The sequence below is a fragment of the Emys orbicularis genome, chromosome 11 (genome assembly GCF_028017835.1).
Source record: "Emys orbicularis isolate rEmyOrb1 chromosome 11, rEmyOrb1.hap1, whole genome shotgun sequence".
Lineage (NCBI taxonomy): Eukaryota > Metazoa > Chordata > Testudines > Emydidae > Emys > Emys orbicularis.
Genome location: NC_088693.1, coordinates 32,210,568 through 32,787,283, shown reverse-complemented (window position 1 = coordinate 32,787,283; position 576,716 = coordinate 32,210,568). Strand labels below are relative to the sequence as shown.

Sequence of the window (576,716 nt, the reverse complement as noted above, 5' to 3'; positions counted from 1 at the left end):
AGCTAAATATCTGGCCCATCAGATACTTTATCACAGTTTCCAGAGATGCTAACAATGAAGACCACACCAATTATTTAATAATTGCACTATCCAGAGAAACCAGCAACCAAGACCCAACAGTTTATTTCAATGCAGCATCCAAACTAATCAGCAACTAAGGCAACTCCAGCTATTAAACTACAGCAGGGGGTAGTCAGATATTTTTTGTCAAGGTCCAGATTTCTTGGTCAAGGTCCAGATTCCACAGAAAATAATAAAAAAATTGATGATAAGCAAATAAAAATATTTCAGGGTCCCTTTAAAAGCATCTGGTGGTCCGGATTTGGCCCACAGTCCACCTATTGACTACCCCGTTCTAGCATGTTCTCCTGTGCCTCTCTGCAGAGCAACTAACAATAATAGGTTTGTGGTTTGGTTTTGTTTAAATTATTTCAAATGCCAGAGGAATCAAATAAATTTCTTTGAGTACAGAACCAGATGGACTATGGCCCAATTGACCTTTATATGGGAATATACTGTGTAGGGGATCAGGAACTCCACAAGCTAGAACTTGATCACTCCCTAGGAAGATGGGGTTTTTATCTTGTAGAAATGGCAGAAGAAATTCATGCATGGAGATCTTCCAAGGTTTGCCAGAGGCCCTGTGACCTCTGTACTGCTTCCCAGCCAGGGGCAGCTCCAGGCACCAGCGCTCCAAGCGCGTGCCTGGGGCGGCAAGCCGTGGGGGGCGGCCTGCCGGTCGCTGTGGGGGTGGCAGTTAGGGGGCCTTCGGCGGCATGCCTGCGGGAGGTCCGCCGGTTCCACAGCTTCGGCGGCAATTTGGCGGTGGGTACGCCGAAGGAGCGGGACCGGCGAACCTCCCTCAGGCATGCCGCCGAATCCGCGGAACCAGTGGACATCCCGCAGGCGCGCCGCCGAAAGCCGCCTGACTGCCGTGCTTGGGGCAGCAAAATACATAGAGCCGCCCCTGTTCCTAGCCTCATCCCACCCCTGCTCTCTTCTAAGGCAATACAGCTCCTTTAGGAGCCATGTTCACGTGGTTTCTCTGGCTGGTACTGCCCTGCTCAGAAGGGTTACCGTTGTGGGGACTGGGAGGAATAAAATAAATTACTGCTGATAGATCAGCAGTGATGTATGCTAGGATGATGGTGTTGAGAATGCTGTCCCCTCATTCCATCCCTTCTTTACGCACCCAGCCTGATCCCGTGGCGTACCCAGGAGGGATTTCCCAGGATCAATGAGAGCACACTGCAGAGCCAGCACTTTCCCTATCGCACATGCTTTCCTCACCTGGATCTGCTGCTGTCTGCTCCCCTCTGCTCAAAATAGCAGAAGGAAATATTTTCCATTTATTGTAGGAAGAGGATGTGAAATAAAGTGTATTTAGCTTTGTTTTCTCTCTCGTTCCTTCCTCTGGGCTTCCCAGTGTATCCTGTCTATTTTGTGTCTGTCTTGTTTAGATCGTCACCTATTTGGGGGAGGGAATGTAAGTTGTATGTGTCTTGTACAGCACAAAACATTGTCAGCACATAACAATAATAATGGCTTAGCTCAGAGATCAATTAGCATCTCACTCATATCATTCCCTGCTTAATGTGTACATTATAATGTGTGTCATTTTATTTGTGCACTAAGGTCATAAATGTGTTCAGTGTTCTCTGCTGGTTCCAGAATATTTGCTGGTAAGTATTTCTCTGCTGGCCTCCTGCCTAGTACGCATCACTATGGAAATCAGTGAGAGAGACTGTTACGCTGCTAAACGAGGATGGGGTTTTGGATCCTTGTTTGGAAAAAACAAGAACCAGCATGAACCTAAAGCTTTTTTGAGGTTCAAAGACAAAAACTTTTTATTTTCTGTATTCATTTCTAAATGTGACTCTGTGTGATTTCCTGATTTCTGCCTGGCACTGGAGTGGAAAGCCCCAACCATGAGAAGGCTTGTTTATGCAACATTTCTGACCTTGCCAAAAGCAGGAAATACTAAACATGTCATAAGGACTTCACAAGATTCTCAGCTCAAAGCTATTCAACAGATATTATGTTGCTGCTATTATTATTATTTATTTTTATGGAGGGCTTTTACTTGGTTGAACACATTTCAGTCCCACTGAAGGCGGGCATTACAGCTTTATATTATAAACCACATATATTACGGATGACACCGTTTATTACAATCATTGTAAAGGCCCTATATTTCTGCAAGATCCTGCAGTGGTATAGGGGAGATCTCCATGTATATGATAGTGATCTTGGATTAGGTACTCCCCTCCACGTATATTAGGCTTTGTCTTCACTACCCGCCGATCCGGCGGGTAGCAATCGGTTTTTCGGGGATCGACTTACCGCGTCTAGTGAAGACTCGGTAAAATCGATCCCTGATCGCTCTGCCGTCGACTCCGGAAATCCACCTCGGCAGGAGGCGGCAGCGGAGTCGGCGGCAGCGGTCGACTTTCCCGCGTCCTCACCGCTAGGTAAGCCGACCTAAAATACGCAACTTCAGCTACGGTATTCACGTAGCTGAAGTTGCGTATCTTAGGTCGGACCCCCGCTGCAGTGTAGACCTAGCCTTAGCAGTAGCTGGCAGAAACTGGATTGGGGTCATAAAAGGGAAAGCAGTAGTTTCATCATAATCTTCCCCCTCCCTTAAGTAAGTCACTCCACAACCATGGGGCATGTTGGGGTGAGGAGAGGTTAAACAACAGGAGGAGCCCCTATGCATAAAGAACAAACCTTCAGAGCAAAAAAAAAAAAAAAAAAGTAGTTTAATGATGCTCTAATCAGCATTAACTCCCCAACCACAACATTGATTCCCCATGGAGGAGGTAGCAATGTGCAGCCACAGTGGGGAAGCCAATGACAAAACAACATGGAAGCTGGTTGTGCTGCAAGGGGGAAGAGGGATCGTTTTTTTCATTGTGTTTGGGGATGTACAGGGCTGGGGGCAGAACAACCCACACTTCTCTGATCTATGCCAGGTTTGTTGGAATGCCATTCCCCATCTACATGGCCAGCAACCCCAGCCCCTGGATAGATCTACACTTTATGGATGTTTGACAGGTAAGGTGTCCCTCCAGTGGGTGTTTGTTTGTTTTTTGGTGGTGTTTTTTTGTGACGATGGTCCTTGGAATTAATGAAAAACAAGCCATAAAATGAGATATCTTATGAAAAATAAATAGATCGCTCGTGTGTGTGGTTAATAGATTTTTATATCCTACGTACAAGAGACCATGGATCTCTAATAGCGTAAGGAATTAAACACGTACCTAGAGAGGTTACCAAAAGAAGAAGAAAATGAAATTATCTTAGGTCCATCTGGGAGCTAAGGGAAAAACTGCAAAATACAGAAATTTGTAAGGCTGACCTAACTAATCACTTCTGAGAGAAAAGTAACTCAGCAACGATCTATGGAAGAGGTCCCGGGGGAACCCTAACACTAGCATGGCCTCTGAATGTGACTATTTAAAATAAATGAATCATTACCATTAAAAGCTAAGCCAAAATCCTCTACTGATATCAGAGACAGTTTCTTAAAGTAGTTGCTGATGGTGAAATAAGCATTTATCATGAGGAGATATGCTCTTTACAAAGTAATTCACAAATAAGTTTGAACCACTGGTGATGTTCATACTGGGGTTTTGATTTGGCCCACTGTGATAGGGAATATTTGTTAAATTGGGATCTGGATCAAGATTTAGATTTTAACTCCACTCTCCTTCCAAAATTTGGGGGTGTTTAAATCTGGATTTGGATCACATGCTAGCTTTGGAGCAAAGTTCTGTGTGTGCGTATATATGCTTCCAATAGAACTGGTGCATTGTGTATATACACCTCTACCCCGATATAACGCTGTATTTGGGAGCCAAAAAATCTTACCGCATTATAGGTGAAACCGCGTTATATTGAACTTGCTTTGATCCACCGGAGTGCGCAGCCCCGCCCCCCTCCCCCCCGGGGCACTGCTTTACCGTGTTATATCAGAATTTGTGTTATATCGGGTTGCGTTATATCGGGGTAGAGGTGTACTCCTAATATGACTCAAGGTAATTTCATCATCTTTCTCTTTTTAGTAGCCTGTCCAGGTACCTCTTTCAATCTTTATCTCCTTATACTATGATGATAATGTACTGTATGTGAAGGGAAATCATACAAGGCACTTGGGAATCAAAGTAGCAAAAAACTAAAGACCCTTGCAGCTTATCTGCTGATTTTTTTTTTTACACAAGATTTAGCTTTAAACTTACTCTGTCTTTTTTGCAGAAAACTTGACTGACAACAGCAATATGTGAACGCTGTCGGAGACTTATGTCTCTATTTCAAATTCTCAGATAAATATATTGTGAAAAACATGGGAAGAAAATATAGAGGCTGGTGCATTTAATTTTGTTTAATATTTCTTCCCTCTTTCAGTTGTCTCAGCTTAATTTAACTTTCCTTTGCAATATTCTGGATGGCTTATTACTCTATACCTATTTTTAAAAGAGAAAATGTTCACAGCATGTCAGCAAATACATAATAAACAGTAAAATGATCTCAAAAAAGTATAATAATCAGTAAAACTGAAGCATACAAAAGAATATGAAGAAAAAATTACAAAAGGAAGAATTGAAAAGAAGAGATGGGAAGTGCAGAAGGAGGGGAGAATTGGGAGGGAAGCTGGCCCTGTATTGGGGAACAGGGCCTTTGAAATATGAGGGGAAAGATGAGATGAAGAGAGGGGTCAAAGAGGATGGCTACGATGCCACTGTTGTGTTGGGTCAGAACGGGAAAGGGGAGGGGATAAAATATAAAATTTTTTGAAAACCAAATATTGTTTTGCATCCCTTGACACTTTGTCTGCCTGTGGTCTAGGCAGATTGATGAGCACCTCCTCGGAGGAGGCAAGTGCCCACAGTGAGATATAAATACCTTCAAAGTGGCTCCACTGAGAACTCAAGGCATTCAGCATTTCATAGGATCAACCCCTTAAACTGTAAACTCTTGGGTCAAGACCACTTACATACTAGCACGTTTTCCTAGTATAATAACAATGACTTCATCTGGGGGAGAGGTATCTTTATTTCGTTTCTTAAAACAAAATTATATGCTTGCTGAAATAGGTGCATGTGTCCAGGGATAATCAGATGCACATTTTTCAAACTATAGTGGTTAATTGTTGCAGACAAAATAAAAAATATACTATTATGGCAAGCAGCACCAGATTGCACTGTTACACATGGTTGCCCAAGATTTTTTCTTTACATATGAGCAAATATTCATTCTTAGGAAGACATGCTGTGGTGTTAGTTTTGGGCTGTGTATGGTTCTGTGTAGTGGCAGCTTTGGGAGGGAGGGAACTGTAAGCACATCACAGTTCACTCTCTGACTGGGTCTCTGATTAGAGTCACTTCTTGAAGCAGAGTTGCCCCTGAGTACCAAGCACTGGCGTTGGGTTGAGAGTCCTAAAGAAAGAGGGTGCCTGCATGGTGTTTGACCACCTCTGCTCCAAGACTTAGACTGGTATGTGTGTAAATAAAATGAGTATATTCAGACACCACCAGATTTCTCCTGTACTGGGAAGCTCACCCATAAGGCCCAGGACATTTACTACTTCTCTTCAGCAGTGTGACACTGGTGTCAGAACTTGGGAGAGTGGAACAGCAATATAATAAAAACAAAACTGTTAGATCTGAGCTCCTACTCTAGGCTCCTTTCAGTCATTGGAAGGGTTTCTCTATCCTATGCTTAAGTTTCTGCATCTCTCTGGCTTTTGCCACAGGGCTCCTGTCACGGTAACAGTTGTCTCTTAAGTGCCCTGCAAATCTGATTAGCTGACTTTGACAGCACTACAGACTCCCAGAAGCACCTAATTTCCCACTGCCTTGTACATGTGTAGTCTACTCCAAATCAGAATGGTAGCACTTTCCACAGATGTAAACGCAAGGGTTGAGGTCCTGGTGCAATTGAAATCAATCATATTTTTTTGCTATTGACTTCAGTAGGGCCAGTATTTCATCCCATCTATGAGTCCATGAAGCTTTTGCAGTATTTTACTTCAGGCTTCTATAGCTATTCCTTTGGTAAAGATATTCCAGAGCCTCTTTCTCTGGTTTTCCTTTCCTTTTAGTTTCTCTTCTTGCCTTCTAACTACTGTTCTGTTTTAAGAGCCAGCTAGTAGCTTCTACTCCTTTACATAATGGAACAAGGACTTATCCATGGAGATCTCACTTCTGCAGTATGCATGCTACAGAGTGTGTAGCTCTCAGCAACTCAGGGAACAGAACTAAACATAGAGGAAAGAGAAAGGGTTTAGTCAAATAAGAAAAATAAATATTCTTTAACTTTGACTAGTTGCTACAGGTTGGACTGGGACTCATCATCTCTACTTGTAACAATACAGCTGACTCCTGCATTCCTTGGTAAAGTATACACCTCATCACATGTGCATGGGTATGTCTATGCTGCGCTGTTACCACAAGTGATTGAGCACCCAGGTTAGCCAAACCCAGGTGTGAGCATCTCCATAGCAAATCGCTATCTATTACTGTATCTTTACCGTTTCTGCACTCACCTGTGTGTGTGTGGGCGGTGGCGGCGGGAGAGGGGTTGTGGGCATGGAGGCATATTCCATGGTTCTTTGTGCTGAGACACTCTAGAATTCTTTCCCAGTCAGTCATGTCAACTACAGAAGAACTTGTTTGTCCTTTGGGGAGAATTGTGGAAAGGGCATTTTGAGGATTATCAACACTCAAGTGATTAAGCCTTTATTCTCACTGTAAAGTGGATGAGTTCCAGCCCAAGTTGAAGTGGAGCCCAGGCTCTAATGCACACCCCCAGCTGGGTAAACTAGCCTGGGCTTACAGCACCTCCAAGCCTGGGCCAGTGGTTTTTCAGGGTGTCTAGTAGGAGGCAGGAGTTAAGGCTAAAACCAGATAAAAGCCTGGGTTAACTGTGCCCTGCAGCATGGGCAAATCCCAAATGATATAATGGGGTTGTAGGTATGTAGGTCGTTAAAAAGACATGGGAATTAACAATTAGCATTTCATGCATAGCCCAGACCCATCTTTTTACTGATTCCTCGATGCTTCTAGGTTGTTTGTTTTTAATCTAAAACCAAGCATATTGGCAATAGATGACCATTAATGCAGTAGAGCCAGAATAGCAACCATAATGATCTAAAATAAAATATTTTACTTTTAGTTATCAACAGAATAGTCTCTTGCATATTGTCTCATGGGATGTTTAATATTTTGGGAACAAAAACAACACACACCCAGTGGAAGTAGAGGAGGGAATAAACTATATGTAATATGGGATGGATATTCTTATTAAAAAAAACACCAAATGAACAAACCCCCTCACTGCACCTCTAATGTTTTCACGGCCAATACACTGGTCTCTTTTATAGCCACATGAAATGATTATTTCATGTATCAAATATAAGTCACATACTTTTTATAATCTCTAAAGACAACTTTTGCAGTTTTTAAAGATAAAGCATTTTTAAAGAACTCCATGAGATTAACAAACCTTTGGAGCAGGCCTCACCTGAACCAATTAGTCACAGAGGTTCCACTCCAGCATCTATTGTAGGAAATGGAAGTTATTTCACTGAGTTCAGCAGATGTTGGGTCAAGCCCAGAGACAGCAACTTTCCACATGTATTTCCAGTACTGACCAATATGTGTATTGACCAACACACACACAACTGCTAACATGCAGTTGAGGTCATTTTTAAGACACTATAATGTGTTTTGACCTCACATCCTTCGTGGAACATAGATTTGTCTTGCGATATGAGTGAACCTTGAACAGTTTAAGTATCTTGTACATTCTTAGAACTCATCCCAGAGTTTTAAATGCACCAGTATATACATGCAACCATCCAGAACTATAAAATTCAAAATTATTTCTATATTAACATTTGAAAATGATGTTATAACATGTTTGCTGTGCTCTGTGTTTCCTAGGAAAAGATTATTAGCATTCTCCTTGTCATCCTGCAGATGTTTTAATTTTTTGCTAGAGAGGTGTTGCTTATAGCTCAGATTTTAGCTGATTGGATTAACATTTTAGTATGTCCCTTGAGAAAAAACTCTTAGTGTTTTGCCTTTGTGCCATCCCTAGTGAAAAGTGAATCTCTGTCACATCCATTTCGGAAGTGTAAAGACCCATGTTTATTTAAATAAACACCAAATTATACAAAATGGACAAAAACTTATAAAATGATACCACAGATCCTGCCAGCATGTAGTCTTTTTGGAGTAACATCCCACTGCAACTCAGAGAACCAAACATCCTATGTTCTCACAATCTATAATCCCTCAACTATCTGGCTAGGAAGATAAATAGAGATTGGAAGGGTGGGCTGCTAACTGGAGTGGACCAATGGGACATGCTAAAAGCTAGGTATATTTTTTTTAAACATCTTGCTGGATTGGGACTTAAGACAATTGTTGTGTCCCCAGGAATCAAAATTGTAATTGCAATCTTGTATCCGAGTAAGTTTTCAGCAAAAAAATTAAATAAAATGGAAATTAGTGGAGATTTGTTGTGCAATACAAGATTTGCAAGGAATTTTAAACGCTAAAAATCTTTCCACTCTGGATCTGAAGCAGGAAATTATTCCAGCTAGGTTTCTCAATGCTTCTGACAAGCAGAGGAAGATCCCAAAGCTTTTATTGGATTTATTCCATCACAGAGCCACATGTTTATATCGGGATTAAAACCTTTTTGCTAACATTAGGTTGGTTCAACCTTAGGGTGTTAGTCTTGGGGTCAGGACACCCAGGTTCAATTCCCTCCTCTGCCAAAGGTGACCTTGGGCAAGTCACTTAGTCTCTTTGTGCCTCAGTTCCCCATCTGTAAATGAGAGATATTTCCCTTACTCACAGGGATTCTGTAAGGATAAGCACAACAAAATATTGTGAGGCACTCAGATACTTCAATAATGGGTGCAGAGGATGGGCCAATAGGTACCATAAACAGCTCCTAGAAAATGTTCAGGTTAAAAACCAAAAAGTCAGGTTTTGTTCTCCCAATCCAGCCAAGATGCAGGTTGAGATAGTGCGGTGTTGTATCAACAGAACCTGACGCTGGAGGATGCCATCTTATTAAACTGGTATTTCACTAGTTACCAATTTCAAAGAAAGAAAAAAGGGCTTTTCAGGCCATCAATGAAATGCATCAGGAAGGGATAACTGAGCCTTCAACTAATTGCCTGGGCCTCACCCTTAGTTCTACAAGATAGCTGCTTAACAACACATGTTGTGCTGATTATAGAAAACTAAACTAAACTAAACAAAGTCACTCTACAGGTTACTGTACTCTTCTTTTGCCACAATAGATCATTCATGGGATATTACAGCTGGATGAATTTGGTTTTCCACCCTAGGAGTCTCAGCTGGTGTAAATCAGTGTAACTCATTGATGAGGACCTGGCCCTTGATCTCAAAAAGGGGATATTTGGAAGCATGGGCAGTGGGTATCACACGCCAGGGGAGGCTGAGCCTCCCCAAACAGCCAGGCATGGCCCACCTCATGCTCCGCCCAGAGGCCCCCTCCTGCTTCCTGCTCTTCCCCTGTGGCCCAGGCTGGGGCTAGGGCAGCTGACTTGTAGGCCAGGACTCAGGGTGGCTGGGGCAAGTGCTCAGACTGTCCGATGCTCCAGGGCTAAAGGCACTGAGGCTGCACTGCCCGGCACTCTGGAGCTGAGGGTGCTCGGGTGGGTATGGAGCTGGTGGCTGTGGTGGTGGGCTCTGGAGGGGGAAGGGATGAGGTCTTGAGCAGAAGGGGTGGGGCCTACCTCCCCGAACGGGTGGCTCATGCGCCACCCATGTGAACGGGATTCAAAGGAGAGGGGGAAGCCTCCCCTTCTACAGCAGATCCAGGAGTATGGCAATGCATTTTGAATTACTCAGTGGTCCTGCAACCTCAGATTCTCAGTTTTGGAGAAGTTCTGTGTGGCAAGCCTCTCTTTTATTTGCATGTACCTAGATGATATCCTAGTACATTCTAAATCACTGCAACATGCATTTGCAAATAGTTTGTGATAGCTAGAGAATGGCAAATTAGAAAGGAACCCCCCGGTGTTTTGATCAGTAAGAAAGCAATTTCCACTGACAAAACTAAAATTGAGTCACTACAGATACCCATTGTTCTTATTGTAGAAGGTGGGTTTTTTTTTCAGTTTGTTAAAATTGTAAAACTACAGAATGACTTAAATTGCAGTTTGACCTTTAAGAGGTCATCAAAGGTGGATTACAGGGTTAAAAGAGGATCTTGTGATTGCTCCACTGTTGGCTTACTCTTTTTAACATGCCTCCCATGCCAAACACAGCTGGAAGTACCTACATATTGGGAATAGTTTTGGCCCAACAATAGGAAGGAAAGGAAAAAATTGTGGCATTTTATAGCAGAAGTGTTAGGGACACATGTGGCATCAAATTTAATCACAATTTGTCTTGAAATCTGCTTAAAATCAGTGATACAATATGGCCCTAAATTCTGCAGAAATAAGTTAAATATATTTACTCATTTGCACCTTTATTTATATGGGAGAAAATTTGTGCACAGAATAGTCCATCTTTGAAATGACTCCTCGGATTCAAGAATATCAAAGGATGGTTGGTCAGATGGCTGTGAAAACAAGAATGTGATTTCCAGTCACACACAGATCTGGGCAGGAGACAGAAAACCTAATGTTTTCTTCACTAGTCCCCGTTGAGTGGTAGGGGGGTGGGAAAGAATTGCAAGTATTGTGCCAAACAGGTCACAGAATTGACAGGTTATGTGCCAATGAAGGACTCACACCCACACAGGTGCCCAAAACTTGCAGAAGTGCAAGTATTCTGTTCCTTGTTTCTTTGCTGGAACAATAGAGCCAATATTGCTAGTAACCCCAGAGCAGTTAGGAACTGCACAGATGGAAGTGCCTAATAAATAATGTATAGCTAGAAACTAAATTCTCAGCTATGGCCACATTCCCTTAGAATACCACTAGTTTGTGCTGTCAGTGAGGGGAGTATATAATGTAAATACAAAATAAAGTATATCAAATGGATAAGTGGAGAGAAACCAAACAGTGATGGGTGTAAGTGTCAACTGGTTATATGAGAAATATTTGAAAAAAAGAGGTATTAAGATCATGACATCACCTTAGAATCACTGGATATCTTAGGGCAAGATAGACCAGAATATGATGGTTATGTGGCAAAAAAGGATTTTATTCCTCAGGCTTGTATTACCCTAGAAATATTGCTGTTACTGGCCACTAGTGCAGCTGAACTGGTGCTGAAAACAGTTTAATTGCAATTATAGACGGGACCAAATTTGTTTCAGAACCGGTCCAACTGCATCCCTTGCTGATACCCATTGTCAATAATGGATATGTTGCATAGTGTAGATGCATCTTAGGAGAGGGAGAGCCCCATTGCAGAAGTGTCGTGTAGATACACCAGTGGAATACGTTGGTATGGTTAAGCTTGGCGGGCTGTATGACCTTGTGTACCTTCCAAAACTGAATTGTTACTGAACACAGCTGTCAGTAGCAAGTGCAGCTGAACCAGTGGAGAAGGTGGTTAAGTGGTAAGTGTAGACAAGAACAAACCATATTCAGGTGGGTGTCAGCTAAGTGTTATTAAACCTTGGTAGGTGTTAAGGTAAAGATAGTTTCATCTCTTCACTTAATTGAAATAGATATCTGAGTCTGGAACCCGCTGAAGAGGTTAATAGCTGCTGCAGCTATTGTGCTGATTTAAATGACAAAGACAATTAAATGCTTTTCATCTTGGTGGCCTATTAACAGGACCATTTATTTAGCCTTTGTGCTTAAGAGGGTAGCCAATTGCCACCTAAACTGAAGGGTCTTTCATCTGCATTGCAATGCAGTCAAGGCCATAGGCTAGGGCTAAGGGTGGCATTACAACTGGAAGGTTTTGCAACTAGAAAGTAATTGGAACAGTGTGTGAAAGCAGAGCAAAAAACAGACTGGCTGAGGATTTGAAGCTGCAGTATGCTAGTCCTGTGAGTTATGAACTGCAGTTTGATTTTTTTTGTTATCCCACTTGAGAGAAGATTAGGACACAGTGAGTATCCTGTATCACCTCAGCACTCTCCCAGTAAAAACAATACCCTGCTTCTGCTGCTGTTACTATGTATATCAGGGGTTGGCAACCTTTCAGAAGTGGTGAGCCGAGTCTTCATTTATTCTAATTTAAGGTTTCGCGTGCCAGTAATACATTTTAACGTTTTTAGACGGTCTCTTTCTATAAGTCTATAATATATAACTAAACTATTGTTGTATGTAAAGTAAATAAGGTTTTTAAAATGTTTAAGAAGCTTCATTTAAAATTAAATTAAAATGCAGAGCCCCCCTGGACCGGTGGCCAGGATCCGGGTAGTGTGAGTGCCAATGAAAATCAGCTCGTGTGCCAACTTTGGCATGCGTGCCATAGGTTGCTACCCCGATGTATATTATGGTCACATCTAGAGGCCACATTATGCTATGCAGTGTATAAACACATAGCAAGATACAGTCCATGCCCTGAAGAGCCTACAAGCTAATATACAAGACAGACAAGGAGTGGGAGAAAAGGACTATTATCCTCATTCTACCTATGGGGAAACAGGCACAGGGAGGTGGAGTGACTTGCAAAAGATCATACGAAGTCTGGGACAGAGCTGGGAACTGAACCCAGATTGCTTAACTTTTAGGCTGAGAACTTAACCACAAGTCCATTCTTGTTCACTTCTTCCTGACCATTCAGAAGCTATGACATTTTTGGTATCAACACTTTGGTCATTTTCAGGTCAGTACAGTCAGCTGATGAACAGTGTCATGCACGCAATTAATGGAATGAGTTCCGCTGAATATATTTTAACTGCACACTCTGCATTGCATTTGATTCCCATCTACTTCTTGGTAAATTTCAAGGTATTGGGTTTAATCGATAAAGCCCTATGTGATTTTTGGACCTTGATAAGACAAAATGCTTCTCCCTAAACATCATTGCTATTGATGGGAGCATGTGATGTGCTTTTACTCACAGGCCTTGTTTACACTACAATTACTGTGTTAATAACAATAATAATAGCAACACCTAGATCTTATGTAGCTTTTTATTAGTAGATCTTTACCAAGGGACTCAGTATTCCCATTTTACAGGCATAGAGGAATGAAGTGACTTGCCTCACATCACTCAGTAGGGCAACAGCAGAGCTGGGAACAGAGCCCAGGTTTCCAGAGTCCCCAGGCCAGTGTGCTAACCATATGGCCACACAATTAAAATATTGCTCTCTCTTAATCCTATTTTAGCACAGTTTAGTCTTTTCTGTCTAGACCAGACCAAGTCACATTGTTATCACGTTGAAGGAACAACGTTAGAACAACAGAGTTTAGCATTATTCCCTCAACATGATTATAACACAATTTGATCTGGCTGGATAGGCACAACCCAGCCACATTATAACATGGATAGGACACAACCATGTTGTAGCTGCACTCCCTAACATGGTTAACATTGGTGCGCAGACACTCACTCACGAGCTCTGGAGGCAGGGAATTCTTAAAGGAAGGTTCCCAGCTATAGAATTTATTCAATCTCTGGAGGCCTGCAGAGCCCAAACCTGTTAGCCATCAGAGCAGGGTTTTCTTTTTAGCCAATCCGTCACCTGATAAGGCCTAAACTAGGGAAAGGAAGCATTTTCTTTAATTGTTATTATGTTTTTTTTCCTAGTGAGTGGTTAGTACATTGTAAGCAGTCTTAATTTGATTGTTTTGTTTGATGCACCCAAATGCCATGGTTATGGGCACAGTATAAGCTATTAAATGCAAACATTACCATCAGGGCAACATTAAATTTGACAATTCAGTCATTATTACTCAATATTATCTGAGCTACATTGTGCAACCTGTAACGTTTGTTTTAGTGTGATGCACTCATGCCCCATAATTATGGACACATGATAGGCTATTAAATCGAAAAGCATCAATACAGTGTCAAAGTTTAAAACTCTGTCATTTGCATTTAATTTTCTGCTTCTCTATAAAATAACAACAAACATTAGTCACTTTGAAAATGTATAAATGTTTTTGGGTACCTCAGTTTTCAGGTGCCTGACTTTAGACATCTAAAAAGGGCCTGATTTTCAGAAAGTGCTGAGCGCCCACCCTCTGGAAATCCACCCCCCTGTGAGGGACGTTTAGGTTGGATATTAGGAAAAACTTTTTCACTAGGAGGATGGTGAAGCACTGGAATGTGTTACCTACGGAGGTGGTGGAATCTCCTTCCTTAGAGGTTTTTAAGGTCAGGCTTGACAAAGCCCTGGCTGGGATGATTTAGTTGGGGATTGGTCCTGCTTTGAGCAGGAGGTTGGACTAGATGACCTCCTGAGGTCCCTTCCAACCCTGATATTCTATGATAATGTGTGTTAGGTTGGACACCCAAAAATTGGGGTCATTTTTGAAAATTTACATCTTGCGTAAACTATGTTTGCATTTAGCAAGGAAAATAGGTATAGGAAATATATCTTTATGTGCACTATGGAGGAGCTATGTGTTAGAACCTTAACTCTGGGGAAATTCCTGACTTCTGAATACTGGATTCCTCTGACTTAACTTTGCATTAAAGCAAAATGAGTTTCTTCTCCATTTAATCACAGAATATCAGTAATTAACTCATTCTATATTAAAGGGACACCACTGAGTCACCCTAAGGTAAAGATGTCTTACCTGAGGCTTCCTCTACTGATCCATGCTTAACAAATATGTATTTAGGAGCAGTCTGCCTTAAAATGCATCTTTGAGACCAAACAGATAAATTCTAATGGGCATGCATGTAATTTATGCTGATTTTAAAATGTAATTTCTTTAAATCTTCTCAACTCATTCTGAATTCTAGCTCTGAATCTGTGGAAGAGACAGGAGCAGATCTTCAATACACTGGAAATGAAAATATTAAGATGGATGCTTGGAATTACATGTTTGGAATGAATGAATTAGCGGAAGTGTGAAGGTGGTACCAATTACAAAAGCTGAGGGATTCCATGTTGAGATTGTTTCGGTGAGTAAAAAGAAATGGGAAGAATACACCAGAAACAAGGTGTTAAAGTTAGAAGTGGAGGGTAAGAGAAGGGCTGGAAAACCCAAAATTAGTTGCATGGATATTGTACTAAAGGATTCAATTAGCTATGGAGTTTCTGATGAACTGCTTCAAGACTGGAATGGAGAAGAATGATTGGAAGAGCTGACTCCGTATAGTTGGGACCAAGCCAAGAAGAAGTTGTCTTCTGAACTCATGTTATTCAAACTGCGGCATGATCTGCAAATCCTCGCTCATCTTCTATAGGACTGAAGGACTGCTTAGAAGAGTGGAATTTTGCATCATCAGGTCCTTTCCTTAATTTTTAAATTCTCAGTGATAATTACAGTACCCGATAACATATATTACAAATTTCAAAGTTTATTTTAAAAATAAATAAAAGCAAATATTTCAATTGGAAGTAAGTGCGTGTGTGTGGGGAGCAGGGTTGGTAGAATATCTAGCTTCTGTAGCTCAAAAAAGTTGGACCCAATTTTGCTCCAACTTTAAATAAAAGAAATCATCTTTTGGGCAGAAACCAAGCAGGGAACATTTCAGATCAGAAAAACTTGGGGGTGGGTAGCTATAAGCAACTGAAAGGGGGGATTAGAAAGGAATTAGGAGCCCATCTTTAGTTATAGCAGTTGATATTAATGATCACAGTAATAAAATACTCTCTTAGCCAGATTTGTTCTTTCATGCTTTCAGCAGTCATAGTAACAGTGTGCATTACTACTCATCTCATTGGCAGCTACCGTGTATTCCCAGTAACTTGACACAACTAAGTTAGAGATTGCTGCAGTCATAACTGCTGGAACTATGTATACCAGAAGTTCTCAAACTTTTTAATTGTGTGGATCACAGTTAAGAGATTTTGTCTTCTGGATACTTCCCATTCATGAGCCTCCACATTATAGACTGCTAACATTCTTGTGGCAACTACAATAGTTGCTTAGGTAGAAAGGAATACACAACTGTTCCCCTGGTATTTCTAATTGTCTTTAATGCAGTAAGAGTGTTATCCCTTCCTTAAAAAAAAAAGTTATTCACACCGGCTACTGTTGCTTTTCTTTTCCCTCTCTTCCCCCCATCCTAATCTGCCTCTCTCAATAGGAAACCAGGAGAATCAACACTCTTTGAGCTCTCTCTGCTGACTACCAGAGATCCTTGAACCACAGTTTGGAAGCCTCTGGTGTATAATTGCCAAGTTGGTGAGTAGCATCAAGTATTTTGGCCATGGCCACACACTTGTCATCAGTTTCTGAAACCCCACTCGCACCAACAGGTGACCACACATTACAGCCTCCTCACCTCAACCACTGCACAGTCCAGATTCCACAGCATAAATTTGGAGTCCTTGAACTGCATCTTTTCCAGAAGGCAACTGCTTCTGTCCTGTGCTGACTTGGCTTTTTCAACTGTCTGTCCTACTACTTGTGCAATCCCGGAGCATGGGATTATTATGGCATTGGCCCTTCTCAGCCACCTGATAGTTCCCTTTTGCCAGACTTCTCTCTGTCCATGACCTTTGTTTTTCCCACCAGGAACATCACCAGTTCAGGTACAAATTTAATATTAATTACCCTTCCTGAGTTCAGCCCCATTCCCTTTGGGGTTCCAGTCATGTGCTAGCCTAAAAACCAAGGAACTCCTGTTCCATCCCCCTGGATGCAGAACCTCCTTACTATAGACTCTACTAGTCTTTGAATCAGTGTGGTCCATAAAGTATAGTAAGAATTTCCTCCCATGACCAAACTTGCAAATAGACCTGTCTTTTAGTGACAGATCAGCTAATTTGCAGCATCATTTTGCTGCAAACCTCAGAGCAGAAACCTAAATCTCTACTCTAGGATTTGGTGACTATCTGCAGTCACCTATCCACACCTGGGCTAGTAACAAGATTTGATGGTTGCAGGATGCAGGACTGCTCAAAAGCTGCCTTTACACTTTATGCAGGGATACTTGTGAATACTCAGCTTTTATACCACATCTTTCCCTTCCCCCCCCCCCCATTTTTAGCTAGGTTAACCCTAATAAGCACTGCAGCTTTCATGGAGCTTGCATATATATTTAATTAATAAACCAGCGCTCCTGGGACACAAACCATAATTTTCACAGCCTGACAAGAAGTGACATCTGTTTAGACTCTCTGAGAATTCATTAAGTGCATGTTGGAAAATGCAGCATTGGGTAGGAGGAGGATATATGCTGATCAGAAGCAAAAACAATCTGAAGAAAATGTTTTTTATTACATTGTAACCTGTTTTCCTTTCCTTTCTTTCTCTAAACTAAACTTGTGAAATTCTTTTAAAGAAACAAACAAACAAACAACCATGCTTATATTCCAAAGGAAAATATACAGAACTGTAGCCACCATCTGTTAGAATGGATGTCATTCCCCCCCCCCCATTTGATTACACTTGAGGATGAGGCACACCAGTTAATCTACACTTTAGGCAAATCTGGTAAGTGATGTACTGGGGTCCTGAGAAATTTTAGCCAGGAACATGTCCCCCCTGCAAGTAAATGTTAAAGCTATGCTAGTTTTTTTTCTGAACTAGATCCACTTCTGCACTGAGGCTTGTGCCCTGCACCACTGCATTCGTGCCAGCTATCTCAAGGCTCAAAGGAGATGATAAAGCAGAATCCAGCCAGCAAGGTCATGCACAGTGTGTGTGTTGCAGTCCCCCTTCGGCAGAGCAGGAATATGGAGTCCTTCCTACCCAGGAGCGTTAACGCCGAATGACTTTTCCAGGGTTAGAACCGCTCTTGCCCTGATCCTAGATCACTTGTCGGCTGCAACGATGATGCAGCCTGCGCCTGGGAGCCAGCATCCTTGCCCAGCTCCTGCGGCTCCCTAATGCCAATAAGTCCTGAGTGGTTAAACTCCAGCCCACACCTCGAGCCCAGCTGGGCCTAAGCACCGCCCCTGGCTCCCCTTCCCTCCCCTGGCCCCCTCCCTCAGCTGCCTGGCACCGAGCGCTGCCGCGGCTGCAGTTCACACTTGTATTGATCGCTTCCCAGTGCGCCGGGCCGTCGGAACCGGGCTGGCGCTGCTGCCGGGCTGTGGCTGGGCAGGGACTTGAGGAAACTTGTGGGGGGAGGAGAGAGCGAGCCTGTGTTGGGGGCGCGCTGCGGTCTCTCCCTGCTGTTGCTGCTGCTGGGAGGAGGAGGAGGAAGGTTTGGGCTCCGCTGAGGAGAAGCAGCAGCCGCCAGAAAGGAAGAGGCAGGAGCGAGGCATTTGGAGCCCCCTAAAGTGCCCCCCGCCCCTGCACTGCAGGCGACATTTCCAGCTTCATGGGCAAAGTGTGGAAACAGCAGATGTACCCCCAGTACACCACCTACTACTACCCCCAGTATCTGCAGGCTAAGGTACGGTACCGGCGGCCGGGCTGGGCTGGGCTGCAGCTGTACTTGCTGAATGTTGCTAACTATAGCCCGAGGCCGGGAGGGGGCTGCGGCGGGGGACGGGATCGGGTTACACACGCAGACTCAGACAGGAAAGAGCCTGCAGCCCCTTCCTGCCTCTGCCACCGCTGCTCCTGTCCCTCCAGCCGGGGTGAGGGTGAGGGGGAGCGGGGCGGGGGCTGGGCTCGCTGCAGGCTGCACAGCTGCCTTCTCCTCCTCTCCCCACCCACACCGTGCTGTCCCTCCTCGCCCAACTCTGCCTTTCCCTCTCCGCCGCTCCCTTCCCTCCCGGTGTTCCCCCCACCCCATCCTCCTTCTCCTCCTCCCCCTCCCAGGGATCAGTGGCGTGTCTCCTCCTTCTGAGCTGTGTCCTCAATACCCCTCCCCCCCCGTTAAATAGAGATCAGGGCTGCGAAGGACATTTCTGTGCCCTTGTGGGGCTTTATTGGGCAGCTCCTAGGATTTGGTGTCGCCTCCGTCCGCTGTTACACCTTCATTTTAAGCAAAAAACGGAGCCGAAGTTTAACGCCCAGCGCCCAGGCTGCTGCTCTCCATTGTAGCTGCTTTGTAACTTTCAGCTAGGAGGGAGGGTGCTTTCAGCTCAGCTGCTGGATCTCATTTAAAAAAAAAAAAGTGTGTTTAAATGTAATATACTCGCTAGGCTGGTTTCACCCACACATTGGTTTTCCTTGTCTGTTTGGTTACACCTTCAAAAATCATTTTTCACAATTGCTGAACTGAATTTAAAGAAAATGTCAAAATCAAACTTCTGCCTTTAATGTTGTGGCCAGTGAGCTGCTGATTGCAGATAAACGGTTGTTTAGTTGGTTTTTGTTAATTTGGGTGGATTTGAAGTCTCTTTCCACCCTTTTTTGGAGCCTGTAAGGGCCGACAGTCCCACTGCTCTAGAAGCATCAAGCTGCAAATTGGCAAATGCAGAGGTGGTTGCATCAGCTGTCTGGAACATTTAGCATAAGCCTCTTCAACCACCAATGTCACTCCTCACAAATCACAACAGGTCATGTGTGGATACAGTGTGTGAACTTTCTTGTGCAGGTTATAATCAAGCTTTGCTTGCTAGTGAAAATATATCTGGCTTTGTGGCACTTGCAGAACAATCTTCTGGTAAATTGTGAACTTGATCAAATGTCTTGTTTATTGTACCCCCTGTTTTAAAGTAAAATATGAATTACAGTATTTGGCTGAAAAATAAAGTTTGACAATCATGAGAGAGTTTAAAAGTCAACAATGATAAGGCATTGAAATGCATTTAATTGTAGACCGAAACGGATAGGAATATTATGGTGAAAGACATTTAAATGATATTGAATTACTAATTTTCTCTCAAATGTGTAATCCACATTTTCAAAGATATGAAAGTGAAGACTACTTTGTGTAAATAGTATTGTAGTTTAAAGAAATACTGTGGAATAATCAATCAACTACTTTTTAGATGCCATGTATGCTTTAATGTATCTTTTAAAAATAATGCAGCATAGCATGCCTAAAGAGCAGCCTGCTGTATCATTCAACACTGAGCTGGATGAATAATAAATAAATACACTCAGGTGAAAAAAACACTTTTATACTGGAACATTCACCTTAGTGATTTTTATGTGCCATTAGTAAGTTAGAAACAAAGTACATAACATTTAATATAGATAATGCAATGCCACTTTGTTTGTTTTTTGTTTTTGGCCTGTAAATAATTGAAGAGGGAAACTGAAGAAGATACCCTAATTACAAGTGCAAGCTATTGTAATTTATGATTCTAGAAATCTGTGAGCCTATGAAATAGCTTTAAGGACCATCTTCTAAAAGTGTGCTTCCTGTATAAGTTTTTAATATTGATTTGTGTTGCAGTCAATGACATCTTCAAAACATATCTTGCAGTCTTTGCTATAAAATTACTCCGACTGAAATCACATTACTCCTCATCTTTTTTTCAGCTGAGTGGAACCCACATCCATTTGACCTACATACATGAAATCACAGATTTGGTGATTAAATCCAAATTTCCTGTGTTTGAGATGTCCTGGGTTTAAAAAAAAGAAAATTGTAGTTCCTTACAATAAATAAAAAGGCGGATAACTGTATGCCTCAGTATGCATAATTCAGCTGATGTAAGCTAGTTTCTCTTCATAAATCTGATCTGAAAGTGTAGAAAAATTACTTTAATTCACAAAATTCAATTGCACTATTGTTTAGATCAGAAACAGACTGTCACCTAATATGTTTACATTCTCTAGTAATTGAAGTAAAATGTCTGTGGTCTTCATTAAACAACAATTGCAACTGTGCTGAATAGCATTTGCTAAAGCTGTAGCATGAGGGTGAGATATTACTCTTGTTAAAGGAATATACTCTCCTAAACCAGAGCTTTTTTGCTTCACATTTTGTCCAGATCTGAATAATAATGGAATAGACACTGATTAACAGATGAGCTGCAAATTTATAGTAGGAGATGGCTGGGACTGTTTTGAAGATGAATCTTTCCACAGAAGTATTAATTAGAAATTGCAAAAAATTTTAGTGGACCTGTAAGGTCGAATTTTCATATTGTAAAGGACTTTGCCTCAAAAATACATTATGCAATTAAAATGATCCAGTCTTTATATTTTTATTAACATCTCCATGGCCCTAGTAATGAAATATTCAGTTTATTTCAGCAGTATACTCTGCTGAAATAGGGAGAAGGGAAATAGTTTGCTGTGATTCAATGACCCCTCCAGATCCAGATGCTGAACACAGTAAAATAGATTATTGAGCCCATGGACTCCAAAAAATGTATAGAATAAACAGTGAAAGAGAGAGTCCTGGCTTTAGCATGTAAAATAAATATTTGTGGCTATTTAAAAAAAGTTTGAAATTGTTCAAAATAGAAATTGAACAACATTCGGTGTCCTCTGAGGAGTAGCAGTATACATACAATCCAATGAGTTATATGATTTGACATGTCTACTTAGTCTTTTGTACTGTGTAATAAATATGTGTTTATTTTGACAATTCCTGTATCACATTATGTGTGGTAGCTCAGAGATGCAATTTTTGAAGCATCATTGTACAGAGTATCAACTCTTTGAAGTTTCTATATATCCCTGCATGTGTTGCGATAAATGAGACTATTTGTTTTTCACATTTCAATTACTTTTTTTTAATAAACTTTATTATTGAACTCTTAGGTTTCTAAGAGAGATTCTCAACTTTCAAATAAAAAAAAAATTCAGCAAGTGTCTGTATTGTGGTAGTGCCCAGAGGCTTCAGTCAAGATCAAAGCCCTATTGTGATAGGTGCTGTACAGAGACAATCCATTTTATTATGTCAGTTCATATCACAGCAATGGGCCAAATCCTGCTTACCTTACTCAAGTGAGAATTTTCATGAATACTGGTTTTACAATAAATATATATACAGTACATAGTTTTTAAAAATATATTCATGCTTTGTTTTCCCTTTGTTGAATATGAAGTGGGATTCAGGAAAATCTCAAAGGATGGTCTACCAACTAAATATCATAAGCAGATAGACAGCTTTCCTTACACTTTGCCATATTACATTCTAATTCTATTGACTGGTTTCCATTTTACAGTGGTGATTTGTTTATACAAAATTTATTGTCTGTGCATGAAGATATTCATTTCTTTGTGCTGTTTGACAATATTTCTTTAAAGATTTTATTAATCTTTATTTTTAATTTAGACAATGATTTTGTGGTGGTCTGTTTAGTTACCAAACACTTTACAGTAATTAATTAATACTATTTATATGATTATAGAATCATATTTCCTAAACGGTACAGTAATAAGATACAACCTTTCATTTCTGAAAGGTTGTATCTCAGAATGAAGTTTTGTTGTAATATTTTGTAGCATGCTTCAACTGGGTAATTTAATATCAGCAAAATTAACGTTGTAGCAACTATGAAAGGAACTAATATTTATAGAACTTAATGGTGCAGGTTTTATCCCTATGAAGTATTACTCTAACTTTAGAGGTAGTAGCAAAGATTGTAAATTGATGCAGAAAGCAGATACATTTCATTAGGTAAAATAATTTATTTTACAGGCTGATAGCCAAACTTAAAAGGGGAAATTAAAGTTTTACACAAGCCTCAATGGTGATGAAAAAGCAAACAGAGAATTTATTGAAATGAATGTTTACATTGCTGTTAAAGCAGATATGAAATTGTCTTATGAAGTGACAAAGGACAGTCCTCACTTTGTGTGTCAAACTAAGCAACATATTGCTGTGGAAGTGTCTAATGCAGCATGATATCTTGCTAGTACAAACATCTTCGCTACTTTATTCAGAGAGCTCTATACTCCACATAAATCTGTCATCCTTTTAAATGTACCATAAGACAGGGGTGAAAGTAAGATAAAAGACTTACCAGTATGGGGGCCTGGCGGGGTTGGGGGTCAGCTTCCCCCAGCCAGCCCTTCCACACTACCCAGGGCTCCGGCAGCGATTTAAAGGGCCCGAGGCTCCAGCTGCGGTAGCAGTGTCTGGGAGCCCCAGACCCTTTTAAATCTCTGGGCTGTGGGGCAGCTGCCCCTTTTGTTCCTCTTCCCCTCCTCCCCCCCACCCCTCCGTTGGTGGCCACTTCTTACCAGTATGCTGTACTGGCCCACTTTCAGCTCTGCCATAAAACTGCTAAAAAGTTTGTAATGGCTTGTGATCTTATTCCTGAGCTATGCAATAGAGACATTTAAAGATAAATTAAGAGGTTTTTCAAAATTGTGATATGTGACCATAGTCTGGTTTTTAATCAAAACTGAATCCCATTATTCTCTAAAAAATTTAAGTTCAGATAACTTTAACTTTTGTTTTGTGCCCATTAATGTATTTGCCACATTTCACTACAATAAATTATTCCTAATTCTAAGTACACCTCTACCCCGATATAATGCGACCCGATAGAACACGAATCCGGATATAACGTGGTAAAGCAGTGCTCCGGGGGGCGGGGCTGCGCACTCCGGCGGATCGAAGTAAGTTCGATATAACGCAGTTTCACCTATAATGCGGTAAGATTTTTTGGCTCCCGAGGACAGCGTTATATCGGGGTAGAGGTGTAATTAGTCAGACTTATTCTACAGGTATTATGATTCTGTGTAGTATCTCTACATACTAAATTTGTTCTAGCAAGTTAAATATTACGTTAATATATAGAACTGTCTGTAGCCAGAGTAGTTTGCAAGATTTAATAGTCCTCTATCACACTGTGTGTATCAGCATTTTAAAACTTATTTTCATTTTTAATACTCTACACAGGAATAATCAACACAGAGGAGTAGAAATACCATGAGTTTTAACTTGTGAAATTTCATGCCATTCTTCCACAGAAGATAAAACTTCCCCCCACCGTTTCTCAATGGGAGAAGCTTGGACGTTCCTTTCTTTAACCTCTGGATTTCTCTTGAACTGAGAATCCACTGGAAGCCGGGGCATCTCAGGCAGGCACATTGCTCCTGCACTCTGCCTGGTCCTGTTGGCTGCATTGGCTTTTGGACAGCATGCTCTGGCAAGGGTTGTGCTTTTGTCATCTCGCACAAATGTAGCTGCCCAAAGAATCCCTTCAAGGAGGTTCCAAATTATGGAAGAGGAAGAAGTCTAAGTTACTACAGACTCCGTCTGTGTTTGGAGGGGGAAGAATCCAGCAGAGCCATGACAGCTACCTACCTCCTCCAACTCTGTGGAGTCCTCACAGAGACCTCTGCAGGGGGCAGAAGAAACATTCTGCAGAGGTGGCACTCTCTTTTTCCTGACTTCCCAGGCCTATGTCTGCAGGTTCAGGCTTCCCTCCACTCGAAAAATGACCCAGTTATTGCACACACACAGATAACCCCCCCCCCTTCCCTCCGCATATATCAGTTTGTTAAAGAAAGTGTAAGGATATATTTGTGTTTGGTTTTTCAAACCAAAACATTTAGAGAGGGCAACCTCTACTCTTGTCCCAGTTAAATCTCCTTTTAGCTTTATGGCTTGTTTTGGTAGCTGACTATTAACAAGGAGTTGGAATAAAGCTGTGAGGCTAGTGCAGAAGTGTAACGATAAAGTGAGCGACTTCTTTCCAGTATGTATGAAAATGAAGGCCTGAGTCATCCCAGGCATAAGCTGGATTTGGCACTGTGATAGGACTAATTTAACAACTACAAACCAAATCCTGGTCCCTCTCTGTGAATCAGCTTTGCAATAGACTTAAATGGGACCATGATTTGGTGGTACCAATCTTATGGGAAGGATGTGCCATTAAGCAGCAATGAGAAGCAGAGATACTCTTTTGCAAAGCTTTGAAAAATTTATCCAATGCCTGCTCCCCAAGGCTCAGCCTATTCACCAAGCTCAAAGACACTTCTGCCCCTAACCGCAACCCCTCCTGGGCCAGGCTTCTGTCTCCAGTCATGCCCCATCTGAGTATGGGTGTGGCAATTCACCCAGGGTAATCCTGCTCCTAATGATAGTGGTGGGTGACCCTGTCCGCCACCCTACTCACATGGCCTAGAAGCTCTTTTTTTTTTTTTTTTTTTTTTTAATTATTATTATTATTATTATTTTTTAATGAAAGCTTAAATTCAGCGGAAGTTGATGGCTCTCTCTCAGGAAAGATCCCTACTTACCCAAAGTGGAATTTCATGCCCTGCTCTTTGCCTTTTACAATAGGAAAGGTCAATAACAACCTTTCAAATGTAATTTATATTTATATTTTTGGTGCTGGTCCAGCAGGTGGTCAGCACATCTCAGGATCAGGCCCTTAAATTGTTTCTCAAAACTACTGGGAACTTAAGTATACTTAAATAGAGAAAAGGAAATAATTTTTTTCTGAAGGGTTCACATTGCCATAATAAACAGGTTTTTCATAGTTTTCAAGCTTGCCATGGCAGAGAGCATAAAAATTACTACAATATTGACTTGACTTTATAATAGTATTATGTTAAATCATTTTTCTACAAGAACTGTAAAAATGGATTAGTGGCAGTCTTAGACTCCATATCTAACTAATCAAATAGTGTCAAATCCATATCTGCTCCTCTCTCTTCTGGTTTTTAGCTGAAACAACATTCTTTGCTGCTTTCACAGTCATGAAGATATAAGATTGTCTACCTCCACAAATGTGGATGGGATAGAAAGCTATGATTTAATGCACATTTTCCCAAATATCCTCTTAGTAGAAACAAAGTGTGTCTTTCCTTTTAATAACCAGAGTGTATATGGTGAGAATTTTGGAATAATTTACTAATTGTTGTAGCAGGTTTGCAAATCATATTACAGAATAACATATGATCAACAGGAATCCTCATTCTATCAGCACAACATATGGTATGGTTATAATTTAGGGCTCTGTCTGCCCTCACCTACCTTTGAGAGTCTCCTGGGTGAAATCAGTGGAGCAGAGGTCTCCAATTCAGGCAGTTGTAACAACAGAATTAACCATTTCCCCCCCAAAATAGGAAGATTGGAGAATAAATTCCCCTTGGAACACTGCTAATTTTTCAAAACCTAATCTAGGATCTCTGTTTCATTTCAACAATGTATAGGAAGCAATCTCTTATTAGACCAATAATATGTGGAGTGAAACTATAGATTTTAGAATGGTAGTTCTCTGTTCCATTCCAGGAAAACGTTCAGAAAATCCCTCAACTGTAATCTTGACAGTTCCATTGATTCTTTTAAATTACCAAGTCATTTGTGAATAGTGTCTGGTCTTTTAGATATCCACAAATCCAGATTCTGTGGTGAAGCCACTGACTTTGCTTATGGTAGGAGACCACCATCTTTGCTGCCCCTCTTCTGCAATTAAAAACTCCTTTTCCTGGGCCAGTGGGTTTTTATTCTTTCATAAGTCTGACATGATAGCAACTACAGTACATGTCACTAAGTTCAGTAAGAGGAGCAATACCCCCTCTGCTAAAATTGCTTTGAAAATGTTTTAAAGCACAAGAATTGGAAGAAAAAAAACCATTTGATTTTTGGAGCAATATTTATATACAGAGCCTGACTGTAGAATCCTTATTCACACTGGTAGGCACTTACCTTTGACTTCAGTGTGACTGTGTGTGTGAGCAGAGAATGCACAATTTGGCCCTGTGTGTTGCATGCTATCATGTATTATTTTAACCAGGTAAGTACTGTGGGAATTATATCAAATCATGTTATACAATCCATGGCTACACAATCTAACTTTATGAGATTAGGATGCATTCTACCTGGAATTGGAGTAGAAGGGCTTATTCTCTGAAAGTCATTGGGGGATAGAGGATTTTATACCTGGTAAGGCACTGTCAGTGTAAGACACAGGGTATTCTTATAAGTTCAGTCATGGGAACATGAGAGAATGAGCTCCATGGTTCAATAGGGTATGGTTTAAGATTGATGTCTGTACGGTACCATTTTCTACTGAAAGATGTGTGTCCCCAATTCAGTGTTTTCGGAATAATCTCACAAACATCTTTTGATGATGAATTTATTGAGTATAAATAAAGTGCCCTGTATGTGGTAAAAAATGAAAGAACAAACAGACTAACATGACCCTTTGTTTAAGGGGATGGCCTCTATTTCCCTGGTTATTGAGGAGTTGGAGCCAGCCTCTTTCTCCCCATCCAGTGAAGGATGCTTCCATATGAGAAATACATTAAATAGATGTGCCAGTCTAGTCAGGTTTCGTGGTACCCTTTTTTCTATGGGAGGTTTGAAATGCAAATAGAGAAAATTAATTATCTATATGGTCAAATAGACCGTATGGAAGCATGTTTCCTGAACATGGAGCACAGACACGACCATGAAGTAAGATAGCCTTCTTAATCCTGAAGATGAAAATCATTATAAACAACTGTTAGAGGCCCAGGAAACCTGGTGAGCAGCACAGGAATGGGCTGAGGTAACATGGGTCCCCTGGAGAGAATCAATATAGAGGCCTTTGTACTTTTTGCAAGATTGTGAAAATGACACCAAGTTTAAGTCCTGTTTTCTCTGATGGGGAAGTGGGGTTAGGGGCTAGTGTCTAGGGCCAGGAAAGGAATAGTCATCAGTTGGAGGTGCCCCCTGATCTGAGAAGCTTTGTGGTAGACAATCCCAGCTCAATTAAGTTTCGATACAACAGAAATCCACCTGACTGAGATGCAGTGACAGAGGCCTGTGTTCAGAGGAGATTAAAATCAATATGGTATCGAGAACACTGTGGCTTCTGTTTTAATAGAGGCTAAACAAAGTCACAAGCAGGTAACAGACAGAAATATAATTTTAGGTTAGTTGGATATAAACTGGTGAAATACTCTCTTCTATATTTCTTCCTATGGACTTGTCTGGCCATGATACCCGTATTAATGGTGACATGATTAGTTACCAAAGGTTACTGTTCAGTTTTAAGAGGGCCCTTTAATCTATTTTTAGTGAAATTATTATGTTATATTGCATGTATAGTAGTCTTTTTTGAAAATAATTTTTGGCCAGGCCTGAGCATATGACAAAAATAAAAATCTATTCAAATTCATCCACCACCCTCCATTCTGCTATGGCATAGTCTGTCTATCTGTTGGACTACATGCAAAAGTCTACATGTTTATCTACATGCAAAGTTGCAGCAGTTTAACTAAAAGTGTGGTTGATTTATAATGGAGTTAAACTGGTGCAACAAGCTGTGTGGACACTCTTAAACTGATATAAACTTGGCTAATATAACTTTATCTTATGCTGATTAGGAACAGGTTTAAGCTAAATTGAAATAAGCCGCTCTTAAAGTGAAATAAGAGTGTCCATACAGGGTTTTGCATTGGTATAAAGAAATTTGGTTTAAAAACTGGTTTAAGTTAAATCAGTGCAACTTCAAGGCCTACGACAGAAAGGGAGAAATACAGAATCCGTTACAAACATATCAAAAGCATTATACCTAGGGTAGGAACTTACAGCCATATTTTGCCCTTTTTCCTCATACACAAATCCTATTGATGTTAATGGGACTTGAGTGAACTGAAGGCAAAATCCTGATCCTCTGAAAAAGATTTTGAGGTTGCGGTGGATAATCAACTGAATGTGAGTTCCCAGTGCGACACTGTGACTAAAAGGGCTTAATGCGAATCTTGGATGCCTAAATAGGGAAATCTTGAGTAGGGGTAGAGTGGTTATTTTACTTCTGTATTTGGCTCTGGTGTGACTGCTGCTAGAATATTGTGTGTCCACAATTCAGGAAGGATGTTGATAAATTGGAGAGGGTTCAGAGAAGAGCCAAGACAAGAATGATTAAAATATCAGAAAAGCTGTCTTAAAGTGAAAGATTTAAGGAGCTCAATTTGTTTAGCTTAACAAAGAGAAAGGGGTGGTGGTGATTACAGTCTGTAAGTATTTGATAATGGACTCTTCAGTCTAGCAGACAAAGGTATAACATGATCCAATGACTGGAAATTTAAGCTAGACACATTTGGACTGGAAATAAGGTGTATATTTTAAAAAGTGAGCATAATTAACCATTAGAACAATTTACCAGTGTCGTGGTGGAGTCTCCATCACTGTCAATTTTTAAGTCAAGATTGGATGTTTTTCTAAAAGCTATGCTCTAGGAATTATGTTGGGGGAGCTCTATGGCCTGTGTTATAAGGCAGGTCTGACTAGATGATCACAATGGTGTGGAATCTGTGCCAAGCCAGAGTAAATGGCCTTTGCTGTTGGAATTTCCATGGGGGTTGAGAACAGAATTCCCCTGTATCTCAGGCTGTGCAGCACCAGCACAATCTCTATAACAACCCATGGGCTGTAATAGCATCCTTAGCTCCTTCTTTCCCTCAGTGTGGAATATTTTGTTGAGTTGCATGTGAGGTGTTTTGGAGTCTCACAGTTATGGCCCCACTGGCCACTTTCCCTCTGTACTACTGGCCCGTTCCACACTGCTGCCTCTCTGGTGAGAGTCTCCTGTCTGACAGAACCATGGGGTTTACTTGGCTGGGTTTATGGCTTCCCACATCCATGGGAGTGAGGCGGCATGAGCCGACCCTGAAAGAGGGCAGAATATAGCTCTTAGGTTGCCGGTATCTATTGAGTGAAGTTGTTTGTATGTAACTGAGAGCAGTATTTAGCCCACTGCATGCTATTAAACATTTTAAGTTCTTTGTTTTAAGATCTGAGCATCAAATGGTACAAACTATTCCAGCCACAATAGAGTTATTGTTTCAATATTTGTGACTGAAGGGTGTTGAGGGAAATGGAACAAGCTGTCTTAATACATGCTGTGAGATTTTAAAAAATAGATACAATATTTCAGCTCTAAAGCCATCAAAAATGACCTACAAAGAAATCAAATGAATGAGAATGGGACTTTTGGAGGCCTTGCAGCAAAATGTCACATCTAATTTTCCATTTTCAGCGTACTGTAATATTGATATTTTATTTCAATCAGGGTGGTAGTGGAGGAGGTTAGTACTTCAAATTATCAGTAGCTGCAGAATTAAAACAAGGGTATTAGTGACTCATTTGGAAAAGCAGTGGCTAAAACATTCTGTCTCTAAGAAAAAGCATTTAAGAGGGGGCATATGACATAAACTTTGAATTTCATGAATAATGTCTGTGACCTTCTGATTTCCACTTGGTAGCAGTACTGATTAATGACAAAAAGGCTTTTGATAAATGCAGAAGATTAGAGAAAAAAATTGATTGCATGGGAGCATTTGTTGGGGGACATCTCTGTTAACAGGATCAGAGACTCTGATGTGCCTCATACAAGGTAGGTCTAATATCAGTATCATTGTTTTAAAAAGAGAGGATCTGAAGGTTTGTTGCCTTTCCTCCTTCTGTTTCATCACTGTGAACTCTTGGCATGGCATGTGCAGAATAAAGACATAAAAGGGATTCCCTTTTCTAGTGTATACAGTCTACAAATATGCAGATGGCATTTTACTAATGGTTTCAGACTCCATTCCTCATCCTCTTTGGGCCAATATCTGGGGTAAACTGTTTAAAATGTGAGTTTCTTCTGCTGGCACAACACTGCTGTGTTACAGTAAATAAATTATGGTTGAGACAGCAATTTCATTACGAGTTTGTTTTCAGGCACTTATAAACTAGAAAAACCACCCCTTTAGGCAGACATTTCCCATTCTTGTTCTTGCACCAGAGGTGAATTTGTTAGGAAAGTTTGGTAAAATTATACAAAATTCTATACATATAAAAGCAAAACAGCTGACGGGGGCTGGAGCCATAACTTTGGATTTCCTAATTTTGACTTTAAATGATCAACAATAATGTTACATTTACACAGTTTTTACACTCAATACCATGTTTGCTCAAAAGAACTAATGACCACAGTGTGAGTTCTTTGTGTGCTATAACCCTGAATTATGGCCAGCTCATTTAAATGAATGATCTGATATGGTATGCTTGTGAAATTATTATTTATAAAAGATGCTGGATTGTTATCTGTGAATTCCGTCATGGGTAACACGGATGGACACACATGGTAATTTTTTCTACACTGCCTCACCCATGTGTTTGATCTCTGATCTACCTCTTGGATTGAAAAAATAGGTCATTTTCCAAGTTCATTCAAATCTTGGCCTTTCTGCTGAGACTAGTATCCAGTATCCCATTTATTTTGTAATTCCTTAGCCACAGAATCCACCCCTCTGCTGTAGAATACTGTGCCAGAATCTAAGCTTTCAGTTTTTTGAAATAAATTGAATTTAGTATCAAAATAAATTTCAGATGCATTTTATTAAAACTTCCATTTTTAATTTACATGAGGTTGCTGCAGAATGTCCAGGCTGCACCAGATTACTGTTTATGCTAATCCAAGGATTTTAAATCAGAATTTAGATGCAACTTGCTATGGAGCACATGGGGCCTTGCTGATATCAAGGGTGCTAAATAGTGCCTCTTGTCCTGATTATTTCTGTCATATGCACATAGCTGCCAGTGTCTGTGCAGCTCCATATGTAACATTTCTTGTGACATGGCAGAGGTAGGACATGAAGCTGTGCAAAACTGGGCAGCTGTGGCTGGAGTATGTGCTGGAGGGTGTCTGGGAATGAGAAGCTGCGGATGATGGTGTTGTCAACCCCTGTGGTTTTAATGTGAGGCTTGTGATCAGTATTTATAAGAGTAGCATGGGCAAGAAAGAAGAGGAAAGGAATGGGGGAAGGCTCCAAAAAGGTGCATGACAGGATTAGCCCAGCCTCCATTACATGTGTTCTCCTTTGGTGGCAGGTAAAACCATAGGCAGCTTCTTGAAAGCCACATTCCATCCCTCCGTTGCTCTGGCAGTGGCTTCTTGCATCTAGCCACAGAAGTAGCTTGCATTTACAGGGCTGCAGGCTCAGGGATCAGCCTGCTAGCTCACATTTCTCTGCTCCCTTGGTATTCAGTTCATCGGGGGAGGTGCATTAAGTGGCCCATAAAGCTAAGAGTGGACCAGTCCTCAGTCTTATGTTGCCTTTTTAGATGGGAAAGAGGTGAGGGGAGAAAGGGAGAGAGCACAAAGCAGGAGAAAGGAAATGAATAAAAAGAAAATAAATATAAAAGAGGAAAATTGCTAGGGAAAAAAAGACAAAGGGAAAGAATCGGGCAGGAAAGGGAAGGAGAAAGAAAATGCATAGAATAAAGGAGAGAGAACGGCATCTGTCTGGAGATACCTCTAGCTGCCAGCTAGCCAAGGGGAGTTCCTGTTTCAATACAGAGAGGTTGGAAACAGTGTTCTGTAGGAGCTTATGTTCTAGTCTCTAATAAAGTTCAGTCAGAGTGAAAGGCGTGATTTTTCCGAAAGAGCTGAGTTTTGCCTGGGCTGTTTAGCTGGTGGGCAGGACTGCTGTTGTGTGGGTTGTTCTGATAGGATTGTCAGAGTGGATAAGGTGCTTTGGAGGAAGGATGTGGGGGTTTATATTGGCAGTTCTGAGCTGCTCCAGCCATGCTGTGAGAAATTATCCATGCCACGGAGTTGTGTGACTTGGGTAATTCCTTGCTTGGAATTGAAGGTTACTATTTCTATTCATTTCCTGTAGTTTATTGCCAGGACTTTTCCATTTGTGTCTAGTGCCTGAGAATGGGGTGAATGTCAGGGATTTCCTGACGGAAGGAAGAGGAGAGGCTATAAAAGAAGATTCTGAACAAATGAAGCTTCCAAAAACTCTTAAAGTCACCCCCTTCCTCCCTTTTAAATACATATTTAGTTTTAGCTTTTCAAAAATTCACCCATCACAATGTCCCTGGGCATATGTACAAATCCAAATAAAAGAAAAAATTAAAATAGCAAAAACTAAACAAATTACACACCCACCTACCAGTCAGACTGTTAACATACCTCCTCAGGCACAAATGAGTAGACAGGTGAGCAGTGAAACAAGCATCTATCACAGCACGTATATTTCTAGAACAATATGTATATTAAATGTTGTATTGCAATTCAAAATGTGCAGCACATCAGCCAAAATATCAGTGACCTAAGCTTTATATTTTCATGTCCTCAAATTGTGTGCACATAGATATGTGCTTTCTTACATCAAAGTTTATATTACACCTCTACCCCGATATAACGCGGCCCAATATAACATGAATTCGGATATAACGCAGTAAAGTGGGGGGGAGGGAGGGGCCTGCGCACTCCCGGCGTATCAAAGCAAGTTCAATATAACGCGGTTTCACCTATAACGTGGTAAGATTTTTTGGCTCCTGAGGACAACGTTATATCGGGGTAGAGGTGTATTTATAGTTATACACCTCTCCTATTTGTACCATGCCAAAATACTTACCTGTCTTTCTTAAATCAATGTGAATTCAGCAGGCATGTGCCAGAGCATATTATGCTGGTTATGTGTCGATAGCCAAGGAAATTCACAAGAAGTTTGCTTGAAGGGAAAAAAAGCCATCAATTGGATGGGTGGATCTGTTACTTGGAGTAGAAGCAATATCCCAGCTTCCTCCAGTGAGTGGATAGAAGAGCTGAATGCTTAGCTTAAAGGCTCAGTTATCCCTCCTATGGAGTGAATAGCAGGTCCAGCTGAAGATTTGGACTGCTGAGTGCACCACAGGATAGCATCTTAGCATCTCATGACAAATACTGGATATAAAGGAACATTATTTTATTATTGTAATGCCTGATTTTTTTTTTGAATTGTTGAGTGCTCTCCGCTCCCATTGTAGCCCATCGTGGGGGAGGCTGTCACCAAGAGGTCACATACAACTCACCTTTTTCTGGTGGTGGTCTGCCACAGGGGACCATCATGACCCAAAAAGTGGATGCTGCTGTTTGGGAAAGAGGGTAGATGTGGGATGCAGTGATTCAGTGCATCTCTTCAGTAGCCTCTGACAGCAAGTGTCTTATGAATCCTGGCACATAAAGTATCCTTCCCTCTTACTTGTCAGAAAACCCTGAGGGTAAGTGTTGATGATAACATCACCTGTTCTCCTGCTAATTTCCCCCAGGTCTAGTATCTATTTCTAGTACAGGTTTCAGAGTTCTGATAGTTTTTATTTTTTGTTTTTGTTTTTAAATCTCTCACAGTACTGTTGATGCTGCTGATTGAAAATATGACAATGAATTAAAAAAAATCGTGACAGGCAGCCCTCTCTTCCACCTTCCTCAATAGCAATAATCCTTTGAGGTTAGAATTTGGGATCTAGTTCCTTTACTTTGACACCACTGACCCTTAGGTGATAGCCATACTACTGGTCTTTTGATGCCCAACTTCAGTAGCAGAAAGCATTGGTGAAAGGCCAGAGGTAGGAACTTTGTGCCTGCTACTTCTCCCATTCACTTCAGTGGGAGCAGCACTGGGCCCTAAAATGAATTATTGACATTGAAGCAAACTAAGTCACAACACAACTGAGGACTGCAAGGTGCAGTGTATTGCTGCTAATAACACTTGGGGCTTGTCTACTCTTGGAAATTTACTGAAATAGCTATTCTGGAATAATTCTGGTAAAGCTATTTCAGTAAATTCCCAAGAGTAGACAAGCCCTTTAGTTAATCAGATAGAGTGGGCCAAATTCATCCTTCCTGTAACCTCCATTGACTACATTATTTGGTAGTTAATATTTTTTTTCAATTTGTTTTTTGTTGTGTTGCTAAATCTGCTAATACAATGGAAAGGTAAATAAATAACTATACAATCTGTAAATATTCATTCACTCAAGTCACTGGGATCTTTGCCTGAGTACGGAACACATCATTGGACCCCAAATTTTTCTTGGGAATACAAATGAGATTCTTCATGCCCTTATATTGTGCTTTTTTTTAAGTTCTATTCAAAAGCTATATAACTACTTTTATTTGTAATTTCAATTTAAAAAGTTATAGTTTTATCATAAGAAACTCAGGCCTTATAATGAGAGAGCAAACCAGGAATAGGTTCCTTCATGTTACATACAAGTACAAATTTAAAGTTGTTAAATATATAATATACCACATACACAATGATCTTTTATGAGCTGTAATTAAAGTACTGTAATTATTGGAGAAGGAGACACATTCTGCCGTGTTACATCCATGCAAATCCACAGAGTATAATGAGGATGCATGAGAGTTCCAGAGAGTAGAATTTGACCCCAATATGAAGAAAGGACTCCATTTTGCTATGTGTCAAATTCTGTTTCAGATATACAAGTGCAGCTCCCATTGACTTCAAATGGAATTGTTTTGCATCCAAAGGCAGAATTTGGCCTTCTGTTTGAAAGCATAAGTTTTCTCCAATTACTACTTCATAAGGATGGAATGTATCCCATGACTGATATGTAGCTAAGAATTCATAATCAAATTATGCATTAGAAATAGTTGAAACAGATAATTCTTTTTGCAAAGAAACAGATCATTATGTAACTAATTAATGTTTTTCAGTTCTTTCAAGAAGGGCCAAAAGTTTAAACCAGTTAACTGTAAACACAGGTTAGCAGCCGGGAAGGGGATATATATTTGTGGTTTTAAAATGTAAATATATTCATTTTCTGCTTATTCTACTTCTAATTAATTTTTTTGATAAGAAATTAGAAATTTTATTTTGTGTAGTTGGTTTAGCCTTTTTTGTTTTTTAGGTGGACTCTCCTGAGCAGCCAAGTTTTTATTTTGCTGTTGATCAGGGAAGGTCTAAATTTGTGATGTTAAGTAATGCATTTCCAAACATACAGATAACTGTTCCTACAAGGAAGGAGAATTTGCCCCTAAATCCCCATTGGCATCTGCACAGAAGCATCTGCAGCCTTATCAAGTGAAATTTTTCATATAAAAATAATCTACAACAGAAAAAAGTATGGCGTTATTGAACTTGGTTATCCACGTTCAGTGCCACTAAGATCAACAAGAATTGTATGAATTCATCTTCTCAATGGGTTAGGGAGTGTATCAGAGCAGCACTTGGTGCACATGGGGAAAGTGGAGCCATAGGTAGCTCTGTGCCCCTTTTACTTGCCTTCTGATCATGCAGGCTGCTACTGAATCAAGTCCTAGTATAAACTGGAGCTCTGGGTTGCAAGAACACGTTGTTCGCCAGCCGCTCTTTCTCTTGCCTTGACTCCTTCCAACCCCAGCCTATTCCAGAACTCTTCCTATCCCATGAGGGGAGGCAGAAGGGGAATTCTCAGCTGCTGCCACTGGATCAGCACAAAGAATTGCTGAGGATCTGGCCCAGTAACTTTATTTGAAGAGAGACAAAATGTTTTGGGATTTTTTCTCAAATGGTAAAGAGTATATTTGGAACTGGAATCAACAGCAAGGAAAATAGTGTTGTTATTCCTATATCTCCTCCTCCATATATTTCAAATTAATAATTTTGTAACTGTCAAAGACTAAGCATGTGAAGAACTTTTTCTGCAAAGTAAACTCCAAACTAAAATAAAGAGATTTTTCTGTAATTTCTTTAGTATCTAAATACATTTATAAAATAATGCTTACTTTAAGCTATGGCAAATTGACAAGTTAAGTCTCTGTCCTGTCATATGTTCAGTGTGAACAGACCCCCTGTGACCATGCAGAACCTCCTGGGCTTCATTGGGTCATTGTGGGTATAAGGGTTGTTCATGCTGAGTGCTGCTAAAATCAGGGGGATTCTGTTCAGGGATGCACCTTTGTGGAATAGCTTGCAGGACTGGGGCCTAAGTGATTAGCTTGGCTCTTATATCAATTTTCACAATATTGAGCTCTTCTGTGCATGATCCCCCAAACACTTAATCATGTGAACAGTGCTTGGAACTATTTCTGTGAGTAAAAACTACTCACGTGATTAAAGTTTTGCAGGTTTAGACCTAAGTGCAACCTCTGTTTTACCTGTAATTCTATGGTGGCAGACTATACCAGGAAAGTTTATCTGTTATGTGAGACTGAATATTGTGTTGGTTGTTAGATATACATGTAAGAGGTTGAGGGCAAGCTGGAGAAATGGAGAAATTCATTATTTTATTTTGTTGTAAGACAGCTAGTTATGAAGAGCACATCTTGCAGTGTTTAGCACAGAAAAAGACTTCTGCAGCTAAGAAGACTGGCATTTTATACCAGTTCTAAACAGTTTTTTCTTTGGAGAAATTTCACTGCCCTGCTGGGATTTTCTTTCCTTTATGCACTAAATACAGAAGCAATTATATAATGGAAACTTGGAATGTGTAAGTGAGATCCTTTGGACAATAAGTGAACTTTCTTCTTATATAGAATTAAAGTTCAGGAATGTACTGTTCTTTGTCCTACAATTTTCTGTCTACACACCCAATCTGCAGTTTCTAATAACTCACCACTCAGGGACTGCACATATTCTTGTATTTCTTGCCGCAGATGTATATTTTTGTAGTCAGAAGATTCCTTTACATTGAGAAAAATAACTTCATAGTGATTATAAATTATGATTAATGGTGCCAATTTCATATGGCTTATGTGGGAGAATACCTGTTAGAACTTGGCAGAGATATTTTCAGACTAACTATAAATTGTGAAAGCACTGAAGTATTTCTGATTGCACTCAAAATGTACATGCTGCATTTGCAGAATATGTGCATTCATTTTTATTTATTGAAGCCATCATTTGTTAGCTTGTAATGAATATCTTCTCCAATGCAAAAGAGACAAGCAAGCCAAAGATAACAGAGCTTGTCTCTGTTCAGAAAAATGGCACCACATGAACAGAATATTAGGCTACGGCTATAAATGGCAGCTTGTCATGCTAAACAAGGAAACAGCCAACCCACTATGACGTCCCTAGCTGTGATCTAGCACAAGATAAACATAAAATCCTAAAGAAAAGGTAACTGTCACTTAAAGTTAAGTGTAAAAAGCACAAGCTTCATTATTGTGCTGATCCTGACAAACCTTATACAATGTTTACAATAAGCATTGGAGAGTTGCCTAGCACTGGAGTGTACACAATTAAACAGCAGTTGAACTGAGCTTTCATGTCTGCATACAGCTAAAAGACCTTCATTGTACTCATATGATAGTCATTCTTGGAACTTTTAACATAAACAAGAACAGAACACATTAATTTGTAATTTTATCCCATGATATCTGAGTGCATGGGGAACATAATTTTACATTTTGAACCTATGGAAACTAGAGACGAATTAGGTATACAATAATAAGGGCATAGAAAAACACAAACTCTCTTCTGACTTGTGGGTATTTGCATTTGTTTGCAACCATTGCTCGGTATTCAGCTAATCAGTTTATTGCGAAGTTAATTTTGATTCTTATCGTGCACCTTCACATCTGCAATAAATTAGGATCAACACATGGGTCCCTCCCTTGATACAGTTACTCAGAGATATCAAATGCAAATAGACTATAGATGGAAAAAACTAAAGGTATTTTTAAAGTGACGGGCAGATCAGTGTTTTTTAAAATTGGATTAAATTGAATTGAAATTTCAATTTGGTATGCCAATAATACAATAAATGTTTCAGAGTAGTTCATAATAACAGCAGAAATATAGTGACATAGGTAATTCTGTTTTTTCTATTAATTTTTTTTTTAAAGGATGATGAAACTTTGTGAAGGAGAATAAGTTTATAAATCTGTGAATCATTAAAGTTCTAAATGTGTTTCTAATTCTAAACTAATCTAATTTTTTTAAAACTAAGTGTCTGTTAAGAAATATAAGGACCATATTCTGCTACTTTTTTATGAAAAATTCCTGTTGATATTAGTGGAAGTTCATGCATGGAATTATGACAGTATATGGGTTTAAATTTGCAATATTTGAACTATCTAAATCTAGGGAAATTAATTAGATTGGGTGACATTTATGGTGGACTGTAAAAAGATTAACACCAATCATACTATCCTTCAAAGCATTCTGCTCCAAGTTTTCATTAGTATCTACAACTGATGGAGCACAGTTTGAAAGCATGAGAGTAACAGAAGGAATCCATGTGCCCAAAATACTCTACATACAGTTTGGGGTCAAATTCTGTCCTTAACTGAGCAGAATAGCCATTTGGCCTGTGGTATTTTCTAGGAGTAGAAAAGGTAATTTCAGATAATCATTCAGCTATATTAGAATTAATTATTGTAGAAATAAAATATCAATTGAAATTGACATGTTTGAACTACCTTTTCTCTTTAGGTTCAGAGAGCCGTATAAGTAGAATGATAAATTGTAAATGCAAATCAATATAGTTATGTCATAATATCTGTAAAATGTTTTCTACACTGTAGTAGAGATGGTAGTAAGGGGAATAATAATCCAGTTTAGGCTGATAAGGATGCAGAGTTGAGTTAAGTGTTCTTTGAAGGTTCGTTCATTCATTCATTCTTTCTTTCTTTCCAGTTTTGAGAAAGTGCCATCTTGTATTTCAAAAATAAAATACTATTAATATGGAGAGCACAGGCTTGATAGTATTGTTGCTTAACACAGAAAACTGAGCTATAGTGCAGTTGGTGGAGGTGCTTTTCTGAAAATAGGAAAGTAAACAGAAATTCATTAGCAGTCTTGCAGCATATTTGCTAACGATGTTAGATGGAGCTCTCCCAAGCAGAACCATCAGGTGATCTTTATTATATGCATACACAATGACTTTAAGGCTGTTTAAAATATATTTTCTCAACCTATATTCACTGTTCTTTGAATTGGTTCTTTTTTCCCTGGATGGAGAGCAAGGTATCATCATTGTGCACCAACTGCTGCCATGTTGTATCCCACATAGTCTTTTTTAATAAGAGAATGCTCATTCAGTAACTAACAAATTCTTCCTTTCCAAAACAAGTAGGTCTTTCTACAGAGTGGGAGGTTCCAATAGAGCTAGCATTTAAAGTAAGACTGACATGCATTCGTACCCTAACTGTGTAAATTAAGCACCAGTAACAGTGTAAAATTTGAGTGGAATTCATATGTGTTGAGTGTAAAATAAGCTAAGTTCATACTGGGTGGGTGGGGACTGTTTTGCATAATATGCCTACACAGCTGAGGCCATCCATGGTTTGAGGCAGGGATCGTTATTCAGCTGTACAGAAACAGTCGCCTACTGGGCTGATGAGGAGGTCAAAGAAGAATGTCTAAAGCTAACGGATCGGCTGTGATATGCTGCTGGTCATTACAGTGGAGGGTTGGCACCATGATGGAGTAGTAATAGCTGTGTCCACTGTGGATCATCAAGCTTTGCTAGCTCATTTAGAGAATTCTTTTTTTATTCTCTATTGTGTATCAGTAATGGCTGCTGGGAGGCCAGTGTTCTACACAATTATAAAACTCTGCATCCTGGGTAAATCCTGTTTCTTCCTCCATGGCCACAGAGGGCCCCCTGGCAGCTGCACCAATGATTTCCCTTGGCAATTCCATGGTGACTTCATATACAGCAAAGTGTGGGGAGGAATGGTATAGCTGTATGAGGGGTGGAAGCTTGCTGTAGCCACTCCTGCAGCCTCTGGGCAAGGAGGATTTCTATCCCCACTTCTGTGCACATCTCCCCGATGCTGAATGCTTAGGCTGGGCGCTGGTGTGAGGATTTGGCCTGTCATGTAAGCTCCCTCAATGGAGCTTCTTGCCCCACTAGTTAAAGAGGAACTGAAGCAGCAACTCAAGCCTGAATTGGGACCTTGTAAACTACCAAACAGCAGCCAGTACCTATCAATTTCACCACTGCAGAGAGGGTCTGTTTCTATTGCCCTGGTTCAGATTAGTGCATTTTAAAAGCCCTAGCAAACCTGAGGGGTTGTCTACATGCTGAGTTGTAGTGTGTAATTAAAAGTGTGATTTTAAATTGACTTAGTTAAACTGGTGCAACAAGCTGTGTGGTCACTCTTAAATCAATATAAATATGACTTATAAAGATTTAGTTTTAAGTAATTTAGGACAGGTTTAAGCTAAACGGAAATAAGCCACTCTTGAACTGAATTAAGTGTCCACACAGGGCTTTGAACCAATTTAAGTAAATTGGATTAAAAACTGATTTAATTTATCCCAGTCCTCTTCTCTTCCCAGTGTCCTGGGAAAGGAGAGCGATCACAGCATCTCACATCTTAAATATTCAGAACTTCCTTTCTCTTAAATGAAGAAGGCACTCAGCACTGCGAAGGAGGATATCTGTATTTTCTGGTACTGGCCCCAAAATGCGGTTGGTATAGGAGTCTTAGGCTACAGTCTGCTCTTTTGCACTAACATAAATCCAAAGTAACACCACTGATTTTAACAGAATTTTGACTTATCTGTGAAATTCCTCACTTTGAAACATTTGGTTTCGATAACTTTAATATTCTAAAAATGACGTACTAAATTAACATATAATTGCTTGCAAATTTAACTCTGTCTTGAGTTTTCTTGACCAGGTATATACTTTTACTTTCTGCTCATTGCCAGCACATTTTTCTTTAAAAATACTTGATGGTATTCAGTGGTAGTTATACACTATCTTCTCTTTGTACTGGTGCCATTCATTCTACTGTAGATAACGGGCTATCAGTGTTTCCATAATAAATCCCTATTAGCAAGGATTAGAGCTAGACTGCAAAGTTTCTTTCTGGCTTAAAACTGAAAAAAACCCAAACAAACAAACAGGGACTCCACTCCAATAATACTTTTTAAAAACTGGAAACAATGTTCTGTGATCTTTTTAATTGCAGGAGGACAAAAGAGACTTTTTATTTTTCCATGCTTTACTATCACATCTGTAATATAAAAACAGTTTTTAAAGAAATGAAAATGGAGTGATGTGCTACTCCAAAATTTTGGGGTAGTGCCTTTAGACAATAATAATAAAATTAAAAGTCAAAAATTCACATTAACGCAAATCATTAGTAAACATGACATGCACGTGCAGAATAAACCACAAATAACGTAACCTACATCTTAATGTAGACTTTCTCTTTGTGGATCTGATTGATTCCTGTACAGAGGGTTAACACAAAACATATGTACCACTTGAATGCTATTATGCCCTCAAAAAAGTGGTGCACAGGCATTGATCTGGTCCTCTACACCAGAGGTGAATTTCATCCTACTTGCAGATCCATACATTAGTTTCACTGATATTGTTTAAGAAGATGATCTCAGTAGATCTGAACTGCCCCCATACTGAGTCAAATCCTGCTCGCCTCAGTCCCACGAATAGTCTCATGCTCTCAGTGGGACTAAGAGTCCAGTCATGGTACTGACTTCAGTCACTCCTCCCATTCACTTCACGGGGGAAATACTATTGAGTAGGGTTTGGTTCTTTGTTTTGTCTGAAGAACTTTGGACCCAGTAATTTAAGTCATGCAGAGTGGTCCCATCAGCATCAGTGGAATTGCTCAGATGAGTAAGGGTTGTAGACATGGACCATAAAATGAAGTTCCCTTGAGATTATAACATTATATCAATGCAACTTTATGGAAACAGTCTTAAAAGAATTAAAATTATGCTAAATTCCATGCAAGCAAATGCTTATAGTATGAGTTCCCAGAAAGTTGCTATCACATAGCCTCATTAAGTATTTCTCAAATTTAAATATCTTTACTGATTCAAAGAAATAAAGGCTTAGTTTGCCTTAAATACTAACTCCCTTTGAGATTTGATAGATTTAATAAATAAATAAGTTTAGGAGATAAAAAAGCAGCAAGAACCAGGCCAGCTTCTAGAACTAGAAAAATATAAAACCCCATAACTTATTAAACTAATTGTGGTATTAAAATAAAGCATCTTCAGATGCTCGTCTTCCTTTCATTTTTGCAGAAATTAGACAAATTGACACAGAGTCTGTGACACTACATGAATTTGCAATTAGAAAAAAAGAGAGCTATCAATACACTTTAGTTTTCAATAAAACCTCTAAGGATGTGATCCTAAAACACTTACTACCAAGCATGTCATTCTATTGAAGGCAATAGGATTACTCACAGCTGAAGCACTATGTTTATTAGTAAGCATTTGCCCTAGGATTGTTGCAGGGTTTCCAAACAACCATTTTACTGCTCCCAGGGTACGCATATCTTCTAGAAAGTTAGTAGTTTTAACATACAGAAAACAAAGAACAAATATAACTTTTCTTATACACAATCACGCTACTGAGAGTGTCTTTCCCCCTCTCCTCCCCCCCCTTCAGTGAAAAGTGTGTTCTTAACTCGGGTTAGCTAGCCTGGGTTAGCTAACTTGGGTTAAAATAGTAAATAGGCTTTTAACTCTATCTGTTAACCTAAATTAAAAGCTGAGTTGCTGTGTCTTCATTGCTATTTTAACCGGAGTTAGCTAACTCAAGCTAAGAAGAGTTTTTTTTATTTTGCAGTGAATACCTACCTGGAGGCACCAAGAACTCTGAGCCATCAGTTTTTAAGCAAAACTCCCCACTGCTTTCAGTGGCATGTTCTGCATAAAAATTGATGAAAAAAATATGACCTTCTATGTTCTGTGCTGCTAGCTGAATGGTGGTGGGAGGCCAGCTGTGGAATGCAGGAAAGTGGTTGAATTACTGTAGTCATGCAGGGAATGTTGAATGTGTCTCCAGGTGGCAATGAGCTATACTAAACACTAGGGGCCTGATTCTGTACAGCTTTTTATGTGCTTATATGGAGCCCACATACTGATTTTTGTTTTCCTTCCAGCCTTCTCTTGGAGATACCCAGCACACAGTTTAGATTTGGGACTGTGTTCTGGATGGAAGGATTTGAATGTTTACTGAGTTAATGCAATTAATTATGATGATAGTAACTAAAATGTTAACTGCAAACTTTGCCATTGGGGAGACAAATTACATGTTGTATTTTAGTCAATAAAACCTGAAAATTGGACTTTGTGGTGGAAATTCCATTGTAGTGGCTCTGATAGAATGATTAGCGTGTTTGCTACCTACTCTGTGTCTTCTTTGGAGTACTGTAGCTCTAAAGAAAGAATAACTTATTTAACTTTTTTTCCCTCCATTGTTTGTTTTATGATTTCTCATATTGGATGATTTTCAGATGACTATTTTAAAACCCCTGGCAGAAACACAGTTTGAGATTAATATTGACAGAAATATCCTTTGGTTAAAGATGTTTTTTGTTGTTTTGGTGATATTTTCATTAGCTATAAAGAGACTTGTAACTATTTTCAAAACTGAATCACATAGAAGCATATGGTAAATATGATGTAATGAACACCAACAAATTTATTATTAAATGGTCACATCTGACTGTCAAGCTACAGAGCACTTTCTGCAACAACCTTTAACTGGAAACACCCTAATGAGAGCTATTGACAATAGGACTAAAACTTCGATTTATCGAGTGACAGTGTTGATCAACTGGTTTCTAGTTTTTATTTAGCTTGGTCATAAACTATTCTGTTTGACTCATAATTCATATTGTTTTAAAAATGCCAATAGCATAGAAATGGCAATGGACTCTCACTCCTACTTTCTAATCCCCACCACAAGTAGGAGCTAAACTTTTAGGATAGGGCAGGGGTAGGCAACCTTTCAGAAGTGGTATGCCAAGTTCACTGTAATTTAAGGTTTCACGTGCCGATAATACATTTAAACATTTTTAGAAGGTCTCTCTCTATAAAGCTACATTATATAAACTATTGTTGTATTTAAAGTAAAGAAGGTTTTTAAAATATTTAAGAAGCTTCATTTAAAATAAAATTAAAATGCAGATCTTATCAGTTTAGTGCAGGGGTCGGCAACCTACGGCACGCGTGCCAAAGGTGGCACGCGAGCTGATTTTTAATGGCACACCGAGGTCCCGGCCGCCGGCCCCGCTCAGCCCGCTGCCAGCCTGGGTGAAGGGAATCCCAGGCCGGTAGTGGGCTGAGCGGAGCCGGCGGCTGAGACTACGCCTGGCAGGAGCCGGTGGCCGGAACCCCAGACCAGCAGCGGGCTGAGCGGGGCCCCTGCCCTGCTCAGCCCGCTGCCAGCCCAGGGTCCTGGCCGCCGGTCCCGCTCAGCCCGCTGCTGGCCTGGATGGACGGAACCCCGGGCCGGCAGCGGGCTGAGCAGGGCCAGCGGCTGGAACCACGGCTGCGAACCGATTTTTAATGGCACGCCGAGGTCCCGGAGTCCCTGCTGTAGCCCACATTGGAAAACTCAGCAAGGAGCTGGGGCTGTGTGGGGGCACTGCATCTGCAGGCAAATGGGGGGTGGCGGCAGAAGACCCCCTGGCCTGCCGCTCCCTTCCCCCCCATGCCGCAGGGACGGCACGTGCCTGTAGTGCCCTGTGGTGCAGCAGGACAGGCTGGGACATGGACACCTCCACCGTGCCTCCCGCCGGCCCCTTTCACTTGCCTGACTGCCAGCTGCTTAGTCCGGTGCACGGGGCCGCCTGCGCCAGCCTGCAGGAGAGTTTTGGCAGCCAGCAGGACCCCAGCTGGGAGCGCGCTATGCGCCATGCCTCCAGCCACACCGGAGCGCCCCAGCATCAGCCGGCTCCGAGCGTGCACGCTCCGCCTTACTTTCACATCTAGGGGCCGGCAGCCGGAACCCCAGAGCAACGGCGGGCTGAGCGGGTCCAGCAGCCGGGACCCCAGAGCAGCAGCGAGCTGAGCGGCTGAGCCTGCTGCTGGTCTGGGGTTCTGACCGCTGGCTCTGCTCAGCCTGCTAACGGCTTGGGGTTCCCTTCACCCAGGCCGGCAGCGGGGCCGGCGGCCGGGACCTCGGCATGCCATTAAAAATCGGCTCGCGTGCCACCTTTTGGCACGTGTGCTGGAGGTTGCCGACCCCTGGGATAGGGAGTGGAGAAGTGAAAAGACGACAAGTTTTTAAGACTCTCTACATGAGAAAATTCTACTGTTTTAACATAAGGCATGATTTTAAACCAATTTAGTTCAACTGTTCACACAGCCTTATGTACCAATCTTATTTCAGTAGAAGAATGGCTTGTTTGGGCTTACCTTCAATTGAGTCCTAATTGACTCAAGCTAAACTAAAGTAAGGCTCTGTCTACACTGGCCAGTTTCTGCACTGTAACTTCCAAGGTGTGCACACTGCCAAGCCACTTAGTGCGCAGAAACTGCGCAGTTGTGGCGCTGTAAAAAAAAAACCACCCCGACGAGAGGCATAGAGCTTTCTGTGCTGGGGCCACAGTGCTGCGGTGCCAGTGTAGACACCGTGGCGATTACAGTGCTGCGATTCGCCTCCGGGAGGTGTCCCACAATGCCTGTTCTCACCTCTCTGGTCATCGGTTTGAACTCTACTGCCCTGCCCTCAGGTGACCAACTGTCATCCCCACCCCATAAATTCCTTTGGAAATTTGAAAGTCCCCTTCCTGTTTGCTTGGTGATGCGTGCAGTGGTCTCAGCGCATCTTTCCAGGTGGCTATGCCTGCTCCAGGCACCAGGTGATCCCCCGCTTGGAGCAATGCCGAGCTGCTGGACCTCATCAGCATTTGGGGAGAGGAGGCTGTCCAGTCCCAGCTGCGCTCCAGCCATAGGAATTATGATACCTACGGACAGATTTCACGATGCATGACAGAAAGGGACCATGACTGAGACACATTGCAGTGCAGGGTCAGAGTGAAGGACCTGCGTAATGCTTACCACAAGGCGTGGGAGGCAAACCGCCACTCTGGTGCTACGCCCTCGAGCTGCCGGTTCTACAAAGAGCTGGACGCAATACTCAGCGGCGACCCCACCTCCACTTTGAAGACCACTGTGGATACTTCAGTGGCTCGCGTGCCAGTCGAGAGTGGACCGAGCCATGAGGAGGAAATCTTGGACGAGGATGTGGAGGGGGACCCAGAGGCAGAGGATGACTTGGAGGCCAGAGATGCTTGCAGCCAGGAGCTCTTTTCTATCCCAGAGAGGTAGCTGTTGGCAAAGCACAAACAGGAGAGGAGGCCCCTGGTAAGTGGATCTGATTTTGGGAATCACTGAAGCGAGTTGTTGGGGGCAGGAGGGTTGCAGAAAGCAGGCTTGTCTCCCACCGCATGCCTAGTCTGAGTGGCGGAACAGGCTGTTGATTGACTCCCTCACTTCACAGCGATCTCCCTCAGAGATCTCCAGGAAACTCCCGTGGAGATACTGGGCAATCCGCTGCCGCAGTTTCTTCAGCAGAGCTGCTTTGTTTCTTGTCCAATTAACAGTAACTTTCCCGCGCCACTGTGCCATCATGGGGGTGGTGGTGGTGGAGGACACCATTGCTGCACACAGATGAGCCGCATAGGGGCCAGGGCGGAAGCCGCAGGCTTAGAGAAGACGCTCCCTTAATTCCCTGCTCACCTTCAGCAGCAAAATATCTTCTATAATGATCACATCCTGTGAAAAGTGTGGGGACAGGAATGATTATCAGGTCCCCCCCTTCCAATGCTGGCTCTCCCCAAGAGCCACTTGCCCAGTGTACAGCAGGTCCGGGAAGAGTGATTTACCCTGCCCCTGCGGCCACTCACCATTTTGGGGGTCTTGTGGCTCATGTGTGCTTGCCTGGGGTCAGCTAGTTAGTGACAGGTGTGTGAGTACTGGCTGTGCTTTAAAGCACTGAATCAGTGTTTGTGTTGCGAACAATACTGCTACGTTAAATATGGTTGTGTTTAAACTTTACAGAGATGACCTTGGGAGCCAGCCTCCCTCTTTGTTATCGGCAGCTGAACGGCTGTGCAGAATTAGAAAGTGGCCAAGAAGAACGAAGGAGGACTTTTGGCGTGATGTTATAATGCACTCCGCAGCTGAGAAACAGGAATTGAAGGAGTGGCAAGACAGCGAGAAGGACCGAAAGGAGAACGTGGCACGCCAGAATGAAGCCACAGAGCGGCTCTTAAAGGTTATGGAGCGCCAAGTAGACACGCTCCAGGCGATACTAGCTCTTCAAACTGAGCAGTTCCATGCCTGTCCTCCCCTGCAGCCACTGTCGTAAAACTTTCCCATGCGCCCCCCAGACACCGCCAACACACTCTTATCAACCTGCTGGTTCCAGTCCTCCTCCCTCACAGTCCAGCCCTGCGGACTCCCAGTACCCACTGCAATCAACACCCATCCCTCTGCAGTTTGGCTCTGCTGAAGTACAGTACCCGCTACATTGTACTCCAAAGGAGAAGGTGGGATATGATCCCTGGACATACACAAATCTTTAGCCATCCCGGGACCCCTTCACCTCCTGGGATCTTCCCTTCCCTCATCCCCCTCTCTGCTGATTTTTGTTTGTTTGACCCCTCCAGTTGTTGTCTTTTAATAAAAGAATTATGTTGGTTTGAAAGCAGTCTTTATTCTATTAATTGAAAGCAAAAAGAGCACGGCAAAGCAACATACAATTATGTTAAACTCCCTTATTGCATCATGTGCACCAATCACCTCCTAGCATTACAAGCACTGCAATCCCGAGCATAGCAACAAATATTAGCTTCAAATTGCTGCCTCAAGGCATCCCTGATCCTTATAGCCCCTGTAAGAAGGCCAGACTCACCCCTGCAGCGCCTCCTGCTGGTTGTCCAGGGAATTAGCGCTCCAGCCTCTGGAGCACCCTCTGCAGGCCAGTGATCCACCTGTCCTCTCCTTCTCAGCTCCCATGTCCCTCCCAGGATCCCGGTGCCCCTTGCTCTGGGTGCTGCCCCCTGGCAGTACCCACACGCTAGGTCTCCCCTCCCAGGGGAACCCCCACCCACTATCCCCACCTTGCCTCAGCACTAAGCCACTGCCAGTCACCAACTAGCCCCCGCTCCCTGGGGCAGACTGCAGTATAGGCCACTCATCACTGGCAAGGAGGGTTTGGACCTGCTGCCTTGGCCTAGCCCTGGGCTGCCCTCTGCAACCCCCAGTACCCCTTGGCCTTCCGCTAGGCCGCAGCCTGGGGCTATCCAGGCTGGAGCTCCCCAGCTCCTCAGCCTGTCCCCAGCCCTGCTCCACTCAGGTACGCTATCCCTAGCTTGCTGCAGCCAGGCCCTTCTCTCTCTGCACTCAGAGAGAGACTGCTGAGCTTCTGGCTGCCCTGGCCTTTATAGGGCCAGCTGAGTCTGTTTGGGGCATGGCCCCAGCTGCAGCCACTTCCCCCAATCAGCTCAGCCTAAAAGCTGCTTTCTCCAGCCACAGCCCCCTCTGGACCGGAGCGGGGTTACCACCCTGCTACACCCCCCACTGTGCCCCTCTAATAGCCCTGGTCTCTGGCTGTTCACACTCAGCCTCCAGGCGCTGAGCCTATGCAGTCCAGCCCTGAGTGAAGCTTTCACCCTTCCCTTCACAAATATTATGGAGCGTACAGCATGCAGCTATAAGCATAGGAATATTGTCATCCTCCATGTCCAGTTTCCTATAGAGACAGCGCCAGCTGGCTTTTAAACAGCCAAAAGCACATTCAACAGTCATTCTGCACTTGCTCAGCCTGTTGTTGAACCACTCCTTGCTGCTGTCAAGTTGCCCCGTGTATGGCTTCATAAGCCACAGCATTAAGGGGTAGGCGGGTCTCCCAGGATCACAATGGGCATTTCAACTTCCCCTACGGTGATCTTCTGGTCCAGGAAGAAAGTCCCTGCTTGCAGCTTCCTGAACAGGCCAGTGTTCTGAAAGATGTGTGCGTCATGCACCTTTCCAGACTAGCCTGCTTTAATGTATGTGAAATGCCCACGATGATCCACAAGCACCTGGAGAACCACTGAGAAAAACCCCTTGCGATTAATGTACTTGGTGACTAGGTGGTCTAGGGCCAGAATTGGAATATGTGTGTCATCTATCGCCCCTCCGCAGTTAGGGAAGCCCATTCGTGCAAAGCCATCCACAATATCACGCACGTAGCCCAGAGTCACGGTCTTTCGGAGCAGGATGCAATTAATGGCCCTGCACACTTCCATCAACACAAGTCCAATGGTCGACTTTCCCACTCTGAACTGGTTAGCGACCGATTAGTAGCCAGCTTCCACAGTGCAATTGCCACGCGCTTCTCCAGCAACAGGTCAGCTCTCATTCTCATGTCCTTGCATCGCAGGGCTGGGGCGAGCTCATCACACGATCCCGTGAATGTGGCTTTCCTCATCCGAAAGTTCTGCAGCCACTGGTTATCAACCCCGACGTGCATGACGATGTGATCCCACCACTCAGTGCTTCTTTCCTGAGCCCAAAAGCTGTGTTCCACTGTGGTCAGCACCTGCGTGAATGCCAAAAGCAATCTTGTGTCATAGCTACTACGCGTGGCGAGATCAGTGTCACACTCCTCTTGCCTTTGTTTTTTAAGGAATAACTCCACTGCCACTCGTGACGTGTTAGTCAGAGCGAGCAGCATACTGGTCAACAGTTCGGGATCCATTCCTGCAGCCTGAAGAGGCAGAGCACACAGAACACAAAACATTGAAAGATGGTGCCAAATGCGGACAGAAGCACAGGGATTTCTGGGATGTGAAGCAATGCATCATGGGTCATTGGGACAGGACCCAGGATGCCTCACGACCCCCTCCACCTTCCCACAAGACTTAGCGGCAGAAGAGAAAGAGGTGCTCTGTGGGATAGCTGCCCAGAGTGCACCACTCTGAATACAGCTGCAAGTTCCACAAGTGTGAACACGCTATTGTGCAGGCAGCTGACAGTGTGAACACACAACAGCGGTTTCCCTTCAGCACTCTCTGAGCAGCACTGTAACTGCCGGCGCTGTAACTTTGCCAGTGTAGACGTGCCCTAAGAGTGTCCAGCCGTTTGCACCAGTTTAATTAAATTGGTTAAAAATAACACCTTAAACTGGTGTATCTTTCTTATGTAGACACTCCCTGAAAGTTAGGGTTATTCTTGATACAACTGCTAAAGAGGAGTTCCAATTTCAGGAGTGACCTCAGGATTATAAATCTCTTGGTTGGTAAAAATTGGAAGTACAACAGCAAATTAAAGATGCACTTGAGTTCACTGTGTCTTGTAACCAGTAAAAGCCAATGGCTGGGGAATCATTGCCTCTCTCCTTTAGCTTTCTATAACAGGTTATGATATCAAACCGTTAGTGGAAATGGAAGATTTGAAGGAGAAGATGAACATAAGTGGCATTCTGTGATGGATAAGCATTTGTGCTCTGCTGTCTAGGACCAAATGCCACCAAAAACAAATCAAACAAAAAAGAACAAAACCGCCACCAAACCCAACAGTTAGAAAATTGGTGTGTTTAATTTAGTGGTGTGAATTTTAATTGCATTTTAGCATCATGTAGTGAGGAAGATGCATTGTAACCTACCATTGAAAATAACAGGTGATTCATACAACAAAATCTCAAATCTATGCACTGATAAGTGATAATCATGATTGTTCTTATTAGTTTATCTAGAACTTTATTTTTTTTTAAAAGGTTGTACAAACATGAACTATAACTAATCCTCACAACACCTTTCTGAATAGTATACCTGTAGAGGGGCCCCTCTCTTGAATTGGGGCCTGTAGTCATTAATGTATTACAAATAATAAATAGTACAAATTACTCCATTTTACAGTGGGGAACAGGGACACGGGGTAGTGGTGGAGCCAGGATTAAAATCTGGGAGTTCCTGGCTCCCAGGCTTGTGCTCTAAGCATTAGATCGGATTGCTTCTCAAAAACTTTGTGTAGTATTCCCTAACCAGCAGCGCACAGTCTTGGTAAAAGATTAATTAAAATATACAAATGAGTTGCTCTGTATTTTCATGATGACAAATGAACCAAGAACTCAACATTGAGAAATGAATAGCTTAGCTAGTATCCATTGCAATGTATGGAAATGGGGTGTGACTTGTCTTCAGTAAAGATTAACAGATATAGTACCATAAGTGTTTTTGTTTTTGTAAAAAGGACCAACCATTCTGCTCTCATTGATTAAATTGTTTTGTCACCACTGGACATGAAACAAACTCATCAAGTGAAAATGAATGAAGGTAGTCTGCTACAGCTGGAAAAAATAATCATATCTATAAAGGCTAAGATATCACAGCTGAAGTATTTGTAAAGAGCAATCTTGGTTAATGTAAATAAGGCATGGCATACTATGTTTCATTTCTGTGGTTAGTTAAAAAAGAAACGTGACAGGGTGTGTGGATGTTGAGATGTTGGCACACTTTGGGTACATAGTGAGGCACCATGCCAAAGGCAGAGTTCCTCCCACACCCAAGGAACTGTTTGCCAACCTCTCATAACATCACAGTGCCCTAGAGTAGTGTTCTGCTTATAAAGGAGAGCATTTTAAAAATAGTTTTAAGAAATAGTAAGATGGGAAACTATTTATTAGTTTGGAGTGTAATTATGCAGTTTAAAACATAGTCAGTATTTTAACCTGTGTATTTTAATGATTCATAAATAGCACAAAGGAACTCGATAGCTCAGTGGATTGGTAATGCTTCAAATATTTCCCTGACACTTACTAGACTGAAAACTAAAGCTTCCGCCCCTGACCTACATATGAAGAAGATGGTGCTAGGGATTGGAGGGGCGGGAACTACCAATGAGGATCAAAGCAGTGTCTAGGAAGGGGGAATTTCCTGAATTTTCTATCAACATGCTGTCCCTGGACCCTGTTTCAGGGTTCCATCTTTCTTATCTGGTGTCTAGCTAGTGGGTGTCCTCTAAATGTGAAGCTCCACTCCACTCCTTCCACGCTAGAAGGCAGAGGAGCTTTCTGTCTCCTCTACCTGGCTGATGCAAAGAGTGGGGCTGAGCATAATGATGGAAGAGAAATCACTGCTAATCTACCGCTGCTCCTCCAGAGTGAACTACTCCACCACGCAGAACAACATGAAAACGGCATGATTTCCATAAGGTTCTGAATAGGTCTTGTTAATTTCAATCTGACCTGCCTGGCATAGCTATGAGAAGTAGCAGAGACATGGGAGCTAAATGGCAGTTTATTGGTGTCTGTGACATGAGATGCCGGTCTCGTTTTGCAGTAATTCGTGTTAGGAAGGCCACTCATTATCACTCTTTATGGTAGTCTCAGCAGAAAGGTTAAAGATTTAATGAATCACTCATTTAGCTCTAAAGGCAGTTCTCCTAGAACAAGTTTGAGGCACATTGGCAGGGCTGTATGGGGAATGGCCATACTGGACCTCCTTTGTGGCTAAATGGAGTATTGTTCTCTCCACAGCTGTCAGATCAGCCCTAAATTTACTTTAAAAATATAGAGGGGGGGAAAGGATTTGCAAGTTAAAACTCAAGATCTTGGTCCAAAGTTCAAGCAAATGGTTGTCTGAGAAGATGAACCTTGTGAAAGCTAGCAAACTCGAGCTCCTGGGCAGTGTCAGAGGACATGAGTTCCACACAGGGCTGGCTCCAGGCACCAGCTTACCAAGCAGGTGCTTGGGGCGGCCACTTTGGAGAGGGGTGGCACGTCCAGCTGTTCGGCGGCAATTCGGCGGACGGTCCCTCACTCCTGCTCGGAGCGAAGGACCTCCCGCCGAATTGCCGCCGCAGATCGCGATCGCGGCTTTTTTGTTTTGTTTTGTTTTTGTTTTGTTTTTGTTTGTTTGGCTGCTTGGGGCGGCCAAAACCCTGGAGCCAGCCCTGGTTCCACAGCTAGAAAACCCCTTTACTGAGAATGGCCTGCCTCCTCCACTCCTTGAATTCAAGGGAGGTTGGTCAACAGGAACACCTTGTAGGTTAGTCTAGAACAGTTGAGTCATCAGTTAGATTTTAAGATGTGAGAGGGCATCAGTGAGGTGGAGAAAGAGCAGCATATTGTTCCATGCACCTGGTATAGAAATAAACAGTTTTAGCTAACATTGGCAGTTGTTAATGTCTATCTGTTTTAGTTGGGGTGGTTAAAATTGGGATGGTAATTATTGCTAGCCATAATCAATGTATGTACTGTGTAGGTCAGGGAAAAAATTCATTCTGGAGATTTAAAAATTCTCAAAGCTTGTTATGCTTAGTATTGCAACTGAACAATTTTGTGCTCCATTATTGAACAATTTTAATAAGCAATTAACAAGTGGGGGGGGGGAAACTTAGATTTACCCCCTGCAGTTTATTCTTGGGTAGTCAGCTAAAGACATTTCTTTGGTGACATTTCATTTCACCATCTATGAAATGGAGGCAATAATACCTAACAACATGAGTGTTGGGGGAATTCATTATTTGTGCAATGCTTCAGAAATGGAAAGTGTTGTATAAATCTTAAGTGTGTGTGTGGGCTTGGATTGGAAAGTTGTTAGCCAATATGATCATTCCCTATTTTGGTCTATTTTTGTTAATTTTTTTTTAAAAGGCATGTTATTTTACATGTAGAATATAATGTTCATCAACACATATAACTCCGGAAGTGCTAAATTACTATATGGGACTGCAAACAAATGTCTGCTTTTCTAGACAGCCAACATGGCTTTAGAATGTGGCACTTGAAAATAAGAACACATTTAGGAAACACCACCTGTTGGGCTCTAGTGACAATCTCTATCCTCCCAAGAGTGAGCCCTATCCAGCCCTCCTTCGCTAGCATAAGATCAATGTGATCAGGCCTTTGTGAGGATTAAAAAAGGGAGTGGGGATTAAAAAAGGGGAATCCTGGATCTGCTGAGGATGCTACTTTCCCCTCATTGACACACAATACACTTCTTAGTTACATTGGACCAAATCCTACCCTCCATGGAGAAAAGCTAATGGGGATGCAAGGAATCTAAGATGAAATTCGTGGACTTTACTGCAAGTCATCCTAGTGAGGCATCGTTTGCTTCCCAAAGAGCAGAGTGAGAGAGAGCCTTCCAAACCTGTGAAAGTTTTATTATATGGGGCAAATCCCACAGATTGTGGGGTATCAACATTTAAACCAAGTCCTTATGTGATGTTTGTGCAGCACCTTTGAACCTCCATACATAATTGCCTCCATGAATTCCCTTCCCACGTAGGGCCCAACTCTGTTCTCCATGACCCCAAGGGAGTCTGAGAATGTGGAAGGGTCCTTCATGTAATGTAATAAGAGTCAGTATTATCTTACTCTGGGGAATTCCCCTGAGCTTGGAAGGGAATGGTGATGCTCAGTGGTTCTCTCTACCTCCAAATTTGGCCATATCTTTTCACACAACAGAGACCAAATTCCTGAAGATCATGCAGAAGGGCTTCATGCAGTGTGGGTGGGAGAAGGAGGAGAGGAGTACTGCTGCCTTATTTGAACAAAGGACTGGTTCATTTTAACTGCCATTGGAAGGAGAAAAGCAAGTCTGAAATACAATGGTAGGCAACTCTCAACACTAGTAATATAGAGAACCATATGTACAACAATACACATGCTTTTTTACACAAGAATTGTTTGAATGATTTTTAAACCCTCAGTAGTAGTAATAATAATAATTCTTATTAAGTGCATTGTTGTCGATATACGAGAGCAGATCTGACCTATGCCTGATTCTGTTCACTTGCATTTAAATGCTTTCTAAGAGCTGCAATTATCATTTACTCCCTTCCTCTTATTTTTAATTAAATGAGAACATTAAGTTTATATTAGTCAATAACAGTTTGCCCCTTTCTGCCTCTTTCTGCAGGATCCAAAATTGGCATGTGCACTTATGTATCTTTATCAGAGCCTTTGTTTTTGTAAATCTTCCGCCCTTTGTCAGTATGTCTTAATAGAAACTATATGGCCACTAGCTATGTGACCCAGAAATAAAGCAGATAGCTCTCCTTTGTTCATTCAAAATATATCAGTTACTAACAACCTGCTTAAGACTATTCCTCAATATAGAGAACTGAGTAATGTTCGTATGCAGCCTCCCTTTGAAAATATTGTGTAAATGAAATATTTCCTGTGCAGAAGATCTCCTTGTCACAGGGCAGGCTCTCCCTCTCCAGAGGCAGGAGCAGCCTAACCCCAAAGAAAACGAAGGGCAATGCCGAAGTCTGCACTTGTATAGGGTGCAACCAAGAGTCCAACAAACAAATAATGCACTAGTCCATTGAATCATAGTCCAAATGAAATGCCCTTCATGCCACAGGGTTTATCTAAAGTCTTTGTAAAACAAAAATTCTCCCCCTCTATATTTCAAGTGGGAATGTGCCCTTCTTTAACTGAGGAGCCTGATCCTGCGTTGCCCTGCACCTTGTACAGTCATTTATATCAATGCCAAGAGGGTACCATGATGTTCTGGCAGGGTTTTGTAGGCATCACATCAGAACTGATGGAATTAGTCACTAGACTAGGAAACTTTGCATTTTCAGGCTTTGAAAGGCCTTCTCTATAATAGGGATTAGACCTGATTTCAGCAGTTGGTGATTAGAAACTGATGTAGTTGCTCCAGTGCAGACCTCTAATGTAGACAAAGTTGGAATTTGTATTGGTGGAGCAAATCCTGGGTTCAAACAGGGTTAAGCTCTCAGTGCAAGTTGCGGATGTCATTGACTACAGTAGGGATTTGCACTGGTGCAGCTTTGCTGACCACCAATTGCTGAAATCAGGACTAATTTTCGGTATATACAAGTCCTTTAACTAAAGGTGATCTGGTGCATACAAAACCCTGCTAGATCATCATGGCTAGGCAGGAGGCAAGGGATGATTTCACTCTTCCCCTTCCTTTCCTCATTTATACTAAGTCCCTTATTCCTGTCACTGCCCCATAACCTACCTTTACTCCAAGTGAAAAACATCAGTAACACAAAACTGTGTGAGTCATCACCATGTTCAATTACTTGTATGTACTACCATCAACCCCAGCCATTCATCTGTTCTTGTGTCTTTTAGACTGTAAGGTTTCTGGGTCAGGGACTGTCTTTTGATCTGTATTTGCACCACTCCAAGCACAATGAGGCCACTCCCCCCAGAGTAAGGCCTTTTGGCATTATCATTATATTAATAATCAATAATGTAGTAGGAGTAAGATAGGACCAGTGAATAGTATGTTCCTAGTCCCAAATATTGCCTCTTTTTTGCCTGTTCTGGAAGGGCATAAAATATAAGGGTAAAGACCCTTAGGTCAATGGAAGAATTAAAAAAATCAGTCCATCTAGTGGTTTTCCAGTTCCTATTTGCCCTGGTGCTAACACAACCTGTCGAATAGGCCTTAATTAAATACTTCAGTAACTCTCATTTTCTGTCACAATATCCAGAGAATTTTAAAGCATATGTCATCTACTGCTTTCTCTATCTCTGCTTTATTGTCAAGGGGCCCAGGTCTGGCCCTGATTCAGCCAGAACTCAAGTACTTCCTTAACTTAAAGCATGTGAATAGTTCCACTAAAATGTTTTACTGAATTAGCATCTTTAAATGCTGTACAACAATCCACTATCAAAAAGGAGTTTAGAATAAACATCAAGATGTCTGAACAACTCACACGATACCCTGCACATTGCATTGTGTAACATGCATCACACTCTTGTATTGTGCAAGAATAATGCAGCTTATAATCAATTTAAGCTTATAGCCTTTTTACTTAAAGTCAATATTTTAAGGACTATTATTGGTGTGTATTAAAATTAAAACAAATCTTTGATAAGTAGATTTTGTGTTTAAACATACAGAATATAATTAAAAGTTGTCTGTAGAGTGATGCATGATAACTTTTCCCAACATTTCAAAAAGAGTTATGTAGTGTGAACAGAAAAATAACAGTAAAATCAGCTGTGAAGAATAACCATAGCTTCCCATCCCATAATAACATGTAGCTCTTACATAGTGCTTTTTGTTAGTAGATCCCAAAGCATCTTACAAAGGAGGGTCAACATCCTTCTCTCTATTTTAGATGGGGAAACTGAGGCATGGAGCACTCAGGTGACTTGCCCCAGTCACTCAGCAGGCTAGTGGCAGAGCAAAGAATAGCACCCTGGTCTCGCATGTTCCAATGTTGTACTCTGTGCAGTAGGGCACACCTACTACTGAATGCACGATTCGCTAAGGGCCAACACAAGGCTATGGATCTTGTAAGTTCCACTTGTGCTGGTCCTCTGAACATGGGTGAATTTTACCCTAAATGTTTAGGTGAAATAAATTAATTCAAAGTTGGTATAAAGGCTGTAGGCCTTTAGAAACTGACGGTACGTCTTCACTACCCGCCGTATCGGCGGGTAGCAATCGATTTATCCGGGATCGATATATCGCGTCTCGTTAAGACGCGATATATCGATCCCCGAACGCGCTCACTGGCGACTCCGGAACTCCACCAGAGCGAGCGGCGCAGTCGACGGGGGAGCCGCGGCCGTCGATCCCGCGCCGTGTGGACCCCAGGTAATTCGATCCAAGATACTTCGACTTCAGCTACGCTATTCGTGTAGCTGAAGTTGCGTATCTTGGATCGATCCCCCCTCCCCCCCCCCCAGTGTAGACCAGCCCTAAGAACTAGCAAACTCCAAACATCAGTTCATAAATGTAGGTCAAAACGGTAAAAAGATTTTCCAAATAAATCACTCATTCTTACTAAAAGCCTTTGTATTCACATATAGTTTTGCTAGTCATGTAGTACATTAACACTCCCATGTAGCACAGTGGTCAGTGGGTTTGCACCCATGTGCATTACAAGAGAGCAGAATTTGGCCTTCTGTAGGTCAAGCACTGATGCAAACTCAAGGAATTAACTGACACAAAAGAATTATTTTTTGATCTTATGTGGCATGAACAAACTGATAAATCTGTAGCTTTATTCAAAACTTTAATAAAATACAATTTGTAAAAAATAGATTGACCTTTAGATAGGCAAAAAATATAGTTTTAATACACTTTGGTTATTTGTATGACTTACACGTTTTAAGTATTCATAAATTCCCAAGATGGATCTGTCGTCATATGATTTTAGTTGATTTCTACTGGGCTAATATGTTTTAGAGGAAATAATTCTCCATGATTTATTCAGGTTTCATTCCTGTGCATGTGGGTTGAGGGAAGTGGAAGCATAACTGCCATACAATCTGTACCCAGTCCTGCAAAGTTTTAGGCATGTGCTTAGCTTTAAGCAAATGGATAGTTCCATTGACTACAGTGGGACTTCTCCTGGGCTTAAATGTAAGCATGTGTGTAAGTGCTTTGCAGGATCAGGGCCAGAGCGCTTAACACCTTCAGGGTCTTTTTTTAACGGCTGAATGCAAATCTCAAGTTTTTGTACAAACTTGTTCACCCTCCTCTCACATGGAGGAAATAATTATAATAGGTATATTACCAGAGGAGGAATTTTTAATGGGAAAAGCAGCCAATTCTGGCTTTGCTCTTAGTTCACTTGATAAAGGCGAAATTCACCTCTCCTACACAAAGCCGGCTTTGTGTGAGGCACTGAGTGAGTGCTTGGGCAGGTGGGGACTGGAATTTATTCTCCCTACCTGCAGGCAGGTCACAGGTCTGTGTGCATCCATGACTGCTACTGCAATCCATGGGCTGGAATAATGGCCCTTCCAATCTGCACCCAAAATATTGGGTATTAGGGACACTGGATCTGTTTAGTTGGTAGAGAGGCCCCATCTGTTCTTGTAGAGACAAATCCTGATCCCATTTAACTCAATGGCAAAATGCCTATTGACTTCAGTGAGGCCAGGATTTCATCCCTATTCCACCCACATACCCCAACGCAGCCCCACTGTGGGACTTAAGCAATTATTGAGTGTTTATAATATGTAGGGCTTTTATTTATAATCCGTTTTCTAGTGATGTCCATTTCACATCCTGGTTCTCCTATACTAACAGTGTTTGAACTGCAAACACTGAAGGGGAATTTGTACATACGTATATATATGTGTGTGTGAAAGAGAGTGTGTTATGTCTCTGTGTTTTTATATACATACATACATACATACATACATAAAAACGTCTTTGATGCAGGGACCTTTCCTTCCATTATATTTGTAAAGTTGTTACATGCCTAGTACACTGTTGTTAACACTAAATATAACCCTCGTCCTGCAAAGACTTAGGCTAAGTCTACACCTCAAACTTACACTGAAAAATCCACTCCCCTGAGTGATGCAGTTCTACCGACCTAACCACCAGTGTAGACAGAGCGATGTCTGAGAAGCTCTCCCGTTGACATAGCTACCGCCTCTTGTGGAGGTGGATTAACTATGCCAATGGGAGAAGCTCTCCTGTCGGCATGGTAGCATCTTTGCTAAAGTGCTACAGTGGCACAGCTGCACTGCTGTAGCGTTTCAAGTGTGGACAAGCGCTTAGTCACGTGCTTAACATTACGCCTTGTGAAGAGTCCCATTGAAGTCTTCACAAGGTGTAAAGTTAAGCGTGGTCATAAGTCTTTGCAGGATCGGGGTTAATGCATGTATGTTGAAGAGGGTATGGAGTGCACATAAACACAAATGTACAAAGGCTTTGACCAATTAAAAATTTCATTTCCTTAGTCAAGTTAAGTATAATTTTATTCCTACTAGCCTAAGAATTTCTGAGCTCCCTCTAGTGGCTAATTGAACAACTGAAAAGTGTTGTGTGTGTGTGTGTGTGGTTTTTTTCCCCTTCTTCTTCAGACTATGTAGCTGATAAATAAGATGGCTGACATAAGCTACAAAAGACTCAAGATTCAAAAAATCCTGTTCAAAGTCTGTTGCTGATATTATCTTTGTTTTCAATAAAAAAAAAGTTAAGGAAAAAAGTTACACAGCAAGTACAATGTGCTCATTCTAATTGAACTTGTCTGAAAGCAGAGGCTATGATGTAGAATGAATTTAATAGAACCTCATAAAATAAAATTTCCTTAATGTGTATTGTAAAATGGCATCAGGTTAAAAATCATGATCCTCATTGTACCCTGCAAAGGCTACTCCTGCAGAGGGAACAGGAAATGCAGTGAGTTTCAACTCTTTGGAATTTACTATAAATTCTTCTGGGAGGAAGGTTGGATTTGTCCCTTTCCCTGCAGAAACCCCCCCAAACAGCAGATCCCCCAGACACAGGGCTGAAAGCAGAGGCTATGATGTAGAATGAATTTAATAGAACCTCATAAAATAAAATTTCCTTAATGTGTATTGTAAAATGGCATCAGGTTAAAAATCATGATCCTCATTGTACCCTGCAAAGGCTACTCCTGCAGAGGGAACAGGAAATGCAGTGAGTTTCAACTCTTTGGAATTTACTATAAATTCTTCTGGGAGGAAGGTTGGATTTGTCCCTTTCCCTGCAGAAACCCCCCCAAACAGCAGATCCCCAAGACACAGGGCTATCTGCATGAACACTCTGTGCCCTGCACTGACTCCTGGCACTTTTCTGCTCCCATTGTCCTGTGTCCGCACAATTGTGCTGCTAAAGAGTCTCCCACCAGCCACTGACCCAAACACAGCCCCTCCTAGGGAATGCTTTCACATTGCAGTAAGGAAAATGGGTAAGTTACTGCCGACAGTGTCAGTATTGACTTATCCTCGAAAGCCCCCTGGGTTGGGTTGGTACAGTGCCACAGAGTGCATCTGGGTTCCTGACCCCATTCTCTGCCCCATCCCTGCAGGGGATGGGATAGCCCTATATATATATTTATAAAAAACAAAACAAATGTACTAACCTATGTTGTGATAAACACTGTAGATGATTAACACTGAAAGAACTTTAGAAATCTCATTCACTCTTGACCATTTATTATAGAGAAGACTGTGATAGAAAAGAGGCTAATCAGTTAAAACTTTTATTTATAGTCAGTTTTCTAGTGATGTCCATTTCATATTCTGGTTCTCCTATACTAACACAGTGTTTGAACTGCAAACACTGAAGGGGAATTTGTTTGTGTTTATGTCACACACAAAAATTCCATTTGTTTTAATTTTTTTAAAGGCTTAATTTTTTAAAAACCTACATTTTGGGCGAATTTGACCTGTCAGTGTCCCTTTAAAGACTATAATACATAAAGAATGTAGTTTGTTGTTGTTGGAGATATGTGATATGAAAAAAACAGCAAATTGTAAATTATCCCAAAGAAAAATAACTACATAGATTTGGAAAGGTGGACACAGAAGTTATATAGCTTTAAATGTAATCATTTATATATTATGCTTCTTATTTTGGAGGTATTAGGGGGTGGAAGAATTTCACTGAAACGATTAAAACAGCCAGTGAAAAATTAGTCGTCGTTTCTTTCCCATACCTCCAGCATAGTTCAACATTTATAACTGAGTATGTCTCTCTTGTGGTCTCGATTACATCCTGTGTTTTTAGCTGGCAGCATTTCCTCTGTAGAGGCCTCACTCTATATGCCATGGTGCATTTCTGTGTATATTAAACCAGATCAGAACCAAAATGAAATAGTGAGTGGAACAAAAGAGCTACCAATGAGATTTTAATATTTGTGTCTGAAACAAAGCAAAGGGTGGTACATCGTAGTCTTTCCTGCACTAGAAAATAATATAAATAACAAGACTGTTAGCATTCTGTTGTTTAAAAAATTGAATAGTTGTTTAAATAACCACAACTGTTGCATAGACAACTTTTTCTTATAGTTAGAATCTTTTCATATTTAAATAATATTTTTTCAATAATACTTTCTAAAAATACAGCCTGGCTTCCATGAAGTTTGCCACTCGATCAGAATCATACTTGTGGGACCAGTGAAAAGTGAATCCACACCTCTAGAACCAATTTTTTCAGTTTGCATAAAAGCATTTTTTGGAACAGTGGACTGTGCTAACAGCTGTATTCAATCTTGAGTAAAGTCATTTCCTGAAAAAAGTTAAATTCAGCTTAATATGCACGCTTGCTTGGAATTTAATACCGTGGAGTCAGGGCGCTTTGTGATTATGAAACTGAACACACGCACCCTGCTGAGGTAATTTCTTGTAAGTGGTTCACTATGCAAATCTTTAATCAATGTCAGTGTTTTTAAAACTAACATTCATATGTTTTAAATATACTTTTTATTTCTCATCAGTTTAGAGCTAAGTGTTGTTTGCTGGATTTTTCATTAGTTAATTAGACATTTTCTGATACAGTTATTTGGGGGTCCTGGAGGCATTGAAGAATTACAATATCATCTACCCCCTGAGTATTATCTACAAGCATGAGTCAAGTTGCTAAAAATCATGAGATTGACCTAAAAATAATGAGATTTCAAAAATAAAACATCTTTTGTTTGTGTATGTGTGTGTGATTAATTTTTTTTTATTTTCATAAAGGAACAGACAATAAAAAGTACAAAAAGGTAAATGACTTACAACTTGTGTATGTTTCCAAATACTGCATACTTCACAGAATCTCCAATAGCATTATGCACTTACGCAATTCTATATCTTGTTAAAGCTGCAAGACCAGACAGTACAAAACTATATAGACATAACTTGGATGAAGGTAACTGTAATAAAATAGGCGAAGCGAAGACATACATGAATAGGGAGAGGAGGGGTGGGAAAAAGAGAACTGGGTAGGTGGCATGGAGGTCTGGCATTATTTGAGCCATCTGAACATTTTTATCCAAATGTACCTAGAAACAGGGTCCACATTTCTTCAAATTCATAATAATTGCTCTCTCTGGAGATAAGTTATTATTTGTTTAGCTGCTAACTCAGATCCAAATACCACAACTCTGTTTTGGGCATAAGCCTTTTCTTCCATTTTTGTAAAATCATGCTCTTGGTGATCATTGAAGTGCTCAAGAACCAAAGGCTTTGTGGTGAAGATTAACCCAGTTTATCAGGGAAATAACCTAGGATATTATGTTTTGGCTTCTGAAGTCGAGCCCTATTTTAACTCATGTTCACCTCTTTCCACAGCTGCCTGACTGTTGGACAGTCTCATAGGTTTCTTTTCCTTTGTTACAGCGCCAACAAACATCAAAGGACAAGGCCTTTATCTTGTGCAACTTCTGTGGCGCCCAGTACATTTTGAATAAAATCTTTTGTTGTAGCAAGTGTAGTCTGAGACCCTCAGAAGCATTTCTAACATTACATAATATGCACTGCCATTGGGGTTCTGTTAAAGGCTGTGATACGTTCACAAAGAACTCTGGACTAATGGAGTTCCTCTTCATTAACAAAGTATACCTAGATGACATGGCCCTGAGGAGTTTATGAAGCATTTCTAAGGTTCTCAGTAGTTCTGGAGTGTCTGGCAGTTCTAGGGCAAAATTGATATGTAAGCAAATGTCTTAGTTGTAAATGCTGCCACTCTGTGGAGGGTGCCAGGTCATAATATTGCTTTAGTATTAGAAAAGTGACAGAGTCCTCATCACAGACAAATTGGGAAATTGAATCCATACAATGTCCCTGTTCAACCAGTTCTTCCAAATTATGGGTTTGTTCCTAATTTGCATGGCTGGGTTGCCCAAATAGGTGCGTTTGGATGACATGAGGATGAACTTGGTACCTCTCAGCTAAGATAGCCTAGACCCTTTACTCAACCACAACTGTAGGCACCTTATTTTCTCCGTTTGACAAAAAGAGGAACTGAGGAGACCTGCAGGGTGAATTGGGTGTATTAATATACATTCAGTTTCCACTCACATGGGTATAAGAGTATTGGCATCATTTTGGATTCTTTTTATTTGCTTTCTGGTGTTTGAGCCTTTAGAGTTCCTGATTTTAAGCTATTTCCCATAACCCTGAGGGCTAGCAACTTAACTTTTCTTTTTTAAATGAATGGTGAGATTCTGATGTAATCACCTGACTCCAGAAGTTGGGGCTTGAAGAAAAATACCATATATTGTGAGGCTGATGATAAAATCACAAGGGTTGGCACCACTGGTATAACTATATTTAAATTTCAAGTAGAGTAACAGAATACTTCATATCATGCCACCAACTTTAAACCCATACTCTACATTGCTTTGAATGAGGAGTTCTGCTGAAAGAACAGTGGCATGATATGGCATGTAAAGTTTAGTAACTCAAACAAACAGGAAAAGACAGAGAGGAATGTATTTGAAATATTGTAAGAGCACCAGAGAATGCTCTGAATGCATTGATTTTAAGCAGAAGAATTTACATTCCCAACCCTTGAAAATAATAGAGTGCTGAACCCTGGGCTACATTTAGCTATCAAGATGTATGCAGAATTTCTCTCTTGTGTCATCTTGTGAATTCAGACCCATTTTTCCTTCAAAAAATGTAAAACAGGCCTTGTAACAGTTAAATATTTAACTCATACACCAGCCCCCCACCCCATTTAATAGGGACAGCCCCTAATTTTAGTGATATTTGCCATTTTTCTGATTTGTCCCCTCTAAAAGCCTCTTCGGGCCAAATTATGTGCTGGTGTAAATTGGTGTAGTTCTTATAACCTTATTTTATATCCTGTCATATCTTTATTTTCTCCTCAGATATCCCTATTCATACATTTCTAGTGTTGGCAAATATGGAAAATGCAGATGTAAATTATTCAGCCATAATATATCAATTACTTAGGCCTTGCAGCAGAAATACTTTTCCATATAAAGTATTGAGCATTAGAAGTTTTAGTGAAAATAAAAATAATTATTTTCACCCACGCAACTCAATTATACTTAAATAAATAAATAAATAAATGAAACACCCACAGAGTGTACCTCAGGCTTTCAGCAGCTTTATGGGTAAAACAGATATTTTAGTTGGCCTTCTTGTAAAATACAAATTATATACTCATCTGATGGGAGATAAATCCTTCTGGGAACAGAATGTGTTCCTATTTCAACATGACTTCCCTCTATTTTGTCCAAATGGATATAGCTAATATTAAAATTATATCCAACCCCAACCATCTTCTATTTTTTTTAACTTTACCTACAACAAAGTACTGAGCATTTTTTCCATTGCTTGCCCAAATCATTAAGTTGCCCCTGAGGACCTTTGTTTACTGTGTCTTCTCATTCTTTTTTCCTTGACATGCTCCCCTCCCTCCAGCAGTGAGATACTAATTAAAGAGAGGACACTGTGACCCTGGGTTGTTTAGAAGTCACAGGGAGGGGTGGCGGCACAATGACAAAAACATGCCTGCAGGAAGTAATCATGCCTGAGTCCTAGCACAATGCTTACTTCCATTACCTTCAAAACCCTTTCAATTTGGAGATCCAGCCAAGAAGGGACTTTACCCCCACCCTTATTAAAGTATCATAATTATGCACAAAAATGAAATATCTGTCTGCATTAGTCCATTTGTGTAACAAGCTTGTTATCCAGTATTTTATAACAATAAGTGGAATTCATTTACTGTTGTAGAGCTTTTCAAATGAAAATACTTTTAATACCCAGATGTTGTTGAATTTCATTTATATTTCCCTTTAATTTCAGAAAAGAAGCCAGTGGTCACAGTGCACATTACATGGCAGGACCAGGCCTTATACATAGTACAAATGAGTTACATAAAGTAGATGCAAATCTGATATTTCATGCTGTCCCCCACATTATCATCCCTCAGTATTACATCAAGGGGATGTTTTGTTTTGTTTTGTTTTTGTATTTTTAAACAAATAGCCTTCACAACAGATAAGGTCTTTAAGCATAAAAAGGGGAAAGCTACGGTCTAAAATTTATCCCCATGAGTCACCATCAATCCTGACCACAAACTGACGCCGTAGGTTTGCGTAGTCAGGAGTTTCATTAAAACCCTCTGCAGAATTCCTGCATTAGGTGCTCAAATGCACTTGTTCGCCTTTGATTTTCCTTAACATTTTCACAGTGCCAAAGAGCACTGTCTTCTGGACGTAACTGATTGTGATGTCTTGTACTCCTAAAGTGTCCTTGAGCTGCTCATTCATATCCTTAGGGATTGCTGCAAGTGCTCGACTAATCGCTGGGATTGTCTTTGTACTAGTTTTTAATAATCATTCCACTCTGTGGCAGAGTTCTTCATACTTCGCTATTTTCTCTTCTTGTTTCTTTTTTATGTTTCTGTCTGCTGCTATGGCAATATCAATTAACAATATTATTATTATTATGCCATTGATGTACATGGCTCTTTAAAATTGTGTGTGAAGAAAGAAGTGCAAATTCTGCTCCCAATTACACCCATGAACATTTGGACTAAGGAATCACTTTGGATGTACACCAGGAATAGATGAGACCTCAGTTTGTCCCTAAATCCCTTCTTTGATAAGTTTACAATCTAAGGACTAGGTCCTACAAATTGATCTGTTTGGGCACAAGCCTGACCTTGTGCAGGGGCCCATGGGGAGAGCCCCGTGACACCAGGGGTGCACACACATAGATCCATTTGCAGGATCTATCCTTCATACCCAATCTTGTGCAGCATGCAGAGACCAATTGACTTTAACGGATCTCCACATAAGTTTGCCTGCACATATCAGATGGTAGGATCAAGGACTTGACACCGCTCCCATTGAAATCAGTGGAAAAAATCCCATTAACTGGCAGAAAGAACCTCAAAATTAGACACAAAAAACTACATACGTATTAAAAACTAACATGAGAGGTTTTTTCCGTTTTATCTTTTTTTAAATTTTAATTCAATGCAGTTAAAAAAAACCCAAATGAGCTGGGAGAAGTAATTGAAAGAAATACTATCTTTGGGGCAAAATGAAGAAAAAAAAAATCATGTCTCACCTTAAAGTTTGCATAAATCATTATCTTCCTGGATATAAATCTGAAAATCTCAGTTTTCACTTTGTTTCACCAATGCTTAAGGGTATATTGGTAGCTGAAAAAATAATCAGTAAGACATAAAAAGCGACAAAGAGTCCTGTGGCACCTTATAGACTAAAGGTGCCATGGGACTCTGTCGCTTTTTACAGATCCAGACTAACACGGCTACCCCTCTGATACAGTAAGACATAGTATACCCATTTCTCTGAATATTTGACTGTGATATCACATGGGTTTTTTGTTTGTTTTTTTGCAACAAGATTTCAAGCTTAACAATCAAGCATTGTATAGTTAGCTAATAATTAAAGTTAAAGTGTAACCCAAACCAGTGTAGGCATGGAGGTTACTTTAGGATCTGTTAGATTAATCAGTTCTAGGTACCTACCATCCCTGTAAGCCTTTTAGTGAGAAATTGTCTTTCACTGTAAGTGCTAAAGAATGTAATATGTGTTATACTAAACTTGTCAAATGTAATATTTGTGCGGCTATTTTTCAAACCTTTTGACTATTCCAATCAGAAATGGCATCTTTCTGGCCAAATATGATAATCCTTTGTAGGAACTGCAGGAAGCCAGAGTTCTAATATTATTCAGGCTATGAACTGGCCTCCTCACTTTTTTTTATGATGATGTATAGTAACTCCTCCCTAAACTAAGGCCTATGCTGTCAGTCATGATCTCTTAGGGCTACTCTACACTGGAAGCACTACAGTGGCTCAGCTGCACTGCTGTAGTGTGTCTTGTGCAGATGGTCTATGTCGATGAGAGAGCTCTCCTGTTGGCATAATAAAGCCACCTCCATGAGAGGTGGTAGCTATGTCGGCGTGAGAGCGTCTTCCGCTGACATAGCACTGTCCACACCGGTGCTTCTGTCAGTAAAATTTATGTCGCTCGGGGGGTCGTTTATTCACACCCTGACTGACTAAAGTTTGACTGACAAACGTGCTAAGTAGACATAGACTATGTCATCTTAGTGTCTGTTGAGCATTTAGTTGTGAGTTCCTCTCCAACCCACTCTAAAGAAGCTGAAGAGCCAATCATCTTGGAGAAGGCTGGCTTTCTGTGCAACAAATCTTGCATGTGTGACTTGCCTATACAACCAAAGAGCTGTAAAGAGGCTATTATCTATGCAGGAGATAGGTTTTGACTCTTGCTATCTTCTGATTCAATCAGACCAGACAGTAACAACAATTGTTATTTACATCACTTATGATTATTATATTGTCCACGTGCCTAAGTCTGTTACTGTTCAGATTCCTTTCTGGTTTTGTAATGATTGTATTTCACATTAAAGTTCAATGGTTTTAATTAAGAAAATGACTGAATAGGAAATAAGTGTAACCGTGAGCTTAGCCTTTAAAGGAAATTTGTATAGAGTGAAATTTTGAAGTTAAGTTTTCTCATTATACACATGTGCTAAACACACGCACACTCCTTTTATATGTATAATACACTAATATTCAGATATTAGATTCAGATTGCTAAATCACATCATTTTTACACTCTTATGTTAACAGTTACACAACTTTATTAATCAGATTTCAAACATACGGTAGTACATGGTACTCTGTTTAGTACTGCAGTATTGTTTTTAAACAAAGATGGCTTCATTTGCAAATCCAACTGAGGGTATGTCTTCCACAGGACAGCTACAGTGCTCAGCTGCAGTGCTGAAACTGTGCCACTGTAGTGCTGTAGTGTAGGTGCTTCCTGGATTGACGGAAGGGATTTTTCCATAGATGTTGGTAATCCACCTCTCCAAGAGGCAGTAGTTAATTGACGGAAGAATTCTTCCATTGCCCTAGCTGTGTTTACAGTGCGGGGAGGTTAGGTTGACCTAACTAAGTCATGCAGGGTGCACAGTTTTTCACAGCCCTGAGTGATGTAGGTTGATCTCATTTTTAGGTGTAGACCAGGTCTCAGATCTGAGGACAAAAGGCATGGGCATTTTGCTAATGTATTTTTGAGATTTTCAAAAGGACACTGGATAGCCATCTGTCTCGGATGGTGTAGACACAACAAATCCTGCATCTTGGCAAGGGGTTAGACTAGATGATCATTGTGATCCCTTCTAGTACTATGATTCTATGATTTATAGATCTTATATTCCAGTACTTAAAACTGTAAGTAGGTATTTACTTTCTGTTTTGACTGTGGTCAGAGCTGAGAGTTCAGTGAAAAGAGAGTATACATTCACCACATGTTTCTACCAACTCTTCCAAATTACATTTTGATTAGTTTGATCAGCTACCAAATAAGCTTAATAGTACAGTAAATAGCATTAAATCCTGTACTTGAAACCTGGAGTTTCTCTGCATGAAGATATTATTTTTTTGCTTATTCGGTGCTTTTATTTTATGGTTCACAACTCTTGAAAGAAATTTTAAAAAGTAACAATTTAGTAGTACACCACAAAATAACATCTGGAGCAATGTATCATAAAATAATTCCCATCATTAAGTGAGCTGCTAATTTCATGTAATCAGCACTGAGAATCAGGTAGTAGCTGGTAGTTAATGAGTTGTTGATTATTTAACAGTTTTATATTTTAACAAACCAATTGTAGTGCAATTGATTCTGTGCTTGAATTCTGACAGATTGATGTAATGGAAAATCATTAATTAACTAATTTTCATCAATTAAGCCAACAGAATAATTGTACTGTGGAAGATAGAATACAGTATATTGATAGTAAGGTGATATAATTGTCTTAAATTGAAATGTTTGAGTAATACATGTTTCCATTAACCTTTTGGTAAATTGACAAATGGTGCAATTTGTTTTATTAAAGTCTTCAAAAGTAGTCTAAATTATTGACATATATATTCTGAGGAATAGAGGCATCGTTTCTGGAGAAATGAGTACTCTCTTCGCTGTCTGCTACATTGGTATAATGTCAAAATATTTCATCTGAAAATTGTTACAAAAATGAGTTTTTTCTTTTGAGTGAATCTGCTCAAAGGGGTTTCTGATAGGGCCTTAGCTTTCAGACAAAACTTTACCTTTTTTTGTTTAAAAAATATTTTTCCATAGACATCTAGCTGTGTTTGCATTTTAAGTAGTTATCCCTATTTCAGGTAATAGCCTCACAAGCTTCCTGTTTTCTTTACATGAATTAAGAGCATTTGACCAAATTCATCTGTGGTGTAATATGTGTTGAAGATAATCAGTATGTGTGAATTACACCAGAAATTAATTTTTCCTCCTTTTTTTATTCAAGCTGGTCCAAATCCTGCAAAACCATGCACATAGAAATTGTGCTCACATGAGAAATCTTAGGGTGCACCTTCACTTGGAAAAAGGGTGGGTTCTTACCTGGAGTTAGCTAGCACAAGGTAACACGAAGTAACACAAGTCAGTTTGTAGTTTTTACACATACTAGCAGGTTGAGTTAAAGACTATGGGGGAACCTAGGGTTTACCTTGACCAAATAACACATGTGAAAACTACAAATTGATTTGTCACTTGGATTTAGCTAACTTGAGTTAAGAATGGTTTCAGAGTAGCAGCCGTGTTAGTCTGTATCCGCAAAAATAACAGGAGTACTTGTGGCACCTTAGAGAGAAGTGGGTTGTAGCCCACGAAAGCTTATGCTCTAATAAATTTGTTAGTCTCTAAGGTGCCACAAGTACTCCTGTTATTTTTGAGTTAAGAACACACCTTTTTTCCTAGTGTAAAGGCTGTAGTATCTTCAAGAAGACCACTTATATGAACATATGCTTAAATTGTGTGCATGCTTAATTGCTTTGTGTGGTATATTGAGGACTGTGTTGGAATTGCAAGTTATCACTTCAAGGGTGAGGGTGGTAAGGGTTTTTCCTGGTCTTGCTTGCAGACTAAAGGGCTTTGTAGTGAAGTGTCTGGGAGCAGCAGTCAGTCTGTAAACAGCTAGCTTATAGTAAGATGGGGAGAATTGTGTCTCGTTGTTTTAGGGAGCAGCTTGCTTTGTCTCTCTCTGTTTTATGGTTCTTGTGTGTTAGCAATTTGATTTCTAAGAAATAAAGTAGTGTTACTTTGCAGCCTTCCAGCAAGAGTAGTTAGGTTTTTATCTAATTTCTCTGTGTGTATGCAGTGAACATAATGCCTTGCAGGATTAGGACCTCTCAGGAACTGGTCTTTCTATGGACTGGAATAACAGCCTTGGTGAAAGTATAGTGGGTAGGAGGAATAATATACAAAGATCCAGCCTTTTTTAGGTTTTTAACTTCCTTTTCATATTGTCTGGTTTATTGGGGCCCACAGTCATGTTAAGATTCATCACAAAGTTCTAAAACAGTGGGCTCTATTCATAAACCAATCTGAAATTTCTTGGATGTGAAATGTATTTTTCACTTTGTAGAAAAATGTGATTTATATAACCTCTTAGTTGACATGATCTGACATGATTTTTATGAATTCCTTTGCAAGTCAAAAATGCCTCCAGTGCAATTTATAGTAATGAGACTGCCTGCTTTAAAGTAGCTGATTACAATGAAAATATAAGAAGCGGGTATGTTTGCTTTTCAAAGTTGGTAACCTCTCATAGTTTATAAAGTACATATCAGTATTACAGCACACAACCTACCTGTGGGTGTACAAAACTCACCTGTTTTTCACAGCTTACTTCATCAAACATAATTGGATGTTGTTTTGGACTAGACTGTGGCACACTAGATTACATTAATGACCTGAAAGACATAACATAGTCCAAAGCAGTGTGTGACTTTGTAAACAGATTTTACTAACTCCCAAGCCATATCTTTTCAGTGATATTTATGATTTGGAGGGGTAAAATACTTATCTTTTAATAGGATGGAAGGTGGTATTTATTGACTTTCACCTCTTGTTGGCACATCACCAGAAAAGGTATCACATAAACATAATGGACCAAGTTTTAACCCTGGTGTCACTCCACTGGCTTTATTGGAGTTGTGTCCAGTTACACCAGAGATGAACTTGATAAACATAGAAACCAATGTGTGCAAATGCAGATGTCTGGGTATTTGCACAATTAAATACCATGGAGAAAATAGTCCAATTCCACCTGCCAGATCCATTCCCTAGTTCTTCCCAGTAACAAACCCTGGAGTGACCCTATTGCCAGCTGCTGAAATCCTTAATGTTCCAGAGCAGCGTTTCTGAAATGTCATTGCACCACAACCCCTTTCTGACAACAAAAATTACTACACAACCCCGGGGGGATGGGAGGGGAGAATGAAGCCTCGGCCCACCCGAACCCCACCATTCTAGGTGGGAGGCCAAAGCCCAAGAGTTTCAGCCTGGGGCAGGGGACCTATAACCTGAATCCCGCCACCCAGCACTGAAGCCGAAGCCCATACCCTGCCACCCAGGGGTGAAGCCTCAGGCTTTGGCTTCAGCCCCAGGCGGTGGGGCTTGGGCTTGGGCTTTGGACCTTCAGTCCCAGGCACCAGCAAGTCTAACACCAGTCCTGGTGACCCCATTAAAATGGGGTCATGACCCACTCTGTTGTCCTGATCCACAGTTTGGAACTGCTGTTCTAGAATTCCATAAACTCTGAAGTGTCTGCATTGAACTCTATGGACCTACATTTGGTAGTAAGCACTATGCTCAAAAATAACTGTAAGTCACTTGGACTGCTGGCAGTGGGACAGTGTGAAGATCCTGTCACTGGCTCTGATGGAAGTCTCCCTTTGAGATCTTGGAATTGGGAGACCCCTTGCTGTGTGGAGCCCCAGAGAGGAGTTGTAACTGGCTAAGATAAAGAAGAGTTACTAAAGCAGTGGAGAATGTCAAAGAACGTTCAGGTAATGGGCAAAAGTTCAGGCTTGTTCTTTCTTTGCCCAGACTAGTTAACCCAAACCTATTGTAGTACAACTTCACAATGGGGATGAGGTCAGATCATTGTAGCAACCTTAACTAGAAACTTCCTGACTTTTCTGGGGCCCAATTATCTGTGCATTTGTAAATCTTAACTGTCTCCCATATCCTAGGATGAAAAAAAGAGCCCTGTATGAAATCCTGGCTCCTCTGGAGACAAGGGCAAGATTCCCATTGGCTGCTGCAGCGCCAGGATTTCACCCCATGTTCTACATTAAATTTTTGACCAAACATTCTACTGATTTCAGTAGGGATTTCATGCACAGACCATTAAGTGATTTCAGTGGAAATTGATCAATAGAACTTTCAGAATCTGTTTAATAAAATAAATATAAAGCTTTATTGTGAATGCAAGTCAATTACTTCACCAAACTTTTTTCTGAAATACTTTCCCACAGTGATTTGCACTGTTGCCAGCTTGAGACACTTAATACAGAACAGCTAGTAAATAGCTTAGTGAAAACTAAGGCTCCTTAAATTGGTCCCTGAAATAAAGTGCTCTTAGTCATCTGTGATGAATTTAATGATTATTGAAGATAAATATTCACCTCGAAGTTTAGAGTGATAGGAATTGAAATGATGGCTCTAATGAGGAGCACCGTAAATAATTTTGCACATAAATGGAAATTTGTTTTCTTATGTCTACTGCACAACATGCACCTCAGAATAATAAGTGGAAAAATGCAATGTTTGAAAGTGGAAATTGGTTCTGGACCTATTGGTTGGACTGATATGTAGTTCTTGTCATGGGAGTTGAGGTAGTGAATGGGTATGGGGGGATGGTAAAGAAATTCATTGCTAGTTATAGCTCTGAATGGTGGTAGCCAAAAATTGTTTTTAGTTGATAGCTGTTCAGTGGATTATGAAATGAGTTTGATGACCTCCTCCTTTTCACACAGCAGCTGACAATCACAGATACCTTCTTGGTAGCTTGGAGGCCAAGAGCTGAATCAGCATGTCAAACAAATACAACAGTACTTGGTTCCAGGGAACATTTTCTGAAATCACGGTTTTAAAAATTAGCAAGAGTCAGTGTTGGGACAAAGGCATAGTTGGGAAGGAGTCTTGATTTTGTTTTGATCTAAGCTATCGATGTGAATACTATCATCTGTGGAGTGGGAAATTCTTCTCTCCAGTCTGCCATGTGGATCTTTTGCAAGTTCAGAACAGGGGATAGTTATCCAGAGTACAGAGGAAACTTTTGCCCTTTATTTTCTTCAAGGTTTCTGCAAGCATGCAGTTTGGGGCTGGTGGCCTAGTGTTGCCATTAATGGCAATAATGTCCCATGTTCCAGTTTGTCACATGCTTGCTATTCTTTTGTATGCTATGCCATATTTTAAGTTACTCCTTTTTCTGCCTCTATTTCCTTTTTTTATAATGACCTATTTTGGCAACCAATGATGATAGGATGTATGTAGCTATGCCAGTCTTCTTCATTGTTTTATTAGAGAATTTCTTTCAGTTAATAGTATTTAACTTTCATTCAAGGGTTCAAAGTTCTTTACAAACATCTTCACAACATCTCTGTGAATCAGTTAAGCACTCTCCCAATTTTATAGATATGAAAACTGAGCCACAGAGAGATTTGGGGTCGGATTTTCAGAAGTTCTGAGCACTGAAATACCCCACTGATGTCAGTCCACAGTCCCAGATATGAAAACAGTGACGCAGAAGGGAATAAAATGCATAAGTTTTACTGACTCTCGGTTCCATACTCTAACCACTAAACTACATTCCCTTTCTTTAGTATTTCTGACTATTTATTTTATCTTCAAACACATTTTGATTGTAGGTTTCTTTGCATTTCTTTCTGTCTCTTCCTTATTTCTGAAGTTTCTAAGAAATAAATAAAACCTAGCCAGTTTGTAGTAGGAGAAAAATATTGGTTCACATGGTCCATCCTTGCTGGAGCATCAGCATATGTAACCAAGCTTTGCTTTATGGAACACCTTTATTTTGATGCTTTACAAAGTATGTTTGGGTATTTCCAGATTTTCTCTCTCTTTTATTACCATCCTTAGTTTCAACATACTCATAATTATGCATACAGTCAAATATTTCCAAGAGACCATTTATCATTTCATAAAAAATGTTAAGTAGTAGGTAACTTTTCCCTGTCTCCACCTACTCCTCCCCCCTCCCTAAATATACAAAACAGTGATCAAATAATTATATCAGAGAAGCTGGATATTTTAAGTCTTTCTTAAAGTGTATGCAACTCTTGATGAAGTAATGAATTTGCACTGTTTTCACTGCTTTACTGGTTAATATTACCTATATACTTTGTCATCTCACTCCATCTTTATTACTTTGTTTTACAGTAATTCTGGCAATTGTTTATAGAATCTGGATTGTTTTATAGGTTCCAACAAGTGTCTGGCATTATCATACCAATGACAGAGTTCAGCTCTTTTGAGTCACTTTGGTTATTTTCACAAACCACAGTTGGTTTTTGTCCTGTGTTGTCATTACCTAATTTGTCAAATATAAGCAACTTCCTTAGATTCCTGTTGTATTATAATGCATTACAGTAATATCTTTCAGACTTAAACTTCCCAGAATGTACAGCATATGATAAGCAAAGGGGCATTTGTTTTGACAGTGGAAATGCTCTTATGAAGTAATGTCTTGACCATGGCTTTCAAGAAATAAATAATACATTCCATAATATTACAAAGTGCTGGTATGGTATTAACAATAGATTGTATCATTCACTATATTCACATTCTTTGCACTAATAATCAATGAAGAAAATCAAAAAAATTACCTATTATGGTGTGATTTGCTTTTATAATATGTCCTTCATACAACATTTCACAAAATAAGAAGTCAGTCATAAATTAAAATGGAAAGGTAGATTTTAAGGGGAAATTTCAAAAGAAGAACCAACTCAGTGGCCAGAGCATTTCACATACACTAAATTTGGCAGCATTAATAAAAGAGTGAATTTTACTCAAAGAGAGTTACAGGGAAAAGACAGCATAGAGCTGTGGAACAGATGGGGAAAAAGGGGAGAGGGAATCAGAGATTTACGCTAGAGGAAGAACTTGTTTTGAAAAAGGAGATGAAATGGTAGGGTGGGATTAGAACTGGATTTCTGGATAGGTGAAGATGACAAAGAATGGGTGTGATATCAGTTGTGATACAGCATTTTTAAAAATCAAATTCCAAAATTTAAATCTGGATATCTTGCTGCAGCTGTTTTGAGTCAGCCCTGGTGAAAATGGTTTCCCTGAAGAGTCTGATCTGTCTTTACTTTTTGCTCTTGAACGTAGGCAGGAGGTTGCATTCTTACTTTTGACTATTTGACTTCTGTATATATTCCTGTGACTATTTTTGTAATGTTAGGAATATGTTCTTAAACATCTGTTTCTCATTCTCTTAGTTTTCTCTGTTTGTGTATCTTTCTTCTGCCTCTTAGTAAGTTGTAAGTTTTTTTGCAGAAATCATTGTTTCTTCAGTATGTCCTTCCTTTTCCCAAGAAAAATGTCATATTGTAGTTTATGAATAGAAGCGCTTTGCATGTTCATGACTTTAATTTCTTCCATGTTCTGCTGACTTCTCCCTCACTTTCTCATTTAGCAAAATATGATTTATTTATTTTTTACTTTTGGTCATCCGGACACTTAACTTATGATACATAAAGCTTAAACAAAAACAATTAATTGGGAGATTATTTAACAGTCACTAAGGCAGCTTTCCTTGTAATTTAGTTTGCTTTATTCCATGGGCCATTATCTTAAATGCTTTTCTTGCTTCATCTCTTAACAGTTTAGTGCTAAAGTTAAAGTCTGATTTTGTGTGATGCTGTCAGCTCCCTTGACAGCATTTCCCCCCCCAGGAAATGCTCAGCACTCCTAACATGCAGTTTGTTTTCATATCCCATCTAGCATATTTTAAAATGTTTCTTCTGCATTGTTCTGCTTCTCAGCATCCACCTGGCATGACCTGTTTTGTGTCATACACTGGAAGATCTTTACCCAGTGCGGTAAATTGACTCTGAGCATTCCTTTGTGTCAGTATGGCACACCCACTTTTAGATTTAGATGTCACTGTTCATGATATGTGGAATAAAGTCAATTAAATTACAAGGAGAAACATCTTTGGAACAGCGCTGACTGCAGAAGTGATTACAGATTTTATCCTTTTGCTCAGTGGGCTGGGCTTCATAAATTGACACATACTGTGACAAAGGACCATGATGGTAGAAAGACCCAACTGGAAGGGGAGAGTACAAAGTGCTCATAACCTTCCCTGCACCAGGGGTGTGTGTAGGCAGCCCCCCCATATGGGTGGCACTGGCTCACAAGGGGACATGGCCAGGGCAGCTGGCGGAATGCATGAATTCAGCACATCCAGACTAGGCTCCTAGAAGCCCCTAGTGGAAACTAAAGTTACCCTACTAAAACAGAACCCTCTAGGGAGGGAAGTGGTAGAAACACTACCTGTCCCACCACAGCAGTGAATGACCTTTGATGGAGGGTTTCCACAGAGTTTATTTAGCTTTGTGTACAGTAAGAAACCATGGATTTGATTTGAATCATGAAGCTGTGATTTATGTATGTGGAACTGTTTACAGAATAAGAGTTTAGTTTCACCAATCTGCTGTTTGCTGAGATTGATGGTAATTACTTGGAAGCTTCCAAGTTTTCCAGATATTCTCTAGCTCCTTTGAAGGCTTCCTGTTGCTGTCTAGGTGTTCAGATACCCCTTGGTGGTATGCTCAACTCAGATCTGGCCTTAATTTATTTACAAACACACATCTTTTAACTATCTCTGAACAATAAACATGCATTGCACGAAGATTTTAACCACAAAATGTAACTAGCTCTGCTCTGCAAGCTGCCTTCTTTTTTGACTAAGCAACTCCTGCTAGTTAAAGAAACTGTCAAAATATTAATCAAGGTAGCTTTAGAACCTCCATGCTTACCAATTCCCCTCAGGAACAAACTGAATTGCATATTTATAACTTTAACCAGGAAGGTGCCTGCATACTAGCACATACGTTCACATCTGTTATAACACAATTAATATTAATTTCCTTGACAAATGTGATTTAAATGTCCTCTTCTGTATACATTTCAAAGAGCCTGTTTCAATATTTTTACTCTTAGCAGGGTAAGACTGAGGGTCTTATTTGCAAACAAGTGATGATCCTTTTATCCTAGAAAAGATGTGGGGAAAGTGCTTAGTAAAATCTTAAACATATAGAACACCTTTCCTCCCAGAAGGTATTGTCGAGCCTTATTAGTCTTCTCTCTCTCTCTCACGCACACAGTCTCAGACACAGAAATCACTTCACCCACCATTACATCACTAAAATGCCACTGCCAGCTCTGGGGTAGAACATAGCTATTGTTTAACAGCACACAAGGCAAGACTATTTCATAATTTAGGGCAAGAATTGAGGAAGATTACTGTATCCATTTGGATATGCAGGGAGAATTTTGGTAGGCTGAATGCTACTTTGGCCAGGACATCAAGGCTAATACACTTTCTCCTCTGAAAATGCCATTGCAAATCTCCTTTAAACAAAAGTATAAATAAAAGAAATATCTCTTGAGGGTGATGTTTTCTATTCAAATTTTCACAGAATGGTTTAATGTTACGTTTTATACCACAAACATTAAAAAAACCAAAGTATATAGTGTCCCTGAAAAAACACGTGCCACATACTGAATCCACGAGAGGGAAATCCACATCCTCTCTAAAGAATAGCAACCTGGGGATGAAAGTGCAGAGTTCCTGCTTTTAGAGTTCCCTTTTGAAATGTTCTTAAATCTTTTAATTCCTGTAATGGTATCTAAGTACCACAATGATTGGTGCTTTAAAAATACCTGTGATGGAATATGGAATGTCTACATCACACCAGTTTTTAAGTGTATTGGGAAAGGGTGGGAAACAAGGGAAAACTGAAGTTCCTCAGAAGCCGTTGTTATCTGGGGGCAGGAGGAAGATATCAATTCAGGTGTCTCCTACTCCCAAAGTCATTTTGTAAGAGTAGAGGATTCGTGAAGATCTTTCTCACTTTTGTTGACTACAGGTCTGTCGCATCTTACGCGCATTTAACATGCGCAATTTCAGCTTTACGCGGTCGGCAAAAAAAAAAAAAAAGAGAAAAATAACAATTTTAATACTGTACTTGTAGTGCGGGCGATTCTGCCTGCCATTCAACTCAATGTAATGTTGACTATACGCGGTTTTCGCTTTACGCGCTAACCGCAGAACGGAACCCCTGCGTAAGATGAGACTCGCCTGTACTAGAAGACTGTGCTGCCAGCCTTGTGCAGTTTTTCTTTTCCCTTGGAAATACTAATTCAAAGCATGCAGAAGTAAGATAGCATGTGCACATACCACACATCGGGAGTGGTTTTTGACTAGTTCTGAACAATTATTCAAAGGTCAGGTTTAACATGGAATGTAACTGTGGATGAGTTCAGTTTTTAGGTGCTGTGTGGGGTTTTTTGTGTGTTTTGGTGGTTACTGTTACACAGATAACAGTTCTGCCAAGTGGCACTGCTTTTTCAGTGTTGGCTATACTAGAATATGCTGTTGTCTAGGGCAGCAAAATGCTATGGCACCAAAATATTTAGTGACTGCTTATTGCAAAAAGAAACTGAAGGTTCAGGGGGTGGACATTTTCCAAGTTGCTACCAGCACCAAACACTATAGAGCTGGCATAGCTGTTTTGGTATGCCGCTCAACATTTCAGTGCTGAACCAAGTGGCAAATGTTTCTTCTCAGCAATCCATGTTCCCAATCCATTTTTGGAGTGAGTGCTTACTATTGAAGAGAATAAAAAATACCAAAGAAAACCTTGGAACTAGGTGTCCTCATTGGAAGACTCTTACAGAGTCACCTCTATGAAACTACAGAGTTGAACAAAGTAATTTTATTTTATAGATGAAACCAGTCGTAACCAATGATAGGGCACAACAAAAAGGGTTGAGAGTTCTGAATAACACATCTAAAATTTGGAAGGCATTTGCCTCCCTTTTCCTCAACAAACGTTAGGAATCTAATTTTCCAGTAACTGCAAAACTCCCCAAGGCCCTAAATTTTATGGGGGGGATGGGATTTCCCTCAAACTTCAAAAAAATTTATTTGGAGGGATTGGTGGGATTTAGGATGGATGAATTCCCCAAAACTGTGGTAGCTATCTCAGACCATAAGGCTAGATTTTGGACTTAATGACTTTTGTCCCTCATGGCCTGAAAGAAGAACTATCCAGTAGATTTCACACAGGCAAAATCAATCACTGGCAAAACTCTTATTGACTACAAAGGGAACAGGGTTTTGGTCCTTTTGAAAAGTAAACCTGCAGTCTCTCTCTGATCCTGTGTATGTGTAAGAAAGGGAATCACATATTTGAAGAGATGTACACAAGCTGCAAAGTTTTGAACTAGATTTCTGACTATGTAAGTTTTTAAACAGGCTCACCAGCATGGTGGCTTCTAGCCCCAAAGTTTGGGGTTGTTTGGATCCAAGGTTTTGGTTTGAGCCACTGCAAAATTCCAGATCCAGGTGTTAGTTTTCAGACCCCTGGCCACATGAGAAGTTGCCCCCTTCTCAGCCATTTAGCGAGTTTCGATCCATTCTGGATTTGCGCCTGGTTTCCACCTTGGTCTAGAGGTCCAGCATGCAGAACCTTAGGCTGGCCGGTTCTGGCCCTGTCTCCCCCTGCGTTTGTGAGACTGAACTGTGTGTCCGGGCCAGGCTGCACAGCTTTATCGAAGGCGCAGCTCTGCCCAGGCCGGGGAAGGAGGGGTGTGTGTGTGGGGGGGGGGGGTGCTTTGCTGCTGGCCCTGCAGATTAAAGGGCTAGACTAGACCCCTGCTGGCTGCATATTCGGGCCCTTCCCCAGGTGTTGCGGAGGCGACGCCCCCCCGGTGCGCTCGCCTGGCCGCGGAGCGCCTAGCCCAGGGGCGCAGTGCTGCCGCCGCTGGTGCGCAGGGAGCTGCTGGCTGCACCGTGGAATGTGCGGTATGCGGGGGCCAGAAGCAACCATTCGGCGGGACAGGGGCGGCCGCCGCCTGCTCCTCCGGGGTCCCGCGCAGCGGGCGGCAGCCGAGCGCCCCTGCGCAGAGCAGAGCGGCCAGGGCAGGAGGCGGCGGCGTGCTGGGCAGGCCGGGCGCAGGGGCCGGGCGCAGAGCCTGCTGTGGGCTGTCTCCTGCGGCGCTGCTCTCTCTCTGGGCGGTGGTTGAGGCCGCTGGTAGGTGGGATCGGCTCTGCCGCTGCTGGGGAAGCGCCCGCTGCTGCTGCTGCTGCCGCCGCCGCCAGATCAATGAACTCTCTTCGGTCGCGGCTGCTGCTGCTCGTACGGTAGGCGCTGCGCGGCTGATCCCCGGAGCGGAAGGGGGAGAGAGGCGTCGTCGTGCGCGGAACTCCGGCTGGGAGGCAGCAGCAACAGCAGCCGCCGCCGGGGAGGGAGGGAGGCACCTCGCCCCGCACCGCAGCCGCCCCTGCGCGCAAGTTGGCACAAAACTTGCTGCCCATCCCGAGGAGAAGCTGGGGCTTAGGCGGGGCGATGATTTTCCCCAATAGCAGCAGTAACCCGGCGGGCGGCAGCAGGACTCCCTATAGGAAACAGGTAAGAGAGCAGCGCTCCCCCTCCCCGGGAGGGGGAGGAGTGGGTACGTCGGGGGGGGGGGGGGTGAGTGGCAGGGGCTGTAACTTCCAGTCTCTTAGCGATCAGCTGCGCCCGTCCCGCTGCCTTGGACGAGAGTCCCCTCTCCGAGGCTGCGTGGTGGTGACCTTGCTGAGTACCCGAAAGAGAAGCGATCTGGTGTCGGTCAGGCGACTTCAGCCGGGTGGCCTTAGCAGCGAAGAGGCGTGTTGTGTGCCGCCCAGGGAGCCCTGGCTTTGCTGAGACTTTTTTTTTTTTTTTTTTTTGGTAAGGAGTGAAGTTGCAACATGCATTGAAAATCGAAACTTCAGGCTGAATGTTTTCCTTTCTGATAAAATGACAAAAAGGACGAACGTGCTTTCAAAACAAAAACCCCCATACCCTCCAAAAAACCTCGGCTGTCGCGGCTGAGCTTCACCTCCCCCCACCCCCCTCCCGCTCTCCCCGCCCCATAGCAGTACAAGGGAAATCCTGTGACATTTTATGAGCAGACAGATAGTTTTGATAAACTTGAACCATTCACATCTATGGAACTGTTTTGAAACGGACATTTTAGCATCTTAAGTTTTGAAAACAGCTGGAATGGTTAGACCAACATCCTCTGCTGCGGTGGGGGTGGGAGAGACTAGGAAAACTGTTTCCTGTTTCTGATTTTTAGTATTGGCTTTGTCACATAGTATTTATTACAAAACAGACCAGTTTTAATTAAACCTTTGACCAAACAAACAAAAAGCATGTGCTTCAGGTTTGTCAGAAAAAGTGAGGACCCTGTGCTTGTATAGAAAAGGTTACATGGATTAGAAGTCAGTGGCAAGATGCTTGGTTGACCAAAAAAACCCCCAACCAACTCACCACCACCGCACACTGTCATTTATTTTCTTGTGGGCTGGGGAGGGGGAAACAAATCACCTTTGGAGTCTGCCCCCCCCTTAGCAGTGGAAACAAATTAATTTATCATCATAATGGTGCAGGAGGCATTGTCATTCTGTCTGGAGTTGGGATGCATTAAAGATAGAAATATCAGATCACATCACATTGTAACGGAGCGTCACTTTACTACAGGGTTTCATGGAATTACTGATTTTAATTTAAAAAAAAATTAAAATTAAAATTCATGTATGTTTCTCTGATAGGTAAGCATGTGAATGATTAGGATTATGATAATTAACCAGTGCAACGGTGTACATTAGGTTTATCTTTACTTAGAGTTTAAGTGAGCTTTCATAATTTGCTGCTCTCTTCCCCCATTTTAAAGAAACATCCTTACAATACAAATCACTTATGATGATATCTCAACAACATTCTGCAGATGACACCCAACAATGTGTCGTCATTGCTTCTTGCATTTGAAGTGTGTGTCTGTATGTAATAAAATATGATTATTGGGTGGTGATTTTTAAAAAATAAATAAATCCCCCAGATACAACCATAGTTCAGCTCTTGTATCGTGTGTCTGCATACTTTGTAAGGGAAGCCAATGTATTAGACACTATATAGTCTGGTGTGTTCATTTGTTTGTTAGCGTGCAACAGGGTGTTAGCAAGGAGATAGGGAGGACAACTCTAAGGGTGAGGCCTCTTTACTGAAGGGTTGTATGTTTTGTGTAAGGATCTGAGTTAGCCTGCTGGTCTGGAGCATGCTGATAAGATGCTCTTCTTTTCACAGTGCACTCCTTAGATTCAAAGAACTAAAAGGCCTGACTGAATTAGAAAAACAAACAGACTTTTTTTTTTCTTTTTCAGTAGTAGAGGAAGAAATGAATGCATGGGTATTATGTAGTCCTAAGACCCTGGGTACCAGAGCTTTCTTTTGTTAGTGTTTAGCCATTCTCTATTCAAACATTTCCTACATAGGGAGCTGGGGTTTGAGCCTTTTCCCATTGAAGTCTGTGCAAAACTCCTATTGACTTCATTGGGAATAAGAGTGACTTGGTGATTTCATTTTCACTTAGACTTCACCTGCATGGATGAATTAGTGTCACAGGATATGAGTCTAACCCTCCATTTGATATAAAGTAGATTTATTGATGTACAATTCAATCTAATCCATTTTCAAAAAAATTGTATTTGTATTCTAAGAGGCTGGTTTTCTTTTATGTTAAAAGGGAGTATCCAGTATATGAGCCAGAGAAGAAGTTAAAAGAATTTTAAAAATGAAAAGTAAATACTCTGGGATAGCCCATGCTGGCTTTTCAATTATAATGTGTTTATAAGTGGTAGCAGAATGGTGTAAGATGTTGTTAGAATCCTGAATCTTTGATAAAATAATCTGGTTTTTTCTGTCAAAATTTCTGGTTGGTGCCAGATTGTTGCTGAAAGTTGACTGCAATCTATCAGCAAAAGGAAAGAAGTATGCTGTCAGCTTTAGTGGGAAGGAATTATAATATAATTTTGCCTCATTGTAATCCATAGCAAAAATCCCAATGGTTTCAATGGGGCCAGGATTTCACTGATACAATCTATTTGTTGCCTAAAAGTAATGTTCATTTTACAAAGGAATCTGTGATTATAGTACTATGCTTGCTATCTGTTTCTATCTCTCTGTGTACGCAGGCTCCTAGGAGCCAGTCAGCTACTTCATTTTCAGGTCAGACAGAGGTGGGTGGTGCCTAATCTTTTCCTCTTCTATAGTGGTAGGGTGAGTAGCAAGCTCTGTTCTCTGAAGTCATCTGTATTAAATAGGATTTGCCTGCATTGCGGACAGACGAGCACGTTAAAAATGCTCTTACTGAGCTCATGTCAAAGTTTGAAGCTGCAGAAGTGAGTAGTAACTTGGCAGGTAATGCCCTGACAAAAACAGAATGCAAGTTCAAGTCTGGCTGAAGAATGTGGACAATGCATTGCCTATCCCAGTTGGTTTTATCCTTCAGTAGTTTGTCTGTCAAAACAGTTGTGATCATACGTGCTATGTGAAAGTGGCTAAATACAGTCTAATATTTTCACTCTTCTTCTAAAGGAGGATATTCTATTTACTGTGAAGAGTCTATAATAAGTGGTAATACCTCTTCACCCTCTGCTGTAGACTCTTTTAGATCTCTCTTCATTACAACCTACGTATATAGGGAGCCTGAATTTTCCCCTTTCAGTTTTTCCTATGTAAATCCATGGTAGCAACAACGAAGTCAACATATTTACGCCCGTGTAATGCCAATGTGATGGAAAATTGGGCCTCCTCCCTTCCATCTGCTCTTTGTATCTGTAGAGCTGCTGTAGTCATTTGATTTGGGGTTTTAAATCACTGTGTTCAGCCCACTTTTCCTCATCTCTGATTTTTGGGGGCCAGAGCAAGTAGCTATTTAGGTTTAGGATGAAGTAACCATTGAGTCTCACCAGTAGATGCTGGATCAGTATCTGAGCTGCTGTAAGAAAGCCCAGTGATTTTTTTTTTTTAATTTATTTTTAACAGTTTTGCCTGGTAACAATGGTTCTTGTTACATTTTGATGAGTGTAATGTTTATCTCACCAGTATAAGTAGATTTACATAGTTTGCTGCTTTCAAGCAGATTAACTGGGTGTAACTGCACGTGAGGAATCTAACTCTGATTCAGTGTTTGGCCTTGTTTAGAGACTGACATACAATGCTGTTGATTAATCCTTTCATGTAGCTCTGTTCACAGCAATTTCTATGTCATAGACGGGGTTTTCTTGGAGTTTGAAGATAAAACTGACATTTAGAAAACATTTAAATTAAGCAAACCATTGCTAGTCTCAGGTAAAAAAAATGTTTCACTTTCAGGATGATGGGTTTAAAGTATCAAGATGCTATACCTGTAATCCTATATACCATTTGACAGCTCCGTGGGGTTTTTTTCTCCTCTTGCTTCAGTTTTCTTTTTTGTAAACGTGTATGTCAAGCGACCTCATTAAATTTATGAGAGATCAAGGAGTATAACTGGCATGGTCAGAATTTAAAGCATGAAACTCTGTAGAAAAATCTAAGAAATAGTTCTTACACAGTACTGTTCTATGAGTGTGCATGTATGGGGGAGGGGAAGGGATTGGAGAAAGAGACCAAATACACTTTTAGTTTATAACTGTTAGTTTGCTGTATTATGATTAAATAGTTTTTTCAAATTGGTAAGACTTGTATTATTTTATTCCTTGCATTGACCTGATCAGTTGCATATGAAGTATGTTTGACATTAATGACCTTACAGACTCTCAGCTTTTCTATTAAACATCAGTGCAGAGAAATCTTACATATATTATTTTTTTGTAATGTCTTATAAAGATGTTTGTATAGCACTGAGCAAATCTGATCTCTCACGCATAAACAATCAGTGAGTTTCTATAGGTATAATACAAACTTGAATGAAAGAAACTAAAAGGAAGCGCCCTAACCAGTCAGATATGACATTATAGATTAGAAAAAGTGATTATGTTTTTCTGTATTTTGAAAAATTTGAAATTGCTGTTTAAGATTTCTTACAGGTTGCTGGATTATCCTTTTGTCTATTTGTTTGAATGCTTAATTGTTTGTTTTAAAGTATGTGTATATGTATATTATATGATTGTGTGTGTGTGTGTACACAAACATATATATTTGCTTATTGGGAGAAAACAGAAGTGTATGTTTTGTCTTGAATGTCTGTTGTTTCTTTTTTTCAAACTTTCAACTCTGAAGAATGCTTGACTTAACACATTTCAGAAAGTGGTAGTAAACTTTAAACCAGGATTACTCAGTGGGTGGGGGGAACCTTTTCCAGAGGCTTGACAGGGTTTATAATACATCACCACAGAACTAAAGTCAAGTAAATAAAATCCTCAGAAGGTGGTTTAAAATATGTTCTCACAGGAGTTGGTGAAAATGGTAGCTGTTGCTAATATATCTCTTTTGTACTGGTGAGTGCATTTTTCACAGCTCTAAAGATTCTATTATTGGTCTAGATTTGTTTTGAGAAACAGGATAAAACAAAAGTTATAAAAGGTCATGGAGACTAGGAACTCTGTGCTAGCATTCCTTCAGAGCTCACTGTCTTCAACTTCTTATGAAAGTTTTTAGTGGTCTGTAAAGCAGATGCTTTTATTTTATAACGAGAGCTGCTTAGGGGAAAATGTTATGTCTTAAAAATTTTATGCCAAATTAAATATTTTCCAAAAAATGTATCATTTTCATTCTTGGTGAACTGTTAGAAAGGATTTCTAGAAAGCCAAAATAACCACATTAAATTCTGCCTGTTCTAGTTTGTTGAAGTAGTTGTTACATACTTTGCATAAGTTTCACAGTTGCAGTACACTGTGGTAATTATAACAGCGCCCTGCAGAAGCCACTGTATTTAGAGTTTCCTGATGCAACAGGAAAGGGAACGGATGAGTTACAAATAGAGAGGGGAGAAGAGTGGGGGGAGAGCCATGTGTTAGCTAGGCAGAGAACTTAAACTAGCACTGTTTTTAACTCAAATGTTAGAGGGCGTATCCGCACACAACTTGCACACGTTTCACCAAATTGTTTCTAGTAGACTTTAGTTTAAACCAGTGTAAACTCCTGTGTGGTCACTCTTAAACCAATTTAAAAATCGGCTTCTATTGATTTAGCTTGCGCCACTAACTTAAGCTAATATCAATGTAAACCAGGTTTAAATCAGTTCGTGTGTCTATACAGGAGTTTTCACTGGTTTAACTACATGGATTTAACACTACTTTACACAGAGTTGCACTGGTTTAATTAAAGTATAGGCCTGGCCTTAGCCTTGGCGTAAAGTTAATTGGTCTCAGAATGTGTTCCAAATTTAGGGAAAACTTTTGAAGGAATCAGAACTACAGTTTAACTTGTTTGGGTGTTACTGCCTCAGCCTGAGATGAATCTCTAGCGTGCCCAACTTAAGTGTGCCTCCGCTATTTCATGTTCTTTTTATAGTTGTTTGTTTTGTTAGTATCATTAGTTGTTTTTAGTACAGATCGACGCATGTTCATTTTCATTATGTGGTGGTTCGAGTTTTGTAGTTTCTATTTAAGACTTCTCTTTTAAGAATTCTGAAAGCATGCTTCACACCTCGTCCTGATCAGATTTTGGATGGCACTTCAGATTCTTAAATCTTGGGTCGAGTGCTGTAGCTATCTTCAGAAATCTCACATTGGTACCTTCTTTGCGTTTTCTCAGATCGGCAGTGAAAGGGTTCTTAAAATGAACATGTGCTGGGTCATCATCCAAGACTGCTATAACATGAAATATATGGCAGAATGCGAGTAAAACAGAGATGGGGACAGACCATTCTCCCCCAAGGTGTTCAGTCAAAAATTTAATTAACACATAATTTTTTTAACGAGCGTTATCAGCATGGAAGCGTGTCCCCTGGAATGGTGGCCGAAGTATGAAGGGGCATACAAATGTTTAGCAGATCTGGCATGTAAATACCTTGCAATGCCAGATACAAAAGTGCCATGCCAATGCCTGTTCTCACTTTCAGATGACACTGTAAACAAGGAGCGGGCAGCATTATCTCCCAGAAATGTACATGTACTTGTTTGTCTGAGCGATTGGCTGAACAAGAAGTAGGACTGAGTGGACTTGAGGCTCTAAAATTTTACATTGTTTTATTTTTGAATGCTGGTTTTTTTGTACATAATTCTACATTTGTAAGTTGAACTTTCATGGTAAAGCGATTGCACTACAGTACTTAGGTGTATTGAAAAAATACTATTTCTGTTTTTTAACAGTACAAATACTTGTAATCAAAATAAAGTGAGCATTGTACACTTTGTAGTCTGTGTTGTAATTGAAATCAATATATTTGAAAATGTAGAAAACATCCAAAATATTTATTCTATTATTGGTTAACAGTGCAATTAATCACGCGATTAATTTTTTAATCGCTTGACAGCCTCAGTAGTTATATTTATTACGTAAGTGTTAACAGTGAGAGGATAGTTTGTTTGTTTTTGTTTTTTCTCCTCCTCTCTTTCTTTGGGAAGCCTTGTCTTCCTGGAGGGGCATGCCTGGCTGACCAGGTTTCACATGCAGCCTATGCTGCCAAGAGGCTGTCCCAGTAAATGATGGCTACTCTAAGTGTGTTCATTGTTTGGAAGAGTCCCATGTCTCCCAGAAGTGGAATTTCTGCCTACCCCTCAGGTTGAAGGCAAGGAAGAACAAGGAGATTAAGCTGAGACTGTTAATGACGGAGCACTCAACCAGCGTCTGAGTCAGGTTAGGAGACTGCCCTCGTACATCTGTCTCCGGCCAAATCCAGCTCCCCATCTGTTTTGGTGCAGGCTTCCCCTGAGAAGGGGGAGATCATTGGAGGCTTCTGAGCGGGCTCCCAAAAAGAGAAGTATGCACTCTCATCTGAAGGAGCTTGCTTTGTAAAAGCCCAGGTCCCCTACGAGATCTACAGCCTCTACCTCTTGGCTCAGTACCGTTGAGTCAAAGGACTCCTCCACTGATACCAATGGAGCTGGAAAGCCCCAGAGGTTGAGGGAGAGACATAGCTCTGACAGGGCTTCAGTACCCTCTATCAGGGGCAAGAAGGGTAAGCGACCCTTTCTAGTACCAGCAGACTCAATCCCTCAGTCTGCACCTACCAATTTGATACCCTCAGTACAGAGCAAGCAGTAGTGCCAGACTCCATCGCGGGGAGGGCGGCTTACATCGGCACACCTGCCATTGATGGTATCATCAGCTTAAGCTACTGCATTTCTGCTACTGTGTCGGTACCAATTCCCTACTCAGTACCGTAAGAGTGTCGATACACAAGGAACCCGTCCGTATCAGATGAGCCTGAATCCCTGCTCCTCGCGGGTATGAAGTCTCTCTTGGTACCAAGTCCTCAGTCTCCAGCCTGATACTGTCCCCTGTTCTGCAAGACTCTTCATCCTTTTCTCTGGGGACTCTTCCACTGGATGAAGATGATGAAGGGGACTTCCAATCAGTCTTTTCTATTTCAGTCCAGGGTTCCCCAACATGTCCTGTCAGGAACCCATTTGTTGACAGTTACAGAAAAGATAATGACCATCATCAAGGATGGTAGAACCAACCCTGCATGCCACCTCCTCTCCTGTATGCCTCTTCCTTCCCCCCCTCACAGCCATACTGGGATCCTTCAGCTGCTTACCAACAGCAATTCTCCAGACCACTGGTACCATCTCAAAGGGAGACTAGGGTTGTTCAGTCCTCTCCTCCACAACCAGCTGCCTCAGAAAAAGCAGTTATGCCTCCACCACCTTCCATGGTCAATAGTTTTCAGCAATTGCAAGACCTCATAAAGAGGATAGCTGTCACTCTTCAAATTCTACTGGAAGAGGTCAGGGATTCACAACATGAGATGTTGGCTGTCCTACAGTCAACAACACACTTCAGGGTGGCATATCCATCAGCAAGGCAATCCTGGATCCAGGTAAAACTGTGTGGCAAACACCTGCTACTATTCTATCAGTGTGGAAAGGGGTGGATTAAAAAGTATTACATTCCCCCTAAGGACTCTGATTTCTTGTTTTCCCACCTTCTACCTAATTCTGCACTGCAGGATTGAAAATTATCAGGCGGTCATGGCCAAATTCAGTTTCACAAAGTAGAATAGATTGACGGCCTTTATTGAACATGTGGCACAGGAACAGAGGGGGCAATTCCAATCCATCATTTCAGAGGGCTAATTATTGGCCAGGACGGCTCTTCAGGCATCCGTGGATGCTGCAGACACTGCCGCCAGGTCCATTTCCCTGGCAGTAGTTATGCCCAGGACACCATAGCTCCATCTCCTGGGGTTTCCATTCGACAATTGTAGCCTTTTCTCAGAGACCACTTCTCTCTCTGGAGAAACTGCTTAGAAATCACCTGAAGTGGACAACCCACAGGGACACTACTCAGAGAAGGAGAGGAGTTACTCACCTTGTGCAGTAACTGCAGTTCTTCAAGGTGTGTCTCCCTATGGGTGCTCCACAACCCACCCTCCTTCCCCTCTGCTTTGGACTGCTCTCTGTGGAGACATTCAGCTGGAGAAGGAACTGAGGGCAGTTCTCTCGCACATCCTTATATAGGTGCCTGGACAAGGAGGTGCATGTATGGGTCGAACGGGCACTGCTAGTGGAAAAATCTCTGATACAGGGCTCAAGCGTTGCATGTGCACCTGAAATGGCGCACCCATAGGGGGACACATCTTGAAGAACTGCAGTTACTGCACAATCTGAGTAACCTCTTCTTGCTGTGGAGTCCACTCTTTCAAAGTTCCTGACCTTGTGTGATCTCAGTTCTAATGTTGCCCTTTATTAACATCATTGTTGCTTTTATAAAGATATACATTATATATAGTATATTTCAGTACTAATTTATGTTGTTTTTGAAATGCACTCATTTATCTGAGTATTTGAGCCTGTAAGATGGGTTGGAGTGGTTTGAAGATATTCCATTCAGTCAACTACGCCCCTGCCCTTCCCCCCCAAAAAAATTGGGGTGAGGGGATGACACCTCCCATCTAGAATAACCTGGAATTATTAGCTCTACAAAGACTCTCCCCACCCCCAAAAGTTTTAAATCACTGAAATTAATGGTTCAGCGTCCAAGTGTAATCGCAGCCATAAATATATATGTATGCATTGGTGCAAGAATAAATTAGTCATAAAGCTTCGTGTGCACAGTTCAGAATCCAAGTGACTAAATTCAGTGTTCAAATACTGCCTGCCATACATACAGGAGTAGTCTCATTGATGTCCAGGGGAATACTCGTGTTAGTAAAGTAATTGGGATTTGCCCCCAAATTAGGATTATGGTTGTTTATAATAAATCTGTTCCAGTAAGAAATTGGACTGGTGACACCAGTGCCGAAGTCTGTAGTTTGCTTATTCAGTTAAGGGAGAAAGTATGTTTCTTTCAGCAGGAGTCCTATTTCTGTCTAGTAAGCAAAAGTTTTGTGTATGAAATATACTTAATTCAGTCACAAATTATTGGTCTCAATGCAGGAGTTACAGGCTCTAGGATTTCACCTATGCAGGAGGTCTAACTATGTGATCACAAAGGCGTTAAAACTTATGAACCTATATGTTTCATTAACTTCTTTTCCCCCTTGATGTCTCTTTTCCAAATATTGAACGGGCACAACACCACATAGCTTATGAAACCAATGAAATCAGAGATACTCAGACTCACAGTTTATCCTCTTATGGATCCAGCCCCTAATCTTTCAATTTCAAGGTAATATGGCTCCATAATCGTTTACTTATTTGGGATGCACTTGTAAATCATTATTAGAGTTGGTTATAAACATTAAGCATTCAACAGTTACACGGGTTGACATGTTGCAAAGATAGGATTATTGCTATAGGAAAATGAAGTTGAGCAGTTCTTATCTGGTATTCCAGGACCAAGTTCTTTAGAGTTTACATACATGGGAAGCGACTATAATAATGTGACTACAGCTGAGTGAATAATTGTCATTTAGCATCTATCCACTCATGGAATATCTGCAAGCAGATCCCCTTTACTATATTTGACAAATACATTCTTGAATTTTCCTCTACAGTCCAGGGCCCCATCAATTATTTCCTGTCCTGTTTAGGGATTTCTAAGCAGTGCTGATGTACCAAGGAATAGAGCACCACTGGTAAAAATACCGCGAAGGCAGGCTCAGTGGCCACTTCGAGCAGTTTTGGGTTTTTTGCCTGTGTTTGACAGGAGACTGGTGCCAAGGCAGGGAGGGAGAAGTAGAGATGGAGTGAAATGTCCTCCCACAACCGAACACTGTTTTAGGCAGGTGCTGAGCTCATGTGCACCAGCTGTGATGCCAGCAATAGTGCTAGTATCCTGGCCAACTGCCTGCACATGTGTTAGTACAGTGGTTGCTGTTGTGGCACTCTGTGATTATAGTGGAGCTGTATAATAACTGTATTATAGTATTAGTATTTAGCACTAATAGGACTATACCCACATCTAGCGTAAATCAGTATAGCTCCATTAACTTAAGTAGAGCTACATCAGTTTACACCAGCTGAGGCTCTTGACCCTCTACTGCTTTACGTACATTAAATAATACTTAGAAAGGTTTTCAGATCTAACTTTGTTCTTCTTCTCCTTTTGAAGTAGACCATGCTCAGCAATGGCTATGAAAATGATTGATTGTACTATCACACATCCATTCCTGCAGCATTTTGGGTGCTACTTATTGACTTAAGCATGCACTGAAGAGCTCTTGTTGTACGTTCATAATTTTATTTCAAATCCAGATTTCTTCATGTGAAGGATATGTTAATAATTCTGGACTAAGTGTATGCCAACACTTCAGTTTTAAGACAAGGCAGTTTCAGTTATTTTGAGCTCCAAACATCTGAACAAAGTTCCTAATAACTTAAAACCATTTTTATACTCCGATAACTAAAAAATGTCTACAAAAACAACAAGGAGTCTGGTGGCACCTTAAAGACTAACAGATTTATTTGGGCATAAGCTTTCGTTGGTAAAAACCTCACTTCTTCAGATGAATAGAGTGAAAGTTACAGATGCAGGCTTTATATACTGACACATGGAGAGCAGGGAGTTACTTCGCAAGTGGAGAACCAGTGTTGACAGGGCCAATTCAATCAGCAGGGCTGGCTCTAACTTTTTTGCCGCCCCGAGCAGCAAAAAAAAGCGCCGAACCCCCCCCCCCCCCCCACCGAGCGCCGCGCCGCCGAACCCCCCCCCCCCACCGAGCGCCGCGCCGCCGAACCCCCCCCCCGCCGAGCGCCGCGCCGCCGAAACACCCCCCGCCGAGCGCCGCGCCGCCGAAACACCCCCCGCCGAGCGCCGCGCCGCCGAAACACCCCCCGCCGAGCGCCGCGCCGCCGAAACACCCCCCGCCGCACTGCCGAACACCCCCCGCCGAGCTGCCGAACACTCCCCCCCCCCCCCCCGTGAAGCGCTGCGCCGCCGAACCCCCCGCGCGAGCGCCACGCCGCCGGAACCCCCCACCGCCGAGCGCTGCGCTGCCCCCCGCCACCCCAAGATTGGCCGCCCCTTACCAGGTGCCGTCCCAAGCACGTGCTTGGTTGCCTGGTGCCTGGAGCCGGCCCTGTCAATCAGGGTGGATTCAATCACCAGACTCCTTGTTGTTTTTGTAGATACAGACTAACACGGCTACCCCCGATACTAAAAAATGTCTGTGTTTCTTCATCGCTTTAAAAAAAATTATCTCTGGGCTCAGGCAAAAAATGAAGTTTCAGCCCCAAAGGCAAATTGTTGGGAATAAGTTAAGGCTGTGGTTCTCAACCTTTGTGGACGACTGTGCCCCTTTCAGGAGTCTGACTTGTGTTGAGTACCCCCAGTTTCACCTCACTTAAAAACTACTTGCTTACAGAATCAGACCTAAAAATACAAAAGTGTCACAGCACACACTATTACTGAAAAATTGCTTACTTTCTAATTTTAGCATATAATTATAAAATCTATCCATTGGAATATAGGTATTGTACTTGCATTTCAATGTGAGACTGAGCCTGTTTTGCCCTTGTGACCCTTGTCTGAAGCCTGAGCTCTGCCTCCTGGGGCTGAAACGTGTAACTTAGCTTCAGCTATGGCATGGGGCAGTTACCCTGCTTACCACCTCCTAATGCCAGCCCTCCATTTGCAAACCCCATAAACCCGTCCCATGACCACCCTTGAGGCTGCAAGCACTGGGTCAAGAAACACTGATCTAGATGAATTGGGTACCCCCTGGAAGACCTCTGAGTATATGTACCACCGGTTGGGACATACTGTGTTAGGGGTTTAGAATGGATGTGCCACCTCTACTATCACTATATAATTGCCATAACTTCTGATTTCAAGGATAATAGGAAGTGTAGAATAAAACACAATTGTAATATGACAGTGAGAACTTCAGAATGGAAGATGTCACTTATAAAGGAAATTATTCTGATGTTAGTTGATTCTGATAAGGGACAAGCTCATGCTAAAAATACCTCCACATATAATCATTTCTTGATGCGGATTTACAAGTACTATTTTCAAACAAATGTTTTTTAAATTCAAATTTAATCTTTTCCCTGTGTTGCAGCTTTATTTTTATACTTTTTTTTTTTTCAAATAAGTCAGTGTTGCCACATGTGGTATGTTGTTATGTTCATGCCCTGTGTGCATTTTTCCCTTCCACTCATGATGATCGGCCACAGGAAAAACATTTTGGTACAATTCAGTTGTGGGTCTGTTTGGGAGACATGAATATCAAATGTATTTGCTACCTTTAAATTAGTGTATACATGTCAGTTTAAAGTCTGTTTGCTATAATGAGCTTGATTTTTAAGGTCACTAAGAATCTTTTGCACCGTTATGTCCCTATAATGGGTCTGATTCTAAGATTGCCAAGAATCCTTTGTGCCACTCTAGCTGCATAAAGGGGACATAAAGCTGGCTTAACAGGCCAGGTTGGGGTTCCCTCAGCATGCCTATGCTGGCTCTGTGCCACCCCACTTTGAAGCTGCTGGGGTAAGGTGCTCAGCTGGGGAAAGGGTGCTAAGTGATTTTCTGCTACTAGAATGGCCATTAACAGTAAGGTGAAAATTGCACTGGAGGAGTAATCAGATCTCTGCTGGCCCTAGAATCGAGGGGCCTAAAGGTGATGTAAAATCATCTTTGTTTCCCCCCTTGGGGCATGCACTAAGCACAGTTTGGCCAGACCTCAGAATGTGGCCAACTGTATTAACACTTTCTGACATTACAACAGCTCTCGTTCCCGACCCAGGAATTGTTAACTCCTGATGTTTGAAGCCTAAAGCTCCTGTCTGATCCCTCTTCCCTACAAGTCCACTTTCCATCCCACAACCTTGTCAAGATCTGATTTTTTTTTTTCTCAATACCCTTTGTCCAGGACATTGCAACAACTCAAGCTCCTTCTTCAAAACCTGCTTGGACCTAGACATAAGTCCATTCCTATTGCACTAGTTTAAACCTATTGGGGAGCCCCACCAGCAGTTACAGGAGGGGTATCCTCTTTGGGGCATTAGTGGAGTCCTCTGGACAACCAGTGCTTTTTCACTTGTTCTAGGTGTAGAACTTGGCAAGTGTAAAACTAGACTGGGAATGTTCTTTTGCTTTGGTTCTGTTGGTAAAATATTGTTGATTTTTATGTCTGTTTTAGGTGAGTGTATCCCCCTGTGTTTTGCATTGAGTAAAAGCTGGTATGTTACATTTTATATTGGTGACTTTAGAAAGTTTGTCATTGTGCTTAATATGTTCTGCAGTCTACACTGGTGACTTGAAGATGTGAAAATTACCAAAAGGTTTTAAAAGGTTGTGCACATGCAGATTGATTGCATTTCACAGTATCCTTACCACTTCTATAACGATTTCAGTAAATCATTGATGAATGGAAATGCTGCTTCAAAACTGTGGACCCAGACCATCAATTTTATTCTTACTGATGCAGTGCAAGGGAGAGTAAGCCCCCTGACTATGCTTTGCCATAACACATCTCATCTTTTCAGCTGGTAGTCACTAATGACTTGATTTTTCAAAAGTGCTGAGCACCCACAAATTCTGTTGAAGTCAGTTGGAGCTGTAGATGCTTAGCAGCTTTGAATATCCGACCATAAGGCTTTTTGCTGATATCAGGAGCCTGACTGCTCTGGTGGGCCACTTTAGGTAGTCATATATCCGTGTCATTGAGCTAACGAACATCAAACAAAAATAAAGCCACCTTCTGATCCACCAGCTATTGGATTTAACAGGAATTTGGGTAGGTTACCATTCTACCAGGACATGAATCAGGCTGTGAATTCAAGACTGTCATGTAGATGTGGAAATAAAGAACGCTGGTCATCTGACCTGCACATAAAATGGTGGTACCAGCCACAAATATGGGATCTGTTTATTGGAAGTAGCACATAAGAACCATGTAGGACTTGCTGATACTTAAAGGGAAACTCTCAACATAAAGTATACACTTTAAAAAAAAAAAAAGTGTTTAAAGTAGTTTCAGGTATTATACCTGTCCCTATATCCCCCTGCCAGTTTTGTTTTACAGTCACATTTTCCTATTTTTAAAAATGTTTTGTCTCTCCCCTGTCATTCTCACAAAGAGAAATTGGCTGGCTACACAGAGAGTTTCAGTGATTAGGTACACAAAGTGCTGCCAAATGCACAAAGCAAACAAAGTGGAAAAATGAAAAGAATACATTCCCTTATAACCTCTTTCAGTTCCAGAAATCCTGGGAGTTACGAATACCAGTGGGTATTAGACCTTTTCAGACAAAAATGTGTGGGATTTTTAATTCCTATTTTTTAAATTGACTATCCCTTTAATAGAAATTTTTCTAAGACCATTTAATTTATCATTTTCTTCACCTTTTGTAGAATATCTGTTTTCAGGAAAATGGGTTATTATGCAGTGTAACCTAAAGTATCCCCTTCCCCCGTCCCCAATCCAGGAGTTTGAATGCAGAAGGGGTTATTATAACATCATACAAGTGAACACCATAACTTCAGTAGAGGATTGAGCAGCTATGATAGATAGATCTCAAAAAAGCAAAGATGTTGCCCTCATGCACATATTCCTTATTAAAAAGGGAAAGCAACCCAGAGAAGCACACTCTTCCTGTTCCTCATTGCTATCTAGCCAGATTTCCCTAGACATTAGGGAATTGCACTTCTAAATCATATTCTCTCCTTTGAAACTATGGAGATAAGTTCTCTTGTCTCTCCCACCTCTAGGCTTAAACAGAATTCACTTTGGCTGTCCTTCTGAGGTATACTAAACAATGTGTTTTTGTTCAGTGAAAGCACTTTTGTAAGACCTTGTCTGCACTAGAGCAAATTCCTTGTAAAGAACTGCTAGCTTGATTTGCACCTGTGCAACTTACATCTGCATAAGCTGCAGGCCATTGTTTACACTGATGCCATACATCTATACCAAGGGTTTGCATTGGCGCAGCTACCCCAGTGCCAAAAGCCCCCCTATAGACCAGCACGCGGCCCGTCAGGGTAATCCATTGGCAGGCCGCGAGACAGTTGGTTTACACTGACCATCCACAGGCATGGCCACCCACAGCTCCCAGTGGCCGCAGTTTGCCGTTCCCAGCCAATAGGAGCTGCGGGAATCAGTGTGGGCTGCAGGGACATGCTGGCCACCGCTTCCTGCAGCTCCCATTGGCCAGGAACAGCAAACCGGGGCCACTGGGAGCTGCGGACAGCCGTGCCTGCGGACGGTCAATGTAAACAAACTGTCTCTCGGCCCGCCAGCGGATTACCCTGATGGGCCGCAGTTTGCACACCACTGTTGTAGACAATGAGTACTTTTTTTTTTTTTTTTTTTTTAAGAGCATCAAAGGCCGATTTTCAAAAGTAACTTAGATGCTTACACTCCTAAGTCCCATTGTCTTGCAATAAGACTTAGGTTCCAAGTGCCTGAGTCAATTTTGAAAAATGGGACTTAGGTTTCTAAGTCACTTAGGAACTTTTGAAAATTTTACCCATGGCCTTATTTACACTGCATACAGTCACAATGAAATCGAGAAATCAGTAGGTAAGTCAAAGCGGAACTTATTCCTCAGTCTTTTGTATTAGAAGCTAACTCACATGTTGTTGCTGTCTTGCACATTTTTATTCAATTTTAATACACTTCTGAAGCTTAACTAGCCTTTTCCAAGCCATAGGTATTGTACATTACTGATATTTGCAAAAAGCACCAGGGCCATGTTTTCAGCTGGTATAAATCAGCACCAGTGTAGTAAATGGCACTAAGCTGATTTGCACCAAATGAGAATCTGGTCCTTAAGTAGGAAGCTTCAGGGCATTCTGCGAGGTCAGTTCCACATCCCTAATTCTCCACCCGCCCTCCCCCCACTCCAAAATGGAAACCAGCAAATGTTGCATGGTGTTATAATAATATTCAGCGGCTTATATTCCATTTCTCTCTCTTCAATTTGTGTCTCTTCCTATGGAGGAAATTTACTTTCCTGGATGCTATGTTCTCCTTCACATGGAGAACTGCAAACTCAATATCATTAAAGTTCAGCCTGACCTACAGCAAAAATGACCCTTTTTTGATGGGAGCAAGCTGTATACCTTATCTTCCTTGCATTTTAAAATATTTACCAGGACAGTACATTTAGTACAGTTGTACTCTTACTGCCATACCTGGGGTTTATTTTCTATTGCCTGTCATTTACACGTGTGAAAAACAGACGTAAAACTGATTTGACAGTATTGTATACCTATTTTGTGCTCACTTTGTACAGATGTAAATGACTACACAAGATGCAAGATAATGGAGAATCATATCTATGAAGTGTATTTAAACTACACTGCTAGTATTTTTTTTTTTTTAATCTGAACAACCTTAAACAAATGTGGTTTGGTTTTTAAATTGTTAGAGAAAAGTCTAGCAATTTAAGTTCTTTAATCCATCCTTAAAGAGCTGCTGATTGTTTATGGAAAACATTCTTGAAACAGCCCCATGTAGTTCTGTATACTTATAACAATCTGGAAAGGAGATGCATAGAAGGATCAGGAATATGCAGTATCAGCATATAGCTTTCAAATATGGCTGGCTGGTCTCTTCTGATGATATCAGACATACACCTGCTCCCAATGATGCACAGCTGGGGCCTGGTCCCTCAAATGTCTGCACCCCATTATATGAGATGGATGAATGGGGCAACATTGATTGCAGGAGTATATGGTATGGAAAAGGGTGGTAAGCGTGAAGGGGCTGAAGGAGAAATTAGTGACACATTTGAAGTTCCATCCCTTTCCGTTGAAGGCCCAAACTACCATTTCAACAGCAGTTTGTTGCCCTTTCACCCACTTTTATCTCTTCTTCAAGTGTAAAGGCTAAGTTGGAAGCTATTTGCTGTTACAAAATAGTTTTCATAGAAGAAAATGAATTGAATTTACTCCTGGGACACAAACTACAGTTGCTTAGCCAGCTGAGCTTCTGGGAAAAGGGAGTTAGGAGAAGGGGTCTGACTACATAAATAGTCTAGGTCCTTACAAAGGGAAGATTATTGGTAAAATTAATATATATGTGTATAATCTCAAAACTGTAGAGAAATTCCATTTATAGTCTTTTCCCTATTACTTTCTCTTAGTGAGGAGCTACTTTTCATGGTGGAAGCATAGGTATACGTAAACATTAATCAAAACAGTTCTTAAAAAAAAAAAAAAGAACAAGCCAAACTTTGCTAGCAATTATGCACTCCTGGCTATGCATTAGTAGGCTACTGGTGCAGTTCTCTGGTAGATGAATTTGAGCCATGCACCAGTAGCCTCCTAATAAAATAACGCACATCCTGTTTTGACTTATTCCTATAATAAATGGTAGCAGTTGTATTTTTATCATGTTGCATAATACAGAGGCAAATGAGTGCTTGTTGAAATTAAAAAGCAAGCAATTCAAAAATGATTATAGAACCTTTTGCTCAACATAATCTGCGCAATTTACGGCCACGGCAAAAGTATAACAAGGAAATATTTGTACTTGCGTAGCTTCACAGCGAGAACCCCAGCACATGATTCTCTATTGTCCGCACCTTGTGTGGTCATTCACTCTAGTGCAAGGTCGTGTAAGATACTACCAGTCTGATTTGGTAGCATTGTGCACCCAGTAAGCTCTTCTTGCCTGGGTGTAAATGACAGCATAAAGTGCAGAGCAACAGAGATTCAGGCTCCAGGGGAGAGGGCCCCACACCAACCAGAGTAAGCCATACTGCTGCAAGCCTTGTGTTATGTTGGTTCACCACATCTACAGAAGAGGAGTGGGCCTACAGCGATATGAATATCCCCAGGATAGACAGGCTCTGAGATTTCAAAATAGACTAGATGCCTGAACGAGGGAGCTATTATGCTAGACAGGATAAATTACAAAGCTGATCTGTACTTCAGTGTATAATATATATTCAGGTGGGGACAAAAAGAACATCCCCCTTCCTAACTTCCAACCTCCATGATACAAACTCGCATAGCTAGGTTCTTTGTGTGATTTTCATGCTTTCCTCTGAAACAGCCAACAGTTGGTTCCTCCTCCTCTTCCACAGAGGAATTGGTGCAGCTCTGTTAGGTGAAGATCAAGATTTGGGAGCCCAGTCACAGCCCAGTTGCACATAGGCTCCCACTGTGTTTCCATACAGGGGGAAGGGGCAGGCCAGGCAAAAGCAGGAGTAGGGCTGGTATATCCGCTGCTATACAATATATGGAGAGTTGATGCACCCATTGAACACACTGAGGATGGAGGTTGTAGCATCTGCAGAGGTGGCAGCAGTGGCTTTAGAACAGCTCCATTGCCACTCAGTGGCTTGGGGTGAGGAAATGTTTCCCCTGCATGTCCCCCCCGCGGATGAGACCAGACTACTCACTCTTGGTATGGGGTGATTCTGGCACTAGAACAGGGTGGTATATTAGGTGTCCCATTGGCCTCTTACAAATGGTAATTACTATGTTTGTGAGCAGAGTATTTAAAGTTATCAGCCAATATTTGACATTGCTTATTAACAGCTGTGCAGTAATTAGTTTCCAAGTCTTATTCAGTCTCTGAGGCTTGATCTACACTAAAACCTAGCTATGTTGGTCAAGGATCTGAAAAAAAAACCATACTCCTGACAGACACAGCTATGCCAACAAAATCCCCTGTGTAGACACAGCTAAGCTGCTGGAAGAGTGCTTCTGTCAGTGTAGCTAGGGAGGTGGTATTCCTACACAGATAAGAAAAGCTCCTACAGTTGGTATACACTGCATTTATGTGAAGAGGCCATGCCAACATAGCTATTCTTGTAAATGCTGGAAATAGCTAGAACCACGTGCTCTTGGGAAATATATCCAAAATTACACATAATGTAAAATAAGTGAATGGCGTAAGTACTGATTTTAGAGTGACTGTGACTTACTATGTGTAAGGTTGTATTTATGAAGCTTAAATAAAAAACTGCATGTTCAAGCAACAGAAAGTGTATGGAATTAATGCTTAATTCGTAGACAGTATCCAAATGAGTTGCTATGGATGTCTCAGTCTACACAATGAGCTGAGGGGTGAAAACATTATTTGTAGTGCCTAAAGGCTTTGCTCAGGAATGAGGAAGGGGCGGGGGAGCTATGTGTTAGGTACAGGACACGTACATAACAAAAAGTTGGTTCTTACCCAAAGAGATTACATTCTAATTTTAAGATTGGGGTGGTGGTATGCACATAGTAACAGTGAGACAGTTATGCTAAGTGTAATAAGCAGCAGACACAGCAGACTTACAGTAATGTACAATGTGTTTTTAATAGGACTTGATTGCCGTATACACAGACATGCACAAGTTCTTCAGTGTTTAAAAAATATATATATATATATATATATATATATATATATATATATATAGAATAAATAGAAAATGACATGCCGGCTCTCATATCAGCCAGAAAACGCATCTGTGGTCTAACCCTGTGACAAACAATCTAGCAACAGTTCCAGTGCTACCAACGCTATGGAGTTTGCCAAAAAAGCAGATGCTTCTTCCGACAGATATCTTTTATGGCTTAACATTTGTGTCCTGTAATTACTGTCTAAAGGGAAGAGGGGAATGGCAGGATATTGCAAAATGAACAGGAACACAACATTTTAATTTAAATAAAAATACTTAATCTTGCATTTCATCTAATGATTAACATTTTTATAATTTGATTTTTAAATATTTTTAGTTTGTATTTTAACAGGATATAGACTTTGTAACAGAAATATAGTATTAATTGGTAAAATGTGTTTATTAGCAGCATCTAATCCCCATTACATGCGATATTCAGTGCAAGTATCAAACAAGCTGAAATCAACATTTCTAGTGTTCATCAGTGTTCCCTATGGAACCCCTAATTCTGTGGAGTTGGGGTAGGAAAGAGAGACTATTTACTAGAGCTGTACGGGAAGTGTTTTTGATCTCTTGAAAACTTTAGATGAAAATGGAGAAAGGTTTTATTTTTTGTCAGAAAAGTCTTTAAAAGTTTTCAGGTTTTCAACAGCTGAAAACCAAAGGTTTTGTTTGGGGGAGTTGGGGGGGGGGGGGGAGAAGGGGGAAGGAAGAGGTTTATTAAAAGGACTCTTGCTGCAGAAATTTTTGTGTTGACAAAAAAGCCATTTTTCTTCTAAAAATAGTTTTTTTGGGGGGAAATTTACTAGTCTACTATTTTACACTAGTACCATTATTCAAACAAAAAGGCATTGGGCAGGTCTCTGAATAAATTTAAGTGAGTTTATGGTGTCCGAATCTCAGTACAGTGCTCTTATATCAAAAAGGTTCCCATAATCCTAAACGCTGTTGGTTGCGATATGGGTCTTTTTGGCCTTTTGAGACATACACAGATGTGTAGCTGGGGCAAACAGCAGACTTCAAAGCAAAATGATGCCTAGCACCCTGAGAAGGTAAGATCAGAGTGTGGATTCATGCTGTACCTACTCAAGTGTTACCTTAAGTTAACTCCTAGAACCCTAATGCTGGAGCTTGCCGGTCAGTTGAATACCAGGGGTGCCTGTGTTTTTGCAGCCTCCAAAGGGATAGTTAATGCCCCCAATGAAAGCTGAGCTGCACTGTTTCCTTGAGATAACTTGTGATTGCTATGCTTGGCATCTGTGTTGGTAGGGAGATCTGAAGTTTTGAAAACAGTATTTAATAGCTATCTTAATGTCTGTCAGGAGAGCATGAGTTTCAGAGAGGGTATTTCACAACAATAAGATATTTGCTGACTTGCAGAGAAGTGAAACTATAAGAAAATTCTGAACATGCCAGCTCTGATCTAGCTGGATGTTTTTGTGCATTGGAGTTTTGGATAATTTCCCATGAGGTAGAATAAATGCCTGAAACTGTATTTTATATAGGCTGATTTTTGTCATCCACATTCTGGGCTGATGCGTCAGAAGCACATACAAGGGAGTTGTGGAGGACAATCTCTGAGGATAAGCCAGAAGGGACCATTGTATCATTTAGTCTGACCTCTTGCATATTGCAGGCCAGGGGACTTCCCTGAAGTTCCTGTTAGAAGTAGAGCGTATCTTTCAGAAAAACACCCAATCTTTTATTTTAAAATGTCCAGTGATGGAGAACATTGTAATATTGCATTCCCTGATTCTGATTTACACCAACATATGGAATACATTCCCTAGCTGTTGTATAAAGTAAAGCTCATGCTTTATTATTTGCATTCAATATTGTGCTCCTACTTTATAGCTCCTGTATAAACTTATTAATATTTAATTAAATAAAATTGCTCCAAAGAGCTTTTGTTTGGTTTTTGTTGTAATCACAGCTTGATTCCTTTTTGCCCGGGCTAAAACTTGGCAACAAGTGCTCCATATCTTCCTACTCAATGAAGGGTTGACCACAAAAGCATGCAGATATCATCTGTCCCAGCAGCTCACAGTTCCCAGCAGAAAGCTCTCATCTTCCTTCAGGCACTTGAGCTTCTTGATCTTCCCTGGTTTCCTCCTGACAAACTCCCCTAGATTACCCGTGGTAATGCTGCATTCATGGATCTCACCACTGAGGCCCTAGAGAGTAAAATGTGAATTAACTTTCTGAGTGTCAGTTTAGTTTAGTTTTAGATAATTTAAATTGCCATGTCATGCCTCAGTTGCCTGGCTGGTGCAAGGTGCTGTTCTGATATAGACATCAGAAACTTCAGAGCTTCCTCCAGGGAGTTGAGAGGCAGGGCTGAGAGGAAGAAAGGATGGGTATGGAAAAGGCTGTCAGCAGCCATGAGCAGGAGAGTTGTTGTGGGAAGTCACTGATAGATTCTAGATTCTAGGACTGGAAGGGACCTCGAGAGGTCATCGAGTCCAGTCCCCTGCCCACATGGCAGGACCAAATACTGTCTAGACCATCCCTGATAGACATTTATCTAACCTACTCTTAAATATCTCCAGAGATGGAGATTCCACAACCTCCCTAGGCAATTTATTCCAGTGTTTAACCACCCTGATAGTTAGGAACTTTTTCCTAATGTCCAACCTAGACCTCCCTTGCTGCAGTTTAAACCCATTGCTTCTTGTTCTATCCTTAGAGGCTAAGGTGAACAAGTTTTCTCCCTCCTCCTTATGACACCCTTTTAAATACCTGAAAACTGCTATCATGTCCCCTCTCAGTCTTCTCTTTTCCAAACTAAACAAACCCAATTCTTTCAGCCTTCCTTCATAGGTCATGTTCTCAAGACCTTTAATCATTCTTGTTGCTCTTCTCTGGACCCTTTCCAATTTCTCCACATCTTTTTTGAAACGCGGTGCCCAGAACTGGACACAATACTCCAGCTGAGGCCTAACCAGAGCAGAGTAGAGCGGAAGAATGACTTCTCGTGTCTTGCTCACAACACACCTGTTAATACATCCCAGAATCATGTTTGCTTTTTTTGCAACAGCATCACACTGTTGACTCGTATTTAGCTTGTGGTCCACTATAACCCCTAGATCCCTTTCTGCCGTACTCCTTCCTAGACAGTCTCTTCCCATTCTGTATGTGTGAAACTGATTTTTTTCTTCCTAAGTGGAGCACTTTGCATTTGTCTTTGTTAAACTTCATCCTGTTTACCTCAGACCATTTCTCCAATTTGTCCAGATCATTTTGAATTATGACCCTGTCCTCCAAAGCAGTTGCAATCCCTCCCAGTTTGGTATCATCCGCAAACTTAATAAGCTTACTTTCTATGCCAATATCTAAGTCGTTGATGAAGATATTGAACAGAGCCGGTCCCAAAACAGACCCCTGCGGTACCCCACTCGTTATGCCTTTCCAGCAGGATTGGGAACCATTAATAACAACTCTCTGAGTACGGTTATCCAGCCAGTTATGCACCTACCTTATAGTAGCCCCATCTAAATTGTATTTGCCTAGTTTATCGATAAGAATATCATGCGAGACCGTATCAAATACCTTACTAAAGTCTAGGTATACCACATCCACAGCTTCACCCTTATCCACAAGGCTCGTTATCCTATCAAAGAAAGCTATCAGATTGGTTTGACATGATTTGTTCTTTACAAATCCATGCTGGCTGTTCCCTATCACCTTACCACCTTCCAAGTGTTTGCAGATGATTTCCTTAATTACTTGCTCCATTATCTTCCCTGGTACAGAAGTTAAACTAACTGGTCTGTAGTTTCCTGGGTTGTTTTTATTTCCCTTTTTATAGATGGGCACTATATTTGCCCTTTTCCAGTCTTCTGGAATCTCTCCCGTCTCCCATGATTTTCCAAAGATAATAGCTAGAGGCTCAGATTCCTCCTCTATTAGCTCCTTGAGTATTCTAGGATGCATTTCATCAGGCCCTGGTGACTTGCAGGCATCTAACTTTTCTAAGTGATTTTTAACTTGTTCTTTTTTTATTTTATCTGCTAAACCTATCCCCTTCCCATTAGCATTCACTATGTTAGGCTTGTGCAAAGGAGCAGGGGAATTAGCTCAGCTCTTTTTCCCTCTGCCTGCTCTCTTCTGGCGATAGCTTATATGCTTTAGTGTTGGTAGTCCTGGGTCCCAGAGACGAGGCAGGAGTGTGCACCTCCACTGGCACTGATGGACGAGCCAGTCAGTGAAGTTTTCAGAAACACTGCTTGGGGAGAACAAGCAGATCCAGGAGCAAGGTCCTCAAGGAAAGAAAGGCTCATTCTTCTGCTTCCATTGAAACTTTAGAGATGCTTTCAAAGCAGCCCAACTGTGAATGGCTCCCTTTATCTCTTGCTGCTTGCACTGGTCCCCACACCTGGTTTAATAGTATTTAATAATAATGCAGAGCTTTTGTGTGATGATGTCACCTGCATGGAAGGGACTTGCCTGCTCTCAGAATGCACTTGTTTCTGTTTCCAGCCTCTGGAGCATCAGTACCCTTGCCAGATGAGGAGAAAGGTCTGAACAAAGGAAATAATGGAGTAGGCTTTGAATATCAATGGGGATTTCCAGACATACACTGGTTTGCAGCTATCTCTTTGGCACTGTGAGTCGCCCAGATGTCAGGCGCATAGTCCTATGTGAAAGGGGAGAATGGAGTAAGTCTGAGAGACCTAGGAAGATGTGTAGGCCTCACATATAAAGCAGGTACCACTCTCCCTTCCACTCCCCACAAAAGTTTAGGAGGTTGATAGGTTGTGGGTATGGAAGGGGCCAAGTAAGCCTGAGGACTTTCTCAACTGTGAGAGGATCCAGAGGACCCAGCTTCCTGAAACTCCCTCTATTGAGTTGGGTACTGGAAGTGCTTTCTGACTCTGTGTTGGAGAGCTGACAGACTGCAGAGAGGGCCAGAGAGCCTGCCTCAGGACAGAAGATGCAAACTGCAACAGCAGGTCCTTCTGTGTCATCCATTGGGTATTCTTTTTGCTCAGTGGAAGTTGGACTCCAAAGACTTCCAGAAATCACCACCTTTGCTCAATCTGTCATACTGCATCAGAGAGGGTGGTTGAAAGATGGAAATTAATTAAAGGGAAGCCTGTGGGACTGTCCCAGTGAAATCCTCACTACAGACATCAGTTTGTTGGGATAAGGAGCACCTTGGAATGCAATGGCCCAGGTTCAGTGTTTGCTGATTAAAAAGGAAGTGGGATAGTCAACTGTCTTCATCAGAGAGCAGTCAGACTAATTTCTCTTTGGCATTTATTTTTAGCCCAGAACATGCATCCTATTTCCAACCTCCTCCTGTTAGCTCATTGATTGCTTTTGAGTAAAGGATAGTAACTTAGTACTTCACTGGATATGACATGTTCCATTTCCCTTAGTCCAAGGCATCTTTGTTCATGTGAAGCTTTACCTAAACTGTGGACAAAGGATTTCATCCTCCAGTTTAATACCTATCCAGAACCTTTCAGAAGTAATGTTATAATTTAATTAGATTCACCCCACCCATCTGCGTGCGCGCACACGATTCAGTAATTTTGCATCAATACCAATTTGTATATTATCTCAACCAACCTACCTACCTTTCATCATCCCGATATTTTAAGTGGTAGGTACTTCATACGTAATTACTTGACTATAACTAGCTGAATGCCAATGACAAGATTCTCTAGAACCATCCAAGTGGCATTTTAGACTAAAAGAGGCACCTTGTGTGTGCTGTAAGTAACTAACAATCTGTACTTCTATTAAACAACATAAAAAAGACTTTTATTAAAAATGTGATCTTCTCCCCCCTCCACCCCACATGGAGCATGTCAATTAAACAGTAAAATATAATTAAATACACAATATTCAACTCCATAAACATGCTTTTATAGTCTGAATTAAATTAGAGCTATAGATGGCTGGGACAGGAGTAGCATTCTGTGTCAGCATGCGGGATATTCAGGTTCAAGTCTCCTTGTTTGAGTTTCCCAGGGCAATTAGAGACTGGGAGCACTAAAGGGCAGTCTGCTGGACTCCTGGGTCAAAGGAATATCGTGAAGCACCAAACAGCAACCTTTCCCTTTGATTGTGAAAGGAGCCCACTTCTCCTTGTCTGGAATGATGATGGCTGTGACCCAAGTCCTCAAATACAGATGAGTTTATCTATAAATTTCTAATGAACCCATCACTGTAGTATCTAGTATGTGAAATTAAAGAAAGAATGGTTCAGTCCTAAAGACCATACACTTCCATCACTTTGTGCTGCTTTCTTATTCGGGATTACATATGGTTATAAGGTTGTTTAAAAAGAGGAGGGAGAAAAATTGTTCTTAACCTCTGAGAATAGGACAAGAAGCAATGGGCTTAAATTGCAGCAAGGGCGGTTTAGGTTGGACATTAGGAAAAACTTCCTAACTGTCCGGGTGGTTAAGCACTGCAATACATTGCCTACGGTGGTTGTGGAATCTCCATCATTGGAGGTTTTTAAGAGCAGGTTAGACAAACACCTGTCACGGATGGTCTAGAAGATAATACTTAGTCCTGTCTTGAGTGCAGGGGACTGGACTAGAAGATCTCGAGGTCCCTTACGGTCCTACACTTATATGATTCTCTGATTATTCCTGTTGTTTGTTTTTATATCCAGAGGAAAGGCTGACAGGCTATTCTGCTGTTACAGAAATGCCAAAAAGGATGACATTTCACAATCACATAAGAGGAGCAAAGGCTTTGCCTTCCTCAGATGAGGGCCTTCCCTGGGAATGCTCAGCCCTTGAAAATTTCACCTTAGTGACCATTACCTGTAACTTTTCCATTGATCACTGCTCTCAGGATGAGGTTGTGAAGGATTAGCAGTAGGGTCTCTGAGTGAGCCTCTGAGGGCTTTGAAGATTCTCACCAATGGAACAAGGAGCCACAGTATAGCAATAGAGTGAGCTATTTTACGTAGAAGGTGAGTCAGTGCGTGTTGAAGGGGATATAGAGGAAACTCCTGGGGGAAAGTCTAATCGCTGATTAGTTCTGGGAATGAGTAGTAGGAAGGAAATGGTAAACCAATGTGGACTGGGGATGACATTTATAATGAAAAGAGGTATCTATTCTTCAGCTTTATTAATCATTTACACTGATTTAGCGTTAATTTTAAGATCCTGTAATTCATTTTAATAGGAAAAATGTTCCTATAGGAACATTAGGAATTAATGTGTTGCCTTGTAGATTCCAGTTTAAAAATCACATTGCAAAATGTTTAAGTTCATATCACTAGATCAACTGCTGCTCTTAAAGAGACTTCATTTTAATTTGGAGCAGAATTTGTTTTGTAAAATAAGCTTTTAAAACCTAAAACCAATTGAAACATTTGCAGTTATTGTTAATAAAATCTGCTGTTAAGCAAACACATTTCTCAACAGTGTTTCAAACCCAAGCTACGCAACAATAAGAATTTGAAAGTAAAACTAGCAACAAACAAAAGTGAAACTAGCATAATTGATTTCGCATTGTACATGCTAAGAGTCGTATAGGAAGTAAGTAAAGAGTGTAAATAGTAGTAAATGAATTTTACTTTTTCAGTTATTTCATTCTTAATATAACAGTGTTACTAATAAAATAGGTAAAGAAATTTGCTTACAGTATATGGTTTTAAGATGTCACTGTCCCTTTAATCCAGTGAGTGTGTTTCTAAGGGTATGTCTACACTACGAGAGTAGTTCGATTTTAGTTAAATCGAATATGTGGAATCGATATTACAAAGTCGAACGTGTGTGTCCACACTAAGGACAGTAATTCGACTTTGTGAGTCCACACTAACGGGGCAAGCGTCGACATTGGAAGCGGTGCACTGTGGGCAGCTATCCCACAGTTCCCACAGTCCCCGCTGCCCATTGGAATTCTGGGTCGAGCCCCAAATGCCTTCTGGGTAAAAAAATGTGTCGAGGGTGCTTTTGGGTGCCTGTCGTCATCCGTCCGTCACTCCCGCCCTCCCTCCCTCCCTCCCTGAAAGCGCCGGCGGGAAATCAGTTCGCGCACTTTTCTGATCAGTGACAGCGCGGACGCCACAGCAGTGCGAGCATGGATCCCGCTGCGACCATCGCTGCAGTTGTGGCAGTTCTCAACGCCTCGCAGCTTCTCATCCACCTTTACCAGAGGCAGCTGCAGAGAAATCAGGAGAGGAGGCTACGGCACCACCGTGAGGGCATGAATTCGGAGAGTAGCTCAGAGCTCTCAGAAACCACGAGACCCTGCGCCCAGGACATCTCGGTGTCACTGGGTCTTGTGGATACTGTGGAACGGCGGTTCTGGGCCCTGGAAACAAGCACGGACTGGTGGGACCACATAGTGCTGCAGGTCTGGGATGAATCCCAGTGGCTGCGAAACTTTCGCATGCGGAAGGGGACTTTCCTCGAACTGTGTGAGTTGCTGTCCCCTGCCCTGAAGCGAAAGGACACCCGGATGCGAGCAGCCCTGACTGTCCAGAAGCGAGTGGCCATAGCCCTCTGGAAGCTTGCAACGCCAGACAGCTACCGGTCAGTCGCGAACCACTTTGGTGTGGGCAAGTCTACCGTGGGGGTTGCTGTCATGCAAGTAGCCAAGGCAGTCGTCAAGGTACTGCTTTCAAAGGTAGTGACCCTGGGAAACGTGGAGCTCATCATAGATGGCTTTGCCGAGATGGGATTCCCAAACTGCGGTGGGGCTATAGATGGGACTCACATCCCTATCCTGGGACCGGACCACCAGGCCAGCCAGTACATTAACAGAAAGGGCTACTTTTCTATGGTGCTGCAAGCACTGGTGGACCACAGGGGACGTTTTACGAACATCAACGTCGGATGGCCGGGCAAGGTTCATGACGCTCGTGTTTTCAGGAACTCTGGTCTGTTTAGACGGCTGCAGGAAGGTCTTTACTTCCCGGAGCAGAAAATAAGTCTTGGGGATGTGGAGATGCCTACAGTGATCCTCGGGGACCCTGCATACCCGCTAATGCCCTGGCTCATGAAGCCCTATACTGGCGCCCTGGACTCAGAAAAAGAACTTTTCAACTACCGTTTGAGCAAGTGCAGAATGGTGGTGGAGTGTGCCTTTGGCCGTCTCAAGGGGAGATGGAGAAGCTTACTCACTCGCTGTGATCTCAGCGAAACCAATATCCCCATTGTGATAGCTGCTTGCTGTGTGCTCCACAATCTGTGTGAGAGCAAGGGGGAGACCTTTATGGCGGGGTGGGAGGTTGAGGCAAGTAGCCTGGCTGCTGATTACGTCCAGCCAGACAGCCGGGCGATTAGAAGATCCCAGCAGGACGCGCTGTGCATCAGGGAGGCTTTGAAAGCTAGGTTCCTGACTGAGCAGGGTCTCCAGTGACTGTTTAGTTTGTGGACACAGATGCTGAACCTGCCCCCGTTTCTTTACCCAGTTACTATTGACTATCCTTCCAAGTTACATACCCCCTTCACCACCTTCCCAACAAATAAAATCTGTTCCGTTTTGTTAATGAACAACGTTCTCTTTCTTACTGTTTTCGCGGGAATGTTTTAAACCGGGGACGCAGACTGTGGCGGGGGGCGGGTTTAGTGTTCTGATGCAAATGATGCTTCAAAACTCCGGGAATGACAGGCTCTGCAGTGGTGGATTGGTTGTTTCAACGGAGCCTGCCAGCAGTCCTGGCCTGGACTGCGTGTATGTGTCGGCCAAGTGACTTTCTGGCAGGGGGCGGAGGGTTACAGACCCCCTGCTGCGTGGCTCTGTGATCCAGGATAAGGACCGCGGCATAAGTTCTCTAACTGCCCTCCCCCGCCACAAAGTCACAGATCAACCCCCCCGCCCCCCAGAACATGAAAACCACCTCCCAGACTCACCAGGGTAACTGGTGACTGCACTGTGTATGTGTCCTGATGCTGGACCTGCCCCCGCCTCTGTAGCCTCCTTAAGGTGACTGTCCTGTCCAATTACCAAACCCCTTCCCCCCCTTCAGACAGAATCTCCTCTAAAAGAAAATCTTGGAAACAGTACTTAACAGAAAAAAATATTTTATTATGAACCGCACATGAAAAGGGGGGGGAGAAAACTTGGACGGGGGCTTGTGTGAGATGGGTAGGAAAGGACTTTTCAAACTTTGTGGAACGAGAGCCTTCTAGTGCAACAGCAGTCTGCAGGGGTTGACTGAAAGTTTTAACGGCCCTTGCCGCCCCTCCTTCTTTGGACTTTTGGTGAGGGGGGTGTGGGACTTTGTGGCGGGGGAGGGCGGTTAGAGACAGACTGCAGCGGGGCTCTGTCCTCCTGCCTCCGGTCTTGCAGAACATCCACAAGGCGCCGGAGCGTCTCCGTTTGCTCCCTCATTAGTCCAAGCAGGGTTTGAGTAGCCTGCTGGTCTTCCTGGCGCCACCTCTCCTCCCGTTCCATGACTGCTCGGTGCATTTGTGACAAGTTCTCCCTCCACTGTGTCGTCTGGGCTGCCTGCGCTCGTGAGCAGTCCATAAGTTCATAGAACATGTCCTCACGCGTCTTCTTCTTCCTCCTCCTAATCTGCGCTAGCCTCTGGGAGTGTGATGCCAGGCTGGGTTGGGAGACAGTCGCAGATGTGTCTGTGGGAATGGGAAAAAGGGAGTGAATTCCTGAGACAGATAAATGAAGTTGCTAACAAAGAACATAGTCTTTCTCTGTGAACAACACCATGCACTGCACCTTTCACATGCGCACTCAGGACAAGGTCGAATTTTCGGCCCTCGCCTTCAGTGCCTGGGGTCTTGCAGTTGCGATCTGAGAAGCGTGGCAGGACACCTCTACTTTTGTAGCAGGAAAACATGGTAAGCCGTAGACTTGTGGCAGCTTAAAACTTTAATAGTAGCACTGGGCTCCTTTCGCACTGAAAGCAATGCCACTCTCTGCTGGCAGCAATCAGGGAAGCATGAGCTCTGCCCCTGTCCAACCACCTCGCGGCTGTCCCAGGGAAAGGTCCCTGTATGCTGCCCCTCTGCCGCCTCCACCGCGTGGCTGTAAAGCAGTCCCAATACTAACATTCCCCTCCCTAATTCAAAGCAGGGCGTCATGTGCGACATCACGCTGATGAGGATCTCGGAGAGCGACAGGGGACGGATGCTTCGGGAGAGCATGCAGAAGCCCGGGCCGTATGCCGCCATGCTCTGCCGTGCTATGATCCCGGACTACTTGATAGAGTCATGGCGTGGGAACGTGTCCTACCACGGTGGACCTAACAAGATCGCCCTGCCAAGGAACCTGATGCGCAGGCTTGAGCAGTACCTCCAGGAGAGCTATGCTGAGCTCTCCCAGGAGGACTTTGTGTCAATTCCCGGACATATAGACCGTATTTTGGTGTAACTGCACTGGAAGGGACTACAGAGTGGAGCGTCCTGTGGTTGCCTAATCATGAAAATCTGGACATTATTTGATTTTTTTTACATAGTTGGGACTAAATAGTTGCCTAAGGCAAAAAAATCATGAACACCCAATTGCTGATATTATTAATATTCCTGTTGTCTTCTAAATAAAAGTTTCTATGTTTAAATGAGTGAATGAAAACCCCATTGTTAACAATATAAATATTCCAGTTATGTTAAAAATAAATGTTTAGATGTTTAAAGCACTCACTGCTTGATCCTTCCCCTGATTCGGTGTCCGGGGTAACGGATGGGGACGGTTGGTAGGGGATCTCGGTAAGGGTGATGAAGAGCTCCTGGCTGTCGGGGAAATCAGCGGTGCAAGCGCTGTCGACTGCCTCGTCCTCCTCATCTCCTTCCTCATCTTCCCCGTCCGCTAACATTTCCGACGAGGAACCGGCCGTGGACAATATCCCATCCTCAGAGTCCACGGTCAGTGGTGGGGTAGTGGTGGCGGCCGCACCTAGGATGGAATGCAGTGCCTCGTAGAAACGGGATGTGTGGGGCTGGGATCCGGAGCGTCCGTTTGCCTCTTTGGTCTTCTGATAGCCTTGTCTCAGCTCCTTGATTTTCACGCGGCACTGCGTTGCATCCCGGCTGTATCCTCTCTCTGCCATGGCTTTAGAGATCTTCTCGTAGATCTTTGCATTCCTTCTTTTGGAGCGCAGCTCGGAAAGCACGGACTCATCGCCCCACACAGCGATGAGATCCAAGACTTCCCGATCAGTCCATGCTGGGGCCCTCTTTCTATTAGATTGCACGGCCATCTCTGCTGGAGAGCTCTGCATCGTTGCCAGTGCTGCTGAGCTCGCCACGCTGTCCAAACAGAAAATGAGATTCCAACTGCCCAGACAGGAAAAGGAATTCAAATTTTCCCGGGGCTTTTCCTGTGTGGCTGGTCAGAGCATCCGAGCTCGAAGTGCTGTCCAGAGCGTCAACAGAGTGGTGCACTGTGGGATAGCTCCCGGAGCTATTACCGTCGATTTCCATCCACACCTAGCCTAATTCGATATTGCCATTTCGAATTTAGCGCTACTCCTCTCGTTTTCGAGGAGTACAGAAGTCGAATTTAAGAGAGCTCTATGTCGAACTAAATAGCTTCGTGGTGTGGACGGGTGCAGGGTTAATTCGATGTAACGGCGCTAAATTCGACATAAACTCCTAGTGTAGACCAGGCCTAAGTCACTCTTTTGAACATCTGTAATTGTAAAGCATTTTGAGGTTGGTAAAGTTAGAAGAAGCTGGCAGCCACTGAAAGCTGTCTGTAGCTTTAGGAACACAACACTGAATAGACTTACATTCACTTCCTATTTGAATATAACCACTAGGACTAGAAGCAATTTCATATTTAAGAAAAAGCTTAAATTCTTCATTAAATATGTGTCTTGGGACTTTCCCCCTGCACTCACGAGGAAAAACTCACTCTCCACTTGCCACAGACTAGTAAGTGAGGTGTTGTTTGTTTTTGTTTTTTTTGTCCCCCCCCCCCCTTGCCCCCCAACCAGTTTATAGTGCTGGGGTGGCCAAACTTACTGACTGACCCTCTGCGCCGCATGCGACAATCTTCTGAATTTTGAGAGCTGGGACACACCTGATGAGGCTTCAGCCCCACGGGAAGTACCTGCCAGGACTTTGGGCTTCAGCCCTGCTCCTGCTGAAGCCCCAAGCCCTGAGAGGCATGCCCTGCGGGGCTGAAGCCCTGAGACCTCCCTCCCTGCTGGGCAGAAGCCCCTACTCCATCACCCTGATGCAAGGCAGCGGTCCCGAGCTTCTCCCACTCCCCCGGTCTGGTAGGTGGATGAGAGGATGTAGGGGGCTCCACAAGCTGCACTTTAACTGTAAAAGAACCCAGTTTGGCCACCCCTGTTATAATGTTTACACTCTTCATAATATAACAAGATTTTATGATCCAAATTGTATACAAAGCACACACACAAAAAGCATTGAAAATAGTTTCTGTTTGCTATGTGTATATTATAATTGCCACCTGAGAGCCAAATTTTGGCCACAGACATATATGCATGGGTGTGACTGATTTCAGTGGAAGGGGTGTGTGTGTGTGTGTATATATGTATATATAATATAATATGAGGAAAGCAGTTGACTGTGAAACTTTAAACAGAACAGTTGTATCTTTCGTCAACTTATACATTAGTGTACCTTTCAAAAGAGACCAATTTGGGAAGGGAATAGCATTATGCAAGCCTAGCTTTTAGTGCAGTATGAAAATATTTTGAAGTTAACTGCTTTGCGCATAGTTTACAACCCTAAAAAAATTGCTTTGCGTTAGTGGAAGCAGTATGCTCTAACTGCATGTGTAGTGGTGCTACAGTTAAGAATCCCTCAGTGTTTCCATTACAAATTTGAAGGGAGAGTTTAATTTCTTTCCGATTTTTGAATCATGCCTGGACAAAACTTTGGGTCAAGACTTGAGCTCAAAATGTAAATCTTTCAAAAGAAATTTGATATTTTATGAAAAGTTTTCTACAGTGACTGCTTTTGAATTATAAAATTGCAAAAAAAAATGCTCTAGGGGACAGATTTTTTTTCATATTTAAAATAATCCTTTGAGATTTAAATTTGACGTTTTTTAGCAGTTGAGCATGCATGAGAGCTCCTTTACATAACATTTCAGTTGGGTATCGATGTTGTCCAAAATTCATATTTCTGCATTTCAAACCTAATTTTATGGTGGTAAACTGGATGTTGCAACTACATTTTATTGTTATTGTATAATAAACCTTTTTAATATACTGAATTAAAAGAGATTACAGTACCCTCCCAAGAAAACACAAAAGAGAGAAATACAATTATGATTAGCTACAAAGGTATGCTTATATCTGATATTTTTCTCTGCTTACAAAAGCATGCCTCGATTTCCCCCCCCCCCCATGACTCCTGAATAGTTTCACTCTTCTCGTGTCCTAAGTGTCCACCTCCAAATCTATATTAGAATTCACTTTTTTTCACCTTGTCTTCCATCCTAATCTCTTGTGACTCTTTACTCCTACCTTCCCAAGCTGTGTAGCTCTGAAGTTTTTCAGGAAAGGGGCTCTGCCCTGTGGACACACTCTACCAGGGTAAACCTTGCAATTTATGGAATTTACATACGTAACCTTAGCTCTGCCCCATGTCTATGCATATGCATTAAAATGCTCTTTAATTACAATATCACATACTTTTTTGTAAGGGAATTCCTTTCTGGTTATAGAGTGTCATATTGTGCTGTGGTTAAGGCACAGGATTAGGATTCGGGAGTTCTGAAATCAGTTCCCAGCTCAGCCACATACTTTCTATAGGACTGTAGGCAGGTCACTTAGGGCCAGATTTTTAAAAAGTATTTAGGTGCCTAAAGATGCTGAGAGGTGCCTAGTGGTATTTCACCGTGCCTTGGTTCCTAACTCCCACTGAAACTTTAATAATTTGGATTTATATGAGCCCTTTATCTGAGATTCTCGAAGTATTTCAAAAACACTGAAATCAGTAGGAATTAGTCACATAGGCACTCCTGAAAATTCCACTGGGTACCTAGGTGCTTAGATACGTTTAAAAATCTGGCCTGTAACCTTTGTTCTCTGTCTGTAAAATAGTGACATAATAAAAATACTTCCCTACTATGCAGGGGAGTTGAGGATAGATCAATCTGTGTAAGGTAGGCAGAGGCAAGAGTGATAAAGGAGGATTTTTTGCTATGAAATTTAATATTTACCTTCTGTAGTTCTGCTGTCATTAGAAGTTCAAATTTACTCTAGTTGTGAGCTCACTGTAAATAAGTATGTGAAAGTTTGTAAGATGTCACAATACCCTATAATAAATGTTGATGGGAAAAGGAGAAAGAAACACTGGATTAACCCAACAAAAAGGGCCCACTGATATGATCAAGCACAATGCTAAAATCATGCTTCGGAATAATGGAAAATGTGAAACCAGGAATTAATGGACCAAAATTAATGTATCAGATATTAGGCTTAACTGGTGGACAAAATAATGAGGGGGAAGGGATATTTCACTCGCCACTCTCTTTTTGACATCTTTAAAGAAAGAGACTTTTGGGGAAAATAAGAGATCATATGGAGTCTACTGGCATGAGATTCACCATCATGGCTGCCACCCCTCCCACCCATCTCCTGGGAGCCCAGACCATTTTCATCCTAATCCTGGGAGGTGTCCTGATCAGAACAGCCCAGAACGAGGGATCCAGAAGACATGCAGAGGGTATATGTAATTTGAATCAGTGTCCTGCATTTAGAGTGTTTTGAGATTATTATTCTGTGTATTAGAGTATGCCTAATGATCCCATGCCAAATATGGTGAAAACAGGTGTATTTAGAATACGAGTAACTGTACAGAGTTAACATGTTCAGAGTGGCAAATGTGCTGTTCATTCTGCAATTAGTCTGTATTTCATTCTGACAATTCGCTCTGACTTTATTTTGCAGCCGTCCATTGTACCATCCCACCCAATGGCTCCTCCTAGCCCCAGCACCACCAGCAGTAATAACAACAGCAGTAGCAGCAGCAACTCAGGTTGGGATCAATTAAGTAAAACAAACCTTTACATAAGAGGACTGCCTCCAAACACCACTGACCAGGACCTGGTAAAACTATGCCAACCGTAAGTACTACTCTGGGTTGTAGCCCACGAAAGCTTATGCTCTAATAAATTTGTTAGTCTCTAAGGTGCCACAAGTACTCCTGTTATTTTTTCTTAAAATTCAGTCTTTTAAAACTTACAGGACGTTTTTGATGTGAGTGCTAATGTTATGAGGCGAGAAGAAATCTAGCCCCATGTTTAGTATTCTTGATTCTGCGATGTGATGCAAAATGTCAGCTTTTGAAATCAGTAGGAGCTGAGTGTGTGTGGCACCTTCAGAAGCAGAGAACAGACTAAATATATAGTAAAGAAGTGTATCCCAGGTTCCTGATTTAAAAACCATGGACACCCATACTCCTGACTGCTTGTTTATCTGCTGTAATCACAAAAGATTAAAAACATTTGAAAATTATCAAACAATTGTGTAGCTTATTTTTAAAAGCATATGATTAAGATCTTCTCTGTTAGCAACTGATGTAGCTGCACCATGACAAACCTCTAGTGTAATAAAGCTTCACCAGTGTAAACTTGCACTGGGGCAGCTTTCACCAATTTCAAACTAGGATTTACACTAGTGCTGTACGATTGCACTAGGGGTTTGCTATAGTGCAGCTACATCAGGGCTAAAAAACGCTGTGTAGACATAACCTAAAGAATCTTTTTTCAGACAACACTGTTTAGCAAAGTTCATATCAACGGGCTGTTGTATAAATCCATGCATTTGGGGCATTTCTGAATATGGGGTGGGTATGTAATTATATTATTTACACTATTTTTTTTAAATCACTTTCTTCTCTGGAACATATAATTCTTGACTGCTACATTGACTTTCTAAAAAATGAAAAAATTTCAAGATTCACAACAGACTTGCCAGACTATTATTGAAACAAAATATTATACCTGTAAAATTCACTGATGGAAAGTGGAAACTGAAACTTACAGTCTATCTGGTAAACAAGGAAAGCCCCTAATTTTTCATTCCTGCAAAAGTACACTTCAATAGTTTAGTTTTATAAGGAACCTCTTTGAGATTCTCAAACACTGATTAAACCTCAAATAACCTTATTAATTACACAAGCTTTTGTCCCCCATTTAACAGATTAGTAAATGAGGATATGTCAAAAGACTTGTCCCTGGTCACACCACTAGTCAGCAACACAGCCAAGAAAAGAACCCTAAGTCCTGGCCCCCAGTTTATTTGAACCATTAGATGACACTCTGGAAAAATAGATGCTGGACTGTTGATTTGTACTTTAGCAAAACTTTTTTGCCATTCTGTCCGTGATTTCATAAATTCATGTAAATTAAATCTGGAGGGGTCATATTTAGGTTTGATAGAATTTGATTTATAATTTCAATGGATAATATCTATGTTTTTAAGCATTTTTTTCTATTTTTATCTATTTTAAAATTTCCCAGTTGCTGTGAAATTATGGGCGGAGATATCAGCCAATAATTAATGACAGTAGGCATTCAGATTCAAAAGGTTGAAGCTTTATAAACATTAAAACACAAATTGTCAACATCACGTTACAATATGCAAAGTAAATATCCTTAAATCAGACTCTAAGTTCTCAAGCAACATTTTTCTGACTTTGTCTATAAATTTCAGTTGTTATCGATTTGAAAAAATTGTGTGCGTATGTGGTGGAATCAACGTTTACTGACACTTACAGATAAAAATAAATCTTTCCAGCCTAATCACTCATATTAGTTGATCTTGTCAATTCGTCTGGCAAAGCAGGATTGTTCTGTATTATATCTTTGAATGTTGTCCTCTGTATTTCATTATCCCAGTGATGGAGCTTTCACCACTTTCTCTAAACTGTATTCCAAAGTCTAAATGATCTCACAGTTTCCAGATTTTCAAATTATGTTCAGAAGGTGCAATTAAATACATACATGACATTTGTTCACTTTTTTTATTTTTAGAGTACTTGCTCTCCTACATGCTCTCCTCTCTTTTAAGGAGGGCTGGGTTTCCCCCCTTCTTGCTCCCTCTTATAAAAACAGGATTCTTTGATCAATTTTGGTGCCCATATAACTGTCAATAATCTTACTGAAGTTTTTTACCTTTTTTCCTTAAAAGTAGTGTGAGTAGTGCAGGTCAGTTGATGAAGCTTTGTTTTATACTAATTAGATTGACGTATGTTATGCCAGTATTCTTGTCATTTTCACTGATGAAAATGAGTCCAGAATTAGTTATTCCAGAGACTGTACCAATCCATATCTGCCTTTATGGCTCGCTCTCAGAAGTTCTTCACACCTCCCTGACTACATGCCTGTTTCAAGGACACCACTTGTCCTCTTCCCAAATAGTGACTGCACAATGCTGGTATATTTCCATGATCTCCTCCCTCTTCAAATAGCTCATCAGCTTCCTGTTACGGGAAGGTATAGTCATCTGGATAGATCTAAATACTTACAACTCCTATCAAAGTGCTCAGCACTTCTAAAAAATCAGGCCCAAAGATATTGAGTACCCAAAAATTGCAGCATCTAAAATAAGTGGCTGTTTTTGAAAATTTTGGCATCACTGTAAACATCAGGCTCAAAGATCCTCTCTTCTTAGTGTTCTTTCTCTTTCTTTTCTGCCACATCCATATCCCTCCTAACTTTGTTTACCTGCTCAGCAATAGTTCCTGTCAGCCACTACCAAATATTACTACCAGTTGTCTAGCTACTTCCAGCAGTGTTTTTGTTGCATTTTTGTCCCATTTCTCATAATTTTGTTCTCCTTATTTTCTTAAACAGGCAGCGTCCATTATTCCTGTAGTCTTTATATCCAGTTCAGATCAAATTATATGCAAGGATAGCATAATTAAAAATCATGGGCTACCAATGCAAAAAGTGATAGGGATGGGGGAGAGGGGTAAGGGGCAAAAAACAAGAATATAAAAATCTAAAACTGTATAATAGCTCTTTCTTGCATGACATAATATGGTCAGAAGAACTTTAGACTTTTAGATTTTCAAAATAATTTTTTATTAAGGACTGGTTTGTTTGAAAGACATTATTATAACAGTTCCAAATCTTCATGGCTGAATATTGTATCTGTAGAGAGAGAAAAAATATTACGCCTAATTTAGAAAAAATGAAATTTTTATTGAGAGAAAATTACCAACTTCTGGTTTGAGAAATTTTACGTTTATTGCAAAAATAAAACTTCTCGCTTTCAGGATAATACTCACTGTTTCAATAGTCTTGTGATTATAATGAAAGAGCTGGACCACCTAACAGAAAAAAATTAGACTTATTATAGTGTATGTCCTGAAAGAATAAACTGGCTCCATTTGGACATATTCCAAACAGAAAAAGATTCTCATAAATCTTACTAAAAATGGAGCAGATAATTAATTTTGTGAAAGGAGCCATTCATAAATTATGAAATACTACAACTTTGCACATGAAGATGACTTCTCTGAGATTTAACTCATTCTAGATACATGTGTGGTAGAAGAGTTCCCCCCCCCCCTTTTTTTTTTTAATTTTGTTTTTTAAAAACAATACAGAAGCACCTTCAGGATCCTCCAAGTTGAGATTGAAGGGGTTGTTGCTTCTCTTCAGTAGCTGACTGGTATCAGGAAGCACTCATAACTTTGAACATTTTGTCATCTTGAGCAGACTTCTCTTATCTCTCTCGGAGCTTCCCCAGTTTGTGTGCGTGTGTGTGTGTTTCTGGCAATCATAGAAAAAAATAGTGATCTTTTTCTGGTTTTGTTCTTTGCCTCTTGAATTGGGCAAAGGTTCTGAATTATTTGCTCAATCTGTAGTTCATTATAGAATGATCTTTGGCTATGTCTTCGCTACAGAGCCTATTTTGGGATAACTATTCTGTACCTAGCTGCAGTTCATGAGCTGCTGGCTCTTGCCTTTTTTGTTTGCAAGACAAATGGTTCCTGAATGTGAGCTTGAGACCTCTGAGGATAGATGAAGCTTCTGAGAGTTTGGTTTCTATGAGTAATTTCTCTGGTAAGAGATTCCTATGTTAGAAGAGAGGAATGTCCTATCTCAAAAGTCTCCATTTCTGCTGAGGAACCAAGTGAGATTTCCAGAGGATTTTAAAATCCAAGACTTGGAACATTTGATCAAAAATCTGGGTAGTTTATTAAAAACCGTAGGCTTCTCTGCCAACATAGCCCTTTAGCAACTGGAGTTGATGTCAGTTCTATCATCTGGAAACAAGACTCTCCTGATTCAGAGACTTAGTATTAGAGGCTCACTTTTATGAATTATGGAAAGTTCCAGATGCCAAATTCTCACTTTCTGCAATTCTGTCTAAACTGTTCAGCCTTCCAGGAAGTAGTTGGGAGACATGGTATTTAGTTTCCAAACTGGGTTTTGCAATATCCAGCTGTTCCACTGGGGCTTCCTTGCCATTTACTGATCTTATAACTGCTAAAAACTTCTTAAACAACCTTTAACATGCACTTGGTAAATGAGAAATCAAGAGAAATTCTGTTTTTGTCTTGTCTAACTCAGTTTATATTAATCCAACATTAATTACTCACACTTTATTTAATTTTTTTTACTAAACGGATATTGCCAGGCTGCTTTCAGGAAAAATGGTGTTTTCATTTATTTATTTATTTATTTATTATAGAACATAAAATTAGTAAAAATGTGGTATGTTTGATTTGATTAACTGAAAACAGGTTTTTATGTGTATTCAGACCTTTCCTTGAAGTGTTTACAACAAAACACTGCATCATTGTGCTGTCACATAAAAGCCACAATGTGAAACTGATTGTCTGTTTTCTTTGTTCTGACTGAGTCAAATACAAAATTAAACCAGGGGTGAAATCCTTGACCCATTAAAGTCAGTTGCAAAGCTGCCATTGATGCTAAAGGAATCAGGATCTTACCTTAGATCCTTAAATGTTGGTTGTTCTTATAATTCAAGATGTTATTAGAAACACCTGTAATAATTTTAACTGGACAATGTCCCTTTATAGGATGGAATTCACTCTCTTACAAGAAGGCCTACACAAAGTCCCCTGAGCTGTCAAACTCCAGGGATAGACTTGAGCAAGGTGTGTGAGTGCAGAGTCCACAGTATACCTGCATGTTGCAGAAGTGGTTTCCTCTCTGGCTCACAATAAGCAGCTGTTAATAGGTGTGTGGTGAGTAGATTAGGAAGTGGCCTAATAGATATACTCTTTGGCAGATCCAGGATCTAGAAACCTATACAACAAGAGTGTGGAAGGATTAAGCTGTAGTCTCATAGCCTGCCTTGATGCTACGAGCTGAATTCCATTCACCAACTCCTACTTAATTCTTTGTGCTATGCCCGTTTCTTCAGGCCTCATGGAGAGAGGAGTTAATTTTGTCCATAAAATAAACAGTTATACATTTATTGTGCTATATATAGATGTTTTAAGCATCCAAATAAACTACAGTTAGAGCACGAGCTACTTGTCATGCATATCGATTTTTATTTCCCTTTCCAAAACAGCTTTGCACATTATACTATAATATTGAAAGGTCATATTCAATTGGGATTATTTTATAGCAAAATAACCGATCTTTAAATATAATTAATCAGAGTATTTGAGTCACTATACAGATTCTTCTATAAAAAGTTGCATATGTGGTTCTGGTGGTACAAAGACTTTGTTTTTCTTCTCATTGCTTCATTCAGTAAGTTCAGTTCTGGCATTGAGGAGCTGGCAGTGATGAACATGAACGGTGGTTTTTATTTTGATTACATTCTTTTGGGAAGTTGCTATAGAAAGCTCTTATCTAACTATAGAACAGTAGAGCTTGTTGTTCTATTTGCAGTGAGGCCCTATAGTTTATATGTAAATTGTATTCATTTATGTACCACTTTAAATAATGCTTTTATGATTTTTTGAGAAGTATGGTACTTTTCTGGAGAAATAGAACATTTTTTGGCCAATATTTTTCCCACTATAGAAATCTACTACTCCCCACCTCCTTTCCTCTGGCCCTTTTAACAACATACCAGTAGGAGCAGCTTGTCCTTTTTCTGCCAGATTGAAACAGCGTATTGTACTTTTTGTGAAGGTGGATCGCCTGGGAGTGCAGATATTTTCAGATGGTATTAGTGGCATTTCCATTGAAAATGAAAAACCTACATTTCTGAATAGGTCATTTAAACACAAGCCTACTATTCCAATCCTGCACTGTAAAAGCAAAAACATATCTGGTCTGCCAGGGGCAGAAATATTGAAAAAGTAAAATATTTATCATGTTTATTAGGGTAGTGCCTAGGGGTCGTCTGGGAACAGGGCCCCATTGTGCTAGGCACCTGTGCAAATCTGCAATAGACCGCCCCTGCCCCCAAGAGCTTACAATCTAAATAGACAATACAGATGGAGGGCAGAGGAAATGAATGTAACATACAAACAGTGTGATCAGTGTGATGGCTGGCAAATGTCGTCATGTTTTCAATATGTGGAGTGGTGGGGGTGATGTTATGTTAGGAGGATATTAGTTAAGTGGAAAGACAAAGGAAGGGGGGAAACAGGAGGGGTTGTAGCAAACAGCCAATCAGCCCAGGCGAGAATGCTCACAGTGAAAACTGCAGAAAGCAGTGATGATATCATCAGTCTCTGTCTGTCCCTGCATGAACTGTTTTTGCAGCTGTTCTGCTGTCTTCAGTTTCTGGCTGGCTCCTTCCTGCAGTTTCTTTCCCCAAGCCCATATGGCTGGGAGTGCCACATAGGTTCTCATGCCCTGGAGTGGATCTCCCCTGCACAGTTCTGGGATATAGGGGTGGTACCATCTGGGTCTCATTTTACTCCCTCTCCTTCAGTGCAGAAGTAGCTGGTGAAAGTGCGCTGTGCTGGTTTTTGCACTCCAGAATACATTATATGGGGCTTGTTTTAACTATAGCTTTTATTTGGGCGCTGTTATGCAAAAGCTCATTACTTACAGTTTACAGTTAATGTATGAGGATCTGAAATTGCAAACTCTTACTCATACCAGCAGTCACACTGACTTGAGTGAGACTACTGATGGGATTAAGGTCCACTAATGTGAGCCAGAGCTTGCAGGATTCAGCCCCTAATTGGTAACTTGCTCTGACATGTACTCTAGGTGCTTTCCAGCATCTCAGTGTGAACCGTGCCTTACCACTCATGACCTTTATGCCCAATCCACATGGTTGCTCAGCCCTTCATCCTCCTCTTTCTTTTTGCCTACAGTTTACCTGCCACTCTCCTCTGCAGTGTTGCATCATCTTCAGCAGGAAGATCTGAAAGGTCCCAGGTCCTCTTCTACTGCCATTGTATCAGAGGTCCCCAAACTGTGGGGGGTGCAGAGAAGTGTTCAAGGAGGTGTGGCAGGCCCAGGCTGCAGCTCTGCCCCCAGCCACTTGCTTGGGGGCTGACCCTGAAAAGTCTGGGGACCACTGCATTACATCACTAATTCAGGATGGGAGTACAGAGAGTAATGCAGCAGACCTTCCTCCTTCTCATTGTTGCTCCATAATCCCAGGAAGAGCGTTTAACTATTGCTGCTGAATTTAAATTTCTTGTATTCCAGTGCAGCCTAAATCACCAGGCCAGACCAGCTTAGGTATGTTCAGTTCCAAGCCTGGTTGGTAGCACTGCATCGCTTATATCAAACTGTTCACAAACTAGTTTAATATATTTTTTAACCATTTTTGCTCTGGATAGCTTCACTTAGGACTTCCTCCTTATTATGTTATTGTTGTAGTGGATATTATGTAGATGTTTAATTGGATTACAACTAGGAAAGCAGCTGGTTTCAGATAATAAAATTAGTGATATAATTACCACTGCAGACCATTGTTCTGTTCCAGGATGGTCAGAACATTGAAACACAATCTTGTAATGGTTGGCCTTGTTTTATATGTACACGGGAAATCATAAATCTTGTAGAGTTTTTTTTATTTTAAGCACTTTTTTCTGCAAAAAAGTAGCTGCACAACTTTAAAAATTCAGCATTGTGGCAGAGAGGTAACTAAAACTGTTTTCCAGGAAGGAGCCTGTTCATATTGAAATGATAGAATCAGATGTGGTAGACAGCTTTGTTTTCACAATCTAAGATTTTTGTTGACTAGTTTAATTTTTATTTGTTTTGGTCAAGAGCATCCAAAAATGTGCAAAAAGAAATATTAATATCATTTTATAACTGAAACTTGTCATGTGACCAGCCATTTGACATGCTTCTGCTTCACTGTTCTTCGCTGCTATGTGATTATGACCTCTGATTGGGTTGTCATTTGTCTGCTCTGTTCATTTACGTTCAGTATTGATATGATATGAATTAGGGTTTTAAGATTTACTGTAGGAGGGAGCTGCTGCCACTCCAGTCAATTAAGATCGGCACGGACACCTTTTTTTACACTGTGAAGTTCATTAGGAGATAGATGTGGTTGGGATATAGTGAACAGCTTTACCAATTCTGTTTTGTTTTTAACTCATTCAGAAAGGTGTTCTCTCTGATCACAATCTTTAAAGAACCTTGTACATCTCATTCAGATTTTTAATGGATATACAGTTCAAGGAAATGGGGGAATTAAAAGCTACATTCACAGAAGTATTTTCTCTGAGTATCTTCCCATCCTGTAAGTTCTCCTGTATTCCTTTTTCTCTACTTATTCACTCCTTTCCTTTTGGTCTAGAGACTATAATGATAGAGCTCCTTGAGTCAAGCTTCTTTTTGTTAAGTTAAATAGATAAAGAGGTGACTTGATTAATCTGAGTATCTACATGGGAAACAAATATTTAATAAAGGGATTTTCAGTCTAGCCGAGAAAGTTGTAACACCATTCAGTGGATGGAAGTTAAAGCTTGATGAATCCAGACTGGAAATAAGGTGTACATTTTTAACATCAATTTACCAAGGGTTGTGGTGGATTCTCCGTTACTGACAACTTTTAAGTCCAGATTGGATTTTTTTCTAAAAGATACTCTTTAGGAATTATTTTGGGGAAGTTCTGTGGCCTGTGTCATACAGGAAGTCAGACTAGATGATCACAGTGGTTCCTTCTGGTCTTGGAGTATATGAATCTAGGTGTGTCTGTATCTCATAGTTGCAGTGAAACTTTACATTCATTTTGCATTATAATTAAACAGAATAATGAAATATGTTGGGGGGAGAGGTTTTTAAATAATTCTTAAGAGATTTATATTTATTTATTACTTTTTGCAAACATCTCTGGACAAGAAATGAGTAACATCATGTTTATAGAAGAGTTTTATTCTACTTTTTATTTGGGGGGGGAAAATAGAACTCCACAGTAAATGACTATGTTCAGTTATATACTGTCTGGTACCAGCAGCTACTCTGTGTTCCTTCTTCAAGGACTGCTGCTGTTGGCCTTATTTAACACAGAGTCTGCAACACATAACTCTCTTAATTGTGCCTTCTCCACTTCCCTGGCGCTTCACCCGTCTATTTTCTAAAACTAGTATTTCATTTAAAACCTTTTCTGCCTGTTGGTGGTTGCCACTGATTCTCAGCTGAGTTGAGCTGCAAAAAGAAGGGACCTCATTTCTATAGGAGCCCTTGTTGTCATTTTTAATAGAGAGGCCCAAGACTGATGGGAGACTGACGGGTTATTTTTTCAGGTCAGCATAGAGGCATTTGTGAATAATGGCGTTTGGGTGGCATATCATGGGAATTGTGCTTGGCATAAGGTGTTAATGTTGTCTTAAGTGGTAATTTCCGTTACTTGTGGTGATTTGCTAGTGCACTTGAGCAAATTTAACTGTAAGCAAACAAAGCTTCTTGTGTGGGTTATAATGAGTGGCTGTACTGACATTGCACAGACGAAGGAAGACACTGTCCCCTCTCCTAAGTGATTACATATTAACTGGACAGAAAGTAAAGTTGAAAGATGTTTATAGTGCATGATCAAATAAAGGCCCACTCTCAAAGTAATCTTGATGGGTGCATGGATCTTTTTGTTCTAGATTCATATCTTCTAGTGGATTATTATTGAAAGGCTTTGTGTGTTTTTAGGGGGAGCTTGAAGGAAGACCCGGAAGGGAAGAGAGAGTTGTCATTTCACGCCTGATCCTTTGAGGTGCTGTGCACCTCCTGAGAGGCTTTTGTGTTTAAAGCAAAAGCAGGTAAAATCTTAACTTAATAGTAGCGACCATTTTAAACTCCATCTTCACTGTGATGATTAAATTTATTCTAGATGTAAGAATAAGTCAAATCATAATTTTGACAGCCGGAGTCAGAATTTCCTTTGATGGCAACAGCACATTGGCTACCCTGGGTCCAGTTGTTCCCACCCTTCAGCGAGATCCACACATGGATGAGTCAGTCAGCATGCACAGCTTGTTCTTTGCTCACAGAAGTGGGAGTCAGCCACCTCCTCAGCACTCCACCCCAGGCCGCATCCCATGGAAAGTCGTCTGTGGGGTCAGGGTTCTGATGCAGGGTGAGGCATGGACTATGGGAGAGGAATTCACTCTTTATGTTTCAAAGGCAGCTGCTGGTGAAGGAAGCACTGGCTGCAATGGTCTGCAGCCACTCAGCTGAGGATCTCAAGTAGGAGAGAGTTGATATGGCAGCATGTTGCCTGCACATGCTATGGGATCCACAGGCTTTCGTTCTGTGGCAGGGCAATCCTTCTCCCCTGCAGAAGAGCTTAGGGAAAAATCTGCTAGGGGCAGCTTATGGTGTATTCTTCCCCAAGGACCCTTCTTGGAGGTTTTTCCGTGGCAGGGTGTGGTCTGGCCTCATGTGGGATATGGGAACATGATCCTTAATAAGTAGCATCAATGTAGGCTACTATAAATGTTAACAAGTATTAAAACAATCAGTTTAGCTGGCAGTTTAGATTCCAAAAACTGTCACTTCTCCATAAGCTATCCAGCATGATCCGAAGATTCAGACATGTTCATTTTCAGCTACAGACTCTTCAAAAGTGCTTCACAGCTTGGACTCTGAGTTGGATTCTCCCCACATGAACTTTCACACCGCTATCTTGACAACAATAGGGGCAGTTTTCTGTAAAGAAAAGGAGGTCACATATGAGAACAAGATTTTAAAATCAAATTCAGCTTAGGCTCCAATGCAGTTTCACTTAACTCTTTGAAACAATAGTTGTCTTGTTACCCATATTGTAAAAGGCTCATTCTACTAAAGTCTGAACGATGTAATGTTAAAATTATCCAGCCCTGTGAAGGAGAAAAGTGAACAGTTTTCTCTTGTCACATTCTAAGACCAATTATTTGTATTGGTAGCATTTTATTAGGGGGATTTTAGTGCAGCATTGCTAATGTTCAGCACTCTCGGTAGGTTTGATAAAATAACCCTATGCCCAAATCATAAGCAAAATGAAAAATAAACCATTACAATGTTTCTTTGCATTTAAAAGAACAGCAAATGTAAATAAACAAGCAAATTCAGACCCTGCCAGCTCTGACTGTCCTTTGTTACTGAGGAAGTGGAGAGAAAACTGTAAATTATCTTCAAAGTATGGTATAAAATGTTAACCCAGGGCTTGAAATCTTTCCCACAATCCCTACCGTTCTATCTTGTAATGACATTCAAAACAGTGCCTCTTGCATTGGTGTAATTTAAACAACTCTTGACGCAAATCAAACCTATAGAATTTTCCCCCCCTCTGGAATGTAGCTAACACCCTGCCATTTAAAATATTCATGCTTGCAAACAGATATATAGTATAGAGAAAAAAATTAATTGGAATGCCAAATGTTACAGTACAGGAAATATAAAAGAATCATTTGTGATGATGATAAAATGAAACAGCTGATTTTGGAGACTGTTCTTGTAACCTTTACTCACACAAACAGTTTCATTGAAGTAAGTGGGGCAACTCATGTGAGTAAGGGCTACTTGTGCAATGGGTTGCAGGATCATGACTTTAGTAACAGAAATAAATTGCAATGTTGCTTCTGCACTTCTATCCTGTTGTTTCCATGTCCTCTCTTTCATCTAGTTTAGAATCCAACTCCATTTTCCCCAGAGAAAAAGCTTTGAAGTACACTGATTTGCTGAGATCAGATCCTCTGCAAAATATTTATCTTGTTCTTTCACTTGTTTTTAATTTAAGCTGGTACCAAAAGTTCCCTCTTAACCTCTCATATTAGAATGACACTGCCATATATTTTGGGCAAAAAAATGTGACCTTTTTATTCTAAAGAATGTTAATTTTTTGTATCTTATGTGTATATAGAGACATGCTACTTTAAAATACATTGTAGTTAATTAAGTTTTATTTTTAAAAAGACATTATTTAGGATTTGGATATAAACAATATTTCATATCATTGTGCTTTCTTTTTTCCTCCCTCCCCCCCCCTTTTCCATCCTTTGAACTGGCATCTTAGCGTGTTTCACTCCATGTTAACAAATGGGGTGTGTGTGTAAAAATAATATGCCCACAAGAGAACAGCAGCCTTAATTTTTGCTTGTTATATATTTGCAGTATGATCCCAAGGGCCTAATCCTGGAAAGCACTGATCACCACCTGCAAGAGCCTACCATTCCCATTGGCTGTAATGGGAGCAAGAAGACTCCCCAGTTTGCTATCAAACTAATGTTAGGTCTGTGTTGCAAAAGGCTTAGCATTTAAGCAGTATAAAAGCGCACTGCCAGTTGAACTGCATGCTCACTGTCTCCCCCCGCCCCCCTTGTTGCATGGTACACTAAGGCAAAAATCTTCTCCATAGTATTCAGCCTGAATAATTTGGCTGGGTGCTTGGAAACTGTCCGAGGTAAAGTGAGAGAGCACTCCTCCTCTCAAGGTCAGAGTGGTAGCAGAGTTTCTGTATGTCACTTCTGTACTATAAGCATTCTTTCCCCTCCAGCATAGTGGGGGGGGGGGGGGGGAGCCATGTAGTATCTGATCCTCCTGCCCCACATCACATCTCTCTGTATAATACTGTACAGAGCTCCTTTATGGATCAATGGCTTGTGCATGGGGTGTGTGTAACCCATGTGTGATGATTTCAGTTACTCACCACCCTATACCTCTCACCCCCGCCTGCACAGTAGAACCATGCTAGTTCTGCTGCAAAATAGACTTCTGCACCTGTAAAGTAGATAGCAGGTTTTGTCTCTCTGAGGTTTATGAACCTTTGTATTATTGCAGATAGCATATCAGAATTAAAGTATTTTAAACGTATATTGATGTCAGGCTGCTGGGCCTGATTCTGCTGTTTCTTACATTGATATTAATCATGAGTAACTTGTTGAAAGTCATGCCACTTGACTATACAGTGCTATGCCAATATAAAAATGATGCGAAGAGACTCAAGATCAGTTTTCTGCTTCTTCCCAGATGAGCTGTGTGTTGTTTTGTTCCATAGGGAATTTTAGGATTATTTCCACCAATTTCTTTAATTGCTTATGCAGTCAAACTTCACTAATTCCACTTAAAATCAGGGACAGTCACTGCACATTACAGAATTTTGCAGAAGAGCAAGTATGTGAGCAAATAGGATGATACAATCAAGGATGTGGCATCACAAAATGTTCTCTGTCAAATTATTTTGAAAGGTGTAACTGTTAGAACGTAAGAACGGCCGTACCGGGTCAGACCAAAGGTCCATTTAGCCCAGTATCCTGACTACCGACAGTGGCCAATGTCAGGTGCCCCAGAGGGAGTGGACCTAACAGGCAATGATCAAGTGATCTCTCTCCTGCCATCCGTCTCCATCCTCTGACAAACAGAGGCTAGGGACGCCATTCCTTACCCATCCTGGCTAATAGCCATTAATGGACTTAACCACCATGAATTTATCCAGTTCTCTTTTAAACGCTGTTATAGTCCTAGCCTTCACAACCTCCTCAGGTAAGGAGTTCCACAAGTTGACTGTGCGCTGCGTGAAGAAGAACTTCCTTGTATTTGTTTTAAACCTGCTGCCTATTAATTTCATTTGGTGACCCCTAGTTCTTGTATTATGGGAATAAGTAAATAACTTTTCCTTATCCACTTTCTCCCCATCACTCATGATTTTATATACCTCTGTCATATCCCCCCTTAGTCTCCTCTTTTCCAAGCTGAAGAGTCCTAGCCTCTTTAATCTCTCCTCATATGGGACCCGTTCCAAACCCCTAATCATTTTAGTTGCCCTTTTCTGAACCTTTTCTAGTGCCAGTATATCTTTTTTGAGATGAGGAGACCACATCTGTACTCAGTATTCGAGATGTGGGCGTACCATCAATTTACATAAGGGCAATAATATATTCTCAGTCTTATTCTCTATCCCCTTTTTAATGATCCCTAACATCCTGTTTGCTTTTTTGACCGAACAGGGTGTTGCAGGGTGACTAGCCCTTTTAAGGGGAGACGGGCCCAGCCCCACCTGTGGCTTATCAGCTGAAGCTGTGGAGTTAGGGGTCAGGTGATGGCTTGAAGAGCACCTAGTCCTTATAAAGAGGTCAGTTGAACTGGAGAATGGCAGGAGTCCCTGGGTTACGAGAAAGAACCCAGCCATAGGTCCCAGGATGCTTGAGGAGTGAGAACTTGAGGGTGTAGAAAGACTCCTATGGGAGTTGCTGGGTCTGGGCTCTGGTTGTGAGGCGAGGGGGGGAAAGCCTCAGGCAATTATAGCCTGTGTTTGGCAAAGAAAACGCTTTATTTTGGTACTTTGCCTAAGTTCTTCTTTTAACTAATAAATTGTGTCCTGAGGCAAGGCCCTGAACTATACTGGTGTGGTATGGATTCATGCTGGGCTGGAGAACTAGCCCATTGGTGTACAGTAATTTAGTGCAGAGCATACGTTCTGGTTCACTTAAACAGTGTAGCTCCACAGAAATCATTGTAGAGAATCCAGACACTTGTTTAAATCTCTGCTGCAAAGGGAGGAGAGGCCCACCAGGTTTTAAGGCAAAAGCTATGGGTTAGTGATTCTGTGAATGGAGAATTAATGCGCTTCTACGGTAGCAGACATTGTAGTGTCTTGAGGGCATTTAGTTTTCCCATTTCATTTCTCTGGTAGTTAGACTAACCCTCTTCTTTCCATAAGCAACAGGCAGAAACTGAAATACTTTTTGGGGAGGAATATAATAAACTGTCCTAACTTTAGCTCGTGGTCCAGAGAAGAGTACCTCTCATCGCAGTGTTTGCCTTTGTTCCCAGTTTTCATCAGTGGGAGAGACTTAGGTCAGTAGAATTGTAAATGGTTCTTGGGAAGCTTACCATGAGAGTGTCATGATAAGTGCTTGAGTCAGTGATTCCTATCTCTGCAGAATCCAAGAGAGTTCTCTTCTGCTCATCCTTGTTTGTCTCATTTTGACAACCCTAAGTTTCATCTCCTTTAGTATGGAAGACACATACTGAGGATTTTTCCTTCAAGTTGCTTTGCTATAGTGGTAGAGGTCAGAACTTGGCAGTAACTGCTCTCCTTTATTTTTCTGGCAGGCAGTTCCCTGGCATGCTCCTTGCTGAGGTCATCCCAACTAGGGGTTTCAGAAGAACATCTGACTGAGTGTCAATTTCTTCACCCTCTGACGGTCTGGCAATATAGAGTGGTATAGAAGACAGTCCCAGTCCTTTCTCACTAAGCATTAATTTGCTTGCAGATCTCTTATTGACCCAGTAACCTGTGAATTTGTGGTTTCTTCCCTTCACTGTAATTGGGTTTCATATTATACCTTTGAAAGGTGTGGGTTCTTTTAATCCCTGGAACAGCTTTTGAAAAAAATCACTGAATTTATAGAATCATAGGATCAGAAGGGACCTCGAGAGGTCATCTAGTCCAGTCCCCTGCACTCAAGGCAGGACAAAGTATTATCTAGACCATTCCTGATAGGTGTTTGTCTAACCTGCTCTTAAAAATCTCCAATGATGGAAATTCCACAACCTTTTTAAGCAATTTATTTCAGTGCTTAACCACCCTGCCAGGAAGTTTTTCCAAATGTCTAACCTAAACTGCCCTTGCTGCAGTTTAAGGCCATTGCTTCTTGTCCTATCCTCAAAGGTTAAAGAGAACAATTTTTCACCCTCCTTCTTGTAACAACCTTTTATATACACCTCTACCCCGATATAACGCCACCCGATATAACACGAATTCAGATATAACGCAGTAAAGCAGTGCTCCGGGGGGCTGCACACTCCGGTGGATCAAAGCAAGTTCGATATAACGTGGTTTCACCTATAACGCGGTAAGATTTTTTTTGGCTCCCGAGGACAGCGTTATAAAGAGGTAGAGGTGTACTTGAAAACTGTTATGATGTCCTGCCTCAATCTTCTCTTCTCCAGACTAAACAAACCCAATATTTTCAATCTTCCCTCATAGGTCATGTTTTCTAGACCTTTAATCATTTTTTTTGTTCTTCTCTGGACTTTCTCCAATTTATCCACATCTTTCCTGAAATGTGGCGCCCAAACACAGTACTTCGGTTGAGGCCTAATTAGTATGGAGTAGAGCAGAAGAATTACTTCTCATGTCTTCCTTACGACACTCCTGGAATGATGTTTGGCTTTTTTGCAACAGTTTTACACTGTTGACTCATATTTAGCTTTTGATCCACTATGACCCCGAGATCACTTTCTGCAGTACTCCTTCCTAGGCAATCATTTCCCATTTTGTATGTGTGCAACTGATTGTTCCTTCCTAAGTGGAGTATTGCATTTGTCCGTATTGAATTTCATCCTATTTACTTCAGACCATTTCTCCAGTTTGTCCAGATCATTTTGAATTTTAAACCTATCCTCCAAAGCACTCGCAACCCCTCCCAGCTTGGTATCGTCCACCAACTTTATAAGTGTACTCTCTATGCCATTATCTAAATCGTTGATCGAGGTATTGAACAGAACCAGACCCAGAACTGATCCCTGCGGGACCCCACTCAATATGCCCTTCCAGCTTGACTGTGAACCACTGATAACTACTTTCTGATAATGGTTTTCCAACCAGTTATGCACCCACCCTATGTAGCTCCATCTAGGTTGTATTTCCCTAGTTTGTTTTATGAGAAGGTCATGCGAGCCAGTATCAAAAGCGTTAACTAAAGTCAATATATACCACATCTGGCTCTTTCCCCCTCCAACCCCCCCATCCACAAGGCTTGTTACTCTGTCAAAGAAAACTATTAGGTTGCTTAAATATGATTTGTTCTTGACAAACCCATGCTGACTGTTACTTAGCACCTTATTATCTTTTAGGTGTTTGCAAATTGATTGCCTGATTAGTTGCTCCATTATCTTTCCAGCTACTGAAGTTAAGCTGACTGGTTTGTAATTCCCCAGGTTGTCCTTATTCCCTTTTTTATAGATTGGCACTATATTTGTCCTTTTCCAGTCCTCTGGAATCTCACCCGCCTTCCATGACTTTGCAAAGATAATCGCCAATGGCTCAGTTATCTCCAGAGTCAGCTCCTTGAGTATTCTAGGATGTATTTAATAGGCCCTGGTGACTTGAAAACATCTAACTTGTCTAAGTAATTTTTAACTTGTTCTTTCTCTCTTTTAGCTTCTGATCCTACTTCATTTTCACTGGCATTCATTGTTAGATGTCTAATTGCTACTAAACTTTTTGAGATATTGTGGTCTGAGTCATTTGATCTGCAAGGTTCATTCCCTGGCCTTCCCACACAGCATTTCCCCTCTGTAGTGATCCTATGGGTATGCAGGAAGAACTGCAGACTGACCTAGATACAGCGTAAGGAGTAGTTTTCTGACACTGGATGCAGACATTACAGGGTTATTGAAGAATTAGTTCCTCCTCACATGTCCACATAGTTTCTCTGTATTCTCTCTTCTTTTTCTTTTTCTTTCTTTAAAAAAATAAAATAAAATAAAAAAAAGATTACGTTGACCGTTATGTTTTCCCCCTTCTGAGTAGCTTTCATCCAAGCATGTTCGAAGTTTTCCAGTTAGACTTAGAAGAGGGCATTGTCAGATAACCACTTCAGTAGCAAAGATTCAGACACTGTAATTCATCCTCATGTTCAGCTTTTGGTTTCTTTCAGATAGTCATTTAGCATCCTAAAGGGGGAAGGTTCACACTGCTGATCCTTTCACAAGCAATGGAGTGGTCATCTGAGAATAAAATTAGGTTGAGAATGTAGTAGCTCCAAAAGACTTCAGTCAGGATTGGCTAAGGTTACTTGACTAATGGGACCAGAGCTGCATAATGGTGATTTGAACTGAAACAGTATATATCTAGGTTACAGAAAACAAATTTCCAGATAAGTAACTACCATTTCTTCTGGCTGCAAAACTGTAGAAAGCAAGCTCTGCCTCCTGCTTGTTTTAATCAGTATTCACAGGTTTGTCTTTCTTCAGCAGTGAAAAACTAAGGAAGTGGTACTGAATATGACCCTAATGCATCAACAACCAAGGTTGCATTTTAGATTTTGTGCTAGAACTAGTGATTGCTCTTGTGTATCTAAAATTGGGCAGCAGATGGATTGCATTTTTTCTAAAAGCATAACATTCCTCTGCCCCAGTCTCTCAGCACTTAAGACTACTGCAGACATCTTCGCAACAGAGCTACCCAATTATGATCAATAATATGTGAGTTGATGTTTCCGCTCAATAACATAAAGGCACTTAAATGCCCTGCTGCAGTATTTTGACCCCTGGGGTGAACTACTTGAGAGCCAACCTTTTCCCTATTGAAACTGAGATATTTGCTATTCAGCACAGCTGTGATTTGAGACCAGGGAAGCAGTACCAAGTCAGAATCAAATCTACGTGCCAGCTTATTAAGGTGACAAGAAATGGTACCTGTGGAGGTTCAAGCAGTGATTTAGAATAACTTGTCCTTTTAATGCAGTTTCAATAAGATTGACATTAAGTTATTAGACGTTAAAGAAAATAATCAGAGTGCTAATGGATTGAAGTTAATTCACAGACCCTTTAATCAGGAGTTAAGTACCATCATACTACGGCTAGTTTAAAGCAGAGCATATATTGTTCTGCATGTTTTACTAATAGATTTATGGCATTAATCTAGTTATATACTACAGTTCACATAAAGTTGAAAGGGATCAAAGATTATTTGAACAAGTAAGGCTTCCCTCCTGCCCGCCCAACAGAGCTGAAGTCACTTAGCTCCTCATGAGAGCTTGATTTAAGAACAAATGAGTACCTTTGCCTAAAAATGGTTTGAACACCAGTGCGCCAGATCTAAGGCCCATTAAGTCTGCTTTGTGTCATCTTAATCACACAAACTGGCAGTAGGTCTTTCTCTGACTTGTGTGGCATGCTTTCAGAGGCCTCCCACTGACAACGTACCATAACCAGCCTCTAGATATACAAATCTAGGAATCATCAACTCACGCTTTCCAGCTGATCTTGACTGGTTAGAGCATGACGGGAAAGGAGAGGGTTACATACTGTGGTGCATGTTCTTTAACTGCATTCTGTGTCTGTTCACAGTTATTCCTGGTGAGCTTTTAGTCTGGGCTTTATGAAATGGACCTTTTCCCTTTAACTCCATTTCCCAACTAGCTTTCAGACTTTGTTGCTAGGATTTATGACTGAATATACAAATGTTTCCTTGCCTTCAGATTAGGGCAGCGTGCATTTGTAAATCCACGTGTGTAGGTCTACATAGTTATCATATGCTTGTCTGTAAACATATATTAGCATTCCGCCTTGTTTAATTTCTCAGCTTCCAGATTCCTTACGTAGATCTGGGATCACGTGTGGACAGGAAACCAAGAGCTAAAAGAAGTTGTCAGACTGTAGTAAAAACGCTCCAGGGTTGAGTTGCTTAAACCTGAGGAGGACTTCTTCATTTTGCCTCCAAATGAGTTCGTTTTTCTATTGTTTATGAGGAACTCCCATTTTCTTTCTCCCTTTTTATACTTCTGGTATGAGCCACACAAACAATGTTATTGTTGGTTTGTTGTATTTGTTAATAGATGGCTTTCATTTTTGGTGGGGGGTGTTTTGAAATGCAGCTTTTATTCAGCGTTTTAGTCCTAATTCACAAATACTTCCTGTGAATTCTGTAGTCTTAAAGCAAGAGAACAGGGTGAGACTGTTTGCTTTTTTTAAAAATAAATACCACTTTGCTCTTCCATTTCTTTCCACAATGCACTGACACCTCTCTCTCCCCCACACACACATTCCCCCCAAAACTGGGATTATCTTCAGATGATCTTTTTACATTGAAGTGTATTTTGTGCTTAGAACACTTATTCCGCATAGCTGTATGAAACAGCAAGCCCCTTCCATGTACTGAAATGCCTTTAAGCTAGTTAAGACACAGGCATATGTTGTGAATATTCTGTAGCAAAATATAGATTCTCATTTATGATTTTATTGATAATGAAATAAGGAATTCTTACCTGCTTACCTTTTTTGTAAAGGTAAGCAGGTAAGAATTCCAGGTCTTTTTGTAATCATTTTTCTATATCTATGTTGCTAAGAGTTTTCCAAAGAGTTTCCTTTATTAAACTAGATATCGATTAGTCTGGAAGAAAGAAAATAGGGACTGGTTGATGTTAACCTGATTTTTCTAATAATAATTACTGCTGATATTTTGTGTGACTGTTTTAACAATATATATTCTTACATTTTGATTAAATAGCATTTGTAGATTTGGTTTGACCATCTGTAAGTGCTGCTGAGTAGCTGTAAAAATATTTTCATAAGATAACAGAAATGACCCTCACCAAGTGACTTTGTTTTGGAAGTTTATAATCTTTTGATTGTAGAACTACCTTACGTTAGTTGCCAGCTTCATTGTGCCACGCTGAAAATATAATGGTAGTATGTCAGTTTCTAAATAGATCTGTCTAATAAACATCCACATACAACTGCACATTTAATCTGCTTTAAAAATAGTGATCCTAAATAGAACACAATGCTGCCTAATCAACATAAAATGCATATTTGCAATATTTAATAGAAGTAGCTTTTGATGTTCGTACTGACCTGAATTATTTAACTTTGGATATGCTTTCATGCAATAAAATAACAAGAGTACTAGTCTTCAATATCGGCCAGCATTTGTGATTAGAGTATTTATTGGACAGTAAATGTAAATTCATGCCCCTCAAAAATATTTAATAGATTCATAGAATAAATAGAAAAGCTCCTATCTTATATAAACAAAAATATACTTTGAACTTTTTAGTAAACTCTGCTAAGCTGTCAATTTCACATAATGTAAAAAGGAAAATGTTACTACCAAATATTTTATGGTAGAATGTAAGTTTGGCAGGATTCGATTTTTTATCTGTAAATGTTGATTTCACCATATACACACAAACTGACCATTGATGATGATTGAATTTATAGCAAAGTAGGGAAAATGCTGCTTGATAACTTACTAGAGTGTGTTTGGGGGGGGGGGGGGTTAGGACATTTATTGTGTGTATATATATTTTTTGACATGTGATGATGATGTGTTTTCATGGTTATAAAGCTTTAACAACTTCTTCGAGTGATTGCTCATGTGTATTCCACAGTAGGTGTGCGTGCTCGCCACGTGCACCGGTGCCGGAAGTTTTTCCCTTAGCAGTACCCGTAGCGGGGAGCACCGCTGCGACCCCCGGAGTGGCGCCTCTTTGTCGCGCCATAAAGGGGGCTGCGCGCTCCCCCCACCCTCAGTTCCTTCTGGCCAAATATCGGTTCTCCATGTGGGCGAGGGAGAGGGGCTCCTCCCCCTCCTCCGCATCTCTCCAGCTCATTCTCGACTACCTCTCGTCTCTTAGGTCCCAGGGGCTGGCGCCCTCCTCGGTCAGGGTGCACCTGGCAGCCATTTCTACCTTCCACCCACCGGTGCAGGCCACTCGGTGTTTTCACACCACATGACATCCGGTTTCTAAAAGGGCTGGATCGGGCTTTCCCTTACGCTAGACCCCTGGTCCCGCCCTGGGACCTGAACCTAGTGCTCTCCCACCTCACAGGGCCTCCCTTTGAGCCCTTGGCCATGTGTTCCTGGTCCCACTTGTCGTGGAAAGTGGCGTTCCTGGTGGCTATCACCTCAGCCCGCCGGGTCTCGGAGCTTAAGGCCCTGACCTCCGAGCCCCCGTATATGGTCTTCCATAGGGATAGGGTCCAGCTCCGCCTGCACCTGGCCTTCCTGCCGAAAGTAGTCTTGGCTTTTCACATGGATCAGGACGTTTTCCTCCTGGTCCTCTGTCCTAAGCCCCATTCCTCCAATGAGGAACGACGCCTGCACATGCTAGATGTGCGTAGAGCGCTGGCCTTTTACCTAGACAGAACCAGCCCGTTCCGGAAATCCCCTCAGCTTTTCATTGCTTCGGCTGAGCGCATGAGGGGGCGACCGGTTTCCACCCAGCAGATCTCCCGCTGGATCACCTTGTGCATTCGCACGTGTTATGACCTCGCAGGGGTTCCCCCGCCTAATATAGTGAAGACTCATTCGACGAGAGCTCAGGCCTCGTCAGCGGCCTACGTGGCTTATGTCCCCATTCGGGACATCTGCAGGGCTGCTAGATGGTCCTCTATCCACACCTTTTCATCGCACTATGTGATTGTCTCCCAAACAAGGGATGACGCCGGGTTTGGTAGGGCGGTGCTCCGCCCGGGTAACCCTTAAACTCCTACCCACCTCCATCAGGTAGAGCTTGGAGTCACCTACTGTGGAATACACATGAGCAATCACTCGAAGAAGAAAGGACAGTTACCTGTTCCGTAACTGGCGTTCTTCGAGATGTGTTGCTCAGGTGTATTCCACATCCCGTCCTCCTTCCCTTCTGTCGGAGTTGTCTGGCAAGAAGGAACTGAGGGTGAGGGGAGCGCGCAGCCCCCTTTATGGCGCGACATAGAGGCGCCACTCCAGGGGTCGCAGCGGTGCTCCCCGCTACGGGTTCTGCTAAGGGAAAAACTTCTGGCACCAGTGCATGTGACGAGCATGCACACCTACTGTGGAATACACCTGAGCAAAACATCTCGAAGAACGCCAGTTACGGAACAGGTAACTGTCCTTTCTTGTATCTCAAAGTCTACTATCATTAAATTAATTGTCTGACCCCTCAACCCCATAATTTCCTGCAACTGTGAACATCTAAATAGGTAAAAATAGAAAAAAAAATTAAAAATAAACATCTGTATTATAAAAAATATAATATCAAATTCTGCCTAGTCAAATAACATATTTACCTCTGTTCTATTAAGATAAAAATGTTTTGATTGACACATACATTAGTATTTGAAAAAATTTAAGTATGGCACAATTACTTAGACTACATATGTACTTCTGAAGTGTGAGTCAAAGATCAAATCACTTTGTGTTTCTGCTAGATGGTTTATCCTTCTTAACCCATAAACTGTAAGGAAACCAGACTACTAAACTGATAGACACCCTGGCAGATGGTTCAGAGCTTATGCTAAATCACCTTAGGTTGTCAGAAAATAGGTTGGGTTCCTGGAGTGGAAGGGTCTGTAAAGAATACAGAAAAGTATTCTTTTCTCAGTTTACAGTTTGCTGCTTAAACTCCAACTCTCCTTATGTTCCCTCAGCACATGGACACTTTTTTTTTTTTGGTAGGAAGTGGGAACTGGTATAAATAACATGTGACCTCAGGACCACCCTGTCAGTAGTTTCATGTTTATGAGAAATTAAAGAATGGTGTCCCTAGCCTCTGTTTGTCAGAGGGTGGAGATGGATGGCAGGAGAGAGATCACGTGATCATTACCTGTTATGTTCACTCCCTCTGGGGCACCTGGCATTGGCCACTGTCGGAAGACCGGATACTGGGCTGGATGGACCTTTGGTCTGACCCAGTATGGCCATTCTTATGTTCTTATGACCGAGATCTTTGCATGTTTACTGAGTTACATACATATAAAATGACCTCTTTGGGAGAGGTAAAGTTAAAGGGGGAGAGTTGCTAGTTGATAATTTTTTTTTTTTTCACTTTTCCAGTTTCTTTGGTCTTAATTTCTATCTGTTCATACTGGTAATATGGCAAGTCAAGCAAGCATTATGTAACTTGATTATGAGGAAACTACTGCCTGTATTCTCCTGGTCGGTGCCTTTGAAGACTGCTTGGGTGCCTTCTGTAGCCCTCCTCCCCAGATTGCCCAGAAGCCTTCGACGGCATGCTGCTGTCATCCCAAGTAGTGTGCTTATAGGCGGTCTCCATTCTCTTTGTACCTCCTGGGCAGTGCAAAAAGAGCAGAGCAGGGATGAGAATCTCCCTTAAGATTTCTCGTTTCACACTTAGTTTTATTTGAACGTAGCTGGTCTGTCTGGCATTTCATCTCCGTGTGTGATAAGGTTTGTGACTTAGAACTTGCTTACTATATTTAATGTGAAATATTTTAAGCCACGTTGCTCCAAAATAGGATGATTTGTTTTATTTATATATATATATAATATATAATATTATGTATGTGTGTGTAGATACATAAATAAAGTATTTTGTCTCCTGGAAACAGCAAAGTACTGATTTGCGCCGCACCGCCTCCCCACCCCCCCAAAAAAAAAGTTACATGCACTGTTGTGCTATCCATGTTCACTTGGGGAGGTACTTAAATGTAGTCTTTCCTCCCCTTTTTTAAACAGAAAGAGATCTAGCAACATGCAGAATGTGTATAAGTTGCATAGAGACCACATAAGGTACACAGTAAGGCCTTGTCTACATGGCAAAGCTTTTTGTTTTATTCTTTGGGCTACCTTATTTTTTTCCAGATAAACTGTTTTGCATCCACACACAAGTTATTTTTTTGAATTATCTGACATCTTATTTTGCATAATTGCACTTCCAAAGTGGATTAATTAACTCTAGACTGGAATGAGGGTGGGTTTTGTTTGTTTTTTGAATAGGGTACATGTGGATGTGTGCAACAGCGGTAGCATTTTGGATTAACTATTCTGCTTCTGGCGGTCCTCCCACTGTTCTCCCACACTGCATGGTTTCTTGCCTGGATTGGCTTGTCTGTTTATTTCTGTGCCCTGTACTGCGTCAGGGTCATTTTTACTGCATGTCATCTCCACAATTAAATGCTAGCACTCAGCCAAGAGCAGGGGCGGCTCTATGTATTTTGCCGCCCCAAGCATGGCAGTCAGGCAGCTTTCGGTGGCATGCCTGCGGGAGGTCCGCTGGTAACGCAGATTCGGCGGCATGCCTGCGGGAGGTCTGCCGGTCCTGCGCCTTCAGCGTAATTGCCGCCGAAGCCGCAGGACCAGTGGACCTCCCGCAGGCATGCCGTCGAAGGCGGCCTGACTGCCGCCCTCACGGCGACCGTCAGGCCGCCCCCTGCAGCTTGCCGCCCCAGGCACATGCACTGGTGACTGGAGCCGCCCCTGGCCAAGAGCTCCCCTTTGCAATTCCAAATCGTGGCGAGTTCACACACGTGGAGCCACATCATTTATATCAGCCATGCCCTGTGTGTCTGCGTGATCCTGTATGGAGATCCTGCACTTCCTTGCCCTCTAGACAGAAGTGCATATCCAGGCCCATCTGAACAGTTGTCACTGGAATGCCACAATCTACAAATGTCTGTCAGAGCAAATGAAGGAAAAGGGGTATTCCCAGGATATGGAACAGTGCTGTCACAGAGCGAAGGGGCTCTGCAGGGCTACGGTAACACAAGGGACAGCAACAGGACCTCCAGTAAGCCTCCAGCTACCTGCCTGTTCTGTGAGGAACCGACCCAGATTTTGGCAAGGAAAGCCACCATCAAACCCTGGGATAGGCTTCTGGGCAATCTGGGGAGGAGGGCTACAGAAGGCACCCAAGCAGTCTTCAAAGGCACCGACCAGGAGGAGACTCTCCTGAATAGCCAAGATCTCTTCAGGATGCCAAATTCCGAGCCAGACACTCAGGTGCCAGAGATGCCCTCCAAAACCCAGGCTGAGAGCCAGCCTGAAATTACTGCATAGGGGAGACTACTAGTAAGTATTATGTGCTGAATTACAATACAACAGTAAAGGGGGATTTAAACAATTTTGTTTCATGTATTATCTGGCAGCTACCATTTTGAACAGAGCCTCTCACCACATGCTCAGCTACCCTTGTCTCCCTCTCATACTCTCCCCCCCTCAAAACACCAGCCCTGCTCAAAGTGGCATCTTTAGCAGAGACTTTAAGCTCTAAAGCGTTTAGTTCTGTGAAGTATCATGTCCCAAAACCATTGGCCAAACATGCCACCCCCTTGAGCCATGTAATTCTTCCTTCTGGTCGACTGCCATGCCCCTGCTCAAGATGATGGCCCTGCAGGGGTTAAAAATAAAACACATTGCAATGCTGGCATGTTTATTGTAACAGCAAATACAGAAACAGAAAAAGCAATAGAAAAAGTACTTGGGTTCACAACTTAATCACTGCCCTCAGCTTTTAGCTGCCTTTACATTCTATGAAGTAAACTGCTAAAACTAGGCTACTGACACATTTCAAAATGCATAGAAATTGTACAGCATTCATGACTATTTTTAATGAGACTCTCAGAATTAACCCTGTAGGTTCAAACCAATTACTGCAGAAGTCTATTTTGTAGTGCACTTTGTACTGCTATGTAGAAGTTATGAAAGAGAATTTAAAGCAAAGGCGATGCTCTATTTTTACATGGATGTTGCAAGGCACTTGCAGCTTTCTCAGGGCAGCCAAGAGAGATGGTGTATCCCTTCCACTTCTGCACAAACTGGAAGCAAATAGTGGCATTGCATATCTTCCCAGTTTGCTTATTACCTCGGTGAACAAGACTCTTCTCTGCCTCTTGGAGACATGCCTCAAGAAAACATCCTCCAGCGTAAGGACAGCCCGCAGAGATGCACATGCAGTTACTAACCTACCCCTTCTTCACCCACCCACAGCTCACCACCAATACTCAAGCCCGCATTGGTACCAGAGCCCTATAGAAAAGGGAAATGAGGCAGGAAAACCACATACCATCTCCCCAGCCTGGGAAGAGAAGATGACAGTAGGATTCCAAATGTGAGGGGGACAAATAACTTTTTATCACTGTTGGTGTGGAGACCACTATTGGGCCAACAGCATCTTGTATTATTTGTCTGTTCCTGTAGCACCTGATGTGCCCCAGCCCTTGTGGACAAGAGGCTTATTAGCTGCTAAGCACCTGAAAAACCTTTCAAGTGAAGCAAAAGAAGACAAGGCAGGAGATGTTTGCTGACTTTGTCAGTGCATCTTGGCAGAGGGCCCAAAGGCTTTCAAGGGAGTACCAAGACACAGAAAGGGACGTGCAGGAAAGGCTGCTGGCAATGATTCACAAGCAAGCAGCTCTTCTAGAGCATATTGTGGTTCTGGTTGTGAACAATGTCCCCCCACCTAGCTATGTCCTGCACCATGTGGGGAATACAGAATACCGGCAGCTGACTTTCAGCCCTCCAGATTACAGGGGGATCCCATTCTTAGTCCCCAAATCTGATCCCATCCCACACCATTCCATCCCCAGAAAAAGGAGAACAGTTTGGAGCCCTCCTTCCCCACCAACACACCTATGTGAGCTCATCAGTCGAGCTATGGAAGCACTTCAATACTTTAGGCCACGGTTCCACTGGTTTTAAGTTTGTAATATTACGTTGAATCAATAAAAGTTTTTATTATGAAAAATTAGGCTGAGAAGTTTCATTGGAATTCCCCCAATACATCAATTCCTAATAAAATGTTAAATGATAAAAGATGAAAACACCACATCACCTGTGTGTAAACGCGTTTTACAAAGTGATCACTCTGTATCTAACCTCTCAGTGACTCAGCAAGAGCACCCACACTCGGCTTCCAGCTCCCCAGCCATTGCCTTTCTTCATGGGGACCCACATCTCTCTCCCTTCTGACCAGGGTATTCCCTGGCTGCACAGCGCCTGGTCTTCACTTTGGGCTGGTCTACACTAACCCCCCCACTTCGGACTAAGGTACGCAAATTCAGCTACGTTAATAACGTAGCTGAATTCGAAGTACCTTAGTCCGACGTTACCGCGGTCCAGACGCGGCAGGAAGGCTCCCCCGTCGATGCTGCGTACTCCGCTCGCCGAGCTGGAGTACCAGCGTCGAAGGCGAGCACTTCCGGGATCGATCCGGGGCACTTCCGGGATCGATCCGGGATCGATTTATCGCGTCTTAACCAGACGCGATAAATCGAACTCAGAAAATCGATTGCTTACATCCGGACCCGGATGTAAGTGAAGACGTACCCTAAGTATTTCCCAGCAGACAGTTTGCCAAGGATACCTGCCTGTTTTCTCTTCAGAGACTGATAAGAGTGATTGTCAACAGCTGTAAGTTACCAAACAGCACTTCCTATGCAAACCTACTTTATTCTTGAGGTAAAAAGCATTGCAGAAAAAACGTATTAAAAATAATAGAAGAACCTACACGTATGCCAATAAGCTTATCAGAATTAATCTCAACCCTAACAGTGAGCAGTGTTTTCTCCAGGCTACCTGTCAGTAGCTCAAAAATGGCGTGGCCTGCAAAAAAGAGATGATTTATAGGGATGACAGGAGGGGAATGATGGGAGTTTCATTTGACATCAAATCCCAGAATTCCAGTAGATTCCAGTAGGCATCCCACAATGGAGCAAAAAACAGCAACAACAGTGCCTTGTGACTATTTCAAAAAAATGCAGAGCTGCGTGGATGCAATGATTCTCAAGAGAAGTAGCTTAAGCTAGAATAAACAAAGGGTGTGGATGTACTTTTTTGCTACTATTTCAAAAAAGCATATTTTAAAACAAGGTCATGTGTAAAGAAGGCTTAATAACATTAAGCAAGTGAGGCTGAATCAGTTAGAAGGAGAAGATAACACACAAGATCAGAAGATCAGTCCTGGTAGGGAGGGAGAACAATTCATCTGGGGGGAAAATATTATGCACCAATTTATGATCATCATCTTAGCAGTCATTCAGTATTTTGAGATTTCCCAGTATTTTTAAAGCACTGTTTTTCATAAAGTGTGATTCTACTCTGAAGATGGTTCTACTCTGGCAGAGTGGGTTTACTGTCTGTCATCTATCCAATGAGTTTCACGTTCAGTTCACAAATAAAAGGATGGTGGGGATTTCCAACTGTGAGCCATGAAAACTAAGTTTGGGATCTGAGAATCAAACTGGGTTATTTCCTCCTTGTACCTCTTTTAAAACACAAGTGATTTCCCCAATATTAATTCCCTAGAGAAACAAGGATGGGGCATGCTCAGGGATCATAAAAGTTTTCATGAGTCCCTCTGTGTGACACACAAAACCCTAAATAACTGTGAGATGTACAGTCTGACAAAAAGTTTCTATATGTGCTACTCTAATGTAGAAGGGCAGTGTCTCATTTCTAGTGTACCTACCAAAACCTCTCAGCTTCCTTCAGTCACTTGCATATTTAGAAAACAACTCCTGTGATTTACATTACTATATGTACATACCCAGCTAAATAAAGGACCAGAATGTTTCTGTGAGTACAGGAAAGCCTACAACCTCATATTCTAGCTTGGAGATGGGGAATTAAAAAGGGAAAGTGCCACCTCTGCTGTATGACTATCACAGAAATACTGTGATGGCTCTAGAGTTCTAGCCCCGTGGCTTGACAGGTCTCCAGCAACTAGCACAGCTTCATGCTATTGAAACCCCTTTATGGGTTTCCAGGGCAGCTGGTTATTTGTAGGAGCTATGCTGTCTAGGAGGCAAGGAGGCAGGGTACACATAGTACTGGTGAAGGTACAGGGCCTCTGTGCAACTAGCACTGGCCTCTGTTAGATCCCAGGGCTTTGACCACCTGGCTTCTTGACTCATAAGTACATTCCTGCCTCTTTCAGAAACATTTCAGTGAAACTTCATGAATACAAGTGCAGTTGCCCTGAATTGTGACAACTTGCTATTGATACATTACAACTTTTTACATAATATGCTAAATATGCAAAGATCTGCACATATTCCTGTATTATACCAGGAAATGAAATAACTTTTAGACTATGTGGCTGCTGTGGTCTAACATGTTGCCTTATCACCATCCCTAGTGGTGTCTGACTGCTTACTGAGCTCCATAAGGACCCGGCAACTCAAAGTTGCCTCCCCCTCTTTATTGTGGTTATATATCAGCTGATGAGCTGCCTATGCTGCACTCTCTCCTGCATTCCATAATATGTTGGTTTATGCATATTTGTGATGAGTTTTAGCATTTTCCAACTTGCGTAATTCAGTTAGCATTTTCAGTTCTTGAACATTGAAAGCACAGTATCCTGTTAGGTATTAATGTAATACAGTATATTATTGTTCTGTGTAAAGAACTAGCTGTGTTCCATATTCCTCCTTCTCGTGTACTGCTTGTGTTTGGATTAAATGTAGTTTGAAAGCAAATAGAGGAAGTTGTGGTCTAGTGGGAGTCAAGAGACCCACATTCTGTTCCTAATTCTGCCACTAACTCTCTCAATGACTTCTGGTCCTGAGCGTGTGAAGTGCTGAATGCCAGCAGCAAAGTGGAGTTGAGTACTTAGTACTAGAGGTGAACTGGGAAACAAAATCTCCATACTATGAAAAATTTAAATTTTTTTGGAAATATTTACATCCCAAATCTGGGCAAACTGCCCACCCCTCCACTACCACTAGAAATTCTTCATGGAATTGAAATCCCACAGTATTTTGTTTCAGAAGTGCAGAACATCCCCACAACGGGACAATATGATGTTTCCGAAACAAAATAAACGCCCTCGGATTCCTGGCTGCCCGCCTGGCAGGCTGCAGTGGAAACAAAATGCCTGGGAAGCCTAGACTGGCTGCCAAGGAGTGGGAAAGCCATGGAACTGTAAATGATTTTCAGATGGAAAATCAAAAAATTTTGGTGGAAAATTTTGATTCTGTGGAAAGTGAGTTTTTCAGTGGAAAATTCCTGACCAGTTCTATTCAGCACTTTGCAGGTTTGAGACTTTCATTTCTTTTTGGGCTTGTCAGTGCTAGGAAAAAGAGAGTGTGGTTATTTTTAGTTTTAAAGTGTCAGCAAATATGTTTTAGAATCCTAGTGAAGTCAGGGCAGCTTCTAGTTTTAACACATTGTTACTGGTCCATGTATTATCTGGTGGAGTTCATCTAAATCAGCTAACACTTGTTAAAACCACTTCTTATCCTGTCTAGGGTTTTAACATGTGTTAGCTAGCACATGTTTTTGTTTGTTTAAAATCACACACATACTTTTCCCGAGTTTGGGTAAGCAGTATGTGTTACACATAAGGTAACGTAGGAATAATGATGTATGCCCACCTTTTTAAAGTGGTTTCAGACTTGTAGATGAAAATAAGATCTAAGCGTTATTTAAATTAAACATTTTCAAAAGTAAGAATAAGCTCCATCTTTAACATAGTACATTTGTCATCTTTATATAGTTATGGAAAATTAGAGTGGAAACCTTACTATATAAATCTAAAAAATCAAGGATTAAAGTTTGAAGTTTTTTCTTTATATGATTTTTTTTCTGTTTCTATCAATATATTCTTATATTTTGTTACATTATAAATTAAAAGTGAACAGAAGATTTAATAATAAATTATAATAAAGATTCAATAATAAATTTTAATAATTAAATTACACGATCTTGGTCTCTGTTGTAACAGGATGTCACAAGTATAATATTTTATTTCCTTTTTAAAAAAATTTTAGATATGGGAAAATTGTATCCACAAAGGCTATTTTGGATAAGACAACAAACAAATGCAAAGGTATGTTTGTCTTTAAATTATATTTGCCTACTTGTTTTCAAATGATTTTAAAATATTCTTAACGTGTGTGTGTGAGAGAGAGAGAGAGAGAGAGAGAGAATGTATGAAATACATTCTTATTCCAAACCAAAGTTTAGTCTTGCCCAATGTCTGTATATTTGTCCCCAGTACAATTGGCAAATAGTCCATGCCCAAGCAGTGTGGCAAAACTTCAGATGACTCCAGTTAAGTTAACAGGCACAGCACTGCTGGTATTTAGCCCCTGCTTTAAAAAAGGAGAATGGAGTTAGAAAACAGCTTTTTCCCCCTCCTTGCTCGGGGAGATTAGAGTGCCTTACAAAAGACCATTAGACTGTACTAAGTATCTGGAAACATTACACATTGTGCAAATTGGCTCTATTAATTAGAACAGAGTAGTTTTAAGCAGTACTTAATTACATGTTCCAATACCCTAATTGTGTTTTTGTTCTATGCCTGTTGAATATATTGGTGGGAGAGAAAGGGTTTGTTTTCATGAACATAATTATAGCTGGGAAAAATAATAAACTTCTTTCAGATACACTGGATATGTTAATTTAGTGCACTGTCCTTCAAAATTTCATATAATTATTATGAGAGCATACTCCAGCAACACAAGTGGTGTGTGGAGGTGTAGCAACAGACACTGACATATCAGGTTTCAGACATTCTTTCTGACAATAATGAGGATAATTTCTAAGCAAAGGGAAGAATGGAGTCGGCTGACTTAGCAATGTTAACTACTGACCCCATGAATGAGTACAAAGCTGACAAGCAGGGGCAGGAAAGGAAAGCTCATCATTAATAGAGTTCCATCTTTTTGTGGGGAACTTAGAGGCAATGGTGCAGAATGGGTTCTAAACACAGGATCAATCAATCAAAGGAACACTGAATTCAAAATCTGTACTTATCTGAAAACTTTTTACCTCCAAGTTTTACATGTACACCTGCTATACTGTAACTGGGGAAAAAATAGAGAAAACTATTTTTCTACACTTTCAATTTATTAATGCGTTTGACAGTACTTAGTTTGTCTCACACCCACACCAATCCAGAAAAGACTTATGGAAGTCAACTGATGAGTACTGTTTATGGCTCGAATCCTGCAAAGACTTTTGCATGAAATTACTTATAATAATTTTTAAGTGACCAGATTTAAAGCTGATGGGTGTCCTTTTAATGGCAATATTCCTTCCGAGAAGTTATGTTTTGGCACATAGTTTTCTCTATACAGAATCCATAAGGTACATTTAATTGTATTGTAAGCCTTATATGTTTAGTATTTGAAGCTAAATTTTCATTCTGATAACACCCTTACTCTTTCCAAAAGTGATGTGGGATTTTTAATGATTACGAGTAGCCAGTGGCTTAGTTTTACATCTCATCTAAAATGTGGCATTTCCAGCAGCACAGTGTGCTGTAATGACCTACTTCGTGATTTGCTTCAATACTTAAGAGCGAATAGTGCCACTTTCTGAGACACGGGGCCATTTTCTGCTACACTGGGATTTTATTTATTGTTATCAAAGTAGACTTGAGTCAAAGATTGCTCTTGTTTTTACAGGGCTGTTTATTTTGAGTGGGATTTTGAAAAGCACTCAAAGGGGATTAAGTCACCTAACTCCTAGTGATTTTCAGTGGGACCTGAAGACAGACAGTGGCTAGTTTCATTAGGTAATGGCACTTAACACCTAGATAGCTTTGAAAACCCTAGCCTGTAAGGTTACTGCCTGATAAAAGGCGTCATTTGTTTGCCATCCAATTCCACTGGAGTCTATTGGTAGATTCCCTCTTAATAACCAACTTGTAACATGTAAAAAATTCTTGTACTTCCCAGAATTATCAGGGACAATTTTTAGAATTAAAAATGACTGTTATTTATTTAGTTTATTGTACTTAAAAATAAAAATAAAAAATCTGGTGTTGTCTATAGCATCTCTGTGTGTTGCTGCAATATAAAGCATTGTAGAAACACTTGGTGAAATCTTGGCCCCAATGAGGTCAATGCAAAGCTCCCATTGACTTCACTGGCGGACAGGATTTCACGTATCATATAATTAAACTAACCACTGTCTCTTGTGTACACATGATGGAATAACTATAGCTTACCAATTTTATCAGCACACCATGGTTTAGGCGATTGGTAATAGGGTACAGAGGCTTTAATTTCTAGGTTGCTTGTTAAAATCTGGGCAAGAATTTTAGTGACCAAAAGTTAACATGAGATTGCTATTTAGTGGCCTATATGATCTCAGGTTAGTTCCTAATGGACTAATAACCAGATCACACAAAGTATTATAATAATTGTTGGAAGCTTTGGCATAAGCCACAAATGAATGGGCATGAAAACTGACTTGTCTTCTTACTGCGAGAAGTAGTTCCTCCAACTCGTGGTTGAAGGATATTGGTGGGACAGTGCTGGGCAACTTACCCGCCTGCTGTTCTGTTCTGTGACTAAATGAAGATCTTCAGCTTCCAAGGCTGTCAAATTGTCCCCTTCCACCAGCACAAATTTTGCGTTTTTAAAAAAAAATGCTGTTGCACTGTTTCATTATAAAATGGTTGTTTGCTTCTCAGTAAAAGATGTTTTAAATTTCAGGTTACGGTTTTGTAGATTTTGACAGCCCAGCAGCTGCTCAGAAGGCTGTTTCCGCTCTGAAGGCTAGCGGAGTCCAAGCACAGATGGCAAAGGTAAGTTTAAAAGTACTCTGCAAATTCTTGCAGTGTAACCTGAAAGTGAACAAACTTGTGCTTTTTTAGTTCATTGGCAACACACATTCAAAAGCTGAAGGCCCCCTATTGAGGATGCAGTGTCTCCAATCCCCACCATACTTCAGAGTTTAAAAATGGGGATAGTTAGCTGGAACTCAGCCTCAGAAAGGTGGGCTTCGCCCCTCCCCGCCCCCCCACTGAACTGAATGGGATTTTTTTTTTTTTTGCCACTGATTGCAGTAGGAGAAAGAGTAGGCCCTAAAATAACCACTATAAGACTTCACAGATTAAAGTCAACATCTCAAATTGTAGCTGGAAACAAATTAGTAGTTTCTGTAGTTTGTAGAACACAGCTATTATGTGCTCTGTATGTGGAGCACCACGGAGTAATCGGTTTGCCATATTCTTTACTAGCTGAATCTTTCAAGTGGTCATTATGGGGATCTTCAAATAGAGCACATTGGAGAAATCCACTCTATATAACTGTAGCTAAATCCACAGCTAACATGATAGATTACAAGTTTCTGGTTGGTACAGAAGGAGAAAAATAGCAGTTCTAGTTACCAAAGAATCCAGGAGTAGAGACGGTTCCTAATGTATCTACAGATGGTGAGCCTCAGTAATGATAGGGAAGCACACTCTACATTTTTTTGGGGGGGGGTGGGACGGGCGGGGGTGTGAATTTTCAACAGCATATACTGGAATTGTTTCTGTAGGGCTTGTAGTATATTTTATGTTAACTGAATTAAAACTTAAATGTGGGATTTTCAGAAGCCTGTAGGAGTTAGGTGCACATAGATAATTGAAAGTCCCAAAATATTTGTCAAGGTGTTCTTGTATTAGGGTGTCTGCTCAAGGTAATTGGAAAAATTCCAGCAGAACAGTGTTTCTTCAGATTTATCAAAATCAAAACATTCCTTGAAGACAGACTGGTTTCACCAAAATTCTGATAGGAGTGGGGCTCAGGCAGGTTTCAAAACCTGCCTGGTTTCCTGCTAGACCACTTGGCTCTTCAATAGCTTGCCTGGTGGGCTTTTTGGGAACCCAGAGGCTTACATGGTTTGTGGCTCAGGAGCATCCCACCAAGTGGATGCACCGGGGCTAGGGACCCCAGAACTTCCAGGGTCTGTTGCCCTGGGGCAGCCCACCAGCTGAGAGCCAGGGACCCCAGGCTTCCAGAGTGTGCTGTCCCAGAGCCGCATGACAATCAGACTGCCTCAGGGCCAGGGATCCATTCAATTTTTTGGAGAATTTCAAAATTTTTGGTTCTCATTCCAAAATATCAAAATCTTCCATGAAGCTGAATTATCTTTCTCTGAACAGCTCTAATGTCTGCCTTTCATGGTACCTGCCTGTGCATCATATTTGCAGTTAACAATTACTCTTGTTTTTTTAAGAGAGGGTGAGTTTTGTAAATCCAGAAAGTCATAAATTTGGGGAGGTAACACATGAATAATCATTTTGTTAAATGCCCTGTTTCCAGTAGAATGCCATAAAAACCGATGCAAATTTATAAATAAAGACAATATTTGTGCATATTTTGTGTATATAAATAGTTTTTAGTAGTTCTTAAAACCAATAATTCTGAGGTGGAATTCTAGCTAGACAAAATATTCAAGTGATTAAATCTGTTTTTTTTAAAAATATTACAGTATACAACAGATCAAGAAAGCCTTCGGAGCTATTCATGGGGTTCTATGTACAGACTTTTTTTTTTTTTCGGTTGAGATATTTTTTCCACAGCTTCTCAGCTGAGGAGGACAGTTAAGCTAACAACACGAGATGTGTTTGGACAGGTTCCAGGTCAACAAAATAGAAACCATATGTTTAGTACTTAATGTATATTTCACCACAGACGGGCACACATGAACATACGTACATACAGGGAGGTGTGAAATTTCTTTGTGTGTGCATGTGTGTGTTTTCATTGGTGGTCATTTAATGTTATAAATTATTTTTTTTAAGCTATGGTATGTTAAAATGATGATGAATGTTTTGTCTAAATAAATAATATAATTTTTGATGACCAATAATGCCTTCAGAGCAAGACCAACATTCTAGTTTGAGACAATCATTTTGAAATATGTATATAATGGGTCTACCCTACCTGGTAGCAAACAGGAGCAGGTTTTGAATAGCAATGAAATATGTTGATATTGCTTTATGTAAGCACTAATGTTAAAACTGAGTCCTGAATATGTAAAAATTTTGTTGAATTTCTGAACCACTCAAGAACACACAGGTCAAATTTTTCAAACTTGAGTGCCTAAAATAAGTCATCTGCATCCGTACAAGTTTATTTTGGACTGGAAATTGGTGTGCCAGCTTTTGATATGAGAGTAATTTTTGTTTCTTTTCAAAATGTGAACCAAGCCCAAGATTTTCCAAGGTGCCCAGTGATTTTAAGTGCCTCAATATTGATCATCTAATCTGTAATACCTTAAGAGGGCCTGCTTCTCTCTGCAAATCAGGCCTATTTAAGATGTCTCATCTTGGATGCCTAAAAATTGAGGCATTCAGAATCACTAGTCATTTTAAAATAATTTTGGCCAAGATTTGGAAAATCAATCTTTTTATATACAGGGAACTATATAAAATAGTATGTATATTTTTACCTATTTTGCACACTGCCTTCTGCTTTAAATTTTGTTATAATTAAATTGTGTGGTCCAATTTGCTCACAGTGTAGTTTACAGCCTTGTCATTTGAAAAGGTTGGGGTGTACCTTTTCCATAACAACCACTTGCTGATAGGGTGACCAGAGAGCAAGTGTGGAAAATCGGGACAGGGGGTGGGAGGTAATAGGAATCTATATAAGAAAAAGACCCCAAAATCGGGACTGTCCCTATAAAATCGGGACATCTGGTCACCCTACTTGCTCATGGTCTGCCTCAGAGACTGATGCAACCAGTTTCAAGTGAGCTTGGGGAGGAATACTGGTCAACTGATTGACTTGACCTGTCATTGATATGATAAGACCGTATTCGCCAAATGATCAATAATGTGGCTCCTAAACACCCTCATCTTGCTCACAGTCAGTATGGTATTCTGAGGACCTTCAGCAGATAAAGCAGTAGGAAAGAAATCTAGCTGGCGGAAGTCTTGTTCTGAGTCTGACTGTGGCAGCACTTTTGCAATCTCATGCTGTAGCTGTGCAGGATGTGAATTAAAAATGATTTGCTTCCACTACAGCATCTGCAAGTCCCAGTTGGTAGAACTGCTTCAAGTTGTGAACAGTATAATTAAGCCAAGTTGTTTATTCCCAGTGATTATGTTAAATATTTGACTTGGTGCGCTATCAAGCTATTTTGTGGATAAGATCATTCAGAATCTGACTGAGCTTTGTGCTTTGGAAGTGGATCTCGTGGCAAGGGAACATAATCTTCTCTACTTGTGTTTCAGCTATTGTTGGTCACTGAGGTGATTTGGGGGCCTGAGTCATAGGATTCAAGCCACATCCTGCGAATTAGATCCGCGTCCCCCCTGGTTTCTGAAGACTACTATGGATATGGGTCATTGTAGATAATTGGCATTTATCTTCCTTAGGGATGTTGAAATGCCAGTGACTGTTTAAGACGCAATCGTTAGCTCTTGCACAAGAAACTATCTCTTGGTTCTGATGTTTTCAATTCTACCCCTCTTTCTAAACTTAGGGAACATTATTGGGAAGTTTGTGGTGAGGCAACTTCAACGGTGTCTGGTTGTGTTGGTTGATGATGGCTCTCGGTGATGGCGATCAGGTGTCCATCTTGATTCTTCTAAAGCTGTCAGAGGTCTTTCATACTGTTTACCATGAGATGTTGTTGACTCACCTGTGGATTCAAGTGGCTTCATTCCTTTTTATTCTGGAAGATTCCCCGAGGGTGGTATTGAGCAATTGTCCCAAGTGGTGTTTCATGTAGGATCCCATCGTGTTACCCCTCTTTTTCAGTGTGTATATGGGGCTGTTGTGATGTAAGCTCTGAGGTGAATTAGGAGGTGGTGGCCTCCAGTTGGTTTCTGGGTGCAGCTTGAGACGTTGGCTTTGTGTAATGTTCTAAATAGTTTGGCCCTGAATAGCTGAGAGATGCCCTCATTGATCAGCTGTGGCACTCAAACTCGCACCCTCCAGGAGGATAATTTTTCTGTGAGGGGCATTCTCACCTTCCTCACTTGGTCTGACAGAACCAGAGTCTGATGACCTTCAGGGCATAATGCAAGGGCTGGATCTCATCACAGGCTCTTGAGGCAGGAAGACAAGGTGTGTACCAGGCATGAATACTAATAGTGCAGATGGTGTTGTTAGTCTTGATGAATTAATTGACTATCCAAAAGGGAGAGTCCAATTTCTAATTATTTTATATTCTTTTTGAAACGCAGGTAATTGCCTAATTGTACATGCACTTGGAGTATCTAGACAAACACTTCAACATATAAAATAAAAATAAAAATCTCTCATTTACTATTTCAAATTTAGTGATTGTGCTCTGCTGTGGCTCCCTAAATCAGATTAATAGAAGAGACCTAATAGATCTGAAGAACCTACTACTTTGTATTCTTTGAAAGCTCTGCACAGCATCTTCATAGTAAGGATTGTCCTTTTGTCAAAGATGCACTTAGGAATGTCTCCGTCCTCATGAATTGACAATGAATTGCGTCTAAGACTTGTTCAGCAATGTTCCATTACTACGGATTGACAAGAAATAAAGATCCCTTTTAAGCATGCCTCTTCTCTTGTTTGAATGCTGTAATGTTCAGGGATCTATGGAGGTAAGCCAGGTTTTGGCATACATAGACTCTCCTCAGAGCATTAAAATGTTGTTGAAAAAGGTCTTTTGTAGAAGTGATGTTTAAAATGCCATCGTGAAATTAACAAATCATACTTTAAATGCCAGTGGGAAAAGGTTTAGAGGCTTTAAGGACTAGGATTAAACTACTTATTCCCTGAAATCATACGATTGAATCCCGGTAGAGTGGATTTAGCCCTCCATAATTCTGAGATAGATAACCTGAAAGATACATAAACTGGGATATAACTGAAGGATTGCTTCTGCAGTCTCCAGTTAACTTAAATCTTGTAATACTGTATATGATGTTAACTGCAATAAAATATAACTGCAAAAATGTGTGTTAGGGCATTCTTAGATGATAAATAATGGAGTTTACTGTGTGATGGCATGGTATTTTGTATACTGCTTGTTGAAGTGGATAGAAAACAATTAGTGCCAATCCTGCTCCTGTTGAATTGAATAAGAGAGAATGGGACCCTTAAGGAACAGAGAGATAACCTTCCATTTTTCAGGATCAGTAATTAGATGACCATTTTTCGAATCCAGAGTTTTCTACTTATTTCATATGGCATTTTGGTTTCTCCTTTGTTGAGCTCACCTAGGTTGCTAGTATAACAATATGACATATTTTATTTGGTTCAGGTTTCCTAGGTAATATGGTGAAAGGTGTATGGTTTGTTTTTAATAACTATTCTGTATGTTGAGTCTTTATTGGATAACATTTGAAATTTTTCTTCCTCATAAAGAGCTTTTAATATATTCAGCAAGAATTTCACAGGATGGATTGAGAAGGTTTATGTAGCTTAAACCAATAGCAGAGATGGGTGTTCCATGTGTTAATGTTTACATTTGATTTTTGTGGAGGAAGGAGCTACTGCTAATCCATTTAGAGATTTGCCCAATCCCACTCAACTGCTGTTGGCTTTATACTGTCCCCATAGCAGCACCTTCCTAGGAACCAGGACTTTGAGTTTCATATTGTCATATTTTCCTCCCTTTTAAACCTTCCCTTACTTTCCGACTCCATAACAACTGGGGAATGCCTCTGCCTTACAGGACATAGCATCAGATCTCCAGCTAAAACAATTCCAGCCATCCCAACATCCTCCAGGGATGAGCAGGTAACAGGGCCCCTATAGAACACTGTTTCCCACCCAGATTGTCTAGTGGGGATGCCTGTGATAGCAATGCAAAGCACATTTTCCACCCCACCCTTTCCCTGATTCTCCCTCTATCCTTGAGAGCATCATCTCTCTGTTCTGCCAAGTTCTGCTGGCTCAGAAAGCAGAAGACCAAATATCTCCCACATGACAATGTAATGAGCTAATATTAGGCCACTGTCTCGTCCCAGAATGATCTGTGTGCAAATGTCGGCCAGTAATCTTTATATTCTTTTCCTAACAATTAAGAAGACAGAGCCGTGAAGCACTCACCACATGCTGACAGCCCAGCCAGAAGTTAAACAATCATTTTTTAATGCACTAACTCACTTTTAGTTGACATTTTATTTTTTAAACTTATTTGGGAGATATGCATTGTCACCATTACATAAAATCTGACTTGCACATTGTTGTCCCTGCTTGTATCTAAAAAAGACCTTGTGTGCCACCTGTAACCATCTCTGTAAGAGAAGTTAAAGGTTAACCATTTTTTATCTCTGTTTAATGTTGTAGGGCAGACATCCCCTTAGGTCACTGCCAAAAGAACATGGTTTTGAGTGAACAGCTATGGCAAATGGCTAACTCATATGACTTTTAAGAATGTACTGGGTTTTTGTACTGGTCTTCACCATGTCAGCCTGCTGGAGAATTAAGTCAGTTTACATTCCTGCAGAGAAAGGGAAGTAAATAATTGTGGGTTACCATGGTAACTAGTGCACTAAATCTGATTAGTTAGGGTAGTAAAAATATGGTGAGGAATATTACAATGTTTTATTTTGCAAGTGGACTCTGCTATATAATGACTCCTGAATGTCTAAAACAGGTTACATGCAAACAGGCGAGTTCTAGCAAACTTTTCTCACAGCCATTTATGGACACTGAATACTTTGCATAAAAATATTTTATCTGCCCATTTTGCAGGCATTTCTATAGACAGTACAATAAAAACCCATATTAGAATGATGATGGATTAGTTTAAGAAAATTAAGCAGTTTTCCTTAACTTTCCCACTAGCAAACTCTAATTAGCTGTATAGAAAACACAGGGAACTTGTAGGGAATATTACTTTACAAGAAAGTTGATTAAAATTGTTTATACAGTAGATTAAAGGAGGGCCAAACCTTTCCCACCTGAGGACTGAATGACCATCATTTCAGGAGCCCAAGGGCTAAAACCTAATTTGCATAAAATGGAACAGTTAGCAATTACTTGTCTTCAATTCAGAGCTGCAGCCCTCAGAAATTACCCATCTCAGCCTGTGGTGCTGCATCTTGTTCCCATGCTGGGACCTCTTGGTGGGCTGTAGGTCTGTGTTGAAGATGAGGATGATAATGGGCCATGTTACAGAATTGCTGCGTGTTCCCCTGCAGTAGATTTAAGGAGAAAGCAAGAGTGCCAAGGAAGACAAGAAGCATATGATTAAATAGATGGTTGCAAACTTGACTGCAGTGTTGTACTGTAGCTAAAAACTACCTTTTAAACCAGTCTTGCTCTAATCATTTATACTATAGCTGTGCTTTGTGAAAACAAATTAAGATATTTAGGTAGCTAATTAAAAATATACCGTTTGTTTGGAATGCTACATAGCAAGTGAAAATTAAGCTAATGCCGTTTCAACTCTCTTACTTACAGTCATTGGACAAACTGCCTTAAAGCTGGAGCTACAACTGATATTTAAATTAGATATGGGCCAGTTGTAAACTTGAAGAGTTTCTGTAAAAAGGCAGACAAGCATTTAATCCCTGCTGTATCAGCCAGAGGATCTTCCATGCTGCGAGCACTGCCGAGTCACATGTTTCTGAATAGCTATCTGTTAGCTGTGACCCTGTCCAGAGCAAGAGAAAACAGATGTCTTATCATTTTGCCAAGTTTCTTTCTTGTGTTTTAGGATCTGTTCCACATGCACAGGGAGGCTTTTATTAATTTCTTTCAGATGATGGCTGAGCATTTTACACCATGTAGGACCCCTCATCACCACTTTTCTACTTAAATTAACATTAGTGGCTGTTTGTTCCTGTCCCTTTTACAACAAATGTTGAACCTAGCTTTCAGCTTATTAAGGTAGGCATTTAACCCTTCAGTGCCTTGAGGAATATGGCATGCATTAATCTAAAGGAGCACTCTTTCTATGTTTGTCTCATCATGTCCAATCAGACATGTCTCTGAGACAAACTTGGAAGTGTGTGGTGAGAAAAGAGTAAGGGAAACGTTCTGATTCCTGTTGCTAAAAGTAAACCTTCCTATTTTTTTTTTCAGTAGAGCAATCATTTATTATGCTCCCCAAGCCCCCAACATTAGGCCATTTCCTGAAGGGGACTGAGTGCCCTCAAAGGGCGCCCACTGAAGTCGATGGGAGTTGAGGGTGCTGGGCATATGATCGCATTGTGCCAATTAACAGGTAAAATGCTCTACATAGATTACTAGGGTTGTCAAGCAATTAAAAAAATTAATCGCAATTAATTGCACTGTTTAAATAAATGGTATTCTATTATTGTTTAATATTTTTGGATGTTTTCTACATTTTCAAATATAGTGATTTCAATACAACACAGAATACAAAGTGTACAATGCTCACTTTATTTTTTATTACAAGTATTTGCACTGTAAAAAAAAAAAAAGCAATAGTGTTTTTCAATTCACCTAATACAAGTACTGTAGTGCAATCTCTTCATCACGAAAGTTGAACTTACAAATGTAGAATTATGTACAAAAATAACTGCATTCAAAAATAAAACAATGTAAAATTTTAGAGCCTGCAAGTCCACTCAGTCCTACTTCTTGGTCAGCCAGTCACTCAGACAAACAAGTTTGTTTACATTTGCAGGCGATAATACTGCCCGCTTCTTGTTTACAGTGTCACCTGACAGTGAGAACAGGCATTCTCATGGCACTGTTGTAGCTGGCGTCACAAGTTATTTACGTGCCAGATGCACTAAAGATTCACATGTCCCTTCATGCTCCAACCACCACTCCAGGGGCCATGCGTCCATGCTGATGGCGGGTGCTGCTGAAAAAGAATCCAAACCAGTGCGGACAGATGCATGTTAATTTTCATTATCTGAGTCGGATGCCACCAGCAGAAGGTTGATTTTTTTTTTTTTTTTTTTTTTTTGGTAGTTCGGGTTCTGTAGTTTCCACATTGGAGTGTTGCTCTTTTAAGACATCTGAAAGCATGTTCCACACCTCGTCCCTCTCAGATTTTGGAAGGCACTTCAGATTCTTAAACCTTGGGTCGAGTGCTGTAGGTGTCTTTAGAAATCTCACATTGGTACCTTCTTTGTGTTTTGTGAAATCTGCAGTGAAAGTGTTCTTAAAATGAACAACATGTGCTGGATCATCATCCAAGACTGCTATAACATGAAATATATAGCAGAATGCAAGTAAACCAGAGCAGGGGACATACAGTTCTCCCCCAAGGAGTTCAGTCACAAATTTAATTAATACATTATTTTTTTAACTAGTGTCCTCAGCATGGAAACATGTCCTCTGGAATGATGGCCAAAGCATGAAGGGGCATACGAATGGTTAGCAGATCTGGCATGTAAATACCTTGCAATGCTGGCTACAAAAGTGCCATGCAAATGCCTGTTCTCATTTTTTGGTGACATTGTAAATAAGAAGAGGGCAGCATTATCTCCTGTAAATGTAAACAAACTTGTTTGTCTTAGCAATTGCAGAACAAGAAGTAGGACTGAGTGGACTTGTAGGCTCTGAAGTTTTATATTGTTTTGCTTTTAAGTGCAGTTATGTAACAAAAAAAATATACATTTGAAAGTTCCACTTTCATGACAGAGATTGCACTACAGTACTTGTGTGAAGTGAATTGAAAAATACTATTTCTTTTATCATTTTTACAGTGCAAATATTTGTAATCAAAAATAATATACACTTTGATTTCAATTACAACACAGAATACAATATGAAAATGTAGAAAAACATCCAAAATATTTAAAAAATTTCAATTGGTATTCTGTTGTTTAACAGTGCAATTAAAACTGATTAAATCGCGATTAATTTTTTTGAGTTAATCAAATGCGTTAACTGCGATTAATCAACAGCCCTATAAATTACTGAATCAAAATTTATGAAATCTGGATGGCTCAGTGGCTTAGAATTTAGTGCTGTGTGTACTGTCAGATGAGAAACATGTGTGAATGTCATGATTGATTTCCTTGGTGCCTGATCCAAAGCCCAATGAAGTCAGTGAGAGTCTTTCCATTGATTTTAGTGAACTTTTGGATCAGGTCCTTAGAGCTATGCAAACCCTGCTTGGTTCATCAGTTGTTCATGAAAGATTTACATTTGAATAAACTCAGGTTTTTCACAGTCAAATCTCATTGCTAATACAGAGGCAAGTTGTGGGTTTGTGCTTGCTTGCATGTGTTTGCCACAGTTTACTGATTTGCCAGACATGGAAGTTAGGGTAGACCTCTACTGTGGTGAAACAACATAACTATGAACTCAAAGAAACCAATTTTCCCTTGTAAAATTGGTGTATAATTTTGATGTGAAACAAAGTACAATGAGACAGTTCTCAGTAAGGTGGGGAATTATAGAAGTTAATAATGTACTAGGCCACTGCCTGCCAGAGTCAGACAGAGGGACAAGTTAACAAGTTTGTTTGTTTGTTCTCCTGACTTCCTGAATTTTAAACTGTTTAACCAAGTTTGGTGCCAAAATATTACATAAAAGCAAACATCTGGTTTTATGGTACTCTTTTGTGTAGGACAAAGAAGCATTGGGAGCCCTGGTTATGGTTGTAGTTTGGAAGTGGGTGTGGAAATCTAGTGTCCTAGGGAGAAGAATATAATTTGCTTTACGTAAACATTCAAAACTTATCCTGATGGATTTTTTTAAAAGGTTTTCTAGGTTTATGAGTGTGACAGAAGCTGGATGATCACATCTGGGTTTCTGATGCACATTTTGTAATATAATTTTTCCACTGTCAAGTTATTCTGAAATCCCAGATAGGATTCCTTTTATTGTTTTATGTTTAGTTTATTTGCTTTTTGCATAAAACATTTTAGTCTAAGATGCAGGAAATTTTACGTATTATTCCTGACTTTTCACAGGGAGATCCCCAGCCCTCCCTTTCTGTCCTGTGTCTGCGCACTTTCTCTCACACTCTTTATTTTATTTTATTTCATTTTTGCCCTCCCTACCATCAGTGTTTCCAACTTAGCGACTTTGTCACTAGATTTAGTGACTTTTTGGTTTCCCTAGCAAGAAAATAAGTGTCAAAGTGACGAGTGACAAATCTAGTGACTTTCACTGCCAAATACAGAGACATTCAGAGAAAGGAGTCACCAATATGTAGTTACAAAATCATTCACAAGCAGCTCAGTAATGTTAATAAAATCCATTCCATACTCTTCGTACTACATTCTGTTGTACGCCAATGTCGTCATGTCTCAATTGAGCATGTCCTCGAAAGGAATCACATTCCAGGGCTTCTTGGGCTGAGATCACTATAATCTGCAGGCGAGGAAAAGAAGTTTGTGGAGGCTAATTAAACACTAAAGGCGCACTTTGGAGAGAGCAGCACATTAGCCAGGGCTTGTTTTTACCCAAATGTGTTCTTTCTCGCTGCTCCATATTAGGCAGCACCCCCTGTAATGCAGGGAAAGATGGCTAATGAAGCGGGCTGGGTGGGGGAGGCAGGTTAGCCAGCGAGGAGAGCCACACAGATGGAAGGTGGAGTGGAATGAGACAGGACTATGTGCGCCAATGGGGTAGGGGGCACCATGCCTCCCAGAATGAAACTCTTACTACAGGATCAAAGGTGGAGCGAGCTTGATTTCAGTTCCCCTTTACTCCTTGGGGTTGGCCTGGGGTTAGCTGCCCAGCTGTTTTCAGAAATGAAACCCTGGAAATGGGGGGAAGGGGTCCGGTTAGCAGACTTTTGTTTTTAAATCTACTTTCTTAGCTCCCTGCAGCGTCGAGCTCAAGTCAGGCGACTGTCCTCTTCCCCCTGGTTCTGGGCTCTCCCTTTCACTAACCTGTTGGCTTAAACCCAGGCTGGCAAGAAAGGCGAGGCTCAGCTGAAATTAACCAACCCCAGCCAACCTGGACTGCAGTGTACAGAGCGCTCTTCCCAATGAGCAGAGGGTGCCTCAGAGCCTCCTGATGTTGACAGCGTACTGTTTTAGTTGCTTCTGGTGTGCAACAGCATGTAGTAAGAAGAGCATGGAATGGATCTTATCAGCACTGTTGAGCTGCTTGTGAATGATTTTGTGACTATACTCGCCTGTGTGTGTGTGTGTGTGTGTGTGTGTGTGTGTGTGTATATAGATATATATAAAATCTTCTTTTCTGTTGAATTCTCTGGAAATTTTGTTTGGTGACACTTTTGACTCCTTTGGAGTGCTTAAACAACTACATCTAGCAACTTTTAAGGGCTTGTCTGGTGACTTCCTGCTATGTGGAGTTGGCAACACTGCTACCACTTCCATACTTTTATTTGCCTAGTTGTGGGGAGAGGAGAGAGCACCTCAGAGTCCCGTCTTCTCGCTGTGCCATCCACTCTGAGGCTAGGTCTACACTGCAGCGGGGGTCCGACCTAAGATACGCAACTTCAGCTACGTGAATACCGTAGCTGAAGTTGCGTATTTTAGGTCGGCTTACCTGGCGGTGAGGACGCGGGAAAGTCGACCGCTGCCGCCGACTCCGCTGCCGCCTCTTGCCGAGGTGGATTTCCGGAGTCGACGGCAGAGCGATCAGGGATCGATTTTACCGCGTCTTCACTAGACGCGGTAAGTCGATCCCCGATAGACCGATTGCTACCCGCCGGATCGGCGGGTAGTGAAGACAAAGCCTGACACTGTGGTTGGGATGTCCTGTTGGAGTATCAGGAATGGAGTTAACTGAGCTTTGAAGGAAGCCCTTCTAGGTGATGCGGGTGGCTGTAATTCTCTCTCTTACACACATGCACGCACACACACACACACACACGCATGCGTGCACGTGCACACACACACTTCAAGAAGGTAGAATTTTTATTGACGTCATCTCCAATTGCCCACTTAGGCCTTCAGACCTCAGAGAACCCCAATCTAATGTGCTCATTTGGAATACAGGTTATAACACAGGAAGGAGACGGAGCAAATTTGGGGGGGTGGGGGGGGCTGGGAAACCTAGTATTAACAGTATGTGTTTGTTTGTATGTGCAAAAAATAGAAGAAAAATAAACAAAGACTCGTTATATATTTGGAGTTTTCCGTAGATATCTGAGTTCTTGTCTTGGAGCACAGAACTTTTCCGTAATGCAGACCTCCCAATGAGCTAAATTTACCACTGAAGTAAGGGAGTACAGTTCCATTGCAATTAAAGATGCAGTGCACTCAGTAAGGTCAGCAATGAATTTGTCCTTATAGATATGTTCTATATAATTAAATAGAAAATGATAACCTTTTCATTGTTTTTTGTACCATCTTATAGAATTTAAGTATATTTTACTGCTCTACAGGGTGATTCAGAAAAGTCTCAATTAAATCCCATAGGTTTTAAGACCATAAAGATGGTCCAGTGCATTTCAGTGTCAGGCATCAAACCTTTACGCTGTTTACTATAAGTGTCATGTTGCTGTAATGTTCTAATACAGGGGTCGGCAACGTTTGGCACGCGGCTCGCCAGGGTAAGCACCCTGGCGGGCCGGGCCAGTTTATTTACCTGCTGACGCGGCAGGTTCGGCCGATCGTGGCCCCCACTGGCCGCGGTTCGCCGTCCCGGGCCAATGGGGGTGGCGGGAAGCCGCGGCCAGCACATCGCTCGCCCGCGCCGCTTCCCGCCGCCCCCATTGGCCCGGGACGGCGAACCGCAGCCAGTGGGGGCCGCGATCGGCCGAACCTGCCGCGTCAGCAGGTAAATAAACTGGCCCGGCCCGCCAGGGTGCTTACCCTGGCGAGCCGCGTGCCAAACGTTGCCGACCCCTGTTCTAATACATATTCTAAATAAAAAGACTTTGCTTTGTTTTACATGGTACACCCCCTCATTTGTAAAGCGAGATGATTTGATGCTGATAATATGTAGCTTGGCTTACAAACTTGGCCATAATTTACCCCCAGGTATCTTTAGAAAATTTTGCTTATTTTTAAAACAACCAATTTTTGGATGCAAAATAAGCAATTTGAGTACAGAAATTTTTAAAGCAAAAGAGCTCTTACATTTCCTTCAAGAAATGTCACCTGTTTTAGAGGGAATAATTTAATATCTTTGCATTTCCAACTTGAAAGGGATTTACATGTAGAGCTGGTGATATTCTTGCTAACCCTGAAAATGTATTAAATAATCTAGACTCTTCCTCTGACAAACTATTGATATGCTTTTGTAGAACACTTATGCTCTTCTAGAGTGAAATTCACTTTGGAGAGGAGGATGGGCAGAAGGGTTAAGGCTATGTGTTGAAGCTGTGTAGGGAGAGCCATCTATGGCATAGTGAATGTGGAGAGGGCTTAGTTCCCCCTACTTGCCAAGGATGATTGTGATCTACCAGCCTTAACGCACCTTACATGCAGCATGAAGGAGCAGTAGCAGCAACTCCAACCCCTGGATTGGAGTAGCAGCTCCAGACAGGGGGACCCTCCCATTCACCTACATAAAGCCTAATTATTCTGATTTTTATGTAAGTAAAGTGAATATCCCCCTTTATTCCTTGTTTCTGAATACAACATGTTTTCTTTTGCATACAAATATATAACTTGTAATATTTATTTTTCAATCTTCCCAAATGTTGGCAAGCTTTTGTAATGAGAGAGTCTCAGATTTTAATGCAAGCCTGTTTATTATACAGTAGTAATGTTAGTAAAACACTCTAAGGAGCTAATTTCAGACTTGTACGGTATACATTTTAAAGTGATAAGTTTTAGGACACTTGAGTGCAAACATATTTTACATCCAGTACTAAAATGTGAAAAATCCAAATGAAGTATTCTTGCAAAGAACAGCCTGAGTTTCAGAAAATTAAAATATGACTGGGAATAAAACGTTGTGTTGCCCAAGGCAGAAACTTCAATTAAATCCTTTACTAATAGCGTTCATTAAAGAAGAAACTGAAAACCCACAGCTCACCCAGCTCAATGTATAAAAATATAATTGTCTAATAGAATCTAAATAACAAGCTAATTCTAAAATCATTAAAGCTATCCTCATCTCAAATTTGTAGCAGAGAAATCTGAACTTTATGTCAAAAATATTGCTATCGTAATGTAGGCTTTTTCCCTCGTGGTTTGAACAGTGCACAGTAATGAATATTAATGTGAGCTGTAGACTCTCAGTGGATCCATTTTCTTGTCTTCTTTTTCTGCTGACTCGTCTAATGCAAAGGAGAAATGAGATGATCTAAGATAACTGAAGCCACAGGCCCTCACTGTATACTATATGGATTCAGTATTATTTTCAGTAAGTGCCTGAAGCCATCAGATTGCTGCATGACCTGCCTCATACTAGGTAAATCATTTTTTCAATACAAAATAATAATAATAATAAACCCATCATGTTTGTCACTCACTGACCATTTGAAATGCAGTGAAGGAGACAGCATTAAGACAACACAAATTTTGCCTTGAACCCAGAAAATTATCAGTTGTGATGTGGCGATATGATTTGATTGAGAATTAAAATCCTATTGACGAGAGTGAACAGACAAGGGAAGAGTCTCTGGGATGGGAATACATTTCTCTTTGGAGGATTCTTTGAACTTGAGAGTTATTCAACCCCATTAGAGGAGATTTGAAAACAAAGCACTCACTTTTTTGGAAAGTAAGAGTCAAGGTGAATAAATGAACAATGAAGATATTTTTTATATATGTGTGTATATATCTATGTACGTACGTGTGTCTGTGTGTGTATATATACACACACACATTTTATATATATAAAAATATATATAAAATATTCCTTGTTTCTGAATATAGCATGTTTTCTTTGGCATACAAATATATAACTTGTAATATTCATTTTTCAATCTTATATATATATATATATATATATATATGTATATATATTATACATGTGTATAATATATTTAGATGCACACACTTTACAAATTTGAGAGGTTTTTGGAGCACCACAGATCCTGACCAAATTTTTTCCTTGGAAGCACCCCACTCCCTCCCCCACCCCAGCTGAGAGCTGCTATCTGTGACCTTGATCCATGACAGATGTTTGTCATCGAAGACAAGGTTGGTGAGGTCATATCTTTAATATCTGTTGGTGTTAATGAGCTCCTGGAAGGCACTCAGATATTACAATCATACAGATGATATAAGAACCTGTATCGGTCTTATCTACACAGGAAAATTTCTTACAAGTTACACTCGTATAGTTATACTGGTATAGTTGTACTTTGTTTGCACACTTTTATTCTGGTATGAGTGTTTGTGGTCTTCCCCCCCCCCCCCCCCCCCCCCCCCCGCGCTTTGGCTTAAACTCCTTTCCCAGTGAGATCAGCTAAACCAAAAAATGCTCTCTTACCAAAAAACACTTGCCCATGTGGACAAGGGAATAGAATAGTTCCAGCACAGGGGTTCACTAAAATGGACCCTTGCATCCACTTAGAGTCCCATTGACTTAATTATAACTTAATTAGAACTTCACATGAGCATAAGAGTCTGCCCTTGTAAAGGATTAATGTTATCTTGATACGTGGCCAGCATTAGTAGCATCAGAGGGCAGCAGGGGCACAATATAGCTTGAGACCCCCCAGAAAACATTCTTACTAGCCTTTTCTGAACACCAAATACTCTCAGCTGAGATTGGTAGAACCTCTTCTGCTCCATCTCAAATATTCCCCACCCAACTTTCACCTAGGGCTAGACTGGAAGGTGAAAGCCTCCTGCTCAAAAGAATATCATCTGGCTCATAAAATTCTGCCTCAGTTGTTGTTTTCCCAGAATGGTTTGTGTACAGAGTATGTGTATAAAAACAAATGGTACTGTATGTTGATGCAAACTTTCATTGGGTCTGTCTTGTACACTACATAATTTTGTGTAAACACAAATTTTTAATATAATGCAACAATTTAATCTTAAAGATATCTTTAAAGCAAAGCTCATGATCCCAATATTTGTGGCTTTCTTTGAAGCCCCCTCTCAAGCCATGTTCCCTAGACCCTCTGTTAGAAGTGACTTTTCTGAATTCTGCAGCTGTGGAGAGGATGGATACTTGTATAGGGGAACATCAAAGTGTGCAGAAAGATGCAGGGGGCATGGCTGATATGTACTGTGTGGAGGGAAGATCAGGGGTTCAGATATGTTCTGTTTACAGGCAGAGCTGGGAGCACCCCTATTATAATGGAAGTGTTGGGCAACGTTAATAAGACTTTTTTCAATTGCTTATAACTTTGCCAAACTTCAACCATCTGGAGTGAAATTTTCAATTCCAAATATCTGCCTCAGGCTAAATATTGTTGGAAAATTTCTTCCAAATGGCTCTATTATTTCTGAGAAGAAGGCTAGGAAAAAAATACACTATGTTACCTATTTTAAAAATTCTGTCAACCTTTTACTTGAAAAGCTTTAGCACCCCTATGCTTTGGAGCAGGAATTTGGCAGCCATTTTGTCAAGAATGTGCCATTTATTGTCCCCATGAATCTCTGCACCAGTTTGGCCAAGTTATAAGTCATTGGAAAATCACAGTTCAGTTCACATATGCTCAGAAAAAGGTTCTTAAATTCTAGTAGCTAAATTCCTCGAAGATTCAGTCTGCACTGAGCATGCACCCATTCAAGGCTACAGTGATCTATAATGCTAAGTACTCTGAAAAATGAGGTTCTAGGAATCTCAAATTGGGAACCCAAAATTACCACATATTTTGACCTTAATCTCTGTGCCTTAATTTCTTATTTGAAAAATGAGGATAATAATACCCCTTCATCTCATAGGAGTGTTTTGAAAATAAATTCATTAATATTTGAATAAATTATACAAAGGGGATGAGCACCATAGACAGACTCGTGAGGAAATTAACAATTCCAACATCAGAGTGGGGTTTGAATAGTGGGCAGTAAGTAAGATGTAGGGCCCCACATGGAACAAGGTGGATAAAACAAAATATTGAATAACTGTTTAAGTAAGCACCATCCATTCTGCTCACTCAGTGAGGCAGGGAAAATAGTACGGTTTCGTGTAAAGAAAGACTGTATTTTAATTTAAAGGCACAAAGAGGTTGAAATAAGGTTGCCCAGTCAGCCTTAATTCTGGCATTTCCTAACTTTTCGGTGCTTGACTTTGCGACTTTATTAATGTTCTTTTAACACAGAGGAGGGGTTGTGTGTAATTCTGTATAAGTTCTTATATCATCCTCATCATTATTATCTGAGCACCTTCCAGTAGTACATTAAGTGAAGTAACTAACATCTTCTCACATGGGATTCATTCTGTCTCTCATCCTGGCCATGTCTACACTAGCACTGCTTCAATGGTATAGGAATACTGGTGTACTATACTGGCAAAGAGTTCTTAGTGTGGACACAGCTACATTGGCAAAGTTGTGCTTTCTCCTTGCATAATAAAACCATCCCCACACAAGCATAACAAGCAATACTAGTAAAAGCTCAGTTTTGCCAATATAGCTGTGTCTACACTAGGGACTTCTGGTGCGATCCCTGACCAATACAACTGTGCTGCCTCTTCACACCCTGGACTGACATAGCTTTGCTGGCATCAGTCTGTAGTGTAGACCTAGACCAGACCTTGTATCCAGGGGGAGAACTGTGTGTATTGTGCAGGGGGTTCTTTTGGTAGGGTTTTGGGTTTCTTTTCTGTTTTTGTTTTTTATTTTTTAAATGTACACGCTGCTGTGAGTTCATATTGGGGAAGGAAGGGTAAAGAAATGTGCTTTGCACATGGAGCAGAAGATGGTGGGGTTTGTAATGGTCCTTAGTTCCTTTGTGAATTGTTCCTGACTCCTAGACCAGCCCCGAGAAGGTTGTTTCCTGCACAGATGAGCTTTACCCTATGGTAGAAAGCTCCCTAAGGGTTGTTAGATTCATGCTCACGTATGTTTTGTTGCTGTATTTCAGATGGGAGATGACAAAGGCATGCTTTGTTGAGGCATTATCCTGTAGTTAGATTGTGAGGGATCATGGGCCAGGATTTAAGTGGGTTTATCTTCAAGAAAAAAAAATCAAAGTAATCACAAGTTTATAGAGAAGGATTTGGTCAGTAATAAAGCTTAGAGCAATGGCTGAGGGTGTGGCAAGGATTTTTTTTCCCTCTTGTGTCCTTTCTCAGAGAGAAATGGAACAATTAAAATTCTGTATAAAATTAAGTATAATGGAGGGAAAACCTGTTAGACTACCAAATGTGCACAATCAACCTGAGTAACTGTGTGACCTTGTCACTCTGTCCTTCGTCCTCCCTTTCTCCCCACTCGTTATTTGTTCTGACTTGTTCTTTTATATTATATTTAGACTGTAAGCTCTTTGGGGCAGAGACTGTGTTCCTCTTCTTTGTGAAGCACATTTTGGGGTATTGTACGATAATAATTAGTAATATTAAAAAGCCGCTTCCATCACAAGCTCTCTCACACAATACCAATCACACTCCACTCATCCCTCCCTAGGTCTTCTGTAAAAGCCAAGGAATATAGGTGTACCTTGCAATGTGTCCTAAAGCTCATCCAGCCCAGGTTCTGGTGAATCCAGGGAGGAAGCAGTATTTAATTAACTATATTTAGTATTCCAGGTAATATAAAACTGGACACACATTATTTGAATAAATTCATGGATGTGTATAGCTCACTCAAATAATTTTGTTTGTATAAATCTGGAGCTGGTCAGGAATTTTTCTGGAATGTATTCATTTTGACAAAAAGGTTTATCAGGTCCAGGATGGAATTTCGCATCAAAACCAGTGAGAGAGAGGGAGAGCCCAGAGCAGCTAATAGCCTGGTGGTCAAGGCTCTCATCTGGGATGTGGGAGACCTAAGCTCAAATCTCGGGTGTGAATCCGGTCTCCCAGATCCCAGGTGCATGTCTTAACAGCTGGGTTATTGACTGTTCTGCTCATGCTCCATCTCATTGCGTGCTTGTGTGTCTGTTTGTCATCCCAATGTGGAATGAGAGAATTTTCACAGGTTAGGAAAACCATTTCCTGCCCAGCTTTATCTGCATCGGACAACTGCCTATTTTTATTGTTACATTTTGCCAGTATACTTAAAAAAAAATGCACTATATCATTTGTCTTTTCCATCCCTTTTATCTCTTCACTCCAGTTTTTTCTTCCTTTCCTATTATTTGTCTTCTCTTTTCCTCCTCCATTTTCAAGTTGCCATTCCTTCAGTCTAATTTTTCTTTTCTCCCAGCTTCAATCCTGTTTTTCCCTGAGTTGCTTCTCTCTAATATTTTCCTTCTTTCCAAAAACCTTAAAACAAAGATATGATATATATGTTAAGACTGGTCATTTGTTCGTACTAATCTCCACTTTTTTTCTGAATGGTTAAGATTAATAAAAAGTCACTCTAGACCTGCTTTACGCAGGGTTTTTTTTCTTGCTTGAATAATTATACTGAGACAGTTGTTTAAAGTGGGTGATGCAGGGAAAGAAAGGCTTGTATATGGGACCTGAGAATCATAAACATAGAAAAACAGATGTAATGATAGACATAGTTTATGCTTAAGATTTCTTTCAACGCTATTGGTTTTGAAAATTAAATGGCAGTTTTTAATTCTGTTTCAGCAACAAGAACAAGATCCAACTAACTTATATATTTCCAATTTGCCGCTGTCAATGGACGAGCAGGAGCTTGAGAATATGCTTAAGCCATTTGGGCAAGTTATCTCTACAAGGATACTTCGTGATTCCAGTGGCACAAGTCGTGGTGTTGGCTTTGCAAGGTACTGTAGTTTGCTTATTCGCTTTTTTCATTCTGTACTATGTAAACCATGTGTCCATCAATAGTGTTCATCATAAAAATGTCTTTTTCTAGCTATTGTCACTCAGGGTTCACCCAGAATAGGAGGAAGAAGAAGTGATTACAGAACGCATACCATACTTTTAATTTGAATCCCTTTTTAATTAAGAGATGCAGCGGGACTTTGGTAATTTGTGCCTTGCTTAGCCAAATATGTCAGACTCTCAACTAAGATTTGGGGCTAATTTTGGCTTGCTCTGGGCACTAGTGCAGGGGTTCAAGCGGGAACAAGACTCCACTTTTCACTTCTGCAGGGGTCTCCTTGCACCGCTATTGCTCCTACCTCCCCCACACCTGAGTAAGTGGGCTGGAAGTATGTGGAGCCTTCTCAACCACCCCTAATGATAGCCAACATCCATGGAAGGATTTGGGCTGAAATCCTCTCATCACAGACCCTCCTTTCCACATCCCCCAAGCCCTTCCATTAGGAAAACTTATAACAGTGCCTCAGGCTGATAATCAGACCTCTACTTCTGCTAAATAGGGCCTCTTCAAGTGCAAAGGGAAATTCTCCCTGTTAAGTACTGTATGAGCAGAACCCCACCCTGGCCTCTATAATCCAGTTTTTGAGGCTAGGTTTCCTGATGGAGGAGATGTGGGAGGTCTCCTGCACTACTGAAATACCTTTCTTTGCATCAATTTTTCTGAAGAAAGAGACCCATCACTCTGTATTGTGAGTGCTTGGCATATTCTGGCTCATGAGCCTGTTGCCATTTTGGAGGAAAATATATTTTTGATCCTCCATAATAAATCTTACACCAAAAGCATTTGACATCTAGATGGGAATGGTTCTCCCTTTGAGTCAATAAGAACAAACACTGTTTCCATGGTCAACTCAGCTCTCAAATATCCTGCCCCTGGGGGTCTGCATTTCCTTTAGTTACTGGCTATTTGACTATAGCAGATTTCCATGCCAAGAGTTCTCCTGTGGCCCTTTAGCATTTATTTTCTCTGTCTCTATGTCCTGCATTAAGCCTAGATCAACTCATGGTCACTCTTTAAAACAGTCAAGATCTCTTTTGTGTGCAAGCTGAATGACCACATTTGAGAACTGGATTGGAGATTTCTGTTAACAGTGTCTGCAATGGAGAGCACTCCTTGAATTAAGGAAGTAGAGCCTAAAAGATATATGATTAAGCATATAGATGTGCCACAAAAACATTGATGATAGGTAGAATTAGTCCTCTTGGATTTCGAAGACCAGATGACTGGATAACCATTTCTGATATTTTGTCTATGTTGTGGTAGTTTTGTATTTGAAAAAGTAGGAGAATATAAAATTGTTGGTGCTCTCATGGACTGTACAGAGAAGAATCTGAACATTGTATGCCACCTGACATATAGTCAGAAGTCTGTTGATTTGTTCAGTCAAATCCAAATATTTTAGAGAGTGGTTTCACTGAGTTTGCTTATGGGAAATTAACAAGATGGTAGGGTCTCCCTGAAATGGTTCTCTTTGCAAGTTGCTTCTCATTCTGTTAAACAAGAGGTATTTGGGACAAGATTTTACCCTAAACTCTTGTGGCATTAGATGCCAGAAGAGCATTAAAATTCTACCTGGAAAGTGCACAAGAGATATGCAAATCCAAATCACCATTTGTGTTGTGGGTGTGTTGGAAAAAAGACCTTAGCTTCAAAATCTGTACTTTCTAAGTGGGTTCTCTACTATACTAAGACTGAAACAGCTCTATGTGTTCATTTAGAAATATGGCTGGCTTTTACAGTAACAGGAGAGGAAACCTATGTAGATGAGTTGTATAAGACCATATTTTGACATCTATCCACATATACTCAAGTACTGCAAGTTAGATGTCTGAACATTAATGGGTGAATGCCTTTTTGAGACTGAAGGTTTTTAAGGTTTTACATGCGAATGAATGTACAGTAAGCTTTCAGTTCTTGTGTCCATGATGTTTTAGGAGGTTAGTAGAAAGTAACCTCAGAATAGATTTTGTCAAGTCCAGATTTGAATCTGAGACTAACGCAGTGACTCAGATCCAGCAATCCAGAGCCCTCCCCAAGCTCTCTTGGTTCTCCAGTTACATTTGTGAACAAACCCTTTTGTTCAGTCTGCCCATTTGCTGATCCTGGTTCTTGGCTATGGAAGAATTTCCCAGGGTCTGAGTGGGAAGACTACCAGGAGTCCAAAAGCACCAATTTTTACCTCTCATTGGTTACTGTAGATTGCTGATGAGTGGAAGGTGATTTAGTCATATGGCCTAACTTGTGGATCTGAGTTTCACAAATGTAATATGCAGATAACAATCCCCTTTAATGATTTTGTATATATTACCTCGACTTCATTTTACAAACAGCTGTTAAACTTATACTCCTATTAAAAGGTAGTTCAGTGTGCTGTGTGAATGGAGTTGGCTTTTTTACTCTAATGCCTAGTGGACATTGCAAAAACCACTGCCAACAGTGATACTGCCCTTTGGTGTCTGTCTCAAAGAGGCTGTGATTTGAAATTTGAATGAATGAATGTGAATTAACCCGTCTGTTCGGTACCATTGAATGGACTTTTCACTGCTACTGCCCATGCCATACTAGATGTATTTGGCTAGAATCCTGAATCTGCCAATAATCACAAACTGGGTTCAAACTCTGTCTCAGCTCATGAAGGTCTTCCTGGATTCACAAAATATGTGCTGAGCTAAGTCAATGCAATTTGCAGTTCTGGCCTTCTAAACTCACCCCATAGCATCTACTGTTAGATGCCTTGAAGTCTCCTCTTAGCCTACCCTTACCTTTTTGCTGTCCTGACACACCCTATTCCCACTCCACCTGGTGCAAGTTGCCCTTCCCGTAGGATTTTCTGAAGGAGCAATGGAGTAATTAGGTCAGGGCCACTGTGCCCCCCTGCCCCCCCCCAACAGCAGGAATGGGGAAACACTACCATGCCTGCTGTGGCTCCTATACTAAGCAAAGCAATGGCCACACCCCTTGTGGCTTAGTTCTTCTAGGGCAACTCTAGCTAGCAATTATGAGCTGTTCCAGCTATTATGTCATTGCCAGGGAAGCCGGTGGATTCCCTAACTTCCATTATAAGGTTTACTGGGCATCTCTGTTTTTGCATTGTCTAGGATTTTGCAGGAGCAAGTGTTCCTGCTCCTTCTGCATCATTGAGATGCTAAGCTGCTTCCTGTTCCGCTTACTGCAGAACCTAACTAAATTTTGGGTTAAGGCATTGGCCTTTCTTTGTCCTTCCTTATAAAGTTGGAAGATGGTGAAAGAGAGACCCTCTTGAGGAGAATTCAGGGGTGAGGGTTTTCCTGTTACATGCCTCCTCTACCTTTAACAAGGTGGGCGGGAGGGAGAAATTAGGGAGGGTTTCTTGAAGCATTGGGTTTAGGATCCAAACACCAAGAATCCTGTAGTAATAGTCCCATTGCCAACCCTTGGAAATTGAGTATACATGGCCTAACTTGTATAACCCATATTATCTGAGCTCTGCAGGGCATGACCTAATAAACAGAGAAATTAAATTTTCAGAGTGTCGAGTCTATCACTTTGCACAAAAAGTTAATTCTCTTTAATTTTACCCTTAATTTTACCCTGTTGCTCTCACACACAAAAGGAAGTCACAAAAGTGAAAGGAGAGCAAGAAACCCTAGTAAATCTGTTTGTTTTTTTTTCTAACGCAGAAACCAGACAAAAGTTTAATTTCTATTTTATCCTTTATTTATATAGGATGGAATCAACAGAAAAATGTGAAGCAGTGATTGCTCATTTTAATGGAAAATTCATTAAGACACCACCGGGAGTTTCTGGTATGTTGCTTATATTGCTATTCTGACAACATATATCAATAGATGACTGTCCTTACAGTTTAAGCATATCCTGGGGATTGTTATACCTGGTTTGTCATTCATTAAAATGTAACACTACTTCCCTGGATAGCTAGAATATTTGCTGGTCTGGAACACAGTAATGCCACTTCTGTAGAAAATAACACCATGATTGTTTTCATTTTCACAGTAGAGCTTCACTGGGAAGCTGTGCTGTTGTGTTCCACTCTACAAAGTGGAAAAGCAGTCTTGAGCCAAATTCTGCACTAACTTACATCCTGTGTAACCCCAACTGAAGTTAATTGTATACTCATTAGAGCAGAGGTTGATTGGTGACCCATGGATCAATTAGCTGCTGTTTGTTTAAAAAAAAAAAAAAAAAAAGTGACCTAAACTTACTGTTTTGCCATCTACCCATGCTTTTGTTTGAAGTCATTCACTTCCTGGCAAACTGGATCCCATGAGCAACATCTTTGTGGCCTGCCTACAGAAAATCCTTTTGAAGTGCATTGAATTTTTCCACTCTGGCAACAGAAACAGATTTTCAAGTTCTTGAGCAAGGGAAAAAAGAGACCCACAGAAAATGCTAGAAAAATAGAAAAGAATTCAGAGTCAAAATGCATAGGAGCTCAGTGGCGAGAGACTATGCTCACACCACCTTCACTGATATCTTGCCTGTTAAAAATATAATTACAGGAAAACATATATTCCATGAATTAAATTTAAAGTCACTCTGTATAACACGGAAAGAGAATTTTATATCACAGAGCAGCAGAGTAAATTAGGAAGCAAAATGGGACAATACATGAGGAAAGAATACATGGCTAAGATTCCAGGCTTCCTTTGGTAACTATTTTACAGGGACACTCAAGAAAGAATTTGACAAGTTACAGTGTTATTGACACATTTACTGGAGTTCTCCTCCCATTGATGACACATCCTTCATGCCCAAACCTTGGCACAGAGAACACAGGAAAAGGAAAACAACAAACAGCAAAAAAATAATTTAGCTTGTTTAATAAAACTACATACATGCCTCATCCTTGAAAGATGACTCCTACATGAGTCAATCTGTGGTTTGGTAGGCATGGAAGGCTGCTTCCCCTTACCCAGCTTGATCTATTGCAGGGTGACATTTTGACCTGAGTGCCTTTTGCAAACTCTCTGCACTGGGATGCGTTTCATAGCCTACCAAATAATAATTGCATGAAAACTGTGGACTTTAGGGTTAGGGGCTGTAACTTCCATTTTCCTGTTGACTATCTTTGCAAATATCCCATGTAGAGAATTATTTTGTGAGGTGGAAAATCCATGAGGCAGCAGGTAGATAATGGTACTATTTTCATTGAATGTTAACTGCTCTCTTGTCCTCTTTCATTTTGCTTTGTTTTATAATACTGAAATTGCTTAGACACCATTAAAAGTCTCATGAGTAGGAACAGACAAAGCTCTAATCAATATTTAGATATTTCTAACCAAAAGGAAAGGACTGTAGAATCTGTTCAAAACTGGCAACTGCAAAATTGTGGGAGCTCCTGCTAGTGCTTTTTAGCTTGCTCGTTTGCAGCTCTGTGTCCTACCCACGCCTGGATGGGCAGCTGTCAGCTTATCATAGCTGATCACACCCTGCCTACAGTGGGCCCTTTTGAAGCCAGAGTTACACCCTTGTGCTATCTGCTTTTACCAGGTAGAAGCAGCAAGTTATTGGGCAGGATTACATTATAGGAGTGATTTGTAGAACAAGTGGGATGGGGGCACACACTGTGTAAATGTGACTATCCGGGGACAGTAAGATGCACTCATTGTTAATACTACAAATACTTAGCATTACACTGCTCGTTATTCAAATAAGTAGGTGAGGAAGGACGTCACTGAGAGAAGCTACATCATTAAAAGCTCAGTGGTGCAACCATGTAGGCACAGCCTGGAGTTGTGGGTGGTGAGAAGCTGCCCTGTCCCTTGGGGAGGATTTCTGTGGCGGTAGAATTGCTCCTAATGCTCCCTGACACAGGCGGAGTTCTTGATATACAGTAACTCCTCGCTTAACGTTGTAGTTATGTTCCTGAAAAATGCTACTTTAAGCGAAACAATGTTAAGCGAATCCAATTTCCCCGTAAGAATTAATGTAAATAGAGGGGATTAGGTTCCAGGGGGAAATTTTTCAACAGACAAAAGACTGCATGTATATGTATATGTGTGTATATGTATACACACACAGTATAAGTTTTAAACAAACAATTTAATACTGTACAATGATGATTGTGAAGCTTGCTGAGGTGGTGGAGTCAGAGGGTGGGATATTTCCCAGGGAATGACTTACTGCTAAATGATGAACTAGCACTTGGCTGAGCCCTCAAGAGTTAACACGTTGTTGTTAATGTAGCCTTGCACTCTACAAGGCAGCACGAATGGAGGGAGGTGACAGCATGGCAGAGAGAGACAGACACATACTGTGTGTGTGTGTGTGTGTGTGTGTGTGTGTGTGTGTGTGTGTGTGTGTGTGTGTGAGAGAGAGAGACATACACCGTGTGTGTGTGAGAGAGAGACGTGCATTGCCCCTTTAAGTACGCTGACCCCACTCTAAGTACACTGCCTTTTTAAGTAGATCAGCAAGTTGAGACAGCAGCTGCTGCCAGCAAGCTCCCTCCTTCCTGAGCCCCCCTCTGTGGAGATGAGGTACAGGAGCGGGGGGAGGGGGTACCCCTCTTCCCCCTCCCACCCCTGCACAGCAAGCACGAGGCTCCCAGGAGCAGCTCCAAGGCAGAGGGCAGGAGCAGCACATGGCAGTGGGGGGAGGGACAGCTGAACTGCCAGCAATTGATAGCCTGCTGGGCAGCTGCTGCACAGGGAACTTAGGGGAGCTGATGGGGGACTGCTGGTCCTCCCTGGTTCCAAGTCCTCACCAGATAGCTCCAATGGGCTGCTCTTTCTGCAACCAGTGGACAAACCAGGCGGCTGCCAAACAATGTTATAAGGGAGCATTGCGCAACTTTACACAAGCATGTTCTCTAATTGATCAACGACGCGGGACAACGTTAAGTGAGGAGTTACTGTAGTCCTGCAGGAGGTACCGCGGATTCCCCACCCTGCACTGCAGTCTGACACAGAAGGGGACTAGGCCATGGGGCAGCTTCCTGGCCCTTAGCAGGCCATGCAAAGGCAGTGGAGAGGGCTCACACCCATGTAAGCTCCAGGCACAGTCTGCTCCTAAATGGATAGTAAGAGGGTAAAGTTGTACAAAGTAGATGATTATCCTTTGGGGGAGTGAGAAGGGAGCAAGTTTAGAGCCATACAAAATTAAACTGCAGAAGTAGAACTGCATGTTTAAACTGAAACACTGTGTACTAAAAACTTGGCTAAAGTCAGCAAACGGAGCTGGATATTTAAACACTGTTTCCAGGATGGAGAGTGTAGGAGAGGAGGATTGTAATGAAATAGGTGTAGGAGGAAGAACATCTCTTTTAGTCAAAATAACAAAGATTGGATTTAAATGAAAGAAGTTATAGGAAACAGAGCTGGACCTCCTGGGCAGCATGAGAAGACAGATCAGGAAACCTTAATGCAAAGTGCCCTGTAAAGGCAAAAATAATGAATGCAGCTCAAGTATGTATCCTGACAGTGGAACTTCTAACGGAGGTGCAGGATAGAACTATTTCCTTACGCAGACTATTAAACAATCAACAGTTACAAGTGCCCAACCCTGAGAGTTAACCAAGATTAATAGTAAGCTGGTTCTTTACCCAAATACCTATATCCTATATTAAGTGCAAACTCACTCCCTCACCCCAATATTGATATGGTGTCAAGATTACAAAGGGTTGTTTTGGTTTGGGGTTTTTTAAGTCATGCAAAAAGATAAGGCTCAAAGATCAATGTTAAATCAACCATGTTATAAATCCACAGTAGTACCTACTATCTCTTGAAGCATTTCTAATGTGCCGAACACTAAAGTATGATTTCTTTTAACAATTGTTTCTTTTCCTGGGATTTTGTTAACTATGTTAGATGAATATTTCTCTCTCATTTTATGCCATAAAATGAGATGTGCCATGACTCATGTAACATTACTGGGAGAGCCTTAACTTTTGCATATGCTGCCTTTTTAACTTTACCTGTGCAATTAGTTAGTTTTGATATTACCTTAACATAACTTGCATTTAATTTCCTTTTTCTTTTTTAAGAAAAGTAATTGTCTTTACTGAAGAATGGAGTGTTTAAAGGTTCTCAAGCTGTGAAATCTGAATGTCACTGAAGTGAATTGTGTCACTGAAGTGAATTTACATTTAGGAAATGAATCCCATAGCACTGTGACTTTCCCTGCAGAAATGATTGTGTTGTTTTTTTTCCTCGGTTTTGGATTTTTCTTTCATATCACGTAAAATATTTGGGCTTTGGCAGATTGAGGTATGGACCCCTCTGTATCTCCATTGTGGTCAATTAACAGAATTTGGCCCAAATATTCAAGATGGTCGGTAGTTAGAGCAGCTCCTTTAAAGTTATAGTTATGCTCTGGCTGGAAGAATTGGGTTGCATGAGTGTAACTGAAGGCAGATTTTGGTCCATTGAGTTTAAAGTAACTTTCTACGGTTTTAAAAAGGGTGCCTAAGTTTTATTTTAAAATATTAAGTCCAATTTAATTCATATTCTGATTAATTAGCAAAATGGGAGTTTACGTGGATTAGCTTCTAAAATTTGTGGTGTGTTCCAGCTTCTGCCAACCAGTACTAGCTATTTTTTAGGTGGCATTGACCAACTGCAGATCTCCAGTGAAGTGAGCATTGCATGTACCTTGCACAACTACAACACACACAGCTGACTTTTACAAGTTTCACTATCTGCCATCATAGTCAATCTGGCCCATTATCCAAATTTAACCCAAGTTAACTTAAATTGTGTTTTAAATTTAATCTTTCATCAGTGATCTGGAATGTAAGTGTGTCTATGTGTGCATCAGAACTCAAGTGTCTGAATGTCTTCTCCACAACAACTCATGAAAGCAAATCCCAGACATTTTTTGTGTGAAATCTGTTTTATAGCTCATTCCAGAGCTAAAAGCCAATCCAGAGGTTCTATAAAATTGGTCTGATTTATGGTTTGAAGTTCTGATCTGGAAGAACAAAAAAAAAGGGGGGGGGTATTTTAATTTTGCCCTAATTTGGAGGCATACTCTGCCACCTTTACTCATGCTACGTAATGCCTTCCCCCATGAATAATCTCATGAAATTAGTGAGACTACTCATAGAGTAAGGTACTGCTCAATGTAAGAATCTGGCCCTTGGTAAAGTGGTAGAGAACAGAAGTAGCAAAAGAATTTTCAGAAGACCCTAAATCCAGATTGTGGTCCTTATCTCTCTTCTCCTTCTCAAAAGATTTAGGAGTCAGAGTTGGAAAATTCTTTTAACTGCCAGAAGAGATCAGCACTGTGTGTTTTTAATTTTGTAAATTAATTTTAATTTTCTTGTGTATCCACTAGGTTAAGCCTGTTGCTTTCATCGTACTTCACACCGAGTGGCTCCTTTCTCCATGAGTAGTTCCATTGAAGTCATTGGGACTATCCATGGTGTAAGGTACTATTCACTGCGAGTATGGGAATCAGAATCTGACCCTTAATTTTTATTATTAGGTCATTATAGAACAATTTGTTTTCATAAAGTTGTTTGGTACTATCTGTAGCAGTGATCTGTATAGACTATCAATATATAGTAGAACCTCACAGTTACGAATGGAGGTTGTTCTTAACTCTGAAATGTTTGTAACTGAACAAAACATTATGGTTGTTCTTTCAAAAGTTTACAGCTGGAAATTGATTTAATGCAGCTTTTAAACTTTATTATGCAGAAGAAAAATGCTGCTTTTAACCATCTTAATTTAAATGAAACAAGCACAGAAACGATTTCCTTTTCTTGTGAAATCTTTTTTTAAACTTACCCTTTATTTTTTTTAGTAGTTTGTTTAACACAGTACTGTACTGTATTTGCCCTTTTTTTTTTTGGTCTCTGCTGCTGCCTGATTGCATACTTATGGTTCCAAATGAGGTTGTGTGGTTGACCATTCAGTTCGTAACTTTGAGGTTCTGTTAGAGAGTTAGATACAGGCACGTGCCTGTGCATGCTCTTACAGTCTTGATCTAAATTCTCAGACAAAAAAGTGCAGCATTCTGGAAATGTCTTTGCCTGCCACAAATACATTTTAAGTTGAGAGTTTGTTTTTTTTTCTTGACTTAATAATGAAAGTGAAAGTCAATTATAGTATCCTGTGTAATATTTAATTTTAAACAGACACATAGTCTTTAGTTTTCAAAGTACTACTGATTTAAAAAAAAAAAAAAGAAAACATGTAACTGAAATTGTCAGAGGGAGCCTGGAAATTTTGGCAGCTCAGTGGTGGGGACAGATAAGGTTTGGCACCTAGGAAGCTGTGGAATGCAATTTGGAATTGATGAATGTGCACATTACCTGGATGTTCCTGCTAAAATGATAAGCTGAAATAGTTAAATGCTAAAATGTAAATTGTCGTCATTAGGTTTCAAAAGTTAATACTCCATGGAGAATAATAGGGCAGTTAACATCTCTGAGCTATTGGGCAGACACCACAACATCAGTTTTGCACTTGGTTAAGTTTCAACGGCTTTCTTCACAACCACTTTATTATTTTAAATGAAAGCTTAGATTTTGAAGCATAATTATGTGGCAAGAGGTGAATTGCATGGCTGTGAAATCGAGTTTTTCTAGGCATTGTCCATGTGTATTCCACTTCTGGTGAGTGTGCACACCATGAACGAGGGATCAGAATCTTTTTGAATAGTAGTATCCATTGGGACTGCACCTGCACTTTGCATGCCTCCTGGAACCCATAGCCAAGGGCATAAACGTCAGGGCAGCTCCATTCACCCTTAAATTCCTTCTTACCCCCGAGGCTTTGAGACAGAACCCTTTAATGTCCCCATCTCTGCACACTGTGCAGTTGTTTTCTCTTTAGTTAGTATATAGATAGTGCAATTAGATTTACAGACTTTAAGCTCTTTGACAAAGAAAGAAGTCTTCAAGTCCGGGAGGTGCCCTGGCACTGGACCGTCCTGGACATGGAGGCATTGAAGTCTCCAACATTCAAATCCTGTCCCTTCTGCGAGGTAATTATTTCCATTAATGATGACACTCTAAAAACATCATCTGCCACAGGGAAGCACAGAGCTCAGTGGTTTGAGCATTGGCCTGCTAAAGCCAGGGTTGTGAGTTCAATCCTTGAGGGGACCACTTAGGGATCTGGGGCAAATTCAGTACTTGTTCACTGCTAGTGAAGGCAGATGGCTGGACTCGATGACCTTTCGGGGTTCCTTCCAGCTCTATGAGATAGGTATATCTCCATATATGCTGTATATGCTGCTCCTTTACCAAAAGGACCCAAAAAGTGAAAGAATTCCACCTGAAGCTTTTCCTCTTAGAGGTTCGTGACTGCTTTATCGGTTCCTGAAGGGGAAAAGACAGCCACACAGGATCAGACTGACTCTTAGTACTTTGGTAAGCCAAGGATTTACCTCGAGATCCAGAGCTCATTTAGCATTGAGAAAGCCCCACTCCTCAACTATCGAATTGACCAGAGTTTCCATACCCTCTTCTCTGAGGAAAGAGGAAGTAAGGAATATCACATTCATGGTGACCAGAGACGTAGATCTCCCTCTCCTGCACTGAATAGATCTAGCTTAGGAAGCAGTTCAAGGCCCAGAGCAGGTCCAACTGTTGCCTCAACACCACTCAGATACATTGGAATCCAAGTGTCTGGCACCAAAGATCTCAACACCAAAACTGCAGCACCAAAGCAATGGGCACAATCATCAGAGCTTCCCTTGTCAGCACCAAAGAACCCAGTACAAGCATCTAAGCTCCCACCCTCTGTACTGACATCAGAGCACCCCAGACTGCGCTTTGCAGTACTGAACACACTTCCAGAGTGCCAGGAACATTCTCAGAGCTGACTTTGTTGGTGCCCACGAGGTTCACCAGAGCAGGACACTTAACGGTATCCAACCAGCCAGTCACCATTGTTGGCCTCCACTGGGACATTATTGGCCCCAGCACTGACTACAGCCACCACCTCCATCCCAGTACAGGATATTGTGGGACCTTAAAATCCCCAAAAAATGGCTCCACCTACGAGAGCATTATATTCCTGTTCCTCCTCTACTTCTGAAGGGCTTGAGAAAATGTCACTCATGTATTTGCCCACTCATTGCCCCATGAACCAAGCTATTCAGACAGGGAATCCAGAAGATGCTCTTACATTGCAAAGACATTGAGACTCTCTTGGGAGCAACATCCGCCCATGGCACCCATGTCAAAGACACTACCAAGTCTCCACTAAGGGGGTTGAATATTTTTATAACCATCCAACACCTGTCCTTGGAAGTGGCTGACTCCAAAAGAAATCTAAACAGCAGGGACCACTTAAGGCAACATCTCGGGACAAGGACCCCAAAAAGCTGGAACTCTTTGAGCATAAGACATACTCCTCAGCCAGTATACAGATACGCATATCAAATTACCAAGCACTCATGGCTAAATATACCTTCCTGAACTGGCATCAACTGTCGCTCCTGCAGGAACACACAAAAGAGCTCAAGTCGCTGGTGTTAGAGGGGTAACTGGTTGCATGGACCTCATTACAGGCCACTAATGCCGTGGACATAGTAGCTCATGGTATGGCAACTGCAATCACAATGCACCGGGCCTCCTGGTAACAATCCTCTGGAATACTGAAGGAGGTCCAAATGAGCATCAAGGACCAACGCTTTGAAGGTTGCGATCTCTTCTTACTGACAGAGCCCTGGACATATGAAAGGACTCATGGGCCACCATGTGCTCTCTGGGGGGTGTACATCCTAGTCCCCAGGAGAAAACAATATAGGTCTCAGAACTATCGAACAGAGACAACCTCCTTCATACTACTGCAGCTAGCAAAGATTGTCCAAGCCTCTGAGGAAGAGGCTGAGGTTTCAGAGGAAGAGACACTCTGCCCCTTTCTCCTCCACCACACATTCTGCATCGACCTTCCATCAGCAGTTCTGATAGTACAGTCAAGAGTCGCTTAGACCCACAGGATCTACTTTTCTCTCCTTCCTCCTTGCCCCTCTCACATCCCATCTCTGTTTAGGAACTGTTTTGGGGAGTCCTGAAACTGGATAACCTCAGACCACTGGGTCTTGGAAACAGCCGACAAGGGGTACTCCCATCCAGTTCCAGTCCCTCCATCTCCCTTTCTCCATCACTCTTCAGGGACCGGTCTCACAAGATATTGCTAAGAAAGCAAGTGGACTCCCTTCTGCAAAATGGAGCTGTAGAAGTAATCATGGAGTTCCAAGGCAGGGAGTTTTACTCTCATTTTTTCCTGATCCCAAAAAAGAAAAGTGTTTGGTGCCTCGTTCTGGTCCTTCAACTCTAATTTGTCAGTCATTTCAAGTTCAGGATGGTAACATTAGCTTTTATAATTCCTGGCTTAGATCTGCAACATTGATTTATGTCTTTTGACTTGCAAGACATCTTTTTGCACATTACAGTTCACCTGGCTCACAGAAAATACCTCAGGTTCCTGGTGGGAAAGTCTCAACACAAAGTGCTTCCCTTCAGACTCTCCATGGCTTTGAGCGAATTCACCAAGTGGTTGGCAGTTGTGACGGCTCATCTAAGAAGACAAGGGATTCAGATCTACCTAGCTACCTGGAGTTCTGTTCACAGCTTCACTCAGCACTCCTCTTTGGTAGAGTGTTCCAGTTCAGAGCACCCACCTCCAGGAAATGAGCTCACTGTTTGTGAGTCACCAGGAATGGAATCCATATGGACAATCACTAGAAGGAGAAAGGCCGGTTACTCAGCCTATAGTAACTGTGGTTCTTCAAGATATGCTTTCCACATGCATTCCATGAACTGCCTTCCTTCCCTGATATTACGGAGTTCTATATCAGGTGAACTCTGCTTTAGTGAAAGAACTGATGGATGGTTGCAGCTGACCCACTCTGTGCCCTCAGCTACAGGGTTCAGATGCAGCCCCAATGGACAATACTATTCAAAAAAATTCAGATCTTGTGGGCGTGGAGCGCGTATGTACCAGAGGTGGAATACATGTGGACAGCACCTTTGAAAGAACCACAGTTACTGTAGGCCTTGGAGTTATTGGGTAAAACCTTGGCCCCTCTGAAGTCAGTGGGGCCAGGATTTCACCTGTTAAGTCTAGAATAAAACGTTAAATTTAGGATAACGTTTTATTTTTTTCTTAATTCTCTCATCTTGTGCCTGCTGTTTAATTTTAAGGAACAGTAATTGAAGAGAGAGAGAGAAGTTAATTGTGACAACTCAAAATGTGCTACTGTGGCACTATTAGAAGGATCAGGGAGATGACCTTTGGCCCCTGAGCTTTATATTCAACAAAACGAGGATTAATTTGATGACAGTGGAGTCCATTCAGTTTCTCTCTCAAAAAAAAATAAAGCTACCGATATTTGTTATGATTTTGGGCCTGCACTAGACAGACATGATTTAGTTTTAAAAAAAAAATCCGGTTTTTGGCAAAAGTGTCTAGCTGTATGGTGTTTCTGCATCGTTGTAGTGATGTTTTAATGTCAGAATTCATTGGTACCATATGCTTTGTTACTTGGCAATATGCTGTGAAAAAATACTAAAATATGTAGCATTTAAGCAAACTGTTTAAAAAAGTAGTATTTTAAAACCACCTTGTTGAGTTTTCTGTATTTTAAATGCAAAAGTGAATGCAACTGTAATGTTGAGAAAATTAGCATTCAGAAGTAAAGAAATTCAAAACTTTAGTGTGCTACAGTAACACTAACTTTGCCACTGTATATTTTATGGTAAATATTTGACAGCTCAGCTCAGAGTATATGAAGGTATACATTTAACAAGCAACACAGACTGCTATTGTACATACATGTCCTGTATATGCAACAGAAGAATTTACATCCTTATAGAAAACGTAGCATTTGAATTGCCTGAGTAACATTACAGTCTTCTTCTCCTTTTAAAGGGGGGGAGGGGGAGGGAGAAGAAATTTGTGGTAAAATGAAAAAGACTTCATGAGAGGTGCAGGTGTTCTGTACTTCCAGCCATGAAGCACTAATCACTCTACCAGTTTAACTGAGGAAAAATGCATGCAACAGATAAAGAACACCTCAGTCTAATAGCACAAAGGACATCACTATAGTCGTTTATTACAACTACCGGTAATTATATAGGATGGGATTTTCAAAAGCGCCTCAGTGATTTAGAAGCACAAATTCAATTGGAAGTCATGAGACTTGTTTCTAACCCACTGAGGTGTTGTTTAAAATTCCACTCTCTTTCAACGATATAATGACAGTTTCTATACTACAAATCTGTCTAATGTCTATCTAGGTAATTAAATGGTCCCCATCATGTTAGGTGCCTGAGCACTTCCCAACTATTAAAAAATAGAAATAACTATATATCTTTCTTCCTTCCCAGCCTGATGGAAAAATAGCTTGACTAGCAGGTGGTTGGTTTTTATATGTCTGTATGTTCAAGTGAAATGTGTATTTGTGGAACTTACTAAAGGAAATCTATGCTGCAGAAATTATTATTTTTTAATTATTATTATTATTATTTTAAATATCTGAATGCAGCAAGGCCTGTCATTCTTATGTGTTTCAGGAGTGAGTTCCATAGTGTAGGATCAGATTCTCTGCAGGTTGTGTCCTGTATTCAGGAGCCTCCCATTGGTGGCTGACTGGTTCATGGTTCTGATGAACATAGCTGTTGTGGGAAGTTGTGGTTGCAGAGGGGGAGCTAATAGTTAGGCTCAAACAGGTGATGCTTGTGGGGGTCTGGACAGAGAACTTGAATTGGAATGGGTCAGTCCAATTGGACTGGGGAGTCAATGCAAAAACCAGAGCACTATGCAGTGTGCTCACAGCAGTTTGTGGAGTTAACCCTATGGGTGGCTGCATTTTATACCAGTTGGAACTTGCAAGGCATATGGCTTCATTTCTGGGTATGAGTAGCAATAATCAAGCCTGAAAGGCAAAAACACATGGATCACCATGGCCAGGTCTGTGTCCAAAAGGTGGGGCACAATCTTCAGGCAAGTTGCAGGTGGATGTGGGTTGCTGGGTTTTTGTTGTTTTTTTGTTGTTTTTTGCCATGGCTATTTGGATATTGAGAGTCCAATGCATAAAAGTAATTTTTCAATCATTTATACATTGTTTGTTTGACTTTTTTTCTTCTTAAATTTGCCAGGGGACTGTTTCCACTGAGCTACGCAGAAAGTTTTGTGCTTTCTTTTTTCAAATGTTTGATCAGATTTTGTTTGAACAATACAAAGTAAATCACTCTTTTGGTATAAGAACACAGGTGGAAAACATAACTTCCAAAGGAACCCTTTTGCGAAAGTTTTGCACATCTCACTGTAGGGGTTTATAAAGAAAGAATAATGCAGCTGTAAGTGTTCACTACCTGTGAATGCTATACTAATATACACCCGTGTGATTGGAAGTATATAGCGGGAATTTTTTAACACCTTTATATGCCTCAAGCCAATTTCTCTTCACCACATCAAAATTTACAGTATATTTTTAGAAAATACATCTCCTTCCTGTATCATTAGACACAGTTTAAAGTAACCTATTAAAAAAACAGACATATATAGGATCACTGGCTCCTTCTGTGCCATAAATGTTTCCCTGTGTTAAATCATAAGCTTACATGCATTACAATGGATGCATCAAAATGCTGAAATCAAGGAGTTAAAAATATTTAGGGCCAGAGTCCAATATCTTTACTCACTATGAGTAGCGCCTGATCCAGAGTAGTCCCATTGACTTCAATGGGACAATTTGTGGAATAAGATGCTATCCAACATGGGCAGGAGTATAGAAATCTGGCCTTTCTAGTACACGTCCTTCAGTACCTTCATAAGATACTTTCCCCAAAAAGATATAGAAGGATAAGAAATAAAAAGCCCCTTCTAACAACAGTAGACATCAGAGATGGGAAATGACTCTTGGCTTTAGAGTCCATTTCCTTGCTAGTGCAGCATTGCTCCCTATAGTATGTTTTTCAGTATTTGTCCTTTCCATTTGGGGCTTCCACCACTTCCCTTGTGGGACTACTCTATGGTCCTATACATCTCAAAGAATTTTTTTTTCCATATTGTCAGCCTAAATTGTCCCTATCTTAATTTATCACTATGCAATATTAAGTAATTTCCCCTTAACATTTATTTTTAAGTGTTTTCATGGAAGGTGCCAGATTTCTAGACCCAGACACTGAATATTTCCATTTGTCTACTGAATACACCTCTACCCCGATATAACACGACCTGATATAACACGAATTCGGCTATAATGCAGTAAAGCAGCGCTCTGGGGGCGGTGGGGGGGGGGCTGCGCACTCCGGCGGATCAAACCAAGTTCGATATAACGCTGTTTCACCTATAACACAGTAAGATTTTTTGGCTCCCGAGGACAGCGTTATATCGAGGTAGAGGTGTATATACAGTGTAGGCAGTAGCGGTGCAAGCTTCCTCACTGATACGCCTCATATTCAACCTTGACCACAAGGGACCATCTGTGAGGGTGTTTCTGCCTCTAAGTCCATGCATCTTTCATGGAAAGACTGCCAAGAAGTATGCAGGTATGATGCGAGTATTTTCCCAGTAGAACCAGAAATAGTATCAATAATTGATTTCATATAGGCCAGCCCCAGATAATGACTTGACCACCCAGCCTGAGGCAGACTTAAACTGATGGCTTAGAGGTGAAAGTCTTTGCCTTGTTATTAATCCTCTGAGCTATCCAGTCCCCACTGTTTGAAGGTTCAGAAACAAGTCATACAAAAGATGAAAGAAGCAATCAGCTTTAGCACCTTTAGACAGTATGAATAGCATTTGGGCACTAATTATATCTATATTGAAAGATTTTTGTTTATTTTGTTACAGGTGTGCTACCATTTTGATTCTTGTCTTCTAATCCTATATGTCTACTTCACATTTGGAAACCTACACGTTTTTAGATCCAGCCTTCTCTCACTGGAGTGTTACCTATTAGAGAAAGGATAAAGGAGTGTCATGAAACAGCTTAGACAGCTCATGTAGTAGGAATTATTGGCAGTGATTTGTGAAGAGCCAAGTCACAATAATACTTCCACCCTGTGGGAGAGGTGGGATGGGAAAAGACTGTGCATCAGTGAAAGGTGTTCAGAAGAGTGATAATTTACGGTAATAATAGGGAAAGAGTAAGATGCAAACTTTTCCACCTATATTTTCTCATTATGACTGCTTACATTTTGAGATAAGAAATAGAAGTGACCATGGTTAGTCTGCTATGTAAAGACTAGAAAAGGGAAAACACCATCAAGCTGTAGGTGATCCCTTTTTCTGAGGCTGACCAAAGAGTGGGGTAAAAGGAAAATAGTCAATAATTTCAGGTTTCAGTTCTGGGCTCTGTCCCCTCTATGCTGCAGAGGTGAAAAGGGGAAAGCAGCTGGGAATCTGCCAGTGCAAAGTGGCATAAGACTGGATTAACAGCCTACACTGCTTCCACATCAAACCTTCAGTGTTGTGGCATGACAGGGGGGGCAGAAGCAGTGTTAAGAAAGGGAGTTTTGTGCCAGAGTGCCTGAGCTCTGGCTATTCTGGCCTAGCCGAGCAGAATGTATGCACCTGTGAGAAGCTACTGAAATGTCTAAGGGCTGCTATAACTGACAATGGGACCTGACCCAGAATGCAGGAAGCCCAAAAGTGACATAAAGCCCCACGCCCCAACCCACTATCTTCCTGGACTGCACCTCATGAAAGGCACAGTTCAGAACTAGATCCACTGTCTTCATTAGTTCACAGAATGGAACACACATGGGATACGTGGTAGAACACATCATGGCCGTGTGTCTTGCTAACAGTCTTACTATGTCAGCATTTTAAATTGAAATATAATAATTTAACTAGAAGAGCTAAGAGGAAACTAGTCCATAGCTGTACCTGATGTTACCGTCTTGTTATATCTCTATCTTAAAGGGACAAGTCAATTTAAATTTTTCATTTTATATCTCATTTAACCTGTTGTTAGAAGTAACACATGATGACTGTAACTGAAAGAGATTCTCTGTAGAGAAAATGTTATTTATTTTTCCATTTAGTTTGCTTTCAGCATTTGACGGTATTTGTATGTGATCAGTTTAGCTATTTACCCTCCATAGATAGTTAAGCACCTATCTCACAACTAATTCCATACTGCACACCACAGTGCCCATGTAGACCCCCATTGACTTTTAGAAACTGACTAGATTTTACATTGAGAATGCCCCTTTACAACACGTTAAACTATTTAAAAAAATTAAAAAAAGAAAAGTAGTTTAAACAATTTTGGATGTATATGGTTAGAAGAAAATTGATTGGTCCCCGTATCCCTCAAGATTTGTATTCTTTAGTTGCATGTGACTTGATTGTCAACTATTGATGGTACAGTGTATTGTGGAATAGGTATTCTCATGTTCAGTCCTGCCCACTAGTTGATGCTCTATCAAGGGTCTGTGTTAATGCTGTAATTTTAACATTAAATATTTTTTAAAAGTAAATAAAATTTAATGTGTTTTACTTATAAATGTATACAATATTTGGAATGCCTAATACATTTTATACAAAAATGCCTAATTCAAAGTATTCCTTATTCCTTTAGCTCCTGCAGAACCTTTATTGTGCAAATTTGCAGATGGAGGACAGAAAAAGAGACAGAATCAGAACAAATATATACAGAACGGGAGAGCGTGGCATAGAGAAGGCGAGGTGAGACTTGTAAGTCCTCCCTTCAAGCTTTAGTATGGGTGTGTGATGATGAATACTTACAAAAATGATAAGCATATAGACTTCTTGGCTTGGCCTTTTGGCATATTAAATGTGTTCCAGCACCTCTCTCATGCCAGTTTGTAACTTTTTATAAAATATTTAAATGCATCTTTATTTTTCTTTTTAAAAACTTGATCATCAATGCAAAGGAGGATTGGAATATTATACAGGAGGAATTGGATGGCCTTGAGGACTAGAGTAATAGAAATGGATGAAATTTAATAGTACAAGGTCATTCATTTAGGGACTAATAAAAATTTCTAATAAATTTGGGGCTCAGCATTTGGAAACAACAGAGGATGAAAAAGACCTGACGTATTGGCAATGACAGGAAGACTATGAGTAGCCAGTGTAATGTGACCATGAAAACAGTAAATGCAATTCTAGGATATATCAAGGAAGGTATTTCCAGTAAAGATTGGGAAGTATTAATGCCATTGTACTGGTAAGATCTCATCTGGAATACTTTGTACAGTTCTGGTAATCGATGAGTCCTTGCAAGAGGAGACTAAGAGAGCTTTGCTTGTTTAGCCTAGTAAAGGGAAGGCTGAGAAGGGGATATGACTGCTCTCTATAAATACGTTGAGGGAGTAAATACCAGGGAGGGAGAAGAGCTATTTAAGCTAGAGGATAGTGTTGGCACAAGAACATATGCATACAAGCTGGACATGAATAATTTTTAGGCTGGAAATTAGAAGAAGATTTCTAACCCGCAGAGGAGGGAGGTTCTGGAACAGCCTCCCAATTGGACTAGTGGGGGCAGACAATCTAACTGGTTATAGGACGGTGTTTGATAAATTTATGAATGGGATTTATATGACAGGGTTGACTGTGATAGTAAGGGACTGAGCTTGGTGACCCAGGAGGGCCCATTCCAGTCCTGTGTCCCTATGTAAATGCAAAAGATGAAATCCTGATCCTCTTGAACTCAATTGAAGTTTGCAGGGGAGCAGGATTTTACACACAATATATACATCCAGTGTAAAACTGCCAAAAAACATAACTTCAGTCATATATAACTAAACATTTTGTTCATACAGCATTGAAATGGGTTAAGTCATGTGAATGTTGTAAGTCAGTTAGGATTGAAATACAGTGCTGTACCTATTTTACAACATATGAGAGAAATACACAAATACAGGGCAACATGCTGTTTTTCCCAATCACACTGATATCATAGTCTTTCTTAAATTTTAATATCCAAGATAATTCTTCCATATGCTTTTACTGTCTTTAGTAAGACTAAACATTTGAGGCTATGAAAATGTTCACATCTATCTTCTGAAGAACAGTTCTCCACATTCATTTTTACAGTTAATGCACCACAGGCAAAACACACACACACACACCCCAATTTTTCAGATATTGCATTTCTCTCTTCATACTGAAACTCTGTATTCTGAGCCAACGTTATAGTTCAGTGACTCCTTTTACTATGCAATTACTTTTGCCTACTGTTAACCTTTCCCTCAGCACAGGAAAATAAAATATCGCTGATTATTTTTTTACTAAAGAATAATATATTTAAAGAAGGATTTATGTAAACAATTTCCAAAATAGAGTTTTGTCAACTCTTCCATTTTTATATATATATATATATATGTACATATTTATTTTTTTCCTTAAAGGCTGGAATGACGCTTACTTATGATCCAACTACAGCTGCTTTACAAAATGGGTACGTCAAGTGGTGACACTAAACAAAAGAATTTTCTGCATTATGAAATATACATAGAGTTATTACATTTGTAGGGTTAATTTTTTTTAATTTTATTTTGTAGATTTTATCCTTCCCCATACAGTATTGCAACAAACAGGATGATCACTCAAACATCTATTACGCCATATATTGCTTCTCCGGTTTCTACGTACCAGGTTTGTACTTAGAGCTCAATCGCAGAATTGATTCATAGGGACTGATGCTTATTTACTAGCTGCTACATCTTTTTTTATGGGTCTCTACAAAGATGCTAAACTTAAATGAATAATAGCTATTAAATTCCATACAGGATTAGCACAAATGCCACATGAGTGACTAACAGGGTGCTTGTTTTGAAGTGCTGCTTATTTTATGTAGCACAGCAATGTAATTAGATGTAAGGGATCTTGCAAAGTAAAGGCTGTTGCTTGTGGTTACAGCTAAGGTATTTGTTGGCCACTTGTAGATTTCATATATAGTTCTCTATTGTCCTCCGTGGCAGTTTGCTGAATCCTTTTTGTGTCTGTGGTGTATTTGTAAGAGAATACCTTTATTTAAACCCTCTTTGATTTAGTTGGCCGGCTTTTGCTTGAAGATTTGCCCATGCTGCTGGGGCTTCCTTTAGGCGTAAGGAGTCCTGAGAACAGATTTAGACACTCACTACACCCTAGGGGAGAGAGCTTGAAGAAGAGTTCAGATGTCTGGGAGAAAATCATGGACAGCCGTGAGGTCAAGTACAAATATTTCCACATATGAGCAAAGCAGGAGTCCGGATTTACTGCTGCAGTTCAGTAGCATCAGGGAAAGGCCGACTTGCCACACCACCGCTTAAAGAGACATTTAGCTATTGCTGTTTGCAGTGCTATTGTAGCTGTGTTGGGCCCAGGATATTCGAGAGACACGATGGGTAAGGTATTATCTTTTATTGCACCAACTTCTGTTGGTGAAAGAGACAAGCTTTCAAGCTTACACAGAGCTTCACTTCTTCCTCAGGTCTGAAGAAGAGCTTTGTGTAAGCTTAAAAGCTTCTCTCTTTCACCAGAAGTTGGTGCAATAAAATATATGACCTCACCCACCATGTCTCTCTAATTTAGCTATTGTAGGCATTTACTTCATATAGGAGAGACATCCAAAAGCAAAGTAGATTTGTTCAAAGATTAAACCAAGGGAGTAAAAAATCCTAACATATGAAATGCTGAAGATTTTGGTTTTGTTAAATTTAGCAATTACCTCCCATTTCCTAGCATAAAACTGAGTTTAAGGACAAAACTGAACCATTTGTGCAGAACAGGTGAAATACCGCCCCATACAGAGAGTCAGCACAAGACCTGCATGTTCCTCTGGTCCCACTTAAGGCCTATATTGTCCCCTTGTAGAAACTTCAGATGGTTCAGCAGCCCCAGGTGAGGAAAGCGAACGAGACTGGGCCTATTAATCTGTGCTTCCACTACCTATTGAAAATTGGTCATCCCGGGGGGACATTATGGTACTGCCTTGATAGTCAGTAAATCTTGAGAATTATTATTAGCTTCCACCATTCCGCCCCCCTACCCTGCAAAATTCCAGTGATTTTAGTTTTTTATTCCTTGTTAAAAACACAAAGCGAATCCTTGTTAGGCTCTCACTGTCCTTCAGGGAATCTCTCCGATTCTTTCCTTCGTTGCATGTGAAAACTGGAATTTGACATGGAAACACTGAGAAGTTACTTGTGAATAAAATGCAAGTTTTCTAGGCTATTTCCCATTCAAATCTGCAGCATATGGTATTGCATATTTCCAAATATCTGTTACTAGCAGTGTTTTTCAACATGTGGCACAAGGCTCAGATTCTAGAGAATGAAACAGTTTAAACACCGTTCATACTGTACTATCTGAAATGGTTGCATCCTTTTAATTAGAAATGAAAATGAAAGAATAATTCTGTGTAGAAGGAAGTGATATTTTTTCTGGCCAAAAGAGTTTCATAATATGTGTATTAGTCACATCTTAATTACAGATCCAAGCTTGCTGAACATACAGCATTCTATCACTTACACAATCAGAATGCATCATGAAAATGAGACTTTTTTTCCTTGAGGTGCAGCAAAACCTGTTCTTAGAGTTAGTTTTACTGAAGGACATCAGATTTCATAACGTTTGGTTAGTGTTTGTTCGTACTCTTTCTGCACCTCTGATACACCCAGATGAAAGTCATGAGTCAGGTGAAGAGATCAGTCAAAGCACCAGTGAAATTGCACCAAGCGTTTTGGCATTAAAGACTCTGGGTTCTTGAATTCTCTGGTCCTCGATCTGCCTTCTATAAAGTGAGTTGCAGAAGCAGGCTTCTGCTCTTTAGTGATTGAAAAGGAAGAGTCATTCAGTGTGACTCAACAGAAAAATAATTGAAAAAGAAGGGCAGGAAATATTGATCTTGCAGAAAGTCACCTCAATTCACAACAAGGTCTAACTGCCTTTGCTCCTCACAGGACTCCATGTGAGGTGGTTTAGGCACCTTGTGGCCTTAAGTCTCCAGCAGCACTAATTAACCTATTTTAGGTGCACAGAAGAGATCAGAAACCTTCCTCATCCTCTGTATACTTTCTTGGTAGGCGATGGAGACGTGACAGCTCCATGTTTCTAGCCTGCCTTGACTTCTCTCACAAAAAAGTCTTTTGTAAAAGCAGGAGTACTAGATGGTTCTTTAAACCGGCCTCTTTCAACTAAGAGAAGCAGACTAGCTTATCAGTGTAGTTATAAGACTCTTTTAAAGTTATCCTGCCTTAAGTCAGAAAGTCTCAGACAGTCAATCTCATTTTCTCTGAAAATCAAAGAGCTGCTTGCCGTTGAGGAGAGAGTGCTTGTCAGAACCACACTCCCTCTTCCTGGTCTTTGAGAATACTGTACTCTTTTGGCCTATCAGGAGAAACCCAACTTTGCTAATCCTTATTCTTGTCCCTATAACAGATTGAAGCAGAATTACTAGTATTTTATCCATTGCAAACTGAGTAGAAACTACTATCAGACTAGCCAGTCCTTTCATTCCAATGCCATGTGAGCATAAACTCAGAGCAAACAATCTTGTGCTTTCCAAGACTTCCTGGTTACTTTTCCCATTGGGATTTCCAAGGACACATAGGCATTTCACACTTCAACATGAGTGGAAGCCAAACTTCTCTTTCCACTGGGACCTTTACAGAGTATTCCACAGAGTTTCTAAGGCCTGCACTACAAATTAGATTAAAGTGAATGAAACGTACTGCTTTGAGAGTTGCACATGATATGTTATGTCCATATCTTGCCTTCCCATTAGGCTGTAGTTTTACTCCTTCCAACAGAGCTGAGGTTTGTAAATAGGAGTTTTAATAAGAATCCGTGTTTCCTAGTCTACATCAGACAGAGGCTGGTTTAGGTAAGCAGATGAACAAGTGAAGGCTTTTTATGTTATGATTGATAAAATAATCACGATATTTAAAATGGGTGCATTCAAGAAAAATAGTGTGATGATGAAAATTAAATCTTATTTTTGTTCTAGGTTCAGAGTCCTTCTTGGATGCAACCTCAACCATATATAATGCAGCACCCCGTAAGTTCTTATGCTTCCTTCTCCCACTGTCGCTCTTTTTGTGTTTGTGTAGATATAAAACACTTCACAGCTTTCTGAAGATCTCAAACATTCTTCTTCAAGTAATTGTCCCTACCAATGCTTCACTTCAGGATGTGCACGCGCCTGTACACTCTTGAGTGGATATTTTGCCAGCAGTGCCTGTGGGTCCATGACTGCACCTTACACATTCCTCATGATCTGGTGCGATGGTATATAGGGAAGACAGGCCAGTACCATTTCAGTTCCTTCTCAGCCACCTGCAGCTTGAGATGGAGTGTTGCAGTGCCCACTTAGCTAGCTGCACAGCTTGCTCACTTTTTTTCTCTTCGTTTTTCATTTGTTTAGTACAATTTGTGCTTTGGGGGATTCCCCCTCCCTTTTTTGCCTGGGGTAGGTTTATAGTCCAACTTGGCTCTCTTCAGCAGACTTTCCTAATGGGTTATGCCAAGATACTAGGCTTCAAACCTGTCTGACTTGCCACATATCTTTGCCCTGTAGCGACAGGCACTCTGGCTGCCTTTGCTGCCTTGGGGAGACTCCAAATCCCCTCCAGGTGTGAGATCTGCACTGGATTCAAAAGATCTAAAAAAATAAACAGAGGGAGGATAAACTAAAACTTCCTCTTATGGAAAGTTCTCTTAGACTTGTGGGGTCTGAGTCAGTTTCCCACCCACTGTACATCAGCTTCAGATCCTCAGAGCTCCCTGGTGACTGTTTCTGCTCCAGTAAGCAAAGACCGTGGAGGCCCTTCAGATTCTTCCAAAACACCAAAAAAGAAAGAGACCCCTTTCTCCAGAACAAGAAACCAAGAGGAGTGGAAAGTCACCCCCTCAAACTGGGATTAATGAGTCCTCGCATCCCAGTATGGGTACTGCTGAGGCTTCTACTCCCTCTAGTACTCAGACCCCAGCACTGGCTCAAAAGACCTTGCTGAATACTGATAAGCATCCAGCAAGCAACTTCAAGGGGCATCAGAGATGGTACTGGACTCAGTGCCTGTGAAATATAAGGACTCCTCAAACATCAAGGTGTTCAACTCCTTGGTACTGTCTTCCTCAGCTAATGGTAAAGAATGCATGGACCATTCCTTGATATTGTCTCTGGTACCTCCCAACGTGCAGCCTCCCAAGGAACACTATCCAAACTTCCCAGTACCTGGAAGAAACTGAATTCTCTCCTTTGAGAGGTACCGGCAGGGATTTCCCTCCAGCACCAGTTTATCTTCCAGAGTCTACTTACCCTTCCATGACAACTTGACCTCTGGTATCAGTGTGGTCTCCAGGTATACACAGGGGGACTTGACCTCTGGCATTGATGTGCTCTCTGGCTACCCACAGGAAGGGTACTGAGAGAGACTTCCCGCTGGTACCAATTCATAGCTCCAGAGCTGATGGTTCCATCTGTGAATTCTCAACAGCCAGTACTGATGCAGTCACTGGTCCCTCACTGGAAACCTGTACAAACACCCCTTGCCCCCAAGACATCCTCTGACTTTTGAGTTGTTGGTTTAAGGTTTCTCACCCTTTTCATTACAGTCTCTTTCCCTTGGAGTGCATCCCAAGGAGGAGAGTCCCAGTAGCATATACATCTGGCAGAAACAACCTTTGGGTCCTACCTCTTTTCTTTACATCCCACCACAGTGGGCCCCCTATGGTGAGCACTTTTAAAGGGTACCCTCATAAGAGGACTCCTCAAGAACATCAACAACTGTCACCAGGTCTTAGTTCACAGGAGGAGCCTCCAGAGGAGGAGCAGCCAGGTTCAGAAGAGGAGACACCTCCTTCCCACAAATCCTCCTCCTCACCAGAGGAGACTGTTATGCCCCCGCTTCCCATCCTAGATGATTTCAAGGCCTTCCAGGAACTTGTGAAAAGAACTACAGAGATCTTACAAATCCCACTAGAGGAGATGCAAAATCTCAGCATTCCTTGCTGGACATTCTCCAGGCCTCACTGCAGGGCAAAATTGCCTTACCATCAACAACACTCTACTGTCACTAACTGATGAGTGCCAATGGTTCTGGTCAAGGGGAGGACATTGTCACAATTCACTGGGAGGTGCTCTCAGTATCCGTCGGACTAGTGTATTCGTCTGTGCTTATCCCTGAAGTCATTACTCTTCAATCTCCTGAATAAGCTGAAACAGGAGAGATCAGTGGCTATCCTCTTCACACAATCATAGACAAGGCAAATATGGTTCCCAGAGCTTCTTTGACTGTTCCTGCAACCATCTCTCTGTCTTCCTCTGTCAGTGAATCGCTACACCCAGGAATCAGGATCCATGATTCACCCCAGCCTCTTGTTACGTCATTTCAAGGCATGGGTATTAGATGGCTCTCTGGAACATAAACCAGGACAGCTCTCCAGAGATCCAGACAGTACTACTCAGTAATGGGAAATCCAAATATAGAAACATTTTCTGATCTGGTACCGCCTCTCGAGTCTCGCCTTTGCAACATTCTTAATTTACTTGGTAAATTTGAAAACTGCAGGATTATAGCTGAACTCAGATAGGCTCTAATGGCAGCTAGAAGAATCCTCTCTCTCTCTCTCTCTCTCTCTCTCTCTCTCACACACACACACACACACACACACACACACACACACACACACACACTTTGAAGAGGTTTCAGTCTTTGCTCACCCAACCACTGCAAAGTTCATTAAAATCCTGTTTAACCTTTTTCTTACTGTCAAGAAACCAGCTCCTCCAGGGGACCTCAATTTAGTTCTTAACATGCTAAAAAAAGCCCATTTGAACCTCTGGAGAGCTGTTGCCTCCTTCATCTATCTCTCAAGATCTCATTCCTTATAGCCATCTCCTCAGCCAGGATAGTAGAAGAGCTAGGAGGCCCTTATGGCTGGCCCACCAGACATGGTGTTTTCTTGTGACAAAGGGACATCATTTCCCTCACCCCCATTTCCTACCTAAGGTATCTTCAGAGTTCCACATGAATGTCCTAATTAATCTACTGATGGTTTACTCCAAGCCTTACCCTTCAAGAGAAGGAGCTAGTCTCCATACACTAGACATAAGAAGAGCTTTTGCTTTTAACTTTGATAGGACTAAGCCCTTCAGGGCTTCTCCTAGATGTTTACTCTCCACCACAGAAAGAACAAAAGGGCACCCGATCTCCACCCAAAGACTGTCTAAATGGGTTTCAGGATTACTAAGTTTCAGGGGTGCATCCCACTCCTGGAGTGATGGCTCAATCCTCCAGAGTGCAGTCTACTTCTGTAGCCTTACTGAAGAAGGGACATGTCTCAGACATTTGCAGAGCTGCCACTTGGTCATCAGTGCATGCTTTTTCCCAGCATGGTGCTCTTGTGCATGCTTCCAGAGCTGATGCATTACCTGCCCTCCTTCCCTATGTTCTGGAGTTATTCTTGAGCTTTGGGGTTCAGAAGGAACTGGAGCGGTAGCAGGTCCACTCTCACCTATACATCCTCACACTGGAGCACAAAGTTGCGTAAGAGGCAGGTGTGGACCCATGGGTGCTGCTGACAAAATCTCCAATCAAGAGTGCACAGTTGTGCACACATCCTGAAGTGGGAGCACCATAGGGACAAAACATCTAAAAGAATTACAATTTCTGTACAAGGTAAGTAACTCTCCTTTCCATATTTTTTCTTGGATTTTGGTGATTCCACCGTGGGACTCTGTAGGCTAAGAAGGAGGGAAGAGGAGGTGATCAGTTGGAATTGGAGTTCAGTCATGATTCCTGCTACTTCACATTTTAACTAGCCCAGCCTTTCTGTGCCAGGGCTCAGCTCTCCCCTTTGCTGGTCCTCAATAACAATGGCCCAGGTTCACTAAGGGACTTAAGTGCCTAAAGCCAATATTTAGGCACCACTGCAATCCACAAAATCCTGCTCAGCTGCCACTGAACACTAGGTCCCTAAGCTCATTCATCACCTAAATATTTGCTGTAGAATTCCCTTAGGTGCCTAAGTTTCTGTCTCTGGGCATGTGCACTGCTTCTCAGGCAGATGCCGAGATGCATTGTATGCCTAAGTCCCAACATGATCTTCAGTCCAGATGGAGATAGTCATGTCCCTGCCTATTTTGCCTGTGGGAGCTAATCCAGTAGACATACTCAGAGCCTGTCTATCCCCATACAAAACAGCCAGGAGGAGGAGGTGGCAGTGGCCTTCCTTATAATATTCAGCCTAGTGGTTAGGAAACTCACCTGAGATGTGGGAGACTCCAGTTCAATTCCTCTCCACTCCCAAATGATGAGATGAGAGAACTTGAACCTCTCAAGTGAGGGCCCTAACCACTGGGCTATAGAGTCATTCTCACATTTTTTTTGTCACTTTGAAAGTGAAAGATAGGAAGGAAAAGGGACATGGTCTGTGTGTTCAGGAAGGCAGGTTGATGAGGACAACTACATTTATCCCTAGCACAATTTCCCGAGGGATAAGTACATCCTTTTTTTAGGATGCTGAGATTAAACACTTTGTGATATAGCCCATGTGGTGGTAATATCCATGTGATAAATTGCAGAGCCAATTTTAAAAATGCTCTAGAGCAGATCTAAAATAATTCAGGCCACCTGTTTTACAGAAGCAAAATATATGGTATGATATACACAGATTTATGGGCACTCATTTAGTTGCCCATGGCTTCCCCGCTCATGAGTAATGCAGGTCACCCCCCTCGTGGCTATGATATTTTTATATCACACAGTCATGTATTTTTATATATATAATTTGCCCATCATATTTCCCCCCTCATCAGTACCATTCCACGTCAAAATGACTGAGTTTATTGGTACTGACATTATATACACTGACTCGTGCTTTAATATATGCAGTGCCATGGCTGACAAACAAACACATTTTCAAATCTAGCAAGGAAATTGCCTTGAGTTTAATTAACCTCCTTATGCAGGCTGGAAAATGTAAATCTTTTTGGCAAAGTGTTTTCTGTTTGTGCAAGCAAAAAAGATGGTGTTGAACACTTACATCCTTTCAACATGCCCAACTGATGCATATTTTTTCCAAGTTTGTCATTAATGGAGACAACTGATTTTATTTACACCCTTTATCAATGTAGAGTTTTGAAATGATAAACAAGGATGAAAGCCTGTAAGTTATCCTGTGAGAAATTCAAATTAATAGATTATCATGCTATTAGGGATATTCCATTTACAGGTGTGCAATTCTAGCTATTATCTCAGTGAAATGAAAGATCTAGATTCCTGACTTCTCAGTTTTGGTCTTCGGCCTGTGTGGAAGCTTGTGCTCGCTCGCGCTCTCTCTCTCTCATTTGCTTTGCAGAGACGCTTGCAGTCTGCAGAACAGGAAATTCTTGCAGTGTTTGTGCCTGTGACTCATTTCATCGACACTGGTCACATGATTGTTTTTCTAACTACACTCAGTACTTTATACAAAATATAAGACCTGCTGTAAAAGGAATAAATTATTCATTCAAAAACACTGACTTTCAGTATACTATAATTATTTCTATTAATTTTCAGCCTAAACCACTTTTCAGTCACACACCTGCATATATAATACATACAATATATTTAGAAACCTAATTTTACAGGAACATCTTAGGGTGCAAATAAACCCCATCTGTATCCATCCATCTAAATTAACCACCATGCATTCTTATGAGTTTTCTGAGCGCCTGTACAGCAACTGAATATTTGGCAACTTCAGCTGCGTAAAAACTATGTCCACTGTACATACGAAGATGGAGAGACGTGACACGAATGTGGTAATCCCATCATGTTAGATAGACTTTCTACAGAAGAAATGGTATTTACAACATAGCCCTCTGGTACTCGTGCCCTAGTGAAACTGTTTCTTCCCTGATCAAAAGTTACAATGCCTAACTCAAGGGTATGAAACTTGCACAGGCAGTCATGGAAGTGCATCATTTGTTGCTGTTGAGGAAAATATTCTCTCTATAAGACAGTGACACATGAAATACACCTCTACCCCGATATAACATGAATTTGGATATAACGCAGTAAAGCAGCGCTCCGGGGAGGCGGGGCTGCACACTCTGGCGGATCAAAGCAAGTTCGATATAACGCGGTTTCACCTATAACACGGTAAGATTTTTTGGCTCCCGAGGTCAGCGTTATATCGGGGTAGAGGTGTATTTGCAGGTCTATCTATTGTACATCAAATCTTGCACTTTTGGTTGGTAGTTAAGCAGTTAGTTTACAAATTCAGATTGGTGCATGTATCAATCGGGTAGTTAGCTATAAAATGGAGTAAAATCCTTAGGATCTTCAAGACCAGCTTGTATCCAGACTCATTGTTGCGGGTTAGGGAAAACCCTACTGGTATACGCTTTCGGAATTAAAGTCCATGTTTTACATGCCTGAGCCAAAAGAGAAGTGTTATTAAAATCTGGACGGTCTCATTCTTAAACTTGTTTTTTTTCTCCTATAGGGTGCTGTATTGACTCCCTCCATGGACCACACCATGTCACTACAGCCTGCATCAATGATAAACCCTCTGACACAACAGATGAGTCACCTTTCATTAGGCAGTACTGGAACAGTATGTGGCAATTTAATATAAAGCTCAGCATATACAAAGGGAAAATGTTGTGTATTGATTACAATATCTGTGTAGTGTACATGAAAACCAGCCCACTAAGTGTTTTTCCTCCTCAAAATGTAAATAGCTGTTTCCACACTTCAGTACAGATTCTTTAGGGCAGAAGAGTAAGCAGACAAGCTAGTGTAGTAGTGTGAAATGCACTCCAAATACATGGAACAAAGCAAATGAAAGTAGCCCAGTTTAAGCAGTTTTAATTCTAGAACTGGACTTGAAGCAGAAACAATGGTGCTGAGTTCACTCTGCAGGGTTCAGTGTTGTAAATAAATTGTTTGATTCACATACATTTGTCTGATATGAAGACATTTGATCTGCTAAAAACCTCTTACATCTGAATATTAAATTCTGTGCAATGTTATATCTAGCATACCAGATGGTAGTTTGACATAGAGAAGTACCTATACCAATTCATTTAATACAGATGATTGAAGAGACCTGTCTGATGGTAACTTTTGCTCGTTATTGACTTAAGCTAAATTTGAACCACTGACCTAAAGGAACACCATGAGCTTCCTAGTTTAAACTACATTCCTCATGGAAACAAATACACTAAATTAAAAAAAAATACATGGCACACTTTATTTAGATAAAGTCTGGCCTCCATCAGTGTACTTTCTTGCCACTTCTCAAATATAAATGTAATTATCCTCATAACACTTCTGTCAAGCAGAGAAATACTATCCTCTATGTTCACAGATTTGAAACTGAGGCACAGAGATAAGAGCCTTGCTCAAAGTCACATGGTGTATGGCAGAACAAGAATTTGACACAGATCTTCTGTTACAAGCCAGTTCCTTAACCATAAGATCATCCTTCCTCCTTGGGTACATACTGTTAAGAAAAAGACTCAGACTGGAATTTTTTTGGAAGGAAAATACTTAACCTCTTTGTTTTTGAAGGCCAAAGTTGAGTTTGTGTAATAACACTGCTCAGTGGAGTACACCTCACCTCTCTGCATTTTGATGAAGCTTGCTTTGAATCCTCTTCCTTACCAGAGCACTCAAATATATATTTTTAAAAATGTTATGGGGTGTGTATCAGATTTTATTTTAGCTGAACGTATTCTCTGTCTTTTTAGTACATGCCAGCCACAACAGCTATGCAAGGAGCCTACATACCCCAGTATACACATGTTCAGACAGCAGCTGTTCCTGTTGAGGTTGGTAAATTTTATACGAGGCAGGCTATTATAGCCAAAATTGTTATATTTATTGTTTTGCCAGAAAAAAACATACAGATGAAAACGTTACATTATGCAGGACCTTTAAGTACAAATTCAGTTTTACTAAACTACCACCATGTCATTATTTTCAGCTAATAAATGTACTGCACCAATGTGAACTTCTAATGGTTAGTTCTTCCATCCAAGCAGCGACCCAGCCCCGCCCTGGTTAGCTTTGAGATGTGACTGCATGTTGCAGTTCCAGGGGGAGCTATACCATTGACCATTCTCAGTCTCTCCTTGGGCAGTCTTTCCCAGTTACAGGCCTGTAACTCTCAGGGTGTAATCACACTATGTACACCACTCCTGTCCATCAACCATGTCCTCAGCAGGTCCAGCTGGATTTTGGCCCCTGCTTAGACTTCTGACCCATGGCCACTAAAAAAATGTAGTGACAGAGAATAGTGTGTTCAAATCAAAGTATTATTTATTCATCCACAGGAAGGAAAAGGGTTAAGGAACAAAAAGCCTATATGTATATTATCTTACTTAAACCTTAGCATTTCCTTGCAAGTTTACATAGGCCCCACTTATCCCAAGAACCCCCAGCATTGGGGCTGGGCAAGGCAGATTTCACCCCTGCACCTTCTCATTCCCTAGTCTTTCTTTTATCTCCCTCTGCACACACCCTGAAGTTTACAGGCCAGCTTTTATCCATTTCAGAGTCTGTTTGTCCTGAGACACTTGACCCTGGTCAGTATGGTTTACACATCTCCCCAGATGTGTCAGAGGCAAACTTCCAGTGGTGGATTCACTGTATTGTCCTTTTAAGTACCAGACATTGAATTATGCTGTGGTATTGTAGCTGTGTAGGTACCATGATATTACCTCATCTCATCTCATCTGATATCTTTTATCGGACCAACTTATGTTGGTGAAAGAGACTAGCTTTCATTGGCCTAAAGAAGAGCTCTGTATAAGCTTGAAAACTTGTCTCTCTCACCAACAGAAGTTGGTCCAATAAAAAATACTAGCCCACTCACCTTGTGTCTCTAGCAGTTGAATTAGTCATCGCCTGGTTACTGGGATATGTGTTGAGAGCTCTAGCGGAACTAATCCTTAGTGTTCCATAGAGCCAGCCACACTACAGTACTCAAGCAGATACACACAAAATTTATGGGAATACAGACATCTGTTCTTCACACTGACTCACAGCACATAGATGGTGACTTGTAGTGGTCTACAGAAAACTTCAGAATTTATTCACTCATTTTTTAATATGTTTGTGTTGTTCTATTCTGTTAATCTCATCACATTGTCTAGTTATTGCTATAGCAATTCAGGAAATAGAACATGTACTTGATCACTTTATATTTCATTAGATCTTCTATTATAAATAAAAATTAAGGCCAAGTTGGATGCATCAGATTTGGGGTGCCTAACTTGAGAAACCTTAGAGAGGGGCTTGGTTTTTTTTAGAAGGATGGAGGAGAAGATGCTTAACAGTTTCTGAAAGCCAGGCCCAGTCAAGTGTCTTGTGTCAACAGAATACAGAGGCATCCAAAATCTCTAGGCATTGCTGGGCATCATGTCTCAACCCCTTTTCCTCTTTTACAGGAAGCTAGTGGTCAACAGCAGGTTACAGTAGAGACGTCCAGTGACCATTCTCCATATACGTATCAGCAAAACAAATAACTGAGGTAGGGGCTTGTCCTGTTACTCTGAAAAAGACATGAATTCAAAACTAAATGTACAATATACTGTAGCTTACAAAAGTGATGTAATCTAAATAAAACTGCTAATAATTTAGGGCCAGTGCCCAGCGTCAATTTGAGTTTTGCCAGAGTAAGAAATTAGAAAAAATAGAGTACAGGCTTCAAGATTAGGCCCTTAATGAATTATCTGAAATAATTTATTAGTACTTTCTCTGGCGCACAATTGCATACCATTCTACCTTAACTTTTCACATTGAGACATCAGTGCTTCCATGCATGTCATCGGACTTGTTCAGAGAACAGTTTGAATCCCAGGACTAACTTGGAAGTGGGTTTCCTACAGAGAAGCAATGCCACCCCCAGTGGGATGATGCAATGGAATCTCCTCAAGGAAATCCTTGTTGAGTTTCACTTGTAAAGACTCCCCTTCCATGTCTTTACTACTGTAGAAAGGAGACTGACTGGTCAACAAAGTGTTAGTCCTGGCTTAAATTTGTCTCAGAGTTAGTTAATTTCCTCCTTTTCATAGAGAATGTTCCATTTGCTTTTCTTAATAAGTCACTCATTTGTTTGGACTGTAACCCCTTCCGTGCAGCACTGCTTTTTATAGCTTGCCACCTTTAAAGTGTTGTTTGCATTGACCATTTTCCTAGCATTCCATTTTCTTCATTCCATCCTTCCAAGACCTACGCTTCTCTGCTTTGTCTTTCCCCCAACCATCATGAACCCTATACTTCAGTTGCATACATTTTTATAAAGTTTTGTTAGACTTCACACTGAAAGAACTTTATTCATGCACTAGAAAGTGAATCTCTTGCTGCATTGTTTATGTGCCCAGAAAGGTTCATAAAAGTTCATTTGTATAGCTCTCATGACACAGGTTTATTAGAAACACAGAAAGCACTAGCAGTTTTATGATTGTGCACCTTCTGTACGTATGACCCTCTCCTTCTGAACCAAATCCTGTTTTCCTACTGCACATTCACTGATACATACATTTCTCAATTACCTTTGGTTTTGCAGGTCAAGTATGTTCTGTGGTAACTGGTAACACTGCTCTCATCCCAAGTATTCAGATAAGAATTTCTTCTGTACTCAAGAAGTCTAATAATTGTCATATAAACAAATTCAGTAGCTGAGCACATTTTATCTGATTCCATATAATAGTGAACGTGTCTGCGTGTTTGTTACTTTACATCGGCCAAATACTGGCCCCTACAGGAATCCCAAGTAAACAGGCCTTGCACATTCCCATTCTTCCTTTTGAGGTTGAGGGGCCTAAATCCTACACTTCGCGATTACCCAGGCACGTCCTGTGGACTGTTAGTGCACCATGGCCCCTGCATGCTCCCAATTCAGGGCATCTGGCTTGTGGGTCAGTATAGTTCAGATGCATGGTCTTGTCCTAAGCCTTCTCTGTGGGCCTGTGGAGATTGCTGCTGCCAAGCAGTGATCCAGGGCACACAGGGAAGCAAAGTTCTGCTCTTCATATCCTGTCCCTAGCAACAGATCAGTATTATCTCCACTCGTTTGGGGCTTTGCATGTTCACAGAGCAGAAGGGACAGCATTTGGCCTCTTGAAGAGATGGTAAAACTGCTACCCAGTTTCTCTGAGGCATATTATAGTAGCCACCATTGGAAACACTGAGCACTCCCCTTAAAAGTCAATATTGCATGAACGTAATGTCTTAAGAAGCATTGTTATTAGTGTTTACATGCACTATGAGTCAGTATGGTCCCTATAAGTAATGAATAGCAGGGTGGAGAAGAGTATTAAAATTACTAAACTGAATCTGCAAAATAATGTTCCTCCCCATGAATGGGCCAACAGTAGTTACCATTTAAAAAAAAAAAAAAACACTCAGTAGTTTGAGTGCAGGGTCACAGTCCCTAAGCTCTCAGTAAGCAGAACTTCCAGGGGGGAATCAGTGAGGTTGTGTGTGAGGGGAAAAAAATATATAGGATAAGGTTGTAATTAGGCAAAGGACCTATCCGGGCAGGTGCTGAGCATCCTCAACTCCCAGGGCACTTGGCACCTCCCTGATCAGGTGTCAAGTATGTACATGGGCTCACTTGGTCCTCTCAAAACTACATCTGAGGTAAGAAACAATTTAGTTCATAGATGTCTACGATAGAAGACAATGCAAAAGTAACTCTGCCCTAGCTCTGACTTCTTTATGTTACAGATATCCAGTGTTGACCTTGCCTGGAGAAGGGTGCAAAGGCTGAAACAATCATGGATTTTACTGATCAATTGTGCTTTAGGAATTATTGACAGTTTTGCACAGGTTCTTGAAAACATTATTTATAATGAAATCAACTAAAACTATTTTTGCTATAAGTTCTATAAGGTGCATAAAAAAATCCTTAAATTCATCTAGTAGCTGTTCCTGTGAACAGGTTTATTTTAGTAAGAAAATTTTTATCAAGTATTATGACGCAATTTTTTTTTTTTTTTTTCAAATTTCTGGGTATGCACAGATGACCACGAAGACTTATTTACGTGCATGGCAGAATTTGTATTTTGGGTTTTTTTTGTTTGTTTTTGTTTCTTTTGTTTTGTTTTTTTATTGTATGAAATGGGTTTTCTGAAGTTTAAAATAGTAAAACATCTAAAATGATGATCTGTGCTTGCAGTGTGTGAGTGTTGCTACAGTGCAGTGTTGCAGTTAGTGTCTGTTCTCTTAGCTGTTCTGTTTTTCTTTTAACGTAGTGTGAAGTGTCTTATCCTTTTCTATAAATTCCAATTTGCCTTAAATCTTTCATGCTGTAGCTGTTTCAGTAAGTAGTCCAAACTAATGGTGTAGAATGCTTTGACCAAATGAGCTGGTCTATTATGCCTTGTAAAACAGCAGCATAGGGCTTTTAAAAGGTAGTCAATAAAAATTGCTGAAAATTTGGCTTTTTTTAATGTGTAGTAGGTGTTTTTAATGATTTTTTCACATAATATGTAAGGTAGTGAAATGCAAGAGGGGAAAAATGTTTTGTGTGAAACACATTTTCTGACTGGGGGAATTTTAATAGGATAAATTGTTTGTAAGGCCATATGCCAATAGTTTCCTCTGATAGTTTGAATGATTTAGGAACTCTGCTGTATGATGCAATGTAAAATCTTTTTTTGCCTTTTTTCAGAAACTAACTTGATGTTCTAGTTTTAGTGTAGGTAGAGGGGGGAATTTGGGGTGGGAATATCACAGAATGTTTTTGTCCTTCCTTTATACTAATGATAGTGCTTTAGATTGATGATTGTGCTGAGACCTAGCAAACAGAAAATTTGCTATTACAGCAAAATGGCAAAAGCTAAGGACTTGTTTGCAAACATAAGCTGAGATGTAAGTAGACGGATAATTGATTGGGTACTAGCTCTCTATAGTAGGTAAATAAAAATAAAAAGACTTGGCACTTTTAAAGGTAACTTTACCAAAGAACAAAGAGCCAGTAACCAATAATTCTGATTTGTCTCAGCATTACGTCTTCTGTACTCTTTATTTTTGCCGGACCAGTTTGCGGTTAGGAGAATGTGCCTTTTTTTGTACATTTGCATTTAGGTTTTATAATTTTAATTGATGTATGGACACAAAAAGCATGAAGGAAGACTTGGATCCAAGCAGTGCCACGCTTTACATCATCACTACAAGTGTTAAGTGTAAAGAAAACCAATTTTGAAACTATGAAATTCCTGATTCATAAATACACAGTTATTTGTATTTTTACGTATTAGATAATTCACTGCTATTAAGCTCTTTTATTACAATGCCATATGTTTTAAATCAAATGATAAATTAAGTTGTCTTCCAAAACTGTGTACTTGTCTGGTCAGCTGTATATGATCAGTTATCTACCTCAAAGTTTATTTCTTTTTGTACTGGGACAGGTTGCTGGCCCTCCCTGTTTCCACAGACCAAATCATCCTAGCTCAGGAGCTAGGGCTGAGCAGTTACTTCATTCAAGTATTTTTTAGTTTTTAAATTGTGTGAGTATTGGAGTATAGATGTCGGTGACATTTCATAGTTTCAAAAGTAAATTGCTGCTCTGAGAAGTGTAGATTCTAGTGAATTACATAGTCATAAGAGATGTTTGTTTTTTCTTTAAAAAAAAAAAAAAAAAAAGTTGTGGTATTATTGGTTCTATGCTCCCTGGAATATTACTGCTTTGTAAAAGTCCAGACTTCCTGCAGCACCTTCCCTGTATCTGGTATATTGCCATTCTTGGATCTCTCACTACTTGATATTTTTTGCATTCGTTAAAATTGCAATATAATAGCTGTGTTAGAGGGAGGGAAGAGCTGCTGCTAGAAACGTCTGAACTAAGTGCCATACTCATTGTCTGGGTAAGATTTGGGAAATTTAACCTCTGTACATAAAGAAATAATCAGTTACTTAAACATCACATAGTAGACAGCCATTAAATTATAAAAAAAATTAATTTATGAAGAAAGACCTTTTGTACAGATTGAAAAAAAAAGATTTTCATAGAGATATCTATATGATCAAGAGAGTTAATTTTTTATTTTTGTTTTTCTAGTGCCACAAACTTGCCAGTGGTAACTTATTTGTCCGGTTCAAGATAACTCTGTAGTTTTGTTTCCTAGGACTTGTTGTTAAACGCCAAAAGACATTTTTGAACTGTACATTTGATTAGATTGTTAGCTTTTTTCTGTTTTATTTCTTTTGAAAACTTTTGAATAAAAAAGATTGAAAAAATGAAAATGTCTTCTTTCTCTTCAATTCTAACTATATCTGGAGAACGGATGGACCCCAAACAGCTTATGGTGAAACTTTAGTGTTTCTTCATGTTGAACTGCTCAAATTTGGATTCCACTTCTCAGAGGCTCCCCTTCCCTCCCAAATGTTTAATTAAAATGGAATTTTAGCTTTCTTAAACGACAGGTTATTTATTGTTCTTTAAGAGCAAACAGGAAATGATTTATTATAATAGTTTTATCAAATACCTGATTTGAATGCAAAAGCTATGCCCTTCTTTGCCTCAGTTCAGGCCTACGCACGTAATGGTAAATTCAGGCCTAGGTTTCTCCATAAAAAGTCTGCAAGCAACATGGGATTTAACAGTTACAGTCACTAACATCACACTGCTGCATAAAAGTGCTTTGCCAGTGCCAGCTGCTGTGAATTAAATTGGCTGAGGATGTACAATCCCAGTGAATTTCACTTAGAGCATTAGCATCACTTCAGTGCAATTGTATGATGTTAATTGGTCACCTTTAGCCTCAGTCTGAAAGAGAGGTGAAAAAGAAAACATACAGAAGAACACAAACATATTGATGTTCTAAAGAGATTTCCCTCCAATTGTGCTATCTGTAGCAAGAGGTGCTGTTCCATGTGGTATGTGTGTGTTGTCCTGCCCCAGGCTTCTAAACCAAATAACTTACCGCAAAATATCAAAAACTCTTTCCCCCGACCAAGCATTAAATAGCCAAATATCTAAAACGGGTAGGCAACCTATGGCATGCGTGCCGAAGGCGGCACGCGAGCTGATTTTCAGTGGCGCTCACACTGCCCGGGCCCTGGCCACCAGTCTGGGGGGATCTGCATTTTAATTTAATTTTAAATGAAGCTTCTTAAACATTTTTAAAACCTTATTTACTTTACATACAACAATAGTTTAGTTATATATTATAAACTTATAGAAAGAGACCTAAAAACGTTAAAATGTATTACTGGCACGCGAAACCTTAAATTAGAGTGAAATAAATGAAAACTCGGCACACCACTTCTGAAAGGTTGTCGACCCCTGATCTAAAATATAGCTGTTTCTGGGATGTTGTAGATATGGTGTGAAGCAGACTCACTACGCGCTAGCCATTTTTGTTACTTTCCCTCTCCTTAGAAACAGCCCTATTTTTTATATATATAATATAGGGCTGTTTCCAAGGAAAGGGAAAATAACAAAAAATTGCTTTTTTATATATATTATATATATATTATAACACATACATACAGATGTAGTGACAGCCAGGATGCTGACAGCATGACTTTTCTCCTTTGGAGCTGATCAAAGGAGCTTTGAGTTCCGGTTTGTCTCTGGGGGCCAGGGGAGGGGAGATGATTGTTATTTTAGACTTACGTAATAAAATAACATCTGTACTAATTCTTATTGCATAAATGAAAAGACTGGACTATACTGCATACTAATTAAGGATAAATAAAATTTAGAGAGATCCATAAGTGAATATATACTGTGTTTACTGCTTTGTCGAGCTGTTCATCTAACCCAGGGGTAGGCAACCTATGGCACGTGTGCCGAAGGCGGCACGCGAGCTGATTTTCAGTGGCACTCACACTGCCCGGGCCCTGGCCACCAGTCTGGGGGGATCTGCATTTTAATTTAATTTTAAATGAAGCTTCTTAAACATTTTTAAAACCTTATTTACTTTACATACAACAATAGTTTAGTTATATATTATAGACTTAGAGAAAGAGACCTTCTAAAAACGTTAAAATGTATTACTGGCACGCGAAACCTTAAATTAGAGTGAATAAATGAAGACTCGGCACACCACTTCTGAAAGGTTGCCGACCCCTGATCTAACCAGTGGCTCAACAATTCACCCATCTAAAATTAAATGAGCGTGAAGATTTACACAAATCTGTGAGGGACCATATTCCTCTTTACTATCATTCTTAAATTAATTGGAATGAATAAGTAGTATTCATGTATTCAAATACGAATGTTCTATTTTATTACCAATTTTATATGGCGTCTTATTAGCTTTTCTTATTAGCACTATGATGCACTTTAGCTCTTTATTACAGAATCAAATGTATTTGAAAAGAATCAATACTCTGAGATCAGTGGTTTCTGCCTGGCTGGTGAATATGCCACACAATATATCACCCAGTCTTCAATAATACAGATCTCTGTATCACCAGCGTTGGGGAGGCCAGAGTGCCATAACCCCTCACACACACTTCTTAACAAAAGAAACATATGCGCTTTATGGGATATTTAAGTATTAATTCCTCTGCCACTTTGGCCATGTCCATCACCACCACCATACACACTTCTACAAAGGTTCCGGCACGTAAAGAGCCATTGTCCCCCACCCCTTAAAACCAGACTGGGAGATAGAGCACTGTGACCTGGCCGGCACCTGGGTCCCACTCCACATTGAGCCACATGCCAGCAACTGAGCCCTCACCTGTCGGCTAGCAAAACTACAGCGGAAAGGTGCCGGGGACCCTCCAGGTCTGGGAAGCAGGAAAGACCTGTCACCAGAGGGCTTCGGACAGGTCGGCAGGGAGAGTAAGGTAAGGAGAGTGGGGTGGGAGAATGGACGTGGTAGGAGGGGCAGGAGCTCTAGTAAGGTGGGAGGAGAGGGAGCTCAGGCTCCGAGAGGGTTGGGCTGTTGTGCGTGGGGGCTTCGCCCCCCAACTCTTCCAGTCCTGGTGCCCATGCTCTGTATGCAATATACTTTAAATACACACCTAAAACTCAGTGTATATCACACAATTATATATATTATTATATATCTCAAAGTTACTGAAGAAGAGCTCTGTAGTTCAAAACTGGTCTTTCTTTCACCAATGGGTAACAGGTCTCTTGTTCAAAAATTGACTTGACTGACCATTGAACACAGTTTTGCTTTGTTATTTTGTAGCTTATTTGCCAAGATGCTGTTAATAAAAACATGCTCTCTATTGTTAGCTAATTTAGTATTAGTTATAAAAGTTCTGTAAAACTACAATTTTATGCAACTATAATCACATGTGAGACTTGCTCACTGGATAACACTTTGATCATATCTCGTGGTGGTAAATTAATAGGAAAGGAATCCTATTACTGAGAATGTTGGACCAAGACCATTTAGCTCTCTTTCCAGTTCCCAAAACTAATTAGATTGTGTTGCCTAGTGTCGCTAGACAAGGTCTTTCTCAATTCCGACCTGGGCTTCCCATTTGAGTTTAAAAGATTTATAAATTTGATGTGAAAAGCAAAGTATCACAATGTAACTGGAATACCAATCCAAATAATATGCTTAAGAATGAATTGCATGATGTTCAGCAGGTTTCTGAAGTTCACTTATTAGGGCCTGGCCAAGAGTTGAGCCATTTTGGTTATACCTCTTCTCTTGAATGAATCTGGATCTCAAGTTGCTATTACAGTTGGCCTTATCTCCTGAACGTCTTTGCAAAGTCATTTCAAGAAAGGTGAAGTTTTCAAAAATGTCTTAGTTCTATTAACTTTCTGTGAGCTCCTACGTGACTTAGGTGTTTCTGAAAGCTTCAACCACAGTTTCCAAGAGTTACTCATTTGCCCAAAAATATAAATGCGAATGGGATAGGAAAAAACCCTTACTCCTTGATAAAACTAATGGAAACAAAAGTAAATAGGAGAATCATGAATAAATAAATGGTTAAACTAAATATCACTTTGAAAAGATCTGGCCACTACTTTGTGATTCATCTGCAGGACACCCACAGTATGTTGTGTACTCTTGGGAATGTAACTGCTACACTTTGAGAAGGATTCGTTTTATTAATTCTTCCTTTTTTAGTTTTCCTGTGTTTGTATGATGTCTCATGGTTAATTTACTGCTTAGTCTTCAATCACAGAAACAAGTGGTGCTTTTCGTGTATATGTGGTTTGTCCTTCCTGTGTGTTTCTTTTGCTTGGTTGAGTGTCTGTTTTTTGGAAGGGTATTTTGTTTGTTGATTTTGCTAATATTAATTTAGAAATAAGTGGGGTTTTACAACAAATAGTGTGAATATATTTCTTCAGTGTTTTTGTATACTTACTTTGTATAAAGTTAAGACAAACAAATGTGGATACAAATAAATTGAATCTTGTTCAGATAAAAATGCTATTCTTATAATTAACTTTACAAGAACCAAATAATAAATGAGACAATTCCAACGCTGTCCACTACTTCTACCTAATTAGTAGGCCACCTCTCCAAATACATCTGAGTTTGATGTATGTATATCTAACGTACTGGCCAGGACATGTTAGCCTCTTCGGTGAAGACACAGACTGCCATTCCCATTGCTCCAGACTACATCAGAAAATTCCTTGAACAAGTTGCAGATGAGGATCTCACAGTCAGATGCCTCACTTGGAGACAAATGAGTGGGGCAGTCCTCGCTATATTCTAGCATCCTCTTTGTTGTGGTGCCTGTGGAGGGTGTCTCTGTCAGCTTTTCTGAACACCAGCCCTGATCCTGCCTCCTTTCCCCTTCCAGCTCGGAGCTCTCGCACAAAAAGGAGAGTTGATTTGTGCTGAGGTAGCTCCACCATAAGACGTTAGCAGTAATTCTGTACTTACTAGTAAACCAAAGCCATGACATCACCTTCTCCAAAAACCTTGACAATAGCTAACTGAAAAATATCCAACATCTGAAAAATGGATCCCAACCACAAGCAATGGCACTGTATGTAGCTGTATGCCCCACGTACACTCACTACGCTTGTCCCAGGGGCGGCTCCAGGCACCAGCGCAGCAAGCGCGTGCCTGGGGCGGCAAGCCGCAGGGGGCGGCCTGCCGGTCGCTGTGAGGGCGGCAGGCAGGCGGCTTTCGGCGGCATGCCTGCGGGAGGTCCGCCGGTCCCGTGGTTTTGGCGGCAATTCGGCAGCGGGGACGCCGATGGTGCAGCACCGGCAGACCTCCTGTAGGCATGCTGCCGAATCCGCGTGACCAGCAGACCACCCGCAGGCAAGCCACCTGCCTGCTTGGGGCAGCAAAAAACATAGAGCCGCCCCTGACTTGTCCATTCTGCTCTTGCCAGCCACTCTGGAATTATTTGCAAACCTTCATGTGCATTGGGATACAACATCCAATCCTCTGCTGTCCAACAATGTCTTAATGTGAACAAGCTAGCATGTTATTTTGATGGTCTTTAAGCCATAAGTGCAGTTACCTCCCAAAACGCACTAACAGAGCTTGCAAAACTGGCATACTCCTTTCAAGTGAAAAAGATCATCTGTGTCAGTTTCCTAGCCAATGGATCCTGGCATTGATTAATACCAAACAAGGCTGAGCTTCTTGGCTTTCTCACTTGACCATTTAATTCTGCCCAAAATATGGCTAGAATATACAAAAACAATTCTGTCTGGTAACTTCTTTTGCAGCTGTTAAGAAAACAAACTATGTCAGAATATCAAAGATTTAGGGGCATGGGTGGCTGAAGGGCTCTGGTAGTAGAACTAGGAGTCTTTACCTTTCAGGTGACAAGTTCACATCTAACCCGCCTCAGTAGTAGCTGAAAGTCATTGCCAGCTGCTAGCCGTGCAGTGGTTTATATAAAGAGTCCATTTCCTAGCAAATGAGTGGCCACATCACAAAAATCACCATTATATTTGGATCTTTCCCCCCCCCCCCAGTCTCAGTGGAAAAGAGAATTGGTGACTGGAGTAGGAGACTGAAGGTGATGTTTTCAGAACAAGACTGAGGCATAGTTCAAGCTATCAATCCTGCCCCTTTCAGCAGCATTAATTTACTTAATATATTAGAACCACAGTTAACAAATCATTCTGAATTCTGCTATAGTTCATTAACCTGCCTTCAGCCAATTAACAATTCATCCCTCCAACTAATTTACTGTGAGACTGTCACAGACTTAAGGAATTAATGTATTTCTTCCCTAACTACTTCCATAATTACAGCCCACCCCTAATAAGCACAGTGGGCCACATTCAGATCCCCTAGCTTACTCTGAACAGCACCTTATTCCAAGTAGCCTCATTGTTTTACAGGTGTTAGCAGGGGAGAAATAGAATCTGAAACAACAGACTAACTCTTGCTCCCATTTACTCTGCACTCGTGCTGGTGCAACTTTACTGAGCTCCCGGGAATCACGCCAGATTTACTTGACCAACTTGTTCATCAACTGGTTATATTGAAATTGTGATACATTTTTGGGTTGCATATATCCCTAAGCTACATCTAGAAAGGGTTTGAAATTAATGGAGTTAAACACTGGTTTAGAGAAAAGGAGCTAGAAATAGAGGGTGCCCAAACAGGTCATTTAGCAAGTGAATCAAGTTGTCCCACATTGCATATTCTAACTACTTGTGGTCAGCAGTGGCAAATGACTTTGTCCCTTGTGTTATTTAAAGCTTTCCTTAGGAACTGCTTATAGAAAAAATAGACTTGGCTAATTTTATCTAGACTTCTATGTATTTATTAATATTCCATGCATGGCAATGCAGTAAGACTATTATTCAAGTGGAATTGGAGGAGTATGTTTTCAGAGAACTCCAAAATTTCACTCGTCTCTTAAACAACAGAGTGAGTTCATTTCAAACATGCCTTAGAAAAGCCAGCCTGTCCTGGAAGAGTATAAACTAAAAGAAAAGATAATCAACTGTCATCATCTGGGCGCTGTCCTGAGTTCCACACCTACCTTCAACATCCCAGCCTCATATGGAATATTTCAACTTGCAAAAATGACTCAAGCTGTCAGCAGGAGTAGCTTTCACATGTGACTGGGTGGGAGGCAGCTTGTCAATGAGATGGAAGCAGGGTGGTATAACAGATGTAGAGTGCCACAATGCAACTTGTATCATCACTTTTCAGAGAAGAACCCATATGGCATCTTGAACCACATGTGAGACCAAATCATCTTAGATTCCAAGACTAGTCTGACCTCTTGTATAACACAGGCCCCAGAACATCCCCTAAAAATTACTCCTAGAGCATATCTATTACGGGGGGGAAAACCAATCTTGATTTAAAAATTGTCAGTGATGGAGACTCCACCAACACCCTTGGTAAATTGCTCCAGTGGTTAATTACTCTCACTGATAAAATTTTACACCTTCTTTTCAGTCTGAATTTGTCTCGCTTCAACTTCCAGCCCTTGGATGATGTTACACCTTTCTCTGCTAAACTAAAGAGCCAGTTATTAAATATTTGTTCCCAATGTAGGTACTTGTATACTATAATCAAGGCACTTCTTAACCTTCTCTTCATTAAACTAAATAGGTTGAGTTCCTTGAGTCTATCCTTATAAGGCATGTAGTGATGGGGTTTTTTGTTTCGTTTTAAATCTTGGGCTGCCCGTGTTTCTAAAGCCTCTATGTCCAAAAATGTGGTTTTAAGCTTCCCCTTTCTTTTACAATGCACCTCCCGAACATTTGCACTACTCTTTTTTCCAAGGATAGCCTTATAAGAAGGAAGTGGTAAGATCACAACTCTGACTTAAGAGTGAGATTACACCATGCCTTTCACTGGAAGAAATGTAGCACTGAGACTTCACCTCACAGTACTGAAATGCTGGTGAAAATTCATCATTCAGTTACAAAAATGGTTTGAACAGTTCCAGCAGTTCTTTTCCTGAAAATATTTTGCAGATGAAAAAGTCACCAGTTGTGTCTGAGAAAACAGTTGGCTATAAAAAGAACACACCACTGTAAGTTATATGATTCTCATCTATTCCAGATGGTGATCATGTGACCAGCCCTACTGTGTTCAGATATGGCCCTGATAGAAACTGTAGTGAATTTACTAAGCTTATTTGATGCCCTGCAGCACTAAACACAACCATTTCAAATGATCCTCTGTACCCAAGCATCCTGGGGGGAGGGAGTGTAAGAATGGTGTGGAATCTTGCTCACAGCAGTTTTGAGAAAAGAAAAAGTGAGGTGGGGGCAATTCCCTTGAACAAAAGAGAGTGCAGGGCTTTATTTTATTTAACCACTAGAGGGCATCTTCATTTTATTAATAATCAGTAGTTGAATCCCATTCTCTATATGTGCCTAGGATATTATATATTTATAGGATTGTCATTAAAAGAATAACTTTATCCAGCCCCTGCAAAACACAACATAACCTTTCACACTCCCAAGATTGTGATTTTTCCATCACAAAGAAAAACAAGTTTGTCTTGAAGGAGAAGAAACCTTTATCATTTTGATTTGAGAAGTGAAATATATAAAGCCAACTTATATACATCCCAACTGGACACTCTTCTTATAATGGGTGCCCATCATGGGAATGGGGAGAGGAAGCTGAATAGAGTAACTAGAAAAAAAAAGCAAAGCTGCTCACAGGTGGGGATGGGCGGGGGAGGAGAAATACTAAACCAGTTTCTCATTTCAGGGTGTTCTGGGCACGTAAGAGACAATTTGGCAGCATTGGCTTCTTATAATAATCTCAAATTGAAGGATTTAACTCACACCGGGTCTAGACGGTTCTTTCAGCTCCATGAGAGAGCTGTGAAAGTCAGCCATTTCAGCCCACAGCGTCTGCATATCTTCTCTCTGGTTTTCACTCTTGGGGACAGGCAGCTCTTGGTTTTGCTTTGAGTTTATAGTTTCAAGTACCCAAAAAACTCAGGGTGTAGCTCAGGCAAAACCCCCATGTTTCATGTTGTCAGGGAACAAGCACGTGGGTCATTCAGATGCTCTGAATGTTTCAATACACACAGAAGGAGTGAAGAGGATGTACTGAAAATTTAAATCAGGCAAATTTTGCATGGTTTCTGGTTGTTGTGTGTCAAACACCTCTCCCTGCTCTTCTCTGCAAACCTTCCTCAACAAACCATCCTCTAGTAGCTATCAAAATAAGATCTGGCATTCCTCTCCAAATTCTTAATGGGGAAAAATGTTTTGTCTCGTCATATTGCATATGATTAAGACAAGGCAGTTTGAACCAATGAACAAGCAGCAGCACAGGCTATTAGGTGTTCAGATCCTGAAGTCCTTATGCAGGCCAAACTCCCATGGGACCAATGGAAATTGGCTTGTGTAAAGATTTCAGAATTTAACCCATAAACATTGAAGAGAGTTGTGTATGGCTGTGTATGCTGTGGAATGCCCAACAGTAAAATACACTGTATGGGGAAAGCACAAGATAAGGCCAACAGCCTTTTTTCACCCACACCGTCCTATTCTTGGACCTGGAATACCAAAACCATCCTGGAAATTTCTGCCAAGCTTTCCTTCTTGCTTGCAAGCAATTAAGTGACTCGCTTCTTGGCCTGTTCAAATTGCAGGGTACAGACAGAGAACAACTTGAGCAAGCCGGTCAGTGTATGCCCCCTCTTGAATAGCAAATGTAAAATATTGTAAAGCCTGAAATTTAAAGCTATGATTTTGCATACACCCCTGACCTTAGGCTGCTTAGTGCAAAGTAAATTTTACGTTAATCCATTCATATAAGTCAGTGCACAGTTAGAATTTCAGGACTATGGGCTGCTTTTTGTTATATTGATATCTATGCTAGTTGCACAAAATCAGATATTGCTTTGATGTGTCTAGGGCTGTGCAGACAAGTGTACACTGAAAGTAGTGCAAGCCACAGAAGGAACCACCTTCACTGGATTTCAGCAGTCTCCCAATGTCAAATAACCTCCAGGCACATATAGTAAGTTAAGACTGAGATGTAGCAGCCTCACCTCTCCATTGAAAAGCAAGGTTAAGTGATTAATCCCGGATTTGGTAGCTGAAAACAGATATGTAGGGCTTGATCCTGCCATGGATTTGAGGTTCTCTCTACCTAAGGAGTGCGGGGTCTGCCCTTTAGGGCCCAATCTCCTCTGTTTCATAGAAGTCAATAGGGGAGAACCTGTGCAGTTGCAGGGTTTAGTCCTTTATTACTTTAAGGAGTTGCTTTGGAGTGTCAATAAGAGAAAGAAGAACCTTACCAGTGTCTCAAAACACCCATTTTGTAATCTTACGGTTTAAGAATACCTGTTAAAATGTCTGATTGCCTGTTTTTCAATCAGTCAAGCACAATCTGTTTTTGCCATTTGATCTTTGAGCCAAAACATAATAGTTCTCATTCTTATTCCTTTACTACTGCAATGAAAAGAGCTATTCAGATTATGCTTGGCTCATGGGACCCAGCAGGTTTTTGGGGTTTAGCATGCACTCACTGCATGCCTGACTTACTCATGGGTGGGCAGAAAGTGCACGTGCAATTGCTGATTTAACAGCAGCAGCATTTGTTCTTTGTACAGATCCAGATCCAAATGTTTGGGGAGGATCTGCATTTTTTATTTATTATCATCACTATTTGTTGCAAAGATAATGGCTAGCAGCACAGTTCAGACCTGGATATTTTGTTCAGCCTATCTCTAGTTATTTGTGGTCCTTTCTATATGTTTTCTAATATTTGTAGTACAGTTAATTTGACTCCTAGGTAGGCACGATAAAGGCTTTTTGTACTATGCAGCATATTGGATCTCAATCATGCCACCTGATTTATGAAGCAGGGCCTCTCCCTTCAAAGTGTCTCATTAAAGTGGTAGATTTTCAGTTGTAAAAATGACATATTGATTATTTTAAACTTCTGTTTTGGTGAAAGTTATGTTTTTCACACAATATTTAATAACATCCCTTTATTGTTCCTGGATATTGCAGCACATACATTCTGCTTACACCATCACATCTGCAATATCTTGGCAAACCACTGGAATCTCAACACCAGTTTATTTTTGTGGCATTAAGGGAATGTTAAATTATTTTCCTTCTTCCGTTACTTCACGGTAATGAGGGAGAAATAAGTCAGACATATTAGAGGCTCAGCATAATACACAGGGCCAGATCCACAGCTGTTGCTGAGGAGCAGGTGGGTACAAAGGTAACTTTAAGCGACATTTCCTGTCCCCAAGTTCTGGAGCTGCTTTGAACTAGGCTAGTCGTCCAGAAGTCTGAGAAGCCTGAAGATTGGTCTACCTTCCACCAGCTTCCAGCAGCTCCAACAGGTTGATGCACCAAACCGACTGCTGGGGCAAAGGAATGGCTGACCCCTCTCTCGTGGCCATGCCCCCTGTGTTGGCCATATGACATGAACAGGGGGAGGTCCTTCAGGGGGAGCCGGGCAAACTGGTTTTAGGACTTGGTAAGCCAGTTTCAGGGCAATTCCACACTAGCAGAGTTGTACAAAACGGACCCACTGGAGGGCAGGATATGGTCCATGAAGTCTACTGTGTAAACTCCCATTTAGTCAATTCTTAAATGTTGTAAAGTTCACGCTATGGCCAAATTCTAATCTCATTGAAGTCAATGGCAGAATTCCCATTAACTTCAAAGGGAACATGCTACATGTTGTTACATGTTGGAGCCCATAGAGTGTTGTTGTAGACATACAGATTATATTCTTCATGAGTAAGGGTCCTGCATGCTAGCTAAAATTTTTAACAGTTGCTATTTAAAATACACGTATAGCAGAATGGTGAGGTTGTGATTATGAAGTAGCAGCCTGAAACATTTATAATTTTGTTTCTGTCTATTTAAATATTGTATCTACATTTTGTAGAAACATCACACACATATCAGACTACCTATCTACTTAGCTGATAAGTCAATAAGGCCAATATTTTTTAAAGTGTCTACTAAGTTTTTGGTGCTTCAGTATTTGGATGTCCAACTTGACTCATCTAGGACCTGATTTTCAGATGGGCCGAGCACCCACAACTCTAGTTGACGTCAATGTGAGTTGTCGGTTCCCGGCATCTCCGAATATGAAGCCCCTGGTGTCTCAAGCGAGGCATGTACAATTAACGGACACTTTTGAAATTTTTGTCCTAAATAGTTATAATTTGGCTAAAACCTGTATCACTGTAGAAATCGCTGGGGGGAAACGGGGGCCAGTCCCATGTGACCAGACTGCTCTTCACTGGCCACTAAGAAGCGATCAGACCTTGGTCAAGATGGGAACGACTGTGTTATATGATTAATTCTTATTTGCATTGTCTCACCTAACTGAGAAAGAGTGTCTTAGGAAGTAGGGCCATTTAGTCTCCATGGTCAGTGAAAGAAGTTTATCAGAAAATTGATGTATAGTCATCCAACAAGAATATCATTGTAAACGAATTTGTATACCATCAAAGCAGCCCCTCTTGACTTGTTCACAAAACAGGCGTCTGGATCTCCATATCTAATTGTTAAATTGTACCCACGCTGTATTTTATTGCCACAAAATATGTAAATCCCTGGCATGCCTCTGTTGTGGCCACCCCAGCATTCTTTGTTTATGCTAAGTTTGAATGTATTCTAGCACATAGTTTTTATCCTCCTGCTTACTTTTAGTACATCTCCAGTATAAGTAATACATTGGCATAGCTTTGCCATTTGTCAGCCAGCAGTCTGGTAACACATTTGCTCGTCAATCTAATTTTAACCTTTTCTCACACAAGCACTTGGTATTTCATGTAAATCAACCAGCCATTCTGTCTTTTACTAGGGCTGTATCTTCATAGTCTTCTAAAACCATGTGCTTTACCCAAAATAATCATTTTAACTTGTGGAAGGAAAATTAAAGCTAATATGTTACTTCTGGACTGTTAATACCAGAACACTGGGAATCTGTTTATTACCACAACAAAGATAAATGATATGTCTAGAAAATATTTTTGATAATGGGTACGGTAATGCCTTTCAGCACTTTCCGAAATTGAAGGCCTGCCCTGAAAGGTAAGTGGTATATGCATGGCTAAAAATCTCACTATAATGCATGGCTAAAAAACTTGCTACACAAATTCTAGATCTATATTCTTGTTATTTTAAGTTACAATTGGGCATAGAGGAAATACACATCTATGATGAATTCATAAATGTATTTAAAAGTAATCACATTTTGGTTTATTATAGTTCATACAACAGGGTTTTTTAAGAGATACTAATGCTGATTGCTAAAGAGAACATGTTTCATTCTGAAATATACTGAAAAGTAGATATATTAGTAAATGTCTCCTTTAGTTTCTCTTGATATTGAGTAGCAGCTTGTGCAGTTAAAATTTAAGGATCTGCTAGCATTTCCTTTCACTTTTGGCTATGAATATTCACTCTTTTCATTTACCAGTTTTAGATGTTTTGTAAGAGTTGCTATGACCTAAGCACTGTCTTTGTTTCTTTTGTATTAAACATGAAATGGTGAAGGTGATTAGTCCTTCAATGTAGGTTAAAGCACATTTTGGTATTTTCAAACATTTTACCGCATTAAGAGGTCTAAAATATATAAATGTGGTTATAAACATGTATTAGAATAATCAGAGAAGTCTGCCAAGAATCCAGTCCCACACAATACATGGTTTGTAATCCTTTACAACTTCCATGTACTCTACAACTGTTAACCTATTAATCATCATGAAAATAAGAGCTTTGCTTTGACTGATCCAGATCAAATGATCCTATTAATGAAAAATATGTAAAAATTATATATTAACCCAGTGATTGAACACTTCACTCAGGTTTACAACAGAAAAGATAAAGCTACGCTCATTTACTGGTATGTTCTATCTTTAATAATCATTCATGGCATCATAGCTGTTATTGCACACATGCACGGAAAGAGTAAACCCTCTCCTCAGCACACAGCTCAAGGGATCCCATTGGGACAGGCCCATGAAGGCCACAGAGCAGAAATGAAACTCCCCCATTTCCACTAGCACAGTGAACCCTCTACTCTACCCCTATTCAGCAGTGGAAGGAGACAATGGTTGATGGTCCCATCATTCTTTCAGCCCATCCCCACTCTCCAAACCCCTCTTTCTAAACATAATTGTTGAAGGCCCCACTAAACTGTCCTCTGCAACAAGCAAGGGGTGAACCCCAAATCCTGACCTCCCACACCCCAGCTGGGTGATTACAAGTTGTTTGGGGCAGGGGTTGTCTTATTATGTGTTTGTACAATGCAGCTGTGATTCTGACTGAGGACTCTAGTCACTACTGTAAGACAAATAATAATAATTAAATTGGTTCCACAGACTGGGTGTGTGGCAGAAATTGTCCATGACATAAAAATACGCAGACAGCAGTGTGGTTCTAATGGACAGACCACTGGAGCAGTACTCAGGAGAGCTGGGCTCTAATCCTGGCTCAGCCAGCTAGCCACTTGGGCAAGTCATTTCCCCTCTTGTGCCTGAAATGGGGATAATGATACTAACCTCCTTTGTAAAGCACTTTGAGAACTACTGATGGAAAGGTCTATAAGAGCTAGGTATTAATAGCAACTGAAAGTCCTTGGGTCAGTTTGACTTAGGGTCCTAAATACAGATGGAGAGGCCTAACTTTAAACACCCATAAATGTTATCTTGAATAAATACAAATTGCAAGGCTTTTGCTCCAGAAGATGTTCTAGGTAGCTTCTTGAGGGTTTTACATTTGGTTAGTTTTAGGGAATGGATTGCACTATAGGAAGTTGCTCACCAGCTCGTCCCTCAGGTTTTAGAGAAGTTCTTAAATGCAAGTCTGTTAGGCTTTTGGGCCACAATATGGTGCTGATTCTACTCTCAGCTATAGCCATGCAGGTTCATTATGGTCAAATGGGGTGTACAGTCATGGCTGAGGGCAGAATTTGGTCCTGTTGGGTAGTGCACAGTAACAGTAGGTAACACCTTGTGACTTGTTAGACACTCTGTTTTACTAATGCTGTTCTCATAGCTGGGAGTGAAGTCTCTTTCAGGACACCTTGCTTCACCATTAACTGCTTGTTCTGAACACAGGATTTGGGGTATTTTACTCAGAGAAAGCACTGAATGGCTTTATGGACTAAAGCGCATGTGTTTGTATTTAATTAACACTTTTTTCCTATGAGGGTTCCATACTTCTTTACTCCTGAGACATGAGGGGCCAAATGGAGTGGAAGTTATTGGAGTTACACAGGAATGAACTTGGCTGCAGAACTTGTGATTCAAAAGGAAATTGATTTTTGATTCACTGTTGTAAATGAAATGCTAATTTACAGTACTGAGTCCACACAACGTATTTAGATCAGTACAAACTCCAATGTACTTCAGAGGAGGTATGTCTATGTTACATATCTGAGGACAGAATTTCATCTTAGCCCTTTAGGACCCAGTCCTACTCCACTGAAGTCAGTGGCAAAACTATCAACTCTAGTGAAAACAAGATCAGGTCCTCAGTGTCCACTGCCCCAATTACCCTTTGTATTCTTCCAAATATTTCTAAATGCAGCTTCAGCTGCTGCTAGGGAGTCTGTTCCCCACACTAATTGCTCCCTGGAGCTAATAACTGCATGAACTCTTAATGTCCATTCCTTTCTTAATCTTAGTCCAGCCATTCCTGCTACACTGCAGCCTCCCATATCAATGTTTGAAGCTGTCTTGCTTCATTGGGTGGATGGGGGATGTCACGTATTCAATGCTTCTTTAAAGAGGAGGAGGTTTAGCTATTAGAGTTACAAGTAAAGGTTCAAATTTCTCATTTGTAAGACGCAGTAGAAAACAGGTGCAAAAAGTCTAAGAGCACAACATCTTATTATAACCCTGAGCTGTCTGAGTTAAGGCCCAATAGAAATTAATAGGCATTGAGGATTGTGACAGAGTGCTGGGAAACAGCAACTGATGCAGCACTCTGGTCACTGCCACTACAAGTAGTTGCTCTCGATTAGCCCTGATTAAGAAGAGCTGTGCCTAACATGTGGATTGGGTTTGGCTGGGAAGAGCCCAAAAGGCTAATTATCCCATTACCCAAGTGGTAGAAAAGGTATGTAAAGGAAGTACTCAGGGGAAGAGAGAGATCTGCAGGCTTGCCAGAGCTCTCTCAGGGGGACGATATCTTCTGTGTCCCTCCTCATTGGCCGAGTGAGCTAAGGGTTTTATGATCTTGTATATACAGAGCTGCGTGAGTTTATAGAAGTGGTGGGGAGAACACTGTGAAGTAAACCATGAGATGTTTGATCAGAAGAAAGTCTCTGAGAGGTTTATTGCTTGAAAAGAGACAGGAGCAGGACCCTGCCCTGTCACAAGGCTGTTCTGCTCTTCTCAGAATGGATTCAGCATCTTGAAGGATGGACCATTAATACGCATCCTACCATCAAATCATCTGGTTTGGGTTTTTTTTTTGTTTTTTTTTAAAGATGTTTATTGTACCTGGTCGTGAAGTTGACTAGAAACACTTCAATGAAGAAAGGACAGGGAGAGTTGCACTTGAGAGATTATTAACTAATTTAAATTAGTAACAAATTAGCTGATGCCCACATTGGGCTCCAGCTACCCACCATTTGAAGTTCAATCAAGTGTCAGGTGGAATTTTCGTAAGGCAGATTGGGAAAAGTTCTGCAATGCTCTTGAACTGGTAGTGTGGTTACCATTCGATCACACTGTACCCCAGTCAATGAAGCCTACGCTGATTCCAAGGAGCCATTTACAAAGCTGCATGTTCAGCTATACCATGAGGCTGTCATCAATCAATTTAAACTCTCTGCCTGAGTGCCGATTACCAAGCCTTGCTCCGGAAATTTGAATTATCTGGTGACCTAGACATTGCAGACCATCTGATGAGTCTCTGGACACCGCTTGGTGGAAGGAATTTATGGGGAAGCTTGACTTCACTTATTCCAGCCAGAAGTGGTGGAATCTGATCTATTGGCTGGGTGTTGTTCAGTGATCACCAGGCCAAAATCACCCAGTGAGGTTGCAAGCAAAGCAAAGGTTCTGCTGAAGAAACGATTAAACACAAAGTACATGATGAATGGTGTCAACTTCAACATTAGAATGTAGGCAGGAGTCAACCAAAGTTAATTACGGTCGATGAGCTAGATAAGGCCCTTAACTCCATCAAACCAGGTACAGCGGCAGGGTATGATAACATCTTGCCAGAATTCCTTAAGCACCTTGGACCAAAGGCATCACAGTGGCTCACTAATTTCTATATACGAGTCATTAATGAGAAGAAGCTGCCATGTACTTGGCGTCAAGCAAAGATTATTGCCATGCTCATGCTGGGCAAGGACCCTCACCACATGGCTTGCTGTCAGTGTGTCTTAAGGTGTCTGAGTGCTTGATCTTCCAACTAATTGCTCCGGAGTTGGACAATGTTTTGCAGGTTGAGCAGGCAGGGTTCAGGAAAGAACGTAGCACCTGTGATCAAGTCTTGGCCTTGACAACCTTTATATAAAATAGATTTTGTTGAAAACCAAAGACAGGAGCCATCTTCCTGGACTGCTGCTTATGACATGGTTTGCAGAGAGGCCTTCCATGTAAACTCTCTCGAGTTGCCCCACTTTGGGTGAAGTAGTAGAGCTCTTCCTCCAAAATAGGCAGTTCAGAATACACATAGGCGACCATTGCAGTTCCTGGAACTGTCAGATTAACAGTCTTCTTCAAGATTCAGTTCTTTCACCAGTACTGTACAATGTGTACATCAACAACTTGCCAGCAACACTTTCCTGCAAGTTTATCTATGCCGACGACATCTGCCGCAACTATCAAGCTCAGTCCTTCTCAGAAATTGACAAGGTCCTGAATGATGATATGAAGCTCATAGCAGACTACTGCAGACCATGTCGCCTGCAGAAGAGCTTTTCCAAGATGGTTTCTAACCTATTTCATCTGCATAATGCAAGTGCAAGCCACGAGTTAAATATTTTCTTAAACAGCCAATGCCTGCAGCACAGCACAAGCCCAGTTTATCTCAATGTGACATCAGTTTACTCAGGTTCTTCTTGAGGTTTCATAAAATATTAGGTTGTTATTCTGCCTATATATCTTCTCTTCAAACAAAGGGCAAGTCCTGCAGTCTTTATTCAGGCTAAACTCCCACTGAAGTCAACTGGAGTGTAGAGTGAGTAGGAATTGCAGGATTTATCTCCAAGAGAAGACAGCATTACACAGGCTCAAAAGTATGTTTATCTTCAGAAACTTACCTTTGTTAATAGCCATTCTTTTTTTTTTTTTTAAACCAGATCATAGTTATAAACCATCCTGAATACTATGCACACTGCCTTATGCTAATTGATCCCAAGCAGGCTGGAACCAAGTACTGAAAACACAAGTAAGGATATGCTTCTGAAGTGAAAAAAACACCACGCACAAAAAAGGATTAGTATTTAGAGATTTGGACATAATGCTGAAGTGCGTTGGTGAGTTTGCTCTCCCATAACCCCCACAATTTAAGGCACTGAGTTCAGTGCATTGTTAACGCTTGATCACTTGAATCATCAGGTGTAACCAAAGTGCTGAAATACGTCTATCTTCTCCGTTAACTTCCCTACTTTCCTTTTTATAGCCATTTACAACATCATCACTCTTGAAGTGCGCCCCACCCCCCATCACAGCTATGATTCTTGTAGCTGGGAGGGACTTGATATGAGTTCTCAGCCAGAGTTGTTGCTGTGGGTCATAAAAAGCCCCACCTTCCCCGCAACTAAGTACCTCTATAGCACTTCCAGGCTTGCTGGCCAAGAGTGAGAAATTGAGTCAAATCATGTTTCTGTGAGATGACTATTTTTACAATGAAACACCACTATATATTTTTGTACAAGGCAGAACCAGTAACTACTTCTGCACATCCCAGTCTGAGTTCTCATCCTGTCCCAGCACTTTGCTGTGTTTTCTACCAAATTCCTAAAGGTCTCACTCCTTTTACTGTATGTTTCCTTGCTCCCAGTGCTACCTTATTATCGGGTGTCTCCCTTTCTGCTCTGTCTTTCTTCTGGGGGGTTTTCTGCCCTGAATTGTTTGAGCTTTTCCCATTACTGTCTTAAGGGGACTGTGTTAAGAGCTGATGGAAAGTATCAGACTATCATAGAAAGAGACCTTCTAAAAACGTTAAAATGTATTACTGGCACGCGAAACCTTAAATTAGAGTGAATAAATAAAGACTTGGCACACCACTTCTGAAAGGTTGCTGACTCCTGTATACACAACTGGTTTGTCCAGATGAATTTTCATGTGTAGTTATGTCAAATCTTTTACTTTTATAGCAGTGATTGGGTCTACAGACACACATAAATATAGACAAAGACGGAGAAAAAGGATGAATAATTATAGAATATTGCCTGAAGTATAGAAATGTTATAGAGCCTGCAAATGTTTACTATCTTTACTAGGTTTTACTGTCATGAGTAATCCATTGATTTTTAATATGACTACTCAAGGTAGTAGCATTAGAGTGAGTAATCTATAGGTGCTTTCAGGACTGTATCCTGTGATGGAGATGTTTAATGCCTCAAGAAGAACAATATTCCTTTATGACCCCAGACCACCGTCAGCAGAAATTAATTCATCCTGCTAATAGATGGGTCTAAATTATAAAGATCTATAAGGAGATGAGCAGAATACTCTTCAACTAGTACAATATCAGTTATGACTTCATGGTAAAAGAACATTCCAGGGCACTGAACACAGCAGGCTTTTTCCCATTAATTGGGTAGATTCCAGAAATCTGAAGTTTAATTATTTGCAGCCTGATTTACAGAAAATACAAAAGCAGATGCTGGTTTATTGCCTGTCTCGCCAACTGTAGTTATCCATCATGGTTAACAAAATAGCTTATTGGTAGTGTTTCAAACTCTATCTAGTAAACAGAGAAAGGGCTAAAGTGTTTAGAATTACCCTGTCTCAAATACCAGTAATCTGAGAATTAATACAGTAGAGTTGTGCAACCCGCATAATAAACTGTGCTTTAAAAGCTTGGAACTTGCTCAATATTTATTGATGTACAATTAAAGAGCCTGTTCCCTTAGAACATAGGCAAGATGTAATCAACAAGGTCATTACCAACTATAGCTAAAAATGTACATTCCAACAGAGTTTGAAAAAAGAGCTTGACAAACATGGAGATTTTAATAAGAATAAATTTGCAGGGCTAGAAATTTTGTTTTCAAACTTCTCAGAGGGCATCACTTATATTAAGGGCTTGTCTACACAGTGCCGCAGTGCACCCTACAGGGGTTTAAACCATAGAGTGCTTTGTCTGCCCTGTGTAGATCTTGCTGGCACAAACTAAAAGGTACCTAGTTCCCATCTTGATATAGTCCTGTCCGTGTCACACAGAGGTGCTCAAACAATTTGTATAGTGGGGGTGCTGAGAGCTACTGAACCAAACTGTAAACTCTATATCATGGAAACCACTTCAAGCCAGGGGGTGCGGCAGCACCCCTAGTTCCAGCACCTATGGTTTCACACGGACTACATTAATGCACACTAGATAGCGCCCACCTCTGTAGAGCACGCTGCAGCTCTGTGTAGAAAAGCCATGAGACTCCAACACTGTGATATCTAAGCATGGACTGCAATTGAAGGCTCCATTGATCACACCAAATAAGAGAAATAAAACTACTGAAAAGGAAGCATCCAGAAGTGTCCTTTTACCCAAGATCCCTTCAGAGTACTTTACTTGTTTAATTTTCTGGAGCCTGGAAAACCATTCATGGATCCCTCCTCAAAGAAAGAGGGTGAAGAGGTCAGTTGGCCTGACTACACAGGAATTCAGTTCATCTCCTATTTTGTTGTCCAATGTGATATTCATTGGGAGTGAACTAAGCAATTTGGTTTAGTACAAAGTTTAATTTGACCTCACAGGATTCAATACTGAAAAGTTATTTTGGAATTTTATTTTTTTAGCATTAGCATTGAAATAGAAGAAAGAAAGGACCAAGATACATGAAGGCCCTCCTTTCAACTGCAAGAAAACCAATCACATGGGACAAGCATACGTGACCCTAACATATGATGCCTGCTCAGTTCAGAGGAAGGTAAAAATATGCAATGCAAACATGTTGTAGTGGAAAATTTCTTCCTGATCTCAACACTGGTGTTAAGTTTAATCCTACTGTGAGAGGGAATATCTGTAGCTTAAGTATTGTGCACTATGAGTGTCTGTTATTTTTAATGAAAGCTGAGATTGTCATGCAATCTCTTGATTCCATCAGCTGGGGCTCTAAGAAAAATACCAAATACCACAGGACTCTGGACAAAAATCATGATAGTTGGCAACATTAAAAATTGGCCTAAATGCCTCTGCCATCATAGCTAAAAGCAATCTGTACCTTTAATCAATTAAATAGCTTTTCTCTAAACTGAATATGCACATCCCTGCAAAAGAAAATTGGTTGTGATAATCCAGTTGAATATAATTATGGTATAATTTTTCTTTGTGTTGATGAAGCATACGGTCGGATTATTTTGGTCTTCCTTCTTGTAAGTGAACAGAGATTCCCTTCTCGTGAGTGATGAACTTATGGATATAGGTTCTTATTTTGTATTCCTTATCTTTGTTCCTTACACAGCAACACACAGATCCAAAATGGGTCTTTATATTTTCTCACTTTAAAAATCCACTATTCATTTCACTCCCCTGCTGTGTTAAATGTCTCTTTAAAAAGACCCCAGAAACAAACCAACAGTCACTCAATATGATGATATTCAATTATGGTGTCATATGCACGTTTTTGACACCCCCTTTTACATCCCTACCTTGGCCTTTTAACAAACCAGTTGAAAAGTTTCCAGTATTTAGGAGCTGGTGCTTGTGCATTTTCCTGACATCCACAGGTAGGAAAGATGTAATCTGAAGCTAGATCTAAAAAATCTTGAATCCTTCAGGGTTCTTTATGGGCAAAGCAAGTAAACGAAATGAGCTATAAAAAGTATTGGTTGTCAAAATTCAGATGTGAAACAAATATTTGATGCTATTTTATTATGGTACATTATTATATTCCTTGTAGGTAATAGATACACACATGTGTGAGTGGGAATTCTATACAAATAAATTACATTAAAAGAATATTATGGTTGCAAAGCCAAGCACTCAGCAGTTAGAAAGTGCCAGAATTAAGGTTGGCTGTGCAATCTTAATTGTGCTTCCTTGGGCATATGGATTAATTTCATGATCTTGTACTATTTTTTCCCCACAGGACTCTTGTCTCATTCAGTTGAGCACTTTAGATATCCGTAACTGGTATATGGTCCTTAAGAAACCGTCCTCAACTGGTGCAAGTCCCACGGACTTGATTGGGAGATGTGGTGCTCAGCATGTCTGAAAATCTGGCCCCTTATTAAGGTGCCTAACAATAGATATAGTTGCCTAACTTCAGGGACCAAACAAATTTTGTCCCAATAGAAAAATAATCATCCATCCCCCAAAAGCCATGATGGTATCTTGATTGAAATAAGAATGGCCTTATAATAATTGAAATGCATATGTCTACATATTTAAATCATGATCTAATGTCTGCACCCTTTGTATACCAGCCCAGGTAAAACGATATTTGTCTCATATGGACACTGATTCATTTGTCTAATCCTCTTTTTGTAGAATAAACAAAAGCAATGCTTAGTATTGCTATTTGTCCACATTAGTTATTCAGACTTTTTATGTCATGTTACATTTATTTCTGGATGACTGCTCCTTTTAGAATAAACATTGTGATAAGTATGAGAGATTCATCCGCTACACTGAAATTTTAAATTAAGGAACATGATAATCTAAGAAGCACTTCAATATGCTCAGCCAGATTCATGGTGTCTTTTACAATGTACGTGCAGCTCATCAACCTGGTAGACTCCATCAGCTCACTGAAACTTGCAATGAAAGGAAACTGATGGAGTGTCCCTCTACCAAGGTTCTGGGTACAAGAAAGTGCCCATTGATTGTTAAAAAATGTAAGAGTGACTGGATTTTGGGCATCTCTGATCAGATGAATGTCCTGTGATTATCAAGATTTCATTTTTAGAAGTTCATTGAGATAAGTATGTGTCACTGAAGTGAGGGTCTGTCAAACCACTGGAATGGCTTGGACAGTGTCTGGGTGGATCTGAAACTCTTCTCTTAAATTCAGTATCACAAACAACTAATAAGAAAATGCAAATCAGTAGCTGGGATTTTCCTGCGTGTTTGTTCCAGCTCCAACTAAAGCAGCTCTCATGAATCAAAGGACTCCTGCAATAACTCCTATGTGTTTGCTGGGACACGGTGTGATGTCAGAAAAGCATCACAAAAAAGCAGAGCTTTATGGAGAAATCTGAAAGAGGATAACAAGGAAGTCCTTTGCAGATGTGTATTGGGGGCTCCTCCCATGCCTGAGGGGCAGCATGGGAGAAAGCACAAAGGTGCTTGTTTGAAAAGGGGGGACAAGCACAGGAGGAAGTCAGCATCTTGACATTGAATGAGAAATGGTAGGTAGGTGGGGATAGGCCATGAAAGGCCTTGAATGTGAAGCTTTTAATTGATGTGATAGAGAATGGGGAGCCAACAGAGCAAAGTATGGTGAGAGTGAAAAGCTAGGAGAATGAACTTTGCAGCAGTATTCTGAATGGATGTGAGCAGGACAATGTTGTATTTGTCAAGGCCAGGCACACGTGTGTTGCAGTAATTGAGATGTGAGATGCTGACAGCCAGGATGAGAGTTTTAGCAGTGTGGATGGGTAGGGGAAAGGCTTTATCTTAGAGACATTATGCAGAAACAATCAACAAGACTTAGGCATAGTCTGGATGGGGGGGACCTAAAGAGAGGCACGAGTCAGAGTACACTCAGGTTATGGGTCTAAGAGACAAGCAGGCTGGTGGTGTCACCCACAGAGGTCAAGAATGAGGTAGTGGGGAGCAATGAATGGGGGGGGGGCATTAAAAGCTCTGTTTAAGCCTTGTTGAGCTTGAGCTCACAGCTAGACATCCATGACAGGATGTCAGAAAGAAAAGCCACGATCTGAATTGGACTGAAGTGAAAGGTGTGGAGTAGGGATGAGATACTACTGAAGCACCAGAAAATGCATTGATTCAGTACAGTCCCCAAACAACTTCTGAAAACGTGGCTCCTATGGCTGCCCAGTGGAGATTAAAGCTATCCTCTCCTGGTGAGACCCTCAAAAGTGTGGAGGTGAAAATACCATCTGTCCTCCCCAGGCCTGAATACCTACTTGCAAGCAGTGACCCCTGTTCGCACAGGAAAGTACAGTTTGCCTCTCAGTATGTCAGTGGAAGTGAACCAAGCCCATGATGCTGCCTGGGCTGTTAAGCAGAATGTTAATAGGGAAAATAAAAATCAAAAGAAGAGCAGACGTAAAGGTTTCTCACAAGAATGCACTAAGAAAGTTCTTAAGCCAAGAAGGGCCACTCAAGCAAATGCTAGTGATTCTGTGTCTGTGCCTAAACGTGAGCTGATTCTAGTGAAACCTACTTCCTGAAGCACAGGTGCTTCTTTCAAGCAAACAATAATTATAATATCTTCCTCAAGCACATCACCATAACAACTAATGAAGCAAAAATGCATCCTTTGAGTAATCTCCATGAAGATTACGAACAGATGAAAGAAGAATGCTGGTAAAAAGCTAAGTCTCCGAAGGTTCATTACTGATAATTTTCAAAGCAGTGGCAAAAATCAGGTTATTATAGTTCATTCCAAAAAAAAGCAAACAAAATAAATGGGGTCTTCTGAAGAGCCAGCAAAAAATCCCCTGAAAATCATACAAAAAGGTAGTAGGAATAAAAGAGCTGGAAGAAAGTGATGATATAAACTCAGTTCAGTACTTGGAGGTGAAAACAAGTTTTATTATGCAGAGCGAGCAAACTCGTGGTGAGGGAACTCTGGTGAAAGCAAGTATTATATCAGGAATGCTGCTTTATGCAGGCATTTTATGGAAGTTAGATCTTGGTGGATTTCAAAAGCCGCAGCAGTTTGAATAGAGGGTTATAAAATTGTATATCTGCTTTTTTCACATTATCCTTTAATCGTGATAATTGTTTAATATTTTTAAGAAACAAGAAATAAAAATGAAGCTTAAAAATTTCATCAAATTATGATAAATACTTAACTGGTATAAGAGATCATTAGCAACCGCACTCCATTGCTGGTACTGTGTCTTAAAGGACCCTAATTGAAATCACATCCATGATTGTGGCTCATGAGTTACATACTCTGCAAGAGTGGAAATTAGTAAATGCTCATCTGTATTCTTTACCAGCCACCTTTACTCCAGCATGGCTTGTGCATAGAGGGTACTTCCAACATGTTTCTTTAGATTTCTCACCTTAGGTTAAATTCATATGACTGGCACAAAACCCAAGTAAACGGGCTTCACATGGCTCGAAGAATGGAATCTTTCGCTGCCCATCACCTGTGTCCAGAATGCAGTGCATCTTCACAACCAGTCCATGGCTGCTGCTACAGCAGGGCTCCTAGCTAGTGATTCTGTGCAGTTGGCAGAACTCTTCTCCAGAGCTCCACCATTTCCCTAACCCACCCTTGAACTCTGCCTGGATGCTTCTTTAGAGAGACATGATCCACAGCAAGCAGGGGGTTGTGAAGCTCCTTGTGCATGGCCTCTGGACTCCCTGTTCTTCCCACCACAAAGCAATTAGCCTTGCTAAATGGGAGAAGTAGGATTCTGCCCTCTTTTAGAGGAGCTTATCCTAGGAGATCAGTAACACTATAAATCAAAAGTGGGAATAGTGTTGGAAAATCCTATAGTCGTTGACTAAATTTAAGTGTAATGAATAACTGATAGCTATGACTCAACTGTCTACATTTCTTCCCTGTCTAGCAAAACAACAGTGTACTGTCCACTGGTTCTGGATAGATTTTTCACATAGTTTCAGGTAATGATTAACTGTAACTGACTAAAATACCTTCAGGAGAAGTGTTGAGACATTTGACAAATAGTTAAGTTCAAAAGTATAGTCAAGTTGTTCCCATAGCTCTTCTTCCATTCAAAAATATTTCTTCATAAAACTTGAGAACTATTTAATTTTAAAGTTGTCCCATGTCTTATAAAAATAAAGTCAGTATCTTCATTAAATATTTCCATTATCCAAAAGGATTCTATTCACTAGCTACATGTATATAAAGTGTGTATGAGTTTGTATAATCGATGTATAATATACATAAACAGAAGTCATTTCAACAACCATAGAGCTGCAGCTATCTCTTGGGTGGGACATAACAGATGTTTAACAGTATATATTGTAGGAAAACTGCATAAGGACAGGAAGTGAAGAAGAATACAGTATGAAAATAAAGGGCGAATTGAGCAGGACACTATGGCTAACTCTTCTCCTCTTGTGAAAAGTACCATTGGATTTTCCCAAGATAGTTCTCTCTGAGATCCCCAGTATCATTAATGTTTGTTTGGAATACTAGACTTAACTCTCCAGAAAATTTATCCCGACCAGGCATTTTACTGACTGCCATCTCTAGTACCCATTGCATTGAGCCTACAGGTAAGCTTACTTTTCTTGTTTTTTAAAGCTGCAGGGCTCTAGGCCAGGGGCGGGCAAACTTTTTGGCCTGAGGGCTGCATCGGGTTTCGTAAATTGTATGGAGGGCCGGTTAGGGGAGGGGGTCATTGCTCAGCCCCCAACTCCTATCTGCCCCCCCCCCCCCGCAGGACTCCTGCCCCATCCAACCTCCCCCCGCCCCGTTCCCTGATGGCCCCTCTGTGACCCCCTGCCCCATCCACACTCCCCCGCTCCCTGTCCCCCTGACTGCCCCCGGACCCCATCCCCGTCCCATCCAATCCCTCCTTTCATTCCTAACAGCCCCCCTGGGACCCCTACCCCATCCAACCACCCCTTCTCCCTGTCCCCTGATAGCCCCCGGAACCCCTACCCCTGACTGCCCCCTGCCACCCCATCCAACCCCCCCTCCTTCCTGACTTCCCCCCAGGACCCCTGCTCCCATACAACCCCCTGTTTCCCCCCCGACCGCCCCAACCCCTATCCACACCCCCGCCCCCTGACCACGACCCCGAACTCCCCTGCCCTCTATCCAACCCCCGCTGCTCCCTGCTCACGCTGCCTGGAGCACCGGGCCATGCTGCCACCGCCCCGACCACCACCACACAGCACAGAGCACTGGGTCAGGCCGGGCTCTGCAGCTGCGCTGCCCCAGGAGCTTGCTGCCCAGAGCATTGTGCCGGTGGCGGAGCGAGCAAGCTGAGGCTGCGGGGGAGGGGGGACAGTAGGGTAGGGGCCGGGGGCGAGCCTCCCAGGCCAGGAGCTCGGGGGCCGGGCAGGACGGTCCCACGGGCCGTAGTTTGCCCACCCCTGCTCTAGGCAGTTGTGGACTGCTTGCTACCTACACTTGAGCTAAGTGTGCCAATCAAGACTTCAAAGTGTAAAAATCACTTCTCAGCTAAGATCATGTGTGGTATCAGTTTAAAGTGTCATGTGATCTCGATTGATTTATAAAATAAAGCATCCCATGGCCTGACTTGGGGGGGAAAAAAACATTATTCTGAGGATCCATGTCAGCAAGAGAAGAACTGTGTTGATTTTTTTCACAAAATGCCAGTCTTGCACCCAGCTCTGATTCAAGAAGAAGCCTGAAGACATAGCTGTGCATCATGCTCTGAAAGCCAACAGTCACTTCTGCATCTACTTTTTCATTGGACACAGATGGTGCAGAGTCTCGACTTTCCCAGTGTCCGAGAAAAGCACCTGGATATGAGTGAGTTGTTCAAGTCTACATCCAGACAAGATGAGGGAGATGCTACTTAGCTGGATGAAGGATCTTGTCTAGGGCAGGGTAGTTTCTGCCCTCATAATTAAGATTTGTCCATCCTTTGTTCTCATTTTGTTGAAGACATTGTTCCTAGAATCCCTGGTGAGGAGTGATTGGCACAGCAGGGATCCGTGTGTGTGAAAAGGCACCTTTAAGCCTTCTTTTTACTCCCCTAATACTGAGGCAATTCAGGCACCAGTTTGGCTTTCAGTGCATGTCTGAAGGCTACTCTAATTTGCTCTGGCCACAAAGGCTCCTGAGCGTCATTCCAGTAGCTATGGATTACCAGGGATCACCAGGGCACATGGTTAGCAAGGAGGTGAAGGGGTAGGAGACTGTACAATGGCTGAATGCCATGTGGAATTTCCCTGACTAAAACTGCCTTAGGGCTACCATGCATGACCTGACCTGAGCAGCACAAAGCAGCACCAATATGCCAGAAGATAGAGAGAAGCCATTGGGTTTACCCCAGGCAAAAACAGATTCATGATCACAACATCAGCCCACTCAACCTGAATTTGATCAAGCTTGCCCACAAGTAGATGGGAAATTCTACACACTGAGAAAAATCTGATTATTTCCAAGCAAAGGAAACCAGGATTTAAAAAAATTCCAGTGGGCAGAACTTCTGAGACACAGACAGGGTGGTACAGCGAATCTTCTTTTATCTCCATGACAGCTGCAGCATAGAAGTTTAAAAATTCTCTATGCTGTTATCAAACCAGCCCTAGCCGGGGGATGGATTTATGACTGCACAGTCTCTAGATATTATGATCTTAAAATAAGTAAATGAGGTACTCTATCATGAATTTGTTAATGTTTAGTCACTGACACTGACACTCCCTGGGCAAGCAGAGGTGTACAATGATGTATAAAAAACACAATACCTTAAACATTTACATGTTCATGATACAGATGTAAATTGAAGAATTATGTCACATACATAAATCATTCATTTGCACATGCATGTTAAAACTTATTTTCCATGCAATATTTGCCTTTTGGGTGATTGTTAGAGGAGGCAAAGGTCTGGCTTTATTTTTTCAAAGGCAACAGAGTGAATGTAACAGGCACAAACAGTTACAGTATTCACTATCAGAATATAACAAGATTACAATAAATCAGACTTTCCATTACAGCTGGGTGAATTCTTCAGAAAGCTTGCTATGAATAGTAGTTTGAATTTTTAGATCGTCTTTGATTGCATTCAAAACCCTTTTTTGTTCACTGTTCATGAAAACTCTAGTAAACAAGATTGCCAGGAATGTTTGCAAAACCAATAAATGTTCACTGAATACTAGAGAATATTCATGGAAAGCAGTTTTAGTGTATATTTGCATTAGAAACCTAACTCCTAAGAGTGATGCTAATCTAATCAGAAAACAGAAAGAACCCCTATGAACTGGGTGTCTAAGTAATGCTGTTCATACTTTCATAATGCTGTTCATAATTTCTAACTTCAAATACTTGCAATGAGCTACAGAAAGAACTATATTCATGGATGTTATGTGATGAATCATTCTGAACAAATTGCATACATTTAAGAAATTTCTGTCCAACACTATTTTCTACATAACCAACATGGCAGCATGCATTGCATTATCACAGTTAGCAGCAGTAAGAAATACTCACCAATTTCAGACCAAAAAGGAACACTGGTAACTTAAAAATTACAAATTGTTAAATAAAAATCCCTTTTTTACTTTTCTTTACTTTTGTTAGTAACAACATTTAAATTATTAAAAGTGACAATTTTTAAAATCAAATTTCTTTGTCTCTATTTTCTTTGTATAACACAACAAGGACAATTCAAATCAATTAAACCAGTTTCATTTTTGTTTATAGACAGTTTCAATTTCAGATTTTTAGTGCTGCAATGTTTGAGTTTCAAACACTGCTTGGAAATGTTTGTGTATTTAAAGACAACAGTTTTTACTGAAATTTAAGTAGTATGGCAACAATGGTCTTATCTTTTATAAAAAGTTGTTTTACAACATTTAAATTTTAGGTTAAACATAAGTTGACAGTGTCCCTTTTAATTCCTTTTCTACCATTTTCATGAGACTGTATTGTGTTACAGTAATGGCAACGTATTTAAAATACAATTCACTGATCAAGACGTTAGAAACAGTTTGCTTTAGTTTTAGAGCCATATATCTCACTGAGCACATACTAAAAATGATAGAAGGAATGTTCCGTTTATTCCATTATAGAGAGGCAAGGATTTTACAGGATGAGTTTGAAAAAACATATTAACATTAATAGCCTGAGAAATATTCAGCAAAGAAGCTGAATCAATATTATGTAAGGTTCTTAAATATATAGTTTGGTTGAACATTGCTAGAGGCAGAGAGGTAATGTAGTACCTGCACTGCGTATAAACTCCCACTATAAAGTCCCACTATAGAGAGAACGTTGTTTCTCAAGCACAGAACAGTAAAGTCCCCAGAAGATGGCAGCACTTTGTGTGAAGAGCTTTTGAAAACCCAAGTATGAGACTTTTCCCTGAAATAACAGATGTGAGTGAATCCATTCACAGGTCTAAAGGGTTTGAACATGTTACTGTAAATGGAGCCAATGTAGTCAAGATTCCAAAATGACATATCGGAACCTTACCATTCTAGTGTGTTTTGTTTGTTGCTTGAACCCACTGTCTCAGGTCTGCTAAGCCATTTGGCACTGACCAGAATATAGTTACCAATTTCAGTGACTCTCCCTATGCTAGCCACATTCAAGCTGTATTTCAGCAAAGAATCAGCCTGCCATATATGTAACTTCAGCAAGATGTTTATAGTTCTAATAGGAACTATGATGACAGTCCTCGGGAGGAATCCTTAGTGCGCACTGGTGAAAGGGATTGCTCCCACTAGAGCAGAGGTTCCCAAAGTGGGCGATACCGCCCCCTGGGGGGCGCTGGAACAATCTAGGGGGGCAGTAGTAGCCTCGGGTGCAATTGGGGGGCGTTGAATAAAAATAAGGGGGCGGTGGAAGCATAAAGAAAGAAGAGAATATAAGAAAATTTTGAAAAACCGTTCGTACATGTTTCATCTGTTGTGTAACATAGAGTTAAAGTTGTAGTGATTACTTTATTTTCCAAATAAATTCACAAATTATAACCGATCAGGTGTCAAGTCCGCCAACAGCTCTTAACAAGCAAGTGTTGGCAGGCGAGCGTGTCACGCATTGTCGGGAAGTCCAGCATGCATCGGCAGGAATATGTGCGTGTAATGACTTGTTTACAATACGATACTATATATAGGCGACATGTATGAAATCTAATTTAGATTGTTTCTGAATTGTGTAAAAAGCAGTTAACAATAGTGCAATAAGTATTTAAAAATTTTTATTCATATTCGATACCTTCGATCTTTACGGATTACGGATCACATACAAAGCAAATTGTATTATTGTTGTTTCAATAAAACAGCAATTTACACATGAGTATTTTTATACATTTTCTTACATATCTACCGTACGTTTCTGTGTCTCTAGTGCTTACTAATAATAAAATCATAGCAGGCTTGTGTCGGTACAGTACTATTTGAAGTGTACAGTCAATATATTTGTCATATTTTTATTACAATATTAACGAAAACAGGGGAATGAAATCGTAAAAAAACTGTTAACTATTAACATTTATTTATATCTATCGAATCATCTGTGTTAATTGGTAAATAAGGCGTGTGTTAATAAGGAACAATTATTTAAATAAGGGCAAACTAAATTAAAACTATTAACTGATTTTTAATTGCATATTGATTATTTTTTAAATTAATTATTTCTTGATAAATTTAGTTTGATATTTGACAATTTAATATCAAATACATATATCTAATGCTGAGCAAAGAACAAAACCCAGTTTATTAGTTTCATTAGTATTTTAGTTTGGTTGTCTTTTGCCGTCTTACGCAAAAACCACTGTATACCTGATGTCGTGGGCGATATTCTAATAACACATCTTTCTTTACTATATTGTAGGACATAGGTAGAAATATAGATACATAAAAGAATGCAAATTTGTCACTGCATCTTTCTGTTTGTTCGCTTAAAGAAGGTAGATTTCCAGGGGGGCGCTGAGTAATTTTTTTTCTGAAAAGGGGGCAGTAGGCCAAATAAGTTTGGGAACCTCTGCACTAGAGTCTTTAAATGTTACCTGTTCGTGGTGAGAAACTGACTGGTGGCAAAAGAGAATCACACAGGGTGGGCAAATCCATTTTCCCTTTTTTTAGAGGTAGGATTGTCTGAACTTTATACGTTAACTGGTTCACATTGTGCTTGAGAGCTGAGGTAAGGAGAGGCAGAGAGGGGAAAATCCAATCACAAATGTGGATCTGACATAGCAGAGGGCTGGCAAAGTGAGAAGCCCCCTTTCCATGCTCCAGGTCCTGTATCATGGCACCTTCCTTGGCTGAGGATGGCTGGACAGGGCTTGCTGGGGGAGTTCCTGACAGCTTCTGGAAGTTTAAACAGAATAGGGCCTAGCCCCCCAAATGAACTAACCTGCCACTCCTCACAAGCCCAACCCCCATTATACCCCAGACACACCTGTCCAGACACGGCCGCTGGTCCCTGTCCTCTCACCCCCCCCCCCCCTTAGCGCTACGCTTCCTCATGCCTCTCGGTGCTGCCCTGATGGGGCTCAGCTGGAAATCCCTCACCTCTCCATAGGGCAGGAGGGAAGCTTCCTCATCCCCGGAAGGAGTGGGGGTTGCTTTGGGGTCAGAGAGGAGGGGATGCAGAACTAGCTGTGGAGCAAAGGACTAGGTGTTTCAGGAGTGCTCCTGGCCCTTTAAGAGTGGGGGCATGGGCAGGATCTCTGTGTCCTCCATGTGTTTGAGGGAGAAGGAAGCCCCTCAGCACTTGAAGCTATGAGATATTGAAAGGTAACCAGGCAGAGAGGTTTCCCCATGGATCCGAAAAGGAGCCAAAATGGTACTAAGCTGTACCATACAGTAAAGTGACCTCCCTGGAAGTGGGGAAAACTTTGACAATGTAACCAAGAAGGTAAAACCCAAACTCAGGCAGGAGTCATGCAGCTGCCTGGCTCTGGCAAGCTGGGCCACCTTTGAACAGTGTTGAGTTGGCTTGCAGTCAAGGACAGAAGCCTCGTCGCTTTGCAGTGTTTCCACCTGAGTCCGGGAGAACTTTAGCAGGTTATTTTTGCTTTGAGTGTGAGAGTTTGTCCAAATCTGAAAATCAAACAAATCTCTAGGAGTGGTCACCCGTGCAAAGCAAATTCAGAACACGCACGCGCACAAACACACACCCTGAACTGAAGCCACCAAGTCCTGACTTCTGGCTGAGGTACATATAAATTGAAAAACTACTCTTAGTGAACTGTTTACTTTTCATTTCAGCATTTGTAAGCATTTTGGCTCTTTCTCTTTCTGTGCAGATCTGTTTTAGAGCTAGATTATGTCTCTACCTGAGTTCAGGGCAGACTGGAGAATGAATCATAACTCACTGAGTCACAGTTCTTCAACACCCTCCAGGCCTCCATTTCATTTTGCTCAGGGTGGGTGGGGGAGGAAATGACTTCCCTCTGTGTAACCGGCTAGTTACAGTGACTAAGGAACAGGGGATGTGGTGCCAAAGCTCCTCCCATTTTGTCTGTTTCTCTCAGGGGGGAGCACTGGGCAAGCAGCTCAATGTGCCTGCAGTCACAGTCTGAGCAGTGGGGCATTACTGCTCGTTACTCCCTTGTATAGCCAAGTAAGGGATGACAAGCTAGCCCTGAATGTTTACAGCTGTTTCTTTGTATCTGGGACATTTTCTGTTGCAGTGATATCATCCATCTCCAGCTGTGCTAATGAACAAAGGGAGCAAGAGGCAGCAAGCAACATTAACTGACATTAAAGCATATGAGTTCAGACTAGTTTTATTTATTTTGTAAAGTGCTCCATTCGGTGACATAATTAAATACCAAGAGGGTTCCATACACACAAAAATTAAAAAAATTAAAAATCCCACCTGGCTGTGTAATATGAGTTTCCCTATTATATAAAATTGCCAGAGGCATTACGTCTTCCAGCAGGCATTGAGGTACTACTGCCAACTGTACCTCCCCGTACAGCCAGGAGTGATGCTGTAGCGGACAGGCGCATGACACTGTCTTCTACATCAAAACACTGTTGCTGTGGGTAGTTATTTTATCTACATCTGACCATTCCATGTTTACAAGTATTCAGATCTCCATGGGGTTACTTGAATCAGCAGTAGTTCAGAAGGGCTAGTGTAAGCTCTGAAGTTTTAGACCTTTTTTCAGGGAACCTTATTTGGGTAATTGATATGCAGCCTTTGAAGAATCTCTGTTATAGATAGTCTTTGGAACCAGGTGTTTCCAGTTGACAGGAATATCTTTCTGGGCAGTCACCCAATCCAGAGAAAATGAGTCTCTCTGTCTGCTGTCCTACAGAAAGCCTCAAGCTTCTTGGCTCAGCAGCTATAAAGGTAACATCTTATTTAGACGGGAAGTATCTCTATTAAGTGACCAAGCACTACTGACAGGCACAGAGTTTGCAACTCCACCCTCCCAATCGCCATACTGAGCAAGTAGATTCTTGGGAATGAGTGACAGTCAGGTAGGAAATCTTTTAAGAGGTTTTTCTTGGGAATTCCTTGGCTGGCAGATCTGTTCTGCAGCCCAGAGGGGAAAGGAAGAACTAGCCATGTGACCCAAATATAAAGTCACCTCCCTCCAGCCCTGAGTGTACAGGGATTCTAAATCATTACCATTCTGATTAGGCATTTTACACCCACTTTGCAGAGGTGTAAATGACTAACCTGCAGGGCAACTGAGAAGCTGTCCCACTGTGTCCACTTGTCACACCATTCTCCAACAACAGGGGAGGATTTAAAACAATCTCTGCCTGTAGACACCAAGCCCTTGAATTCCCCAACAATGACCATTCAAGGGAATTACTGTAACTTTTCAGCTGTAATAAATCCTACATGCTGCATGGTTTTATGGGGGTGGGGGTAGTAAGCAGTCCCAAGAATCAGAAGATATGTAGCCTATGAAGTAGAAAGATCATGTGTATGAACTTTTCTTCTTAGTGGGTAGCTCTCCAATTCCCAGTTATTGAGATGGGTTTTTCCTTGCCTTCAGGCATCTGTGTGTCCTACTGACCTTTTTTCCTGGGTAGATCAGTCTTCTGTGGAGCCAGCATCCCCTCTCTTCCAGAGCTTGCCTAGTTTGGAAAGAACCCATAGACGTTTTGTCCGGGACTGGGTTCCTAAAGTGTAACTGTCATATCTAATACATCAATTCCTAACTTACTAGCTACAGAGCTTGGCTTTTTTCAAAGGGAAAGTGTTTATTCAGATGAAGATGCATGAACTATTAGGCATTCTTTTGTATGCAAACATGTTCTGTTTTAGAATCTTTACACAATCTTTATTTCTGGCCACCACCCTTCCATTTGGATTTGGCTCAATGAGTGAAACAAGATCTTGCTTGTCAGGAAAGCTACACATTAGCTGTAGAAAGAAAATACTTTTTTTTTTTTTTTTTTTTAGCATTCCTTTAGGATATATTTTAGTTTGGCTTCATATGTGCCTAAGATGCATCTTCCCCGGTTTTGTACCTTTTCAAAGCTTTTTCACTACCAGATTTCTGATTTTTTTCAGCAGGCAGCTAGAATGTCTTTTTCTGCTATCTTTGATATACTATAAAGGGTAGGAATAAGAGAGAGACTGCACATACACTCTGAGACCACAGAAATCTTATTCACAGGGCAGAATCTTTTGAAATGTCCCAGGTTCCATGATCACAAAAAGCTTATATTTTTAGTGTTGCCCATCTTTTAAAATAATGAGCCAAATTCTACTGTGTTGCACTGGTGTAACTGAGAGCAGAATTTGGCCTAATAGGAATATGCAAGGGGCCCAGAGCTGATAGAAATCAATATAATAGTATTCTTAGTGCTGATGCTCCAAAGTGGCCATGAAAAAAGAAGATGAATGAAAGGGTAAACAGGGAGAGAAGGAATTGGTCCTGGAAACAGCAGATCTAGTCTAAGGGGAGAGTTTGCAGGTACAGACAGAAAAATGGGGTCATTATGATCCGTGAAAGATGTGCAGTGTTTGGGGAGGAGAAAAGGAAATAATGGTTTTCAGGAAGTGGACAGCTCATCCTTAAAAAGATATGTATATATGTTTGAAGGATCCAACCTTAGAAGATATGTTAAGTGTACTTAGATTTCCAGACAGCCTTTAATAAGGTCCCTCACCAAAGGCTCTTACGTAAATTAAGTTGTCATCGGATAAGAGGGAAGATCCTTTCATGGATTGAGAACTGGTTAAAAGACAGGGAACAAAGGGTAGGAATAAATGGTAAATTTTCAGAATGGAGAGGGGTAACTAGTGGTGTTCCCCAAGGGTCAGTCCTAGGACCAACCCTATTCAACTTATTCATAAATGATCTGGAGAAAGGGGTAAACAGTGAGGTGGCAAAGTTTGATGATGATACTAAACTGCTCAGGATAGTTAAGACCAAAGCAGTCTGTGAAGAACTTCAAAAAGATCTCACAAAACTAAGTGATTAGGCAACAAAATGGCAAATGAAATTTAATGTGGATAAATGTAAAGTAATGCACATTGGAAAAAATAACCCCAACTATACATACAATATTATGGGGGCTAATTTATCTACAACTAATCAGGAAAGAGATAGTTCATGGATAGATCTCTGAAGATGTCCACGCAGTGTGCAGCAGCAGTCAAAAAAGCAAGCAGGATGTTCGGAATCATTAAAAAAGGGATAGAGAATAAGATGAAGAATATCTTATTGCCCTTATATAAATCCATGGTATGCCCACATCTTGAATACTGCGTACAGATGTGGTCTCCTCATCTCAAAAGAGATATACTGGCATTAGAAAAGGTTCAGAGAAGGACAACTAAAATGATTAGGGGTTTGGAACGGGTCCCATATGAGGAGAGATTAAAGAGGCTAGGACTTTTCAGCTTAGAAAAGAGGAGACTAAGGGCATGGCTACACTTACAGTTGTAGAGCGCTGGGAGTTACTGCAGTAGGGAAAACGCTGCCGAGTGTTTACACTCTCAGCTGGAAGCGCGCTGGCGTGGCCACATTAGCAGCTCTTGCAACACCACAGAGAGCAGTGCATTGTAATAGTTATCCCAGCATGCAAGTGGCTGCAACATGCTTTTCAAATGCGGGGGGTGAGGTGGAGTGTGACAGGGAGTGCGTTGTGTGTATGTGGAGGGAGAGAGAGTGGGTTTTGGGGGGGCTGAGTGTGTGTCAGCATGCTGTCTTGTAAGTTCAGACAGCAGCAGACCTCCCTCCCCCACCCCCGCCTCTCTCTCACTCACTCAAAGCAAGCAGCATTCCTCTGTAATGGTTCCTTTGTCCCAGAGCAGATAAGCAGCCAGCTGTCAGAAACGGAGCTTTGAAAGGGCATATCCGCATTCCTACAGCATTTGTACTGCGAGTTCAAAATAATGACAAGAGTGGCCACTTGACTTAAGGGGATTATGGGATGTTTCTGGCGGTCAATCAGAGCGCAGTAAAGCAACACCTCGTTCACACTGGTGCCGTGGCGCTCCAGCGGGGGCGCAGCAAACGTTATTCCACTCGCCGAGGTGGAGTACCAGCAGCGCTGTAGTTGCGGAGTCAGAGTGCTCTACGTGCCTTGCCAGTGTGGACGGGTAGTGCACTAGTGCACCCGGGGCTCCTTTATTGCGCTGTAACTTGCAAGTGTAGCCAAGCCCAAAGGGGGGATATGATAGAGGTATATAAAATCATGAGTGGTGTGGAGAAAGTGAATAAGGAAAAGTTATTTACTTGTTCCCATAATATAAGAACTATGGACCACCAAATGAAATTAATGGGCAGCAGGTTTAAAACAAATAAAAGGGAGCTCTTCTTCACACAGTGCACAGTTAACCTGTGGAACTCCTTGCCTGAGGAGGTTGCGAAGGCTAGGACTATAACAGGGTTTAAAAGAGAACTAGGTAAATTCATGGAGGTTAAGTCCATTAATGGCTATTAGCCAGGATGAGTAAGGAATGGTGTCCCGAGCCTCTGTTTGTCAAAGGGTGGAGATGGATGGCAGAAGAGAGATCACTTGATCATTACCTGTTAGGTTCGCTCCCTCTGGGGCACCTGGCATTGGCCACTGTCGATAGACAGGATACTGGGCTGGATGGATCTTTGGTCTGACCTGGTATGGCCTTTCTTATGTTCTTAAGGTCAAAGGCAGTATGACTAGTGCATGTGAATTTTTATTTAGTTAGTTTGTAAATATGCTGTAATTTTTAGTCTGTTTTATTTTAAACATTGTCCATCAAAGGGACAAAAACAATAGCGTATTTGTTCACATAAACTATTTGGTGAATACTTATGAACAGCAAATACATTAACTGAAATTGGAATCAGTTTGTGAAGCATAGAAAGGGCAAATTTTAGTTAAAATAAATCACCAAGACTTGTGAGATCTAACGTCAGGGACAACTTTGGGTCCCTGTAACTCCTAGTGTAATGAACTGGCTCAGACATACTGAAATGATCAAAGAGGAATGACGTATGTATTTGTAAGTTTTATTTTAGTACACAGGTTATTATTAACATTACTTATAATTTATACAGTAGAGTCTAATGTTTGACATGTGCTGTTACAAACACATTATGAACAGAGAGTCCCTGTCCCAAACAACTTATACGCTAAAAAGGACAAAAGGATAAAAGGTGGGGGGAAATAAAACAACATATAAACATGGGGTTTTGTTATTTTTAAATTTCCTTTCATAATAATAATATGAACTTATATTTAACCTTTCCTCCAAGGAGTTAAATGTGTCTTAAAAACCACCTCACAACATCTTAAAGATTGTGACTTTCCCAAGGCTATACTGTGAGTCAGTGGCAGAGTTGGGAATTGAAGCCTGGTGTTCAAGCCACCATTCCCCTTCTCTAACCATACTGTCTTTCCTTGCATCTTGTACTCACTACTGTTGCTTCACTGTTGTGAAGGTTGGGTGAGTTTTTTTGTTCCCCACATGCTTTGAAATGCAATGAAAACCTCTTTCTAGTCATAGTTACCTGAATGTATTAATAGCTGCAGGGGAAATTACCTTGAATTCCATCACAGAAGAGACACTCTCTATTGGGGTAGTAACATGCAGATGACCACACCTGTACAATAGTAACTGCATTTCACAATAATGTAGGTTTGATTTATTTCTTTTTCACTTTATAATGCTAATAAAACATATATAAACTCTACACAGTAAAACAAAAGACATTTTGTATTCCTAAAATGGCTTTCTATTATAGTGTTATAATAAGTTCTGGTGATTTGTTTTCTTTTCACAGCTGGTTTTAGAAAGTTCATTCCACAACATGAAACCTGAAAAAATGGGATTTATACATCTCTCCAGGTATATTCACCTCACTATTTGTATGACTTGCCAGTATATTGAACTCAGTCAGAAAACAGTCAAAGGAGTACCAGTATTTTAGAGTTATTGTACACTTGATAAAAATCTCCTGGACAAATTTCTCTAGGACCCAGAGAGACTGAGAGTGTTGACCGAAAAAAGAAAAAAAAATCAGTACCTGAATGAATTCCCCCACCTTCTTATGATTGTGTACCTGTTTTCCTTATAAGGAAAATAAGGAAGTAAGATAAAGAGCAGTGTTAAGTTCCATAACCATGTTGAAGTTGCTTTTATGCACAGCTTGTCGTCTTTACCTATTCAGGTAGCTTTTGTTTTCTTTGTATTAATGTTCTGTCCTGGTATTTTGGAAGTTTCTCTTCAAACCAGTGTAAGTATCATCTTAGAATACACACTTCAGGAATCTATGACTTTTACAACATTCCACATTAATCATTTACCCTGAAGGTAATTATTCTTTTATACTTTTAATTCACACAGCCAGAACTGAAAACGAATGGGGATTGTATTGCTTTTCCTGTTCTTTCTATTTCTGCAAAGAAATAACAATGTACAAGGTAAGGCGTACAATTAGTGAACTCTGCTTCTTTAAAAGCATATTTTACATTGTTTTTTGTTTAACAACTTTATATTAACTAGCTTCCCATGTTGTCTGTTCAGTCATTCCTTTCCACTTAATGAATGTTTTGACAGAGTGTAGTACGACTACATAGCCAATAAATGTATTTAGAGTACATCTGTTCATAATATAGAACTACCTGCACAAAACACACAGGCTTTTGAGCCATTTTAATTAAACAAATCAGAGTTTGATCCATCATGAAATTTCACACTACATCTGTGATTCTGGTAGTGTGTCTATGGAACCTGGCATAATTTTAACTTCCAGAGCAAATACATTGGAAAGCAGAATGAAACAACTGTAATGTGTACAATGTAGACAGATCTATTTTGCTAAAAATTCTAGTTATGATGAAACAAATTTAACAATTATGAAATGCATTTCAGAAAACAAATAATAGTATGCATATTGTTCATAGATGAGTGACCTTCAGGTGCTCACATTTTTATTAATTACCAGTAATAGTGTAATTATTGATCAAGTTAAATACTAAACTAATATAAATATTTTAATGATGGAATTTTATCCATAATCTTAAGTATGTCCTAATGTGTCACTATTGTTTATCTCCAATATTTTTAACAAAATGGGACATTTTATACAAATAATTAAACCCATTATTAATCTCTTACCTTCCTGGGTTTAAATATAGGAAATTGTTCTCCAGGGAGTGCAGTGACTTGTGAAGATTGTTTGTTTTCTGGACCACAGTGTGCTTGGTGTTCTCAAGAGGTAAAGTAAATGATCTTAAAATTTCAAAGCCATACAATTTGAGTGTTTGCAGTGGCTATGAGTGATGGAATTATTGAATTAATTGGGTCAGCCGGTGCTTTTGTAATGCATGAGGAATTTAGAGGGGGAAAATTGCCTGTGTAATTTTCTCTGGAAATCAAAAGTGGTACATCTGGAAATTATGCTTTATTGTTCTCTGTTTCTTTAAAAAAAGATCCCCAGCTTTTAGCACCTTTGTTTCTCCCTATCAGAGGAGCTGCCCTCATCATTTTGGAAGTAAATATGGTAGGATTGTACAGCTCCTGTGATACTGGATAGAGCGCCCAAGATATGGAGGTCTTATGGCTAAAGTATGGGGCTGGGAAACAGATATGGATTTGGTTCCCAGATATGTCACTGACTTCCTGTGTGACCCCAGGCAAGTCATTTAACTTATCTGTGGCTCAGTTCTTAATGTGTAAAATAGGAATAGGAATACCTCCTGGCCTCACAGCAGGTGTTCTGAGCCTCAGTTTGTTAGTGTTTGTGAAGCAGTTGGCTACTGCGATTAAAGGCTCAATAGACATGGCTATAAATAAATAAAATAAGCAGGGTTCAAATGAGAGCCACATGTCCCTCTCCCTTTTAAAGCAGAAGGTGAACTATTAGGTGCTCAGCACTTTTGAAAAGATGACTGCTTATTCAGGAGCCTAAATATGACTTTTAGAAGCCTAACTTTAGATTTTGGAAATCTTGGCTCTTATAAATACAGATAGACAAACACACGATTTTGTGAATCTGTTTCAGCCAACAGCAAGCCAGTCAATTGCTAGATAGTTTTTGAATTATTGATCAGATAGGCATGTACTGCAAAATTTCTTAAAATAATGTCTTAGTCAAGTGGATTGTGTTTGATACTTCTGTCCTGCTGAGCACCCTTCATAGCCATTGATTTCAGTGGCAATTGAGAGTGCTAAGCATTTCAAAGGATCAGGTCCAAAGCATGTAATAAATATATAAACACAATACATAGATCAGATATGAGAGAGAAACAGAATGTGTGTTAAAATACTTTATTGTGGTGGTTTACTGTTCATACCTCTACAGCTCTCTTTTAAGGGACTCTTTACATAATTTATAAACGCTTTCCTTAGGGGGGTTTAATTGAACAGTAAAAATACCATCTTGGATGAAACTGACATACCGTTCTTTTTTAATCCAGTTTTTACTAAAAGCAATTTAGCAATTTGCAAGATATAACACTAGGAAAGTTCCCCCACTCCCACCCCCCAAAAAAGTGGCTTTTCTATGCTTTTTTAAAAAATATTTCTGTACAACTCAAAATGCAGGATTTCATAATATGAAATTTTCCATGCTATTAGGTACATAATTAGGCCAATTGCCATTGGGTGTTTTCATAAAACACAAAAAGAAAACAACTAAGTTCTTGAGTTTGGAATGTATAGATGTATAGATCATGTATAGATGATCATGTATGGATCATGTGCACTTATTGGAAATGGCAGTGGAATAAATATAATGTTTGCCCATGGATTTATTTGCTGCACTGATGTGATGTGGGGCAGGCAAAGAATCTGTATATTTAAAATCTGTATATTTACTTTAGTGTCAGGCTAGACTCAATAAAAGTAGCCATCATAGTCTATTGCAGGGGTAGGCAACCTCTGGCACGCGTGCTGATTTTCAGTGGCACTCACACTGCCCAGGTCCTGACCACATTTTAAAAACATTATTTACTTTACATACAACAATAGTTTAGTTATATATTATAGACTTATAGAAAGAGACCTTCTAAAACATTAAAATGTATTACTGGCACGCAAAACCTTAAATTAGAGTGAATAAATGAAGACTTGGCACACCACTTCTGAAAGGTTGCCGACCCCTGGTCTATTGGATAAAAATACACATTCTAACTAGCCCTGAACCATGTGTTTACCTGATAATGCATGTTTTGAGAAGCCAGAAAATTCAGTGTTATCTACTGCGGACGGTATGCTTTGCTTTCCAAGGGTTTCATAATAATAGGTGATTTTTACGTACACTGGGTTTGATCCTGTAGTCAATGGGTGTTTTGTCTGAGTAGATATCAGAAGTGGTCCAAGTACAGAGAGGCAAATTTTTCCATCCGACGTTTCCACTGAAATCAATGAGACACACACATATCCATGAACAGAATTTGACTCCCAGTGGGAAGTAAAGAGCAGAGTCTTAGCATTAACTCTGAATTTCTGGGCTTTTGTGGATTTAAAGTAATTTTGATGTAACTTTAACATAGTGTTTCTCAGTGACAAAATTCAGGGGACATTTGCAGTTTAAGGGCCAAAGTTTAAATTCCTTATATAGGCACAAGAAAAGAGTATGGACCAGTGGTATGAGCACAGGATTGGAAACCAGGAATTTCCAAATTTTAATCCCAGCTTTGACATGGAGTCTTTCTGTGGCCTTGGTCAAATCACTTAGCCTCTCTGCCAAAGTTTTCACACGGCAATGATGATAATACCTTACAACAATGTTGTGAAAATTGTGAGTATAGTGCTTTGAAGAGGAAGAATAATATATAATCATAAAACTCCCATTCCAGTTGGTGAGAGTTTTGCTTGAATAGGAATGCAGGGGCCCGATCCAAAGACTATTGAAGTCAGTGGAAAGTCTCCTGTTGACTTCAATGGGCTTTAGATTGATCAGGTCCTAAGTGCAGGAGAAGGCCAAACAGCACACAGGGCTGAATTCAAGGAAGTGAATACAAGTGCTACGTGTATCTCTGGGCTAAATTCATGGTCATGAAAATATGGTGTTAACTAAACATCAGGTGTACGATGGTCAGAAAATAATTTATTTTCCATTGTTCAATAATAAATTTAGCTCTTCCATTCTTTCTGTTGATTGTTTCAGAATTATACAGACTCATCTGGAATTCACGGAAGGTGTGATACTCCAGAAAATCTTTTGTCAAAAGGATGTCAGTTGAACTTTATTGAATTTCCCATTTCTAAAGTAGAAATTCACAAAAATAACCCCCTTAGCATAGGAATCCAGAAGAATAACTCTGATGTCACACAGATTTCCCCTCAAAAGTTAACTTTTAGACTGCGACCAGGTAAGTTATTCAGTTCATAACTGTGATTCTTTCCTGCTGATGCTATCTTTCCAGGTTTCTCAGACTAAATTGTTAATGATCTAAAAACCAGAATGTATTTACTGTATTTAAATAAAATGTATTAACAAATTCAAAATTAAGCATTATTTGTAATCAAATAAGACCTAGTGAATATTTATCGTGTGTTAATCTGATGGATAGATCTAAAATGTACACTATTTAAATTCCCCCCAAAGTACTTTGTATTTATGTAAAAGGAGATTAATCTCCCTGCTCTATTCTCTTCATGGCCCGGGGCAGCACAAAGGGAATGGAAATGTGTCAGATCTATTGGGCTGGGAATTCCCCCCGTGGGTGTAGAGCTGGAAGAGCTAGTTCCTATACCGTTCCTCTTGTGCCATGTATTGAGGGTGGAAATGAAGGGGCCGTGGCCATAGCACAGTAGGCAAGCTATCCCAGGGGATGTAGCCAGCTGGTATTGGTTAGAGGAGTCTGAAGGCCAGGGGTGCTGGAACAGTTTTTATAGTGGGTTTGCTAAGAGCCATTGAACCAAACTGCAAACCTTATATATAATGGAATCCACTTCAGGCCAGGGGGCACGGCAGCAGCACCACCAGGTCCAGCACCTATTCTGGAGACTTCTCTAACCTGCATCCAGGCCATGGCAGAGATGAGGAGAGAATTGGGAAACTGCAACCATAGCCAGCTCCCCAGTGTCTCGCCTCTTCATTGCTACCCTGGGAAAATCTCAGTTGCAGCAGAAAATCTGCCGTATAGTGTTTTTATCTAAGGATATCAATGTGATTTGCAAGATCTCCTGAGGTCTATGGCGTTACTGTGGATTTACACCGATATAACATAGATCAGAATTTGTTCTAGGGAAAAATGAGGCGCAGAGAGGTTTGAATAACACACAGTATGTTTGTATTAGAACCAGGAATAGAACCCAGGCGCACTTGTAATCCACTCTCCCAGTCACATTCTCAGACCACTAACACTTGCACTCTCTCCTACAAGTGCTAACTTCTGTTTTGTTATCGATTCATATTTGAAGGTTTTAAAGCTGCACTCTGCCATTTGTTTTTTCTAACACACTAGATCTACAGGAATCAAACAGTCCTAAACCTAAAGTTAGTACTTAACTTTTACTGTACGACTCACGTAATACTTACTTAAGGCCTTTCAGATTTTCTATTTGGAATTTTTATTAATAATTTTATACATTTCTGTTAATTCCACCAATGGCACATACGGTAGGATTAAGAATAAACAGACAGCATCATTGCTATATTGCCCATAACATTGTCTAAAGTTAAATGTGTTAATTTCTTCTCCATTTCCCTTATGGCTTTACTAGGAAATGAAGAAACAGTAGAGATTAAAGTTCGCCAGACTGAAGATTATCCAGTTGATCTCTATTACCTCATGGACCTTTCCGCTTCCATGGATGATGATCTGAATACAATAAAGGAATTAGGCTCAACTCTTTCCAAAGAAATGTCAAAATTAACAAGCAACTTTAGACTGGGCTTTGGGTCTTTTGTTGAAAAACCAGTTTCACCATTCATCAAAACCACAGCTGAAGAAATAAACAACCCTTGCAGGTAGGCAAAGAAAGCACCTATGTGTGTGTTATTATTTAATATAGGAACACAGATAAGATTGAACACTGGGGGCAAAATCCTGCTCACTGCCCTCACTGGAGCCTTTCCACCTTACTCACTTGCAGTTGAGCGAATAAAGCAAATGGGACTTGGCTCTTGGTTCATACTCTGGTCATTTTCTGTACCCCATTGGGTTGTTGGGAGGAGGGGGAGTTTAGGGGGGAAGAGGTTTGCCTTTTTGCTTGCTGTTTAGATTTTCCTGCTAGTTACAGGTGTGTTTGACTGATTAGCATATTGATACTCAAGTTATATGTCTCTTTAATTTGCTTGAAATATATATTATTTATTTAAATCCTGGATTATTCCTGTTACAGCTGTAAAGGCTCACCATACTTTTGGGTACTCAAAAATACCAAACAACAACAGTGCAGTATATTTATTAATGTTCTTATTATTTATTTGTTTTAAAGAACCAGGAACAGTCCCCTGAGCCCCATGCTCCATGAGTCCTGCCCAGATCACAACTCTGGGGTGCTTGGGGAGAGTGGGGGCTGCATGCCTGATACTCTTCTCCTCCTCAGAGCAAGTGGGGAGGCACCCAGTGGGCCTATCTGGATGTGAGGGTGGGAGTATACTGTGCCCTGTAAAGGGCTGGAGCAGATTACAAGAGGAGCAAAGGAGGAGTATGCCACTGCGGGGTATCATTGGGGTACAATGCCTCTCAGGGCTATTCCTGGGGAAGTGCAGGTTACACACCACTCTTTAGCCACAGCATATCTAAATGCACGGTTTCTCATTAAAATTAACTGAGTGCCATGTTATGTTTTAACCTTGAAGTTTTTTCACTTGGTCTGTTTCACTGAACTATAAAGGTACTACTTTCAGCAATGATATTAATAAAACTAGTTACACAGAAGAAATGTTCACCTGAAAACTAAGCTAGATAGAGTTACAAAGAAACGACAGTGTGTGCATTCTATCTCTGCTTTGGCTGTAAGATATAGACATAGATATATCATTTATTTTATAGAAGTGTTCCACTAGATTGCTTACCCACCTTTGGATACAAACATGTTTTGCCATTAACAAATGACGCTGAAAAATTCAATGAAATTGTGAAAGAACAGAAAATCTCAGCTAATATAGATACTCCAGAGGGAGGATTTGATGCAATTATGCAGGCAGCTGTTTGCAAGGTAATGAAACCTCTAGGTGTAATATTTATTATTCCACATTTTAATATTAATAGATTTTTATGGATTTTTTTTTTTAAAAAGCAGCTCTTGTTTTCTCAAAATGTAGACTCTGACCCTGATCTAGCTCCCATTGATTTTAGTGGGTATTTGGTCAGACTGTAAAGGTATATTCAAATTATCTCTTTTTTTCATTAGAAAAGTATATATAATCAAGTTAAATACGCACATTGAAAAATGATTGTTTTGTAGTTTCCATCAATAAAAGCACTGATCATGTAATAATCAGGTGTCTATGGGAAATGAAAAGCAATAAAATTACCACGTAATCATAATATTTTCTTCAATTTTTTCTCTTTTAATATTTTAATGATTAACAATATTTTATATAGATGACAAGCAGCTATACACACTTCACTCAACACAACAATGGGAAGAGGAGATATGTTGGTCAGAGGCAATGGGGTGAACTCTGTTAAATAATTGTCATGGTGTCTTTCGATGTCTGCTTAAAGCAGAGAGAGGACATTACCTTTTAAAGATCTCTTTGAAAGACCTCTTCTTCTGTTTTCTACCCCATCATCCTGTATTATTTCTATCAATATAATCAAAGTCTATACTAAACCGTTACATTTTAATTACAGGAAAAGATTGGGTGGAGAAATGACTCTCTACATCTGCTGGTGTTTGTGAGTGATGCTGATTCCCATTTTGGGATGGACAGTAAACTGGCAGGGATTGTTATTCCAAACGATGGGCATTGTCACTTGGACCACAATAATGAATATTCCATGTCAACAGTTTTGGTAATGTGCTTCGTACAATTCTTTCATTGGGGAATTTTAAAGTACAGGAAAGATGAATTGGAATATTAATGATAGTGTTCAGTGATATGCAGTAGGAGTTGGGAAATCCAGTTATTTGATGTCATCCATTTTAATTTTAATCACATATTTTCATAAAATCAAAACTAAGAACACAGCATATTGACCTAAGTGATCTCAGAACATGTTACGATTAGAAAAAGTGATGCCTCTTATTCCCAATAACTGCCACCATGGGTAACATGTGGAACAGGACCTATTGGCATCCTCTCCTGAGAGAGGAGCAAAAATATGCTTTCATCACTTGTCTTAAAGGAAGTGAATTAAGGAGTGGTTCAGGAATGTGTAGGACACTGCTGAGGTCAGAAAAACATTTCAAACTAAGAGTTAAGTGATCTGACTAATACTGTTATTTAATAGTTCTATTATGGTGATATTTAGAGGCCCCTGTTAGGATGTGGACCGTATTGTGCTAGGTGCTGTACAAACACAAAGGTAAGTAGTGTCCTTGCCTCAAAGAGTTAGTTTTCTCACCTTCTTAAAGTCTAAATTCAAGAATTAAGAGATTTAAAGAAGATTCCAAAGGCCTGTGTTCCAGTGTGGACTAAAACCTCCTGACCCCAGGCACCGAAGCATGACATACAGGTGGATCCTTAATCTCTTCAGGGTAATGTGAGCACCAGAAGGAAAGGCTCTATGTACACATACACACTTACTCTGTACACATGTAGTGTGTAATTACATGTTTATATTACACTGAGCATGGTATGAATGTATGTTCATTAAAGATAACATGCAATGTTTTTCATCACTATTTTTAACTCCTTGGTCCTTTTGTAAAACAGAGATTGATTTGGCTCTCTATATTTGTTTTCAGGAGTATCCAACAATTGGACAACTAACAGACAAGCTTGTGCAAAATAACGTTTTACTAATTTTTGCTGTAACAAAGGAACAAGTTTACTTATATGAGGTGAGGTAACTAAAATTTGTAACTCTCCAGTGTTTTGCTTTAATGTTCCTTTTGATAATGTTTATACATAAGCCCTTTCTTTTTCAGTTTAAACTGATTTTACCAAAAATTTCCCGGGTTTTACAAAAAGTATTATTCAGTTTATTTCCAATTTTCACCCTACTTTTGTATCATTCAAATATATAAAAAATAACTTTTTTTCAAGAAAATACAATACATTGCATGAGATATGTATTATGATAATATATTAGTCTGTGTGTATATGCAAAGCTGCCTGTTGAAGTAAGGCTATGTATTAGTCTAGAACAGGGGTAGGCAACCTATGGCACGCGTGCCAAAAGCGGCATGTGAGCTGATTTTCAGTGGCACTCACACTGCCCGGGTCCTGACCACTGGCTCTGCATTTTAATTTAATTTTAAATGAAGCTTCTTAAACATTTTAAAAACCTTATTTACTTTACATACAACAATAGTTTAGTTATATATTATAGACTTATAGAAAGAGACCTTCTAAAAACATTAAAATGTATTACTGGCACGCAAAACCTTAAATCAGAGTGAATAAATGAAGACTCGGCACACCCCTTCTGAAAGGTTCCCGACCCCTGGTCTAGAAGATACACACAATAAACAGGCACGCATGCAAGCTCGGAATTGTGTGTGCATCTGAACACACTGATGAATCTCATGCCACCACATTTCAAGCTGTTAGCAGATAATGCTTTAAAGATTTAACACACTAAAACGGGAAGAAAATGAAAATCTGTATCAGAATACGTTTCAGAACACAAGGAACTATTCAAAAGTTTTAAAAAAACAAAAATAGGAGAAAAGGATGATGTTGAATGTATGCACTGCAAATGGTGTGGCCCAATTATTAAATGTAAATATTCATAGTCTAATAGTTCTAAGTCTACAACAGTAAACTTTTTATTCAAGTTAAAAGTTTTATCTGGGGATTAGAGAGAGACTGTTTTTTTAAACTCTGAGGTGGCATTGTGTTTTGAGTTCTGTTTTAGTTCTGCAGCAAACCACATTGATGAACGGAATTCAAAGCATTAATCTACTGAATACTTTTTTCCTCTGTCTTTCCATCCACCAAAATAAACCCTGATATTTACCCAGAAAATTTATTAATAGATGTTTGCACTGATTTTTACCTGATTTTGTTGTTGGTTGGTTGGTTGGTGTCTGATAAATTCCAAAGAAAAATTAAATAAAATAAAAATTGAAAATGAAGGGCCCTATTTATACAGTACCGCTTGAGAAGACTAGCATTGAGGATTCAACACTGCAAGGTGCATGTTTAATTAAAAATATAGCTAGAAAATTAGATACCTGATTTAGAACATCTAAAAACTCAGTTACTTTGAAAGCACCTCGTCATGTACTGCTTTTATGGTTCTTTATGTAATTGTAAATTGGGTTTTATGTTGAATCACACTGTGAATACCTACTTTTTAAGTCATAGTAGATAAGGATGTTCAACCCTGAAGCTTATCTAAACTGTTCAGCATAATCACTAGCGTTAGACAGTTATATCTTAAGATGCTGGGTACTAATACTTGAGCCTGTTCTTTCTCCTGTGAGACAGGGATACCCCTTGAAACAAAATGTCATCATGAACTTTTGTTCATCTCTCAGATAATGTGTTTTCACCTGCTCTGAGAGTTTTCTTCCTGCTCTTCAGTTTCAAACTTCTTTTCAGTGAGATAAGTTGGAAGATAGCAGGAAATATAAAGTACAAAATGGCAAAATAGAAGGGAGAACTTCTCCCCTCCCCCTGACATCGAACTGCCTGTATGCACTGAAGGGAGAAAAGATACTTAGCATTGTTTGAAGTGAAGAATACAAGTCTCAGTTACATGAAGACTCTTTTGTTTAAAAAGTCATTGCATGGCAATGGGAGCAGAGAGAGTGGAGAGGAGATTAGACATTTTATTGCAAATGGGACTGGAGCAAGGAGGGGAAAAGATACTTCGCACCACTGTTGTGCATCTATTCAGGGTTTGGCCAGAGGTGGTTCCATCCCTCAGCGAAACTAAAGCAGCCATAACTTGTGTCGGCATGCACATTTTCCCCAGGTACCCCCAGTTTGTCCCCTAGACTGAATATACTTGGGGATTCTCCTATAGCTGGGGAATTCCCAGTGACCAGTACCAGCAGAACCAGTGTATGGGGTGATAGGACAGCCCTGGAGTGGGCCCACAGCACTTAAAGTTTCTGTTTAAAATGATGAGTAAAAATAAGTAGAAGATGGGAGAGAAAAAAAGCATGTTTCCTGTCTGCAGTAAAACCACAGAAAAGTAATCTGACAATTCGGTGCTTGATAAGCCCCTTCCCCTCCATTATGAGGTGTCTGTGTCATTGTGGAGCATGGGCGGCAGATGGAGCCCCACTTCAGGGAGGCTAGCCCCCAGCTCACCCCTTCTCCCGCCTGCCCCCCCTTCTGGAGTCCCAAGGCCCCCTACACCCCCCTCCCATGCCAGAGGAGCCCTGGGCCAGCCAGAGCCACTGCAGACCCTATGCCGCTCCCCGGGAAAATTCAAAAGTTCTTTTCTCTTCTGGAAGAGGAACCTGAGCTTTTGATATGCAGCATGCAGGTTCCGGGGCAACTGAGGAGGCAGTATGTCTTACTCAACTTCCTGGGCTCATTAGTAATCTCTCTGGCCTCCAGGGAGTTTACTGATGAACCCAGGAAGCTGAGTAGCACATACTGCCTCCTCAGCTGCCCCGGAACCTGCATGGGGCATAATAAAAAGCAAAAATTTCCCCCGTCAAACCTGCAACCGGGGTCCAGCAGCAGCGGCTACGCTAGGGGAAGCTGAGCCTCCCCTGGCCTATTATACCCACCGCCCATGCTGTAGAGGGGACAGCATGGCTAAGGGGCTATGTTCCATTGAAAACACTCTTGAAAATTATACCCCTGGCCTTATAACACTGGATCTGGAGGATCTATAGAAAAGATCGGCTGTAGTCTCACCTATCCCAGATTACACATGAAGACCTAACCATCCATGCAGTCCCTGGTTTCAGCTTCCCTGCCATGCTATTGTTGGCCTTTTTCCCTATGTCCTCCAGCCAACGCTCCCTGAACTGGGGTAGAAGTGAAGTCACAGCGCAGATGGGTTAAGGAGAGAGTTGGAAGTTGTAATGTCTTTGGGGATTTTTACAGGGAGCTCTTCCCACACATAAGGGGCCTTTCCCTCTCTGCTCTTTCACTCTGAGTTGTGCAGTGGGTAGGCACAATGCCCCCATTAAGAGAACTGCCAGTATCCATCTTACTTTATTATGTATATTTTTGCCCAGTCAGGCTGTTGTGAAGAAATCTGTAGTGTCTAAAAATAAATCCTAGATCAGAATTCAGTGTTTGCAGTCTTATAATCTTGATTTATATTATCATATTACGTTTTCTTTATAATCATAAGCATGAGCGAATCAGACTTCTAGGTTAATATTCTGAGTTTGATTGACACAGGTGGGGAATGTGACAATACTGTCCCATAGTTTTAGATATGCTCTTTGATGTTTGTGAAAGACAGCCGTAAAAGTCTGATTTTTTTTTAATTATTATTATTATTTTGTATTTGCTTTGACTAACTGTCCATCTAACCCGCAGGTTAGTGAGGCTGTGCGCAAGGAACAATAACAGCAGATACTCAGTTAAGTGACAGAGTGCCACATGCAAAAGATGAAAGCAGTAGATAGAATATGTTTAAAAGAATTGCTATATTCTATACAAGACAGAAAATGGTGCCACTTAATTTTTCTGACAAAGAAAGTAGAGAACAAAAAATAATAGATGGATTAACAATGGCTCACATTTTTTGTTAGTTGTAAATCTTAGTATAGAGTTCCCAGTGAACAAAGCATGCCACTTGATAACTTTGATACTGGTATAAAACTGACACAGAGATACTGAAACATAAAACCTTTGATAAGAACGGTGTTGGCTAGCGCAGACCGTGACCACTGGAAAATTCCAAAGGAAACCTTCATGCAGTCAGTGAGGGATGGATCTTTTCGGTGCAATAAAACAGTAGATTAAGAGGAGCTGCATAGCTCCAAATTTAGGTGTAGGACTTAATCCAGCACCCATTAATGTCAGTGGAAAGATTGTATTGGCCATAGGATCAGGCCCCCAGCCAGCAAACCTTAGGTGATAGAATTTTAATACCTGCTCTGTGGATGCCATAAATATTTAGCTAGTTATACCCTTTGATTATGTAACTATATGTTGCAGTGTGATTATACTTGAGTGACGTCTACTAGTTCCTTATCTGTTGAACTCAGAGTGCACTATTTCCCCTGAGCATGGAGATTGGACTCACCTTAAAACTTGTATTTTGATTTTTTTTTTTTTGCTTTAAATATCTTTTTCTGCAGCCACAACCTGGGGCTTACTCCTCAGGTGCACCAGAGCAGTCCTTAGGGGGTTAGTGCACTAAAGCAATGGGAGCAAAACTAGCTTCCACTTTCCCCCTTAACCCTGGGTGTAGTCAGAGGCTAGTTCAGCAGGCAGCATACCTGAGTTAGCTTTAACCTAGCTATCCCACACAGGTGTCTGTGTGGGCTAGCCACTCAGGGTCAGGGTTCCGGACAGACTTGAGAAGTCCGCACTGAAACCCATGCTGCTGCAGTCTCGCTCCAATACCCAAGCTAGCTAGATTAAAGCTAGCATAGTTGTGTCTACGTGAGCTGCAGTCACACCCTGTGATTGCAGCGTAGACACACACCCTTACAGGTATTATAGTGAAAGAACAGCAAGGTTTAGATAGCTGGGACTTGAGGACCTAGAGAGACGTCCGAATCAAAGATGACACCCAGGACAGACAGGATGGCAGTGTCACCCAGAGTGACCAAGAAAGGATGCAAGCAAGAGGGACTGAGGTGAACATTTAAAGCCCTGTTTTAGCCATGTTGCACTTGAGCTGATGGCTAGACGTCCAGGAGGGGGTTGTCAGAGAGACAAGCCAAGATTTGTTTGGACAGAAGGAGACAAGTCTGGAGTGGAGAGAGAGAGAGAAAGAGAGATCTGTGAGTCCTCAGCATAGAGATGGTAGTTGAACTTGCGTTTGCAGATGGGATTACCCAGAGATGAGGTATAGAAGGAGAAGATAAGGGGACCAAGGACAGAGCCCTGTGAAATCCCCACAGAAACCTGGTGCAGGGGGGTGGGGGGGAGGGGGAATAAGGAAGATCCTCCAAAGGATATGATGAAGGAGCAATTAGAAGGGTACTAGGGGAATAAGAAGAGGACAGAGTGCTAGGAGACAAGGGAGGACAGCGACTTGCTTAAGGACTTGATCCTGGTCCACTGAAGTCCACTGGAATTTTATCGTTGACTTCACTGGGAGCAGGATCAAGCTGCAAGCATGCATTTTGGCTCCAGTTCAGGAAAGCACTTAAGCATATTCTTAACTTTAAGCAAGTGCTTAAGTCCCATTGAAGTCAATGAGACTTTAAAATGCATAACCTCTTAGTCTTTGCACAAGTGATATATTATCTATTTTTGACAAAGGATGAACTGAAATCCAAGAGTCAAAAAACTAACCGTGATTTTTTTCATGAGATCATGTATGTGTTGGGAAATATGCATTCCATTGTTATATGGAAGGAGCGGGTGTGGGGGGAGGAAACTAAAGAAGGAATCTAAACTATTTTGAGGAAAATGGATGATTTTGGTTCCAGAAACAAGAGTAGGCTAAGGAATGGAAGCCTATTGTGCTTATACAGTCAGAGCTAAGGGTTTCTCATTGAACAAAGAGCTCACTATTTAATAAGATACAATAGCAGATGCAGCTGAACCCAAATCATCACTCAGTATATGCAGATGTACTCATCCATAACACCAAAGCTACCTGTGTGCAATGCTTTCAGCCACTTTATGTAATGACAAACCTTAACTCCGCCTGTGAAAGATCAGGTTTCGGCACATCTGGAAATAGTATCAGCCAATCAGTGCTGCCAAGAAACAGGGCACTTTTGACTTTGGTTGGTAACCTAGTTTTAGTATGTGAAGGACCCCTATGCTCAAAGGTTCATGTCTTTAGTCAAACATTTTGGTGGCACCTTTACAGACGGTGCCTTCCGCAGGCAAAACTTCAGTTGAAACCACTATCATTGAGCCTAATGGAGCTTTCCCTAAATGACATTAAGTTTGCAGGATCAGGCCCAGAAACTTGAAACTGTATTTTATTGGACCAAAAAATATAATTGATCTTGACAGATGATAATTTAGTTTCTAAGGAGGGCAAACACTATATTAGAATTTATCCAGAAGCTCCTTAAATAGTTTGGATAGATGGCATTAGTCTAGAATAAATGTAGTAGTCAAATAATCAAATGTACCATTATATTTCTAGCTATTTATAATCCCCCTTTAGTTTAGCATGGCATATGTCAATCGTGTATTCATTTAATATTCCTAATCCCCTTCAGATCCAATGTAGGCTCAGACCTACCTCCCACATAGATAGATGTGTATATTATTGACTGCACCACTACTAAAGGTGGGGCAAAAGTTGTCTGGGCTTACCCAAAGAAGGCAGCTCTGCTTTGTGGTTGGTTGGGGTGGGAGCGGGAAGGGAGGAAGGTCAGAAACTGCTGCAAAAGGTGCTTTGCAGCGGTGACTCACCCCCCCCCCCCCCCCGGAATGTGCATAAAGGTACGAAACCAGGGTGGGGCAAGTCTCTATGTCCAAGCAGCAAGGAAGCCAACACCCACCCTCCCTCCCCTTGCGGAAGCGACTGGCAGGCTGGGTTAGGACTTGCTGTGGGCATTACGCTAGTCGCCCCTTTTAAAGCGGGGCTGGGAAGGAATTTTTCCCGCACCACCAGAATTGGCTTCGGTGGAGTGTGGTTTTTTCGCCTTCCTCACAGCACGTGTGAGGATGGACCTTTTCTGGTCAATAGAAAAGGTGGTAGGCCATAAGTCGCAACTTATTTTGTAATATTGGGTGGATGTTCAGTGCAGGTACTCCATAGGGAGGGCAGTCAGTGACCAGATAAATGGCCTGGTAAAGGACTTAAAAGGAGATCCTGGATAAAGGGACAGAACGGGGACGGGGTTCGGGGACTCCTATGATTGGCACAGCAGGGAGCCAACCCCCTCCGTTCTCATAGCCCTCCTAAACCCTCTCACGAGGCTGGTGGATGGTAAGGTCCAAGCCATGGGTCGGCTGGGGGACCTGGATGGAAACAAAGGGGGGCTGGTGAAAGCCCTGGAAAACTGAGTTGAATAAGTATGGATTAAACAAAGGGGGGGGGCTGGTGAAAGCCCCAGAGAATTGATTTAAATAAGCATGGATTTGCCTGCACTGTACACTTTATCTGCCAGGTAGTCCCAGACATCTATATAATAAAGTTGCGGCCTGATTAAAACCCATAACAAGTCTCCTGTCCTTCTTGCGGTATACCCAGACAACAAATACATGTATTTTATGTCACCAAACACCAAACTGTTCCCCTAATTTTAAAATAGCAGTTGTCATGTTGCATGGGAGAATCAAAACTAAAACAGCAAAGTATTACATGACCACAGATGCTTTTAAAGTAGCATTGAACTAGTGGTTTTAAATTAAACATTTGCCAAGATTACTCAAAAGCTAAAAACCGAGGGGCATGGGCACGTGAGGGGGAAGGAAGTTGTTTACAAATGAGGCATGTCGGTTTAAAATAGTTTATAAAAAAGAAAAGGTCAGGAAAACAAACAAAAAAGACCTTCCTCTGGAATATATTCACATATGGCTGACCAAATAATATATCATTATTCTTAGCTGAAAGCTGTTTATAACAGAGTAAGAAAATAATTTCTTTTTAAAAGCTATTGATTTGAAAATTATTTTTATGAGTATTGTGATGACAGTGAGAGTTTGACAGACTATGTGTACCACATTTAGGGTAGGGGAATCCACTGGTGTTTTAGGTTTTAATGAAACTGTTAATTTTGTCTAAAGCTTTGGGTTTCTTGGAATTTTTTTGGAGATTTGCAAAACAGTTTTTCCTTAATTGAAATTTATTTTCAAGGAAAATTATGTTAAAAATCATTCTAATTAAAGCTGAGGAAAAAACAACACAAATGTATTTCTAACTAAATGGAAACCTGTGCCATGCAAACAAAAATATTCTTCTTTTGAAGCAAAAATTCTTCTTTTGCTTCTAGACAAAGAGAATATAGTTTAAAAATGAGCTGCTCAAAACTCTCATTTCAACATAGCCAAATGGCACTAGAAGCTCTCTAGGCTTAAGATCTGTTCAAAAAATGTCATGTGGTTCTTCTAAATTTGGCATAATACTCTTCCACCCTGGATCATGTCACAAGTTCTGTTCTCATTTACACTGGTGCAAATCATCTGCAACTCCACTGACCTCAGTGGAGCAATTTCAAATTAACTCCACTAAGAATGAGTCAGAGCAGAATTTTGCAAATATATCTGTAAATAAAATAAATCAGCTATTTAGTAAACGCATGCTAAAAAGATAGGTCTATTTGTGTCACACTAGCACTAAAAAGACAACCTGCCGTAACTGGTTAACAATATTAACCATGCGATCCAAAGCAATCACACCACACTGGTAAATCGGCTCAGAAACTTTATATGGAAAAACATTAAAACATATGCTCAAAGATGGAAACTTTCTTAAAATCAATCCATAGTCTGCACCTGTGCCTTCCATGGAACTCACATTGTCATCCATGGCATTTTTGTGCAAAGAGGAAAGGTAGAATATGGCCCTAAGCCCACTATGTTCCTACTGTTTGTTTTGCATGCCCCAGATAAAAGGCAATGATATTTTAGATTCCAAACTCTCCAACTCTCATTTATAATCAGCCTGCATAACGGCCATGTTTACAAAATGCTAAGAACAATCTTTCAAAGACGGAGTGCTATAATTCACAGGAGTCAGGCATGCCAAATCGCCTATTGTAACATAAAATGTGTTTTAATCCTGCTGGTTTAAAATAGCACTTTAGTAATGTAATGAATGGTAGGTATTTCATACATAATATTTAAAGTAAGCATAATACTGATGGAAGTGCAAAGTATAAGAGGGATTTAAGGGAATCAAATTGTCCATCTTCACTGATTTTTTTAAAATGTTTTTAATATTTAAAAAATCAGCATTATAACAGCAGCTTTCTTCTGCAGAGTTTATCACGTTACCAATTTTCTCTTTTAACTGCCCATCTCATTATCTCTAAGGAGTCCCATTGACTTCAATAGGCATTGGTTCAAGCCCTAAATGCACTGTAGTAACCACCAGATGAGATTAATATTAGCTACTAGTTCTAACAACTAGCTGCTGAGTGTCATGCTACAATGACAGCACAAAGGTGAGACTGGACATTAAATGACCACAATTTTGTTAACACAAAACTAGCATATAATCATGGCAATCGGGATGGCTCCAGGCACCAGCGCAGCAAGCGCGTGTATGGGGCGGCAAGCCGTGGGGGGCAGCCTGTTGGTCACTGTGAGGGCAGCAGTCAGGCGGCCTTTAGCAGCCTGCCTGCGGGAGGTCCGTCGGTCCCGCAGTTTCAGGGGCAATTCGGCGGTAGGTACGCCGAAGCCGCAGGACCGGCAGATCACCCGCAGAAACGCCGCCGAAGCCATGTGACCGCAGACCGCCTGCAGGCATGCTGCCAAAGGCCGCCTGACTACTGTGCTTGGGGCTGCAAAAAACATAGAGCCGCCCCGATGGCAATAGTCAGGCAATCGTTCCTGAATTATAACTAACCAATGATTAACATGTGGTATTTCTATTCCAGTAATAAAACAGCAGCAAATAGTTCAGAGCCTATGTTCCAGGCTCACCAGTCTCATGCTTATTGAGGCCTTATGGCCCCTTCATCGCTGAGCCCTTGTGCACAGTACACTATATGCTAGTTAACATATTCCTGCCTCAGAAAAGTACAGTTTCTTAAACAAATGCATATAGGGCTCATGGGAACAACATTACAATAGTAGTAAGAATAGCAGAATCAGGCTCTGATTATTTTTATTAAAAACAAATAGAACTGTTGAGAGTATATTTTCACTTTAATTGGAGAACACTATAGGTGAGATTTTCAAAAACTCCTAAGTGACTTGTGCTCCTCCATTGACTTTCAAAAGGACTTGTGCTCGCTCTGAGGTCACTTAGGTGCTTTGGAAAATCCTACTCATAATTCTTTAGATTGGTAGTTATGGGCTTGGGGGGTGGGGTACGTTGCCAGTAAGATGGACCATACCACCTATTACCAATTTATGCTTTCAAATTATTGTTAACAACTTAAGTCTATATTTTATACTTGCTCTTTCCAGAATTATGCCAAACTTATTCCTGGAGCTACTGTTGGACAACTTCAGAAAGATTCTGGAAATATTCTCCAATTGATCATTGATGCATATAAGGTATGTTTATAACATACTTCTCCTTTTGCATGTCTGCTATTCTCAGATATTAAATTGTGATTTGGTGAAAACAAATGCCTTTGGTTTTGTTTCTGCATTGTTTACAATAAGTGCATCAGTTGTGCACAGATGCCCAGCATTATAGAAACTTTCCATCGGTCCTGAAAAAAAGAACATGCAAGTTCAAATGTTGTTTGAGCATATACATCACACTGTTTTGCAGTAATATTGGAAAGCAATGCACTAAGAATGCTATTCTCTGCTTTAGCTAGGTGGTGGTGCCGCTGTGAAGTTGTTCTAATATTTTTAAAGGATAGAATATAGGCAGGAAAAAAAGATTTGAATGTATTTAAGATTATGTGGGGAAATACAAATAGGGACATAAACCTGGTGCTGCCTTTCAGAGCTTTGTTTATAAAATAGATCCTGGCTGCCTTGCTCTTGGAAGTCGGGGGAATCTCTCTGGGTACATTTACAGTAATATATTGAGGGTGCTAGTCCCTGTTTTTTTTTTTCTTTTTTTTTTTCTTTACTTCACTTTTCTTTATTACAAGCATGTACTCTAGCAATTACTACGTTTTAAAAAAACCCTCTTTGTAATTATCATTTCCCATGCTTTTTTATTCTCACATCCTTTATTTATATCATATCTCTAATATGTTCAACAAAATTATTTTGATTTGCAGGACAAAGAAAAAATAACATAAATTGTGAAATCTTTTATAATTAATTGTAATAGCTTTTTATACTATGGGTTTCTAATAAACACCAACAGATTTTCTATAAAGTTAAAAAATAAATATGACAATGCACTTTAAAATCAATCAATCAAGGGACTACTATTGCAATAGACCTGGGGTGAAATCCTGGCCCCATTGAGGTCAATGGTAAAACTTCCAGTGGAGCCAGGATTCCACCTCTGGAGTTTAACATAGGACTAAGGGTACATGCCTTCTGTTAGGGTTAATTGAGGATGGAATTTTAGGACATAGCTACTGTTACTCCACCTTTAATGGATGAAAAGCCACTTTTACTTACTATCTGCAAGAGAGGTGAAGCTGGAAAATGGATCCTAGCCGCTCCTACACATTGCTCAGCACTCCACAAATAGTTTGGCTAGTTTGAAAAGTACAGGGTTCCTCTGATCAGGGCAGAGAGTGAGAGGAGTGCCAATTAGAGCCTCATGTAGATACCTATGTTGCCACATATGAATCAAGGCCCCCTGGCTGAGAGACTTTCAGAATTTATTCGTGCCCATTGTATTAATGCTAAAGGTTAATTATTCCATTAGTTCGTGTTTGAAACTCTTTTAAGCACAAAAAGCAAGTTAACACAAACACTAAGAAAATCCTCCTTCCCACCTCCTTGAGTGCTTTGAAGATTTATTTTGCAGAATATTTTAAATAAAAATGAAGTGATGCCTCACTGAATGAAACACCATTTCCTTATATTTGGTGGGAGTGTAGAAAAGCTGAAATTGTGGTGGGAATAAAGGTGGACTTGTTAAAAATTCCTAAGTCACATGATTGGGACTTAGGAATTCTAGGTTCTAGTTCCAGCTCTGCCACACTCCTGTGTCACCTTACATTCTCTCTCTCTGCCTCAGTTTCCCCATCTGTAAACTAGGAATAATAATAATTACCTACCTCAGAAGGATGGTGTTAGGTTAAATCTGTGAATGTTTCTAAAATGCTTTATGTTCTTTATATGACATACACTATAGAAACTCAAGTTATTATTAATATCACTCACAGATGTATTGGCCTCTAAAATCTTCAGTGGGAGTAAGCAAATAAGGAAACTATGAGCTGTCAAAATATTTGTTGTAAAATGTTCTCATCTTTCCCCGTGGGCCCCCCCCCCCAGTGTGATTCATAGTCTCCGGTAAGCATGTCGCTACCTGCTTTGACAAAGGGTAAATTCTGTATTAGCTTTGTATCTTCAAAGCACTCATTCAAGTTGCATTATATCTGAAATCAAGCCTGTTGATTCCCAGGTTATTCCAGCATTCTTAAAAATACAAAGAATTCCGTTCTCTCCAGCAGCCAGGTCCCTTTTGGCTTACAGGGTAATAAAGATTGAAGGAATAATATTTTAAACAGATCAGAGGGAGCTGCTGGCAAAGGCTCAAGTTTGTAACACCGCTGATGCCTGTTTCATTCAGGAAATCTTTGAGTTAAAAGTGCTTCTGCAGGAATGTTTTAATGCTCACTGTACTTGGGAGCCAGATTCTGCTCCCAGTTATGCCCATGTAACCCACTAGATTTGAGTCTTCCCTTGAAGTCATGGAGGTGAAAACAGGGTGGAGTTTGACCCCGGATTTTCATTCATTTTCAGCTGAAGGTGATACATATTTTTAATTTAAAAAAACATTTCACAAATAGAAAATGGAGACGTGGTGATAAAGATCTATCCCATGCATCTGACCAAAAGGATGATGGGCTTATGCACAGCAGCATTTAATTTGTACTTACAATTACAATTTCACTTTTAAATAGTTTTGCAGTGCTGTACCTCAATTCCAGCCCTGGACCTCCAATCCAGCTGATGGAGTGAGGAGTTGAAAACCAGACTATTGTGTGGTACATCTTATAAAGTCTGCATTGCCAACTCTCCTTATTTTAGCATCATTCTCATGGTAGTTGATGCTTTTGTTAGACCCCCAGCTGCTGGAATCAGTTACTGTGTGATAATCTCTGCTTTTGGTTTTTGGGTTTTGTTTTTTTTTTAAGGAATTTTCTTGCCTTCATGGCTGCAGAGAAAAGCTTGACCATGTGACCCTAAACATCCCCACACCAGATGGCAAATCAAAAGAACACAATATTTATCATTTTTAATCTCGTGATTTTTAAGCAAATCTCATGATTTTCTGGGGCTGGACTCATAATTTTTGAATGCTTGGAGTTGGCAATAATGTCACTTTCACTAAGGGGTAAATCCCTGTCCCCTCCCTATATGGGCACACAAGACCTTGGTGGCAGCAGAAACTGTATAGTTCCACTGCCTGGAGAGTAGGCAGGATTTGGGGATGCCACACACAGATTGCACAGACCCTGCCAGCTGAATTAGAGCTCTCTAAGGAGGTTCCTTTGTACTTCCAAACAGAGAAGGCTGGGGAACAGCAGAGCCAGAGGAGGTGCCCATCTTCCTGCTTCAGAGGGAGATGCAGGCAGCACAGAGGCTACTTCAGCCGGTGGCTGGAGTAGCAGCGGGGAGGGAGAGATTGCATCCCATCCAGCTCCCCAGCTTGATCCTCACTGCACAGCCTTGTTGCTCAAGCTGTGTACTATAGAGTGGATTTGGAGCTAAATGAATATATTAAAAATCTTGCTTAACAAATGGGCTGCTATCATTTATCTTATTAAAATAATACTTCAGTGAGGTTTTTCAGATGGAAAGACACAATTAAAATGAGGTAGTTAAACAGATGATGTAGAGAATCCAAAGCTTATACAAATGAGACAGTTATGCAAGTTTATACATATTCCACTTGAAGTTTCAGCTAATGCCCATTGCACCTAGTCCTGTAAACCTTTACTCAAGTGAGTGGTCCCATTCATTAGGATGACTCACCTGAGAGTCTCCAGGGAAATTAAGAAAAAGTGGACATTTTCAAAAGCATCTAAAGTACTTAGGAACACAAATCCCATTGGAAGTCAGTGGGACTTGTGCTCCTAAATCCCTTAAGCACTTATGAAAATTTCCCATCAAACGGATTATGTATCTGAGGTTTAGCCTGATGCACGCTATTGATTGAATTAGAAAGCCCATTAAAGTCCATAGGAGTCCATCTTGCCGCAGTCTTCAGTGAGTTTTAGATCAAGTCTCAGTATATTGTCAAAAGTGTAATACAAAAACATTTAAGAATGAAACCCAGAAAGCAGAGTGTGAGGGAGCGCAGGCAGCAACATGAAGAGTCTCTCTTCCTTAAGCAATAATAGCATGATTTCTGGCATTACTGAACCCGTTTTGAAATCCAAGCGAAAGCTCATAAACTGAAAGAGTTTCCATCTGGGGAACAGAAGAAAACAGGAAGAAGAAGAGACTTAGATTTACACAATGGAGTGAGCCAGAGCCAGAGGATTAGGGCTGGCTCTGGTACTGGAAAGATAGGGCCAAATCCTGGAGTCTTTTCTCTGGCCATTCTCAGACAAAACTGAAGTCAATGGGTGTCATGCCTGAGCAAAGACTGTAAGGTTACATGCTAAACAAGGAAAGCTACAGTGTTAGCAAAGTGATCATATAAATTCCTCAGTAAGGCCATGGCTAAATTAAAACCTACAGAAGGGAGCAGAGTACTTAGAAATGAAAGAAGACTTATTATTAGAGCATTAAGTACATTACCCTACAAGTGCAGGATATGGTCGCTCTGGTATCAGATATTCAGCTGATACGGCTGTTGACGTTAGCCTAAAAGCCAATACTTTGTTCATTTTCCATTTTTCTTGTAAGAAAGAAGTATGTAAATAAAGTATCAAAATTCGGAATTCTTTACTGCATAGATAAGGTTGAGTTTTTCCAATATATGTCACAAAGACTTGGAGCAACCATTCCATCCATCGTGTTCCTTTTCTTTAAGGAGCTACGATCTGAAGTGGAGCTGGAGGTGTTAGGAGACACAGAAGGACTCAATCTCTCTTTCACGGCAATCTGTAACAATGGTACCATTTTTCCGCACCAGAGGAAATGTTCCCATATAAAAGTGGGAGAGACAGTAAGTAGATAACAGATTCTCAAATGACATTCATTCCTGTAAAACTGAGAGAGATTTTTTAGAACACCAAGGTAGAAATCTTGCTTCCTTTATTTTTAAATCTCTTCCAAACAAATTGAGAGTTATTAGGCAATACCTAATAAATTCTTGTTCTTGGCTGTGAATTATATGTCCAGAGTATTCTTTGCATTTTGTATGCTGCAGCCACGAATGATTAATATATTTTCTTTCCCAGGTCTCTTTCAACATGACAGTAAGCCTACCTACCTGTGAGAAAAGGTGGAGGCAGATTGTAATAAAGCCTGTGGGCCTGAGTGATGCCCTGGAAATTGATATTCAGCTGGAATGCAGCTGTAACTGTCAGAAGGAGGCTGAGATGAACAGTTCCAAATGCAGCAAAGGAAAGGGCTCTTTTGAGTGTGGTGTGTGTGCCTGCAACCCTGGCTACATGGGTCCTTATTGTGAATGTAATGAAAACTCCCTGAGCACAAATTCCTGTAAAAGGTCTCCAGAGCAGAGCTCCTGCAGCGGGAGAGGCGACTGTTACTGCGGGCAGTGTATTTGCCATTTCTCAGTGTATGGAAATATTTATGGGCCATACTGTGAATGTGACAATTTCTCTTGCGTGAGATTTAAAGGATTGCAATGTGGAGGTATGTCCCCCTTAAACTATTTTTAAAATCTATATTATAACCTTTTATGTAGATGTAACCTTCATTATAGGTGTATTCCCAGATGTGAGCTAATTTCAAGGTTTTGACATTTGTTTTCATTCCACGTTGGCATGAAACCAGAACCTTTCAAAAATTTCTGCAAAAAAATGAGAGAGAGAGAGAGAGAGAGAGAGAGATCCCTTCCCACACCAGAATATCCCATAGCCCAATGGTTAGGGCACTCACCTGGCATGTGGGAGTCCCGGTCTGTGGGTCTCCTACATGCTAGGTGAGTGCCCTAATTGCGATGCTATAGCAGCAGTGTCTCAATCTTTCCTGTTGGAGCTCTTCCATTTTCTACAAATAAATAATTAAATATTTATTGGACCAGAGAGAATGAGGGACTGTACCCCAGTGGTTAGGACAAGTTCCTGTGTCTCCCACATCCCAGGTGAGTGCCTTAACCACCAGGCTATTGGCAACTCCAGGGTGTGTGTGTCTCATTTTGTCATTTCCAGATCTGTCCCCAAAACTGTACCATTTCTCTGTTTTATAATTATCCAAGTATGCCCTCCTGTATTTAATCACTTTGAGCCTGATTCAGATCTCACACTGGTTTTATACCAGTAATGCCAATGATATAAGTGGAATTGCTCTTGATTTACACCAGTGTCAGTGAAGTAAGAATCAGGCCCTTTATATTTATTTTCTTCTTCTGGACTGAATTCTGTCTGCTACAGCGTTGTAATTCCAGAGCAAGTCCATTAAAAACAATGGGAATAGAGTTAAACTGGCATCTCTCTGGAGTAGCACAGTAGTGAATCAGGTAGGTTGGAGTTATCCCAGTGTCAATGAAAAGACAATTTGGCCCATGAGGATCGAGTCTTATCTCCCACCCAGGGCCGGCTCCAGGCACCAGGCAACCAAGCTGGTGCTTGGGGCGGCACCTGGAGGGGGGCGGCGCGGCGCTTGGGCCGCCGGGGAGAGCGGGGCCACAGCCGGGCTCGCCGCCCTCCCCCCGGCGCTCTGGCCGCCCTCCCCCCCGGCGCCCTCCCCCCGGCCTCCTGGGGCGGCAAAAAAGCTAGAGCCGGCCCTGCTCCCACCCATATATATCAGGAGTGACTCCATTAAAGTGAATAGAGTTGCACTAGTTTAAGTGAGATGCGAATCAGGCCCTTTATGTTTAACTATATATTGAAAAGGGTGGGGTTTTTTTAAATATGAGAGGTGCTGGTAGTAATGAAAATGTGCATTCTGAAATAGAATGCTTGTAATGACTTCTTCTGTCACTTTTAAATGAAAACACTAACCTGGCAAGATAACCATTACTTTTCTAGGTAATGGTGATTGTGACTGTGGTGAATGTGTATGCCACAGGGGATGGACTGGTGAATATTGTAACTGCACAACTGACACTAACTCCTGTGTTTCTGAGGATGGAATACTGTGCAGTGGAAGAGGTGAATGCATTTGTGGAACATGTGTTTGCACAAATCCCGGGGCCTCTGGTAGCACATGTGAAAGATGCCCTACATGTGGTGATCCTTGTAGTTCCAAACGGTAAGGTATTGTTTTTACCATATTTGTATTTTCTGCTTCATTCAGATGTGTGCAGTATAGTAATAGCTCTGGGGTTCCCACCACATTTTTCCTGGGTGTTGGTCCTAGAACCTAAGGGCTTCTCTGCTTCTTCTGTGCTATCTAATCATAATGCAGAAACCAAACATTTCTCAGCATTGATCCGCTAGATCTCAAAATGAACTTCAGGGAAAAGTCCTACAATGAATTCAGCTGAGCAATACTGATATCTGTTCATGGAACAGAACAACAACACAGCAGCATAACCAATGTCACAGAAAGAAAAACAGACAGGGAAGGAACATATAATAAAGTTTGCAACATGACTGTTACATTATTTACGTCTACGGATTCAGAAGGCCAAGTTCTGCTCTCAGAAGCTACACCAGATTTACACATATATAGCAACTCAAATACCAAATTCAGCTAAATGGAGCGTGGATTAAGCAGATGCAGCTGTCATAGGAGTGTCTGGGTGAGTTCAGTGGAGATAAAAGCAGTGGCGTAAGTTATGCATCAGGTATAAGCTGATCTGAGACTGATCATAAGTGGCAAAGAGGCACTGATTTCACCTTCATTGAGATATGTAAAAGAAGTGGAGCTTGCATGCATGGGTATACCAGTAAAAGCATTTAAAAAGAGGGTAAGAAAAGCAGATCCTCTAAACACACATTCGTATGCCTGCACTATCGCCAAATCGTCCGAGGATAAATTCAGCCTTGAATTTATCTGCAGTAGTGCCTACTTGATATAAGTAGGCACAACTGCCCAATTAGGCAAGGTGCTTGAATTGCTCTCCATAGAATACCAAATTGATGTGAAGTACATTTGCACGTTCACGGAGTGCTGAATCAGTGCAAGTTACGTTAAAGTATCACTACTCTGCTACTTATATTGATTTATACCTGAGGCCCGCTTCTTCTCCCACACTGTCTTTACCCCTTTGGAATTCCATTGCCTTATTCTCAATATAGCATTGTAAATGAGAAAGGAACCCGTTCCATGATGTGTAACTTATACTACCATGGCTCTGTACAACTAGTGGATCAGGTCCCAGAAGGCCAATACAGTTTGCTCAAGACTCACAGGGATAGGCTAAGTGCATAATATTTTGAGTAAACATAGCCCTTGAGTACATTATGTACATTATGCAGTAAATATTATTGATCTGTTTATACTCTGACTAATTCAGCAGACTAATAGGAGATATTTAGTTATCTGATGGGCATTGAGTTAGCATATTAAAAATATATTCCACATTATCCATTTGTCAGACCTTTTCCATCTCTCCTCTTTCTTTGTCACTGCCATGACAGCTGAAACATATGGCTGGAAAAGCCAAGAGAGAGAAGATTGGAAGACATGGCTAAGTTAAGAGACCAGGTCAGAGGGGACTGAGAGACATGGTTAGGCAGCTGAGAAAGTGAGGGGAGTAGTTTGAGAAACATGGCAAATATGACAAAAACACCAACAACACTGAATGTATCTACATTTGATAGGGACTATCCCATTACCCACTCATGTATTCTATTCACTGCTTCACTTGTGAGTGATAAGGTCACCCCCATCTCATGAAAACAATCACAGTACCCTCAGCATTATTCTCATAGAGGGATGTAATTCAATGCAACAACTGTGATGGCCAGTTTCTTTTTAAACAGTCAGTCCTACAGAGTTGTTGTTCTCAGAGTCTCAGCCTCTGAATCCAGTCAGTGCTTTAAACCTAGAATTGTTCCAATATACTTTGCAACAACAATTTTCTTATGTGAATTTTCTTTATGTATTTTCTTTATTCCACTAGCAGACTCTAGACTGGCTCCAACTCCCATTGAATCACTGGGAGACTTTCTATTGACTTCAGTGGGAGTTGGATCAGACCCTGAGTTTGTTTTTAAATATTCCAGTAATTGTACAAGTAAATAAAGTAAATAAGATATTTTGAAGTTATTTTGCCAATAACTTGCATCAGCTTAATTAGCATCTGTGTTAGTAGCTCCTGAGACAAGTGAATCATATTTGAGAGACATCTGTTAAGATACCTGAGCATGTTTTTAGTTACTTGGTAAATATAACACAATATTTAAGAGATTTTAAACATAGGGAGTTTTATATTAGATTCTCAGCCTCCTCACATTGAAGTCAATATCAAATATTAGTCCATTTGGTAGACATTCTTCTGACAAGTATTTAGTGTAGGCTTAATTCAGAACCTTTATCTTTAAAAATGAATGCTATGTATGAGTAACCCCATTTCTTTATCAGACATACATGAATAATGTTGCCTGGGGTTCTGTCTGGTAACTAACAAGAGCTTAGAGAGAAAGAGGGCAAAAGAGTACTTAACTACAGTACCTTTATTCAGGGTTTTTTGGAGGCAATACATATCACATTTCTGAGAACTACTGTATCTATAGCACAAGACCTTTTGTTGGCTTCTTTTTAAAAAGTAGACAGCATATATATTCTCCTTTATATTTGTGCTTTGTAACAGACAGAGATTGATGAGCTTTTGAATTATTTTTCACAGGAGCTGCATAGAATGTCATTTGGCTTCTGATGTCCAGTCACAGGCAGAATGCAATGAAAAATGTAGATTAGTTGATGCAACTGTCAACAGTGCAGAAGGTTTGTACATCTTTTATTTAACTGCCTTTTGCTGTCTGCCTTATTAATAGCTTCATTTTTCATTAGTTTTACATAAAAGTATATACAATATCTGAAAATTACTGCAGTACATACATCATTTTTTTCCATGGGATTGGCTTAAAAAATTATACCAGTTATTTGACCCAATCACTATCTATCTACATATACAGTACTGCACTGAAAAACATTCTTATTAATAGCAGTCAGAACTATTTATCCCTTCAGGTTAATTAACTCACCACTATACACTTAGTTTCCTAACCAACTTTTGAAAACTGTAATCCACCTATGGTTGAATTTTAGTCTTACGTGCACTAATACAAACTCCCAATGAAAGCAGTATCCTGACAAAAGCATCTGGGTGTAAAATTATACCCAACCCATAAGTTTCATTGTGATTTCTGCCCTCAGATGCACATGCAGTGACCCCTTTGAAGTTCATGAGAACTTCCAGGACAGAAATTGAATAAAATATTACCCTCATAGACAAAGAAATAAAACTTTAAACAAGACCGCTAAGCAATATCGTTGCTTTTTCTAAAAAGAAAAAAAGGGAGGGGCCTGCATATAGTTCTGCAGACAATCTGTAATTACTTCCAGTGCCAGCTAATACCCTGACATATTGTAATTCTGAGGCAAGGCAGCACAATCACTATGCTGTAAACATATCACAGATATGACTTCACCTCTAGATCAGGCAAATACAATAATTAGGACAACAATGCAGAATGCTGTATGCACATCTTGAGATTGTTTGCACTAAACCGCTGGGAATTTATCCACAGGATCACAAATAGCAGCAATCCAGTGACATTTGCATCCTTTCTGAGATGAGCTTCAGCACAGTTGTATTTTGTGGTTTCTATTACAGCTATCAAATACAACGTGCAAAAATTGTAAGAATTTATCTTTGGGGGCAGTGATGGCAACATTGTATTCCAGAACTTAACAATAAGTTACAATGATTAATATATGTGGTATATATTCATGAACATATGGAATTCTATAAACTGTAAATAAGTTCATAAAAGCAATTAATCATTGTTCAAATGATAGATACATTTCTTTGGATGATACTAATCTATAAATCCAAATAAGTTCCTATAGTTTATGGTAAAAGTACAATAAGTAGTATATATTTATGGCAAAAATTCTCAGAAACATACAAGTAAAAGTAATAAATTGAATGAACAGGTTTGTTTGGATAGTTATTTAGAAGACTGTGGGTAGCATGGATATTTGGTATCTGAGTACCTTCCATACAGTTTTTGGTATCATTTGGTATTCTTAGTACAAATTTTCAAAAAGCTATCATTGAATGGCAGATCTTTGTAGCCAAGGATACATAGAGCATTCTATTTAAGGTATCCACAATACTACTGAAAACTGGGACTAGCCCATTGCATTGTCTATATCCTTGTGTGTTTAGAGAGAGAGAATCTGGGTTGACACTGCTTTGTCCTAATTTTGCACTTGAGCCTCTTTCAAATTCTACCCTTCCCTGACCATAATCTTCAGCAACTGTAGACTTTGATTTTGTTCATAACAGTAGTATCAACTGTTGTAGTAAAAACTGCATGATAGTTTCCATTCTAACTCCACAAATAAAATAATTATTGCAAACTTTATTTGAACAGCTCTACACTTGATCCAAAATGGTTGAGAGTGGTGGGTGGAATGATTGATTTGGGCATGGAAATAGCCCTTAATGAGAAGTGACTTTAAGTGGTCTGGAGAAAATGAATACTTAAAAGAAAAAAATAATCAGAGGTTCCAAAAACAACAGAATCATAGAATATCAGGGTTGGAAGGGACCTCAGGAGGTCAGCTAGTCCAACCCCCTGCTCAAAGCAGGACCAATCCCCAAACAGATTTTTACCCCAGTTCCCTAAATGGCCCCCTCAAGGATTGAACTCACAACCCTGGGTTTAGCAATGCTCAAACCACTGAGCTATCCCTCCCTCTCATTGAACTGCAATGCAATGAGAATTAATCAAGTTGTGCATTACTTGCCCTATGTAACTGCATAAATTTGTCACTGTTACCCTTGTTCTTCCTCCCCCGGCTTCTTGTTCATTGTTAGTTATACATATTTGTTGCATTTCATCCTATATTTTGACTGTAAGATCTTTGAGGCAGGGACCATCTTTTAATCTATGTTTGTACAGTGGTTAGCACTATGGGGCCTCAACCCTGACTGAGGCATCTAGGTGCTACTGTGATAAATAATAATACTCATTGGCTTTAACTTAACAAGTTCTAACCCTTTGAAATTGTATATAGTGTGTATGTATCTGTGTGAGGGGTGTTTGTTAGTCTCTGAAAAGTCTGATCCAAATCCCATTAAAGTCAATATAAAAGCTCCCATTGACTTCAACAGGAGTTTGGTCATGTCCAAAGAGTGCAGCTAAGGAAGACTGCACTATGCATGGCTAACGTAGCTGCATATGGACTGAGGCAAGGGGTTTAGAGGATCCCTTCACTCCTTTCCCATAGACCTTGTAAGCGGCAAAGAAGTTAAGAAGGGTTGCCCATTTTGTAAGAGTCACAAAGGGAGCCCTGTTCTGTTGCATTTTAGGAGTCCTGCTTCTGGGCAAGGTTGCAACCTCAACTTGGGTGTTTCCTGATTTTTGAGTGCTTCATTGTGAAATTTGAATATTTTTTAAAAATATTTTATATAGAATATTAAAAATTTCTAAATAGATTTTTGTCTGAAAGATTCCTTTACTAATAATTGTTACACGTAAAACCTGAGCTGATTACAAGTGAGAAACAGTTAAACACAAACACCCAAAATGCACACAAAAACACATACATGTTTTTTTCTGTTTCTTCGGATTGCCTACTTTGTGCACTTGGCAGCGCACTGTGCAAAGTCCGTTCCACGTCCCACTTTTTAAGTGCTAGCATCACATTTATAAGTGCTGTGCAGGAAGCTCACTTGAATGTTCTTGTCCTTATACTCCAACAGGGTGTCAACATAACACAACAACTGTGGAGGTGCTGAAGTTTCTGAGTTTTTATAGGTGCTACTTTATGTTACTGTTTTTCATGGATGAAGAGAAATTGTCAAATTAATGTTAAGTATTAAAAAATTGAAAATTTCTAAAAATGCTGCAAAAATCTATATGAACTACAGGAGCCAGAGATGGGAACTGAAGAAAGGTCAAGGAGGCATCTGTCCCTCCATGCAGCTAGGTATGGAGCTACAAGCCAGGGAGCAGGGTTAGGAGGAACATACTCAACCAGCTTATAGAGCCAGCAGAGGAGAGGATCAGGGAAATGAGCTGCAGATTGGGGAGAGGGCCAGGCACTTGCTTTGAGCTGCATCCCTGAGGCACATGCACAGCTAGGGTTCAGTGTGTTCCCATACTCCTCCCCCAGCTCTGCTCCGCACACACATCCTATCAGGTCTATACATGTTCCCTTACTGTTTGTATGAGTCACAATCAAGCAATTCTAAAAGCCCAGGACAGTATGATTAGGAAAGAACTAAAAGGAGCATAAGCGGCAGATATATTTGACAAAAGTGATTTTGTTCCACTTTGGCATAATTAAGAACATTTAAGTGGAGGCACCCCTTTAAAGCTGTCAGCTTCCCATCTCAGTGCAACGTAAACCTCAGGCACTAATCCTGCAGTCCTGCTGCCTAGGATAAGCCTTGCATGCTATCTGACCCAGTACAAAGCTGAAACACTTCAGAAGGAATCAAACTGGTGCAGTTGGAACAGTTTTCATAGTAGGGGTGCTGAAAGCCATTGAACAAAACTGTAAGACCTGTACATGATGGAAACCACTTCAAGCCAGGGGGTGCTGCCACACCCCCAGCGTCCCTAGTTCCAGCACCCCTGAACTGGTGTGTACATTTTTTATCCTTATTCTTCAGATAAATGTGTTTTTAAAATCAGCTCCTTACTGTTATTTTGTTTAAATTCTTGTTTCTTTTTTGAGATGGGGAGTGGTAGGGATACCTTTTTTAAAAGACAAACAAGAAATTTTCCAGATGACCAGATAAATGCTGCAGTCTAAAACTCTTTTTGCATCCACTAGCATGTCCAGGAACCCATTCAGGTTTAACTGAGTTTTGTGTGTTCTCAGGGCCCAGTTCACCACTGTGTCGTTGCAGTTTTATACTGGTGTAACTCCATTGATTTCAAACTCTGCTGAAATCAATGGTATTATGCTGGTATAAAACTGGAGTAATGTAGTGAATCATGGCCACAGATACCATAATTAGTGCAAATTACACATGTCTTCTAAACATATTTCTTGTGTTGTCTTGTTAATAAAACTCAGTGTGCACTATAGAGGGCTGTATTTTGAGTATGAATTTTTAAAAAACCTAGATAATGCCTAGTGTTAATGACCTCATATACTAAAACAGTGGGACACCTTGGAGGAGGAATGAATATATTCAGTGTAAATTAAATTTAAGAAATTAAAGCAGTGTTGTCAAAAATCTGGAGTCAAGCCCTGAAAAATCCTGTGATTAGTTTAAGTCGTGGCATTTTTAAAAAGTAATAAATTTGGGGTTCCTTTTATTTGCCTTCTGGTTCTTGAGCCTTTTGAATGCACTTGGGTCACACTTTTCAAGCTTTTCTCTACCCTACTGACAACTAGAAACTTACTTTTTTTTTTAATGAAAACTGAGATTCTCTTATAATCACTTGACTACCTGGCCACATTGCATCCCTATGTATGATATAAATAAAGGCCAAATTATATGAAAGTATGTGATACATAGTAAATAAAAGTTGACATTGTGTATGTACAATAGCTTCCTTGAAAATTCCATTATTGTAGCCAACTTATTTCTTTGTTTGTTTGTTTCCTTTTTTGTGATTTGGATGTTTGAAAGGTTTAGGTTGGGCTATTTGGCACTTCTTACTCAGCCAAACTCCCATAGAGTTTTGTCTGAAGGAGTGGTGAATAGAGCCTTAAACGCCAATAACATTTCATTTTTAAAAATCCATTTGACAAACTTCTAGTTTTCTCACATCTATCTAAAAATAACAAAGACGGACAGGCTTCTTTAAAAATCCATTAAAAGGAAAAGCTAATTTTTAGAGCTGAGTTATTGTATAAATGTCTTGAAACCATAGTTTATAACAGAAGCAACAACAGATGTTCAGCTACAGAGGTGTTAGCAGGCATTGCTAAAAATGAAGGATATTTTCTTAACATAAAGATATTATATAATGTTAGAATTGGAATTGTGGCACTTCTGGAATTGGATATACAGTCTCAGATTCCAATCATTTTGCTTCTTCTTTACTGTCTGCCACAACTATTCATTCCCACCCCCGACCTCTTGAATGAACCCAACATGAAAGGTTCCCTACTTCGGAAAGGTTTGAAAAAAATACTGGATTAAGTTTTCCTGCACAAATACATTAAGTGAAGGGGCAAGTAAAACTGGGCAGATTGTCATAATGGATTACTTTTGTATCTGCCTTCCGCGGAATCACATTACAATGATCCCACAACTACTTCTGTTATTAATTTATATTTTATTATTGTTACAATACATGCCACAGTATTCTTTAGGAACAGCATTGTGGAAGGAATAAATGGTAGTCCTTTTAAAGGTATCAGTATCTGTTTGATATGTGACTATCTACTTCTGAAATGTAATCTAGACATACTACCAGTAGCTCTAAGCCAAAGAGAACATATTGTTTACTTTGTACTAGAATCAGGGCTATTATATTCTCTAGACAACTGGTGGAAAGTGTCTTAGAAGTATTTGCAATTCATTGAAATTCACACTACAGCAGATTGATAGGTGCACTTGATGGTCAATTCAGATTGACAACACCTGGACGTACTCTTCTGAAACATAAGTGGAAAATCTAAAACAAAAACAAAAAGCCATTTAGAGTGGAAGAAAAAGTTGTTAAATATAGTGGACATTCTTAGGATATTTCCTTCTCTTCCTGACTTTACTATATGTTGAAGAGGCCATGACACACATTAATCCATAGTCTCTGTTTTTATTACATGTTAAATTGCATTTGACCTACTGGGTGGCTTCTTTTTCCACAGATTTCTCAAAGGATAAATCTATTCCCTGCTCTTTACAAGGGGAAAATGAATGTGTTACTACATTTCTAATGGCTACAGATGAACAGGGAAGGACAATCATTCATAGCATAAAGCAGAAAGGTGAGTTGTTAATATCACCTTTTTAATATATGCACATTGTGAATTAAAAGTACAGATGGGAGAATCAAGCCATACATATTGGAAGATTAGCAAACTGAGATGTTATGTACAGTACTGTATTTTCTTGTGTTAATAGTTTTCTCTACCTAATCAAAAAAAAAGCACCTCCTAAAATATTTCTTTCATGTGACGGTGAAATGAGATATGACCATTCTTGCAATACAGGCGTATGGACTAGTGGACTGAGCACAAGGTTAGGAGCGAGACATTGCTGATCTAAATCCAGCTCTGACTCCCTCTGTGGCCTTGAGGCAACTCACTCTATCTCTGTTTCAGTTTCCTCATCTGTAGAGTTTGGATAACATTTCATTCTCTACAACACAGAAGTGATGTGAGGATTAATTAATTAGTTTTTCAAAAGCACTATGGGAGTACTAAACATGATGATAATGATGATGATAATGATGATGATAGCAAATACCATCACATTACATGACAAATTACCTGTAAAATCTTATTCATATAGATACAAAAAATGTTAATAGATTAACAAGAATCCATAATAGTTACACTAGGCTTGATGAAGTAAATATTTTATATTATGTGCAAATATTTTTTAAAATCATGCCCAGTCCACATACTGTAATTACATTTAACACAGCACTATTACCAAGTTTTGAATGATTTTCACAAAGTTACCCTAGATATTCAACAGTCATTTTACTAAGGTATGTCCTTTCATTTAAAAATATTTATTTATTTATTTATGGTGTTATTTGTCTTTGCTTATCTTTCATTTAAAGATCCTAATCATGTGGGACATGAGAAAACACGCTCCTCTTCTCAGTTACTAGATAGCACATTTCCAGGCAGTCAAATACATTTTTGGACACACCTAGGGTTGCCAACTTTCTTATGGTACAAAACCGAACACCCCTTCCCTGTCCCTTCCCTGAGGCCCCGCCCCTCCTCAGAGGCCCCACCCCCTCTGTCGCTCACTCTCTCCCACCCTCTCTCACTTTCACCAGGCTGGGGCAGGAGGTTGAGGTGCAGGAGGGGGGGTGAGGGCTCCGGCTGGGAGTGCGGGCTCTGGGGTGGGGGCGGGAATTATGGGTTTGGGGTGCAGGAGAGGGCTCCAGGCTGGGGTAGGCGATTGAGGTGTGGGGGGTATAGGCTCTGGGCTGGGGGTAGGGCCAGAAATGTGGGGTTCAGGGTACAGGAGAGAGCTCCAGGCTGGAGAAGGTGTTTGGAGTATGGGGGGGGGGATGCAGACTCCGGCTGGGGGTGCAGGCTCTGGAGTGGGGCCGGGGATGAGGGGTTTGAAGTGCAGGATGGGGCTCAGGCTGGGGCACGGAGTTGGGGTGTTGGGAGGGGTGCAGGGTGTGGGCTCCGGGAGGGAGTTTGGGTGTGGGGGGGGGACTCCGGGCAGGGGGTCGGGGTACGGGGTCCCGGCAGCGCTTACTGCAGCTCCCAGGAAGCAGCCATCAGGTTCCTGAGACCCCTAGGCGCATGGGTGGCCAGGGAGGCTCCTTGCGCTGCCCTCACACCCACAGGCACTGCCCCTGCAGCTCCCATTGGTCACGGTTCCCAGTCAGCTGGGAGCTGCAGAGCCAGCACTTGGGGCGGGGGCAGCGTGCGGAGCCTCCCTGGCCACCCATGCACCAGGGAACGCAAGGATCTGGTGGCTGCTTCCGGGAGCTGCGTGGAGCTAGGGCAGGCAGGGAGCCTGCCTTAGCCCTGGGCCCCCGCTGTGCCGCCAACCGGATATATAACAGCCCAGTCAGCGGTGCTGACCGGAGCTGCCAGGGTCCCATTTCGAACGGGCATTCCAGTCAAAAACCAGATGCATGCCAACCCTAGACACACCCAGTGTCTCACTTCTAAAAGTTAGTTACATCATTAAGGAAAGCACTGCACATGCTTGCTTTCCTTCTGGCAGTATAACTTGAGGTTTGGAAAATTTCTCCAGCCACTCATCATCTTTATTAATTCTGTGTGCAGTGTTTCTGCAGTATCTGTGTCAGGAATTAAAGTGATTGCACTGGAAATAATCAGCTATTCCTGTAAGAATATTATTGTTTAATAATAGTAGTGTGCTATTATATACAGTAGCTTTATACCAAGGAATGTTGAAGCAAAGCTTTACAATAAGGATGGAAGGTATACACGTGTAAACTGCACTCCCCAGATTCAAGAGCATAAAATATTTTCATAGCTGTATGATAGTCACTTTATTAAATATATTTACTGTGTTTCTTTAAAGATCAGGATTGATAGAAATAGCTTACCGCAGGCATACTGCATGCAAATGCTTTGCAGCATTCCCCACACAATTCTGACAATAAACCTAAATTCTAATCTGCTGTTCCACTTCCCGGCCTGTCTCAAGTAGAGGAACAATTATGCTGTGGTTTTGTGATGTATGCAAATGTGAACTAAGATGAGAACACCATGAACGCTCAAAAGCTCATTTTCACTTATGGATCTGAAGTTCAGTCTGCATGAACAGCTAATGCCTTCATCCAGTGTTCAAACTAGACCTCTCAAAATGAGTTGCATAATGACATCAATCAAAATAGTTGTGACGGGTTGGATCACAGAAACCCCCTTGGGAGCTGCTACCCAATGGGCAAAGACTACCCCTGCTTCTCTTTTCCCTGCCAGCTCAGGACTCCAGCACCCTGTCTTGCTGAGCCAGACATTCCCGTCTGCTCCAACACAGACCCAAGGTCTGAATCACTTGTCCCAAAGCTGCAAGTTTACCTGAAAACAGCTCACAGAAGTGTGCTTGTCTTTGGCACTCAGATGCCCTACTCCCAATGGGGTCTAAACCCAAATAAATCCGTTTTACCCTGCATAAAGCTTATGCAGGGCAAACTCATAAATTGTTCGCCCTCTATAACACTGATAGAGAGATATGCACAGTTGTTTGCTCCCCCAGGTATTAATATATACTCTGAGTAAATTACTAAATAAAAAGTGATTTTATTAAATACAGAAAATAGGATTTAAGTGGTTCCAAGTGGTAACAGGCAGAACAAAGTAAGTCACCGAGCAAAATAAAATAAAATGCGCAAATCTACGTCTAATCAAGCTAAATACAGATAATCTCACCCTCAGAGATGCTTCAGTAAGTTTTTCTCAGACTGGACACCTTCCAGGCCTGGGCACAATTCTTTCCCCTGGTACAGCTCTTGTTCCAGCTCAGGTGATAGCTAGGGGATTCTTCATGATGGCTCTTCTCCCCCTTTGTTCTCTTCCACCCCTTTATATATCTTTTGCATAAGGCGGGAACCCTTTGTCCCTCTGGGTTTCCACCCCTCCCCCCCCCCCCACTGGAAAAGCACCAGGTTAAAGATGGATTCCAGTTCAGGTGACATGATCACATGTCACTGCAAGACTTAATTGCCCACTTGCCAGCACACACACATACAGGAAGACTAACAGGTAAACACAGCCATCTGCAGACAATGGTCCTGGTTAATGGGAGTCATCAAGATTCCAAACCATCATTAATGGCCCACACTTTACATAATTACAATAGGCCCTCAGAGTTATGTTTTATATTTCTAGTTTTAGATACAAATGTGGTACATTTTTACAAATAGGATGATCACACTCAGTAGATTATGAGCTTTGTAATGATACCTTACAAGAGACCTTTTGCACGAAGCATATCCCAGTTGCATTATATTCACTTACTATCAAATCTTTATAAAACTATCCCAGTTACATTATATTCACTTATCATGTTTTTATAAAACCATATAGACTGCACAACGTCACAATAGTCATGCAAAATAAAATCTGTGTAAATTATGCCAGACTGAAACAAATTCTAAATGTCATCAGACCATGGTTCAGCAGCAAATTTCATAAAATAGTAACCTTCATTGACTTTTATGAGTAATACTGGTTAATATTAAAATGATCCTTTATTTGAGAGCTGACAAAAAGAACATGCCCTCTGGGCTTTACAAGCCTATTATTATGTTGAATTATAGAAAAAAAATCTATCCCAGAATAATACTCATTTTCTATTCTAAAATGCCCATATTCGACCTAGGACTGCTAGCTAGCCTTTATAGAACCAAAAAGAAAAAAAAATTAAACCATTTAAAAAGTAGTATTCAACTTCTAGCATGGTAACAACTTACATTCATCATGGAAATGAAAGTGAAACATTTCCAAAACTGAGGTGTCTAGAATACTTCTGTCTGGTTCAAAGATGTTAGTTCCTGTTTTTAAACACAGGGTCCCACACCTGGACCCTCGTAATTAGCACCCAGATGTGTATAATGAACATTTATGCACTGAAGTGCCAAACTGAGCAATCAAGTGTGTTATTCCGAGTCCTACTTAGGTGCTTTTGTTTGAAAATTGGGCATCTGATTTGATGCAGTATCTCCTTATCCAATACTTCACCTTACCTTCACTCCATCTTTACTCATGAGGTTTGGTCACTGAATGGAAAGGACATGACCATTTCAGATAGGGCTGAAAGTGACATCTGTTCAGAACTCAGAACTGACTGGATTCACGTGCGCAAGACCATGTCTGTATTTTTATGAGTATATTCAAATCAATGGAGCCCAAGACAAAGCACCTTCAGTGTAGTTTCTAGGGGTCTGATCCTGCCCCACTGAAGTCAATGGATTCTAGTGGGAGCTAGGTTAGCAATACTATTTACATTATGGCAATAGACATTGGAAAACAGTGGAAGTCTTTCTATATCTCATTTAGACCTGTGTGAAGAATTTAAATTCTGTTTCGCACAGAATTTTGATATTTCAAAATTTGGCTTCACTCTGAATCAGCCCAAAACCTGAACATTTCAAAATTCTCCATGAAAGAAAATTCCAGAAAAATAATCATTTTGGATCAATCAGAACATTTTGTTTGGACAAAATCAAAATGTTTCATTGATATTATCACTTTTAAAAAATGTTACATTACATATTGTAATATAAAGAAATCATACTGAATTTTAAAAATTCCAAACAAAAAGATTCAAAATTAAAAATTGAAATATTTCATCTTGAAAAGACATTTCAACATTGTCTGAACGTTTTCCCTTGTTTTTTCTCCTAAATGAACTTTCTGCAAAATTGACATGATTTCCCAGCGTTTCTATTTTCAACAGCTGCATTCTCTGATGGAAAATGGTTCAGTTGTAACTTTTTCCGAGCAACTCTAATCTTATTTATTTGAGTCAAATCCCAGTCCCACATCTGAGGCATTTCAAGGGGAATCTTGGGTTTTCTTGCTTTTCTTTATTTTTTAGATGCCATTTCCCCCTAGCTTCTCCATTTCACCAATGCTGTTTCCCTGTGTTAGTAGTCATCCACTAAACTGCCGACGATCTAGTCAGCATCTTTCCCTCTGCAATATGCCTGAGTGCCGTAAATCCAAGAAGTGAGATTATTGTGAGACTTCATTCTACCACTAAGCCAACCACTTTTCTCATTTCTTTTGGAAAAATCACTTTTGGATTTTTATTTTTGGTGTTCCAAATTTAACTCCAGAAAATCTGTATCTAGTAAATTTTGTATTAGAGCTATGAGAAACCTCCGTAGTGAATACTTTTTACCCTTGCAGTATAATCCTTCTGGGCCAGTTTCTCAAACCTTTTCGTAAACCAGGTTTGAATTTCATGGAAACCCGAGCTAAATGGTGGCTTCAGATAAAACTATTTCAGCTAAGCTTCACTTTGAATTCTTGGGTTCGTATTCAGGGACTGGAAAGGGACATGAACTTGAAAGAAAAGGCACATGCAACACTCAGCAAGGAAAACCAGCAGGTTCTTCTCAGTTGTTTTCAATTATATTTGTAAATAACGCTCATAGCTTGCTTTGTTTCTACAGATTGCCCACAACCTCCAAACATTCCAATGATAATGTTGGGTGTTTCTCTTGCTATCCTTCTGATTGGCATTGTTCTACTTTGTATATGGAAATTGCTAGTTTCTTTTCAAGACCGAAAAGAGGTTGCCAAGTTTGAAGCAGAAAGATCAAAGGCCAAATGGCAAACGGTATGTATTTGCATTAATTTTATACAAGTCTCTATGATTTGGCTCAATGGCTCTCAAGTAATAAAGGAATTGGACAGATTTCCCAAACCATGCTTTTGTGTCAGTAGATTTTCACTATATAGCATGCTATAAATTAAAATTGTAATGGGTTTTTAGGAATGAATGAAAAATAGATGGATTTTAATATTCTTCATTTTATTTCTTCCACACACAAATATGGTGCACTGAGATGTTGGTTTTTTAACGAACAACTGGGCATCTAATGAATAATTTTATATGCATCTATTAGTAAATAGTTTGATTAAGATTAGAGGCACAATCCTGTTCCCATAAATATCACATGTTCCTTTTTCCCCGTTCCTTCTGCCTGGAACTTTTGCTCTGTTGCAATAGTCTTTAAATGAAAAAGGCTGGGAACCATATGTTCAGTAAGCTTTTCTAGAGAAGAATGGAAGGGATTTTAATGTATTATGATGTATTAAATACTGATTCATTGACTAAGGCAAAGCTACGCTGAGCAAAGTAGCATCATGATTGACACACTTCAGCAGGACTAGTCACTACATATTCTCCAGCATCTGAGAAAGAAAAATAGGTATAATTTAACTCCAAGAATGTTTCCACAATGCCTTTGGTTAGCCAAGGCTGGTAAGAGGGAGGTGAAGGAATAGAAGAGCCATCAGGAGGGAAAATAAAGAAGCTTCTGAAGGGAAAATCAGTGAGGCCAGACAAAGGGCACTGGAAACCAACATTAACATACCTAGTGTTAGCCCTGAAAATCCCTGGGGTTTCCCTAATTAACCACGTGGTACAGTCTGAAGTGTCTGACTACAGTAGAGCTGAATAAAATTCTGACAGCATATGTCTTCCACCACTCTTGCTGAAAGTGGGAGAGAAGGTATTTCCAAGGCCTGTCAGCTGCCCATAGTAGGAGATGGGGAAGCCACTGCCATGCCCCAAGAAGACTGACAACAGATAAATGAAAGATCACAGGCCTGTGGTGGGAGGAGACCTCTTGGGGAAGTGGGAGGCCATCTGTGCATTCTGAGGTTTACGTGCATCTCAGGCTCAGGATCCTGAACCTCGGCAAAAAGTTTGTGTAAAAGATAAAGAAGCCTCATTTTCATCCAAAGCTTGGAACTACAGAGGTTTTCTGCATTGCTTCAGGTTTTGTTCTGAAAGGAGTGCATAGCTTTGGAGTTGACATATTGTTATATTCAAAATCCCAGGGAACCTTCTACAAGAGTTGGGGTGAAGTGAGCTGCCCAAATTCCAGTTACATTCTGCTTATCTAAATTCTTCCTGTACTCTCAGATATTGTATTCCTCACTCCTGTCTTAAACTATTTGGTGGAGTTACTGTGTACCCTTAAAGTTCTATAACAGGCAAAACCAAACTCCCAAATGTCAAGGTTCTGGATCTGAACTGTCCGCATGTTCAGGGATGTTTATGTTGGGCATATTTGCCAGAACTTGGAATGGGCGACAGGGGCTGGATCACTTGATGATTACCTGTTCTGTTCTTTCCCTCTGAAGCACCTTACATTGGCCACTATCAGAAGACAGGATGCTGGGCTAGATGGACCATTGGTCTGACCCAGTATGGCTGTTCTTATGTTATGGAGCTAGGTGTAAGCTGTGAACTTTGTTCCAAGGTTTAGGCTCATCTCTTAAATAGCTGATGCATTTCACCCCAGAAATGCCTGTACTACATGGGTAAGCAAAATCAGAGAGCGTGATCTTGTGAGGAGTTGAGCATCCTCAACTTCCATTGACTGTGAAGACTGAAGGCACTCAGCAGCTCACAGCATAGTTTGGAAAGCACTTTGAGCTAGATTGAGCCATTAAGCTCAGCCCAGAGCAAGGGACGGTGTGCAACTGTGCCCTTCCAAGAGAAGGTCAGGCAAAGAATTATGTCTCAGAATTACAATTCCACTCCAGTTCTCCCCTTGCTCTGATGGGGAGTAAGTTACTTCATCCCTGTTTTGGAGTGCAGTTTGCTCCCCCACCCTGTGAACTCAGCCAGCTATTCTGACTGGTGAGTAGCGTGGTGGACCCAAGGTTCCCACTCCCTGCCCCATCCATTCCCTATCTTCCCCCCCACACACCACTTGCTTACAGTGAAGAGTCCTGATTGATCATTCTCTGATCTCCCTCTGTAGCCAAAGCCACACTCTGTACAGCTCTACTCCCCCTTAGTTCTCTGCATGACCAAATAATGGTAATGTCAATGTTGCTATACAACAAACACTTTAACTGCCTCATTAGTACTACTTGCATATAAAAGAATTAAAGCAGCATTTTGCGAGAACATTTTTATTCAAACAGAAAACTGTTACACCTCTACCCTGATATAACATGACCTGATATAACACGAATTCAGATATAACATGGTAAAGCAGTGCTCCGGGGGGGCAGGGCTGCGCACTCCGGCAGATCAAAGCAAGTTCGATATAATGCGGTTTCACCTATAACGCAGTAAGATTTTTTGGCTCCCGAGGACAGCATTATATCGGGGTAGAGGTGTACGTGACATTTCATTGTGTTGATAGCAGTAAAAATGGGTTAACCAGCAGACCTGAAAAGACATGCAATATCAACTGCAGATTAGTGAGTTGCTACAGCTTTGTTTAAACACGATTAAAAGAAGTGATGAACAAATTCATGTTAATATACATTACATACACTAATTGGCACAAATTTGTGTTTTTATAGAAAAAAACCAGGCTTGACAAATGAGTACTATCTTTATAATTAACTGAGCAGTTTAATGGTGAATCATCCCCCTCTCCCCCCAAAGTGACTACAGAACATTTTATCTAGGATTAGCACATAATTGAAATTAAGGTGTAAACTTTGTGATTCTTTTTAAAAAAATCTAAAACAGAAAATAACATGTTGAGAATTTACATGGGTTGGTAATTAATTAAAACCGGAATGGATATGCATTACCTAATAATACTTATCTAGCACTTTTCATTTTCAAGGCACTTCTCCATCATCATCTAACTAATCCTCAGGTAGGAAAGTATTATTAGTGCCATTTTGCACACAGACAACTGAGGTAGTTAAGGCACTTGCTAGAGACCACAGAGGGAATCAGTATGAGAGTCAGGACACCTCGCCTCCAAGTAGCTGCATCTGACCAGAGTTCAAGTCATAATAACATTGACAAGCTGCTGAGAAAGCTGCAACCAGCCAGTTTCTGTGGGTCTAGGGTGGGCATGGGGGATTCACCCGAAGATTGTAAGAATGAGGGGAAAGTGGGGGGGAAATGGAGAGAATTTGCCTAAAAATCCCCCAAAAATAATTCAGGAAACTGTACTGCAAAATATAATTATACCATCTGTGTAATTAGACACACTCTGCTTGAAGGATTCGGCAATGTGATGGGGAACATTGAGGAGTGACATTTCAGTGTCAATTCTGAAAGCAGAAATGCCATCTGAAGGCAACTTTTAGGTGCCTACGTAAGGAAGGTGGTTCAGTGAAGGACTGAAGGACTGGCCTCAAGGGGAGGAGGAGTGCTCTAGCTCATTGTGGGTGGTAAATAACTGTGTGTTAAGAACTTGGAAAGCTTTGTAATCCTCAAGGCAAGGATAAGGATATCTGTAGTTTCAGATAGCACAAAACCGCTGATACCACTGGAAGGGATCTTATTCCACAGGTGCAGGCCAGCAAAGCACACTTGCCTGAAGGGGTATTGATGCATGACTTCTCCTGTATATAAAGTGTTTCATTCTATAATAACAGGTTTCAGAGTAGCAGCCGTGTTAGTCTGTATCCGCAAAAAGAACAGGAGTACTTGTGGCACCTTAGAGACTAACAAATTTATTAGAGCATAAGCTTTCGTGGGCTACAGCCCACTTCTTCGGATGCCGAAGAAGTGGGCTGTAGCCCACGAAAGCTTATGCTCTAATAAATTTGTTAGTCTCTAAGGTGCCACAAGTACTCCTATTCTATAATAAGTGTACATGGTGTTCTTACTATCATTTTAAAACACATCTATTGCTTTTTTTACTTGGCCCATAGTTCTGAGTGCCAGAAGTAATAAATCTATCATTTGATTGATTATTCATAGTTATATGTGATTACAACTGGGAAGTTTTAGACTGATCTGCCACTCTGTTACATCTGCTATCAAGGGACCAGGGGAACAACCCTTTCATCTGAGTAGCCTGCAGAGATCAAGTAGGGGAATGGTGGCAGCATAAACAATTTAAATGACCCTTTATAGAAAACACTTTTTATAGTCTTTTCCTTCTAGAATGATCCAGTCATGATGCTCTGCATGAAAATAATGTAAGGCACATGGTTAACTACATCTTTGACAACATACTGTTTGACTAGATTTGTTTTTTTAACCTGGAAGACAGGTTGGTTTGTTGTTACATTTTTCCTAGTTCTGGACTGATTTGTTATGCTCTGTGTAGACTGATCATAATTATGCCATATTACGATCTTCAATGGATCTGCACATGACAAATTTACTGTGCTATATTCTGTAATGCAGCAATAAGCACATTACTTCCACATATAAGGAATAAAAGATACTACTGAGTTTGTGTGTGGTTTGCATTACCAGACTGAATCAGGTCAGGAATCATTTACATGATGGTGACCCACACTGCTCTAAAGCTGAAGAGGTAGCATTAAAGTTAATGGGTTGCATCTACACACATGTGCAAATGAGTCAATGGTCAAATGGCAGATTTAAGAAAAATTATATTTAACTTACTAACATTTTTTCTTTTTTTTTTTCTTTTTAGGGAACAAATCCCCTGTACCGAGGCTCAACAACTACATTTAAAAATGTAACTTACAAGCACCAAGAAAAGCAAAAAGTGGACATTACTGCAGATTTCTATTAGCACTTCAGACACTGAAAAATTAGTTTTACTGACAAGAAATATAAAAGCACTATTTCGTTTTTATTTCTTTATAACTGATTACATGGATGTTTGTTAGCACATCTTAGTGATATAATTCAGCTAGAGCAAATATATTTTGTGTGTATTGAAGGTACTGTAGATAATTTTTAGTCATACAGCAGTTAAGAGGAACATTACAAAGAAACACATTTAACGTTCAGACCCAAAAATTAGTCTTAAAGAAAAAAGCACTGAAGATTTCTGTGGAATTTGCTCCACAAATAGAATAAAAATTCACCATCAATAAGCACATTTTGGTGAGTCTACCTTGTATTTGCTATTTATGGTGACTTTTACTTTACGTTGTTCACACTACAATGCCACACATATGGTGCATGCCCAAACGCAATCAGTCTACGCTGTTGGCTTACATAAAATAAAAGATAGGAATTTATGGATGACAAGACTAATGCGAGCAGGGCTAGGGGTCCTGATGCCAAACTATGGGCCTGGATAGTGATTTAATCAGAAACACCTGAATGTATAGCCTAGCTTACATGGATCCAAAACTTACATAAATATCTCCTCAACCTCTTTGCCTTTCCCTCTTCCTTTGCCTGTCTCCTTCCCTGCCCCTGACTCTTCTCCCTTTGGTGTTCTACCCCTTTCTTTAAGGACCCATCCTAAGGCACTGCCAAAAGTGAATCCTGTTTAAACACAGCCAGATCACTTCCTCCTCTTTCCTCTAAGTTCTAGTGGAGAGGTTCTTGTACAAAAAAGAAATGTTTGTCATAGTTCAGAAAACTCAATAGAGCAGCTTTAAACCTGAAAAAATAACAGGAGTACTTGTGGCACCTTAGAGACTAACAAATTTATTAGAGCATAAGCTTTCGTGGGCTACAACCCACTTCTTAAACCTGAAGAGGACCCTGAGGGTTCTGAAAAATCTACCTCCTGTGCAGAGATCCCACACAAGGCCTATACACCACTTAATCCTAATTAGGTTTCAAGACATGCCTAGGAGCTGCACAGGCTATTGTGCAAGCCCTTTGCATAGAAGAGAATTTCATACATGAGGCACATTTGTAATTATCATACCTATAATAGCATTGTTTTGTGGATACCACACACACAAATGATGAGATTTTTAGGTGTCCATAGCAGCAGCGTATTCTAACCTGCCAGTCCATTTATTCTAGTAAAGAGAATATATTTGGCCCTTTTGGGCAGTTTTTCAAAATAAGCAGTTAATAATTACTAATTCCACTTGCTATTCATGGCAGTGACCTTAAAAACTCAGTTTTTAACTAGAGTTGCTAACTACTTGCCATAGACCCTTAGTCAAAAATGCTGATGGCATGCACAGTACTGAAAAAAAACAGCTGATGTGATAACATGTTAATGACACTATCAAGATTTTTTTTTTTAGAGAGAAAAAAATACTGTATTGACCTAGATATTAGTTTCTTCTGAAATGTTTTAACCTTCTGGAATCCATGGTAAAGAGATTCAGAGTGCAGACTATTTTTACGACAGATACATATGCCATCTGAAAATATTTTTTTAAAAACAACATGTTAACCTATTGACAGACTACCAAAAACTATATTTTTCTCTTCATTAAACCAAAATTTTGATCTAAAAATCCTTGTAGGTGGCCATTTTGAAATAAATATTTATTCCAACAGTGTGTGCAACTTCAAGCTTTTATGTCCGTACATTGCATATACAGGATGTGGTGTGAATTGATTTATCACGTAGCGCTGAATCATACCTGTTTTTCTGGGCCTGATCCAAAGTCTACTGAAGTCAATTGGTAAGGATGGATGAGCCCTTAATGTCTGGAGAGACATAAAAGCAGATGTCCATTGCTCTGCGGTTGTCACCTCTCTCTATTTGAATTGCAGAATATCTTTTAAACAGCTTGAAATCAGTTCAAGTTGTTCTACCTCAGTAACCAGACTTCAGACTAAATTCCAACACATCAGAATGATGTATATATTGCTCTGAAACTTACAGCACATATATTTTATTTTATTTGTTAAAATCTCAACTCTTTCCCCAAAATAGTTACAATGGAACCTTGGCTATTAGTTAATGGAAGTTTTGTTTGTTTGTTCAGATAGAAGCTGATTAACACTATTCATTATGGGATTGGGACCTATGATATATATTTGTGTTCAAAGAAACTTTTAAAACATCTTTAGAAATAAGATGAGACAATATAACAGCATGTGAAATAATTGCAGTGTGAAAGGCTTACTGTAAATCTAATCACTGGAACTGGAATAAGTTAATTAGGCATCTGTACTTTTCACTATTCTTTCACAACTCATAGTGGAAGCTACACGTATGCAGAGGGCCCAGATCTGCAGTCCTTCCATTCACTTAATTCAAACTGAAGTCAGTGAAAGTTACATATAGCGTGAAATCCTGCTTCCTTAACCACATGAATAGTCCCACTGAGCAAAATCATGGCTCCATTGAAGTTAATGGGAGTTTTGCCATTGACTTAAATGGGGCCAGGATTTTACCCACTGACTTCAGTAGGATTATTGCACAAGTAAGGATAGCAGAATTTGGACCATGGAAAGCATGTAAAGGTAAAATAGATATTACTTCTGTGTTTGGTTTTAAAGTAAAAGTATAAAATGGGAATCATTTTAAAAAGATTAAAAAGCATCTTCCATTTGGTATCTCTAAAGTAACCAAATGCCTATTGTTTTATTAAACACCTTTTAAGTTGTATTTCAGAATGGCTGACTCAATGGATCAGGAATAGCAAGAAGAGCCTTTCATCTTTAGGTCACCAGTTTATATATAGAACAGCCCTGTAGTGTTTGAATGTTGTTACCCTCTGAACACTATTCAGTGTCTCCTAATGCACAGACTGAACTACAGAACTCATTCATCCCCTGGCAGGGAGCCCTGGCAGGCCAGAGGCACATTGGCAAGGCAGTGTGGTGAAGAAGGCTGCTTGTGCTGTACCAGTTCTGTGCATCAGGGCTCTCGGTCGGGCAATTTTTGCCAGAATGAAAATCAATCAGCTACTTTTTATAGTAAGAATTCATCAGAACAGAGAAAATAGCCAGTCTCATGGATTATTCACTGTTATAATTAATCATGTTTATTACAATAGTGCCTAGAGATCAACCAAGAATGGGCCCCATTGTGCAAGTCACTATACGAAAGTCGCTGCCCTGAAGAGCTTACATTCTATAGGAGACCTCTCAAATACAGATCATGCTGAAAGCTATTTTTAATTAAAATATGTGCTGCAAGCTTCCCAGAGGTCATACAGCATATTATAAGATGTTGATCAGAGACCAGTGGCATTTTCCCCAACTCCAGGAGTGGGGTTTATCCTTTTAGTTGGATGGTAATATTTGTTATCTTGTAGATACTTTTAGCAAACTTTTACAACCCTTTTTTCCTTTTTCAAACTCTGAGTGTCCGTGTGTTGGGGGAAGCGGAGGGTGGCGGAGAGGATGGAAAAGTCTTTTTTTTGCTGTTGTCATGGATGATGTTTTGACCTAAGGCTGGACCTGGAGAAAGGGCAAAACATTATTAATAGATGTACTTCTGTTCACTGAAGAGTTAAACTAAGTAAATAAAAGAATGTTCATAACTTTTTTTTTGTATTTGTGTATCTGACATACATTAAAAATGTTATTTAAGCAATTTGTCTTGCATGGATAATTTTCATTTTGATTTACAAAAATGTATATATGTACTGTGTGTCCAGATTGCATTTCCTCTGTATGGCTTTTTCAATTTCAGGAAACAACATAATACAGAAAATAGGTAATGAATGCAGGAGTCGAATGTCAGGGCAGTACTCTTTGTGTATTGTATATAGTAATGCAGAGGGCCAAATCCTGCATCTTCCTCTCTGGCTATGGGGTGCCCTGACTCACCTAAGTCAGACCAGTTCTCTCAGAGGAGAAAAGGAGGGCAGGATTTGGAGATACAGAGGGTCCACACTTCCTACAGGCTATCGAGCTGTATTCCACTATATCTCACTGACTCCCAGCATGCAGAATAAATCAGGAGAGGGCCAATGGATCCACAAGTATATAGATCCAGTCAACCATTTTCCCCTATAGCAGGGAGGATGGTAAGGGAGCCCAATGGCAGTCTGGGCTGCTTTGGTCTTGACGTTGTAGTTGCAGTTGTGGTGGGCTCTCTGGCTTCGAGTGAGAGGATTCCCACCCTGCAACACCCTGAGGAAATACCCAGTGTACAGCCAGGCTACTCGGACTGTAAGCTAGTTCCAGGAGTTGGGCTATGAGTTTTACCTGCTAAAAATCTGTGATATTCATCATATGTTCCTAGAGGCAAATCTCACATTGACACCAATGAGAATTGAGATAGGACTAGAGATAGGGTGACCAGACAACAAATGTGAAAAATCGGGACGGGGGGGGGGGGGGGTAATAGGAGCCTATATAAGAAAAAGACCCAAAAATCAGGACTGTCCCTATAAAATCAGGACATCTGGTCATCCTAACTAGAGACCAAGCATCAAGGAGCTGAAGTATCTGCAAGTATCCACAGACTGGGAGGAGATGTGCAGAAACAGCACTGTCCGCTTCTCCCTGAAGTCCCTCACAGACTTACAGCTCCCTGGTTTCAGAGGGAAAGGTGGGACAGGGTGGGTGGATGAAGCTGGGAGGAGTAGCTGTTCTACAAAGCATCCTCCTCCTCAAAACCCATAGAGATTTATCTCATAAGATAACACCAACCCTTATCTTACATAGAAACATCCTCTGTGAGGAGAGACTTGCTGCTGGAGTGTTTGGAATCAGCCACACAATGTGATCCAAAAAGTGGAGTCCTAGGTGAATTTTTTTCCTTAATGCTGCACAGCTCTGCATGTTTGCCCTGAGTTCTGAGTACAAAGCCACACTTCCTGTATGCTGGTCAAGACTTTTGAACCCGAACTTCCCAGCTTGTTTTACAGTAGGTGGAAGGGGAACATTGTCCGAGTGGAATGATCACACACAAGCTACATGAGTAAAACCTGAAGGAATCCATTTGTTCCTCCATTCCTCTGCAGGGTATGAGCAACTCCCACTGAATTCTCCTTCTGTAAGGAGGAAATTATTTAATCTTGAGTAAAGACTGCAAAATTGTATCTTTTTTGTTTGTTTATTTGTTGGTTCAAGTGTATTTACAGTAAATTCTTTTTTCTCTAAATCTTTTACGTGTCAGCCTGTCCTTATCTGTTGCTTCATGTCATTCGATTATTCCTAGCAACTCCCTCATGCTTCCATAATTTGTTCTGCTGAAATTCATTGTTTTTATTTAACATCTTTGTTTGCTCTGTTGTGCCCTATAGTTTATGATGTTGCTTTCTTTATGAGGTGTAATATGACTAGATGGTCTCCTGTTTGTGATCTATTTACTTTTCAAGAGGCTCTTAGGTAAATGAATAAGCTTTATACTCAACCTGTTTTTCCAAAATATCATGTGATTATGTATGAGAGGGTTAAATAGAGTGATTCCTAAAGTGCACAACATGCTTACAGCTAAGGGTCTTCCATTAATCATTATAATAACTGTTTTACTTCTCTTAGAAGCTATAGGGCAAAGTTCATATTTTCTATTTTATCTGTAGGGTACTTCTCCTTTTTCTGTTCTAATGAAAATTCATATATATTGTTGTCTTGTTTGTTAATATCCTGCTGTGAGGAAGAGAGCATTGCTCTATATCCTTGATAGAACTATATTGCCAGTTTATCATATTTCCCCAGTGCAAAATGAGAAAATGTCCTCTCATATTTCACAGTGGGATGTGAAAGTTGAAATTGATTTGATTCTATAGCATGTATCTATGGTGCATAATTTATAGCAGATTCTACCTACACCAACTCTCTATAAATCTTTATTTTCTTGATTCCCAGAATGGTCCATACTTTGAAACTTTTCTTCTCTCTTTTCATTGTGGTTCATATTGGCAAAGATTGAGAGATTATCAAGAAAAGGACAAAAATGACACATGTCTAGCATGATAAAAAGGCATGAACTTGCCAGAGATTCTAGGAAGTTTAGAACTTTTTCTTTTAAAGTTTGTCCCAATCTGAACTTTTATCAATAAGAATTCAGGAGAGCAAATATGAACCAGGAATTGATTTTCTCTGCAACCTTTAACTTTTCGGAGAATTATTTATACAATAGATGAATTAAAGTTTGTATTTCTAATAAAACTGGGTAATTTAAAAACTATGGCAAGAAATGTCATTTTCAGATAGAAAAGGAGTGTGGCTTGATATTTTTTCTACAAGCTACTTGTCTGCAAAGTAACTTTTCTCAGCAATAGTTTTCTTAATAACAGCTTCCAAATTTGGACAAAGTAAGGAGTTAAATAAAGCTGAGGGCTAAATGCAGAGAGAAATGGCACATACTAATTGAAATGTTAAAGACAGTTGGGCTTTACAAAATAGCTCATCTTAAGGAAAATGGTGCCTTCATGCTGATCTCCGTTAGATCAAAGTTACATGTGTAGATCCGATCTTGCTCCTACTAAAACTCTCACTGACTTCAAGACTAGGCCCAAATGACTTCAGTGTCAGGGTCAAAATTTCTATATAATGAACCCCAAGAGATTCTATTTCAAGCTGTAGGAGGTCAATCCAACCATTGCCAGGTCAAGTGAACATAGTATAACCATTAAATTCCCAGGAAAAAATAAAATAAAGGCTTCTGAAAAGATAGAGAGGCAGTCAAGGAACAGTTGGAATTAAGTGGGAGAGAGCCTTTAAATAAAAATATCCGTATTTAAGGACTTTCATGCTATACTTATTTTCTCTATTTTCTGTACCATTTAGCAACATTGTTTTCTTCTCTAACTTCTAAACAGACTCCTCTATATGCCCTTTTATTTCCTTTGTTTGTTAAACTCTCCCCCACATGTCTGTCTATACTGGTGCTACCTCGGTTCAGGTACAGCCACCCATTACATAGACTCATAGAGCATATAGGTTCATAGGTTTTAAGGTCAGAAGTGACTATTATGATGGTTTTATTTCCATGTTATACAGCAGTAGGGTGACCAGATTACATGAACAAAATATCGGGACACATAGGGGGGCAGGTCCGGAGCGCCGCCGAAGCAAAAAATAAAACCCGAGCCAGAATGTCGGGACAAATGGCGTCCCGACCATACATCCATCGGGACGCAGGACAAACGACTGAATATCAGGATGGTCCCGATTTTATTGGAACGTCTGGTCACCCTATACAGGAGGGTCAGACTAGATGATCTAATGATCCCTTCTGTCCTTAAAATCTTTGAATCCGTGCAGTTGTAACCCAGGCCGGCTGAGTGTGGTGCTCTGTCCCCCTCTAGTGGCACCTAGACCACCTAGAGATTGATGAGTCTGCTACAGCCTTGGCTAAGAGCCATGTGGCTTTTAGCTCATGCAGTAGAGACTTACGCATTTAGCTTCAGAGGTCCCAGGTTTGATCCTGCCAGCCACAAAAATGGGGTCTATAGGCGTTACATAGTGTCTGTGCAAAGGTGCTTGAGCACCCACTCTGGGCTGTACAGAGGGTCTCTGCACCAAGGCCACACAGGCCAGCACAGAAGGCTGTAACTGGAGAAGTGCCACAGATCCAGTGGCCCCAATATCTATCACAATTGACCTGCAGGGATTGTGGTTACTGTTCCAGGCCAGCTGGAATAGCAGCCTCAAGGAGACCGCACAGCAGCTCCAGTCACTGCCCGTGGGTTGTGGGGTTGGATTCCACTTCCTAGCCTCTCCAACTCCAGCTATATTGAGCTTGATTATAGGGGCTTTGTACAGATGGAGTGTTTTTACCCCCAGGATTATATTTTTTACTATGAATAATTTGCCCACCTCTACAAGAAGGAGTTGGAAGACTGACATTGAGGGCTTGTCTACATGAGAATACTCAGGAAAGTTAAGACAAATCAGTGGAAGCTGTGAAGTAAATGCACATACATTAAATAGCATTAAACCATCTGTGGATGCTCTGATTCAGAAGTAAAATGGCCTTAGTTCACTGTAGCTTAATCCTCCTTAAAGGCCACTTCTGAAGCTGAGTATCCATGCAGGGATTTAATGCACTTTAATTTATGCCCTTTAAATTCAAGCCATGAGTTGATTCAGATGAAGTCCTGAGGCCTGGTCTACATGACAAACTCTTCTTAGCATACCTATACGAGTATAACTCCTCTAGCAAAGCCCCCTAGTGGAGACACTGCTTGTATTGAGGCAAAAGGAATTCTTCTACCAGCATAGTTAAACCACACCCCTGTATTATATAAATTATGCTGGCAGAAGGACACTTTTGCTAGTATAATTGTGTCAACACTAAGGGTTTTTGCCATCCTAGCTATGTTGGTTAGGGGCGTAATTTTTTCACACTCCTAGCCGAAATAGTTATGGTGGCAAAACTTTGTAATGTAGGTCAGGTCCCCATGTAGACAAGCCCTAAGAAGGAAAAAAGCTGGAAGCAGAAAATACACAAAGGTGCCTGTACAAAGTACTTGAGGAGAGCTTGTCTAGCCTCCTCTCCATCCCAAGGACCAAAGATTTGCAATTTTACATGTCTGGATTTACTGATCTAATGGCTTTGGTGCCGATAAATAATTCTCATTGATATCAAAGATTTTGGCTAAGTTTCGTGTACTATGTTCAGAGCATCTGGCCTATTATTTACAATAAATGTGTTTCTTTTTATTGCCTGTGTGTTTGTGTTTGATGACATTCTTGGCCTCATGCTAGTTGCTCAGTCAACTGATGCTATTCTCAGGAACACATGCAGCTTCCTTCATAACAAAGTCACCTAGTACGTTGAGAAGTGCTGATCTCCTCCACGCTGCCGTGATCAATGGTAGCAGATGATTGTATTTTGTGAATCAAATGAAATCCCTATTATGTCTCTACAAATGTTCATCCACAGAAAACTTGAATGTTTCCACATCCTTTCAATGTTTGAATAATGTAAATATCCATGATTGAAAATGTAGGACTCAGGGGGAAAAATGGTATCAAAAGTGGTTCTGTGCTGCCAACAATTACCTGAGGCCAGAGACTGTGTTATGAGCAATGACAAAAAGAATTTGAATTATCCAAACATGAAGACTGATCCTTCTCTTATTGAAGAGAATGGAAGTTTTTCCACTGACTTCTTCTGGGAACGGGATTGGACCCATACTTTGTATAAATTCATGTAATTACATCAAATATGGGACCATAATCTTTTCCCTTTGGAAAATATATATCGGATTTACACCAAAAGAAAATATCAAAGAGAACACAGTATATGTTTGTATTTAATTCTACTGAATGCAAAATAAGACACGTAAGGCAAAATTATTCCATCTGGAAGATCCTTGAGCTAAAACTTCTGTTTTTTGGCTAAGCTTCATGGGGACTCAGAATTTTGCAACTTTTACCAGTTATTTTCTTAACTAAAACTTATCTCAATGTGTAGATTTTGCTATGGAAGTGAATTGTAGATCAAAACTTATGATTAATGGTCAACTAACATTTAGTTCCCACATCTGGGGCTACAGTTAAGTATGTTTTATTTGTCTGAGGTTTCTCATTCTGTCATCCTTCTGCAGAACATTTACCAAATGAGGAACAGCATTGTCCATATCAAATTGATCTCTTCTAGAAAAAATAATGCCCATAACAATATCTTTTGCAAATAAGTCATAAAACATTTCAGATATACACATCTGGGTCTAGGGAGGTACAGGTGTAATAGTGTAATCAAACAATATAAATCCTAAGAGCTGGTCTAATAATAAATCAGAATATAATTACACAATAAAAATTCAGCAAATTTAAAAATATCTTTCATGTAAATTATTTGAAAGTTTTTCTTTTCATTATTTGACCAGCTTTATTCAAAAATAGCCTTGTGTCTTTCTTTTTGCCACATGAACTGAAATCAAAATTCCATTGTCCTCTGTCAAACCTATTTTGCTTCTTTTTTAAATGTGACAAAGCTATTTGGAGAAATTAAATCTCTCTCTCTCTCTCTCTCTCCATGTATATATAGCGAGAACCAGATAACTAAAGCCGAGCTTCTGCAATTTGTAATGTAATTGTGGTAATGTTTATTTTTGAGGGGTACAGATCATTTAATTCATTCTTAGAACTCAAAACAACATTATTTTTACTCAACTTTTTGCATGCAATTATGTGATAATTTTTGCAAATGTTAAATATTTTTTGCAGCTGCACATTAAGTAAATACTATTTTTGATTCTAAAAAAGTCATAATTATGTGTTAGTACATGAGTAAATGCAATGGTATTGATCATTGATAACCTTATTGAGGTTGCAGGAACAAACCATGTGTAGAAAGAATAGTAAATATCGCAGGCGACCAGCTTGGCTAAACAGTGAAATCCTTGCTGATCTTAAACACAAGAAAGAAACTTACAAGAAGTGGAAGATTGGACAAATGACCAGGGAGGAGAATAAAAATATTGCTGAGTGAAATCAGGAAGGCCAAATCACACTTGGAGTTGCAGCTAGCAAGAGATGTTAAGAGTAACAAGAAGGGTTTCTTCAGGTATGTTAGCAACAAGAAGAAAGTAAAGGAAAGTGTGGGCTCCTTACTGAATGAGGGAGGCAACCTAGTGACAGAGGATGTGGAAAAAGCTAATGTACTCAATCCTTTTTTTGCCCCTTTTTTCACGAACAAGGTCAGCTCCCAGACTGCTGCACTGGGCAGCACAGCATGGGGAGGAGGTGACCAGCCCTCTGTGGAGAAAGAAGTGGTTAAGGACTATTTAGAAAAGCTGGATGAGCACAAGTCTATGGGGCTAGATGCACTGCATCCGAGGGTGCTAAAGGAGTTGGCGGATGTGATTGCAGAGCCATTGGCCATTATTTTTGAAAACTCATGGCAATCGGTGGAGGTCCCAGATGACTGGAAAAAGGCTAATGTAGTGCCCATCTTTTAAAAAGGGAAGGAGGAGGATCCGGGGAACTACAGGCCAGTCAGCCTCACCTCAGTCCCTGGAAAAATCATGGAGCAGGTCCTCAAGGAATCAATTCTGAAGCACTTAGAGGAGAGGAAAGTGATCAGGAACAGTCAGCATGGATTCACCAAGGGCAAGTCATGCCTGACTAACCTAATTGCCTTCTATGATGAGAAAACTGGCTCTGTGGATGAGGGGAAAGCGGTGGACGTGTTATTCCTTGACTTTAGCACAGCTTTTGATACGGTCTCCCACAGAATTCTTGCCAGCAAGTTAAAGTATGGGCTGGATGAATGGACTATAAGGTGGATAGAAAGCTGGCTAAATCGTAGGGCTCAATGGTTAGTGATCCATGTCTAGTTAGCAGCTGGTATCAAGCAGAGCGCCCCAAGGGTCAGTCCTGGAGCCAGTTTTGTTCAATATCTTCATTAATGATCTGGAGGATGGCGTGGACTGCACCCTCAGCAAGTTTGCAGATGACACTAAACTGGGAGGAGTGGTAGATACGCTGGAGGGTAGAGATAAATTAGAGGATTGGGCCAAAAGAAATCTGATGAGGTTCAACAAGGACAAGTGCAGAGTCCTGCACTTAGGACGGAAGAATCCCATGCACTGCTACAGACTAGGGACCGAATGGCTAGGCAGCAGTTCTGCAGAAAAGGACCTAGGGGTTACAGTGGACGAGAAGCTGGATATGAATCAACAGTGTGTCCTTGTTGCCAAGAAGGCTAACGGCAATTTGGGCTGTATAAGTAGGGACATTGCCAGCAGATCGAGTGACGTGATCATTCCCCTCTATTCTGCATTGGTGAGGCCTCATCTGGAGTACTGTGTCCAGTTTTGGGCCCCACAGTAAAAGAAGGATGTGGAAAAATTGGAAAGAGTCCAGCGGAGGGCAACAAAAATGATTAGGGGTCTGGAGCACATGACTTATGAGGAGAGGCTGAGGGAACTGGGATTGTTTAGTCTGCAGAAGAGAAGAACGAGGGGGGATTTGATAGCTGCTTTCAACTACCTGAAAGGGGGTTCCAAAGAGAATGGATGTAGACTGTTCTCAGTGGTACCAGATGACAGAACAAGGAGTAATGGTCTCAAGTTGCAGTGGGGGAAGTTTAGGTTGGATATTAGGAAAAACTTTTTCACTAGGAGAGTGGTGAAGCACTGGAATGGGTTACCTAGGGAGGTGGTGGAATCTCCTTCCTTAGAGGTTTTTAAGGTCAGGCTTGACAAATCTCTGGCTGGGATGATTTAGTTGGGGATTGGTCCTGCTTTGAGAAGGGGGTTGAACTAGATGACCTCCTGAGGTCCCTTCCAACCCTGATATTCTATGATTCTGTGTGTCCCCAAGCAATACTAACCTCTTTTAAGTCATATCTTCTCTAGAGACACTTTGCCAATTTCTAACAGTTTACTAACACTGGTTCCACCCCACTGGTGTTAGCAACATTGAGATCCCTACTGTATATAGTTAACCAGAAGCCACATGAATTTTAAGCACCATGACTCCAATCTAGCAAATAACTTAAACAAATCAGTTGTCCCATGACTTTAATGGTCTTATTTACATGTTTAAAGTTAAGTACATGGTTAAATTCTTTGCTGGATCTTGGCCTATATCAGTTACATGTTGAGCAGGGTTACATGACCTAGTGCTTAAAATGCTGGTAGCAGCTGGTCAGCTATCTACACTAACTTTGTTAGCACCAGTGGTTAACAAAGATGAGAAATTTTTGCAAAATATCAATAGTGTAGACGAGGCCTTACAGTTAAAAAACACTGGTGAGCTGGAAGCAGGTTCAGCTGAAAGTTGCTTGGGTCTAATGCTAGAAATGAAGTTGCACTATAAGTATCTAGCTTGTATGTAAGACTCCTTCTTACTGTGTCAACTTGATTAGTTTTTATTGGTACTTTGTTGTTGCCATTCTGTTCCAACTACAGTCATTGTAACTAAAAGAAAATGCATGATTTTATGGGGAGGGTGAAGAGACAGATCCCCACAAACTTTATTTCCCTCTATAGCTGCTCCCAAATCCTCGGCTAGAGCAGGACAGGTGAAAACAATACGAAGTATCCCTAGCTATAGCCCCTCTGCGCAGTGCAGCCTTTCTTTTCTCATGGGATGTGGCAGCAGGGGAGGAGGAGCTGCAGCTGCTTCTGTGCTTCTTCCTCCCCCCCTGCAGAGATGCTGATGGCATGCTGGGGAGTCTGTACACAGCTGCCTGTTTCTGTTTCCTTCCTTTCAGTCAACACACTGCAGCCCCCAGTCCTGGGAGGAAGGTAGGCTGCAAGTAGGGGAGGAAGGAGACTCCCACAGTTTACAACTGTGTTTATAAGAGGAGAGGTGCTAATGTGTGTATGAGTCTAGGTTTCAGGGCCGGCTCCAGCTTTTTTGCCGCCCCAAGCGGCGGGAAAAAAAATAAAAAAATAAAGCCGCAATCGGTGGCAGCTCAACCGCGCCGCTTCATTCTTCGGCGGCAATTCGGCGGCGGGTCCTTTGATCCAAGAGGGACTGAGGGACCCGCCGCTGAATTGTCGCCGAAGACCCAGACGTGCCGCCCCTTTCCATTGGCTGCCCCAAGCACCTGCTTCGTTCGCTGGTGCCTGGAGCCGGCCCTGCTGGGAATAGGGGAGACACAAACTAGCTGTGTGTATGTACAGGGTGAAGTAGCTGGTAGGCAGACCCTGAAACCAACCGTGTGTGAGGAAAAGGACCTAATGAAGGGAGGCAAGTTTACGTGTGAGTAGGGCCCAAAGGGGTGAGATATTATAATATGTGGTGGGATGTAGGGTTACGTAGGTGGGAGGGTTACTGTGCAAAGGGAGCTAGTGAGGGGAAGCTAGTGTATGTGTGGGTGAGGCCTGAAGGGCGGAAGATGAATTAGGTGATGTAGTGTGTGTGTACAGGGGATCTAGTGAGGGGTGGGATAGTGTGTGGGGAGACCAGTGCACTGTTGCTAACTCTCACAGTTTTATTGCAAGCTGTGATGGGGTGTTCACCTCCACACAAGCCCTGCAAAGGTTAATGAGGCTGAGAAGGGGGGCCAATTAACTTGATAGGTCACATTAGAGCGGCCCCTGATTGGGAATAGAGCCCAGCTGAGAAGGGACAGGCGGATCTATGATAAAGTCAGGGAGTTGGCAGCAGAAAGGGGTCTGCAGTGTGGAGCCCTACAGTCACTCCCTAGCTGTAGAGAGGGAAAGGAGGAAAGCAGGGGAGAATCAAAGTGCTGGGGCCCTGGCCCTGAGGGAAGGTCGTACCCAGAGGAAGGTAGAGAAAGAGCCTGATAGAGGCAAAAAGCCTGATAGAGATGAAGTAGGAGCAGCTCAAGGAAACAGTAGCAAGGTTTGGGACTGTGCAGACCTTGGCTGCTGGTTGCAGGGTCCCTGGCCTGGAACCCAGAGTTATTGGTGGACCTGGGTTCCCCTACGAGCTGCTGGGGAAGTGGCACAGACCAGGCAATGGAGTGAAGACTGCCTAGGACAGTCATCCAGTGGGCCTTTGGTATCCCGAAAGGGGAGGGGTATGGTGACCTGACAGGAGGGCCAAGTCATGAAGAGAGAGCATGAATGATCCATAGAAGGGGGTATTGGACTTTAGCAGAGCCAGGAAGAGGCTCCCCTAGTGGTGAGTGAACCTTGTGATGCAAGTCTTGCAATAGTTGATGTGTTTTCTTAATACCAAAGCTATACTAGACTTCATGGACGCTCTGGCATTTCTCCCTTCTTGGGGTAAAAACTCTGCTTGCAATAGGTTTGGGGACTTTTTCTTTTGGGGGGGGGATTAGTGGCAGAAGGAGGTGTTAGAGTTGAATGCCATTTTTATGCTGGAAATGTTTTCATTTTTAAAAAGGTAATTTTTCTAGCCCTCTTTGATGGAGATAAATGCTTGAAAAGTGAAACCTAAATGATCAAAAACTATTAAGTCAAATTTTTAAAAAAATTATATTTTTCAAAAGATCTCATGATTTTGGGGGCCTGTTTGTTTTTGGCACTATTGCTAGAGTATGTGACAGTGGGGCCCTACCTGGAGGAGCTAATGCATATCTGCCAAGTTCTGTGAAGCAACATGTGTAATGTTTAATGCAAATTATTTACAAATCAGCTCATTAAATAGAACAGCAAAATAGAGGCTGCTTAGTTGCCATCTCAATTACAGTTCAGCTAAACATGTGACATTTCTGTTCTCCACTGGGCCATGGGAATATGGACAGCTGCTAGTGTGTGAGAGTGTGGAAGCCCTAGCAAGAGGATGGCCAGTGTGTGTGTGGAGGGTCTCTAGTGAAGGTGGTGGGCTACTTTGTGAAGGGAGGGAAGCTTGTACACCTATAGGGCACTGGCTAGGGTTGCCTGGTGTCCGGTTTTCGAAAAGGGACCCTGTCGGCTCCGATCAGCACCGCCGACCGGGCCGTTAAAAGTCCGGTAGGCGGTGCTGCGGGGCGAAGACAGGCTAGTCCCTACCTGTCCTGCCTCTGCGCTGCACCCCAGAAGCAGCCAGCAGCAGCATGTCTGGCTCCTAGGCAGGGAGGGGGGGCCACGGGGCTCTGTGCGCTGTCCCTGCCCTGAGCACTGGCTCCGCACTCCCATTGGCTGGGAACCACGGCCAATGGGAGCTGGTGGGCGGAGCCTGCAGGTGAGAGCGGTGCACAGAGCCTCCTGCCCCCCCCCACACACACCTAGGAGCCAGACCTGGTGCTGGCTGCTTCCAGGGCACAGCGCGGTGCTAGGACAGGCAGGGAGCCTGCCTTAGCCCTGCTGTACCGCTGACCAGGAGCCGCCCGAGGTAACCCCGTACCCCAACCCCCTGCCTCAGCCCTGAGCCCCCCCACAAACTCAGAGCCCCCTCCTGCATCGCAAACCCCTCATTCCTGGCCCCACCCCAGAGCCTGCAGCCAGAGCCCTCGCCCCTCCTGCACCCCAACTCCCTGCATCAGCCCGGAGCCCCCTCCCATACCCTGAACCCCTCCTTTCTGCCCCCCCTGAGCCTGCATCCCCAGTTAGAGCCCTCACCCCCTCCTGTACCCCAACCCCCTCCCCCAGCCCAGTGAAAGTGAGTGAGGTGGAGGAGAGCGAGCCACCGAGGGAGGGGGAATGTAGTGAGCAGGTAGTGGGGCCTTGGGGAAGGGGTGGGGCTAGGGTGTTTGGTTTTGTGCAGTTAGAAAGTTGACAACCCTAGCACTGGCGAGAGAGTGGCTAGTGTTTGTGGATGGGCTCTAGTGAGGGGTGAGATTAGTGACTGTGTGTGGAGGCCCTAGTGGGGGGAGTTGGTGTGTGAAGCAGTACCAGGAGTGTATACAGACTAGTATGTGGGGAAATAATGGGGACTTCTGTGGGTGTGATGGGGCAGAGAGGCCTCACACTGGCAATGAGAGGATTAAGGAGGCTGACGGGCTCTCCATTGGCAATGAAAAGGTTAGGGAAAGCCTGTGGACCCAGCTGGTCCTGTCCCGCTACACCCACAGCCATTGGTGGATGTGGAGAGAACAGCTAAAAGGAGGAGAGCTAGCCTAGTTTGGGCCTGACCAAGAAGCAGTCCAGAGCTCTGCCTTTGTAGGTGGGAGAGAAGCCTGGTTTCAGCCCTGAAATGGAGCTCGCTTGCCAGCTGGATCAGCTCTCGTAGCAGGGACAACCAGACAACCCTGTGGGGGACTTGGCAGGAGCACAGATAGGTTGAGAGACCAGCCAAGAATGGAATGTGAGGCCCTACAGAAGATTTGTGGATAACCCTGTTTTTGTTTTGTTCCAGATTACCTTTGAGCCTCAGTGCCCTGAAAGGAGTAGGACCAAAGGGTACTCTGGCCTGAGGACCAAAACACCACTACACTGGACCTCTGAGAGATAGACATACTAGTGGAGAGCTGCAGCGGGGTGAGTTGTGCCCTGAAGAACCACTGGGATTTGCCACCCTGGCAACATGGTTACAGGGTGTCACTAGTATATGTGGAGGCAACTAATGTGTGAAGGGACAGGGAAAGAAGATGGTGGACTGGGAAATTGAGAGGCATGTTTAGAAAAGAGGGGTGTGGAATAGAGGGAAATAAGTGAGCCCAAAACAGTGAAGAAAATCTCTTGGAGGAAGATGTATAGTTAAATTGGCAAAACTCTCCTAATATGGGCCTAAAAGAGACTGAAGAAGCATCTAGTTATGGAGGAAAATGTGAATGATGGGGGGTGGAGGAAGTAAAGCCACTTAGAATTAATACATTGCTAATTTTATTTTATAAAACATTTGTTTTAATATTTGAAATCTATAGTACCAACTCTGTTTACATTAAAATACACAGAAAAAGGAGCTGGGCTTTAAACAGTCAGGTGATACTCTCTCCACTCAGAACTTCATGGTTTGCTGGGTAGTTTTATTTTTGAATGTACAGCTATGTGAGCAGTGCAATCCCTCGATGTGACCCAGAAGGTCCCATAGGAAAAGCGAGGCATTGCTGGGCAGATTTCAGGTAATAAGGTCATCAAATGTTAACTGGACCAGAGGGTCATTATAGGCCAGATTTTCAAAAGATCTCAGGGCCAGATTTTCAAATGCTTAGCACCCAGAATTGGGGCTAGATTTTTCCAAAAGAGCTTGGCTCCCATTTAGGGATCTCATTAATGGCTAGATTCTAAGAAATTACTCATCACCCAACATACTGAAATCTTACTGATCCCAGCTGCAGGGTCTGAGCCTGTCTGAAAATTTCAGCCTTTGTGAAAGAAGCATTACAGTTCTTAGAGCACTGCAACTTGCCAAACCATCCAGAGAACGTGATTTTCCCCAGCTAGTTCTGTAATTCAGCCCCTTTCTTTTGACTACTGCTGCTGTGTTTTTTGATGCAAAATATGATGCAGTGCCTCATCTGCCAGCCATTTGTTTGCCTTTCTGTGCAGGGAGAATGACAGCCACTTACTGACTCCTAGTAGCCTCAGACCTAGTAGCCTGCCCTGACCTCCTGGTTCCCCATTCTCCCCGATAGACCTTCACTCAACTCCCTCAAATCCAAGGACTCTGTTTTCCTCCCTTGTATCTTTTTTTTGGGGGGTGGGGGTGGGGGAAGCAGGAGATATGATAAAAGGGGGAAGAAAGAGAAAAAGAAACAAGATGACAAGTCACCACAACAATAGCTGGAAATCAAGCAGGGATTTCAGCTATGCTCTGAACACAAACATGGACTTTGGTTATCTCTTCTCATGAGTAGCAGAGCCAGAGAGGGAAGAGCCTACTCAGATTAAAACTGTACCTTCATATTAATTCCACCCATCTGTGTTCTGTCCCAGTACTTTCCCCAGAAATTAAAATTAGAGGGGGTGTTCGAATTTTGGAAAGGGTTGGAAAATGACTAAATTGGTAACTAGGGTGGCCAACTTTCTAATGTCTGAAAACCAGCCCCACACCATCCCCCAGGCCTCATCGCTCACTGCTCTCCCCCCTCAACTCCAGCGTGAGCAGCCCCAAGGGACTTGAAAACCCCAGCTTCAGCAGGCTGCCTGGGAGTGCAGGTCAGAAGAGCACTGCGGCCGCATGGGAGCAACCAGGCCACCCTGCTTGCGAACTAAGCTGCAGCCCTCCTGCCTCCCTGTGCATTGCTGCCCAGCAACCCCCACCCGCGCGGGCCCTACCCGCCCTGGAGCTGCCTGAGAGTGTGGGCTGGGGAAACACTGGCTGGTGGAGCAGTTTGTGTTCCTCCTGTCCCAGGGAACATTCCATGCCTGCTGGGAGCTCCTTACCCCCTTGCCATGCCCCCCCCCCCCCCCCGCACTCTGTCCTCCACTGCAGCCCTGCAAACCATGCTCCTCAAAGGGGCAGCCCAAGCTGGTTCATGTATGCTGCCATGGTAACTGCCACTTCAGGGCCGGGCGACAGGCTGCCACTCTCCCCTGAGCTGCCTGCAGTAACTGGATTTTTAGTGTCCAGTCACGTGTACTGACTGGAATTGCTGCATCGCCTGTTTCTGCCTAGTGTCCTCCTGTAATTTTCCTGCTCTTTTTCAGGATACTTGCAATTGGGTACAGGGCAGGGGCACAGGGAACAGAGTTTGTGCTTTTCAGATTTCAAGTAAATCCATGTCTTCTAATTTGGCATGTCTTAATTGTGTCACTTGAGCCATTCACCAGTCAGGGAGCCCATGTCAGACTTTGCTCTAGTCAGTCTGAGCCCACTGCTGGCTAACCCCCAATCAGTCACAGATTCAGTCTTGTATAATGCTCCGCACACCATTTCATACTAATCTCTACTCTGAATTTGCTTTCTAGCATTAAAAACATTGTCCTGACCTCTTAATTAGAAATGTATTGATACCATTAAGATTAGAAGTGTATTTGTACCAGCTGTTAACTTTATACCAGCTAACAGTTCTCCCCCTTCTGTTTAGCATGTCCCTCTTTCCTTAAACAGAGACCTCTTTCCCTATCAGCTTCCCAGAGAGAGTCCCCCAGAACGTCACTCAAGTTCCAAGAAGTTTGCTCTGAAGCTGGGGAGGTCTGGGGGAATGAAGATACAGCTGCCTTGGGGGAATGAAGATACAGCTGCCTTGGGGGAAACTGCATGGCACTTCTGCTTCCTCAGACCAGCGGGAGGGGTGGGGTGAGCAGGGGAGCTGCCTGTACTTCACTTGGGATTTTCTGGGGCCAGGAGAGAAGTGTGGTGTATTTCACTTCCCCTCCCTCAGGCTGCATGTGGCAGTGACGTGGAGGGTGCAGAAGGTCCCTGCCATTTCCTCCCTCGGGCTGCAGGGCAGAGTGGGTGAGATTGGGAAGTTACATGTCACTTCCCCAAGCAGGGGTTGGAGGGAGTCGGTGCTGCATGTCCCTCCTCTAGGCAGAAACAAATTAACAGGGTGGGGTTCCTGCATTTCCCTTCCTTAGGCGGGGGCTGGCGGGACATGTCCCTCCCCCTTGTTCAGAAAGCAGTTGCTGTTAGTGGAGGTGGGGGTTTGCATGTCCCTCCCCCCTCATCAATCCAGGAGGAGTCAGAGTGGCTGTGGTGGTCCGGGAAACAGCTGCATATCCTGGATCGCCCTCTCCCTGAAAAGTGTGGTATTCTTGCATCGACTGAGTCCATAGGAAAGTGTTTGCCAGGAGCTGTTATTCGGCAGAAATGCTGTGTGTGCAGATCCAACTCCTGGTTTGTTCCATGCTGCTAGTTTGCTGCAGTTTGGCTGAAGACGATGCAGCTTTGAGTCAAGACCAAGTGCCCTACTTTTTGAGTAAGTGAAGCAATGAGCCACCCATGTTGAGCAACTAGTGCGAAAGGCAGCTGCTGTGAACAGCCCTGGGCTTAATGTTGTTGCTTTTTCCTTTTCCTCCTCCTGTTCTCTCCTGCAGTTTTCCTTTTCCTTTTTGTTTTCCTCCTGTTCTGTCCTGCAGTTGTAGACTGCACTCAGCCTGTTTGGGGGATGTGTTCACACTGACAGCATGTTTACATGTGCAGCTCTTTGGCAGCAGCATGGGACTCTGGCTTTTGTTTGGGAAGTGAACATAATCACCAGGTTACACTAGGAAATGCTCTCCGTTTTTCAAACCAGATCCCTCTCCTCTTCTGGTGACTCCTCTCTGCTTCTTCCTTCCTGTTCTGGAGAAAAGTTTCACCACCCCCACTGCCACCGTGCCAGCTTCCCCCATGTCCTCTATACTCTGTCCTAGGGGAGGATAGTGGTGCTGTCCCCATTCCCCTGAGGGAAGCCCACTCTCCTCAGGGCTCTGTACTGAACTTTAGGGAGGGGAGTGAAGATGTTCCTTTCCCCACCCCAGCAATTATATGTTTGGTGAGAAGCATAAGGATTCCTCCATGCTAGGTTCTCCTACCTGCCAGAAGGCAGAAGGGTGAAGATCTGCTCTTCTTTCCTCTGCTTTTGGGGAGGGGAATGCACATCTCTATTTACCCTTCTGATAGCTTCCCGGCCTCTCTTCTCTGTCTTTTGACATGTCTTTACTGCAGAGTTAAGTGTTCGGGTGTTCGCACCAGGGTGAACCTACCTGAGATGTGAGCAGCCACACTACAGAGCCTGACTGGTGTGCGGCATTAGGACTTTGGGGGGCAAATCCCATGGTTCTCTGTGCTGCAGTAAACTGAGCTGCCGTATGATTCTTTCCCAGTGAATTGTGGGCACATAGGGGAATTGTGGGAAGGGAGTAGAGAACTAAGTGATCTAGCCTGGGTCCTCACTGCAGAGTGAGTGTGTTACCAGCCTGAGTGAAAGCCTCACATTCTGGCTACACCTCCAGGATAGGCCAGCTAGTCTGGGTTGAAAGTACCATCACACTGAGATAAACGTTTTGTGTGTGGACAGGAAGGGAGTTAGAGACAACTCCCAAGTAAGAGCCCTGGTTAATTCTGCAGTGAAGACGGACCCTTGGTGGGAGGAAAACAAAGATCCCCTCTCCCACCTCAATGGCTGCCTTTTATCCTGGGAGAACAGACTGTAGTCATCCCATCAGGTTTTCACCATTGCTCTCCTTCCCAATGTCTTGTCAGAGGACAGTGAAGTTCTCCCTATTCCGAGCAACTCCCTACTACTCTCCCATCTGCTGCTGCTGAGGGGAGTAAAACACTCTCATTACCAGCATGAGAAGTTTCCCACTGCCTTTTGTGGGAAGTGAAGGTGCCCTCTTGCAGTGTTGAACATAGTAAACAGGAACTGAGAGTGCTGACAGCTGTTGGCCTTTTACCCCTTGCAATCTGACTTTTTTTTTTTTTTTTGGCATAGAATGATGACCTAAGCATGTTGTTTTATTCACAGTATGTTTTTCCTGTACTAGGCTTGCCCATCTCCCTATATTGGATAGAGAAAAGCCAGCAATTCTAAAGCAGTTGACATTTATGTTTGAAGGGCATATCAAGTGGGGTCCCACATGGATCAGTTCTGGGTCCGGTTCTGTTCAATATCTTTATCAATGATTTAGATAATGGCATAGAGAGTACACTTACAAAGTTTGCAGATGATACGAAGCTGGGAGGGGTTGCAAGTTCTTTGGAGGATAGGATTAAAATTCAAAATGAACATGACAAACTGCAGAAATGGTCTGGAGTAAATAGGATGAAATTCAATAAGGACAAATGCAAAGTACTTCACTTAGGACAGAACAATCAGTTGCACACTTACAAAATGGGAAATGACTGCTTAGGAAGGACTACTGCAGAAAGAGATCTGGGAGTTAACAGTGTAACTCTGTTGCAAAACAAGCAAACATCATTCTGTTACAAGGATGAGGGAGAAAAATTGTTCTCCTTAACCTTTGCTTTTTGTCCTATCCTCAATGAGCTTAAATTGCAACAAGGGCAGTTTAAGTTGGACATTAGGAAAAACTTCCTGTCAGGGTGGTTAAGCACTGAAATAAATTGCCCTAGGGAGGTTGTGGAATATCCATCACTGGAGATTTTTAAGAGTAGGTTAGACAAACTTCTGTCAAGGATGGTCTAGACTCTAGATAATACTTAGTCCTGCCATGAGACCTCTCAAGGTTTCTTCCAGTCCTATGATTCGACTCTTCTCATTGACGCTTGCAAACTTGCAGAACCTCTAACTGTTCTTTGTTGTCCATGTTCGCTGAAGGGAACACAAGAAATAATGGGCTTAATCTACAACAAAGGAGATTTAGGTTAGATTTTAGGAAAATCTTTCCAGAGCTTAACTATGGTTATAGTTGAATAGGCTTCCAAGGGAGGTTGTGGAATCCCCATCATTAGAGGTTTTTAAGAACAGGTTGTACAAACACCTATCAGGGATGGTGTAGGTCAGGGGTCGGCAACCGTTCAGAAGTGGGGTGCCAAGTCTTCATTTATTCACTCTAATTTAAGGTTTCGCTTGCCAGTAATACATTTTAACGTTTTTAGAAGATCTCTTTCTATAAGTCTGTAATATATAAATAAACTATTGTTGTATGTAAATTAAATAAGGTTTTTAAAATGTTTAAGAAGCTTCATTTAAAATTAAATTAAAATGCAGAGCCCCCCGGACTGGTGGCCAGGATCCGGGCAGTGTGAGTGCCACTGAAAATCAGATCACATGCCGTCTTTGGCACGCATGCCATAGGTTGCCTGCCCCTGGTGTAGGTTTACTTGGTCCTGCCTCAGCGCAGGGGGGATGGACTAGATGACCTCTCGGAGTCCCTTTTAGCTCTACATTTCCATGATTCTATGAATTCTCTATGGCCAAGATTTTGTGACTAATGATTTTGGGTGCCTCGTTATTTGGGTGGCCAGCTTGAGCTATATTGAACAGGCCTGATTTTTAGAAAGTGCTGAGCATGTCTCAACCGAGAATAAAAATTACTGATTGTTCTTGAAAGTCTCGGCCTATGTAGTTAACATTTTATATAACATAAAATAGGTGTCACAATGCTGAATACTTAAACAAAAACAAGAAAGAGTGAGTTCAGAAGTACTAGCCTTAAATAAAAGGGTGGGATTATTTGCATTGGGCTGTGAAAGATTGCTGAGAGCTTAATGCATTTTTTTTTTATGCCACCACCAACTTGGAACAGTCTTCTTGTCTTTGGAGTACCTGTTGTTTTTAATATTTTACATGTAATTTGAAAGATAATTTCAAAGTTCTTTGTAAAAGCTAAGCATGTTTTAATTCAAATGGTCAAAACTAAGGCCCTGGTCCTGCATAACGTATAATAATCTGCAAAAAAGTATCATAAACTGAAACTTCTTTTTTCCCCAGACAAAGGGATGTTTATCATCCAAAGTGAACATCTCAATCTGTGCATTAAAGCAGATACATTTAGACTTGTTCTTGAAGACTGCAATCAACTTTCCAAATATATGTTGTGGAAATGGGTATCGAAACGTCATCTTTTCAACATAGGCAGAAGCACTTGTCTAGGACTGAACATCAGTAATGAAGAGCAACCATTAAGCCTGTTAGAATGTGATTCTGCTCAGCATTCATTATGGTGGAACTGTAAGGGAAAGCTGTTGGTTGGTGCATCACAATACAAACTAGCAGCTGAAAATGGCAAACACATTGTGGCAAAAAGAATCACTAATCACGAGTGGAAGCAGTACATGTCCTATGATGAAGATCTTTGTGAACGTCCATTTCAAGGTAAAAATAAAACAGTCTCCATCCACATTGCCATTAGAATTTTGTACAGTTTCTCTGAAGCAAGGTGAGACATAACTTATCAATTTCATTATCATTCCTGACCTGTATCATGCTGAGTCTTAAAATTAGGGTGTGTGTTTGTTTTTTTTTTTTACAGTATTATAAAGCATCACAAAGTGGATCAGGATCCCAATATTACAAGCCCTATGATTTTAAAAATCCTCAGGCAAACTACAAATAATCATCAGATTTGATTTTTAAAAAAGCATGATGTACTTTGAGTCTGGTGTTGACTTTCAAAGTCTTCACAGATCCCATCATTCCCTCCCTCGCCCTCCATTTCAGTGCATGTATTATGTTTCAAGAGGAAAAAGTCAAGCTCAAACACACAATATGTGTGCACAAATATCAGGAGGGAATTTCTCTAACTTCCCCCTGACATGGACTCCATATTTCCCTCTCTTAACCCCTGGGCCAGCATTCTCTCCTTCTCTGACCCCCGTTCACCTTTCCTAAGTACTCAGCACTCCCTTCCCCAGTTTCTTTCCTTTCCCTGTGTAAATTGCAGTCTGCCCTCTTCTTGGTAATTCCAGTCGCACCCCGTTGCTCCCTGGCAGGCTCCAGAAGCTCCTTCTTCGTAGCCCAAGCAAGCTGCCACATGATCCCTTCCCCAACCCCTGAAGGCTCCAGCAGCCTTCATCACCCCTGCAGATTCCAGTGCCCTCCTCCAACCAACCGTAGACCCTATTCCTCCTACCTTTCAGGCTCCATCAGCTGTCCTCCCAGGGAAGTGGCAATCTCTGTTCACCCATGAGCCTGTAGTTTCACTCCTCTATAGCACAGCTACCAAAGTGGGAACTGCAGGCAGCACAGGAACATTTCTGAGCATGTGGAAGCACTAGCAGCTGTCTGCAGTTTCCAGGTGCCTCTTTGTTCTGAGTAGGGCAGACCCCTGAATAGAATAGTAGAGCCACCCCATTGCCCCCACCAAGCTCAGCAGTAGTGGCCTCACCTCCCCAGTGCAATGAGAGTGAGTTAGTGAAGGTATAGGCTCCTGTCTGTAAGATACAAAATTGACCAGAGGTCACAATACAGTGTAGCAATATGAGGACTGGCAACCTCAAGGTCTGGATTTTGAACACCTGAAACACTGGGGTATGGAGATTGGTACTTTGGTTTATCCTATTATAGAGAAAGGGACCAAGAGCAAATTTCAGGATCCAGGCTCAGATTTCAAACACTTAAAGTTTAGGGGTATTTTGATCTGGTGTTTTGGCTAAGTGGTGGGTGTTGCATATAAACTAAAGAGTATAGGTTTCCATATTTACAGACAATACAAGCATCCAAATATGTTAACATTCATAAAAAAAGAAATGAAGATACAGAGATAAAATTGTTTCACTGTCACATTTCCAGCATGAGCTGTACATTTGACCCCTCACTCAGTCTCTCCATGAGGACCCCCTTCAAGTGACAGGGCCAGCACCTGCACTTCTCTCCTGCAATTCACCCCACTGTTAGGCTGATTCTCCAGATTACAGCATCCCACTTTTCCAACCATGTTTGCTCAGCAGGTCCAACTAGGTTTGGCCCCTGAGATAGATGTCCTGTTGGGAGCTGTAAGCAGCATAAAAATGCAGTGAGTTAGAACAGCTTCATTAAAACAAAATAGTATTTATTCACCTATAGAAACATAGCAATCAGAGAGAAAAGGTTTAAAACAACAAAAAGGCCTAAACAAACATTGTCTTACTTAAGCTTAGCATTCATCTCAAGATTTAGGTAGGCCTGACTCATCCCTGTACTCCAACATCTGGGAGAGGAGGATCAGTGTCTTCTCAGCAATCACTACCTCCTTCTGTGTCCCTCTGAGGTTCAGGGCTGAGGCTTTAATCCATCCCAAATCCTTTGCTTCATTTTCCCCCACTTGGATTCCCCCACCCTCTGGGGGTTGCTAAGCCAGCCTGCTGATCGGAGCATGATGAGGATAAATCTTCAAAGGTATTGACACCTATATCGTTTAAATACCAGTGATTGGCTACTTACAGCCATTGATTTTGGGTTTGTGCTGATGTGCAAAAAATCACTCAGGACTGATAGCATGATAGTAATCAAATAGAATGAGGTATGTATAATATTCATAAAAATAATACAGCTATCTCCCATGTGTCTCACACTGTCCGTTAACGTTGTTGGGCTTTGACCGAGATTCATAGTGAATAAACTACTCTCCCACCCTTATTGAGACAGACTGCCATCAGCTCTGGGAAACTAAAACTCTGTATGCTGTGCCTGAGCTGTAGACAGAGGACTTGGATCTCCAGGCTATCAGTCCAGCACCTTTCACAAATAGTAGTTTCATGCTAAAAACAATTATGGTGCTCTAAAAATGCCCCTATGCTGAAGGGCAATACTATGAAGTTAATACATTATTTAGTGAGGTAAAGCTTCTTTGCAGCTTTCAGATGTACTTAATTTTTTCCATATTTTGTTAATGAAAATATAGTAGGAAAAAATCTAGATTGTTTTGTAAAGGCATTAACCAAAGATACAGTGAATTCAAATAGCATTGGTTACTCTTCCCCAAAGTCAGATTGTTACCATTCACACTGTAAAATATATTTTTTTCCCTTTGGTAAAATACACTTATTAAAATTCTAGCGTCAAGGAACTATAGAAGAGAGGAATAAACATGGAAAATTCAAGAACAGTAGAAAACCATAAAACTCTTGGGGTTTGTTTGGCATTGAATATGTACAAAGAAGGATATGATGTTCAAAGCCCTGCTCTTGAAAATGTATCTAAAAGGACTTGTGCATGCAGATCAGGCAAATTGCATGGACATTTCTATGTGCAATTAGTCTCAAATGTAGATTTTGTATGCATAATTACTTTTTGCATATACATTTTTATAGTAGTAAATCAGGGTCACAGTTTTGAAAAATTGCCTGAAAATCTTAGGTTGACTGTAATTTTAAAAAAATAAACTTCTGCTGATGTAGGGTATGCTGCTATAGTCTTAATAACAGCATTGCTGTGATATCAAGTTTAAAAAAAAAAGTAGAAAAGAAACTACTATTTGACTGATACAGATTTTTCCATTTCCTTTTATTTTATTTATTGTAGAAACATATACCCTGCTGGGAAATTCTCTTGGTCTCCCTTGTATTTTTCCATTTAAATATAAGAACAAATGGTACTACGAATGCACCAGAGAGAGCAGGGAATTTTACTGGTGTGCCACAACAAGTCAGTATGAACGAGATGAAAAATGGGGGTTTTGCCCAAATGCTGGTATGTACTGCCTTTCTTCTCTGTTTTGTAAATAAAAGTTTGTCTGATGTCATACACTAGTTCAAGGAGAGCAGGTTGTTTTATGAATTGCAAGATCATTGCCATTCTGTTAGTATGGATGTTTCTTCAAAAAATTATAGCCATTACTATAATTCTTTATGCTTATCTCTGAGACCCAGATCCCTAGAGCAAAATATGAATACAAGGGATGTCCACTGACCTCCACTGACTGTACCCTTGCCCTTTTACCAGATCACCCATCCAGATGATCTATGGAGACTTTCTCCACAGCATGCAGGTGGATGATGATTCATTCGGTACAGGGCCTCTACTGTTTTTGACTACAGCACACCTTTTTAAGCTCCTTTTGGTCCCACACTGCCTTTAACAGGCTCAGTATTTGGCACTCGGTTCTCCCCCCTTCCGGGGGAGCTACAATCCACTGTCCAGCCACTTCCTTCCATGGCAAGTGCAGTCTACTGTTTAGCCACTTCCCCAGTGGCGAGGAGCAGGGTGGGAGGGACCCTGTAGATAGCAGCCAATTACTGCATCCCCTGCAACTCCTCTGCGGATCTCCCTGGGCCACTTCCCCGTGGCCCCAGCACCCTCTTTGCCCTAGCCTCAGGGCCTCAGCCTCCAGCACTGCTATGTCCAGGGTGCTTGCTGCCCTCAGCCTGCAAGGCAGCCAGTCTACCTTCCTTCTCAAGCTCCAGGGAGTGACTCCTCCTGCTCTGCCCTGCAGCCCTTCTTATATGAGCCTGCCGGGCCATGATTGGCTGCTCCCCTCAGACCTTTTCTAATTGGCTGCCTCCGGTGCACCCTCCCTAGGGCTGCTTTTAACTCCCTTTCTGATAGTGTGGAGCAGCTGCCCCATCACAGATAGTAAAAGACACATCATGAGACCCAAGACCACCCACTGCTAAATTTCAAGTCCCCACTCCAAAGCATGGGGACACTATAGCGTTTTGAAGGAAAAGGTCTCCAGAATTTCTTAACATTGGTAGATGAACATATTTTCCCCTACCTATGTTCTCGGAAACAGCGGAGCTATTTTGAGCAAATTTCCACCAAAAAAATTCTGCCTGAGACAGACAAGCAAGGTGGAAGATTGCAGCCCAAATAGTTAGAGTTCAGCAAAGTTATAAGCAACTAAAAACAGGGTTTTATAATGGGGAAATGTCAGGAAATCTTAATAAGCAGTACTACCAGCTTTGCCTTCATTAATTGTTCATAATGTGTTCATCCCTTAACAGAGTGTCCTCTTGGACACTGGGTAAGGGGAAATGTAACTGCCTTTCCCCTCTGGCTGTGGGGATCGGGGTTCGCCCTGTTCCTACAAAATTCACTGTGAGTTAGTTTCACCATTAAGCTTCTAGGAGCTGGTGCAAATTGTCATAGCTCTGACTGCAGTGAAGCTATGACAATTTAAACCAGGTGAGGACCTTCCCCCTAATACTCACTAACTTTGTGAAAAGCTGAACAGTTCATTTACATTGGTGAAAATTTTTAAACTTTTAAAATTCACATAGCATCCTATTTCCTTGTGTGCTTTTAACACTAAACATTGAAAATGAGTTCAAACTCATGCTTCAATAGCATTTCCATGTTGTGTTCAACATTAACTAGATTGTTATATTATAGTGTTCTCTGTAATTGTTTTGTTGCATCATGTTATTTTTAACTGATTTTCACACAGAGCCTGGGAGTGATATTTTTTGGGAGAAGAACCCTGACACCCAAATTTGCTACCAGTTCAATCTTTTTTCTATTCTTTCTTGGAATGAGGCACGTGTTGCCTGTCAGACACAAGGAGGAGATTTGCTGAGTATTGCAGACATGGCAGAACAGAAGTATATAAGTGGTGAGTAGATGTGTAGTTATGTTAAAACTTACTTAAATATATATTTTGCTTGTTTAGCTGGGCAGTTCTATTCATTTCAGAAGGGCCAGGATTTCATCCCATGTGTCAAATACTGCTGTTTAGTAGAAATGGGCCCCAACCAAAAGCTGGACCCAACATCCCCAGACTATGGAGAAGTTCAGACCCAAGTCTAGATCAAAACTTTACAGCTTTGGGATATTTCAGCCAGGTTGCCTGAGGAGCAGGCTGTATAGAGTGGCTATTCATTACTTAGATCTGTGGAGCCCCAACCAGTGTATTCATGCAGAAGGGTTTCCATAGATTTGCAAAGAGATGCTGCAACATAGCCACCAATATCTAGCATATACACCTCTTTTCTTACCCACTTCTGTTTTCAGGGCCTTTCCACACCATTTGTTCCAGTAATAAAAATGTTTAAATCTGAGTGCAAGTAAGCTACGGGCTTAACAAACAAAGTCCAAGGTTTATGTATATGTTACTCCAGGATGTAGTTATTTTATTTTATTTTCCCCTTCCAAATGGTTTACCATAAGGCTTATTATTCCATTCTTGAAATTGAAGCCTTTTTGGAAGTGTGCTGAGGTGTATCTGGCCTTTGTAGCTCCATACGGGTAGCTCTGAAGTCCTATACATCCCAACCCGGGAAGCAGTGAAGTGACAGGAAAGGAACAGTAAAGGTGGGTCCTCCAGGACTACATAGAGAAACCTCATGGAAGCAGCGAATCAGAGCCTGGTAGCCTTAACTAAAAGAAGCTGCAGGACCTTAGCAGGTCAGTTCCTGGCTGAGACCAGAGGAGTGAAAAAGGGTGCTCCTCTCTTGCCTGGAGGTAGAGAAGAACCTGAGGGAACTGGGCCTGAGATAAGGTTGAAGATAAAAGGGGCCCAGTAGGAAGAGGCCCAGGGAAATGGCAGTGACAGATTGGAGTAAGTAGTACGTGGCTTCTGTTCATTGGGTCCCTGAGTTGGAACCCAGAGTAGTGGGTGAGCCCAGGTTCCCCTAACAGCCACAAATAAAGTGGTGTAAACCCCAAGTAGAGGACCGGCCTTGTTTTGGACCCCAAACAAAGGGCTGAATCTATAGCAGCCAGGGCTGAAGACCCTAGCGAGGGCAAATAGACTGTTTGTTATTGGATTCTTTAATACCCCAGAAAGGGCTTCTTTGGACTTTGTGACCTGGCTGGAGGGCCAAGCCCCTGAAGACCTGCCAAAGTCAACTGCAGCCTTCAGGGGGTGCCAGAGGTGAGAAAAGGACTGCATTACCACACCTAGCTACTAGGAGGTGATCAGGCAGTGAATGCCCTGGTTACAACTTTGTGCCAGAAGTGGGATTCAAATCCCTATCCCATCAAGGTAGGATGAAGAGACAGGGGTAAGCATTTAACTGCATCAAGTATGAGATGTCTGATATCTCAGATCTGCAGATGGTCTTCACTGCAGAAGACATGAGGGAGATTCCCACACTTGCACCATTCTGTTTAGATGACAAATTCGAAGGACTGTCCCACATTGACAGAGGTGTCAATAGAGGAGGTTTTGAAACAAATTCATAAATTAAAGTGTAATAAGTCATGAGAACCAGATGGAGTTCCCCCAAGAGTTCTGAAAGAACTCAAATATGAAATTGCAGAACTACGAAGTGTGGTATGTAACCTATCACTTAAAATCAGCTTCTGTACCAGATGACTGGAGGATAGCTAATTTGACACCAATTTTTGTAAAAGGTTCCAGAGGGGATCCTGGTAATTTCAGGCCAGTAAACCTAACTTCAGTACCAGGGAAATAAGTTGGTTGAAACTATATTAAAGAATAGAATTATCAGACACATAGATGAACATGATTTGTTGGGAAAGAGTCAGCATGGCTTTTGTGAAGGGAAATCATGGCTCACCAAGCTATTAGAATTCTTTGAGGGGTTCAACAACTATGTGTACAAGGGTGATCCAGTCGAGATAGCGTGCTTGGATTTTCAGAAAACCTTTTATAAAGTCCTACACCAAAGGCTCTTAAGCAAAGTAAGCAGTCATGAGATAAGAGGGAAGGTCCCCTCATGGATCAGTAACTGGGTAAAGGATAGGAAACATGGGTATGAATTAATGGTCAGTTTTCACAGAGGAGGGAGGTAAATAGTGGGATCCCCCAAGGATCTGTACTGTGACCTGTGCAGTTCAACATATTCATAAGTGATCTGGAAAAGGATAAATAGAGGAGGTGGCAAATTTTGCAGACAGTACAAGATTACTCAGGATAGTTAAGTCCAAAGCTGACTGTGAAGAATTACAAAGGGATCTCCCAAAACTGGGTAAGGGGCAACACATTGGCAGATGAAATTCAATGTTGATAAATGCAAAGTAATGCACACTGGAAAACGTAATCCCAACTGTACACACAAAGGATGGGGTCTAAATTATGTCACCACTCAAGAAAAATCTTGGTGTGATCGTGAATAATTCTCCGAAAACATCTGCTCGGTGTGCAGTGGCAGTCAAAAAGCTAACAATGTTATGAGCCATTGGGAAAGGGATAGATAATAAGACAGAAAATACCATAATGCCACTATAGTAATCCCCATTGTATGCCCGCATAGTGAATACTGCATACAGTTCGGGTTGCCCCATCGCAAACAAGATATATTGGAATTGGAAAAAGTACAGAGAAGGGCATGGAATCTCTCCCAGAGGGAGAGATTAAAAAGACTGGGACTGCTCATCTTAGAAAAGGGACAATGAAGGTGGGATATAGTGGAGGTCTATAAAATCATGAATTGTGTGGAGAAAGTAAATAGAGGAGTGTTATTTACGCCTTCACATAACACAAGAGCCATGGGTCACCCAATGAAATTAATAGGCAACAGGTTTAAAACAAAGATAAGTACTTCTTCACACAATGCAAGGTCAGCCTGTGGAACACATTGCCAGGGGATGTTGTGAATGCCAGAAGCATAACTGGTTTAAAAAAAGAATTTGATAAGTTCATGTAGGATAGATCCATCAATGGCTGTTAGCCAACATGGTCAGGGATACAATCCCATGCTCTGAAGTGTCCCTAGCCTTGGTTTGCCAGAAGCTGGGAATGGGTGACAGGAGATGGATCACTTGATATTACCTGATCTGTTCATTACCTCTGAAGCATCTGTCATTGGCCACTGGTCGGAAGACAGGATGCTGGGCTAAATGGATCTTTGTCTGACCCAGTATGTCTTATATTCTTAACAGGGTCTTCCTCAGCAGAAAGCATAGGGTAGTGCTCAAGAAGCCAACAGTTAAGGGTGTGTAGACAGATGTTTAAAATACTCCAGTCGTTTAACAGGTCACCTGAAAAAGGTTACAAGGGCCCAACACAGCCTTACCAGGAGGGACCAATCATGGTGGTGGCCAATACACAGGACCAGGGAACCCCTATTTTAGAAGGAAAACAGAGCTCTGAGATTGGGATAGTTTGAATTGAAGACAGTCAAAGCCATAGCACAACTTGGGATGATCCGTTTAGGAAACAATTATACAGTCTAGGCTGAGATGAGGTATGATGGTGTCTGTGACGTTGTGCAGTCTACATGGTTTTATAAAAACATGATCATAAGTGAATATAATGTAACTGGGATAGTTTTATAAAAAAATTGATAATAAGTGACTATAATGCAAATGGGATATGCTTTGTGCAAAAGGTCTCTTGTAAGGTATCATTACAAAGCTCATAAGCTACTGAGTGTGATCATCCTATTTGTAGAAATGTACCACTCTTGTATCTAAAACTAGAAATATAAAATGTAACTCTGAGGGCCTATTGTAATTATGTAAAGTGTGGGCCATTAATGATGGTTTGGAATCTTGATGACTCCCATTGTCTGCAGATGGCTGTTTACCTGTGAGTCTCCCTGTATATGTGTGTGCTGGCAAGTGAGTAATGAAGTCTTGCAGTGACATGTGATCATGTCACCTGAACTGGAATCCATCTTTAACCTGGTGCTTTTCCAGTGAGGGGAGGGGGTGGGAACCCAGAGGAACAAAGGGTTCCCGCCTTATGCAAAAGATATATAAAGGGGTGGAAGAGAACTGGGAGAGAGAGAGGAGCCATCATGGAGAATCCCCTAGATAACACCTAAGCTGGAACAAAAGCTGTACCAGGGGAAAGAATTGTGCCCAGGCCTGGAAGGTGTCCAGTCTGAGAAAAACTTACTGAAGCATCTCTGAGGGTGAGATTATCTGTATTTAGTTTGATTAGGCATAGATTTGCGCATTTTATTTTATTTTGCTTGTGACTTACTTTGTTCTGTCTGTTACTACTTTGAACCACTTAAATCCTACTGTCTGTATTTAATAAAATCACTTTTTATTTAGTAATATACTCAGAGTATGTATTAATACCTGGGGGAGCAAACAACTGTGCATATCTCTCTATCAGTGTTATAGAGGGCGAACAATTTATGAGTTTGCCCTGCATAAACTTTATGCAGGGTAAAACGGATTTATCGGGTTTAGACCCCATTGGGAGTTGGGCATCTGAGTGCTAAAAACAAGCACACTCCTGTGAGCTGGTTTTCAGGTAAACTTGCAGCTTTGGGACAAGTGATTCAGACCCTGAGTCTTTGTTAGAGCAGACTGGAGTGTCTGGCTCAGCAAGACTGGGTGCTGAAATCCTGAGCTGGCAGGGAAAACAGAAGCAGGGGTAGTCTTTGCACATTGGGTGGCAGCTCCCAAGGGGGTTTCTGTGATCCAACCCGTCACAGTGGCGTAGTCGAGCAGGATCTGTGCACAGCTGATTGCTTTGAGATACTGGTAGTGATTTTAAGTGAGTTTTAAGTGTGGTGGCTGAAGAACAGACAAAGTGGTTACTGGTTTGTTATTTTCTGTTTGCTTATTTCGGGAAAGGGAATTAGGGACAGAAAAGGAAGCAAAATAAGTAAGAATGAAGATCAAAAGAAGCTAAAACTACACAAGTTGCAAATTGCCCAGAAAGACTGAACAATGGGCGCTGGAAATGTCTCTGTTAACTAAGAAGCCCCTGAGCTGAGTACATCTCAGTTTCAGTGAACTGCAGATGGGTGTGGCCCAACCTCTGTCTGTGCTAAAGCTGACTGGAGTGTCTAACCTAGCAAGACAGGAGGGGAGGGGTGCCTGTTCTGGCAGGAGGGTGTTCTCTGTGGTATCCCAGCTCATCAAGTGATGGTCTCAAGGGAAAACAAATGGAAATTGATGTACAATTTGCCTGGAAAAAGGCTGACCTGGAAAAAGAAAAGGCTGCCCACCAGCCTGGACTTAAGAGACAAAGCAAGTAAGACCCAGAAGCATAACCTGGCTGTAATGGAGTGGAAGAGGTGCACAGAGACATGTATCCTGGAGCTGGAAGTTGGGGTCCTGGTGACTGCTGCGGTGGGAACAAACCCCAAGGACTCTAGCTGAAAGCAAACCCAACCTAAGTGAAAGGGGGGGGATTTTGCTGGCCAGCGAAAGGTCCCTCATAGCTGGTAGCTGTGAGCCTACAGCTGGGTCAGGGTCTCTTTCCCTTTTGGGGGACACAGGAGTGTCTGCCCAGTAGGGGAGCCCAAAAACGAATTTTAGGTATACTGCCTCCGCCATGGTCAGTGTCCAAGTCTCTGGCAGTAAGTTCAGGAGGAGGGTGTGACGTTGTGCAGTCTACATGGTTTTATAAAAACATGATCATAAGTGAATATAATGTAACTGGGATAGTTTTATAAAAAAATTGATAATAAGTGACTATAATGCAAATGGGATATGCTTTGTGCAAAAGGTCTCTTGTAAGGTATCATTACAAAGCTCATAAGCTACTGAGTGTGATCATCCTATTTGTAGAAATGTACCACTCTTGTATCTAAAACTAGAAATATAAAATGTAACTCTGAGGGCCTATTGTAATTATGTAAAGTGTGGGCCATTAATGATGGTTTGGAATCTTGATGACTCCCATTGTCTGCAGATGGCTGTTTACCTGTGAGTCTCCCTGTATATGTGTGTGCTGGCAAGTGAGTAATGAAGTCTTGCAGTGACATGTGATCATGTCACCTGAACTGGAATCCATCTTTAACCTGGTGCTTTTCCAGTGAGGGGAGGGGGTGGGAACCCAGAGGAACAAAGGGTTCCCGCCTTATGCAAAAGATATATAAAGGGGTGGAAGAGAACTGGGAGAGAGAGAGAGGAGCCATCATGGAGAATCCCCTAGATAACACCTAAGCTGGAACAAAAGCTGTACCAGGGGAAAGAATTGTGCCCAGGCCTGGAAGGTGTCCAATCTGAGAAAAACTTACTGAAGCATCTCTGAGGGTGAGATTATCTGTATTTAGTTTGATTAGGCATAGATTTGCGCATTTTATTTTATTTTGCTTGTGACTTACTTTGTTCTGTCTGTTACTACTTTGAACCACTTAAATCCTACTGTCTGTATTTAATAAAATCACTTTTTATTTAGTAATATACTCAGAGTATGTATTAATACCTGGGGGAGCAAACAACTGTGCATATCTCTCTATCAGTGTTATAGAGGGCGAACAATTTATGAGTTTGCCCTGCATAAACTTTATGCAGGGTAAAACGGATTTATCGGGTTTAGACCCCATTGGGAGTTGGGCATCTGAGTGCTAAAAACAAGCACACTCCTGTGAGCTGGTTTTCAGGTAAACTTGCAGCTTTGGGACAAGTGATTCAGACCCTGAGTCTTTGTTAGAGCAGACTGGAGTGTCTGGCTCAGCAAGACTGGGTGCTGAAATCCTGAGCTGGCAGGGAAAACAGAAGCAGGGGTAGTCTTTGCACATTGGGTGGCAGCTCCCAAGGGGGTTTCTGTGATCCAACCCGTCACAGTGTCTAAATCAGATCTCCCCTCGCTGCTTTAGAGGCGAAGGTAGTGCTGCTAAAACAGCTATGGGATTCAGAGTCCAAGAAATGCCAGGCTGATGGCCACCAGACAGCTAAGGGGAACAGGGAACTAGTTGACAGAAGCCATCAACCAGTCAAGACACTGTGGATGGACAATACAGTACCATGCAAAAGAATTTGAAGCAACTGCTGCAGCTGGAATAGAAGAGAGCAAACAAGCTTCAGAAGTGACTGAGAGATCCAGCCCAATGTCAGGATCCAGACACCAGTCCCTCCTCAGTCAAGCAGCTACTCATGGAGATGGGTCTAAAATGGGAGATGAATTAAAGAGGCTGCTAAAGGAGCAACTGCAAAGTCTGCAGGTAGTGAAGCAGACTAAGACCTCCCAGCTCCAAGAACAGCTAGACAAGCTCACGGAGGAGTTAAAGGAGAATCAAAAGAGTTGCAGGCAACAACAGATGGAGAAGAAAACTCTTTACATTGACAGTGGAGCCAAGATTGAGGTGATCTGGTAGAGCAAAGATTTGGTGCTGACATCTGTGCAAACTTTGTAACATGAAGTTACATCAGGATTTACAGAGTTTTGCAGAATATCTCCAAGATGTAGGACCAGCTACCAACACAAGGTAGTTCTACAAGCCCTCTGGGACCAGATACAGATCTTGGAAGCACATCAGATGAGTCTGCAAGATCAGAATTTAGTACTGCAAGCTGCAGCAACAACGGAGCAAGAAGGAGATGCTCATAGGACAATGGGATGACTTCAGCGCTCAGCTACGAGAATCCATCTGAGCCAGCAACCACTTTCTGAAACAAATTTGAGGAATTGAGAGGACAGAGGATGATGGTCCAGGAGAAGGCAGAGAGGTATGATTAAAAACACAAGTATGGACTTGAAGTGGAAAGCAGGGTGATAGTTGACCAGGAAGCTTACATCCGCACAAGGAGCGGGGTAAGGATTTGAGCAGCCAGGAAAATGGTGTGAGGATATGGATTCACCGCCCAGTGAAGGACTTAGTATCAACAGCTGCCAGTACCAAGCCTCTGTCGACTGTAGAGGCTCCAATAATGGCAGTAGCCTTTACAGCTACCCAACCCCTACTGAAGTGGAGAAAAGTAGAAGATAGGGTCACTGCAGGTGATGGGGTCAAACAGGAAGTCATGGCTCAACTCAACGTCCTACAGGTCTAAAAGGTCAAGGCCGTGTAGGAACTCAAAGAGATGCGCTCCTCAAGGGACCAGATCTTAGCCCAAGCAGTGCAGTGGGAACAGGACCCATCTCATAATTGAAAAAGAGACTGGGGAACAGCAGTGTTTGCTGCAGAAGTTGCTGACTTAGCTCCATAATTTGCTTTAGGTCCAGTCAGGGTTGAAGTCTAGCAGGTTAAAGATAAAGAGTGAGAAAGCCTGAAGGCTGAGGTAGCCCATCCTTTGAAAAGAGTTGGAATCGTGCAGGGTGCAACCACTACAACAGGAACTTGGATTGAGCCAGGAGGGACATGAGCCAGTTGTAATTAGGAGCTGCCCTGCTATAGACCTAATGATATGAGATCACAATGAAGCTGCAAGCCAAAGCCACAACTGGACCCCTGCTAAAAAGAAGAGCTATAGCTAGAGGAAAAAGGAAGATAAAGGTGATCCCGATATACTGAATTTCAACCATAAAATAGCATTGGTACAGAAAGAACAAAAGCAGGTGTTACTAAGCCAGATACTACAAGCAGTGAGCAAAACAGTGCAATCCCTGGTTTTTGGAAACTCTGAAAGTGATCTAAATGTAGCTTGCGAGAGCCTTATCTCTGAAGGTTGTACATGCAGGTGCACCCAGGGAGATTCCTCTCAAGCTCAGGAGGCCACAGCAGAAAAGTTTCTTTCTAGTGAAATCCCAATGCTGTTAACCACTCTAGAGATGAAAAAGGGCTTCAACTAGCTGAACGCTCGGCACATCATAAATTACAGCATGCCATGGACTGTTGAGGACTATGTGCACTGTATGGGATACCTATAATGGGGGAACTCCAGGCTTTCGCCACTTCATGTTTCTCTGAGGAAGATAAGGGTATTGGCAAGAACCTGGCTGACTTCCTTGTAATAGCTAAACAAAAAGTGTCCCCTGGCTAGAGAACATAGTTAAAGGGTAACTGGTCAAACCCACCTTTTGATGTATGTTGACTCCAGAGCAGGGGAACTCCCAGGGAGCCTAAATTGAACATGTTTTCCAGGCAGAGAGGTCTGGGAGAGAAGACCCTGAGGAAGCAGGGCGAATCCTGGACAAGAGGGAATGTTATTACCCTCAGACAGAACCACCACCCCAACTCCCTTCTGCAGGGGAAGGTATGTGATGGGGTGTATCTGGCCTCTGCAGCTCACTAAGGGAGACCCCACAGTCCTACTACATGCCACCCCAGGAAGCAGTGAAGTAACAGGAAAGGAACAGCAAAGGTGGGTCTTCCAGGCCTGCCTAGAGAAACCTCACAGAAGCAGCTAATCAGAGACCAGCAGGCTTAGAAAAAAATACACTGCAGTGTCTTTAACACGTCAGTTCCTAGTTGGGACCAACGGAGTGAAGAAGAGAGAGAGAACCAGAGGATGCTGGCCCTGAAATAGGGCTGGAGATAAAAGGGGCCCGGTACTAGGAAGAGACCCAGGAAAATAGCAGCCATAGATTGGAGTAAGTAGTACATGGCTGCTGTTTATAGGATTCTTGGGTTAGAACCCGGAGTAGTGGGTGAGCCTAGGTTCCCCTAAGAGCCACAGGTAAAGTGGTGTAAATCCCAAGAAAGGGATAGGCCTTGTTTTGGAGCCAAATTTAATGGGCCCAGAGCTGGGGCTCAAGACCCTAGCGAGAGCAAATAGACTGTTAGTTATTGTACACTTTGGTACTGCAGAAAGGCTTCATTTACATTTAATGACTTGGCCGGAGGGACAAGCTGCTGAAGACCTGCCAAGGTTGGTTGGCAGACTGCGGGGGGTGCCTGGAGTGAGAAAAGGACTGCAGTTTCACACCCAGCACTCAAGAGATGAGTGCCCCCATTACAGGAAGTTACAGGTGTGTTCATTTTCCCTGGAGAATTTCACAAATACAATGTGAGAGCCTTTTAATTGCAAGCTATAACTACCTTCTTCCCTGTGTCAAAATCTATTTATTCTGCGGTACCTGTACTAACTGGATTGGGTTGACCAGAAGGTTTTGCAGGTTTTAAGTAAATATCGGGTATGGGGGAATGACACTCTCTTCATAAACAGAAAACACTTCTTTGTCTTTGATATATTTGTTTTCCTGCTTGTGGAAAGGGTCTCTTAAATAAGCCTTTGTTTGTGATCTTCCCTTAGAGCCTGATCCTGAAACCCTTGAAGTCAATGGGATTTCTAGTTTGACTAAAGAATATAAGTATAGGTAAAGGGTTGCAGAATCGGGCTTCTAGTTTTGTGCTCTAAAGACTGCTCTGAATCCTGATACTTCCCCTCTCTACAAATATCAGTTTTATCCTGTTGTTGTAGCTGAGGCTTGGCCTGACATGAGTGATTAACACATGGAAGGAGGCCCCATTTCTTGAAGATAGACTTTGGAGGTAAACAGATCATTAGGCTAAAAAGACAAAATGTCTGGACCAGCCAAGATAAGAGGAAGGACCATTTACTACAAGCAAAATAATGATGAACAAGATAAGGTAGGAATGTAGAGAGGTGGTAAAGAGGAGGTCGCACATGGACAGGATATGCTGCACAGCAATTGCTTCTTGCAAAGTAACCAAGCCAATCCAAAAACGTGTGATGCACTGTATAGTAAATGCCATGAGATATGTAATGTATATAAAGGGAGAGGCTTTCTGTGTAACTTTGGAGCTGTTATGTACCCTGCATCCATCCCCACTGCATTTGAATCTGATCAATTCAGCGTAGTGTTGCTGTATGCCAAGTAAAGATACCTGAGGGACACAGTCTGGAGTTGAACAGAATTCTTGGAAAGCCAAATGGAAAGAAGTCTCAGAGGGAATCCCAACATAGTGGTGTCATGCCTCAACCTGGATCCATTCGTCTGGAGCAGGTAATGTATAGTTTATTGTATGTGTCAAGGTTTGCAATGGCATTAGAAGGGTTTAAATTTGAAGAAGTTGCCAGGGCACTGGAGGGGTGGGTTGTGTCCAAAAGAGGCCCCTATGAACTCCCCAGAGATGTGTTTGGGGGAGACTGGAACTGGGTGGAAAAGGAACTCCAACACTTAGTGCTGGATAAGAAATGTAAAACAGACAAGCAAAAGACTTTGTTACAAGGCTTAATATTGGGAATCCGAGCCTTGGATAAACAACTGAAGGACTTAAAGATTCAAGTCCACAAATTGGAAAAGGAAAGAAATGGCTGGAGGAACAGAAAGAAATATACAAGGTACATGCAATACAATCCAACAAGACATGTTTGGAGAAGAATGAAAGCTGTGAGGCATTAAGGAGGAACAAGACCAGCTCATGGAACAAGTAGCAAATTTACGGGACTAGTTGTGACAGTGCCAGCATGATGGGAGACGGGACCCAGCAGGGTTTTCCCAATTTGCAGTGTAGCTATGGGACGTGCTTGTGCAGTAGAGGGATGATTGGAATAGGTATACTCAGTGGTTTTTTAAAGGAATGGCCTTGAAAGATATGAACCACTTAACTATGCAGGATTGGGAGAAGGTATTGCAGAAATCTTTGGGAAGTTTATGGACATGGGTCATAGAGCATACCCTGGAGGATTCAGTTTTAGGGGCAGAGTTGGCATGGGTGTTTTACAATTTAAGATCAGCTCAAGCAGAGGTGTTTAATATGAAGTTCTTCCTGAAGGAGGGTCTGAGTGAACTAGCAGATTGCCTCCTTGAGTGATGGAATCTACAGAAGCCTAATATGCATAATTTACTAGCTACAGGAGAGAGAACACACATTGAAATGACAAGTATCAGAGGGGTAGCCGTGTTAGTCTGAATCTGTAAAAAGCAACAGAGGGTCCTGTGGCACCTTTAAGACTAACAGAAGTATTGGGAGCATAAGCTTTCGTGGGTAAGAACCTCACTTCTTCAGATGCAAGACTTCTGCATCTGAAGAAGTGAGGTTCTTACCCACGAAAGCTTATGCTCCCAATACTTCTGTTAGTCTTAAAGGTGCCACAGGACCCTCTGTTGCTTTTTACACATTGAAATGTTGCTAGTTGTGCTGTCACTGGAATGCAAGGACTGTGTTTTACAATTTGACCTTAATCCTTCTAAGTTGGACAGTCTGTTGTCCAGAGGAGAGCACTGGTGGGGGCTACATATAAATCCACAGTGTTGGTGGCAGAAGCCAAGATTTTCCAAGTGGAATCCAGCCCTAGGGGCAAGGGACTCTGGGGAAAGGGACAAGTAGATCAGGAACACGGAAGACCCTGGGTGCCATTCTGACAGCTTAAGAATGAGGAGGAGGAACTGGAGAGGAAGTGAAGAGATTGAAAGCTCTGCAAGGTAGCCAGTCTGGTGAGCAGCCTCACCCAGTGAGCTCCCAATAGGGCTGCCAGACCCTTGCACCCCAGCTGTCTCTCGTAGCACCCCTTTTACAGGATGGCTGGCATGCCCCATGGTAAACATCACTATAGTGGGAGTGGAAGAGGACATGTTACTAGACAGTGGGGTAGCAATAACCATGACAGGGCACTTGCCAAAAGGGACAGAGGAAGGGAGATTCAGGAAGTTACTGGAGTAACTTGTCCAGTTCAGATTAGGGAAAAGGAACCAATTATAATAGGAACATGGAGATTGTGACATGGTAGTAAATTCACAAGAAGAAATTCTAGGGATTCGTGTGTTAGTGGAAATGAAATTAGTGGTGGATTTGACTAATATGGTGCTTTGGGGGAATGTGGAAGGAGGTGTCATGCCCAATGCATAAGAAATTGCTCTATGATATGAACAGGACACACCTGCTTGGGTACCCCAACTAATGGAGACCTTTTCAGAGGTATGGGCCAAGTCCACCACCCCAGAGTCAATATCCAGTACCTAAGGAGTCCCTTCAGTCCAATTCAGGAGATAGTGGAGGCATTGTTAGAGCAAGGTGTGATAAAGCCAATGTCCTCAGTGTGTAATTCCACAGCCTGGCCAGCGCAGAAGCCAGGAGGGGGATGGAGCTTGACCGTAAACTATAGGAGCATAAACTATAGGGCAAAATCTGTGGCTGCTTTAGTGATGGCTTATCCTGAGATGACTGCAAAAATCTCTCATAGAATGAAGTGGTTTTTTGTGCTGAACATTAGTAATGGGTTCTGGTCCCTCCCCCTAGTCCCAGAGTGTCAGTACAGGATGGCTTTTACATGGGGGAGGGCATATAATATGCATGTACTGTACTGCCCCAGGGGTACAAAGATTCCCCCACCATTTACACTGCTTCATGTGAGCATGGACTCTGGGACTTCCCTCAGCCAGACAGACTCATCCAGTACATTGATGAAATACTGATTCAGTCCCCTACGGAAGAGGAACATAAACAGGATTTGTTTGAGGCTTTGCAGTGTCTGCAGTGGTCAGGATTAAAAGTGAATAGTGGAAATAGTACAGCTGGCAAGGAAAGAGGTGACTTTCTTGGGAGTGTCAATAGATGAGGAAAGGCAAAACATAGACCACCAGAGAGCAGAGTTAATCTCCAAACTGCCCATCTCCACAGACAAACCGGCTCTACAATCTTTTTCTTGGAATAACAGGATTTTGCAGGGAGTTTTCTCCCCAGCAAGTCCATTATATGAATTGGTAATGGCACCTCATTGGGATTGGCAGGAAGAGCACACTGAAACAGTGGCTGAGCCAAATAGGCTTTTGGGGGCGCTCTGGTACTGACTAGTCCGGATGAGAGTAACACTGGGTGCATTAAAAAGTCTAACTCCAAACAGTATAGGGGTTGTGTTCATGCAGAAATATGGAGATCAGGATCAGCCGGTGGCATTTGCCTCCCGACTGCTGCAGGGTGTGGAACTAAAGTATAACTGGTGTGAGAAAATCATGTTGGCAGCATACTGGGCTATTATCAAGCACAAAAGCTTGGTGGGAAGCCAAAACATGTTTATAGTCAGCCAGCATACTCCCCTTAAGGTAGTTCTAGGAGGAAACGTATCAGCTGGGCAAGTGAGCAATGAAAGAATTCAGAAATGGACTCTGGCTTTGCAAGGAGAAAATGTGGAGGCTGTCCAGCTTATGGAACCAAAGGACTGGATTGCAGGAATTTGCATAGGAGGGATGCTACATGAGTGTGAGGTCAGCCCCTCTAGCACTGGGTATCCAATCTTTTTAAATAACTTTATGCTGGCAGAGTTCAAGAGGAGGTTTGATGTACATACTGCCATCTATCTGCATAAGGACAGAGGAAAGGAGGTCTGGCAGCAGTAAAACTGAGGGATGGAATAATTATAAACACTTTACAATATAAATGGCAGTAAATCGGCTCAGTATGCAGACGTGGCAGCAGTTATCAGTGTGTTGATGGAAGAAAAGGGATCTCTCTAAACTTACCATAGTTCTGGACTCAGATTGGGTGTTCATGGGAGCTGTATGAATGTTAGCCTGGTGGGCTCAGAAGAAGTACTGGGCTACTGATGGAGGAGAGATCAAATTCAGTAGTATGTGGCAAATGCTGGCTGATTTTGGTTAAAATTGAGGTGCACAGGAAAAAAAGGTCATTGGTGAAAGGGAATCAGGCAGCCAACCTAGCATTCAAGGATGCAGCAGTTACTGGGTCACCTTGGCCATGGGAGACCGCTTTGGAAGCAACCCCGGTAGCAGTGCTCACTCGAGGCCAGCAACAAACACAAGCTATAGCGGTGTGGCTACAAAACATTCAGAAACAGGATTTGGAGCTAGGATCACTTTGGGAGCATGCATGCTGCAAGGAAGTGAAGGTAGCAGGTCAGGATTTAGTAATAGAGCAGGGACTCTTAGGTGTAAAATCAGAAAATGGTTTGGTATGGGTGGTACCACAGAATATGTGAAAAGATCTGCTATTATGGGTGCGTGGGTCCAGTGTGGGTGGCCACCCCAAACTGGCAGAGGCCAGAAATAGGTTGGCAAAGATGGAGGTTGTGGCCCAAATGGGAAAGGGACCTAAAGGAGCATCTTGATGCCTGCCTAATCTATGCCAGACACAACCAGCTAACAGAAATCATAGGGGAGCTCTTATGAGACAGGCACCCAGAGGTCCATGGGAAAGAATTCAAATGGACTATACTGGGGAATTACCCTTAAGCCCAAGAGGTAATAAATATGTGCTAGTGGTTGTTGGTGCTTTTTCTGATTAGATTGAGGCCTTCCCCACCAAGAATATGACTGCCCTAACTACAGCAAAACAACTGGTGTACAATTTGTCCTGCAGACAAGGGTGTCTAAAGTGATTGTCTTAGTCAATGGGAGCAGCTTTGTGGGGTCTGTTGTCAAAGAAGTGTGCACTGTGCTGGACATCAGTCGGAAGTTCCACATTCCCATGTCATCCAGCAGCACCAGGACAGGTTGAGTGAATGAACAGAACCATAAAATCTGAACTCAGGAAAGGGTTAATGCTACAGGCAGCAATTGGGATGAAATGTTACCACTGGTACTAATGCATATCAGAGCTAGGGAGTGGAGATCCACAGGCTTTTGCCCCTACAAGGTCTTGATGGGAAGACAAAAGACACTGTGGGAGGATGGGATTAACCCAGTTCCAGCCCATCTGGCTACAGTAGCTCTATCAGAAGCCTGGGTACGGGACTGGCAGATGCAAATTTTACAGGTCTAAAAAAGCATGGTGGTAACCAATGAGGCAGAAGTACAGAAGGCCAAGGCATGGTTCGATGCAAAAGGAGATCTAACTGAACATCAAGTAGGATCTAAATTCATGATCCACGATCTAGCTCCCTACTACACTTTCCCAAAGGCAAAGAGGTATGGTCCATGTGTGATATTGGATCACCTTGGACCCTCTGTATAGTTGGTAGACCTGGGAAGTAAAGGGCAGAGTTGAGTTCATGCAAGCCAGCTCAAAATTCACAAAGTTCAGTAAAAGAGAGAATCTAGAAATGGTTTCTTCCCTTTTTGTCTTGCAGATCTGCAGCCATGCAGTGGTGGTGGCTTCCAACATTGGGCACACTCTTGTGGTTTGGTGTGGCATTAGATCTGTGGTGAATTTTTACAGCTGTTCAGATCACTCCTATCCAAGCAGAAAGCCAAAGATGTTGACGTGCCTCAGAAGATGAATGTTCATCTGGTCTTGTGGTAAACCCCTCTGGCACCGTGCTTAAGATCATAGTGACGAGAGGTGATTTACCTTGCCATGTGTAGGTGTCAGGGGGCCTGCTATCTGGCTACCTACAGGGCATACGAATTCTGACTGACAAAAATCTGCAGCTGCCGGGACTCTGACTCCAGTTCTTGTGGGTCCGGAACGTCAAGATGGCTAATGAAGTCCAGGTGGTTGATATGTACTTAGGGAACTATGGCATGCACTAGAATTTCAGAACTGTGGGTGTGCTTATATACGCTAATTGTACTGACATTGGACCCAGATGGATAGTTGACATTATCATCAATTCTTTTTCACTGGTTTGGTGGAGGGTGGTTCGAAACAGTGAGCCCATGGTCCCACAGACTCCTATGCATATCCACACTGTTCTCCCTCCACAGGGCTCAACTTCCCCCCTCTATTTTATCCAATAACCGCTCCATAGCTAGAAAATGGTATTTTTATATACCTCGCTCATGAAACAGTGGTACTAGGTATATTTTAGACTGTACAAAACACAGGTTGACTGGAACCTGCCCAGCCCCATGTAAAAAAAAAATAGTTTACCAGTAATATCAGGGCACACATTTGATTATGGGAGGATCCGGTGGGAGGCATATTCCAAGAAGGACACAAAAATCGTACAGCCAAAAGGGACACAGTGGCACCATATGTGTAGCACTGGAGTTGGGGTCTCTCTATGGAATTATGCCGATATCAAGGAATTGAACCTTAAGATTAACTTGCTAACTGATAGTTTAGGTTGAGCATTAAAAAGGGAGGAGGGATTAGTACTTTAACCTTGCAGCAGGAGGTATTAAGTATTAGTAAAATGCACTCCGTTGCACAAACTTTAAAATGGATTAATATATCTGTGAATACTGTGATTGATTCATTGAATATTGTGTGCCGCATATGGTACCAAACTTGGTATGCATCTAATGGAGGGAATAGAAGAAATAAAATGGGGTGAATGTTAAACAGCACACTTATCTGAACCACACTAATGGATACGGGATTTAAGAATATCGGGAAGGAAAATTTGCAATTTGCGAGGCTAAAAGGTCCTGGATCTTGGGCACAACATGAAATTAATAATTCAACTGTGACAATTGTGATTGCTATTCCTAGATGGACAGGCCAGGAATCCTAAAAGATTGGTATATGTTAACAGTATGTATGGTATATATTAACAGTACAATAGAGAATGGGACCTATAAACAACATTATCCCAGTGTGAAGATGGCAACATGAGTAGATGAAATAAACACAGTCTGCTGTAAACAAATCAAGCACAGCTGGTGCTGTGAGTGCTCAGCCCGAATGAACCTCCCACAAGCAAGGGAGGTTGGGCCCAACTAGTCATTAAAGAGAGAGTGAAGGAGGTGGTACGGCTTGGGGACACAGTATGTGCTCTGGGATACCACAACTTTTCAGTGGAGACAAAACCATGACAGGGCGCTGGATGGATTTTGTCTGAACCTCACCTCTCTGACTCAGATTGGGACCCATGCCCTATGGCCAAGTGTGAAGATGAAGGAGAATGTGACAGAGGTCATGACAGACAACACCAAATGGGAATCACTCGTGACCAATCTCTTTGCACCCGTACATTCCTTGTCCATTAACATCACTGATTTGATACAAAGGAAAATAGAGCAGTTTGTGGCCATTGCCCAACTAATAGCCGAGCAATTATATTGTTATCATTGGGATGCTATTGTTCAGGCAGTGGAAACACCGTGGTGGGCTGTACCAGAAGAGATGAACTTGCATCCCCTGGTTCCTACTTTAAGTCTAATATTGATGGTGGTTCAAATAATTACAACTACTGCAGTCTTAGGCATGTGTTGCTGGATAATAAACTTAAAAAAGAGAGCACAGAACAACAGGAATATGATGCAGATGAAATGAATGCTAATATAAAACAGAAAAACAGAAGCAGGGAATGTAGCTGAGGCCTGGCCTGACATGAGTGATTAACACATTGAAGGAGTCCCCATTTCTTGAAGATAGACTTTGGAGGTAAACAGATCATTAGGCTAAAAAAGATAAAATGTCTGGGCCAGCCAGGATCAGAGGGAGGACAACCAGGGAACCATTTACTGCAAACAAGATAAGGAAGGAATGTAAAGAGGTGGTAAAGAGGAGGTCAGGATGGACAATGCATGGACAGCTCAAAGTAACCAATCCAATCCAAAAACGTGTGATGCAATGTATAGTAAATGCAATGAGATATGTATATAAAGGGAGAGTTTCCGTGTAATTTTGGAGCTATTCTGAACCCTTCATCTATTCCCACTGCGTTTGAGCCTGATCAACTCAGTGTAGCATTGCTGTATGCCAAATGAAGATACCTGAGTGACAAAGTCTGGAGTCAAACTGAGTTCTTGGGAAGCCAAGTGGAAAGAGGTCTTGGAGGGAATCCCAACAATTCTCACTTTCAATTATAGGATGTCGCTAACAGGAAACTCTGAAATTCCTATTACACTAGGATTTGAAATGTCTACAGTTTGCAGGTGAAGGCACTAAATATTTTTATACATAAGAATGGCCATACTGTGTCAGACCAAAGGTCCATCTAGCCCAGTATACTGTCTTCCGACAGTGGCCAATGCCAGGTGCCCCAGAGGGAATGAACAGGACAGATAATCATCAAGTGTTCCATTCCCTGTCGCTCATTTCCCAGCTTCTGGCAAACAGAGGCTAGGGACACCATCCCTGCCCATCCTGGATAATAGCCATTAATGGACCTATCCTCCATGAATTTATCTAGTTATTTTTTGAACCCTGTTATAGCCTTGGCCTTCACAATGTCCTCTGGCAAAGAGTTCCACAGGTTGACTCTGCATTGTGTGAAGAAATACTTCCTTTTGTTTGTTTTAAACCTGCTGCTTCTTAATTTCATTTGGTGACCCCTAGCTCTTGTGTTATGAGGAGTAAATAACACTTCCTTATTTACTTTCTCCACACCAGTCATGATTTTATAGACCTCAGTCATATCCCCCCAAGTCCTCTCTTTTCCAAGCTGAAAAATCCCAGTTTTATTAATCTCTCCTCATACCGAGGCCGTTCCATACACCTAGTCATTTTTGTTGCCCCTTTCTGAACCTTTTCCAATTCCAATATATCTTTTTTGAGATGGGATGACCACATCTGCGCGCAGTATTCAAGATGTGGGCATTATGGATTTATATAGAGGCAATATGATGTTTTCTGTCTTATTATCTATCCCTTTCCTAATGATGCCCACCATTCTGTTCGCTTTTTTGATTGCTGCTGCACATTGAGTGGATGTTTTCAGAGAACTATCCACAATGACTCCAAGATCTCTTTCTTGAGTGGTAACAGCTAATTTAGACCCCATCATTTTATATATATAGTTGGGATTATGTTTTCCAATGTGCATTACTTTGCATTTATCAACATTGAATTTCATCTGCCATTTTGTTGCCCAGTCACCTAGTTTTGAGAGATCCTTTTGTAGCTCTTTACAGTCTGCCTGGGACTTAACTATCTTGAGTAGTTTTGTATCATCTGCAAATGTTTTAACCTCACTGTTTAACCTTTTTCCAGATCATATATGAATATGTTGAATAGGACTGGTCCCAGTACAGACTCATGGGGGACACCACTCTTTACCTCTCTCCATTCTAAAAATTGGCCATTTATTCCTACCCTCTGTTTCCTAATTTTTAACCAGTTACCAATCCGTGAGAGACCCTTCCCTTTTATCCCATGATCGCTTACTTTGCTTAACAGCCGTTGGTGAGGGACCTTGTCAAAGGCTTTCTGAAAATGGATCCACTGGATCCCCCTTGTCCACATGCTTGTTGACCCCCTCAAAGAATTCTAGTAGATTGGTGAGGCATGATTTCCCTTTACAAAAAACATGTTGACTCTTCTCCAACAAATTATGTTCATTTAAGTGTCTGACAATTTTGTTGTTTACTATAATTGACCTTAAAATCATATTTCATTCATAATGAGCAAGAAAACCTGAAACAGGATGGAAGGTGAAGAGATCATGTTGTTGCAGACATATGTTATCCCTGCACTGTGACTGGCTGAGTTAGTTGTCTTTCAGTATAATACTGATTAGTAATGGAATAGAACATTTTCAAGAGCAAAGATTAAATGCCAATGGCATTCCTAAACCTTCTGGAGACTTGTTTTAAGCTTTGCTTTGTTATCATCATGAGAGATCAGAACAGTATATCTGCATCTGAAATGTTCAACATGTTTTGGTTATTTTTTATATTTCAGAGAAGTTAAGCACTAAAGGAATTCTGCTATGGACAGGGCTAAATAGACTGGATGAATCTTCTGGCTGGCAGTGGTCCGATGGAGCACCATTGGCATTTGTGAACTGGAGATCAAGTAATTGATGTTCCTCTTGCACTATATTATTGCATTGTAATTGTATGTTCTCTATAACTGAAATTTATAAGAGTATTGGCCCTTTTTGTGTTTTCGTTTGGAGGGATATTCAAAATTCCAGGGACATAGATCAGGGTTTCATTGATCGGACTTTTTAAAGGGTATTTTAAAGATGTATTCTATTGGGAATTTTAACTGATTAGTCTCACGTTACTATGATAAGCCCTATGACATCCCTTGTCCCATATTTCAAGGCTATTCAGTTCCACAGAAAATGGACACTGGAACTTTTCAGGTATTTCATGGGATAGCACTCAGTGAGCAAACACGTACCATCAAATATAGATTGTGATGTTCAACCATCCAATTCCTGTGAATTCAATCAGTTCCTTTGCATTACCCAGTGCTGAGCAATAAAACTTGTTTTACTTTACTGAGAGCTTTTGGTTTGTGTATCAATATGATAACACTTGTAGAAGATTGTAAGCCTGTTTTGCAATTCAAAAGTAAATTATGGTTAATTTTACGTTTTTTTTTAATTGGTTGTAGGTCTCACCAATAGCGCACTTGGAGAAAATCACTGTGTGGTGTTTAATTCAAAGGCGCAGTATGACTGGCAAAGTTATAAATGTGAATCTGGATTGCCTTATGTATGCAAAAAATATGGAAATAGTACAGAATATGAAACATTTGGTAAGTCTCTCAATGGTAATATTTCATTTGGTAGGGTTTTTTGTTTTTTGTTTTTTTTTACAATAAAGTATCATCTATATTTAGCATTTGTATTTTGATACATGATACTGCATGTTCGTATGTGGAAATGTTCTGTCTTTACCTAGTAGTTTTGGATGGTTTTATATTTCTACTTTTGTAAATTAAAAAAAAAAGCTATGACTGTATTAAGAAAACAATAGAGCATAGCCTGAAATTAATTTTGTGTAATATAGTCTTATCTTTTATTGTTTAACTAAGATATATGGAAGTATCATCCTACCCGCTGTAACACTGGCTGGTATCCCTACAACCGCAACTGCTACAAACTTCATAAAGAGGAAAAGAGCTGGAATGAGGCTTTACTCTCTTGCAAGACTGATAATAGCAATCTCATTAGTATAACTTCCTTGGCAGATGTGGAGTTATTTATTAACCTTCTTGAAGATGGTGAGTGCTGGAGAGTTAGTTTAAACTGTGTTACTTTTAATAACTGAATTATTTTTTATTCATTAAGTTCTTTTAATGATGGGTTTCCACATGACTCAGGCATGATATTATTTGTCTTGTACAGATATACGATAGAATACGAATTTATGATGCCTGCTCCTTCTAGGACAGGGGTGGGCAAAGTTTTTGGCCCGAGGGCCACTTTTGGGTATGGAAATTGTATGGCGGGCCATGAATGCTCACAAAATTTGGGATTGGGGTGTGGGAGGGGGTGAAGGTTCTGGGGTGGGGCCAGAAATGAGAAGTTCAGGGTGCGGGAGGGAGGGTGTTCCAGGCTGGCACCGAAGGATTCAGAGGGTGGGAGTGGGATCAGGACTGGGGCAGGGGGTTGGGTCGCAGAAGGGGGTCAGGGGTGCAGGCTCTGGGCGGCGTTTACCTCAAGTAGTTTCCAGAAGCAGCAGCATGTCCACACTCCGGCTCCTACATGGAGGCACAGCCAGGTGGCTCTGCGTGCTGCCCTGTCTGCCAGTGCTGCCCCTGCAGCTCCCATTGGCCGCGGTTCCTGGCCAATGGGAGCTGCGGGGGGAGAAGGGACATGCCACTGCTTCCGGGAGCCGCACAGAGTGGGGCAAGCCTCTGACCCCGCTCCCTGGCTGGAGTGCCAGAGCAGGGCAAGTCCTGGACCCTGGTTCCTGATGGGAGCTTGAGGACCGGATTAAAATGTCTGGAGGGCCAGATGCAGCCCCTGGGCCATAGTTTGCCCACCCCTGCTCTAGGATCCTCACAACAATGAGATGTGTATCTCATCTGCTACCCCAATGAGCACTGTTGTAATTAAATAAACAAAATGAATGTGTATGAAGGCAGTGAAGGGCCATATTCTCCCCTTCATGCAAAAGAAGAGCAGTAGCCCATGCAATTCAACGCCCTTTTGTAAGGCTCCAGAAAACACTGTTCCCTCTAGGAGGTGGGACTAGCATCAGAGTCTAATGGTCAAGTGTCTCTTACCATAGAGCTTGGCATATTCTAGCTTCTGAGCAAGTCCTGAATAAGCCCTTTGCAGTCTGATTCTTATCCTTTTCATTTTATTATTGGCTGGGCCCCTGCAAACTGCTCCCAAGCATCTATATAGTAAAATTCCAGGATTGTCACTCTGAAGCCTAGAATGTCTGAGTCATGCTTGTAGCTGTTTCCATCGTTTCAGACTGGCTGAGTGCTCATTGGGTTTACAGTATCACCAGGTTCAATCATCACTGGAATTCATGGTCTGTTGCTGCCTAATTGTTAAGTTCTCAGGAATTGTTGCATATTTTTTTTACACTTTACAAATTACACCTGCATGACAGCATGGGCTTTTATTTAATTCAATAATAATCCCTGTGCAAAAGCTATGGAGCAAGAACTACTACTGCTCAAAGCAGCAATGTTTATGATACCTTTTTCTTTGCAACTTAAGTTGCCCTGAGTAGGGAATCTACAGTGGCTCTTCCAAGAGGTCATGTCTCCCCACCCATGTAGAGTAGAGCTCCCATTAGTTCCCAGCCACAGAGGCTGGGTGGAAAAGGATTAGGGCTGTCGATTAATCGCAATTAACTCAAAAAAATTAATCACGATTAAAAACATTAATTGCAATTAGTCGCACTGTTAAACAATAGAATACCAATTGAAATTTCTTCAATATTTTTGGATGTTTTTCTAAATTTTCAAATATATTGATTTCAATTACAACACAGAATACAAAGTGTACAGTGCTCACTTTATATTTTTATTACAAATATTTGCACTGTAAAAAACAAAAGAAATAGTATTTTTCAGTTCACCTAATACAAGTACTATAGTGCAATCTCTTTATCATGAAAGTGCAACTTACAAATGTAGGGTTTTTTTGTTACATAACTGGACTCAAAAACAAAATAATGTAAAACTTTAGAGCCTACAAGTCTACTCAGTCCTACTTCTTGTTCAGTCAATCGCTAAGAGAAACAAGTTTGTTTACATTTACATTTGTAAGTTCAACTTTCATGATAAAGAGATTGCACTACAGTACTTGTATTAGGTGAATTGAAAAATACTATTTCTTGTTTTTTACAGTGCAAATATTTGTAATCAAAAATAAATATAAAGTGAGCACTGTACACTTTGTATTCTGTGTTGTAATTGAAATCAATATATTTGAAAATGTAGAAAATATCCAAAAATATTTAAATAAATGCTATTCTATTATTGTGCAATTAATCGTGATTAATTTTTTTAATCACACAATTAATTTTTTTAATTTCTTGATAGCCCTAAAAAGGATACTACTCCATAGTCAACTTCCTCTTCTATACCATTTTTTCTCCCCCTTGCATGCATATGCTCCCAATTTTTTCCCCCCAGGGGCATTTACAGATCATAACATCACATACATTGGTTTACTTTTGAAGCCGTTTTTTATAAAGTAAAGTAGAAACATATCTCTGTAAAAAAAAGGTGAAACTGACTGAAATTCTGCATTTTTTTTAAAAGGTGCTGTTAATCCTATGGAAATAATTGGCATTTATTTCTGCTTCATCAAAATTTAAAATCTCTTTTACAGAAAATGTAACCGAAACATGGATTGGCTTGAACAGTAATAAAACCCCAGTTATTTTTCAATGGTCTGATGGCTCCTCAGTAACCTTCACTAACTGGCACAAACAAGAGCCTAATATCTTTCAGAGAACAAGTCAACTTTGTGTTTCAGCACAAGGATCTGTAAGTTTTCTTTCCTCCTTTCCTTTAAAAATAAAGTTAGGTTAATCAATTTTGGTCATGATCAGTGTCGGGCTTTTTAATATGCATATATTTTTCCATCCCTAACCACATTACAACATTGCCTGTTGATGCTTAATGACTCTAAGTCTTGAAAAGTATGATATAGCCTTAAAAATCAGTCTTAGGACTGTGCTGATGCACAAACAAAACAGAGAATGAATCATAACCATTGGGCCTCATCCTCAATAAGAAATGGAATAATGCAATGCTTGCCAAATGGAAGAAGACAAAAATCAGTGGGCAGGTAGTTTTATTTCAGTGAAGAGAAAATAATTTAAAATCCATATAAAGTGCATCTTAATTTATTGTATTTAGGTTATTAACTTGAAAGCTCCAAATGAATTTTTTTGATAAAGTATGCCGGTTTCATGTTGCTCTCAGTTCTCAGCATTTATAGCAGTTTATGGAACATCTTGTAAAAATATACAAGGAGCAGCATATACTGTCCAATCCCACTCCAAGTCATTGGAAGTTTTGCCATTGTTTTTAGTGGCAGCAGGATTGAACTCCAAATCTGCCAGAGATTTTGAGACTGGGAGCAATATGCATACATTTTAAAAAAAAATGGTAAATTACAGTTCCTACTAGCCAAACAAGGATGTCTAAAAACATTCACCAATATTTTATCTGGCCAAAGGATAATTCAGTAATGCTCAAACCCACTAATAAACTCTTTCCTTAATGCCATGTGATACCATTTCCAGGTTTTATAGTAAAGTATGTTTTTTGCCAAAGAATACACTATTCTGCACAATTATCAGAAATTCTATCTAGTCCCTAATAATTGGCCCAGTCCTGCAAAACCCTTCCTCATGTGATTAATCCTTACTCATGGGAGTAGTCCCACAGAAACCAAGGATTACTCTTAGTAACTGAGAACTGGAAGATCAGGCCTAATGTCTTGGAGCTGAAGATAATTAATTAAATTATAATTTAGATACACATGAGCATTTTTCACCCATTTTGCACAGGTGTAAATGACTATAGAAAGTGCAACGTAGCAGAGACCAAGGCACAAAATTTAATTTTTAAAGCATTCATTTTCTGCATGTCAAATAGTTTAAAAATGCCTAGGGGCCCAGTCCCACAGACCTTTACTTGCTTGAGTAAAGACTAGGCACACGAAAAAGGATTAATAGTGTCAGGCCCAGTGGTAGCTAAGAAACATCTAAGACATGATTCTGAGAGGGCTAGCAACAGCAGTTTTCATTGGCTTCAGTCAGTTAAAGGGCATTTCATTTTAATATTCAAAGAGACAAATCCTTCTTGCCTTACTCACACAAATAGTATCATTGAAGGTTTTTGCAGAAGTCAATGGGAAGACTAAACACAGGAATCAAGTGAGGAGAATTTGTCTGTTTATTCTCTCGTCCAAAAGGGTCTGTTAAATAGGAAAAGAAACTACTTAATCATGTGTGCATTTGATTTGGTTTTTTATTTGTTTTTTTTTATTAGGCAGGACACTGGCAAGTTAAAAATTGTGAGGATAGATATTTTTACATTTGTAAAATAGCAGGACAGCTTGAAAATGACACGTCCAAGGAGGAATCAGACTGTCCAGGGGTGAGTTTGCATAATGCTTTTTTTACTTCATAAAATGTGATCGGAAACCTTTACGCATTTGTATATAACTAATATGTTTGCTTTTTCACATTAAAAATATACTTGAGTTTTCCTAGGAAAAATCTCATTCCTATTGTTGGCTTTAAAAATGTATAAACCAAAGATTAATGTAAGATTTGCAAGTGCTCCTTTTATGGATCATTGCCTTGTCTGAAGTTATGACCCAAGTTCCTGTTTCTTTCTAGATCAAAAGTCAAAATACTCTTGCAGACCATCTGTGCAAATAATGACTGTTACATGATGCCCCACCTCCCACATGGTTTTCATAGTTTCAAGTGGAATGTCAGGGTGAAAAACAGTCATTTTTTTTTTTATATGGAGAATGAACTTTTACACTCAATCTGACTTTCCTTTCACTTTTGTAAAACAAATGGAAAGGCATGAAGCTATCTAAAAGGGAGAAAATAATAGGAATTCAAGCTTTTTAAACTATGTGGTCCAGTGGTAAAACGTTTTTGTTTTTGCTACCAGTTTGTTCAACAGACACACTATAAAGAAACATTCTGGGATTGATGGGTTTTGGTGTCCTTGAAAATTGCTCAAAACTTTATAGAGAAGTTTTATAAAAGCTTTTTCAATAGAAATATTTGTCCTTTCTTTGGTTGTGAAGCAGTATTGCTGCACAATGTAATGGTTTCCTCCCCCCCCCCCTTTTTTTTTTTTGCATTCCCTTTCGATATTTGAATAACAAAGCTATGTGCAGAGGTCAAGAAACATGACAGATTCAATTTAAATTGGAGAAGGGACCAAGCTAAAAAGTTAGGACCTAGATCCAATTTTCCCCCAAATTCAGGTCTATTAAGAACTTAGATTTCTGTTCATACCATTATGGAGATAGAGACTTTCTGTGATATTTGTATCCACATCTGGAGCCAAATAGAAAATTCCCCAAAGTTAGGGTGCTTGCATAAGGGCATTTCACTTGAGCCAATCTCTATTTTGAGGTATATCAAGTAAATAGATATACTATAATATTCTCAGGTGTTCTGTCATTCTAAGGTGTGTTGTGTTATGAGTACTATTAAAGATGAAGCTTAAAAATCTGATCACAGAACAGGTTCTGAGTTCACTGAATCTCTTGTTTCCGTCTTGTGTTTAAAAGTAGAAAATGGTATTATGGTGATACCATTACCAGCAGTTAATTATTTAAAGTCATTGAACTGACAGAATTGTTACAGATGTCTTTTTCTTTCAAAGACCTACTCCTTCATCTCAGCTCTTGGGCACAGGCTGTTAAGATTCTTGCAGCTTAGTAAGAACATGTCATTTTTTAATAATTTCTAAAGCTGCAAGCACAGGAAAGACCTCGTCAAAATCAAGAGTGGACAATTTTTCTCTCCAGTGTGGGAAGTGGGGGAAGAAGAGAGACAGCAAATTTCATGTGTATGCTTTAACAAATTAGTAAAGCATTCAAATACCTGGTGATGGGGCTGATATAAATATTTAGGTTAGATTAAAGTAGACAGAAGTGAATGGGAGTTTGCTTGGGGAAAAAATGCGGAATTTGACCTTGTGACTGCATCCATCATCTTTAGGTCAGGGTGGTTCTCATTATTAATTAGAAGTAGTATGACCTTTGATTATCATTCAGTAGTGTACTGCTGAATGAAGAACTTGGAGTAACATTCAAGTATCAAGAGTTTTGTTGTATTTAGGTCTTTCCATCTACCTGCAGGTTGTACACATTTATAATTTCTTTGACCACCTCAGTCACTACACTCTTTTTCATTCCATTTGAATATTTCACACAAACAGATATTTTATTAAAAAAAAAAAAATTCCTCGCTGTGACGGGGCTGTTGATTACGAGTGGTACTGGCAAGTGGTTAGGTCCCTGGGTCGCAACTCTCCCCCATCTCTAGTATTGCCTGCCAGTGGTCACTCCAGCATGTTGGCAATCTCTCTTTGAGTAGATACTGTCACACTGTCTGGAGTGGCTCACGACTGTGAGTGCCTACCTCAGGGCAGACTGTCAGAAAACAGGGCAGACACCCCAAATTGGTGGTGTGTTCTATAATTAGATTTCACCAAGCCAGTAATTAGATTTCACCAAGCCAGTAACAAATGTGAACTCCTGGATCACTATACCAGTCTTACTATGAAGTCACAGACAGTCCCCTTAGACTCTCCAGCCTGTCTTGCCACTGAGACAAACTGGACTTTGTGATAAAAGTTCACTTAAACCTAAAATCACACCACATCAGGTTTCTCCCAAGAGACCAGTCACTTACCCACAGTAATTGGTACTCCAGATCTTACACCAAAGACAATGCTGACAGCCAATTCTATAGTAAATTAACTAAAGGTTTTTTAGGTAAGAAAAACAATGAGAGTTGTTGGGAGGTTAAAGCAGGTAAAATATATGTACCAGAGAATCATAGTCTATAATTCCAAATGGTAGCAAGATATAGTAATCTGCCAGTTTCCTAAAGGTCTCTCAGGGCTATCAGGAATAACTCTGGTATCTCCGTCTTCTCATTTAGTTATTCTGCCCTGTTAGAATCCAAACAGTCCAGAGATAAAGGGTCTTTCTTTTAATCCATATTTATAGTATCTTCACACAGAAAACAAGCTGACAATGTCGCTATCCAAATGGACTTTTCCTTTGAGTGAGGAATGCACATAGCCTCTAATCGCCAACTATCACATAATGGCCACTTGCTTTGAAATTAACATTTTCTGTTAAAGTCCTTAAGTCCTTCATTAGTATTTCACAAGATTTCTTTGGATTATTTAGTTACAGGAATATGCACAAAGTAAATGTTTGCTGTTACATTATAATAGGAACAAATAAGTGAAAACAATACATAACATTCCACTAGATTTCATGACATTTAAACATCTCAATACACGCTTACACATTACTTTGATCTGTACTAATACACAAGTGAATTGGCCTGGGGTCCTGATCTGACCTGGTTGTCCAGCATTACAGATTGTAACTCAACCCTCTAGCCAGGTCACACATGAAATCATCCCTTTCTGGGATAGAGTCCAACAAGGTATAGAAGTCCAAAGACCCCCCCCCGCCCCCAAAAAAGGAGTTTCCAGCCCAACTGAGGGCCCCCAAAGGCCTCACATCGTTACTTCAGGGCTTACAATGTCTTTAATCCCCTTATCTCAAGGAGGGAGGGGTTTATACCACCTCACAGCAGACTTGAGAGCCTGGGCTCCCCTACCAGTCTATCTCCTATTCTATCCTATCTCTTCTCCTCACCCTTCTGAACTGCCCAGCTCTATTTTAAACTCCTCCTCCAGCTGGAGCAGGTTCTGCAGGTGCAATAGGGTGGGGCTACGTAGGCCTAGAACTGCTCCTTCTATCCCAGTTTTGAGTTTATATACCCCATCACGCTCACATTTTTCTTCAGAAAGATATTCTTAATTTTGTTCCCTCTCTCCTTTGCCCCTCATTGGGGTGAACAGAGCCAGTTTCATTAGACCAAGCAGTGAATGAGAGATGCTGAGCACTCTCAACTTAGTGTGATTTGAAGGCATTCAACCATTGCAAAAGGCAGTGAAGCACCTCCCAGGATCAGAACTCACGTCTGACTCATAGGTCATAAATAGTGGAATGTACTGTGGGAGTTGCCTCTTATTTGCTGTCTGTTGTTTTTCATCCTGTAAAACATGCTCAAGCCTGGTATAGTTCCTTGTTTTCTATGGGTCTGTTAATTTTTAACTTGATAGAAGCAGTTGTGTGCATTTGATCAAAAGTAGTCAGTAAGTTTAAATTTTTATTTTGGACTCTTTATCTTGCTAATTAATTTTCTTTTTCCATCTATTTTATGTGCGTTGGTTAAATAGATGTTGCATCCCCAAACTGTAGTTTTCTATATTAGCATAGCTGCCATCATGTCATAGAAAATTCTGCCTGTTACTAGTAAGAAAATTAACTTTATTCTTTGTTTCATTCTATGGGCTCTTCCAGGTTTACTTATTCTTCCTTTTTTTTGTCATTGTTGATGTACATTAACTAACTATAGGTAAATTCTGGTGGCTTGTCTCACATCTGATTTTTAATTCATTATGCCTCTTATTTTTCTCTCAAGGATTCTTAGCCCAGGTATGTTTGTTTGTCTTTATGAAGCTTTCTAGTCTTATCTATTTTACTGAGGTTTTTATCTTCTGTTGATTTCATTACTTGATCCTCAGACTGATTAGCATTAAAAATCTCTTGTGCATCTGATCAGCTGATGATTCTGATTTTTGCAGTGCATCTTTAGCTAATAATTGCAGAAATCACTATTTTTCCTCTTCTCTCAACTCACCATGAGCTATTTGGCTCTTTTTAAACTTTTATTTATTTACTAATTCAACTATTCGTTTAACCTATTATCTGTTAACAGGGAGAAAATGTCTTGTAACAAAGGTCAGCTTCTCTATGGCAATCTGTCCAAAAACAATGATTTTAAGAACTTCCCTTAAACCAGCTTCTGGTAGGAGCTCTGGAGCTGTCAGTTACTTGATGACAGAGATAAGAAGTGAGAGACAAGGTGAGTGAGGTAATATATTTTATTGGACCAACTTCTATTGGTGAGAGAGACAAGCTTTTGAGAAGTTGGTCCAATAAAAAATATTATTTCACCCACCTTATCTCTCTAATATCCTGGGACTAACACAGCTACAACAACACTGCATACACATATATCAGTGGGCAGTTATGGTCCTCAGTAATTTAATTGACATGTTCACAGCTACCATAGCATAGCACTAAACCAGGCATTTCTCTTATTTACTGCTTGTCACTTGTGGTAAAAAGGGCCCATCTCCCAATACTGATACTATTAATGTTACCATGCCTGCAGAAAATAAGATAGGAAAGAAGGAGGTGAATTTAAGGGATGGAATGCCAAGTACAATTGATGAACAAAAATGAAATAGAGAGACAAGGTGGGTGAGATAATATCTTTTATTTCTGTTGGTGAGCTAGACAAGCTTTCCAGCTTACACAGAGCTCTTCAGGTCTGGGGAAATGTACTCAGAGTGTCACAGCTAAATATAAGATGGAACACATTGTTGAGCATAAGTAATTAACACATATTTCAGGGGACTGTTCAAGGTGAAGCGGCCTGTTAACCTGGAAGCCGGTGCGGGGGATTGTTAGTGGGTTATAGATTGCTAGACACTAAAAATCATGGCTTATTACAACAAAGTTATGAATTTAAGCTCCAAGGATTGTTCATCTGTGGGTGAATACTTCTCACAAAATGTTCACTCTATATCTGAACTTCAGTCCTCATTCTGTAAGGAAATCTGCAAAACACTACAAAAATGTGCCTCACATGGAAGCAATTCCATACCCCTAATCATTTTTGTTTCCCTTCTCTGTACTTTTTCCGGTTCTAATAAATCTTTTTTTGAGATGGAGAAACCAGAACTGCATGCAGTATTCAAGTTCTGGTGTACAATGGATATATGCAGTGTAATTGTGATATTTTCTATCTTTTTATCTATCCCTTTCCTAATGGTTCCTAACAATTTGTTAGCTTTTTGGACTGCCATTGAACACTCAGTGGATGTTTTCAGAAAACTGTCCACAATGACTCCAAGATCTTTCTTGAGTGGTAACAGCTAATTTAGACCCGATCATTTTGTATGTATAACTGGGATTATGTTTCCCAATGTTCACTACTTAGCACTTGTCAACATTGAATTTCTACTGCCATTTGGTTGCTTAATCACCCAGTTTTGTGAGATCCCTTTGTAACTCTTTACAGTCAGGTTTGGACTTAGCAATCTTGAGTAATATTTTACTGTCTGCACACTTTGCCACTTCACTATTTATCCCCTTTTCCAGATCTTTTATGAATATGTTGAACTGCACAGGTTCCAGTCCAGATCCTTAGGGGACCCTGCTATTTACCTCTCTCCATTTGTGAAAGCTGACCCTTTATTCTTACCCTTGTTCTATGTCTTTTACTCAGTTACTAATCCATGACAGGACCTTCCTTCTTATCCCATGACTGCTTACTTTGTTTAAGAGCCTTTGGTGTGAGACCTTGTCAAAAGTTTTCTGGAAGTCCAACTACACTATATTGACTGGATCATCCTTGTCCATGTGCTTGTTGAGACCCTCAAAGCATTTTAATAGATTGGTGGGGCATGACTTCCCTTTACAAAAGCTCTGTCAACTCTTCCCCAATGCGAACATCTTGGATGAAAAAAATTAGACCTGTGTAAGCTATAATGTGCTTCATTTATTTTATCCTGTGCTATTGGCATTTTAAAAAAATGATTGAAGAAAATTAAAAGTATTACTGGGTTTGAAAACAGAGCAGGAAAATAATACGAAGTAAATAACAAGAAGGATGATTTGCCTTATCAAAGGTCAGCATTGAGACCACTTTTAGTATTAAGTAAACATTCAATTTTCAGTTCAAAACAAAAATCATACAGCTGTAACATATAATACTGTGACAGGGTACAGTCTGGACTGATGAATAGCTGTGTTTCCTCAATTCTCCAACCTGAGGTGCCTTTTACACTGTTTTTCTGTGACAGCTACCACTCCTGGTCTGCTCTCACACAGCTTCCAGCATGTAAGTTACCCCCGTTATATTGTATGAGTGCTATAGCCAGCCACCCTTGAATTACACTGCAGCACAACACCTGCAGTCCCAGTCCCAGACTTTCTCCCAGAAATATGTCTTGTACTGCCCATCCCCTTCTGGACAATACAAGCTCATACAAAGCTCGTCATTAATAGAAAATGAGATGCACAAATCCTGTTATCCCAAGTGGAGTTTCCCAAACACTTCAGTCCAAACACAATGGTTTAGAACAATAAAACAATTTTATTAACTACAGAAAGATTTTAAGTGACTACAGACAATGAATAAAAGTCTCAATTGATTACAAGAAAATAAAAGTAAAACACAGCTAATGCCCAATTTAATAAACTAAGTCAATTCAAAGCAAAGATCTCTCTGACCCAATGTTTCAGCAATCTTACTGGCTGAATTTCTTTCAGTTAGGATCCCTCCCCCAGTCCAATGCTGCTTCCTTTGTTCTTCAAGTGTTGTCGATGCTAGGGGTAGAGAGAAAGGGAGAGATCATTTAGGGTGTCTGCTCTCCCTTCTTATAGTTCTTTCCCTTCATTGAGAATCATCTCCAGCTAAGGTTCAGGAGACAGAAAGGATGTGTGGACAGGAACCCCCAGTTGTTTCTTTGTCTAGATGTAATTTTTTGCCCACATCCTCTTTCCTGCCAAAGAATGGCCACTTAACCAGGTGATGGTCCATTTGATTTTGTTGACATCTGTCTGAGGCACTGGCTAGCCTTTTGTCTCTGGGAAACTGACTGCTCTCCAGACTTGGAACATGTCTTAGTAATATCATACAGTAGAATATTATAACTTTACATACAATGTTGCCACACACATCTTACCAGGACAATAATGATCAGCAAATTATGAGTTTTCAAATGATACCTCACAAGGCATACTTTGTACCAAAAATATCATAATCTTATAAAAGGGGTAAACATAGGGGTACAGATGGTCACAAATACCAGCTCTGTTGAATCAACATGCAATGTTTCTTACACTTTTGATATTCTACATCAGTAGAGAGTTATCACAACTATAAACTAACAAGCACAATTAAACACTTCATCCCAAAATGACATATCTAAATGTCCTGGCGTGTACCCCCAAGATTCAGTAAGTAAGCTCATTACCCTGTATTCAATATGTTGCCTGATCTATTCATTATGTATAAATTCCCAGTTAGCATTCTGTGGTTTGGCAAGGTTCTGCCTCATGATCAGATCCAGAAATATTAAGGCTATTACAAGGAATCCCGTGTGCCCAAAGGAGACAGTTAGTTACATTTCGGAAAGGTGTTCTGTCTTTTTAATATTTTTATTAGCACAGTTAGCAAAATCACAAACACACCAACCCAGCAAAGCAGACCAATAATATAAGATGGTCAAAACATCCCACATATGAGCATCCATATACTCTCACCACTCCCTGCAGAAAAACCCTAAGCGTTAGTCATCATCCTCACCATCCCCATCATTGGTCATCATCATGGCATCTCCCAAGGTATGCAGGCCAGGATCAGAGGTGGATTATGGTTTTGTGGGGCCCTGGGCCAGAGCAAGTCGCCCCCCACCCCTTCCATCTGCAGTCCCCTCCTCCCCTGGTGTTCCTGCCGGGGAGCAGGGTTGGGCACAGGGGCTTTCCTCAGCACTTCTGCTGGGTGGGGGAGCGGGGGCTTTCCCTGCTACCTAGTAGGAGTGCTGGGTGGGCAGGTGAGTGTGACAAGCCGCTAGGGTGACCAGACGTCCCGATAAAATCTTTTTTGTTTTGTTTTGTTTGTTGTTGCTCCGCCGGCGGCACTCGGCTTTTTTTTTTTTTTCTTTTGCTCCCCGGTGTCCCAATATTTTCTTCTTCTCATCTGGTCACCCTATAAGCCGCCCAGCCCCAACCCCACTCCCAGGCAGGAGCAAGCCCCAGCACCCTGACCCCGCTCCCCAGCAGGAGTGCCAGGCAGGCAGAGTGGGTCGGGGTGCAGGGGTGCCCATTTTTCCAGGGCCCACCAGTTGGCCAGGACCGCTGGGCATGGGCCCTGTTGGACCAGTGGCTAATCCGCCACTGGCCAAGATACAGCTTTTATAATGTGTTACGCTGATGTCCACTTTGCCTAATGCATATTCAGTAGGGATTTCAGCCCCTTTTCCTTATCTGTATTTCCTCACCCTAGGGTGAGGAATGTAGGGGTGCCCTTCTCCCTTTTAGGTTACTGGGCCTTTTACCTCAAGCTCATTTGTACATCAATTAGTTACCATGGCATTCTTGTTGCTGGATATCTGCTGATGTTCCTAACTTAAATTATCTAAAGCTGGCATAATCTGGCATCTTGTGGTTAGCTGTCTGCAGTTCAGTGTTACTTATTTATTACACCATTCTGTCTTGTGATATCTTATGATCTAGGGTTACTCCTGGTTAGCTGTTTATGATAAGGATTTTTGGGACTTAGACCTTGATTAGTTTAGCTAAAATATTATTTTACAGTCCTTGAGGCTTGTAGGTTCATTGTGTTACTGCCTTAATTTATACCTATGCCTTACCTAGCAAATACTTATACCTACAGGCTACAAATCACAGATCATGAAATAAACTTTTCATGTAATATTTTTCATGTTTAATGGATTTAAACTCTCAGTTTTTGATTCTGTAAAATTGGGATTCATCTACTTACCTACCTCTCTGAGATACAACATTCTTTTAAAAAAATGAATACTGGTATTTAACTTAATATTAGCTTCTTGTTTTTACAAAGCAAAGTCAGTGACACCAGCCATATTTCAATATGTATCCAGTAATCCTTTTCTTTCTTGTATTGTATTTGTATTCATTTTAAAGTAGATCAAAAACAGCTCTGGTTTATGAACGGAATAGTTCATCACATGATAGCAGAAAACAGAGGGCTACTGAAAGCCTGGCTCATAAGACTGTCAGTCAGGTATGGTCACAAGGACCCCACCAGAGCAAAAAGGAAAGGGGCACATATGATAACATAATTAGTGATGATTACATAGAAAGTACAAAGAGGGATCACTTGCTTAACAACCAAACCAATTGTGCATATATATTATATATATGATATATAAATAACCCTTATTTTTTTTAAGGGATGGGAGAGACATGGTGGATTTTGTTACAAAATCGACAATACCCCTCGAAGTTTTGAACATGCTTCCAGTGGCTATTACTGTCCTCCTTCACTCGTAACAGTAACAAACAGGTAGTTAATGCTATTAGACAGTGCAAAGATATTTGTAACATGTTATTCTAACTATAAAAAAGCATAGAGAAAATGTTACTATTTATAAATAATACTACATAGATTAATGACTGACTAAAATCAAATGTTCATTTTGTCATTGCTTCCTTCCTGAGGCGGGATTAAATTTGGTAGAGTGCAGTTACTGACCTGATGGACTGTGTGTGGGGGGGGGGGCGGTTTCTACAGAAAATTTCAAGTTTTTGTAGAAAAAAATCAAAATCCAAAATACTTCCATTCTGAAATGCCACCATAGTGCTTCATGCTGTGGGGGGGTTAATACTTCAGGTCCCTCAAGTTCCCATACTCCTCTATAGGCTGGACTCCTTGATCAGACTCCTGTGGGGCACCAGGGCAGCATTTTAAACTGAAAGCATTTTGGGTTTTAGAATTCTTTTTTTTTTTTTGACAAAAAATAAAAGAGAAAAATTTCCATCGAAGTGGTTTATTGATGGAAAATTGCATTTTCATTTAATTTTTTTTTTTTTTTTCAAAAACAAAATCTGATTTCTGTGAAAATTTTCTATCAGCTCCACTTTCTATATAGCCAGTGGGGAGAGCTAGGGAAAAAAAAGTTGATACTCTTCAATCAATTATAAAGTATATTAGTGTAGATACACTAATGGTCAATGATACATAGATGTAAATGTTGTAAGAGGGGTTCCTAGCTTGTCAAGATTTATTTTACTACAAACACATTATTTTTGATTCCATCCAGAATTAGTTGTGTGGAAAAGTTGGGAAAAAAACTGCCAATGTTAACAAGGCTTGTGAGCACCTTTACTCCAAGGAAACATTTAGGGTGTCTGAGGACAAATGGCCTCAGGAGAAGCCCTTTTACGTGTTCTAACCCTGTATCCAATTCTTTTCTATTACTATAGGAGCAATAAAAATGATCAGTTACATAGGAGTTTATTAGGCTGCCAAAAGATACAATTGGGTAACTGACCTCTAAACTTGACCCATGGAATTGATTCATACAGAACCATAACTAGTCATTTTAGCAGCCAGGGACAGCAAACGTATTTGCATCTTCTACCATTTTTATCATAATTTTTCTGCCCAGAGGCGATATGGGGAGGGCACGTTGGGTCACATTTCCCCCCCCCGCGCCCCCCGCCCCTGATTTTTTTGGTTGCGCCCCCACCCCCAGACTGGCTGGGTGGCCCACTGAGGTGAGTCAGGTTGGAGGTGGAACTCCCTCCCTTAGCCCCTTTACATCTCACCTCCATTTCCGCCCCATTTTTCCGATCCTGCAGCTTTGCGCCATGGGTGGTTCCCTACTTGCCCCGCCCTGGTTTCATAGAATTCTTGGAAATGTGGGTCACCAATCAATGCCATTGTGTCTCCTTTTTTGCTCCCTTTATGAAATTGCTACCACTCTATGGTAGTAAATTACACGGGGACAGATACCTGGTTTAGTGGAAATTGAGGTTACTTTGCAGGATACAACTGTAAAGCCTTGATCCTGAGCACTCTGGCCCCACTCCAGCAAAGCACTAAATTACATGCTTGACTTTAGTAGAACTACTCTTGCTTAAAATTAAGCACATTTTTCAGGTCTTTGCTGGATTGGGGCTGGAGTCCTCAGCACCTGGCTGGATCAAGCTCTAAATAAGTAATGTTCAAATATGCATAAAATATAAGGAAATATTTTATTTTTTAACCTTTTTATTTGATCATTATTTACACATATGAACTTTCTGTACAAATATTAACAAAGCTTACTCATATCCTGCATTTGTTACCATTAAGAGACCTCTTCGTGTTTGGTGAACCTCTTCTCAACTGTCCATTTATCTTTTCAAAATTGAAAAATGTTAACTAGACATGATAAAACCTACTTGATCCTGGATGTGGAGGAATAGGGACCTGTCTGCATATATGGTGGGAATATCCTATCATAATAATATTTTGTAGAAAAATAATAAATAGAATTTTTCAAGATAACTCAAAGTTAGGCTACCCACAGAATCCATAGTTCTATTAGGTTATAGTCTAAAGGAGGTGATTGAATGGGAGGTAAGACACATTTATAACACAGTTACTACTAGCAGCCAGATACGTGCTTGCTCACTTTTGGAAAATAATACATTTCCCCCAACATTAGTGGCATGTAGAAATAAAGTATGAGAAACCCGGTCAGTTGAAAAAATGACAGACAGCATTGTCAGGTTCAAGAGAATAATTCAGTGGGATGGATTTAAAAATCCAGGAGTTAGGTTGATGGAGATTCTTTTTGCTAGGACAGTGATTCCCTACATTGTCCCTAATACTCAGTGAATATCTTAGTAGAATAGTAATGCATGTTGTGAATACAAAGGAAGATCCTGCAGTTGCTGAGCATCTACAACTCTCATTAGCATCAATGGGAATTGAGGATACACCGCACCTCACTGGAGGCACAGGTGTGATAACTGTTCATCACTGCCACATTATCATTGTTTCAGACACTGGTTTCCAGTTGCCATACTGCACTAGCTGAGAAAGTAGTAGTAAACATGGCATTTTATTTATTGTTTAGGTTCTTGGTCCTGATGTGACAACTACAAACACGTTTCTTCAGAATTAATGATACTTAGAAGATCCTAAATTATCATCGTCTCTGGCAATAAAGAGCATATTACTAAGAAGGAGGATTGTGGGGATGGAGGAAAAGCAAAAAGTCATAAATAAAAAAATAAATGAATAGTAGCTACATAGGCCCAAATCCTACTAAGACTTATGCACATGTTTAACTTTACACTCTATGACCATTCCCACGGAAGTCAATAGTTCTACTCACAGTGCCTAAAGTTAAGAGTGTGTAAGTCTCTGCAGGATTGGGTCCTTAATGCACTGTATGTAATTTCATAGGAAGCTGATTAAATGTGTTGACAAGTTAAGGCATTTATTTGTATAATGCTGTACCAATAAATTATATATATGTAGTAAAAGCAGGATTAAATATACCATTTATTAATTTAAAAAAGCTTACTCACCCACAGAACATCTTCATCTGGAAATGTCAGAGCTATTGGTGTAGTGCCACTAGTTACTCAGTGCCACTGGAGTGTCCAAATCAAATCCTGAAAAAACATTGTTGTGACAAGTCTTTTCTTTTTCCCCCCTCAATATTCTCTGTAAGTCCCTTTGAACTTCTACACCACTCCTCCCTCATCATGCATACAAAGAGTCTCATTGTTGAGCTCTGCATTATTTATAAATAATGCCTTCTGGGTGTTCTGTTTTCTTTCCATATATTGTACCATAAGCATTGAGGTTATTGCTTTATATGCAAATTAGATAGCTTAAACGATTGTTTTGTATAGCATTTGGGCATACGCGATAATAGCCAAATTCTGCCTGTATTGCAAATACACGACTGACATTTATTAGAAAGTGTAGATGGCTTCGGATATTTCTCTCTTTTGCATTATTCAAAATATTTCATGAGAATTATTCACGGAAATGTGAATTAGGATATCTTATTCTGACAAAAATTTTATCTTGACCTTTTTAAAGATTTGAACAAGCTTATATCAACAGTATGATTCGTAGCATGGTGGAAACTGATAATACCTATTTTTGGATAGCCCTACAAGACCTTAACAATACAGGAGAATACTTCTGGCTAACTACAGAGGGGAAGAATCAGCCTGTGAGCTATACAAACTGGAACAAGCATCAGCCAAGTGAGTAATATATTGTAGTGATAAATGGCAATTTCTCATTAAATTCTAATATCTCCCACTATATTCTTGAGCCAGGATTACTTTTGCCACCCTTTTTACATAGCCAACATCACTTTTCTTCCCTCACTCTGCCCAAGATATGTGTAGGATTAGGCTCACTTTGGATCAGACTGTAATTTTACAGTCTGCCCTGAGGAAGTGATGGCACATAATGGCACCTCCCCATGAGCAACATACTCCCCACTGTGCACCCAGCCAGGTAATCTGTCCAGCTACGAAGGGGGAGGGGGGAGGTACAGCCAGGGGACCTCCCACAGTCAGCCTCCTCCCAGCCCATTTGCTCACAGCCAGCAGTATCAGGCAAGTAACCTCTGCTTCCCACTCCCCTGTATGACTGAGTAAAGGCTATAATAATGTAGCCCTTTATTTCCAGTCTCAACCAATCCATGGAGTCTCAGGGTCATGGCACAATCATACTCACTCCAGAATGAGTTCTCAGTGCTATCGTATTGTTGATCGAAGAGTAAAATCTACAGTTGTGTCATCGTTTAACGGACGGTCCAATAAAAGATTTTACCTCAGCCACCTTGTCTCACTAAATGTTGAGTTTATTAGGAAAAATGGTTTAAATCTATTTAATTTGATACCTTTGGGCACCTCATAAAAAGATGACCATTACTAATTCATAAAACTATGTCTTGTCCTGAAGCTGAATACTCTTGTTTTCCTTGCCTTAGGCCATTCTGGAGGTTGTGTTGTTGTTCGCAGAGGGCAGCCTCTTGGTTACTGGGAGGTGAAAAACTGTAAAAGCTTCAAAGCTATGTCATTGTGTAAGCAAAAAATTGAATCATATGAAGAAAACAAGCCTAATTTTGAAGAACCTTTGGATGTATGTTATCCTGGATGGGAATCAGAATCTAATCTGATCAACTGCTATAAGGTAAAAAAGGGTTACCTAAATCTCTTGATTTGTGTCAGGATTTTACCTACTGTTCCAGACAACATTGTTTAAAGAGAGAAAATTCTTCATTTAAACTTAAAATTCTAAATTTTCTAAAAGAATCCAAGACTCCTTGTTGCACTTGATCTTTTCTTCATTGGACTGGGACTGCAAACTTATCAATACCATTTTATACAGCATTTCAAAGTTAATGAAAGCCAAGATAAGATTAGTGTCAGAAACAGACCGAGCAAAATGTCTTTTATTGCAAGGGCAAATTGCACTTCCCTAAAAAAAAAAAAAAAAAAAATTATATTAGCCACCCAAAATCAATTTTGTTCTCACATTTGTGGTGGTACTTATTTTATATGCAGGTATTTCACAATGAGAAAGTCCTGATGAAAAGAACATGGGATGAAGCAGAAGCATTATGCCAAGATCTTGGAGCACATCTTGCCAGCTTTACCCATGTGTATGAAGAGGATTTTTTGAACATGTTTTTAAACAAAACGTTTGATCGGTAAACATGTATTTATAAAATTTAATATCACCAAAGATTTTTTAAACAAAGAGAACTCTCTGTGCCTCTACATCCTCATTAACAGTGGCCAATAACTGACTTAAATCTCCCTCGCTGACTGAAGTGAAGTTGAAAATGAATTTGTTCTTCCAAAAGAAGCACAATAGCAAAATTCTAATGTAATTCCTTTTAAAGACCAGCTTTATCTGTGCCAGGGCTGGAACAAGTCTTACCATAGTCCACTATTTTTCATCATGCTCAAACCCTCCATGATAGGGTGGTCTGTTTATTAATCCTAATGATTTTTAAAGGGTCTGTTGCTGCTCCCATTGACGTCCATTGATTTGAATGGGAGTAAGACCAGGCCCTAAATTTGGAATCTTTTGATAACAAAATACATCGAAAAAGCAGAAGATGTGGTCAGATGGCATTTTACTGAGCAATGCATACCCAGGAGATTTTACTCAGTGGTTGTCCTCATAATCTTAATGCATGTGATGGTGTCTTTCTGTTGTTGCTAGCTCCCGGCTACTGAAACAGCCTATTAAACTAAATGAATTACTCCTCTATCATAAGTGGCTAGAAATTGTGCATTTTTTTGGTGAAAGTTCTGATTTCAGTCTCGCAGTATGCAGCCACAATTTGCTATATTTTTATGTCAAGATGTGCTCTGTGTGGCCCAGATCCTTATCAATACTAAGTAATAGTTTACTCTGTGAATATTCATTAAAGTCATTGTAACCACATGAGTAACTTCTCACCAGTAGGAAAAGGGGCTTCGCCATCTGACCCAATATTTTTTACATTGCCATCTTTAAATAGATAACTTGGTATTTTTTAATCAGAGAAACAGAAATTATTTTATTGATGCCAGCAACTCTGCAGAACATTCCTAAGAACTCTAATAAATACATCACAATTTGACATATCTCAATTACCAGAATTTGCTATGGATATGCAGGCTATTTGTACATTTTAAAAAGGCTTTATGAAGCTAGACAAGACAAACATATCAGCAATGTTCTTCAGCTGTTTTCTTTTTTGTCTGTCACAGGGCTGAAGAAAGACAATTCTGGATTGGATTTAATAAAAGAAACCCCTTGTCTGGAGGAACATGGGAGTGGTCTGATGGAACTCCTGTAAATACTCATATGCTATATATTCTAAGGACCTATTAAATTATTTCTGATCATGAGACCACAATTTAAAAACAAACGTTCCAAATAGCCAAACTGTATGGCCAGACAAAATGGACTCTTCCTTCACACTCATCCACTTCACTAACCGTAATCTGCTTTTGAATTAACAGATTTAGTCACATCTCTTGTGCCACATCTTAAATGGTGGCAAGTTTTGACTTTGGCACACACAGTGTGGGAATATTATTTGAAATGCTACATGGCATTCAAAAGTACTAAAGCGTTTCAAGGGCATGAAGAGACTCCCAGTAAAAAATATAATCCTTAGAATTGTATCCAGAAACATATTACAGCAAAAGCACTCTCTATACTAACGATGAAAATAAGTGCAGAACATAAATACAAAATGCAAATCATGCAACACTTTGAACACAGAGGAAAAATGACATTAGACGTGGGGCAGCCCCTGTCAGGAATGGCAAAAAGTTACTGTTTAATGCTACTCAGTTAGCTATATGAAAAAGGGTTTGAAAATGAGCAAGGAGTACTGAATAGGGCCCGGGAAGAGAGTAGCTGTGGACCCCATTTTAAGAGTTCTTCACCATACTTCAGGTACCCCAAGTTTATTAGTTTTCTAATGGTGCAACGTATACATTTCAAAACACTTACGTTTAATTTTGTATTAAAACTTTTAAACATCTTATCTGGGAATCTCGGTAAGGGCTGAGGAAAGCATTGGTCTCTTGCAGGTTGTATCTGCATTTTTACAGAGCATATATGTTGAAGATGATTCAAGAAATTGTGCTGCATACAAAGTAAATAGAACAATCCTGCCATTGCATTGCAATGGGAAGCGTGAATGGATATGCAAAATACCAAAAGGTAAGAGTTGTTAAGCTATATTTTAATTTACGTATGCTACTTATAATTAGTCATTATGTTATAATGAATCATAGAATATCAGAATTGGAAGGGACCTCAGGAGGTCATCTAGTCCAACCCCCCGCTCAAAGGAGGACCAATCCCCAGACAGATTTTTGCCCCAGATCCCTAAATGGTCCCCTCAAGGATTGAGCTCACAACCCTGGCCAATGCTCAAACCACTGAGCAATCCCTTCCCCCCCAAAGAGACAGGGGAAATGTTTCTGGGCCATAGAATGCTCTTATTCCATGCCAGAACTCTGTGTTGATGTCAATGGGAGTTCTGCTGCATAGAATGAAAGCAGGACTGTAGTACCCTTAGATTTTGGATTGAGATTGGTGTTCCATTTGCTGAATGGCCTTCAATATGCACATAGTTTAGAAATGACCTAAACTGATGAGCAGTATGTGGTGATGAATGTTTAGCTGAAAATCTAGAACAAGTGCCTTACCTTGTTGTTGAAAAATGTCATGTTAGTTTAAAAACTACGTGCCCAATATTTATTTTATTCCCTCTTGAATTTTCTACCTGACCAACAAAAGAAGTAATATAATTTTTTTTGTTAAATTCTACTATATGATTGGTGTGTGAAATATTGTTTCTTAATTATTATTTCTTTACAGGTGTTAAGCCAAAGAGTCCACAGTGGTACATAAATGGTATGAAAAAGCATGTTTTAGTTTTCACATCTTGAAAAGCTATTATGTGGAATTATATATTTAAGCTATAAGTAAAAATAATTAATAAAAGTTAAACTCCCATTAGGTAACGTTGTAAGAATTATTGATCTCATTGCTTCTATAAGGCCCAATTTTGCCACTCTTAAGGCTGATCTTCACTCGGGGAGATCAACGCTGCTGCAATTGATGCAGCAGGAATCGATTTAACGGGTCCTCACTAGACCTGCTAAATCAACAGCAGAGCGCTCTCCAGTCGACCCCGGTATGCCAGCTCTCCATGAAGAGTAAAGGAAGTTGACCAGAGAGCGTCTCCCATCGATGTAGCGCAGTGAAGACACTGGGGTAAGTCGACCTAAGCTATGTCGACTCCAGCTACATTATTCACATAGCTGAAGTAGCATAACTTAGGTCGACTTACCCCCATAGTGCAGACAAGCCCCTAGTAATAGTGGGAGTACTCAAGTAAGATACTACTCAACTAAAGATATCAGAATCTAGCCAAGAGCAGATGGTGTAGGAATTTGGTATCCTCTGAGACTCATTAAAATCAATGTGCCAAATTCTGCCTTTGCTTATATGCCATGCAGCCCCACTAATATCATTGGAGTTGCATGGGGTATGATTCAGGCCAGAATTTGGCTTAGTATCTCTGTCAGTTTATAATATATGATAGATCAAAGTTAATGAGAGGTTTTTTTATAATGGAATCTTTGTCCTGTGATATATAGTATATTTAGATAGACATTTTGTTAGTTGCAAAGAATTTTCCATGTAAGAATCGAAAGGAAGTCTTAAACCTTTTGCAACACATTTGAATCTTTTGCTTCTATTTTAGAACCACCATGGTCTTATTATCAAGGAGCAGAATACCTCTTTCATATTAGTGCCTCAGAGTGGACCATCTTTGAGTTCATCTGTGGTTGGCTTCGTGGTGAAATAGTCACAATACAATCCTCTAATGAACAAGAATTTATTCACAGTAGAATAAAACAGGTAACAAGACAAACCTTTGCAAAATTAAATGTCAGTACCAATAACATCTCTTGGAATTTCTGGTTTTCAGTTACCTTTTATAAAAAGTTGAAAGTCATATTATTTTAGAAACAATTCTGCTTATATTATTACTATTATCTTTATCTCTTACTTTATCATTATAAAGGACCATCCTGCTGTATGTTAGTAACCTTTTGGGCCGGGGGGCAGTGGTAGTTGCAGTGGTCTGAGCCAATCAAGAGACAGGTCAGCTTGCTGCGTAAGTGTCAAGAGAAACAAAAAACAGCTCCTTACTCCAAAGTTGTGGAAGTGCTTGGGAAGTGTTGAGTTCATGTAAAGGAGCTTCCCACACTGCATGCACTGTACCTATTTTATCATAAGCTTCTCCCTCTTTGTTCCACTCATCCCTCTGTGTCTGTGCAGGCCATAGGAGTTGTTGCAGCATCATTGAGTCCAAATTTGCCATCATGGTTCCTAGCTCACTCACAGACTGGGGCTATGGATGCAGTTGCATAAGGCCAGATTTGGTCTTATACAGTTGCATAACAATGCTCTCTTGTCATATAGTAAATTGTAGCTGGCCTTTGGGTAATGATACTGGAGAACATATTGAGGGCTTATCTACACAGTGGGGCAATGCACTGTATGGGGGAGTGACTTCTAAAGTGCATTAAGGTTTTTCACATTAATTGATAGAGACTGCTGGTGCTCCCTAAAGGTTCTCTAGTGTGTTTTAATGTAGTACTATTTCAAACAGCACTACTCTAAAGTGCACCAGCAGAATTTACATGGACCGATTAATGTCCAACATTAATGTGGGATGGATATATCTTTCTGCAGCTCAGCATCTCTTTCAGTTCTGGTATGTATGGGCTATTCTCCTGTCTGCAATTTTGGGGGCATTTCAATCCTGTAATACAGCCCTTGCTGGTTACGTCCCTTACTCTGGATTGCATCCATATCTTCTGTCTCAGCAGTTCAGTGGTGGTTCGCTTTGCTCCCAAGCATTTCTTTTCCAGCTTTAATTTTAATTGTTTTTTGGGAAGTAATGAGCAACCTTCCTCCCGTTCCCCTGAGCAATGTTGTGGTCTCAGTCACAGCCTCCCTACCAGACTTTTCTGCTCCTCTTCAGGCATGTCAGAGTTGCCCAGAACTCACCAGGCTAAATCAGAGTGGTATTCCCATATGTGAGGCAGCATTTATAGGTTCTCCAGAGGGTGAATTATGACCTGCCTGTTCACAGCCAGCCAACCCTCGCTCTGCCAGAGCACAGGGCCTTAGAGTTGGACTGGCATGTCGGGTTCCCCACCCTGAGGAGCTGCGACTCTAATGCAGAAAAGCCCAATGTGCAGACGCAGAACATGTCAGGGAGAGAATCCAAGACAAGGGGAATGCTAGTCAGTCAGCTTTGGGGGCAAGTCCCAGCACAGACCTGGGCCATAAGGAAAAAACCCTTAAGGGGCACCATGTCATTCCCGCCTTCTCACACACACACCCAACCCCCAGATAACGAAGTGCATCCTAAGCTCCTTGGGGAAAGAGGCAGGCTTCTACACAACTCCCCTTCTTCCCAACAGCAAATCCAAGGACTCTGGCAATGAGACCTCATCTCCCAGGCACGGTGCCATATTTGGCTATACCTCGCAAGACAGTCACTCCAAACAAATCCTGTGCTCCTCCAAATTCACAGGTGCTCCCCTGTTTGTGGGAAAATTGGAGTGTGGTGGATGGTGCGTCCAAACCAAAACCATCCCTCTCCTCCCCACACAGTCACTATCCTGTCTGCTAGATGAGTTGGCAACTTTAACAGGAACCTCATTGTGTGTTCCATTTTGACAAGGTGCTGGTAAGGACCCCAGAATCTTTCTTGCCAACGGTGAACTCATCTTCTCATGTCTCAAAGGAGATGATTCATCATTCTGTCCAAAACCATAGCCTCCTACAGAAAAGCTGTGGGGTAATATGGATGGTTCATAAATCACTAAGGATCTTTATCAAATGTAATGAATCAACAAGAAGACTGGGCTTCTTGTTCAAGAACTTTCATCCAAAGTGCCAAGGGCTCTTGCTACTGAAACTATCCCTGGACAGATGGATCAGGTTATGTATGCATTGTAGAGGCATAGAAGACATCAGGTTCATCTGTTGCTGGTGAAGTCAAGCACCTTTCATGAGGTTTATGATGACTGCATGAGCAGAAAGAATCTGTGTTTTCGTTGCAGAGATCTACAGGGCAGCAGCATGGTTCTCTGTTAACACCTCTATTGGATACTACAAGGTGGATTTTCTATCCTCTTCAGAGGCCTCCTTTGGCCAGAAGGTGCTACATGCCACTTTAGCAATTAATTTTGGGAGGTGCTTTCCATATCTCATTTGACTTTATTATTCCTCCCTATTTCTGTTCACTGCTTGTTATTTCTCATACATTTCATGAGAAACACTGGGCTGCAGAATGGGCAATTTCATACTCGATAATTTCCTTTCTGATAGCAGCATCTTCCACAACTCTACCTTCCCTGAATGGTTTCTTACCCAAGGAGCGAAATTTAATTTTTATATCTACAATTTGTAGGCCTGTTACATGGTTTACTGGTTGGCATTGGAGCTATTGTTGTTAATCATATTCTATAAGGCTTTTATACAGCTTGGAATGAATCATGTGATGGCAAGCTGGAGAAGGGGACCTGACCAGCTGGGGTTGTTATAGCAGCATTGAACTGCACCCAGAAACTGCAGACAGCAGGGCAATAGCTCGTATGTATAAGAACTGAGGGAGATGCTGCTAGCAGACAGGAAATTATCAGGTAAGAAATTTCTCCTGAATGCTTTGAAGTCCTCTTCTTAAGCATACATCTCTAAAGAGGTAATTGAAGGGCTGTAGTTACTCCTCAGCAGTGCTGAGCAGGAATCGGTAATGCACAAGCTTCCCACTCATTAAGCAGCTCCAAAGCTGGCTGCTTTAGCCCTTGCACAACAGATCAACTTTTCCTATGAATAGGCCAGTCCAGGGTGTCACTCCCAACTCCCATTCTTTAGAATGCTGCATATGATTTCTTCAGAATTAGAGCCCTTTGTTACTAAGGTAATTTGTATGAAAACCGGATTTTTGCTTCTAAATTATCATAATTCTCATTTGTATATGAAATCAGAATCTCCATAGCAATCGTTGTGATGTAATAAGCAGATTATTATTATTATTTTAAATGGAAGAAATAGCTGCAGAAATAGATGAATTCCCAAGAAACAAAGAGCCTGTTTTCATTTAAATGTCCTTAGTAATAAAGAATGAAGGAAGAAAAAAAAAAACACATAATAGCTATGATTCTGGTGCCTTAGTCAGAGCAATGCTACACTCTGCAGCACTAATTTAAAAGATCACCGACTATTGCTGAGCCAAAAAGATATCAAGCTGTAATTGTTTACTGTCTACTTTTACTTTCAGCATGTAAAGTCCTCTCTGCTTTTACCTTAAAAAGTAAAACAAACACTTAAGCAGATTGTTTCTTAATGCAATAGGATTTTTTTAAGCTTTCAATGATTTACTAGCCTGTTTTCATCTGTAGTAGACAGTGAGAATTTTCACGCAAAATATATTGAAAATGAATTTAAACAGGGATAGGTTGTAATGAAAGAACATCTTATCCTTGTATACATTGTACAGCAGATGTTTCAATCACCAGGTCTATTGCTTCTTATTATAGTTTATGCTCTGTTGAGATTATAACTTGGTTTTACTTAAAATATATATTTTATTCATGAAGTATATATAACGCTTACAAAATATTTTTCTGACTTAAAATCATTTTTAAAATGGTAAATCAAAATGATTATATGAAGATGATTTTACTTAACCATTTTTTAAAATAACATTTTTTCATTTTAAAAACAAATAGTGGATATTTATTAATGGGTTGTCAAAAGAATAAGACAAGTTTTAAAGTCATGTTGCATGTAATACTGACTTTACCAGTATATCCTTCAAGGATCTAGGTAAAAAGAGGATTTGCAATTTTGTGTTTACAAAAAAAGAGGCAGATTCTGCTCTCAAGTCTAATTAAATTATTAATGTAAATTTAATGTATATAAATAATCTAGAGTAACTCAACTTAATTCACTGGTTTTATGTCGGATTATGAGCATGATCCCATGTGGTATTGAGTGCCCTCAGTTCATATTTACTTCAGCAGGAGTCAAGATTGCTCAGCATCTCACAGGAGGCACTCAGCTCCTTGGAGGATCGGGTAATACTTGCCAATCAGGCCTTGTCTGCACTGGGGAAACATCAAATTGTTAAAACCAGCTGGAGCTGCAGGCAGCAGAACTATTCCTGTAACTGGTTTAGTTAAACCTCAGTTATAAAAACAGTTCTGGCCATCAGAGTCTTGTCTACACCGGAGCTCCAACTAGTTTTAAAGCCCAGTATAGCCAAGTGTTCTTGAGCTATAGTAGCTTCTACATGAAATACTGGACTTAATCCTGTTCTCTTCAGAGTGAATTGGAAGTTTTACCATTGACTTCAGTGGTAGCAGGAGCATGGGCAACTATAATTAAAGTTGTAAAACGTTTGAATGGAATTAATGTGGTCCTTGCACTGATCACAATCAGGCATGAGAAACTTTTTTGAAGATATTTCAAGGTGTGACAAGGAGAATTGAAATTCCACATGTCTCAACACATCCCTGAAACTACAAGGCCTGGGCTGAATGTTAGCCAGCACCCGCGGCACTCCCAGAGCACTCCCGGCCCAAGTTTTAGTTAGGGGTATATAGTACAAGTCACGGACAGGTCACGGGCTGTGAATTTTTGTTTACTGCCCGTGACCTGTCCATGACTTTTACTAAAAATACCTGTGACTAAAATGTAGCCTTATCTATAAACACTCAACAATCATGTCATCCCAGAAGTGGTCCCCACCCACAGTTCGGGGAGAGACATGTTGGCAGGGCAGTGAGTAGAAGCTTACATTGTTGCTGTCTGTATTGTATCTGTTCTCTGGATTAAAAGGAACACCTCACTCACTCTGAAATCTGTAATGTAGAACTGTAATAATAAAGCCGTTAAAAATGTGATGTAACCAACTTGCAAACTTTAATGACTGTTTAACATTATTTTAATACTAAAAGGGAATGTTTGCATTTTAAAAGTTAAATAAATTACCCGTTTTTTAAAAAAAAATATCTTAAGTAAACAAAACAAGTTCAGGTTCAGACCTGTGTAGCAATTTTCAGGTCACAGCACAGTTTTACAAACAAGCTATAAATCCCTAAAATTGGCAATTTATCCTCTGTAAATCGGAGATCCAAATGCAAACTCAGGGCCAAATCTTGCTGTCCTTGCATGAATAGTCTCAGTGAAGTAAATGGGCCTACTCATATAAATTAAGGCAAACAGGGTTTGGACTGGATGTTGCTCCCGTTGACCTTGGTGGGAGTAGGACTGGGTCTTAGGTGTTGTTTATGCTTTACTAGGAGAACTATATGTAATTAAACACTGGTAAAAAAAAAAAATTCTTACAGCTATCAAAAAATGACATACGCTGGTGGATTGGATTGCACTCTGAAGTATCTAGTGATGGATTTCGGTAAGAATGTACTAAAGTGTGCTTGAGATTTTTGCTTTGTTTTGTCGGGGTTTTTTTGTTTTTGTTTTTTAAATTGAAATATCTTGTTTACAAGTTGTCCTTCAGTTTGTCAAAATAAGACTGTGTTTTATGACTGCATGGGGTGTCAAGGATCCACTTAGGTTATTGGGGGCGGGCTGTAATTCAGAATTTATTACTGTTTTTTCCCATTTTAACAGTATTTCTACTGAAAGGGCTATGATGGACATAACACAACAATGTGAATAGGGGTTTTTGTGAGCTAATTAAGGGACGTTTTCTATCCTCTATCTGTTTGGTGGCATTTATTAATGTAGTGGCAATTTGAGGGGTGGAAAAAAGAAGAGAATGTCACTAAATGTTTAATAAAAACAACAAGGAGTCCGGTGGCACCTTAAAGACTAACAGATTTATTTGCGCATAAATATTTATTTTTTCGTGGGTAAAAAACCCACTTCTTCAGATTCATGGAGTGAAAATTACAGATGCAGGCATTATTATACTGACACATGAAGACTAAATGTTTAATGTTTCTATGCAGGTGGAGAGATGGGTCACCATTAGTATATGAGAACTGGAATGAAGGAAAAGAAAGATCTGTGCGCACACAAGGTGAAAGATGTGGCTTCATTTCATCACAGACAGGTCAATATTACATTTCCCTTTGTTGCATTAATCAAAAACTAATCGTTTTATGGGCCTAAAGGGGTTATTGCACATTTTATTGCTAAATTAGATTGAGGTTTATATTTCTCTAGAACATGCAAAATAACCCACAATCTATTTTTTTTTTTCAGTAAGTGAACTCTAGATCAGGGGAGGTCAAACTACGGTCCTCGGGCCAGATCCGGCCCGTCAGGGTTTTCAGTCCAGCCCACAGGATTGCCAGCCCTGTGGCACAGCAGGGCTAAGGCAGCCTCCTTGCCCGCCCTGACCCCATGCCACTCCCAGAAGCAGCCGGCACCACATCCCCCTTGGGGGGGGCGGGGCCGAGGGCTCCGTGCGCTGCACTCACTGGCAGGCACCGCCCCCCGCAGCTCCCATTGGCCGGGAACAGGGAACCGTGGCCAATGGGAGCTTCGGGGGTGGTACCCACAGGCCTAAGCCCCCTAACCCCCTACGTTGAGCCCCTTGCCGTATCCCTCCTGCACCCCAACCCCCTGCCCTGAGCCCACTCCTGAACACCACATCCCCTCCTGCACCCCAACCCCCTGCCCTGAGCCCCTTCCTGCACACCGAACCCCTCCTGCACCCCAACCCCCTGCCCTGAGCCCCTTCTTGCACACCGCACCCCCTCCCATATCCCACACTCCCTTCTGCACCCCAATCCCCTGCCCCAGCCCTACATTCATGGCCCTGCATACAATTTTCCCACCCAGATGTGGGCCAAAAAGTTTGCCCATCCCTGCTCTAGATAGTGACACTCCTATTTGGAACAAAGTAATAGCAAAATAACCTGAACATATTCCCAGAGACTGACTCAAAGCATCTAAAACAAATATTAAAAGTTCCAAATTTTTAATATCAAAATTATAAATAATCCAGTCATACAATGAATCTTCAGTGCATATTAGAAATTTTTCTTGCACTGCCAGTTTTCAGCAGTTGGATTGATTTAGTAATGGTTTTTAATACTTTTGTAAGCTGTAGTTATGCCAACACAAAACTTTACTAACTCAGTGCTCTAGCTTGGTTTTGGTTCTTTAGCCAATTTGCTTAAGGATTGTTGGCACAATGTTTTGTTATTCCCTTGTCAGCTCCTTGCATCATTAGCTGGATCTATATTTTTGCTACTGTTATCAAAATTATAGTGTTGCCAACTCAGAATTTTATCATGAATCTTGTGATATTGGATGTTTTTCTTAAAGCCCCAGCTCCTGATGTCATTTGGTAACTTAAGAGTCTCAGCTTTGGTTTTTTTTTATTAAATTAAATTAACTTTGTAGCCCTTGTGGCAATGGAGAAAAGCTAAAAATTGTAACGAGGTGATCCCTAGGCTCAAAAAGCAGAAGTCAAATTTTAAAAAGAACCTAAAATGTATTATTTTTAATAATCTCATTATTTTTTGGGATCTTACTTATAATTTGGGGGGTTGGCAATACTGTAAGTTCCAGGTGTCAACCAAAAGGATGTTTGCTGTTTGTCAAAATAGATTCAGTGTTGAGAGTAGGCTGAGTGGCAAAGTTGTGTAGTTTTGTTACCTTGTAAGAGCAGTGTTTTGACGTGACGATGAGAGCAACCAAAGGTGAAATATGTAGGCAAGTGGTATTACTATTTACCGGAGGGGCACATGGATTGCATCAACTATGGTAGTATCCGCTGCTCCATCATGGAGTAACCAAGGTACTGCTGTGTTTTGAGAGAGAGCATGGCTGTCCTCATGGCCAAAAGTGAAGATGTTTAGTAGAGCTTGCAAGAAAGAGAACAGATGAAATCAGACAAAACAGGACTCTTAGGTTGAGTTTGAAATGAGACCCTGTGATTATTTACTTTTTTTTATTTTCTAGTATGGGTCATCACAGTCTACCAACACAATCAGGAATATTTTAGAGCATAGTAGCTGAATTGAGCTGGGGCTCCACTCCTGCTACTCCCCAGGGAGCTGCTGATGCTCAGCACCTCTGAGCATCAGCCCCTCTATGTTGTATAATTCTCAGCAATAAATTGCCACTAGAGGGTTGCACACTTCATTGCTCATGTAATTCAAGTTGTGTGTTATCCAACTTACGTGTAAATTTAGGTGAGGGTGAAGGGGTGAGACTGGCCAGAGAGTGGGCAAGGAGCTTGTAGGGGGGGAGGGGCATAGCAGGGGGGTGAAAGGAGCAATTTGCCTGCCTGAAGGTGGGGGCTGGCTGGCCGGCCAGATTGGCAGGGGTAGGGGGGAAGGGCAAGAGGCCCGGCTTGGGGAACTGGCCAAGGTGGGAGCAAGGGCCCCAGAATGGTGTACAGCTCAATCTACATAAGCAAGGAAATGTGTAGCCCTCAAGTAAGCTTCTGTTTGTGATATTTGTAGACAGCAGCAGAGAGCGACAGGGAGCTTCCTCTACCTCCAGCACCAAATGGGCAGTCTGTGGGTTTGTTTTTAGTGAAAATCAAACTTTTCTGGTTTTCCAATTTTGGAATTTGGGAATTGACCAGATGCAGTTTTCAAAAGTCATTGTGTTATACAGATTTGAGCTGGTTTAAAAATTTCCATTGACAGTTTTGTTGAAATTGAAATGGTTAGCAGAAACATGTTGATTCTGACAAATTTTCAACAGAAATAAGTCTAAATGTTTCACTTTGATAGTGCTGAAATATTTTTGTTTTGATTCCTTTTGTTCATATTATATTAAAATATTTAAATAGTATATTTAATATGAATATATATTTAATATTTTAGTATAATATAAAAACTAAATGAATTAAAATGATAGAAACAAAACACTTCAGCTCTATTGAAATAAAATATTTCAAAATGATCCCAAATCAATTTTTTTCTGAATTTTCATTTCACAGCAAATCTCAAAATTTCAGCTTTTTGTTCCAATTCAGAATGAAAACAAAATTGAAAATGTCAGTATTTCCAGCGGAATGTAAATTCCAGTTCTTGGCCACCTCTAATATAGAAAGACATACAGAGAAATACCATTGAGTCGAATGTAGAGCCTTGTGTCATTTGGCCAATAAATTTATAGCAATATTAACAATAACATCTGAGAAATAGTAATTTTTAGTCATCAAATTGATGTACATAGCAACTTTTCTAACATGAATGTAACAACATAATTTCTATAATTATTTTTCACAGGACTCTGGGGTGATGAAAACTGTACCATTTCTCTTCCTTCTATTTGTAAGCGTAAAATTGTATGGATAATAGAGAGAGAAATTCTAAAAAACCAGAACCAGCAAGGAGTATGTCCCAAAGGATGGCTGTACTTTGGATTCAAGGTAAAAAAAAATATATTTTTGTTTATTCAAAACCCATTACAAATGTATGATAGTGAGTGGACTATTAAGGATGTTACAAATTATTGAAGATACTGTTTTCCTTTTTGACAACAGGCGTTTTAGGCATATAAATATAGGCCCCAATTCTGCAAATGATTATGCTGACCAGTACTTCTATACACAAGTAGTCCCATTTAAGTTATAGAATGTTTTGACTTTGCTGAGTAAAATGCGAGTGCTTGTGTGTGAAGTTACTCGTGTTTTTGTGTCACATATATTCAGTGTCTGCAGGATTGGGGCCTTAGCCTGTTCCATACCCCAATTAAGACATATGCACTAAGAAGGCTTTTATTGCCTAGGAATGTGATTCCAATGTGACAAGAAGACTGTGTGCTAAATGGAGCCCTGTATTTTTCCTTCAGAAATTGTCACATTCCTGTACATGTTGTTACAATAATGTTCAGAAAAGATTATAAACCTAAGTCTATTCACACACTAGAGTTGCAGTGATAAAATTTTCTTTCGGTTTATATTAAACCTGTGTATTCTGTAACCCCGGGACAGACAGGTAGCCAGACTCATCCCTGGTTAAACTCCACTGACTTTGGGGGTAAATTTGGCCCAAGGAACATTTCACCTTTAAACTGGTTTGAATCCAGCCCTGATCGGTTGTGACTGAAAATTAATACCAAGAATGTAAAAGAGATGTGTTTATGTAAATAAATGTTTACTTTTCAGTGACCTGTTTGAATTGATTTGATGGCTTCAGCCCAGTTCCTGGTGGGCAGTTGTCCACATCACAGTATTCATGACCCAGCTGACCTTGATTTTTCACTCTTGTTGACAGTCTTGGCAGAGAGGCCTAGATACTGAAAGAGCATGGACACTGCCCTGCCCTGTCTCCCTTTGAAATGATTGTCATTCTTGCTTAGGGTTCAAACACAGTGGCAGGCCATTGCCTTTGTTGTACCTATTCTGTGGGTAATCAGAAGACTATAGTCTTCAGGACTGTCAATACAGCACCTTTAACAATCACCAACCTCATTTTAAAATGTAAAAAATTTAAACATTTTTTGCTTTTGGGAATAGTGCTTTTTGATACAAATTCCAAAGGATCCAGACCATCTGACGAACTGGTATTCTGCGCAAACTTTCTGCAGTGAACAGGATGGGTCACTAGCTTCTATTGAAAATGAAGTAGAACAAGGTACTTTACTGACCATACTGTATTGCATTATAATAAAGATGACACTTTATTTATTTTATTAGTAAAGTAAAGCATAATCTTAATTACAGGACTGGGAATTAAGAACACTCACATTCCAAACCTGGCTATGCTACTAACTCTCTCAAGTGATTTTGAACAATCTTTTTAAAATCTCCATTCCTCAGTTTCTCAAACTATGAAACAGGGATAATATTTCCTTGTGTTCCTCAAAAGTGTATTTTGAGGATTAGTTATTGTTTGCACAACACTTTGTGCTTACATACAAAGGTGATGCATGAATTAGAAATGCCAAAGATAGAGGGATACATTTTTAAAGATTGCTTTATAAAATTCCTATATTAGGAAAACAACATTATAATATTGTAAAATCTACCTAATTAAAAATAATGGTAATAATGATGAAAAGCTAGTATCCTTGTTACATGAATGTAGTGCATTGGGTCTTATCTGCACTATATTAGATTGTCTTTTTATAGACTCTACTTTGGACTGGTCAGAGTAACAAACACTTGTGCACTTGGCACTTTTTATATTCCCTGTTCAAAAAAGTCCCAGGTTAAAATTTGTCATGTGTGTAAAGGTTTTTTTAGTTGAACTAAAAATCTAGCCATCAAGCTTTGTTACACAGTCTAATTTTTAACTACCATGGAGAAATGCATGTTCAGTGAAACAGTCATATCAAAAAACTAAAATTGTTCCAACTGCTATGGGAACCTCTTCAACCCTAATTAGATAATGGTCTAGATCCTGACCCCACTGAAGTCGATCAGTACCAGGAAATTTAAGATTAGATGGAAATGAAATGCTGCTAGTGCTCTTTCCTTCTAATAAGGACAATACCTATGAAATGACATTGGCTGGTAATTAAGTTGGCTTACAATAACGTACGTGTTAAAATTCATGCTTTCTTTTTGCAGCTTTCATAACAATGAATCTGTTTGGACAGAAGACTAGTGTTTGGATAGGTCTGCAGAGTGATGATTATGAAAAATGGGTGAATGAACATCCGAAGTTATATTCCAATTGGTCTCCAGTTGAAGTAGTTCATGTAAGTTTTATAAAATGTGTTTTGTGGGGAGGTGTTGTTTTGTACATAATAATAAATGATTTTTTAAAAGGATAGGGCCTGATTTTTGACAGGGGCTCAACCTGGGCTCACTTTTGCACACCCGAATAATGGAGGGTACAGTTTCATAGGTCCAATTAAATGTGGGCAAAAATGATCCTCTGTAGACATCTAGCTATTTGATTTACACCGCCAATGGGGTAGACGCACATATCAAATCATTTACTCCTACAGCTATTTACAGGCACAAAATTGGGGGCATAACAAGTGGTAATGAGTTTTTAAAATCTGCTCCAAAGCGACTGGGGAATCAAAATTATCATGAAGTATACTGTGCAGTGTATTGCTTTATGCATAGAGAAATATTTAGTTAGTTCTGATTTCACATTCTTTCAACTGAATTATGCAAAATTTTCATTATGATGTTTCAATTTTTAATTATGATGTTGTACATTGGAATGTTCATGTTTAGTAACTGTCAGCTGGTTAATCTTCTGCGTGCTTTCTCTTGTAATGATTTTTATTTTAATCAGTTAAGAGTTGGTTTTTAGGCAGTGTTTATTCATTATCATGATATATGTTTATTACAGGGTCAGAGATATAACAGTGCTAATATTCAAGAACAAGTTCCATTGTGTACCTTGGTATCAAATAACCCTAATTTTCATTTTACGGGAAAATGGTACTTAGAAAGCTGTCAGAAAAATTATGGTTTTATCTGCCAAAAGACTCAAGGTAAGGATTTGTTTCTGTTTTACTCTCACCCCTCTCCATTGTTAATTAACTTACTCACTTTCTTCTCTCTCAGCTGTGGTATGTTGTATAAATTCTTTATAAACCGTGGAATGTAAATTACCTCTTACATGGTTTCATGTCAACAGCCTAAAACTACAATTATCTGTAGCATTTTGGATAAATCAACATTGCTACATGAGCAATACCAAGAGTACTATCTTTGTTTTTTTCTTCTGGCTATACATTGCATATCTTAGATCATGGAGGGGAACAGGTATTTGGGGTGATGCATAACTTGGAGTAATGGTATGAAATTTAGACTAACCATCAGAAAAAACTACTGACAATGAGATTCAGTAGGAGACCTGTAAAACTGGATTAGAGAAAACTTTAGGAAAAAGTACTGTAGAGAACAATCCACACAGACAGGAAGATAGACTAGAAGACCTAATATAGTTGGGTTTTTTCCATAGATTCCAAGGCCAGCAGGGACCATTGTAATCTTCTAGTGTGACCTTCTGTATAACGCAGGCGTAGAACTTCTGCAAAATAATTCCTAGAGTGTATCTTTTAGAAAAAACATCCCATCTTGATTTAAATATTGGGACCCCCATTAGAAACACTGCCGTTTGATTCCCCATTTACAATTACTTTTTTGAGACCTATCATTTAGCCAGCTTTTAATCCATTTAATGTGTCCCATGTTATTTTTATTACAGAGACAAGGTGGCTGAGGTAATATCTTTTATTGAACCAACTTCTCTTGTTGAAAGAGACAAACTTTAGAGCTACACATAGCTTTTCTCACTTGGGATGGGTCATTTAGTCATTTGTTCAGAGCTTCGTTTGTAGAAACGTTACTCCAGAGGGAAGAAGCAGGAATGAAGACAAAATGGAGATGATGCAGCTGCCCTTTATATTCTTTTGCCATGTGGCTTGTACTTCCTTTGTCCCAAACACAAGCTGCCCAGCACATGGCATGGATAAGCCTTAGAATTCTGTCCATACGGATACCAAATGCCTTGCTGACTCATGAAGTGTATTCCCAGGTTCCTTTCAATGGGTTCATTGTACAGTTGATTACCCTTGAAGGGCCATCGAACAGGCTAGGCACTGCTGATGCTAATCTGTCTGGGGACGTCACACAGAAACACAGCACAAGTTTGGAAATACAGATATACTTCACCATACAAAGGTGATACAAAAATATAAACAAGATGATCATACTTGGCAAATTATAACATTTTCGCTATTTTTATAGCTGCCTTCACTTCCCCTCTAAACATGTTGGTATTTTTCTACCAGTAGGGCCTTCTTCCTTGATTGTGGGCATCCAATAAAGAGTTCCTGAATAATTCCCAATTATCATTCACATTTTTCTGATTTTAAATTCTTCCTCCCAACTGATTTGGCTCATAAGTGTTTTCAGCTTTGTGCAATTGATCTTTTTTTCTCCCTCTCATCTGATTCTGTTACCGTTCTATCCATTTGCCAGAATCAGTGAGATGCTGCATAGGCTATGTGATGCTCTTTACAGCTAATTTCTGAAGTCATCCCTTAGTCTTTGTACTGTTTGGATTCATCTTTGGCTCTGAGACTCATGCACAATTTTCTCTACTTGAAACGATAGACCTCACAGTTGGATATGTACATTACTCACTGTGCAAAATATGTATTTTTTACAATTCAAAACCAGGCTCTTATTAGCATGATAAGCAGATAAACAAACCTTTGGATTATTCCAGCTCCTCAGTCCAGTGGGAGATCAAGGAGATCCCCATTAAGCAGGTGTGTAATGAGACCCTCTAAGGTTACTCTCAAAACATCACTGTAAAACAGAATCACTGAGCTGGTGCATGTTTCTGTGTATATAGTGCTTTATGGGTACTTACCCTGGGATTGAGGCCCACTGGCATTAGTTCCCCTTTGAATTCTTGTTGAAATTCAAAGTTTGAGAGTCGAGAGAAAGCCTTCCTCTCTGTGTACTGAATCCATTCATTTTCCACACAAATTCAATCTTTGGCCTTGCTGTGATTTCAAACAAGAGTCGTGTGTGTGTCTGTGTTTGCTGTGTTGACATGGTCTCAGGGATGTTCCTAGAAGAACTAACAGATTTGGGGGGTTTACATTTGTTTTTAAGGATAGCCATTCTGCTTTGAGAACTGGTATTTTATTAAACAATGTCTGTTAAAGGAAAATGTTTGATACTGAAAATACTGGATATTTTGTCTTTTTCTTTCTGTTTGTTGCAGATACATCCAAACATGCCATAGATGCATCTGAGATGTATCCAGTACCAGATACTTTAGAATATGGAAACAGAACATATAAACTAATACATGGGAATCTGACTTGGTTTGCTGCTTTAAAAACCTGCATGGCAAATGGAACTGAATTGGTCAGCGTTACGGACCATTATCACCAAGCCTTCCTCACTGTCATTGTAAACAGACTAGGATACGCCCATTGGATTGGACTGTCTACCTCAGATGTACGTAATGGGGTCTGTGCATATGAATATGATATTGTAGATTAGTTTTTACACTAACAAGATAATAAGCTGGGGGGGGGGGAAGGGAAATGCATATTCACTTGAAATTGGTGGATTTGTAAATGGAGATGAGCTTGCAGCAAAAACCTCAAGCTGAATACCCCTGTACTTGGGAGAAGTTTGGATCCTGAAGCAAAACCCAACTATGCAGCTAGGGCTTATCTATAGTTGTAACACAACATATAAGCTTCATTAAAGTAAATTGTAATCAGTGTGGTGTCAGCACTGCATGATGTGATGCTGGTATGATGCTAGAGTCCCAGCACTGAAAGGAAGCTTAAAGGCAGAAAGAAGAACATTCACAGGCAAAAAGCCTTTTGTAAGCTGACCACTGAAGTGGCTTTGTCTTCATTCTTGGTACACTTACGATCCAGATAACTACTTTATTCATGATCAGCTGCCACAGTGGTTCCGTTAGTACAGTAAAAGCTTTTTTATCCAGCATGTTAAGGAAATGGGGGGTGCCGGTAAGTGAAAAATTCCAGTTAACTAAGAGGGAGGGAGTTGGGTTGCGGGGCTGGGAGTTGGGGCGCAGGCTCTGGGAGGGAGTTTGGATGTGGGAGGGGGCTTGGGGCGGGGGGTTGGGGAGTGGGAGCGGTTTCGGGGTGCCAGATCTGGGGGGCGCTCACCTCAGGTGGCTCCCCACAAGCGGCAATCTGTCCCTGCTGTTTCTAGGCGGAGGCACAGCTAGGCGGTTCTGCACACTGCCCCCGCCCTGAGTGCTGGCTCCGCAGCTCCCATTGGCCAGGTACTGTAGTTTATGAGGCTCTTGCAGAATTACATAGTAATGGTCCTTGGGAATGTGTCTGCATCGTTTAGTTAGGAAGCTGCCTTGGAGGAGGAAAAGCCAGATTTGCCAGCCCATGAAAAGGATATCAACACAAAAGAAGAAGCCACTAATGTTACAGTAACACATAAAGAGAAATAATCCTAAATTTATTTTTGCAGAATGGGCTTAACTTTGAGTGGTCAGATGGTACCAAGTCTTTGTTTACCTTTTGGGGAGACGAGGAGTCACCGTCACTGGGCAGCTGTGTTTATATTGATATTAATGGGCAGTGGAAAAGTGCTAACTGTGAAAGACTTCTACAAGGAGCAGTTTGCCATGTGCCAACTGGTAAGTCATTGTTTCGTTTTATATTAAATCTCTGCAGCAACTAATTTAGTTTTACACATTGGCTATGGAAGTATGTGAACAGAAGTATGTTGGTTCACAGTTGAATACTGATTATTATAATATAAAATATATAAGTATTTAGGGCTAGAGTCACAAAAGGACATAAACTGCTTTAGGTGACTAAATCCCAGAATCAGGCCCCAGTGGGATTCACAAAACTCCTGCTCAGGTGCCACCAAACTCTTAAATGACTGCAGTAAAAGTTCCCTAGGCACCTGCTCTTCTGCCTCTGCGCATGTGCACGACAGCCCATGTCAGATGTCCCAGATGCCTAAGCCCCAGAGTCATGCACTAACTGGAGGAAGATAGGTGTTCCTATGCCTAACTTACCTGCAGGCCCGATCTAGTCAACGTGCTCAGAACTCATCTATTGGCTCAAGCCGCCATAGGCCAGTTCACACAAAATGAGCAGCAGCAGCCTACACCTCATAACCATTGATATCATAGTCATTTGGGATGTAGGAGACCCCTGAGGCGGAGAAGGGATTTGAACAATGATGTCCCATCTTTTGGGAGCTTGTTTTGAGCATTAAGCTATTGGATATTCTGATATGGTGTTCCCAGTCTCTCCTGTTGAAGCTGTTCCATTGTGGCGCAAGGGGACTGGGTCATGGGTCTCCCACCTCCCAAGTGAGTGCTCTAACTACCGGGCCACAGAGTCATTCTCATACTCACAATCTCTCTGGCCCCATGACTGAGAATCCGAAGCAGGTGGAGGCACCTCCCTGCAGCCCACACTTAGGCACCTAACTCCATTAGAGGGGCAGAGCTTAGCACACCTTGGCACCCACTGGCTAGCTGAGATGAGTAGCTGCCTAGTATGTTGGCTTTTTTGAATCCCATTCTTAGGTGCCAGTTTCTCCCCATTCATTGTATAGGGCCTAACTCAGGCTTTGTGAATCCTAGTGATTTTTAGGTGCCTAAAAGTTGGTGTGAAGCTAATTAAAAACAAAAACAAAAACTGGACTTTGGATTCCGGCCAATGGGAGAGACGAAAACACCTTCTTGTAACTAGAAAAAACTAATGAGAAATGTTAGATTTCTTGGATTAAGACTAGATTTAGCATGAAGTATAATACACTTTAATAAAATTCACTGAGCATGGATGATTTGGTTAGAAATGAGTAGACTCTTGTCTAGATTTCATGGATCCAGACCACAGTTTAAAATCCTTCCATGGATATCTTAGCCCTGAGGTAAATAGAGTTCCAGGCAATTTACTGTGTGAGGGGGGTTTTGAATAAGACCAAAACCCGAGATCCTGTTTTCATTCTCTTACTTTAATCATAAATCATATTGCAATGCCTAGGAAAGAAGGACATATTTAACAACACTAGTTATCTACTTAAAATGATGCATCAAAAGTGGTTATACAAAAGTAACTAACAGTTTTTAATTTAATTAAAGTTACTGTCTCTGCCGAGTCTTTTGCAGTACTAAGCAGTGTCCTTTAAACATTTCTTCAATACAGGACCACATTACCCTATCCAAGGGCCCAATCCCGCAGCCATTGGACTCCTATTGACTTCAGTGGGTGTAGCATGAGATCTATTGTCCATTTAAAAATATATATATTGAGCTAATTTCTCACCAGACGGAATCTAGGGTGAGGAGGGGCAGCAGGATCAGTCACAATGATTGTATTTATTATGTGGCTGTATCCCTTAATTGTATCTTATTTGGGTTTAGGAATAGCTTACTTCAATTTAGCTTATTCCTGCAAAAAAAAGAAAAAATAGATCTAAACTGTGGGTGAGTCAAGTTTCCATTTTTCTTTATAATTTTTACAATAAATAAAGATTTTCCATGCCATAATACAGTAAAAAGATTACACTGCTCTACAGCCAAAATGCTTCTGAAATAAATGTAGTCAAACTTTACTAATTCTGGGTCACTGAGAACGAAAATGATGCTTAAAATTGTTGATTGGCTCTAGTTTTCAAGATATGCTATTGGGTCAGTATATACGACCCTTGACTTGGGAATGGCGGAGGATAAGTGAGTTATAAAGGGAAGGGATCTCAATTTAAACCAGAAATGACTAAAATACATCTTTGACTGGATCTATGAATAAATCTATGACTGGGTTTGGACAGTACTTGCTTTTTAGGCAAAACAATGAATGATGCAATCTGAAGCTGGTATTGCGTCATACATGATATGAATTGCATCATGTTATTCCTAGAAGTCATGGATGATGCAATCATAACAAAGCTTACATCACTCTGCTGAACAAATTGCCCTATATCAGCTCTAGAAATCATACAGTGTCGTGCTCTCTTATTTGTCAGTGTTTGATTTTGCAAAGGGACACATTTCTGTTTAGCCAAAGTGAGCAGAGATGCCTCGTACTTGTGTGAACAGTGCAGATAACTTCTGCTATGTTTGTGGTGAAGTGACTTTTGCATCACAAAAGCGCAGTATAACCACTATGGTTAAGAAAGCCTATCACCTTTATTTTGGCTGTAAAATTGGAGATCAGGACAAGAGGTGGGCCCCACACATATGCTGCTACACTTGTGCAACAAATCTTCGCCAGTGGTTGAACAGGAAAAGTAAATCTATGCCTTTTTCAGTGCCAATGATTTGGAGAGAGCCAACAGATCATACCAGCAATTGTTACTTCTGCATGGTGCCTCCAGTTGGGAAAGGTGTGTCAAAGAAGAAAAAGTGGACTGTGCATTATCCAAACATTCCATCAGCTATACGCCCAGTACCCCACGGAGAAGGACTGCCGGTTCCTGATGCACCAGAATCATTCTCACTTGAGTCAGACGAGGAAGAGGAAGAGGATGAAACTTCTGGTCCTGAACCATCAATGTCACAGGACCCACATTTTCTCCCATCCTCCTCCTCTGAACCACACCTCATAACACAAGGTGAACTGAATGACCTTGTCAGGGATTTGGAACTACCCAAGAGTAAGGCAGAGCTGTTGGGCTCCAGACTACAGCAGTGGAATCTCCTGGCAGGTGATGTTAGGGTTTCCATGTTCTGTGACCGTCAAAAGGATCTTGTCCCATTCTTCTTCATGGAAGGTGATCTTGTAGCCTGCACCAACATCGATGGTGTGATGGCAGCCCTCAACATCGTTCACGATCCAGATGAGTGGAGACTGTTCATTGATTCATCGAAGACGAGTCTTAAAGCTGTTTTACTGCATAATGGCAATGTTTTGCCATCAATTCCAGTTGGTCATGCAGTCCATATGAAGGAAACCTATGACAACATGAAACAACTTTTGAGGTGCATAAACTATGACCAACATCAGTGGCAGCTTTGTGGCAATCTGAAGGTTGTTGTTCTCTTGCTTGGTCTGCAGACTGGATACACAAAGTACTGCTGTTTTCTCTGCCAATGGGATAGTCGTGCAAGAGATTCCCACTACAACAAAAAAGATTGGCCACTCCGACAGTCATTGGAGCCTGAGAGGAAAAGTGTTCAGCATCCACCACTTGTTGAATCAAGGAAGATTTTGTTACCACCCTTACACATCAAGCTGGGTCTGATGAAGAACTTTGTCAAGGCCATTGACAAAACACAAGCAGCTTTCAAGTACCTCCATGGAAAATTTCCAAGGTTAAGTGAAGCTAAGATAAAGGAAGGTGTCTTTGTTGGTCCTCAGATTCGTGAACTTCTTTGAGATGATGCATTTGACCATGCACTGCGTGGCAAGGAAAAGACGGCATGGAAAGCCTTCCAGTTAGTAGCAATAAATTTTCTCGGAACCAACAAGGCAGACAACTACAGGTTGTTGGTGGAAAACCTCCTCAAGGCATACAAAAGCCTTGGTTGCAACATGTCACTAAAGATATATTTTTTGCACTCTCATCTAGATTTTTTTCCACCGAACTGCAGAGCAGTGAGCGACGAGCACGGCGAGCGATTTCACCAGGACATTGCAACAATGGAGAAACGCTATCAGGGCAAATGGAGCCCATCAATGCTTGCAGACTATTGCTGGACAATGACAAGAGATGCTCCATTTAATGAATACAAGAGACAAGCCAAGAAGTGCCGAGTAGACACTGAATAGGACTAAACTATGTACATAATAGTTTTTTGCCTTTTGTTTCATAATAAATTTTATTTATATAACCCTTTTGCTGATTTTTAAAGTGTTACATAAACAGGACAGGTGAAATATTATCATGTAAAGCAACCATAGACACATGAAAAGATCTAGGTTTACAATTTATGATTAAAACTCTACTATCTACACAATATACATAGACATAAAATGTAAAAACTTAAATATCTTAGAAACCGTAGCCAATCAGTTGTTTTAATTGTCATATTTGAATTCAGCACATCAAAATACATAATAAATAGCACATTTTATCTCTGAAGCAGACGACTTCTCAAAAATTGTAGACCAGTGTTACCAGTTTACATGTATGCTTCTCCAGTGTAAAATTATTGCTAGTATTATTCTAAAATGATTTGTGGGATGTTTATTAATATATTGTGTTACTCCATTAAACCTACAATGTTATTTCTATCACAGAAAAGAAACTAATTGAATACAGAGGCTTATGCTCAGAAAAAAATGTCACCTGGATAAAATTTAGAAGCAATTGCTACAGGTTTTCCACAGTTTTCGAGAGTACAAGTTTTGATACAGCATATGAATTTTGCAAAAAGCAAGGTAATCTGTTATTAGTTATTTTACAGCAATAAAATGTCATGTATTCTTCTGAACATTTTAAATAAATTATTTAAATAGTGGCCTGTTTTATATGGGAGTGAAGATGATATTGTAGCTAACTAAAACAACTAACAAATGTTCTAAAATACATCAGGATATAAGTTTTCTTTGCATTTGTATACAATTGAATGGCTTTCTCTTCAGATTACTGTAAAGATCCTGTGATAACAGTCTGACAGTTTCAGATTTATACCTGCATTGTAAATTTAGAAGTTATATAGTGTAACCATAATTTAAAATCTCTAAGATGACTATGCATAATGTTGAACTTTTGAAGCGCAATATTAAGTTTTGACACCATGCAACAGGTGTTATTTCTTCTGTAGCAAAAGCCCATGAGTGGGAAATGTAACTTCCATGTGGTGTGTGAGAATGAAACAAAAATATTTTGTTTAAAGAGAGAGGCTGGAATTTTCAAAGGTGCCTAAGAGAGTTAGGTGCCCAACTCCTACTGAATTGCTTTGGGGTTGGAAAACTAACTTCCTAAGGCTCCACTGAAAAATATACTGTATATACTCGTTCATTAGTCCGTTTGTTTATAAGCCGACCCCCCCCCCCCCCCAAGATGGTTAGATAAAAATAGCAAAAACTGTATGACCCTTTCATAAGCCGACCCTACGTTTCAGGGGTTGGCAAACTTTGGCTCCTGGCCTGTTAAGGTAAGCCGCTAGCGGGCCTGGATGTTTTGTTTACCTGGAGCGTTCACAGGCACAGAGCCTCTCAGCTCCCAGTGTCCGCGGTTTGCCATTTCCCACAGCTCCCATTGGCTGGGAACGGCGAACCGCGCCCACAGGGAGCCAAGGGGCTCCATGCCTGCGGACGCTCCAGGTAAACAAAACGACAATGTATTAGATATTCAATTCAGTGATTCCATAGAGTTTAAAATCATCAAATTTTGGTGTAGACCCATTTATAAGCCAACCCCTGCTCTTTGATGCGTCACTTTTTTACCAAAAAATATTCGGCTTATGAACGAGTATATATGGTAAGAACGGCCATATTGGGTCAGACCAATGATCCATCTAGTCCAGTATCCTGTCTTCCAACAATGGCCAATGCCAGATGCTTCAGAGCGAATGAACAGAACAGGGCAATTATCGAGTGATCCGTTCCCCGTAGTCCAGTCCCAGCTTCTGGCAGTCGGAGGTTTAGGGACATCCTAAGCATGGGGTTGCATGTAGTTATTTTGCGAAGAGTGAATTGCGATTACAGCTGGAGGAGATGATTTCCCACTGTGTAAGGCTAGATGAATAGAGTTTAATTATGTTCTGAACATGATCAACAATGAAGAAACTTGGTATATATGTTTCATCTGCAGGATCTAACCTTTTAACTATTAAAGATGAAGATGAAAATGCTTTTGTTCTGGAAGAACTGCACCATTTTGGTTCTTCTGTCCAAAGGATTTGGTTGAACATTCAGTTTGTTGTGGACAGTAAGTAATGGAATACATTAATACAGGGGTCAGCAACCTACGGCACATGTGCCAAAGGTGGCACGCGAGCCGATTTTTGATGGCACGCGGGGCAGGCTGAGCCGCTCGGCATGCGGGGCGGGCTGAGCCGCTCGGTACGCCCGCCGCTCTGGGGTTTCCGCAGGTGGCCCCTTGCCAGCTGGGGTCCCGCCGCCGGTCCCACTCAGCGCCCGCTGCTGGCCTGGGGGAAGGAACCCCAGACTGGCAGCGGGCTGTGACCCCAGCTGGCAAGAGCCGACAGCCGAAACCCCAGAGTGACGGCGGACTGAGCCATTCAGCCCGCCACCGCTCTGGGGTTTCCACCGCTGGCTCCTGCCAGCCGGGATCCCACTGCCGGTCCCACTCAACACCCGCTGCTGGCCTGGGGTTCCTTCCCCCAGGCTGGCAGCGGGCTGAGACCCCAGCTGGCAGGAGCCGGCGGTGGAAAGCCCGCCGCCGCTCTGGGGTTTCGGCTGCCGGCTCCTGCCAGCTGGGGTCACAGCCCACTGCCAGTCTGGGGTTCCTTCCCCCAGGCCACCAGTGGGTGCTGAGTGGGACCAGTGGTGGGACCCCGGCTGGCAAGGGGCCAGCAGCGGGAACCCCAGAGTGGCGGTGGGCTGAGCAGCTCCCATAGACATTCATCTGTTGTCAGCAAGAAATTGCATTTTACAATATGTCATAAAACCTCTTTCAACTGGATTACTTCCAACAGGATTATTTTTCTACGAGACTATCTCATCAACACAAGTAACTCCTTCTACAGGTGTTATGCCCTGAACAAAAGACTCTGACCTGATTTATGCCGATGTAAATCAGGAGTCACTCCAATGTAGTCACACCAGCTGGAGAATTGGAATTAGGCCTAGCGGACACAGAAGAAGGGATGTTTCCCAAAGAAAAAGAGAGAGAAAAATAACAACAAAACACAAGACCAGGCACCATCTTGAGGGAGAAGTCAGCGCAAATGAGTTCATAAAATGCAAAGCAAATGAGTTGTATAAACTAACAGTGTGGTAGGAGAGAGTTTCACTTAGAGAGAACCTATCATAAATCACTCAACACTCAGTTTTGCTGTGCCATTTAAGAAAATATTTTTCATATCCTACTACCTGCTGCTCTCTTTTCCACATGGATAGGTGTTTGTATGTACAGCAGCTTTGCAGAATTCTACTCTTCTAGGGCAAGTAGGTTTTTTAAATGTCGGATATATCCTTAGTTATTTTTTGTCAAACTTTATAATAAGGCTAAGTATTACAATGCAGTTACATAGCAATTACAATAAGGTTTTGCTTTTCCGTATGCATTACTACTGATTCATATGATCAGAAGCTGACTAGATGCTTGATTTACTTCGTACCATCCCATTGGTGTTCTTAATACATATTCTGTTGGAAGCCAAGTATGGAAAATACAATGTACTAACACTGTGACTTTTCTCAATGCAGTTTATAATTACATTGTAATTACACTGTGTTTTTTGCTATGTAATTACAGTTAGCTTTTAAGGTTTGATCATTTTATCCATTATCCTGAGAAGTGGTGGGCAACAAGTGTGTTGCTTGGGCTGCTAAGTTTCATGACAGCTCAGTCTTGCCAGGCTGCTGAGATTGCATACAAGACAGAGAATGACAGCTTGGAGTAGGGTGTCATAAGGTCCTATTGCCCTGAATTGAGGATGTTTTCAGTACAGACCTTCTAAAAAATGTTAAAATGTATTACCGGCACGTGAAGCCTTAAATTAGTGTATACATGAAGCCTCGGCATACCACTGCTGAAAGGTTGCCAACCCTTGATTAACTGCATTAATATGATGGTACAGTTTCATTTCTTAGTTTAGCGTTGACAACCACATACCAGAACACTCAACTTGTTTATCTCAGCTGTCTTTGTCAGTTTAGGGTGCACTGGAAATACAAAGTTCTATCTCTGTAGCTATTAAAGCTGTGACCATTCTGGCTTGTGTCCCACTATAATGGCTGGCTCACAGGAAGGATAATACCCTTATTCCTTTCCGGGGCAGGATGGATGGTCACTGCAGAGCAGATTCCCTCCTGCTTCACATCCCCAACCACTCTACTCCACAGCGCAGAGAGACACCCAGTTTCATTGCCCACCCCTTAACTGCTCATAATGGATGACACTGTTTTTGCTGTGAGAGACAGGTTTCTCAATGCTGGGCCCATATGCAGTCTGCTCCTGGCAGGTAGGCTACCTCTCTGAGGCTCTGATCTAGGAAAACACACAAGATCGTGCTAACATCCATCCATATTCAGGAGACACGCAAGTGGTTTCCTGAATAGGAATGCTTTCCTCAATTGGAGATGGAGGGAACAAAAGAAGCTCCAGCAGTGCATATCAGAGAAGATAATTTTGCCCATATTTTTGGGGAATTGGCTCTTCAGAATCCCCCTATCTAGTTGTCCTCTCCTCATTCTTTCCTGTTCAGCAAGTATTTAAACACGAATTACACAGACCTCAGGGTGCTTAAATATTTTTGCCTTTAGATGACACAGTAACATGGATTGATGGTTCTCCCTTAAATTATTCAAACTGGGGCATCAGGGAGCCTGACTTGGATCATCTCAAAGGGAATTTTTGTGTTGCTTTGAGGACCACAGATGGAGTATGGCAATTATCTCCCTGCAGAGAGAAAAAGGGATTTGTATGTAAAATGGATACAGGTATGTGTTTTATGTGAAAGAAAGTAACCATCTCCTTATAACATTGTTTTATATGCCCCTGGTTTCCCCTTTTCCTTACTTTAGGCTTCATCTGAAATGGTGTTCAGTTAATGGCCTTTAATGCCATTGCACCTTCAGTTTCCCATATGTCTGCAATCCTCTTCACAACTGGACTTTGCATCCATGAAGCCTGTAGTCACATGCCTCACTTGATTTTGGTAGTCTATAAAGGATTTTTCATTTTTTATAGATATTTTTTGTCCCTTTTTATTCATGGATATAGCTTTGAAGAAGTGAACTAACTTCAAAGGTTGCAATTTTATTACTGATTTTTTTTCTTAAAGATCATTCTTTATTTCTGGTCCTCCCTAATGCCATTCAGATTTAGCCTGTAGGACCCATGAAATCCTTAGTTGTGGTCACCTTATTTTGATGGGGATGCAGACCAGTTTGTAGTTGCGGGGACAATGGGCACTGCTACTGATGGTGCTAGAGCTGCTGTAGCTGCTTTCCAGACTGCTGAGTCAGCTCCTCTGCTGAGCAGACTATGTGGCCTCCAGCCACAAGGGCAGCTTGCTAAATAATGTGAAAGACAGCCTAGGATAGTGGACTGAACAGAAGCAAGCTCCCTTACTCTAATCCTAGTTCTGACTCCCACTGTGGCCATAATCAAGTCACTTAACCTGTCTGTCTTTGTCTTCCCTCCTATAAAATGGGGATATTTAATAATTACTTTACAAGTACTTTACTTACTTACTTTATGCCACTTCTTTAGTAGATTGTAAAGTGCTACTATATAAGTGCTAAAGTTCACCAGAGTGTGCACAAAAGCCTCCAGTACCCCCCAAACTCTTAGCTTAGTCGAATAATTGTTCTTTGAAACACTTTAGAGTGTTGGAAACTTCAGACAATAGTCTCCATTTGTACAATAAGAGATTCTGCCTCTCCTTTTTTACATGAAATGAAATTAAATGCAATATAGAGCATCCTAAAGAATTATCTGACTGACCCTCCCCGAAGTACCAAGCCTGGCCTGACACACAGTGCTACTCTATAGTCACAGGGGACAGGAATCATTACATTTTGTGGATTGAAAAAATTATTTTGCAGGCCTACCTAAAAACACTAAAATCAGCATTAGCCCTGCTAGTTAGTCTTAAACCAGGCCTGTGTAATGGTGCTCCCCTACTTGTCCAGGGTGAGAATTTCTAATTTTTTTTTTTTTTTTTTGAGTAAATATCACTACCTTTTTCATAATCACCAAGGCTGATGTGATGGGAATGGTAAAGTTTTGTGATAATTTTGCAAGGTTATCTTGTGCCAAACAAACAAACAAACAAACAAACAAAAGGTGTCCCAACATTAAATTGTGCCAAATATATTTTGGGGAAAGCAGTAGAATCTTCTAAGTTTTCTTCTCATGAAACAACTGGCTCATAAGGCAGGTGGCAGATAGAAAAGTCTATGCATAAATACTTGGATACAACTTTCAGTCATCCACTGGATCTATATAAGAACTGTAGCAGTGTGGAAATCAAAGATCTAATTTTACTATGTCACTCAGTAGTATAGTGTATGCCTCACAAATATTAATGAAATTAGCCCCACAATTCCCCTAGAGGTATGTAAATGTTATTTCCCCCCTATAGAGAAGGACTTGGCCACAGTCACCCAGGAAATTTGTGGGAGAACCGGGAATAGAATTCAGATCTTCTTATTCCCAGGCTGATTCCTTAACCAAAAGACCATCTTTCCACTGTACGAATAGAAAAGACTTCAAAGTATTAGAGCTTGACAACTCTCACCCAGTAGATGCTCAATCCTGCTTCCATTGAAACCCATGGCAAAAATCCAGTGACTTCTGCAGAAGCAGATCAAACCATAACTGAGCATTCCTGAACTTTAGCTCCTTCATATTTAGACCGTGCTTATCTCACATGCACTTTGGTAAGTGAAGGAATTTAAAATGACGCATCAGGCCATATTTATCGCAGTCTGTTGTAACTCCCATTGACATCAATAAAGTTAAATCAGGGATGGCCCATTATTGTTATAAAGTATGTCCCCTCCCCCACAAGTAGCAACTTTACAATAAAGCATGTATGTTAACTTTTATAAGTTGTCTGAATAATTTTCATGCTAACTCTGGATTCTGTTTCAGATATCTTTGCAACAGTGCAAACAGTAAAAGGTAAATTCTACTATGTGATACATTTATATTTTTATCAGAAATACTGAAGCTAAAATGTTTTCTGCATCTATTTTTATGACGTTACTTTCTTTCATTGTTATAGAACTTTTCTTCTGCTTCTTCTTTCCTTTTAGCATCACACAGTGGGATCGTAGCTCTAGCTGTAATGGTGACACTGGTGATGGTGGCTGCTATGTCTACATTTCTGTGGTGCCTGTACAAACAGAACAACAGTCTCTTCAATAGAGTACAATGGTTCAGAAATCCAGGTTATTCACAAATGAACTCTGAAGATCTAGCTGTGGAAGAAAGCATCCTCATTTCTGATCTTGAGAGAAATAGTGAAAATTAATGGTGCAAGAAGGACCAAAATAATTGCATTTAATACAGATAATACAAAGAAACTCTACAGAATAGTTCATTTTATGAACTAGTTACTACCTAGGACCAAATCACACCTCAGTTTTTTGCAATGGACAAAATGAAGAGTGGAAAAACCATTCAAAGGAGCAAATATCTGTCAAAAAGAAGGGGAGTGAAACCTAAGTAGCAGCTGTATGTCCCCTCCCTCTGTTCCGGTGGTAGCTTCTCTGTGTGAATTCTCTGCAATAAGTCCTCTGCAGATTTTTAGGGAGCACAAATGGGCAGAGAGGGGTTAGAACCAGGAAACACATGGTATTCTCAGCATCAGCCCATCAGCATTAACTTGGGTAGGTTTGCACTCCATTCCTGGAAACTCCTGTGGAAAATGGGTTTGCTGATTAAGAACAGGTTTCCTTTGAAGCTCTGATAGGGGATGGATTGTTCAAGGATTATCACTCTCTGTGATGATGCAAAAACCAGGATGTTTGCCTCTTCTGTTCTTACAGATTCAAGTACACAGGGCTCAATCCTGCTCCCATTGAAGTCAATAGTAAATCTCCCATTGACTTCAGTGGTACAGATCAGGCCCTGGGATGGAAACCTGTTCTAATTTGATTTTGATTCAATACAGTTTAAGTGACCAGCCCTAGGAGAATCACAGTGAGTCTTTCCCTTGTGAGAGAACCTAGAATTCTCCAGTTGCTTGAAGATCCTCAGGGTAGGCCCACAGATCTCAGGACCTGCAAAACCTCTCATACTACATGGGACAATTCAACCGAAACCCTATGGCCTGAAGGCAGCAGAGATTTTTCACTTAGCTTTGTTCCTTCTGTGTATTTTGTTGTTTTTTGTTGCATTTTATTTTACACAGGAGGCAAAATCTGGCCATAATTAACACTAAATTTTTGCCCTGATTTCAGGAAATTTAAAACATAATCAGATTACTACAATAATCTTTTGATCAATACCCAGTTTTGTGCAAAGAGAATGACACTAGTATCATTTTTCAGACATAGGAATACCCTATGTAGATTTCCAGCATGTGGAGAAGTAGAGCCATTCTTGGTTGGTCTGCTTGCCTGTTTTGTTTAGGGGTTTTTTGGTTGGTTGGGCTGGGGTTAGTTTTTTATTTGGTTTAATTTTGTTAGTTTGTTTTGCAAATATAAAATTGGGGGGGGGGGGGGGGAATTGGGAGTGTCAGAATTGACCAGTTCAGTCCACCATTCCTACCTTATTGTTAAAATTGAAATACTTAAAACTTGCCATGATGTACAGACTTTGACTTCTTCACGTTGTTAGTATAATAACAGGAGTTACTCCAAGTTACCTGTTAAAGATTAAACTTTGAGATAACACACTTGTTGGGGGGCAGGGGGTTTCTGCAACAAACTAAGCACCTTGCTTTAATCGTATTTTTTTAGTCAGTGTCTGTATGAAGAAACTGATTATAATCAGTTTCACTCAAGCTATGGTAAGAACTTCCTTTACTTTTCTCTTACATAAGGAATTACTGTTACACCACCTAATTCTCATAATTACAGTTAGCACTAGCCCAGGACTATACGTGTTGATTGTGTTTTCTGTTCTTCCTTGTATTGAACTTCTGTTTTGATTCCTCTAACTTGCTTTTCCTGGATCACAGCCATTTTGTATTATTCCTAATCTGAAAATTTGGTGAACACATTTTCATTCTGATTCATACTAATATTGATGATATTGGCAATTTGTTTCACTGTTATTTCAGCTGGAAAGTTAAAATAGTGTACAAAAAAATAATGCTCTTCTGTAGTTTTTTTCCTCCTTAATCTTTCTCATTTTAAAATTGTGTTTGAGCCAAGTTCACCATTGACAGAAGCAGGCACAAAACACTGACTGCAATTAAATCACACCTATTTCACCAACCGCTAATTCATTCCTTGTCCTTGTGTGGATTCACCAGAGCTGGTGCAGGGAGGTGTACATTGCACTTTGCTCTGCCAGCCCATCCCCTTGGAGGGAAAGAGAGCAGGCGATTTTCTTCTACCGTGTTGTTTTTAGACCTTCCACTGACTGAAGGCAGACTTAATTCCTTGGGGGCCTCCAATGCACAGCATCCGTGCATCTCTAACCACCCTGGCCACATCTCTTTCTTGAGATGCGCTGTATGTCAATGGGACCTCAGCCAGAGGGGAAGCTGTGGTCACTTTTCACTCCGGTGCTACTTCCCTCTTCCCCCAGCCTCACACTGTTGGATTTTCCACCTCTAAAGCTCTGCCAGCACAAACCTGGGCTGAATTTAGCCCTTAGCTGAATTTTTTTCCTTCCTGGCCATGACAATGTTATAAATCCATGTTAATAAAATCCACAACACACCCACACACTCACATACTGACATAATGATTGTGCAGCTACACTCTGCACATTCAGCAACAAGACTCTCAACCTTCTGCTCCAAAAACACAGGTCTCTTCCTGAGCCACAGTGAAACCTCCATTAGCTGTTAGTAGTATGGGGGATAGTATAACTAACTTTATAGGCCAGCCCATGAAACTTGCGGCCTGATTCTGACCTCCTTTACATCACTATAAATCAGGATATAAATATCCATGATTACAAACACATTGGCAGATCTTACTCTAGCCAGTAGATGGCAGTGGTATACATAAGAGCAGCCAACTCATTTATAGTTAACTGGTCTTAGAAGTGAAATAGATAGGGTACTACCTATAAGGAATTGTACAGGGTCAGCTCTTACTCCTTTTGAAATTAATGCAAGTGTTGCCACGGATTTTAGTGGGTGCAAGATTGAACCCTTAGGATGATATTTGCACATATATCAATTTAATTTATAATTAGAATCAGTGGGAGGATGACAATTTCATTTTGTGACAGCTTCCAAGGTTTCAGAATTTGTTTTTGTTCCAAACTGGAATGAAAACAAAATCATTTGAAAATGTTGAGAAGCAAAATTGTGTCAGAATGTCCATTTGGGATTGAAAAGGTCAGATTTTAGATTCCCGTCTCTCTGGTATCAATTGGAACATCCACCTTCGACCTCAAAAATTTTGCTGTCAAAAACTACATCAAAATCTTTACACCTCTGTGAAATGTTTTAGCTTTGATGAAACAGCAGATTTTGATGATGTTTTGTCAAGTGTTCCAGCAAGCTCTATTTATTATAGCGACATTTGTTTTAAGATATGTACACATTCCTCTTTCTTTTACTTGTTGACTCTCAGCACAATATCTTCTTTATCAAGGCTTTATGTATGAAATGAAAAATGCAAAAGCAATTTTTATCATCTACTGTTTTGTTTCAGTTCTGTTTCACTAGTGAAGGCAGATTTTTATCCTTCCTCAGGGCTTATTCATAAGGAGCTGAGCCTTGGACATGCTGAACACCCTCAGTTTCCACTGACTTTAAGCAGAAATTGACATCAGTCTAGATTCAGATCTTAAATACTTAATTAAAAAGAGGGAGGGGGTTAAAAGATACTCTAGAGTATTACCTCGCTTTAAATTAGAGACTCACTTTTGATATTCTTGGATTTTTTTCCTTAACTCTTCTGTAACTTCCTGATGCTTCTGTAATGGAGTAACTAGTGGTAATGATTAAGGAAAAGTAAGCATTTTATCAGACTGGATTGCATACAAGTGATCATGTCTTATTTCTGTAATATCCATTCTAACATATATACATTTCCAAGAAGGCCCAAGTAGATAGAAACAAAAATCCCTCCTTTACTACTACTTTGTATTTGGGTTAATAAAGTATGTTATTTTTTGTTAGGCAGCTGCTAATTTTGACAAGCTCTTAAAAAAAATAAAAGCAACCTCTCAACCTACTGAATAGGTCTCCAATTTTAACAAATAAAATAAACTGGCTTCTAAACAGATCCCATTGGAACAAAAATTAAATTGTAAATATGACAAATCTTCAAATTCATGATGGTTAGACTGTGCCCTGCTCATGGATGGTTGCACAGAGGAATAAGGTCTCTCTTCACCCCCCTCACCTCCTATGATACAATCATGTAGGAATGCCATGGATCTTCTTTTTGTGGAAGAATAATGGTGGCTGCATGTCTAATACTCTCCCAACCTTTCTTAGTGGGTAAAAAGGGACAGAGATGAAATGGAGCCCTGGCTTCTCCTTTTGTGTGTAACATTGCTACCAACATGGCACCTATATTGTATCAACATATAGCAGCCATTTTTGAGTTGAGGTTACACTGGAGTGCCTAAGCCTGTAAAATTTTAGGCCTGATTCTTATTATATTTGCACTAGTATAAGTCCTTTAACTTCAGTGACATACAGCATTTTAAAGGAGAGGAGAATCAGGCCTATTAAATCTCTAATTAACAAACTACGGTCTGTAAGGCAGGCCAGCACACAAATAGTGGTGTCCAGCCATTCAGGCAATGGCACTTTAAGCTCCTCCACAATGATTAGGACAACTGATGGAGTCTGACAGCTGTGCCTAAAATGAACTATATTGTATCAACACATAGCTTTGAGTCAAAAAATTCACTCATGTAATTGGTTTCCTTTTTATACAGATTTTCTTCAGGAGCAGCTGAGAAAATCCCCTCCACTACCCCAAAAACCATATGTGGTGGGGATTTTGAAATGACTATTAAAAATTACCCTTTCAAAACTGTCTCCTGAGCATGTTTCTTCAGATCCCAGCTCTGAGGCAGCAACTTGGGAAGGCTCCCGTGGAAGTGGGCCCAGTAGAATGCCTCTCATTCTGCCATCTGGCAGTTACCAGCAACATAGTCAAAGAAAGGCATAGCCCTTTTCCATGGCCCAACATTCCTTCTTCCCCTCCCTTCCCCCCCCCCCCCATGGGGCAAGATAAGGGATTCCCTTACCCCTTCCAGGCAGAAAGTAGGAGATATGCACGTGGAGAACCCCCTCTGGCTGCAGATCCGTAGGGAGCAAGCCAGCACAAAGATAATGATTTGTAAACTGAAGGAAAGGTGGAGTCCAGCTAGTCAGCAGCTTCAGGCATAAAGGCTTCATTAACATTTGTTTCAGCATTGCGTCAAAAAGCTTGATGCTTTAAGGCTTGATCAGCCACTTATGCAGAAACCCTAACTTCAGTTGCTGCCAACTGGATGGAGTATGTAAACTTTACAAATAGCTCTTAATGTATCTATACAAATAAATGAATAAATAATTCTGAGGCTTAATTAGGTATGGGCTCAAGCATACAACCCTTACTGCCACTAATAGTTCCACTGGCAGTGCCTACACTACAATCCTTTGAGAGATCTCCCACTGTCACCAATGAACTTACCTATCTGTAGTCAATTAGTTAGCTAGTTATTTACTTGGTCCCATCCGTGTACTTCCTGAGTACCTAAAATTCAATGTGACCGGAAGGATTCTTTCTTCAAGGGCAAGAATCTAACATGGCTGCTGCCACATAGGGCAAATGGGCCAGGCTGTGGACTGATAACACTTTCCAAGTGATTTCATGGTAAGGACAGATGAAATTACTTTAAATGCAAATGTATTTGCAAAGTTTCAGTTTACACGGGGGGAGGGATTACACTGTGGCTTTAAAAGCCACAGGTGCCTTAGGGTGGGGATGGAGGTACAACAAATCAGCAGTGGCTTCTGGAAACTTTCTGCCTGTGACGAATAGAGACAAATAGAATACCTACATGGGCATTAACTCCAGCACTCCCCATCGCTGGCCTCCAGCCAGGAATGGCCATGAAGGTCGTGCCCTCTTTGGGGTGTTTAGTATCTACACTCACCTACCTCCTGCAATTATTGACTGCAAGCACTAAGATTCTGGCTAGAGGAGCATATTAATTAATTAATTAATGGAGATATCCTATCTCCGAGAACTGGAAGGGACCTTGAAAGGTCATCGAGTCCAGCCCCCTGCCTTCACTAGCAGGACCAAGTACTGATTTTTGCCCCATATCCCTAAGTGGCCCCCTCAAGGATTGAACTCTCAACCCTGGGTTTAGCAGGCCAATGCTCAAACCACTGAGCTATCCCTCCCCCCAAATTATAATAATAATTATAATAATATAGGAAAGGGGAGAAACTATTTCGTGTGCCCTCTAACCCGGCCCATGTGTCCACACATAAGCAGCCAAAATCTAGTCCCATAAGTAGATTTAGTTAATAATTTGGATTTTAACTATTGATATTAAGACATGAGCTTCCCAACTCATCACTCTCCTTGCTATGGTCAGTAACAAAGTTGCTTCACCCTTTTCTAGTATAAAAAAATATACAGTGAAGTCAGATAGGTTTCTGTTGGCCTTATGGGGTGTTCAGCTACCTGTTCCTAGGTAGCACAATGCCAAGAATGCTAAAAGCAAAAACCAAGGGGAATTAAGATCACAATCTGAAGCAGTGTTATAAAGACAACAGGGATCAATTATTCTTATTAGTCAAGAAGACCAAAACAAGAAGTAATTGACTGAAAAAGCAGCAGGGAAATCTTTATATCCATAGGAACAGTCAGACAGCAGGACAAGTCGCCAAAATAAATTGTAGAATTACCCTCAGTAGAAATATGCAGTTACATTGGATACCTATGGTATTAGGATGATCAAATCACTCCAACAATGTTGCAGGGAAACAGACTAGAAACCCCACTGGATGTCCCTGCAGTTGATCCTGTGTAAGAAATCACAACATATTTTCTCTATTGATGAAGCACTATTCCCATCCTGCTCTCTCCCCACCAGCCATCATTCCCCATAAGTATTCTACAAACACAAACTTGGCATTCCAAGACCCTCCAAAATGGTATTCAGGAAACATCTCCAATGCACCATGAAAGGGGTCAGAATGAAAGCCAGGAAGGAAGTATATAGACAACAAAACCTTCACAATCCCCACCACAGCTGCCAAAAAACAGGCAAACGAACAATAAACAGAACACTCACAAGATATAAGAGAAATGCAAATTGCTAAGGAAGACTAGGAATCAACACAGAAGCCTCATGGAAGGTGAGATAGTGAGTCAAGAAGAGAGAACGTCTGTTCTTCATTGTATTTTTTACAGAGAAGCCATAAACAAACTTGCAATTGGACACTTGATAGTCATTTTATCATTTTAGTAACTTGAAAATATCTGTATTGTACATGATGCAACAAATCCATGGAAGGGAGTGGATAGGCCCTACCACAAAGCACCAGACTCCTCTGAAGCACTAAAGAAAAAAGATTCTTTTTCTTTAAATAAATGTTATTTGTTGCTTTGGATATCACCACAAGAAAAATAATTCTGGCTCAGATGCCCTCCCAATGTCTCTGGCCAAGATATCCAGATAAACCATGCCTGAGCTCACTATCCAGGGTGAGCCTAAGCAGATTATCTGCACTCCTGGGCAAATGGTTACCAGTTCCCCTGCCAATCTCCTACGTGTAGTGGCTGCCCCCACTTTGAAGGCCCCTTCCTGAAGTGCAGTCTACAGGGATCCACATTCTCTCCACACCTGAGAGAGAAATGGAGACTAATAGCACTTCCCTTCATTAAGGATGCTGAGATGAGGTCCGAGAGGGCTTTGTTTGGGGCTAGGCATCTATACCACCCAGCTAAAGCAACATTCAACTTGAGAAAATCACAGCACTAAAAGTACTAGCTGCTAGGTACCAGACTACAAGCCAGAGAGTTCTGCTTTTTCATCCCTGCTCTGGCACTGATTTCCTCTGTGGCCTTAAGAAAACTCACTTAATCCTGCACCCTCAATTACCCAAACTGTAAAATGGAAATAATAATATTAGTGACCTCAAAGGGGGTAGAACTGCAACCACAGAGGGCTAAAACTACTTCATAGGTGTATTAACATTTAACCACTTTGGGAGAGGCCAGACATTGTGATGATTAATTAATCAGTATACGTTTGTAAGCATGTTGATGCTATAAAGTGTTAGATGCTATTAGTAACATAAGTGCTTTTTAAAGCAAAGGTCCTATTGTTTCACATAAAATTACCACATGTGGAATGAAAAAAAGTTTACATGGAAAATAACAAAACTTGTTGGGCACAGACCAAAACTTTGCAAGAGATTCCTGCAGCATACTGTGATTTGTTTAATATTTTTATTTCTGGTGGATCTTTATTGAATTAAGGAGGATGATGGCATTTAGACTCCAAAAACAGCTGGAGGATCAAGTTTGTTAATTGTTTGTTAACCTTCTATGGAACAGATTGAATTTGAAGTGTGTATAAAAAACATCCCAGGAAAGCATCAAAAGTAATTCAGATCTTTTTTGAAAAGTAACACTTAAATGTGTCTTACATATTTACCAGTAATGAAAGAGAAAAATGCGGTGTATTTTATTATATGAGGTACTAGTAAGTTCCCAAACTGAATATGGAGAAAAATTCAGTCTTAGCCTCGTTTTCTCCATTATTTTTTCCCCACACTGTTCAGCAACCTTAAGGCTGAAATAAGGCCTAATCTTAATGAAGGGATCTATGGGAAGAGTTGAAGTTATATGTTTGTTCTGATATAAAATATATAGAGAAGAATGCCTATTCACGGATTGTAGGCACTCTGACAATAATGAAGGGGGAGATTTTTTTCAAGGGCACAAATGGGATTTGGGCACCTATCTGCTCTTTGTGCCTTTGAAAATTTCCATCTACATTTACAATCACAACTATTCGGCTGTATCAAGCAATAAAAAGAACAGACTGGTCAGTGGATAGTAGACACCACAGCAGCATATCCCCATCCCACTCCACTTAAAAGTCCTCATTCTTCCCCTGCATCCCTAGCAAATAGATAGTGTTGTGTAGTGTACAGATATTTATTCCCAATTGCTAGTATATTGGGGGGCAGGAGAGGGAAAGGAGGTTTTTCAGGGTGGGCATCGAACCAGAGTCTGGCTCATTCAAGTCAGCGTTTGGCTCACTATAATTAAAATATATGCCATGGTTAGGAAAAAAAGAGTATAAATGCATTAAATAATACCTACCAGTAGTTAAAAAAAAGAAAGGCAAAGAAATTAAATTTAGGAATGAATAAATGATTTGTACCATTTGTTTAACATGCTAGAATTATTTTGCTATTTGATACAGTTGCAAAACAGAGACATCTGCTGTTATCAAGCCAAGTGCCAGCACTGATTTAACTGAATGTATTATTGTTTTAAACAGATCGCCTGAGATACTGACTTGATTTTTTTGTACCTCCATTATTTAGTACCTAGTGATTTTCAGCTGAATTGGTTGGCCATGAAATTAATACTGGTGGTGTGCATATTTTTTGTTTTTGTTTTAATATTTTAAGTGACATTACAAGTTCTGCTAATATTGCTAAACTACCATAATGTAGAAAATTTATTTTCAGTTTCTTTTAATCTCTTCCCACCCTTGTCCTTCTCTCTTTCTTTAGTCCTAGTTGTCTGCTAGTGCTTATGTGTAGCAAATACTGAGAGCTACTGGAGATGATGCACAAAAGCAATTATCATCTGAGCCAGTTCAAGAATGCTGAAATTGTCTTCCATCCCTCCCTGGGCTGATGAGTTAAATTGCAACAGATAAGGTACAGTGAATATTCATAATATAGTTGACGGCGATTGATTAAGTTTAAATGAGCCCCAGGCTGATCAAGAATGTGAATCTCCAAATATGATCACACATTTCTGGAGTAGTGGGGAAGTCTCAACATTGGGGGAAGGGCTATGCATAAACAAAGGACACAACTCCTCTTTCAAGCAGGTGAAGGTGCCATAAAATGTCACAGCTGTTTTGGATTGTGGGCCCAAATCATCCAGTTTGTTTTAGGCCTTCACTTGTAAAAAAGAGGATGGATATCCAATAATTGTTGGTATTTACTATTGTACCTTTGATAAAGCAAACATTATTTTAATAGCAAAAGATTCCAGATTGGCCCACCAGACAGTCCACAAGGCCAATAACCAGCCAATCATTTGTGGTTCAGAGGAAGATTAGCAAAAGAAAAAAGTAGACAGTTACATAATTTAACGCTGTGCTATTTGGGGACAGGTGCAGTATTAGTGGATTGAGCACAAGGCTGGCATTAATGAGGTGCCACACCTGCGTTCTATTCCCAACTTTGGTGTTGACTCGTGACCTTAGCTAACTCCATCACTTTCTCTGTCTTAGTCAGCCCATCTGTAAAATGGGGATAAGGATATTTACCCAAGTTTCAGAGTGGTATATATCACATTGGTATGCGATCATGTGCCAGCAATGCCCCTCTGCCCTGTACATTGGCCAAACCAGACAGTCTCTACGCAAAAGAATAAATGGACACAAATCTGACATCAAGAATTATAACATTCAGAAAGCAGTAGAACACTTCCCTGGACACTCAATAACAGACTTAAAAGTGGCAATTCTTCAACAACAACAAAACTTCAAAAACAGACTCCAACGAGAAACTGCAGAACTGGAATTAATTTGCAAACTGGACACCATCAAATTAGGCCTGACTAAAGACTGGGAGTGGATGGGTCACTACAAAAACTAATTTCCCCCTGCTGATACTCACACCTTCTTGTCAACTGTTTGAAATGGGCCACCTCGATTACATTGGCCTCATTAGCATTACAAAAGTGATTTCCCCCCCTTCTTGTCAACTGTTGAGAATAGCCCACTTCCACCTTAATTGAATTGGCTCGTTAGCACTGACCCCCCCCCCACTTGGTAAGGCAACTCCCATCTTTTCATATGCTGTGTATTTATACCTCCCTACTGTATTTTCCATTCCATGCATCTGATGAAGTGGGTTTTAGCCCACAAAAGCTTATGCCCAAATAAATTTGTTAATCTCTAAGGTGCCACAAGGACGCCTCGTTGTTTCCACCAGTGTGAAGCATTCTGGGATCAATGGCTGAAAAGTGCTATGTGAGTCAAAAGAATTATTTATCTATTAACTGAGGGGGGAAATCCTTCCTGACCCCTTTAGCAACAGTTCGAAGTATCCTATTTTATACCTCATCATTATAATGCTTCTCAGGATTTGGGAGAAGACCATTATCTGGAAAATTTGAATGCAGAACTACGTTTTCTAAGTTTTATTTTAAAACCAAATTTGGAGTAGCGTTAATTCTAAAACCAATCAAAGCTAACACCAGTGTAATGAACAACTACCAATTTCAGCATAAAAAAGATGCACAAAACAACTGTTCTTTTCATTGATGTTGCGGATAAAAAAAGTGGCACAGTGTATTGCCAACCAAAAACTTGTTAATGCTAGAATATGTGTTAGTAACAGTCTTCTGAAACTGTGGCATAATGTATAAAAAGAAACTAGAGTAAGACATCTCTTCTATTTAAATCAATGTCAGACACTAAATATGTGTTTCCTCCGTGCTTCTTTTTTGTGTCCAATGTTTGGGTTTAGGCATATTTTGTCAGATAACTGAGTCTCTGCTCACGCTTTGGCTTTTGAAGCCAAGCAAGACTCTTGGCTTCACTCTAGCTTGTTCCCACCTTACAATGTTCTGTCATGCCTTGTCTTACAGTGTGCCTGACCATAAAAGTGTGTAGGCGTAATGGTTAAAGATAAGTGCTTGGTTTGCAGTTATGATTGGAGTTAGGGTTTCACTTACAGCTCGGGTTACTGGTAAGGCTTGTGTTTGTTTTAAGTTTAAGATTAAAAGTATTGTCAGTGTTTGTGCCTGAGTTAAGGTGGGTTACGGTTAGTATGTGGTAAAGATAATTCTGACACATTTTTAGCACTTTCTATTTTAAGAGCTGTATAAATGTTAGAAACCAAGTATTCCATGTGCACAAGCTGGATAGCACTGTAAAATGCACATGAACATAAAGTGTGGAATTTATAGAGTGAAATGTTGCCATTGCAGAGCAAATGTGTCATGATTGATGCTCTTGAATTGTGCACATCAGTTACAGATTTTATGTACACAGATTACAATTACTGGTCTTTGTAGACAGGGCTAGTGTATGCGTAGTCTTTTTTAAGCCCTGATCCATATGTGTATTCCACATGTGGTATGCATGTGTACCATATGCCTGTGATAGATTTCTAGCAAGTAATGTTCATTGGTCTGCACCTGCACAGTTGCCATCTTTGTGTTCCAAACCTAGGGCATAACTCGGGCAGTGTGGACCAACGCCTCTCCAGTTCCTTCTTATGGCCATGTAGCCTTAGTCAGAATCATATATGTCCACAGATTTCTCCGTGTTTCTTCTTTGGAACCTGTTAAGATATTATGCATAGTTTTTAGTATTGTTAGAGTTTTGGGAGAAACTAATCTCAGAGTCCTGGGGTTTACGAACTATATCTCCTGCCTCTGCTCCTTCTCCTTGAGTGACAAACACCAGCATTGTCTGGGAGAAGCTCATGTCTCTGCTAAGTGCAGCTTCTCCCGCTCCTTCCCCCCATGAAACCCCAAGGGACTAAAGGTCAATCTGACTGGGAAGCACTTTATGGAGAAGTCCATAAGACCTCAGTCAGATTCTGGTCAGGGAGACGCTTGTGTATATCAGCTTCAACCGACGAGCATTGCCATTTGAGCATGAGCTCAGGAGCGGAAGCTAGAGCTGCTAAGCCCAAAGAGTCATCAACTAGGGCTTCTCATGAGAGTAAGGGACACTCTCACAAGCACAAGAAGAGAGACCCTGCCAGGTCTGCCTCTAAAAAAAAAAAAAAGCATCTGTCCCCGACTCTGTCCAAGTCATATGTGTCCTCATGCACAGGTCCTAAGGGCTTAGACCTGTATAAAACCTCCAAACACGAGGCACAAAGGAGAAAGGATCTGCTGGTACTGATAATGGCTCCGGTTCATAAGCTTACTGATCAGCACCCACCAACACCATCAAAGAGTATATCTACACTGCAAGAAAACACCTCTGGCTGGCTTGTGTCCGCTGACTTGGGCTCACAGGGCTCAGGCTGCAGAGCTATAAAATTGCAGTGTAGACATTCAAGATCAGGCTGGAGCCCAGGCTCTGGGATTCCACAACGGGAAAGGGTCCCAGAGCCTGGGCTCCAGCCCAAGCCCAAACATCTACACTGCCATTTTATAGATCTGTAGCCCACGCCATGTGAGCCCGAGTCAACTGACACAGGCCAGCCATTGGTGTTTTACTGCAGTGTATACATACCTTAAGAGTTCCCAGTTAGACTGTCAGTACCAACCCATCTCCAACTCACTATCCACCATGACCATGGACCCGCTGGATCCATCAGGCCCAACTACCAGAACACTATGTACTACAGAGCAAACCAAAACCTACATGTCTCTGGAGAACAACATCCTTCCCTACCCTCAATCTCTTCTTCTTTCAGGTCCAACCCTCATGAGAGACATTCTGACACCAGAGGAGGAATCAACCTTGAGGAGACAGCGATGCTCCTCTCTCCTGTGTGCAGGCAAGAGCTTTCACCCATCAGTACTGACCACTCTACAGGTTGAACGAGAACCCGTTTTCTTTTCTTTTGAAACTCCAGATGAATCATCATCCCTAAGTAAGGGGTGAGTTAAGACAGAGACTCAAGGAGATCTGGGATCTGTCATTCACCCAGATACAACTGTTCAAGGAACCAATGGTATCCTATGCCAAGGGGTCCCCCAACCAGCCAACTCTTCATATTGGCCCTGTTGGGGTCCATGGAATCCCTATGCTAGACACCTCTGATCCTTTCATGAGTCCCACTGACCCTCTCCTACATTACATCAGCCAGCTCCGTTGGAGCATGAGGGAGAGAAAATCAAATTGGATCCACAGGTACCACAGATGTTTCATCATCCTCTCCAGATGAGGCAATTGTTCCATCTTCCCCATCTCCGCCTGATGACCCCAGGCAATATCAAGAGCTCCTGCAGAGAGCAGCAAATGATCTCCAGATTCCATTTGAGGAGGTCCAAGATACTCAGCATCAAGGGTGTGGTGAAAGGGACTCTTGTTTCAGGTTCATCTACAGGAGAGAGAAGCCATGACCTTGAAGGGAATTGTTACTCTGGTGTTTATGTGGTCTCCATCTGGTGAGTAAACAGACCAGAGCCAGGCCTGTAGGCAACATAGGTGAAGTTCATTTAGGCACTTAGGTTACTCCTGCTGGATCAGACATGGAAGAGATGTAGAGTTGGAAGTCATCAGCATTACAGAATGCTTTCCAGCCCTTGTCTCCTCACTAACCCTCCAAGTGGCCTCCTATTCATACTGAACAATAAAGCTGACAATATCAACCTCTGGCCACTAGAGAGATCCCTTGAGGCAGTGGAACAGTATTCTCAGAAAGATAAGAATGGAACCTTCTTGAGCAGCTCCAGCCACATATACTAGTGTTCACAAACAACTCAACAATGTCTTATGCTCAATGGTATCAAAGACTGCTGACAGGTCTGAAAGAGTCAGCATGGGCACTTTAATCTTCATACAGTGCTAGGAGCAGGTCAGCAACTAACTCAGAAAGTACAGTTTTAATCCCATCCAAGTCTATAATGAGACTGACTGGAAATCTGAGGCATCAAGAAACAGCCACCATTACCTTGTCACAGCCATCTCACTGGGAAGTTAGCCAGATTTGTCAACATCAAGAGTTGGTTTCTTGACCATGGGTCTCACAATAGCTTCTTTAAGGGAGGCAAGAATGCTGCCCCTCTCCGATAGGGAAACACTAGCAATCTCAACCAGCAGTGGAGCCTGTACTTCCCTCTGGCCTTCATCATCTAGGAAAGCCGGGCTCCTATGTGCAAGTTATGGAATGAAGCTGCCTCAGCACCTCTATGACCTAATATTGACTGTAACACAGAGAAAGACATGATGTTTGTCCTAGGTGGTTTTGTTTCTGCAACAGCAGATATCTCAGTCTGAATCTCAGCAATTTTATCCGCAAAGTAATATGACAACTCTTCACAATGAGAACAACTAAAATCAGCAATTAAGTAGAAATTGCAAGGATTCACCACTGGCTGTCAACCACTCTGAACAGTTCACTGTGCAAGTTTTTGCAGACATTCTGGTGGAAGTGAAGAAACCTTCCTAGCTTCCCACATATCATATGATTTTACAAACCCTATATGCTGCAATCAGTCAGAGACAACAAGAGACTTCCTCAACCAATGTGCCAACTTTCTACCATGGCATTTCATCTGTTGCAGTACAAGAATGCAGAGAAATACTTGCCAGGAAGTTCCCCAGCTTCAAAGGGGAGAAAGAAAAATATGTTCAAGATCAAAAATTTCTATGCATAGAACATGCTACTGAGCTGGCCTACAAGGCTACTACCTTCTCTACATTTAAACCCCCTCGTGAAGATCCTCTTCTATAAAGCCTACAAGAAACTAGCTAACTAAGACATTTATTTTATACCATTAAAAAAAGCTTCACTACACCATGCTGCACAGTAGCCCTCAGTGAGATACCTCATTATGAGCCTGATCCGTATAAGCAGAAAATGCACACTGATGTCAAAGGAGCTCGATCAGGACCTATCTTACTGATATTACCCCTTTCCTTTCCTCTCTTCCCCAAACTTGTTCCTAGTGTCTCATTACCCCCTCATTGCATCTTGTCTAGTATTAATTTTAACATTCTTCAGAACAGTGACCATTCACCTTATTCTCCCCTCACTTATGCCAATGTAAATAAGAATCAGCAGTCTGAGTCAGATACTATGTAAAACAAAACCCTTAAGTTTGTCCTAAGGAATTCTGTGAAAATTGTAAAAGAAATATCAGAAATCCGTAAAAATCCAGTTGAAAAATTAGATCTCTTACCTCTCAGTTACTTTGCTGAAGTTATGCAACACCATGATTTCATAATGCCTTCAAAGACTGTGCTGTTGCTGCTGGAACGGGAAGTCTAAACAACAACAAACCTATTTTTCTTTGATTTCCCCTTTTTATTCAAAAATCCTAAATACTCTAACATTTAAAAATAATTCTTATGCATACAATGTTTGGTTACAAAATAAGCCAACAAATTGAATAAGAATCTAGAAGAATCTAGAAGAAGATCATATTTAGAGACTAAAGATCTTTGATGTCATCTCTTTTAACTTCTAACCAGCTGCTGGCTGTGTGTCACTTACCCCTGAATGTCACCAAAACTGGTTATATGGTCACCAACAGGGGCAGGTCAGCCAAACTCATGCATCCCTCCAAAGACATTCATTTGGCATTCAGTCATAGTTAAGATGAAAGTTGCTATTGTCACATTCTTTGCATCCTTATTTATCATACTAATTTCTGCAATAATAAAAAACAGTATTGACCCCAAACCAGACAAGTGCAAACTTAATCATGTTTTGGAAAGTTTTGTGTGAAAATGTTTGCAGTTTTACTCAGACCAAACTTCTCTATATGTGAAATAACAATTAAATGACTTTTAGTATTTCAGGTAAGTGATAAAATATGAATCTCTGCATGTTTTCATTGCAAATATGTTTTCACTCAGCAATGATTCTTTTTTATTTAAAAAAAATCAGAAAAAGGACCATTTTCATATTTGTAACAAAAGTTGAAAATGCTATTTTCGAGGAATGCATTTAATTTCGCATGAATATTTCAAATGCACCCAAATTTATTATCATTTTGCAGAATTTACATGTCCCAACAATGCCGAAAAATACACACAGCCAAAGAGCCATAAAAAGAAAGTAATTTGTATTAAATTTGATAATCCAACCATACTTTTAAAGAATCCCCCCAAGTTGTGCTTCAGAACTCCACTTTCATTTTGCATTTTTAGTGAGAATAGTGTTAGCAGATGCTTTATAAAATACAGTTATGGTTGATTTCTGACAGATTGAAGATCTAGACAAGTCCCTAACATTTTACAGGCGGTAGACAGAACCTCTCTTTGCTCATAACTTCAGCAAAAGACAAACCAAACTAAGGGCTTCGATGCTCCACCTTCAAAGATAGCCATTACATGGAAACCAACTATTATCCAATTATAACTAATAAGTCTGCATTTATTGTCAGATTGCTTGATTTTGACCAGTTCCTCTGGTCCAGAGGAGATGCTCACTGTTATTTTGTTTTTGTTTTTCAGTTCTTGTTACTTTCATCAAAAATTTTACCATCTGAGTCTTTATTCCAAACTCATAGCTTACTACAGTGTAAGCACCTTTGACCTATAATACCCTTTCTTCTCACACCTCTGCCATGCAGATTACACCCATCTATATTCACATTCCAGTTATGAGATTAGCAGATTTTAATTACAGTTTGCCCATTAGATCAAAATCTCTAAAATTTAGAAGTGTTTCTGGTTCTTCTTGTTTGTTTCTCAATACTCCTTGTATGCATGTAGACACATTAGTATGCTCATACTCTTCATCTTGTTTCAGAACAACTCCATTGTCAGTCTTTTTTTGCTGGAGGCACATGCCAGATCATGTGAGTTAACCAAAAACTCTCCTCCTCCAGAAACCTATTTCAAAGCTCACCTAACAAGCCCTGTCCATTTTGAATCCAGAAGGTTGGCACCCCCATGTCCTTAATTGCATACAGTCATGTCTCATGGCAGATGTAATTCCAGAGCTTCAGAAATCCAAAATCCTCTCTCCATCACTGTTGATGAGCTGGAGATTTCCATTATCAGTCTTCCTTCTCCATTTGCGCTTGTCATCAGCATGGTTGCTAAAGAAGATAACCTGCATGGATCCCTTGCTCAGATGCTTGTCCAGACCTCTGAGGTCATTCTCTATTACCTAAAAACTTCTTTTACAAGTGTCAGGTGTCCCCATATGAATTATGATCAGTAGGAGTTGCCCAACATTTTACAGAAATCTGGAACCCTTACTGCTGATATGCTGGCTCTCAGGAGCCAGCATATCAGCATCTTTTCTTTGTTTGGCTACAGGTTCCAGGTTTGATTCTCATTTCTACTAAGGCCCTTTTACACTGCTCTGGCAGTTTAAAGGTGCCATAAAGGTGGGTATTTTCCACCCACTTTAAGGCCAGAGTTGTATAAAATGGCTGTAGTGTAAATGAATAACAGGCCCATTATGTTCCTCATTATAGAATCACTAAACAAGATAATTTGCCCCTCTCTCCAGTGGCTCCATTTCAGTGCTTGTGCCTACCATTCACTGTTTGGGGTGCTGACCTCATCTGGGCTCTTCTCAGTTGGATCCTCTTCTGTCAGAAGCAAATATCAGTTTTAAATACATGCTTCCCCTCTGTTCTTCCCAGTTTTTAGTCTTCCTTGTGGTTGCATTCCTCCATCTGCTTTCAATTTCCACCTCTGTCTTACCCAGGGCACCCCACCTTCCCTGTGTCTCCTACTTTTATTTAAATGTTGTGTTTATATTCCATGGAAACAAAACACGATACTGTACTTCCTTTTTTGTATTATCAGCTACAATAGCTTTCTCCATATCTCTCTTGGTGATCATTCCTTCTATCCAAGTTGGCATCCTAGCTTTTTCTTGGTGGCTTAATTACTGTTCTTGCCCACACAATCTTTTCCTTCAGAATAGAAATGAGCTTGCACTTCATAAATAGTCATTATTCATTTAAAAATTGTTTTTGAAACTTTTACAATATACAAACATTAAAGGACATAAAACCTGGGTATATAAATTAATATACATCGTGCTTTTGTATGTTATAATAACAAGTGCGTCTTTTAGCAACTTTCATCATCAAAATGCTTGTTCCCATGTTTATACACTGAGCAACAAAGCAGTTTACCCGAGCAACTAAAACAGGTGTGAGTTCTTTAACTATTTTTTTCCCTGACTTTATAACTGTCTGTCCCCAGTTTGGGTGGGGGGTGAGGGGAAGACGAATGTGTTTTAACTGGCAACTGAACATCTGCAGGCTGCATGTCTACTGCGCTTATCTCAAGATTTCAATATATTAAGTATAAAAAAGTCATTGCTGAAACATAATAAACTGTACAAACATTCATCTTTAGCACTCCTAAAACGTTCTTTTACCTTGAGACATGAAGGAGCAAGGCCTGTGATACCAATGATTTGGTCCCTAGTGTGATGTCTTGTAGACAGCTATATGAAAAGAGACCACAAGCTGGAACTGTATTTTAGGGGAGCCAAACATGATACTTTGCACAGTTTAGATTTCAGTAGATTTTAAATTCTTTTCTTAACTTAATATACATCATTGTTGGTGTAAGTGCAGTAAATATGCACCACATAGCATTTGCTACAAACTTAAAACTATGTTCCCCCTCCTCACCCAGACTGGAGACAGACCGTTGTAAAGTTGGAGGAAAACAGTTAAAGAACTCACACTCATGGGTACAGGTGTCTGTGCTAGTGATTCTTGTTACGATATTGTATGAAGAGAGAGACATCATATAATGTCTAGGGTGACCAGATGAGAGGAAGAAAATATCGGGACCCATCGGGGGGGGGGGGGTGTCCGCCGGCGGAGCAAAAAAAAAGCCGGCAGAGCTAAATATCGGGACAAACACCTAAAAATCGGGACGGTCCCGATTTTATCAGGACGTATGGTCACCCTACATAATGTCTCAATATATTTTTAACTTTAGTTTTAATCTCCCTCCCCACCTAGGGTGACCAGATGTCCCGATTTTATAGGGACAGTACCGATATTTGGGGCTTTTTCTTATATAGACTCCTATTACCCCCCACCCTCGTCCCGATTTTTCACACTTGCTGTCTGGTCACCCTATCCCTCCCCCCAACATCAGGGGGGAGGGATAGCTCAGTGGTTTGAGCATTGGCCTGCTAAACCTAGGGTTGTGAGTTTAATTCTTGAGGGGGCCACTTAGGGATCTAGGGCAAAATCAGTACTTGGTCCTGCTAGTGAAGGCAGGGGGTTGGACTCAACTCAATGACCTTTCAGGGTCCTTTCCAGTTCTTTGAGATAGGTATATCTCCATATATTATATTATTTATTATCAGAATTTCCAATGAGAACTGTGCTCTCCCTCACTCTGGTTTAACTGTTTATTTACAGCTCTAGTGTTCCAGAAATTTTATATCTTGTTCTAATAGAGCAGTCTTAATTTTAAGGCAACTTACAGAGAACTCTCTTCCCCCTCTGCTTGAAACGTTTTTAAAAAAAATCATCTCTGGAAACACCTGCTTCCTGACTCAGGGCTCATTGCTCAGTTCCAGGAAGAACATAATTTTTGCTCCCTATACAGTTTTGTTTGTATCCCCCCTTTCTGACAGTTAGCTCCCAACATCACACCTGACAGCATAATATTCAGCCTACCTACATTCTCAATTGGGTGTCCAAATTTTAAAGTGACTGGGTATATTAGAAATGTGTAAAATTGTAAGTGGGGTTGATTTAGATACTGATCAATGATATGTCAAATAGCTCAGCTCAGCTGGTGTTTATTAGTCAAAAATAGATCAGCACAAACAGAGAAGCAAATACATACCAGTCCCTGGGAAACGGCTCTGCAGCTCGAATCTGTTCCAAAGATAATAGAAAACACCCTAATTATCACAGACCTTTCTTCTGTTTCTTCTCTAGTTTGTACCTCCTGTTTTTCAGAGTACAGAGAGACACCTACCCCAAATATTTCTAGGGCCAACACCAATTATCCTGGCATCTTATCTAGCCCAAATATTCCTGATATTTGTGCCCACCACACTAATTATGAGTTGGCAAACCTTAACAAAACACACATCTCATTTCTGACAGTTCCTGCATATACAAGAAATTGGGGTTATACAATTTTTTCTGGCTAATACAATTCTACTGTAAAGCTTAGCATACCTAAAAAGGTATACGAGTTTGGTTCATAGTTATATAGCTTAGCATAAACCTTCTAAAATGTAAGGTAGTGGCTAACAAAATAGATTCAATGTTGCACCTTCCACCATGATGGAAATCTGACTTACTCCCCTTAAATGGTTTTGTCTTCTAAATTTAATTATAATAGATCCCCCAATAATATTTTCTGCAAATTTTGAGTGAGGGAATTCCTTTCCTAGCTGGGGCCCTGCCTATATAGATATCCCTGGATCACACAGTATATCTCTTCATAAATGGATTATATTTTATTTCACGCGCCTTTTTGTTTGGGAAGGCTTTGGGTTTTTTTTTCCCCTTTAAGTCTTTTTTTTATTTTCTGTGACTCACTTATCCCATATGCTCATTTTCTTAGCTGCAGTTGTTTCAAATCAGAGAGGCCATAGACACCTGGATTTTATAATCTGACAGTTAACTCCCCTACCAGTTCCTTCACAGAGTGACCTTTCTCCTCCTCATCATCTGTGGGAAGAAGGCATCTGTTTATTCCTGTGGATTGTGTCTACCACACTTTGTGTTCTTTCTTCTTTATGCTTTGATATGGCTCTTTGGCAACTAGCTTTCCATTACAATCCGAAGGAATACCACTCATCTCCCCAACCTGCACTTGGTAAAACCTTTTAGAGCCAACTTTTGATGGTCTTACTCATGTGAGTAATGGCTCTGAAGTAATTTGTTTGGATGGCACAGCAGCAAAATGCTATCACTCAACTGGAGTTAAATGATTTTTTAAAACTCTCATATGTTAATAATGTACATAGACTATATAGCACAAATCCAGCCCCTCCTCAACAGTCACAGAGGGCCTTGATGAAACAAATGCAGTTCTGTTGCAGAAAGGATGAGGGAAGAATTTGGGATCTTCACATGGGGATTCCACACCTCTGCATGTACACAGAGAAGACCTCTGTGTACATTCCTTGTACACTGTACTCCTCTTTAGGGGGAGAGCACCAGCAGCAGAGGCTATTACAGCCCTCAGGACGTAACAGTGTCACAGAGCAGTTTCATTGTCATGCTGCAGCCTCAGGAGAGAGTGCCCCAATTGAGAAATTCAGGCACAGCCCAATTTTTAGGGCTGTATGTTGGGACAAGAATTTTCCTCACAGATTAAAAAAATAAAATTAAATGAAAAGGCTTTCTGTGTGTTTGATAGTGTCATGTGGCTTATTATTAGATTGTGAGGCAAAGCCATGTTGATGTCAAAGGCTGTAATTTCCCTTATTGAACTGAAGTAATTCAGCCACGAAACACCAGTGAGATACAAAGGCAGCTCAGGCTTGACTCAGAAAGCCTTAAAACTGTACTAAGGAGCTAAGGCCTGATCCATCTTCTACTGAAGTCAATGACCAAACTCTCCCCCTTGAGCTTCTTTCTTCCGTCATTTCTCCTTGTCCCACCTTCTCCCCTTTAGTCCTCACTGCCCACCTCACTGCATTCTCACCCTCGGCTTCTTCCCTCTCTCATTCTCTCCCTTGGTCCTCTTTCTCCCTGAAGGTTTTTGTTTTTCTTTTCTGAGAATAGACTTGATCTACTTGGCATGTTGCAATACCATAGGACATATATATCCCCATGTTTTTCTCTTTCCCTTTTTAACATTATTGTCTTAAGCGTGGCTCTCTGTAGTGCCTCTTTGTTTAGACCCAAATTTGCCCCCATCCCATAAGGATCTTGTATTTCTCTTTAATTATTACCATGCCCCAGATACTCATCCAGTGTAAATTATAATAGTTCCAGTGACATCAATGGGGCTAAACAGATTTACACAGTGGAAAACCTGGCCCATCATTATTATGTATTATTTGTTAATCACCTGGAGGGTCCAGGCTCTATACAAGACCCAGTATTAGACCAATCCTTGCTCCAAACATTTACATTATAAACATAGGCTGCCACCAAAGCTCTGGATTAGAACATCAGCTGGAAATTCCAGAGCTAGCTCTGGTTCAGGCTCTGAACTTAGTATTATAAGATCATCTTTAAGTGTGGCCTCCATCCGTCCCCCAATAATGCTGAATCAGACACTATTTGTTGCCAACTCCTGTGAGTTTTGTTGCAAATGACATTTAGGGCTGGTGCTGGTCCCTATCTCCAGCCCTTTGGCAAGTTCAGAGGTGGCAGAACCCCCTCTGATTGGCTGCCTGCCCCACTTACCCACCTCCTGGGGAAGAGCAATCTATCAATCAGAGCTGCTATAGGAAGAGTGTGCTCTCTCTCTCTCTCTCTCTCTCTCAGCAACACCAAGCCATTCTCACAGGACCCCAGAAGCTCCCTCCTCCCCCTTCCTTCTTGTGAACAGCTGGACAGGCCTCTGCTTCTCCTGCTCCCTCCTGGGCCTGGGAAAGGGCAGAGAGGGTGAAGTAGGGTTGCCAATCCTACAGTATTGCCTTGGAGTCTCCAGGAATGAAAGATTATTATCTTTAATTGAGGATTGTCATGTGATGAAACCTCAAGGAATATGTCCAACCAAAATTGGCAACCCTAAAAGAGCAGCTGAAGATGCACTCCCAGCCCAGAAAGGGGTTAAGCTGACTGATGCGGGGGCTGGAGCTGAACTGATGCGGGGGCTGGAGCTGAACTGATGAGGGCTGGAGCTGAACTGATGGGGAGGTGACATGGGGGATGAGAGGAGGTGACATGGAGAGCTGCAGCTGAACTGCTGGAGACTGATGGGGGAGTAGAAATAAAATCCTGTGCTTTTAAAGCTTCTCACACTGTTCCTTTTATGTGTGCCTCAGTGAGGCCCTTGTTCCCCTTTGCACCCCAACCAGGGGCCTGAATGCCCTGAGAGGTGTGATCTTAAGTAAGGTCCGTGGTGAAACTAGTAGGGTAAACGCCTTAGACATGCTTTCGCCCGGCAACAACTTACCCGCCCAGCCTGGAGTCAAGGAGAACACTCTGATTGGCCCCAGCCTCCTCCAATGGGTTGCAGCGAGTGCCCGTGGGACTGGGGAGTGTCACTGAGCGGGGAAGCGCTCGGGGATCTCTCCGGGGGTCGGGCAGCTGCCTGTCGTGCTCCGCATTCGCCCTGTGAGAGGATGAGGAGGGCGCCCGGGCGCTCGCTGGCCACAGGCTGGGTGGCTCTGCTCGCAGCCTGCTGCCTTGCGCGCGGGGCATCCGCAGGTAACGCACCGCTGGACTTTTACCTTTACCTGCTTCCAGGCACTGCCCCTGGCCCAGGTCCTTGGAGCAGCGGGGCCACAGCCCCGGGGAGCCTGAGCCCAGCCCAGGCAGCTGGGCACCGGAGAAGACTCGGGAGCTGGGGGAGGGAAGAGACTCTGCAGGGCGCTGCGCTGTCCCAGCTGCGCTTTGGTGGCGCATTTAGTTGCAACTTCAGGACACTTGGGGGAGCGGGCGGACAAACGCCTGTAAGTAGCTGGGAGGAGCGAGCGCCTGTGGCGAGGGGCAGGGTCCCCTAGTGGGAAGGGATGTGCGCCCCGTGGAGAGGTGAAGGGGTCCCCACTGGGGGGAGGGACCGTCCCAAGGACAGGCGAGAGGGCCCCACCGTAGGAGTGAGCGGGGCAGGGCTCACCTTAAATGCTAATTCACTTTTACTTTCATTCCCGTCACATTTGCGGCGAGTCCCCTCCGCCTCCTCCACCATGTAATCGTCCCCTTTGCGTCTGCAGAAATAACACCGCCCTAGACGGGCCATGTCCTGGCCTCAGTACATGGAACCGAAACACCCAGGGAAACCCAGCCCCGAGAGATGAGAGTTCGGGTCCGCAGTATAAGGAAGTGGCGCAGACCTGTGCAGCCGGGGAATTTCAGCTCGTGCGTTTGTGTTTGTTCACTGCTAGGCGAGGCAAAGCAAACTCTCCTGCTAGGGCCAAGGAAATGGAAGAAGTTTAGTTTCGATATAATGTGACAAGGGCAAACCAAGGTATTAAAAGCAGTAGAGGCAAATAGGGTAGATAGCAAAGTCCAAAGAATTGCGGCCTGCTTAATTCCTAGTCTGTTTCACTCTGGAGGTGACCCTGCTGCTAGAAAAGTGCTGGTGCTGATGTGTTTAGGATTGGGGCACTAGGGAGTTCTTCCAGTGTGTAGTCCCACTCTCAGGTGCTGGACAAATTCTTCTGGCAGTCAGGGTGGATCCTACGCAGATCAGCTGCTGATTTGTTCATCCAAATAGGGATATTTTAGAATATTAAGTATTTGGTGTGGCAGATTAGCTTTCATTGGGCTCTAAAATTTAAAATAGTCTAAGGCTGATTTCTCATGATCTGATTACCAGTTTTATTCATACACAGGTTGGTTGAACAATTGACAGTTGTTACAATTTGATGAATGTTGTCATCTGATGTTCATAAAAAGGACTTTGAATTCATTTGTAACTCTACTGAAAAAAGGTCCATATCACCAAAGCCATTCCAGGTATTCCTGTTGGCAGACTCAGAGGAGAAGCCAGAGATTGAATAGATTCATAGATTCGAGGACTGGAAGGGACCTCGAGAGGTCATCGAGTCCAGTTCCCTGCCTTCATGGCAGGACCAAATACTTTCTAGACCATCCCAGATAGACATTTATCTAACCTACTCTTAAATATCTCCAGAGATGGAGATTCCACAACCTCCCTAGGCAGTTTATTCCAGTGTTTAACCACCCTGAAAGTTAGGAACTTTTTCCTAATGTCCAACATAAACCTCCCTTGCTGCAGTTTAAGCCTATGGCTTCTTGTTCTATCCTTAGAGGCTAAGGTGAACAAGTTTTCTCCCTCCTCCTTATGACACCCTTTTAGATACCCGAAAACTGCTATCATGTCCCCTCTCAGTCTTCTCTTTTCCAAACTAAACAAACCCAATTCTTTCAGCCTTCCTTCATAGGTCATGTTCTCAAGACCTTTAATCATTGTTGTTGCTCCTCTCTGGACCCTCTCCAATTTCTCCACATCTTTCTTGAAATGCGCTGCCTAGAACTGGACACAATACTCCAGTTGAGGCCTAACCAGAATAGAGCGGAAGAATGACTTCTCGTGTCTTGCTCACAACACACCTGTTTATGCATCCCAGAATCATGTTTGCTTTTTCTGCAACAGCATCACACTGTTGACTCATATTTAGCTTGTGGTCCACTATAACCCCTAGATCCCTTTCTGCTGTACTCCTTCCTAGACCATCTCTTCCCATTCTGTATGTGTGAAACTGATTGTTCCTTCCTAATTGGAGCACTTTGCGTTTGTCTTTGTTAAACTTCATCCTGTTTACCTCAGACCATTTCTCCAATTTGTCCAGATCATTTTGAATTATGACCCTATCCTCCAAAGCAGTTGCAATCCCTCCCAGTTTGGTATCATCTGCAAACTTAATAAGCATACTTTCTATGCCAATATCTAAGTCGTTGATGAAGATATTGAACAGAGCCAGTCCCAAAACAGACCCCTGAGGAAACCCACTTGTTATACCTTTCCAGCAGGATTGGGAACCATTAATAACTACTCTCTGAGTACGGTTATCCAGCCAGTTATACACCCACCCTATAGTTGCCCCATTTAAGTTGTATTTGCCTAGTTTATCAATAAGAATATTATGCGAGACCGTATCAAATGCCTTACTAAAGTCTAGGTATACCACATCCACCGCTTCTCCCTTATCCATAAGACTTGTTATCCTTTCAAAGAAAGCTATCAGATAGAGAAGGTGCCTGTAGATGGAGAGCTGAGGCATGCTGGTTGAAGTGTGGGAAGCTTTTCTAAATTCACTTACAAAAGATTTTTTTTTTTTTCAAAATCCACTATCCCTATCTGTACCCTTTACTATCCAAATGGCTTGGAAAAATCACATTGCCTTCCAGCCTGGGAAAGCTTGCCATAGCTGCAGGACAAAGGATGCTGCTTTTCACATGCCCAAGAGACAACCAAAATGCACAATATATCTTTTTCTCTGTCTTTATCTCATCAGGTACTACTAAGGTGCCTATCAGAACAGTATCTAAGTGCTGATTACATCTCAGTTGTAATTCCCAATCTCTGCAGATGTTCCAACATAGTCAGATACTGAGAAGAGAAGGATTACAACTCAAGTGGATACTTAAGCTATGATTTCTTGGTGTTTCTCTGTTCTGCACTTCTAGTGGAAGTACAATCTTGAATCTTACCTTTTAAGAATCATAGCTATGTAGGGCTGGAAAGGACCCTAAGCAGATATGACCAGGCCAAACGTGAGTGGACCTGTGACACCAGCCAGGCCACAATGCCTGGAGTAGGAAACCGAGCCCACCCAGCCCTGTGGAACAGGAACCGCAGGAGCTGCTGCTGTGGGGTGTGTGTGGGGCAGACTTGCTGTGCAACCCCCCTCCCCCGAGCCTTTCACACTCCCAGGAGTAGGACCCATCCCACTTTACCACTTGAAATGGGGGAGGTACGTACTCCTCTGCCAGCATAGTTGCGACAACACTGGGGGTTTTGCTGCCAGAGCTCTATCAGCTGGGGTGTTTGAATTTTTTCACACTCCTAGCTGACATAGCATATGTGAACATAACTTTATAGTGTAGGCCTTGCCTACAGGACAGTTTTACCATAATACTGATATAGTTAAACTGGTATAACCCTGTGGACACCCTTATTCTGGTATAAGAATTGTTTGTTTGATTTTTCAGTTTAGCCTCAAATCCTTCCCACTGACATAAGATATATTGAAAAAAGGCCAGTCAGTATCCACAAGGGAAGTTATACTAGTGTAACTATATCCTTTTAAATCCACACCTTAGGTTATACCAGAAAAAACTTTCCCATATAGGCAAAATCTAAGTCACTCTTGAAGGGACCTGGGCCCCCTAATGCTTCTGAAAATGTTACCTTAGCCCTAAGGCTGGTAAGTGTTGGGTAAATATTTCAAGCCCTGGTTAACTGTATGCACATTTCCAAAATGGGATAATTGTCCATTATTATATGATGGTTATTATTAATTAATATAACAGTAGCAACCAAGAACCCCAGTCTGGATGCGGGTTCCAATGAGCTGGACACCATACAGCCACACATTCAGAGACAGTTCCTGCTGATTAGCAGATAAAGATGATGATGATCATTATTTATTACTGCTTGTGTATCAACTACAGCGTGCTAGTTGATTTACCACAGGCATGCAAACAAGGTCCCAGACCCAGGCAGTTTGCAGATCAATCCAACATTTGATCCAGTGTGCACTGACGTCAATAGAAAGACTCCCATTGACCTCACTGGGCTTAGCTCAGCCCTGACATTGTAAACTCATTTTATGCGCATTTAGAAAGAATTATTTTTGTTTTATTAACAGAAATTTTTCACTAAGGAAGATGAAATTAAATGTGCTACTAACACTAGGGTTTATGTAAGTTGTGCCAGTGGTAAGTAAGACTGTGATTTTGTCACAGAAGTCACAGTATCTGTGACTTCCAAAGACCTCCAGGACTTCAGCCCGCAGTGGCTGGGAGCTGCCGGATACCCCTACCGCTGCAGCTTCCAGCCGCCGCAGGGGACCCCTGCAACCCCTCACCACCATGGGCGGCAGGGGATACCCGCAGCTTCCCACCGCCGCAATGGCAGTGGGACCCTGCAGCCATCTACCGCCATGGCGGCACGGGTACCCAGCAGCTCCCAGCTGCCCTCAGCCCCCGGCTGCTGCAGCGGCAGGGGGACCGCAGCAGCTCCGCGTCACAGGCGGCAGGTAGATCCCTGCAACCCCTGGCCACCATGGGTGGCAGGTTATCCCTGCAGCTTCCCACTGCCGCGGCAACAGGGGGACACCCCACCCCCCCAGCAGCTCCGGACGCCGTGGGCAGCAGGGGGACCACCACAGCAGGTGGGATCCCTGCAGCCCCCAGTCACCCATGGCATTGATCCCTGCAGCTCCCCGCCACGGCAGGGGGACCCCCTCAGCCCTCCACTGTTGTGGTCGGCAAGGGGATCACTGCAGCTCAGCTGTGCCACAGAGTGTGGGGGACCCCTGCAGCTCCCAGCCTGGGTGAAGGGGGACCCTGGCGCTCCAAGCCCCCATGAGTGGTGAGGGCCCCAGAGCGCCTATCCAGCCCCGCAGCTGCCCAGAGGTTTCCCATTTTGTCATGGATGTTTTTAGTAAAAGTCAGGGACAGGTCACGGGCTTCCCTGAATTTTTCTTTATTGCCCTTGACCAGTCCGTGACTTTTACTAAAAATATCCATGACAAAATCTTAGCCTTAGTGATAAGCAATCGTATATGTACTGCAATTGCTAGTCCTTTCTGGTAGAGCATATCAGAACTTGTCTTAGTTTTAAAAACAAAATTTCCCATGTAAATCACACGTGTATTTATATATAGGTAATGGTGCATTTACCATTCGCCATGAAAAAACCAGCAAGTGCCTACAAGTTAAAAACTCACATATCATGGCAGCAGACTGCAAGGAGACAGATGAAACTTTGTGGAAATGGGTCTCCCAAAATCGCCTTTTCCACTTGGGATCCCAACAGTGCCTTGGATTAAATATAGCCAAACCAGCATCTCCATTGAAAATGGTTAATTGTGATTCACAACTTCTGCTATGGTGGCGATGTGTTGATGCTTCCATATTTGGTGCATCCCAGTACAAACTGACTTTAAAAGACAATGTTGTGACTGCAAGTATAAATTCGTCAGACACCTGGAGAAGAAGTAACTCTTCCGATGATATTTGTGAATACCCTTACCGTGGTAAGTCTGTGGTTTCGATTTTGTTCTGGAAGAAGTAGGAGATATGGTGATGATTTTCACTAACAATATGTGGGAGTATGCCAACTTCTAAGCGTTTGAAAGACTGATAAAGGAAGGAAAAGTTTGCCCCAGAGAGATAATGATGTTCAGGTACTGCAAATTTATAAAGTGGTGTTTATTGATTGATTAATTACAGAGAAGTGGTGTCAAGTAAAAGGCTAGTTTTGTACATGTACACCTACCATTCTTTTGACAGCATCCCTTTCATATATGAAACACTAGCCACCTTCTAGCAAGACTGTAGTTGATAGGCCTTTTCCTGTCCCTGTTAAAGTCAGTGGAAGTTTTGCCATTAACTTCATTCAGACCAGGATTTCAGGTTTTTTTTCTTTCCCTACCACCCTAAATCTGTTCTTGACGCTGATTAGTAGGAGTGGTGATCTGAAAACTGTGTAACTGGTTATCTGCAATATTTTTTGCATTTAAATAAACAATATTTTAACCATCATAATTGGTGGATCACTGTGCGAAAGTTCACGAGTAAATAGTTTTTCATGGAGAAAGTGTAGATTGACCTACTTTTCTCCATAACAGCATTATTTTAACTTTTTTTTAAAAGTCAGGCCCTTAATAACAAACCACTAGCTGCTTGGTTTGAAAAAAATAGGCCTGGATTGTATCTTTGCCACAAGCCCTGTATAAAAGGCAGGAAATAGCTGCCTCTGGAGTAGTGCAAAGAAGGAACAGAGAGACAGTTTTTGTCTTTAATAGTTTATTCTCTGCTATCTAGGTAAAGGGGAATAGTCTGCACACTGTGCAAAGCCAAAAACAGTAATAGTTCAATACCAGACAGCTGCTGAGCTGATTGGAAGATGATCTCATGCAACATGCTCCAAAACTCTCTATTATTAACTATTATTTTATTTATTTTATTTATTATTAAAATGCTTTGCATTGATGATACACACAAATAAAGACAGTCCCTGCCTTTCTTTCCAGGATCCCAGGATCTTCTTCACTCTTCTCCTTCTTGGTGCCATGCAGCTTACCAAAATTACTGCTACTGCCATAGCTAGAGTAACCTATTATAGGGCTTCTGATTTTCAGTTTTATCCAATAAACACCAGTAAAAAATTCCTGATACAGAAAAGGAAAAAGAAATTGGTGTTTATCCAATAAACACTAGAAAACACAGAAATTGTTACTTGTATCTAAGGGCTTGTGTACATGGAGCAGTAAGATGAACTATGAGGGTGTGATTTCTAAAGCGCACTACTGTGTTGTGCATTAATTGGTCCATATTGATCCTGCTGGTGCACATTAAAGGTTCCCTAGTGCACTTTAACATAGTGCTGTTTGAAACAGTACTATGTTAAATAGCACCAGGGAACATTACAAAAAGCTTACTCATGACAGTATATAATATACATTATTCATATGGTATATGTAAAAAGAAAACCCTGAAAATCCCATCTACATCAAACTCAACAATTACAAAAATAACCCCCAAAATGAAATTAATATACCCTGTAAAACAAGCCCTATGTATTGTTATTACTTTATTATTATTATTATTATTATTTATTTTATTTATTTGCATCACAGTAGTGGCTCAAGTCAGGGATTGGGGCTGCATTGTGCAAGGTGCTGTACAGACATATGATGAAAAGGATGGTACTGCCCCCAAAAGGCTATACAAGCTTTTAGATGACAAGAGACAACAGATGGATATAACAGACACATGGGGGAGTGCACAGTGACAATGAGACTATTATGTTGAGCATAAGAAGCAGTGGTTAAAGCACACCAGCTGCTTTGCTATTGTCAAGTGTTCTGTAGGCAACATGGCAGAAGTGAATTTTTAGGAGGGGTTTAAAGGAGGACAATGTGTCAGCTTCATGGATTTTTACAGGGAGTTCTGGTCATGCGTACTTACCCTGCAACTCACACGTGTTTGCCACAATAGGAAGAGGATCAGCTTCCTATACCTGTTTGGAAGTTGTAGGGAACCTATGCCCACAGTGACAGCTTCCAGCACTGTTTTTACAACTATCGTCACGATAGTAAATGAGCACCTCACAATCATCCATTGATTTTATACTCACAACACCCCTCTTAGATAGGGAAGTATTATTATCCCCATTTTACGGATGGGGAATGAGGCACTGAGAGACACGGGTATTTAAGTGCCTAAAGAGGCAGATGAACACTGAGGCCCAGATCTTCAAAGATATTTAGGTGTGTGACTCACTTAGGTGCCTTAAATAACTTTTGAAGATCTGGGCCCTAGTGTGATTTACAAAAGTACCTAAGGAAGTTGGGCACCTGTCTGCATCTTTAGACATCGAAATACCTTTGTAAATTTGGCCCCAAGTAACTTGCCCAAGGTCACACACAAAGTCTGTGGCTAAGCCAGGAACTGAACAATGGTCTCTGGAGTCTCAGTCCAGTGCCCTATCTAGTAGACCATTCTTCCTCCCCTCCAAGACATTCCCCTATCAGAGATCTACTGGGGGAATCCCTTTTTCCTCTTCCTGATCCTTGATTTTTGTTTAGGTTAAGAGGACTCTTAGGGGAGTCCTGAGGGTCATATGACTCCTCGCCCTCTAACAGAGGGAGCTGTCACTTAGGCCATGTGTACACTTCCGACTTTTGCTAGCATAGCTGTATTGGTCAGGCATGTCATGTGGTGTGATCCCTGATGGACATAGGTGTGCTGGAAAAAGCTCTAGTGTAGATGTAGTTTTGCTGTGACCTTGCTGAGAGAGCTTTGCTGGTATATTATACCAGAATAGCTATAGCAGCAAATTGCTCCTAGTGTAGATCTAGCCTTGGGGAAAAGTTGCTGCAGGCTACAATGTTCCTTTAGCATTTCTTCCCTAGTTGACTAACAATCTGTCATACAGAGAATAACCTGCCCCTGCATGAGGAGGAAGGGGGTGCTTTTGAATGTGTTTAATGTATCCCCCCAGTGCTATAGCCATGATGACTCAGATTACTACATTGACATGGCAGTCAAACTTGGTGCACTCTGTATCTCTGACTCTGGGAGCTGTGTTGTATTTATTGCTTCTGAGAAGGGAGTAGTGTAATGCCTCTGTAGTCCAGCAGGCATGGAGTCAAATTTGGGCTAGGTAAAGTATTCTATAAGAGCCCTTTATGGGTGATATAATACATTTTACAATTTCCATTAGACTGGGCAGAAAGTAATAGCAGTTAACAGTAATATACAGCATTTTCGTGTTTGTTTAAAGGGACACCATCAACTTGAAATCGAATCCAGGGGTCCCATACTGGGGTGTGGCTCACTTGTGTCCTCAGAGCTTTTGGTGGTGCTTTGTGGCTAGCTGGCCCCGACTCCTTGTGGGAAGGATTCACAGGAACAAAAGGGGAAACTAACTAAGGTGATGATCCTGCAAATGCTTATATGCATGCTTAACGTTACATGTGTAAAGAGTCTTATTGAACTCAGTGGGATTACTGAAATGCATGAAGTTCAACACAAGTGTGTTCACAGGATTGGGGTCTAATTGACCATACAGGAAGCATAGTGAAACTGGCTAATACACAAAGTAATGGCTGGGGAGTGGGGAGGAACAGAAAAAATATTTTTCTTTAATCACTTCTAGTTATAGTATTATTATGTGTTATTTGTAACAATGGAGTACAATATTCCTAGACAGTAGTGTGATTTGGTAATTTTTAAGTTAACATTCTCCATGTAAGTAGTAGCTTTTATTTGCTACTCTTTTCTTCCTCAACAAACTTGTGAGAGGGGAGTTTTAGATTATTCATTCATTATAATGCTTTCAGGTGTGTTCAGATTTCTCTTTCAAATACTAAATCTGCTTTTCCTACAGAGATCTATACGAGGGATGGTAACTCCTATGGAAGGCCCTGTGAGTTCCCCTTCCTAGTTAATAAGACATGGTATCAAGACTGCATTCGGGATGAAACACACACAGATGGTGAATGGTGTGCCACAACCTCCAATTACAATCAGGATGCCAAATGGGGAATCTGCTTAAAACCAGGCACGTAGGTTTTCTAAATAGCTGTTCTAACAGAGTTCTGCAATTTCATGTGTGTACAGCTCCATTTTATGGTACGATATCTGCATACTAAACTCTTTTTAAATTAGGTTTCACTGATATTGGAACATTGATATAACAATCAATACAAATATACTCTGTAATATGAGTGATTTTAACATACAACTAAAACACTTCCTTGCATTTTCCTCTGTATTACAATAATGTTCACTAAAATGTTTGAAAAAACCCAAATGCAGTTATTGTTTTGCTATAGTCACCAGTATCATGTGTTTGTGTTAAACAGAGGATGGTTGTCGTGATACCTGGGAACACGATCCAGGATCTGAAAGTTGCTACCAGTTAAACACACAGTCTGCTCTTTCTTGGAAAGAAGCCTATATTTCATGTCAAACACAAGGGGGAGATTTACTGAGCATCACAAGTACAACTGAATTAAGTTATATACAAGGTAGGTATAACTGTCTGTAATAAATGGATGAGAGGAGTATGTTGGCAGCAGAATATCAGGAACCCCTGACAAGTAGAATAATTTCAAGATAGCATTAAAATTCTCTGGCATGTAAGATCTCTTGGTGCTGTAATTTGTATAATAGGAATGAATTACTAATCTAACCTGAGATTTTCTCATGTAGCTCATCTGATTGTATTATAGTGTTTGTGAATGTAAACAGAAGTAAACGGCCAGTGTCCACACACAAAATGCAGCATGAGTCAGCATGACAGTTTAGTGTCAGTGCAGTGCATGGGATCCAGGCTTGGATCTGGAAATCAAATTAGTTATATCCATTCTAGCAGTGCACTCATCCCTTGAGAAAGAGGGTGTTTTGTGCCATTGACATGTAATCACTTGTGCAGCCATACAGGGCTTTATTCAGGCTTGGACTGCAGGAGGTGTCACTGTGTCTGAGTATGGGAGAATAAAACAATCAGTTTCTGGAGGGAACAGGAGGAAGAAACAGAATTCTGTAACATATTAAGGGCCAAATTCTGCCCAGGGACCTTACCTTCTTCTGACTTCAGTAGAAGTTGCACATCCATATTCAATGCAAAATGTTTCTCTATTGGACATATTTTCAGTTAGCTCCTTAGTTTAAAAACAACTGTTTAATGGATGGACGTAGTTTTAGTTAACCATTTTTAATTATTAATTCCAGCTAAAGATGGCATTGCAGAGGCGTTTTGGATTGGCTTAAACCAACTGGACATTTCTGGAGGCTGGCAGTGGTCAGACCACACACCTTTGAACTTTCTTAACTGGAATCCAGGTAACCATCTTTTCAACTGAATGAACATATATTCATAACACACACTGGAACTTTACTTCTCAGCTTCTTTTATTGCACTTTACCAAAGAGAACATTATTGTTCCATTGCTGTAAAAAGTTGAAAAACATCCATAAACATTTTTCTTAAAAGGTGAATTCTACTATTTACACAAGTTTCAAATTATGGAAGATTAGGGTTAATAAACCCCAAGTAAAAAAGACAACTTTTAAAAACACCTTCAGTTTGAGATTGTCTGCATATTTGGTGCAGCTCCAGGGTTCTTTGACAATTTCTTCTTCCCACTGGCAGAATGGATGAGATTTTCTGCACAAATTGTGGAATTCAAAGATATGATTATCATAACGACTGTAATTCACCACATTATACTGCTATATGAAGGCATACATATTTAACAGCATATAAAATAACACATATGTGCCAGGGACCTGGGATAAATGGCAATAGAAGCCTGACTTGTGCAGTTAAACTCTTAACTTTAAGGTTACATTAACTTGTGGCTTCTTAGGAGGTGAGGTAGAAAGACAAATTTTGGGAAACTTATTTTAATTGCTCAGAGTTCCATTGAAATCAGTGAGAGTTTTGCTCAATTAAGTAACTTGGAATTTGAAGTCTTGCATTTGAAATCTGGTTTCATTTGTTGTGGGTATTTATGAGAATCTTTGCTGTATAACTGAACATTAATACTAAGGCTCCTGCCCCTCCCCAAAGTAAGTCTGTCTAGTCTTTTTGGAACTGAGCTCTCTCTTTTTCCAGCTTATTGAATAGCCTCTTGTTCCATCAAATGGTGGCCGTTTGAGGAAGCAAATGAGAAGAGAGATAAGATGTGGCTTTTGTGAGAGTTTATTATTTTTGGATAAGTTTGCTAAGTAGAGCTTTTTATAAGATTTGCCACATGAAGCATTTCTTTTATCATCTCTTCAAAGTCTAAGGACCCAGCTTTGCCACTTTTACATGAGTCACACCTTATTTGTGATTTCAATGGGACAATTTGCAAAGCAGGGTGCTGTTCATCATAAGTAGGGCTGTCAATTAATCGCAGTTAACTCACACGATTAACTCAAAAAATTAATCGTGTTCAAAAAAATTAATCGCTATTAATCGCACTTATAACAATAGAATACCAATTGAAATTTATTAAATATTTTTGGATTTTTTTCTACATTTTCAATATTGACTTCAATTACAAAACAGAATACAAAGTGCACAGTGCTCACTTTATAGTATTATTTTTGATTACAAAAATATGCACTGTAAAAATGATCAAACAAAAAAAATAGTATTTTTCAATTCACCTCATACAAGTACTGAAGTGCAATCTCTTTATCGTGAAAGTGTAACTTACAAATGCAGATTTTTTTGGTTACATAACTGCACTCAAAAACAAAACTGTGTAAAACTTTAGCGCCTACAAGTCCAGTCAGTCCTACTTCTTATTCTGCCAATCGCTAAGACAAACAAGTTTGTTTACATTGACGGGAGATACTGCTGCCTGCTTCTTACTTACAATGTCACTTGAAAATGAGAACAGGCATTCGCATGGCACTTTTGTAGCTGGCGTTGCAATGAATTTATATGCCAGATATGCTAAACATTCGTATGCCCCTTCATGCTTCGGCCATCAATCCAGAGGACATGCTGCCATGCTGATGATGCTCGTTAAAAAAATAATGCGTCAATTAAATTTGTGACTATACTCCCTGGGGGGAGAATTGTATGTTTCCTGCTCTGTTTTACCCGCTTTCTGCATATATTTCATGTTATAGCAGTCTCGAATGATGACCCAGCATATGTTCGTTTTAAGAACACTTTCACAGCAGATTTGACAAAACGCAAAGAAGGTACTAATGTGAGATTTCTAAAAATAGCTACAGCACTCGACCCAAGGTTTAAGAATCTGAAGTGCCTTCCAAAATCGGAGAGGGACGAAGTGTGGAGTATGCTTTTAGAAGTCTTAAAAGAGCAACACTGATGCGGAAACTACAGAACCCAAACCACCAAAAAAGAAAATCAACCTTATGCTGGTGACATCTGACTCAGATGATGAAAATGAACATGCGTCAGTCCGCACTGCTTTGACTCATTATCAAGCAGAACCCATCATCAGCATGGAAACATGTCCTCTGGAATGGTGGTTGAAGCATGAAGGGACATATGAATCTTTAGTGCATCCGGCACATAAATATCTTGCAACGCCAGCTAAAACAGTGCCTTGTGAACGCTTGTTCTAACTTTCAGGTGACATTGTAAACAAGAAGCAGGTAGCATTATTTTCTGCAAATTGTAACCAAGCTTGTTTGTCTGAGTGATTGGCTGACCAAGAAGTAGGACTGAGTAGACTTGTAGGCTCTAAAGTTTTACATTGTTTTATTTTTGAATGCAGTTTTTTTGGTTCATAATTCTACATTTGTAAGTTCAACTTTCGTGAGATCTTGCCTCTCTCATTATAAAGACAAAAAAACTTGATGATAAAACATAAAGCAGTGCATATTACCAAATGATTTCTGTGGCAAATGTAGTCACTATTCTTTCGTTTTGCTTTTACTGTGCTTACTGTATTAATACAGACTTTCTGTTTTGGTAAACAGTATATTGGTAGTTTCCAATTGAAACTCCTATGATCGTAACAGCAGGTATTTGTAACTGAGCTACCTCTAAATATACACAAGGACATTTAAGAGTTGACTTTTACTTACAATTATTTCATTAATTCATCTCCTTTTATCTGTTGGCTTATGTCATAGCTTAAATTTTCCTTGTGTTAATTGTAGTTTAGATAGAATATTCTGCTAGGTCTTGTGGTTAAAGTACAGGACTAGGAATGAGGATTCCTTAGCTCTAGTCCTGGTTCTTTCAGAAGGCTTCCTATGTGACCTACCGTAAAACAAGTTCCTTAGGCCAAAGATTGTAAAGTGCATTATGATCCTCAGATGGAAGAAACTACAGAAGTACAGAGTATTATTATTGCATCAAAAAGTGTGAGACAAAAGAAGCAATAATCACCTTCACTTTATATAAATCTGCACTCTTACATATAGTTCTTTCTCTCCCAAAGACATGCAAAATGTGTCGCCTTTGGATGGGTCAAGTTGTGTGGCGATGAATGCTGCCTCAGGTCAATGGCAGAGTTACCACTGTGGGACTCCACTTCCATATGTCTGCAAGAAGCCACTTAACAATACAAAATCAGAATTACCAGGTAATCCATCTCTATGCATCTGCGTTTCTGGTCAATATATAGTGATATGAAGGTAATGTCCACTGCTGCTGTAGTCACCTGCCAGTGTTAAAGTAGTGGTCCTCTCCCCACTCTGACCACATCAGCCTCCCTCCCCAAAATCCCTTTGCACTGAGTCCCTTCTTTTCCTACATCAAACTCAAACTTTTTGCCTTCCGTTTCAAGACAGTGCAGGATCTTCCCTCACCCTCATCTCCCATTTCCTCCTACTTTCTCAAACATTCCCTGAGTGCTTCCCAGTTGCCTCCTCCATACTGCTTTCTTTATCATATTTTCCTATTTTCAGCTTGTGGCTTCTTTCATGCTGTACCCAATGTTTGGAAGTTCCTATCCTCTAGGCAGCCTTGCTCATTCAAATTCTTCTGAAAACCCATTTCCCTCACAAAGCTTGCCTATATTGACAAGACGTGTGTTTTAGGTGGATTGAGCATAGGGAACCTGATTCAAAGCCCATTCAACTCAATGGGAATCTTTTCATTGACTCCACTGGCTTTATATCAAGCCCAGAATTGGAATCCAGGAACTCCTGAGTTGGTGTCTGACCCACTGTATAATCTTTACCTCTTTGATACTTCTGCAGAGGGGTGTGCTGAGAGGTAGTTAATGTTTGTACAGTGTTTTGACGATGTAAACTAGAGAAGAGCTAAGTGTTGTTCCGACACTAACCTCATTACCAGTTGTGTCCTCACACCTCCCATACCTGAACTGTGTCTCCTTGTTTGGTTTTGTATGAGTTAGTATATAAGCTCTTTGAGGCAGGGTCTATGTCTTCTCTTCTGTTTTATAAAATAATTTGTGTAGTGCTGTAAACATTCAGTAAGCTTCTAGGAAAGGCCTGACAGGCTGTATGAAAAAGTAAGTTTACCTACGGTAATATTCCACCATACAACTTGTGATTACTTCAAATGTATTTATGTTTTATGCTGTGTTTTAATTCAGTTAAGCTGAACCTCATTGGAGGTTGAGACTATTTACAGGAAACCTACTTGGGAGAAAAAGCTAATAGGTACTTCAGGGCTGAGACTGGGAATTTTTGTGTTTTCACAGCATTAATCTTGAGGCCATTCAGTGATACCACAATACATATAAATAATATTATATACTTGACATGCATTCCTTCTAAATCAAGCTGCTGAAGCTGAGGGAGTGATATACTGGCCGCTAACAATGAAGTACTGTAGCTTTGTTTTTTAGCTGCTTTGGCTGGGTGTTCTAATGCAGTTTCAAGGGAAGATGTGGCAGTGGTCGTTGTTTCTCTGACAAATACCTTTCACTTACATCACAGTTAGGGTAATGGATAACTTTTACTTTCCGTTGCAACTAGCTGCATTTTCTTTGCCCCTTCCCTACCACCCATAAATATTACTAATCACTGTTACGGCTTTCTCCCCTCCTAAACCAGCTGGATAGATGCAAGCCCCACATGTTTCTCTTTGACCCTTGGCTTAGGTTCCAACGTTGTAAGAGCCATGTTACTTGTTTTTATTAACATTACCTCTCTCCATTTTACTTTAAGTCAATGATGTTTGTAATAAGTGTGAGACATACAGAAATGCTGGTAGAGACTGAAGCATTTTCTGTGCGCTTCCTGTTAGAGCGATTTCTGTACTTTGGGAAGAGAACTTGAACAGTATCACCGAAGTAGAATTCTCCTTCCATTTGACATAGTTGGGGTAGCTACTTTTTAAAATGGTCCCCTCTTCTCACTGAATCGGAGGGTACAATGTGGGACATTGAGATCGGAGCCAGAGAAAGAGGAAATATTAACAGTTACCTGCTGAGTGAATACATTATAATTCCTCTGTTTTGGAAGCTTCAAGATTCTGCAAGAAAACATTTAACAAACTTTTAGTTTATACAATAATCTGTGTAACTCACATGGCATGTAATCCACATTCTGTTCATTCTCAGATGTTTGGAGGTACTTGGAGACTCAATGTGATTCAGGCTGGCTTCCATACAGTGGTTTGTGTTATATGCTGATGAATAACCAAGCTTCCTGGAATATGGCAAGTCAGTCATGCAGAGAAAAGAAAAGTGACCTCATCAGCATACATTCTTTAGCAGATGTTGAGCTGGTTGTTACAAAGCTTCATAATGGTAAGTTTGGATCGTTAACAATATTAACAAAATTAACAATAGCTCCATGAGGCCAGAAATTAATGAATCAGCCGTTTAGATAGAGAGATACAAGGCCAGATCCTCAGCATGTCTACATTGGTGTACCTCCATTGACTTCAGTAGTATTATTACATTGATTTCAGTGTAGTAAACTGATTCACATTAGCTGAGGAACTGACCCAAGAAGATCAACCTCTCTTGAGGAAACTGTTTTTTTTCTTCAAAGTTTTTTAGGGTTGTTTACTCTGTTTTATATTGGTAGGGTTATGCTTATTTTGATTTTACTTTGTGTTTTATTGTATTATGTTTTAAACAGAATGGTGATAGTTCTTCATTCAAATCTATAAAGTTACTTGAGTTATTACTTGATTATTGGTCATTGAACTTGTCTGCCTGTTCTCCATTGCTGCTGTCTAAAACTGAGGATTCTTTCTCATTTTGGATTAGTGGTAATTTTGATGGTACATGTAAGCATCACAAAAAAAGCAGTTACGTATATTCATACATAATAATAAAAAACTGGATGGTAAAAAATGCTGTGTGCCAGTCTCAGATCCCTGATCGCATTGTGAGAATGGGTATTTGAGAATAATGCAGTGCATTCTGAGACGTGGCAGGTTTTGGGAGGCTCATAGTATTTTGCATGCTGTTAAATCTTACATTTGTTGGTTTCATTTTCATTTGCAATTATCTTACTTACTAAACTAAACTTATATTCTCATCCCCATTTTAACTTTAGAAACTAAAGAGGAAATATGGATGGGTTTCATGAATGAGGATACTCCAGCTTTCTTTAAGTGGTCAGATGAATCCAAAGTGGTTTTCACTTACTGGGATCAGAATGAACCAAAAATTCCTTTTAACAGCACTCCTAACTGTGTGTCCTATTCAGGAAAGGTAAGAACTCAATGCTCTTTCAGTCATAGTAGATACAGTGTTATGTGGTGTATGTGTGAAGGCTGAGAGCAAAAAACCCCAAATACAACTGAATCACCTTTGATATATACAGAAATATAGGGATAATGAAAGCAAATCTCTTTGTTTCAGAAATAACTATTTGACACTATTTAAAAAAAAAGAAATTGCTTGAAATTATTTATCCAAAGTTTGCATACTGTGTATCCTGGTTTCCCTGTGTGTGTCATGGGCTTCAAGGGAATGAAAAAAATTGTTTGCAGTTCTCAGATTCTGCCACTAGCAGCTGCTGCTTTGGCTGCTGTTGAGGGGCAGCTAGTTGTTTCTCCTGCTGCTCCATGTTGTTCTTTCCAATCCTGCTCTGCCTTCTGAGTTACCACTTACCAGCTCCTTGTTATGTACAAGTGACAGAGAGCCAAGAGGGATGTAGGCAGAGCTATAGAGATGAGGAGCCAGCCTGAATCAAACCCTAAAGGCTTGAGGCACTATGAGCAATTTAGGCCCTCCCTTCTGAGAAGGGGTAATGAGACACTTGGAGTGTGGAGTGAAGGAGAGAGACCATGGCTCTTGGAGGGTAGTAAAGGGGACTGGAGGGGAGAGAGATCTTGATAACAGCACAAAGATGCCAGAGTGGGGAGCTGGCCAGAGCTATTCCCCTGGAGAAGACTTACTAGCTATTCCGCAAATACACAGAAGAGGGTAGCAGGCCTTCCCATAGGAGACATATGAGAGGGAGCAATGGAATGTTTTGGGGAGAGAGACGTAGTATGGAGGAGGGCTTCAGGGCTTGGCTGGAGGTGTCATTGATTTTGATAGCATCCGGACTTCTGCATACATATCCGAACCAGTTGTTTGAGCAAACTCTGAATTTCAGGGTTTCTCCATTAAGGCTTTTATAAGTACTTTTAAAATGATGACAGTGGGATTTTACGTGATCTTGTATGTTTGGGCAGTATTGCATCATGATGAAACATCATTGTCTGTTGATGTAACAACGCAATGCATGTTGAAAGTGCAATTTAGGGCAGTTTGGGTTTGTATTTGGAGGGAACGATCTGGTGAACCTGGGGGAGCTATTAAGTACTGCTGTGACCAGCAGAGTTGGTGTCTTCAAGAGGGTCATCGCAGGCCCTGATCAATTAAGAAGAAAATGAGGTATCCATGTAATGCTTTGGTAAAGGACAGCTGAGGAGAGCAAGAGATGACACTGGCAGGAGATAGCAGGACACCCTGCAGACAAAGGTCTCTTAAGCAGGCATAATTAATTATGCTTTTTATAGGGCCAGTAGCCAGGAGAATCGTTAATCCTTAAAGAGCAAGAGCCAGGAAAGGCTGATTCAGCCTGGAGGAGTCCCCACAACTTAAATTGGCTTATGTCTACATCACAGCAATGATTTTAAACTGAAGTATAGATGGAAATAAGTTCAAATTTGAAAGTTTTGAGGGGTTTTTAAATCCCATTTTTTTCCTCCTTTCTAATAGTTGGGTCGGTGGAGAGTCAAATCTTGTGAAGAGAAACTGAAATATGTGTGCATGAAAAAAGGAGAGGTTTTGAATGAAACATCTGATAAACATTGTTTCCTGAAAGAGGTAATAATTCATAATGCCAATTATTTAAAAAATGTGTGATTCTTTTACCTTACTTCAATGTAAAAATGCTGCCTACATAAAATTACTTTTATTTCCTCTACTTTTGGAGTTCTCATTTTTAAAAGAATTTATCAAACATTGGATTGTCCTAGCTTTATAAAGATACATCCAAGTAGTTTAGACCCAAAAGTTGACTTAATTTAAAATTCTTTTCACTTGGTAGGGATTGTCTTTTAAAAGTCATACCCCTCTGTTTACTGAGAAGTATACTGGGATGCCGGCAAGCAGTTTATTCCCAACATGTAAGCTGTAATATTGTATTACTTTATTTTAAAAAATAGATTTTACAAACCCTAATTTTAATAGATGTGTTTTCATTAATTCCGTTTGGGTTTGTTTGTTTGTTTAATTCAATTAAAACCATTTTCACCCCGAGACTTTCAAATGGTGTGCCTCACAGCTTCTTCCAGATCTCAGAACAAGTGAATACATTTTGATGCATAATGCAACACCTCTTCCCTTTTTTCCCTACCTACATTCCTGAACAGGCTATTCCCCTCTAAATCACTATTCCAGTCATGTTCCTAAGTTGATATTATTCATTGCATTTTTAAAATAAATATTTTTAAAATCTTGAGCTCATTAAAGTCAGTGGCAAAACTCCCATTTACTTCAGTGGGGCCAGAATTTCACTCTAGTATTGACTTTTGACAAGCAGCAATCACAGTGCTCTTCCTGTACAGTTTTGCACACTCAGGCTACATCTTCACTACAGGGGGGGGTCGATTTAAGATACGCAAATCTTAAATTTATCGCAGCCGACTTACCCCGCTGTAAGGACGGTGGCAAAATCGACCTCCGCGGCTTCCCGTCGACGGCGCTTACTCCCACCTCCGCTGGTGGAGTAAGAGCGTCGATTCGGGGATCGATTGTCACGTCCCGACGAGACGCGATAATTCGATCCCCGAGAGGTCGATTTCTACCCGCCGATTCAGGCGGGTAGTGTAGACCTAGCCATAGTGTTGTATTTTCTTTTGCCTTATTTCCCCAAACACTATAGGTCTAGGGCTTGATCCTGTGGCCCTTACTCAAAGTAAGGATATTTGATGTCGGATAGAGCCCATGGTGTGTCACTCCTTTACATGTTCTTTCTTCCCTGGCTGAGAGGGTGAAAATTCTGTAGTACCCTGATCTTGGGTTTTATTCGTAGTAGCATGTCTGTGCCTGGACACCAAACAATGGTGTAATGCTTTCTTTTGGGGAAGTAGGTTGGACTATACTGTCAGAACTTGCCTATAAAAATATAAATGTTTCATTCTCTAAACTTTTAGGGATGGAAGAGACATGGAGACTTCTGTTACAAGATTCATAACAGTAAAGTATCGTTTGGAGCTCAGTGCAATCTTACAATAATGAACAGGTACAGCCATGTATCGTTTATTATTTATTTGTTTGTTTGTTTGCACTACAGTAGATCCTAGAGGCTCCAGTCAAGGACTGTTGTGGTAAGCACAGTACAGACAAGTATTAAGACAATTCCTACCCTAAAGAGCTCATAAGCTAGGTTTATATGACACAACAACAGTTGGTGGTGGGAGGACAAAGTAACATTAAAACAAGAATGATATGCATGGTAGGCAGTAGTCTCAGCTTACCACCTGCCTAGCCATTATCAGCTGTTAGTATTTTGTAGGCAATTCAAACTTGCATATTTAAAAATTAAATTCTCTTAATGTACAGAATGCATCAACCGCCTCTTATAACCATTTGGACTTACCCATCTGCATAGAGAAGAGAATATCCCTTCATTTTCAAATTGATTTGATAGTTACAAATGTCCTTTTAATATCTTTTTGAAATAAATTGTGACTATTACAGGTTTGAGCAAGAATTTATAAACAGTTTGATTGGAAAATACAGTAAAGGCAAAGAAAAATATTTCTGGACAGGCTTGCAAGATATCAACCGGTCAGGAAAGTATACTTGGGGTGATGCAGATGGGAGAAAAAATGAAGCTGTGGTGTATGCAAACTGGAATTCCTTACAGCCAGGTAAAATCTTTAACAGTTAAGAAAACTAAAATAAATAATTGTGATAAAGTGCATTTATAGTCTCACAAAAATGGCACGACTGTAATTCAAAAACCTGTGGACTTTCTGAAAACCAGCAAGGAGATTTTAAATGTTGTCTTTGTTTGTTAAAATCTTAGCATTTCCTGGAGGATGTGTAGCAATGTCAAGTGGGAAATCTCTTGGAAAATGGGAGGCCAAAGACTGTAAAACCTTTACAGCCTTATCTATCTGCAAGAACTATACTGGGCCTCCCAGGCAGCCAGAAGTACTTCCTAAGCCAACTGACCCTTGTCCTCCTGGATGGCAAAATGGATCAGGCCTTGCCTGCTATAAGGTAATACATTTTTCCTATTAAATGCCTTATTTATTTTGGCACTCTCTTGCAGTCGTCTGTATATACATGTTAATGGCCAGTTTGTGGCTTTAAGCTGCGCTGCGGGGAGTTTCAGAGAGGCTATACTGCACCGGGAGCCCAAGGAAGAATTCTTGCTGACTCAGGCAGAATACCTCCAAAGGCTCTTAGGCAGTGCACACTGGAGCAGCAACTCTACCATCCTTTGAAAGGTGCAGCATGCACTCCCCTCCATGCCAGGCCAACACTGCTGACCAGTGCAAGGAAGGTTGAGGCACAGCTCTGCCATCACCTTGCCTCCTTTCAGGAGGCTAGTGCTGTTGGTGGCACTAACAAGGAGTGTCTTCCCTCCAGCCTGACTGTGTCTGGCTGTTGTACAGAGGCACAAAGAAGGCACTTGGCACCTTGCAGCTTCTCTCCTCTCACAGCCCCTTGTGTACCATCAGAGGCCATGAATGGGGACATTTGACTTTTCATTCTGGATGGCTACAGGAATATGTCGATCTCATCCACTAAAGAGTATAGCCAAATTTTGAAGTTGTATTTGCTATTTTAAGATAGCTTTCTGAGTCAATTAGCTGTTGGCTGGAATGGCTTCATTGATCTTGAATTTAGAAGCACACTTTTTTTTTTTCCATTTAAAAATCCTAATGGAATTGCTTAGAATCAAATCCCATTAAAATGAATGGCTTATTTGATTTATACCTCCTAATTTCTGGATTCAGTGTTTGGGATGCAGTACAAACTTTAGACAGATAGTAAACTAGAGATCACACATTTTGTTGCTCAGGTAGGCTGAGCTTTGGGTATCCAACTTTTTAAGTGCGAATGGAGTCCCTGCTGGGAGGTTGGATAGAGCTGGGAGGAGGGGTTGGTGAGAGTGAGGGGCAGGGGAGGAGCCCAGCTGACCAGAGTGGGGCTGAGTGCCTAAGTGGGAGTGGGCTGGCCATAGTGGTGGGGGTAAGGGATGAAGTTGGGAATATAGGTTGGCTTACATAAAAAAGGAAATGTGCAATGCTCTGGTGAGTTGCTGCCTGTGATATGTGTAGGCAGCACATGTCTGAGGGTGTCTGAGAGCTTCCTCTGCCAGTAGCACAAAATGGGCATTCTGTTGGCCTGATTTTAGTGAAAATCAGGCTTTTCAGATTTTCACCAAAATCCATACAGTTCTGTCCTTGGCAGAACATTCCTTGGCATTTTGGAATTTACCAGATGCCGTTTTCAAAAATTATTGTGGTACATACAGACAAGAGGAGAAATACCGTCGAGCTGAGTGTAGACCAACAAAAATTGGACTAAAAATCCAGAGAATCCAGCCATTCGTGCAAATAAAACTGGGGAAAAAGAATGATTTAAAAAAAAAGTTTAAAATCAAGCTCTCCACTTTCTTCCCCTGGAAAGAAATAATTTGTTCCTACAAATAATGCCCACATTTGAGTAGAATAACAGCGACTAAACAATGCTGTCACTGAGTCATGCTGTCACTTTGTTTTTTTGTGAAGTTCTTTCATAGTGAAAGATTGCTGAGAACCAGGACATGGGAAGAGGCAGAACGATTCTGTGAAGCACTAGGAGGTCATCTTCCTAGTTTCAGTGATACTGCAGAAATGAAGGAACTCCATTATATACTAAGAGACATTATCAGGTAACAATCTAGAAATGCCATGATGATATGGTGATTTCAGTTACACACTGCTGAGATTGGAGTCTAACTCCGTGTTTACATCTGAGAAACGCTGCATGTTTTGTGTATTTGTCATTTGAATAACTGTGATAGATGGTGAAGTTTTTACCTTTGTAAATGAGAATCCTGAAGTTTCTGATTTAGTATATGAAATCTGATTTTGTTTTAGGCTATGTTTCAACCCAGATTATTCATCAAGAGAAAATCTTCAACCAGTCAAAGTCTCCTCAGAAATGAAATTGAAAGCTCTAACAATTGGCCAAATTTAGCCTTAAAAGAAACAGGCTTGATTCCAGATGACTTTAGTTTTATGACAGTTATAAATCTTTTTTCCAAATAAGTCATTCCAGTGAAGAACTAATTACTTTTTAGGACTGTCCTGGATCACTTACACCATTCATCTTAGACATGTCCCTAAAGTGTATATCACTAGATCAGGGGTCGGCAACGTTCGGCACGCGGCTCGCCAGGGTAAGCACCCTGGCGGGCCCGGCCAGTTTATTTACCTGCTGACGCGGCAGGTTCGGCCGATCGCGGCCCCCACTGGCCGCGGTTCGCCGTCCTGGGCCAATGGGGGCGGCGAGAAGCGGCGCGGGCGAGTGATGTGCTGGCCACGGCTTCTCGCCGCCCCCATTGGCCCAGGACGGCGAACTGCGGCCAGTGGGGGCCGCGATCGGCCGAACCTGCCGCATCAGCAGGTAAATAAACTGGCCCAGCCCACCAGGGTGCTTACCCTGGCGAGCCACGTGCCGAACGTTGCCGACCCCTGCACTAGATAGTCAAGAAGGAGACAGTGCAGCACTTTGAAAAGCTCTTAATGAAGTAGAAAATTGTATTTTTCCTGTATATGTGTGTTGTATAATAGCAATAGCCTTAATTGTTTTGTTGCGTATTTGATTGCCTCTTCTTTGCATGATAGTTCATCTGTCTCAGCACCCATTTATTTACTTCTTATTGCAAAGCAGTAGAGATTCTGTTAGTTAAATCAACCTTGTAAAATTCTGCTTTCCCACTAGAATGGAATGGGCGACTTTTTTAAAAAATGAGGCAGTAATATGTTTTCATTATCATCATTTTTGTTGTCGTATTGATGACAAGATTTTGGATGAAATCCTGGTCCCGTTGAAGTCAAGGGCAAAACACCCATTGACTTCAGTAGGATCAGGATTTCACCCTTTGTGTCTCTTATGTCCCCAGTACATGGGGTAGTACTGTAGTAAGTATAGATCCAAAACTTCATTGGACTCAAGTCCAGGGGCTTGCCCATTAGAACATCTCAGAGACAGCTTAGGCAATTAACTACTCTAAGAAGAGCCCATGACAGTCAATCTGCTGAACATAATACCACTTCTCTGGATAGTGTTAAAGGGAACACAAGTTGGCCAAAGTTTTCTTGGTGCTACAGGAATAAAGAGGCAAAGCAGAGATGTTTGCTTTCCATCTTCTCTTTACAATGACTTTAAATCTACATTGTTACAGTAAAATGATTGCTTCTTTCTGCTGAATTTTGGTATAGTGACAGTTGCTCTCTGTTCTCGACTGTTGTATTCCGGTTGACTTGAAGAAAAAACTTACTCTAGGAATGGCTTATTATTACATTTTTTAAAGTGAGCTTTATTTATGTGCACAAGATGCTCTCTGCCTAAATAAAAGTTCTATTTTTTAATTAATTTAATCAATGAATACTGTGCTATCTAGCAATCTGGTTGGCACAGATTCTATTTGGCATAACGGGGATAACACTGTACAGACATTAGATGAGTATGTTGAGTTCTCTGGTATCAAGAAATTAAATGCTACATAAATTGTGAGTCTTGGATTTTTGTCAAAGAAGCTGTCTCTGAAAAGCCTTGTTATGCATGGGTATGATGTCAGATCCATGTGTAATAAGGTTTTTGATTGACAGTTTAGCCTTGCAGAACCCTTGCCAGCTGAAATTTGTTGTTGCAGCCAGCCTCACTTAACTTTTTACATTTTTATCCACAAACTAAAGCAAGAGCATTTAATAGCTCCCAATGTACAGTCTCTTGTAATAGGTTTTAAAAATTGAAAGTCAGTGGCTGAAGATTGGCATAACTGAATATCCAATTTGTTTTGTTTGGAAATCCACGAATTATGAAAAGGACCCAGCCATTGTTTGCACTAATATAAGACAACAACAAACCCACATACTCTATACATAGATTGAATAGCCCAGAAAAAGGCACTTGTAACTTCTTTATTAAAGTGACTTACTAATGTCCCTCAAATAAAATATACTATGCAACTTTGTTGTATGTAGATGTAGTAAATCTATTCTAATTTTACTCTGTCATGTTGCAAATATAAGTTATGTTTCTCTGTACCCAATTCACTATGAAATATGTTTAAGGAATCATTATATTTTGTTTCCCCACTGAGCAGAGGTAGGTGGCACTGCTTTACAGCTTGCCAATACCTATCCAATATTAATTACAACTAATGGCCATGTTTATTTTGTTAGGAGTCAGGAGATGAAGATTTACAATTTCTAAAGATTCTGGCAATGTTATAATGTGAGATATTGCATATGTCATATGTAAGGAACCTCAAACGTCACTCAACAGAGTAAGGGCTGGATCCATTTCCCTCCTCTTTTCCTCCTCCTCCTCCCCCTCGTATCCTTGTCACAAACTAGATGGTTTTCCAGAACCATCACTGCAGTGAGGTCCTACTTCGTACAGATCTTCCCAAAGAGTTGGCAAATGAGCAGGTGCTCCATGGTGTGCACCTCACCTCATGTAATTAGAGTAGCCCCATTTGATCATATTAGTGTTTGATCTGCCAGTTTGTATGCACAGGCAGTGCAGGCACATCCACGTTGACCAGTCTGTATCGGCCCTCGTGGGGTTCCAGATCGATTTCAGTGCATCTGACTGCACGTAGTCTTTCATTCCATAACCCCAGTCATGCCTTGCCAGCTGTCATATCCAATGGTACAACACTGGTTATAATACTCTTTCGTGATTTAAGGCATTTGTTTACTCCTGTCTTGGATATCCCACTTGAAGTCATTTAGGGTCTTTTACTTGACCACAGTGGAATTTAAATTGGCCCTAATACAGTAAGCACAGTATAAACTGACTGTGTAATCAAACAGAGCAGCAATAACAGAATGCACACAACAATAGCCCAAAACATGGAGAGAATGTTGGTGAGGGTGCGGGAGTGAATCACTTATGTCTCGAGATCATTAACTTCCACTAAAGAGATGTTACATGGTTAATATTGCCTCCGGAGATTGGCACATTAAAATTATTATTCTTTAAATACATTTACACAGTGCTATTAGTTTACACTGTGCTTTGCATTTTTTAATTATGTAGAGCTAGTGATTTCAGAGATCAGGGAGATATGTAGACTCTCTTAAAACAAGATAAGATATTTGGGGAAATGAGAGTAGAAAACAAACAGCAAATTGTTTCAGCAACAAAACCCTGGATGATTGTCAGGGTGCAGTACTGCACAGTTTATGGGATGTCTTTCCTGGATTTATTTAGTCACATTCTCTGCCCAAAACTGGTAATACAGTAGAATAATTTTAGCTCATGGAAGAAGCAGCACCTCTGCATCTTCCCTCATCCTTCCCTCCCATGACTCATTGTTAGGCGTTTTCAAATGTTAGCAAAAGACAGTTTTCTTCTCCATTTGGCAACAGAGAAAGAGTGGCTAACTTAGTCCAACTTGCTGTTTTCTCAGATTTTTACCTTGGAGGCAAAGAAGACGCAGAAGTGTTCTGATTATGCCAAGTATCTGTTAGTGGAAAGTAAAGTAAAGTACAGCATGCTATCCTTTTCCTGCCTAAATGAAATAAGAACTACAATTTCTTTGCTGTACCATGAATGTGGTAGCTAGGGTGACCAGATGTCCCTATTTTATAGGGACAGTCCCGATATTTGGGGCTTTTTCTTCTATAGGTGCCTATTACCCCTCACCCTCGTCCCAGTTTTTCACACTTGCTGTCTAGTGTCTAGTGGTAGCTAGTTTGAACTATGGGTGTAGCAGATCCAGTTGAGCAAATTTCAAAGGAATGAAAGTATTGTGTGTGAGTGTTTTTTCAGTTTTATACTTAGCAATGAAGTGGCGTTCTGGAGGTGTTATAGGGAGTGGCAGTTTGGGTTTGGTTATGTCTCTTAATTTAAAAATGCTATACAAATTGGAAAGGAACCAATTTACTGCTTCCAGTTTGCCTTCACATGTACTATGTACACAGATCTGCTTCATCATTTGATTTGAATCTGGAAAGTTCTATTAATATGTATGTGGGTTTGCAAGAAACAACTGAACTAGTTCAAGAGATATTGACTAGATCAACTATAAGGACCCTGTTCCTAGGTTCTAAAACAGATTTTTTTTAAACGGATCTTTAAAAAATGTTCAGGTTACGTGGCAATGCAGCCAGTGTCAGCAGGGTGTACATTTTTCAAAACAATTCTTAAGATTAGTGGTAGAACTGGGCAACATTTCTGGCAAATAATGAATTTGCTGAAAAATGCAGTTTTGGATGAATAAAAAATGAGGATTCATTATTTTAAAAAAATCAGAGCAGCTCATTTTGACATTTTCTAAACAGACTATGTTGACATTTCAATTAAGAGCTAATTTTGTTTAGACCATGTTGATTTGTTTGACCTAAACAATTTTTTGTCAGTTTTTTGTCTGTGAGAAAAAACAAAAAAATTCAATTTTGGCCACCAAACCAAAAAATCAGTTATTCACTCAGTTCTATTAGGCAGTTTTTATCAAACTTCCCACATTCCAGGATTTTATATTTGAAAAAATTATTCCTGCATCAGTTCATCAAGGAATATAAGATTACTTTTATGGGCCAATATTGATTGGTTTCAATTTCCGTATTTTATTTTTCCATAGCAATCAAAATATCTAGCAAAATAGATGACTTTACCAGAACAATACAATTGTATTAAACATCCACCTCCGAAGTGTTGTGTGGTACTTTCAGCTATGGTAGGGTATGAAAGGAAGACCAACTACCTGTGGTATTCTTCTCCTATAATTCTACTTCTGTACTTTGTGTCAAAAAAGGGCTCCACAGAGCTCAGGGCATGGTCAGGGAAAGATTCAAACATCCACTAACACAGCATGTGCACTTTTCAGGCAGCATAAGGTAAAGTACAAAAATCATCATAACTTGCTGCTGGGCTGAGGACATTAACTCCGCTGAGGCAGCTTTTCCACACTTTGGAAAGAGCATTATTGGGTGATGGCAGCAAGGTATGGACAAAAGCCATGCTTACATGGCTTCAGGAGACCTTGGAAGGAGGAGCAGTGATAGGCTGAGATCTGAGGATTGGGTCTCTGTTGTTCCCATAGATTTCAGAGTGTCTTGTAAGAAAGGGTAGCCTTGGCCCCTAGCTGATCAGCATTATCACTAGCCCTGCTTGAGCATGCACCCGTGCAGTGGAATGATGGAGGCTAAGGAGCAGGTTCTGCCTTCCCCTTTATTACCTTTTCACCCAGGAAGAGGAGATATAGATCCAAATGAGGTGTTCCTAGACTTCTACCCAACTGTAAGACTCTAGACCTCAAAACACACCCACAGTTTCCACGTAATACCATTAGTCCCCATCTGAACCGAGGAAGTCACCATGTTCTGAAATAGCTTTTAAGAACTGATCATAAACTTTTTCAGGTAACAGAGTTACCAAAGCCATTTTTAACAGGTTTCAGAGTAGCAGCCGTGTTAGTCTGTATCCGCAAAAAAGAACCGGAGTACTTGTGGCACCTCAGAGACTAACAAATTTATTAGAGCATAAGCTTTCGTGGGCTACAACCCACTTCTTCGGATGCACAAAGCCATTTTTGTTAGTTTTCCCCCTCTTTTAATTTCTAGCTTATGTTATAGGTTAAATTAACAGGTGACGTCACTCATGCTTTGAATCCTGTATCTGAGCTGACATATGGCTAAGATTAAGGGACAAAAAATCCCTTTTCAAGCATTTAGAACTTTTATTTCCTGAGTTACTATTTTTTTCCTTTCAGAACAATCTTTGAAAAGTGCAAAATACCTACCTCTGTTGCAGTATTGTCAGTGATCCATATAGTATTTACATCAAGTAGTAAAAAAGGCCATACCACACTGAGGGCTGGTCTACACTGGGGGGGGAGATCGATCTAAGATATGCAACTTCAGCTACGCGAATAGCGTAGCTGAAGTCGAAGTATCTTAGATCGAATTACCTGGGGTCCACACGGCACGGGATCAACGGCCGCGGCTCCCCCATCGACTGCGCTACCGCCGCTCGCTCTGGTGGAGTTCAATAGGAGTCTTCCCACTGACTTCAGAGAATTTTGGATCAGCCCTATCTGTGTGGAATTGCTGGCCCTCATTCTCCAGTGCATTAAGTGCCATTTCCCCTAGACTTAAACCCAGCAGATCTGGTTACTGGAGTAAGAGCCAAAATTTGTCCCTAAATGATTACCTAGAATGTAGAATTGTAAAATCTCTAGTTATGTACAATATCTGCATCTATAGGCCAGACTCTGTGATAGCTTAACACCCAAAGTGACCTCACTGACTTCAGTAGGCTACATGGACTGTAAGTCAACAAAGGATTTGGTGTATGTCTATAAATTAAATAAAAATATGACCAAGAATTTCCGTAAAAAGAATTGGAGGACAAATAGAAATGGATGGTCTTGGAAATTAGTATCTTTATTACATTCAAATTAGTTATGCCTGTTGCAGCCTGTCCCACTTCGTTTCTAGACAGTCAGCAGTCTATTTTAAATGGACTCAAATTCTAGCCTAGGTCCCACATGTTTCTGAGCTGAGTCACTGCTTCTAGGTCTGGGTCTCTGGGGCACACTCTCAGACTCACACCTCTTGTCTGAGCCCTTCCTTGGGACATGGGACTCAGCAGTCCAGCCATCTCAGACTCTGGAGTCAGTGCCTCAGATCTCCCAACCCCCAGCTGTTTACTTCTGCTCCCTGAGAGTTCCAGGTAGGCTGGGCACTCTGGCTTCTACATTAACCCCTTCAAGGCCAGTAAGGCAAGGAACACAGGCTTAGCAAAATAATTTTAATCACAATCACTTTCCTCTTAAAAAGCACCCAAGAGATACAGATCTTTGCAAATAAATTTTTTTAAAAAGTCCTGAGATGCTGCCTTGCCTAGTTTGAGCTCATCTCTTCTGTGAGTCCATGCTATGGTCAGCATTTCAGGCTAGGCAGAGTCCCTCCTGCCTCTTCTCTCTCTCCAACCCTGTCTTTTTGCGTGTGGCGATGGACAGATCCTTTGCCAGAAAAGCACTCCTTAAATAAAGTCTCTCTTCCTTTTTGCCTTGTGCTCTACTGTGATGCTTTTCCCTTCCCCCTCCAGGGTCCTGTGTAAAGCATCCATTTTCCCATGGGAATGGACCGGTAGTTTAGAGACAGTCAGAGTCGGTGGCCTTAGATTGTTGTCTTGTTGAAGGATGATCTCTGAGAAGTCATCAAGATATCAAGCGCTGTTCCCTAGGCAGCGTAACTGACTAGAACACTTGATAACCTTGCTTTGGCAAGGCTGGACATGCACCAAAATGGAGCTTACAATACAAATGGAGTTCACAGTCTGACCCAGATATATCCCACTCTGTCACAATGCCCTTAAAGTCCCAATCAATAGTAAAGAGACCTATGGTATTACTCCAGTTTTGAATATATGCATTGAAATCCCCTTTTATAGTGACAACCTTTCTCTTGGAATGGAACTGAGAATTTTAAATTTTAATTACCCTGCTCCTAAAAAATGAAAAACAAAAATAAAAAAGACAGCCCTGCATTTGTAAGTTCATTGAAGTTAGTGGGGAATAAACATGTGCCCAAGTGCTTTGCTGAATCAGAACCTAAGGCCTGGTCCACACTACCCCCCCACTTCGGACTAAGGTATGCAAATTCAGCTACGTTAATAACGTAGCTGAATTTGAAGTACCTTAGTCCGAACTTACCGCGGGTCCAGACGCTGCAGGCAGGCTCCCCCGTCGATGCCGCGTACTCCTCTCGCTGAGCTGGAGTACCGGCGTCGACGGCGAGCACTTCCGGGATCGATTTATCGCGTCTAGACAAGACGCGATAAATCGATCCCAGAAGATCGATCGCTTACATCCGGACCAGGAAGTAAGTATAGACGTACCCTAAGAGAAGAGAGAAAACACAAACCCCTTTCTCTTAGCTTGTTTCATCTATGCTACTTTTGTTTTAAATATCCCAGGTAACGGAACTCCAAATTAATATTGGTTTCCTTAATTAATACGTACTATCAGAGGCTGGTTAAACTGGGATACAATACTAGTAATTCATACTGGGCTTCCTAGACAAAGCGAATGGTTTGCAGAATTAGATGCTATACTTGTATTTTTGTACTTGTCTCAAAAGTTTGGTATTTAAAGGAAGGCTTTTTAAATGACTCATTAATCTTTTTATTTAATATGCTAGAATGAACATACACTCGTGTTGAGGTTTTTCTTTTATATATATATTTACAGTAATGACCGATGGGTCTGGGTGGGACTTAATAAGAGGAATCCAGATTCTCTAGGAACCTGGCAGTGGAGTGATAACAATCCGGTAAGTTACATTCATCTTCATCCAGAAAATACTACCATATTAACATTTGTTTGAATTTAGATTGGGTTGAAAATATAATCAACTGACTGATATTTTAGATTAATCTTGTTCTACGGCACATGAAGAATATAGAAAAACACTTATGTAAAACTTTGCATTCAGAAGAGTTTCTCAATTAAAAATAATCTCATAAATAATAATCGGCCTTTATACTGTATTTCTGTCAAAATATTTAAATGTAATAAGGATCCAAATGCTGCTGGACAGAACAAGGTGTCTTTATATCCCAACATGTACTTCAGTTTCTCAACCCCATATCCTTGGTTTGTCTAGACTTCTCCAGAAAATGTCTATCTCACTTTCAAGCTGGTTTATGTGTATAAAGTAGGGCTGTCAAGCAATTAAAAAAATTAATTGTGGTTAATCGTGTGATTAAAAAAATTAATCGCGGTTAATCGCACTGTTAAACAATAATAGAATACCGTTTATATTTCTTTGGATGTTTTTGTACATTTTCAAATATATTGATTTCAATTACAACACAGAATGCAAAGTGTACAGTGCTCACTTTATATTTATTTTTATTACAAATATTTGCACTGTAAAAAACAAAAGAAATCGTATTTTTCAGTTCACCTGATATAAATACTGTAGTGTGATCTCTTTATCATGAAAGTTGAACTTACAAATGTAGAATTATATACAAAAAAAACTGCATTCAAAAATAAAACAATATCAAACTTTAGAGCCTACAAGTCCACTCACTCCTATTTCTTGTTCAGCCAATCGCTCAGACAAACAAGATTGTTTACATTTGCAGAAGATAATGCTGCCCGCGTCTTATTCAAAATGTCACCTGAAAGTGAGAACAGGTGTTGTCATGGCAATATTGTAGCTGGCATCGCAAGATATTTACATGCCAGATGTGCTAAAGATTCATATGTTCTTTCATGCTTCAACCACCATTCCAGAGGACATGCATCCATGCTGATGATGGGTTCTACTCAATAACAGTCCAAAGCAGTGCAGACCAACCCATGTTCATTTTCATCATCTGAGTCAGATGCCACCAGCAGAAGGTTGATTTTCTTTTTCGGTGGTTCAGGTTCTGTAGTTTTCGCATCCGAGTGTTGCTCTTTTAAGACTTCTGAAAGCACGCTCCACACCTCGTCCCTCTCATTTTGGACAGCACTTCAGATTCTTAAACCTTGGGTTGAGTGCTGTAGCTATCTTTAGAAATCTCACATTGGTACCTTCTTTGCGTTTTTGTCAAATCTGCAGCGAAAGTGTTCTTAAAATGAACAACATGTGCTGAGTCATCATCAGAGATTACTATAACAGGGGTCGGCAACGTTCGGCACGCGGCTCGCCAGGGTAAGCACCTTGGCGGGCCGGGCCAGTTTTATTTACCTGCTGACGCAGCAGGTTCGGCCGATCGCGGCCCCCACTGGCCGCGGTTCGCCGTCCCAAGCCAATGGGGGCGGTGGGAAGCCGCGGCCAGCACATCGCTCGCCCGCGCCGCTTCCCGCCGCCCCCATTGGCCCAGGACGGCGAACCGCGGCCAGTGGGGGCCGCGATCGGCCAAACCTGCCGCGTCAGCAGGTAAATAAACTGGCTGGGCCCTCCAGGGTGCTTACCCTGGCGAGCCGCGTGCCGAATGTTGCCGACCCCTGTACTATAACATGATATATGTGGCACAATTCAGGTAAAATAGAGCCAGAGACATACAGTTTTCCCCAAGGAGTTCAGTCACAAATTTAATTAACACATTATTTTTCTAACTAGCTTCATCAGCATGGAAGCATGTCCTCTGGAATGGTGGCCGAAGCATGAAGGGGCATACGAATGTTTAGCACATCTGTCACGTAAATACCTTGCAATGCTGGCTACAAAAGTGCCATGCGAACGCCTGTTCTCACATTCTGGTGATGTAAATAAGAAGTGGGCAGCATTATCTCCCATAATTGTAAACAAACTTTTTTGTCTTAGCGATTTGCTGAAGGAGACGTAGGACTTGGTGGACTTGTAGGCTCTAAAGTTTTGCATTGTTTTGGTTTTGAGTGCAGTTATGTAACAAAAAAAACCTACATTTGTAAGTTGCACTTTCACGATAAAGAGACCACACTACAGTACTTGTATGAGGTGAATTGCAAAATACTATTTCTTATGTTTATCATTTTTACAGTGCAAATATTTGTAATAAAAAATAATAATGTAAAGTGAGCAGTGTACACTTTGTATTCTGTGTTGTATTTGAAATCAATATATTTGAAAATGTAGAAAAACATCCAAAAATATTTAATAAATTTCAGTTGGTATTCTATCATTTAACAATGCAATTAAAACGGTGATTAATCGCAATTAATTTTTTTAATCACGATTAATTTTTTGAGTTAATCGTGTGAGTTAACTGCGATTAATCAGCACTCTAGTATAAAGTTAAGTACTGTATGTACACATGTCTTTGCAGAATCAGGGCCATAGATTGATAGCTGTTTGGGGCAGGTATAGCCTTTTATTCTGTGTTAGGACAGTGCCCAGCACAAAGGGACCAAATCATGTGCCCCTAGGCACTACTTCAATACAAATAATAATAAGTCACAATTCTGCCATCCCTCCCCTTTCTGTAGGAAACTACTGTTGTTATGTCACACGATTTCCAAAGAGATATCTATGACATTAGAGACTGTGCTGCTTTAAAGGTATGTTTCAAGATTTTAATAATATGAATATTTTTATGTGATGCTTTTATTTACAGTATATTTACTTTATACTTTTAAGTTTTTATACATTAAACTTATAATGCTGTAAATTTATAACTGTATACATTAGAAAGATGCTACTTTTCTTTTTGTTAATTCACAAACCTGCTAATTTTCACAAAAAACAGCAGTTTTACCTCCACTACTGAGTAAATATTTAATAACAACATATAGCAAGGACTTCCTTCACCAACACTTCTTTACTTCTATTAAAATAATACTGTAATAATATTTAGAATACAGAGCAACTTAGCAAAATACTGTAATTATGGTCCTACAAGTCATTAATCCAGACTGGTGTGGTTCTATTACACCTCTACCCCGATATAACGCTGTCCTCGGGAGCCAAAAAATCTTACTGTGTTATAGGTGAAACCGCGTTATATTGAACTTGCTTTGATCCGCCGGGGTGTGCAGCCCTCCCCTCCCCCCCCCCCCCGGAGCGCTGCTCTACTGCGTTATATCCAAATTCATGTTATATCGGGTCGCGTTATATCGGGGTAGAGGTGTATATTCATAAACATTGCTATGTAACTCTAACCTTATGGTATGACTGCTAAAACAGTACTTCTCAACCTTTTCCATACAATTACCTGGTTTCCCATATTGGGATCACGCTGGGACGTTCTTTCCCATTTATCCAGAACCCCCTCTCATTTAGTATTCATTGAAGGGGATGGTGGTCACTACCCTCTTGCCCTTATCTGCAACCCCCAGGAGCCATGGCCCTTAGACTGAGAACCTCTCATCTAAAATATTAGGCTAATACATTTTTGGATGATAAGAAAGACTATCCCTAAACAAGTGGGAAGTGGTCATCGTGGCTTTTGTAACCATTGTTTTCAGAATTACAAGAGTCTGATCCTGTGTTGTCAGACTAAAGGAACCAACATTATCTTTATTGTAGAAACCAGGAGGTGGCATCGAGCTATTTTATCTTGATTATACTAAGAAGAATCCTGTTTCTGGCCCAATTCAGACGATTGTCCCTTCGGGGCAGATATGAGAATCCTTTAAGGGGCAGTGAATATTACTCCATGATAAACACAGATGAAATTTGTGGATTACAAAAAAAACCCACAGTGTTGTAGTGAGCTGCAAGAAGAGATTTTTGTGAATGGATACATTTTAAACTGATTGCTTCGTAATTTCTAGTTGTTCAGAAACTATTTTTGAAGCTGTACCTATATTTTATCATTTTAAAAATTCACTTAAAATTGCAATTATTGGCAATAGGGTAGGGTAGATGACTTCTGTCATCAAGGATATCTAAGGTATCTTATAAACAGTTTTATTGCTCCAGAAGTTTGTATCTAGTATACCCACGCAGTTTCCCACCCCCTACTTTTATGCAGACCACTCGAATATCACGGAGGTATTTTTGGAGACTTCATTTCCATGACGACAGACAATTGGATTTTTACTTAAAACCTTTCGAGTGTGATGCTAGACTTGAATGGGTTTGCCAGATAACAAAAGGTAAGCTGCATTTACATCCATTTATTCATCTAAACTCTCATCTGTTTTTTGTTTAAAATGTCTTTAATTACTTCTTTCACTTTGTCATCATTAACAGTAAACCCAGGATCTCTGACTTTAAAACAAACATCTCAGAAGGCATTAAAATAATCTTGAGACCTGGAGTCCTTAGAATGTGAGAGCGAGACTTGAACTTTGTGTATTTTAAATAAATAAGAAGAGAGAGGCTGTCACTCTTGCAATGCTGTTTATTATCAACTTGAAAGGGTGCTTGATATAGGAAATGTAAGGTTGAAGTATGAGTAACAGCTGGGATTATATTCTCTAAAGTTGTGTGAAATTCACAATTTTTGGTTGTTGGGTGTCTTTTTTTCCCTACTTGAGGAAAAGAAGGATATGAGCGCAATAAATTTGGCAACCAGTACTTTACCACATCCTCTACCAAACTGGCCATAACGGTACACGAGGACAGGGCCTGAAATCCCTTGCATGTCTTATAGGCTCCTGTTCATAGAAATATAAACATACAAAACACTCACAAATAAACTATTAGTGGGGAAGGACCTTGCATCACTTCTCTAGGGTCCAACCTTGCTTCTACCCCTTAAGTTCCCTTGGAGTGAGAAATGTGCCACAGGGAATGTAGATACCTTAGTGTGGTGGGGAGATACAGATCATGGTGTTCCAGCATTTATGTGCTTTATTTAAAATGTATAAGCAGTATTTATAAACAAAAGAAAACCCCATGGACAGCTAGGACAGCTGATTCCTCCAGACTTGAATTTGGCCTCTAATCTCCTTGTAAAATTTATGACTTGGGTCTCCAGAGTAGCAAAATACACAGAAAAGGGTTTCTCTGGTGAGGGTGGAGAAAGGATGGTATGAGGGTTCGGCACAGATCCACTTGTTTTTGTGAGGAGTTAGGAGTTTTAGCATCTAGTAGTTTTGGCTTCTTGTAATTATTGTAGTTGGTCAGAAAAATAGCTTTTGGGGACATAAAACTTTCCTTGACTTGTTGGAAATTTTCAGTGAAAATGCCAAATCTTAGTGCCTATGTGTGGGGAGAATTGGCATTATTATTAGTGTGAGCTTTGGTGCTTACACATCTCTAATAAGGAGAAAAAATAACTTTAAGTCTGTTGCATGCAAAGCTCCCATTGACTTCAGTGGAAGTATGTGTATCAGGAATGCAAGATCAGTGATTGTTTCTTTCTCTCCTGAACAGGTAGTACCCCAAAGACACCAGAGTGGTATACACCAGGTAAACAGATTTAGTTTTTACATGCATTTCAGTTACTTGTGTCTAGTGTTTCTCACTATATATCCTTTCTGATGTTAGTGAAGATCATGCTGACACACAGAAGGCCTGATTCAGAGACAGGCCCACACCCTCAGCTCTCATTGATTTCAATGGGAGATGTAAATACAGCTCCTCTCAGCATCGGGCCCAGATTGTCCAGCCCTTTCCTTTTCTGAGTGTAATCATTTTTCAGGATTAATGCCATGTGTGTATGTGTGGTTTTCTTCCCCAGATGTAGATGGAATTCATGGACCACCACTTGTTATTGATGGAGCTGAATTTTGGTTTGTGCCAGATAAAAACCTGAGCTACCAAGAAGCTGCTCTCTACTGTGCAAACAATGATAGTGACTTAGCATCTGTGGACTCTTATACAAAACTAAGGGCACTCCTAACCAAAATAGAAAAGGTAATGAAATACATTGTACATCAGAAATTGTCTTCGTTCCAAGTGTTTCAAATATAAGAATGTTAATGTTTTTCTCTTAATTTTTCACTGACATATAACCCGTAATAGTTTTTAAAATGCCTGCAAAAGGAAAAGCTTAGTTGAAAGAGGAAATAATCAGTTTTGTTTTATTCTCCTTTAAATCTGCATTAAAATATTTAAATTTAAAACAGCCTGTTAAAATAATCTTAATAACAGAACACAAGCTCCAAACAGCAAGATGTTGTGACAAGATTACCATAAACATTCCATTGTTCGTGGATTCAGACAGAGGTGTAACACTGTATAGTCATTTTGTATATGTGTGTTCCAACACGGGGACATCACACCATTATCTGAATGAGAGGAGTATATTAGAAACCAGCAATAGACAGATGTGATCAGTCCCTGTAGGGCAGAGAGTTTACATAATCAGGAAATCAGCTGTTCTGTGAGAATCACTTAATAAAAAAAAAAAAAAGACTTCAGAGTGCCATATTTCAGTTACTGTCTTTTTTCAGTGTCATTGAGACATCACATCACTGTTTACTTATTGGAAGTGGGAGTTTAACAGGGTCCCCTCATGGAGTTTCCTTAGAATTGTTCCATTAGGATTAAGGTGGGGTTTGCCCCCAGGAAGAAAAACTCGTGAGTCCGACCCTCCAGTTTTGCAGATCCTACATGGTTTTGGAGGATCTTCTGGAGACACAGGGTCATCCACAAGGAGGTTCTATGACTTCACACCAGCTTTGGTTACTTTGCAGCTGTGCTCTGGTTCTGTGGCAGCAGAGGCGATGGGGGGGGGGAGCACATGGGGTCATGTCCCCCCCCCCGCATTTCTGCCTTCCATTTAGCACAGAGCGTTTCGAACTCTGGGCATGCCCCACAGTTTGAAAACTGTCCTCCTGCCAGGAGCTGACAGATCAGAAGCTGATGGGAGTCGCCCGGCCCACTTGGGTGCCTGGCTCTCCACACTGGCCACCTCCGCCAGGCCACCTCTGCCGCCTCTGCACAGCTGGGCGCTCCCCAGGCAGGGCAGGCAGCACAGCCTGAGCTGCACCTGAAGGAGCCTGGTGCCGGCTGGCAATGCCCCCTGGAGCTGGCCCCTGTCTGCAGAGCCCAGCTGCCATGAGATGCTCCCTGAGGTGCTCGCTTGCCATTACCCTTGTGCTTCTGGCTCTGCTGCTGCTCCTCAGCCCAGAGGCGACACATGGGGTGGTCACGTGCCCCCCACCTTCAAGAGTTACGTGCCCCCCATACCTTTAAATTGTGCCCTTCCCCCACCATCAAGAGTTATGTGTCACATCTGGCAGTGTGACTCCACTGGAGTTGTTAGGGATACTGGAGCAAGTGCCTGGAACCCCTCTTTAAGATGTTTCCCATAGCAGAGGGGGCTCTGTTTCTATATATAATCTCTGTTTCTCTGTGCAGTGGTGGGAGAAGAGCCACATCAATCCAGCCTGCCTCATTCCTCCCCCCCGCCCCCCTACAGAAAGGCTTCCTCACAGCCTGGGTGAAAGGGCTATATTGCCACAGAGACAGTAGTTCTCTTTACCTTCTGTGTGTGGAAGGATGGCTCTATGCACAGAGGTGTCCCATCACTGCATGTATCCTAAGGCATGATCTGGCCCCTACGAAAGTTTTTATTGTAGTACTGTACTTTCATTTCAATTAAAACCATTTTATTCTTTATTTTAAATTTTCCTCTGTGCTCTTTGCAATGCAAATATTACTTCATTGTGCTGGCACAGAGGTTCCCATACTGGTCAAGGGGATTTTGATGGTCCAAAGAGCACTTTCTATTGGTCCACAGAGAGTTAGCTCTCACCCTTGTTTCCAGGTGAGAGAAACAGTGTAGATGGGAGGAAAAGATTAAGGGCCGGATCCTCAGGCTCATTGCACTGCTTTTTCCCCTCCTGTTCTCAGCAAAGGTGTCTTAAAACCACCCTTTATTCCTCCCCCTCATCCTGCACTGAGAGCTACTTGGCTGGGCCAGAGGATCCATCCCAAAATGAAGTATGTAAGGCAGTAAGATTATCTCTGTTCAAAAAGGTCAAGAAACTTATTGCACTAAAGACAGCTACAAATACACAAAATCTGTCCTTATATTACCTTTCCATCTAAGTAATTGCTGTAGTTGCCTCAAATATATTATATGATCTTGAGTGGGAGAGTAGATGGTACATGCTTTTATGAAGGATAGGATGCACAAGATGTGAAGATGTCATTAAGATCACTATTGAGATATGACCTACCATGAAAAAAATTGGAGAACCCTTGTGTATGAGAACCCAACGTTGAAACTGATTAGCCCGATTTAACGATCCCAACTGAGTGAAATGTAAACATTCAAAATATAGTAAGCAGTGGGAAAATATATTTGAATGTAGTATTGGTTTTAATAATAAAGAACTACTAGAAACAGATTGGAGATTTTAAAATATCTGACCTGACAATGCCCCTTTATGAACTAGAATTTGCAAATTCCCCATGCATAGTCTATATCCCAGACCAAGAAGTTAGTCACTTGAATTTTTGAATCATTTACAATAATATTACTTGTAAGTTCCAGTCCTGCTTCTGTTAAACCATTTACATCAAAAGGAATTTTGCCACAAGGGTGGATGAAGACCAGTGGTCTATCTTGGGATATTATATTATACATGGTGGTAAAATCTAGTTGTTTATATTTTTTATTTGTTTGTTTGTTTATTTTTGCAGTTGTCAGGTGCAGAGCAGAAGTGGTGGCTGAAATACATGGATCGTGGAAGTAGCCATCATTCACCGTATGTACTCTATTTGCAGGCAACATTATTATAAACTTTTGTTGACATTTCTTGTATGGGGAAAAGTTTAGTGAAATAAGTGGGTTTTTTAAAATGACTATTGAATGATCCCAAATTGTTAACAAAGCTCACTTCTGACAGGTCAGCTACAAAAAGTATAAAATAATTCTTTGAAAAACCTTGTTAACAAAACCACATTATCTGATAATTGTGACTCTTTTCCTTTCTCTTGCCTTCCCCCTTTTTTATCTGCATATGACCTGCACTTTTCCTTGCCATCTCAAATTTAAAGTATAAGGTCTCTGGAGCACCGACTGAGTCTTTATTTCTTTTGGTGAGGAGTTTAGGACACTGGGGATCTTGAGTATAATAAATAATCAACAGAATATATGTGTAAACTTAATACTTGAACTAAGGACTTAGCAGCTAATTCAAGCAGGAATGTTTACAGAGTGCTGTTCCCACTACAAAGGTTAGGAACATTTCTAACACCTAAATCAGTAATAATAACACTTAGCTGTTATATGAGGCTTCATGTCTTCAAAGTGCTTTGCAGATATTGTCTCCAAAGACTTCTGCACAGGCATAAGTCTTTGAATGGCCAGGGACTTAATATGTTAGTGGTATCATTAGAAGCCCTGAAAGCTTGAACCCTGGTCCTAACAGTTAACGCTTTCCAGTTCCTATTTCAAATGTTTTTATTTGTGATTTTAAGCCTACCCATGTAGCCCATTAATGACTTGAATTCTGAAACAGGATTGGAGGTTTTTACATTATTTTACTCTTCCATTAAAGAAAACAACAAAACCAAAATCTTTCAGTTCATCTTGTAAGTTAAAAACCATGAACAAAATATTTACATATAGAGCATATGAAATTGGATAAGTTATCCTCTGTCCTCGTCTCTGCTTTCGACCATGCCCAGCCACAGGAAGATTACCCTAGGTCCTTTGGTGTTGTAAAACCAGGATAAGGCTCCTACACCACCACTCCTCCCCGTGGCTGGCTTGAGAGTTACCCAGGGCTTCTTTGTGCCCTGGGGATCACTGGTCCTTGGTGCCATTGGCAGGCAGTGTAATTTAGAGCAGCCTTCAGGCTGCTTCTAGTTTATGGCATAGTCTGGCACAGCGTTGATCCAGGATCAGGGAAATGCAGAGATGTCTTACAGCAACCTTTATACAACCCTCCTGAGTTGCACTGTGTGCTCCTCAGCTGCAGCTAAGGAACAGGGCCTTCCTGGCCAAGAAAATCTTAGGATGCATAAGTAGCAAAATGCTACATTTTAAAAAAGAATAATTTAGAACAGAAGAATGTAGAATCTATAGTTTGTTATCCTCACGGTGCATGATAATGTAGGAGGGGTTGCAGTAGGGACAGACAATTAGACAGCTCCTTAGTGTACAGCCTGAGTAGCCAGGCAAAGCTCCTGTTGTGTACCTTCTCTGTAGGGTTGATTTGGTGAGCAGATCCATGACTACACAAATCACTACAGATCTGCTGACCCTACCGCCCACTTTCCCCAACACTAGCCCTCTCCCTAAACCTCTTGCACATTAGGTCACAGGCAAGCCCTTTATATGTGTAAGCCCTTGAAGTTTTCTCTCTCCCAAGCAGCAGGGGCACGCTAGTTCTGCTGCCATGCGCAGGATTTCCCCCTAAAAGAGCATCTTTTGTCAGGGATTGACTCTGAAATGTTTGTATCTAGTTTACAGTTATTTCCACGTTTCCATGATCGATTCTGGAGGGATTGTTGGTATATTTCTTCGAAGGGCTGGTATAGAGGTAAGGTTGTTTCTTTATTATAAAAAATATTAGCTCTGTCCAGAATGCAATATTGAATACAAAATCCAGGAGCAAATGACTTTTTGCGCTGTGGGGCAGATTCTGAAACCCACACTTACAATGTATAGGACTTTATTCCACATTTCTCCACTGAAGTCAGTGATACAACTTGTAGAGTAAGTAGCTACTGAAAGTGAGTAAGGTTATCAAATCTGGTCCTTTATTATCAATACGATATTTTCTCATACATTTAATTTTTTATGCTTTGTTCTACTGTCATTTTAAAATACTTTACTTTGCATAATTTGCAGCTATATGTTATAGTTACATAGGACTGTCTCTTCCCACAAGTGTAGGTAGCACCTAGCACATCATAGTCATTATCATAATACAGATAATAACTTTATTTATATTTCCTGCAGACTATCCAATAAACTGCAATCTGAAACTGCCCTTCATATGTGAAAAATCTAATGCATCCTTACTGGAGAAACATGAGCCAGAATATCACCCCCCTAAAGGAGGATGCCCTAAAGAATGGGTTTTGTTTCAGAACAAGGTAAAGGGGGAATATAGGACAATCATCATTAGTTGAAATAACAGGAGTACTTGTGGCACCTTAGAGACTAACAAATTTATTAGAGCATAAGCTTTCGTGGGCTACAACCCACTTCTTCGGATGCATCATTAGTTGCATTACGTCAACCTAACTTTGTAGTGTAGACCAAGCCTCACTTTCAGGCCAGAGTGTTTAAACCAGATCCCTCCTTTGCAGAGGACTCAGTAGCTCTCAGCCCCAACCCCTCTTCTTCTTTCAGGTGTCCCACAGCTCTCCTTCTCAATGTTTGCATCAGTTCCATCAAGTTCCTTCTCCTGGGCTCATGGGTCCAAAAGCCGCCTTCTTGCAATCTGCATTAATTCAGGGTAGCTGATGCCTTAAAACCAGCTTCTTTCTCAGCTGCCTCCCCCACTTCGTAGTTCAGCCCTTTTCCGCCCTGGGCTGAGAGAGATTAGCAGATGGCAATCCTTGCCCTCTTGTGAAAGAGGAGGCAGCTATATGCTGCCCTCCTTCTCCAGGCTCCTCCCACTTAGCTGGGAGAGAGAGGAACCTTGTCCCACCCTGCACTACAAGGCTTCTGGGCCTTTAAAGAAACAGTCGCCTTGGTTTCCCCCAAGCATTAACTATGACTCTGGGACCATCTTCCTCTCTCCCAACACCTGCCTCTGTCCTTCTGTAGGCCTTCATCTGCTCCAAAAGTCCTAGGAATCTTAAAGGAAAACAGGGTTTACTGACCCTTAGTCCCTACTATCCTTAACGGGACAGTCACCCTGTTAAAGTCACCTTGCTGAATCAGAGCCTGAATGCATTTATCTATAATTGCATTTCTAATACTTTCTCACAGAAAGCAAAATAAGTGAGGTGTGAAGGTTTTAGGGTCATTGATTTATGAATTACATCTAAGATACAATAAATCTTAAAGAGAAAGTGAACTCCTACTACATTGCATAAGCTTTTACCATTTTTATTTTGCAGTGTTTTCTAAAGATAGAACACAGATTTTTAACATTTAAAGAAGCCAATGAAGTATGTGAAACTTTTGGAGGCACTCTTCCATCAATCTCAAGCCAAGCTGAACAAGGTATGATGGTAACTTCAAGGCTCTTTATACTATGCAGAACTTTAGACCAAAATAATATGTCAAGCCCCTTCCCCAGTCTATGCAGCAGAACTGCACAGAATCATGCAGCAGACTGGGAATTATGTGGCAGTATTATCTGATTGTAAAATCATTCAATTACTATGAGTCTTACTGAAATAATGCTAAAAATTCACAATAAAATAAAAACCTATAACTAATGCCTTTAATTATTTGCACTGTGTCAGAGGAATTCTGCCTGTCACAGAATGGGAAATGCACACACAATGGGCAAACCGTGGAAAAAGGAAAAGAACCAATTCAAAGACCAGTTTTTCTTCATATCCTTGCATATGAAGGGAATTAGAAATTGCAAAGACTACCAGAGATTTATGAAGAGTGGAGGGACCATGTCTAAAGCAGTTTCCAAGCTTTACTTCAGAAGTTAAAACCTCATTGAGGTGAATGCAGTGAAGAGAAGACATTTGCTGGAAATAGCTGTCTACAGATGTGTCTGACTACCTATCTGTTGAGAGAGACATCTGTTAATATATTTGTATTTGTGTAGTGGGCAGGTAGTTGCCTACAGATATGTCTAAGATGTAGCTCACAACAGAGCTCCATATTATGTGTAGCATTATTTGTATAGGTAAGTGACCTCCCGCCAAGTCAATTCAATGCAGTGGAATATAGAAAGTAGACCAGGCAGGCCACTTCAGTAGTTAACAGTGCACAGTGGAAGAGCAGTCTGCTGCTCTATCACAGCAGTGGGATGGACCCACACTGGAACTCAAGTGACTGAGACTGGAGCAATTCAGAACTCTTTTAACCCTAGAAAAGCATATTCTGCTTCAAATATTTCTTAGCATGATTGTGTAAATGGAAGTTCATTTCAATTGATTGAAGGATATTTAGCATAATAAATTAGTCCTGGTGACAGATTTCTGCCGGCAGGGCCGGCCGCTTTTCCCAAGCGGCGAAGGGAAAAACAAAAAAAGCTGCGATCGGCGGCACTTAGCGGCATTCCTCGGCGGCAATTCAGCGGCAGGTCCTTCGCTCCAAGAGGGACTGAGGGACCCGCCGCCGAATTGCTGCCGAAGACCCGGACGTGCCACCCCTTTCCGTTGGCCGCCCCAAGCACCTGCTTCCTGCGCTGGTGCCTGGAGCCGGCCCTGGCTGCCAGGCAAGTCAGTGCAATGGCAAAGCTGTGGTGGAGAAAGACAGCTCTGCCACAACTTAGGTAACCACCTCTTCCTGCCAGCCTTCCCTCCATCCCCCATGTACTGTGGCCCTTTCTGTAGCTGGCTATTGGATAGTGACTAATCCTGAGAGGTTTTAACCTTTAATGGGTTTGTCTAGTTTAGGAAAAGAGCTTGGGACTAGCCTGGAGCTAGCTAACATATGGCAGGTAGCTAGTTCTAAATGTCTTAACTAACAGTCAGTGCTTAATTTGTAATGAAAGAGGTGCTGGGGCTCAAGCAATTATTTTACATTCATAACTGTTGCAGCAAGCCGAGAGGTCCCAGGGCTATGAACTGTCAAGCCTAGGGGTGCCGAGGCTCAGCCCTGGCAAGCCCTGGCACACATTAAGCATTCGTAGCCTCACCCAATAGTGGGCATTGCCACAGAGAACAAAGAGTGGCTGGCTTGGGATTCCTGAGTAGAGTCTTTCTCGGTTGGAACTGATCCCTTCCCTCTATCCTGACTTTCTCTGTTTCTTGGTTGAGTAAATCAGACACTTATTCAGTAAGTGGTTCTGTTTTAGAGGCATGCCCAGCAGTCAGAGTGCGAGGTGTGTGGGAAGCAAGAGAAACTCTCCATGCCCTCAAAGAGGACATGGAGCCCGCTTTTGATGCTTCTATGGGAAGTCAATAGAAGGTCTTACAGAGCAATAGGGAGGCACCTTCTGAAATTTGGGTGGAGACACAAGGAGACAGGGTTGATGACAGGGAGGGAGAGGAGGAGAGAGACAGAAACAAGTTAAACTCATCTCCTGGCCCTCAATTAGACCTTAGCCTGTTAGAAGGCTAATCCTCTCAAATGATTTGTTTAAATAATGTCCTTGTTGGATATGGAAAGGATGGAATGATAAAATTGCAAAACACTTAATACTCTATTAAAATGGCTTATTGTATTTTCAAGGACTAGGGTGGGAAATTAAGTTAATATAGATGGGGGTTGTACTATCTTATTTATGCAAGCTGTTTTTCAAATGTTTACTGTGGTTGTCTAAATCATAGTATGTAAATACTTATTTTTCTGCCCAACAGATTTTTTAACATCCTTGCTTCCTGGTTTGGAAGAAAACATTTGGATTGGTTTGAAGTTTTTTTTCAGCACAAGGGAAAACAAATGGGTAGATGGCAGTAGACTGCTGTACAGTAACTTTCACCCATTGCTGAGAGGAAGGCTAAGGAAGATTCCACTTGATGTAAGTTATCTGTTTGAATATACAAATCCGGCTGATGTTTTGTCCTATAAAAAGTATAGAATGTTGGTATTTTGGTAACTGTATCAAAATAACAAAAGAGAAAAAACATGTAAAGGTCCCAAACCAAGAAATTGTATTCTTAATTGGCAGACATGGTGACCAGTAATGACTGAGCTCTTTGTATCTTTATTCGGATGATATGTTTTGAACACTAATTATTAAAATGGAAAGGGATGTAAAAATTGAAATCTCTTCAGTCTCTTTGCATATCCAATATGTAGCTGAGATGCCACATTCCATAAAAATGTAGGCAGCAGAGGGATGTTACTATATAGTTTTTGGTTCAGTTATTTGCAGAATACATCCATAAACCATTATACATATTGTTTCCCTGGCTGCACTGTTCATTGAGCAGCATAAGAAACATAATGGAATGCCACTGATTAACAATAATTTTCAAAGAGTATAGTGGGTCCAGGTAATTTTTTTCACAAACAAACAATCCAGCAAATAGGTAACATTGCAAAATAAACTAGCTGTGTGTTGTACTAGTGCTCTGCACATACTAACTAAGAGAAGTATATTCTCCTAACTAGATCTTCATTCGCTCTCTACACACAAGAATGCTTGTATCATACATGAACTTGATGAGTTTTCTGGTTTTCAGATGTTTGATGAGGAGATAAACAACCAGTGTGGTGTAATGCTCAACAACCCCAAATCTTCATATGTTGGAACATGGAATTTCTTGCCTTGTGCTGAGGAGCATTTTTTGGGTATCTGCCAGAAGCCAGCAGGTAAGGCTGACTGTGCCCCTAATATCCACCTGCCAAGAAGCCCCTTCATGCAGAGATATTGCCCCTCCTGAGGCACAATCTCCCTCTACACAGCACCTCAAGAAGGGTGTTCCCTGGTGGCAGGATCCTTCTGGGGACTGAGCAGGCCCATACTGGGCATCCAGTGGTGGGGCCATGAGGACAAACCTCATCCCTCCTGAAAAATTTCCCATGCCTGCATTTTCCATGACACCATCCACAGTGTGAAACCCCCTTTAAGAGGTGTTTGGGGAAAGCCATGGGCAGTGGAGGCCCTGATAGTGAAGTTCCCGTGGAGTTACGCTGACTGAGAGTGAAGGGGGGGGCGGCCCCAGGGCCCAATAGTTGGCATGGAGTACAAGGCCTCTAAGTGAATGGCCCTGATCTTCTTTGGACACTTTGGGGACCTATAGGGCTTGGGGATGGACTTTATGTTTCATTCAGTGAGGAATGGAGCAAATGACTCCTCTCCCCCAGAACAACGTGGTCAAAACTCCGTGAGGAGAACCACACAGAGTTTTAATCCCACTTAACCATCTCCTGTGAGTTTTAACACTGAAGAGATAATATGAGGCCTCATCTACACTTGGAATTAGCTTGATTTCAGCCCACTTGTTTAGCTATCTTAGTGCAAACCCCAGGTGTAGACAAGGAGAGCCACAATTTGCATTGGTGCAACTTGCCCTGGCTTCAAGCAGGGGTCAGCTCCACTGATTCAGTGTGTAGCTTTCCTATTTATACTCAGGATTGGGGAGGGGGTGCTGCTCCAGTGCAGCTATGTTGGTGGCTGCCCACTGATCGAATCAGGGCAATTACCCAATCTGAACAAAGCCTTAGTTCCTGTTCAACTGCCAAGGGTTTATTATGCGGTACACCCATCTTTGGGGTATGTTCTGCTATGTATAAATTCTTTTAAATAACTATTTATAAATTTGAAGGAGGGAAGGACAGTGATTCAGTCTGAAAAATCTGAAGGGGATTTTTTTAATTAATTATTAAAAAAAGAAAATTAAGATGAACTGCAAAGGCTCTGACCATTAAAAATGCTTGTAAGACTCCAATAAAAGAGTGCAGCTGCTATTGATGAATATATTTCTCTCCAGAAAAGGAAACATGACATTCAGGGAAAGTGCAGTGATTGCTGCAATGTGGTCCCCATTATTCTTGGGTTGCTAAGCCTGTAACACCCAGGCATGCAGGGAAGGAGCACTCAGTCGGCTCTTGCAGAAACTGCAGTTGTGCCTGGCCACAGCTCAGGATGCTGCAACAGGGGAGACTTTTTCCACTCTGCCATGGCATCCTTGGACAAGTACAATCTGGCCCTATGGTTTTCATGTCACTTTTGTCACAGAAGCAAGGGAGTCAGCAGCTCGGATTCCTTGGCATCTCAGCAGGGCCGGCTCCAGGCACCAGCTTGTGTCAAGCAGGTGCTTGGGGCGGCCACTCCGGAGAGGGGCAGCACGTCCATCTATTCGGCGGCAATTCGGCGGACAGTCCCTCACTCCGGCTCGGAGCGAAGGACCTCCCGCTGAATTGCCGCCGCAGATCGCGATCGTGGCTTTTTTTTTTTTTTTTTTTTGGCAGCTTGGGGCGGCCAAAACCCTGGAGCCAGCCCTGCATCTCAGACATTTAATGATTATCTCAAAATGTTGTGATAATTATGCTTGTAAACATCAGCAATATTCTTTTTTCATCTTTGGGAAATGTACATTTCCCCCCTAACTCTTTACTATTAACCTTTAAGTGTGTGAGGTCTCTGTTGGTCTCACAGTTCTCTTTTGAAGCTGTTTACTACATAGAAGCACTTGACAGCAGCCATGAACTAGTTCAAACATTGTTTCTTTCATGTCACCTTTCTAATCCACTGACAGCTGCAAATTGTGCATAAACATAAAATTAATATTATGGCTCTGCCTTTTGGGTATTGGTCTGTCAGCCTATTCATCAGTCACTTGTATGCTCTTATTTATACAGAGTAATTTTTCCCTTGACAAGCCTTTGTATTCCTGAGACGCCTCTGTGTTAGATGCCAATGCACATTTTACAAAATTGTAGGGCCAAATTTAGCTCTGGTGTCAGCCCATAAACTTCTTGGAATCATTAGATCCACATGCTCTAATTCCCCATCCATGTAAAGTTTGCATTTTTTATAGTTGCATGCATCACTTGGTTGGATGAAATTAATGCAGCTCATTGTGATAATATTGGATAATTAGAACCCAAATGGTAAATTTCACCACTTCCAGCACAATACACAAGTCAGGTGGCTTTGTGCAAGAAACTGAGCACATGCTATGAAGGCAAACTCTATTACCTCTCTGCCTGCTCTTGCAATGTACTGGCTGGAAGAGCTGCCTGTACCAGGTTTACTGCCCATTAGATTTACATAAGAATGAATCTGATGGCTCTTTACTTGACTCATTCCTGTCTCCGTCAGACTGTTCAGAGATGCATGGCCCCTGTTGATTTCACAACATCTGTGAGTAGTTCTGCGGAAGGCTACCACAGTTTCACATTAATTTCACCCAGAGAGTATGTTTTTTCCCCTAATAACTTGAACTCTTTTGAGTTAAATTGAATGAATCTGGAAAGCCACAAAGCCCAGTAGTGCTGTTACTGCCATTCTACCAAGCTTTTATACAGGGACTTACACATTTACATTTAAAAAGAGCTTTACATTTTTCCACAGATACACACTCTATCGATTCTGATATAGTAAAATTGTAGTCTACAACAGTCTATGAATCTTTTTTTAATTTTATTTTTGATGGTTATTCCCAAAAGAAATTTGAATGAGTTTTGCTGCTGTTGTTACAAAAGAAACGGAGAACTAAAATGTTTTGCAGTATTTATCCTACTTAATGCTTCTATTTCTTGATTATTTACAGGGGCTGCTGACAACCAGACACAGCAAGTCCTTAATGAAACACTGACCTATCAAAATGTCCATTACACAGTAATTCTGAAGAATTTGTCCTGGTATGATGCACTGCGGGAGTGCAAACAGAAAAACATGCAGCTCGTTAGCATCACAGATCAGTACCAACAGGCTTTTCTTACTGTGCAGGCTGCTATTCACAATTACCCTCTCTGGATTGGACTCTTCAGCAAAGATGTAAGTTTTATTTCCTCCCCATCCCTCCTTAGAACCATTTTTTAGGGTAGGGTGGAATAGTAAAGGAATGACTGGGGAAACAATGAAACTCAAAATTACTGGGTTATTTTTAAATAGATGTTTCCAGTCGCATCTATTTTCAGTTGCAGAGAACCATCTTGAAGCTAGAGGTCTACTGGGAGGTCAACCAGTCCTGATGCTCAGGGTTATATACTAGATTTTCAGTTCTCTGAGGTGCACATTCAAGTATGGAACTCCGATTGGTGGACTGATTGAGAGGAGACTATGTCTCTCAGGTTTTAAGATGGAGGAAAATGTTTTATAGTAGCAGCAAACTATATCATTGCATCATCTTTGTTCCTCTGTTGTCAGTGGTTCTATAATTGCTGCTGTCATTTGAAATTCTGGGGCAGGGTCAAGGAAGGCCAACCAAAATGTTTTAAAAAGAGAAAATCTGAAAGATAGCAAATGAAATCCAAAAGCAACTGCTAAAAACTGTTTGAAATATATTGTAAAATCTTATCTTAGAACTTGGAATGGATTTTTTCAGGTAGGGTTTGTATGCTTTATTGCTTCTTAATAATGGAGAAAAGTCGTGAAAGGCTATTTTTTAAAAAAAATATGCTTTTTTACCTTAAAAATATCAATAGTGTCAAGTCTTCTTTCTTCTGTGTTTGTTGGAGGACTTTTTGGAAATTCCCAATGTGGATTGGGAGCTTTCTCATCTGTTAATTAAAGAGCTTGGGGCATGGGTGTGTGAGTGGGTGTTGAATCTTTATATTCAGCTAAAAAAAAAAAAAAAAAAAAAGATTAGCACAGCTGGTATCAATTCCTAATATAAGAGTGATCTTAAATACAGAAGAAAACTTTTAAATATAACTTTCCTAAAGCATAGATCCACTTACTTTTCTTGTGTTTTAATACGATTAATTATTATTATATTTTATTATTATTATTTATTGTTGTCATCTTCAGGGCAGGAATATGTCTAATTATAAATTCTAAAAGTACTTAATATTAAACATTAATACATTACATTTGATCTAACATGGGGAAACAACAGGACTGACTCTTAGAAATTGCTTCCAATTTCCATGCACAAATAATTGTGCCCACAGTTAATTGCAGGTTCAAATGATACCATTTAGAAATCAAACTACCTGGCTTTGCCTACAAATCAAGCATAATAGTTAGACATCTAAGTACTGCACTGTTGTAGTAGCCGTGTTGATCCCAGGATATTAGAGAGACGAGGTGGGTGCAGTAATATTTTTTATTGGACCAACTTCTGTTGGTGAGAGAGCTGTTGGTAAGCTTTCAAGCTTACAGAGTAGTTCTTCAGGTAACCTCTGTGTAAGGTTGAAAGCTTGTCTCTCTCACCAACAGAAGTTGGTCCAATAAAAGATATTACCCAACCCGCCTTGTCTCTCTAACATCTAAGTGTTATCATTTGCCATTCACAATAGTCAATGTAGTTTTTTTCAGCAGCAAAACTGAATGTGACAGACTTCATTTATTTTAACGAGACCAAATCCTAAGAGCTGCTGAGCACCTGCAACTCTTGCTGAACACAGGATTTCACCCAGTAGAAATATAGTATCATGTCATTTGATGTACCTAGACTTTTTTTTTAAGTGTGTAAGCGCTCATCTTTTATTGGTATGATGCTAGGATGGAAAACATTATGGCTGGGCAGATGGAAAGCGCATTGATTTTAGTCGCTGGTCTGAAGAAGACGAAGAAACAAGTGAAGAATGTGTGTTTTTGGATATTGATGGATTCTGGAAAACTTCTGCATGTTCCTCTGAAAATCCAGGTGCTATTTGCTACTTGCCAAGAAGTATGTATTCTGAGAAAATACATTCTCGTTATTTTTTAAAAAACATCTTTCATAAGTAATATACATAGTAAAACTCAGTAACAAAGATGTTTTATAATTATTTTAAAATAAAAATGTTCCATTTATATACACTAAACGTAGACTACTTTCTAGAACAGGCTTGTTTAGTTGTTTGTGTACCAAAAAACCCGCTGGTGCCTTGGAAATGGGCCAGTACACACCTGAGCAAGTTACCCAAGCACTGTGTAATTATTTAGTAACATTCAGGGTTGCTGTGTTGACCCAGATTGTGCCCTCCAGATCTGCCCACTGAGTACACCCTCTGCATATGGATCTCTCTCACCTCCATGTGGAAGGAGGATTTAGCCATCTCCCCTGCACCATCTGGGCCCTCATCTGGGTCCTGTGGAGGCCTCTTCATACAGTCTGGAGTCCATGCTGCGGGGGGAGATTGGTGACTGGGTAGGAAGGAGTAGCAAGTGGAGATCAAGTCGGGAGGTACAAATTGAGCCTTCGCCAACTCCACAGAAATTGTTCCAAATAGAATAATGCACCCTAGGGAGAGGTCCCTTGGGATCTTCTAGGTTTGGCCAAGGACAGTGGGGAGAGGACGACAATTCCACCCCCCCAAAAACCAAACCAAAAAAACAGAAAAGAAAAGGATGATGTGAGGGGATCCCTCTGAGGAGATCTTCACAAAAATTTCTTCCCCATGAGACACCACGCTTGTAGGTTTTTCTGTGAAAGGGCATGATATGGGCTATTGCTTTAAATACAAAATTGCAACCAGAAATTCCTTGTGATTATGGTATAATTAAATTGATTCTTGCAGTCTGAACTACTAGAGGAGTAGTCTCATTAACTTTAATGGAAACAACAAGGAGTACTTGTGGCACCTTATAGACTAACAAATTTATTTGGGCATAAGCTTTTGTGGGCTAAAACCCACTTCATCAGATGCATGGAGTGGAAAATACAGTAGGAAGATATATATAGCAGAACATGAAAAGGTGGGAGTTGCCTTACCAAGTGGGGGGTCGAGACAAATTAATTAAAGTGGGCTATTATCAACAGGATGAAAATCACTTTTGTAGTGGTAATCAGGGTGGCTCATTTCAAACAGTTAACAAGAAGGTGTGAGTAACAGTAGGGGCAAATTAGCATGGGGAAATTAGTTTTTTTAGTTCTTGTAGTGACCCATCCACTCCCAGTCTTTAGTCAGGCCTAATTTGATGGTGTCCAGTTTGCAAATTAATTCCAGTTCTGCAGTTCCTCATTGGAGTCTGTTTTTGAAGTTTTTTTGTTGAAGAATTGCCACTTTTAAGTCTGTTATTGAGTGTCCAGGGAGGTTGAAGTGTTCTCCGACTGGTTTTTGAATGTTATAATTCTTGACATCTGATTTGTGTCCATTTATTTTTTTGCGAAGCGACTGTCCGGTTTGGCCAATGTACATGGCAGAGGGGCATTGCTGGCACATGATGGCATATATCACATTGGTAGATGTGCAGGTGAATGAGCCCCTGATGGTGTGGCTGATGTGGTTAGGTCCTATAATGGTGTCCCTTGAATAGATATGTGGACAGAGGTGGCAACGGGGTTTGTTGCAGGGATAGGTTCCTGGGTTAGTGTTTTTGTTGTGTGGTGTGTAGTTGCTGGTGAGTATTTGCTTCAGGTTGTGGGGCTGTCTGTAAGTGAGGACTGGCCTGTCTCCCAAGGTCTGTGGGAGTGAGGGATCGTCCTTCAGGATAGGTTGTAGATCCTTGATGATGTTCTGGAGAGGTTTTAGTTGGGGACTTCAATGGGAATTACATGGTGCCCCAAGATTGGAATGTTTTACCCTTCCAGGATTACTATGTACAAATGTAAAAGGTAGTCTGTGCTTACACAAGAATCATTGCAAAAGCTAAGTTACTGGATAATATTTGTTCTGGTTTTATTATATGTATTTGATCCTAAAACTACTTAACCTAAAAAACTTCCTGTGAAAAGCCTTTTTAAAGTATTTGCATATCCCATTTCATAAAATCATTGCTTCTTACCACCTTTAAGTTTATGGAAATATCACTGTTCTGAGAAGAGTGGGAACAATGTTACATATTATGCTGTCAGATTATGCTACTAAATTTATGTTTTGTAACAGATTTTCATATTACACAGGAATTTGTTGTGAGGAATGAGCTGTCTTATTTTAAAATTGGGCATGACCTAAGAGAGTCTTCTTTTTTTTTCCAGATGAGACTGAAAAAGAACAAGTTGTTGAACATATTAAATGTCCTCATAAGTTTAAAAATACACCATGGATATCATTTCAAAATAGTTGTTACACTTTCATGATAACAAAAGATAGATGGCAAGAAATGAAATCACAAGAAGCCCACCACTTATGCAAGAAAATAAGTAAGTACTTCTTTTAACTACTAGATTTCAAATTGACAGTGTCTTTTAAGCTGCTTGTACCGAAACTGAAAAACTAGGGAGGTGAAGCCTAGGCGGAGTTTGAAAGCTAGCAAATATTGTTGTCCATTTTTTAAAATCGGAGGGTCAATTTTTAATGCATAAAGGGTATCCTACACAGCAAAGAAAAGCCTGTGGCTGGCCCACGCCAGCTGACTGAGGCTCGCAGGGCTCGGTCTGTGGGGCTGTTTCATTGCTGTGTAGACTTCCGGGCTTGGGCTGGAGCCTGAGTTCTGGGACTCTCCCTTCCCACAAAGTCCTAGAGCATGGCCCCAGCCCAAGCCCCAAAGTCTGCACAGCAATGAAACAGCCTCATAGCCTAAGCCCCACAAGCCCCAATCAGCTGGCATTGGCCAGCGATGGGTTTTTCCTTAATGGATAGATATATCCAGAAGATACTTGTTTTTAAGTGTATGAAGTGCTCCTGAAAAGTATAGCTGACAGTGCTAGAAGCTGAAATCCTCCACTTATCTACAAAATACTCACAGAACAGGTAGTGTTGACATTGCCTTTTGAAAAATAGTAATTTTTCCTAATATTTTTGTTGGCTGACGTGTTGTCTGTCCTTTTAGAATGTTTGGGTGTGTGTGTGTAGTAATGATTAAACATTGGCGATCAAAACTTAATTTGTTTTGTAGATGATAGATAAACTTGTAATAAACTAATTATTATTTTAAAAATTGTTTCAACAGATCCAGATGCATTTGTCTTGAATATTAGAGATGAGGAAGAAAATAACTTTGTTGTTGAGCAGCTACATTCTTTCAGTGGCCTAGCTACATGGGTATGGTTGGGTGTAATTTATGATGACAGCGGTAAGATTTTTTTCTTAATAAAATTTGTTAACTTCCTATCATTAAACTGATACATTTCTTACATACTACATATGGTAGAGCAATCCAAGATACCATAAAAATAAATATATACTAATGCTTACAACTGCCTTATATTTTCATTTATATTTTTAGAGGGAAATAATTGGACATCTTTTGTCTGTTCTAGTGATATTTAGATCCTACACAGACTGCTTAATCCAGGTTATTGATTTTATCAAAAGGCAGGATTTAAAAAGAGCACAATGATATGTGGTGACATTTTTAGCAATATACATAGGCCTGATTTACAGAGATACTGAGCACCCAAAACTCCCATTGAAGTTAGTGACAGTTTGGGTGCTCACTACTTTGGAATTTCAAGCCCAGACTGAGTAGCAAACTACTAAAGCTCCTACAGCTGCAGCTTGTGACCAACCCTGCATTCTCTATTATGTGCATTAAGTTTTCTGCATTTTTTCTGTTAGAACAATAGTGCTTTTCATCTTCAAAGCACTTTACAAAGATGAATGAATAACATCTCAGTGATGTAGATCAGTAATTTTTTCATGATCCCCAAGAGTCCATGTATTCTGCTTCATTCTGAATGTAGATTCTGAAGCAGGGTGTCTGAATTCTGTTGCAATCTGGAGCCCTTGGAAAGGTGGAGCAGGAGGTAGTTTTGGATTGTGGGGCAAGTGCACGAACTGGGCGTTTCAATTTAAACAATAAACTGTAGAGTAGTTAGCAGGATTGGAGCTTAAGGGGTTCCATACAGATGCAAAGATCTGATTTTAGTATTGGAGCCTTAAATTTTCATCTTTAGGTTTCAAATACTGAACTCATTGTGATGAATGGGGTAGTTCTCACTTCTCAGAGCTATTATTTCAGACTGTCTGCAGACTCAGAAATACAACACTGCATCAGTTACACTCAGTTCTTGTTTTAAAAGTAATCTTCATGGGCAGGAAACATTGTTCAAAAAAAAAAAGAAAGAAGAAATCTTAGATTCCAGAGCACCTTATTTCAGAGGGATGGATTTTCTGGCAAATTGCATGGCTAAGGAATTGCAGAACACACAGGGTCATGGCAATCTCCATTTTACAAAATGTGAAAAAAAGGCAGAGACATTAGTCACATTAAGCTACCGAGAGAGTGTGCATCATAGCCAGGATAGAATTCAGGAGTTCCTGATTCCTAGTTATAGCTATTATCCACCAGACCACTCTTCTTCAGAAAATAGTACTGGGTTACTTGCAAGGCACCTGTTGTTTGTTTGGTTTGGTTTGGTTTTTGTAATCTGAATTTTCACAATTCTAATTTGGGCAATCTCCAAAGAACATTTTCTCGTGACACTTAGAATTTTGGTGAGGGCTTAGAGGAAACTCTAGCAACTTCAAAAAACAGGTAATAACAGGCTTTCTGATCTAAAGTGAGTGTTTATTAGTACTGGTCAGGAGCTCACCATCTTCAGTTGTAGATGAATTTCACGTTTCTTAAAAAATCAATGCTTTGCTCAAGCCTAAATATAGAAACGTTTTCATATTTTCCACAGATAATTCCCTAAAATGGTATGATGAAACTTATGTGTCTTACAATAACTGGAAACAGGGAAGACCTAACGTAAAGAAGAATCAGTTTTTTGCTGGAGTGAACCGTGATGGGTCTTGGGATATTTACAACCGTACGCAAAGTTGGCAAGCTCTTCAATTTAATCAACACAGTATTCTTGCTTGTAAAATTGAAATGGGTAAGTAATATCCAGAAACAATTACACCCAAAGTTTTGGGGGCTGGGGAGGTAAAGTTAATATTAAGGCCTAGTCCTGCAAGCCCTCCATGAACAGGACTCCCAATGAAGACCCTGCATCTGCTGCCATTGAACTCATTGGCAAAACTGTCATGGATTTCAATTTGCAGGATGAAGCTATCTGTCAGTATTCTAGTATTCTGCTCAGGATGGATGTTGGCTGTGTGCCTCCATCTTTCTCCCATCATTTAATATAAAAAAAGATAATGTGTATCCCGTAAGTAATTTATATTGAACACTTCAGTGCTTGAATTGAGTTGTTATAGACTGATGGATTTTAATATCTTCCACATATTTCTAATAACATGAATGAAGTGTATAGAATTAACTATGATCTTAATCTTGAAATAGGGCCCAGAGAGAACAAGCCTCCATTGCCTGAGTATATACTACATGGAAATAGCACATACAGGCTCCTTCAGAAAAAAATAACCTGGTATGAAGCATTAAGAGAATGCAAACAGAATGGAAGTGATTTAGTCAGCATACACAGTGAATCCCATCAGGTGTTTTTGGAAGATATTGTAAAGCGTGATGGATATCCACTGTGGCTTGGGCTATCAAGCCTTGATGTAAGTTTCTACTGTCATGACCATCGTTTCTTTTTCTGCAGTAATTTTCTGCAGTTGATTTCCAAAATCTTTGTGATCTTTCCAGGCTCTTTTAGAGGCTTGAATTTCATGCTAGAAGATTATTAGCTTTCTTTTCCCCCTACCACTAATAATATATGTTAACTTTTCCTACATGTTATTACACTTAGCTATTAGGGGATTAGAAATGTATTTTAGAATGAGTGTCTGATTTCATACTTACATGATGGGCCAAATTCACCCCACTAGCGTAGGGAAGTGCAGCGTGCAGCCTCTCTGCTCCACCTTGCCCATTAGACCACCATCCTTCCTCAGGGTTTTCAAAGGGGAGGGTAGCTTTAAGCTCCCTTTGGGGCCCACCAGCAAATACACCTCTACCCCGATATAACGCGACGTGATATAACACGAATTCAGATATAACGCGGTAAAGCAGTGCTCCAGGCGGGCGGGACTGCGCACTCCGGTGGATCAAAGCAAGTTTGATACAACGCGGTTTCACCTCTAACGCGGTAAGATTTTTTGGCTCCTGAGGACAGCGTTATATCGAGGTAGAGGTGTAGTGCTCATGGGAAACATCAATTCAGTGCATCTGTCCACCACCCTACCCATCTTTTGGGCTGCACTAATCCCTTCACCTCCCATGGCAGACTTTCCACTGCCGTGGTTTCCACCAGCCTACACTTCCAAGTGAGTCTAGCTTAGTAGCTTTCATCAAAAACTGATAAACTTTACATACTGCTCCCATCCCTGTGGTTTAACAGCTCACAACATGACTAAGTAATAGATTTGTTAGGACAGGAAGTGAAGAATGCCTTATGTATTGAAACCATAGGGGGAAATTAGGGAGGCATAATGTTACCAGGTTGGGATTTGGCCTGGCCACAACCCTACTCTTAGAGTACCACAGACTCCTCAATGATCACAGGTGGCCAGGGCCTTAGTTTTAAGTATTACCTGGAAGACAGAACCTGCTAACCATGTTGGGCATTGGTTCAGTACTGACGTGAAGGAAATGGGTTTTTGACTCTTCGGTACATCACTCTCTGTACATTATCTGTGTTTATATTTGATTAATTAAGACCTGAATGTAGTGGTATAAAAATTATTATTCTTTAATCAGGGAAGTGAATCTAATTTAGAATGGTCTGATGGAAGTGAATTTGACTACCGTCCCTGGGAACTAGAAAACTCTACATCTATTGGGAACTGCGTTTTTCTGGATACTAAAGGATTTTGGAAACGTGAAAGGTGCACAGATGTTGTTGATGGTGCCATTTGCTATACTTCTTCAGACAGTAAGCCTGATTTCCTTTTTTCCTGTAATTTAACACATACTCTATTTTACATGCTGTATTATGAACAGAAAATGAAGACTGAAAGAAATGTGATTTAGACTAAACCAGACATTTTGTTCTTTAAGACTGATTGTTTAGAAGGAGTGGCAAAGTACTCGTCAGTATATCTTGTAAACTTTGTGGCACCATACTTTGGTGTTTGATAACAGTGGTGGCCAGATACCTAAACAGGCATTAAAAATAGATACTGCTTGTTAAACAGCCTAATGTGAGAGGGTTTCTTTACGCCAAAAATGTTTTCACTGCAGAGTTTTGTTGGCTCAGCTTCCATGAAATACTAACTCTGTCAAAGTCATGTGCCGTCACTGGATTTCTGTTTTAAGATTTTGATAACTGCTCAGGACATTTCTTTCCCATGCCCATCAATGGAGTGAAACTTTAAACTGAGCTGAGCAGGGTGTACGTTGACTAACACATTACTGAAAGGCTTTTGGAAGGCAGTGTTGAGTAGTAGTTAGAACAGGAGACTCGCAGTCAGTACTCCTGAGTTTTATTCTCAACTATGCCAAGTTTAGCTTTGGGGCTTGGGCAAATCACAACCTTTCTGTGCCTTAGTTTTCCACTTATAAAATGGGAAATATATACCCTCCCTTTATAAAGCAATAAAGCACTTTGAGATCCTTGTGTGGAAGGTGCTATGAAAATTACCATATTAAATTATGAATCTTAGTTTGAGTAGTGGGAACATGAGACTGTCACCATCTGTATCTGTTTCATACTCCCTCACTTTAGACAATTACCTTGGCAAAATCTGATAAATAAAACTGGTGACCTCAGATTACCATCGTTTCTTCAAATTAGAGGGATCACTTTCACCATGACCCAATGTTTCATGGAAGAAATTAATATAATTAAATTAATATAAATATAAATTAATATAATTTTTATAAATTGTTAGACTGATTACCTCTTTGTGACCTATGGTATAAATGTCAGCTCTTAAATCAGAGGTCCACAATGAATGAGCATACATATTTCAAGGCCATTTGAATGCTTGAAATCCAGTAAGAATGAGCGGTCCCCCACTAATGGGAAGGTCAAAGTCCCAGAATATCTGGAACTTTTCTTGTAATCATTGGCTGATAATGAATGAATCTACTATATTTCAAGAAGCAAGCTAAATGGGATATAAATTAATTTTGTCGGTTAGACCATTTTCAGCATGTGTGTGTATTTTTGTATATAGCATCCCTACCCCAGAGTGATTTGACTCTGCAGAGCCTCTTTTAATTTGCATAATACAAAGGTTTTATATTTTTACAGAGAGACGACTACAGCCACAGCAAACCAAAGGCTCCTCCAGGTGTCCACAGGGTACTAGAACATCGCAGTGGTTGCAGTATAAAGATCATTGCTATGCATTTGACATGGCATTATACAATTTTTCAGTATATACTGCAGAAGAGGCTAAAAGAGTCTGCCAGAAGCTGGGTACGTTTGGTTTTATTTATAATGTGTTATATCTTGTAAATAGCTCGTCATTAAGGGAGGATTAGAAAAAACACACTGGCAAAACTTCTTCTTTATGTTTCTTTGATTTGGGAATATGTCTAATGGCTGGTTTTATCTAATGATTTTTGGAGCATTTGATTCATATTTTTGGTAAAGTTGTGCAATGTTCTGATTCCTTATCTGGAACATGAAAGTACATAAATAAAGTGATACCTCATACATAACCATTGATAAAGGATTCAGAAGATCAAGGCTGATTTCCAAAGGAAAACCTTTTTATTTTCCACAAACCACTTTATACAAATTAAAGCCTGTATTGTTACAAAGTCATTCATATTATAACCCTGGGCATAGGATGAATGCGGAGAAATCCCACCAAGGATTTGAAAATAGACACTTCACACTTCAAACTTAATGACGCACACAGAAGCTGAAAGGCCAATTTTTGTGCTAAAAGAAGAGCTTTTTTTCTTTTCTTTAGTAAATACTGGGGATTGTTTTGTGACAGATAATATAAGTAGCATGTAATTCCTCATGTACAGAATCCTTTGCTCCCTTCACAATTTTAGGATGTTTGAATTTTCATAATTTTAGCTGTGTAATTTTTTTTACTATTTAAGGTTAATTAAACTGTGTAAGATAAACTGAAATAAAAGAAGCAGGTATTCCCATTACCAGGTGTGACACCCAATTCAGGGCCACTTGGACCCAGTGTGGGTTAGAGCAAGAGTAGTCCTTCTTTAACTTATACTGTTGGCAGAAAGTCCTTTATGCCAGCAGAGGATCCGGTGCATTGAAGCACGCCTCCCTCCACCTCTACCCCCTGCCCCCAGTGCACCCCCTCCTTGCCATTACACCTTAAGTGCAGTGACATTATATAACAATATATGATTTGTTATTTAGATACAGAAAATTGGCCTGATCCTACAAGGTGCTGAGCCTCTATTTAGGTTAATAGGAATCAAGGGGGTTTACAGAAGATGCTTAGCACCTGACAGGATCAATGCTTCTGTTTCCATAAAGTATCATTTAATATCTTTCCAGACTTGCAGGAGAATTGTCTTTATTTTATTTTGCATCACCTGCCCAGATGATAAAACAAGAAGTTAACTTTGATCTGAGGCTGCTCATGACATTGCATTGTTCTCCTAGTCTGTGTTTTTCCTCTGCAGATTACATATCACAAAATTTTAGGAGTCCAAATTAGCAGATGTTCTCTCTCATTTCTGTGCCTTAAATGATCCCTTTTGAATTTTTAGAAAATCCATTTAATTTAAAAAGACTATGAGGGAAACCTCTAAAATTTCTTTCTGTACTGACCATTAAACTCTTCCCTTAGATCCCTCTGCAACACTATTGACTATAAAGGATGCCGAAGAGAATACATTTGTCAGCAACCACATAAGGCAAAATGACCTCATCACCAGAAGAGTGTGGCTTGGATTGTCTCAGAACTTCAGGGGTAAGAAGTAACTACCAACTATGTGTGTGTATATATCTTATATGGTAAATAAAAATGAATGAAAATAATATAAAAATACTTAGAATTTGAAAAGTTAACTGCCGGTGCTATGCAATTTGTTAGCATTAATTTATATAGTATAGTAACTTCTACCTCTTCTCAGTTTGTGTCAATTCCTAATGTTTCTTGATTTGTGATTTAGAATTATTTTCTCATATATTCAGTGGGTTAAATTCAAACATTTAGCTGCTAGATTAAGACACATGGGTTAAAAAAGGTATATGCGGAGAGGTGTTTTTTGTTGGCTTTTTTAAATTATTCTAAAATATTTATTTTACGAGTTTCACAGAATCACTTTTATTTTTGTGGCTTTGGAATGAAAATTAGATAATCAACAAAGGGACATTGTACAAGAGCTTGGGATTTTGATGAGAACTAGTTGGCTGTGATTTAATCCAGGCAAGACTGAGATAATGGTGGGTTGGTGGAAGCAGGCAGAAGAGTAAGTGGAACTTATATGGGCATGCAACTACCATTTGTAAAACAGTGTGAAAATTGGAGATGGTATTAGATTCTGGGCCAGTCCTAGATGACCAGGTAGCAGCTGCGACAGAGTATTTTCCATCTGCGCCTGGCAAGACAAATATAAACCTTTCTCTCCAATGTGAACCTTGTCAGAATTATCCATGCTTTTATCACCTCAAGACTAGATTACTGAAGTGCGCCCCACGTGGGGACTATTTAGAAGCTGAATCTACTGCTGGAATGCTGCAGTGCTCTTTTTAAGTGGAGTCGCACATTGGGAGCACATTAGACCAGTACACCATGATCTACACTGGCTTCCAATAAGTTTCTAGGTGGACTTTAAGCCCTAAATGATTTGAGACCTGGTTACCTGAGGTATCACCTCTCCCTGTGCCACATTTAGGATGAGCAAAGGCACTTGAGCTGGAACTCCTTCAATATAAATGAGACTGAGGTGCTGACAGGGCATTTTCCATGCAGGTTGCTCAGTAATTGAACTTACTTCGCTCCCAACTCTTGGTCTGCCAGATCCCAGATTTGTTAAACTGGGCATGCTGCAAAGCCTGTCTCTCTCAGGAAGGGTACACTGAGGTGGATATATTTATGTTTATGGGCAGTTTATGTTGTCGTTTGTTATTTATGTAATAGGCACCCAGCTCACTGGATGGGTACCTACAGTTGATTTTTAGAAATGAGATGAAATAAATAAATTGCGATTTTCACGTTATGTTGCAATATTGCAAATTTTTATGGTGATTTATCAAAGTAGTATTTGTGATCTCTCCCTACAGCTAAGTCCTTGAACTGGCTTGATGGTTCAGCAGTTAAATATGCCAATTGGGCAAACGGAACTTCAAAAGTCAATGGTAAATGCAGTGTTATCCTGTCCACAAATGGAACATGGTCTGAAGTTGACTGCAGTCATAGTAAAGGCAGAGTTGTTTGTAAAGCTCCTCTAGGTATGTCTTTCTTGTGTTTAATATACAATTTACTTTTTTATAATTGTTGCACTAAAGGATTTTTATGTCAGGCAAGGTCTGTGTACAGATCACTCAGATGAAATTCACTCCAGAAGACCTGTGGCTTAAGTGGGACTTAAATGGTGCATGGGCCTTCAGTGTGCTCTCTGCCTAGGATAATGTGTCCAGTATAGTTGTAAAAGAGTTACAGAGCTGATACTATCTTTTCTTTTATAGTTGTGAAGAATCTGGACTAATTTACATTTCAGTGTTGGCTTTAAGTCAGATGGGGGTTTTTTTTTGTAAGACCAGTCTGTGGTGCAAGGTTCATTTATCCTGTTTATTTTTAGGCTGCTTCTGTTTTTGTAAAGCAGCTAATTTCTGCTTTAATCTTTATATGTTCAATACCTGGTTGTCACATTTCTATGCATGGTTCAATGTCGTGTTGATGGGCACACTAGAAATGCATAGATAGATATTAATAAATAGTTAAGTATCAGAGGGGTAGCCGTGTTAGTCTGGATCCGTAAAAAGCGACAAAGAGTCCTGTGGCACCTTATAGACTAACAGCTGTATTGGAGCATAAGCTTTCGTGGGTGAATACTGCATCTGACGAAGTGAGTATTCACCCACGAAAGCTTATGCTCCAATACGTCTGTTAGTCTATAAGGTGCCACAGGACTCTTTGTAACTTTCAATAAATAGTTAGAGGCCTTCATCATAAGAATGGCCATACTGAGTCAGACCAATGGTTCATCTAGCCCAGTATCTCGTCTTCCGACAGTCGCCACTGCCAAATGCTTTCAAAGGGAATGAACAGAACAGGGCAACTGTCCAGTGATCCATCCTATCATCTATTCTGGCAGTCAGAGACTAGAGACAGCCAGAGCATGGGGCTGCATCCCTGACCATCTTGACTAATAGCCAATGATGGACCTATCCTCCATGAAATTATCTAATTCTTTTTTGAACCCAGTTATAGTCTTGGCCTTCACAACATCCCCCTGACAACGAGTTCCACAGGTTGACTGTGCGTTATGTGAAGAAGTACTTCCTTTTGTTTGTTTTAAACCTGCTTCCTATTAATTTCATTGGGTGACCCCTGGTTCTTCTGTTATTTGAAGGAATAATACTTCCTTACTCACTTTCTACACACCATTCATGATTTTATAGACCTCTGTCATATCACCCCTTCATCATCCATTCTCCAAGCTGAACAATCCCAGTCTTTTTAATCTCTCCTCATATGGAAGCTGTTCCACACCCTTAATTATTTTTGTTGCCCTTCTTTGTATCTTTTCCAATTCTAATATATCTTTTTTGAGATGGGGCGACCAGAACTACACACAGTATTCAAGATGTGGGCATACCATGGATTTATATAGTGGCATTATGATATTCACTGTTTTATTATCTATCCCGTTCCTAACATTTTGTTAGCTTTTTTGACTGCTGCTGCACTATCCATAATGACTCCAAATTCTCTTTCTTGAATAATAACAATCAATTTAGATCCCATCATTTTGTATGTATAATGGGGATTATGTTTTCCATTGTGCATTACTTTGCATTTATCAACATTTCGTCTGCCATTTTGTTGCCCAGTCACCCAGCTTTGTGAGATTCTTTTGTAACTCCTTGCACTCTGCTTTGGCCTTAACTATCCTGAGTAACTTTGTATCATCTGCAAATTTTGCCTCCTCACTATTTACCCCTTTTTCCAGATCATTTATGAATATGTTGAACAGCACTGGTCCCAGTCCAGATCCCTTGGGGATCCCGCTATTTACCTCTCTCTATTCTGAAAATTGAACACTTATTCCTATCCTTTGTTTTCTGTCTTTTAACCAGCTACTGATTCATGAAAGGACCTTCCCTCTTATCCCATGACTGCTTACTTTGCTTTAGACCCTTTGGTGAGGGACCCTGTCAAAGGCTTTCTGAAAGTCCAAGTAGACTATATCCTCTGGATCACACTTGTCCACATGTTTGTTGACCACCTCAGAGAATTCTAATAGATTGGTGAGGCATGATTTCCCTTTAAAAAAGCCATGCTGATTCCTCCACAGAAAATCGAGTTCAACTATGTGTCTGATAATTCTGTTATTTACTATAGTTTTAACCAGTTTTTCTGGTACTGAAGTTAGGTTTACTGACCTGTAATTGCCAGGATCGCCTCTGGAGCCTTTTTTAAAAATTGGTGTCACATTAACTATCCTCCAGTCATCTGGTACAGAAGCTGAGTTAAGTGATTGGTTACATACCACACTTAATAGTTCTGCAATTTCATATTTGAGTTCCTTCAGAACTCTTTGGGGAATACCATCTGGTCCTGGTGACTTATTACTGTTTAATTTACCAATCAGTTCTAAAATCTCCTCTATTGACACCTCAGTCTGGGACAATTCCTCAGATTTGTCACCAAAAAGAATGGCTCAGATGTGGGAATCTCCCTCACATCCTCTGCAGTGAGGAACGATGCAAAGAATTCATTTAGCTTCTTCACAATGACCTTATCTTCCTTGAATGTTCCTTTGAACCTCCATCGTCCAATGGCCCCACTGATTGCTTGGCAAGCTTCCTGCTTCTGATGTATTTTAAAAAAAATTGCTGTTAGTTTTTGAGTCTTTTCCTAGTTGCAAAATTCCAAAATTTGCTAGTTCCAGAATTCTTCTGCTGGCAGGTACCAAGTGTATACCATCAGTCTACATTCCCTAATATCCAATCTGCTGTAGGACAGAAGTGTGTTTTCCAAAGTTTATTAACAGCTACAACAGAAATAAATATGGGGGCTACAGTATACAAGTGTTTGCCTTCTTTCCTGCCCCACCAGTGGACCTCACATGGAGAGGCAGGAATTCATGGTTTTAGTACTGGGGCTGGTCCTATGGGCAGCAGGTGCATGTATGTGGCATGCCAGGGAAAAGTTGAGGGTGCCACTACCTGGTCACTGAGAGATCAGTTTGGAGCACTAGCATCTTAGTGGCTTCATCTGTGTATGCAGTGTTACCATGACAGCTGCGTAGATTTCAGCAAAATCTACAGTGCGTGTCCATGTCATAGAATAATCTCTGTAAGTTTCCTTCATAGCAGCAAGTTTCCCCCTTACTAAAATACCCGTCTTTGCTAGCTATTTCTGTATAGGATGCGGCACTACGCTCTTTCCATTGAGGAGCTAAAGTAATTCTTGCTATGAGTAAGAAGTCCCATGTGCAAGTTTATCCATTCTTGCAAGCAGACAAACTACACTAGATTAAGGTCTTGTTTACTCTTAAAGGTTTGCTGGTATAACTTTACCTGTCTGATGGCTGGGGAAAGGATCCAGTTCCCATACTGCTACTTCACATTTCACTCCTTCCAGGATAGAAATCAGTTACTTGGGTCAGAAAGGGTCCTTGGAAGCAGTGGGATCTTTCAGATTTTGCCTACACCTCCATGGAAGTTGAGAGGGAGGAACAATGGGAAGCTAATGTTCCTGTTCATGTTTTAAGGAAGAGAGCTACAAGATCTTCTCTGACCCTGCCTCAGAAATGGGTTTCCTCCTGCTTCTAGGAAGCTCAGGGACAGAATTAAGTATGCACTGAGGCACAAAGTACATTTAAACAGTGAGGAAAACCAACATTAAAGACAATAGGTTTTGTGACAGATTCAGACCAGAAGGCTATAAAAGAGTAGTGGAAGGCAAATATATCAGCCTCAGGATGAGCAGGTCCCTGTTCCCTGGGTAGCCAAACAAAGGCTACTCCGGGACAATCAAGACACCTGATGCCAATTAACCAATTAAGGTAGTTAGGCTCATAGGTGCCAACTTTCCCCAGCGCCGGTGGGTGCTCGTGCCCCCCCCCCGGCCCTGCCCCGACTCCACCCTTTCCCCGCCCCCATTCCAACCCCTTCCCCAAAGTCCCCACCCCAACTCCGCCCCCTCCCTGCCCCTATTGGACCCCTTCTCCAAATCCCTGCCCCAGCCCCACCTCTTCCCCGAGTGTGCCGCGTTCTCCCTCCTCCCTCCCAGCCGCGTGAAACAGCTCTTTCACGGCGCAAGCGCTGGGAGCTAGGGGGAAAAAGCGGGCACGCAGTGCGCTCAGGGGAGGAGGTGGAGCGGAGGCGGAGGTGAGCTGGGGTGGGAGGGCAGGGTGGGGAGCTGCCGGTGGGTGCTGAGCACCCACCAATTTTTCCCTGTGGGTGCTCCAGCTCCGGAGCACCCACAGAGTCGGCGCCTATGGTTAGGCTAATGCAGGCACCTGACTCCAATTAACTGGCAAAGGGTCAGTTAAAGCTGTTAGGCTAATGGAGACAGCTGGAACTAATCAAGGTCCCACTCATAGTGCTTAAAAGCTCTCCTTCCAGTTCTCTCAAGAGAGCCCAGGTGGAAGGAGCTGGAGGAGAGGAAGCGTTGCTGAATCCTAAAGTAAGGGTGCAACTAGGAAAAGGAGACCATGGGGAAGTGGCCCAGGGAATCAAAACAGCACCAGTGGTGAAGGGGAAGCTGCCAACAGCTGCTGCTATTAGGGTCCCTGGGCTGGAACCCAGAGTAGAGGGTGGGCCTGGGTTCCCTCCCACCCCCTTGCTCTACAGCACCCCCTGAGGGGGCAGCAGGCCTAGATCTAGACAGGAGGCAGGATTGCACCTACTGAGCTCTGAGGAGCAACAAAGACTGTGGGGTATTCCCCATTCCCACCTTCCATACTGGCCTGTGATGAAAGTAGCTCAATAAAGCTGTGACCTTTGCCACTACACAAAGAAAGGGAAGTCACATTGAGGGCCTTAGCGAGCTTCTGAGGCCACTAAATCCGCCCGGAAGCACGGGACCCACCACTACAAGCTCAGAACTTTGTCACCGTTTTTATGCTTCAGTGGAGACCTTTAAAGTGTGTCTCCACTTCAAAATTTGCTACTTCTATTTTTCAAAAAATGTTCATGTCAGAGGACCCAAAGTACCCTCAGTTATATTGAGTGCAATTCCATATTGATTTAAATGTAAATAATTTCTTAATAGATTAAGAAATATCAGCAAAGTGATTCAAAATTAGCTACTAGATTAAATGGCAGAAAACTTTGTTAATACAGAGTTAATATTGTCCAGCAATAGCTTGCGCCCTTCCAGAATGTCAAGTTCAGACTTCAGAAAACCAGGAAATACAGAGTTAAGGTACACCCACATGTAACCTTAACTCTGGCCTCTTTGAGCAGTGCCCCCAAAACACCCATACTACACATACTCACTCTGTCTTTTCACTGTAAAGGAAAGGAGCTATATGCACCTGCCGTGCACTCAAACACTTAACATACTCTCCTGATAGACTACCACACTTGTTAAATTCAACAATCACTTCCCACGTATATGCAAAAAAGTATTGCCAGAATAGGTCACCTTTAATTTAAGAAAAGCTGTTCAGGGTGGGTTTTTTTGTTTTTGTTTTGTTTTTCTGTGGAGTTGTATCCCAGGACACTGTGGCAAATGGCCCCAAATTTAGATCACTGACCCTATTCTGAATCTCCAGGAGGCAAACCAAATTTCAAGGCAATCCAAGTAACCAGACGGATTGTAGCACAATTAGAACAGTCCAGCTTTAAACAGAAAGGGCTTCTTAACCTTAATCATAGTGGAGCTTGTGCTTAGCTACAATATTTGGCACTTATAGGAAACTAGCTTTTGAATTGATGGTGTGGAAAATATTTGTGTGTGTGTCCGTAAGACTTAAAATAGAGTTCCTGAACTTCAATAAAATGACTTTATAGTAAATTTATACATATTAGTATAAAACTTTGCTGTATAACAAATATTTTTCAGTCAAAAACACTGATTAACTATTTTCATTTCTCTTTTACAGGCACTAATCATACTGGAGTGGCTATAACATTTGCTCTGTTAATTATCCTAGTCTTGGTTGCTGGATTAATTTGGTATCTCTACAAAAAGAAACGGCTTCAGTGGGGTGGCTTCTTTGCAGTACGCTATGAACGAGGGATGAATGAAGATGAGACTGATAGCATGTTTACCAAAGATGATTACTGAGAAACTGTTCTTGCTAATTGTTTTATTACAAATTCTACTGTGTGAAACTATGGGGAATGGGCTACTTGACACTTTATTAGTTCCTTCTGAAAAACAAGTAAGAAGATTATTAACCAGTGGCTAAATTCTGCCTCTAATACATGTGTGCAATTTTAAGTCAGTGGGAGTTAACTGAATTTGGCTTTAGCTGTAAATCTTGCACAAGGTAGAAGTTCCCTGAGCCTCTATAGCTCTGTGATTCCATATTAAATCTGGGTATTGCCTCTAAAATCTTTACCTACATTATCTTTTTTTTTTCTCCTTTTTCTTTTTTTGGTAAAGCTTTTTGGGGGGTTGCGGGTGAGGAATAGACATTTAAACCGCAAACCAAACAAACTTTAAATTAAATATCTAGCTTTTTACAGGCAATTATTGATTAAACCGTTGGTGTCAAAAGACATACATTTTGAGATACAGTACATGCCCTGTTTCTAGCATTGGGTCATCCTGCAACAACTAGCACAAATTATGATGATAAATACCAGATAAATAATATTTGGAATAACCACGTTTGTAATAACTCATTAATTATCGACTGTGATATAATACAGAGGGGCTTGTAACCACTGACAATTTCTGTTCTCACTGAGGTAGAATCTTAACATTTGGTATGCTCATTATGGTCCATTGAGTGCAAGAGAGAGAGAAATTATATCTGAACATTGATTTTTTTTTCCCTCAGAGGTCACCAAAAAGCCATCATCACTCTTTCCTATCATATGAATTATTGTTCAGGTGCCCTTCAGAGCTAGAATCATGACATAGAGTATGCTCTTTCAGTGTGGAATTCTATCAATAAGGAAATATTCCTATTAAAAAACCAGGTAACATTTAAGTCTGAGCCAATTGCAGGCTCATACATGAATAGCCATGACCTCCGAAGATGCTACTGATGTCAGCACAACTGGGATTAAGGGCTAAATACAAACATGAGCAAAATTCAAACCTTATGTATACACTCTGTGACCTTCTAAAAGCAGTTCAATGAATGGTGTATTTTTCACTGTAAGGAGACTGTCCCTTTTAAGCAAGAATTTTCAGGCGTCTTTTCATAGGCTCTATGTGGTGATGCAAGTACCCCATAGCAGGCATGTTGAAAATCAATTTCTGGGAATGAGGAGGGAGTAGAAAAGGAAGACTAGTCTTTAAACTAGTATTTAGAGAATAACCTTTAAATCTGCCAAAATCCATCCTATGTTTTTAAAGTTGGTATAGAATTAGATCTGAATGACGATGTCCTGCACTAACACATGGGAAAGACTCACAGTTCATTTCCTAGTCTGTTGCACTCCCTTGCAGGGCTACAGGAGTGTTTCAGAGCCAGTATTCCTGGTTCTGTAATGAGGAAATCCATAAGGTTGATGAACCACAGTCCTGCCAGCCAATTTAAGGAGCCTCATTGACTACTTCCTAAGCAAATGCTTGTTGTTCAAGGATAGTTGGAATGATATATTATTTGGAGTGGGTGGTGTGTAAAGTGGGAGAAAAGTCAGGGCAGCAGAGAGTGCTGTGACAGGGACTCTGGAGTAATGGGGGAAAGTTTTAGACTTAAAATACAAGGTAATGATCTAGCACAGCTGTTCTGATCACATGATACAAAAGGATAAACACTGTATTAGGTCTGAATAGTATCCTAACTCACCTATGCTATGATTAAACATACAACTTACAACTTGATAACAAATAAGGTATTTCCTCTATAATCAGTTTCAGAAATGAGATGAAAATATGTCCCAGGTAGTGAGTGGGAGGGAATGTTTCGCAACTCAAGTTGTGTGCATACATGCTACAAATTCTTGATCTATTTACATGCAAGTTAAAGTTGTTTTTTTACGTGCTGTGTCAGTTGCCTTTTGTATGTACTCCAAAAAGGCTACTAGAGTCAAGGGTTTTTTTAAAATATATATTACTTGATTAAACCATTATAGTAAGTCACTGTGCGAAAGTGGAATAATAATTGTAAGAAAAATGTTTCTTAATGCACATTGTCCTTTTTCAGATCAGACCTGTTTACTGTTTTGAAGGAATATATGCTATTTAAGTAAAAAAACATACTGTACACAAAAGACCAAATTCATTCCTGGTGTAATTCCATTGACATCAGTGGTATTACATCAGGAGTATATTTGGCCAAATATGCTGAGAATAAAATAAATAAATAAATAATAGTAGAGATACTTTTAAGGGTGACAGGCCAGACCTGTGAGCCTCTCTCTTTTTGTTGCTGATGCAACACTCCCCTTTGTGCTTGTTTGCACTATTCTGATATGCAGTCTTTTAAAATGATACTTGGAAGTACAGTATCTTTCTAGCAAGATTTTTGTAGATGGTTTTAGTACTCATATACAAGAATAGGTACCAGACAAGCACGCTAAAGTAAATAGTTCTGTATTCGTTCTCTGATTGGAGAAAAAGTTAAGCACGTTGTCCTTTTGATACCTGGCCATAACTAAGAAAAGAGAGTAAGAAAGAAATTGGCCTTGTAGCAATTTATGCAAAAAACTATTGAAATTGGCTGCAATACCTTGGAGTAAAGTTTAGGTAAAATGTGAGACTATTTAACCTTGTTGCTGTGCTTCACATATTGCTTTTACAACAGTCTGGTTCTTGTGATCCTCTATTTTATTATAATTATGAAACATTTATATTACAGTAGCACGAAGCAGAGTGGGGTCTTACTATGGTAAGTGTTGTATAAACCCCTGAGAACACAGTTCTTGCCTCTACTGTGTATTTAATGACAAAAATTTCCAACTAATGTGATAAAAATATTATCAATAAAGCAATAGGCAGCATGGCCATGATCCAGCAAAGCACTTTAACGTGCATAATTTTAAGTTAACATAAATGCTTAAATGTTTTGCTGGATGGGGTCTAAATTAATGGATTTAGAGAAGTTTTGTACTGTATTAAATAAAGTTGTATATGGTTGTCCTTTTCTAACAAAAGTACAGGTCAGGTATTTTTGTACAAATATAAATTAGATACATGTGTGTTCAGCCTTGCTAGTTTTATGACTGTTTGCACTTATGGGCTTGCCTGGATGTGAATTTACAGATAGAAAGTGTATTTTTAATGTTATTACCAAGATAACTAAATTATGATTTCAAGACACATGAATATACAATAAAAGGATAGTGTTTTTATAAAGTGTTTGTGTATTGTTGTGAATTATGTAAATAATTTTGTAAGGCACACTTCCAATGTTTTTTACAATATACTAGTAAATGGAATCTTGGGTAGCTTTTATTTCAGTGAGCACAACTGTCTTAGCATAAATGAACAGCCCACTTTCTGGATTGAAGTGTACAGTGAGGATAATATACAAACATGCTCTTAAATCTTGAAAGAATAAAATTTATAAAAAGTCAGCCTAATTTTTTTGTTTGTTTCTGTGGGGAAAAATTAACAGAGCTGAATGTCTATACAGCACCTAGCACAATGGTGTTTCTACAATTAAGTAATAACTAATGTTAAGGGGGTTTAGTAGAAACTTTGATAAACTGGTGGCATTGAATTCTTTTATAATGGAGGAAAACATGTTGCTGTGGAATACAAGAAGACTCCTAATGACTATCAGGCTTCTGCTGCACAGACCTGGCAATAATTAAAGAGAAATGTGGCCAATTTAAGCATTTAATACATGCTAAGGTCTGATTCACTAGTGTCCCAAGGCTCCTTTCTGCCCATGTAACGAACCTCTAAAGTTGCGGTAACAGCCCCCCAGGGAATTCCCCTGAAAATAGGGGAAGTACCCATCAGGTGTAGTCATCTATCTTCCAGCCTCAAGATACTTTCGGTCTGATTATAATGAGACACATCAGTTATAAAATTTACATACCATCTTGCCTTTTTAAGATTTACTATGAATTCTCTCCTGCCTAAAAGGACCTCTTAAATCTTTCTGGGCAAAATTCTGCGGTTCATACTGATATAAATCTCCCATTGACTCTAGTAGGAGCTTTTACCTAAGGACTGCAGAATTTGTATTTGTTTGTTTGTTTTGTTAGCAAAGGAGACAAAAGGTCCTATAATGGTGGAGCCTGATTATATGCAGGGCAGATCTTCTTCACTAGTGCTCAAGAATTGAGATCGGGGTTATTTTATCTCAATGTAATAGTATTTGTGGGTGAAGTTCACTGGGGATATTATAAATGTTAACTTATGCTAAAGGACAAGAACAAGCATGAGAAAATGGGCTTTTTAAAAAGCCCATCTACTTCACCTCACACTGGGAGCACAGTCATGGACCTCAAAATATTATATGCATCTATATTATTAGTGTCAAGTGTAGTTTAAATTCCTTGGGGAGGGGCTACATCTTCTGTGTTTGCACAGTATCATATGTAATAAAAGGTGAGATAGGAGTGTGTGTAAAAGATTGATCTTTTTTACCCAGCTTCAGTCACATGACATGGGTCAAGGCTACCAAAGTTTCTAGATCTGTGTCTGTCACCTGGCAGAAGTCAGTAGCCTACTGTTGTTGCTTCTCTCCCCACACCTGCCTTGCCCGTTTTTCTCGTTTTGGAAATAAAATGCAAACAATATAACCCAAAAGTAACCACCACCACTGAATAGAGCCAATTGATAAACACAGACAGCTAGGCCAGGCTTTTCCATTGCAGTTCACAGGCATGTTACCAGCACAATCGAATACTGTTGAGATTTCAACCTTATTTCAATTCAGTTTTCAAACTTTTGTACTCAGAGCCTATTCCAAGCTAGTTTCCACGTGGAGAGGAGCTGACAGAAGTGCCGAGGCCAGGAGTTTAGAGGAGCCATGTAAAAGCGAGGGGGGAAGGTGGAGGACAGAGCACGTCTTACACTAGTGGGATGAGGGGAGATTTCTCCTTGTGTTAGTATATTTGCAACGTGCGCTGCACTGTATCTGGTGGCTAATAGAACCGTTCGGAAGGCAGGGCACGCTCGCTCCCCCGCTGCTGAAGGCAGAGCTGGCCCTGGACAGCCCAGTCACCTGGGGCTGGGCGTGTTTGCACGGCCTGACTCGCCTGCACGCCCAGACGGCTAGCCCCGGTCATGCCCAGCAGATGCCGCATGGGCCCCGCGCCGGAGCCAGCCCTGTTGGGAGCGGCGCGTTAGCGCAGCCCAGCCTGCAGGGGCTGGCAGCTTTCGGGGGCCGCGCTCCCGGCCCCTGCCCTGGGCTGCCCCCGCAGTGGGTGGTGTCCGGCCGGCCGGCGCGCTGCTCCCCCCTGCAGGCGCAGCCTTCCGAGAGCCGGCGCGAACTGGAGTGAGCCGGGGCTATGGAGCCCCCTTTCCCCGCGCTGCTCTGCCTGCTCGGCCTCCTCGCCACCGCCTCCGGAGCAGCCGGTAAGGTGCTCCCCTCCCGCGCCTGTCAGCCCCCAGCCTCCGCTCAGGCTGCAGGGCCTCGGGCTACGGCCCCCCTGCGGGCTCCGAGCCCAGCCATTGTCCCTCTCAGGGCGGGCGGGGTGTGACACCCCCTGCGGGAGGAAGCGCAGCCTACGCTGCTGGGTTTGCGGAGTAGATGCGGCCCCGAGCTCGAGGGACGGTCCCCCACCCCGGTGCATTGTAAGTCTACAGAGGGGAGGAGTTCACCCTGCCGGTTGCATGTTTCCCATTGCGGGAGTGGGGGGTGCTGCTGCGTTGGGCATTGCAGGCCCCTGGGGATTGCTGCTGTCTGACACGCTTGGCCTGCCATGAAAATAGATATTGTCTGGGCTAGAAAAGTAGGCCATGTTTTTAAACGTGTGAGCGAAAACATGTTAGCTAGCCCAACCTCAAACAGGACTTTGCACCCATTGCAGCAGATATGGTCAGTCGTGGTTAAAAACCTGTTACCCAGCCGTGGTCAGCCTTTAAGGGAGTCTAGTGTTAGCCACAACCAGCAAACATTTTGAAACACAACCTATTTCCAAATCTAGACAGGGCCACAGTCCCGTTATGTTTTTAGTCTTGCTCCTCCTCCTATAAAATCAGATGAGAGGCAAATTCATTTCCTGTTCCTCATGAGGGGAGAGAAAGCTTTGTGTTGTGTGCTGAGAAGTTTCATTTTCTGGAAAGTCCATTTGGCTAATGTACAGCTATTGAGAAACAATGCAAAGCAAACACCCCTTCAAACATGGAGCATTAAAAAACATAATATAGTCTGGAGCGAGTGCCTTCTCATGCTTTCTTATCAAAACTAATGACCCAGTCCTGCAAAACTGTACACATATGTTCAACTCTTAAGCATGTGAATAGTACCATTAATTTTATTTCAGCTGGACAGTTTGAGTGAGTAAAGTTAAGCATGTGCATAAATATTTGAAGGCTTGGAACCTAATTGTGAAATGAATAGTAACAAAGGAAAGGACCAGTTAAACTAGGGGAAATGACACATGCGATGTGCTCCTGTCAGTTAAATGCCTAATACCTGGGAACTATATTTTTCCCTTACCCAGGGTAGGCTTTAAATAGAGCTTTTCTATTTCTAGTTATATAGTAGGACTATGATCCTACATAATTCTGGTAAAGAAAGTGTGTGCACATTATCAACATGTATATCAGCATTATGGCATAGAAAAAAATCATGTTAGTCTTGCAATTTATGAAAGAATTGCATTGCTGCACAGTCATAAGTTGTATGATTAAGTGGTTTTGATTTTTCAAAGCACTTTAAAAGAAATGAAGAGGGTTTTCTCCTTTTGAATTTTTCAACATTTCTGCACTTTTCCTAGATAATGCTATTTACTTACTTTTCCACTTCACATGACTAATAAACTGATCAGTGTTATTCATTAATGCACCAGCACAATACTGCCGTGTTTAGGTTACAAATTGTGTAGGGAAATGTTTAAATTTAAACAACAACAAAAGTTTTCATTTAATTTAAAAAAAAAGTTTTAATTGTTATGGTAAAAGTTTCTTATGACTTGCATGCTTGCTTATACATCGTGACCCCATTCAGGATGAAACTCTCCACAGAAAGAGCAAAAGATACTGTGCAGTAAAAATTGAATCCAGAGACTAGCTGTCCTTTGTCTGTCAGTTGAGGTACTGAAATTTCTGTGTGTCTCAGAGTAGCTACACATAGTAGGAAGATTGTTGCACAAGCTCACAACAGCCTTTGCCTAGGGTTTTCCCAGATGTAAAACTCAGGTGACAGTGACTATTTCTTCACTGCATAGTTAACCTGGGTGACTGAGCACCTGGGTCAGAGCTCTCAGGTTAGCCTAGTCTTGGGTATCAGCCTCCCTGCTGCAAAGCCCTACCCTAGTTACTGTGTCTTCACTGTTTCTGCGCTCACCCATGTGTGTGTCTGGGGGCATGGTTCTTTGTGTTGAAATGCTCTAGGATTCGTTTCCAGTCAGTTAGGGAAGAATTTGTCTGTCCTTCAAGGGTAATTGTGGCAAGGCATTGGAGGGCTATCAGCATTTGAATGATTTTTTTCCCCGGAGCCTCATTGCAAGGTGGATTCCAGCCTGAGTTAAAGCAGAGCCCAGATTCTAACTCATACTCCCAGCCTGGTAAGTTAGCCTGGGTTTAAAGCACCTCCAAACCCAGATCAGTGGCTTTTTTTTTTTTTTTTTTTTTGGTGGATGATAGGCACGTTAACTGGGGCCCTTACCTGGTTTTTAGCCTAAACTGTGCGTTGTAGACATACCCTGCTTGTTAAGGAAAGAGACAGGCAGAAGAGCTGCTTCTGGGAACAGGGTAGACTTACTTGGGGCCTGGGTAAGGGGAGTTGCCTCTGTGCAGTTTCTTACAACCCCTGTTTGTGAAATCAAGACTTGTGTACATTTGGTAAATAAATAAATTACAGTAAGAAAATACCTGACTGCTTAACTGATTTCTGCTTCAGATGGGAAACCGAGCTGCAAGGCATCAAAAATCTGCTACCCTTGCCAAAGGAGCAACATTATTTATTTGTATTTACAGTAATGCCTAGAGGCTCTTAGGCTATGTCTACGCTAGCACTTTTGTTGGTAAAACTTTTCTCAGTCAGGGGTATGAAAAAAACACACCTCTGACCAACATAAGTTTCACTGACCGAAGCACTGGTGTGGACAGTACTGTCGGCGGGAGATGCTTTCCTGCTGACATAGCTACCGCCGCTTGTTGGGAGTGGTTTAATTATGTGGATGGGAAAGCTCTCTCCATCGGCATAGAGCGGCTAGGCTACCCTGGAGACCTTACAGTGATGCATCTGCAGCAGTACATCTGAGCCACTCTATGGTCTGTAGTGTAGACATAGCCGAAGTGAGATCAGGACCCCACTGCTCAAACAGATAGGGCTAGTCTTCACTAGAAGTGTTACAGCTGTGCTGCTGTAGTGCGTCTGGTTAAGACGCTCTGTGTCAACAAGAGAGAGCATAATAAAACCACCTCCACGAGAGGCAGTAGCTATGATGTCAGGAGAATCTCTCCCACTGACATAGTGCGGTCCACACTAGCCTTAGGTTGGTGTAACTTATGTCATCACTCAGGAGAGTGGCTTATTCACACCCCCGAGTGACATAAGTGGTAGTGTGTACAAGCCCATCGTAAGAGAGAGTCTGCCCTGAAGAGCTTGCAATCTAAATAGACAAAATAATTAAAGGGGGCGGAGAGAGAATCAAAGCATGGAGAGGTGAAGTGACTTGTCCAAAGTCACAAAGCAGGTCAATAGCAGGACTAGGAAGATAACACAAGCTTCCTGACTCCCAGCCCACTGCCTTATCCACTAGCCCACTCCGGCTCTTGGACAAAACCCTAGAGTTTGGGTCAGGATCCAAGTAGCAATATAGATTTGTCTACAGACTCTACACCAGGGATCTCAAACTCAAATCACCACGAGGGCCACATGAGGACTAGTACATTGGCCCGAGGGCTGCATCACTGACACCTTTTCATACAACAATACAAAAGTATAGTCAAAAATGAAAAAAATGAAGAATAATATAGTATGCTATTAAAAGTCAATGAATTAACTTTTTAAAAACTGTAATGCGAAAAGTCAGTGCTAATTTTGACAGTCATTTCATTTTTTGGCCACTTAGCTGGCAGCGTTTTGCATCAATCAGAGCATCAATATTAGGTTTGATATCCTCAGACTAAACCAATCTCGGTGTTGCTTGCAAATTGTACCACATTCCATACAAAAAATACACAAAGAGAATGTTAAGACTGCACAGTTAAGCACTTGTGCCAAAATTAGGGTTGCACACACAACTTTTTCTCTGCCCCTTTGAGATTATGTTATCATGTAATCTTTTAATTACAGGGTCACGTACTGTTTCTCAGATAATATATACCTTTTTTCTACGCCCTTAAATTGTATAGCATCTTACAGTGATTTTTCTACTGACTTTTATTGCATTGTCACAGTATCCCAATATATGCTTACTAGCAAAAGACTTGCCACTTAGCCACTCAAGTTTATGGTAAGTATGAGTGAGGGTGGGCAAATGTGTGTTGTGATGGGAAGCTGTGTTGATTTGTGCCTGGGTTGTGTTGTGCTGGGAGATTTTGATTGATTTGTGTTGGTGACAAATCAGGGGTGTGTGCTGAGGTGAGGGGCTATCTGTATTTGGACTTGCTGGTTGTGTTGTTGTGTAGGTGGTTGTGCTGATATGTGAGGTGGCAGCTAGGCACAAGGGTGTGGCAGTCGGGCCAAGTAATCCACCATCTGTGAAGTCTCCCTCATACAACCAATGAAACTGTAGCATGCAAATTAGCTATTGAATAAGGGTGGTGATTGGTTGAGTTATCTCTGATATCACGATGGTCTAGTACTCTTGACACAACACAGATACACACCTTTCTGTAGTTGTACACCAATTGTCAAGTCAAAATAGCTGAGAACTTCAAAATTGGTTGGTAACAGACTGCAAAACCCCCACTCCACCCCTTCCATGAGGCCCCGCCCCACCCTGCCTCTTCCCACCCCTTCCCCGCCCCCATTCCAACCCCTTCCCCAAAGTCCCTGCCCCTATTCCAAACCCTTCCCTAGATCCCGGCCCCAGCCCCTCTTCTTCTCCGCCTCCTCCCCTGAGCACACCGCGTCCCCGCTCCTCCCTCCCTCCCTCCTGGAAAGTCCTAAGCGCCACCAAACAGCTGTTTGGCGGTGGGAAGTGCTGGGAGGTAGGCGGAGGAGCGGGGATGCGGTGCGCTGGGCGAGGGGAAGGGGAGGGAAGTTTGGCTGCCGGTGGGTGAGAGCACCCACTAATTTTTCCCTGTGGGTGCTCCAGCCCCGGAGCACCCACGGAGTCGGTGCCTATGTGGCCCACAGGCTGCGTGTTTGAGACCCCTGCTCTACACAAACAATTAGACTGCGGCAAGCTCGGGTGTGAATTTGATCCTCACTAGCCTGTGGGGCGATCTAACTGCTTATGTGCAAAGCTCATTAATTAACTATTGACACGCGTCTGCAGGGTCCATACAAACAGTTAGACCGGGGCAGGTTAGTGCATGGTAGATTCACACTCCAGCTTGCTGCAGTCTAATCATTTGTGTAAACAAGCCTGTACTGTGCAAGAGCTTCTTGGGGAGCTACTTGTCTACTTTGTGCTGGCCTTGATGCATGAAGTGTACCCCCATTCCATATATGCTGGCCTTCTCACTGTGGGAAAGATTGTCCCCGTCTGTAGAAAATCCCATGAGAGGAGAGTGGTGGAGGGATGATAATTCCATGCAGTTCCCCTTGCTGACTTTTCTCCCACATTGTTCTGTGGGGCAGGATGGAAATTCTCTCTTTTACCCTTCCACCATAAAAGGGAAAGGAATTTGGTCTCTGGAAGCACAGGACCATCTGGATGTAGATTCTGTGCCTTCCCATTCCTTTCTGGCCTGCAGTTGCTCTTTTTGATACATGCATCCCCTCCAGACCCATCGATGCCCTTTCAGTCAGCATAGTACCATTAGCCTACAACAGTGGTTCTCATCTCATCTGGGGGTACACCGAGATCTACTGGGGGTACATCAACTCATCTAGATGTTTGCCTAGTTTTACAACAGGCTACATAAAAAGCACTAGCGAAGTCAGTACAAATTAAAATTTCATACAGACAATGTACTTGTTTATACTGCTCTATATACGTACTATACACTGAAATGTAAGTACATTTATATTCCAATAGATTTATTTTATAATTATATAGTAAAAATGAGGAAGTAAGCAATTTTTCAGTAATAGTGTGCTGTGACACTTTTGTATTTTTATGTCTGATTTTGTAAGCAAGTAGTTTTTAAGTGAGGTGAAACTTGGGAGGGTAGGCAAGACAAATCAGACTCCTGAAATGGGTACAGTAGTCTGGAAAGGTTGAGAGCCATTGGCCTACTACAAGCATGTTACAAATGGTTGTTTTTGAAGTGTAGGTAGGGCCTGAGTGTTGAAGAATGTATGGTACATTTCACAATTTACAGTAAATTTGTATCTTAACTGTCATTCATTTGTTGATTTTTTTTGCCTTGACAATATTTTAGTTTCTCTTTTCTGTTGTCGAAAATAACTACATATAATTGTGTATGCAAAATATAGGGCTTAAGAGTTTGTGGTGGTTCTATTTCTTTCTTTTTTAATCAAATGTACCATCTGTTCATTGCCCTGGACATATGCTACACATTTTTAAAAAATTGAAAGGGTGAAATAAATTCTATGGCTAGTGAGTGATTCTATGGCTTTATGGCTGTAAACACACAAAAGACAAGTATTGAGATTTTTAAAATGGATAGTGATTTACATGAATTTAAGTGGCTGCATTGTTGCCATTTCTGCAGTGCTGTCTTATTTTTAATAGTATTATATGAAGTTCTCAGATTTTTATGGTTAGAAAAGTCTATTCTGTTCTTAATAAGTATGTGAAACTCTTACTAACTAAACCAGGGGCGGGCAAACTTTTTGGCCTAAGGGCCGCATCAGGTTTCATAAATTGTATGGAGGGCCGGTTAGGGGAGTGGGTCGTGGCCCAGCCCCCAGCTCCTTCCGCCCCGCCCCCCGGGACTCTGGGTATACCTGGGTTAAACTGTTAGATTAGCTAGGTTTTGGATGTTTTTATCACTGTGCATTAAAACCTGTGTGCTTGAGTCACATCCACATGCCCCATTGCTAGCTGTTACTGTAAAACAAATTGCCAATTTTTCAAGTGCAAATGGAATTGCCCAGGAAGTCTGTGGCAGAACTGAGTAAAACCCAGATCCCCATACACCTATGCTTTAACCACCAGACCATGCGTCCTTCCTGTACAATCTATAATTAACATATACTTTTTTTTAAAAATGTGAGTAAAAATCACCTCCGTTATATATTACTGCCCCATAGCCTGCAAGAAAGGATAGAGTGAGGTCTAGATGGTATAATGAGGTGTTTTTATTTCAACAAAAGATATGAAAAGTGTGTATTATAATATTAGAAACCAATATTTTCCTCTTCCTTCTGTATGTCACTTGTCATCTTAGATTTTTAATCTGATCAGGGATGGAAAGCATATTGTTAATGTGCTTGTACATGGCCTAGCACAAGGTGGCCCTGATCCTGACTCAGGCCACTGGGCATTACTGTAATGCACATAATTCCTACTAGAATTAATTCAAATTGTATTAATATTATTAACTGTATAAATACCACATATGCATAGATCATGTATTTCAAAGCAAACAGATGCACCTTAAAACTCTTGGCCATTAGCAAGCCTATGAAAGACTTGCCCAACTGGAAATGTAATTTTGATTTGTCATATAAACATGCCTGGCCTACACTAGAGAATGATTGTAGGTCTAATTGACACAGTACTTAAAATGTTGGAGGCAGCTGGCAGCCCCTATACATTAGGACTCTCAATTTTGCTACCACCAGTAAAATTTAACTGATTTTAGTATTAGTAGGAAGTTTTGCAAAATGTCACAAGGCAAGTTTGGAGAGAAAAACGTACTCACTTCCCCATCTAGAGTTTCTGTGGTTTAGGAGAAGAACGGGCAGTTCTATGAGGAATTCACTCCAGAGCTGAGAATCTTTTTGAGATATTGTGATTCATCAGAGGCCTCTTTTTGAGATATTGTGTATTGATCAGAGCAAAGCACAGGAACTGGTTCTGTTCCTGGCTGTGTAAAAGTAAAAGAAACTGTTGAGATGCTGTGCTTTTTCTTCTAAGGGTATGTCTACACTACGAGGGTATTTCGATTTCACTTAAATCGAATATGTGGAATCGATATTGCTAAGTCGAACTTGTGTGTCCACACTAAGGACAGTAATTCGACTTTGTGAGTCCACACTAACGGGGAAAGCGTCGACATTGGAAGCGGTGCACTGTGGGCAGCTATCCCACAGTTCCCGCAGTCCCCGCAGCCCATTGGAATTCTGGGTCGAGCCGCCAATGCCTTCTGGGTAAAAAAAAAGGGTCGAGGGTGCTTTTGGGTAATTGTCGTCATCCGTCTGTCAATACCGCCCTCCCTCCCTCCCTGAAAGCGCCGGCGGGAAATCAGTTTGCGCGCTTTTCGGGTCAGTGACAGCGCGGACGCCACAGCACTGCGAGCATGGATCCCGCTGTGACCATCGCTGCAGTTGTGGCACTTGTGAACGCCTCGCAGGTTATCATCCACCTTTCCCAGAGGCAGATGCAGATGAACCAGGCGAGGAGGCTACGGCACCGCGGTGAGGGCCTGAACTCTGAGAGGGGCACAGACCTCTCACAAAGCACGGGACCCAGCTCCGAGGACATCACGGTGACAATGGGTCATCTGGATGTTGTGGAACGGCGATTCTGGGCACGGGAAACAAGCACGGACTGGTGGGACCGCATAGTGCTGCAGGTCTGGGACGAATCCCAGTGGCTGCGAAACTTTCGCATGCGGAAGGGGACTTTCCTGGAACTTTGTGAGTTGCTGTCACCTGCCCTGAAGCGCAATGACACCCGGATGCGAGCAGCCCTGACTGTCCAGAAGCGAGTGGCCATAGCCCTCTGGAAGCTTGCAACGCCGGACAGCTACCGGTCTGTCGCGAACCAGTTTGGCGTGGGCAAATCTACCGTGGGGGTTGTTGTGATGCAAGTAGCCAAGGCAATCGTCAAGGTACTGCTCTCAAAGGTAGTGACCCTGGGAAACGTGGAGGTCATCATAGATGGCTTCGCCGCGATGGGATTCCCAAACTGCGGCGGGGCTATAGATGGAACTCACATCCCTATCCTGGGACCGGACCACCAGGCCAGCCAGTACATCAACCGAAAGGGCTACTTTTCAATGGTGCTGCAACCACTGGTGGACCACAGGGGACGTTTTACCAACATCAACGTCGGATGGTCGGGCAAGGTTCATGACGCTCGCGTCTTCAGGAACTCTGGTCTGTTTAGACGGCTGCAGGAAGGTATTTACTTCCCGGACCACAAAATAACTTTTGGGGATGTGGAGATGCCTGCAGTGATCCTTGGGGACCCAGCCTACCCGCTAATGCCCTGGCTCATGAAGCCCTACACTGGCGCCCTGGACTCTGAAAAAGAACTCTTCAACTACCGGCTGAGCAAGTGCAGAATGGTGGTGGAGTGTGCTTTTGGACGTCTCAAGGGGAGATGGAGAAGCTTACTCACTCGCTGTGATCTCAGCGAAACCAATATCCCCATTGTGATAGCTGCTTGCTGTGTGCTCCACAATCTGTGTGAGAGCAAGGGAGAGACCTTTATGGCGGGGTGGGAGGTTGAGGCAAATAGCCTGGCATCTGATTACGCCCCGCCAGACAGCCGGGCGATTAGAAGAGCACAGCGGTACGCGCTGTGCATCCGGGAGGCTTTGAAAGCCTGGTTCCACACTGAGCAGGGTGACCAGTGACTTTAAAGTTTGTGTACAGAGAAGCTGAACCTGCCCCCGTTTCTTTACCCTGTTAAGGATGACTATCCTCTCCAGTTACAGACCCCCTCCACCCCCTTCCAAAAAAATAAATTTAGTTTTATTTTGTTAATGAACACCGTTGTCTTTATTACTGTTTTCGCGGGAATGTTTTAAACCTGGGACGCAGACTGTGGTGGGGAGCAGGTGTAGTGTACTGATGCAAATGATCCTTCTAAACTCCAGGAATGACAGGAATCGCAGTGGCGGATTGGTTGTTTCCACGGAGCCTGCCAGCCCTCCTGAGCGGGACTGCGTGTATGTGGGGGCTATGTGACTTTATGGCAGTGGGAGGAGGGTTACAGATCCCCTGCTGCGTGGCTCTGTGATCCAGGACAAGGACCGCTGCATAACATCTGTAACTGCCCTCCCCCGCCACAAAGTCACAGAGCAACACCCCCCACCCCCACCCCACGCACAGAACATGAAAACCACCTCCCAGACTGACCAGGGTAACTAGTCAGTGCACTGTGTATGTGCCCTGCTGCTGGACCTGCCCCCGCCTCTGTAGCCTGCTAAAGGTGAATGTCCTGTCCAATTACCAAGCCCCTTCCCCCCCTGCAGACAGACTCTCCCTCAAAACAGCATGACTGAAACAGTACTGAACAAAAACGTATTTTTTATTAACAACCACACATGAAACTGGGGGGTGAAACTTGGACGGGGGCTTGCTTGAGGCGGCCAGGAAAGGACTTTTCAAATCTTGGGGAATGACAGCCTTCTGGTGCTTGAGCAGTCTGCAGGGGTGGAGTGAGAGTTTTCACGGACTCTCCCGCCCCTCCTTCTTTGGACTTTGGGCGAGGGGGGTATGGGACTTGGTGGCGGGGAAGTGCGGTTCCTGATAGACTGCAGCGGGGCTCTGTCCTCCTGCCTCCGTTCCTGCAGAACATCAACAAGGCGCCGGAGCGTGTCCGTTTGCTCCCTCAGAAGTCCAAGCAGCGTTTGAGTCGCCTGCTGGTCTTCCTGCCGCCACCTCTCCTCACGGTCCATGTGTATTCGGTGCATTTGGGACAAATTCTCCCTCCACTGGTTATGCTGTGCTGCCTGGGCTCGGGAGCAGCCCATAAGTTCAGAGAACATGTCCTCTCGCGTCTTCTTCTTCCTCCGCCTAATGTGCGCTAGCCTCTGGGAGTGTGATTCCAGGCTGGGTTGGGAGACAGTTGCAGATGTGGCTGTGGGAATGAGGAAAAGGCAGTGAATTCCTCCGAAAGATAAATGTAGTTGTGAATCAAGAACCTTAATTCACAAGAACATAGTCTTTCTCCGTGAACAAGACCATGAACCACACCTATCACATGCGCACTGAGGACAAGGTCGAATTTTCGAACCTCGCCTTCAGTGCCTGGGCTTTTGCACTGCCGATCTGGGAACCAGGGCAGGACACGGTACTCTCTCTAGCAGGCAAAGATGGTAAGCTGTAGACTTGTTGCAGATTAAAACTTTAGGAGTACCACTGGCCACCTTTCACATTGAAAGCAATGCCAGTCTGTGCTGCCATCAGTCGGCCAAGCAAGAACTGTGGCCCTGTCCCACCCCCTCGCGGATGTGCCAGGTAAAGATCCCTGGATGCTGACCCTCTCCTGCCCCCACCGCGTGGCTGTAAACCAGCGGTCACAGTTCTGTAAAGGAACTTGTTGCAAGCAGTCCCAATACTACCAGTCCCCTACCTAATTCAAAGCAGGTTGTCATGACCGACATCACCCTCATGAGGATCCCGGACAACGAGATCCGGAGGATGCTTCGAGAAAGCATGCAGAGACCGGGGCCCTATGCCGCCATGATCTGCAAGGCGCTGATTCCCGAGTACCTGCTTGTCTCCTGGCGCGGGAACGTCTCTTACTTTGGAGGACCAAGTAAAGCCGCTCTCCCAAGGAACCTGATGAACAGGCTATCCCTTTACCTCCAGGAGAGCTTTGTTGAGATGTCTGTGGAGGACTACTGCTCTATCCCCGGACATATAGACCGGCTTTTCATATAGCTGCAGTAGCAGCGACAAAAGAGTGGAGCAGCTTGGGCAGCACAATCATGCAGAACCGGACACTGTTTGATTTTTTTACAAATACTTGTTACTGATTATTTAAGCGCCCAAGGGGAAGAAATCATGAATCAAAGATTGTTATTAGTATTAATATTCTAGTTTTGTACAAAATAAAGGTTTATATGTTTAAAGCACTTACCGCTTGATCCTTCCCCTGAATCTGTGTCCGGGTTACATGCTGGGGAGGGTTGGTAGGGGATCTCTGTAAGGGTGATGAAGAGCTCCTGGCTGTCGGGGAAATCAGCTTGGTAAGCGCTGCCGACTGCCTCGTCCTCCTCATCTCCTTCCTCATCTTCCCCGTCCGCTAACATGTCCGAGGAACCGGCCCTGGACAATATCCCATCCTCAGAGTCCACGGTCAGTGGTGGGGTAGTGGTGGCGGCCGCACCAAGGATGGAATGCAGTGCCTCGTAGAAACGGGATGTGTGGGGCTGGGATCCGGAGTGTCCGTTTGCCTGTTTGGTCTTCTGGTAGCCTTGTCTCAGCTCCTTGATTTTCATGCGGCACTGCGTTGCATCCCGGCTGTATCCTCTTTCTGCCATGGCTTTCGAGATCTTCTCATAGATCTTTGCGTTCCGTCTTTTGGAGCGCAGCTCGGAAAGCACGGACTCATCGCCCCACACAGCGATGAGATCCAAGACTTCCCGATCAGTTCATGCTGGGGCCCTCTTTCTATTCTGGGATTGCACGGCCATCTCGGCTGGAGAGCTCTGCATCGTTGCCACTGCTGCTGAGCTCGCCACGCTGTCCAAACAGGAAATGAGATTCAAACTGCCCAGACAGGAAAAGGAATTCAAATTTTCCCGGGCCTTTTCCTGTGTGGCTGGTCAGAGCATCCGAGCTCGGACTGCTGTCCAGAGCGTCAACAGAGTGGTGCACTGTGGGATAGCTCCCGGAGCTATTACCGTCGATTTCCATCCACACCAAGCCTAATTCGATATGGCCATGTCGAATTTAGCGCTACTCCCCTCGTTGGGGAGGAGTACAGAAGTCGAATTTAAGAGCCCTCTATGTCGAACTAAATAGCCTCGTGGTGTGGACGGGTGCAGGGTTAATTCGATTTAACGGTGCTAAATTCGACACAAACGCCTAGTGTAGACCAGGCCTAAGAGGAGTAGGAGAGAGCTTGCAGCCCAAGGAGGTAGGGGGCAGGGTGTTAAGATAGCTTTAAGCCATCTTTGACCCTGTCCAATCCTGGGATGCACCTGTCTCCACAATACCTGTGCTGGAGGAACCCTCTCCTGGATAGAACCAGGTTTTTAGGCCCCAGTTATACTGCTTCATCCCTTCGCTGGTGTAAGGCTCTCACCCAGTGTATGCATTGGAAGGTATTTATAGTGAATTTAGTTGTAGCAGTTTCCTTTAGGGTGTTCTGACAGATTCCATTCTAAATGCACTTGTTTGCTGACCACAACTAAGCAGTCAGTGTAAATCAGGGCAAACTGAGTTCAGTGTCTTATAAGCTAACTATGGCCATGTCTATACTACCATTTTTGTCGGTATAATTTATGTCACTCAAGGGTGTGAAAAAACACACGCCTAAGCGACATGAGTTTCACTGACAGAAGTGCCAGTATGGACAGCGCTGTGTCAGCGGGAGAGTTTCTTCTGCCGACCTAGTTACTGTCGCTTGTGGAGGTGGTTTTATTATGTCGACGGGAGAGCTCTCTCCCGTTGGCATAGAGCGGCTACACGAGCGATCTTACAGTGGCACAACTGTATTGGTACAGCAGTGTGGCTGTAATCTCGCAAATGTAGACATGGCCTTATGACGGCATGCTGGTCACAACAGGGACTAATTTCTTTAGCAAACACCACAGTGTGCCTTGGTCTATGCTGGCCAGCATTGTATCAGTAACGTGATTCTTCAGAATTGTGTTCAAACACAATCAGATCTTATAATGTGGAAAAGTCCTTTTCCCATATCTGCTCTGACTTTGGTAAAAGGCGAGAGGAGAGGAAGTGAGAATAATAATTGAAGCATTTCAGCAAGTCAGCATACACACTGGCACTAAAAACTTCAGAGTAAACCAGTATTTAGTCCTGCAAAATCTGTCTATGTGGCACAGCTGGTAGCCCACTTGTAAATCATTTGTAGTACTTTAGAGTGTGAATATTTAAATTTATCAAAACTTCTAAAACCATTTTATTATGCTGCTCTGTAAAACTTTTGTGACTATTAACTGTGTTGTCCCTATTCTCGTATGATGCCTCTTGATGCTCTGATCCTGTTCCTTTTCCCTGTTTTGAGGCAAATTCTACTTTCAGATAGATACACACAGCTCTTATTGAAGTCAGTGGGTGTTGCACACATGTATCTGAGATTCTGAGGCCAAACTTCATCATTTTCTGTTTTTCATTTTGCCTCCATCCTCTTTTGCTCTGTTATATATTTAATTTTAAAACTTTGCTTACTGAGAGAGCTTCTTGATGTACACATCTAATTTTGTGAGGATCCTGTGAGGGACAACAGTCTTATGGTCCCATAATGGTAATACAGCATAATTTAATAGTATGCACACACAAAAATGATAGTGCAGGACAAACAATCTCAAACAGAAGACAACAGTGAGTTGTCAATACTTAAATTGTTTTTACAATGAGAAATGGTTGTAAGAGATTAGAGAAAACAGGTTGACCATGTCTTCCTGTTTCTGTCCCTTGCTATCCCTTTCCTTCTGAGAACCTCCCCATTCCAAGGGGTCTCTGGGTATGTCTATTCTGCATTTGGAAGTGTGATTGCAGCACAGGCAGATGTACTCAAACTAGCTTTAATCTAGCTAATGGGAATACCAATAGCAGTGAAGTTGCGGCAGCACAGGCTAGCCACACAAGTAAATAGCCCAGTCTTGGGCAGGCTTATATAGCTTGCACTGAAGCAGCTTCATTGCTATTGGTACTTGTGCCAGCTAGATCAAATGTCTACATGTGCATCAATCATACCTCTTGTTGCAGTGCAGACATACCCAATTACTGAGTCTTTCACCAGCACTTCCCCTGCAATACATCTTTGACGTTTGAGTGGCTTTTTAACTTTTTTCATTTAGTTGGCTAAGGGTTCCCCACTTGCTCTCCTGTGGCTCAGCAAGTGTGCCAATTTAATTTTGCATTATGCAGCCAAAGTGATGTGCTTAATGCTGCTAGTTTAAGCCCCATGTTTCCCGGCATTGGCAGTCAAGAACCTTTTCTGCAGTTATAGTTAAAAGCTAACTTGTGATGGGTGTGATTTTTCAAAAGTACCTGAGTGAAAATCAATTAGACTTGAGCTCCTAAGATGTTTAGGCGTTTTCAAAACTCTCACACTGTGTGTGTGGTGTGCTCACTCGCTCTCTGCTCAGGTATATATTGAGAGGCCATTAAATTAAAGAGTGGATAAATGAAAAATGTTTAAACCTTCTATTTAAAAAATGCAGAAGGAAATGTATCTAAAATGACTTCAAGTTGCAAATGTGCTGAGTTATGAGGCTCCTGCTAAACAAACTGCTGTGTTTTTTTTTAACTATAGCATTTTTAGAAACCTTTTGCTTAATTCAAAGTTAGATGAAAGGTTTAAAAAGATAACAGTGAATGAAAAGAATGAAACAAAGATTCTCCCTCCCTCCCCCATAAAGTGTTCTATGTGCCTGTTCAACCCAGGTGGAATGTGACCCAGCTATTCCTTGGTTCATTTGAAGCAAATGAAGTTGATGACATGGAAGTGGTTAGAGGCAGTATGTAAGTGGGAGGTGTACAGCAAAGTGGCGGGTAGCTAGATCTAGAGAAGGTTCAGCCCCAAAATTTATATCTGCCTGGTCATTTTGTGAGCCATCCCACTGCCTGCATGCATGCCCAGCTCAGCAAGTGAAGCCCCGCATCTGGTGGTACCAAGGCCAGAAAGTGGGCAGGACATTGTGGGGTGAGGGCCCTGCTTGCACATTGGATTCCTGGCAGATGGAGCTAGATTTCGGTCCCAGCAGGGGATGCTGGCTTCTGGTTCCTGAATGGCACTTCCTGGAAAGGTTGAAGTTTGTGAAGTTTGAGGCTCCAACAGGCAGGGAGGCTCAGGAGCCACATCTGGTGCAGAGTATGGGGGAGGAGGAGCTATGGTGTCTTGGGAGACCTGTCTGAGTGGAGATCCTGGGGGATTCCTGAGAGGAGAAGATGTGGCTTGCAGAGATTGGAGAGTAGAATCCCCGCACTGGGAGTTGGGATGAGGTTCGCTGGGACAGGGTGAGAGCCCTGAGGGAAGGAGGGATCTTGTGGGGATGGTGGGGAGAGGAGACCTGGGGGAAAGAAGAATCTTGAGGAGGTGGTGGGCGGAGTCCTGGGGAAGAGAAATCCTGAGGCCCCGTACCTGGTAGGGCCAGGAAGGGAATGGGGGGGCGGGTTTGCGGTGGGAGGGCCCCACCTGCATGTAGGTGCATCAAGTGACACTGGAGCGGACTTCTCCGTATCTGCATGTAGCAGCCCAGCAAGAGCCAACGGGCTAGAATGGGGAGCCAGTCTGAGCCCCATGGGACAGGAGCTGCCATTGTGGGGTGATGCAGGGTAGTCTGACCCCCCCCCCACACACACACACAGACACACATACTCCCAAAAAAATATTTTCACCAGCCACCTGTAGTATAGAGTGGTGTTGCAAGAGCACTGGAAGGTCTAGAAGGAAACATCAAATCTAAAATAACCACTTCTAAAAAGGTTTGTCCTCACCCCTTGATGGGAGTCACTCCTATCATGTATCATGGCCCTGGCTGAACACTCAGGTCAAAGTTCAAATAATTTCTTCCTTTGTTGGCTCAGGCCATAGAGAAATCCATTTGTTTTGTGGCATTATTCAGTCCTTCTGAGGATGAAGACTACTTAGTTTAATATGTTTATAAGGCCCTCATAATTAGTATATGAGCACCTCCCAAGTATTTAAAAAATATAAATAATGTGTAATATCCCTTTCCAGCGTACAGGAGAAATAACTTGCTTTTAGTTTATATTTTTGTTTGTGTGAGAGGTAGTAGGTGTGGGCAGTGTAACTTACTGAAGATAAACTACATTGAAGAGAGATCAATTTTGCATTTAGGGCCGGTTCCAGAGCCTATTTAAAATTGGGCCCCTTAAACATGACTTAAATTAGGCACCCAAAAATGGAGGTTCTCAAAATCACTTGTCACTCCAGAAAATCTTGACTACATTCTTCTGATGCTCTCTTACATTCTCTACGCTGCTTAAAAGCCACTGGATTTTGATGGTTTTAATTGGAAGCTATTTAGAAAAGTACTGTTTCTACTAGGGTTTTCTGTCATCAGTCTATAATTACTATTGCAAAAAATTAGGTGTTTCCAATATAATTTAAATATTTTGCATTTATCAGGTAAAAGTGCAGTATCTGATCTTGCTTACACAGCATGTTTCAGGTGTGGAGTTAATTCCTTCAAATGTATGAATGTATTACTTTTTGGTCATTTAAATGGTATGTGCTATCAGTGTCTTGTAGCTTTTGTGTTTTATTAGAGTAGCCTGGAACCTCAGGATAAATGAAATGTAATGACCAAATACAAAGTAAGAGATCTACATTTGTATTTTTTTAACAATTTATTTAGGAAGTTTTAACAAGCTTACATATCCTTGCCATGTAAATATCAGAGACAAAATAATAATCATTATAACAGTGAGCTTTTGTTTAGAGATTATACAGGAATATAGTAATCTGATCTCTCTCTTTAACAGGGTGTCACCATATTACAGAGTGAGTTTCGTTACACTACCCATGACATGTCATCACTAGTGATTTTTATTAAATGGAATGAACTCTCTTGGATCTGCATTTGTAGGACTGGATGATGCTGTGTGCCAAGACAATAGCCCCCTTTTATATTTCGAGGATATATTTTTATATTTCACCTTCCTGTGCAGCATGGAACATGGGTCACTTGCAGATTTAAACTATTATAAATGATGGATTCTCTGTAACAAGTCTTTAAATCACGTTTTGAGTACTTCAGTAACTCAGCCAGAGAGGTGAGGGATCTATTACAGGAGTGGGTGGGTGAAGTTCTGTGTCCTGCAGTGTGCAGGAGGTCAGACTAGATGATCATGATCGTCCTTTCTGACCTTAAAGTCTATGAGACTGAATGCAAATAGAAAGACTCCCATGGACTTCAGTGGCGTTTTAGATCAGGTTCTTCATTTGAAAAGTGGTGAGATCTGTGGTCATTCATATGACATAAGAATAGAAGAATGGCCATACTGGGTTAGACCAAAGGTCTGTCTAGCCAAGTAGTCTGTCTCTGACAGTGGCCAGTGCCAGATGCTTCACAGGGAATGAACAGAACAGGTCAATTTCAAGTGATCCATCTCCTGTCATCCACTCCCACCTTCTCGCCGTTTGAGGATTAGGGATACCCAGAGCATGGGGTTGCGTCCTGACCATCTTGGCTAATAGGCGTTCATGGACCTATCTTTCAGGAACTTATCTAATTCCTTTTCAACCCCAGTTACACTTTTTCCCTTTACAATATCCCATGGCAATATCCACAGGCTGACTTTGCATTATGTGAAGAAGTATTTCCTTATGTTTGTTTTAAACCAGTTGCTTATTAATTTCATTGGGCGACCCCTAGTTCTTGTGTTATATGAAGCAGGTAAATAGCACTTTCCTATTCACTTTCTCCATACCATTAATGATTTTATGGACCTCAATAATATCCCCCCTTAGTCGTCTCTTTTCTAAGATGAAAAGTCCAAGTCTTTTTAATCTTTCCTTGTATGGAGCAGCTCCATACACCTAATAGTTTTTGTTGCCTTTCTTTGTACTTTTTCAATTTCTAATCTTTCTTGAGATAGGGTGACCAGAACTGCACACAGCATTCTAAGTGTGGGCATATCATGGATATATAGTTCCACTATATTTCCTGTTTTATTATCTATTCCTTTCTTAATGATTCCTAACACTGTTGGCTTTTTTGACTGCCACTGCATATTGAGCAGATGTTGCGATGATTTTTTTCCAATGTGCATTATTTTGCACTTATCAGTATTGAATTTAATCTACCAAAATGTCCCCTAGTTTTGTGAGATCCCTTTGTAACTCTTCTCAGTCAGCTTTGGACTTAAATATCTTGAGTAATTTTGTATTGTCTGCAAACTTTACCACCTCACTGTTCACTCCCTTTCCCAGATAATTTATGAGTATGTTGAACAGCACAGGTCCCAATACAAATCCTTTGGGGACCCTGCTATTTACCAATTTATCAATTGTGAAAACTGACCATTTACTTTGTTTCCTATCTTTTAACCAGTTACAGATCAAGCAGGGACCTTGTCTCCTACCCAATAACTGCTTAGTTTGCTTAAGAGCCTTTGGTGAGGGACCTTGTCAAAGACTTTCTGAAAGTCCAAGTACACTATATCCTCTGGATCACCCTTGTCCACATGCTTGTGAAATCCCTTAAAGAATTCTAATAGATTGGTGAGGGATCACTTCTCTTTACAAAAGTTATGCTGACTCTTCCCCAACATATTCTGTTGATCTATGTGTCTAATAATTTTGTTCTTTACTGTATTTTCAGCCAATTGGCCACATGCGGGAATAAGCTCCATGTTCTAGGTCCAGCTCCTGTGAAACTCTACCTTCTGCTTTCACAAGCCTCACCGTTTTGGTCAACAGTTTCATTGGAATGTTCCTGTCATAGGAGGTCATTATCATGGAGGGATAAGTGATCTCTCTGGTAGCTAAGGCCAATCCAATAGAGGACTTTGAATATGAGGATGAATCCTTGAATTGAATTTCCTATTCAATGCAGAGAGCAGAGTGCTCGGGTAATATGTTCCTGGTGATCTGTGCTGCTAGGTAGACAGACCAAAATAGGTTCATAGAAGGTAATAAACAGGAATGCTGGCTTTGATTCTTTAGAGTCGCACATCTTTTTGTAACTACTAAAGGGACATGATTAAGTGAGATGGGTTTGGGAACACTAGTGAGAGGAGGCACAGACCAGAGGAAGAAACTACTTTCAGAATGAAAATATATTGTTTTGGTTAGTTGTCAAGTCTGTCTTTTCTTTTCTCCTTCCTGCTCATTGAGCCTTCAAGTAGCAGTTATATAGTGTGTCCCCAACTACATATTTTCTTACTGAATTTATTTCTCTTTTCCTGCGCTCTTATGGAAAATAACTGGTCAGCTGAAATGCTATAAGAGAGGTAGAGGGCAAGAGTGGGTAGTAAAAGAGCATATAGTCCAAAAACAAAAGCGTTGAAAAAAACAGAGTCACTACAACTTTGTGCTGCATAGACAGAGGGATCACTGAGCTGCGAGGTGACAGTTGTTCTCTGTTTGGTACTGATGAAATCACTCCCAGATTACTCTGAGTTTTAGGTACCTCAGTACCTGAAAGAAGACGATAAGGTAGAGGAAATTCTGGAAAAAGCAAAAAAATAGCTAAAAGGATGAAGGAATTGACTTGTGATGAAAGAGTAAATTAATACATATAACTTGTTCAGATGAGTAAACAGGCAAATATTATGCTACCACCCAGTATTCAAAGGGTGTAAACACGAGTGAGCAAGATGAATTGTTTAGAGTGGTCCACGGTTATCTAGTTCAGAGTAATGGGATAAATAAATATCATGGTGATGGGCTCTTTATAAATACCTAGAAAAAAGCAAAGGACAAATTACACTGAATATAAGGGAAATCTCCTAACTGTTAGTGTTTATTTGTATTACTGTAACACCTGGGAGCCCTAAATCATGGACCAGGACCCCGTTGTGCTGGTGTTGTGCAAACAGAACAAAAAGACAGCCCTTAGCAGTGACATCTATGAGATGTGTCCAGACTATCCCAAGGGAATGGTGGAAGGCCTTTCTTCTACTGGAGACCTTAAAAATTATATTGGCCAAATTACTGGAGAAGAAACTCTAAAAAGCAGAATACTAGCTAGAGAATGAGTAGGTGATCTAATGAGTCTTTTGTGTCTCTGATTTCACTGCTCTACAGCCAAAATGCTTCTGAAATAAATGTAGTCAAACTTTACTAATTCTGGGTCACTGAGAATGAAAATGATGCTTAAAATTGTTGATTGGCTCTAGTTTTCAAGATATGCTATTGGGTCAGTATATACGACCCTTGACTTGGGAATGGCGGAGGATAAGTGAGTTATAAAGGGAAGGGATTTCAATTTAAACCAGAAATGACTAAAATACATCTTTGACTGGATCTATGAATAAATCTATGACTGGGTTTGGACAGTACTTGCTTTTTAGGCAAAACAATGAATGATGCAATCTGAAGCTGGTATTGCGTCATACCTGATATGAATTGCATCATGTTATTCCTAGAAGTCATGGATGATGCAATCATAACGAAGCTTACATCACTCTGCTGAACAAATTGCCCTATATCAGCTCTAGAAATCATACAGTGTCGTGCTCTCTTATTTGTCAGTGTTTGATTTTGCAAAGGGACACATTTCTGTTTAGCCAAAGTGAGCAGATATGCCTCGTACTTGTGTGAACAGTGCAGATAACTTCTGCTATGTTTGTGGTGAAGTGACTTTTGCATCACAAAAGCGCAGTATAACCACTCTGGTTAAGAAAGCCTATCACCTTTATTTTGGCTGCAAAATTGGAGATCAGGACAAGAGGTGGGCCCCACACATATGCAGCTACACTTGTGCAACAAATCTTCGCCAGTGGTTGAACAGGAAAAGGAAATCTATGCCTTTTGCAGTGCCAATGATTTGGAGAGAGCCAACAGATCATCCCAGCAATTGTTACTTCTGCATGGTGCCTCCAGTTGGGAAAGGTGTGTCAAAGAAGAAAAAGTGGACTGTGCATTATCCAAACATTCCATCAGCTATACGCCCAGTACCCCCCGGAGAAGGACTGCTGGTTCCTGATGCACCAGAATCATTCTCACTTGAGTCAGACGAGGAAGAGGAAGAGGATGAAACTTGTGGTCCTGAACCATCAATGTCACAGGACCCACATTTTCTCCCATCCTCCTCCTCTGAACCACACCTCATAACACAAGGTGAACTGAATGACCTTGTCAGGGATTTGGAACTACCCAAGAGTAAGGCAGAGCTGTTGGGCTCCAGACTACAGCAGTGGAATCTCCTGGCAGGTGATGTTAGGGTTTCCATGTTCCGTGACCGTCAAAAGGATCTTGTCCCATTCTTCTTCATGGAAGGTGATCTTGTAGCCTGCACCAACATCGATGGTGTGATGGCAGCCCTCAACATTGTTCACGATCCAGATGAGTGGAGACTGTTCATTGATTCATCGAAGACGAGTCTTAAAGCTGTTTTACTGCATAATGGCAATGTTTTGCCATCAATTCCAGTTGGTCATGCAGTCCATATGAAGGAAACCTATGACAACATGAAACAACTTTTGAGGTGCATAAACTATGACCAACATCAGTGGCAGCTTTGTGGCGATTTGAAGGTTGTTGCTCTCTTGCTTGGTCTGCAGACTGGATACACAAAGTACTGCTGTTTTCTCTGCCAATGGGATAGTCGTGCAAGAGATTCCCACTACATCAAGAAAGATTGGCCACTCTGACAGTCATTGGAGCCTGGGAGGAAAAGTGTTCAGCATCCACCACTTGTTGAATCAAGGAAGATTTTGTTACCACCCTTACACATCAAGCTGGGTCTGATGAAGAACTTTGTCAAGGCCATTGACAAAACACAAGCAGCTTTCAAGTACCTCCGTGGAAAATTTTCAAGGTTAAGTGAAGCTAAGATAAAGGAAGGTGTCTTTGTTGGTCCTCAGATTCGTGAACTTCTTCGAGATGATGCATTTGACCATGCACTGCGTGGCAAGGAAAAGACGGCATGGAAAGCCTTCCAGTTAGTGGCAATAAATTTTCTCGGAAACAACAAGGCAGACAACTACAGGTTGTTGGTGGAAAACCTCCTCAAGGCATACAAAAGCCTTGGTTGCAACATGTCACTAAAGATACATTTTTTGCACTCTCATCTAGATTTTTTTCCACCGAACTGCGGAGCAATGAGCGACGAGTACGGCGAGCGATTTCACCAGGACATTGCAACAATGGAGAAACGCTATCAGGGCAAATGGAGCCCATCAATGCTTGCAGACTATTGCTGGACAGTGACAAGAGATGCTCCATTTAATGAATACAAGAGACAAGCCAAGAAGCGCCGAGTAGACACTGAATAGGACTAAACTATGTACAGAATAGTTTTTTGCCTTTTGTTTCATAATAAATTTTATTTATATAACCCTTTTGCTGATTTTTAAAGTGTTACATAAACAGGACAGGTGAAATATTATCATGTAAAGCAACCATAAACACATGAAAAGACCTAGGTTTACAATTTGATTAAAACTCTACTATCTACACAATATACATAGACATAAAATGTAAAAACTTAAATATCTTAGAAACAGTAGCCAATCAGTTGTTTTAATTGTCATATTTGAATTCAGCACATCAAAATACATAATAAATAGCACATTTTATCTCTGAAGCAGATGACTTCTCAAAAATTGTAGACCAGTGTTTCTCTGCTATATCACACATCTTCATGTCCTGTATTTGTTCTTCATCTGACCTGCTAAATTAGATTCTTAAGAATATTGTATTTATTTTTACTCCAGATATTTATTGATATTTAATTGTTTTCATGCTCCATCAGAGATGAATACAATCCAGAAAGATAAACTGTATTATTTTTCTTTTCATCTAAATCGCCATTTGAAACAATTTCTTCATAACAACAACCATACTACTATTTAGTGTTTAGAATAATGATGTTTGTTCTTCTCTGTGTAGAATGCCCTTCCTCTGCTTGGATTCCATTTAGAAGTAGCTGCTATATTTTTCTTCAAGGCACATTCGATGAATTGGACAGTATTGATGATGCCAGAAATCGCTGTAAAGGCAATGGTACTGTAATCCATCTCTTTTATTTCTGATGCATTATTAAGAGATATGTACTGTGGTTGCATTTAATGAATAACTGTATTATTTTAGGACATTATTGTTATTAAACAAGCTAAAATAATAAAGGTAATTAAACATCATTTTGGAGAACCCAAGGGGATCAGAAAAGAAATTTCCCCCTTGAATGGCACATTTGGCTAAATGCATTTTTTTGTCTTTCTTTGAAGCACCAAGTACTAGTTATTGGTCTGGTCTGATCCAATACAGCCAATCCTGTGTTTTTGGTGATTTCAGCTGATTTCAGCAGAGTTTTTACTGTCACCCAGGACTTTCTCAATAGTCAAAGTATGGTAGTAGAGCAACTACTTTTTTAATACTTCACCTCAATGGATGAGCTTCCAAATGTTCTTCAAGTTGTACTGGTGTTTATCTGAGAACGGAGACTGCAGTGGCAGTCAGATACTCTGGAAACACTTCCATATCCTTGTTAGACAAGAGATTACCTCAATTTTTGCTGTGTTAAGCATATATGGTATCTCACCCTGGACCCGAGTCCTTGCCTCAGTATTCTCTGTAAAGTCTGAAAGTGACTATCATTCTCTCATTTTTCATTACTGCTTTTCCCTTACAGTAAAAAATCATAGATGTAGATTTAAAATTTCAGTCTAGATCCTTCTTTTAGCCATGCTGGGATGCATGGCAGAGGAGGTGCAAGGAGTCGTCCTTAATCCCCTGCCCCGCCCCATCCCAGCCCCCATTCACAGCTAGGCAAATTCATCGTACTGCCCTTGGGACAGGAAGACCAGCAGAGTCTAATGAAGACACAGGTGGTGTTCGATTCTCCTGTGGGGAGGGAAAGAGAAACCATTACCCTGCCAGCTAAGCCGAGCTCATGCTGCACTCTGTAACATGGTGTATTGGGCTTTCCTCTGCAGCATTCCTCGAAGCATTGTGCCTGCCTCATGTATTGTTGCCAGAACAGTGCATGTCCACATCCTCTCCTTGCCACAGGGCGAGGACTTAAAGCCACAGACCAATAATAGTTCCTTCCTCTAGAATACCATCATTTTCTTTCAGTGGTAGTGAAAGTAAAAAAATATAAACTGAACTGACATCTCCACCATTGTAACCTGGAATATATGGTTAAAGAGACTGTCCGTAATTGCTTGCATATTACATCACATATTCCGTAGGGACATGGTTTATTGTTTGTTTGTTTTAAATGGAAGATTACTTTGGTTTTCTTGCCATTTTTGGTTCAGTCATATACTTGCTAATGGGAATGGGAAAATTCCCAGTGGCTTCAAATGGAACATGATTAAGGTTACAATTTTGTCATGGATATTTTTAGTAAAACTCATGGACAGGTCACAGGCAACAACCAAAAATTCACAGAAGCCATGACTTGTTCCTGACTTTTACTAAAAACATCCCTGACAAAATGGGGAGGGAGGAAGGTCCATCACCCTTCCCCACTGAATGCAGCAGCAGGGAGCTGTAGCCCCCCCACTCCTGCCCCATGCCTGGAAGGCACCCCTGACCATGGGGCTAGGAGCTGAGGGGGCCCCCTAATGCTGCAGCTGAGAGTTCTGGGGGGTCCCCTGCTGCCGTGGCAGCTGGGCTTCTGTGGGGCCCCAATGTCACGGAGATCACGGAAAATCACAGAATCCAGGACCTCCGTGACATTCTGGTAGCCTTAAATATGATCAACTATTCAACATTTTTTTTTTAACATTCAATTTACTATTCTGCATTTTATTTTATATTAAGTCTTATTTTACAATGGAAAAATCAGCTGAGCACTGACAAGGAATTTCTGAAGCAGAATGCAGTTCCAACTTTTAGCTATTTCAGAGTAGTGTTTATGTATTAAACCAAAAGGTTTGGGCTTATTTATGTGTATGTGAAGATCTTTCCCATAGCTCATTATTATTTTTAAGAGATTTGTATTGCAAACAGCATGTAAATGATATGATGATACTGTAAGTAACAAAAGAGCTTAAATTTTTTTTCTTTTGAATGATCCACTGGTAGTCAGGGTATTCAAATTGAGTACAAAATCTGAGACACATCATGGGAAAAAGAGACTATAAATCAACTCTTTGATCTAATTAAATTATCTAAATTGTTTAGATTTTTTTTTTTCAGATTACATATTTAAATGTACCTGTGTGTGTGCTAACATCTTAAATGGCATTTATATGACACTATGTGAATGCATTGTATATCCTGTCAGTCTGTCATTGCACTGCTGAGATGTGGTTAATGTATGTACACAATTGATTGGTTACTGGGTTGGTCAGTATGTTAAGATGCTTTTAATATAGTATTTATAGTTGTTTCACTTCTGTTGCATGAAATGTGCTTTCAAACTTAGATTTATAGGGGGATTTTTTTTTTCAAATACAGCTTCTGGAGCAGACATTATTAGTATAAAAAATAAAGAGGAGAATACCTTTATACAAGAAACATTCAAAAATCACTGGCAAGGCCCTGATTATATTTCATTGGGCATGTTCTTTGACACAGATGGTAAGTGAGAACTACCTTGTTGATATCTTAATACTTTGTCTCTATTAACTGCAGAAAATGCAGGTCTTTGTGGTGGAATTATTAAATTATACGACAGTCTCAGTTCAGTTCTTATTGAAAAGGTGTCCACATCCAAAAAAACAATTGCCATGCTAATCAGAACTGTTGTTGGCAATATCTGGGATTGAATGAGAACAGACACGTAACTAATCTCTCAGCCCTAGATAGTTCCTCCAAATCAAGGTTGAGACATGTCAGTAGAGGACTACATGGAAGCTTGTATTGCTGCTATCTGTGCTATACCTGTGTAGAAGATAAATATAGGATTATCTCCAGATCTCTCAATCTGACAATTTTGACAAGCCCAATATTCATTTTCACAGATGATGGTTACAAGCATCTTTATGTGGTGTTTGCGTAGTTATAGAAACACTCTTGCTTGCTTTTCTCCATTCACATCAATAGCTAAAAAAACTGTAAATAAAATTTGTCCTTTTGTATATACGTACTAACTTCAGATACACTGTGTAAATCTGGAGTAACAACATTGAAATTAATGGATTATTTTGACTTTACAGATCTGAGAACAGAATTTAGTCCAGAGAGGGGAACATGATTTTGCTAGAGATCTTGAATCATAGAATTGTAGGACTGGAGGGGACCTCAAGTGATCATCTAGTGCAGTCCCCTGCACTCACGGCAGGACTAAGCATTATCTAGACCATCCCTAACAGATATTTGTCTAACCTCTTAAAAATCTCCAATGATAGAGATTCTACAACCTCCCTAGACAATTTATTCCAGATCTTAACCACCCAACCATTAGGAAGTTTTTCCTAATGTTGCTGGATTTATTATTCCCATTATACAGATGGGAAATTGAATAACAGGGAGAAAATGTGACTTGCCCCCAATGTCACGCATTAAGTCTAGCAGGGAATGTAACCCACATGCCAGAGCCAAAGTTTGGCACCTTAATCATGAGACCAACCTTCCTCCTCTGGACTTCCTAATACCAGGATTCTCACTGTGTCCCTGCAGGGAAAATATTCATTTTTGTCAGGATCTTTTTATCTCCCCCTTTGCTGCGCTTATTTTCTTTGGTGGAAGCTTCCATGAAGATACTACAAACCTCAAAACTCTCTCTGGGCTGGGACACAGGTGTGTGACTTCTGTTCATGATAAAATCTACAGGTTCCATGCTGTGGATTATCAAGTCCATTTCCTACATCAAGGAGAGTTTGACATTATTAGTTATTTAGATTAATGATCATTCTGATATCCCTAGTCCTAAAGGATCATTCTACTGGTTTTAGGAGTTTTGTAAGTTACCAGCGGGCTGAGGACAGGCTAAAGACTGAGCTTGTGATCTGGAGAATAGTGTATATTAAAGAGCTCCTGGTCTTGGCATAAAATCCATGCTCACAAAGGGGAAGACAGGAAAAGCTTCAAAGCTAATATGTAAGCAGCAGTGTAAGCAATTTGTGTAGAAATTATAATCTTACTATGGCATGCAAAAGGATGGAAGCCCAGCCACATGGCTAACATGACTGAATATGCATCATGAACACAAAAGGAGTGGTCTCTAGGAAAGAGAGATGTTTGAACCCAAACTGGCAACCACATATGATATCGTCCAAGAGCAATGAGTATATTCTTTATGAGAAAGGAGTAGTAACAAGTGTCCTGAAACATGGTGATCTGGCCCAAATGTCAGCCTGGTGTATGTTGGCAGAATTTCTCTTGTCCAAGAAGCTCTCGAGAGCATCTCTCACTGCACTGGATTTGATGCATGTTGCCAGGATGCAGCCTGTACAAAGTACCAAGAAATAACTTCAAAATGTTCAGTTTTCTTTTAAATTCAATTATTTCGTTTGATTTGTAAGTGTGAAAAACTGTTTTTGCATGAATGACATAATGTATAATTCCTTCAATCACAGATAATGCTTTTAAATGGTTTGACAAGTCGGAAATGAAATTTACCAATTGGATTGAAGAGGAGAGCAATGAGGAACTCCTGAACACATGTGCTTCTATGTACACTAAGTCTGGGGAATGGAAAAAAATCAGTTGTGAAGATCTTCCTCTGACAGGGACCCTTTGTAAAACAGCCTGTAAGTACAATGTGGGTCTACATCACATGACTCTCTCCTTTTTTCTCTGTACATACACACACACACACACACACATTTTAAACTTTTGATTATGACAAAGTTACAATAAAACGTTAACTTACTACACTGTACATGTTCAGGATCAGGTTAATATTGAAAGAACGTGGCATTTTAGCTTGCTAGCTTGGGAGCCCTCCTCCTCTGAGTACGCTAGAAAAGATGACCAAATTTCTAAATACCTGTCCTCTTTTTGGCACTTCTCTTTTGTACATACTTGATGTGAAGGGGTCATATTTTTCCAGTAGTGTGCAATACAGAGTCTAGCTGCTAACAATAGAAAATAAATAATTTGTCCTTTGTTTAAAATGCAGATCCTCTACAGGAGCATTCAGTAAGCATGTCAGGGGATCTCCAGGAAGCTGGCATTTCTTTAAATTCCTCCCAAAATCATATCATTCCTAGACACAACCACTACATGTGCAAGTATGTTCCACTTTCCCAAAACAGCCCCTCCCACAGAAAACCCCTCTAATAGCATCTCTCTAGCAGATGGATCTTACCTGGAGTCAAATGCCATCTATACAATAATTTATACAAATTTTCTTTATGAGCTACCCAAATTAAAGATGTATATCCCCTTTCCCATGTATACATCCAGATTGATTTCTTTATTCCAGACTGGACGGTAATTTCACTTAGAGATTTTTTTTATGTTTCTCCACAATATTTACACCTACACATTTTAAAGATTCCTTTACCCATTTAAATTTATGTAGCTCACCACAGTTTGTTTTGAGCTTTTGGGAATATTAATTCATAAAATTTCAGATTTATTGTAGTTTATTTTGAAGCCTGATACCTGCCCAAGTTCCAAAGTCAATTGTTATATAACTTTTAACAAGGCTTCTGACTCCTGCAAATATAACAGGACATTGTCCACGTGCAGAGCTATTTTGTGTTCTAATCCAGAAGATGTTTTGATGCCCTTTACCCAGGGGCTACTTCTTACCTTTATTGCAGGGCTCTCAAACTCAATTTACCTTAGGGCCAGTGCCAGTCCTCAAATCCTCCCAGCAGGCCAATAATGTCACTGAAGATGGTGTTCAGAAAAGAAAACGTTTATATTGTATTTTTTATTTTGAATTTCTTAGAAATAATAAAACTGTCATACAACTTTATACAATTCTTCTCCTGCCAGAGAGTTTTTAATGTTTGCCAGACACCTGGCAACGCTTCAGTTCTGTCAGTTTTTTGATGTTTGGCCTCGGTGACTGAGCAGTTGAAACCTTCAGGATTGCAGCAAGGTGTGCATCAGATAGTAGTGTTTGGTATTTTGACTTGTTTATATTCATTGTGGAAAAAAGTGACGCTGACTCTGCCCAGCAACTAATGATACTGCCTCCATGGCTGACTCTGCCTGGTGACTAGTGATGGTATCTCTGTCTCCCCCAGCCAATGGGAGCTGTGGGGGGGCGGCGCCTACAGCAGACATTGCCGGCATTGTGGCTGCATGTGTCTCTCCTCCGCGGGCCGCAGTGGGGAGGTTCTCAGGCCGCAGATGGCCCGCAGGCCGGGACTTTGAGACCCCTGCTTTATTGCAAATGGCTCCATTGCCAAAGAAAACAACAGCGGGGATAACAGGCAATCCTGACTCATACCCCTTAACAAATTAAAAGGAGGGGATTGATGACCATTAACCAAAGCAGATGCTCGAGGATGAGTATATCGTGCCGACATGCCTCTATAACACTGATTTCCAAAATCTGTCTGAGGTGCTCCCGTTCCAGACAGTCGAAGGCTTTCTCAACATCCAAAGAAAGTAGCACACGGGAAGAACTGCTATAATTAACATTATAGTTCAATTCAGAGTTCTGATATTATCAGATATTCCTTTGAACAACAAATCCAGACTGGTCCAGCGGAACATATTTGGGCAAGATGGCACTCAGGGTATGACTGCACAGCAATTAAACACCCATGGCTGGCCTGGGTCGGCTGTCTTGGGCTCTCAGGACTTGGGCTGCGGGGCTATAAAATTGCTGTGTAGATGTTTGGGCATGGGTGGAGCCCAAGCTCTGGGACTCCCAACCCCCTCCTCCCTCCCCCCCCCCCCCCAAAAGTCTACATAGCGGTCTTGGGCTTCAGGGCTAAAGCCCCATGAGCCCAAATCAGCTCACCCGGGCCAGCTGCAGACATACCCATTATCTGTTTGCTATCACCTTTGCATAAATTTTAGCATCCACATTAATTAAATAAATAGGTGTTATGATGCACAATTGGTAAGATCTTTTCCTTCTTTAGGAATTGCTACAATTGTTGTGTCTTTCCACAAATCAGGAATCTCATTCCCCTGCAATATATCATACTTTATTTGCCGATTTTAATATGTCATGGAAAATATCATCCAGTGTGACCAGTAGATTTCTTCCTTCAGTCTTCTCTGGAATACTCTTAATCCTTGCTTTGTTCCTGTGTTCTGTATTTTCCATGTCCTCCATCTTTAATTCTGTTTTTTCTTTTCTTCTCTTTTTCCCCCCTCAATTATTTGAATTCTTTCATTTAGATTAGTAATGCTGTCCAAGTGCTTGATTAATCCTGTTTCCACATCTTATATTTTCCCATTCATATCATTAACTTCATTTTTTATTTCTTTATTGTAAGCCTGGAACTCTTCCCTCATCTCCATATTCATCTTTTTTTTGTTTTTAACAGCAGGTCCTTCAGGTCAGATAGTGACTGGTCTTTCTCCACCTGCCTTCATAATTCACTGGAGAGGAAGTTACTCTCTTTAGTAGCCATGTCTTTGTTTTGGAGGAACAGATCTTTATATTGGAAGATCTTTCCTTTCACAGACATCTAGATCTTCTTGTCTTTCCTTCTTGCTAGTTGCTTCTCTCTAAAGATGGCTCTTGCCACACTTCTATTTGTCTAATCTTTCCAGAATGGCCTCTGCCACGCTTCCTTTCCCAGCCACAATAGTACAAGTTATTTTGATTTTTTTTTTAAAAATTTCTGCACTCACCCCTGTCTCTTTACAGGGTAATGAGGGTCCAGTTCAGTATCTCTGGGCTTGCAGAGTCATTTTTCATATGTTCTGCACGCTGATGGCACTGGATTCAGTTGCTCAATTTTTCTCCCACCAAGGCTGCTCTGTGGGACTGGGATCTGCCAGCTCTCTTCACCCTTTTTTTTTCTCCTCCTGCTTTTCAAAGATAGCTCCACTGATAGTTACTCAAATTTAAGGCATGGATCTGTGGGTTCAGGGTTCTTTATATCTTTTTATATCACTTTCATTTATTCCCCCACTGCCGTTTATTGCAGAGAGCTGTATTAAGCCACTATCTTGTTTGCTGCCTTAGCCACACCCCCATAACTATATTTTTAATAATTTTGTTTCACTATGTGTTTGGTCTTTAACAATTAATAGACTAGATTTCACAATATGCTTAAAGATAGGCTTTAATGGTGCTATAACTTAAACAGTTCTTCAAGAAACCCTATTCCTCTCTTTCCTTTGGGCTGGTTCTGGGTTGTTTTCCAGTACTCTGCTTTGGCCAAGGCCTGATTTACAATAAAAAATTAGTTCAGTTTAGTTACATTGGTTAGGGGTGTGGAAAAATCCATGCCCCAGAGCGGCGTAGTTAAGCCAACCTACATCCCTGTATAGACAGTGCTAGGTGGACAGAAGAATTCTTCCATTGACCTAGCTACCGCCCCTTGGGGAGGTGCATTACCTATGCCGACAGGAGAATCTCTCCCATCAGTGTAGACAGTGTCTACACTGAAGTGCTACAGCGGTGCAGCTGCATCAGTACAGCTGTAGCATTTTAAGTGGAGACAAGCCACAAGTCTTGTGGACTATAAAAGCTATTGTTTTTCTGATTTACTGATAATTATCTGAATTATTGATCCCTTGAATAGCTTGCAGAGAGAATTTATCTAAAGTTCTAGAGGAGTTAATCACATGACTGTGCATATAATTTCAGTCTAAGGGAAGCCACAGAGAAGGAGTGTTCATGCTTATGTTAGAGATCTCTCTGTAGCCTTGCCCTACCACTACTGTCAGGATGTCTGTTCGTGGGTGATCCTTTTTTGTATAGTAGTTCAGTTTTCTAGAAGCCAACACAATATATCTAAAAACATGAGTTTGCTGTGTTACTGTCTCAAAATCCTTATTGAAGAACCATATATTAACAGGAATTACAATAGCCTCTAATCCACTACAATGATAATACATTGTGCTGCGGTTAGTTTTAGAAACATAAGTTATGTGGATGTGGAACCATGTAGATGCATCGGTGTGTTTGGGGGGGGGGGGGGGGGGAAGAGTTAAGTGTTGACACTTGGCAGCTATGTTTGTTGCAACCAAGTCAGATGAGCATGTCACAACCTGGTTATAAAAACAAAGTTGTACTTGCAGGATCCTAGTCCTCTTCTCTTACCAGTGCAAATTAGGAGTAACTGTTGAAGGCAAGGCACTTCTCTCATTCATCAGGGTAAGAATAAGGCCCGTGGTGTAGACGGGAGCCAAAGTGACTTGACTGAGGACATAGAGGAACCAGTCATAGAAGTGATATTAGAGTCTGGCTCCTAGTTTCACACTTAAATGACACCTCCCCTCATCCACACTTATGTTACCTTATTCTGCATTTTCTGTTAACTTCATGGACATCTGCATGAGTGGTGGGACCATCTTTTTTTTTATTAATACAGTTATGTAAACTTTTTCCTGTGAGAAAGCATTCTTCCCTCAATTGCTTACACATCAAAAAGTGTGATGAAAATTAACTTTCTCTGAAAATAGTAGTTTATTCCATACAAACATGAAACAAGCTAAACACCTAATTTTAAATCTTTTTTTTCTTGTAGTTGCATATGAAAAGAAGTACTTACCAGGTGAGTGTTTGCATACCTTTGCTTGAAGTTTACAAGCATTTTATGGATGTTATTCACTGCCCCACTCACTTGCTTCCCAACTCCCACCTCCAAAAAAGGAGACACTGTATTTCTGCTGGTTATAGAACTACACATCTTGATTTATTTGTCTGTTACCTTATTTTGGGTGATGTGCATACATATTATGTCAGCTGATATTCTGTTGCTATAATATTAGATTAAGCTTTCACAAGGAAGGGAAAGAGCTTTATTACCTATATTAGAACTTCAAAAGGCAAGAGGTTAGTAAAATTCCCACTGCTAGTAGAGAGGTAGGTCAGGGTTGCACAGATTATGACATTTTTTAGCTCGCTTTGGATGGTTAGTCGTGTTTATCTCTTAGATGTAAAATAGATAAAGGAATAAACCGATATTGGGTTACCATATGTCTGGGTTTTCCTGGATACAACCTCTTTTTTTAAAATTCTTTTTCAAATAAGAGGCAGTGTCGGGGATTTTTGCGGGCAGACATTGCAGCTCAGAAAGAGCTGTCTCCATGCCCTGATTGGTCTCTTCCCTGCAGCCACAGCTGTCAGATCCCACCCAGCTAGGCCCCAGCACCCATCCCTGGGGAGGGGGAGAGGCCCCAAGGCAGGTGCTGACTGACAGCTGCCTCTATCCTGGGCCTGCATCAGCACGCTGAGAGGGAGCGACACTGCCTCCTACCTTGAGAGTGAGGCTGCAGGTACCCCCTGCAGCTTCCCCCAGGTACCCTTCCAAGTACACATACCCCTCCAGCATCGTCCCAAATACCTCCTCCAGCTCCTCCTCCCCCCACCTTCGACAGTGTCCTCTTTTTTGGGGAACCTGAAATATGGTAACCCTACACTGATAGGAATTCCCTTTTTCTTTATCAAACCTGCAGCTGTTATGACTAACCCCTAAAGGGTTTGTTCAGAGTAACAAGTGGAGCCTTATCCATCTCCCTTCCTAGACACAACTCTCATCCTGGCCTCTGCCTAGTTTCTACCTACCTTCTCCATTTGCTAAATCATCTGAGAATTCAGAATGTACTAAAATTATTCAACCTAAAACATAAGGATGGTCTTCAGACCAGAGGATGAGGGAAGCAGATCTCTAAGGTTGTTGGCTGTACGTGTTCACGGATAACTAAGGTGCTTTTCAGGCCCCACCTGCACTTCAAAATGGATTGTGTTTGGAAACTGCTTTTAAACTCTGTCATAAAAATGACTTCAGCTGACATCGTTGTGTCACCACTATGAATAGGCCCCAATAGGTTAACAACATTTTAAAAAGAAACACTTCAAAATTATACCTTCATCCATGTGTGGCACAAATAGGTGTGAGCGAAACCATTTTTGTAACAGGAAGCATTTTTATAAACCCAACATGGCATCCTGTGTACTTACACAAGCCTTAAATTAAGGGGTCAGGAACAAATGTCCCTTGCTGGAGCTAGCCCTACTACTTGTAAGAGTAACTAGTATGTAACTTAACTAGTCATAAAGATACATATTCAGAACCAGTTTATAAATATCTGTTACTTTGCTTGACCAGTTCCATATAGGGTGACCAGATGTCCCGATATTCAGCTGTTTGTCCCGCATCCCGATGGATGTATTTTCGGGACCCCATTTGTCCCGATATTTGGCCTCGGTGGCGCTCCGGCTTTTTTTTTTTTGCTTCGGCGGTGTCCTGCCCCCCCATGTGTCCCAATATTTAGTTTTTGTCATCTGGTCACCCTAATTCCATAACTTCAATTATTTTACCATTTTAGCAGAGTAAGATTTTCAGTAGTGCAATACAAGAGAGGGCATCCCTATCTGAGCTCATAGTAACCTCTTCAAGTCAGGAATCAGCATTACTTTTATCACATAATCCCCAGGACACTGAGTTCATTTTGTTCAAAAGAAATTTTCAGTTTTCTTTATAGTCATCTCAGTGAAATATTTGCTAATTGGATCAATATTGAGTTAGGAGGCCTGTAAAACAATTAAAGAAAATGGAGAAAGTGACTGCCTTAGAAGATAAATTGCCTCATGTCTATGTAAGTTTTCTTGTCTGCCAAATGTTAACCCACTCTTACCTGGTGGCAGTTAATGTCCCATTTTAACAAAATAGCATAAGGTTCATATTAGTTAATCAAAACTAGAAATGTAATGTTCTTAATAGAAATTAACATTTTTTAAATAAGCTACTTTTTCTCCCTTTAAATCTGAATAGCTTATCACTTTATACAGAACAGAAATCCTCTGTTATCAGTGGAGGTTTTGAACTAAATGGTTAACATAAGCTTGAATGGAGTATTTCTGAAGCATCTGGATTGATTCAGAATATTTTCCTCTGAAACCAATAGAACCTGCCTATTGAATGAGTAGTTTTGCTCAAAAATGTCTGGGTCACTGCTCATTTCAATTGAACCAAACCATGGCTGTAATCAGATACAAACAACTTTCTGAACTAGTTTAAATTTTCAATAATCAAAGGCACTAGTTTTTCCTGAGCCCAAAGGATGGAAGTCACTCCCACTTCCTCAGCTGCAAGTTCTAATAATCAGGCTTTGTGTAGCTATTTCTGTGGGGAATGGAATTCACATGGGTGGGTTTAGGCAGTAGTTCTTTTGTCGCTGGACATGACCACTGCCATATCCTCTCCTTACACCTTTGTAAATCTGGAGTAGCTTCCATTGACCTGGGTGGAGTTACTCTTGATTTACACTGAGGTGAGGGCTTAATATGGATCTGTGTAATCATGAGTCTAAATTCCCCTTGTCAGCTGGCCTATTCAGAGCTTGTGCAGATACTCCTTCCATGGCAGGCTCTTGGAGCCACTTAAACCCTGAGTAGGCAATAAGGGGAATGAAAAGAAAGAATGATCACCTTTAGGCATGCAACAGCTCCATATTTTCTTGTATTTTCACAGTATTTGTGACACTTAAGGGTAAATTCTATTCTCATTCCTTGACTACTGCAGATTCTTTCTGTTTGTCAAGAAAGGCATAGGATCAGTGGGTGCTAGTTTAATTTTTTTTTAACCCCACATTGTATATGAGGAGCAGGTTTTCCTACAATGAGCACTAAGCAGTACATTCTAAATTGAATTCCCTGACACCTGTAAATGTACAATTTCCGCAAGTAATTTCCCCCTGAGAGATCAGAAAAATACCACAAACTGAATGCTAACTTGTTCTTCCATTATGTTTGCTCCACTCTTGGGATTAAATTAATCCCTTGGAAAAAGGCACAGCTATAAAATACTTCTGCCAAAATGAAGTTAATTCATTATTTTAGTGATGTGTAAAGTGCGAGGCCTAGAGTAGTTCATCCCTTTTTAACTTCAGAATAAATATTTATTTGGTTAAAGAATTCTGGAAAAGGAAGAGTAGAAACTGGGATTTGAAAAGAAGTCCCAACAGTTGGAATTTTTCTAAGCAATTAAATGACAAAAAAAGTCAACTATGAAGACAGACTAGATTACAGGAAAGGAAGAGCTAATGTTTTAGGATGTTTGCCAAATAATCCCAAGGTTTCCATGTGCTGCCACTGAATGCAATTAATTATAAAATAAACTTGATAACTGTGCACTTAATGTTTATATCCCCTTTAGTATAGATGCCTTGTGTATGAATGGTCATTTACAAGACTGTCTTCTTTTGTTTCAGATAAAACTGCTTTGACTACCACCTTGGTCATAATTTTTACCATAGTTGTGACAGTTTCTGCAGCATTATTTTGGTTCCTGTACAAAAGAAATATTTCTTCTGGAGTTTTATGTATAACACACCATTCAACAGCTGAAATGCCATACAATGATGAAACTGTTCTAATAGATGAAGAAAATGAGTATACTGCTTAAAATGTAAAATTATAAAATTTTATTTAAATGCCAAAAAGTTACATCTTATCCATATTTAGGCTTCAGTCCTGTAAGCACATGCATAACTTTACTCACATAATAATGTGCTAGTTGTTAGGACACAGAGAAGACAGACTAAAAATAGTCAAAAGTATTTCCCATTGGGCTGTCAGAGTTCATATTCAAAATTCTCTCCAACTGTATTTAGTGCACCTGGAAATACCTGGAGTATGAGTTGGTCTGTCTCAGTGAAGTGTCATTCTGAAAGAGCAAGCATTTAATTAAACGTTAAGATTTCAAAAATTCTGCAGCTTTCCATAACAGGTTTTTAATTCATTTGTTTCATCTGTGTTCACGACTGGTTTTCATTCCTGTGAATATTTTAGCAAATGAAAGTTTGAAACACTAGCTAATTTTAAATGAATAGAAAGAAAATTTGAATTTGTGTTTGCACTGAAACCTTAATTCAAAGAACTTCCAGTCAATGCACAGAAATGAGCCACGTGATCTGCATCCAGTCAAAACAGTCTGAACTTCAAACCATTCAGACTCATGAAACTGGTTTAAAAAAAAAATGCTATTACCCAAAATGAGTAATTTCAGACAAAACTAAGCAAATTATCTGCAAACAATTTAAAAGAGGGAGGTGAAATTCCTCAAATTATTTGCCCAGTTCAAATTAGGATTAGAGTCCAAATGTTCAAAAACTCTCTAATTTTGTATTTGCAGCTAATTGTAGCTGCAGGGTTAAGAGGTCAAGTCTTGGCCCCAGTTGTGCAGATCCTTAAAGATGCATGGAAATCGTTTGGCACAGGAACAGGGGTCTGCTTCCACTGATCAGGGTTTAGCAGCTATCATTTATAGCCATGCTTATTTGATTGCAAAATTAGCTTTCTATACCCTGCAATACGTAGTCATCCTATTTTTTTAAGGGGGAAACTAGTGGGCAAACTGTTCATCTGGCTAACCTGCAACTGTTTTAATATATAAAACAAAATTGAAAGATTGCTGTGTGCATGTGTACTCTGTTGCCACAACTTTTCTTTTCTATACTTTAAAATGTTGCATTTTACCCAGTGAGACTGCAAAAAGACCAAAACCTTGTGAAGATTCTCAAGGGAGGTCCGCATCTCTGTGAAGCAAAGGAATTGGTATTAGAGAAGGTAGATTTGATACACACCAATTAAAAGTCGGTAAATTATGTTAATAGCATGATAAGGAACAGAATATTTATATGTATACAGTATGCTTCCTTCAGAACTTAATGGAATTAAATCTTAATTTCTTGAGCAAGTATCAGAGGGGTAGCTGTGTTAGTCTGTATCCACAAAAACAACGAGGAGTCCCGGGGCACCTTAAAGACTAACAGATTTATTTGGGCATAAGCTTTCATGGGTAAAGCTGTTAGTCTTTAAGGTTCCACCAGACTCCTCGTTGTATTTCTTGAGCAGAAACTGGATTGGAACTGCAAAGAAATGGAGGCTGACCTTATTCTCTACAGATATAACATAATAGGAGCAGTAGGAAATGTAGTAGTCTTCCTTTTTTGCAGTTCCTCACCTTCTTAGGTGATATGAGCTCAGCTGCTGTAGCCACTGTCATCTCTCTTCCTCATCAAATCTTGTTACAAAATCTAAATGGCTCAAACATGAGAAAGCTTCATGCCTATTGCTCCAGCCAGTGCCACCTTCTCTGTGTTTTCCCCCACAATGCTGTTTTGCTGATTCTGTTTTGCTCCATTCTGCTTCTCTCCCTATTTTCATTATGCATTTGATGTTCCTGTTGCGCACCAAACCTGTTGTTATGCCTCTTGCTCTTTTTTCACCTGTTGGAGATTTTCTCTGAAGGGATTTTTGCTGCTCTAACCCTTTTGTCTGCTAAAAGGTGATTAAGATACATGATATGTTTTAAACATTCCTCTGAGTGGCACTAGTGTGTATGTTGTCTAAGGGCTGAATAGAATGTATGTTGAGGTATTCAGCATTCATTCCTGTAGAGGGACCAGGGAAAATTCTCAAGGTGCCATTCAAATTTGCCTGAGCCTAGCCTTTAAAAGGACAGCACCTATCCCTAGTGTTAAAGATACTAATCATGAACAAGCAATGCACTAAGTCAGTGGTCCCCAACCTTTTTTGTCTGGCGGGCACCAGACGACGAGCCACGGAGGATCGTGACGGCGGACGAGCATCTGCCGAAATGCTGCTGACAAGAAGCAACATCAATAGGCTTCGCTACCGAAATGCCACCGACAAGCGGTGTCATCCAGAGGTGTCGCCACCGAAATGCCACCAAAAATCGGCAGCGATGCCTCTGGATGACACTGCTTGTCAGCGGCATTTCGGCAGATGCTCATCCACCGGCCAGTACGTGGGCGCACTTAGACGCCTTGGCGGGCGCCATGGCGGGGACCCCTGCACTAAGTAATTGAATGGAAGCTCTTCTCTGAGTTTACAGTAGTATAAGCTACTCCTGCACTCTGGTGCAGAATTGAAACACCGTAGATCTAAGTTTACAGTCATAGCCAAAATGTTGTAGCAAAGCTAAGAGCGTTCTGGTTTATGTACAGAAGTTCTGGATCAAGTGACCCCCCTTGGCAGCATTCTCAGCTATACAGACTAGAGCAAGCAAGCACGCACTGAAGGCAGTACTCCAGGTCTGTTGATTGTCAAGTCACTAAACAAGAGAAACATTCTCATATTCCATAGACAAACAGATTAGGGGGATTGTATTAATTATTAGACTAGTTTGCCTCTAGTGAGGTTTACTTCTTAAGTTTGCATAAGTGAGCACGATTACTGCTGTCATGCCTGTGGGTATGGATGTCTACACTTCAAACAAACAAAAAAACAACTTGGGTTAGCCTCCCCAGGTTGCTAACTTGGGTTTAGATAGCAGTGTAGACATGCCAACTGAGCTTTTAATTCAAGTTAACAGCTCAAATTCAACCCCACACTCACCTATAAGCTTTAAAAAGTTCCTAACCCAAGTTAATAGCAGAGTTATTGTCTCCATACACTTAATACAGTGTTCAGATTCCTGTGAAGTATAGATGGGCGCTGTCTACTTTTGCAAAAAAGTCTTAACTCTGGTTCGCTAACCCGTGTTAAAACAGTAATGGAGACAATAACTCTATTAACTTGGGTTAGGAACTTTTTAAAGCTTATAGGTGAGTGTGGGGTTGAATTTGAGCTGTTAACTTGAATTAAAAGCTCAGTTGGCATGTCTACACTGCTATCTAAACCCAAGTTAGCAACCTGGGGAGGCTAACCCAAGTTGTTTTTTTGTTTGTTTGAAGTGTAGACATACATACCCACAGGCATGACAGCAGTAATTGTGCTCACTGATGCAAACTTAAGAAGTAAACCTCACTAGAGGCAAACTAGTCTATTCAGAGGGCACTACAAAATGTAAATATGTGTAAGCTTCAGCAGTAATGGAAGCTAGATTTTTTTAATTCAGTTAAGCAGGCCCCAAGTAAAGTGAGGTGAAATGGGGGCCTGATCCACCAAGGGGCAAGGCACAAGCCCATCCATCACCATGAGAAAAAAATTCAGGCTTTTAGATGTTTGAGTTTGACTAAACATTATTTATATAATCTCAGTATGTTTGATTGTACCTGTGTATCTATGCAGCATCTAGATCTTGCAATCTACCTGAGCCAATCAGATGCGGTGTTTGAACAGAAGCAACATTCTGAACAGTGAGCTGGTCCTCCAGGGTGCCTAGAAGGGTTGAGACACATAACAGTACCTTCAGGCTGCATAGAGGGCATTGGTCACTGGTGTATCATCAGTATTGCCATGTCTGGCTATAAATACAAATCAGACAGCCAGAAACTCCAAGAGCTTAAAGAAAGGTAAAGAAAAGAAGCTGAAGGATGTCAATCAGTGGTCTAATTTTTCTAGTCAGACAAGGCCTCTCAACAGCCTGGTTCAAGCAACGCGGAAACTGGATGAAGAAAAACAGCAATATTGTGGTGATTTCAATATAGAGTATGTGGAAATTGAAGGACAGCAGCCAGATGAATAGTGATTCCAGTCTAATGACTTCCAAAGGTAATCATGGTAATATTACCATCAGACTCAAGTTTAACAAGCAGGAGAAAGTAGTGCTGCATTTCTTACTGATGCGTGTTGGGGTCCCCCCCCCCTTTTTTTTTTAAGATTCAGGATTGTGGCTAAACACATTAGATTGTTAATCCAAAAAAAAAAAAATTTGGTGTACTGCATTTCTTCAAAATTCAGAAGCTCTGGAAGTCAATACCAAAAGATGTTGATAGCCATAGTTTTCCTGAATTTCTTCTCAAATGCAAGACTTCGTATAAGAAAAAAAGATTCTGCGAGACTAGCTCAAATCTATTTTGGGGAAGGAACTTGAACTGCCATTACTTATCTTACTTAAGGAGATTTACAACAACAAAAAACTACTAATTTTCAGTGAAGTGTGCATAGCCTTAAGAATTTTTTGTGCACTGCCGGTGATTGGCAGAAGCTGAAAAAAGTTTCAGCAAGCTAGCACTCATCAAAAACTGTAGATTATCTACTGTGGCACAGGGAACACTTATGTCATGTTGTCATTTTGTCTACTGTGTGTGAACTCAAGAAAAAAATAAATGTAGTAAGATCATTTGTGATTTTGCAATGAAAAAGGCCAAACTAAAGTTGTAAAGTGATTAAGGCTTGTGTGTGCCCTTTCCAAAATAAAATATATTTTTCTCTTTCATTAGTGTGTCTGTATAGGATGGGATAGGAGCCTGTGTTATGAATTTGTCCTGGGCCCAGCAAAATGTTGCTTAGGCCTAGTAGGGGAGTCTTGACTGGTCATACCTCCTCCACGGCAGGAACTAGTAGAAGCCATGTTACTAGTCACTTAAAACTTGTTTCAACTACACCTCTACCCCGATATAACGCCGTCCTCGGGTGCCAAAAAACTCTTACCGCGTTATAGGTGAAACCGCGTTATATCAAACTTGCTTTGATCTGCCGGAGCGCGCAGCCCCACCCCCCTGGAGACGCTGCTTTACTGCGTTCTATCCGAATTCGTGTTATATCGGGGTAGAGGTGTATATACTGTCAAGAACTGGCCTGTGTTGGCAGTGGACTTCCTAGATAATCCAATAGGGCTGCTTTTAATCTCAGAAATGGTAGATTCTAGAGTGCTTATGCATATTACAAATTGCGTTTGAAGGAAGAATCCTACTTATAATGGTATAGAACAAGAGATTTAGTTGGAATAGAGGGACTCTCCTTGACCATGTTATGTATCTGTTTCCCTTGAAAAAATTGTCAATAGTAATCTACTCCTTGACAGATGTCTCTAACCAAATGCAGTTGTAAAAAAAGATGGGTAGATATCTGAACCTAGATAATTTTAAGTATCCTACAGAAAAAGGCTCTTTTTCTGTACATGACAAGAATGTATATTCAACCTAACTTCTTCCAAGTTAGTATTCCCAGAGTGGTATTAGTTTTTATACCAGTAAATTGTTCCCCAGGTTATACAGAGAATATTAAGACAGTATGTATGTAACCAGACTTACAAGGTGAGATGTGTAGATCTTGCTACCATGTTAAGTTTAGGAAGACAGTTCTACAGTTACCCATGTTTAAAAAAGGAACATTCCAGCGCAGTTCTATGCATCATCTTTATTTATAAAGAAGTGACAACACTAGAAAACACATTGATATAACCAGTGCTTTAACAGTGAATGTGGGATCTAAAAAAGGTTTTTAAACTAAACAGGTCAATTAAGATTTTAAATCCTATCAAGTTGCATTTCTGCCAGGAATGCCAAAATGCAAGAGTTTACAGCTGCAATATTTCCTTAATGGAATATCCACATAATATCAAATATAATCTCAAATTTCCAAATCAGTACATAAAAAAGCCATCATTAACACTTTAATAGTAGAAGCCCCTTGCAAGTTCTTATTGCTATTGAGTTTAACACTCTTCAAATAAAATTTGGAAACTGAACACTGTAGTTTTACAGTACCCATTCATCCTATGTTAACACTGGAAGCAAGTGATTATAAGAAACTACAACATAAGCATTTTAAAAAGGAAAATTTATGCTATAAGTACATGGGTCCCGCCACCCCAAAATGCACAATTACCAGTATAGGAGAAAAACTTGATAGACCATCCAGCAATCTAATTGACTACAGTAAGACATTAATATAAAGGGAGATATGACTTCCTTAAATATTTAAGATCTACTTTTTCAAAACAAGGCATAAGATCCCATCTCAAAGGGGATACAGCGTTGTATATCTAACTCTTGCACACCTTGCTGAATAGTTTTCAAATTCGTTGTTTGTGTTCCGGTATGCAGCAACAGATTGAGTTCAGTAATGCTTTAAAAACTATAGTAATATTCAATGCGCTTTCTACTAAAGAGAGCAAAAAATAAATGCATATTGATGGTACTTTCTTGCTAGTTCAGCATCTTTGCAGCACTTCTGTTTGGCTCTTGCAGCATTAAGCAGTGTCAAAACTTCTGCCAGCATCACTGTCTTCGGAATCATCCTCTGAAGCTGTTGGAAGAATATAGTACAATCAAAAGCCTTCTTAAAGGTCTGTAAAATGTAGAATTAAAATTGTTTTTAGTTTAAATGTGAATAGAAGAGATTTAATTTAATACCAAAATTCAGAATTTTCTATCACAAGAATCAGACCATTCAAGTGCATGTTAAAATGCAAGATTTTTCAAGTTTTAATGCAGGCTCCTAGAAAAATTTATCATCAACAACATTACATGCAGCTGCCACTGGCTTAAAAAAAACAACAACCCCCAAACACCTGTACCTGCTTAAGCCTGAGTATAAACTGGCCCTTCTTTATGTTGACTAACACCAGTAGCTATGGCAGCGAAACACCATAGCAGTGGTGGTTGTGGGGGTGAAAAAAGTCAAAGCGAACAAAATATGTTCAGGTATTTCTAAAATTCTAAAAAAGATTCATTATCCCAAACAGAGAGGATACTTTAGAAAACTGATAGTTTTATGAAGCTGTCAGCCATGCTGTGTCACTTATTTTTGCTTCGAAGTAACAATTTTCCTAGTTTTCAGAGATTCTCTAGTACTATGTGCTATAGAAAATTGTGGTAGAAATTTATATAGGGCTGCATGAGAGGGAAACAGAGGAAAGAATACACATTTGCAAACTGAAAAAAATAGTAATGTATTTCTGTGCAACACTCATCCTGACGTGCTCTAAGATGTTTGTGTACACACAGGAATCACTTCCACCACCACCACAGAAGTGCAACCAACTTTTGGGTGAGCAATGCAATTGTATAATTACTTTTCCTTTACTGTTTAGTGCCATGTTAAGACATACTTGCTGAAATTCTTTTTTTCATACTGAAGTGGGAGATAGCTTAGGATCGTCTATATGGAAAACTGTCAGTGTAAGAACTTTTGAACCATCTTGGATAAACCTACTTGCATTCAGGAACAAGTTGTTCCTGAATAGCTGCAATATAAGTAGCTGTGGCAGAATTCAATCAGTATTTATTTTTAACCTTCCCTCCCTTTAAAATTAAATTGATTAATTTTATCAATTTAATACATTTTTCACAGCAGGGCTATAGAGGATTCCCTGCATTGTTGGGGAAACTGGATCCCTGGAAGCGGAGGGTGCAGGGAAGGCTGTGGTGCTGGTGGGACTGAGCAGACATTTCTGGCCAGGACTACAGGGAGGAAGACAATCCCCCAAGAGTTGGGGAGGTCACCCATTGTTGAACACCTCCTTTCTGGGGACAACTCTCACACTCCCAGAAAGTGAGCGAGTGAACAGGGCCACTACAGTGGGGCTGCAGAGGGCTTTCTGCACACCAATGATGCCACATCCCTGTGGGTGTAAGGTGTAGGGAAACCTGCACTCAGAGACTGCTATTATTGATTAACATTTTTTTCCATTGATTTGTGTGTCAGGTAAATTCAACATTTACTGATGACTACCAATTTAAAAATTCAATTGCGCCAATCCTAAGTATAAGTTAAAAGGGAAGCCTGGCCTCAATTCTCCCCTTCCCCTCAAAAACTAAAATTATTTTGTAAAGACTGGTGAGGAAGAGCATATTTAATGCACTATTTCAGACTCCCAAACTCAATGTTTATGCCAATTGATAAATCACCTGTCAAATTCTCTGCAGATCAAACTCAAGGAGAAACAAGGCACATTCCAGAATTCATTTGTTCTATAAAAGGACAATTATCTAAATGAGGAATAAGTTATTTTATAAAAAATTCTGGTCACCTTTGTTTTAGAAAAATATTAGCTAGCTAACAACTAGACCATTACCATATGAAGTCATGCATTCAGGCTCATGAAACTAAATCAGAATTTGTTTCCTGGAGCACAAGCAAAGAACTATCCCTATAGTACTTCGAACACTTCATCTCATGGATGGAAATCATATTCAGGCCTTATGACCTGTATTACATTTTTCTATAAAAAGAGTCATCCATACATTGAGGTTGACAAATCAAAGCAGTCATCAATATCTTTCCAATGTCTACACGTAGCAACAAGCAAAAGACAACATTTAGATCCATGCAAGTTTAAACACTAGGCTACGCGGGCTTCTGCCAGTGTAGCCCAGGGCACAGGAACTAGGTAGTGAAAAGTTTACCCAGTCGCTATACTTTCACTCTGCTAGAGGTCTTGCAACTGACCAGTGTGTATCACAAAAGCAGGTGCTGACAAACAGAGGCATAGCCAAAATGGTTCAGGTAGGGGGAGCCAGAGAGGGAGAGATGGTCATCACTTGAGCTGTCTCAACTGCAATTTAAGCTGCCTTCCCCTAATAAAACCACTATAAAAAGGGAACAGTCACCACCAAGTGACCACAAACTACAGTTTGGGAACTAATTACTCCAATAAATGAAGACAGGTTAATCTGAATAATTAAAGCATCCTGGTACTGTTATGCACAGGCTTCAATTACAGAGGATAATCTTACTGGTCTCAAAAAATAAATCCACTCCCCAACAGACTATAAACATTTAGGAAAGCTAATTTGAGCCCTTAATCTAGATGCCAATTCACTCCCAACACCCTTCCAGTGTTACATGATGAAATAGCCACTGCTCTATAAACTCACAAGCCAGCTTCAACACTTATGTTTGGTTCTATAGCAAGCAGGATTCTTTTCAGTTTAGTTTCCCTATGTTGGTTTAACCTGAAGTGAAACTGAACCAATCTGGAAAGGAAAAGCCACCTACTTTCAATATCTTCCATATGTGCCTGAAGAGTTCTTGCAAGGTTAATAAACTAGAAACAAGGTAAAGAGAAAGTAATTTAAATGTTGCAAAATAATCTGCAGAAACTTGCAACAAGTTAGCACAGAGGTTTGCTTTCTTCTTTTAAAAAAAAAAAAAAAAAAAAAAAAAAGGAAAAAAAATGCATTTTATGCCTTTACCCCAAAGTCCTTTCCAAGGGAGTCACTCTATGCCCTTATCAGCATAAACCATTAGTACAAAGTTTAAGTTATTTAAAAAAAATAAGGCACATTGTATCAGACTATTGTGTAATACCAATTGGAAGTGTGAATCTCCACTGTGTCAAAAAGGATCCTGACAGTGAAGTCAATGGTGTCATGTTCATGCTCTATATTCTGGAAAACATGTCTAATTCAAAAATCAAATATACAGTCAGTTATGGAAATGGGAAAAACTTTAATAAAAGCTATTTGGTTTCTAGTGTTACAAAATGTAATTTTAATAATAGATAAACCAAATGTAACTTGGTATATATATATATAAATTGATCTGAGTAATGACTTCATTACGTGAACTCATTTCATCTACATTAATCTGAATATAGTGGGATTTTATGGGGGAAGTAGAACCCACTTAACTAGATGATGGTCAGAGAATCTACACTAAAGAACTTATGCAAACTATAGTAAATAGAAGGCTTAAAATACAATAAAATAAGTCACTAATTACAACTTTAATGCTTTAAAAGATTAGGGTGGAGATTTTCAAAGCTCTGAGGGAGTTGGGTGCCCAGTTTCCCATTAACTTTCATGAAAATGGGGTATACAGATCCCATGGCACCATTGAAAATCTTAACCTAGATTTTTAGCAATTAAAATTTACTAATTATTATAGTTATAGCTGCCTTCAGAACCACATTCAATACACCATAAATTGAAAGTTGTAGTGATAAGAATATACTTTATATGTATAGCACCATAAATGTACATGACCCTTTGCAGTAGGAGATTAGAGCCAACAAGTTCCCTACTCCAAATGCTTAAGTCTAGGAATACTATCTGATACAAAACAAAAATAGACATGGCCATGTGTTGATAATTTGAAGGTTTCATGGAATAAATTCACACTTTCTACAGTTTTGCTTCTTGTTAAAAGGCCCAGCTTTTCAATAGCTAATTTGCTAAAGAGCTTTTTTCCATTATAGGATACCAAAGAGCTTCTACCTATATAACTAGGTTGCTGCCTCAGACTCTGGTCAAAGAATGATTTCCGATGATACTGAATTACTAGTATATCGTTTATTATACTCCTAAATAAGCACCAATTTAAGGATAAATATCCAATCCATACAACTAGTAAGAATTTCCTCTAGTTATTTCTTGAATTGCACTCTAAATTGACAAGCTACAATGTAATACAGAAGTGCAAACTAAGGGCCAAATCCTGCAAATGGGTCTTTACAGGTTCAAGCCCTAGTACTATAATAAAGGGATATTAGTGTAGTGTGATATCTTTGAGACTGGTTGAGTACATCTGTGATTTTCATATTTGGAACTGTACATCTTGTACAACTGGAGATTTTGTAATCAGATTTTTTCCAGTTAAGACTTCTCCTCTAAGACTTCTGTGAAATTACATTTTGACTTTTTGAACACATCTGTTTTCATTATCATAGCAGACCACCAAAATATTCAATGCCCTGTTTATTTTAACCACTAATAGTCTTGTCAGCAAAATACACTTTTATTTTAATACTGCATGATGCAATTCCCACAAAGACAGGAACTATGATTTTATCATTATTACTTGTACAATGGTAGCACCTAGAAGCCCCAATTAAAATCATGGCCCCATTATGCTAGACTGTACAACCACATTTTAGAGATTACAAAATAAAGTACACAGGAAATGAGCTGTAAGTGTGTGAGCATAGCAAGATAACTCACCAAATAACAACCTGAATGTTTATACAACCACCACCACCCACAAAATGAGACACTCACCCTGACACGTGTGCTGGCCTCACTTGCAGTTCCCAGCATATCAGAAAAGCGTTGTTCACACAAGTGTAACAATACTACAAGGTAGAGACCAGAGCTGATAAATTCATAGTCTGCCTTGAAGGGGATAGGAGAAAAATTCCACAATCAAACTTTTTTGTATAAGCAATATGAAAAGCATACCAGTGCCAAGTTTCAATGGTAGTATGCTGAGGGAGGATAACAGATGCAGAGGCTTTAAAATATCTCCTACTACATTTCTGATCTTAGTGCTCCAAGTAATTAAGAAATCATAACTAAAAACTGCTTAGGCCTGATCTCAAGACTCATATTCATTCCAATAGATTTTACTCACACAAGAACTTCCATTGAAGTCAATGGGAATAGTCTATGAGCAAAGACTTGAGGATCGGGGCCTTTTTTTTTTTTTTTTTTTTTATGGCTTAAGCAGTCTTTTTCATAGATCCAAAAACTATTAGCTCACTTCAGTGCTGAATAGCAGAAAGCAAAAATGCCCTCTAACCTCTCTTCTCCCCACTGGAAAGAGCCATTGAAAGATAACAGGAAAAATGTATGCAACTTCATCCAGTAAGGGGGGGAGGAAAGGGGGAAAACTAACTTTCAATAGTTAATGATTAATGGCAGAGAAAATAAAGTTTTAAAGTAGGGTAATACAAAAGAACTTGAAATGACTAGTGTAGCAATTACTGGCCCAACTTCTGTTGGTGAGAAAGACAAGCTTGAAAGCTTTGTCTCTCTCACCAACAGAAGTTGGTCCAATAAAAGATACTATGTCACCTACTTTGTGTCTCTAATCTCCTGGGACTGACAAGTCTATAACTACACTGCATACAATAGTGTTGCAATAGTTTTTTTTAAAAAGAGTCAGTTCCTTAGGAACAAATTGCAAATCCCTTACTCCCACCAGCAAGCAATTACTCTAGGTATAGTCCCACTGATTTCAATTAGACTAGTCCTGTGAGTATCTGCTAACCGATGCAAGTAGTACATTCATGATCTGGCCCCAAGTGACTGGATTCTTATAGTTACTTAAAAGATTGTGATTTTTTCCTCTTGGACACCCACATAGGTGTCTAGATTGAGATCTGATTCAGAGTACACATAATGCAAACCTCAGCTTTCAATTTTCTTGTTATGCATAAATTGGGTCATGTTCCCCTTAAGTAACAATTATGAAATTTCCAGATTATTGGAAACTTAACTTATTTGAACTTATTAATATTATTCACATAACTGAGGTTGTACTATATTCACAAAGGTAAAGTACCAAGCTAAAAGTGTAGGAAAATCCTTTGAACAAAATTTTGTACTTTGATACCTACGTGTCTAGTAATAAAAAATACACTATATGCACTCCCAAAGTGTGTTAGTGTTCCTTTTTAAGTATGCTGATATCTTAAGCAGTGAGTGATTATTTCAGGACCCCATTTTTGTTTTTGTCTAGATGGGGCAAGCAACAGGATAGCAAATTTTAGGGGGAAATTTTTCAGTTTGTCTATGAGTCTAATTAGAGATCGTGGAGTTGTAAGGAGTTTTTATCATGCCTGCAATGTGGACATTTAAGTATGCAGAAAGCTAGACTGCCACCTTGAATCCATCTGGAATTTGATCCTAGGTTCATACCAGTATTTCTAGGTTCATATAATCTTATTTCAGAGACCTCACGCAGAGTAACTGCTAAAAACAGAGACTACAAATTGGAGAGAGATTATATTTTGTCTACACCTACTAGGAACTAGGTCGAGAATCTGCAGCCAATTCTCATTTCTTTTGCTCCACTTAGGGGACAGAATATGGCCTAAATAAATTTATATTATGTACATGGTATCAGACCAATTTTTCTTTTTTAAAAACAAAAAAACAAAACAAAACAAAAACTGTACTTCCAGCACTAGACTGACACTTACCAAATTAGGCAAAATATACTAACTTGTTCATTTGCATGTGCCCTATAGAGTTCATGAATATCAAAATCCTCAAGATTAAGATGCAACTTCTCTTTACACAGCTCACAAGTAGTTACTGCTTCCAAAGAAGAACCTGATGGAAACAAAACAAGAGAGTCAGATCATATATTCAAGGCTAGATGTTATGGTCTAAGTGATTGACTCCATTTTATTTTACATAGCAAGATTAAACAAAAAGGAAGTATGACAGCAATAGTGTTGAAGTCACTGTAGGGAATATCTGTTACAGGGTTAAGGTTAACAATAGACTTTTTTCTTTTGTCAAAGTTTACTTGTTTTATTCTTATATGCCTCTTATAACAGTTCAGCAAAACCCCCAAACCAATTTTAATCTCAATGCCATCCACATATATAGGCATAAACTGTTAAGTGCTGAAGTTTTTTAATGAACAGATTTTTTTGGACCGCAATACATCTTTTAAAGATGCGGACAGTCCCATTTTCTGAAAGATTTCCCAAATTTTCACTTTCATGTGCTCTGCAGCTAAACAATTAGTTTAAAACTATGGCTATTCTGAAGATTGTTAGTATTCCTTAAAACAAGGCATTCATTTGAGCAGATTTGATATCACTAAGGAATGCTAGGGTTCCACAATACTTATAACTCTGCCATACTGTGCCTTGTTATAAAGTCATTATAATTAAAAAGTCATAGAAGACTAGGGTTGGAAGAGACTTCAGGAGGTCATCTAGTTCAAACCCCTGCTCAAATTAGAACCAACCCCAACTAAATCATCCCAGCCAGGGTTTTGTCAAGCCGAGCCTTTAAAACCTCGAAGGATGGAGATTCCACCACCTCCCTAGGTAACCCATTCCCAAGCTATACCACCCTCCTAGAGAAATACTGTTTCCTAATATCCAACTTAGACCTCCCCCACAACAACTTGAGACCATTGCTCCTTGTTCTGTCATCTACCACCACTGAGAACAGCCTAGCCCCAACCTCTATGGAACCCCCCTTCAGGTAGTTGAAGGCTGCTATCAAATCCCCCCTCACTCTTCTGCAGACTAAATAACCCCAGTTCCCTCAGCCTCTCCTCATAAGTCATGTGCCCCACCCCTCTAATCATTTTCGTTGCCCTCCACTGGTCTCTCTCCAATTTGTCCACATCCTTTCTGTAATGTGGGGCCCAAAACTGGACACAGTACTCCAGATGTGGCCTCACCAGTGCTGAACAGAGGGGAATCATTTCTCTATCTGTTGACAACGCTCCTACTAATGCAGCCCAATATGCCATTAGCCTTCTTGGCAACAAGGGCACACTGTTGACTCATATCCAGCTTCTCATCCACTGTGATCCCCACGTCCTTTTCTGCAGAACTGCTGCTTAACCGGTCAATCCCCAGCCTGTAGCAGTGCATGGGATTCTTCCGTCCTAAGTGCAGGACTCTGCACTTGTCCTTGTTGAACCTCAGATTTCTTTTTGCCCAATCCTCCAATTTGTCTAGGACACTCCGGACCCTATCCCTACCCTCCAGCGTATCTACCTCTCCCCCCATACAACTGAAGAAAGGATCAAAATGTAAGGTATTTTAACAAAGAAAAAATACATTGTAGAGTAGTTATACCATCTTACTAGTAAATCCAAGCGACACCAGAAACGGAATCAGAAATCCCCAAGCATTTTGGGATACTTTGAAAATTACATGTATAAAAGACAAAGTAGGATTGCCAGGTATACCTTTCAGAATTTCCATGCTTCTCTTTGTTTGTCTCCAACTGTTTTGCATAATTAACAAATCAAATGACGTCCCAGGATTGTATGATTTTTACTGCAATAGTTAGTCATTCCAACAACACATCTTTCATTTAATCAGGAAAATAACTTGTTCTAAAAAGGTCTACCTTACCAGAATTAATCTTGGACTGCAGCCATTTTTTCATGCATTCCTGATGAACATATTGCAGACTTCCAGTGCATTTGCATGGCTCTATTAAGAGGTTGGTAGAAGATGCAGATGACATCTGGCAGATTCTACATAAATCACCTTCCTCCTCTTCAGTGTCCTCTGACAGGAGGCTGAGTAGGAAGAAAGCAATTTTTTCAAACAGAGGTGAAAGCTACACGTATATGGCATTTTTTCCAAACTTTAATTCCTTTGACAAATAGTTCTCAAACCTGAAAAAGGAGTTTAGAACAAGTTTGTCTGAAGATAAGTGACATTGTAGGTGCCACAGAATTGAACTGCAACAATCTCAAAATAAGAGGCCCCTTTAAATAACTTTTCTTTAAAGTCTCATTAAGTCTATTAACCCATTCAGATATGTTTTATTTACTGGGAATATCATATTGATTTACCTCTCTTTAATTTTCTGGAGTCTTTCAGGATCTCTTGAAGATAATATTTTAGACTTGTCACTTTCTTCTCCATCAGGTTGATTCCAACCTGAGGGAATAATATCTACTGTTATCATAACATTGTCAGATATGCTGCTCCCTAATGCTGGGGGCACTGCAAACCGGAATAAAGAGCCGGGAAGAATTCCTGATATTCCAGAACTACTTCTACTGTGAGCTGAATCTGGTGTGGAAGCAGTAGTTGTAGGACTGCTAGATACTGCTGGTGTTGGTGGTCTGTTGGCAGCAGCCCCAGGGGAGCTGCTCTGTGCTTCAAGAGGAGTCTCTTCGCTAGACTCTCTTCTCCTAAAGAGGTGTAGTGATCTAGCAGGTGTTTCAGAGGTAGAGGTTCTTGCAGATTCATCTCTTCCTTCTCGCCTTCTTCTGGAGAACAGAGGTGTACATCTATTTCTTAGAGATGACGATAACCAGGATCCTGTATTTCTACTTTCAGGCTCTTGTCTGTAACTTTCAGCATCTGAATCAGAACTATGATTCTGTGAAACACCTGATAAGCCCCATCTTCGTCTAAGAAAGCTAAATCCCTGAGAAGCTTCAGGTGTCTGAATGCCTGGAACTTCAGGACGTGCAGTTGCATTAGTGCTAGAGTGGGTAGAAGTTTGAACTCTTGGGACAACACATGAATCTTCAGAATCTGATGATCTTGCATTTAATGAGTCTTGGCTAGACCTCCGTGAGAAAAATGTAGATGACATACTAGAAGCTAAACGAGATAGTAATTGTCTAGTTGTACGCCTTCCTTCAGTATCTGCTGGAGGCTCACTGAGTGACCTTTGAGACGCAACCCTTTCAGTGCTGCTTGTGGAGGGAATTTCATCTCTAATGGCAATGTGGGTAAACTCTGGCTGTATATTCCTTTGAGAAGATTCCATTTCCCTTGTAGAATAGTTAGATCTTGAAGAGCTTCTGCTAGAGACTCCGGAGAATAAAGATGAATCATGTTCAGAAGGCAACTGGCGGTTCATGGATGTATTCAGCCTCAAAGTGCTCAATGAATTATCTTTTGGTCTTGCTCCCTGTGCATATGAAGAGGCAGGTCTATCCTGAAGATCTACAATGGAAGAATTGGAGAAAGAGACAAAATGTACACAGTCATTTAAAAGTTATCCAACTGAATTACAGTGAGTCTAGGGTTATGTTGTACTCACTTTTAAAGACTTTAAAAGTTGGCAAGATAGGTTGTAGACAGTCTAAATTGAGTATTGTTCTCTTAGTGAACAGGATTACATTATTAAGTAGATTCCAGATAAACTGAAACCAGTTTATTAAGTCAATAGCAGATGCACATACCCCACAATTCTCATCTGTATTTTATTCAAACTACCACCTTATGATTCAGCATTCCTTGTATGGAGGGATCAAGTTAATGAACATTAAAATAATATCTGTCAACTGACATTATATAAGCACAATACTTATATTTAATAGAAAACTGCATATATAAACAGTATTCTATTCAATACCTGTTCTTCAATCTCTAACCAGTTTGGGCCTTTTTAAGTAAATATTCAGATCAGTCTAATAATTTGTGACAAATATAACAGTCATTAAAATATGTCTAGAATGCAAAATTTATAGATAAAGCATATTTCCTCCTCTCTCAAAATAAAGGCATTCTGATATAGTTACAGTATTAAAAAAAGGAGTTTAACAGCTCTGTAGAATACTTAATCCCAACTACACCTGAAAACGAGACACAACAGAAACTGTAGTTTCAAAAACTACTTAAAGGTTATGTGGCCGCTACTGACTAAGTTTAGTAGTAGTAGCTTCAGTTAGAGATCTTAAAATGTACTACAACTTCAATATGAATGATAATCAGATTCAGTGAAAAGAGAGAGCATCTTGTTTAACTAAATGCTCAAATGTCTCCAATACAGTTAAAAAAAATACAACAAACCACAATTTCAATAATCCCTCCGTAAAAAAAATTAGTTATATTAAGAGTAACTGTTAACTAGCAAGTATATTACCAACATTGACTTTCATTAACAACTCTGACTCTTCAGAATCTATTACACTGTTCAATGGCTCAACCATCCAATTGGCTCAGACAGGGTCATATGACTAATCATTTAGTATTATTGCTCTCAGTTGCTCAGTTTGCTATCCAGATGTCAATTGGCTTAACACAGCCATATGATCCAGCCAGCCAATTAAAATGTTATTCTTGAGTCCTCTAATTTGCTTGTCCCCCTCCCCCCCCCCCTTTTTTTTTTTTAAATTATCCATCTGCTGCTTCTTTGGATGCATGATTTCTTTGGCTCCTGCAGCTTGTCTTCAGAGTGCAGCCACAACAAGGATTTAACTCCCAGGGCAACTCCTTTGACATTACAGCAGCTGAACCAGGGTTCCTGTTTTATGTCTGAGACCCAAAAGACCAGGAGCCACAGCTGAAAATAGATAGCCTCCTTCCTTAGGGAAAAAAAGGTTGGGAGAAAGTGATTTTTTTTTTTTTTAAAAGGAGGAACAGAGAAGCAACCAGGTAAGGAAATAAACTGTTTTACTTCCTTGTTTTTTAAAAATGGAATTCATTAACTGGAGTCAAATGTTTCCCTGTGTAGTATAGCATTATAATCCACTGCATCACATGACATTTCTGAACTCATGATACATAGGCCCTGAAACTGGAAAGAGAACTGCACAGGCAGAACCCCTTTGAAGTAAATAGCTCTGCACAGGTGCAGGAATCCTTCTGAATAGCTCTTCTTGCACAACTGTGGCCATAGCAAGCTTTCCATGCTATTTAATGCTAGGCTAACACTGGCAGAGAAACAGAGATCCTTTCCTTGGGCACTAAGGCACCCCGATCTTGCATTGTGATCTGTACGTGCAGGAAGCCCCACTGACTTGAAAGAGTCTCCATGCAAGCGCAGCAGATTGACTACCCAGATCACAATGCAGAATTGAGGCCTATATTTTCCCTTTCCCTTTATTTTCCCATACCCATGAGAATGGGGATTCTGCACAGTTTTGCATGAAGACACCATTAAAGCACTGGTGAACTGGGTAAGATAAGGATATGTGAGGAGTCTTTCCTTAGATAGGTAGGGTAGCTCTACAAGGCCAAAACAGCTTAAATAGGAAGAAAGTGTGAAAGGCAAACCAGAAAGCCTGGCATAAGGATTATGTGGTTCTGTTAAAATACTCACTACTTAATATTCAAGTCCAAAGACTGCTTTGAACTTGAAAGTCATATTAGTCTGTGTTAAGTTTTTTATAAAACCGTCCGTGTTTATAGGTAAGTCTCTCAAGCTGGTTGTGTGTACGCTCCAGTCGCCAACAGCTACTCACTTGTAATTTTAGTTCTGCACTTGTTTTCTCAACACATTCTACTCTTGCAAAGATGCATGATAGAAATCTCTTGGCAGGTAAATGGGCTAGATGTGAGAGATCTGAGCTGATCCACTCTCAGGCAAGAGACCAGTTAGGAAAGAGGGACACTGTGTATAGATATCTATTAATCAAATAACCTAGTTTATACTTCTTCTCCATCCACTGGGGAACACTTATGAGGTTAAACAACTCTCTCATTGGAAAAGAGGCTGAGAAGTTGAGGGAGCAGAGAGGTTTGCTGAAAATTCACATCAAATATAATGTTTCACTCAACATAGAGCTCAGTTCAACAGATCCCTGCACCTTGGTGTAAATAGTTCGCCACTATCTACACTTAAATGCATACAAGGCATTTTCAAACCAGGATCTAGACAGAGAACTGGTCAGCAATTAGACAGTGAGTTCAACTCTTATCCATATGTTTGACCAGTTGAGTTAAGAGGACCAACAGGCTATAAAGAATTAAAATAGATTTGTTAGATTTTACGTGACATGAAACATTAAAGGAATAACAAAGTTAAACCCACAACCTATGCATTTGCAAGCTTTCAGCTGCCTAATACATACATGCTGAAGATGTAAAGTCACCACTCCTGTGACTATAATCCACAAGACTACTAACAGATGGATCTGTTCTCCTTTCTAGCTCTCTCCTCTCTCTCACTAGCTCAGTTCCCAGAGAACTGAGTACCACTGACGAAGATCTAGGAACTTGATTATACCTCCATGAGGAATCTAAAAACAAGAGAACTCTGTATAAATTCTACTGATAGTTTAAAAATGTCAGTATCACAAAAATATCAATACCAGTTTTACTCAAACAGCTGATTTGCTTTGGTGTATTACAATATAATTGCATTGATGCTAAAGGGGCTTCTTAAAACTTGTTTTCCCAGAACACAGTCTCAGCCCATGAGTAATTAAACTGCTCTTGCTCACAGTACAAAAAAAGTTGTTTTTGTTTTTAAATGGCAAGTGTTTTTCAATTATTTTTTTTGTAACAGCTTCAGCATCTAAGCAGGAGATAGGTATTTCAGATTTGGCAAGAACAAATGTGCTCTTCAGTGGCTCTGTTAAACATTGGTTATACGATTTTTGAATGAAATACAATTTAACAACACAACTTCAATCTGAGGACCAGCCAAATCCAAAAAAGCAAGGATCAAATATTCCTTAGACATTTAATGTTGCTTTATTATGAGTTGCTATTTCAGTATTTACACCGAATATTGTTCTGAAGCTGCATTACAAACATACATGCTGCAAAGCATCAATACTATACAAAGGGAGCCTTCGCCTTCTCCATTTTGTTTTATGTGGCCAGTCAGGAGTTTTCAAATGAGGGTACCAGCCCATTCATCTGAAAGCAAGTCAGTATAGTAATAGTCTCAATCCTGTGGACAAAACTCCAGATGACAATGGACATTTCTATGTGCAAAGGGGTTTGTAAGATCAGAAGCTGTAATCACTTATGGTTCCTGGCCGCAAAAAGCAGAGATGGTCAATGATGCCATGGGTTGTACTGAATATACAATGTATTATCAAAGTGGAGGTGGGGAGGAAGGTAGTAGAATCCAATCATTTGTTAAATTGCCAGTGTTCTCAGATTTTTGAAGAGTGTTTAGCTGGATATAAGGTGGTATATACAGGTCTGTATACAAGAAGAAAGTCTTGACAGAACACTTTCATTGTGTTTAACACTGGATTTTTCTTAACGTTATAAGCTTATAACAACCCTACCCAGACCTACAATTCTAAAATACTGCGAAGTATAGCAAAACAACCCAAGTACCCCAAGCCAATTTAACTCTGCCCCATTATTCTATCCTATGTAAGGTAAGTGTGATACATCAAACCTCTGATACCTTGGTGGTTTGGCCAGGATCCCTGGTTTCTGTGGCCTTCTTAAAATCCATACTATCGCTTCTCACTTGTGGCTGAAGCCACCTCAAATCACATCCATCTTTGATTAAGTTGAATAACCTTGGATGTAGGCACAAGCTACTGTTTCTATAGCTGCTGGGAACCAAAGCACTGAAGACAGCAACAGGGAATATACATGGTTTTAAAATACTTCCGTCAAGTCAGATATGGAGTCATTTTGGGAAGATGAGATAAAGGCTAAAGTGAAATCTAGTTTATATGAAGAGTAAGAGGAGAAGTCTTGGTACTGCAGTCTTCTCAAAGTAGAGTGAATAGAATAGTCATTGGCATATATGTATTATGATTTGAGGGTAAGCTTATTATTGTCTGATAGGATGCTGTGTAGCATGCAATTCATAATCGGTTCTGAAGATATGCAAATATTTTGAGTAGAGAGGATAGGGTAACAAGACCATACTTAAGGTTGTTTGTGGTATTTTCATAACTTTCTAATTTTTTTAAAATTTACCTTCAACTTTAGTTTTAGCTGCTACACTTAAACTGAGTTAAATTCTATGCCCACCCCATGGACACATTCTAGATACATATTTACAACCTTAACTCCAGCGGTAGTTAAAGCATTCTCTTAAGAATCTAAAATCATATCTGTTCAATGTTGTCTAATATTGGCTTGAAAGCTCTGTTGTAAAGATGGCCACCTTTAGCCCACGCTAAAAAAAGATGATTCTGCTTCTAGCTCCACCTCTGCCCATAGTACTTTGGCCAGCTGGGGTATTCAGGGTTGTGTGAAAGGCAGAGCTAGGATACAGGGAAGAATTTGCTCCCACATGCCCTACTGCTCTTGTGTACCTGTTAAATTTTAGTGCCAAACTGCATCAGTAAACAGCTGCAGACTTTCTTCCTTAGGACTCTGACATTTGGTTATCTTAGTCATTCCATTCACCTTTAAATAGGAATGTTTTCTACTAAAATAAGTGATTTTTAATACAGTGGTCTCTTCAAAACACTAAAGTTAATATTTTCCTAGAGACTGATAAAGATACCAAAATTGTGAAAACACTTTGTTTCTACTGTTTAAAGTTTATTTTGAATATCTAAGTATTTAAAGCCTCTATTTATGAGCGGATATTTACAACTTGGTAAAAGCTTGCTGTTCAGAACTACATTTTATATGTATTATTTAGCACTAGTAATGCATCTCTTACCTGAAACTGCATTTAAGCCATTACTTCTCACAGAAGAGGTAGATGTATAGGAAAGCTTAGGTCTCTTTGAATCACTATCCCGCTGCTGGTTATGTAGTCTTGAGTACGCTCCCTGAGTTCTCTCAGATTCACCATACCAAGTAGATGAAAGAGGAGAGGAGGAGGATGTAGACTAAGTATTGTTTAAAAAAAAAAAAATAATAATAATTATGAAAGTAGTTTCACTTAAGCTTTTTACCTGTAAAAGCAAGCTTTAAAATACCTACCTGTATATGGCTAGAACCAGCTTGATAAAGTCAGCAAGACAATTTACATTGACTGATTTGCTTATAAAAACAATGTGGAAAAGGTGCACAGATACTATGAGTGCTATAGAAAAGCTGCTAATTTACCTCAGAGTAAGCATATGACTTGGTTAAACAGTTAAAAGGATTTAGTAAAAATAGTCCTTTAGCTGTATTTTAGGACTTATGCCAGTAGCCTTGATTAGCTCCTTCTTTTCCCCCCAACCTCTCCTTCCAACCCCAGGGTTTAATCAGTTTTTCTTAAGGAACTCTCTTCCCCATTACACTATCTGTTTTGTAACACTGAAAAGCATTTCCCTCTGATATGCAGAAACACTATCACTAAGCCATGTTTGAATACATGAAAATGTCACAGCAATGTGATTTTTTTTTTTTAATATTGTCTACATTTTTGAAGACAGTAAAGAGCATAATAGCCTTCACAGTTAATAGCTTTAACTGCTCGATTCCATCTTTTAATACTCATTTTATTAATGTTTTTAATTTGGGAAAAATATCCTCTGTTTTAGCAACCTAAAGTTATAGGTTTGGGCTAGCAGTTAAATCTCTTGCTTCTGAAGACTGAGAGCATGGATAAAATGTTTATTATAACTTCTTATAGTCATAACACTGAACTGCAAGTTATATGATCAGCAGTAGACCACAATTGACTGCTAGTCACTAATACAAGTTAAGAGGCAGAATTATAAAATTATTAGCACAGAGGAAATGAGGCATACATGTATAGTTTTACTAAGATTTGTGTAACCAGACCAACAAAATAACTTCATATGTCAGCCAGTTACAACTTGCCTTGATACTTCACCTTCCTGTCCTGTTACTGGAGATCCTCCCTATAAATCACAATCCAATGTATTTGAAGAGAGTTAAGGAAAAGCTTAATTTTTATATATAGGGTTTATGCAAAGCACCTGCTGTTACTTTTTATGACTGCGAGCTGTACTAGACATTTCTCCTCCGTCATTTAAAAAAAAAAAAAAAACTAGCTTCCCAAACCAAGTACAAAACAGGACTCATAACCCTGTTAAGCAATCAGACTGAATCTCACATATTGCTCAATGAAGCTAATCTAAAAGCAACAATTTCAGAAAGTACTGTGTGGTGCAACATTCCTTTTCATTGCAGCTCAAAAGTCACTTTAGGGGGAAAAAATTAAATTTTAAGGAAAAAAAAACAACAAAAGTTTGAAAAGCCTGCAGTGCCTACTAACTACAGGGACAGACCTTTTATAAGCAGAGGCACAGTTTGCACTTCAACTACATGCACAGTCTTTCACCATGATTTCCATTGAAGGTTGGCAGCCCCACATTTGTTTTCTCACCCACACTCTGACTACCTTCACCTTTTAAATTGGTGTAAGAAACCTGTTTAAACTGTAAGTTCTCTCTTGGCAAAGTTTCCAAATATCTCCCTATTTTAAGAGGCCACAGACCTTTCCATGGTTTGCCTAGTGTCCTGTCTTACTACTAACTTTTTTAAACGTTTGTTGACTTCAGTATTGTGCATAAAATGTCATAAATAGCAAGCTTCAATTCTGTATGGGGACCAGGCCCAGATGAAGGCAGACACTTTAGGCCTCAGTTCCTGGAGTCACATATTAATATTTCAGCTTCCATTTTAAAAGTATGCAACCATGAGGGTCCTAGTAACTGGAAAACATGATCAGGGTGTAATAGATGCCTGTCTGAATCAGCAAGCAGCCTAAAACAAGAGTTCCCCTTATTCATCTTAACTCTGAAAACTATTGCCTCACTCCAAGGAGAAATGGAGCCATGGGAGTGCCATAGTGTTAGTTTGGCCATGTGTGGGGCCACAATATGCATTTAAGAGTCTAGTCATAACCCCCATCTTTCCCCCATTATGCATACAACTCCTATAATTTTAAAATGGAGGATTTGCAGAGCATGTCCCCTTCAAATTTATATTTAACTAGTTGTAAGGCTATATTTATATCAGAGGTCACAGAATCCATGACTTCCAGAGACCTCTGTGACATTTTTGCTTCAGCCTCTGGGGCTGTGGGACTGGAACTGGCAGCCAGCAGGGTTCCAGCAACAAGGCAACAGCCTCCTCAGGGTCCCCCTGTGGGTTCCTGCAACAGATGACAGCCTCACATGCGGGGATGGGGGACCCTGCAGCTCCCAGCCACCATGGTGGCAGGAGAAACCATGGAGCTGCAGCAGCAAGTCACAGACAGGTCACAGCTTCTGTGAATTTTTGTTTATTGCCCATGACCGGTCTGTGACTTTTACTAAAAATAACCATGACAAAATCTTAGCCTTAACTATTTGTAAACTAATCTAAAACAAATCTAATTCAAGTCATTCTTTATAATTGTCTGTTAACAACTCCAGTCCTCTTCTTTCCCTTCCTCCTCCTCCCCCCCCCCCCCCCCCAAACTCTTAACTTGATTGAGTCTACCAAACTTATTTTAAGCATCATAGCAGGGGATTCCTACTAGCAGGTTTTTTTGACCTGGAAGATTTGTATGCAAGTTAAAACCTCTGTTCCCCATATATTTTATATATTATCAAATCTCACCAATCTGCTTCTGCTTCCCAAAAATCTTCCAGACCATGGACGATCAAGTGTCCCCGAGTAGTGAGTTGGAGAGGAACTAGTAAGCTTCCAAGGAGTTTCATGAGCTTCTCCTCTTTCTCCAATTCCCCAGTCTCTACTGGAACTATGCAACAGACTGGATTCCTAAAGAACAACATGCATATTACATGTAACTTTAAATCAAGATGGCCTTTTTAGTCATGCTCTGAAGACTGAGTACATATTAAGATGGTGGCACCAAGAGTCAGGAAACTTCAAAATTAAAGCAGGCACTCCATCTTTAAGTGTTTTGGACTTAAGATATAGGTGATAAATCTAAGAAGAATTGCTAAGCAAAGGTTTGTGGGCTTTGTTTTGTTAGTATTTTTTGGAGGGGTGGGGGGAAGGAGGTAGAGAATTAGTTTCTCTCTTTTCTGCTGCCTCAGATTCCGCCCTGACATTAAGTTGTTAATGGATTTTTGTACTGAGAGGAGAGAAGCAATGACCCAATCCTCCTGCTGGAAGACCTGAATAGTTGTCACACATGCAGCTGTAACCCAAACTGCAGAACTCTGTCAGTTTAAGGAAGCTGAAGTCTCTACACCCCCTCTCCTATCATTTGAGGGTAGGAAAGAGGAACTTTTAAGTTCAGGTTTCCTGTGGTATGATACCACTATTCCAATTCTGCAGAAATAAGTTGTTTAAAAAAAAAAAACAGGCCATCTTTCTACACCAAAGCAGTAGTAGAGGACAAAACTACATTTGTTTGGTTCACCTTAACACCAAACAGGATGATGAATTACATTTTTGCCGTCCTCAAGAGCTAACAACAGAATAGCACACTGATCAAAAGAAATCCTGTCCTAACAAAACAGATGAAACGAGGGAGGGCAGTTTGTCAACTAAATTGGTAATGTGGCTTATTAGCAAAGTAAACCAATGCTGTTACTCTAAGAACATTTCACGTAACATCTTCGTAAAATTCACTTTATTCTTAAGTGTTCTTGTTTCTTTACGGGCCACAACCATTTTCCTCCTATTCTGCTGCCTCTCTTCTCCTTACTTCTCTCTGATATGTCCCCAAAAATATATTATACAGAGGAGTAAAGGATAGTATCCTGACTCTCCATCCCCTTGCTCAGGGAGTACATTAGAGAAGTTTCACTTTGTAGGTCTGCTGCCCAACTCTAGTGCAATTATATGGAGCCCTACCAAAGAAGGCCTACAGGGCCATTTGGAAGCAAAACATAGCAATCACCATTGGGAGGAGGGAGTTACTTTAAGAGAGATTTTTTTTTTTTTAAGTAGTTGGGCATCCATGTAGCTGACTCCCCAGACATTGTGCAACAGCACTGAAATTATAAATAGCTATTTTGGCATGCATATTGAAGACAGTTCTGTATGGGAGCTTTGCAAAACACTGCTGGCTTTTGTACACATTCTGTACAAAATGTTCTTCAAATTGCTGGAAAAGTTTAGTGTATGGCAGTAGCTGCAACTAATTTGACTTTTGTATTTCCATCCTCCCAACACATCCAAAGGCTGCAGTCCATATTCTGGACAAATAGGGAAGTTAACAGTAATAGGATTGGAACATCACACTTCTGGAGAAAAGCTTTATACAAAAATTACAAAATCTTTATATTTCTAGTCGCTCTGATCAACTAGTACAGAGAAGGTTTTAACAATGTTGACATTCTTGAGGTTCCATATCAGCACCACTTAAGTGGCAACTTCCAACAAATTCAGTAGGAGTAAAATCAAATGCCATTTTTAATGACCCCTGACTTTCTATTTAAATAGAAAGACAGCCTTTTTTCCTCAAGGGAGACACAGTATGAAAGTTAACTTCATGCTACGAGTTAAATTCCATGCCTATACCTGGAGTAAATGTCATTTTTTAAGTTACTCCTTCTAAAAGATATCCATAATATAATGTCTTAAATATGGGAATAAACAAGGTTCATTAGCTTTTCTTTAAGATCCACTTTGAATAATTTCAAAGGGCTATGGGAAGCTTAAAATCTTTTAAATACTCCTTTTGTGATAAGCTTCTGGAATCACTGTTTCTAAAACACTTTAATTTCAAAATTAAGTTTTTAAAATCTTAAACTATTCATAACTAGGAAATTCAGAAAGTATCCAACTTTAAGAAACAGCTGTGCTTTTGTTTTGTAAAACAAGTCAGTTACATGTGTTCATAACTTCTACTGAGGCATGTCACTTGCCGCTTGCCAAGTCTTGCAATATTTTTCTTTATTCTCCAGCTAATGAAAACCTGAGAATTTCAGCTTTCATTTTAAAAGATTTCTAGTCCCCGTGCTTCACACAAAATCTTGAAAATATGACCCCAGTGCACCAGAATGGCTCAGAAACCAGAATCTAATGGGAAAGTTCTGGTTTTTAAATATCTCATAATTTTAAAGCCACTTTGAGATACAGCTCATGACATTTTCAGCACTGGTGGGTGGCAATACTACATTTGGGACTGAAATTGTCCATGCTTGGTCTCTGTCCAAAGGTAGACACTTTTTTTAGTGTTTACAGTTTTGTAAAGGGGTATTCTGCTTTCTTTTTTGCAACTGTTTAACCACAATCTCAAGGCTAAGTCTTAGGAAATGTTCTCCAAGATTGGAGTGTGTGTTTAAGGGTTCTTTAAGTCTTAGGCCAGGTCTACACTACCGCGGTAGTTCGACAGCTGGCAATCGAACTTCCGGGTTCGATTTATCGCGTCTGGTCTGGACGCGATAAATCGATCCCGGAAGCGCTCGCCGTCGACTGCGGTACTCCAGCTCGGCGAGAGGAGTACCGCGGAGTCGACGGGGAGCCTGCCTGCCGCGTGTGGACCGCGTCTGAACCGCGGTAAGTTCGAACTAAGGTATGTCGACTTCAGCTACGTTATTCACGTAGCTGAAGTTGCGTACCTTAGTTCGAATTTGGGGGTTAGTGTAGACCAGGCCTTAGTTTACTTTTTCCTAATTTTAAGAAATCCCGTTAAAGGTTTTTTTCTCAGTATAGTAGGAGAGAGACTGGAATTTTAGTGTTTTTTAAAAATCAAATTGTTGCATTACCGAAACCAGAAGTTGCAGTTTCTCTTATGTTCCCACTTAAGTTTATGTAATGCTGGTGTAAATGACACACACCACTTATTTTATGGTGCTGAACAAACAGTCCTACCCTAGAGTTTCACACAAATACTATGCAGTCCAAAACAAACTGAATGGTGAGTAATTAAAGCAGGAACACTACATAAAAAGGTGGGGGGTTTTAGAACAACATTTTTAAACAAAGGAAGTGAGGTTTTAATAGGCCCTAAAAAGCAGCACAAAAATCAGTGTCTTTGTCAAAAAAAGCAGCTCCCAGAAACTCCCATTTTAATTTTAAAAAAAATCTTATTTGTAGGAAAGGAAAGTGATGTTAATTTAAGATTTCTGCGAGCAAGTTTCGCAAAACTTATGAAAGGTTTGTATAATGGAAACCAAACGAACTTGCGTTTATAATGCTCTTACTTTTAGAACTCTAAATCATATAAAACTGACACTTACTGTGACGAAGTGGAGTTTTATTCATCTTATGTTGCATGAGTGTCTCACTGTCCTATACTAATACTGTGTGTACCTCTGTTTCCCTGTGTACTGCGCCAATATTTCGGTGGGGGGAAATGAGGCCTTCAGGGCAGGTGAGGCTGCCCAGCTGTGTATGCTATGGCCAGTGCCCTTTGTAAGCTGAGACCCAGGAGGGGTGTGTGACCGGGTGATACCTTTTTCCCTGGACGCAGGACAAAGAGGAGGAGGAGCAATGGGGGTGTTGGAGGTCGGATCACTGGTAGCTTGGTAGTCTGCGTGGGGGGGGGGAGGGGGGAGTCTAGGCCGTCTGGCCCAGGACTCATCAGTGACTTTCAGCCAAGTCCATGGTATCTTGATAGCAAGCTCTGTTCTACGCTGTGTTCCTGTCAACTAATAAACCCTTCTGTTCTACATGCTGGCTGACTGCAGGAGTTGGGGTGCAGGGCCCTCTGGCTTCCCCAGGAGCCCTGCCTGGGCGGACTTGCTGCAGGAAGCACACAGGGAGGAAGGGGATGCTGAATGCTCCAAGGTCAGACCCAGGAAGCTTTTTTTCCCCGGTGACAATATGCTCAGAGAGGAGGCATGCTACACCAGACTCCTGACTGGCTTTGTATGGAGTAGTTCCAGAGCACTGGCCTGGTGACTCCGTGACACTTACACTACACAGAGAGCATTTACTACTGTCAAATTATTTCTACTCTTCCTCAGACAGTTGGAGGATACAAGTGCATCTTTGTTTGGCTTGACTTTTAGCCTGTTAACCATGTCATGCCTATAGGCCGTTAACATCCAATTTACTTCCAAGTGTAAAATCCATTTGAAATCTTGGGGAAACTACGGTACCTAGATGGATGGTCTTAAGTTATTGGCTTCTCCCATTAAAATTTACACTGTACCAACTTTTTCATTTCTGATTTGTTCTGCCTCGGAAAGTTAGTTTTCCTATTATGAGGTTAGCTTTTCAATTATGAATGCTCTTTGGTTTTGAGAAGATTTTGTATGTGGGTGTAATTTTCTTACATTCTATTCCAAGATCATTACCTGGTATCCAATTGTTAAAGAAAAAAACACACTGCACCCCATTTTGAAGGTAAATATTATGCAGCTGCAGCAGCTCTTAGTGATATTTTGTTTGAGTCAAGTTTCAGATTCAATCTTGAAGTGACAAAAACCTGTCTGTTCTGTTCCTATTTGGCCATATTTATTACTACTTATTCAGGATGATCTTACTCAGTTTACCTGGTCACATGAAATCTGTACCTGTAGCAACACTGGAAACTGCTCCTAAAATTCCTTGGACAGCTGAGGTCACAAGAGAAGAGACAAATTGTTCTCAGAGATAGTTTGGCTCTATATCTAAGTACCAACACATTAAGTCTGCAGTAAGTTTCATTGACAGTGCGAAATTCATACAATGTAGACTTTGCCCCTGGATTCCAGACCTTAGAGTGTTACGATGAGCTCAAGAATGGTATTTAACCAGGGAAAGGGCAAAAATTGAATAGGTCATCGCTAAAATTGTTTAATTTGTTTAGAAATAACCTGTCAAAACATATTAAACTGAACATTTTTACAGCACCATATGAATACTGATAAAATTATTCTACATGTAGAGACTTATGCATCATCCCTATTTTAAGGGGAAGTGAGACAAGTGATTGATCCACGGCTATGGAATGAATCAGTGGTGTACAGCTAGCAGCAGAGTTCAGGAGTTCTAGCCTTACTATGAGTGAACATGTTGAAAATGTTCTAACCTATGCCTAAGCCATCCTCTGCATCCAATATGCCTGGAAAGTTATGTATACAAGACACAGGAATGTAGGCAAGATACATGGCTATATACCTGAGCTATACATGATAACTTGAATGATCTAGTACTCAGAAAACTAAATCCAAGAAATGGCTTATGTAACACAATGCTCCTGGATGGACAGTCAGCAGGGACTGAACATTTGGATTCTGGAGCCTGAGCCTATGCTAAAAGGCCTGCTTTCTTAGTTTCAATGTTGGAGCAGACTCAGACTTATGTGACCCAGTTACTCAAGGAGCAAAGAGCCAAGTGTTGTTGTTTAGGGGTTCAGATCCCAAGTGACCAGGGCAAACTGAGCCAGCTAGCCTTGAATAAGCATCTGTTCTCTTGTTTACACCTAAGAAAGTTTTACATGTTAAGGAATTTAATCTCCACCAACTGTGCTACTTTTAACACCATAAATCATGGCCTGCAGGATTTAATTTCTGTTTAATAAATTAAGCATTGCTTCCTCCCCCAAGCAATTTGCTTAAGAAAGTTGTGTTTAAAAAAAAAAAAAAAAAAATTCCAATGCTAACCCTCTACCTGTGATATTTAATACTAATTAGATGTGTTCCTATATAGTTTCTGCAAAATGAGTCAGTCACAAATAAGCTACTGCAAATTAGGAAAGAATGTAAAGCCATGAATCCTTCCAGCTCCTTCTTGTATATGTCGTCTTTCAGAGCAAAAGAGACTAACTAAAAGTAGCTTCAGAGAGCTTCTATTTATAGAGTCTTAATGCTGCTAAATTACCAAAAAGGTAAGATGAAGCATAACAAACCACACTTTTGTCTCCTTCTATAGTTTCCACTGTGTAAGACAATGCCTCCATTTCAATTTAAACCAAAACTTCTTAAGAGCAGTGCTAGGACAGATATATTGCACTACAAACTCTAAGCTTTGGGGACAGTTTAATAGAGATGTGTAGAGGAGGGCTGTAACTTCTGTGGACACTTAAAGGAAAGGTCAGAATTGTCTGAAATGAGTACTTTGAAGACTACAGGGTGAGGGTGAGGTGGATGAGGAGAGGAAGGTAGAAAACTAAATAAAAAAAAAGTCTACATGTTCTTTTTATGGACTGCTCCTGTGGTAAAGGAGGTCTATTTCTTAATCACGTGTACATGGCCTAGCACAACAAAGACCCAAGCCTTAGGGATTCCAAATGCTACAGTATAAATATAAAAATACCTACAGAACTACTGTTTCACCCAGAGGCGCACATCTTACCATTACCACAACTAATATGCCACTGACCACCTACCAAAATCCTAATTCTGCTTACCTTTAAACTTTCTGCACAAGCCCTTTTACCCAATTATTCCTCCCCATCAACAGCAGTTGTGGATGTTTGATGGTGTAGTTGGCGGTGTTTGGAGAGAGGAGTTTGGTAAAGGGTTGTGTGTAGAAGGAGGGGATGATAGGCTGGCATCCCTAGGCAGGGAAGCAGAGCTAGTGTGTCGTATATGGTAGTTTTGGTAATGGTTAGGTGTGTGCTTGTGAGTGGAATAGAGGGTATGTACTGTTAGGTGGCTTAACTTTTAACTTCCTTGCTTTTGTGGGTTTGTGTCAAATATTCTGTATGTGCAGTAACCCTATCTATTTCACAAATTTTGTATATTAATTTCCCAGGTTTTTAGTGCTTAATTTAGGAGGGGAAATGGACCTGCTTCTCTGGAAGCAGTGGGAGTGGTAAGTGTTCATCGCTGCACACTTTATCAGCACAGCAACTTTTTTCCCTTCTGTACTTGCAGGGGGGGGGGGGGAAATCGAAGTGTAGCTGCTAGTTGAGAAGGTTTTATGTGCATCAGGCTCTTTCAGCAACCCCATCAATCAACACTGTGTGTACAGCACAAGTTCTGTTACAACATGAATGGCTAAATCAAATGACCCTAAATCAGTGTGGTTTTTTTTAATAATATAAACTTATCCTGTGCATCAGATCCACCTGTCTCTCTACATAAAGTTTGGTAATGTTGGAGTTAATGAAAAGTGGGACTTTAAGGAAAAGCATTCAGAGCCCCAATTCAGAAATAACCTATTTCAAAATGTATGAAGAGGAACTACACAAAAAATTAAGAGGGCATCAAAAGCAATCCCGTGTAAAATTTCACACCATTCAGCCATCTGGTTTTAGAAAACAGGGATGTATGCCTCATTTGGATAAATAATAGACGTACACTTTCACAGTCAGTCACAGCTACCATTCTCTTTACCAACTGAAGGAAGGTTACATCAGCTGTATACCTCCACATTTCCTTTTCTAGAAAAGGATAGCGCTGATGTGTTCCCCATTTGAGTTAATCACTGAAACAACTATTAAACAAGACAGTGAGGATTAAACAGAAGTAAAGCCAAGCAAGTGTCGTAAAAAAATTTGCTGATAATAGGGAAAAGACTACTCCTATGCAAGCCAGGTCATATTCCCAAAAGTGCACTTCCACAGAAAGCTGGTCCATGATTACCAGACAAGCCAAGGCAGTGTGGTCCAATATACAGGCCATCAGGTTGGGAGGTAGACTTGGGATTTATTCCCTGTTCTGCCATACCTGATATTACACACCAAGCAAGTCAGTTTCCACATCTAAAAAAAGTGTTTCCCCACCTCTGTAAAGTACTTTGTGTGAATGAGTTATGAGTACTAAGTATTCACACACATCTTGGTACAGTAACTCCTCATTTAACATTGTCCCACTTAACGTTGTTTCAATGTTACGTCCCTGCTCAATTAGGGAACACACTTGCTTGTTTAAAGTCGCGCAATGCTCCCTTATAACGTCGTTTGGCTGCCTGCCTGTAAGATTCTGTGGAAGAGCAGCGATTTTACAAGGGAGCATTGCACAAGTTCCACTTCGCTGCCTCCTCTCCCTCCGTCCCAGAGCTTCCCCCACCGCCAATTTGGCGGCGCTTAGGACTTTCTGGGAGGGAGGGGCAGGAGCAGGGAAGCACCGTGTCTCCACTCCTCTCCCTCCCTCCCAGAAAATCCTAAGCACTGCTAAACAGCTGTTTGGCAGCGCTTAGGACTTTCTGGGAGAGAGGGAGGGAGGGAGGGGAAGGAGAGAAGATGCGGGGCTTCCCTGCTCCTGCCCCTCCCTCCCAGAAAGTCCTAAGCACGAAGTGCTGGGAGGGAGGGGCAGGAGTGAGGAAGCCCCACATCTCCACTCCTCCCCCCCCCTTCCCAGAAAATCCTAAGCACCGCTGAACAGCTGTTTGGCGGTTCTTAGGGCATGGGGGGGGGGGGAGAGGGATGTGGCGTGCTCTGGAGAGGAAGTGGAGCAGGGACGGGAAGAGGCGGGCCTGGAGCGGAGCGGGGACAGGAAGAGGCGGGCCTGGAGCATTTCCGGCAAAATCCGAGCCTGTTCTCTGGGGAAGCTGCCGCTGCAAAGGTCCTTGCCTGCAGCGGGCTGTGCCTGTGTGGGGTAAGCCAGGGGCACTTCCCAACCACAATACAGTACTGTATACAGTATAGTGCCTTTTGTCTGCCCCAAAAACATTTCCTTGGAATCTAACCCCCTGCATTTACATTAAATCTTATGGGACAATTGGATTCGTTTAACACTGTTTCACTTACAGTTGCATTTTTCAGGAACATAACTATGTTAAGTGAGGAGTTACTGTACATATTTACACTTGCAAGACTTCTTTTCTAAAAGGAATTTAGAGAATCTCTTTTCTGAATAGCATAGGAGGAGTTTTATTAAAACCAAAGTGTCAAATCATTAACTGAAGTGTAACATGAAAGAACTCACTGGCCAATATCTTGCATCTAAGACTTCCCCCAAATCTACTTATATACAGGTTAATCCTTAAAGTGTTTTCTAGTTTACTAAACAGTCTTATTCAAGACAGTGGTGCTCTACCTTATTACACAGGAGGGACACAAACCTAAGCACAATTGTGTGGGCCAAACAGATTCTACATATTTTAATACGACTGTCACCTGTATTGATTTATATTTTAAGTTCAGCTTGTTTCATATGTATTTAGATAGAAATAACTTATGTACAGTATTGTCTGTTTACACACTTGTGTAAACTAAAATGAGGTAAACATGACAAGGCTAGTGAATCAGCTGTTAGTACACCTCTACCTCGATATAATGCTGTCCTCAGGAGCCAAAAAATCTTACGGCGTTATATGTGAAACCGCGTTATATTGAACTTGCTTTGATCCACCGGAGTGTGCAGCCCTGCCCCGCCAGAGCACTGCTTTACCGCGTTATATCCGAATTCGTGTTATATCGGGTCACGTTATATGGAGGTAGTGGTGTATATTGTGTTGAAGCACCCCATTCCAGACACAACTCAGCCTTCACAGAGAATGTTCTAGTTAGCACCCCTTATGCTTTCATCTCTAGTTCTGCTAGCATGCTGGCAGAATGACTTGAAGCCTGAAAGCCTTCTCACTCCTTTATATCCTTATTCATGCCATACAACCTTCAGACAGAACAAACAGTTAATAAATACAACAGATCAGGTATAGCTTAATTGTGCTGTCATTTTTAGAGTTGAGACCTTTTACACCATTATCTAAAACTAAAATGCTGTGCTCTGGCAATACTGAAACTTATGGTCTCCACTTCCCTGTCAGGCCAGAAGATCCCGATTTTACTTAAACAGACTTCCCTCCAAGATCCTATACTATAATCACCATCCCGATAGACACAGGGTATGCATAGGACTCATTTAATGATGTTCCTTATTCAGGCACTGATTTAAAATGCTACATACCAACAGTAGTGGGGAAAGATGGTAAAACGAAGTGACTAAGCCATTTCATGGCAGCGCAAAGCACTACCACTAGCAAGGCCAAATCTTTGCATTTATCTTGTTTGTGTGAGAAAACATGTTGAAATTCCTCCTTATATTGCCCTTGAAATTGATCTTGTTAAGAATCCTGCTCAAAAGAGGCAGATATAGAAGGTGTTACTTCTAAAAGCAAATATAAAATGCCTCACCTGACATCCAGAATCCAGTCTCAGTGAAGATTCTCTTGTATGATATGCATCAGTTAAACTGCTTCCTCTGCTTCCAGACAATGTTCTAGCACTTAAAGAGGAGGAACTGGAGGGTTGAACTGATATCCTTCGAGGAATCCTTGAAGGTTTAGACTCCATTCTCAGTGTTCTACATGAGACAAAAGTTATTTTCCCCTCCCCCCTTTTTTTTTCCTAGCATAGAATGCAACAGATAGGTATGTTAAGTTTGTCATCAATACTTATTGCGCACATGCTTTATATAGTGATTTTTAAAGCACAGGCCTGGGAACCAGGCGACCTATCTTTTAATTTTAGAATTGCCATTAACTTGCTATATGACCATAAGGTAAACTGCATCATGTTTTACCTTGGCTTTCCTATCGTAAAATAAGTATAATACTTCACTACCAACTGTTTATAACTCATTTTGTGATACTTTGGTAAAAGATGCCAAATAAGTGTAAAGCATTAGTTACCTACTAATACATACAATCTCCCTCAAACAAAATTAAGTGATTTGTTTTTCTCTGCTAGGTCTTGGCTAAATTACCTTTTGGCTTTTCACATTTTTCCACCAGATCTACCCCGGTTTAACATTTCCCCACTTCTTAGAGGTCTTCCCCCTCCCTCAGTCCATCTACCCACACACTTTCCTTTGGCAGGAAGGCAAATAGGAAGTTTATTTAAAAAAAAAAAAAAAAAAAAAGCCTCTCTCTATACTTTGCTGTGTCACAGAGCCATGCATTACACCTACAGCATCAACACTTCTACTTCAGTTGGCTAGACACTTGACTGAAGAGAGTCTAGCCAAGGGACTAAAGGTACTATCAGTGTTCCATCCCACTCCCTGCAGGTCCAGGAAGTGGGTTGAGAAACTCTCAAAGTAATTTACATTGCTACTGCACTGCTGCAGCTCTCTCTTTCAGTTCTTCTCTTCCTACCTCTATTCTGGATGGTATCCTTGTAGTGCTTTCTAAGCAGCAGCATGAAAGTGGCATGAGCTTTGTCAGTTTCTTTATGCCAGGAATATGTGCAAGGAACAAGGACACAAACATGCTACTTAGGTGTGCAGAGAAAGGGGAAGACAGAGGGGCCTCATTCTGTACTACCACCTGCACTCACATCAGGGTTAAATTAAGGCAATCTGTGCCTAGGGTACTAATCCACAAGAGGACCCACTATCACCCCTCTCCCAAACAATGACCCTGCCATAATACCACCCTCCTTAAGGTAGCCGCATGCTTCTGAATTCAGATGACTGGGCAGTTCACACCTCTTAGCTATTGTTTCATGCCCTTTGCAGCTTCAGACAGACATTGGGCACAGGCCTGGTCTACACTTAAAATTTACATCAACATAGCTACAGCATTCAGGGGTATGAAAAAGCTGCACCCCTAAGAAATGCAGCTATACCGATAAAACCCCTGGCATAGATGCAGTTAGGTCAATGGAAGAATGCTTCCATTGAGCTAGCTACCGTCACTCGGGAAGGTACGTTTTGTCTACACTACAGACTTTACAGCAGCACAGCTGCAAGGTCTCCCATGTAGCTGCTCTATCCCAGCGGGTGAGAGCTCTCCTGCCAGAATAATTAAGCCATCCCTAACAAACAGCGGTAGCTATGTCGCATAAGTGTGTCTCCTGCCAACATAACGCTGTCCACAACCAAGCTTTTGTCTGTTAAACTTTTGTCAGTCAGGGATGGGGGCTTTCACACCCCTGACGGACAAAAGTGCTAATGTAGATGAAGCCATAGTGTTCCTAAAGGGATGGAAAAAGCTCTTCTACTGCCATAGGCTGTATCTACACTACAGGATTATCCTGGCATAACTATGCTGCTATAGTACCCATAGGGTAGACATGGCTTCAGTTCATATTTTAAAGCTTTTCCTGGCATGCATGACTTGAAACTTATTCTGATTTGATAACATTTTACATCCACCAAGGGAAGAAGTTACATGGAAATCCTGCAAACTATACTGTATTTGTCACAATAAAAGTTTCACAAAAATTGTTGTCAGAATCAGTGGCTCCCTAGAGTGTTCTAGATCAGGGATAGGGAACCTATGGCACCCGTGCCGAAGGCAGCACGCGAGCTGATTTTCAGTGGCATTCACACTGCCCGGGTCCTGGCCACAGGTCGGGGGGGGGGGGGGGGGGGGAGGGGCGGCTCTGCATTTTAATTTAATTTTAAAAGAAGCTTTTTAAACATTTTAAAAACCTTATTTACTTTACATACAATAGTTTAGTTATATATTACAGACTTATAGAAAGAGACCTTTTAAAAACGTTAAAATGTATTACCGGCACACGAAACGTTAAATTGGAGAGTGAATAAATGAAGACTCGGCACACCACTTCTGAAAGGTTGCTGACCCTGTGCTAGATATTTTGAATGGTAACTTAAGACACTTAGAAAACATTAAACTCCTACAAGGAATCATTTCATTTTCCAGTTCTAGCGCTTTAGGGCTTGTCTACAAATAGATGCAGGAATAAGAGTGTTAATTTTCATAGAATATCAGGGTTGGAAGGGACCTCAGGAGGTCATCTAGTCCAACCCACTGCTCAAAGCAGGACCAATCCCCAGATAGATTTTTGCCCCAAATCCCTAAATGGCCCCCTCAAGGATTGAACTGACAGCCCTGGGTTTAGTAGGCCAATGCTCAAACCACTGACCTATCCCAATTTAAAACAGAATAGCTATTCTAGACCGTCTTCACATGGAGTTATTCCAGAATAAATACTGTTTCAAATAGTACTATGTTAAAGCACACTGGGGAACTGTTAGTACATACCAGCAGGGTTTATGTGGACCAGTTAAGTGTGTGACATATTGATGCACTTTAGAAATCACATCCCGTAGTGTGCATCACCCCATTGTGTAGACATGCTTTTATTTCAGAGTTATTTTTAATTTTTTCTGTATAGCTTTTCCCAAATACTTCATGTGTAGATGAGCCCTTGAGTATCTTCATATTAACCAGTACAATTTAACTACCTTAAAGGTAAACACATGACTTAAAAGGATTGTTTTAAACCCAACAAAAATTAGTAGCGTAAGTACCAGGAATCTGAGCACAATTTTACATGGGGGGGGGGGGGGGAAGAGACCCACTGCAAAACTGTGTCCCAGGGGACTTAATCTAAGACTTTAGATATTCAAATTACCATTGCATTACAATGTTACATAATTGTGTTCCACAAACTGTGTGGGGGAAAATATACTGGTTGTCTTACCAGTGCTAAAATATATTCATTTGACAGCTTTGTGTATAATTACTGGGTTTGACCATACTTAGCTTAAATAGGCTTCCTTGATTGACAACATTCCTCTGTTCCCCGACACACTCACTAAAGCATTTTACTAGCTACAGCAATACCTGCAAATTACACAAGTACACAGCATTGTCGGTTTACTTGACAAATTACATTGAAAAGGAAACCTCAACTGACAACCATTTTGGATTTTTACTCAGAGGGGCACTGGGACCTTACCCAACTCCGATCTCAACTGTGGCAGAAATATGAGTGAACATGGATTCAGTATGGATTCAAAGTAGCATATTTTTGCAGGTTCTAAAATCCATTTAGACACTTAAAGATTAGACAGTTACACTGAAAACATTCAAAGTAGATTTGTGTTACTGAAAAGAGTTTCTATAACTAAAATTTTACAAGTGTATTTTTTAAGTGTTCAGCCAATTAATAATTTGGTAGACTATGTTAAAAGCTAGCAATTGGATATGCACCAAAATTTAAGTTTTAGCTCTCCAGAACTTTGTTTTAGAAGCCCATAGAAGAAGATTTTCATGGATAACTGTTTTCCTTACTATAATAAGGGTTACTTCTAATACTGAAGGTACTTTAAGATCTCTTACCACTTTCTTATGACAGTCCTAAGTTTGATGAGAGGGGCTGAAGCTTCTCTAAATCCCATTGCCTCCTAAACACTTAGGTGTAGCAAAGGGGTAAAAGATGGCGTTGTTTCTCCAACTACAGTACTGGCAAGCCAGGAAGCCACTGTCTTACCCTTCTCACAATCCATCAGTGCCTCTAGGTACAGTAAAAAAGGAGAACCAGGCTTAAGAGTCTACCAATTCACCACAGAGAAGAGATGGAGATGATAGGGGCTAGCACTGACTTGGAGCCTCTCCAGAGTCATCAGCTCCAGGAAGGGAAGGAGAAAACCAACACTTCAGCTTGGTGTTTCAAGAACAATCTTTCTGCTCCACCATAGGGAGAAGTGGGGGTTGGGGGCCAAGAAAAGAAGCAATGCTTATGGGTCCTGCAATTTTAGCTTGGAGGCATGTGATGAGGGGGACCACCTCAGATCTTAAGTAATAGACAATTCAAGTAATTTTTCTGGAACTTGACAGCTAGTGACAGCTAGAAAAAAAACCTCCTGATCCAAGCATACCCTAAAGATTTAAAAACAGAAGACAAAGAAATTTCTAAAGCTACTGGGATTTTGGGAGGACCTTACTAATAATAGCTTTTGAACACTTGGACTTTAGATCAGGAACTATTTTTAATCAGAAGAGAATCAGGCTTAGGGGAGAGACAATACATTTACCTGTCTCTTACAGCTGCTAGAGGCCACTTCAACCATTCTGCAGACAGGGAAGGCTTGAGTGATCATAATTTGCACCAGTTCTGAAAGGGCCTCAGTGGGCCATTGCAGCACTACACAATAGAAGTGTGCATATGCCCCTTCTGCCATCCCATAATACTTCATGTGGAGGGGGTGCATAGAGCTAGCATCCCTACATCTCTGCCTGTTAGGAAGGCCTCTGCCTCAGGAGTTGGGGGAGTGGGAGAGAAGGGAGGAAGAAGTGTCTCTTATGGATGGTTTATATTCCCTTTCCTCTGGCACATAGGGCTGGTCTACACTTGGGGGGGGGGGATGGATCTAAGATACGCAACTTCAGCTACGCGAATAGCGTAGCTGAAGTCGAAGTATCTAAGATCGAATTACCTGGGGTCCACACGGCGTGGGAGCGACGGCCGCGGCTCCCCTGTCGACTGCGCTACCGCCGCTCGCTCTGGTGGAGTTCCGGAGTCAATGGTGAGCACGTTCGGGGATCGACTGCTACCCGCCGATACAGCGGGTAGTGAAGACGTACCCACAGAATCATAGACTATCAGGATTGGAAGGGACCTCAGGAGGTCATGTAGTCCAACCTCCTGCTCAAAGCAGGACCAATCCCCAGACAGATTTTTGCCCCCATCCCTAAATAGCCCCCTCAAGGATTGAACTCTCAACCCTGCGTTTAGTAGGCCAATGCTCAAACCACTGAGCTATCCCTCCCCTCCACATGACCATTCCTAAAGTTCCCTCCAGTGACTAGTTCTGGCATGGCAGGACCCACAACAAGGCAATGATCAATTCCCCTTCAATAGCCATTCCCACCTCCCCAAGTCTTCTGTCTTAGTGGCGGTAATGAGTAGGAGAAGGGATAATTGAGACGTCTACATAGATATACGATTGATTAACTCTGAGCCCTCCCAGACTACTCAGTCCATCGGGGTCAAGTTTCTTCCCCAGACTCACTCAGGAAGATGGGGCTACTCCCCCAGCCTGGCAGGAGAGGGAACAGGGCAACTCCCTAGGCCCAGAGGAGGGAAAGGGGAGGGGTCATGCCGGGAGCAGGGAGGGAGTCTGCGCTGCTCAGCAGGCCCCACCAGGGGCTGGGCTGGTGTTGGGGGCACAGGCTGAGGCTGGCCCCAGGACGAAGCGGTTCGGAGGGTGGCACGGGCAGGGCTGAGCCATACCTGGTGAGCTGGGGACAGAGGATGTTGGAGAGTCAGAGCAGGTGGCGGCGGGGGCTGGTTGTTCGTGCCGCACCTGGCAGGGTGGGCGGGACAGCGGGGGACGGAGAAGCTGAGTCTCTCCAGGTCAGGTAGAGACCCGGCTGCTCTGCGGCCCGACCGGGCCGGGCCTGTTCCTTAGGCTGTGGCGGCGGGGAGGCTGCTGCCGCCACAGCCCAGAGACAAGATGGATATTGCGGGCCTCAACCTCCGTCAGTGTCGCCCCGCCCCGCGGCCAGGCAGGGGGAGCCCCACACCCCGAGCCATTCCTGTCCCCTACTCACCCGAGCCTGCGTCGCGTCTCCTCTAGTCCCGTCCCAGACTCCCCCCGCTGCGGGCGGCCCAGCCGCCTCCGCCTGCAGAACTCACAATGGCGACAACTCCGAGTCGCCAGTCATAGCCCCGCTGACGCCCCACCCCTCCCCCGGCTCTCGCGAGAACGGGCGGGGGAGGCCGTTTCCTCCGCTGTCTCTCTGCTTGGCCCTGTCCCCTCGCCACATCTGGGAGCCCCGACCCACTCGGGAGAGGAGGAGAGTCCCCAGCGCCGCCCCCCCTTCTCCCGTTACCACGGGGGGGGGAGGGGGGTGTCCGATCGATCGATCCCCCTCTAGCCCCCGGCGTTACTGCTCCAAGAGATGGAGTCCAAATGCCTCTTCCTCCCACCCCATGGTACGTGTGATGAACGCTCAAAAGGAGCAGTCCCAAACTTACTCTGCTGCTTCCTGTCTCCCCACCGAAGAAGGTATAATCGTGCTGGGGCCCAGCACCACCTGAGTGCTGCTGTCCCTAGGGTTCAAAAGTCATGAATCGAACTCCACGCTATTAGAACAGCCTCAGAAATCACGGAATTAAAAACAAACCCACACTTTCTCTCCCTGAGTCGTTAGGGTCAAGGCATCGCAAGCCCTTGGAGGGGTGTGATTATTTCAGGTTCAAAGTTCAATCTTAAAACCACACAAATGTGGGCCTCCATGGCCTGCACTGTAGGGAAGTTCTCTCACTCTCTGGCCTCTAGGGTTGGAGAGTTGCCACTCTGCCCTTCTTCATCCCCGCTTACTTCAACCCGCCTCCCTCTTCCTCCTCCTAGCCCGTTCCTGTTTCTCTCCCTGTCCCATCTACTCCCCAGCCCCACTTACACTTCCTCTTCATGCTCCTCCACGTTTACTTGCTCCCCATATTTTCCCTTTCCTCTTACCAGCTCCTGCCCCCTCATATTGACTCTGCTTCTTTAGCACATTACATCTCCTCAGTCTCTTCCTGTCTAACAGAGCTGGTCAAATATTTTTGAAATTCAATCAAAACTGACCAGAACAAATTTCACAACGTTTGTTTAGTTTTTCAACAGCCCCACCGTCTAGATTCCTAAACAGAGAGCCCAGAGGGTGGCAGTGTTCCCTGTAGGCAGCTTGGCTTCAGTCCCCCAGGGAACAAGAGGCGATGGCAGCACTCATTACTACAGGCAGCCTCACTTCATTCCGCAAAGCTGCATGGAAACGGCTGTCGTTTTAACTGAAGGCGGAGACTTTCAGTTTGTACTATTGTCCTACTAAAAGGTAATAGGAGATGGCAGCCATTTTGATTAAGAGCAAAAGTTCACAAAATTTGTCAAATCGGCAGACTGAGAAGCTGTGAAGCATAAAATCATGATGGTCCTTGGGATAATATTGAGAGAGCTGGCAGCTTTGCACTTTCCCCCATTCTTAGAATCACCACACCAAAGAAGATCACTCCCTGGTTTTCGACCAGAACTAGGGTTACCATATTTCAGCAAGCAAAAAAGAGGACGGGAGGAGCCCCGCCCCATCCTGCCCTAGCCCTGCCCCTGCCCCTCCCACTTCCCGCCCCCCTCAGAACCCCCAACCCTCCCCCCGCTCCTTGTCCCCTGACTGACCCCTCCTGGGACCCCTGCCCCTAACTGCCCCCCAGGACTCCACCCCCTACCTAAGCCTCCCTGCCTCTTGTCCCCTGACTGCCCCCTCCTGAGACCCTCCCCCCATCCTAACTGGCCCCCTAGGACCCTACCCCCTACCTGTCCCTTGACTACCCCAACCCTTATCCACACCCCCAGACAGACCCCTGGGA

The 576,716-nt window shown here is 41.0% G+C and overlaps 6 protein-coding genes and 1 long non-coding RNA gene across 13 annotated transcripts; 5 read left to right on the top strand and 2 right to left on the bottom strand.

Moving 5' to 3' along the window:
• The first annotated feature begins 81,428 nt into the window (after positions 1–81,428).
• RBMS1 (RNA binding motif single stranded interacting protein 1) lies at positions 81,429–210,785 on the top strand. The gene is made up of 14 exons (XM_065412920.1): positions 81,429–81,534; positions 117,613–117,788; positions 149,214–149,272; positions 151,890–151,981; positions 172,608–172,765; positions 176,533–176,612; positions 192,322–192,437; positions 194,117–194,166; positions 194,270–194,363; positions 197,698–197,748; positions 204,183–204,293; positions 205,432–205,512; positions 207,133–207,215; positions 209,417–210,785. The coding sequence occupies exons 1-13, from the start codon at positions 81,472–81,474 to the stop codon at positions 207,208–207,210; spliced, it is 1,209 nt and encodes a 402-aa protein (XP_065268992.1). The 5' UTR covers positions 81,429–81,471; the 3' UTR covers positions 207,211–207,215; positions 209,417–210,785.
• A 40,505-nt stretch (positions 210,786–251,290) lies between these two features.
• Positions 251,291–296,895, top strand: ITGB6 (integrin subunit beta 6). Its single transcript, XM_065412952.1, has 15 exons — positions 251,291–251,351; positions 252,069–252,148; positions 255,044–255,248; positions 256,606–256,852; positions 257,883–258,048; positions 258,690–258,851; positions 259,747–259,842; positions 270,149–270,238; positions 274,818–274,952; positions 275,188–275,605; positions 276,943–277,165; positions 279,711–279,808; positions 285,875–285,994; positions 291,859–292,025; positions 296,794–296,895. The coding sequence occupies exons 1-15, from the start codon at positions 251,291–251,293 to the stop codon at positions 296,893–296,895; spliced, it is 2,370 nt and encodes a 789-aa protein (XP_065269024.1).
• Positions 296,896–316,949: 20,054 nt separating this feature from the next.
• On the top strand, positions 316,950–398,442 carry PLA2R1 (phospholipase A2 receptor 1). 2 transcript variants are annotated; one of them, XM_065413477.1, is made up of 30 exons: positions 316,950–317,058; positions 320,521–320,904; positions 324,031–324,198; positions 325,895–326,059; positions 346,416–346,529; positions 347,079–347,222; positions 347,502–347,690; positions 350,269–350,426; positions 351,942–352,049; positions 361,749–361,861; positions 365,405–365,574; positions 366,312–366,514; positions 366,889–367,034; positions 368,089–368,173; positions 368,923–369,055; positions 369,719–369,754; positions 370,611–370,768; positions 376,285–376,349; positions 376,909–377,012; positions 380,158–380,300; positions 381,390–381,507; positions 382,446–382,576; positions 383,185–383,329; positions 385,582–385,820; positions 386,829–386,997; positions 391,565–391,705; positions 393,084–393,200; positions 395,723–395,899; positions 398,061–398,090; positions 398,225–398,442. In XM_065413477.1, exons 1-30 carry the CDS (start codon positions 316,950–316,952, stop codon positions 398,440–398,442), a joined length of 4,380 nt encoding a protein of 1,459 aa, XP_065269549.1. The 2 variants fall into 2 exon arrangements, with proteins under 2 accessions (XP_065269549.1, XP_065269548.1); XM_065413476.1 differs by having other exon boundaries at positions 347,079–347,237.
• Positions 398,066–402,005, bottom strand: LOC135885645 (uncharacterized). Its single transcript, XR_010561757.1, has 2 exons — positions 401,965–402,005; positions 398,066–398,304 (listed from the first exon to the last, which is right to left on the bottom strand). It is a non-coding gene; the product is annotated as an uncharacterized LOC135885645 (long non-coding RNA).
• Positions 402,006–421,969: 19,964 nt separating this feature from the next.
• LY75 (lymphocyte antigen 75) lies at positions 421,970–491,574 on the top strand. Its single transcript, XM_065413407.1, is given in 36 exon segments — positions 421,970–422,023; positions 422,026–422,248; positions 427,399–427,770; positions 431,631–431,804; positions 432,109–432,273; positions 432,980–433,090; positions 436,165–436,308; positions 438,259–438,447; positions 439,208–439,365; positions 440,866–440,973; positions 442,305–442,393; positions 442,852–443,024; positions 443,183–443,379; positions 444,900–445,042; positions 453,587–453,668; positions 456,299–456,370; positions 457,786–457,909; positions 459,135–459,170; positions 459,442–459,617; positions 462,357–462,421; positions 464,127–464,203; positions 464,626–464,762; positions 465,738–465,843; positions 468,111–468,271; positions 468,939–469,068; positions 471,975–472,201; positions 473,873–474,041; positions 476,274–476,438; positions 477,188–477,310; positions 478,863–479,057; positions 479,468–479,688; positions 480,827–481,001; positions 482,325–482,492; positions 483,853–483,975; positions 485,292–485,459; positions 491,291–491,574. Coding segments are annotated over 36 exon segments (5,385 nt in total). The 3' UTR covers positions 491,476–491,574.
• A 5,189-nt stretch (positions 491,575–496,763) lies between these two features.
• CD302 (CD302 molecule) lies at positions 496,764–538,357 on the top strand. Its single transcript, XM_065413414.1, has 7 exons — positions 496,764–496,842; positions 520,137–520,250; positions 522,657–522,779; positions 524,720–524,893; positions 529,763–529,789; positions 533,451–533,647; positions 537,277–538,357. Exons 1-6 carry the CDS (start codon positions 496,776–496,778, stop codon positions 533,642–533,644), a joined length of 699 nt encoding a protein of 232 aa, XP_065269486.1. The 5' UTR covers positions 496,764–496,775; the 3' UTR covers positions 533,645–533,647; positions 537,277–538,357.
• Positions 538,358–540,037: 1,680 nt separating this feature from the next.
• On the bottom strand, positions 540,038–575,000 carry MARCHF7 (membrane associated ring-CH-type finger 7). Of its 6 annotated transcripts, XM_065413409.1 has the most exons (12): positions 574,919–575,000; positions 572,122–572,206; positions 568,803–568,971; positions 558,491–558,652; positions 555,645–555,816; positions 553,123–553,290; positions 549,160–550,270; positions 548,711–548,880; positions 546,823–546,932; positions 544,875–544,988; positions 542,875–542,923; positions 540,038–540,180 (listed from the first exon to the last, which is right to left on the bottom strand). In XM_065413409.1, exons 3-12 carry the CDS (start codon positions 568,959–568,961, stop codon positions 540,125–540,127), a joined length of 2,271 nt encoding a protein of 756 aa, XP_065269481.1. In that variant the 5' UTR covers positions 568,962–568,971; positions 572,122–572,206; positions 574,919–575,000; the 3' UTR covers positions 540,038–540,124. The 6 variants fall into 6 exon arrangements, with proteins under 6 accessions (XP_065269481.1, XP_065269480.1, XP_065269484.1 ...); XM_065413408.1 differs by lacking the exon at positions 572,122–572,206; XM_065413410.1 differs by lacking the exon at positions 572,122–572,206 and having other exon boundaries at positions 540,149–540,222.
• Between the last annotated feature and the right edge of the window lie 1,716 nt (positions 575,001–576,716).

Coding starts and splice junctions, on each gene's coding strand:
- MARCHF7 (XM_065413409.1), bottom strand. CDS start 568,961: ATGGAGTCTAAACCTTCAAGGATTCCTCGAAGGATATCAGTTCAACCC. Junction 544,989..546,822: donor GGGCACATGCAAATGAACAA/GTTAGTATATTT, acceptor ATCCCCTTCAAG/GCAGACTATGAATTTATCAG. Junction 542,924..544,874: donor AGGCCAGCACACGTGTCAGG/GTGAGTGTCTCA, acceptor CCTTGTTTCTAG/TTTATTAACCTTGCAAGAAC.
- RBMS1 (XM_065412920.1), top strand. CDS start 81,472: ATGATTTTCCCCAATAGCAGCAGTAACCCGGCGGGCGGCAGCAGGACT. Junction 149,273..151,889: donor GACAACAAACAAATGCAAAG/GTATGTTTGTCT, acceptor TTTAAATTTCAG/GTTACGGTTTTGTAGATTTT. Junction 176,613..192,321: donor GACACCACCGGGAGTTTCTG/GTATGTTGCTTA, acceptor TTATTCCTTTAG/CTCCTGCAGAACCTTTATTG.
- PLA2R1 (XM_065413476.1), top strand. CDS start 316,950: ATGCTGTGTGTGCAGATCCAACTCCTGGTTTGTTCCATGCTGCTAGTT. Junction 361,862..365,404: donor CTCGTAACAGTAACAAACAG/GTAGTTAATGCT, acceptor ACCTTTTTAAAG/ATTTGAACAAGCTTATATCA. Junction 369,755..370,610: donor TCCACAGTGGTACATAAATG/GTATGAAAAAGC, acceptor CTTCTATTTTAG/AACCACCATGGTCTTATTAT.
- CD302 (XM_065413414.1), top strand. CDS start 496,776: ATGGAGCCCCCTTTCCCCGCGCTGCTCTGCCTGCTCGGCCTCCTCGCC. Junction 496,843..520,136: donor CACCGCCTCCGGAGCAGCCG/GTAAGGTGCTCC, acceptor TTCTCTGTGTAG/AATGCCCTTCCTCTGCTTGG. Junction 522,780..524,719: donor CATGTTCTTTGACACAGATG/GTAAGTGAGAAC, acceptor CTTCAATCACAG/ATAATGCTTTTAAATGGTTT.
- ITGB6 (XM_065412952.1), top strand. CDS start 251,291: ATGGGGATTGTATTGCTTTTCCTGTTCTTTCTATTTCTGCAAAGAAAT. Junction 279,809..285,874: donor AACTGTCAACAGTGCAGAAG/GTTTGTACATCT, acceptor CTTTTTCCACAG/ATTTCTCAAAGGATAAATCT. Junction 285,995..291,858: donor TCATAGCATAAAGCAGAAAG/GTGAGTTGTTAA, acceptor TTGTTTCTACAG/ATTGCCCACAACCTCCAAAC.